Source organism: Anticarsia gemmatalis, chromosome 8 (genome assembly GCF_050436995.1).
Source record: "Anticarsia gemmatalis isolate Benzon Research Colony breed Stoneville strain chromosome 8, ilAntGemm2 primary, whole genome shotgun sequence".
NCBI classification, from domain to species: domain Eukaryota; kingdom Metazoa; phylum Arthropoda; class Insecta; order Lepidoptera; family Erebidae; genus Anticarsia; species Anticarsia gemmatalis.
Window position 1 is genome coordinate 1,631,627 of NC_134752.1, and position 576,716 is coordinate 2,208,342.

Here is a 576,716-nt window from a genome sequence, read left to right on the forward strand (position 1 = left end):
TATATAAATGTAGCTTAATATTAGCCAAGTTCAAATTTTTCATTTTCAAAAGCACTTATGTCCGCTGCATGAAGATTGAAATAATGTCTTGCTTAATTAATGAGATAAAAACAATTAATCTAACTAATGCAAAAAAGTATCCAAAAACTAGAAAACGTGTTCTTTCTTAACCGAAACATGGAGTAACATAGCTAAACAAATGTGTAAGTATACAAATAATAATTATATATCATTTTTTAATGCAATGTGATGAGTCTAATGTTCAAACACGCAAACACTAGTTAGCTCGTGTTCGTTCACAAGTTTCGAGATGATTTATTCTTATAAAGCATAAAGATAGAGTGTAAAACCAAGTAAATAAAGTTTTTTATTTCATCTCGTATTTCGTCAAAAGCTCACTACAACGAACACCAGCAATCAGTCTCCGTTTTACTCTACATAATATTTTAACTTAATGTGACGGCTGCTCACCAAATTGTCACACTAAGTGAAATTTAATGGTACCAATAATTTTGCTAATGGACTCTTACAGTTTTCCACTTGGACGATACTAGATGTATAAAGTGTTTAAATTGTTGAATTGATGGATATTTTAATGAAGTATGAATTTTAGTTACGGTAACGAGATTATGGCTAAGTTTCATAACTTTGAGATAAGTTTCGGTTAGCTTTAGTTAGCATATCAGATGGAATTTCGACTGTTATTTCCATACATTTAATCTATGGGATAAATTATCTACTATACTGCTTTTTATTAAGTAGTTGACTGAGCCAACATAATATTTTTAAACTTGAAACACTTAATTTTTCATAAATAATGATGGAATTGAATTGATTATAATTTGAAGTATATCAGACATTTATTTGATGCCGCTAAAACGCTATAGTTACGTCACTATTTCGTATTTTCTGTGCTAACACGTGTTTTTAACATTATTTTCATAAAGAGTGCTTGATTTGATTGGTAGTTTTACTACTCAATTTATTTGAGAAGAAAGATGGGATCATTTGGATATTTTGTTCAGATTCAAAATCACCAAAAAACAAAAATGGAAAAACCGAATCATATATTATTCCATTGACAAAATATAAATAAATAAATATTGGATGTTCCAATAAAATAACGATACCTAGCTTCGTGTAAACTTTAAATCGTTTCAGCTGCAATATTTCAGCGTGCACCCGAAACTGTTCAGTGGAATCACGTCAACGTGCCGCTGAAATTTATCACAAGCAACGTTATTACATCGCTGAAGAATTACTTTTAATGTAATGTGCTGTTTTGTTCAGCTTTCAGTGTAGTTTCATGTTGAAATTTCATGTTTTTAGTGGGTGTATTTTCGGTGGTGAAAATGTTGTGTACATTTAAATATCGTTGGTTAACTTTTAAGAGTCGACGTGTTAGTCTGAGCCATACTATGCTTTTTCGTATCGTGTAAACCGTTTCTTGTTGTACTGTATGTGGCAGTTCTTTACCTTTTGACATAATTTGAGCTAACATTTGAGCCACGGTAGTAGCCAAAAATAGAAAAAAAGAATCTTGGACTACTGTTTCTGAGTCTAAATGAAGTAATAATTAAATCCAAAAGAGAAATTCTTAAACAATAACAAAAGTGAATAGAGTCAAAATAAATTTATTCCTTCTTCTCTTTTAAACTCAACTAAAACAAGTTCATCTTCTCTTAAACCAAAACTTAAAATGTTATCTTCTCTTAAATTCAATTCTTTAACTCTATTTCTTCTTTGAGTCTTGTTTCTTCTTGTTTGCTGAGAGTGTTCGCTGAAGAGTTTCATATTCAATAGCTTCGTCTCTTTCTATCAATACTTGCTGTAGATCTGGAGGCCATTGGGCATCTGGAATTGTCAAAAGTTATGAAAATCTCAGAAATACTAAAATCTTAATTGCTCTTGCGTCGCGGGGACTTTTACAAACAATCAAACAACGGACACAAAGCACAACCAGACCCAAAACAATTATTTGTGGATCGCCAAATAGTTGTTCCGTGTAGGGAATCGAGCCCACGACCTCCCGACGCAATGGTGGCACAAGATTTTCACAAAATAGAGACGTATGAAAGACATTTTTCTATTTCACCGTGTCGCTTGGTTACATAAAGTTAATCTTTAACGAGATATTTCTAAAGACTTACAATATACGCTAGCCACGTGGAAGGTATTACGAGTAGTCTATGTATTTAAAGTGTGTGTACTGTTCACTACAATAATAATAAGCAGTAAATTTTGCCGTAAACTCCGATTATGTTTAAAAAAACAGCCACATCATATTTCTAAACCTAATCTAATCTCTTTCCCGCACTAAGAATTGCTCTTGTGTCGCGGGGATTTTGACAAGCATACAAACAATGAACACATAGTACATCCATACCCGGAACAATTGTTTGTGGATCGCACAAATAATTGTTCCGTGTGGGAATCGAACCCATGACCTCCCGTTGCAATGGTAGCGGCGACAAAATTTGTGCGACTGCATTTATTCTAAAACATCAACAATATAAAAATAACTACAGACATACCGACAAACAGCTTGTCCAGTAGAATACATCGTTCCCTCTGTCTTCCCAACACGTAGATCTCATTATACTCCTGTAATTCGCGCATGCGCTCTAGAGCAGCGTCTATGCGTGCGTGCCTGTCTTGCTTAGCTGCTTCTGCCATGTCGGGTGTAAGCAGGACACTAGAAACAAATATCTATAAATTATCAGATCAGAAATTAATATGAAATTACCTTTGTTTTATAAAAACGCTTAAATTAGCTCATGTTTTCTAGCGATAAAACCTTTTTAATTATTTCGATTTACGCACATATTATGTTTTTTTATGAGTGACACGGTCCTTATTTTTACGACTGAATTAACTATCTTCTTTTTTTGTTTATGCGTCAACTATTTTATCATATAGAATTCTACATTTTATAAATGTTTAGACATAATTTAGTTGCTTATTAATGCCGTAACGAATCACAACAAGAGCAGACCATAAGATAATTAGTATCCACCTTCCATCTTCACTCAATTCCTTCATACACAGCGGTACAAAGTAGAGCGGTATGAAGTTGTCTCGGAGTTGTTCCGGCATCGTCAAGTAGAGGGCTTCTTCTTCACTCTCCAATGACATTTCTATCACTAGTAGCAGAAGAAATATGAGTTGTAAAAAAACGTATTCTCGGTACAATAGAAAGGTAGCTACAACATAAATGACAAAAGAAAAAAATACTTGTGTGATCCTTATTTACAGGAGTAAATAAGTTCTTAGTACGGGAGTTGAAGAAATAAATTAAATGAAAAATATGAAGACTTGGACGAAAAGGGTCAGATGACAAATATAATGGTGTAAACGGAAGATATGAGCAATAGATGCATTTTCCCTCTGCATATGAGTTACCACAATTTTCACGCAATCAAACAATCGCATCAGTTTGAATTTATTGCTTTGATCTTCTGCTGTAGTAGAAATGCATTTAAACTTACATGCACTCTCAGTCGCTGGAGTCGGACCTGGGATTTGTTCCATTTCTATAAGAAAAATAAAAATAAACACTCTTAAACTGTATTGTAGAGCACTTCATTGAAAAATAATGAAAAAAAGAATTAATGAGTACGAATCCAAATAATACTAAAACTAAATTCCGTTCACGTAGATATTGTTTCTTCATTGAGGAATCTAAAGAAAAACAAACATCTACAGAAGAGAAGAGAAGTAAATCTACTGCTTACTTTTAGTATCTTCTTCCAAATGTTCCTCTTCCATGTGTTCAAGCATGAAAAACTGAAACATGATTGAAAAAGTTTGAAAGGCTTCCCCTTGTTATAATAATACTAGCTGACCCGCGCAACTTCGCTTGCGTCACATAAGAGAGAATGGGTCAGAATTTTCCACGTTTTTGTAACACTTTTTTACTGTTACTCTACTCCTATTGGTCGTAGCGTGATGATATAAAATATGCTTTTTTTTCACGAAAATATTTATATCTTTTAATATAACGAAGTCGCGCTAAGGCATATCCGCCATTAAAACAGTTGCCATGACAACGGAAATTTGTTAATTTAATCCATACTAATATTATAAATGCGAAAGTAACTCTGTCTGTCTGTCTGTCTGTCTGTCTGTCTGTCTGTCTGCTACTCAATATTATAATGACATTGAATTAACAAAATTCCGTTGTCATGGCAACAGTATTAATGGCGGATATGCCTTAGCTTGTCTTCGTTATATCAGGAAATATTTAAATATTTTTCGTGAAAAAACGCATATTTTATATCATCACGCTACGACCAATAGGAGCAGAGTAACAGTAAATAGTGTTATAAAAACGTGGAAAATTGTGACCCATTCTCTCTTATGTGACGCAAGCGAAGTTGCGCGGGTCAGCTAGTATCTCATATAACTCGCGCTAAAGCATATCCGCCATTAAAACTGTTGCCATGACAACGGAATTTTGTTAATTCAATGTCATTATAATATTGATTATTCGCGACTTCGGTAGCGAAACCTGAATTTTCCCTGGAAATGCGTCATTTCCCGGGGAAAAAAGTAGCCTATGTCCTTTCTCGGGTATCGAACTATCTCCATACCAAATTTCATGCAAATTGGTTCAGTAGTTTAGGCGTGATTGAGTAGCAGACAGACAGACAGACAGACAGACAGAGTTACTTTCGCATTTATAATATTAGTATGGATAACATTCTGCTTCTAATAAATGTACTTATTAATTTCGTTCACACAGTTAAAAAATGAACTTACATCGGGAGTTGTACTGTTGGCACTCTCAAGCGGTGGAGGCGGTGGTACTTCTAAATATTCACTGCGGAATTCTTTTCTGTGATAAAAAATAATAATATTAGACTTTTTCCCAAAAATCACACACTCCATCCAAAAAATCACTGCTATCTTACTTAGGCAGCTTATTTTTCATAGATCAATTTGGAAACGTTACCAAACTACCAAAATTACAAAAAAATAGTAAAACAAAACCTCGGTACACCAAAACTCGGACTCAACTGTCGGTTTGAATATATTGCAAGAACCACCAATATTCGTATTACCTGAGTTCAGCACCCCTCTTATTTCTCCCCGGCTCTTTCTCATCCCAGGCTCTCCTGGCGTTAGCAAACTCCACATCTCTCTCATCATCTCTCTTCGCTTGTATCCCTCCTCCGATGGCCAGGGAACACTCCAGCTCCACAAACGCATCGTCCACTTGAGGGAGAGGGGTCTCGATGACGGGAGACGTACGACGGTCTCGACCTGAACCTGGCTTTAAGGTAGACTGCAACATTGTTTAATACTGTCGGTTTATTATCTATGTTTTTTTTTTTTTTTTTATTTATTTCTTACAGCTTACAACTACCATTACAGGTGTACCACCCAATGCGGTAGTTATGCCACAGATACATAATTATTTATAATACTTTGTCTAGTAATTTACAATAATATTATTAATTATAAAACTAACCTTAACATTAAACGTTATAGCATATGATAAACATAGAAACCCTTGTGAATTCACTCAGAGTACAGCAAAACACATCCAGTTTATCTGCTATCAGATTGAGAGTGCGGAGCGCACGCGTCAGTGGCGCCTCCTGTAACAGTTTGGTCCTCCCTCGCGGAACTGCTAACAGAGGCGGTTTCCTTCGTTTCCAAATATACCTATCCGGAACACTAAAGTGCACATGTTCTAATACCTTATGCTGATTTTCGGAACTTACCACTCTGAGAAAATTAAATGTTTCCAAATCGGTTTAGCCATTATGACGTGATAAAGAACGAACAAGCATATTGTCACTTTTATAATTAAAGTGTCCCCTCCCTCGTTCGGGGGAGACCCTTGCCCAGCAGTGGAACAAACGGGTTAAAAAAATTAAGTAAAGACTTTTCCGTGATATCGTCCGCCAGCTTGTCAAATATCATCAAAAGTGAAACGGTGGGCACAAACACACTTATATTTTATTAGCTTAGTCACGACAGTCTAAAATCGTTAAGTATGAATATTTTACAGGAACTTGCACAGTCATGAATTTTACCTCGAGTGCGATTGCGGCGTAGAATACTCTGAACGTCGACTACGTTCAGAGTATTCTACGCTCGCATGCTCATATACATAATCAAACCAATAATCAAAGACATTACCTTATCTTTCAAAATTGTCTTCTTGGGGCTAGGTTCCGCTTTGGCGACATCCCGCGAGTTACGGACTTCATCCACCCTTCTCCATTGCGCTATTGTCAGCGGCCAGCCTAATGGTGCCACCACCCTAAAATAATAATGGATAAGTAATTTGAGGTCTAAAAGAATAAAATATAAATTTTCAAATACAATTTGTTTCAATTCTTCGATGTAAGTTCCCAAAATAGGGTGAAGACTGACTATACATAACGATGAAGATGGTTTCAAATTGATCAGTTCTTCGTGGTTTTAGCTATATTTATAAAAACTAGTAACATGTTTTCATGTTATCATCAAATAGCCAAAATAATTAATAATATATTTACTCGGGCCAAGTGTAGCAGTACTTACTCAATAAAGTAGTGTTTCGGTTCTGGAACATGTATAGTGGACTTCAGCTGTAATAAAAGATTAATATAAACGTGAGATAAACATGCTCGCAATTTCGAGAATTTTTAATAACTAACGCTAAACTATTAAAGACGGTCATTGGTAGATAAAATATCAACTATCTATAGATTGCTGTAGTGACATGCTAATAGTCTACCAATTGATTCTAGACCATATATAATCACCACTATATTAACTTTCGATTTTAATACTCTATCCTTAGTAACAAGTAGTTAGTTTTTTACCTTCGTGTTTGATTTTTGTTTCTTGTCAGGAGCTTTGGCTTTGGCTTTTGTGAGGGATCGCATACTGATGTTAGGAAATGGCGTAGATTGCTAAAAAAATTAAAGAAAAATAAGCGTTTAATCCAAGGATATCATAAAAAGGGACATATTTACTCCGCAACGTAATGTCGCAGGCAACAACGGGTCGCGCAATGTCGCTAGATTTGTCACGTGTTTAGATATTAAGAGCAAATAATAGTACAAGTTCTTCAAATTTCTGGACACAATTCTGAAAAATAACGGAAAATAAAATCTTTAAATAATAATTTACTTACAGATCCGAAGGCGGCATGAGACATGTCTTTCGGTGGAGTAGGTTCGAGTCTGATGTACGGCCAGAAGATCTCGCCAGTGCCAGAACAGCTGGACAACTCTTCAACTGTCCCGTTAGGTAATACCGTACGTAGGTTAGCCACGATGGCTAGCTAAAGGATGCGGAGGAAGACAAAGAAATAAGCTAATTAATTTGATATGAATTGTAAATTAACAAGAAAAGTGATGAATTATTGTAGAACTTTGAATTTAGTGTAACATTCTTTTAATGCCGAAACGATCAAATATACTAAATTTATATGGTGCTGATGAATATGAAAAACTAGTCAACTTCCGTAGCCTAGTGGTAAAGGTGATCGAGACGCTATTTCTATTGCGTAGAGACGTCGTGAGTTCGATTTCCATACGGTCCAAACATCTGCTATCTAGACTAGAGTACATTGGCTCTTTAAAAATAAGGAGAAATGATAAAAAAAGTCACTCACATCTGGAGAAGTGGCACAGGCCCTAAAACTAACAGCCTCATGCTTAGTAACGGACAATTGAATCCCGCCCAAAATGTTCCTTCTATTTGGCAAGAATATTTCATCAATATGCAGCTTATGTGCTGGAGGTAGATGCAGTTCCTTGCATATCTCATCGTTATCACAGACGTGGAAGGCTCCATCAGTAGATGAAAGAACTGTGAGCTGCCAGTTTACGTCGAATTGGATACCTGACGCTTCATTCAGGCTGCCATGGCCCATTACTGTGTAGCTGTAACAGTGAAAGAATATAATGGTTTTATGTGGAAGCCGACTGACTGATTATTTCTCTTAACTAATTAGACCCGGTTACTCATTTTTGAACGGACTTGTTGCTGTGAATGCTACAAAGAATAATAGAATTTAGGGGACACAAGTGAATAAACGTTGCGATATTTTGTTGGTATACGAACCAAAAGCAGGAACAAAAAATAGGAAAGTGCAAAATACACATTTATTAAGTGCCAAATTTAAAACCATTTTATTTAAATCTTAAAAGGAAAAAGTAACCCCAACTGTATAAATGTAATGTATGTATGTTACAAATAGCTATTAAATTACAAATTCTAACGTAAAATATTATAATCAATGTAGAAGTACTTAAAATGGCTATAATGTAGCAAATTATAACATTCAATATTATTATCAATGCAGAAGTACTCACCCATGACTATTAGGACTAAACTCAAACGTTTTATGCGCATTATACGCTTGTGGCAGCTGCATTCCTGTATCATTGTCGTATACCGCAATCGTGCTATGATGTAACGTACTATTTACGTCAAAATGGACTTTAACTGGAGCATGGCAATAAAACACTCCTTGAAAGTATGGAATCCACTTGCATCTGGCGTAAACTAATGTGGTTCCAGTATGCTGGTTTAAACCGTAGACTCCGCTCAGAGCTGATGCTACTGAGTACGCGTATTTGGCTCCAGGGTACAGAATGAAGAACTCTTTCATGAGACATGATAAAGCTTCTTGGTTGCCGAAGGTTGTATCACTGAGCTAGAAAAAACCAATATTCATTTTATTCGGTTAATAATATTTTTAAAACCCCGATACAAAACATCCGTGCTATTTAACAGACAATATTATTATATGCAGATGCAGTAGTAAGAAATCGAGAGCTAAATATTCAAATTAACATACATTTTCAATGCGCTACAAGCGCACGCGCGCAAGTTCACGGCTTTTCAAACAATTGCGACTTGTCAACGTAATATTTGAAACAACAACAACAAACAAACGGTATAACTGTTTGAGGGTTATGAAGATATAATTTTTTATCAAGGAAATATTATGAGTAAGCCAAAGCCTTAAAGGAATAAAAAAGTCTCCTAATGTACTCGTCTGTATTCTATGTCTGTGGCGTGACATTGAACTAAACAGCATGAAAAAGCCATAAAATATGTACACTTTAAAGGCATAAAATCTACTTACAGCTCTCATAACTTCAGCAGTAACTACGACATGGCTGTTCAAACACTGCCTCGCCCAGAACCCCCTCCAATACGACTGGATTGTGGTTGCTGCTTCGTGTTTCCTAACCATCTTCGATCTCTCCTCCTTCAAGAGTCCACATGGAACTTCCTCGGTCGCCAGCTCGCAGACGTTTGAAGCAATCGGTGGTTTGGGAAGGGTGAGCAACTTTTCCATGATATCTGGACTTACTAGGCATATTTCTTCATGTGCGACTGCTTGCTGAAGGGTAAATATTTTTTGATGTGAAATAAATCTAAAATCTTTTATAATTTACGAGAAAATATTTTAACTTTCAATTGCGTTAGATCTAATATATTTATGAATATAAGGTTTAATATCCAAAATTACACATTTACGTTTCACTTTCAGAAACTCAAACTCAACGAAATTATAGATTTTTGGAACTCAAAACATTAAATAAAAACGTCCTGAAGAACAATGAAAATTCAACAAAAATAACTACTTCTGAATACAATAGTATTTACGCTACAAAAAAAAAAGAAAAATACTTCTTCCAACTCTTCAATTTGTTCCTCAATCATCTCAACCTCCTCTATTTCTGGCATAACGCAGTCACATGGATCTGTCTCATGAATCATTCTCACAGATATTGGTGGTGGAGATTTCACTGGGAGACCAAGATCTGGGTCGCAGAAATACTTCCTGAGGACTACAAAAGTCTGCCTCATGTCTGCCGGCATAAGTCTCTTTAGCAGATGGACTTGGAGAGCTTGTCGGAACATCCAGTGAAGGAAGGCTCGGTCGTAGCCGACTACTTTGTTGTCCCAGGGTAAGTCCGGATGATAGGCTCTGGAAGAGATTATAGGTATAAAAGAATATGGAAATCCATTTTCGGTAAATTTGGATGACGATTGGGTGACAATTGTCTGAACGCTATGCATGATTTCACCAATAAAAACTAACCCTCTTATTCATAAACACACTATAAACCTATTTAAGTTAAAAATCTACTATAACATGTTTTCTCTCTTTCATTTCGCTAAGGAGTGAAAGAAACAGAACTCTTTATAAATTTTTCATAACTTCATATATTTTACGAATAAGAGGGTAAAAATCTTAGATTCATATTATTGGATTTCACTTCTGCCTTTGTGTTCTTATTTTTGGAGATGTTTTGTTAGTGAACAACAACATCATTCTTGTACTTTTTATGTGTCAAATGTGTCAATCCAGGATAGCTTCGAATTCAGGAAAGTAACATTAATTAAATCGTTAACCATTTTTTTATTTAGATCGAGTTAGCCTTTTACTACGTCGAGTAACGATGATAACCGTACCTAACGCTTGTGTCTTACTTTTACGACACGCAATAAACACAGCAGTAATAACGTTATACTAACAGTCATAAAGACCAGTAGATTAAGTTAGTAATATGTTTCCTTCAATCGGATAACTAACAAAAACTTTCGGGATATTTTCCTTGTAATTCTCATTAGTAGTGAGGAGTTTTCTTAACGGTCTTGGTGTAATTATTATGGCAATAGTCTTACCTAATATTTTTTTTCAAAACCTTTTACTTTAGGAACTACTTTCGTGTCACGAGGAAACATACAAACAATGGATATAAAATGCATCCGACTCGAAATAAATTACAGCTCATACAAATATACGTTTCTGGTATAAAACAAATCCACGGCCACGTGATGCAGTAGTATCCTAATGCCATTTGCCTCAACCACTCCTCTACCAATTTCATTAGCTGTGTATAATACGGAACTTAAATTAATACCTAGGACACATAACTTAACATTAAACCTACATTTTTCGTAACTTTCTGGCTTGAATTGAAAACTAAACTATCGCATTGATGAACATAGACTACCAAAATTGCTAAAATAATTACTTACTTGAAAAATTCTTTATCAGCCAACTGAACACTAGGCAAGAAGTGATTAGATCGGTTGACCCTCAGCCAGTTGGAGAAGGCACTGCCAAGAGCCATGAGGAACCTGTACGCCCAGTGGCATTCCCTTACTGCAGCACACTGGATCTGATCTCTTGGGCCCAGGAGTAAGGTGGACTCGCTCAGCAGCATCAGGTGCCAATTCATTCGGGAGTATACCCATAATCTGAGCGGTACAAGAGTCGTTAGGATACAAAAGATACGTATTAGCAATCTAACACTTGACTTTGGACTCGAAGTCTTAAGCCGTATTCATGGTAAACATTTGTTTAGCAACAAAGTTGAATCAACGTGTTGCGGAGTTGCTATCAACATGTTGCTAGCAACGCTGTGTGTTGCAGCGTTGATAACAGCATGTGCAAACAAAGTTTCCAGCAACATTCTCGCCGTTAAGCAACAACGTTGCTTAACTCCTTCCTTATTCCACGAATGGCCGTTTCCCTAGTAATGGAACTCTAATAGGTAAAATGTAGCTGACTTATCATTATAATAATAAATGTAACCCATTAATGTCCCACTGCTGGGCAAGGGTCTCCTCCCCCTCATCATTAACTGGTTCAGAACACGAGCAATAAATATGTCTTGACAAACCACTATACTAGCACACTATATTATAAGTAATCTTTGAACGTTACCAAGGTTTAACTGAACAAAGGCAGATTGCATTTGCATATTTCATAAAACGGATATTTCAAAACTCCATTCATTGCGAAACATAGGAAACTCATATTCGACTCCATGAAACCCCATGATACAATATTAAACTTTTAACGGCCCATCATTTCTATTTTATGTTTTACGTAACGAAATATGACGCGCATTTTGAAATTTTATGCAGATGCAGAAGTAACAAAAAGTTTTGTAAATAATATGTATTGAGTAAACTGTATTGAATGATATATTTAATGGTAATGGTATACTCAAATAGTTTTAAATAAAAATAATACAAATTAGATCAACAATTCTCGAGAGGTGGTAAGTATTGGATTTCATTAAGCTTTCCGGTAATAGTTTTTTAATAATATATTATGAAAATACAACAGTATGATACAAATAATGTTTAATTCAAGTGACGAAAATCATACAAAAATACACATAATTAAGGTTCTAAAACTACACCAAACAGAAAAGACTCTCCAAGGCCTAATTTGTAGTCAATGCATTTTAACCAAAACTGCTATTCGACTCACCTGCAAAAATGTCGTCCAGGTTGAAACGAAACCTGTACAGCATCGTACCCACAAGTCCTTACAAACGCCTTGGGCTTCGGGACCTCACAGTCAATGAACCATTCAAAGCACTCCAGCACCATATAAGCAGATTCCACGTACTCCTCAATAAGTACTCCAGAATTGGACAACAGTCTTGGATGAAGCATGCTGAGCGAAATCCTAATGGTGTTTACTTCTGGACCGTCTATTTGAAGGTATAATGGCGAGGTCTTTGGAGCCAGGACGTCTAAGTGCTTGGGCCATGGGACTTTTGTTACTCGGACGGGTGGAGAACTTGCGGCTGATGTGAATTCGTACATACTTGGGTAGTAGAGTACGTAGGAGGTTTTGACTAGTTCGTAGATCTGGAACATGGAATGGTTTCAAGGGATAGCTGTCTAACTGTTTTGTCATTTCGTTATCGAAGCAATTATTGTGCTGTACATATTACTATATTTATACAGACACAAGAATCACACCAATTTTATAAGTAACCATAATAAAAAACCACTGTGTTACGATGCATAGCAATATCATATTGTGCTTCGTTTGCATTCATACCTCTTGTCATACCGGACCACCGGTTACTGCGTTTTACTAACATTTCAGGGGATATAAAGTATATAATATCTATATATAAATCTACTTACTGAGTCATATTGTATCCATTCGCGCAGTTCTTCTTTGACCTGCATCATCGCTTGATTAGCCGCCTGGTTTCCAGTCTTCGACTCCTTATTCTTGTTTTTATCTTTTAACTGAAAGAAAAAGAGCCAACAATAAAAATAGTCTTCGAGCTAGGTCACATTAAGTAAGTGAACATTTTAAAATCAGGAATTCTAAAATGGGAGATTATAAGTAATTGAATATAAAATCTCACCGCTGGATTAGTTTTTTCAAGATCTGCTTTGACGAAACCAATAGTGATCTGAAAAAGCATAAACAACCAATCAATAAACTCACTATTTGATAACTATTTTGTCAAAAAAACAGCCTTAAAATACGCCTTACCGACTCAGTACTTTGAATGTCCAAAAGATGTGGCGCGAAGGACAGCTTCATTAGGCCATTGACTTTTAGGAACCTGGTGCGAGGACAGTCGTAAAGTTCGTAAAGACCATGGCTCCGGGCCCAGTCTACCCAGCGGTAGTATTTCCAAAATGCCACCTCTGAAACGAAATTAGTTATTAAGTGCAGTAAATGTCCAAGATAAATGGTCATAGTCAAGTTTATTAAAAATCAAACACTGCTGTAATGTCCAGTTTCTGAGGCAAGTTTAGCGGTAGTTTGTCTATTAAAACTGTCATTTTCATGTTAACTTAAACGCTATAGAATAGATAAACTACTGCTAAATGTACCTCAGAAACCGGGGGTAAGAGAGTCAAAAATTCTCAAGTGAAAATTCCAAGGTCAAACATAGGCTTTAAAGATTTTTGTCTTGAAAACGACCATAGTAGTAGATCCAGCAATTATTATTCTTTGTTCGATCTATTTATCTATCGATTGTATGGTTAGTGGTCAACCTAGTGTCAAAGTTGTTCAAGCCATCCGAGAGGCCTTTGACATGGCGTAACGACTGTTATCTTAATTGACAACAACCGGGACCGATTTTTTACGTGCGCTCCGAAGCACGGAGACGCTCAGTTCAAATACCACTATGCGGTCACCATCTATAGAATGACCGCGCCAATGGTTGCTTAACCCACAAATCGTTTACCGACCGGTGAGCACAACTGGCTATGAGCGCCTCTTGTTACTACTTCTTTGTTAGTATAACTTGACATACCTGGTTCAGGTAATGGTTTCTTTATCGGTAAATCTCGAGCCATAGTGACAAGCAAACTCATCTCGAATCCTGGAGTTATTCCGGGCAAGTGGTAAGGCGGGTAGTCTTTCGTATCATGTATAATAATGTACATCATGCCACCTCTCTGATAAATTAAGAAATTAATTACTTTTTAAGACATTTTTTCCACTTTATAATTTGTAAATGACATGCTTTTCATTTCACACTCAAGTCGTGAATTAAGTCCTTTATTTATAATTTTGTAATGAAATAAATCCTACAAATTTCAAAGGTCTCCTCCCACTCATTTTGAAACATTTTTTTACTATTCCCGAAGGTTGCCTGTTAATATAATTCTATAATCCTTAATATTTTGTTTACAATCTCAAAAGTCTCTTATTTTCACCAAACTATTCGTAACTTTAAAATTCAACCTTATATTCTGCAATTTTGTAAATTTCCAGCAATCTCTTTTCTTTAAGTCAAATTATCAGTCCCGAAAAAAACACCTCTTACAGGAAAAAATACCGCAGCAAGCCTCCAATACAATCAATCGTGACCCTCCACGGCACTCCAGGGAGGTCATACCCTCATCCAAGACCACAATAACACCGATTAATAATAAAGGCTTAATAACGATCTACAGCGTTTCATACGCGGCAAGGGAGCCATTGGAAAAATAAATCGCTTACGCAAACAACCAGAATCGGTACTGTTGATTTACCGGATTTTCATTTGATGAAACTTTATTTTGATATGAAAAGCTGTTTGTTCAGTGAAAATATATTGTATGAAAACTTAAGCCTAGATTTTTGTTTTAAAACATGTTTCATGTATGAATTTATGATACGAATGAATAGAGGTTTCTATTACTGAAAATAATATAATACAAAAGATATGGTGTAAGTTTGAAGATTGGTCTCAATAATATTGAATATAGGATTGGCTCTCCTCGCTTCATTTATCTTATATCATATCTGGACTACACGATCATTTAAATAAATAAATATTTTCGGACAACTCACACACGGTCAATTGATTCCAAACTAAGCAGAGCTTGTTTTATGGTAACCAGTCAACTGATAAATATATTTATTTACTTCTAAATACATACTTATATAGATATATTAACATCCAGGCTTAGATCAAATACTCGTGCTCATCACACAAATATTTGTCTTGGCTGGGATTCGAACCCGCCACACGCGGCGCTACGGTTATTGTGGCGAGGAGACCACATAAACCGCTGCGCTAAATCTGCAGTTAAAATTTAAAACCAAACTGTTATCACTGCTATATACATACTTAATTATGTAATCAATTTAAGGGTAAAGTAAATAATAATAATATAACTTTTTTAAATATTTGGATCTGGCTCATGAGATTGTCGACATGTGGGATGTGGATTCCGCGATTATTGTCCCCATAGTCGTGTCAGTTAACGGACTTATAGCTAAGAGTCTCGACCAACATCTCCGGAGGCTTGCGTTGGGCAGCTGGGTCAAGCGCCTGATGCAGAAGGCGGTTCTTCTCGGCACGGCACGAATCGTTAGGAGGTTCCTCGCCCTGGAGTCCTAACCGCCGGTACTTTGGACCCTGTTCGCGATACCGGTGGCCACCTAATTTTTATATTTTTAAATATGATTTTTTATATTTTTCTTTTATATTGAGAATATATTTAAAAATGTAATAGTTAAGAGTAATTATATAAAGAGAATATAACTTTTATTTCAACCAAAGGTCATCAGTACAATTAAATAACAAAACATATAAGTATTAACATAGGAGAAGAAATTAGAAATAGTTAGATAATAATAATATATAAAGTAAAAAAACAGTAAAGTAAAGTCAATAAACTCACACTTTAATCGAGTTACTTCTCTAAAACAGAAATTATTTTGATATACACTTACCGCAACAGCTTCTTTAGTAGTCGGCTTTTTAGCACTTTTAGACTTGACAGTACTGGCTTGTGTTTCATCATCATCATCCCAGGAGAAAACTGCTACTTCAGAAGCTAATAAGTTCCATAGCTCCTCAGCGTCTGATAGAAGATGAAGATTAGGCAGAAGAAGGGATAAGGGGAATTTTCGTAAGTCAAGAATTGTAGTATCTTAAACTGAGAGCCTAGCTTTACATTACCTATTTCCAAAAAAGAAGGGTTTTGAAACTAGGACCAATCGAACAAATAAGTAAATGCTTTTATTGTGATATGTTAAGTAAAATACTTAAGGCATTAAATCAAGGTATATTATAGAGTTATGTACACCGCAGATAAGTTGCATTCTGACTTTAACATTATCGAGTGATTACGGCTATTAACTATGAATGAATAGTTTGATGATTAGTTCACACTTATAACACTGACCTTGACAACGGAAATTCATATTAATAGCTCCAGTAAGTGCATGCAATATATCTAATTCTGGCATCAACTCGTCATCCATGCATTCCGTGTCCTCATCAGAATTCATGTCGGGAGCCGCCAACTTAAGCAGCGCCTGTTTGATTTTGATTAGCAATTAGTTGTACGCGTGACGCGAATTGCTATGTTTATAGTTGTAGGCGTTAGTTTGTTTTGAAGGACAGTTTTATGTTTTGGGTTCGGTGTTTGTATCAGTTTAGGAGGAACAAACAAGAGAGGAGTTTATTGGATCAGTTTCACGCTCTGACTGAATTTATTAAGTTTGAATAAAAATATTAGGTACAAGTAATATGTTTTTTTCTTACTTGCGCTAACTTAGCCCGATTTGTTTACAGTAAAACTTAAATTGTTAGTTACGTTTTAATAAAAAGATTATCGGTAACTTATATTTTAGTTTTGCAACTACTTAACCCAATTTTGTCACGGTAAAACTTCACTTGTTGAATATTTTCTATCTGACTATAACTTTATTCAGTCGTAAATAGGACAACATGATGAATACACGATTTAAAATATCCAAGTGTGATATTTCCATCACATACCTGTACCTACCTCAGATCTTGATTTAACTAAGTTTCTACCACCCCAAAGATATTTTTACAAAAAAGTCAAATACTTCTAGTAGTAACAAGCAACAAGAATACTCAAACACTTTCAGAACCATTATGTCCCCAAGAAACAAACGACTTAAGCCAATTTAACCACCGAAACGTTCCATCATGGAACTTTACATAATTTGTTGTTTCACTAACAAAATAACCCAATTTGGTGGCATCAGGCTATTTCACAGCTCCGCTGGCTCCGCCATTAAGCATTCCTCGACCACTGCTCAATTACATCGTCAACGTTTTGTGGTTTGAGAATAAATCACCAATTTGTTTCGTAATAAACGGTATGCTGAACAGGGTTAGGTCCTCTTGGGAGCGGAGCGGGAGATGTGTCGATATTTTTGTTTGTATGTGGTGAATAGTTGTATTGCTGTGTTATTTTGGCTTAAGTTGTTGCTTTTGAGGAGTTTCAAATCAGTAGGTTCTTTGAAATAAAGTGTAAGTTAATGTCTCATATATTGTTTTTGCCTTACTCTATTTTTATTTTAAACTCACTTGACTGAGTTGAATAAGTAATATTATTGTTTTGTACCATGATGGTTGAAATAAAATTTTAGAGTGAACATAAAATAGTAAAACACGCAAATTTACTACTAATATTCGTTTTTAATTAAATGTGATAAGTTTCCTGAAATTATATAGTTATGTGAACTGAAAAGTCACAGTTTAGCTTAGCTCGCTATGAGACTTGCAGTCGACCTAACAATTCTAGTGCTCTTTTGTTTGTTTAGAAAGGTTGTAATTTTGTTGGTTATTCAATAAAGTGGCAGACAGGTTAATTTGTACTTGTTTGCTCAATACCATTAACTTCCAGCAATAGACAGTTTTGTTACTATGAGGTAGCAAAATGTTTATCTCTTTCTTAGCGCTGTTTTGAAAAACTCCTATAAATATTATTTTGTAAAATTCTTGTAACATATTTGGATCAATACTGTTGCCCTGCGCCAATAAATTCAATTTCAGAATCGTTTCACCGACTGTGATCAATATTTTTGTAATTATGTTATATTTTTATTAGAATTAGTGAACCAGTGAGTATCTACTTATTTATCCGTTTTAAACCATTACTGTCTCACTGCTGGGCTAATGTTCCTCCTAAATAGACGTAAGGTTTAAGCTTTGACTCTATCATACTGGCCAAGTACCGTTAGGGAATTCGCATGCCCTCAAGAAATGCGATTAACAGCCCTCAGGCATGTAAGGTTTTTTTTACTTACCTTACAAATAAGCAAAGGCCACAAATACACAACATTAGCGGTGACCATGGCGGGCGCATTCTTTGCCCCTCCCTTCATAGGCGGTGCGTTACTCAGGAGTGGGGAGAAGGGCAGTAGGGGAGAGTCTGTGGCGTCTACTGGGACTTGGTCTGATACCCACACGCAGCGCCATGCACCGAGGTGGAAGAGGCGAACTAGGTAGCATCCTGGGATTGAAAAGAAAAGATTAAGTGGTCTTTGCGTCAACCCAACCTCACGGGCTTAAATTCTGCATGCAACGTTTTTGAGTCTACCTTGAATTTGCTTGTCCCTTGAGTAATTTGTGTGAAGAATTTTTCGTGATCGCCGGGAAGACGATTAAAAAGGGGAACCCCTATTTTTTAAAGAACCGCGTCTTTATCTATTTATTTTATGATACATTTTATCTCTTTATATATTTTTTTACAAGAAGGAAATTAGATAAAAGCTTAATTACCACCCAAAAATTCCAATCATTTCTGTACAGTCATCAACATAATCATTTACCATAAGATTGACCGCTTCCTTCCTTCAAATATGTAATTCAAATGACACGACGCCGTTTTATCGCTTCCCACTTTCAAACAATACCATATTAAGATGCGAGGAAGTTGTCATCAATCTCTCAATCGAATAGGCTCGGTAATTAAGAATTCTAGTTGATGTGATAAATATTGAAGAATTACGTAAGTATAGATTGATAGACTGTTTTACAAGACAGTCGATGTAAGCTGTATCTTAGTTCGAATCAAGGCCAGTCATTGTATTTACTAAAATCTCATGCTTAGGCCTTTTCGTATCACGCGTGAGTCTCGATGCTATGTGTTATTGAAACCTATACTATAAAACAATAAGTGCCCGGGCTACATGCCTCCTATGAGCCTGTTTTTTATTGCTTTCTGGGCCTACTTTTTGAACTGGCGGTAAATTTACTCTCTGTATTACTGACTATCATGAGTGTCAGCACTTGACCTAAATGAATTAATGATTTGAATTTGATCGACAGGCAAAATAAATAAGTTCCAAAAAAATCTCATATTAGTAAACATGAGACTGTGATTTCTTAATTTGAAATCTGATTTTCAGAAGATTAAATCAATCAAAATAATCCAGTGTAAAGTTTCAATGATAGTTACCATTCTTAGACAGTGTTGGTCGGTGTTGTGGTCCACCACCAGGCTTGGAGCCAGGTGAATAGATGTGGTACTTCGCTCGCCAACCTTCAGCGCCGAAGCTGCAGGAGAAGTTCTCCCATTGATGTTCGATCTGAACAATACAAATTGTGGCATTAAAGTCATTGTAAGAAAACCATCGTGTGCCAAATTGGTTGCGGTTTCTAGGTAATTCCCGAAAGTTACAGATAAGTTAACATTTGACGCAAGACTAAATATTCTTTATTTGAAATTTGCAGTAGTTATTGTTAAGATGGTGTCCAAAAGAAAAGCTACTACCCTATTGCAATATTTTGACTTAGGTGTCTCAAAGCTTTAGGACTGTATTCAACCTTCATCATAAGATTATCGTATTGAGTGTGTGGTATGTTTTTTTTTTATTATGTTGCAGGTCGAAGAAGTAATGCATTTATTATTTGAATGTCGTTTCAAAAATTTCAACAAACTGTGATAAATGAAATAAATAGCCATGCATGAAGCAGACTGAACCCAGATACTATATTTTGTATACTACAGTGCATTTTCTACATAAGTAGTATTAAGGTCAACGAGACTAGTAGACAAATCATCTACTTTCTATTCTTGTGAGAAACTGTATCACAGGAAACTGCCTTCCGGCATTCGGTTAATTAAATGTTAATTTCAAAGAAATATTTGTTACTGTAACAAGGAAATCATTAAATATGTGGAAACTGTATTAGTAAATGCAGTTAAAGTACTCAATCAAATATTTTTTTTAATGAAAAATAACGCTCATATTTACCTCTTCCTGAATTATAATGACGAAAGCGGATTTTTGTTTTAATCCAGATAAATCTAGACTTAAGTGATTCGGCAATACCTACTTAGTAAACTAAGGGTAACTATCCACTCTATACTATATACTCTATCGTATAACATACGATTTCCGTCCACAGCTTTGCCTTCGTCGAATTTCACCCCTCCGTCCGGGATGGAATTTTCAAAAAACCCGCTCTTAGTGCTCGTTTATAAATTTCAACTATGCACGGCAGTTTCTGCTGTGTGTTGTCCATAATTCAGTCAGTCACTCATTAAGGGAAGAGTTTTATATACATATATACAGGTCCAAACCATTTTGACCAACTTTATTTATTTTTTTAAACGTTACATACCAACACACACAATCCATAAAAAAATTAAGTCTACAGCAACGATACAATATAAATTAATTTTTTACGGGCTATATTTTACTAGCACATAGTAACTTTGTTCAGCAAACAGTAAATACTGTTGTATTTTATGTAGAAACAATCTGCTTTCAGTAACGAACGTGTATTAAAAACTCAACTCGTTATTATAGTGTGGATGGAAGAAACATACCATAACATTTTCAGACCTCTCCAGCATAAAGCATGCTGACAACACTTGTCTGCAAAACGAAGATCTGAGCAGAACCTGAGCGTGGCTCAACTGCATATCTGCTACGGACATTCTTCCTCCATCATTTTCCTGGACATTAAACAAAGAAAATATTTTTTTATTTCGTTTTACGATGGTAAATTAATTTCGCCAACATTTTTGGTCTTCATTCATCGTATAGTTAGTAGTCAACCTAGTGTCAAAGTTGTTCAAGCCACCCAAAGACCGTTGACATGGCTTTAAAACTGTTAATTGTCACTTAGCAAGCCTTCGATGCACGGAAACGCTTTGCCTAAAATACAACTATGGGGCTATCAATAAAATGCCCGCGTATAGGTTGCTTAACCTACTGACCGTTTGCCGACCGGGCTCGACTAGCTATAAGCGCCTCAGTATTATATTCTGATTCATAATTCCATGAGGTGAGTAATGCAAGAATTCAGAAGCTTTAGTCACTAGCTATATTAATTCTCGCAAATTAATTTCTTTCTATGTCTCACTGCTGAGCAAACCTCTAAGGCATCTACTTTCTACTTCCAAACATTTCTATCCTCGGGGCCTATTGTATATCACAGTTCATAAAAATTCGACAGCTACTATGCTGTACATAGGTTTTTCCCACAATATTGGTGATAAATGCGACGTGTGAAAACAGCAATGTAATACATAGTTACTAATAGATTTAATGTGCACTAGTTGTCAATTAATGTACTGCCAGACTACCATAATATTATTATGTGTTCTGTTCCATTCTTGCCTTACACATTTTGTATGCCTATAATTTAGGTAAATCGTGACATTGCACAAAATTGGAATTTGAAATCCAATATAATTCAAAATAATATACTAAACGGGAAGTTAGCAAAAACAAATCCTACTTCCTCAATCTAATTCGCAAGACATCCAACACAAAAAAAATTGCAGAGATCATCTTTGTCAGATAAGACCCTGAACTTGTCAAGTATAATAAGATTCGGTCAAAGGGAATTAGAGCTTCTTTTATACCTCTAACTATTGATACCTCATGTCATGTTCTCACGGCTTGATTTATGACACCTAAAGACACGTGGAAGTCGCCTTGAAGCTATTAGCATACGAATTGGTTCCGGTATCTCGAATACTTTTGAAGGACGTCGATTTAAATGAGACTTAAGATTTTTGAGAGCTAGTGACGCTGGTAATCGTCATGTCATTAATGACGTAGATTTTGTTTCCGTATTAAAAATATTGTGAGTCATGTATTGTTTTCTCCAGATTACATAATTTATCGAATGTGTTTCTCAAGAATGGTTAACCCCAGGTTTCTGTGGTACATTTAAATTTAGTTATCTCAGAAACCAGGCATAAGGAAATTTAATATATGTTATTGAATTAAAATATCATTAAAAATAGTACGTGGACTTGGCCAGCAAAATAAGTTTTCAGTTAAACGAAAATGGCAGTACCGGAACAAAGACGGTGTTTATTTTTAAGATAGGAAGGAGTTTTGCGCTCGTAAGAAGGTATTATGACGAGAATATCAATTAATAATATGTTGACATCATAGTACATTGTACTTCTTAATCTCCAATAAAAAAACAAAAATGAAACAAAGACAGACTTATTCGCGGAAAGGGTCCGAATTGCCATTAAATTGGTGGTGTGAAGAGTTAAAGATTGAAGTGGAGAAGGCAGGATATCCTGGATACTGTTGCAATTTCAAAGATAACATTTAAAATTTAAATCGTCTTTTGCCCAGAATCGCAAACAATACAGCAGCAAAATGAACTATCATTACAAACTCTTACCCTAACAAGATATCATAATTATAGTATTTTTTTCCACTTACGTCAAATATCACGACTTCAGCCTCCCACCGGCTCATGGCCAGTTCCTCAGCTCTCACGTATCCATGGAGGTACTGCCGTACCGACCGTGGCAAGGGTTGTGTCTGGTCATCCACCCAGATGGAGTCGTGGGCTGTCTTCGGCGCACCCCCTCCTTTAGCCATTAGGGAATGGGCTCTGAAGGCTGCTGGGCCCTGGGTATTTGAAATAGTATTATTGTTAATTAGGAATTCAGTAATATTTCTGGTCTATAGTAAAGGCCTGACATAGCCTAGCAAGCTAAGCCTACCAAGCCTACATTACATAGATGGATTCTATGTAATGTAGCTAAATTTAGTTCAAGCTAATAATTTTAATATTTGGTTTAGTTGGTTAATTACTGATTTTTTGACGACCTACTATGTGCTTGTAACTTAGTCTACTTAAAAAAATATTAAAATCCCTTCAGCTGTTTTTGTAGAGTACCTAATAGTTTTTGCGGACAGAGTAGCAAACCAACATACTAATAACTACGTCCTCACAAAATTTGCATTAACAATATTATATACCCGTTGTTTAATGTTTGTAAGGTTCAAGGTTAAATCTGTATAATCTTATATAAATGATATACAAGGATAAAATATACTTAGTCATATACCGGGGATTTCACCAAACTTTAATTTTATTCTTCCTCAAAAAATACCTTTTAAGAAAACCAGAAAAAGCTGCTCTAAAAATACATTATTAGTAATTATTAGCGCGGCTTATTATTTATGATTATGTAATGAAAATCAATGAAAATGTAATAAAAATGAAATGTCATTGAGCGTAAATAAATATATTTGGACATAAGTGTAAGTTAAGCAGAGCTTGTGCTATGTTAAACATACTTATATACTTTCCCGAGGGATCGGGATTTACACGGTAAGGGTTTCCCCGCTGACGAAGTCGCGGGCGGCCTCTAGTCATATATAATTTATACTCACCATTCCCCAAAACTCTGGCTGCAGTTCATTGTCCCTGTACTCTCTGAAAGGACATTCCGTAGGGTCTAAAGAAATCACTATCGGCTTGCTAACAACATTACTAGTCAATGTTTTTCTAGACATTTTCGTAATTATCTATGTACCTAATAGTAAAATAATATTTTATTATTACTATTCATTGGTACAGAAAAATAACAATAAAATCAAGCAATTTGACGGATTTCTGACATATTTCAAATTGCCACAGATAATTTGCATTTATAATTACAGCGGTAAGATATAAAAAGTTCCATCTACCTATTGTCCTTTTCTATAGATGTTATTATCGGTTATTGTATCGTCGAATTTGCTGGATAAAGACCTCCCCCGTAGCATACCATTAGAATGTTTTAGTAAGCAAAAAGAAAACTATCTAATTATATGCTACCACATAAAAAACACTGAAAAATGCTATACATGTCTCATTTTGATTACCTTAGACTTTGATTGTAATAAATAGACACTAAGCACTTTGTGACGATATTTGCAGTCTCAGTCAAATAAAAATATTATATCAATTTCTATAACAAACACCTTAGAACTAGAATAAAACGAATGTGACTTTGTGACCGGACGAAATGTAAATCAAGAAGTACATAACCGTCGGATTATAATAAAGACATTTAAAGCTTTTAACACTGTTACATAACCAGGTCACGACCTTATATATAAACAGCCGATATATGACACCCCGGTCAAGTGTTATGTAGTTGTTATATAAAACTAGCTACGAACAATAAAACTGCTTTAATTTATTATGTTAAGATGTTAATAAATTTATTTGGAAAGAAAATTAAAATTGTTTATCAATTTCGAATAGAAGTCGATGGTAATATTACGATTACAAGATTTTGTCTGTCTGCTACACTCTTATGTAGGAACTCCTGATCTGATTTCGATGCAATACAGTATGGAGATAGTCGAAGACCACAGATCGAACCCAAGCTATGCTTAATCCAAAATGTAACCCCCTTGGGACTAAAAGAGGGGATGCCAGTTTGTACGCATGCAGAGCAGCTGGATTTAAATATTAAGACCATAAAATGAAGACTAGAATTGTCATAGAAGAAGTACAAAAAACTAGACATTTATACAGGGTGTCCCAAAACTCAACGATAATCCGAGACAGGATGAAAGGCCAAGTCATACCGGTTATAGGAAAAATAAAAAATAAAATCCATATCACTTAGTTCAGCAATAATAGACACTTTTCAAAAAAGTTGAAAATCCACACCCCAGGCTCTGCAACGGCGTACAAAAGATTTTTTCACCAGTCAAGCAAAATTCCTTGCATTTATTTCTTCTGACGCTGTGTCAATTTTCTGGCGAAGTTCTGATAGTTTTGTATTGATTTCGAACAAACTTTTTCTTTTATGCATTCCCAGTAAAAAATATCTACTGGATTTAGATCGCGGGAACGAGGATGCCATAAAATTGTACCACTGCGTCTGATCCATTTGCGAGGATATTCTTCGTTCAAATAAAAATAACATTTTTAATGGCAAGAAAAGTGGCAAGTGTTATACCATTTTGAAATCTTGATTAAGTGCGCCAACTTTTGAAATAACTTGCCAAGGGTAGTGAAGTACATTTTTTTTTCAGTATGAAGCGTCAAAGTTGACTAACGATATTTTTGAGAAAGATGACTCACTAAAACTTAACTTTTTTTATTAAATTAACAATGTTTTGTGCATTCATTTGTTATACGATCAATAGAATATTTAATTAAGATCACGAAATTCAAAAAAACACAGCGTTATTGTGACATTGGTGATCACAGGACTTGAAAATGCGACCAAGGGTGTGGAATTTCAACTTTTTTGAAAAGTGTCTATTATTGCTGAACTAAGTGATATGGATTTTATTTTTTATTTTTCCTATAACCGGTATGACTTGGCCTTTCATCCTGTCTCGGATTATCGTTGAGTTTTGGGACACCCTGTATAATGCAGACAAATAGATACTAGATTTAGCATACAATATAAAACAAAAAGTAATGCAATTAACAATATCATTAATCAATGACACGACTCTAGATATAATAGGTTTCGTAAATGATGAACTATCAAATTGGATTTGTAATTTAGTCTTCATAAAAACCTGAACATATTAATTTAAAGAAGCTTAAACAGTGGCGCCCATAGCCAGTTGCGCTCACCGGTCGGTAAACGATCTGTGGGTTAAGCAACCCTTGGCGCGGTCATTCCATAGATGGGTGACCACATAGTGGTATTTGAACTGGGCGTCTCCGTGCTATGGAGGGCACGTTAAAAGTCGGTCCGGGTTGTTATCTACTACGATAACAGTCGTTAAGCCATGTCAAAGGCCTTTGTGCGGCTTGAACAACTTTGACACTAGGTTGACCACTAACCATACGATAAGAAGAAGAAGTGGTATCTAGCCATGTTTTTCTAGCCAATCCAGGGTGAGGAGCATATGGGCTTAGTACTTTATATGAGGCAAGCCTCAAGCATTTTCAAGCCAAAACAAAATCCAACTTCTGTTTATGCTACAAAATAAATAACAAAATTACATTAATTAATACACAAACTCCTACTGCTGGACACCACGTCTATTTGCATTTCAAGATCAATATTTTAAAGTAGAAATATCCTCCCTCTATCCTCATCAAATTCTTTAGTTTTAGCTATGAGTATAATTTCAAGAGCAATCATTATTAATAGGGCACTATTAATGAAACAAAATGCTCTATAGACGACTTCAATAAGATTTCATCTGACATTCTTACGGACAGAAAGGCAAGGTCGTTGAACAAAAAGTCTAGTCACGGACGTGTACAAAAGCTGTTGCGTTGTTAGTTCGATGTATGGCGATAGAATTGACCCCTGAATGACACCAATTGAACACGATCTTATTGTTTTTGAGGCCTAGTTTTTGAAATTGAAGTAGATAATTACTATAGCATTTGATTGGCAATGTGCGTGGAGTGTGGCAGTTAGAGCGCTCCCTCCATGGGAACAAAGTAAATATTGCCCAATTTTAATGCAAAAAGCGTGTGCTTGTATACCTATACCTTCGATATAATAGGTAAGATTAAATAAAAGTATGAATGCAAGCCTACGTCATCCTACTTCTGGGAAAAACCATACTTTCCTCATGACTTCCATTGTCTTTCGGATTAGATTTTACCAATATAAAAATAATGTTTCAATTTCATTGAATAACATAACTTATTATTTATTACATTACTAAAAATAACCTAGTTAACAAGTGGCTTAGTTAACAACAGCCGCGCGGATCGATCTCTGAGGTTAAGCAACGCTTGGCGAGGTTGATTTGTGGATGGGTGACCATCTTATACATATCGAGTTCCTCCGTGTTTCGGAAGGCACGTTAAATTGTGGGTCCCGGCTGTCAATTTCGAAGATCTTTGACAGTCGTTAACAGTAGTCAGAAGCTTGAAAGTCTGACAACCAGTCTTACCGAAGGGTACCGTGTTATCCCAGGTAACTGGGTTGTGGAGGTCAGATAGGCAGTCGCTCCATGTAAAACACTGGTATTCAGCTGCATCCGGTGAAACTGGAAGCCGACTCCAACATAGCTTGGAAAAAAGGCTAAGCTGATATATATATTACTAAAAATAAACAGAAAATTGAATAAATTCGTTGCATTAAAAATTACTAAAATATGGGAAAATCAAGAATTAATCCGTAAAATCTGTTTCAATTATGCCTCATGACTCATCGATATAAAATGTGAAAGAGATCATTTTGTTCATAATATTTTAGTTTTAAGTATTCTCTTCAAGTTCAGCTCGATGCGGTTCACTGACAACATTCACTTTTGAGTGAACTCCTTTAACATTTACCTGTTTCCGCAATCCTATAAAAGATCGTGTCAGAATTATAGTCTTAGGTCAACCTGTAACACCTGTAAGATTGAATAAAACTGGTAAAACGTTAAATATTTTAAATATTAAATTAATTAAGGAGTTTTATATTCTTCTCCTTTTTAAATTGTCGATACTCAGTGGGACTAGATTCAGGTTTATACAATCTGCACGTTAGATGCAGTGGTTGTCGTGGTCGCTACAATTTTTGAAGTTTCGTGTGTGGTGGGTTCAAAATTTGTAAATTGTCCAATGATATACCTGATCGTAACTAAAAAACGCTGGTCCTTTTTTGAATCCGCTTAGAAGCGTATCTGGCTCAGCACTACTGCATAAATTAAATTATTTATTATATTTTTTTCTATCCAGACTTCATTATAACAATATACTTGACAACAAAATCACAAATTTTATTATAGATCTAAGATTATCTTAAAGTATCAAAATCATTTCAAACCGCACTATCAATATCACAATGACAGGAATTAATACACGAACTATCACAATGAGCTGACGCCCACGAAACCGGCGCAGATTTTTTACCATTCAACATTAGATAATACAAATATATCAAACTGGACTTGCATATAGTATATAAGGTACTATGTAGGCGGATATGGGTCGACATTTAGTGCAGGAAGTGTACCAATAAGCAAAGAGTACCGGTTTACCGTGAAAGCCTCGGGTAATACCGACGGTAATCGTTACTATAGGCAACAAATTTGTAGAGAGCCTTGTATGCTAGGTTCAATGTTGATAAAAATATACGACATTCAAAATTTAGATCATCATAGTGTGTATTAGAAATAATTATCACTTGCTTTAACGGTGAAGGAAAATATCGCGATGAAACCTTGCATGCCTGTTTAATACATTAGTGAGGGCACGTAAAGTCCCCAACCCTCACTTAGCAAGCGTGGTGGATTCGAGGCCTAGCCCCCTCCCCACTTTGGATGGTGACCCTTGCCCTGCAGTGGGACAGTAATGAGTTAAGGAAAAAAAGATATATATCACGTAATCTTATACAGCTGACTGTAGACTATATACAGCTATTTTATTTCGTGAATACACAGAATCTTCAATTATAATCTAGATAAATAATGCGTGGTAAGCATCTCTACTAAGTTGTCGGATTATGGTAGATATAAATTGTAAGTGAGAAGTGTATTAATGTTTGCAACTACTGACTGAATATATTATACTTTGAGAATGAATTCCGGTAGTAGGCGTGGCCTAGAATGTTTAACTTATATGCTTCTTTATATTTGTATCTGTTCAATTTATCTTTCTTTTATATAATTAACCTTGTAGTAAAGCTATTTCATGCTCTTGATTCGACCTGATGGAACTATATGTCATTTGTGACAAGTAAATATTATATCATCTAAACTGCACGTTTGGCGCAGTGGCTAAAGTGATCACCTCGCCGCAATAACCGCAGCGCCACGTGTGATGGGTTCGAATCCCACCCTGACAAATCTTTGTGTGATGAGCACGAGTATTTGTTCTGAGCCTGGATGTTAATGTATCTATATAAGTGTGTATTTAGAAGTATAATATATAAGTATGTTTATCAGTTATTTGATTACCATAGTGCAAGTTCTGCTTAGTTTGAAATCAAGAAATGACCGTGTGTTACTGTAGGTTGTCCAATGACATTATTTATTTATTTATCTTCAGAAAGGTACTCTAACTCGTATACAATTAGGAAGAATTACCCTAAAATTCATAGCCCGGTCAGCACTGATTGAGGAGACCGTATTTCTCATTTGGGCTAAAGATTAATTGGCAATGACTGTGATTTAATCATTCGTTAAGTCTTCTGAGTAACAAAATTCATTTACGATGCACTTAAAAATATATAAGGTCGTCATAAAAATGAGAAAGCAAATATAAATTTTAATATACAAGAAACATCAGTCACTCACCTCACTGAATCATTATCGTTTGCATAAACAGTTGATTCAGTGCATATACAACAATCTCGTGACAGTAGGGATGCTAACACTGGAATCGGTCATCGATGGACATATTTTCGAAAAAACAGTATAAGGTTAAAGTCTTCCTCACGCATGCATCAAACATCGTGATCTATCTCTCTTCTACATTTAGTGTACGTAAGTTGATCGAATTTTATAAATGAAATCAGATTATCTAGCGCTTGAAGCCTAGTTGCTTGAGTTGAAAAACAGTAGGAATTTGTAAACTCATAACTTTTTATTGGGAGAATTGATTTATTTATTTAATTGCTAGTGCATCATATTGACACCATTGAACGTCTATGTACAAGAAAGAAAAACGTAAAAGCCAGTTTTATTATGTCACATTTTTTTCCAGAGAAATGTAAACACAACAATACTTTGCCGTTTTTTTATAGTAAGCAGAGATGTCTCTTTCTGATACATCGATGTATTGTTTGCATCACTAGGTGGCAGGAACTCCACCTGTTTTCAAAGGTCACTAGCAAACTGCGTGATTCATTGATCGCACTTTCTCCAACAATTTCTTTGAAATACCGTCAAAATGATTGCCATTCATTTCTTTTTGTGTATCATTAAGTTTAAGTGTGAAATTTTCAATGATAATAACTTTGGTTTTAGTGTTTGTGTCGTTTTCTTTTGTTGGCCGTTTATTAAGTTGATTTATTTCTTTTAATAAATTACTTTGGTCTTTAAACAAGGTCAGTAATTCAAAGAGACATGAAAATTTTAGTGTTAATTGACATTTCCCTTTTTTACCTTGTCAAATCGTTGTTAGGATGACTGATTAAATTCCTTCCATTACTATAACACCCGGAACAACATTTTGACATACTTCTCTAAAAGTAACATTGCACAAATTATTGTATGTTGATTATAAACAGAAAGTAAAAATAATAATATCAGTCTAGAATCACACATAGTTAATGTTGCTCTAATTTTTATCCAACCTGACTGACATTCAACAAAGTTGCATTTGACATTATTGTTACCAAGCTTTAATGTCAAACTTCCGTATATAAATCTTCGAAGACACTATTATCAAACACCTTGACACCGAAATTGTAAGAGTTAAAAATAATCAAATCATTCTTAAATCAGCTGCAAACAAGTAAATCAAGTAGTTCTTATAAATCAAAACGTCAGTTGACGACATTTCGCACAATGTGGTTCACCTTGGTGCATTGCTTCTGTTGCGAGGTAGGTAGTGTATCCGACTGCTGACCACGAGGACCCGGATTCGGATTCCAGGTCGAAATAAGTGCTATTGGCTTTTTTCTAATTTATTTTTATTATTCTCATTATGACGGCGTCGAGGTAGACCCCGTAAAAGATGGAGACACGAACTTGACACCTTCACCCCAGAATTAAATCAGACTGCCGGAGATAGGCTGAAAACCAGCCTAGCACAGGGACGACACAGGCTTATAATAATAATTAAAAAATATTCTCAATAGCAGTCCGAAGTTTGGTAACGTGCCCAATATATTGCCAATAGGCTCGCCCCCTATTTCATGGGACTAACATTCTTAATGACAAAACGCGGGTGTATTCTATATACACCTCTGTCTACACCTTCTGCTATAACAGGCGTGATATTATGTATGTATGTGGTTCACCTTGCCAAGTTAGCATGTGCATTGTGCATGAGATTTCGAAGGTTGCGAACTTGCAATAATTGTTTTAGTATTAATTGGATCTTGATTGATTTCGAGGTATGCAAAGCAATATAGTTAAATAACTGCTACCAGCAGTTTTGTTAGGTGTTTGGTATTTGGTCATACTAGATAATGACCGTGTTTTATTGGTCGATCTAGTTTTAATTTAGACAAGGTAGCACCTAAAAATAGACTAAAACCTCCAATTGGTTTTAGTCTCTTTTTAGGTGTAGTAAAAGGTGGTAGTAATAAATTATTTATTAATTAATTTAATTAAAGTCCCATTGCTGGGCTAAAAATTCCTCTCCGAAGGACAAAATTGTTACATTACATTAAGTCTATTACGGACAAGTGCGGGTTAGGGAACTTACATATCTACCACAGCTGTGGTAGATATGTAAGTTCAATAACTCTTAGGCGTGCGGGATTCACCACGATTTTTCATTTTAGTTTTTTTTTGTGTTAAAGGTTACTTATGTGCGAGTGTTCTTAGACATGTTTGATGAAAATCGGATGAGCTGTTAAAAAGTTGTAGGGGGTGAAAGTGAAGGGAGGAGAGGAAATTTACTCGGATGGGGTCTCAAATAGCTTCGTATGATGAAAAAGTTGGTGGTGGGAATATTAGAACGGCTTAACCTAACTAGGCAATCTATAAAAGGTATGAAAAAAAATCGGGGGTTTTAAATTTTAAATCTATAGTTATTTAATTTTGATTAAGTTCAGTGATTTTGTTTTGTCAATTCAAGTAAGAAGTTATCTCTCTGTATTCCTTTCATCTGTCCGAAGAGTTACAGCATGACGCAACAGTAAAGACCACCGAGTGGTCTGTACCAGTTTCATACAAGTGTATCACCTAATTTGGACACTCAGACAATCTGTCGACATTTCACTACAGCTGTTTATTACATCAACAGTACCGTTTTACTTGAAAATATTTTCATAAATGTATTTTATATACGGACATTATTACTTGTAACATAACGTCTGTTAAACCCAAAGACAAAATAATATGAAAAGACACCTACCTTTTTTGGTGTCATTTATTAGGTGGCAAATATATTGATCTGTACCGGGCATGTCACCAAACTCTAGATTGCTATTAAGAGTATTGAAACTGTAATTACAGAAATGTAGATTTGGTAGGAAAGAGGGGAGGCTTTTGTCCAATGGGACACATTAACAGTTAAGACAAATAAAGAAAAACCTAATAGCACTTGCTCGACTCGAGAGTCGAACCCGAGATTTTGGAACCAGTAGTCGCATACACTACCACTCAAACCACATGGGCTGTCAAAATAAATACTGCTTTTCCCAAAAAGTTTTCTCAAAAACGTTAATAACGCCCAAACAAGTACACACTCGTCTGTGACATAATTTTCAACAATATCTTAAACGCTTTGAAGTTCATATTATTTTAATATGATTACATAAAACGTTGGAACAGGTGTGCCAGTTTTTGATTCAAAAATATTAACACCTGTGTCTTTTCGCACGTTATATTTAGGGTCCAATGCATGTTGTGAAGATTTGTGAATAAACTGTTTGGTAAACATTTTGAGGGTTTTGTATTGAAAGTTAATCAGTTATGGCGGGTGTATCTTTAAATGATTTTGTTTGTTTGTATTTACTGTATATTTACCTTTTAATAGTTGTTGCTTCGATTAAGTATTAGTGCATGAATACGTATAACATGAATTATTATAGTTATTTAATCCTTATTTCACAAATACTTCGTCAACATCACTTGTCCGTATTCATATATTTCAAAAGATTATCGTAAGGTCCAGCGATGTCCTGAAAATGTAAAGATAAAGGTACCAACAAAGTTCCATATAGTAAGGCTTTATTAGAATGAAGGTTCGAATAGAACAACATCCCCAAAACACTTGCTTCATTTGCGTTTAATAATTCTAACAATATTTCACAGCTAAGCTATAAATCCTAGACTTAACAACTGACAACAACAGACCCTAATACAGACGTTTTACAAGCCTGACAAACCACAAGCCTCAAATACATATCACTTCGCGGTCACATACTACAATTACTAACCGCACTGAAAATTGCTCAACGTCTCCAATCGATCATTGGCCAAATGCAACTGTCTATAAATAAAAAACTATGTATCTACATTTATCATAAAATTTAAATTGATGTCTGAAAATTAAAGGAGAAATCATATTATGTTAAGGATTAAAAGGGGAATAGTCTCCAACATTTTCATTTTAGATTTTTTGTAAATATCTCTTTGGATATTACTAAGTACTGCACCAATTTGTATTTTTTCGGTTCCATTTCTAGGCACTTCACTGCAAAGGATCTGGCGATTCTAGATGAAAGAAAGCCTGAAACAAAGAACGAACAAAATGTCTGGATTTCTACATAGCCTCATGTCAAATGGAGTACAAAACCATACAAAAATCATGAAAGTCTAACTAACACTTTGATGAATAATTATCCTAATAAGGCTTGACAATATTTTTATTTAGTCTCAAAAGAGTAAAGCCGCGCAAATCAGCTAGTTCCTAATAAAACTCAAACCGCGTCTATTTTTAAACATTTCGATACCAAATAACATTGCCCAAGCACATAAATATGTAGCTACGATTCGACAATTTGCAACTTTACACAACGAAGTCTGGTCTAGAAATTAATTTCATAATATCTGTTACTTGTTTAATGGGAGTACGTAACATAGGAATTATAACTTTAGTCAATTTAGATAACGGCCGAGCAATTACAGTTCTCAACTTTGAGTCTGTAGTTCTAAAATGTTAAACATTTTCAGTGTTGGGGAAATTTTACTAGGGATATTGGGGAATTTGGACTCCATTGCACTATGTATATATACAAAAATAATATTTTAAGGGATATTGGAAGGTTATTCTATTACTATATTGTATTTTTATAGAGCATTTATACTATTCTGCAGTAGCCATTTGTTCAACTTAGGCCGTTGTCATAGCAAATACTACTTGTAAGTACCATAACCGCAGTATTTAATTTTATTGACAAGTGGAGCGTCTTTAAATATTTTTTTAGCTAAATATTAAAAGAACTTTGAGCCTCCGTATAAAATAGATTTATAAATTTTATGGAGGACTATTAATATTGAGACATATGCAGAGCATTAGGAAATTCTAACTGAAACTCGTAATAGGGGAACTATAAATGAAACTAGAACTTTATTACCACGAAATCATAAAACCACTGACTTTAAGTTAAAATATCGCTTTGATTTTATTAATGTTCCAACGGTGAAGAAAAATATCGTGATGCAACCTTGCATGCCTGAGAGTTCCTTAGAACAGTTCTTGAAGGTATGCAAAGTCTCCAACCCGCAATTGGCCAGCGTGGTGGACTCAAGGCCTAACCCCTCCCTCATTACGGGAGGAGACCCTTGCCTTGCAGTGGGACATTAATGGCTCAAATTTATTTCTATATATCAGATTTTATTACAGAGAAACAGTTTTTTTTAAAGATTTTTGAACAGAACCCCCTGTCCTTTTATACGGCATCTTCACCAAATACCAAATTCATTCACAACATATTAAAGTGATACAATTATCATCATTTCCTGCATACACACGTTGCGCCGATATGATTGTCACAATACGTACTTTACAATAAGGTCAGTTGCAAAATGTACCAAGTGAAAGTAGTTCTACAAGACCAGTTACTAAGACCTCCACGCTCGCAACGATTTCAAAGGAACTTTATACAGGCGAGAGGTCTTTAAACTGGTTGTAGTAGCCAGTAGCTTTGTTGAGCAAATTCAAATCTTGTTTTAGTTGACTGTCTGATGAATGATATTTTAATCATCGTAATCACATATTGGAGACGTATTTTGATGTTTCGACACTTTAAATTGATTGATTTATGGGGTTCAAATATTCAAATAAGGTGGACACATTTGAAAAGAGTTATATATCTCTTTAAAATATACTAATAACATATTAACTTGGACTCAATGCCTAACCACTCCCCCTCGTTTGGGAGCAGACCCTTGCCCTGCAGTGGGACATGGGTCTAAAATAAAAAAAATATATACAAAAACATATTATATAGACTTTTATATGCAGGATACTTACTAGATCGTTCTCTCTAAGAGCTGTTACGGAACGCGGACAAGTTTGTAATTTAATGAAGTTATCCATAAATTGAAAATTATGTCTATTTAATACGCTTTTATGGCTAAACCGTTATACTATAGATATTAGGCAGATATTTAGAGGCCCAGAACAAACACTGCCTTTAAAAGACCAACCCTTATTCGCTGAAACAGTTTACCTTTGTAAGTACGCGTGCCTTACAAAGTAAGCAAGTAAAAATACATTTTAGCTTGTTATCTAACCAAATCAGTACCTACCAATAGTTCCTACAAGAACCAGAAATCACGCTCAACTAATTAACCATACCTTTCTTTCACACATCAATGATCATACAAATCGTTTGTACATGTTTATCTTTAGTAACATAACTAATGGTCATAAACCATAGCTAATTGGTATCAATAACCGATCTGATGAAAGTCGGTCAAACCACAAATATTGTATTGCACACTGCCGGAACATATTAGGGTCGTAGACCATATTGTTTAGATGGTAGAGTGGGTCTTTCACTTTGGTGGTTTGGATTTGACAGGTCTTGATGGGATTGTATGACAAATAATGATCGTTGCTAAAATTCTTCGGTACTTTTTAGATGACTTATTCGTTTTGTTGGACATGCTCATTGCTTTAGAACAACTTTAATTACTTAGGTAATATTAGTCGAGGAGCTTAAAGTTATCATAATTATAGGTCTTATAGCATCAAAGACCTGTCTCATAATAATATTATAAGCAATAATTTTATTTGCAACTAAATCACACTCATCTCTTACTCTTTGAAATATCTTCCACAGATAACTTAATAAAAAAAAAAGAAAAAAATTCTTTGAATTAATTGTAGTTAGTAGTTACATCCATACGAGAATGCTAACTTCATTTGAAACTAAGCGATCTGACCTACGGGTCATACATACCATATTTAGCATACATTTGCAATTATTTTATTAACATTTAATTACTAAGCATTTAATAACTCTCACACATTCTACTTACGTAATAGAAAGGTCAATAATTTCATATCAGTTCCATGTACAGTTGTTTTTACATAAGCGTATTTCTTTACATGTTGGTAATGATAACCCGGACTCGTGTAATAAAAAAGTACACACTGTTGCGTTATGAAGTAGAAAATAAACAAGTCACGAATAACGATTAAAACACGCAGTAGCCATTTAACACGAATTCCTAAACAACTTATTAGATGCTAGAGTTAATGAGGATTGAGAAATAAAGTTGGTCCTAGACTACCTCCTTGACGTACTCCTAAAGTATTTTCTCTCGCGCCCTCTCTGTCTATCTCTCTCTCTCTTCAATGTATCATATCTGTGACAGCTGATTTAATTTGTTTCTAAAATGGGCATTTTAGTAATACCTAGTATTCTTTTTATCAATTGAAATATTTCCTTTACTGTGACTTTCGTGTCGGTACCAATTTTTGTGATCATCGTCTATATGACATGTTGAGAAATTTTCTGCACTCATTAGTTGCGTGTCGACAGATTGGTTATTATTTACTTAAATAAACTAGTTATTTAGAAATACGCATAGGAAACTTATCAGTTCTCTAATATCAAATTGATCTTTAGTAACTGAATTATCGATATTGAGAGTTGAATTCTCTCTGGCCCAATCGAAATCTCCCTGTTTTATGTACATAAACAGAAATTTTTATAAGTTTTTTTGTTCATAGTTTTCCAAAAAACATGTCCAAAATATTGAAAACTAAATTATTTGTTGTATTATTTGTATTAATTATTCAAAGATTAGACTGTTACTATATCGCCAAAAACTCAACGAGCTGACTCAAAATAATTGTTCATGCTAAATAGCTTCAAATTGTTTTCTAACAACGCAAGCTGCAGTGATAGTGGTTAAAGTTGAAACAATGCCTGAGACAGTGTTCTGCGCTTTCATCGTGATTTCAACGTGAATACACATTAGAGCAAAGATTTATTAGCTTGTGAATAATTATTATAATAGGTTGGGGAAAAAGTATTTTTCTCCACACAAAAAAGCTCAATATTTGGGTACCTCACGAGCTCACTGAAAGAAACCTAATGAACCGTGTACTCATTTGTGATTCTTGAAGTCAAAGAGATTCTATTACAAGTTCATACATACTATAATGCAAAAACACTTTTTCTCCGACCTTATATTATTGGCAGAATAATTATAGTATATCAAAGCTATAGCATTTGTTATTAACAGTCCACAGTTGTTCAAAGATAAGATTAGTAATTAAAGTCACACTAAGCATAGTCTGTATCGTGGTTAAAAAAAAATAGGCGATTACACGTTAGGACTATTGGTACATACTACAAAGTAAAAATCTAAGTACTAGAAGGAACAACATAATAAATCTTTAACTTCTTTATATATATCTAGTTATATTATTACGCACAGAGAGTTGAACTCGAAAAATATTTATGTGATATTTCGAGTTTGGAAGAACTATCGGTCTGTTGTTTATAAAAGAAATCATTGTAAAACACAAGACACAAAATTTGTATTATAGCAAACAACTACCTACAATTTAATTTAAAAGATTTAAGTTAGGAAATAGTTTTTTATTTAAAAATTAATATGCGTTAGGTACGCTAAAACATTACGATTTAAAATCTCACAGATCACAAATTGCAATAATTTTACATTTTCTAATGTATACGATACCTTTTGTAAGTTGTAAGCTGCTTAGTTTCTCAAACACTTTCTTAGATTATTAAGTGCTCTTAGCACGTAACTAAGATGTTTTCCGCGTGTAGCCATGGAAAATACTTAATAAGTAAAGATATGAATTTTAAGATAAAATTTTAAAACCTCTGCAATATTTGGCACCCCAATAGGCAGCTGAAAAGTCAAAATAAAATACAAGTTTAAAATATAGGTTATCAACAAAGAACCTCCCTCGATTTTGGTCAGGAAAAGGTTTTTCATATGCGTAATTAAGACCATTGAATTTTCAATAAGCTTAAGTGTGACGGGTCCAGTAAAGTTTATAGGTGACTATTATTTAGAAAGAAAAAATATCTATGCAGCCAAATAATAAATAGCCAGATTGACAAAATAATCCATGAGCCTACTTACAATCCAATAAACCAATTTACGACTTTTATTTGACAAAACAATATAGTTTACTACCGCATTCATGTAATTATGAGCTTCATTAAATAACAATAAATTACTCTTACTAATCCACACAAAAACGTACTAAACCACTACAATACATACTTACTGGATATAGTGGATATATAATTAATACAATACATTATGCCAAAATAATCATGATTTATTACGACCCAACTATTTTGGTTCGGCGCTGTCGGAAGTAAACTTTCACTTGCGACGGCCAATGAACGATTGTTTCGTTGCAAAACACTACGCGTTTTGGTGCAACGCCAACTAGAAAATTCTTTAGCTTTTCCTAGATTTCCTTTGTGGAAAACGTGAGATTTTGAAGATAGTTTACTGTGTAGGAACTGAATAAATCATTGGAAGTATTCTTAGGAAGTTTCGCTGCGTAAATGATAAAAATATTGAAGTAATGTGCTGCACCCAATCACAAGCACTTTGCTTTAATATTAAGTCGTATTTGAGCTAAAACTCTTTGTACTTAGTAAGTAATTCTAAAACAATACATGTTGTCAACACAAAAATACGTGGCAGAGAAAAATTTGCTACTAAGCTGACCAATCAATCGACGAAGAAAGCCAAAAGTAATAGATTTGATACATTGAAGTTAAATGAAACACGGCTTTTTTCGTTGCCAAAAGTGAGAAATATCTTCATGAACCCAGCCTTCTAATTTTCTTCAAATTTTGAAAATTGCAAACCTTGCTCAGGAAAGGCCCTCTACCTTATTGTTGGACTATAATATATACTGTAAATACATTACTGGACAAAAACTATGGTTTCTATCTCCCCTTCGCAGCATCGCATCGCCGCACTCATGTTTGTACATATGACTAAGTGACAACGACACAGCTCAAACGTTCAGCTTAGTTTAGTCATTTCAATCACATCTTCAACTACCATGTTACAAAATCTTAGTGTAAACAGTTTGTGGTTACATATTGTGGTTACAATGACATATTATTGAATAACAATACACCACTACAATGTTGTATTCTAAATCAAAAAATCAAAACAAATGATTTTATTTTGTATTTCGATTGTAATTATTATGGTTTGTTAGATAACACTGGGAATTGTTTTGGTAGTGTTACAATATTGCTCTGTTGGTTACAGACATCGTGCGTAACAAAGGCGTTGTAACGAAAGACAAAATAATACAGATCCGTGGACTCATGCCTCTCCAAAAAATTTCATCCCTTATCCTAGCTGTTTATGAGTTGAGTTTTGACAAAATAAGTAGCTTTGTTTAACCGGGTATTCACTTATCTTCACGAAACATTTTATTAAAAACAGGTTTGCGATTCCACTGTGTGCGCGTAACAGACGGATAGACAGACTTTCGCATATATAATACTAGCATCTACTCACAACTGTGTCTGCTTTAAAAAAATTCTGAAGTAAAAAAGAAAAATAATGTTGATCCAGGTTGCAAAACTATCATCATTTTTGCATGAAAGAGTTACAAACGTACATACATCGTTACAAACTTTAGCATGTATTAAATAAATTATATAAATAAGCGGGATAACTATAGTATGACTTATTTTACTAGCAGGATTAGCATAGATTGGAGTATCTTACCAATGCATATAAGTATAGAAATACGGCTTAATACAAACCTATTACAACCAAGCATAACGATTTTCCTAATCACTTAGCTTTTCCAGTAATTTACGACGAAAATGAGAGTCAAGAACATAAACAATATTACTCGATGGATTCTAGGAAGGAACAATCTTGTAACAGCAGCTAACTTAATTTGTATTTCATGGAAACAAGGCAGGAATCAATACTTTTGTTTACTTTTACAAATAATAATAAATGTTTATTATTACTAGCTTAAGCTCCACGGCTTTCCTCGCGTTGTATAATCTATACATATTAAATATGTCAACAATTTCGCATTTACAATTAATTAGTATTGATATAAATTGAAATTTTTTACACACCCTTTTGATCTTTTATACGTATATTCGTAGAACCGAATTTTGTTTATTTTTCTTGTACTAATATTATAATAATTCTCAACCCTGTTGTTGTCTCTCCACCTTCACTACATCACTTAATATAACAATACGAAGTCGCTAGTCGTGTCTGTCTATTTGCGATTAATTCAAAATCTACTCAACGGATTTTCATGCCGTTTTGCGCCAATAAATATAGCGATTCCCGAGTAAGGTTTTAAGTGCATAATTTGTTAAATTTTACCAAACACCCAAGCGAAGCCGTTGTGGAGCGCTAGTGTGCAATAAAAATAAATTCAGTAGCATACGCCTAACATTAATTAATACTAAGAAACTTTCGCATTTTTTTATATTGACTTCGATTTTACGATCTACACTTTCAACGAGTTCATTATCTTTTGACATTTTGATTGCTTTATCTTTGTGGTGAAATATATTACCATATTGCAGCTTTGTTACATATGTTGACCCGGCCGTGACTTGGGGACTATGTTCAGCCGATGTTGGTTATAAATTGACACATTACTTAATATAAATGTCATAGGTCAGCTAATATGGGCAGATAAAAATTGCTGGGTGAAATGGATGTCAACTTGATTGATCTTGAAATCTTCATAACTTTCTCACACCTCTATAAATCTCTCCTTTACAAAGGTGGCAAATGATGTATTGTTATAAATTTTTGTCACTTTAGAAAATATTGAGAAGTAGAAAATATATGTTTTGTTCCTTTTCTGGTAATATAGACTCTGGGATATATTTGCAATGGGGATCATTTATACAAAAAAAGAACATTAACCACTTGAACATTTAAAATACCATTAGTTGAAAATAGGGTCGCCGATTAGCTTAAGTATTAGCTAATAAAAAATACAGTTCCTGCAACAACTGCACATAATATAATGGCCAAAGAAAATATCATTTAATGGTATATCTATATTGCGTTATCGTAAGAATACTGCAAATAAATCTTTAACCGTCCTAAAATTAATAGGGTAGCTAATGGCTTCTTGTAATTCTAATTAAAACATGATATAACGTGAATCCTAGAAAACACTCACATAACCAACCTAAATTCAACAAGTTTTCTTCCTCATCAAGACTAATCATCTTACCCGAGTATAAAATGGCAAACTTAGTACCAGGTACTTGGCCTATAGAAACCTTTAACCTTTTAACATTCTAAGGTGGTTAGAAAGCATTCGCTACGTGGAGTGCGTGTTATATGCTCTACGTGTTACAGATGTAGGAAGTGCAGGAAGAAGTGCTATTATGAAAGTTTAGAGTATAATGTATTTCCGATTTGATGTTGTTGATTCTGATTGTGTTCGATTGATTTAGATTTACCTTTTTAGATTTAACTTGAAACTAATAGTAGAGATTTTCGACAGTCGGTCGGTCGAGAGTTTGACTTTTCTAAATGAACTGTAAAAATAGTTGCTTTTGCTCCCGCTAGAGGAGCTGATCAAATGTTATATAAAAAACTGTAAATAGTGGTAGAGAATTGCGCTTCAGTACCGTTCCTAATGTTAAAATATTGACGCAAGGTGATCTTTGAAGTGAATTTTTTTGTTAAAGTTGCCCTGAAATAATCCCTGTATTGTAAAGCAACAAGCTTCTATCAATTATATCAGTTAACCATAGCTGGGAATAGGAGTGTGAAAAAAAGTAGTGTAGTAGTAGTGTGTGTAAAAGCTTGTTATATAGTTATCTATACTAATATTATAAAGCTGAAGAGTTTGTTTGTTTGTTTGTTTGTTTGAACGCGCTAATCTCAGGAACTACTGGTTCGATTTGAAAAATTCTTTCACTATTAGATAGCCCATTTATCGAGGAAGGTTATAGGCTATATATCATCACGCTACGGCCATTAAGAGCGGAGTAGTAACGAAAAATGTTACAAAAACGGGGAAGATTATGACCCATTCTCTCTTACGTGACGCAAGCGAAGTTGCGCGGGTCAGCTAGTTTAAAAATATTTGGTCACAATGTTTTATTTTCTAACAAGGATTCACAGTTTTATGTAAAAAAAATACATACTGCGACAAAATTATTTGATCAACCAAAAAGCCTAAAAGTATTTTGACGGAAGTTAAACGAATTCTGAGGAAATGAAGCCTCAAGAACGGAAATGTCAAAATATTAAGCGCGAAACATACCGTTTTTACCAAATTCATTATTATTGCTTTACTTAGTATAATTACATGGGTCGCGAACCTTAGAATGTCACTTTTAAAAAGAATTGAACTGAGGGGCAGTTTTACGACCAACGGATAAGTTTTATATAACTTATCATGGTGAAGTATTGACATTGGTTTTTATACATTTGCTGTCATTTTATCCATTGGATAAGTTACTTGACACCTATCCAAAAACCGTGACATTGAACAATAATACTATATTTATTTAGCCAGAGCTTTTAATTGTCACCCATGAGAGCAATTCTCTGCCACTATCGACCATCGACTGGTTGTCTTGTAGAAATCTTGGATGAAAATCTGATCAGCACTCCTAGCGGGCGCATTTGGAACTATTTTTGCAGTACATTTTAAATGTCAAACTCGATACTCGATAGTATCGTCTGCAGTAAATAGAGCTACAGTATTCAGTATTTATGTTTTACCAGTTCCTATAGCGCATACAGAGAGTATCTTCTGAGGGAGTTGACTAATTTTGTCACCATTGCAACGTGCATTTATTTACAGCATTCGTAAATAAAATATTCTCGGTTGGCCAAGAGTCTGTAGAATGTCAAGACCTCATGCCTCAAAAATGTTTACAGCGATTAAAATTACAATTGTTAATAAGTGAATTGACAGAACTAATGGACTGTTGCGCTCGTGTTTTGAATGTGATATTTTTTGTCTCTTTCACACCCGTGGTGCGTACGCAAGGGTGAAAGGAACACGACGGATTTTTACTTTGACAAAAACGCGTGGAATTCAGAGCAGTTGTAGTCTTGATACTTTAATGAATGTTTTTGACAATTAACTAAAAGTAAAAATTTATGGAATAATTTAGAATGATAGTTGTTGTGGTTACAATAATATTTTATTATACTTACTTTAACTTGACGAGAAAATATAATAATTGAAATAGAAGATTATATTCTTTCAGAATTACACATATTTAATTTGAAATTTGTTTCAAGTACTGGCTAAATCACATTACTAATAAATCAAACAATTTTTTTTAGTTACATAAGTGTTCAATGTCTTTTCTTTCGCCCAAGTTCTTCAAATACTATCCGGCATTAAATTGACCTTCAGATAACTTGCAGTTGAAAATTATCATATTAATGTTGGTGCTTTGCTAGCATTAGTGACTAGTGCATTGTATTAGTATCAAACAAAGAAATGCGTAAGCAGAATTGTATCATTTAGATATTCATAGGCCTTGTAATGTTTAATATCTGATTCTCATCTATACTAATATTATAAATGCGAAAGTAACTCTGTCTGTCTGTCTGTCTGTCTGTCTGTCTGTCTGTCTGTCTGTCTGCTACTCAATCACGTCTAAACTACTGAACCAATTTGCATGAAATTTGGTATGGAGATATTTTGATACCCGAGAAAGGACATAGGCTACTTTTTACCCCGGGAAAATGACACTTTTCCCGGGAAAATACAGAAAATTCAACAAAGTCGCGAAAAATCAATATTATAATGACATTGAATTAACAAAATTCCGTTGCCATGGCAACTGTTTTAATGGCGGATATGCCTTAGCGCGACTTCGTTATACTAAGAGATATAAATAATTTTGAGAATATTTTTTCGTAATAAAAAAGCATATTTTATATCATCACGCTACGACCAATAGGAGCAGAGTAGGTAACAGTAAAAAGTGTTACAAAAACATGGAAAATTCTGACCCATTCTCTCTTATGTGAGACGCAAGCGAAGTTGCGCGGGTCAGCTAGTTCGTTATAAATATAAACTTGTACCAAAAAACTGATTCAACAGGTAGATAATCAAAGGACGAGCTTTTAATCCATACTAATATTATAAATGCGAAAGTAACTCTGTCTGTCTGTCTGTCTGTCTGTCTGTCTGTCTGTCTGTCTGTCTGTCTGTCTGTCTGCTACTCAATCACGTCTAAACTACTGAACCAATTTGCATGAAATTTGGTATGGAGATATTTTGATACCCGAGAAAGGACATAGGCTACTTTTTACCCCGGGAAAATGACGCATTTCCCGGGAAAATTCATAAAATTCAACGAAGTCGCGAAATACCAATATTATAATGACATTGAATTAATAAAATTCCGTTGCCATGGCAACTGTTTTAATGGCGGATATGCCTTAGCGCGACTTCGTTATAGGTACTAAGAGATGTAAATAATTTTGAGAATAATTTTCGTGAAAAAAATATCATCACGCTACGACCAATAGGAGCAGAGTACCTAACAGTAAAAAGTGTTACAAAAACATGGAAAATTCTGACCCATCCTCTCTCATGTGACGCAAGCGAAGTTGCGCGGGTCAGCTAGTATAAAATAATTTATTTATAACCAGCTGCTTCAATACAATTTTTTTTTTCAAAAATTGTTACTAGGTATACCATCCGTTATAGGAAGTGATCGAAATCGAATCGATTTTCTTTTCAATAATAGAGTTTTCAATCGTCTACTACATAAATAGAAATCGTTATAACATTAGAATTCTGTCAAAATTCAATGTCAATGTAAAATAGGTCATCAGTGGTCGGAATGCAATAATCACCTTGTTTGGTTTGATGATTGGCGATAGCACTCATTTTAAAAACATTCACGTATTATTGAGACCTCCCGGACCGTCCTTGGTTACTATGCAAAATAGTAAAATACTTTTAGCAAAAATATAATTAACATAAAGTATTTTCTGTATTTGAAAGAATTACAGTTTTTGGGAAATCACAATCAGTTTTAATGGAATGATGCAAAATTAAAGCTTAAGAAATGACTTAGAAAGAAAGCTATTTTGAGGCAGAAAAAATGCTATATACTACAAATCTAGCCTTGAAGTCTACTTGCCTTATAGAAGAAAAATCGTCACTAAACAAATTAATATTCCAAACATACCAAAAGAACTATAACAATAAAAATATGCATTGAAAAAGCACTCTCGTTTTTACACCAATCAAAATTCAAGACAAGCATCAAGACAGTTAGGTCCGCATATCGTCGCACGCGCACCTTAGAATAAGCAACCACTACGAAACGCAAGACTTTCCGTCGTACGGTCAGTCCACGACTGTCTTTCAAAACGGACAGACGACAGGACAGAAATGTCTTAAAACCAACGAACTTTTATATAGAATTTTTTTCTTCGAATCTAGTTCATATAACAACGAGTGATCTAAAAATTGTGATTTAAAAAATATATATTTTTTAACGTGATTCTGTGACTGTACTGAGTGAAGTACTGTGTGAGTGCGGATATTATTTTTTTTATTTTTCCAGTACTGTGATTTTCGTGGGAAGCCGGAAAATGGTGAGTAAAATTTCTCAAGGAAATGCAGAACTATAATTATGCTAACAATCGTATTTTCGATAAAATAGAAAGTTCTTAGAAAGTCTTGTTTTTGTTTAGCGTTATCTAAAATTATTTTCGCTAAATATCAGACGTTCATAACATTTTATTGGTGCTAAACAAGCAATTTGCATAAATTTTGATATATCCTCAAAAAACGTTGTCTAAATTCACGATTATACTTTTCACTTTTTGTTATAAAAGAAGCCTGATTTACATTTATGTTCGGAACTTTTTTATTACCTTCATCGTCCATTTATTCTACATCACCTTAAACTTTAAAAATAAATAACAAGAGCCAAGGAGATTTGGACCTGTTCTCGTAAATACCTTTTTTGCATAAAATATATTATAGACACATCTGCGCGTTATTTTTAAATTAAGCAACTTCAATAATATTCATAGCAAAATGTATTTTATCTATTTGCTACGTAGAAGAATTAACTATCCATATAAGACTAAAAACAATACCAAAACTGCACAATAAACTACAAAAATCACCTCCACAAATAGATCGATATACGAAGCTTAATCTTTTCCAAGTCCTTTATTTCCAAACAATTCTATTTCGATATTCGTAATTATCATTCACACTCCATCCAAACTGTTCTACATTAAATTCCACAAAAAAATTGTGCTCTAAATCTTAAAATTCGAAATCCTTCACAACGATTCGAAATCGGTAAGCGGTACTGACAATGAACAAAAAGCCGCCGGTTTCACTGAGTGAAAGTGGTTAACAGTGCTCGGGTAGAAATCAGCGCATTCGCAACGTACGTCGTGTGTGTTGCGTTTGATTTGATTTTTTTACGTTTTACTACGCGCTATTTTGTTAAAAGATAATAGAAAGCTTTAGTACATGTTAATGTGAAAGTTATTGCAGAATAACGCGAATTTTTAGGTGTTAAAAGCATGTTAGGTGATGAGGTTGGTGTAAGTGTAGACAAAAGTATGTGTATAAGTTTTTATACATTTGCTGCGATTTTATCTAGCAGCCTATCAGACCCTCTTTTTTCAACTATGAAACTGGCCTTAAGGCCACTACTGTTCAAAGTACTGTACTGTACAAGGCATTTTCACCACTTATGGAAAAGTATTAAATACAATTTCGACAGATTGCTGTAATTCTATCTATCGTCTCTCAGATAGGTTATCTGACACTTATCTATAAGCTGTATACAGTCCTTAAAGAACAGTAAATCATGTAAAACATTAGAATATGTTCTAACTGCAATGACCATGGTTCTTGAAGCTAAGCTTACTTTCAAATACCGCGCAATCTTAGTCTAGATGTATTTATGGAGATTAGTATTCTCGTAAATTACTTGAATCTTATTATGAAAATGTTTTTAGAAGCACCTCGCAATACAAAATTACAAATATTTTAAGTCCAGTAAACCATTCCGGACTTTTACTAAAATTTTCCAATGGTTTTTCAATAAAGTAGCATATATATTTAGTTTTTCTGTGAAAAGAAATCTGGTTTATCCAAAAATGTCCCTATAATAAACTAATACATACATACTTATACGCCTTTCCCCGATAAAAACTAATATTGTTTAGTTGTAAATTATTTAGATGTACCTATTTCTCTGAAAGACCATTTAGTACATTCAATCAAGGCTTTATATCATTATCATCAACTAGCTGACCCGCGCAACTTCGGTTGCATCCCATTAGAGAGAAAGAGTGATTTTTTCCTCCGTTTTTGTAACATTTTTTACTGGTACTCTGCTCCTTTTAATCGTAGCGTGAAGATATATAGCCTATAGCCTTCCTCAAAAAATGGGCTATCTAACACTGAAAGAATTTTTCAAATCGTACCAGTAGTTCCTGAGATTAACGCGTTCAAACAAACAAACAAACAAACAATCAATCAAACAAACAAACTCTTCAGCTTTATAATATTAGTATAGATACTATTCTCTTCAGATAAAACGTCAGTTTTGACCTACATTCCAGCTAGACTTTCAGATAAACTAAAATTTATTTCATTGACTTTTTCCATTCATATACATTTCTATTTGCTTTGCCGAGTACAAGATTGATGTGAGCATCAATCTTCCTGGTTTCAATGCGCGTGAATTGTTAGAAACGATATGTGAAATGAATTTCTTTATTATACGAAATTTAGTTCCTGTGATAAGTCACGGAGAGGATAAAGAGCAGTTTTTCCCTTTTTACGTATCTGAGTTATCTTGAGAACCTTTATATATCTAAGACAAACGAAATACAAACTCAAAAGATACTGCGTCTAATAAAAAATATAATAAGAATGATCGTACAAAAACTGTATACAATGCTGTCAAAATCCAACTAATACCTTAGATTTGTCCGTATTTTTTATTATATGTAGTTTCTTTTATAGCGTTTTACAAATAATCATTTAATTCTTTAAGAAATTAAAGGCAAATCGAATCAAAACTATGGAAAGGTAGAGCAAGTGGTTCATCGATAGTGTAAGTAGTTAATTCTCAAAAAACTCTGAAATACAATGCGCAGTAGAATAAAAGAAAAAGCTATATTAATAACCTCTCATAACTACTTAAAGGAATACGTAGAACACCGAATTTTGTTGTCACAAAACAAGTTGTTTGAATAAGTCGTCAGAACAACTACGACACAAGGTTAGCTGCTGCCGATAAAAAATAAATAGACTGACCACTTCTACGAATAACTAATTAAATATCTTATTAAAATAATTTAAAACATGAAAACGTTCTGTGATATTTTTATTTAGAATCTATGTATTGCAATCGACTTGCCTATTTAGGTGTTGAACACTTAAATGTCATAATGTAGGTGTATTGCAGTTCTGCATTCTTAGGAAAAATATATACCTCACTAAGTTTGGAAAGATCTTGCTTAAAACAAATTTAAACTTAAAACCAAATTAATATTACGATGTTTAACTATAGTCAGATATCTTTAAATAGATTTATCTTAACAGAGAAAAGAATTATTTCAAGTTATTCATACAATAAAGAGTAATCACCTATTAAAAGACTGCATGTGTCAAAGACCTAACCTGACATGATAAGGGTGATCTTTTACGGTTCTAGAATTGGTGAGCTTCTTCCACCAGACCTAAATTCCCGTAGTACTATTGTACTGTTTATAAAATGTACGGACTATCTTTATGAGCTCAAACTATAAATTTTAATTATATGTGTTTATCAAATTCTAAACTGTAACATCGCACATACGAAACATGTAGACATAAAACTCCAGTGAAATCTCATCAGATATGTTGTTTTCCATCTTTATATTGCAGTTATAATTACATATAATTGTAAGAGATACGAACATTGCGTGCGTATCTACGATAATGCAATTCCTTCTGAACGGTTGCATTCATGAACATTGAAGTTAATTTCGGAAGTTTGTTCCGTTTTCATGTTGTTTATGTTTTTTGTGTGTGTTTTTTGCTGTGTTAAGATTTCGTACATCGTAAGTTAGTAATTATTTTTTTAGGCCTGAATTTGCTGTATCAATTTTGCCAAGAGAAGCGGGGTTTTTAGGTTTTATGTACCTAATTGCATAAGCTTTTGTCACACGTATGTATAAATCAATATTTAAATAGCTTAAAGTAAATTACGCATGTAAAACAATACGCTACCCTTTAAAGACTAAAGGGTTACACCGAAAATATTATCAGAATTTCGGCAAGGTTTTACGTTATATTCTGCGACTAAAACGTGCTATTTTTTAATTAAAACTATAAAAGCTTTTATACTTTTTTTTCAAATCAATATCATTTGTTTAATCCGTCTCAATATTTCAAATGAATATATATCAACCAATTTATTCTATGATAAACAGAGTTCTAATAAATGTATAATAGACCGTCTAGGTAATAAATCGTTCAATTTTATAGGCTGTAAAGGTCTAAGTATTGACAAGTAATACACCACAAGTTCTTCGACAGCTTACGACTCCATCGGTATAAACATATAAAATAATCTATATGGAAAATACCCAAGATTAGAGGAATATTCTATAAAAGTACAGGTTTAGAAAAACAAATAAATTAGCTTAAATATATAAAAGTATTAATGATGTAGTATTTAAATAAGAACTAGTTTTTGATGCCAATAAAATCTGTGCTTAAGTTTTTACAGTTATTTCTACAAGTCTAGCTATTAAACTTTTAGAAAAAAAAGAAATAAAAGAATGCAAACTTAATTAATTTTTTGCAGAAAAATCATAGCTTGACCCTTTCTAGATAATCTATCTGCTAAATAAAGTAACGGCTGATGAATGAAAAACTACTGTCAAAATTCCATTTGATAGGCTATGGGATACTTATCCAGTGATTTTCCCATAACCTTTAAACGATATTTGAGTGTGATTTTGTTTCTTTACAACTTAAACTCCTACATCAATCAGCCTAGCCTTTCTTCCAACTATGTTGGGGACTGCTTCCAGTCTCACTGGATGCAGCTGAGTACCAGTATTTTACATGGAGCGACTGCCTATCGGATCTCCACAACCCAGTTACCTGGGTTATAACACAATACACTTCGGAAAGACTGGTTGTCAGACTTTCAAGCTTCTGACTACTGTGGACTGTAGCATGTAAATTCCAATGCAATTTTGAATATTTCTTACATTTGCCTTCAAACGCATAAATAAAAAGGTCATACAAAATTATTCTCCGTTGCACCAAGCTTTGTGTCACACAAATTTGTTTGCAACTAAATTTTAAATTTTAATCATGTCATTAAGAATCTTTTTGCGTAACTAATGCATATTAATTCAGAAAAGTAGTTCATGAACAAACTTTCTTTGTTTCGACACAGTTCTATTGGTATGCTTTGGAGATTGTTTTTCTTTGGGCAATGAAAATAAAAGGTTATTTGAAGCTTCACACTCAATTATTTTAATTGAAGACGCTTGTGTATATTTATTGTTCCTTAATTAAAATTGAAGAAGCCATTTCATATCGAATTTTATATTTATTTACGTCTTACTACGTTATTATTTTTTGGTCCTCTCGCTTTTGGTTCTGGTCTTGGTATTGATATTTCATCAATCTGACGACTCAGCTATAGATTTGTTTGATAGGCATTTGAGTAAAAAGCACTTTTAGGACTTTTTTTTTTACAACTAAATTAGGAGAAAACGAAATGATATGAGAGAACATATTATATAGACACATACAAGCTTATGTAGTTTTTCAATCTTTGTTGACTGTAGTCTGATAAAAATTATGTTATTTATATAATCTTCAACCAAAAGCCTCTTTATCTTACAAATTAATATTTTCCATTCGTACATTACTGTTTTATAAATATTAATAAATGTGAACAATCCAATCTCTCCAAAGGTTTCTTCCTTCATCGTTTATCGCCGATCAATGCAACTCAGGCGCCTCAAATTGTCACATTAATCAAGTCTCTCACAAGATTACGGTGACATTTATATTAAAAACTATGTCGTGAGTATCGCAATAATCTACACCGTTATGGCACACTTCAATGGTGCAATGGTTATCAGCTAAGAAAGGCATTTGTTTTAACTGTTTCGTTACAACCGGTGTAGATGTTTCGGGTTTAGTGGAGTTTTCTGCTTGTGTAAGACTGTCTGTTTTAGTAAGTTCTATAATGTTAATGGATATAGGTTGTGTTGGATAAGAGTTTTGAATATCACGAGTTAATTGTAAGGAAATAATAAGTTTATCAATTCTTGTATTGTTTTTGTTCGGTTATGTTCGCTTTGACTCAAAATTGCATTCCTATGCACGTTTGACTTTATAGTCCAAAATAGGTGTGATTAGTTTTTATATTTTTTTAAACTGCTCACTTTACTGAGCAGTTTATTCTGTTGTTTTATTCGATTTGATCCAATTTAAATTCTAGTTAAAACATTAATGGCTTCTAAAGATATGTATTTTTAAATTTTATTACAAGTTTTGATAACTGCACAAATTCTTAAGTGCTTTCATTTTTTTATTCTTTAACAACAATTTATTTATACAGACCCAAAAAAATATTAGTCTAAGCAATTTTCGATCCAAATTAATTCTTTAGGTATAAACTGTATGTAACGTTCTAATACCTAATATCGAAGAAGTCATCGACCCGTCCCCGCAGGTTACCGATGTCACCTTAAGTCCAATATCAGGTTTATATAACAATTATAGCATTTTATTTAGATCATAAATACCGATATTACTTATTTTGTTTTGACTTTAGTTATAACCTTTGTTCACGACCCCCGCCCACGTGAAAACGTGTTCAAAGTTTTGTTACCCATTTTAGTTAAATGTTTACTTATACATTAAAATTTAAAAAATATATATCGTGAACCTATATACTGTTTTTTTTATGTTGTAACTGTCTACCGATTGAAATCCACCCAAATTGAGTCTTCAGGAAATATTTTCAGTAGAAACCAAAATTAGAGGTGTTAGAGTTTAAATTTTAAAAAACGTTTTGTAAACATAATTTAATATATGATTATCAGTAACAAATCAATTGATCAATAAATTTCATCCAGTCTTATACTCCAATTTTACTAACTAGATTACTAGCATCTTCTCTCTCCCTCTTTCCTTCCCATCCCTTTCACTCCTTGCTTCACAGTTTCAACAGTATTACGTAAACCGTTGGCCAACGGTAGCCTGCTTTGTTCTGGATATGTACGGCCCATTGATACAGATAGACATCATACAGGATATGTGTTGCAAGGAATTTTAGGACTAGGTTTAGCAATATTTGGTATGTAGTATCTGTTTAAGTTTGTGTACTGCAATGGTTCATTGTCTTGTGTATAACGATCGGAAGATATAAGTAGTTCGTTTTTGTATCTAGCAGATAAAGCCATAAGTGTAGGCTACTTAGAAATGTGGATATATTACTGAATAATCCTTTACGTAACACAGAACTGATATAATATTCAAACAATTGAAGCAAACACCCATTCAGATCACGAAATGATAGGTTGACTAATAACGGTGATTATCTTTATTAATACAGCTGAAAACTAGCTAATAATAGATTTTAAGCTCAGATTGAACAGGTAAAAATTTGCTGTATCAAACTCACAGAATATTGTAAATAAAATCTAAATATAAGTATTCGAGTAAGTTTCAGAATTTAGGCTAAAATAATAAACCAGGTAATGTAAATTCAGAAAATAGGAATAAATAAAGTGATAAGAATGTCGTACAATTTGGTCTAAAAGGTTAATCTAAAAGCAAAAACAAAACTTGGATGTTGTCAAAATATTAGAGACATTTTCTTGCAAAGTTTTGATACCAAACAATAAAATTAAAAAAAAATGAACTTAAAACTACTTACGTTTTAAACTTTTTTTAATCCTTTTTTTGGCTATAACAGCGATAAACCATCAACTTAACTACCCAACAATCAAGTAGTACTAATAATTCCACATTACTTAAAACCCTACTCATAGTCAATGAATACTGCGAAGATACTCTAGTATGTAATAAGCAGGCAGTCTCGTTTTCACTGCATGGTTCACGGTCCGATACCCGGGCCGTTCAAGCGTAGGACACACTTGCGACATGTTATTAGAATCTGCCATTATTGGTTATGAGTAGTTTGTATGTACTTACAGAATGAAACTGCATGTATAGTGTTTTTATAAAAAAGTAGTACCTATAAAGCGAAGTCTTTGAAAACTACTCGTACAACAATACGCAAAACGACGACTAAAGATAAATTTTTTTGAAGAAAGGATAAACGTCATTTCCCTTTAACCACTTCCAAAAGAATACTTCTAATTTTATTTCAGTTTCTGTGTAGTGTAAATACCAACGCAAATATTGTTTAAAATCCACCCGCCACCAATCAACCATAGCTAATCTGTAAGACCTTATTTTTTTGTGATATAGAAAACTTTCAAAAAGAAGTATAAAGAGTTTCAGGTTCTAGACCCACGTTTCTATTTTGGATATTTCAGAAAAAAAATAACTCGATCCAAATAACCCGTATTTAAAATTCCCAGAACATAATCCTCCAATCAACAAAAAAATATTTCCAATACTTAAAAAACATCTATTCTCTATCAAGCTCGCTTCCGATCCCGAGAGATAATCCCGCGATCGCGGATCGTATCGAGTTTGAATTGTTACCGATGAATTCCAAGTTGAATCCCCTTATGTGGAATTCGGTAGAATCCATGATCCCCTTGAGGAATTAAAGGCTTGGCTGGAAGCTGCCTTCTTTTCGCTCCCCAGAGCGGTATTAAGAGATGGTGTGTTTAGATAATTTCGTGATCTGTGTGGGTGTTTGCTCCAATTGTTTGAATATTATATCAGTAGCTCGATTCTCTCCTACTATCGACTACCGACAACCGACCTGTCATCGAGAAATTTTGTATGAAAATCTGATCAGCGCCTCCGACGGGTGTCGTAGGAAATATTTTGGCAATACATTCTAAATGTCAAAATCTCGATAGCTAGCCGGTTGTCGGTAGTCGATAGTAGTAGAGAATCGAGGTATAGTTCTGTGTTACGTAAAGGATTATTCAGTAATATATCCACATTTATAAGTGGCCAGTACACTTATGGCTATATATCTGCCAGTGTACAAAAAATGTATACGATTTTTTTTTTCGGTAATAAAATACGGATGAATTGAAAGCTTCCTCCTTTTTTGAAGTCGCTTTAAAACAGCCATTTCTGTGTTCTTAACTAGGAATATTACCCAAAAGCATATTTTTTTTTGAAAATACATCTTCAAATATATTTTACAAGTACCAGGTTTCTTGCCAATCCTCTCTCAAAGCTACTACTTCAATTTGCTAAAAGATTCGTCTATTTTGCTCTGAAAGGAATTCCAAAAAGAAGTAAGTATTTCAAATTTATGATACTCTTTTGACCGGTTTGCACTTTTAAATCCAGATTAAAACCTGTAAATAATGTAAATAAAAGATTCATAAGTAGTCATAATACAGGGTCACGCTAAAGACACAGTTTTAGAGGAATTTAGAAACCAAATACTTGTTTTTGACAAAACATTAACATTATAATAACATTACCATAGTTTTTTGTTGCCTACAAAAAGAGGAGTACGGATGAATTTAGACGTTATTCAATACATCATTTAGTACATATTTAAGGATATTTTCCAGCAAGGAGACACAATAACATAAGTAGGGGTAAGAAAAAATAAAATATTTCACACGTACATGATATGCGTGAATGTTTCCTACACTGAATAAAAATAGTCAGGCCGTGATCACGGTCGATATAATTCGATCGAAACGACGGGTAAACAAATAAGTTATTAACCGTATTATTAACCGTAATTTTTTAAGACCCCTTGCATTATAATATCTTTTACCAAGTGCATCCAATTTGCGAATAAAATCCCTCTGAGTCACAAACTCTTACCCTCGGTTTCCGAGGTACATTAAGCGGTGAGTTATCTATTCAATAGCTTTTAAAACTCATATACAAAAATGCTATTGAATAGATAAACTAACGCAAAATTTTTTCAGGCACGGGCATTAGACAGCCAAGATGTATAACTGATAGTAAATAGACAATAACAGTATCAAACAAACAGTTGTATCGCCTATAAACAATGTATATCGTTTCACAGCACTCTGGGGACATGCGAGACCAAACTCCGAAAACCAAAACCGCACATTACAACGCGTACATCGACAGTTTGGCGATCAAAACCTCGCTTAACTCACACCCTCTCTCGTCCGATCACTAGCGATATAATTTATTTGCTAGCTTTTACCCTCTACTGCGTCTGTGTAGTTCTTTTTTTGTAAAAAGTCATTTTTCTTTTTAAGTGTTTTATTCTATTGCACTGCCTAATTTCATATAAATCGATCAAACTATTTTCATGACAAAACTCTCTTCAACATTTTTAATACTAGTAAAAAGGCTTTATTATATCTTTAGTCATCAACCTAGTGTCAAAGTTGTCCAGACCTAAGAGTTATTATTAAGAGTAGGTATCTTAGTTGATAACAACGGCTTTTTATTAGAGCTTTCCACATCGAGAATGCTCAGCCTAATCAGTACAAAGCGGCTACCTATCTATAGACTTACCACGCCAAAGTTTGATTAACTTACTTATCGTTTACCGTCTGCTCTGGAGTTATCAGATCCAATAGAGAACACGTAATAAACCCATCAGTAAATACATCAGAAATGAGATTTACAATACGATTGTATAATTTCATGCGGTATTCATGTTTTCCTTTAATTCCCTCTGAAGCGAAAATTTAAACATTTTTGTAATAAAATCACTGATTGGCTTCCATTGGAGCGTTTAATCTGATTAACGATACGCCATACTCAATTTTAAGCTATTATTTTTGTTGTTTCATATGCAAATGAGTTTCTGTGATAATAAAGGGGATTCAGAAGTTCCAGTTCGGAATGGAATAATAAATTATATTCATTAACTGTAAATTCATAATGAAATAAACATTTATTTATACTTTCTGATATTATTGTAAATGATTTACGCTGACATATTTAATCAAGTCGTTTCTCTATTGCGAGTGGCACGCATTGTGCTTATCAATACGAATTGCAAATGTAGTGTTTGTTTGACTGTTCTTTACGTCAAAACGGCTTAATCAATCGACATAAAATTTGTTAGCATCATACACTATAAACTAAGGAAGAACAAAGGTCAGTTATATAATAGGTCACAGGTCTTTGCGTGATGAAAATTTGCATGTCTAAAAATTGTTTTTAGCATTTCTCGAAGGCAGGCAAAGTTCCTAACCCGCACTTGGCCGGCGTGGACTCATCTAATACCTCCGTCGTTCGGGAGAAGGCCCTTGCTCAGCAGTGGGATGAAAACATAAAAAATATGTAAAAAACAGTGCAATTTGCTACATTTTCTAAAAAGAAACGTATTAAAAAGTGAATGGACTGCATGCTGTTGTACTGCGTTCCAAGTTTATGCAACCACCTGCACTCGTAGTCCGATTGCGGACCTACGTTATTGATACGGAATAAGGAAATTAGTCATTATTTTGTGCAAACCGATGAGCTCGGATTTACGTAATGGTACGCTTTTGAATCGTTAGACATTTGTTTCTGATTGATTTATAACCTTAATTTATAACTACCTTCCTAAAATTATTGAAATGTTGTTATTTGTTTTTACAGCACTATTTTATTGATGTTTGCTTGAAACATCTTCTTCTCTCTCATCTTTCTCTTAAATTCTGAATTGCGTGCTTAATTACGATATATTCCTACAAATTAAGTACCTAGTGAGATGATACAATTAGTTAGGTGCATGCATAAAACTTAGTTCTTGTATCGTACAACCATTTAGAATCATTTATCTTCATAGTGGCTTTCAAATAGTCGTCAACTAACATACGTGGGTTATTAAGTATCTCAGATTTCGAGTATATATGTACGTGAAAATAAGTAGTAAAATAGTGCATTTTGGATCTTCTGCTACATTTTTGTACAGTGATAGTTGTTTAACCGTTGTTTGTTTGCACAATAAATCAATCATCCCTTCGTTTATACGGCGGCTTCCAATTTTTATCATAACCCGACCTCACCATATTATGCATGGAAAAGAGTATGGTGGAATCGATTACTGCGGTCTTTATTTTGAAAGTGAGCATTATAAAGTAACTTTTATTTTGAAGCACGAATATGTATTGCGAAGTTACTTTATTTAAAAATAGTAAGATAAAAGCTTCAATTAAAATGATATTGCCATATAATATTGAAAAGATATCTAGAAAATTATCAGCTACCTTATCAATGAAAGTTAAATCATTTTAAACGTTAAAGCTAAATATCTCAGAAAAAAGGCTGAAATTGACTCTATCGTTCATAGAACTTAGATGGAAGGATAGTTGAATCATTATCTTCACGTAATTTACATTTACTGTGCTACAAACTTGTTTCTCTATATTTTTTTATACCTATGACTGCCCATCTGTTAGGCAAGGGTCGCCTACCGTCCTAAGAAGGGGGGTAGGCCTTGAGTCCAATATTTTAATTGCTCACGTAAAAAATATACACTAGAGTTAAATAGCTTAGCAATTAACAAAAGGCTTTCAAAAACTGAATTCAAGAAGAATCCACTACCGTAAAATATTTATTTATACTAACACTATTAGATCATAATTTACTAGTATTACCAATTCCCTCAACAAGCGTAACTAATTCGTTATTATATTGCAATACTACAAACAAGAAGTTGCAGATTCAGACATAATTATATAATAGGGCAAAAACATATATACGCATATATTTAGTGAAACGAATCAATTTATTATTAAATAATCATTGTAACCATATCTATGTTAGAGGAACGGATTAAGGTTGCATTCATACTGAAGCAGGTTTAATAATAGGTACTTTTGGAAAAGACGTTTATGATTGAACTTATATGATGGATAGGAAAAATATGTTATATCTAATGAATATAATATCTTAATCACTGCTTTGGATACTGAATTTAACGCAGTACTTTAGGAAATAGAGAGTTTTTTGTGCAATTGCAAATTACTTCGTATGAACAATGTCAGGCGCTGTTGATTAGTTTCAAATTGACCGGTTATCCTAGAGTATAACATAGGATGTTACATTGCTACATTGTCATATAGGATCTGAGGCACCCATAGCCAGTTGCGCTCACCGGTCGGTAAACGATCTGTGGGTTAGGCAACCCTTGGCGCAGTCATTCCATAGTTGGGTGACCGCAAAGTGGTATTTGAACTGGGCGTCTCCGTGCTTCGGAGGGCACGTAAAAAGTCGGTCCCGGTTGTTGTCTGCTATGATAACAGTCGTTAAGCCATGCCAAAGGCCTTTCGGGCGGCTTAAACAACTTTGACTTTGACACTAGGTTGACCACTAACCATACGACAAACAACAAACATTGTCATATAATATAAGACAGAGAAGCAATGTTCACATATGTATTAAAAACTGCTCAAGAAAAAAGAAAAAAAAACTTTCGTTTCTTTCTGTTGTCTTAGATGACAATCTAGTCTGGCTACAGGTTAATAGACTCTATTTTATCCATAAAACACACCGGTGCCTAATAATATCAGTAGTACTAGACAGTAACTACAAATAATTTTAATAGTTCGCAACTTTATTGTTCTTCAAGCCTAAGAACCGGTCTTAAAAAAATACGTAACTAAATTAAATAACTACGGTATTTTTTATAATGATATAATCGTTCCGACCCCAAATGCGATTCGTTGCACCTACCGTAAATTTACGCTCAAAATTAATGTTATTATATAAAATATCGGCTATTATAATGTAATAAAGCATGAACTTGCTCGTGGGAATTAGTTTGTAATCGCCCAAAAGTGGGTCATAAGGTCTTTAGATGAAATATTTTTAAATAAATTGTGACCTAGTGTGTTCATGAGGAATTATTTTTTAGTACTGTGAGTCATACGTGTGTCTAATATATTATTATGGTTGCTGGGTCGGAGAGCCTTTGCCATTTTTATTAAAAACTAAATTCAAAATTGACATGATTTTATTGTACTTAATAGTATTATTTGTTGTCATAAAATTCATATTTATCATGAAAATAAGACTATGTGAAACTCAACTAACGTCTATTAAAATTGAATTGTATAAATACAGTCAAACTTTTTTACACGAAATTCTAAAAAGTTTCATTTGTTACTTGGAAGAATAGCTAGAATTTAGCTTATAACAAAATTAGCTAGTACTAAGATATAGAAGATTTCAAGTTGATTGGTATACAATTTTTTAAAGGTAATCGATGCCAACCTTTTCAATGATTTACGATCTAGTTAAAATATTGCAAACACATGAATATTAAACTGATATTAATTTGTAGTCTGGCCGCTGACAGCCGACTACGGCTATTAAAGCTATCAAAACCTTTTAAAATTGGCTCCAAATTTATACTTTGTTAGGAAGCTCTTATATTTTTAATAGCTTTTGTCCCACTTTTTATAAAATAATCAACACGGCATTAGCTTCCAATTAGGAATTAAAACGTGAATATACAGCCTGTGCTTTGAATAACAACTAACAAACCGTTGATTTTAAAATAAGGGCGAGCGTTCAATCGTGACAAATATTCGTGATTGCAGAAATTCAATTCTATCGCTTTGTTACTAAATAACCGCAGTAATCCACGCGATTATAACGATTACAATAAAACAACACGACACCAGAAATATGACAAATCAATTAAAACAAGAAACTTTATAGAAAACGTATATATACACGAACATTTTGTAATTCGCTTGAGCGCCGTGACATTTGGCATACATGGTTGAAAAATCAGCTAAATTACAAAGGAATTCTAACTTTATTTTTTGGGTGATAAAGTGCAAATTTTGTTAGTGAATCTGATTAAAACGGGTTTTGACGAAATGCTGTATGGTTGTGTGTTATGCAAATTTTGTAATGTTGTCAAAGGTTCTTATTCATTACGATTGTAATCAGATGTAAAGCAAATTTGAGTTCAGACTATTTTTTTATTGTATAGGTCCGGCCCTTCTGGTCAAATAAATTAAAATTTTGCTCTAAAAAGAATTTCTTAGCTATAGTGGACTTTACAACAATACATATTGTATTTTGAGACTGCAAACAATCTTACGTAATAAAATGAAGGCGTAGTGACCATTTATATTATGGCATCACTAATATTATACAAAAAATGCAACAAAAAAACTCCATGGTTAATTAGAATCCAGACGATTTTATTTTCCCACCGACATCTTACAAAAAAAGTCAAAACTAGTATTTGAATTAGGAATCTAACAAAAATCGAACATCAAAAATAGCCAGAAGCAAAAACCAAGGTTAGAATGAATCATTTAAATAAAACTAAAAAAGTTCTAGACCAATTTTGACTAGGTTGAACGAAGAAAACAACAATGACTGAGAAACTAGATCAGACTGCTATTGAATGTTGAAAACATTTTAATTTCTCCTATAGAGTAAGTGGTGTAGTATAAGTGTTTGATATTGCTGCCTATATATTTTTTTTAAAGTAAAATTAAACGTTTTATTGAATAAGATTTTGAACTAACTTTAAACTACTATATATTGATTGTCAAATAATTTAATAAATAAAAGTAATTGTAACAAGATAAGAACTCAAGATTGAAAAATAAAATCGGATTAATACATTTTATTGTAATGACTAGACCACCGATATCGAAGTCCCTAACGTCATTCGAAAGCTTGAATTATTGTCAATAGCCTTAATAGCTAAGAACTGCAAGATTCATACTACAAGCATGTAACTAAAAACCAAAATATTCCAAGAAATAATTTAAATGTTCACATCAGGTCGTAATGCAGTAATTATAAGTAATTTCCATATAAAGGATAATAGAACTCAACAGACAACACGTTGTCATACCATATTTTTGTGCTGACCTTTAGAAAATTTCTGTTTGAAAATCTTTGTACGGCTAATTTATTTAAATTGCCCACAGGGCTACCGATAATTGCAAAACGTCTGTCCCTCCATCATAAAATGTATGAGATAGACAAAAATTTGCATTTTAATATTCTTATAAAAGGATGTTATTATGCTTGTTTTGTTATAGAAGCGTAAAATAAAAACATTTATAAGGAACGGGCTTTGAAGTAGAATAAAAACAATTTGTAGGAACAGATGTTTTAAACTGAGAATTTCATTATAAAATTACTGCATTCAGTTGCCGAAGCATTAGTATTTGTAATAATATTTACGGTGGTAATAAAATCTCGGGATTATATCCCAAAAGGAGCAAAAAAAATATTTCTGTTTCACAATTTGTAGGGGTCTAAATTGACCTTTTATGCAGGGTCCCTAAAGATAAAAAAGAAGTTGAATGCATCGTCATTTAAGCAGATACTATTATTATAATTAATCTTAATAAATAAGAAATTAATAAATGAAGGAAGATCTACACTTAATATTATTCCAAACATAAGTGGTTTTCCAATCAAGATTGCAATAAAACGAGTCATTAAATTAGACCATCATGGCTTCCCTGCATGAGTCATAAGTACTAATTAATATCATCAAAAACCTGACTACCTTTTATAATAGTAAATTAATAATAATGATCGATGCAACACTAATAATACTATTTGAAAAGGTGTTTGACATCAAAAGTTCAAGCGAAACGAGTTTCATATGAAAATATCAGAGAGCATAAATTGTTAAAGTCACATAAACTAATGACTAAACAAGTAATTGTTTGACATCTTAAAAAATATGTCAAATGGAAGAATGTTTTAGAAACAATTCACAGAAACAAAAACAATTACCAAAACGTTATTGATTATAAAAAAAATAAAATAACATTTATGCGAGATTTATACTCAAATGTTTATTATTGAAAATAAAAATGATTGTGCTTCGAAAGAAACGAGAAAATTTGGTATCAATTATTCTTGCTGATTGACCAGCTATTTATTCTAGCCGGTTTTAATCATAGTTCTAGGTTGCTTTTGTTTCTTTTAAATCGTTAGTCCTATCTCAATCGTGTAGACCTTATTCGAACCAGTCAATAAAACTATAGACTAAACATGTTTTGGGCGACTAAACATCGATAGTTAAAGAAACAGCCTCATGAAAACTATAAATAATAAATCTCAATTTCATCTAAATCACAAAAAATGCGTAAGTAATCGTAGAAAAGAAACAAATTTATTAAAATTGAATCAAACAATTCCTGGAATTGTTTTTAAAAAACAATTGTTGTTTCATAATCAAATTACTTTAGCCAATACTGTCACTACCTGTTTGCGGTGAACAACAATTTGTTTCAAGTTTGCTTCATTACATAACGAGATTGTTAGCAAATAAGAACGTGATTCAATTTTGATAATTGCCTCTGGTTTTAAACCTCAGTAAATATTCTCTTAATGTCTTTGTTTAATTGTGTAATAGGGGTATTGTACTAGATAAAGTGTATGAAATAGTATGTTTAAAAGAATTTGACCGCAAATTTTTTGTATTGGAAAATATTCCAACATTATAAGTATTTTTATTATTTTATTTATATTTATTATATTATCATATAATTGTCCCTCAAAAAGATCTATAACCGTAAGTGTGTATCGGGTTAAAATTTCAGTCGAAGTAATGGAAGTTACTCACAAGCCTTTATCGATACGATCAGCTACACTACAGGTAAATATCGAAGCAAAATCTCAACGAAAATGTATGGAAGTGTCACTATCATTGATGTTGTCGCAGGTATTTCACGCACAGATTATAACCGTATGAGAAAGGTAGACAAAAAATGCAGATTTAGTTAGTATATAACCTCTATTCAAGTAAAATACTAAGCATTACATAATGATGCTCCTACCTATTTTAATTACCCTAGTATTATTTGAAGTGGAGCAGTAACTGCTTACGGTATTTCTGTGGGAAGATTACATGATCCATCCAATTTTGAAGCGTGAGTTTATGGGAAAGTCGGCAGTTTTCTCACGAACTGCCATAGAATCGAGTGTGGTATCAGTTTAGTTATCAATTAGTGGTAATCGTTACGCACTTACTACTAGGAGTTTACTAGTGCATACCTAACTTTCCTTAGAGGTATTTCTTTTTTTTTATTTTGTACTTCTATGATATGTTTTGCAGTGATATTCTCTTTATCACTTGCTCAAACGGCGAAAGAAATCATCGCGATGAAGTTGCCTGAGAGTTTTTAAAATAGTTATTGAAGGGTTATTATGTTCAGAATCTGCCTTGGTCAGTGTCATGGACTCTGTCTATATGGTATGGACTTTGAGTCCACCACACTGACCACCTTTTAGTCTGGAAGGGAATCGGTGCCCAAACATGAGGTAGCAATTAGTTGTATCTGTCATTCCTGGGGGAAATAAAGAGGATAGCAATGTGTTACTAAAGTTTAAAACACCCGCTAGATATCTGTCTAATCACATCTTATTACCGTTTCGTGAGTTATTGATTTCAAAGACATACTACCGGGTTTCCAAAACGCAATACTCAAACTGGTTAATACCAAACTAGATGGTTGCAACACAACTGCAGTTTATTCAAATGAATTGCCAAATGTTATTTTGAAATTGATCTATTAGTTTTTGATGGCAATGTCTTCCTAATGTCTTTGGTATTTACATTTTCTGGTCTATTAGCTAAATTTAATCTTGTATTTAATTTGGTGTTTTAGTATTTTATGCTTAGTTCCTATAGTTTTGATGGATAAATTAGTACTGTACGTATGTTTCTTTGTAGTAGTAGTATCTAAAAAGGTATTGAATTTAATATGAAGCATTTTACATAAGAATATTTTTTAAGTGGTATTAACACCAAGTTTCGAAGTTTATTGCCCCATGACTGCACGGGTTCATTCCCGAAAAAGTGGTTATATAAGTCTCATTTCATAAAACAGACTCGGAAATAAATTTGGGTAGAATGACGTATGAATTACAAAAAGTTACAAAATCATTCTAACTATTTCTCATTATTTTTTAATTCGATTGTCAATCTATGTGCTCTATGGCCGGGTATTTTTGCGCGCGAAATATTGACACCTGTCAGACCAGTTCTTAATGTCAAACAACATTAAGCTGAATAAAGCGAATTCTAAGAATCTTAATTAGTAATTTTTAATTAACATTACGAAATGGTAACGGTATCTTTTAATAGCTGGTAATTATACAAACTGTTTTTTTTATATAATAAATAAAATAAAATGTTTTTTTTTTGTAAACTTTTTGGCTTGTTACGCTCCATAAGCTACTATTAGGCCAGGATGTACTTTTTCAGGCTTTCCATCTCACCAAGAAATATTGAATTAATCTAACAATAAAATTGTCTGTTAGACAGTAACATACATCGAGATGTATAACAATAAAATTATTCAAGATAACTGAAGCCTTATTACAAGATATGAATATAATGAAACAATTATTATTTCAAACCCTGTTACTATAATATTATGTTCTCTTGAAGATCACCAGACCGAGAGACATTGAGACTGGTTGAGAATGTCTGAATGCTAACTGAAGGTCGTTCAATTGATCTGTTCAAAGAAATTGTAGTACAAGTTGTAATTTTGTTTGGAGATATTATGCTTGAGGGTTTTTTAGATTGATATTTGGGTGGAAAGTCGACTATAAATGTTGTTAAACATATATTTGCTTTTTTGGCAATAGTTTATCCTATCTTTTTAAACTTCACTTAAATAAAAGATTTTAAAATAATATTGATCTTGCGGTACAAAACCTTTTACGGTAAAACCTTTACCTTTTTCGGTTAAAGTGAAACATGCATGAGCTTTGGAATGATATTATGCGACCATAGTTTTCGGCTGGCCATATTTGACTCAAGTACAAATTTTGTTTTTTAATGTTGCTTTTTGAATTTCATAGTTCTGAGTTAAAACAATAATTATTATAGGCAAAGAAACCCCGATTAGTGTTGTGTATGAACAATAGCTTTTGTTTAGCTACAAGTATTTTGCCAAACAAACGAGAGCCCAATCCTTCTAAACCCCTTGCAATATTCTCATCAACATTTGCAGCCTTTATCACCATACTGCAGGATCCATTTAATTGGTCTATTTAATTCATTTCCATTCTGACCCATACTTGCATAGGCGTTTATGATGTTCATAGAAATAAGACGTAAAATAAAGCACCCCAATTTGAGTGCCCATTTGGTCTTTAGGTACTAGAAATTAATACCTTATGTGGATTATAACAGTGTAGTACTACGGCTTTGCAAGTGCGTGAAGCCTGATAGCTTAATATGACTTAAGACTCTTTTATTACTGCTGTTAACAGTTCTTATTTATATGACATCTGTGTTGTAAGACCAAGGATTTTGTTGGGAATCTAAGTTACATGTTTCAAGTATTGTAATAGTATGTCGCTGTAAGCTTTTAAGTCATCCAGAGAACTAATAATTTGGACTCTGTAAATATATCTTCTAAGGAAAGGAAGAAAAATATTTAGCAAAACAATATCACTATTATTACGATTAAACATTAAGGCTTTATTGCATATATGTATATAAGAGAGATTTCATATTTAACATTCACTTTTTTAAGTGATACGCTTTTCTGTAGTGCCCAATATATGACTTTAATCAGTAATTTATTATTTAGCAGAGTCCTACACATCTCTATAGCAATGACAATATACCCAGACGACACGAATAACCACGGTTAGATCACAAGCAATGCAATGTTTGCCCTCCCACACGCATATTTTTTCCTATGACGCAAAATTGTCACATAACTCATTATGTGTTACATGACAATGTGTACCGTGGTAAAAGTGAGGGTCTTCCTGGTTCAGTCATTGATAATGTGGGTGTTTTTACTGAAGATGATGGTGGGATTCGGAGCGAAGAAGTTGGTGATGAGTGTGATGACAATGAACGTGGTAGTGATAAGGTTTGTGAAGTAAGACTAGTTGAAGATGAATCTATTAGACGTGCTAATGATCGAATATGATGTGTCTTAAGTTTAGGTAAAGTTAAAGAGATAAATCTCAGAGACATGAAGCTCGTACGCGTAAAAGATTAGTGAATTAAATATAATAATCATTATGACTTTTGATCTACAGTGGGACACTCAATCAGGCTTAAAAATATAATATCTAAAAGATAAAAAAATACGTAAAAGAATAGCTAATTTGTTTACAATAAAAATAGTGATATACTCAAGTGACTCATAAGAAAGTAATATGATACAGTGTCTGATTTCTCCGAAAAACAACATAAACAATTTATCAAAGAGGAAGATGACAATTTAGTAAATGATAGTCAAACACTTATTGCCGTACAGTTTACTAGTATTAACCTCATTGAACTTGTGAAAGTAATGTTCGAGTCGAAAGTGTCAGTCAATGTAATTATACAGCTACAAGATGGATACAGGTACTTGTTTCTCTTTACATAATGTTCTTAGATCTTCGTATGGAGATGTGATTTTAATTACGATTGTGGTTTTTGATTGAATGATTGACATCTGAATTTTGGCTTTTATTAAATGTTTAAGTTATCAGATGGCTTTAGACAAAGATAGGTGAAAAAAGCAAGGGAGGTCTTTGTGCCTGCAGTGGGACAATAGGGGCTGATTATAATATCGCGTAAGCTTTTCAAGTTACTTTATAAGGCCTTACAATTTTCTTAAATCTCGTGTTGTTAGTCTACAAGCAGACAATAAAATCAATTGATTATGCAAACATATATTGTTCATTAAATAAAAGTTTATAGTATCGCTCCAAAGGATCCGAATATTGGAAATGCAAAGCTGTGTATGTTTATGTCAAAATACCTAGTTCTATTTATTAAAATACAATTCATGGGAGGAGAAAATATATTTCGGGGAAGGCATAATATTTTCAGTAATAATAATGATAAATGAAATCTTACCGTACTCAAAGTTACTCATTCGAAAAGTTATTCTAACTAGATTTCGTAGAACTACTAACATAATGACCAGAATAATGAATGAATGATATTGCCAAACGTCTCATATAATTTACAGAAATAATTCTATAAATAAGATTACTGAACGGCCGTGACTTTTATTTAATTTGTATGAATGCAACTAGTTATGCGTTGAGAAATGCATTGTGATAATATTACTGTCTACATTATAATTATGTTTTGCTGTTTTAATAAGCAAATACATTAGGTGTTGCTTAATTACTTGATTAGCATTCTGGTAAGGTATATTCACTGATTTGTAAACATTCTCTCTTCTTCTCTTATCGTATGGTTAGTGGTCAACCTATTGTCAAAGTTGTTCAAGCCGCCCGAAGGCCTTTGACGTGGCTTAACGACTGTTATCTTAATCGACAACAACCGGGACCGACTTTTAACGTGCTCTCCAAAGCACGGAGACGCCCCGTTTAAATACCACTATGGAACCCATCTATGGAATGACCGCGCCAGCGGTTGCTTCACCCACAGATCGTTTATCGACCGGTGAGCGCAACTGGCTATGGGCGCTTTGTAAACATTTATTTGGTACCACCAAGTTTCATACATTAAATTTATTGGTTTTATACCCTGAGTCCTGATTTGAAGTGTATATTGGGAACATAAATACTAGCTATAAAAAGGCGTAACTTATTTTTATATCAAACGTAAAAATACAATAAGTAGTATTTACTAAAATAATTGGATATTTGATAGATTCTGATTGAATTATTGGAACTATTGAATTTTATATTTTGATTGATTTACGTTTTGAGTAAAACACTCGATAGTCCTTAAGACTTCTTAGTTTATGTTTGTTAAAATCTAAATTTGTAGACCTTGGACTGTTAATAAATAATAATGATAATTTTATCTCTTTATTTATTCAAACATTAGCACCTAATACAAACTCGTATCTTGTCTAGCAAATATGGAATTAAATATTGTTCGCTAGACTACAGCTTTTCAATGTCAATTCGAAATAGCTAAATACTTTATATTTTCCTTTTAATCTAAAATAAAACAACGTAGTAACAAATTCAATCGACCGCTTAAATATCAAACTTCAAGACTGTTCGCGAAACTAATCGAACGACCAACTTAACAAGCTCCCCTACCGTGTGTCCACTCTCCTTTAAATAAAGCAACTGCTCCAAATTCACAAGAGGTCAGAGAGCTCAACGTAAACTGGCCAGTAACATCCAACATAAGTTGAGCTGTGTGTTCTTTAGTAAATTGTCTAAGTTTAAAGAGATGGATGGGTCTTACATTTTGGTCGTCGTTGTTGGGTAAGATAGTGTGTTGAAAGCTTGCGCACGCGTCGGCAAGGCCGGCCAGTCTCAGTAAGGACACTGTATGTTAGTTTGTCACTACGGATTACGATTTTTAATGTCATAATAATGTTTGGTTTTGTTGTTTCTTTGACTTGTGTTAGTATTATTTCAATGTCCATTAGAAGTACTTGGTATCATGAAATATGGCGTTGTTTGTTAATTACAATGTTTGTTGTGCATATTTGCATTTGCTGTGTTTTATTGGCATTTATGATGTATACCTGTTTTATCTTTGGATTATAAATTCTCGTTTATTTTGCTGAGACTTAAAGCTTCTAGTGTGTTCATGATACGCCTTTAGACCCGTTAGGAGTTTTATAAAAATCACTTTGTTTAGTAATATAAGAACTTTTACTTATCACGAGTATGCCTACTGTAAATACGAATATTCTTCAGTTTCGTACAAATAGGACTAAAATCGTTGCTCGAGTATTATGTTTCTGTCCTATTTCAATGATTTAGGACATTTTATTTTGAAAAAAATAATAAAACGTTTGTTTGATCCCTTTCAACAAAATAGTTTAACCATGGATGCATAGTAAAGAAACTTTTGCACTTGATATAATATTTGTGTGAACTATATCGTTGCAATAAATTTTAAACGACATTTTAACCCTAAACTTCATCGATTCTTTACCTATACAAAATTTACTAGTAGAAGTTAATAACACTATATATCATTTTCACCTTCATATAACTGTTCGCCTTCAGCTTTATCGACCTCAAATGTTTGCACCACATCCGTTATTATACCAAATATTATTGCTACTACATTTCTCACATACATTACTTCGATACCACTTAAAATGTGTGTAATTTTTTATTCGAGTTTATTGGTTTAACACTCCAACTTTATTTGTTTTGTATAGGTCCTAGATGTGTGCCCTGCGTGACCCCAGTATTTGCAAAACATTCATTGTTAGTTCAATGCTTTTTTATAGCAATGATTGTACAACAAAAGAACTATTAATATCCTTGTAATTGTTCTGAACTTCTATACATTCCAAGGATCAGAACAAATGAATAGATTAACCGGAGGTAATCTAAAGCTAGGAAAGTAAACTTTATCAGAAAGATAATAATAAGTTTGTAGCTTTCGATTTAGAGCGTTTCAACGTAATTGTTAAGAATATTTAATCTTAGAACGGTACCATTGCCTTGGTGATGTGCGAAAGCCAATTCCTTCAAATGTAGTTATATACATTGTGTTGAGACCAGAGTGCCACAAAGTATCATAAGATTTACAACCAAGAAATGAATGAAGACATTCGACCAGCAATTGCACCACAGCTGCAAGATGTATGTAGGTACTTAACATTTCCTTCACAATTTATTATTCTGTGTTTAACATATTGTTTAGACAATGATGAATATCGAGACCCTAGTCAATATTTCGTCATCAAATACATATTGCCTTCGAAACTGACCTCCGCTTACGTCACGTCCGTTACTGATACAACTGTTATGTGGCCATTTGTTACTATTATCGGTACGTTTAACGAGTTAAGCAATTACACGGAGGGTTTGGAATTGGATTACACAAGCCTGGGGAAAATAGGGAAATTTTTGAGAAGCTACTCGCATTTTGATCTTATAAGAGGAAAAAATAACGGGTTCTTCAACTAAACAAAAAAAACTTATGATTTCTTAATAACCAAGATAATAAATAACCGTAGATCAAGAGAGTTAATTTGTCATCGTAAGAAGGAAAAACATGATTTTTCGGGACTAAGAATTTCGTATTTAAGATCCTTCCTTTCATTTACAAATCCTGTTTTGAAAATGTAAATGCATCTATATCCTCGTCTCATCGCATTTTGTAGACAAGTTGATATTTAAATTTTCAAAAGTTAATATCCCAATATCATCTTATATTCAGCTAATTAATTTAACGTTCTTTTAATATCTCATTTATACGTTATATTGACATTTACTCAAGTCGCTTTGCATGATCGAAGGACAGTGAGTAGTGTCAAATCTTGCGAAAACGTCTACCGTCATTTGACGAATGAAGTCACGTAAATTGTCGTCAGCAAACTACGAATCGGTTTAACTATGCCATTGATAAATTATGTATAGTGTACTTATGCAAAAGTACTGTACATTGGCAGACGATATTATAAAAACAACAATTTTATTCGACAATTTAATACGTGTATTGGAAAATATAAAATTAATAATTCTGCTTATTTCATATACATCGATAAGTACAGTCATAAAGACTAATGTGACAAAGAAGTACGAAAAATCTTATTTAGTATTACTAACAGTATAACTAACTATAGGTACAATATTTCAGCGAACACAGAAATATATCAATCCGATCAGCTCAAGTCAAATAAATATAAATGTTAGTCATGATAAACTTTTCGAAGAAAATAAGTTTTACAAAGCTTTTTTAAAAAACAATAAATGAAGTAGTCAAAAACAAAAATACTAAACCAGTTCCTTTACAACAGAAAGCGGAAGAAACTGTATCAAGAAATAACGTGGCATAAAATCGTGACGATCACAATAGCCCTTATATTGTCCAAAGAACTGTAATCATAGGCTTTTTTTGAGTATTGGGACATTAACAGTTATTCGATAACAAAAACATTCGTGTCTAAAACGGTTATTGTGATGAAAGGGTTACAAAATATTTGACAGAGCGCTTGGTAGGTCAAGACGTCGTGGGTGATTTGGGTGAACGAATTTGTTGGTGCATTTTTTACTGTTATTTAAAATGTTATTGGTGGTTTAGAATGTCTGTTTATAAACGCAGAAGTTTCTATACTTTATCAATGAAACCTAGATAACCTAACTCTAGTGAAAGCAGAATAAAAATCGAAATAAACGGTAATTACACAATATTTTGGTAAAAGTAAGTTTTTGTAAAATAATTTTAGGACATACTTTTACTTCTGTAGGTTTGGTTTGCGTAGTATTACATGCATACCATATTGCGTGTACTATCCATGGACAATGCAGCTTTAAGCAAAATATTTTTCGAATTTTATGAGTAGTTTAGTTTCAAACAAGTTACGATTTAGAATCTAGGTGAGGTCGAACATAAATTAGAAGTAAATAGTGTCACTGCCATCCGGTCCAGTATACGGAACAATAAAAAATATTCTTTGTTACTCTTTGCTTTACGTTTTGTTTATATCTATATTATCATGTTTAGTTTTTAAACTGTTTATTAATAGTCTGTTTTCTTTTGTTTTCAGGTATGTTGCAGTTTCAAATAATATATCTTCATCAAATTTTGCAGCTGTAAGCAGTAACTAGCCTACTTCTGCTTAGAGTACAATTTTTATGTACACGAAACATCGGCATTGCGTACCTTGCGTAAGTAAATAATACATTTTAACGATATATCTTAACTTGACAAACTACACTTGATTGTGTCTCGATCTACAAGATAAACCACAACTAGTATCACACAATAACGATGAAATAAACTAAGTAGTCATTGCAACTTAAAATAAACATTCTAAAGTAGCCGTCCTGACTAAGCAAAAATCTTAAGTAGCAAAGACTACCTAATGATACCATAATTATCATTGATTTATAGTGTTTCATCTCCAATAAAGAATATAACATGTCTTCCGCAACCCTATAAGGTTAGAAGAATACATACAGGTAGTATTATAAAACTACGCATGAATTTTATTTTCATTATAATACGGTAATTTCTGTAATAAAAATAAGTTATGCCGGAGAAAAAACATGTACGATGTTTTAGTTGTAGTAATATATAGATTCAATTTCCACCAAAACCATCCTTCAAGGACTATTTAACATCTCGTAGGTTATTTTGGATACAAAATTTGAGCACTCCAGTAATTTAAGTTAAAAAAAGCATTAATTATAGTATTATTCTGAACGATTTCTCCAACTAAAGCAAATATTGGTTCTGATTATATGTGGCAATCCAACCCACGATACCCAGTGATCGTGGCAAGGCAACTGTTACATCACATCGTCCAAAGATTTGCACCCATAAACAACTTATACCGACAGGTTCACACGATAATACTTAGAATATTGGGTACCGCTACTTAATAAAATACCAAGCACGTATTTCGTTACTTAGTACCAGACGTTTTAAGCCTAAAATATTTACTAAAAACTGGTAAACTTAGTAACTGGAAATAAATATTAAAATATACTAATTTGATGAAAATTAAAATGCTGTTCTACGATCACAATTCTTTCTATTCGAACTTGCCAACTATTCTAATCAAACGAAAAATGATAATATTGAATATTTGATTAATAATTCATAAATATCATCAATAACTATTGACAATTATGTCATGTCCCACGGATTACGTTCCAAAGATAATTCTCTAAATGGTCACCCATCAAGGTCCAGTCCGCAACACCATTGCTTAACCCAATCAATCCCATGTCATGGACACCCATTTTGTTTTATTACACAGTAAACATTGTTAGCATCCTGACTGATGGTTTAACAATTTCAAATTATAAAGGCGAGCGTACATTGCAACATATTACGGACATTGCACACTGTACAGGCCCATAAATAGTAGCCTAATGCATTGACCAATACGTTGCTTTACAACCAATACCAATTACTGTTCACAACATCCTTATTCCAACCGTTTAAAGACTATTTTCGCTTGTCTCAACTGTACTAAGTAAAGCAAAGAAGGTTTTTTGTTTACAAATTTAATTTTGCAGCCAAATTAAGTCTTATTACTAAGTAAATAAAGGTTGATTTTAGTGATTTTATTAGTAAATATAAGTTGGTAAATGACACAATAGATAGACGATTATCTAATAGGTTTTGATGGCTATTAAGGTAAATAACGTAATAGTTTATTTTGTGAATAATTTAGCATTATTTTATGATGGTGAAAGGGCTTGGGCTTAAGTGGCTTGTGTGGTAAGATATGGCCAACATTTATCATAATCTTTATATATATAATTCTTCTGTAAGTGTGTATGACACTGAACTCCTCTTAAACGACTGGACCGATTTTGATGAAATTTTTTGTGTGTGTTCAAGGGGATCTGAGAATGGTTTAGATTAAACAAAGTTTAAAATTTTCAAATTAAAGACGTGTAGACAGGACAACGTCTGTCGGGTCCGCTAGTTACATTATATGTATATTTTGACGTAAATCAAAGATTGGAGAGACTGATAATTATCTTCAGGAAATGTATAAGTAGTTATACCCACGACATAATAGTTTCAACTACGGAATTATACCTAAAAATCCGTTCACTTTTGTTAACACTTCTCTCATGATAAGAATTCTCTTTTCATTTGAATCCCATGAGTTATACTAAATACTCGCTTTGTCAGCTTCAAAATCAAGAATGTGATGCTCTTCAGAATAATTAATTAATGAAGTTAGGTGTATTTAGAAAGAAATGTAGCGACTGATAAAACCTATGAATAATAATAAATAATCAACATAACGAACTTTGGCCGTATAACGATAAATTAGAAACCAAATTAACAATAACGAACTATTAAATATCAATAAGAAGATATTAATACTGCCTTAAATTTGCATAATCAAAATAAATCAAAACTAGCAATACATAAATTAACACTCACAAATTTTGAAAGTGTAACAATTTGCAACGCGCCTCTTATAGGTTAAAGCATAAATTTCAACACGGCTCTCTCAACACTGGTTGATACACGAACTTTTGACTAACCAGTGTATCTTGACCCCTTGCATTTTAAATACGAAAAAAATCTGGTAACTTATGCATAACCTAGTCATTAAAATAAAATTAAGGTTAATTTACGAAAACAAAAATATCAGTGTAACCTAGATTTCAGCTTTCACTGCTTTACAATGGATTTGAGACTTTCTAGTTTCTTACGTTTCTTTGCTTGTTTTACGAAGTTTTCCTCGTATGAGAACATGATTAGTTTCACATTCACTAATGTGTGAAAGTAAGACATTATTTTCGTATTGATCAATGACAATGTGTGAATTTGTGTGACCTAGATCCCACAATATGCTAAGTTGTGTTTAATTCTATGGCAGAAATCTTAACGAATTGATGATAAATTAATTGGAGAATAGGCAATTGTTTATGGGATTTTTGTATCTTACTTGATGCCATGAACTACCATTGTTATTTGTTATGACATATACCTTTACATCAATGCCGTGTTGGGGAAAGTTGTCTATACATAAGTGCTAATTTATATCTAAAATTAGTTTTGTGAGTGTTACGTTTTCAATTTCATTTTTTATGAATCACGTTTCTTTAGAGTAGACTAAAGAACAGCAGATAATCTCTGAAAGTCGATTTTGCTTCATCTAAATGATTGCTTTTCTACATATTAATTTACATTAATTACCAGTACTGCACACCTGACTTATTGAAAAACGTCACATACATAGAAAGATGCAAAGATTTATAAGGGAGACGCTAAATGTAATATTAACATATAAAACTTCTAATACAAAATGTCTCTAAGTACTACATAAAATACAAAAAGCTATACACAAATTCCCTTTTCTTGAGACAAAACGTACTTATAAAGAGATACCATTTAACACCGACATGCTTTCAGACGTCACTCCATTAATTATGTTGCTACATCAAAGAAGTAATTGACCCTCAAATTATGGCTAATTAAACAAACTTCATCCGACTTTTTGATTAAACAGCTGAATTAATTACCTTGGACGTTATAAGGGTTTGTTGCAGAAGGTGAAATTCAATTGCCTTTTGAAATTTTTGACACATATTTTTGGGAAAAAGAAGTTATTATGCTTTTACAGCCGTTTGTATGCAATGCTATGTGAGCATTGGTAGTTGTCTTTCAAAAGTAGACAACTAGCCAAACAGAAAATTAATGATAATAAAGAATTGATTGATATGTGCAGCAAATAAGTATAAACACTGCCAGAAGCATTTTTAAAGACCCTAGTTAAAAACAGTTGACTAACTAGTTAAAATGAAAATATGTTTGCATGAAGCAAAGGAAGTTTGTAAGGATCGTACTAAGTGGCGTTCTCTGATCTCCGCCTATATGAGAAGCTATGTATGTATAAATACCCCTATTTATGCTAGAAAATAACTTTCAAATTGTAACCTGAAGTCCACTGTAACCTAATTCAAATATTACAATGCCTTCATCCCTGCATACATTCAATACATTGACCGTAGCAGAATGTTTGTGCAAGCTGATCGTTTATCGACCTGTGAGCTCAACTTACTGAACAAGCTTGACACGATGCATACACTTGAAAAGTAGATGAAAGTTCGAGGATAGTGTTATTTTATATTGAACATTTTCAAACTATCGTAGAGATGCTGATGTAATGACAAAATATCTATATGGTTGAAATATAATGTGATTTTTATTGTGTTTAATAAGCTGGCAGTTTATAAGGTAAGAAGGAATAGCGCAAAAAAACATCCATGTTTCGATATTGTTGGTTGTTTTCTTGTAAAATGGACCACTGGAGCCAGATTTTTGAAATAAAAAAATATATTGTCGCCCAAGTAATAGACCTGTGTTTTCGGTTAAACGATGAGATATAACATCAAATAATCCACTATCTATCCTAAAATTAGTTTTCCAGTTTTATTTGTTTTGTCCTTTATAATATAATAAGTAATCACTCTTATTGCCATTTATATAGAAAGAGTGTAAGAATACGGTACTTTCGTACAGTATCAAAAACTTAACAACAAATTCAAGTACATTACATACACATTATATAATAAACTAGCTTGAATGAACTAATTGAAAAACAAAAGTGTGTCGTTTTAATGTATTGAGTGGAGTGCATCGACCCTACTTATGTAACGATTGACATACAAAGTATGTCATTTACTGCTTGTGTAACACATGAAGCAATACTTAAGCCTGTAATGGATAGAAGGACTATGGTGGTGAAGAGAATTTGAAGAAAGGGTTACAGAAATATTGCTGATGAAGAATTTGGAAAAAAGGCAAAGACTGATGACGACTTCTGACACTCTATCAAAGAGTACCTATATTGTTGAAATTAAATAAATAATAGGTACAGTATTTAGATATTCTTTTTCGAGCGTGGGAGTGAGGGTTTTGTCATAGAGTACTCATATTTTTGAAGAAAAATTAGTACAGTCTTTAGAAAAAGATAATTACTTTTTTTGAGTGTGTGTTTTTTACACTTTTTATATTAACAGTTGACGTAATTGTTAAATTTTTATTCTTCAAATGAATGAGGGCTTACTAATTTATTGATGTATCCTTCTAGACTGTTTTAGGAGGAATAAGAATTGTTCTTTTATTTTCATAAAAATGTCTTAAAATTTATCTTTTATTAATTCGAACTTGGCGGTTTCAAATAATATGTAAACCTAACAGTGCACTTACGAAGACACCAAATATGATACTTCTAATGTTTTTTAGAACATCATTTATTTCAGCATTATAAAATAAAATAAATGACTTGTTCTTCTGCCCTCATCTTCATGTCTATCCTAATGAAGAGCTCGTCAAATATCGGGTTTCCTAAAGAATATCGTTTTCTTAGTATTTGATTAACTTAGAAGCCTCATCCTTTGTAAGTTCCAACTTAATTTTTGAATCTTTCCTTTCAAAGGTTTTCGGAAGTTCAGTCAGTTAACTTTGAGATTGAAGGCCTTTGATGAAATAGCTGTTTAGTTTTTTGTAATCTTTACTTAATTATCGTAGCCATTTTGCTATTATTGTATAAGGTTTCTTACATTGAATGGGGATATTTTTAGGGTAACAAAACAGAACGTCGAAATATTCCGTTAGATGATATTGCTTTCCGATAAAAAATATCAAGTAATTATAAATTAATAAATAGTTACAATTCGTTCGATAAATAATTGTCAATTTATAAACACGCAGTTTTTATTTTTATTTAGGAATAATTAAATAATGACTTAACCTATGCCTCGTTTAAGACAAAGTATAATTATAATATTATTCTTGCTACAAAACCTGAAGTTACTTATACATGCGGTTAAGTTCTATACCAAAGGTCAATGATTGGATTGATGACCCCCGAATTTTGATTTTAGCAAACCTGTTTCTCTTTGTAAGTCAATTTGCAAACGTAAAGTTATATTTTAAGGTTGACAGGTTGTTAATATTACGCAGCTTTAATTTATTTAAATCTTATGCTTAGTTTAAAATGTCACATTTTAGTATATATTTATATTCAGGATAACGTTAAGCAACTATTTACTACAACATATCGATATTCAACTGCAAAACACGAAAGCCAAAAGAATAGGTACCTAATAAAACTGCAGATACTAAACCAACAAAACTATGTTTCGTATTTGCAGACACTAAATGCTTATTATAAAAACTACTTATCAGACTAATTGTATTTACAGACATGTCCAATACCTATCTTAAACAACTATTAAAAACTAAAGGTAAAAAAACAAAAACTAAAGTTTTCAATAAAATAAAAGCAGCTTCGAACATAGTCTACTGACACACTGACATACAAGATGAGCCTAAAAAAGAAAGTAGACAACATTTCAAGGACAAAAACATCGTTGGACAAACATCTGTTTTTAGGATTCCGTACCCAAAACTAAAAAACGAAATCCAAAACCATTTAATAGAACATTGCTAAACAGGTCTTAACGAAGACGATGAGACTTTCGGTTCGGTTTTTAGTCCCGGGGTGACCACATTCACAGTCGGTCGACGTAATTTGTTTAAAACGTCGGGCAGAAAATTAGGAAAATAGCAATATTGTATGAATTGTACTAAGCGCAATAGTTAAAAAAATTCTAAAACTATTTGTACTTACTCCACTGTGCGCATCCGCATTATGCTCCGTTTGACTGCCTGTTTGTTGGTCTATCTATCCATATAACTTTCTGTCCTGTTTGACTATTCTGTCTGTTGTCATACCATACCATGTGTCTTATGAAGCAATAGCTAGACGGTCACAATTTTCGCAGATTCTTTTGCGGCTTTACCGCAACCGCTAAACGCTAAACCGAATAAAATAAATAATTAAATGAAGCTCCATCCAACAAACGTAATTTTCTGTCGTTTTTATAAATAATGGTACGGAATCCTTCATGAACAAGCTCAACTCGTATTTAAACGGTTTTTTTCGTGTTCAAATCATCTACGGTCGACGTTTGGACGCGGACTGTGTAATCTTGTAAGTCTTTTGTGTATCGGTTTAGTAATAAAACGAATATAATAGGTGTAAGATAACGGCTATTAAGTCTAATGTTGGGATCCGGTACATCTCATTGTGTAGTGTCACGGTATTTGAAATGAAGTAAGTGGTTTTCGTAAGTGTTGAGCACATCTTTCAGTTTTTATTACTAGAGAAAACTTGCTAATTTAAAATGTATTAAGCAAGTAGAATGTTGAACACAATAAAAAACTTAACTAAAACATTTTTCTTGCTTAAAAATAATACTTTGACTTAATTATTGGCTGCTATAGAAAGTAAATATACTATGTTAAGAAAGTAAGTATGTGAAGTTAAATGTTAAGTAATAATCTTGGTATGCAAATAATTAATTATCTAATGTTAGTTAAAACTGAACCCCATGATAGGCTTCTGAAAATTAATATTGCACTGTAGATATCTGTAATTGTTATACAATCTGAACAATAAATTTTATATCTATGTTTATCCGAACTTATGAGTTTCTTGAAAACTTATATAAAAATCAATTCTGCACTCTAGTCATCAGTAATTCTTTTTAAAAATTCATTTTTTTATCTAGGACACCTTATATCCGTCTAGCTTTTAAATACTGCCTGGGTATAAGTTTATTCACTAGGAAACATATATTATAAAATTCTAGGTATTTTGTCGTGACATTTACACAACCTGCTTTCTCATTTCTTTCTCTTTGACTAACCTAGATATATCTCTATTTAGACAATAAATATATTGATTGAAATCTTCAATACAATTTAAGAACAATAAAAGCAGTAGTTTAAGTTTATTGAATTAAATTAAAATAGAAATCGTAGCAGGAACATTGACTATCATAATTTATATAAAGGTGTGTACAGTTTATACACATTATTCTATCTGCATTCACTAGTTAAACGATGTTTCACAACGGAAATGTTTGCAACTGGTTACCCAGTAAAATAGCTCCGATTTCAGTTCATATTTAATTTGTAAAAGAATATTATATCTTACTTTACATACGATTGTAAACTGTAATTAATTATACAGTGTTTTGTCTTTTTCACTCATATTCAGTTTCAAAGTTGATTGAAAGTGACGAAACACCGTGTAACTAATCAGAGTGTATGTGTATTATTCACACCAGGTTTCAATAGCGTTTAAACTCATATAAAAAAAAAACGCTATTGAATAGATAAACTATCGCTAAATGAACTCAGAAACCGGGAGTAAGACAGTCTATTTATTTTCTAATACACGAGACCAATAATGCATAAAATATGTATATGTCATATTGTTACAAGTAAAAGTTCAGTTCTACACGCACCTTAATACATCGATTGTTGTAGAAAGCGAGTGAAAACTAGATCATGTCGTTTCACCGAGGTTTATAGTTTATACAACTGTTTCACAATAACAATGTAATTGCTTGTTATATTTATGAAACTAGCAAACTAATAAAAACCATGTTTTATTAATATGACTAGTGGAAACCTTAGTTTTAACTGGGTGATGTGGTGTGATACAATAAGTAAGTATCAGTATCATTATTATTGCACATAAAACAGGCTTTCACAGAAACGATAAAGATGAAACAAAGCTTAAGACTTCGGGACTTAAAATAGATTATTGAATTTTCCAAAAAGTTTTATAAAATAGACTTAAAACTTAAAAGACTTTCTTTAAAATACATAATATATACACATGTACGATAGATAAGGTGAACTGTACTCTGTATAACAAGACGTATGTACCTGAATAACACATGGACATGCATATATTTCAATGAGTTTATATATAGATAGCGTAGATACAAATATATAGATTGTATGTTTTAAATAAGTCTTTACTCATAAATAAATTTAATAAAACATGGTAATAACTAAAGTAAATCGATGTCAGCTGAGTGAAAATTTAATGATTAACTATAAAATTAAATGGAAATTACATAGCGTGGAAACTGGACATTTACAAGATAAGTTGTGAAGTTCCGGTGAAAATGAAATTGATTGGTTTAATCTAAGATACAAATTAAATTAAGTGAAACTAACACTAAAGTGACTCAAACCTGTCAAGGTAGTTGCGCTTAGTAGTGGTTACAACTGCCTCTGTGCCGCGGTCGGTAGTGTCACGCGGAGGTCTCGGGTTTGAATCCTAGGTCGGGTCAAAAAGCTTTTTCTGAGTTTTTTGCTTAACTTTTGGTAAGAGTTGGGAAGTTGAGCTCATAAACCTTACTCTAGGTGTATCTGAGAATAATGTGAACTAAGGTCATACTTGTGAAATTAAAATATGAATATGAGATCCTCAATTTTTTTTTGTCAAGCTACAAATATTGTTGTCTTCAAGATATTAAAGATAAACTCAAGTGAAAGATTTACTCTGTCTAGTATATCTCTCTATAATATAAACGTAGGCGTAAAACAAACTCCGAAACTAAACTGCAATTAATAAAGAATACTTTATTGCTTCAAACAGCTCTTTAAAAGCTTTTATTGCAAATTGGAGTTAGAATAAGATATTATACGGGAACGATGGTGAAGAGAGTGAAAAAAAGATTTACAGGATCAATGTGAAGTAATAAAAATAACTGTAAGACTCAAGGGACAGGGTACTGATAGATGTGTTTTACAAAAATAAGCAGAAGATGTAATTGTATCAGGATTTTAAGGTGAATGAAACCGAAGGAATGTTTTAAAAATATGGTACTGTGTTATTTTCGCCCACGTAAAGGCATTTTAAGAGAAGATATAGTATTTATTTTGATACGTTGACCAAAAGATAGTTGTTGTAAAATGGACCACAGTCTACATAATTGAATTACACGCATTTAAAGATACACACATAAATAAACAGAATACCTGGTTGTTGACAAAATTAAAATTAGTCAGTTAGATAATAAAGTTCAAAGAGCCATGGGGAATCTACAGATTTATTAAAGACGAAATAAATGGAAGAAATCTTTGAAAGACCGTCTGAATGAAAGGCAAGCCAGCCCCTCCCTACAAGGCGTCGGGCAAGGCGCTTAATTATGCTCTTAAATACTTAAAAATACTTCCTCAATTTTGACCAAAAGCAAGCCACGCGAGAGGTCAGCCAGTACTTTTAAAATTTCCATCACAACACCCCATTCGTTCTTTCCGGTGAGTTAACAAGGAGAGAACATAAAAAGTTCAACTTATGCGTTATGCGGGACAGTTGGGTACTTTCTCTGTTCACGATACGGGGAAGACACGATTTAAGAATGATTGAATATTTTTGATCTCTTGCTAGTGTACTCTGTAGGGGAAAATTAAATGTAAAAAAAATGTCAATGCTTCAAGTTATAATTGATTGTGTCTTAATTACAAGATTGATCAGTCTGATTCTTTTTGATTAAAAAGTGCTCATACTTTTTAAAAAAATATGACAGTTCAATCAAATATTCTAATAATATAACTTAAGCTTGACTGCCATAAGATCTAACATTCAATCATAAAACTATTAGGTATCATTTATTACCTTCATAAAACTCTCAACAAATATCAACTAGAGAATTCAAAATCAATATAGCCACGCTACTGCAAGTAATAAAAACTATACGACTGGCCGACCCGAAAGTCGTCACCTAAAAAGGCCTTAAAGGCTCAAAGGCTAAAGCCGAAACCTTACAGGGACCTTCGAGAGTTCATTGAACTCGACCTCTTTGAGCTAACATCGATTCCTTTGACATTACGTTGAGATTATATTTTTCTGACCCGCTACGGACAAAACAGGGTAAAGGGGGAACGGGTTAGTTTTTGAGAAAGTAAACAAAAGGTGGAAAACAAACGAAACCTTTTTGGTTCGTTTCCTGTGAATGGTAAAGAGGAAGACTTCCTAAAAGAAAGATTTATTACTGCAAAAATAAACTTTTATAGCACACCAGTCGATTAACAATCTAAGAAAGCAATCTTTCGGACAGTCAGCTAATAGATGGGTGACCACTTTGTATGTATCGAGCTAAAAAATATTTCCTTTAAAGTTTCTTCACATGTTCTAGAAGTTATCGTCCAAAATAGGAGTCGATAATCCAAAGAAAAGGTCTTCGAGTGCTCAAACAACTTGACCACAAGGTAGACAACTGCAAAAAAAGCATCATGATGAACATTATTCGGTCTTTCAATAATAATTCAAATTGATTGAATTTCCATCTGCTCAGTCGATTTCAACACTTCGCTTAACCTGATTATATTCAAAGGTCTACCGTTATTATCTTTTGCTGAATAATTTCAAAATTCTGACAATTCGACAGGATAACATAAATCACTTACCATCTAAAGGAATGACTACACATTAGAGATCTACATTTAACAGAAAATCCAACTACTGTAACACATAACTTAAATAAACCAAAAGTTTAGAAGGTCATTTATGTATATGCAGCACTATACTTTTTTCAATGGATATTAAATTGCTTTCCACGAAAAGTATTTTGTATGAATCCTATACTCGATGTTTCACTTATGGCTGACATACATATATCTATATCTACTAATAAGCTGCTGAAGAGTTTGTTTGTTTGTTTGTTTGAACGCGCTAATCTCAGGAACTACTGGTCCGATTTGAAATATTCTTTCAGTGTTAGATATTCCATTTATCGAGGAAAGCTATAGGCTATATATCATCACGCTACGACTAATTTCAGCAGTGTACCAGTAATAAAAGGTTACAAAAACGGGGAAAATTTTGACCCATTCTCTCTTATGTGACGCAAGCGAAGTTGCGCGGGTCAGTTGGTAAAACATAAATCCACTCCCTTGTGTACATAGGGATAGACAGAGACCAAAGAACGCTACTTGCTACGATCCGAATGAGCTTTCCTTGCTTCATTCAGATCAATTCAGATCCATACATCTTGTAATACAGGACCGCCAGTTACTCCAGTCCTAGACTCCAATCAAACACATATTTCTAAAACAAAGTATTTTTTAAGTACCTTACATAACAAGTTAATAATCTTAAGTGTGTTCACCTTAATGTCTTCAAGAATCCGTTTGTCGAACCGTGAAGATAATCATATCACTTCCGATCAGCCTTACTGACTGGACACTATATCCTTCACCATTGTTCAAACCGGAAACATCTAACTGAACACATACATCTTTAAATTGAACTTTATCATCTTCTTCATAAGAATCAGATTCAATTAACAGTAGCACAAATCTAATTTGGTTTTTACTTAGCTAATCTTGGATTTATGCTAATTTATTTTGAACTTTATGCTACTTATCATTGGGTGTTGTTTCGCGTGCAGTGTTGTTGGTATGAATTTAGATTACCAAATTAATTTTGCGTTCACAGGTCGTCGTATTTAGAACAATTTGAAGGTGATAATTATTGTTTTAATTATGTCTGCTAGTTGTTTTTTGGCCTTTGATAAAAGCATAATGTTTCTTACGACGTTATTAATTTATCATCGAGAGACGTTGTAACATTTTGTAGAATGTTTAATTGTTATTTTTTATTACATCTTGACATAGATTTCTTTACTATAGTTTATTGTTTCTTTTTTTTGTTAGTATTTATAAATAGTAAGTGTGCTGTAGTAGTACTGTTAGTCAAAGACATATTTTCTTAATTTTCAAAAATCTTTGCACCTTATTAGTCAATACTTGTAAGCAAAAATAGATTTTGCTAGACCAAATAGCAAGAGGTGGCTTGAACAATTTTTGACACTAATATGATCAGTACTTAAAGCATAGAAGGAAAACCGTAGGTATAGGTTTGTCGTTAGCTCCTAATATAAAATAACATGTGTAATAAAAATGTAGGTGTAAAAACTTATACGTCTCACCGGCGCTTGTATCCTGCCAAATAATACAAATATCTATAAAAACTGATTAATTTTGTCATAAACTTTTTAGTCTAGTTGACGTCATACAGTTGCGAAATGTCATAAGCGCCAAGGTTGTGCATGAGTCATACGACATTTTAATTAAATTCAATCAACCGTCTATGTAAGGAAATATACCGATTTAAAATTGTACCACAAAGCTGATTTATAAATCCGATGTCTAGTTTATATGTACCTGTTTTAAATTGATCTGAGTCATAGAGCTTATTAAAATCTGCATTCTTTGTTATATACGTTCCATATTTCGCAAGCTTAAAAGCTCCTTTTTGACCTCATTTTTCAAAAAAAATATTGATAACCATTTTCCATTTCTGTTTTTCGGTAATAACCAATTCAAGGTCTTGTGTCTTGCAACTTCTTAATGATATATGATACAAAACAAATATTCATCCACAGTTTCAATTAAAAATTAACGTTTAAACTTGTGAATCGAAAAAGATTTCTTCTCCAACCAAATTCTCAGACCAGCTATAAAGTATATCTGCATACAGCTTCAAATATGTTATAAATGTTCAACATTAGTAGAGCCACATTGTCACAGCGACCCGAATACGTGGAGTGCCAAACATTTAGCTAGACGGAATACGCGAACTTCGTCGACTACCTTACGAGCTAAGCTTTGAAACTGTTTAAGTATTTTGTCAAAAGCATTATAGACTTGGTACTGCTTATATCAACATGGAGGCTACGGAATTGTGTTTACGTTAGATAGTTATTATGAATAATGAAACAGACTTGAATTGAGACAATATTAAACATTTGTATTGAATGAATATTGAATCTATTGTAATCCAAGTTCAGTACCTCAATTCTCTATCACTATCGACTACCGACAACCGGCTAGCTATCGAAATTTTCCCATTTAGAATGTACTTCCGAAACATTTCCTACGACGCCCGTCAGAGGCGCTGATCAGATTTTCATACAAAATTTCTCGATGACAGTTCGGTTGTCGGTAGTCGATAGTAGTAAAGAATCGAGGCACAGCATAAGTTGAAATCACGTTTGTTTTGATATTTCAAGGTTAGGTTTTACTAGATACATTTAATGTTTAAGCCAAAATATGCTAAAACCAGGCCTGGCGAAGTGATCCTATTGTATAGTGATTATAGTAGTATACAGAAATTCGTTAATATTTTCGATAAATAACAAGAGTCTTAACCCGTCTATATCAATTTCCGTTCTTCATAAACTCTACTAACTAAATCTTTAAATCAATAGATAAATTTTAAATGATAATTTCGTCATAGCTTAGTCTCATGGTTACTATCATCAACTTGTCCTCGTAAAACAAGAATTAATTAACTAAAAAACTTGACTTATAACTCTCAAATATCAAAACGCGGAAGTTTCGATGGCAATCATAAATTATTCATTTTATTACTTTATGTAGGCTTCGATATAATTTAGCTAATTATTTTTTATTCATTAGCAAATGCTGTCTTCTCATGACTGTTTCTGTGGTCTTGGCGATGGAGTATGTGAAGGCAGATCACAGGGGTTCAAATCCCGGTTGGTTTAGTGTTTTTATTTCCTTTTGGAATATTTATAATACTAGCTCGAAGTTTAGTATATTTCCCCGTTCATTATTATTGCATAGAACTATCATTAGACAGGACAAACCATGGTAGTATTTTATACCTAATATTTTTTTCAAGAATCTGTGATAATATAAGCCCGAGTTAATGAACTGTTAATTAATAAATTTATTTTCTTTTCGTTACAGGTATGTTGGAGTTCCAAATAATTCTTCTTTAATCTTGGAAGCGGTAAGCTGTTGCAAGCCTGTCATAAACTGCAGATGTTTGCAAACACAAAAACTAAAGATTTACTTTTATCCGCGACTTAGTACACGCTCCATACGTGAAAATGCTGGTTATAATTGTGTTTATCAAGTGGCAATGTGTCATCAAAATCTATTAATTAAAAAAAATATATAAGGCAAGCGTTAACTAAAAACGTACCAATATAAACATCCACATACCTACATAGTGTTTTTTGTATGACATAAAAAGAAGGCGTTCTGGCTTTGATTTATTTGGGTAAAGTTTGCCAATACCTGTTATGAGATCGAAATAGATTTGTTGCTTTTTATTGAAGCTCTGATTCTACGCGAGATCATAAATTTTGATTAATGTCTAGGTTCCATGTTTCAAAATATTAACTCAGACCAAACCTCTAGATAACATAAGATATCGAACAACTTATAAAATCATTTGTCTTTCATAATTGAAGATTGACAGATGAATACAATGAACGCTAACAATATAATTGATAATCATTCAAACAATAGACATTATGTTATCAAATACACAAGGTTTTATCTACACTCAAAATTCAAGTTGAACTATTTAGAAATACAAATAATATTATTTATAAATCGAAATAAGTTAGCTGATAACTAAGGCATTGAGAAAAGATCCAAGCTTTTACTCAAAGAATTTATTTATAACCCTGGAAATGAATTCAAATTGTCACTGACGTGAAGACTGCTTAACCAATGTCAATTAAATCAGGCAGGGTAGTAAATAATATGTTCAAAAACAACAACTAATCTAAATTGGATGATTCTTTTGCTTACTATTTCACTACTGCCGGGACAAAGTTTGTATGGTATCATTACTACCTAAACTACCACGAATAATTATCAACAGAATAAAATTGTCCTAAACCCGGATAAAGTCGGGCTACTCCGTTAATAAACCCGAGGAAGATGCTAAAGAAAAACTACCAACAAGAGCAAAACTTACAAGCTGTTATTAATAAATCAACCATGAAAGAAGGCCTATATTTTTTCTATTAAATCAATGGGACAAGCAATAACGATACATCATACATAAGCCAACGAGACGATAAACAACTTAACATAAATCCTGAACTAGTTACAGGTCCCGTAAGAACTTAATACTTTAGAAAGAGATAGAAGATATAAATCCCCAGCGATACAGTTAGAGAACCTGATTATTTATAAGACAAAAGTAGGACTGTACAGTCGCGAGCAATAGCATAGAAACGGGATAAAACAAAGCAAACGAACAAACAAAATAGTTGCGTTAAACTTAGGTTAATAATTTTGACGTAAGTTTCGACAAAGTTTTTTAGTAAATATCAGAGTTGTTGTAGTTTTTGTGAAGTTAGTCAGAAAATGCTAATTTTGATCGCAATTCTTTTGTATGTAATTTTGGCAGATGCAAACTGTCTAAAGAAATCATCATTAGAAATACGCTTCCCAGTATATTTGGGTATTATATTTAAATAAACGTAAAAAAACGGCTAATCATTTTATTTGGATCGCCAACAGAAGCACAGTTATTTGTAATATTTAATTAGAAATTTTCAAAAGTAAACAAGAATAATCAATATTAAGTACATGTATTTACATAAAATTCAGTGTCCACATTGAAAAGACAGTATATATTTTACTCTCGGCTGTATGCAACGGGAGACTGGTTTGGCGACTCCAGGCTGACATTTGTAACAGCACTACTTGTTGCGTCAGTACTGACAGATGTGGAACTTCACGAGTGATCGTTACTGGTTGTAGTTCTTTCAATAAGGCAAAGATTTAGTATTCAGAATCTTGTTTTTCTCTTCCACTATCGACTATCGACAATTGCTATTGAAAAAAATTGCATGAAAATAAGATTAAAGCCTCTAGCGGACGTGATAGAAATTATTTTGGCAGTACTTTTTTAATGTCAAACTTTAGATACTCGAAAGTAGCGACTGTGCAGAATCGTGCTACAGCTAAAAGATCTTTTGAGTTTTAACGTCAAAATATTCAGTCAGAATTATAATTTCTGTTTGTAAAAAGGGGTCATCCTCGGTTTTAGTAACGCACTGGTCCTGTTGACCGAATATCCCGAACATCGCGAATGTTTGTTATCTTCATATAGTGCTCACTCTTTTACTCTTTTTGTCCCTCTCCATCACCTTACGGCGTAGAATATATTTAAATATTTATATATAACAGAGGTCATTTAAAACTGAAATGACAAAGGATCATCGACTAAACCGACAGACCAAACGTATAAAGATGCTTCGCCAAGTTTGTTTACAAACATTTCCACAAAGGTCGAAAGGTCAACTAGAACCATCAATACAGAATTAAACAACTGAACCAACAACAAACTCAAACTACAAGTACCTTGAAACCAAACAAATCTTTCACCAAAAACTAAATCAACCAATTCAAAGCTATTAATTGCTCGACTATGACAACCGTTACATAACAAACGTACTACTTTTACTTTCTTAACAACAAGTCGGCCAACAGGTTGGATAACAAAATTGCTTCGAGCCACCGTATTACCTTGGGAAAACGAAACCACTGTGGGAATTATTTCAAAGAAACAATGTTTTGCGTCTTTGAAATTTCTTCCGGATATAGTTTTTGTAAGGTTTCTTCTAAATTGTTGAGCTTTCAAGTTTAAAGGTATTCGTACTTTGTTGCCTTCGTGTTGGTTCGTTTCAAAATTGCCAAGTTTCTTTTGTTATCTATTTATTTTTGTTTCTTTTAGTTTATAAAAACTTCTTTAGTGTCATCGTTTCATAGCTTCTATTTTATACTGTGAGGGTAAATTCGTATGTACTTTTTACTGTGCTTACTTCCAAAAACTTGAGTTAACTACAAATATTTTATTATATTTTTCCTTTTATATGTTTACATTAATACATAATATTTTCTTACCTGCAACTGTGGTATCAGAAATATTATAATACTAGTAGTAGAATACAAGCTACTTAATTAGAACGTGCAACCTCAATCATTGTATTAAATTAATTTTCATGATCTGCAAATAGCTATTTAATACTACTAATTTGAATTTCAATTTACGCTCTAAAATAGACTAAAATAACACAACAAAATTTCTAACAGTATTCAACCAGAGTCAATACAACAAACCACATCCGAACAAAACCGCAAACATAACACATGTTAATAATAATATTTACAAACATACAATTCGCTGTAGATAAATTGAACCAGTAGCAACCACAGTGCAACCGGTAACCACTGGTTACGATAACCTACTATTGGCTGTTGCAAATATATTGCTAAATGTACACACGGTGCCGGAACTCATCGATGCAATCAAATATTGTTACGTGAAGTTTATTGGCTTTAGACATATTATTTTAAAATGGCTTTTTGTTACCAGTAATTTAAGTAATATAAGCTGTTTAGAAAGTATTGTTTTGTCATGAGTTAAATGAGAATTTAATTATAATTCAAACTTATGTTATAAACGTTTTTAAAATATCGCCTGATGTGCATCTTTGTAGGTACTATGTGTACAACTTGTACTCATAGTACAAAGATGCACATTAGGCACACAACGTGTCATAGGCGCGCAGAATTTTTGTAGAGTACCTATATATAATACCTTTATAACAGTCCGACGTTTTGATAATAGTCGAAACTTATAATATAGCCAAATCAATGAGTAAATTAAAGTTCTGATTGATTCAAGAATAATATTAGATAAGCTTTATGTAACGTAAAAGTTTCACGTTTTAAGTTTAATCAAAATATGATTCGATGGCCTAAGTAAAGGTAAAAATATGAAGTGCATAGAGCAATAAGTGAATGTCAGATTTTTACTGTTGTTCAAGTAAAATGAATACCAACAAACAGAATTTTATACATTTACCTAGCAAAATAAACATCGAAAACAAGTAACCTAGATTTTCGAGCGAAATATAAATTGTACTTTTTCTGTCCAAGCACAGCTGCGGACTTTTTGTATAACAACATCAATAAAAAGCGTGCGAAAATAAAATCTATCAAACCAAAAAAATGGTTGGAAAAACTTACGATATCGAAAGAGAATAAAAAATAGCACTCAATAAAACTGGATATAACGGATCGTTCTGTTTTGTCTGAAGCTGAGATTGTGTGCAAACTTAATATTGAAAAAATATAAGTAAAATTCACTTTTGTTCGGGACTTTGTTTATAATACTAGAACCTAGCTAGTTAGAGAAATTAAAAAACACTTAAAAATGCAATTAAATTATGTGCAGTTAATAATTTGTTATTAAAAATCCTAAAATAAAATGTTGATTCTGTCCTAAAGTAAATGTGATTTTAAACATGGTTCCTTCACATTGTATTCTGTCAATTATTTCGCATGTGCGATAAGCTGAACTATTACATTACATTACTTGGTTTATAATTAGTAGAATAGAATAAAACATCGTTCATACGTCCATGAAATTGAAAAAAACAAAAAAAAGCACGTGCAAAATATGTATTTCGCCAATCGGAAACGGATTTCAAAACAGTCAACACAGATTAATGCCTTAAACGTGTAAAGAAGCCTAAAAATTTCCAGATGAAAGGGTATTTACAGCACTGAAACTCAATTCCCCTGGTTACGCTGAAAGCAATAAAAAGGCAAAAATTGTTACCCCGGGTAGCAGAGCTGATATGAATAATTTTCTCCCTAGAATATAACATGAAAAAACTGAAAAATCAACCTTAAAGATAGAAGAACATCTAGGTTGCTTTTTAAGCTACATTTTTCTTAGTGTTTTCAAGCGTTTGAGCAATTATAGTTCTTATAACACTGAGCAATTAAGTACTGGATGAAATGTTAATACTTGTTTACTGTGGGCAACTATCTCTCAGAACCTGTACTGTATAGGAATTAAAGATTAACGATATATATTAACAGTTAACTGCCTATTATCTACAGTTACTCAGTTTCTAGTTTATATAATTGAATATTATTCTACAGTAGCCCGAAGTTTGTTAATATATACTAGATTCACGCAATATTACATAGTAAAAATAACAATAAATTTAACTCATTCATGTCCCACTGCTGAGCTGTACAAGGGCCTTCTCCCGTAATGATGGAGGGGCCTAATCCCTCCTCGAGTCCACCACGCTGGCCAATATTACATAGAACTAACAAAATAAATAGCAAATCGTAGGAGTACCTACACTTCTGTCTTTGGTAGAACAGGTGTAACGTCGTATGCTTAACTTACAATTACATTTAATAATAGTTATAAACATAACTTGTCAGTTCAAAAGCAACTGTTCTATGTTATTACACTCACAAAAACTAACTACAATTTCAAGCAATGTTTTGCCACCAATTACGAAACGTGTTAAACGTTTGAAACATGTAATGTTTGCTATAAACACGATGACTAAGTTGTTTAAGTTCGACTTTCCATTCATAATATAACGCCTACACTTTTCTACGGTAAGCACATAGACTTGATATGTGACTTACCACGCACATACACTTTTAATTTGAGATATTTATTGCGTCCAAGCTGCATTGGTTAGTAGCAAGTTTTTTCTTAACTAATTAACCCTTTGACACGGTCGGCTATACTCGACAAATCAGAAAGTGCTCACGTCGACGCTTTCGTCGACAAATGTAAACAAAAATATAGCGTCGTGAGCACGTTCTGATTGGTCGAGTATAGCCGACCGTGGCGGTCAAAGGGTTAATAGCAAGTTTTTGGTGGTTGAAAGGTCCATTGATCTATTACTGCTAGGAATTGCGACTGCAAAATAGTCAAAATTACAGGGATGTTAACAGTATTGAACTTGAATTGAAGAATAGCAAAGACTTTATTTCGCCTTGCTTAAGAAATTTCTAATAGCGGTCTGCGTTTTTATGATAATCAGAAACTTATTCATATACACCATTTGACCTCTGAGAGAGTTCAATCCACTGTATAAAAGAACCGTAAAAATACACTCTTATTTGTCTAAAACATTTACTTAAATTAAACTTTATACACATTACGAGAAATAAAACACATGAGAACGAAAAAAGGACATTACCTAAATTCGTATACTTTTCCAAGTAATGAAATTGTAGTATAAACGGTTTGGAAGAAAAAAAGAGGCAGCGGTGAGCCCTGTGTCTTATTTCCAAATCGTAAACAAAATGTAATGGCGGTTGTATTCGCTGAAAGGACATATATTTCAGTACATTATGAAGATAAACCAAAAATTCGCACCCATTTATGTGATACTAGTTCTTACCCGCGACTCTCTCTCTTTGCCCGCTTGGATGATAGTTATATAACCGATTACGGGTATAGATTTCGGTCCCGGATTAGTTCCATTAAAAACTTTCTTTTTCCGATCTATTTTTTACAAAATTCCACCCATATCGGTGCAGTAGTTTAAATATAGAAAAGAGATAGGGAGTGTAACTTACTCATTTATATTTTAGTAAAGATTCAAATTTCAATAATATAAAGACGCTTGTGGTAGATTTCAGTAAATGCAGGTCAATAACCTTTGTAGATACCCCCTCGATATACTGACTGATTCCTTTTTCGTATTAAACTTAACACGTGGACAAAAAGTACCTTTTTTTACGTGGCCAATGCATTATGCATACACCTGCACACTGGGTGGAGTGCAGGGTTATGTAGGGTACATATAGTACCTACGTAAATAGCTAAATCTTGGCTCAGTATCTAAGTGTAAAATAAGCACTAAATTAAAGAGCAGAACCCCTAACAAATTAATCTAAGTCAAACAAGCTAACAAATTGTTCATTAACTTGCAAGTCTGGTACCAAATTCCATTTTCGTGATTAAAACCGCGGTGGTGTTGATTACCGCCTAGACCAAGTTTCAGTTCCCGGTCTGAATAAATTAAGTCGCAAATATACTATTTCCAAACAAGACTTGTTGTATAAACTACTTTTACGGTTTGTTAGCAATAATTGCACTTTTCTCAACTTTTGAGGTGTTTTTTGTTACCGCATTTCAAAAATCACTTTAAGATGAAACTCGTGAAAGAATTTATTTCTAAAATATGCACTTTACGACACTATTTTTAAATAAACTCTCGCTACTTGTGTTGTGAATAAAACGTCTCTAATGCGATATTGATTCTTAATGGCCATTTTACTTATAGTTTGAAAACCTTACGGCTAGTTTCACGGTCTACAAATAAGTGTTATAACCTATTTGCTAGATAAAGTCCCGTCAAAATATTTCCTGAAAGTTATCCAGGCAAAACTGAAGCAAAGAATTTTGTTGTGTTTATTGTAACGAGGTTTAAAAATTATGACTAGTAAATAAACGAAAGAGCTTAGAAAAATACAGCCAGTATCAGCAATTAATAAAAAAAAACACAAACCTGCAACAGAACTAAAAGCAATTATAGAAACAGCATTTCCCGACAAAGATTGTAAAGTAAAACATATTAAACGAAACCTAATTGAATAAAATAAACATAGAACGACAGGAACAGAATAACTCGGCGGTACCGAGAGTGCGGCAGAAAAACAAGACAACGGGACAAATGGAAATGAATGCGTCTCTTGCATACATTCGATTAAGTTAATAGCTACACTTGACGGAGTTTTGTAGGCGCAAGTCATAGGAGAACGCGATTTGAAGATAAAATATGGGAAAAAGATGAAAATTGCTACGTTTATAAATCACTCCTTCTAAGTAATGATAGTAGAGGCACTTTTTCTAAATAATAACGGGAGTAAATGGAATAAAACGAAAAACATAATTGTGCTGACTTGGTTTCTCCAGAATATTTTATTTTAAATAATAAATAATTAAATAATTTAACCCATTACTCTCCCACTGCTGGGCAAGGGTCTCCTCCCGTAATGAGGGAGGGGTTAGGCCTTGAGTCCACCACGCTGGCCAAGTGCGGGTTGGGGACTTTGCGTGCCCTCAATAAATGTATTTAACAAATTTTAGGCATGCAAGGTTTCCTCACGATGTTTTCCTTCACCGTTGGAGCAAGTGATAATTATTTCTAATACACACATAACTTCGAAAAGTCATTGGTGTGTTGCCTCGGGTTCGAACCTGCGACCACTTGCGTGGGAGGTATCAACTTATACCACTCGGCTATCACTGCTCCTTTCCCAGATCCTTTCCAGGATATTTTAGAAGGAAAATATAAACGTCACTTGCAAATGATAAATTACTGTCTTAAAATATTGGAAATAGCAGTTTCTTATAAATATTACAGACTATTAAATTTAAATTAATAATGCAAGATATGATTGGTTAATCGACAATTTAATCCAATCGATTAGTAATAATATTATCGATACTTAAATGTGGTTAATCAATTTCATAATTGATAAATTATAGGAGATGTCAAGTATTACATAAATTTAATTTAAATAAACCACAAGCACAAAAGAGCCAAAATATAGTCCAAATCCTAACCACAAAACTACGGTAATTTTATTGCACAATTCGAAATAGGTTACTTCGATTACTATCTAGCATCAAAAACTTTTACAATAACTAATCTGTATCAAATGGCCCAAATCGTGACCACATTTAACTTTCCTCACTGTCTAAAAAATATTTCTTGTTAGTGTGTAACAAAAATTGTACCGCAGAATTGATACTTTTATTATAAATGCGGTCTTTACGACTCCACTTCTGAACTGATGAAATATTTATAACATATATTATCTCAGTTTATTAAAGACCACAAATTGTACAAGAGAATATGATGAACACAAACAACAACGTGCTTTCCGAAACACGCAGGAACTCAAGATGGTAACCTATCCACAGAACAACCTCGGTAAGTGAAGCTTAATTTCAGAGAATGGTTCGGCTGTTATTAACTAAACTACTAGCTCCTTATCGTGAGGCCATCTAAATATCTACATATAAAATTACTTGCAACGAATAAAATAACGAATTAAAAACTGTATGGAAAATAATGTGTTTTACCTCTATCGCTTATACTTTAGACCGCAATGTTCAGTACCCTGCGTGTCGGAATCCACCACGCTCTAATTACTGCAATTGTAACACTTGTCAATTTCTAAGTAAATATTTCAAGTTAGCTTTTGCCGGCGGGCTCGCTTGTTTTGCACATTTTGCGTCATACTCGCTAGAAAAGTTAATTGGATTACAACCTGTAATAAAATTGTCACTTTGTTGATGTGGTTGGAAATCTTTTAGATAGATATTGGTGCAGTTTTTATTACTTGAAAACATATAAAAACAAATCCTTACAAATTTAAATTTCAAGCCGCGATTTCACCACTTGAATAAGTATCGGTTAGCCTATCAGGTGAATTTTATAACCACCCTAAGTTCAAAAGAAAGTTTACATAACATATTTCTAAACTGAAGAACATAAACACATCATGAAATATTGGCTATTATCACATAACTTAGCTCGCTATTCGCAATGAAACATGGGTTTACTAATTAAGAACGAATGCAATTGTAATTGGAACATTTCTTTTTTATGCTTTTCGTAAAGCGTTTGAGAGAGTAGTGCAAACGATTTATCAAACAATTTGCGAGATTATTTATTACATACGTATGTTTCTAGTTGTTTTATTAAAGAAAGTGAAACGAAATAATTTATCATGATTATCTTTGAAGAAACTAAAGTTTTAACGTTGTCGAAAGGAAATAAGCCCAACAATAATTGGGCGTCTTACAAGGCACTGTATTAGGACCTTTCTAAGTTTAAGTTTATTAAAGCGTAAGCAGAGAGGATTTTCATTCCTTACGGAAAATAACAACTGTCTCTTTCTAAAATGAATCAGAAGCTATGATACCTTAAATCGATTACAGGAGAATTATAGGTGTATGAATATTTGTAGATTGAATATTTGTAGATTCACCTTTCGACAAGCAAGCGATTAGCCATACTCAGTCATTACATTTTTGACCAACTTAGATGCAAGTTCCGGGCAATGTCTTTTATCCAAAAATTCTCATTAATCTTCGATTCGAGATTTAACTAAAGAACATTAAAAATGGCATTATATTAAATTAAAAGGCAGTAGCTTAAATTTCAGATAAAAGGTAATTAAAAGACATACAAAACACACACCCACACGGTACTATTTGAAATCCAGCAATTTATAATTTACCAACAACACCTTATCTGTGTTTAATTGACACTTCAGAACATTCGCTTTCACAAACGTGTCAATTAGAAACAGATAAGTTTATTTGGACTGAAGGTTCATACATCTCAAACTTAAAATTTTGTTTGTATGTTTCTACTCTAGATATCAATCGAAAATTACTTCAACTTTTTCCGCTACTTATTGTTAACAAAATTAAATTGTCGAATATTCAGGTCGAGATGTGTAAATAGGAAAAAAAATACTCTCGCCTTATAATATCTAGTCTGCGAATAATTCATATTCTTTCAAGTTTGATCAAGATCAGTGTTATGTAAGTATGAAGTACTTCAAAAAGTAGGAAATTCATCAATGATTATCAAAATGCGTTTATAACATAAAAAATAATGAAACAATATAAAATCCTAGAGCCTAACTAGTGTAAAGTTGCAATATTTTGCAGTTTATTAACTCGCATGAAACCAGGGTAATTACATACATATATTTGTATGTTTGCAAAGTTGTTGTACCAAAAATAGTAGGACTCATTAAACAAGCACTGAATGTTTCATAGACACTAATTTTGAATTAGCAACACCGCAGTGTTCCGCAATGCCTTTTGGCCAGGCATTTTACTAGTGACGGGTATATATCGATAAAGATTCGATAAGATATTGTTTACTACCTTTGATTTCATTCGCATGTGTTTAGGCAATTAAGTAGCCTGTAATTAACGCGGTTTTCAATTTGTAAATTGCTAAACAGCTTAGCAGTGATAGTGTAACAGACGGAAAAGTAGACATACATATATGTATATTCGCATTAATATTATTAGATAATTCTGGTATTAATACATAATTTATTTGTTGAATAAGAATGTAAAAATATGGTGTTAGTGAGAATGACTGCTTCAAAGGTCATAAAAATATACCTTATGAAAAGTGAAAATTGTTAAAACACTTCAAGTGCTTATCAAACAAATTACAGCCATTACAGTAACACACAATTTAAGCAAATTAACAAGTATCGGTATAATTGTTTTCTTCCAACAATGGATATAACAAGCAAATTATAATTAGTACGATTGCCTACAGTTACCAAGCTTGCCAACAAATAGTGATTAAAGGTGTCAAGTAACAATACGTAATTAAATAATTACAAAGCATTTTATCACAACATTTTGAAATTAAATTAATTTTAGGCCCCATTAACCTTCAGTGCAAAAAACTAAACCATTGAATTACAACAAGAAAATATATGGAGCAGTATTATTGTTGAAAAAACTGCTTTTATATGATTACTTGTGAGAATTTTTCGTTGCTAAATACTTGATACACATCTACAGTAATAAAAAGCGGCTCGTTAAGATAAATTTGTAATTTAATGGTGCAAAACACACGCATAATTTCTAGAACACAATGTGCGGTAAAATATAAATTTGCTCAATAGTACAAAAATAGCTTGATGTCATAATGTGTGTTACAAAATTGTGTAAAAATGTCATGGATATAGGCATTGATTGACATTGATGTGAATGAGTATCGAGCTTTAATTTATGGATTGTTTCACCATCATTTTATTGCTATAAAATATGAAATCACGCCATCTAGAGGATTTTGTAGTAAACAACCCACAACACCGTCCTTGTCTTACGATTTTCTAACACTGCCTACTTTTATGGCGTGAGCCTCATATTTATCCATTATCATCCATCCATTATATTAACAGCAGTGTAATGCATCGATCCATTCAATTTTAGCTTAGAAATCAGACATTGTATGTTTGAAATATAATCAAACAATTCTAATACCAGCTGATTTCATTGCTGTATTTGGCTTACCACTTATTTTGTCATAAATGATTTTGGCCAAATCTTTCGAAAACCACAAACAAGTAATGTTCTTTTTTAATTTTTATGCTGTTCTAGAATTTTTGCTGATTTGAAAATTTTAGGTATCCTAAGCTTAAACTATCACTACGCAAATCTCAAACTATCGATGTCACTATTTATAGTACATCACTAGTCCCCAACAATTTCAAGCTGCACAGTCTAGCAAAAAGTCTCATTGGATATTTATCTACGAAGGCAGCAGGGCTAATGTAGTTGCAGACCGAAAAGCTCTGCACTGATGAAATTTCGACGACCGCATTTTTTCATGCACTGTTTCCTCTGACGGAAAAAATCGTATTTTCTCTCACAAAGTTTATAGAATCAAATGTGTTTTTGATTGCTTTTGCTTTCCGGAATGAAGAATTAGTACACTTTAAGTGATTTAACGAATGGGTTAACTTAATTCTGAGTTGGTTCGACTTATTAAAACCTTACGTTAATAAAAGAGCTCTATTTCAGAATAGCTTTAAATTATTTGTTTTTCCGGGAAAATTGTACTGCTGCATTATTTTTACTGACATTTTAAATAAGAAAATATGTTTGGAGAAATAGATCTATGGAATATGATTGCTTGTGACACTTTTGCGAGAAAAGCAACAATATCTATCGATTTAAAATGGAATATATGCATGCATATTATGCAGTCCTAAAGCTTATAACCTGAATTAGGATATAGGAAAATCTTTAAATTAATCAATTAATAATATAGTATATTTCATAAATAAATTTTATTCTATGCCTCTTTGATGAAAGGATCTTCATAAATAGTTGATAAGTCAAATAACCTACCCATAAAATTCTTGCCAATTATGATAGGGTTCAATCCGATAAACCTATGATCGGCAAAATAAAAAATTGTTTATACATTATTAATCAATTTAGTCTCAAGTGTCGAATTAATTAAAATAGCATTCATTCATATAAATCACTATAGGAAATTTAATTATCATGTGTTTTTAATTTGATTATAAAAATGAAAGTGTGTTTGTTTCTATGTTACGCTTTCACTCAATCAAGCTAAATTAATAAATAGATTTCGAGTTTAATTAAAGATATTATTATCTCAGAGGTTTTTTTTCTTTATTTTTTTAGCCTCATGGCTAAGCAATGGTCTCTGGAGAAATGGTTAATTAAGCTAATGTATCATTTCTAGGCCAGATATTCTTCTTTCGGATGGAAGAAGAAGCTAGACTGATTTTAATCATGCTGTCTAAGTGCGAGAAAGAAATAAAAGAAAATCATGGCTGAAGACGCGCTTAAAACGAGTATTTCTTAAAAAAAAGAAATAATTAATGATGTTTTCGTAATTTAATTTGACATTAAGCATGTCATAACACGATTGGTAATTAGAGACGTCTTGAAATCCGATGTCAACTTGTCTGTTAGTAACCATCTCAGAAACAGGCTAATAGTGCAATTTACATTCTAAAATAGTTTGTGCTGCAATTCAGTTGTCAGTTGACAAACTTGTATGTAATATTCTGTTATAATCTCATTTTATATACTTAATGTGAGTGTATTTTTTTTTAATTGAATCAATTTTTCGAGTTTTCGTACCACCTAGGTGGCTGAAGCAGGACATGAAACTTGAACTCACAGGACATTGGGAAACCCCAAATAATGAAAATCTCAATATTTGTCTTTGTCATTAACATACAATCAACGACAATTCTCTTAGAACTATCAATAATAATTTCTACCACTAATGATAATTAATGATTTAAAGCTTTAAAAACTAGAGCAAACTCACAATGATAAGTAACAGCGAACATATGACCATATTATGACCATATGGAAAGCAAGGTCAATGGTCATAGTACTGTAATTATTTTTACCTCTACTTCTAATGAGTTAGACCTTAGCCGTTAGATGTAGCTCGTTCACGAAGGTCAATAAAATAATGATTATTAGATAATTTACTTGTTTTGTAATTTCGGAAATGCAGAAATTAATACAGTGTATCAAATTTATATTTGCCGAAAGCACATGGAAACTGGTTTTCAATAACCTAACCTCAGTAAGGGATAAGCCTTGAAGTTTATTTTCAAGTACTCTCCTTTGCTGACGATAGAGGAATGAAAGGACGGCGTTGGAATACACGACTTAACTGCATCATAATTTGTTACAATTTTTTTTTCTTCTTTTCTAAAATATCACAATCTTCGAGCATTGAAAGAAAGAGAAGAAAATAGGTTGTAATTTTTTCAGAACTTTTACTGTAATGCGAGGTAGGTAGAGCTCTTGACACAATACTACACGACAAAATTAAGAATTTTGTGTTCTTAAAAAGTTGAACCTAGTGTCATACAAAATCATCTTTTTATTTAACTTAATACACGCACTAATAATAACATTCTTCTGCCGACAAGGCAAATCATTGCAAATGTCTATTAATATGTTTCTAAATCCTCTCAAAATTAATATCTGTTATATAACAAAAAATTGCCAACGATATTACTAAACACGTATCATTGGCTCATAATTCTTAAATAGAGATTTGAAAACCTTGTGTTTTTGACCTCAGATACTAAAAATAAAGGTCGATTTAACGATTATGCATTGTTTTGACACGCAGGAAAATACATGTATGTTGTTGTGTATGAACTGGTAAATATATACTGACTAGTTGCTATCCGCGGTTTTGGCCGCAGATTAATGAATACTCTAGCCTTCCCGGTGATATAATATGACTCTGCCAAATTTTATCCAAATTGGGTCAGTCGTGTCGTGAAAGAGACACAATGTTTCTACTATCAATAGATTTAATACACGAACACACAGCACTAAGAATGCATCTATTTCACTTCAGATGTCCTATCATTGCTAAGACCACTGAGCAAGAACAGTATTATTCTACATATCAGTGGTAGAGACAGTTTTCAATCACGGCCAACAGACAAATGTAGGTAATAAAATCATACATACTAGCCATGCAATACAATATTCAATGTGGTTTAATGCTTTGAAACCGTAGTAGTTATATCACAAACTAGTTGATACATTTTTTACAAAAGCCTTATCTAAGACTTGACGCTTGGCCTTACTGCCCGATCGGATACAGAGTAGAATAAATGGCAGAGAGGCAATATAATACTCATAAATCTTCGTGTCAATAATTTCATATTTCGCAACGTTAGTTCTTAAATATCGAGTTCATACCACAATTAGCCTAATTTAAAGTATGCGTGGATCAGATATAACGAGATATAGAGAAAAACGGTGCTATTTAGGGTCTAGAATCCACGACCCGAAGCGTTCTAATAATGTAGCAAAAGTGACGTAAAGGCCATGTTACGCATTACAATGATTGAATATTTTTTTTCAAACGCTCAACCAATAAACTTCCAAACTGAAAGCTGTTTAAACCGGAGCAAAGTCAAATGAAACTATATTAGAGTAGCATCTGGCTGCAACATTTCATGCCGCCAGTCCTACACAATGCGTCATAAAAGCCTGAATCATCAAGAATTACACTTCCTTCCACATCGTATGACTAAGTAAATATCAAATAAATCACTTTCCCTAGGAAGTGAGTACAATTGTACAATAAATCTGTGGCCAGACGTGGGCGTTTCAGTTGTTGAGTACGCTAACTGTATTAACTTTGTGTTATTTTATTGGTTTGTTATATAACTTTAAGGACTCATTTCACTATGGATAAGATTGTGTTTGATAACCTATCTGATGGATAAAATGAGAGGAAGTGTACGAACAAAAAAAAAAGAACTGTAGGAATTTCTTGCGATACGTTATCCTATACGTTTTATAAGTAGGAGTAATAAGCCATTTTCGTCATCGTCAGCTGTAAAATATTTTAACGAAAAAGAGCTTTTTGAGGTATTACATACGATTAATATTTTCTCAACTCGCAATCACGAATTACAAAACTATATGTTAAACTAAGTATCAGATGACTATGCCGCAGCTGGCTTAGAGTTTGCTCATTACCGATCATCTAAAATCAGTTTTTAAGGAAAATTAAGGCAGTAATACGACATCCTATACAGCTGGCGATAATTTTGTAACCACAGATTTAAGACATTTCAAACTCTACCTAATTCAAAGGCTATTTTTTCCTCGACTCGACCTACTATTTCTATAAGTAAATGATGACGATTAACGACATAAAACTACTATGTTTAAATGAATTTAACAACCTTATATTGAATCGCATCGCAAGTACTATCAAACATTTTAAGACACATCAAGCATTTTAACTAAATATTTCACTTGTCAAACTATCAAAGATTTTTACTTCACAGAAAGAAACCACAGCTAACTTTACATACGTCAAAGTTTAAAAAAACCTGTTCAAATAATAAAACTTGAAGTTATCAGCTGTAGGTACTCTGTATATGACTACACTGTACAAAGTTTTTGCCGCTCCTTTTCCTTTCATTTAACCTTGAGGTGCGTACCACAATGGTACTATGTGCCAACTTGCTAATTGTTGCTTGTTTCAAATTATTATGTCCGTGTGGTCAGTTCGTATGGCTGCTTCCGCTTGCTGGTATTTATGTGGTCGTGTTGGTGGTCCATCAAATGTGGTTGAAAAGAATTATTGCTTTGTTGAATTAAGCTTCGTGGGACTGTTGGTTGTTAGGTTGGCTGTTAGTTGTTGGAGGTTTTCAGAAAAAAACGAGTTTAGTGGACCTTTATAGATTATTTTACGCACCTACGTTTAGATGCTATGTATTATATAGACTTGTATTAGATAAATATTCTGACTAAAGTCAAGTCTTGAGGTTTAACTTCAATGCAAAAGTAGACTTACTAGATGTGTGCCCAAACAATTGTTATTAATCAACTACTGTTCAACAAAATTGTTCATTCATAAACAAACAAACAAATTACTATCCTATACTCATAAATATACAGCCTAAAGTGCTATAAATGACCCAATAAGTGTCATTCAAATATCTTAACAGTTCCAAGTGTCTTGGCAAGGATTGTTGGCCCTTTTTATATACACCCCAAACAGCTTAGGGGTGAAAAACGAGGGGTTAAGTGTCACTATAACGCATTAAGGGTTGAACCGGTGCGGATCCGGATGCGGATTTCGCTGTTTAAGACATTATGTAAACGTTTTGTTTGTTTAGTGTTAAGTGGAAGGTGTGATCTGATAGAAATGTTTATTTGGCTGAATTAATAAAGTCTGTTACATGGGGATAATGTTCGATTTCATAATTTGTATGCATTAGGTCGGGGAAAAAGTCTTTTCGCATTATAGTATGTATGAACTTGTAATAAAATCTTTTCTCTACACAAAATCCTCGATATTTGGGTACCTCACGAGCTTACTGAAAGAAACCTAATGAACCGTGTACTCATTTGTGATTCTTGAAGCCAAATAGATTTTATTACTAGTTCATACGGTTATAATGCAGCGGTGTATAATGCGAAAAGACTTTTTCCCCGACCTAATATGTATGACGATATGAAGTACATTTGTTAACCCCCGGTTTCTGAGGTACATTTAGCGGTAGTTTATTTATTGAAGAGCGTTAATATTTGTATGTCAAAATACACTCATAAAATAAATCAATTTGGTTCATTACAGCGTATTATAATGACTCATGTTAAAATTCGCAGAATCACTTTATTAAATATAAATAGTAAATACGTCGTTAAAAGCCCAGAAGCTTGTATTTTATCGATTATACAAAGTGATAAAATTATGGAAAATATCGATTTTTCCCATGAATAATAATATTGCTTATAGATTTTTTTTTTAATTCATGTAAATTTTGATTTAATGATTCATTCATTCGTAGCAATTATTCAATATCATAATATACAATGTCCCGAGTAGCGCTCACTCAGTAAGCTATCAGAAAGTTAAGCAACCTTATGCGTAGACATAACATAGATGGGTCACCGTTTAGTCCCAATTAAGTTGAGTGTCTCCATGCTTCGTACAGTACATACGTTGAGACCCCATTAGGACATAATGGTATAGCCACCTACCATAAATTGTACTGTTCTATAGAGGGTATTACTTCTGGTAAAATATTCTATTATAGTACTTTCATGACAAAAGGTCGACCTGAGCAATTTTAACACTACAAACCTACAAATAGATACGATAAATTCTCATCTAGTTACAACTTGCTTTCGTGACAAAAGAGTGGCTAGAATGAGTTGAACACTAAATACGAGAACTATAGAGCTTTATGACAAAAGGGCAACTAGAACAATTTTAAAACTACGATACTACGATAAATAACTAATCCTCTCCTACTACATTTGTTAATAAGGCAGTGTTTTTATGCCTCTCAGACGCAATCAACTTGACCTTATTGCTCTCACTATGGTAATACAAGTGCAGGCAAGTCAACATGTTTTTTGTTCGTAAATCAATATTCATTCGACATTTTTGTTTATGTATGTCTATTTTGCGATTGGAAAATACGCTTCAATATGAGTAATGAAATTCCTGTGGTATGTTTGAATTTGTGGGGTTTTTAAAGAGCTATTAGTGGTACTAATATGGAATGAAATAGGCAAGCCATTCTCCGGCTAATAGTTTCTAGGTAAATAGAATTGTGAACTTACCGACTACTCGAATTAAATCCCTGATTAAAGTATAGTAAAATATCTTTATGACTTTTTGACTTACAAACTGGTTGTAATTTGTTTACGTAGCCACTACTTACCTGCTTCTTCTGGAAAGCTCCTGCAAAACAACATTTAGCCAATAAACTAAGCCATCCCAATACAAAATTTCGTTGGTAGCTTCAAGTTTGTTTTACAATTGATATAAAATATCCTCGCATTATCATTTCGTATTGCGTTACTGTCACATGGATTACACTAGCATCTTTAAATTCCTCAAAATTCCTCTAATAAGCAAGCTCCTTTCGATGAGCAAGCAAAGAAATCAGATCGGGACCAGAATTGATTTAATGGTGTAAAAGAACCTTAACATTTAAATCAAGAGTTGAACGAAAAGTCGAATAACGTTCCACCTTTATTATAACAACCAACTCGTACATTACACGGTACATTGTCCAACGAAATATTTAATCTGATACCTTTTGACCGCAAAATGGAACCGTCAAAAATGTCACATCATCATAAAACAGTACATGAATTTAAAACCGAACGCAAAGCAATTCATTCTTCAACGTAGCGTTGGATCAGATCGGGAGTGAACGTTTTTAATAAATTACATCGCGCTGGCACGATTTGCGCTAATATTTGTTCTGTCTGGTACTGTGTGCAGATGTTGGGATTAATTTTAAGTTTTGTATTACCTAGATTATGTGTACAGTACCTCGATTCTCTACCACTATCGACTACCGTCAACCGGCTAGCTATCGACATTTGACATTTAGAATGTACTGCCAAAATGTTTCCTACGACACCCGTCAGAGGCGCTGATCAGATTTTCATACAAAATTTCTTGATGACAGGTTGGTAGTCGATAGTAGTAGAGAATCGAGCTACAGATAATTTAATTAGTCATTTTTACGTTGATTTACCGTGATCTCATTCATCGTCTCACGTGTATTGCAGTCACAGATAGGAGCATATATTGTATGTAAAATGAAATATATAAAGATATAGACGAAATTATATAAAAACGTTCCATCGCCAGAATTTTGGTTTAATTTGTAATAGAATAGATTACTAAATATACAGACTCAATGATATATATTATATCTAATCTATTTTTTTTTCGTTCCCCGCCTTTTACCACAACAATAGAAGAGCATATACGTAGGCTCTACACATGTAAATATTTTGTAATCTAGTATTTAAAATTTCAAAAGCCATAAAAAAAAATATTTCGTCCAAAAACAATATTACAAAAAACCCCAAGCCTAAATTTCCAAAATCTACTTTCACACGTACCATAGAAACAAAACCTTGACAAGAGCGACGAACTATTACACAATAGTTGTACAAAATGCTCACAATTAGTTATCAGTGGGTTAGAACGATGTAGTAAGATGTTAAGAAATATGTGTTGATGACGTTAACTTGGGTAATGTGACATGGATCTTCATCAAGCCATGGTTCGCCTACTTGGTATTGGTTAAGTAGGTAAGAGACACCACGAAGTTGCTGACCTAGTAGATGTAGAGTATGTAGACGTGTGTAAAATATTGTATAAACATTTTCGAGGAGATTGATATCAGCTACCAGTCTGCCGAAAATTAGAAAATTTGTCTCTGCCTTCCATCCCTACGAGAATACGGTGAGAGTTTATGAATTAACAGTGTACAACCACAGACTCACTATTGATTGGCCAAAAATCCTACTTGACGAGATGGTTAGGCATTGCCTTCTGTGATAATATCAGTAATAAGGTTTATCATATAATGTTCAACTTGCATTCAGAGAACCATAATGTTCGATATCGTATTAAGTTCGTTGGCGCAAAACTGCATAATATTTGTTTTACAGCTGTGTTACAGCTAAATAACCACACTTTTCATAAATCAATCAGCAAACAAGACGAATGTCTCACGTGCCTCGAAAACAAAAAACTTTTAATATCAAATCTCAAAATGAAATATAGTCGAGAAACTTCCTCGTTATTAGTAAAAGAAAGAACGGTACCGTTTTAATAAAGATTATTTTTTCGCTCGACGAATTCATTTGTCATAATTTTTCTGTAATCTGTACAGCCCTTATTGTTCGGGTGATAGTGATTTTAAATTAAAAGCGCCCCTAGCGTTGTCCTTTTTTAGTAGCTACGTGAAATAATGTTTTAGTACTAAAGATGTATTTATTTTTAATCTGAACTTGTGCTGTTATTTTTGGTATAATAAATTGCAAAGCAGACTTTTCAGAGACCAAAAAATTATGCAGGTTATAAAAACAAATTTATATATTTTAATCAATTAGCCACCTCGCGGGGCTTTTTTCGCTTGTAATTTGATATAATATAAAACTTGTTTTTTTTTCAAACATAGGAAAGGTTTCAAATACCTTCTTGTAAAATTCATGAAATTAACTTCGAGATCGTCAAGAATTCATGAAATTAACGTCTGTATAGATGTCCACAAAGACAATTTTTGCACAATACAAAATCTTCTGTGCAATTTTCGTACAAAGTAATGACAAAGTTGGAATTCACGATTGCTAAATCCCACTCGCAAGGGATTTGAAACTAATTGGAATCCACACTCGGGTTAGAACTATAATGGCATATATCGAACTAGCTCATGACCGCAGCTCGACTTGCATGTTGTATTAAATATGATGGCTATTCTCGTTTTCCGGTATTTATTCAGCCTTCCTCTACCTTCTGTTGCGTAAAGGCCTCCCTTTCGGGATGTATGGAACAAATATAAGTGCGGTAATGTGACTTAGCTATAGTAGCTCTACATAACGTGTAACTGTTCTAATTTTTATCCAAATTAATACAAGAAATTGTTCGAGAGATTTTTTGAAGTAAATGTGACTCAAACAAATACTCTTTTCCATTTACAATATAAATACAGTCCAAATAAAGCTACGCTTACGTTTACGCTAAATAAGTTAAGATTATTTTGTCCACATATAACTTCCGTAAAAAAATAATCTTGGATTACAACAAATCCAAATTCGACTCCAAGTTTGATAAACTCGTGGCCAATTATACATATTTAACGAAGTAAAACTGGATAAAAAGCATTTCTCATAGACTCAACAAATAATGAGGCAAAGTTTATCCAACAGAGTTTTGGAGCCGATCTGAGCCCACCCTAATTACAGTTTAGTAAAAGGATCGCTTTTACAAAAGTTTGTTTTACGATTTTTTCAGAAGTACAGTCGTGTGTACTCGGCTTTATTAATTCTGTATGCTAATATTGGGTAAGGGATTGTAGGATTATATTTTGACGGACTTACTTCTGCAACAAGCATCTGTGTACTGAATTTTTAACTTTAGGTAGCAGTCTTTAGAATATATTTTTTATATTAAATTTTTTTTGATCCAGTAAATATTTTAAAAATAAAAGTAGTCAAGCAGAAAGATACTAATTTAAATGAAATTGAAGAAACATTTTATCTTGATTATTTTCATGCAGCATCGACTTAAACTCATATTGCATTTTTCCAACGTACTCTTCTGATAGAAGTCGGCTATGAGTGCTGCAACGAGTCGATTGTTTGATGAAAATCCAATATTGCATCTCAATCACTGTAACGCATATTAAATCCTTCACTGCTTCGCTACTAAGAGCTCTATTGGGATTTTGAAGGAAAGTCAATTTGCTTCTTTTGTTATTAGATTTTTGATATCTGCATCTTTCCAATATTTTTTTCTATACGTACATACATAATATCATGCCTTAATCTTTCCCATAGGGGTAGGCGGAGACCAAAAAACGCCACTTGGTACTTAGTCTTATCTGTATACTTTAAACTTCCCTTGCCTCATTCACATCCAAACATCTTGTCATACAGAACCGCTTGTTACGAGTACTACCACTCCTTTTTTCTATATTTTCTCTTATTCGTAACACCTTAAGCTTTTAAGAGCAATCAAATGAAAATAAAAAAAAATATTACTAGCCCCTTGCACGATACATCACAGTGATAGTTTTAACTTTTCAACCTAAATTAACTAATTCGTAATAATAACTAAAAAAAGGTTATGACATTTTCTTTGATACATCCATATGATCTACATTTTACTTTTGGGATATCATCAACTGCCGATTTTCTGCTTCTATTTTTAGTTAATACAATCTTTGCAACTGTGAAAATGATTCGCTTATTTCCAGCAATACAAAACAAACTACAGGCTATTACAAAAGTGTTGGCAAGCTTAACTAAATTGGGTATAATGTTGCAACAGTTTACAATTTGCGCGAACAAATAACACGGTGGAAGCTTGCAACTACTTATTACGTACCATTACGTGTAGTTACTGCTCAGAAGTAGTACGATTGTTCCTGAGTGAAGCATTTTGATTGTTTTTTATAGACGTAAATGTAGGTCAGATGCAGGTGCTGAATATGTTTTGCAGCGTGATATAATATTTTAGAAAATATTGCTTTTGAGGTTCAATTAAAGTTTGGCTAAAACTGATACCTGATTGTTAATAATATGATCAGGTCATTTACAGAATGCTGCAAAAGTGCCAAACTAAATAATAATTGGAGCTTTCATTTTCTTTTGTTACATAAATCAGTATATTGTTTACATACACTTAAATTGATTGGGTTGAACATTTTTTAAATCGAAGTTATCAATTAAAATTTGTCTATATTTTCAGTTCAGCCAAAGGCTTTTAACAAACATCGACATTTACAGTATTAAAAATACTTATCCCAGGAGTTTTCAAAAAGTTAAGGTGGCGCAATCGAGTGACAAACATGGAATGTGCAATAAAAATCATATCCCAGCTGTTTCAAAAATACTTTAATAACATTTGCCAAGACAAACTTTTGTTTCCCAAAACATCAGAGCATCTAATTACTTAAACTGTCAACAGACCGCCATCTTGGATTTATGAGGGAGGAATAAATCGTGGCCATTACTATGTCTGCGGGTAAAATATGATGTGCTTATGTTAAGAAAAACTTGATGTAGTCACATTTTTGCTTGTATGCGCTATGGGTGGAATGTGAGATGAGATTAGGACATTAGGTGTTGGGGGTGACTGATGGCACTTGGGTATGAAGAAATGGGGGGTAGTGGTTTGCTGCAATATAAATGGTTCAGACCACTCGAACACTACAAAGAACGTGGTTAAGAATTTTAGGTGAAATTGTTCGCTGTTTATAAAACTTTTGTAAATGTAGAGAAGCGCTGAATTATATTGATAATATTGACTTGACTCGCGGAACTGCCGATGTGTAGTATTTGGGGGACTTTTTACCTGAAGCATGTCATCGTGAATGATGATTGCCTTTAAAATAAATGTTCTTAACTGATGCCGTCCAATGGACAAAATAAAATTCAGCTTTTCCATAGAATAATAAACTTTCTAAAACTTAAAAATTATACTTACTGTAAAAGTAGTTAATAATGTACTCTTTTCCATATTTACTCATTTTCTACAACTTCGTATACAATTTAGCTGCAACATCTCTTTACAAATGGTTTCAAAACAATATTTCATACAACAAAAACATCAGTTCACCATCAATCTAATATTCAAAATCACTAAAATATTCCACTAAACCAACAAGCTTATACATCGAAACTGAACTAATCCCGTGGAACAATGGTTGTCTGTTTGAAAGCCTATTATATCCAGATATAGTCCGACACGACCTCTATTGATTGAAGCCGCAATTTCGTAGAACATACTAATGTTATAAATGTGGCAGTTTGTTTGTTATACTCACGGCTAAATTACTGAAGCGATTGCGATGAGGTTTTGCGTGGAGGTACTTAAAAACCTGGAGCGTGATTTTCTACAGTCAATACTTATTGATTAGCGAGTGGTTGACATTTAATTTTACTTGAAGAAAATAGTTCTTGTGAAATACGCTAGGGGCGCTGATCAATTTTTCATACAGAATGTAAAAGTGACAGAAAAATACTGGGGTCAAATAAAGGGCTGTTCCAAAATTAACCATTAGCTGTGATAGGAGATGGAAATGTGAATGCGAGAAGCGCCGCAGGAATTAGTTAGCTATTAATAATAGTTTGTAAATAAATAAACGTAAGATCCAATTGAGAAAGACGATTAAAGGATTCTGATAATGGGATTTATTAGCAAATTGGGTTTGTAACTTATCGTTAATAAGTAATGTGTTATTAATATGAATACTAAATTGCTTTTGCTTACATGCTATCCGGCGAAAATCAAACTTATAAAAGTATAGAACCATCAGGATATACTATTATATCTTACAAAATTTTGTCTGTCTGTCTGTTTTGCTTTTACGGCAAATTCACTGAAACAACTATCACGAAATTAGTTATTAAATAATGGACAGTTTGCAATTCGGGGTTCAAAAACACGTTTTTTAGTTTACCCAAATTACAAGCTAATTGAAAATACTTAAAATAATCGGGAAACCAAAATAATTACTTAAAATACATCATAATTATATCGTTTTTTGAAGTTCAGAAAGCTTTACAGGAACTGAAAACCTAAAGATTATACATATTTGATGTAACACAGATAGGTACAGGCAGATCGATGCGCGGCATAATTTCAATACCGGGGGTGACGCGCGTGTCTCCTGCATTATTCATACGAGTGACGTGTTGACGGCCAACTGAAACTGTAATCTTGAAGTACGGCTTTTGTTCGAGTGAGAGCGATTAGCGATTTCACCGTTATGGAAGTTACACGGCGCAGATTTGGGTGAAAACTATTTTTTTATTCACTTGTTAACGATTCACAATATATTATGTTACGTGAAAATTGGTAAATGTGAAAACCATTCTTTGCAACGGTCCTTGTTTTTAAAAAAATAAATAATCCCGTTTTGCCGCTTGAATAATATTTATGTTCTACCTTCACTTTGAAATACACTACATTTGCTATATAAGAATGAAAATCTGATATCAAATTTTATTTAGAAGACAAAATCATGTGATTTAGTTGCATGTTGGTACAGGTCACTGACCTACAGTAAAGCAATAAAACAAAATGACACTAATGGTTATTGATTTAATAAACTCGTGATAAAATAAACATATTAGCATTCGAAAGTGCATAATCCGTTATTAATATTTTTATTATCATAACACATTCAATAATTTAAAACATTTCTGGATATTTGATATTTTATTATTATGACTGCTGCTATCCAATTACCTGACACTTAAAATAAAAAGATAATAGTCTCCGTCGTAAAATAAATTTAGTTAAAAATAACCAAAAAAGAGCAAAACTTAAATTGAGCAAATATTTTATTTTACCTGTCGCTGTCCAACTGCTTGGCAAGGGTCTCCTCCCGAAAGAGAGAAGGGTAAGGCCTTGAGTCGACCACACTTGCAAAGTGATTAAGCAAAATAAGTTCTTCTTCTTCGACATCTTTATCGACCTAAATATGTAACTGAATGATGTCGCACGTAAATCGCTGGCACTGCGACCTGTCTTAAAGTCCTGTTACAGAAACCACTTACGAAAATATTAAAGTAGGGATTCTGACAAGATATGGTTGATATATTATTTTCCACGCAAACACATAAGTCACGTATCTACATATTAAACAATTTTGTCAAAAAAACTGCCTCCAAATTTTAATATACGACTCTCCATTTTTTGCTGAAATTCAGAACAAAATCCAGCAGAATTCTTTATCAGATTTTGTATAAAATTTAAGAAAGTTAGGGTCTTGAAAGTTATTTCTTATTAAAAGTTTTATTTATATAGGGTAAGTAGGCTGATAAGAAAATTGAGGGTACTTGCCCTTAGCCGCTTTGAGGTCAAGGTCAAAGATCAATTGTTTTTTGAAAAACTACGCCGTCTACAACTAGCCAACAATAACATTATTTTTAGGAGCTTAAAACTTTATCGAGGGTTAGTTTATATTAGCGAGTACCAGTAGAGATTTTCTTTGCAATAGTTTTTAGTCGAAACGTCAAAATTATTTTAGACGAAAATTTTTAGTTTCCTAAAAAATAAGGAGCACTAAGACACAGCATTTCACTCACAAAACAACTTTAATAAACCCTTTTATGTGTCAATAATGTGTGCAAAACTTCTTAAAAATATAAATGTTAATGAAAGTCTGTCTTTTTGTTACAGTGGCCACCAAGATTGCTTCGGTGGACGATCACAGTCCTACTCATAGCCGCCGTGTTAGCACCTACGTCAGGCTCTACTGGTAAGTTACCCTAGATTATTATGTATAAACTAAGCTTTGTCTTATAATAAAATATTGTGTAAAAATGCTCAAATGTTATAAGCAGATGTGTTTTAAACCTTGATGATCGGTTCCTTTATCATCTGCAACAGATGAATAAAGGTCAATGATGATGATGATGTACCAAACATAAATATTTTTCTGTTTACAATGTTATTAAAGGCTATTGCCAAATATTGGGCGATGAAACTCCAGACTACTATTAAGAATTAAAGTTCGATAAAAAAGAGAAAAACACATGTAAACTGAATCTCAACGGTGAATAGAGAAAATACACTATGGCTATGTCAATAAATCAGTCAAGAACTGAGAATTTTCCTATTTTATAGGGATTGCATTAACTTTTAAATATGCTAGACTTTTTGTACCACTAATTAATTCAATTAAATAGAGACATTCAGATCAGTGCGTCATCAAAACCGGTCCAGTAATTTAAGCTATCCACTTTAACATTTGCACATCCTCTTATGCTCTTTGCGTGACCCCTTCTAATGATTAGCATAGTAGGCCACATAATATGTAAATAAGGTCCAAAACCATACACGAAAATGTACCTGTATGCAAATGCTTGTGACCGTGTTTGACCTGTGTAGGCATTTGGTTTTTTAATAGTTGCTTTACGTAATTTCAGATATTTGTTGCTATGCAGTAGCTTTGATTGTGCGCACTTATTTAAATTTAACATTTATAAATTAGATATTAATTAGTTGCTGCATTACTACTAGAGTTTAGTGAATGTATAAGCCTACAAAATTGCAACAATTTTAAATCTGAAAAATAGTTCTTCCACTTCCATTTTTCAAACAGGAGCGTGGAGTTAATGACAGTTAAAAATCCATACTAATATTATAAATGCGAAAGTAACTCTGTCTGTCTGTCTGTCTGTCTGTCTGTCTGTCTGTCTGTCTGTCTGCTACTCAATCACGTCTAAACTACTGAACCAATTTGCATGAAATTTGGTATGGAGATATTTTGATACCCGAGAAAGGACATAGGCTACTTTTTACCCCGGGAAAATGACACATTTCCCGGGAAAATTCAGAAAATTCAACGAAGTCGCGAGGAATCAATATTATAATGACATTGAATTAACAAAATTCCGTTGCCATGGCAACTGTTTTAATGGCGGATATGCCTTAGCGCGACTTCGTTATACTAAGAGATATAAATAATTTTGAGAATATTTTTCGTGAAAAAAAGCATATTTTATATCATCACGCTATGACCAATAGGAGCAGAAGAGGTAACAGTAAAAAGTGTTACAAAAACATGGAACATTCTGACCCATTCTCTCTTATGTGACGCAAGCGAAGTTGCGCGGGTCAGCTAGTATTCAATATAATTGAAACTTATTCTTTACCCCGTGAAATAATGAAAAAATGTATTACTTTTCCTCGTGTGTATGTTTACAAAATCTCATCACAACAGAATAGAAAAATAAAATTTACCAATCCATTAAATGCTTTATCTTTCAAACGGCACAGCCTGTTACAAAAGCATTCCTTCGTTTGCAATTACCTCTAAAGTTTAATTCGTCATGTTCGTTTCTTCTGACAAAACACAAAACTGCATCATCCAATCAAAGTCACCCCGCAGTTTCACATCAGTTTTAAAGCCATACATCTACATGCTGGCAGGCTATTTGTTCAGCAAAGTTATCGTTATGCCAGGTCCCAGTGACATGTCCGAGCCTGGCACGCGGTCCACCGCGAAGATATATGGCTGATAATCTGGCAATTTATTTGACTAAAAACGCACTTTTTTTCGTTTGAGGGAACAGTTTTGTGTGGATGTGACTTCGATTTTTTATAGTTTCTTTATATTACTGACTATCCTATGAAAAAAATGTTTTTTTCAAGATATAAAAGGCTTTATAATTACTTATTCTTGTATGTTTAGTGACTTTACAAATGCTTGGATGAGATTTGCAAAGAATCGGGGAGCACGGCAAAGACTTTAACATTCTTGCACTCAATAATCTTTCGAATTGGGCTGTGTATAACAATAATTAAGTAAATAATTTTTTTCAGTCATGTTTTATTGATATTAGTTTTTAAGTTCAAGTCTAAAATTGCAATACACTGATAGTTAACCGGGACAAATCAGTTTATGATCTGAATTCCTGAATTTAATGTTTAGATCTTACGAATTGCTGCTTTAATGGCATTTTATGCAGAATATGATTTATAATCTTTTCACACGATTTAATCAAACTAATCAACAAACCCTCGCATGTTGCAGTACCCGCTAAATACATTTGTTTACAACTAACCATTACTATAAACGAACGGCGGCCGCTTCCTTTCTTGTCTCTTTTCAAGGCGCTCCACGGTAATTAAAAGAGGTTCAATCACGCAATCTGTACGAATATGTGAGATGTTATTTGTTGTATTTTAGCTAAGTACTGAGTAACACACAAATTTAGAAGTAAATATTGGATGTATGTAGCAAAAAGCATGTTGTGCTACTACAAGTTTACTCTACTAAGTATAAAGTGTATCTATTATAAACTACTACTAGTACCTACTATCATTGTATAAGTAGGTACTTTGACTTCAATAGGTGCGATTTAATCAGCTAGTATAACATTCTATATCGTGTATTAAATTATATATTCTGCATAGAAAATCGCGCTACAGATCATTTGAGATTTCCTAAAGATTGCCACACATTTGATTCGCGCAATATATTTCAACCACCCATGTACGGCAAAAGAATACTGCCTCATCTTCAAATTGCTCACAGAGAGTAGTGTGCAATAGCATAATGATCTTAAACACGACTCGATTCTATTCCAAACACATGAATCTAACATTTCGGCATTTTTGATAGCCAAATTAAAAGTCGTATAAGGCGAGGAAGTCGTTACGTCTTTTATTGATCAGTCTAGCGCCAATTTAATCAATGTTTACTAGACTAATAGTTTTATATTGATCACAAAATGACTGCAGATTATCGTTAACTTCAAGGCCTGATTTCCAACGAATCTTTGTATGGTATTTTTTAAAGCTTTTTGACTAACTTAATGTCACTTATAGCTCTCTATACTTTATTTGATTGACATGGGCTAGTTTTTTTGTAACATAGTTACAAGGTAACAGGATGTCCTTTGAGGACGTTGAAATCAGACATATAAGTGTCTTGTCAACAAGACAATTAGGTATATAATAACATCATTGAGGTAAGTAAAACTAAAAAAGTTTTTTGACGCCTTGTTTGAGTTCACGATTGGTTCAAGATACAATCATAATAAGACTGTATTAAGTACTATGAACATTTCGTTATTCATCTACAACAGCTGATCCTAGTCGTTATTCTTTGTGTCCGATGCAACGCAATACTGCATATAGGACAAATATCATCAAAACAAACTTCTTCTTCTTCTTATCGTATCTTTAGTGGTCAACCTAGTGTCAAAGTTGTTCAAGCCGCCCGAAGGCCTTTGACATGGCTTAACGACTGTTACCTTAGTAGATAACAGCCGGGACCGACTTTTTACGTGCCCTCCGAAGCATGGAGACGCCCAGCTCAAATACCACTATGCGGTCACCCATCTATGGAATGACCGCGCCAACGGTTGCTTAACCCACAGATCGTTTACCGACCGGTGAGCACAACTGGCTATGGGCGCCTCTAATCAAAACAAACGATTTATACTTACTTCTGGTTATATACTTGCAGTCTATGTAACTGTCAGCAACAACATGTTGAACTATTTCGAGATATCTCGAGATTTCGTCACTCATAAAGATTTTTTTTTTCAAATAGCATATCCACAGAAAACTTTCGCCGTTGATTTATGTATTTCACGAAAGAGCACACGTATTTACGTCTGATTTGTCTAAAATGTTCGCTGAATAACCTGGTGAACGTGCTTGTGGGATTCAATTCCATCATGTTGAATTTTTCATGCTAATCTTCATATTTGTTGAAGGTTTACTATTTTATCTTTTCATCGTTAGGCTTGATAATCTTTAATTTTTCATGAATGTGAAACATTTGGTGAGGTGGAAAAAAGAGAGAAAGAAAACTAAAAAAGTTTGAGGAAATAAATTGTTGGATATGATAAGTAAATTTTCTTACACCTCGGAAAAAGTTTTCTAAATATTCCTCTGAATAATAATAATTGCCCTGCTCTGCTTAAAGAACAGTACTGTCAGTTCTTTAAGAAAATTTTAGGATATGTAACTTGCATGTACCAGCTTTAAATCAGTCTCAAAGAAATACTTTGAATCTGATTCATTTCAGAAAAATACCATAATAAACCTAAATGCAACTCGAAAAGTATCAAACAAAACATATCTCGAACTGAATCCTAACCTCGCACAACTTCATAACACCAAAAAACAATGTCACGATCCAAATTCACAAAGCAAAGTAAATTATACACCACAAAAACCTCCATTAAAAGTTCCTACATTCCAGCACTCTCATTATTAAAACCTCACTGAAACCTTTTCATCCATATATCAAAAACTAAATATACTTTCAAAATGTCCTCGGACTGTGCACCGTTTTCCAAAACAAACGCGATGCCAGACTCATGCATTAAACACTTTCTTTTGTAAAGGAAAATACCACACTTCATACTGAAATTTCGACTCTATCTGCCCAAAAATAAGGTGTGATTTGAAGTGTGGAGTCCAATGCTATCAGTTACACCATGTCCCTTATGTACGTTTGGAATTCAAAGTATCGAATGAGTTTATTATTCGGAACATATTGGTAATACGGTTAAAATGTAGCTTAGGTGTCTTCAGTTTGTTTGTGTTTGAGAAAGCTGTTGATTTTTCGAATAAGACTACTTTTTATTGCATTGAAAACTATACCGACAGTAACAGAAAACTTGGAGGAACAAAAGTAATGACGAATAGCAAATTGTCCTGAAACAATCTGTAGTCATAACTCTTCTTCATCAGACGTTTTATCTGTAGTTTGAATTAGGTTTTTGAAGTACAACAATCAGTACTTAAATGTATAGTTGTATAACTAGGACTTTCAAGATTAAACACTTAAAGGATGCATTTAATGCGTCCCTAAAGTGTGAATGAAATGTGAAATAAATATATTTTATGTTTTATTTTCTTTAGTTTCCAAAAATAAAATCAAATTATTTTCGGATAGCTAATTTCAGTAAAATTATTTGGGTAAATAACTATTTATGATGGTTTCAATTTCTATATTATAAAATATAACAAAGCAAATGACAGAACGGCAAACTTGTTCCCTGCATAACAGTGATTTACAGTCTAGAACTAACTAGATCAGTAAACCGTACAATTTTACTTTGAAGTTAAATTGCATGGAAGTATAAGGAGATAGAAGTCTTTGATGTTGACGCTGTGAACTTTACTGTAACAAACTACTTGGAGAAACTACTCGTTGAATATTATTTCAATAGAGATTTTCTTGAAGTGGATGTAAATTGTAATGGAGTTAATTAACGTATAAGAGATATGAGAGCCATAGATTTACTTACAAAAAAAATTGTTCACTAGACTGTGAGCGACCTTTTGTTAAATAAAAACTTTCGTTTTACTAATTGACGTTATTGACAGGTGCTGCTAAATAATGGTAAAATTTATTGTTGTATAGTTGAGTAAACATCTAATACATTGTGCAATGTGAAGTGGTGTGTAATTTTCAACCCTCTAAAGCCGACTTTTGGTCCATACTTTCGGCTTGTTCAATTATGTCTGAAAAACTGAAACTATAGCTTAATTTGCGAATCCAATTTAGAGGTCTTTAAAGTGAAAAAAAAACACAACTTTTTTAAAACATTTTAAGAAGCTAAAATAAGGGATGATATTTAGCGTTAAAATGAAACCATTCAGGTCTGCAAGTGTTTACCCTCAAACGAATAAACCATAGAATTACTATATAAAAACGTATTCTGTTTCTTCCACAGCTGTACGCAGAAGACTTCGCAAACCAAGCAAAGTGTCCACATCAGTGACGTCCAGCGTATCAAGATCCACCGACCAGATCATATCAGCTAGTGTGAACAGGCCTAAGATCCGTGGTCGTCCTAATGTGGCCAGTAGAAAGTCTTCAGCTGCCCTTGATAACTCTGTCACCACTGACCACCATAAAGATAAAGATGGATATAAAGTAAGTTAAAATGGTACTTTTTTGAAGTAGTGGAAAATATTTATCGCCGGGTAAAAATTTGAGTCCACCCCATCATAATTTGTTTAAACTTTAACAATATTCTTATTATTAAAATTGCATTCTTAATAAAATAAAAAATAATGTCTTATATCTGAATAATTTAAGACAAAGATTTTCCTCTTGAATACTGTTGTAAACTATACAGTGGAAATATTTTAAAATCAATTAAACCACATTGATAAATATGTAGATGCCAGCGCCAGGTTTTTTAATTTGCCAAAAAAAAAACGAATATTATATTTTTATAAACGATGCAGCTTTTAAAATTTAGTGGAATGAGTTCAATTATTTAAACGGAAATTGTAATATAATACTCAATCACGAGTATTTAATACAATACATATATATATGAAATAGCCTTAATATAGTGGTTTTATTCTATAAGTTATCTCAATACGGTTATGTATCGCTGAAATGGCATGTTCATGTGTGAACGCACGTGAAGATCACGTTTTTTTTATAGACAATCAGGGTACCAGCACATATCACGTTGTGCTTCTGCATAATTTAATTATTTTAAACAAAACTAGCTTTCATTGAATAGATTATTTTATTGTTAAAATATGTAGTTTGTAAAACAGGAATCGGCTACGATGTAGAATATTTATCATAACAGCTCAATATGTAGGTATTAAAATTGAGATGCGTATTTCAAATATGAATGGGATATCTTGATGAGCGATTGAATGTGTAAAGTTTATAAACTTATACTAGCTGACCCCCGCAACTTCGTTTGCGTCACATAAGAGAGAATGGGTGTATTTTTTCCCCGTTTTTGTAACATTTTTTACTGATACTCTGCTCCTATTGGTCGTAGCGTGATGATATAGCCTATAGCCTTCATCGATAAATGGGCTATCTAATACTGAAAGAATGTTTCAAATCAGACCCGTAGTTCCTGAGATTAGCGCATTCGAACAAACAAACAAACTCTTCAGCTTTATAATATTAGTATAGATTACTCCAACTTTTTCCCGTGACTTCGTTTACATGAAGTGATTTCCCTGGGTAAACAGTATTATATGTGTCAATCTAGGCTATCAGTATACCAAAGTTCATTAAAATCCTTTAAATGTTTTTTTCGTGCAAGAATAACAAACATACATACATCCATCCTCCCAAGGTTTAACATTTATAATATAAGTGTGATTTAAAATCCGTTAAGAAATATTTATCAATAAACCAAACGAAAAGGAAATGACTGAATGACGTCATTGAACAACTATTTAGTCATTGCGGTTTACATACTAACCGCAAATCACTAGGTTCTCAGTAATGAATTAATCGTTTTGAAAGTAAACTTCCTACCAATCAATTAAAATCAAATAGAAAATCTATTTAAATCACTTATCAGTATAGAAAGGCGCGTTCGTAGATAAGGCAGGAAAAGACATCGGACCTAGCGTTGAACCTTGTACGACCCATAGCACCAACTTATCATAACACATTGGAAAGGTAAAATTACAAGTAATTTTCAACCTTATTGCGTTGTAGCAGAGGTGCTAGTAACATTTTTCGACCAGCAAACATAAACTTGCTACATCAAAGTACAACGCGGATATGAGTGAGCTTTTCGAACGCAAAAGTGAAGTTGTTAGCCTTCAAAATGGGTATTTGCTTGCTTGGTCATTTTTTTTCTATCTTCGACAACTTTAATACAAAGAAATAGAGTTCAAAATTGCTTGTTATTTCGCTTTTTAAATGTGGTTGTCTGTCCAAATGTCTTAAGAATAGGTTTGCGAATTTCGGAAATGTATATAGTTTTAATAGAGTCTTATTGTAAGGAGTTAGGGTTGAAATTTCAAAGTGTTATTTGAAAATTTCTTGTTTAAATGAGCTAGTATTTTTAAACAGCGGATCATAAAACTGAGTGCTTGGATGCAAAGTTTGCTTAGAAATATGAATCCTAAAGCTTTGTTTGTGGAAGTCGGAGGCACTAAGTCCTTGTATAATAAAATGCAAAGAATTCTTTTGCTAGAACTGAACAGAGCTCTATTCTGAGAATCTTCATAGAAATGTTATTTTAATACGAATGCAGTTTTATTATACTTTTAAATTGTATGACTAAATCTATTATAATTATAAGTTTTATTAAATCTGTGTCGAATATAACATTGAAACTATTGAAGAAACAAACAGATTTGTGTGCCGTAAAGTGGTAATAACAAAATTAACTATACTAATATGCTCATATTATAATTACGAATGTAAGTCCGTCACTTAGGCTTTCACGCCTCATTCGATGAATTCGTTTTCAACTAAGAAGAAGGTACTCTCTATCAAAATTCTATCATTTAAAAGCTGAGATTAGGGTTTTGAACGTGAACGAAGTCGCGTGGATCAACTTATACCAAAATAAATAAAGCTTTTATTTTTTCCACAACGCTGAATATTTACTGCCCGTATTTACAACATTTCAGTGTACAGAATTGTTTTTCGCTGCAAAATTGTCACTATATTTATCTTTTGCCTGCATTTTAGTGAGTATTTCAACACTCAGTTGAGATAAACTTGTTTTATAGTGTAAATATAACTTTAAGCAGAAATTCCGTATTGTGTAGGTTCTAGACTTGTTTATTCTTATCAGCGCGAGTTATTGGAATGGAATTATAATTATTGCATTTGAACAATTGCGATTTACTGAGTAGTTGTTGGTATTAGAGTAGCAATTAACAAATAACGGCGAAAAAAAATCAACAAATATCCCTAATTTGTATACATTAGTAAAATCACAAAACCGAAGTCAACAAAAAATCGTCAAAGAAACCAGTCCGAAACTCTTGTCTCATTCGGAAAAAGAACCTCAAATAATACTAAAACTAGGAGGGCAGTAGCGCGATTCCCTATCTTTATCAACTATTGACAACCTTAGAAACTACTTTTGCAGTACATTTTTAATATCAAAGTCTCGATACTCGATAGTACCGGTTGTATAGTATCACGCTACAGGAACTAAAAATTCAGAACCTTTGTACCAAGACAGTTAGCAACAACCAGCATTTACAATCCGGTCGGAATGTTTAACGAATAAGAATAATTATGAACTTTATTATTAAGTTCAAGAGATACGTCATTAATGTATGTAGTTATACTGGTTTCCAGTCTGATTGCAATACCTGTTACTGTAATAACAGTTGAAACGTGGTGTAATGAATTACATTCACTTCGTGGAAGTATTTCTGCCTCACTCTATTGGAAAAGAAATCTCAGTAATTTGTATGATATATATAATATAACTAAATATTTCTTTATTCAACTGCACTAGTTTTTAAGTACCCAGTGTATAATTTGTAACGTTCTTTAACAGGATACAATCGCATCCTGTTTTCAACTAAATTTGGTTTAGCCTTGAAATCATAAAAGTCCGACCGATAATATTGTCAATTTCTTTCATGTGAACCAAACCAACTACGCCTGGCTTTGTTATAACGTCACAAACTATAGCACTTTCTATTTTGAACACATATTATTATTTAGTATTAAAATTCATCGTTTTTGATATCATTGATATCATTGTAAATATTTTGTAATTCAATACACCTGTTTTTATATTTAATAAAACGTATAAAAATACTAAATAAACCCACCTACTCTAATCAAACATTGTCAATTTGTTAACCTTGTGTGTAAATAAATTTGACAAAGGTCAAAAGGTTGCCTCGTTTGTTATTCGCGAATTTTGTTTATAAACTGCTATATTTGGTACATATATTACATATTGTTTACTCAACAATTATTATTGTATTGCTATTTGATAGAAAGTTATTAAATGTACAGAATTAGATGCATATTTATTTCTGTCTATATTGATTGTGTCTCCAATTTCATATTGTTAAGCTTTACGAATCATGTCTTCGATTAGACTTTAGTGTAGGGCCACAAATTCGAGAATATTATGGACAGTTATAATACCTATGTTTAAAATATAATGAATGTTTAATATTCTAACCAGAGTGAAGTGCACGTGAAAACTATTAGATAAATTGTTATCATATTCTCTTACCAAAATTGATCATATTCGTTCAATGTTCTCTTCAGCTGTAATAGAAATCTTGTAGATACATATTTACCTTATCAATAATTCCAAAGTACTGTGACTCTTGTATAATCTTGTATATCTTGTTTTTAAAAGGGTCCATTGCACACAACCCAAATTTCTCCCAAACCAAAATCTACTAACCAAACATCATTCTCAAATTTAACATTACTTACATCTTCCAGGTCGTCTGCTACTACACCAACTGGTCTCAATACCGTACCAAGATCGGCAAGTTTACTCCCGAAGACATCCAGCCTGATCTCTGCACACACATCATCTTCGCCTTCGGCTGGCTCAAGAAGGGCAAGCTCAGTTCTTTCGAGTCCAATGATGAGACGAAAGATGGCAAGACTGGATTGTACGATAGAATTAATCAGTTGAAGAAGGCTAATCCTAAGTTGAAGACTCTTTTGGCTATTGGTAAGTTCAGAATCATGTATACTTAGGTACTGTTTAAAGTGTCATTAATGCGGGTATCCTAAAATGACTCTCTTGAGAAAATGTTAAGTTAACATCGCGATTAGTTGACGGCATTCGTGTCTAAGGTGGTATTCACGACTAAACGCGTGATCCTAGGTTCAATCCCCACATTACCAAAAAAATATTTTTTCGTGGTTCAGGAATAGTGGTTTTGGGTATTATTGTCTTCTTAACCGACTTCAAAAAAAAAAGGAGGTTCTCAATTCCATTGCTATTTTTTGTGTGATGTTGATAGTTTGTAAAAGTAGTAATAGTTAAAGATTCATGATGAATGCCTCAAAACATCTTGTAGTTTTTGAATTTAATAGAATGCCTTACTTTCTACACTCGTCATTAGACAAAACCTCACTAATTTTATATTAATCGACAACCTAATTTACTTCTATTATATTCAAGAATAAAATATTTTATCTATTAGTCAACTGTGTAACAAAAATACTTTCTAGGCCTTTCAAAACATTTATTAATAGCGTTGATTTATGACTACCACTAAGGAAGTTAGAGAAAGCTAAAAGGTAAAATAAATATCACTCGCTAAGTACTTATAAATCTTATGACACCTTTATATTTCATAGTTGGTTTTACCCACAAATTTAGTTTCAAGTATAGATATTACGTACTCTTCCAAAAATTTGCTGTAAAAATATAGCCTTATGACCTTAAAAGAACTGCTTTGTACCAGAATAACTATAAGTTTTTTTAAACTCAGCATTTCCTTGTATTTTTAATTTTACCTCTTTTAAAGTTAGCAACAACAAGCTTTCTTTTCTAAAAACTAAAGCTTTATGAAACTAGCTTTGAAAAAAATAAAATCATTAAGTACTGCATTCACTGTAACAACATCATTATTAGTATAAATTAGGGCCAGATTCAAAGCCTATGAAAATTGTCTAAACAGCTATCAAAATTTTATCTGATAAGCTATCTTATAATTATTCAGAAACTGGGTTTTAAATTGCAACACATTAGTATCATACTCAGTTTAGACTATTACCACACTAACGACAAAACTGACCTATTACAAAATCTGACTCGTAAAACTCCAACATCGATATAAAATAATTTCTTACTTAATCCAGATCAGTACTTTCCAAACGCGAGATATCACATTCGTACAAAGTTCTGTAATCAATAGACTAGTGATGTGACACGTGGATATCGATAAAAATATTCCGAGAGTTTATTTATAGAATCGAATAAATGTTGTCAAGGTTTTTTAAGTTGTATAGAATTAATATTTATAAAATTCAATGTTTATACATTATCATTATGTTATATAATAAAGCTCAGTTGAAAACACAACAACATATTAATAGCAAGACAATGTTTTCCAGTGTGTTTCAAAACTGTTATAGTTTATAACCTGTAATCCTTTTTTTTTATGTCAGTAAAATCTAAAATAACACCTTATAATAAAATATATATAATCTATCTTTAATCAACTATATTTTTTAAAGATGAAACTATAATAAAACCCAATTAAAATAATAAAATAAACCTGGAATCACATAACAACGGCTACCAAGGCTATGAATGTATAAATTTCTAATTTAAACCGACTTAACAACGCTAAGAGTAATGTTATCAATTCATATAATAATTAATGATATCTCTAACATACATTTTCATAACTGATTTAATGATGATTTCCTCATGGCATGTAAATGAAGACGTGCATAAATTACATAATTCTATGTAATTAATTTATCACATGTTGATGATTTTCTATAATAATCTAACGATTTATATATGTGATTATAAGATTGTAAATAAATAAAATAATAAGAAAAGTTAAACTCAAATTTCAAACGCATAGCTTGTTAAGATCAAACGTTAAAATACCGTGTGGTTGCAGCACTACCTTCACCTAGCTTGAAATACAGGCCGCTCTAAAAAGCATTATATGTCTCTGAATATAATAGAAAACCGTGGCGATGTTGGCGAAAAATAAAAAATAATAGTCATAGAGAAGGTGATTGTGCGAAATCTCTATCCCTAGCAATCCTTTCCTGCGTATGTTGCTATATTCAGAGAGTCAAAGTTACTCGACGCGTAATATACAAGTTTATATTTGACATATAATATGTGTCTGTTACACGCAGTGTCTATATAATCAATAAAACTTCCGCCTAATAAACTAACAATTAAAAAACAACAGTGTTTTAAAACAATATTCAACACAAACGTGTAAGTCGTAAATCTAAAACCAAAATGACTTCGCACAATAACACTCACTTTCATACGCGATGACATAATCGTTTCAATCAATCATTCGCCGTTCAATCAACCAGTAAAACTATGCAATCAATATTATGACTCGGCTTTTTATACTTAACTTTCTAAACTAAATGTTCGTAAAAACACGTTTTTTTTATTGCCGGGGACCGTAAAACAAAGTTGAGGAAAGCAAAAAGACGGTTTTTGTCGATAATTATATTGTCAAAGTGAAGTTTATGATCGTGATGTGTGTCGTGATAAGATTTTTTTTTTGTTTTTAAGCATTTTATAATGAGACATCTAGGAAGACATTCTTTTGGGTTTAAGTTTTAGAAATTTGAAACTGAGTGGCGTGTTACTTTTTTTTGATAAAGTAACAAAATTTCATAAAATAACACGTATGAGTGTGAGCGTAACTGTGGGGGTCATAGCATGTTGCGTATCTGTCTGTCTATCATTATAAAAAAGACGTGATTCAACAAAAAAATATGTGCGAACAAAATGCCAATGTCGATATCGATAATACCATCCCAACCCTAGCTCTATGCGAACACAAACCTTTCCCACGGCACAAAGCGCATTCGCGGTACATTTTCACCTATTTTCACGGGAATGCCGACAAAAACCGCGCCTATTTTCATAAGAGCGGCGTTGCGACACATTATGAGCTCAAGAAATCGACATGTTACGGTTTTTTGTGATACCACAACACTATTCTGTTGCGAAAACTTACCCGTATTAATTAGTGTTGTTCTGATATTATGTGAATTAATATTGAATGGTTATTGTGATCAGAAGGCTGATTGAAAACCGATAATCGGGGCTTTATAATGAGTAATGGATATAGTTTTGGGTTAATATAGGGTTTTTGACCGTTTATAAGTTTACGAAGAAGACTTTTTCCTAGATACAAAGATAAAATCTGAAAAAAATTACAAATATTGAATAACTAAAAATAAGTTAGGCCAGAATCGAGATAATAAACTTTTTTTGTTATTATTCATCGTATTCGTCCGAAATAACATTCAGGCGTTGTTCTTATATTCAGATAAATAAAATTGTTATAAAAGAATCTACGATTCAGCTTAAACATCGATCAATTCAAATAGGAAATACAAACATACAATCCACGATATAGGCTTATTTTACAAATATATTATTAATGAACACAAAACGATATTAATTAATGTGGAAGTGAATGATTCGTTTATTTCCGCTGTCACTGTATATTTTAATATTAGTTAATTTGCACATAGTCATGACCTTAGGTCAAAGTTGACCGTTTATCTTGTAGTATTACGTGTTTTAATTGTAATAACATTGAAATAGTATATTTTTTGGGTTAGTTTGTCCTTGTATTGTTGAAGGGAATACATAACTTTGAACAATGATATGACTTATATTAAAAGCTAGAGCTAAGTATCAATAATAATTAAAATCAAGAAAAGTAGAGAAATTGAGGGTGAACCACCTTAGCGGCTGACAAAACAGCTAGACACCTAATGCAACCTTTTTATTTTTTTTTAATTTCCATTGGTTTTTAGAAGGATAGTCAAAGCTACGCAAAATAAAAATCATGAATTAAATATTCACAATGAGTACAAAACAAACATTTCAGTAATTCAGACCGTTAATTTTATTCTTATCTACATCAGTATCGACATTATATAATTTACGAAATCAAACTAGAATACAGGCCGGAGCATTAATTCTTTGCCACTTTTACTGAGTTTTACTTACAAGTACTAACAACAAATCTGACCAAACGAAATCTATAGAACGAAATCTTTTATTTCCATTTTACGAGTCTCAAGAGTACTTAAACTTAACTTATTCAAGACCTTCAAGGGTCACAGTGTCAATTTATAATTAACTAGTTTTCGACCGCCACTATTCTTGCGTGTAGTACAATTTGCTTTTCTCCCATGAGACTGCGTTTTTCCGGGTCCAAATGTGTTAACTGCGGTACATACCTAAGAATATAAATTAATCCATTGTTAAGACAGTCAGTTTTACTAACGATAAGTAATCTATCTGTGTAGTGAAGGACCACGTTAGTATTTACGCAGTGCTTTGCGAAACTCGTAAAATGTCGGTGGTCCTATCCTTTGTCGATAAAGAAAGCAATCTAGAAAATAGAGCTAAGAAACTTATTAGTACAAGCATCAGAAATTGAAAACATAGTTGATCTTTATTTAGTTGAAAAGTAAATAAGGTTTTATACTCGACAATAATAGAAAGTATTGATTCGGCAAAATTGATTTCTTTGATAGTAACGCAATCAAAATTTATTTTAAATGACAATGAATTAAAATGTATGTTAAATGATTGCACCGCGCACACACAATATGCACATACATAATTATAAAAATACAGAGAAAATAGTAATCCAGTAATCCTACATCGCGCTAATTAAGTATCAAGCAGATTTTTTTTACCGAAAATTAACTTACATTTTTGCTTCTCCAGGTGGATGGTCTTTCGGTACCCAGAAATTCAAGGAGATGTCAGCCACCCGCTACGCCCGTCAGACCTTCATCTACTCCGCGATCCCTTACCTTCGCGACAGGAACTTCGACGGTCTGGACGTGGACTGGGAGTACCCCAAGGGCGGAGACGATAAGAAGAACTACGTGTTGCTGTTGAAAGGTAAGAGAAATTATACTTAAAGAGACTCCTTAAACTCGTGGCTTAGTTAACAACAGCTGCGCGCATCGATCTCTGAGGTTAAACTATGCTTGCCGAGGTTGTTCTGTGGATGGGTGACCATCTTATACATATCGAGTTCCTGTTTCGGAAGGCACGTTAAATTGTGAGTTTCGGCTGTCATTTTCAAAGACCTTTGACAGTCGTTAGCAATGTCAGAAGCTTAAAAGTCTGACATCCAGTCTTACTATAGTTTTAATGTCTAGCGAGAATATAACATTTAAAAATGATTAAAGGGAATAGTTGTTTCCAAATACACGAATATTTCATCTATAATGGAAACCAGTAGGAAATGATTCAGTGTTCTTTAAAAACGTACGTAGCTTGAATAACCTGTCAAATTGAACTTAATGAGCAATTAAGTTCAATTTGACAGGTTTTTTTATACATTGGCTGTCATCGAAAAATCTACTAATTATTGGTTAAACTGGCAGCTGACGACGAGTAATGAAATAGTTTATTTTATGAATACAACTGACATCGCGTGCATAGTATATGGGAAAAATGTTGAATTGAATTTCTTTTACGTAATATCGCTTATACCTTCCTGACATAATGTGTCCATATAAAATTTGTGATACTGTCTGGCCTTTTTTTGATCAAACACGTAACATAGTAAAATAGTATAAGAACCAAGAAAAAATATATGTCTTGATTATGATAAAACATAGGTACCAGACCGGTTATGGTCCTTAAATGATAATTCCTATGAACAACCTTGTTTTACATACATACATAACATCACGCCTTTTTCCATAGGGGTAGGCAAACTACAGAACGCCATTTAGAACGATCCTTACCTAGTTTTTCTCGATCAAAAACATCTCTTATTGTCTTCATCTTACTGAAATCAAAACAATACACATTAAACGTAACATTCCGAAAAAATCAACCAACAAACTAGACCAACCATTTTCCGAAACGATCAAAGAAATTTTACAACACTCAAACCGTAGTTTTCCGTTTCGATGTGTATCGGTTTTCATTTTAAATGTAATCTGTTGGATAGGATACCAATGTCCGGGCACATCTTCTAAATATTGCCAAATATCGGACTGGCGACCGCACTCAGGTGCTTTGGTTTTGAAGACTTTAGAATAGAATAGAGGCGGTAATATTATTTTTATTTAATACTTACTGATCAGCGCGGTCCCACTTTGTTTTTACTTAGGCTTCAAATACATGTAAAATTGTATAAAAATAATAATTTGGCCATGAAAGTGTAATAATTATTATAATACACTTTTATGTTAACGGAATGTTAACTATCTGAATTAACAATAAATAAGTTAAGAATAATAAGTTTCAATATCTCATCAAAACTTTTAGTCTAGCACATAGGACTACAAAATTTTGGTAAGGGAGACTCGTGTCAGTCTAAAGTGATATTCTTGGTAAGTATTCATTAAACGTAACAATTAGGTAATAAGAAAATAATTGAACGTAGAATATTTCATGTAACATTCTAATTGCTTTTAAACGAGTACAAAATATATATAGTTTTTGATAGAACAATCACAACTCAAAAGCGAGCGACAAAAATAAGTCGACTAATATTTTTATCCCTAATTCTAATTAAAATTATAAAATCACGCCGCATCTATCCGTAATAGGGCTGTGCTCTATCAAAATACAATTTATCGATACATCGATACCGTGTCGCTACCGCTGTGCTCGGCTGCACCTGTCGCCAACACAGTCAGTGTTGTGCCATAAAAAACCGATATTATCGATAAAAAATCGGTTTTAATATTTTATTTATTGCTGGCTCGTGCAATGCAGTTTTATATTGATTTTTATTAAAATGGGCCTGTTAGTCTTCGCGTAAGTTAAATGGAGTGTAAATTATGAAGGTTTGTGGTAGGTGGAATGAGTTTATTTTAAAAACTGTAATATTTTTGTTTATTTGTGTAATGTTGCCTCAATTTCTAACAATAAATCGGTTTTGAATTATATAAAGACTTATTTTATCATTTCCTATCAGCTTCATTCTGAGCAATAGTATATTGTATATAGATAACAGTAAATCTAATGTTGGTTTTCTTAAAAAAAAGACAAAGAATAGCTTATAAAATAGCGACAATTGCAACCCTTTTATTTAATTATTTAATACCTCATTTGAGAATCCCAAAATCAACAAAATAATTCTATTATCCAATTATACAAATTTTAAAAGTAATAAAAGGGCAAGCTCCTTCACCATCATGTCAGTATTACATCACAGAATTACGAATTAACGTTTAAATCTTCACAAATAATACTAAAACTTTGTTTAAGAATATGTCAATCAATTTGTTAAATAAGGTCATTATTATAATAAATTATATACAAATCGATTGTTAAACTTTTAATATTTATAACTGATCAAGGTAATGTTTTAGTGTAAATATAAACCTGTGAGTTTTATAATCAGTATTAATAAAATAAATATTATTGGACAACTCACACACGATCAATTTCAAACTAAACAGAGTTTGTACTATGGTAACCAAATAGCCGATAAACATACTTATATATATAGCTTTGCCTCTTTCACTATAAATAAATGCCAATAGCAGCCGTAGGCTTCATACCGATAAATAGAAAGAATCAGTGTACATAAGACTAAATTAACTGTCTTACGAAAACACAAAGTACTTAACTATTACTTAAATTGCTCTATAGCGACAATTGGTAAATAATATCGGATTTTATATTTTAACAAGCAATTTAAATCATAGACTTAAAACATTACAGTTCCTTAAAGTATTTTTTAAAATGTAAAAGTGACGCAATCATTCATACATTTTAAATTACACATATTCAAAACAAAACAAGTTGAAACATACCTATCATCATCTACAAATAAAATCTCTCGCTAAAAAACCAACGTAGACAATTACACATTTAGAAAATAATACAGTTGGAACATGCTCATCATTATCTACGAAAAATCTCTTACTAAAAACCAACAAAAAAGCTCAGCAAAAAAATTCTCACGCTCTAAAAAATAATCTTAAACTATCGACCTAATTTCTCGACATTTACCATCCCCAATAGGGATGAAAATGGCGAAAGATACTCATTTGTTTTTTTCGCAACTTTGAAACTTTCCAGTAAAATACATGTAACTTTGGAATAATACAAATATAGGGCTGTTTGAAAAATACAAGTTTACATGTATAATACGTGTATTAATCAATGTATTTTTCATAAATTACAACGAAAGAAAAAGAAAACAAACAATGATAATGACACTGTTTATTACAATTACTTACGTTATTTATTATTAGAAAAGAAAACTATCCGGAATCAATAAATTAATGCTTGATAACAAGTAACAATATCAGAGTGCATCAGTTGGTAGGTACTAGTCAGTGAATGAATCAGACTCAATAGCTAACTAACTACTGCAACATAACATAGATTACACGAATCCAGAAGAAAATAAATTACTACTACCCACTTAGTATAGAATAATTAGTAAAGTTGGTTATTCATTGTCGTTATAATATCAGTCAGTGCCACATTTTGTCGTGCTCGTTAAAATAATAAAAATAATGTATTATCGTGCAAGTAGTATTTGTTGGGGTTTATTTGTGAACAAGACAACAACCAATTGAATGATTTTTAATTATATGTAAAAGAGGATGCTGATTAATGCTGATTTAACCATAAAGTTATTTTATCATTATAAGTCCTAAAATACAGTAAAATATATGTAAAATACATGTAAAAAACGGAAAGTTTCGAAAGATACATCGTAAGACCTCTTTGAAAGTTTCTGTTTTTTATTGAAAAATACAAAGCCCGATTGAAAAATACATGTATTTTACTTGTGATTTTCAACCCTAATCCCCAAGCGTCCTTTGTACATCAAAATTCTCGTCACGATTCGTCACAATTTTGTCACGACGTAGTCGTGTCGTACTCATAACAGACACTTACAACCAAATTATCTAGCTTTCGAAACAAAACTAGGCTTTGTACAAATAACTTATTGTATAAGACCTAGATTTGAACACTATGTTTGAAAAGCTGCGGTTTGAATACTAATTTTGTAGTTCAATGGACAAGATTTCACTGAAACTATTACTATACAAAGAGGATTTATGTATGCTTTCAATTTTGTTGAAGAATGTACGAACCGAAGATGACACTATTGGTGGTGAAGAAAGGTTGAGAGTTTATATTTTCGTAAGAACAAATTATCAATCGCCTATGTACGTAAAACAATACTTTATTTCCTAGTAGATTATAATTTGAATTCTGGCGATGATGATAGAGAATGGTCCTAAACGTTCTTCAAAATGTACTAAAACATTTTCTTGCCTTGCTATATTTTTACAATTGAAAGTTGTAGTTTTTAATATCGAATTTGATATAATAAAGGAGACATAACTATAAGAGATATTTATGCTTTGCTTATTAGAAAAATAAAACCCAAAATACTGATTACAAGAGTCAGTGTTAAAACACAATTCTTGTATTATTGTATTGACCTTTATAAATATATTTTCCTTAAAAATTTGAAATTACGTAATGCATTATCGATGAAGTCATTGAGTCATTATTATAATAGGTCCTAAACTATTTTATGTGACATTATTGTCAAAATGTATCATAATATAAGTTATAGTCAGTGTTATTGATACAACGTCATACTTAATTTAATGAACACTGTCACACAACAATTTCAAGATTTAACCTCTATTCAAACTAATTTTTATAAAATTTGGCTTGAATAAAGTTAAAAATATACACTTTTTCAAATAAGCTTTTGATCGCAAAAATGGGTGATGTTTTAAGTATGGACAAGCTACTACAACTATCAACAAAAGTTGATCAGCGCCTCTAGCGGGTGCCACAGGGATTAATTTTAAACTACGTTTTTAAATGTCATAAGTCCGATACTTGATAGAACCATTAAAACTATCGATAAAGGCGCTTTAGGAATTACTTTTGCAGTACATTTAAAATATCAAACTCTCGATACTCGATAGTTCCGACTGCAGAGAATCCTGCTACGGGATACCTAATATCTACAAGTAACATACAGCAATTAGTCTCCTACTAATAGCCTCACAACAATTGTGGTTTATATAAATACGTAGAACACATTAACTTAACATTAACGTAACACATTAATTTCAAGTCGGATTTAATTAAAACTATCCCTTCCGGCCCATTTAGTTGTAGAACTTGTAAACTTGCCCTTATTTGTCATATGGAGTAATTATGGACCTTAATGGTCAATGGTCCATGGTTGCTGGCTTTTAGTATGCTTCTTAGTAATTTGAGACAATTAATCGTTTCTAAAAAGAAACATTTTAGAAAAGTCACTAATAGACTAAATCGTTGAATGTCGAAGGGCTTAAAAGGCTACATTTTGAAAAAAATATATGGTGTTTAAACTCAAGTCTTTAACTATCATTGGCCTACAGCTACACGGTCCAACCAATGAACCATCATTATCCTGCCTGTCTTTTTAGGGCCAAACCAGTGAACCGATTTTAGTGGAATCTGACATGTATTTTAAACATAGTTAAGCAAGAAAGGCATATTTGGCTAGCGACGGTCGGTAGTCGGTATCGAAAGTTTGACACTTAAAATGTCCTGCCAAAATAGTTCCTGCAATGCCCGCTAGAGGCTCTGATCAGATTTGCATACAATTTTTTTCAATAAATACCCGGTTGTTTCTCGTTGATAGTAATAGAGAATCGAGGTACAGGTATGTCTTTAGTTATACGAGGAGTAGTCTATCTTTGTATAATTCTCATTTAAGAGACTTCTAAAGGCACCTTCTTCATCATTTAATTTTATTACGAACTGTCTTAAAGATTTAAAGCATCAAAAGTTCGTATTACGTCGTTGAAGCTGAAGTCAATTCTATTTTTATCTTATTCCTAACCTATCCAAATCAAGCATTACTATCAAGTAGGTAACATCTATTTATTAGGTCCACCCACTTTACAGTTTTTTACTATAAACGGCATGAGTCACATTGTCCTCGACATTTAGCTAAGGTTAATGGAGAAACATCGGCGTTTTCGTGTAAATTATGTTAAATAAATGTTCCTTGTTTTTTACTGAATATTGCGAATATATTTTTGTGTACGTAATAAAAACTGTACTACAAATCTGTAGAGATATTATGAATGCAAAAAAACTCTGTATGCTTTCGCGACTTAACTATTGTCTTGATTCATAAATGGCTTCCAAAGAGACAGGCATCATATTTCAAAAAATATTCAGACATGTTGTACCTTATTGAAGAACAATTTGAAATTAAGTTTAAGGTAGTTACAGATAGACACAACTCGACTTAAACAACACAATCAACAAAAGGTGTATGTAAATTAAAATAAACTGAATATAATAAGAAGACTTTCAATCTTGGTGGTTCGTTCGTTCGTCATATAGTTAGTGGTCAACCTAGTGTCAAAGTTGTTCAAGCCGCCCGATAGGTCTTTGATGTGGCTTAATGACTGTTATCTTAGAAGACAACAGCCGGGACCGACTTTTTACGTGCCCTCCGAAGCACGGAGACGCCCATCTCAAATACCACTATGCGGTCACCCATCTATGGAATGACCGCGTCGAGGATTGCTTAACCCACAGATCGTTTACCAACCGGTGAGCGCAACTGGCTATGGGCGCCTCATCTTTGTGGTTAAGAAAGTTTACTTACGGTTTAAAAAACTTAGTCTTAAAACTTCTTAGTCTTAGTCTTCTTCTACAATACAGGTATTTAACTCTGAACTACTGGAATAATATATACATTGTTTGTTACCGTTTAATATTCTTACGGAGTCTCAAGTGAAAGTATGAAAAGGATATTTATTTTTACTTTTAAAATGGAAAATATCGTAAATAAAAGGAATGCTGTTTGCATATAAACTAACTGGTGCACTTATAATTGTCTCTATAAAGTTACTTTACAGAAAATTTACTCCTTATATCTCGAGAAACGAACCATAAAAATAATGTACATTCGGTATAATTGAGCATCGAGAGTTAAGCATTTAAAATGCACTTTAAAACAATTTCTACTATACCTGCTATAGACGCTGAGATGGATTTTATACAAAATACTCAGTTACTACACTAGTACCTAGCTCAGCAATCAAATGCATTATTAATATTAAAAGCTGATCATACATTTTCATTGGCAATCAGTTAAATCTTATAGTCAAGTACTTATTTGTAACTGTTAATTACAGATTTACTTACGACTGCCAATAATTCTACAGTGTTTATGTAGAATTAATCTAAAAATTATTTAACTCAACACTATCCCACTACTAGAGGGCGGAATACTTCAAAATTAGAGATAAATTAGAGATACAGTTTCAAAATCAAATTGAAAAAAAAAAACATCAATGTCAACCAGAAAGCGTTCAATAAACAAAAGTAAGCAATCAAATGATTGATACAAACAAACATTATTGTCGTTTTAAAACACAATTATGCCGATTTGTAAAAACGTCCCCATTTCCCCCGAGGGTACGTGTAAGGAGTTAAAACCGCATGAAATTGACCTGACACCAGAGTTTCCAGTCCGTGTTTCTTCGCGTAATTCCACGCAGTAATCAATGTAAAAGGATGGGGCGGGGTGACTGTTGTAGCGAGGTGATTGTTACAGCGGGGTAGCTGTCATATTCAAGTAGTTTTGTTGTTATATACAGTCGGTATTGTCGAATATCAAAAGTTTGACATTTAGAATGTACTGCTAAAATAATTCCTACGACGCCCATCAGAGGTGCCGTTCTGATTTTCATACAAAATTTCTTGATGACAAGCCGGTTGTCGGTAGTCGATAGTAGTAGAGAATTGAGCTACTGTAAGGTGAAATAACAAGTTTCTGTATTAAAACTGACAAAATTAATTCCTAATTATTATGAATGTGTTGTTGCCATTATAACGGTTTACGCACACGGGTATAAAAGTAATTTTTCAACGCGAAGAAATAGGACTTAAAAGGAGGAAATAAAGAGGAGGTAAAATGTGTTCTAGTTTCCTTTACATATTATATTCCTACATCTTTTTGTATTGAACTCTTTCATTTACTTTTTAATCTTGATATTTAATAAACAGCATATTTTAGTCGGTATTCTTCGACTATATCTATACTAATATAATAAAGCTGAAGAGTTTGTTTGTTTGTTTGAACGCGCTAATCTCAGGAACTACTGGTCCGATTTGAAAAATTCTTTCAGTGTTAGATAGCCCATTTATCGAGGAAGGTTATAGGCTATATAACATCACGCTACGGTTATTAGGAGCGGAGTAGCAACGAAAACTGTTACAAAAACGGAGACAATGTTGACCCATTCTCTTAGGTGACGCAAGCGAAGTTGCGCGGGTCAGCTAGTCTATGATAAATTTCACTAAAATCGGTCCATTGGTGCATCTGTGAAAGTAACTAACAGACTTTAAGGCTGTTCCTTGCAGTCTTCGCTCTGACTAAGACGCTACATCATACCTTCCCCAATGTTTGAACGTGTGCTGATTGAAGTGTACGAGATTGTTCGGAGCTCGTTTGAGTCGCAATATTGCTTGTACTCGCAGACAGACATACCACTAATTGTGTTTAGACGATCAATTGCTGATCAAATTGCTTTCGAGTTCAAGTAAATTGGACTTATTCGTTTTGTAAACGACGGTTTTGGGGTGCAAAAAGATTACGGTCCGCATTATTATTGCTGTTTATGTTTTATCCTATAAATAAGTCCCTTTAATATGTTTATTGAAGAAAATACGAGTATAGTGTTACTTAAGTTCCTTTACACATGTATTAGCATAATGTTCTTACTGAAAAACTTGGCAACGTAAATCAAGCTTATTTACATAGCAAAACAATACCGTATTTGTACTGTGTTCCGATACTCTCTGTCCGATGACATAATTCTCAAAAAATAGGTGTTTAAAAGCATTTTACATTATCTATAGATTTATTAAAGTGGGTGGACTTTTAATAATCAAATGTAAAAACGATCCAAACCTACACAATTTAGTTTTACTACGCAATTCTAGATTGTTGTCCAATTGAACTTGATCTATAACAATGACTTAACATTATTAATTCATTAAGAAATATTAATATCATAATATACAGTATGTCTTTAATTTTACAATCTCTACTATAATAATAATATAATATTATATCATAATATTATATTTAGTCAATACTCAACATCGCGTGCTTTAAATTTTCTCACAGCTTCGTAATAAAGCGTAAGAAATGACAGTTACGATCGATATCACATAATAGATGACATTATAATACGTAATTATGTGAGAGCACAGTGCGCTGTGAGAATGAGTGTGATCGTAGAGATGACTCTCAGTTCCTATGTCTTGTTACCTAATTGAAATAAATATATGGTGTGTTCTTGTGATGGTTGTTGGAAGCTTGGCTTTCGTAGAAAATGTCATATGAGTTAACTAAAAGATGATATATTTTTATTCAAATTTATATTGCATGAAAATGCTGAAAATTATATGAATTTGTTTAGAAATGAAGTCCAAAGTCTATTTGTTATAGTGATAAAAATACACATACCTAAAAAAATATTAATTTAATGTTATATTTCTAACTTTTGCATGAATATCACTGTTTATTTAAAGTTGCAAAGTTTAACAGGTCAAAAAAGTTAATAATCGAAAAAAACAACATATTTACGTAAAATTCATAATCTACCATCAAAAATTACTTTTAACACCTATAAAATATGTAATAATACACTTTTTTACACCACTCTTGTAATACATAACTCACAATAAAATTAATACACTTAACGATAACTACAGTAATGTAAAAGTGATTAAAACAACCTCACTACAATAACTGCGCATTGAGTAACAGTGTTCCGTACGGAAATGTATTATTATGAGGAAATGGTGTTATATCCGATGTATTTAGGCTTAAAAGTTTTATTTGACTGTCTTACAAAACTAATATTATTGAAAGTCTTATAGTACACTAGCTGACCCGCGCAACTTCGCTTGCGTTACATAAGAGAGAATGGGTCAACATTTTCCCCGTTTTTGTAACATTTTTCACTCGTACTCTGCTCCTATTGGTAGTAGCGTGATGATATATAGCCTATAACCTTCCTCGATAAATGGACTATCTAACACTGAAAGAATTTTTCAAATCGGACGAGTAGTTCCCGAGATTAGCGCGTTCAAACAAACAAACGAACAAACAAACAAACAAACTCTTCAGCTTTATAATATTAGTATAGATGAATGCTCATATTTATTTGTTTGTTGCTGTCATGGGTAAACCACTGCGTCTTTTATGATCAAACTAAGCATACACATTGTTGACATGCAGGACTCTACCCTTGTTTAAATTTGCACATAAATAAAGATTTTGGGACTAAAAAAGTTTTTCGTCGGTCGTCGGTCACGCTTTTTTCTCAAAGACATAGGCTCAGACCAGAGAATATTAACTTTAATATATATAAACAAAATCGGTTAAACTTTTTCTTGTCAAAAACAGACAGACATCCGATAGAATTGTTTATATTGCTATCAATAATACGTATCAATTAATAAACAATAGCAAAAGAAAACTAAAACATGTTTAATCGTATAGCGTGCGGGCAGCTTTATAAAAAGTTGAACAAAAACTCGCATTTCGTGGTGCAGTGTACTCTTGTGCAACCAGCCTATTAGCGTTAAATGGCTAGTTTTCATGATAACCTAGATTTATTGCTTGGATAAATGGGGGCTATAAATTATCTAAATTAGGGCTAGGTAAGCTGCATTTGAGGATTATTGAAGATTTTCTTTAGACTTTGTAAATGTGTATGCAGGTTGGAGAAGAAAATAAATTTAAAGGCATCATGTTTTGCAAATCTTTAAACATTGGAAATGGACTTTCTATAAATAAACAAATATCAGTGGAAAAATGTTTACGACTAATTAATAACCACTAAGCCATGGATGTCTTAAAACTTTAGACATATTCATGAAGCAGTGGTTAAGTTGGTCGTTATATGATTACCAGTACGCCAGGAGATCATGGGTTCGATTCTCAAATGCGACAAATTTGTGCGATCTGAAAATAACTATTTAGGTCCTGGTTGTATGTACTTTGTGTCCAGTTATACATTGAAATGTCAAAACTAATTAAAACAATACACATTTCCCCATTACAAATCAAAATATCGACGCGTGTCATTCTGACCTTCGGTATGTTGACCTCGAAATATAATTTCATTGTTGTCGGGTCAAATTTAACACGAAATGTCTTGACCTCTTCCGGCAGCCTTATATATGTATGATACATGATAGTTCTTGCATGTATGATTGGAACACATCACGCGATGAAAAAATGAGTTTTGGTGATAGAATTGGATAGACTGCCTTTATGATTGTATGCTAAATATATTCCCTGAATGTATCCTAGTTTTCTGTGACGTGCTTAGGTTCAGATTTCAGATAAATTTATAAAATTAGCATTGTTTATAATAAAATGTAGATGTATTTCATTCATTCCTCTCAATTTGCTTACTGTTAATGATGGTGATGTCTTATAATATCTAAGTTTTTTATAGAGTCACAATTTCTCAAATATACTTCGATATTTTTTAAATATTAGTTAAGTACTATTTAACAAGCATTTCGTTTGGATATATATTTTTGCCCAATCAATATACCTAGTATAGAAATTCTTCAATATTTCAAATTATTTTCTGCAGAATATATTATCTTACTCAGTCCATTTTATTACAAAGTGCTACCGTACTACCAAACATAAAAAAATAGGAAAATACATAACATTATTAGATTTAAATAATAATCAGTACTAATATAACTTGTCCAATATCCATAAAGACCTTGAAGGCAGCCTTCTAATCCATTCAAGTAATCGTATCAGTCATGGTGGCGCTAACATTTTAGTGTAATGACGTGATTGTTTTATTTATAAAAGATATTTTAAACGGCATGAAATGTAACTGAACAAACGACCCTTTTATGAATTTAAAGTATTTGTATGTCATAATAATTAAGGTCCTGTATGACAAGATGAAATAAATGAAAATTGCAGGGATTGGTGTTGTTTGGAGGTAGTCTATCTAGGGTACGCGTTCGAATAGCACCTTGACGAAAAACACTTAGCCAAGTACACAAAGGGCAGCCATCAATATACATATGTATTTATTAGGTGTTATTCGAACGAGTGCTCTAGATGGACTACCTCGTTGTTTGGTTTCTACCTACCCCTATGCAAAAAGGCGTGATTTTATGTATGAATATGAATGAAATGAAGGAAGTTTGTAGAGACGTAGCAGGGGGCGTAGTTTGGTTTCTTCCTACCCTATGGGAATAAATTGTGATTTTAAGTATGTAAGCACGAAAAGATTATTTGTTGATTTATCCACACATTTTAAATTATTATTGTAGCGGAGCTTGGCGAAGTACAGACAGGTTTGGAAGGAAAGAGGGGAGGCCTTTGTCCAGCAGTGGGACACATAAGGGGCTAATAAAAAAAATCTATACATTTTAAAAACTTGAGCTTTAAAAACATAATATTTGTATGAACTGCGAATATTTAGTATAAGCTAATAGAAATTCAGCTTTACATAATCCGAGATGCTGAATACCGGTTATAATATTTATATAATAGTATATATTTGCATATTTTTCAGCGGTTCTTATACGTGCTAAATGTATTTTAACAGCACTGAGGTAGACAGTGCTCTTAGAGAAATCTTAAATATTTATGTACAGTTAACAAATTAAGTCTACGTATTATTTTCGTAGTATTATTATCTATACGTATTATTCAAATTAATATGAACCGCCAAATGTGTTGCTAAGCGCTAAACTCATTCCTTGAAGTATGAAGATTTCTTGGTTCTTACGGAGCGAAGATTTCAAAAAATAAATAAAGTAATCGCCTGTAGGCGGTACGAAGTTCGCCGGGTCAGCTAGTTACAAATAATAATATAGAAATGTTTACTATTATTGTATATTTAGGAACACAAATATACGTGTAATAACAAAGTGATTGCGTATTTCTATAATTAAAATAATTATTTGATGTATGAAAGTACACTTCCTCATGGAAACAAAGTAGTACATTGTCACTACTATAGAATTCAGCAGATATAGAAATCCTGTAATTTAAAACACTGCGTTGGACTTATCAGACGTAGCTATACTATTTAATACGTTTTTTAACATAAATTATCAATTTTGACATTTAATCCTATATCATTTAACCTACATTAATAAATCATTTGATATTGATAGACTTTTTAATTATACCAAATTTTTCAAAATTATTATAATGTTATGTTTTTCCTACTTCATCTGCGAACCGTACAAAGTTCACGGTATGACCACTGGCGGTCACAAGATATGTAGGCCATGGTCTCGTCGTGTGAATTATACATGTTAAAAAACCTTATCAATTGCGACACAGCAGTTCTCGGTGTTATGCTAACAGTACAAATGTTATATAATTTTTATGATTTTGTAATAAGGGTGGCATTATACAATTGTATGAATACTTGAAATTATTATAATTGTAAATTTTATTTTTATGCTCTTTTTGTTATGTAGGTTAAATTAATTGTTTGTTATTTCGTAATTTTTGCAAAAAAAAATATAAATAAGGAACTTGTTTCCGTTAGCGTTTATTAATGGTTATTGTAATATAATTACGATTGTGGAGTGTTATTTATACGGCTGTTTTACAAGACTTACTTAATAAAACCCATTTTATAGGATACAACAATAACAGTGCCACGCTTTTACCAATATTATGAATGCAACTCCGTCAAGGAAAAATATTTGCTCGATTGATATAATTTTATTTCAAATATTTTTTTTTTTTTCGTATCAATCTTTGTGTCCGTTGTTTTTATGTTTGTGAAGTGAAACTATACTAATTCGTTTTTTATATTTTTCGATATGGTTAATTGTATATTAATTCTCAAACTATAGAGGTATAACATAACAAAAGCAGGATAAAATATTAAAATAAGAAGAAGAGAAGGGAGAAGAAAAATAAAAAAAACTACAGAAGTATCTATATCCAAAAATCTGTGTACAAGAGAATGTATGTATGTATACAAGTAAAGATATACAGCATAAAAGGGTTTGTTTTGGGTGAATAAATAAATAAAAATTATCCGTCCCGTTGAATAAGTAGTGTAAGCGCCTTTATTTATGCCCATACATAAATTATCTTAAGTAATATTAGCGATAAACGCGCCTTTTTTGTTTTACTACCTCGCAAAATATGTTTCACTTAAGATTCTTGTTATTTTAACAAAAATACATACAAATTTACGATGTTTGTTTTCTTACAAACTTGTATTTTATCCACTTTTGGATATCTAAATACATTAACATACATTTTTTATTTAATTTTGTATTAATTTGTGAAAAAGTCGTTTAATTAAATAATGATCTGATATTCGGCCATGGCTACCAGTTTCAATGAAACTAGCCAACTACGGCAACAACGTAGAAGTTTATTTATAGTGGTCAATAATTTGCAAAACACACAGTTTAAGCTCTCTTTGTTTACAAGCGTAACCCGATGGAACTGAACAACGACACGACTGTTGATGCAGGACCGAAGGCATTATTTACTCTTCGAGGCAACGGAGGTTTATGATTCTCATAATAATTGTAAACACAAGAATTTTCTATAGTAACAAATAAAGACAGTATTTAGGTTTACAAGGGAACTCAAATAGTGTAACTGATAAAATAGTGATTGCTTCACGTGCTTCCCAAGGCATGGGCCTGTGGCACCCAGATTCTTAAAGTCGAAAATTTTGTCAGAAGATTACTTCCTACACCTATTTTTAGCCCAACTTAATATATGGGATATGAGATTTTAAAGCGGGATATGAGTTGAAGACTCTTTATACCGATATCCCACCGCTGAGCAGTAGTAACCTCCCCAACGAAGGAAGGGTAGAATTTTGAGTCTACCACACTGGCTAAGTGTGAGTTGGGGACTGAAAAGATAGCTGTTTTAACTAGCTTTACGAAATCAGTTTATATTTTAAAGAATAAACCAAAGAATATCCGTATCAAACAAGTTTTCATGCTAAATTCGGTTCTGTCTAGCTAATGTCACGGTATGTGTAAATACTTATCATTGTTGCTTTTGTATACTTCAAACGTGTTAAGAAATCTCTAAAGAAACTCTTCAAATACATTGTCTTGAATTCTTTTATCATCTATTTTTGTACTTTTATTGTCATGTTGATTAAAGAATTTTGTTTAAAGTTATTCTGGAAGATAATGTTTTGTTTTATATTTGGTACTTAATAAACTATGACATAATACTGTTATTGATCTGAAAATATTCTTAGATGTTATTTCTAGATTTTAGTCTTGAACAAACCTACTGAACGGATTTCTTTTACATTTAATACACGTATAGTTATTTATATAGAAGTATTTTATGTGTCTATAAACGCATAAAATACTTTTTACTCTGGAAAATCTATTCACGCGGACGAAGTTGCGGGCAGAAGTTAGTTATACATTTTTTGGCATACAAAATTTGTATGACAAAAAATACTTTATATAGCTTCCTAAAATACGAAATTCCTGAGACGTATGTGATACAGTTAGTGGCAGATAGCCAGGTTCTCTTTAGATATTTAGATTAGATTAAACACAGTTATGTTTCTAGTGCTGTCTAGATTTGACAATGATATATCACTGTGGGAAACCGGTTGTGTGTGCTTCCAAAAATGGTGTCTTATTCAATTTTCTACAAGTTTAAAAAAATATGATTTAGTACCTTCACAACCTTTTTTTAACATTAAAAACTTCAATGCAATTTTAAGTAAAGAATCATAACGAAAAATAAGAAACAAAGCTAGCTACTTTTCAATACTTTGCTGTATTTACTGTAACTGTATTATTGGATAGCATACTAATACTGAATGAGATGCAATCAAAAGATTTGTAAATATCCAACGAAAAGGCAATAAAATGTCTTGGGTTCAAACTAGCAAAGTCTTCATTCATATTTAAATAACTTTCTTAGTTTTCCGCAATCTGTACTATTTGAATACGACAAATATTTAATAGCACGGCTAAAATAATTTTCACTACTTCCTAACAAATCCTTCCTTCACGGAAGCTTCCATCTAGGTCTGTCACTAACAAGGCTGACGAGAGCCTCTGCCTCGGACGTTCACTCGCGAATCCTTTCACAATCATGGCCCGTGGAGCCTTCAAGAAGTGAAGACCATTTGTATTTCATAAATGCTAAATGTTTTGAGATGATTCAGCTCATCTTTATACATAGATATTATTATTATTATAGTAAGAAATAATATAATCCATTCTATACTAAACAGGCAAAGGAGGCTGTGTATGTATATTTATTAAGTTTTCACGATAAACTAATAACTTAGCTATAAGGCGCTTTTAGCTAGTTGCATTCACAGGTTGGTAAATGGTCAATGAGTTAAGCAACCTATGTTCGGATATTTCATAGATGGGTGGCCGCCGAGTAGTATTTGAGTTGCGCGTTTCCTTGCTTCGAAGGACACATAAATTTCCGCCATGGTTGTTGTAAGTAACAACAGTCTATATGCCGTGTCAAAGGCACTTCGGTGACTTGAACAAATTTGACACTAGGTTGACCACTAACCATACGATAAGATAAAAACTATTTTAAAGAGCATAACATCGGGTGTGAATTAATTTGTGATTGAAGAGAACGTTATATTAATTATAATTAAGAAACGAGAGTGATACTAAAGCATATTAATTATCTTATTAACATTTTTATCTAAAACACTAAGAACAAAAATAAAGTAACAACTAACCTAAAAAGCCACTAACCTTTTAAAAGTATACCATTTCAGAAGATGAATCAAACGCCCACTTTATAGAAACAGGAACATTAATATAGCAATCGAACTACGATCCATTCTGTAGGTAAAACAATTGAGTATCTATTTTTGATCAAGTAATTAGATGCTTTAGTATAAAATACTGTATGCCTTTACATAATAATATGTATTATAGAGATGTAAACATAGTTCATTATTTTTTGATATTTATATTGGCCTATCTGACCCATCCGACACTGCACTCGTTTAGAAGTTTGAAATTTAGGCTGCATAGGAAAGACTTTTTGGTTCCGAGTCTTTAGTTATTTGCGTGGCAAATTTTATTTATTTATTTTCACAAATATACTTAAAACTAAATACATTGCCCGCAAAACCGGTTTAGCGGTTTGACTGCGGATGAGTCGTAATATGTTTAACTTAGCGGGATATATGTGTTTAACCGGGATCCGTTTTGCAGTTTGGTCGAGAAAGCTTAACTGACACAGACAGGCAAACTGTCGCATTTACAATATTATTATAAGTATGTTTATCACCATGCAGTACCATAAAATATTCCACTAATGTTATATTATTAGAGATGCAAATAACTGCTATAATAACTATTTCGAAGTATAGTCTAAATTTGAGAGGAAATTATTCGTACATACTGAGTCATAGCAGAAGCCTGTGTGATAAATATAATGTCCTTGCTACATTTAGAGAGGAACCTTTCGAAAATTCCTTTATTCTATACATTAAAACCTTGTTAGACATAATCTTAATAGCATCTACGAGTATAGAGCGTTTTGCTTTCATATTTTGCCTCAACGTTATAGTAATTTAATATAAGCGTAGACTGGTAGTTAAACTTTGAACATAATTCTTAGAGCGATATTTTTATCTTAAAGTAGTTGGTAGAAAAACAATAACGGATTTTCAATTATTTCTGATTTCCACCACTGCCTTATTTGTAGCATACAACGAATTATACGATCTAGCAAAGATTATAGTTAAATACCTACGTGTTATGGATAATTAGATTCTGAAAAATCATATACTCAGACGCACTTCTATGGTGCCAAAATTGTGTGTATGTAATTTGTGTTTTATTCATTCATTATTATTTACAGCTCTTCCTTACCCATTGCAGGGCATAATTTTGCTCCCGTTTACACCAGAGTTCCCTGTTCTGTATTCTATTAATTTATTTTGAAATGTAGTAAATAAAATGTTTCTTCCTTGTTACAGAACTGCGCGAAGCCTTCGAAGCTGAAGCTCAAGAAGTGAAGAAACCTCGTCTGCTCCTCACTGCTGCTGTACCTGTAGGCCCTGACAACATCAAGAGTGGTTACGATGTACCTGCTGTCGCTAGGTAAGAACTCATCATAATAGTTAAATATATAATGTATTTGTATTAAAATGTTGGTCGAGTTGCAGATATCTTCATTTCAACAGATTTAAATAACTCAATTTACTAAATTTGCAAGCTATCTTAACAGAATTTAAAATTGATAATCGTACAAAGACGTAGTAAGACGAATTAATAATAACTTGCATAGACTTTCGTAGAAATACGTGTTGTCATTAATAAGTAGGAATTATAAATACGACATGAATAAACTACACCTTATAATACTAACGAATAACGATTCGATATTATGATTTAGAAGAAATCACAATAGAAAAAGAAGCGAGGGAAATAAATAAATTATATGCATACTTAAATTACATACAAAAATTCATTATCCACAAGCATTTCAAACCATATTTCTACTGAATTCACCCCAAACCCTGCTAACTTCCTGAGTTCCTTCCTTAAATACTGACCCGAATAATTCATATTGACTATAAAAAAACATTGTCACACGACTGTTGCGAAATTTTCTCTTATTAATAACTTTTTTACATTGTTTTACTCCACACGTTTTCCCACACACGAATTCATTGTAATAATACCACATTCGTTTTAGACCTTTACTTCTAATTTGGCATTGGAATTTGAACCTTATGCTATTGATATAAGGTCTTTGTCAGTTTTGGCGTGTTTAGTTTTATCTTTGTCTCACGTCGCGTGTATATTTTGACGTTTACTTATCTTTCTTTTGACATGTCGATCTGAAACATTGAAATTCCGCCTTTTATGAATCCGCGATGTCACTTTCAAAGCGCTTTGTGTTCAATCTTAATGTATTGTCATGAACTTAGTAAGTAGGTATGAAAGTATAAAGTTATAATTAGTATTAAATGAAAGTATAAAGTGTTTTACTGTCTCAGTTGCGCAGTGGTTTAGGTCGCCACGCCGCTACCATTGCGTTGGGAGGTTGTGGGTTCAATACACACACGAAACAATTATTATTGGTGCGATCCTCGAATAAAATTGTTTCGGGTCTGGTTGTACTTTGTGTCCGTTGTTTGTATGTTTGTAAAAATTACCGCGACTCTAGAGTAATTCTTAGTTTGTTTTCTAAATAATTTAATTATTGTCTTCTTAGTACCTCTAAAAAGTAAGTATTCATTAGTAAAAGATTTCAAATTTTAAAATAAGCGTGTCATAATTTTTAGAGCGATAAAACTCGAGATCTTTGAAATTGAATTTTATTCTAGACTACAAAGAGATCTACTAATTGAATTTGTTTTGAAATTTTGTTTGAATAAGTGAATAGAAAAATGGCAGGACAGTTGTCATTTTTGATAAGTGATATAATTTTACGATACGAATTAGCAAACTAATTATGGCTTAGTTTAACTGTTACATTATAATTTTAACTACATTTATGTACATACATTAGTCTTTATTCAATTCTTATTCAATTAAAAATAAAATAAGAGTTAATTTAGAACTAATTGGTTATATTATTATTATTTGTTACCACATCTCTCTCGTTTATCAAAACTACCCATGCTTAAAGAAAATAATGCAGTACAATTTTTTTTTTTTTACTACATTACATTCTATACTTAAAGAGAGTTATGTATTCATGATAATAATACAATATTAACCTCATTAAAACACTTAAAATGTCACCAGTATTACCAAATCATCCAATCTAATATTCCTTAAACGAAATAACTACTACAGTTGACAGTTTGATCGAAACATCGTGATCTCAAACAGTAATAATTTAAAGTAACTATTGTGGTGAAACTCACCACCTTATACTGCAAGTAAAAGGGATTATGTATAAATTAAATTCTCTTAAAGGTCAAACTAATGATATTTTATTATAATGAGAGAACAGATTGAACATTTTCTTCCCCGTTGACTTTTATCTACAAAGGTCAAATGCTTTCTAATTGTGAATCATTTTCTTCATATTCGTCTTTATAATAATGAAAAATTAATAAATAATTAGCTGACTCGCGCAACTTCGCTCGCGTCACATAAGAGAAAATGGGTCAAAACAAAATCCCCGTTTTTGTAAAAAAAAATACTGTTACTTTGCTCCTATTAGTCGTAGCATGATGATATATAGCCTTCCTCGATAAATTGGTAATCTAACATTGATTTTTTCTAATCGGACCAGTAGTTCCTAAGATTAGCGCGTTCAAACAAACAAACTCTTTAGCTTTGTATTATTAGTATAGATAGTATAGATTAAATCCTCTTAAAGGACAAACTAATGATATTTTATTATAATGAGAGAACAGATTGAACATTTTCATCTTCTTTTATCTTCAAAGGTCAAATACTTTCTAACGTGTATTAGTTAATAATTTCGTTCATATTCGTCTTTATAAATTAATAAAGGAATATACAATTTCAAAGCCTTTGCCAGTATTTTCCTTTTAATTTAACAATGTATTACGAAAGCCCTGTACCTATATTACCTAATAATATTTTACAAAAGCTTTATACTTATTTATATAGAGGCTCTATACTTACTTAAACATAGTGCTTTTGTCTTTGTACTCATAATTGCTCATTTCCCCATAATATTGTCACTTTAAGTATATTTCCTTTTCTGAACAATTCGTTTCAGAGGAAAGACTATAATTTTCTGTTCAAATTTTAATCCGTATCATAACTTTTGTGAAAAATATTAATAAATATTCAGAAAGGTGATTAACTGATTACAATCTTAGCAAATCCTTTTTTGAAAACACTATGGTCTTTCTTTACAATATAACAATTAGCTGCCATAACGTAAGTTACTAATGTATCGAGTAAATTCTCGATATTTCGACGGCAAAACGTTTATATTTTCCTTTATGGGAACAAGGCGTTAACGTATAGTACCTACTTAATAATTAGTTCACAATTTTACACTAGTTTAGTTCACGCAAACGCCTTTGATACTAAAGAAATAATAGTAAGAAACTAATAATCGTGTATTAGTGGGAATAAAATGAATGGCTAGCGGTGTTGGCAATCGAAAGGTCGTGGGATCAAATCCTGACTGGTTGAATTATTGTGTTTACGCCTCGCTATTTTAATTCAGTTGGAGTTAAGATTAGAGCTTAGTTGTTGCAAAATTTTGAAGAAGTTTTAGTAAAAGGTTGTCTTGTAAGAGTACTTGTATTATTTACTAACCATTTGGTGGTAGGTTTGATTTCTAGATATGCTTTTTAAGAAAACTCTAGCATCGCTTTTGAAAGTAAGAGTGACTTAATATTGTTTCAAACAATTAATAATTTATCACCTTCTGAGCAACGGATTATTACTATATTTAAAGTTTTATGACGTCTATTTATGAAGTGCTAGCTGTTGCTATATGCGTATCATTTTTATTTTGTCAAATTTAGGAGCCAATGTTTCACTCCTTATCTTAATTGACTTGTTTTGTGTAAAAACGATCGACACGTCTTGTACTATGACCATACGTATTTAATCCTAAAGATGTGACAAACAGATAAGCATACTATTGCACTTACATTAATAGTATATTTAACCAAATTATTTTCTTCTAGTTACCTGGACTTCATCAACGTGATGGCCTACGATTTCCACGGCAAATGGGAGAGAGAGACCGGTCACAACGCGCCCCTGTACGCCCCCTCATCAGACTCTGAGTGGAGGAAACAACTGTCTGTGGACCACGCGGCTCATCTGTGGGTCAAACTTGGAGCTCCTAAGGAAAAACTTATCATTGGTTAGTATTGTGTGATGTTGTGATTGTGTTTGGATAAGAAAACTTTTTTGAAAAATTTCTTTAAGAATCCATGTCAACCCATATCTGTGTATGTGTTTTTATAAGTTTAGTTTAGAGTAAAGTGATTTTCGATGCAATGTTTTTTGTGGATTCATTTAATAGACTGTTGTTAATTAACAATCGTTTTAGAAACATTTATTAACAAATTATTATGTTGTACACTAAAGTTAATGTTGTAAATTTTTTTATATGTAAATAACTGATTATAGCACAATTGAAGCCCTATTCAGTCATCTTAATTATATGTATCTTTCATGACAATCATAAATGATATTACTATTACCATTTGCCGGTATTTTCCAAATATAATTTACCTATCAAAATATGTATTAAGAAAATTACAAATTAGTTATCAAAATCTCAGTAAAGCAAAATACACAAACATTTAACCCAAGTATCAGAAATTCCCAAGAAGCTGAACATTCCTTACACGGTGCTAACGTTATACTATTTTCAGGTATGCCAACATACGGACGAACATTCACCCTATCCAACCCCAATAACTTCAAAGTGAATTCTCCAGCCAGCGGGGGTGGTAAAGCTGGGGAGTACACAAAGGAAGGAGGTTTCCTCGCCTATTATGAGGTTATTATTATTTAAAAATATTATTATTAATATTAATTACTAGCTGACCCGGCGAACTTCGTACTGCCTACAATATGCAAAATTAAATGTCTATTTTTCAATATTTCTGAGAGATTTTCTTAATATTTCTTTCCGTAAGAACCTTCTCCTAATAATAACAAATACAACACAAAAAGAATTAGTGAAATGGGTCCAGCCATTCACGCGTGATGCCGTGACCAAGGAAAACGGGTTTCATTTTTATATATATAGATTACTAGCTGACCCGCGCAACTTCGCTTGCGTCACACAAGAGAGAATGGATAAAAAAAATCCCCGTTTTTGTAACATTTTTTACTGGTACGCTGCTCCTATTGGTCGTAGCTTAATGATACATAGCCTATAGCCCTCCTCGATAAATGGGCTATCTAGCAGAGAAAGATTTTTTCAAATCGGACCAGTAGTTCCTGAGATTAGCTCGTTCAAACAAACAAACAAACTCTTCAGCTTTATAATATTAGTATAGATTTAAACTACCTGTAATTATGGTAAAAAAAAACATAAGCAATATCATTTGTCTAGTATCGCTTTAGCAGTACTACGATCATATCGCTGTATAACACGCTCGCTAACGCTTTTTATGACATAGAAGAGATACATAGAAGACTAATGAAAACGTATTTTCAAGGAACTATTTTTACCAAGTATAGTGAGAAAAAAACACGTTTTTTTTCAAAATTATGCCTGAATATGTGGAGCACAACACAATACATGCATCAATTTTTACTAATAAAAGTTACTGTTAAAATAAATGGACTTAATTTTTTGTAGAATCGTGATGATTTCGCTACGATAAAAATTTTATATATAGATGCTTTTATATAATAAATTATAAGCAAAGGTTTACATTCCAAGAACTTTATTTCACCAAGATTAGGTTGATTAAATTTGCTGAAAACTTTAAATGAATGGATTTGTTTAATGTAATTTATGCTGTTAAAAGTTGGGAGTGAGGAAGTTATCTCGTCAATTTTACTTGTAATATTAATATTGCTTTGTTCATTAACATTGATAATTATGATTTGTTGAGTAATTCTAACGGATTCATGTTTTGCGTTGGTGGTTCTTGCGTACACGTGGTAACAAAAATATTTAAATAGGCAATTTTAAGAAGGGCTTATGTAGCTTTTCATAGACGCAAAATATACGACTTTTCAACATTGCATGTTTATATAGCACCATGATTTGGTTTTTCAAAAAATACTGAGATTACATTAATAGGTACATATATAGGTACCTACCATACCATACCTTTGAAAAAAAACTTGTTTTGCTTGCCGATTAATGTTTAAAAACAATAAAACAAGTGAAAACATGTAGAATTAAAGATTAACAGTTGGTCTATTACATAGCATGTTTATTATACTTATCTAAACAAATTAATAAATAAGTTTAAGTTAAACCTCATATATTTTTATAGGTTTGCGAGATTCTGCAGAACGGTGGTACTTATGTCTGGGATGATGAAATGAAGGTGCCTTACGCTATCAACGGTGACCAGTGGGTTGGATTCGACGACGAGAAGTCTATCAGAAACAAGATGAGGTGTGTAAAATTTAAATATCTAATAGTCTGTTAAATTTATCTTCAAAAGCGCTTTGAGTAGTAGTTTTTTGACGTAAACACGTAGTAACACTGTATTATAATGCAACGGGTCTTAAACGCAATTGAAAAATAAAGGTTGCATATATATTATGTATACTAGTTGCGAGAGTTTAAAACGTTAATAGTTACACTGGTTTTGATGTGGTCACCAGAATTGTTTCGATATTATTTAACAGTCTCGAAGTTAATTTTCCAAAGTGACTTTCTTCCTAATAATGTCTACAGTCTAATCGTGATATTGTTGTTTATCTATACACATATGTATTCTTGTTGGTTTATCCGTATCTAAATTAATAAACTATCCTTTTCTACAGATGGATCAAGGACAACGGTTTCGGAGGTGCTATGGTATGGACAGTTGACATGGACGACTTCAGCGGTACTGTCTGCGGCGGTGAAGTTAAATACCCGCTCATTGGTGCTATGAGGTAAGCGTCTATCAACAATATTAACTTTGCTATTAGTAGATCCACTTTTACGTCAACGGTCACCTAAATTATGAACAAGTACTGCTATTTGTTAAAAAGATTTTTTGTGGTGTGGCAAGAAAACGACTTTACAGAAATAATTCTTCTTAAACTGTAATCGATATCAGCAAGATGTTTGAAATTTTTTATCAATTATTATTGGTACCTTATTATGGTGTAAGCTATGAGTATTTGTAATACATAAATTTTAAGTTTTGACGCTATTTTACATGCTATAAAAGCCTTTAGTTGTTTATAAGAAAATATTGCGATACAATTTGGAAGTTCGAAAATTAAAAATGGATATTTTTCTTACTTTCTAGAGAGGAGCTCCGCGGTATCTCCCGAGGCAAGGACGCTAAGGACGTGGACTGGTCGCAAGTCGCCTCCAGCGCCGTCATCGAAGTCACTGAGAAGCCCCAGCCGATCAAGATCAGCCTCTCCGATGTACTGAACAGAGTCAAGAAGCCAGTCAAGAGTGTCATCATCAAGAATAATAATGCTGCTGCCATTGACAAGAATAGTAAGTTATATTTGTTCAGTTTTTGGAATTAGTCCCAGGATTTTTTTTCTAACACATTACTGTCTCACTGCTGGGCAAGGGTCTCATTGGGGGCGACGAAACGAGGGAAGGGCAAGGCTTTTAGTCCACCACGCTGGAGATGTGCGGGTTGTAGACTTTGTATGAATTGCTAAGACTACTTATATTTGTAAGTACTTGTCATTAATTGAATTGATATTCGTTAGTTTGCCAAATACTAGGATACTTGTGAAAATAGTCTCAGTTCAAGAAAAAATGTGAACTAATATTCTTGAACTTAGGAAAGTACATAGAAATTTTAATAAAACTACTACTTACTTCTTTTTTTAATACCTACGTCGTGATAAATAAAGAAAATCATGGTTAATTTAGTTATGTGTCAAAAGTATTTAATTACTTATGCAACTAATAGCATTAATTATACCGCTGTTACGACAACAGATTAAATTATAACCAATTAAACTTTGAAAGTCCCTTCAAATAAATCAATTTCTAATACTCTAAAAGGTATAATTACAAACACCGGAACAACATCTTCTAAAACACCTTCATATTATTTAACCTCAGAAAATATTTCAATACCTTCTCCAAACACTTTCACATAATGCTGATAATTGTCTACGTTTACGAAACACACAATGTCTATCTATAATTTCAGTTCAGACAGTTTAACTTTCTAAAATTCCACCATTTTGTTTTTAGCTAAATATTTGATTGGTTTTATGTAATTTTTGATGATGACAATTACTGTTATATTCGAGTGTTATGTCCTATGGATGAAAACAGGTATATTATTAATATTTTTTTTACCAATTACGAGACAAAGAATACTTTCAGTGTTAGATAGTCCATTTATTGAGAAAAGCTATTGGCTATTATTAGGCTACGACCAATAGGAGCAGAGTACCAGTAAAAAATGTTACAAAATCGGGGAAAATTCTCTATAATGTGACGCAAGCGAAGTTTCGCGGGTCAGCTAATGAAGCTATAATTTAGTTTGTAATTCAAAGTATATTTATATGTATTTAGACAAAGAAATTTTCATAATTTGTGCTTAAAATGCAAGCTCTTTGTAGGCACTTAAAATTAATTACAAACCCAACTAAAATGATATTTATAGAACAGTAAACAGGAATGTAATAATGCAGATTCTTGCATGCATAAATCACGAAACAAAGACTGTTATTCTAGTTAGGCCTGCACTAGACATCTAATTTTCCCATTCGTAAATTCAAATCCAGTTTTCACGCAAATAGCTCACGCATTTAGCTTAAGTCATATGACACATTATGTGCGTCGGTAAGCCTTAGTCTGGAGAAAGTTCCAATAAATAACCTTTATGTATGTAATATATCTAAGGGGATCTCTAAGAAAAGGTAGAGATAATTTACTACTCGCGCAGTTTTCCGATGTCTTTATTAAGGCTCCAATCTCCTTCGAAGACACTATTCCCTTTCTGCGGCCGTTCAATTATACCATTGATTACTTTTATTACATCAGATTACATTTCATTTATCTCCAACACACTTTTTTTTATTCCGAAGACACATTTTCCTTTACATTCCCGAAATATACCAGAATATTTTCTTTGCAACCTTGTTCTTCAAATATGTAATCTCATTCCTTTTGTAATCCGCGAGTAGATCGTTTCGCATTGTTAGCTTTCTTGTGTTGAACTTCGAAAGCAAAAGTTTCAAAAGAATTTTCCAATTTCCCATCGTACCTATCTAAACCAAAACTTTCAGGCACGAAGATAGCTGAAATCTTAAAAACTGAAATCGCGGGATTATCTTAGCAAACTTCAAACCGTGTGTAAAGTTACGGTTTCGTTTAGCAAAACTCTTTTGGGCATGTCAGGCGCAAAGCTCCGGTGTAAACATGTTTGGGAAATTCCATTTTCCAACATCGGGAAAAATAAACAATGTCTGGAAGCAAATGGAAGATATTTCGAGTCTTTAACGGTTCACTTGGCACGTGTATCGAAAGTTTGCCATTTTGAATTCTCTATATAATATTTCACGGGTGTTAGTACACGGTACAGCTTTCAAGGAGTCGTCTGGTGTCTCGACCGAGGGTTAACAGAGCGGAATAAGTTATGTCGTGCACGATCAACTTGCCACTAGATATGAACAATATTCCTATTTCAATACAGCACGTCCCTGATAAATAAGACTCGGAATACAACGAAAAATATTCCGTCCGTAATACCAATAAGAGAAACAGACCGCAAAGTTAAATTACATCGATACAAACACCCACAGAAGTTCCATTCAATAAGCCCTCCAAAAAATTAAGGTCAGACAAAACAAAAAGTTTGCTCCCATAAACTTTCATTAACAAACATACTTAGCAGAAATCTCCAAACAGATGGAACAAAAACAACAGAAAATGTATTTGACACTAAAAGCTCGACATTCGACGGAGTACCGCAAGGGTCACTCTTAGGCCCTCTGTTGTTGCCAAGAATGGCTTAGGAAAGTCGACAATTCGTGACATAGTTGCTAAAAGTTTGAAACATCGAGTGCTTTTACGTTCAAGTGGTGCCTGTGACCAGAATATAACGACCTCTGAAAATGAGTCAAGACATTTCTTGGCTAACATTTTTGTAAATGTAAGAAGAAAAGGAAAGGTCTGAATGAACTGGTAAGGTCCCCCAAATGGGGTTTGTGATTTAATGCCGTCAAGTTTATGACACTGCCGACCGACGTCTTAACAAGTAGGTACGAGTTTTACGGGCTCCCAAGTGGGGAGATTGTAATAAATAACATATTTTCAATGTTAAGCATTATGTTATATTTCCTTAAGTATTCTTTAGATGAAAGTTTTTTATTTGGAACGAGAGGGGAGTGGCTTTTTCGGTTTCTAACAATTTCGTGAATTTGTTTGTCTGGATGTTAAATCATTTCTGGAATCAACTTAAACGTAAACAAGAAAACTTTCGCCAAGCATTCATTTCTATAGAAATTTTTCAAAAGAACAAAAACCAAAATGCTTGCTCAACATTCTGATTAGTCTAAAAATATTTCAACAAAATATTTCTATCTATTTTGCATAATAGATTGCTTTTTGACTGCCACATCCTACGTTAGATATTTTAATAAAATTCTAAAGCATAGATTGTGATATGATAGTGCTAAATCATTTTTAGTTGAGATTTATGAGAAAAATTCAATTCAAATATAAGTTAGCATCAAGAATAGATTTATTCAGACGACGTGATGACAAATGAGTGACTTGGCAAATTAATTTTACAAGTTTTGAAGAGATTTCTATCACATTTTCTATTCTATAATAAATTGGGGTAGTTTGTATGGCTTGCTTTTTAGGGCTAGTACCTACTTTTTATTGGTACTTTATGCATTAAATTGTTATAAGTATAGGGGAAAGTTTATGTTTATATGTTTATGATTTTCATTAATAGATGTTCTTAGGTCTATACCTACCCCTATGGTAACAAGGCTTTATGTATGTGAGTATTTTAAAATGTGGTCGTTACATCTAGGATACATTGTGAATCAATATTATGTTCGATTACTATTTATACCATCATAAGAAGACACTATTTACCCAAGACAAAATAGGTATGCGCTTCATTTGATGCTAAATACCCTATATTACTGTACCTTTTTTAATCCTATACGTCATTGTGAAACTAATATACGAGAATATTAGTAAGTCTTCCAATTTTATTACAACAATTTTTTCTTTCCACAGAGCGAGAACCCCAAATCCTCTGCTACCTGACTTCCTGGTCTTCAAAGAGGCCGTCTGCCGGTCGCTTCATGCCCGAGAACGTAGACCCAACACTCTGTACCCATGTGATCTATGCCTTCGCTACTCTCAAGGACCACAAACTGACCGAAGGAGATGAGAAAGATGGAGAAATGTATGAGAAGGTTGTTGCTTTGAGAGAGAAGAACCCTAACTTGAAGGTGAGTTGAATTTTATTCTTCACCATCAGTTAATAGTGGGAGTACCTAGTAGTTAGTACAGTATTACAGTAAGTATGTATTAGTACAGTGTTGGCGTTGCATTGCTGCGGCTGTTTATCTATTTTAAGAACTTTAAACGTTCACGCTGCAATGAAAGCGTGCTTATACAACATGTTATTGTGATGTAGTTTACACACACTGGCAACAAAATCTTTATTTTGTCGAACAAGTTATCTTTGCAATTTGCTCTTTGCTTTTTTATAATAATTTGTGAAAATACCTTAAATGTTTATGATCACCTGTATCCAATGTATTATATATACAGTTCCATTTCTTTATTTCCAGTATTGCTTCAGGCATTTATTTTTTTTGTATCTTTATTTACAGATCCTCCTCGCTATCGGTGGCTGGGCTTTCGGCTCCACCCCCTTCAAAGAATTGACTTCCAACGTGTTCCGCATGAACCAGTTCGTGTACGAAGCCATCGAGTTCCTCCGAGACTATCAGTTCAACGGTCTGGATGTAGACTGGGAATACCCTAGGTAAGACAACGTTCGGTCGTTGTAAAAAAAGTGAATGACTACTACCATTAAAAAAAATAAAAAACATCTTTATTAAAACGAGAACAAACATGAATATACCTTAGTTGAGTCTAATAGATATACGATTGCAGCTTATTTCGATTCCATCACATTAAATTATTATTACGCAATATGGGCGACAGATTACAAATCTTTTAACAAATTGGATACCCAAATATTTTTTAATTAAATTCAGGATGGTATTCTGTGCTTGCAACCTTTGACATGTCATCAAAACAACTGAAATGTCTAATACATTCTGTACACAAAACTTATTAAATTATAATAACTTTCACATTTACAGAGGAGCCGATGACCGTGCAGCCTTCGTATCTCTGCTGAAAGAACTGCGCCTCGCCTTCGAAGGTGAAGCCAAAACCTCTGGACAACCTCGTCTACTGCTGTCTGCCGCTGTACCTGCCTCTTTCGAAGCTATCGCTGCTGGATATGATGTGCCTGAGATCTCTAAATATTTGGTAAGGATTATTTTATTTAAACATACATTAAAATACACCGTTTTCTTGTGAGAGTAAAAAGAGACACGTATGTATAACATATACATATGTATGTATGTATTCTACAATATTAGACTTTGGCCATCTAGCCAGAAAATGAGGAACAAGCTGGTCGAACTTTGCCTGGAATACAATTATTTTTATTTACTAAAAAAAAAAACTTAAATATGTAATAGAAGAAATCAACATCAATAAACAGTCACAAAAACTGCCATACATCATTACGATTAGCATTGGCAATTGATTGCTAGCTATAAAATAGTAGGCGTTACAAACTAAGATTGAACATGCGTCTACCTTCATAACCCATTTTAAAACTGAAGTAAGAAATTTAAATTAAATTCTTCTTATTTTCTCAGGATTACATCAACGTAATGACATACGACTTCCACGGTCAATGGGAGCGCCAGGTCGGACACAACAGCCCGCTCTTCCCGCTAGAGAGCGCCACTAGCTACCAGAAGAAACTCACTGTGGTAAGTACATCGTAATATAACCTATTTATTATGATTATTGCTATTTCAGATAAATAACCCATTGAATGAAGATACAATTGTAAAAACGCTGTTTCTCGAACTAATTAGTACTTAAAAAGAACATCAGGACTAGTAGACTTAGCGGTAAAACTCAGATAAAAAAACGCTATTGAATAGATAAACTACCGCTAAATGTATTCAGAAACTGGGGGTTAGTCATTTGTTCTTGGCTAAAAGGCTTACTCGTATATTGAAAGGCAATCACGACTACATTTACGAAGAATAATATAACGTAATAGTAAAAATCAATTTTCAAAATGAATGAACAAACCAATTTATGATTGCGGAGTTGACCTCAAAAACCCATAAATAACAAAGTCATCAAGCCATTCTTTTTAAAATCATAAAAAGAAAACAATTTCGGTGTTCTGTCCGTTTAACCAAACAGTTGACCCAATATCCTCTTACCCCAATTCAGCAGCCTCTAGTAGTTTCTTTCGTTTTATATAAAGACTGCAATGCCGAAATTGGCTAAGAGCAGTTACGAATAAGAGGTAGTGAATAAACAAGCAGTTTTCTTTACATTTCGACTATTTTCCTTTCGTGAGGGTTACCGAGAGGCCAGTTAGGTATTTACGTTTGAATAGAGATTTTTGTAGGCTAAAGGTCCGTTATATAGGCCACTTTATGTAGAAAAAAGTAGTTTGGATTGAGCTCTGGAATGTGTTTTATTTTATTTTGTAAACGGCTGCCTGCGATTTCGTCCGTGTGGAGTATAGTTTTCTTGTTTTCACAACATTTTTTATTCCTGCTCTACTATTATTAGACATAGGGTTATGTTATGTAATCTGATATACATAGGATTTATATCGGCTTCTTTAATAAATGGACTATTCGACATAAAAAGATTTTTCGATTCGAATCAGTAGTTTCTAAGACTAGCGTGTTCAAGTAAACAAAGCCTTCAGCTTTATATTATTCAATAAATTTTATTATTATAGATAATGATATACATACAATTATATTAAAGTGATATAGAAATATATTGTATACGTAGATACACAAGATTTATTACAAGTCCTTTGAGCTAGCCTTTGATAATTATGTCGTTAAGTTTTTAAATATAATGTCTTTTGAAGACAACATTGCCTGGAGCATTTCAGTTCTTAATTAACAACGTTCTTCTAACTAGTTATTTTTTACTCTCTCATTATGCAGAAAATACACGTCTTTTCGCTAAAGGCAAAACTGTTTGAAATAATCCTGTTACTTAATTAAAAGAATTTTAAAGAGTAGTTTTATAACTTGATTACTTTTTGTTTTCATTTACAGCGGTCAAAGGCAAACTATTAATCATCATGAATAAAAAATACGTCTTTTCAAAGCTGTTTATCAGAAATTCTTTCCTACGATTTGTTCAAAGGAGTGTTTCCAGTTAGCTTTTAAAAAATAGTATAGCCAGTTGCGCTCACCGGTCGGTAAACGATCTGGAGGTTAAGCAACCGTTGGCGCATTTGAATGAGCGTCTCCGTGCTTCGGAGGGCACGTAAAAAGTCAGTCCCGGTTGCTATCAATTAAGATAACAGTCGTTAAGCCATATCAAAGGCGTATCGGGCGGCATGAACAACTTTGACCACTAACCATGCGATAGATAGATAGATTAAAAAATTTGCATGATAAATATTTACGAAAATACTAATCTATTGATTTTCTTCAACAGGACTACTCAGCTCGCGAATGGGTTCGTCAAGGTGCTCCCAAAGAGAAGCTCATGATCGGTATGCCGACGTACGGAAGATCATTCACGTTGATCAATGACACGCAGTTCGACATCGGAGCACCGGCTTCTGGTGGTGGTAAGTACAAATGAATAACTATTTTATAAAGGAAGGAGTTTTCTTATATGGTATTATTCTTTACAATACAGCAAACCATCTGTTTCCTATTTTCAGACAGATATCAATCGTTTTACTTGTAAACCTGTAAGTTTTGAATATCCCTAAAAAAATAATCGGAAAATTCGATCCAATAGATTACTTGACCGCGTGCTAGTTTGTTTTTAGGTATTCATTTTACATTACGAGTTTCAATTTAATAAATAAAATAATCTTATTCCATTTCATCATTTTTATAACATACTTTTTAAAAGTTATCTTTAAACCAATGTGGTAAATTTAGGATTCGACTTTTGTCGTTCCTTCCTTTGCCCAGCAATAGGACAACCATGGGTGAAAAAACTCTTAACCATTATACTTTTTCCTCAGGTTCTGCCGGACGCTTCACCAACGAGGCTGGCTTCATGTCATACTATGAGATCTGCGAGTTCCTCCGCGAAGACAACACCACTCTCGTATGGGACAATGAGCAGATGGTGCCCTTCGCCTACAGGGACGACCAGTGGGTCGGATTTGATGATGAACGATCACTGAAAACTAAGGTAAATAATACCAAAAGTTGCAGACAAATATGTATGACATAAACATACATTACGCCATTAACCCTCAGTTTCTGAGATACATTTGGCAGTAACTTATCTAGTCAATCGCGTTTAAGCGCACATTAAGACTCAAGTTCGATTCCTGAACTTGAGTCTTAATGGTAAGCAGTCGGATACTGTATGAGTGACTAGGTAAATTGCTAGCAAAACAATGCTAACACTTCAAAACTTTCATGTTACCGATTTAACTGAAAATATTTCCGTGCAATGAATACGTGTTTAACAAGCTACATGATCGCCTGTTATTATAATCGAGTAAAATCAATTGAGAAAAGCTGCAATTTTAATCTCACTATCAATATTATTAAACTAACATGCGTATGATATACGGACGTATTTTCATGAAAATCTTTCCAATACAACTGTTATTTTGATTTCCAGATGGCCTGGCTCAAGGAAGAAGGTTTTGGTGGTATCATGGTATGGTCAGTAGATATGGACGATTTCAGAGGGTCGTGCGGTACTGGCAAATACCCCCTGATTACAGCCATGAAACAAGAGCTAGGAGACTACAAAGTCAGATTAGAATACGACGGTCCCTACGAATCTTCGAATCCTAATGGACAGTACACTACTAAAGATCGTAAGTAATTTTTGTACTACATAAACATAGCCAGCTGCCATTTTGGTAATTACTGGTTGAGATTAGAAATAATGTAAAAAAATTAATGGCTGTTTTTACAATGATGACATTTTAAAAACTAATAAGATTCTTAAAGATACCATTAGAAAAGAGATTGTCAAATAAACGCTGCAATTATTCACATTCAATAAGTAATGCTAGTGCCAACTATGACGTCTTTATTCGTCGTACAAAACCACCAAAACTAATAGACAAAATATCTATTTCCAGCGAACGAAGTGGTCTGCGAAGAAGAAGATGGTCACATCTCATACCATCCCGACAAAGCTGATTGCACACACTACTACATGTGTGAAGGAGAGAGGAAACACCACATGCCCTGCCCCTCCAACCTTGTATTCAACCCTAACGAAAATGTATGCGATTGGCCAGAAAATGTTGAAGGATGTACTCATCACACTCAAGCGCCCGCGGCTAGACGGTAGACCAACATACCATCAACTAGAAATATACTATAAAAACCATTCAATTCATGATTGCTTATAAAAATAACATTTTTTAAATCATTTGTTGACGTATTTAGGTAATATTCGGTGTTTTTAAGTCCCGTTGTAGCTATGTAAATCGCAATAATTATAAATGCATAGTGTTCAAAATTAGGTTATCTAGACGATTTAATGATACACTTGCGGTATAATTGCAAACTTGAGGGATGTTTGTAAGGCTTGGCTACACACATATTGGATCCGGCAAGTTCGGTTCGGCAATATCTATCGAACAGCACAACCGACTCGAAGTAATTACTGCACTTGTTCGGCTAGTGCCGATCGTGTAGTTCCTTCGGGTCCGATCGTTACAATTCGGTTTAAACATTCAGGCGCGGCTTTTCTCGAATATTCATCTACATATTCGGTTTTGTCGCCCGGCTAGGCCGATTAATGCCAAACCGAATATGTGCGTAGCAAGCCTTAGATTGTTTTCTTTTTATTTTTATATTGAAATTGGATTTATTTATGAAAGGTATACGCGCCATTATAGATAGTGCCACTGTGATTGGACCGGCGAGAATTGTATGGGTATTTTAGTGGTCGTTAAATAGAAAATGGTTTTCAAATACAAAATAAAAAAGCAAAAAATATCGCCAGACACAGTAGCGCTTGTTAAATAGTACCGATATTTAACAAAAATAATTTATAGACGAATCTTTAAGTTTTGTAACTTATAACCCGCAGAATATATTAGCAATGCTCATCAAAGTTTTGTAGAATGCTTTCATAATTCTGTCACCAAAACATTAATATTAAAAGAACATAGCATCAAAAATTGCTTAAATTATTTTTGAAAGAGACACAGTAGTTTCAATGGAAATCATTGTAACATTAATACGGTTTCGATATTTTTCATTGCCTTCATAAATCGATTCTTTTTCGTCAGAATTTTGAGAGTGTTCACAGAATGTCTATATTTTCACAAACTCACGTAAGACCACCAATATATTTAGTTATGTATTACATTATTTATTGGGCGTAAGTTGGCATCACGGATAGTGGTTAAAAGAAATTGTGTGATAAACAAAATGTAAATTTCTTAAACATTATAACTGAAACTTCTTAGCTGTATCTATTGTTAAATTATATTTCTTAGTTAAGTTATATACTCTCCCAAAGGTACATAATTATATATAAAGATAAACTTCGATTTTATGTTCTATTGCTTACGAAATAAATTTCAAATTGCATCGGAAACGCAAACGATTGAAAATATTTTTGACAGAAATTTTATTTATGTTATTTATCAACCCACCTACCGCCTATTTGTCTAAAAGTTATATTTAGACAATTATTACTACACCAATAATAATATTATCATCATCATCTACTATTGTAGTCTTACATTCGGTTAAAAAAGGCACAACACCTTTTTGAAAATTACCATCTTCAACATTTTTTCGATATTTTATCAGATTTTTTTCGCTAGTAATCATGAGGTAACTTGAAGTAAAATTCAAATTATGTATCTTTGGGACTGTGTCATCATAATTTTAATGTTAAGTAGCAAACCGAAGCTTTCTATTGATACGAAATACTCAAGAACAGCCGTTACACTGCCTTTTACTGCCGAAATACTGATGACCATCAGTTAAGAAATTGGTGTAGAACAAGAATTTAATGTAATTGTAGTTAGTTGTGTGATTAAGCTTGTAAATATTGTATTTAGATACAAAAAGAGATGTAAGAGTATTATTAAACATTTTTTTAAAAGAATGTTATGATTTTTTTTAATCCCATCGTTTGTCTCGCTCCTAGATCTAAAATTTCTTTCAGAATTACCGTTCATCACTTCCACCTTCACTGGGATGGCGATCTTCAAAAAGAATGTGAAAAAACTAAGTTATTACTGACACGTTTTACTAGATTTTCTTTCGTCAAAAATTGGGTCCAAAAAAAGGTCTTTAAGCAATAATTATGGAGTTCAACAGAGTTGCTACAAACAATGTTACATTGAAAACACTGCAATACATCTTCAAAATTATAATTTCTATCAAAAAGAGATAACTATCTTCTTTTTAGTACATTTTATATCTGTTTGCAATTTCCACAGTTAATAATTCTTCGTATTGGCTGCTGCTATAAAATCGATCGTTCGAAAAACGTTGACTAAGTAACAAAAATACGAAAAACCGTATAAACTGAAGCAGCCAATAACTCGAGTAACACAGCACGTACAAACTTGCAACATTCACAAGTAACAGATAATGCAATACTGCATCGAATTAAAATTCATATCATGTGCCCGTAGCGGTGTCTCGCGGTACATGTAAACAGCATACTAGATGATGCTGCGGCGATTTTAAATAAAAATTGTAGCACATTCTTTTGAGTTTGTAGTACGAAGTAAAAATGTAAGGTTTCTTTTGGGTTGTGGTGGAAAGTTTTCTAAATTTTTGAGATGAGAATCGTTGTTTTAATCAGGGTTCCTTTCGGTATATCTAATAGACTATACCTTTATTTTGTTTTCCCCTTCGCTTATGTCTCAGTGAAAATATATTTTTCTCATTTTCTCTTTTTCTGCCTTTAATCTGCTTGACTAAACATTGCAACCGTAGCCAAAACATGCCTGATCGTGATCGTATCATGAAAATAAAAATGATAAACCCAAAAGACCGTCCTATAAATCTAATTTCCCGTGCAATTACCCTGCAGGGTGAAATACCCAAATGCAATTATAATGCACTCCGGTCACCTGTCAGCAGCCGCCAAAAACAGTACGTTTTAATCCTTTTTTTTCACGCCTTTACCCTCCAACCGACCCATGGCAGCTAACGTAATAATTGAATTTTCCCATGTTTCCCGATACTGCTAGATTTTTACAAAATATTTTTAGCATATAACGGTGCAATTTTGTCGAGGAAGGTGATATGCATAAGGATTAACTCTTTTCTAATTGCAAGAAAAAATATATTAGCAGTACAAAAATTTATTCTTATTATTACGAGATCGCCAAGAAAGAAGTACAAGAAGAAAAAGGAAAACTACGAAAAGATTAGCAGAACTAATTCAGGTAGGAAACTAATTACTACCAGTGCTAAGTAATGACTTAATTTTATTTATATTTTTGAGAGCACAAAATGAGAGAGAAGCCTTTGTGTATGCTTAAATAACAAGCTGTCAATAAAATAATAATGAATAATATACAAAATCATCAAAAAGATAGAAGTCAAACAGTTAAAACTATCAAAACAAACAAACTATAAGCAGAATGTCGAAATTCCCCATTCCCACGAACAATTTCGATTAAATCAATAGTAGAGAACGCAATTGATACACGAAATTAATTTCATTTCACTACGGATTGCAATACACATCAAAATGATAAACATCGTGTTACATCTGCTTTCGGAATCAATGCGAATGCGTACGTATATTGTGGATGTTCCCAGTAAACAATATTGAGGATTATTTCGAATGCATCAATGATTTTATTTGTAATCGGTATTATATTTCATTTTTATGTTTTAAATTCGGGGAAACAAAAGCGAAACGTAAGCTTTTTATGCGTTGCTTTAGTCGTATTATGTGTATATTATTATTTGTAATGAATAATGATTGCATGTGAAATGAAAAAAGGGTCATGATTTTCATAACTTTATTTACATTTCGTATTATTATCCGAATTTATTTTGTGCGTATCAATTACACATAGGTCCATTATCTGACTATCATGTCAAGATTTTAAGTGGAAGCGAAGAAAACCACCTAGCGAGACGTGTAAGAAGACCGAAAAAAGATGGGTGTGTTGTGTAAAACAATTTGATGAAAACCAAAAAAGTTAAGACAGACTTAATGGCTGATTGTTATTTTAATGAATGCAAGTATGTTGTACCAAAGCTACTAATCATAAGATAAGATAAAGAAAATAATGGTTAACCAACACTCAAACCTTGAAACATAAAAGTGCCTACATAAAATCTATCTTTAAAGAAAACCCAAGTAACAAAAATCTCAGTTCAAAAAATCATTGTAAAATAATCTCAGTCTAAAAACTCGTGTCCAAGAGCCCGATTCCGGAAGCCTTTACGAACTTTTATTGAAAACTTAGCACTGCTCTCAAAGAAAACTTCAAATAGATTTAGTGCCCGCTCCACGTAAGGTGTACTTTACGATAGTTCAAACAGAAAAGTTTTGTTTGAACCGAGAGAATTAGAGTTGAATCTCGATTCCAATATAGAGAGAGTAATTGGTGAATTTAATTTTAAAGGCTGTTTACTTTTCTCTTTGAAAACGTTAGACTTGCAATCTGTATCTATTTTGTATCACAATGACTCAGGGTGGCTATGTATCTGAGGTGACAATATTTGAAAGCCACTATGCCGTACATTGTTTCTTTCCTTAGATTATAGTAAGTAGTTAACATAAGCATTGTTTACAATTTTGTTTGTAAACAATTACTTGATCTTGGCGATAGGTATATAAATCCTTTACATCTCGCTAAATGTTTAAACAGAAAGACTAATATTCGGGCTACTATTAAAAATGTTACAAAAGAATTTGGAATATGTAATAGGACTTTACACAAACCGGGATACGAATCTGAGATTTATCTATAGATTGTGATCTGTAGCCGCTCCACACACACTACCGCTCACACAACAAAAACAGCTAAAGTGAGCAGACAAAACGGTTGTAGTTCCAGACTGCTTTTACAACCATATATTAAATTAACTTGAACATTCCTCAAAGCAAGATCAAAGGCTATTTACCACTAGATCGTAAACATAAAACACTTCCCTATTTCCGACCATATACGAAAACTACCGAAGTGCCTCGTTAAAACCTTTCAATAAACAATCGCCCATGAAACTAGGTTTTCAATCATACTACAGTTAAGGGCTCTAAGGTTATGTGACCTCGTAGCTATTCGATTTACTGTATAGGAATATTGAAACCAAGTCTTTTGTCCAAGTTTTTCTATCAGGTATTTAGCATAGCGCCGTATTATACTCGTATATGTAAAAGTTTTTTTTTTCGCTTTTAAATGGCTAGTACCTATCGACGGGACAAGGCCCGTATCGTAAGGATCGTTGCTATCGACAATTTTTGTGAGCAAAAATGAACGACGCCCCTAGCAGGTTAACAATTTTTTAATAACATTTTAAATGTAAAATTCTCGATAGTTGATACCTACCGTAGATAATTGGGCTATAAGCAGCTACGTATTCGTTTTTATATTTTGGGTCACCGCCTTTATTCATGCTTATCCAAAATACACCCAATATTTCTGCTTTTGAAAGTTCCAGAAGTCTAACAAAATATCTATTTATTCCCAAATGTTAATGCAAATGATATAATAAACCAGTCTATATACTTTTTTATGTTTCATAAGTAACCTCTGAACGATCGGATCCATATAAATTTAACGTGCTGCCATCATTTCCTCCATAATCGGGAAACATGGCAAATCAAACTCATTCTGCTATGCATTACCAATGAAGAACTTCCTTTGTGCAAATTTAAACTATAGTGCTAAGGGATACGGTTGTATTTTGAATAGTAATGATAAGTGTTTATTTCAAATAATCTAGTGATCGTTTTTCAATGATCGTAAATATATTTTTGTTTAATACTATATTATTGAACTTAGCTCCGTGGGATTTTAAGTTTGGTCAAAGTGTTTTATCATCTAATATATTTAGCGACATATTACGACTTAGTTTTTGAACCAGCCTGCACTAATTAAAAATAGTAGGTGGATGAAGTTTGCAAAGTAAACTTAAAATATAATTTTACTTTTTAAATTTATTAAAGGGTATTTGTCGCATTGCTTAGTTAAGTAAACCTCTTTATTAAAATTCTCATACATCACTCAAACAACATTTAAAACATTACTTATGTCTGTGACGAGATTTTATTCACGACATCATAATTATAAAAAGGATTTTCTTCGCTAACTTTCCATTACCAAGACAAACTGGGATTTATAAACAGTCATTTTTAAAGATTTACTTTGAATTCAGACGACAAGATGAAATGAGATGTAGTTTGTTCAGTCTGGAGTAGTTTTACTAAATAAATAGTTATTTTTGTGAATCTATACTATAATACTATAATATACTATATAATATTATAAAGCTGAAGAGTTTGTTTGTTTGTTTGTTTGTTTGAACGCGCTAATCTCAGGAACTACTGGTCCGATTCGAAAAATTCTTTCACTGTTAGATAGCCCATTTATCGAGGAAGGCTATAGGCTATATATTATCACGCTACGGCCATTAGGAGCGGAGTAGTAACGAAAAATGTTTCAATAACGGGAAAAATTCCCATTCTCTCTAACGTGACGCAAGCGAAGTTGCGCGGGTCAGCTAGTTCTTTTAAAAATATGGTTTGAGATTTGACTTAGTATATTAAAGAACATCTTATTTTCATAGTTCTACCAGCTTATTTTTGTTAAAATAGTATAAATATCTATATACAATAGTATAAATAATTAAGTATACTATATATATGTATAGGCAAGTACCATTGAAACCAGGAACTCCATTCTTTATTCTATCACTTTTATAGGTCGGTTGTACGGATAACCGATACGACCAGTTAGTTAAAGATCAAAAGCGCGATTATCTACAGCTATTATTATCGAATATTGAAAATTTTACAATAAAATTTAGTAGATTTTTATCATATATATTCATAAGGATAAAAAATGGAAAAAAATGCTTTATGAATAATTTTTCTATTTATTATAAATCACCTGTTAGATGATACGAAGTTTGCGGGGTCAGCTAGGAGGAGAATATAATAGTTAGGTAGTAATACTCTAGTAAAAGTAACTATGGAATATGTAGTTTAAACATAGATTTCTGTAATAGTACATTTCCCACGAGAATATAAACCTCTATATCATTAAACTCGGTCAGGTACTAATAAGTTTTACATTTGTAGTTGTATGGAGGTTTAAATCCACGACTAGTTGTGTTACAGTGCAAGTCATAACATTATTGTAGTATCATATTATTGGTTACTATGTTATGAGAGAACTATTATGTCTATAGAAAAGTTTGTTGTAATTATTCTAGGGATAACTACTTTAGATGGGTGGGAAAATTTTAATGCTGTTTTGAATAAGCTATCTTACATGCTGTTGCGAGAGTAGAGTTTGATCTGACGCTGAAGGCAAATAAAAACGTAGACTATTGAATATTTATTTAATAAGTTAAAATACAGTTATCTTAGAGCCGCTAAAGTATGGCTAATGAATATGCTACTAGTTTAAGAATCGAATAACAGTAAGTCGGTAGTTAGAATCACGCATAATGAATGTAAAAGAGGTATTTTAAGCCACGTCAAATGCCTAGGTTGACCACTAATCATACGATGAGAGAGAGAGAGAGAGAGAAAGTTGGTGAACATTAAATTTTCATCTTAATCATACCTAAGTATTCATGTGACCCACAAATAGTTGATTCCAAGTTTTACTTTGAGTTCTTTGTATAATATATCTGTATAAGTCAGCAAGCTTTTACTCTTAGAATTGGTTTGAAAATACGTGGAAACGTTCCTACGTCCAAACTTATCGATATATTTATCTTTAAACATATATAAAAGAAAGTGATGTTATTACTTACTTAGAACTGATTCGGTTGAAAATTAGTAGCGGCGTTGCCTAAATCCAGGAGACGGACATAGAATTTTTATCCCGCTCGACCGTGTTTGTACACTATAAAACTCGCATATCTCGTAACTTGCTCCTTACTACGTAGGTACCTTCACTAATTACCGTTAGTTAACAAGGATGTTCAAGGTATCGCCAGTGAGCACTGACACACTGCACTAGCACTACGATATACTTACCGTACCAGTAGCCTATTAGCAGCTAACAACGCCCCTACGAGTATATCCAGTTTCTAGAAGAGAAATCTTTTTGAAATGTAAGACTTTGTTATTGTCTACTCAATAATTTTCTTGCTAAAAAAATAAAATGTCAATGCATACTTTACATACTTTACTAATATTCCAAATGCGAAAGTCACACCGCAGCCCAAAGTTAAACCGATTGTGACAAAATTAAGCTTGAAAAGCAGAAGACGTTCTAAGTAAAAAATAAACCCTAAACGACTGAAAGAAGAGATAAACTAATTTTTCTGAAAAACTGACAAAAAATTGGCGTTTAACTAATTTTTAACTTTCGTGTAAGCATAAAACAAACTTCTGATTTCATACTAAGATGTAATAACTGGAAGTCTATAATATTCAGAGTATAAATAGATCAAAATCGCTAATTAAAATACTTCAGAGTGATCACTCTCACTACATAATTATGATAAGTAAAGTCAGTTTGTCGCTTCTGTCTGTTCGCAATAAACTCATACTGAGTGGATTTTCATTGAATTTTCAGTAATAAATATAACTGGTACTAAGGAAAATTTTAGTGTATATTTTTATACCGGGATGAAGTCGAAGAGGGGGAGTTTGATAGATCTTATAAATCATAGTTTTTACTAATATTATGAGTTTAGATGTTCCGATGAAAATGTTTGTCTCTCAATCACGCAAAAACTACTTAACCATTTTTTATAAAATTTGGTACACAGATAGTTTATAACCTGAATTCATACATACTTTATATCCCGAAAACTCCCTCCCGTGGACAAAGTCGGTGGCTAATGATATTGCATATAAATTTAAACGTGAAGACCAATTACTTAATCACAGCACAATAAAATTGATGATGCATGTTTGATTGGCACGAAGCTTCAGGTATTCTATGACAGGAACAGCACGCAAATAAACACAGCGGGTTGTAAACCATTAATAATTGGAACAAATAATGACTTTGACATATACTACATGTGAAAATATAACACACATCTGCCAATCTTCGACGCCGATCGTTCGATGAAAGGTCCGGTGTGCCCGCGACTCTTTATTTCACTTTACTGCTCTGCTCCTATTGATTGAAGCATGATGAAAAGTATACTTTAACCTGCTCAGGAGTACGAAGAATTATTGTACCAAGTTTCGTGCAAATACGTCTAGTAATTTTTGTTTCTATAAGGAACATACAGACAGACAGACAAGAGTTTTACTTATTGCATTTTTGGCATCAGTATCGACCATTTATCACCCCCTGATAGTTATTCTGAAAATATATTAAAAATTTAATGTACAGAATTGACCTCTCTACAGACTTTTTATAAGTATAGATAGCAAATAATTTAAATGAACGATTCTACAACGGTAGAAATAATAGTAGTGCAAATTTTGTGGAATTCACACATACAGTTCGGTATTTGTATGATCCACAAATAATTGTTTCCGGTCTGATTGTATTTAATGCACATTATTTAAGACTTGAATATCTTCTGTGACTTAATTTTCATCCTTATTTGTGAAGTTTGACAATGTCTTAGGACGCAGTCGGTGGCCACGCCCCTACCATACTCTCGGGAGGTCGTGGGTTCGATTCCCACACGGAAAAATTATTTGTGCGTTCCACAAGTAATTGTTTCGGGTTTGTAAAAGTACCCGCGACACAAAAGCAATGGTAAGTGCGGGAGTTGTCTTTAAAAAAAATAGGTTCAAGTCCGACCCAAATAAAATATGTTTACATAATCGACAAACAGTTGTTGCAAAAGTTTGTACGTTTGTTGTATGTTTGTGAAAGTCTCCTCAGTACATCATTTATTCGTAAATAAAGTTTATTATAAAATAGAATACGAGAATTGACACGATGCATTTGCATTTTACCTTGAAATGGTTTCAGCGCAGGTTACACTGGTCGTGGATGCTGGCTGTCTAATTAAGTTGTCTTAAAAACTAACAAATAAGTTAAATCTAGCACGTTTGAAAACATCATCTTAACAATAAATCTAGCTTGTTCTTATTCGTTCTAGCATAACCGTCACACATCATTGAATTCACAAAAAAATATTTGACACACAAAAACAGAATTATCATTACAAATGCTACAGTTATGAATGGAGACTTAGAGATAAATCAATTACAAATGTGATAATTGTTTACATGGACGGCCGGTAGAAACTCGTGGCCACTCGTCTGCTCAGCCGAGAGAAGAAAATTGTACTACGACTCTTGGGATTGATACTGAAGGAAAAATAATGAAGTGGTCAGTAATGTTTCGTTTTCATATTTATATTAACCCTCTTATTCATAAAAATACATGAAGCTTTGAAAGGCTTATAAAGTGTTTCGTTTCTTTCAGTCCTTAGCGAAATGAAAAAGAGAAAACATGTTTTAGTAGTGTTTAACTAAAATAGGTTTATAGTGTGTTTATGAATAAGAGGGTTACTCTTTAAAACTACGCAATCAGATAGATCGTAGACAATGACAAAAACTTTATCGCAAGAATAATATGGACCATTAAAACTTAATTTGATTTTAAAAATATGTCACATAAAAGCTAGCGATGAGTTTGGTTTTCTGGTTCTTGGTACTAAATATGCTGTGAATAAAATTGTATAATTTTTAACACTGTAATTGACATTAAACATGCTCGTTTTTTTTTAATTTTAACGTAGCCCCTGTATTCTTAAGTGACCCCATTCTAATGTACTTGAACTGCCATTTAATAAAATAATCTCCGGATAAAATCTAGTGGAAAATACAGTGGTTACAGACACAAAATTTATTCCTTGTAGTTATTTTTCTTTCTGATATACAGTTCAGGATTGAATCTTTATAAAACAATTATTAAAATGCCAAATATCATTTACTACAATACAGTTTTAAGTAAATTATAAATCATTCTCACATAGTTCTTCAACTACTCGAAAACTTAACAAATAGTCCAACGATCAACACCATAAACTCGTACTATAAATTTTCAAATAGCCACAGCGGCGCATGCGCACGCTACCTGTATCAGTCCGCAGTCGGTTCTGTAGGTCACTTGCGCGCGCGCGTCTCTCCACAGAGGCAACGAAAACAAACGCGAACTAAGGGATGATTTCATGAGGTTTTGTGTTCCGAGATATTTCTAGTGAAAGTGTCACAGTCTTGAGTTTATAAGTGTATGTGTTTTTGATTAAAAAAATTGGAGTTATTTTTGTTTTGGAAGGTTTGTTTTGTTTTTTGTTTTTAATTTTAGGCATTATTAAATATGTTAAATGACACCTTTTTCCCATAGGGTAAGTGGAGAGACCAAAAAATTTGTGAGCCCTAATTTTTTACGTGAAATCCGATATATTACATTTTGGCGGTTTTGATAAATGTATGTACTTTGAAATTAAAATCTCTTTAAAATCTCCTGTAGAAAAAACATCTATACAAAAACGCTATCAATAATTAAATAATAACCAACTTTTATTAATTATAATGAATAATTACTATATTTTCAATATTAATCCTGCTATAAATTTAGTTAGTCTTAATTAAAGCCTCAATTACGTTTTTAACAAAACCTGAATAATTTATTGTTATTAAAGTTCTAGATAATACCGTTTTATTTCTTACGAAGATAATAACACGAAATAATTACCTTCGTAAATGTCTAAACCTAAAATGTACAAACCAAACAAAACAAACGCTTTTTAATATGTATATCTATCTAAGAAAATCTATTTCTTTTATGATAATTTGAAGTACATATTGCCTACCAAAAATTCATCTAATTATGCTAAAGCCTCTTGTAACAAAAATAAAGTCTAGACAAAGGATCCTTGTTAAATATTGGAAATTAGTAAATTAGGCCATTTACTACGGGTTGACTAATTAACAATTGACTTAGTAGAGATGTTAGCAAAGAGAGCTTTATCACTACTTACCACTTACACACTAATCATCATTATCAGTACACGAAATTATTCTTATGCTTCTTTTTTCCCTATCTATACCTTTGTTATGCAAAGATCTCTCCCAAACTATCTCCCAAGATAGATGTGGAGTCCCACAAAGGTTTTCTCGGCCTACCTCCACATCATCGTCGACCTTCAGGTATTATGTAAAGATTACTGTTCGCCGATCTGGATGCAAACGTAAACTTGCTACTTATCCCTGTGAAAACAATGCGAATTATTATCATGTAATGTTTTATGTATTTTTAAAAATCCTGAATGAAGGCAATCTTAATCTTAGTTCAACTCAACAACAGCGATATAATTTCGATGATATTTACGAACGTGTGAAGGAAATCAACAAAAAATATATACTGAGTAAGGAAGTACCTTTATGTGTTATAAAACAAATTATAATTTATGTAATATTGGCACTAATGGACCTCATTTCCATGTGTAACTACCCACTCATCTCCGGTATATCGTGGGAACAGTATAAAAAGTGCCTAAGATGAGCCTATGTATGAAATAAACAGAGATTAGGTATTTATTTTAGTGTCTGAAAAGACGTTTATAATCGTTTTTATGAGAATTATTATTGAAAAGGCATGTTAGAATAAACTTAAGTATCTTCAGAGCAGTGATAGCCAAGTGGTATAAGTTGACACTTCCCACTCAAGTGGTCGCAAATTCGAACCCGAAGCAACTCACCAATGACTTTTCGAAGTTATCTGTGTATTAGAAATAATTATCACATGCTCCAACGGTAAAGAAAAAAGATCGTGAGGAAACCTTGCATGCCTAATTTGTTTAAAACATTTATTGAGGGCATACAAAGTCCCCAACCCACACTTGGCCAGCGTGGTGGACTCAAGGCCTAACCCCTCCTTTATAACGGGAGGAGACCCTTGTTTTAGGTTAAATTTATTTATTTATTTATTATCTTCATATGAAGGGCTGTGATAATTAAATAAAAATGATTTACCTTGGCATACTTCTGAGTAAAGTAAAGTAGCTGGATCAAACAGTAGCGCGATTCTCTAAAATTGAAACCATCGAGTATCGAGAGTTTGACATTTAAAATGCTCTTCCAAGATAGTTTCTACGACGTCTGCTAGAGGCGCTGAACAGATTGTCATACAGCATTTGTCAGGTACGGGTCAGCTGCATGAGCATGCGGGTCAGTGATGTTAAAATCGAAAATATTGTATTACTCCGCCAGCCGCGAACCTTCATTACAAGTCACTCTGCTAAATTATTGGACTATAAATACCGTGTAAGTACTATAATTTAAATTGTTACTTACACGTGTGTAGTCATGGTTTAAACACCATGAAACACGTATTATTCTGTTAAGTAAGACCATGAACATCAATTTGTAAGTTATAGGCGTTGAGTGTCCGTTATGTAGCACTTAATTGGTTTATATATAGTTGATTGCGTAAAGTATAATTATAACTGCCCTCCCAAGAAGATCAGCTGGTTTCGCGACATATTAGAATTATGAGATTAATGTACTCGTATGTTTGTTATTTCACTCGAGAAGAATGCCGAACAACTTGCCGAGGCTGTTCTTTAGATGGGTGACCATCTTAGACATATCGAGTTCCGCAGTGTTTCGAAAGGCACGTTAAATTGTGGTTCCCGACTGTCATTTTCGAAGATCTTTGATAGTTGTTATCAGTAGTCAGAAGTCGTACTGAAGGATATCGTGTTATAACCCAGGTTGTAACTTTGGGTTGTGGAGGTCCGATAGGCTGCCGCTTCATGTAAAATACGGGTATCTAGTTGCATCCGGTGAGACTGGAAGCCGACTCCAACATAGCTAGAAGAAATTTAACGTGCCTTCCAAAACATGGAGGATCTCAATATGTGTAAGATGATCACCCATCCACAGAACAACCTCGGCAAGTGTAGCTTAACCTCAGAGATTGATCCGTACGGCTATTGTCAACTAAGCCACGAGCCCCTTCAGAGAATTTAATTTTTCAGAGAATACAATATACTAAAGACAGCTGTTCTTAGTTCAAGTAACATACAACCTTGCTCTTTACAAACTTTAGCAAAATAGAGCCTTTCATGTCACCACATCGTAACATTTAAAGATACGTCTAGCAGTTCGTTACATTCCTACATTATTTGTTCGCGTGTCTCAACTGCATGTTCGCCATAATGTACCTTGTAGCACGTTGAAGTTATTTCGTGTTTCATTTTAAGATATCGTATTATTTATTTGATAAATTAGTTGGAATTAGTACGAGGTTTTAATTATTAGTTTACACGTAAGATAATCTGAGATATAAGATTAGTGAACCGTGAACTACATATGTACTTACAATTAGTTATTTCTTCGTCATGTAATGAATGCCATATGATAAGATGTATGGATGTAAATATGGCAAGAGAAATTTGTAAGGATCGTACCTAATGATGTCCTTTGATCTTTACCTACCACTATGCGAACAAGACATGCTTTAATGTATGTTTGTAATGGATAATAACTTTAAAATACATTTTTGAAATGCGTGGAATATCGCTTGATTAGTCACAGTAGTACATATTTCCCGCCCGTGGCCAGTTGCGCTCACCGGTCGGTAAACGATCTGTGGGTTAAGCAAACCTTGGCGCGTCATTCCATAGATGGGTGACCGTATAGTGGTATTTGAACCGGGCGTCTCCGTGTTTCGAAGGGCACGTAAAAAGTCGGTCCCGGTTGTTGTCAATTAAGATAACAGTCGTTAAGCCACGTCAAAGGCCTTCGGGCGGCTTGAACAACTTTGACACTAGGTTGACCACTAACCATACGACAAGAAGAAGAATATTTCCATTGTAGTTGGAACCGTTATGTGTAGTATAAACTAAAGGGAATAATGAACCCTTCACTCAATGGCAATATTTAAGTACAGAGCTAATAATTTACTTTTCCATACTGTTTTAAATCAAATCTTCCCTGGATTTCTAAAACTAACAACACGATTGCTTCCAGAAGACAATCATCATCGATAGGGCCTATATTCACGTTCCATATTCTTTAAAAAAACAGCTTCATTTACATGAACAGGCAGTTAAGAAATTCTCTATTAACTTTGCCTTAGGAACTACGACAAAGATTGCAAACACCACAGATCATTTACCGACAGCGAATGCATCTCGCCTTCACTATATTAACACAGCTCAAAGAAATATATTACCTACACCATTACAAAATACGTTCATCTCTTTCTTTTGTACAGTCAATGAAAGAGATAACGCTTAAATATCATGTGTAAGGAATTTCTATTACAAGTTAATGTCCTATACATCATGCTCTTGGTTAAACGACTTTAGATATTAAATAGAAAAGTAAATTATATCTTAGAATGATTAATATGAAATCGTTGATATAAGTTTCTTAGGCACATAATAAAAATATACATACATTGAAAATGGAAGAAAGCTATGTAGTAGTGCCATTTAACTTTGTTTGTACGAATTTAGTAAAAAGCAGCTTCGCAGAATGCGAGACGGGGACGTAAATTCACCAACTGTAACTTTGCCAGTTACAAGTATGACCTAAATGAATAAACGGTTTGATTTTGAACTGTTTAAGTCCAAACCGATAAAATCCAGTCCTTCAAGCATTAAGAAAAGCCTTGAGTCTACTACACTAGCCAAGTTAACTTAGGGACTTTTTATCCCTTCAAAAATATGTAATAGAACTCGCATACGTGCAAGGCTTTTCCACGATATTTTCATTCACCATCATCACAAGTAATAATAATTCAACAGCCATTGGTAAGTTACTTCGTGCTCAAACCCTCGACCACTAAGGTACGTGGTAGACATATGGTTATACAGCTTTATATATCACTACTAGCTGACCCGCGCAACTTCGCTTGCAACATAAGAGAATGCGTCAAAATTTTCCCAAAGCAAACAAACAAACAGCTTTATAATCAGCTTTATCATATTAGTATAGATTATTCACTATGTAAATCTATAGTGAAAATCCTAACGCTTTCCTCACGTTTCCTTCACCACCGAGCTATAGAAAGTTGGTAGAATCAGGCCATTTCATCAGAGATATATCTCCGATCATTTGTAACTACAAACAAATAATTAATTTTACGCTTCACTACACCATTGGTTACGTTCCACATCTGATCTAATCTGTCTTCTAAGTAGATTTATTAGCTACTAACTGTGCCACACGGTTTTACTCGTGTAGTTGAGAGCAGTACACTATATTTATTGAAAAATATGATACGTGAAAAAAGTTTCGTTCCATTTTCAGCCGCTTAAGTTTGGTCCTGGGCCACTAACTATTAGTTAAATAAATGATGAACAAAAGACTGATAGACATACAGGCAGACTTATGCATTAATATTAGTAATACTGTATGGAAAACACCAGTAGTAACCAACACCAATTTGCCGAAGAAAGTTTCATCAATTCGGACCAGCTGTTTCAGTGTAAAGCTGATACAATAAACAGACAAAATATTTTTTTCATTATTCTTTTAAATATCATTGGATATTTTTATATGTCAAGTGAAAAGCAGTGTTTTTATTGAACAAACAGACAGTTTAGTTGTATTTATTTGTTTAGATATACTCTTACATTGTAGAGATATTACAACTTGTCTAACGGGTGTTCTCAAAACCTATCTTACGAGAAGTTACAACTTTTTTTTCAAGAAAGTTGAGGCTACAGACCACTATCTATACCATGCTTGTACACCTAGTATACTAGTACCAAGCTTAGAAAGTTTTGTAAATGTCGCGAAGACTTTAACAAACATACAAATCAACGATACAAAGTATCCGAAAATCACGCCTTTTTCATTCAAAGTAACTAAATCCGAAACACCTTTTGTAAAACATTAAAATGTTTTTTTTTATTGTGGGAATAGATCATATAACCGCGTACATTGCGATGAACAGACAAATTGGACACTATGGATAAGCACACATAACATTACGATTGTTATATCCGAAGGTGTAAGCAGAATGTATGAAATATACCCACGTACCGCCATTAACAATGTTAGTCCCATGTAATAGGGGGTTAGCTTAATGTCATATACCACATCTTACCAAACTCCTACTATTGAGAAATATTCTAACAAAAATTAGATTTATTATTTTATTAAAAAATCTTAGGCCCATCATAAATCTAATTTGTATTATACAACTGAATTCACGTAACGAAGAAAGCACTTTCATTTAACACCAAATATATTATAACACCCCAATGAAACAAGCCAACAATCGAAATAGACACAGGTGTTGCGGAGAATGCAACAAAAACACATACATAGGAAGTAACTGTTCCGTCTCGCTCCGATGCTGTTGGGAAAAAAGAGTAAAAACATACGTAAAATATTCGCTCGTAAGACACAGGAACGAAAGTATAGGAAATTGTCACTAATGTTATGTGACTTTCAAATTCGATTTATCTTATGAACTGGCTGTTTGCTGCGGTTGTGTTTGCGTTTTTCCGTAATTTTCCTGTCACTATTCGTAAAATCGTAGCAGTTGTAAGAAATTTTAATTAATGCAGCATGGACGTTAAATTAAAAATTAACAATGTAACTATCTATGCCAATACTTTTATACGTATTTTTTAATTTGGTATACATTACAAAAAAACTATTCATTTCGCAATTCATAAATAAAAAAAAAAGGATTAACTATTGCACATGCATATTTTACACTCTTTACGTAGATAAGCAAAACTTTTTCATGCTATGACATTGATTCGAAAATTCACATGACGTCACACAACGTGGCACATTTTATAATGTAAAAATACTCACTAATTACTAGCTCTCTGATTTTAATTAACAAAGTACTACCTACTAATAGAGTACTAGTTTCGTAAAAAATCAAAAATTCCTGCCCAACATGTTTTCAATCATTATTTTCTGGTCGACTTATTACAAAATCTTTTTCGTTTCTTCAGTAACTTCCCCGCTATTAACTTAAACACAAATTACTGTCATAATATAATAGAATGAACGTCAATTATGTACATAACCTCATATCCTTAACTTACATATAACTTACATAAACATTATGTTATATCGTTGCGTGGTGCCATACTTGCACTTGCTTTACGTATTACTGTGTACTAGCGAAACCTAAGTATATAGCCGCGACGTTACCCGTGAAAAAAGCAGCCTTTGTAGGCAAGTAGCAGTGCCATTCTCTACAGTTGGCACAGAAATTGAAAAAAACATGGATTGAACCTAATTCAATGTTGAAAAAACACTTTAAAATCAATAACAAATCGTTTATTATTCAATTTTCGGATTATAATTTTATTTTAATTATATAAAAAAATGATGGTTATGTATTTTCGTAAAATAAGGTAAAAGTGATAACAGAGTAGGTATAGGAACAAAATTGAATCTCCTAAAAATTAACCATTGTGTAGATATTTTTGCCTGTAACTGTACAAAAACAAAACTGAATAGCTAAACATTCCGTAATTTCGTTGCGTGAAAACCCATACTAATATTCACTTTCAGTATTACAGGGAAAGTTATTAGTGTTAGTTATAGCTCGGTTTGATTAATAGGTGAATAGATAATAAACGGCTGTGTCGGTGACAGTGAAATGAGTGACAAATAGGTACTTTATGTTTTCCGTGTTATGAGCTAGCCGACTTGTGCGGCTTCGGTAAGCAGCCTACACTTGGCCAGCGAGGTGGACTCAAAGCCTTACCCCTCGACCGATCAGGAGGAGACCCTTGCCCAGCAGTGAAAAAGTTGTAGGTTATTGGGTACATTTCATCACTTTTTATTCAGCATCTTTTTAATTCCACGAAAATCAATTAACGGTTTTGCTGTGAAAGTTTAAAACACATACTGTTGGAGCATAGTTTATTTTATTATAATTATATTACAATAGCCTGACACTTATAGTAGAAGTCTTAATACTCACTTAGAACTAAAATAATGAATTACAATTTGTTATTTATTTTAATTTTGACAATAGTCTGTTTCGCCCCCTGTTATATATGTTAAGACTATTTTTTTTAAACGGCGTTTATTTTTATACATCTTTACTAACGCTTTTGGGTATAACAAGCTAAATCATTCCTTAATATTAATGTTAATTATTTTGAAATCTGTTATTTTCAATTGTATAGATTCTGTAAACCAAACTACAGCCTTGAGAAGAATCACGACGTCACGGTTCATAAAACACAGATACTTTTTATTACAACCCAAAGTGTTATAACGCAACTAATTAACTAACTTTAATTAGAACTTGGCTTCATTTAAACTTAGTTTTAATTGAAACTCCAGTAGATAAAGTTGGTTGGTTTATGTGGATTTACTTCAGTGGGGTAAAGTAGTAAGTAGTTGCAATCATCCGTCAGTTGATGAAAGTAATTTAGCGCAAAAATATTTATAGATTATCTAAATTGCTTGACTTTTCGACGTAAGTTAGACTGACTCATAGTTTTTTTTTTCATATTTTCAGACAATAACGGTATAATTCAAATTTTATTGTTACACTATTGAAAGAAAATCATAATCTGTCAATATTATCCATTTAAGTTTATTAAAGATAATGAATCAATCCTAAAATAAAATATTTGGGGTTACCAAGTCTCAAACCGGTAGTTTGTTACTAATAAAAATGCTAATTAAATTATCTACTAAATCATTAACATAGATAATTATTACTGTAATATTAAGTAAGTATTAAGTATACAGGCTTATTTTTAAAGTAGCGACGGAAAATCTAATGTTGAATAATTGATTTTAGCCCCAAAAATCAATACTCACAATAAGCAGTCCAAGAATTGCTAAAACCTTTTTAAATAACAAGCCTTTAACAATCTATTTATATCTTACAAGCCATTAAACTTTTCCGATTTCAACGGTTTCGAACAGAAACGAAATTTGAATTTCAAATGTGTTCGCCCAACGGTTGTTGACATTTGACAGGCGACCTGAGCGGTCGAGTCTGTCTAGTCACGAATGAGATTCCTACTGAGATTGTGAGCTACTGGACGAGTCGTTGACGGGCTTATATGATTAAAACATAGAGTATAGAGCAGCTTTTCAGTGAGCAGGAATAATTATTTAAATTTTTATATACTAGCTTCTGCCAGCGAGTTTGTACGCGTGAAAAGATTTACCGTGGTAAAAAGTATCCTTGTGTCTATCTGGGTTATAAACTATCTGTGTATCAAATTTCTTTGAAATTCCTTACATTACTCCCTTGTAAAAGAGCTGATAAAGAACTGTTTATGCGGATGTCTGACAGTATGTATGCAGCTAAACCTTTGATAAAATTTGGTATGGCGATAGTTGAGATCAGACTCTCCAAGCCTCTTCTTTTTTAAAAATGGACCCCCTAAATCATTATTTATCTTACCCAAATAATACACTAGGAGAGCCGCATGAGCCCGCTAGTCAATATCAAAAATAAAACAATTTTCAAATTCAACCGTTATCAAACGAATACTAGATACTAATAACGAGAAATATTGTGAGTAATAAATGCCATAAAGCACCGTTTTATTAAAAAACTTTATAACATTTGAGCAAAATCTTACCGTACCAAAAAGCCCGCGAGCATAAACAACAAAAATGTTTACGGTACGTTCTAAATTTAAAATGCATTCTCAATTTAAAACTGCCAATTAAAAAGTGTGATTTATGCATAGACAATATTTTACAAGCCAGTTATAATTGAGATATATTAAGAGGTAACGTTTGTAGGTCAATGGTTTACTTTGAGATTATTAACTGTTACTACTCGTTTTAATCTGGTTTTTTGTTATGCATAAGAAGAATTAAGTGTCAAATAAAATTTCCATACGTGCGTAATATCACACCTGTTATACGCGAGCGTGTAAGCAGAGGTGTAATACGTGATTCGTTATAAACAATTTTAGTCCTATGTATTAGGAGGCAAGCCTATTGCTATACACCGGACCAATGTTACAAAACTCCAGGCTACTACTGAGAATTATTGTATTATACCCACTTTAACCGATTCGGGAATCGAACCTGAGACCGCGGCACAGAGGCAGTAAAAAATTATTTAATATTAATGACTAATTAAATGACTGTCCCTTTGGACAAAAGCCTATTGCCGAAACGAAACATATATTTACTAGAGATTGAGTTTGAGTCTTCTATGCCGGCTAAGATTTTCTTTGTCACCAGCAACGCTTTTAAATACTAGATGAATTGTTATAGTATACGAATAATAGGTATTTTTTCATGGGAATCATAGTGCAGTTTCATATGGAAACTCCACATCTACATGATGAGTATCTGCCACACATGATTAGACAACATGATTATTTGACGTTCTAGTTAAAGCATCAATTATTGCAGTATTACTCGTCAACAGTGTACACAATTTTGAACTCCAGTTCATCTATATTGCCATTTGAAAATGCTGATCTTCATTCAGTTATTTTACTTATAACTTTTCATCGTTAAACTAAATAGAAGCCTCGAACTGTGCTCAGTGTAGCGATGACCAAGGCTGTTAATACAAAAAAGAAACCTTACATTACACTATTAGTCTTATTAAAAAAACCTCCAAGACTATGTAGTTTGCCGTCTTTTGATGTCATTTTGTGGACATTGTATACAAATGTATTCAGTTTTTTATTTGCTCGGAAATGTCTTCCTTTAATTTCAGGAACTGCTGAATTAGTCACCGTTAAATATATATTCACACTTATGACAGTCAAGGTTACATAGTTACCTACTTATAATTTTCAAGATCGGTTGAAATCATTAAAAATAACTTAAGTTTAACGGTATTATGCAATAGGATTCCTCATTATATAAGACCCACATCATTATCGATGCAAGATTGATGTATGTAATAGTAGGTATATTGATGAACCAGCAATTTGAAGCTGTAAGATTTTTTTTTACCCATAACTGTCCCTCTGCCGGGTCTTCTCCCTCGTTCGAGAGGCGGGAGGCATTGAGAATTGCTTTAGTGTCGAGGGAACTTTTACAAGCACATAAACAACAGACACAAAGTACAACTGAAACCGAAATAAGTATTTGTGGATCCCACGACCTCATGATGCAGTGGTGGCGGTGTGGTGACCTTAACCACTGCGCCACGGAGGCAGTCCAAAGCTCGAGTCCACTACGCTGTCCAAGTGCGAGTTAGGAACTTTTTTTATGATAAGTTATTAGTCTTCGTTCTGGCAGAATACAACTCTACTCGAAACAATCTTCGTGGTTACAATATTCATGCTTAACGTAAGTCAAGTCTTCTGTAATCTACAGATCTCAAGCTGTATCAGTCATTACTCCATTAACAAAGTAAACATGTTCCTCGATGACACTCGCAGTTAACCAATTACGTAGTTAATATAGCAGGCAGATTGATGGCAAATCTAATACATGTCAATCAGAACATCAGCGAAGTATTCCATAATAAAAGTACCGTAGGAAAAATATAGTTACCACCCATAGAGTTAATTTATATTTGTGTCACGGGAAACTGTATTTTTCCCAAGAGGCATGCCAAGTTTGGTAAGGAAGGCTGCAGTTTAAATAATGTATGCTCTACGATCGTATTATATTACAAAGCGGCTATCTATATTATTATCTTAGAATAATTTAATTTTACATAGTTATAGTTCCATTCATTAGATGTCAAAGTGATTGTATAGGATCTCACTATACAACGATGTTTACTTAGCCAGCGAAATTAAAAAAAGAATAATAAAAAAATTGTCTAAACAATTCAAGATTGAATTGCTTAGACAATCCTTTCGCATTATATATGTCACGTATAATTTAAATCTAGTTGATAAATAATATCTTTTTCCCATTAACCAGCTCGGTGAAGAAAGTTGTTTTGGAATTGTCGTGATAAAAAGACAAAACTTCTTTTGTATATAAAACACCAAATTACTTTGGATTCTTTAGTGACATTAATTAACTCGAAAATCTTTAACAATTGACACACACTAAAACCGTGGGTAAGGTTAAAGAATTTTACATTAATATAAAATACGATCAAACTAGCTGATACCCGCAACTCCGTACGCGTTCATTATCGTATGCCATACTTTAAACCATTTAGGAACTGATTTTTTAAATTGAAGATGCCTATATTTGATTCCGGATATTCACAGTATTAGTGCTCAATTTCGTCAGGACTATTAGCGCCATTCCCTTACAGTCTGTACTGTCAAGTATCGAAAGTCTGACAATTAAAATGTACTGCCAAAATAATTCCTATGACGCCCGTTAGAGGCGCTGATCAGATTTTCATACAAAATTATAGCTGATAGATGCTGATAGAACTATTATGATGAGCTTTATGATAGCTAGCCGGTTGTCGATAGTAGTAGAGAATCAAGTTACGCTGTTCAGTGGTTTACCAATAACATAAACAGACACTCAGACGTTCGCATTTATAATACATTTTTATCATCTCACGACACAATAAACTAACTAAAAGTAGTAAAAACACCGTAAACGTAGTATAAAGTTAATAACTAATAATAAAAACAAGCTAAAAACTAATAAACTTGAACAATCAGGTTATCGAACATCTTTGTAAAGACGCTATACACGGATGCGTTTGCGAATACATTGTGTGAAGACTTTCCAAGGGGACAAGCGATGAACGGGTAGCGGGACTGAAAGATTGTCATACTGTGAAGTAGTTTGGAGAAAATTAGCAGTCTGTGGCGACAATTTGCAGTATTTTTTATATTTGGGATAGGTTGCAATTACCATATTTACCATAAAATAAAAATATCCAAATCAAAATAAAGTATTATTTTAGTAGATTAATTATATTGGCAGAAGTCTTTTTTATTTGATATTTTACAGTCATTGAATGATTGCATCTAGAAGAGGGGCTTAAAATTTAACATGGAGAAGAATTATGAGATAACACAGGACCACTTTTTTCCGCCCGAAATCAAATCCTGTTTCGTCTGTAGCAAATACGTTTCAGTTGTAACACATTTTTTTTTAAACGTAACGCCATAAAACAAAACTTTAACAGCAATTAAATATACCTATTCTCTTTTATTCGCTTAATTGCAATTGTTGACACGGGTCCGAACCCCACAATGAACCTATTATAACAAAACGGGTTATTTACCAAAAAGGTTAATTGGGGTACAATAGTGGAAACAAAACTTTTGAATTCTAATGGTCAAGGTGTGAAAATTTCCTTTTTGAACAATTAGAGGGTGAAGTTAGAAGTTAGTATCATTTGTGAACAATTTGAATCAATAATACAAAGGTTGGCAATTGAGAAGTTCTTGCCTTTGAGCAGTTTAACTATTTTGCAATTCAAAGCAAATTATCATTTTTGTTTTGATGTTCCTAACTCTACATAGTGTTCAATTTTAGTTGAGGTGTTTTCTTTTACACTGATCTGTATATTCTGTTTTAGTATGATATAGCAAAAAGTGGATAATGTTTGTTTGAGTGCCAAAATATTGAAACAATGGTTATTGGTATTTAGTATAATAATATAATTTATTTTCTTTCAGCCAATCTATCAATCTAATCTTATTATTGTAGATTTTTTCATTGTTCCTAAGGACAAACAAAAACGAAGCTTAACATTATAATTTATCATACTTAAGGTTACTTCTCAATTCTAAAACTACTTAAATCCTGCAGTTTCATTCGTCAATGTACCTATCAGAGCCGACATACACCAAAGTATTCTTCGGGTCAATTTTTATTGGTTTAGATTTAATACGAGCCAAATCTGATCGTCTAGGTATAAAAAAATACGGAACTAACTCCACTAAAAAGGAAATACAGTGTGCCACCGCTAATCTTTTAAACTTAGATCACAATGTACCTTTCGAAGCGTGCACACATAAAACTGTCAAGAGTGTCTCGCGGAAGGAAGCTGTACGTTCAACACTGGCCGGTCGAGCGTAAACCACTGAACAATCGTAGTTGATACTGCTAATATTGATACTGAAGATGTTTGGGACATTTACTATAAGTAGGAGTTAATGACTTTTAAAATTTTGCTTTGAATGTTTATGATATAATTAAATATGATAATTAGCCTGCGCTGAAACGGAATTAAGTGCAACCTGCGCCGGAACGTCAGGTATTTCATGATAAATGCGTGTTCGAATTATTTACGTATTCCAATAATATACCTTTTACTAAAATTACCCATTTCTGTCCTAGTACTGGGTATTCTACGTAAAGGTACTCTTCTAGGAATCAGGGCTAAGGCCTTCTGTCCAACACGCTGAATTGAATGTTGAGATAATACTGTACGCACGTTAGGTGCTCAATGATAGCCGTTCGCAAGCGAGTTTGAATCTCACCCAGCAAAAATATACTTGACTGGATATACTTGAGTATATCTGTTTATCAAAAATTTAATGCTAGCTACATAAACATTTTGTATAAACATCTGTTTTTGCAGTACATTTTAAATGTCCAATAGTACCGACTGAACATAATCGCGCAATAGATGACTATGTATGGGTTTGGCCAAAAATATTTATATTACTAATTATTGTTCTTCAATCTGTGTACAGTATATTTATATGCCTATGTTTTGTATAGAAAGGGGCAACAAGAACTTACAGTAGAATGGTCATGTAGGATAATTTGCATGCGCGTGCGCCGCTAATGTACTGTTCATAATAGATCAATAATGACGCGGTTTCTATGTTTGTTTCTAATAGAAATGGATTGTATAGAGTAATAATAGAAATGAATGTTTGTTTATATGTTTTATTATTTATGATATTGCTTAGTGGAAGGTTCATAATATATAAATAATTGGATGGAAACAGAATAAACAATTTATTGTTAAACAAAATACAACATATGAGGATTCAATACATATAGCTAAACTAAGAGTAGGTATTCCTCTTTTAACACTATTTTATTCAACACCAAGTGTATCAGCGGTATTCATGTTTTTAGGAATTGATATCTCTCAAAATATTAGCCCTTTATAATGATAGGTCACAAAAAAATAACTATATTTACCTATTTGAAATTGGTATAAAAACTGCGTAATAATTGTTAGGAAGATGGTTTCTAGTTTAAGTTTTGATCAAAAATACAATGAAAATATATTTGAAGAACTCACACACAGTCATCTGGTCCCAAATCAAGCAGAGTTTATACTATAGTAACCAAATAACTAAACGATATATACTTTGAATATCCGCAAATTATTTGAGAAAAAAGACAAAATTACTCTTTAAAATCTTAAATGAAATACAGCATTACTTTTAATCAGCACTCAAAACCTTTCCTTTATGTACTTTCTCTGAATAAGTATATAATAAGCGACAATATTTAACTCTCACGAATTGTCTCCGACTATTGTACGTTTGTTTACTATATTTTGCTTTTATTTTGATATTCTCACGACTTACTTTCCATTTTACTATAAGAAGGCGTACACATTGGTGCGACCTTTTTTGGATAGTTTCCGGTCAATCTAGGGTCAAAAGATTAAAATCGTTTTATATGTAGTTAATTGTTATCATAATTTACAACATGTTTTGACTTTTGAGGTGCTTAAAGTTAAGGTTTTTAAGGTATAACTTAAAGACAGCTGAAATTGTTCGTTAACTTGGTTGGGGTTAAATCTAGTGCATCCTATACAAATCGAGACGCTGATAATTTTTTGAACCTATTGTCGGTAACACGGTACGTGGCCAAACTTTGGGCTGCTGCAGAAATATTCTAACCGGAACAGATAAAAACTTTGCCCGATCCGAGAATCGAACCTAGATCTATTGATTGCCTCCGTGACGCAGTGAGTAAGGTCATTACGTCGCTACCATTGCGTCGGGTTCGATTTCCACACGGAACAATTTTATTATAACTATTTGTGCGATCCACAAATAATTGTTTCAGGGCTCTTGTACTTTGTGTCCGTTGTTTGTATGTTTGTAAAAGTCCCCGCGACTCAAGAGCAATTCTTAGTGTGGGAGTTGTCTTTTAAAGAAAGAAAGAACCTAGATATAGTAGTCAAAGTCACCTAAATAACCTCTTAGACAGAATCCATCATATTGGTCATATCACCATTAACTAACAATTCCCTTGACGAAAGGTCAAAGAAAAAGTACCGCAAATAAATGCTCCAATGTGAACATTACCTTATGTTTTCAACAATTGTCAACTAAATAAACAATACAAAGGGCTTAAGTACTTTGTAGGTTTTAAGTGAAATTATGTGACAGTTTAAATGTCACTTGAATGAGGTTTCGCGTGGGAACTTGTTTCAACTACTTTTACAGTTTAAATTATAATACTTGAAATATTTTACTCCAATTTTAGAGTACGTACAAAAAATTTACATGATGTAATTTTCTTTCCAATCATTCTCAATATCTTGTAAGTTTGTGAAACATAGCCTTTTAACTGCACGTTTGGCGCAGCGGTTAACTTGGCCACCGTGCCGCAATAACCATAGTGTCGCATGTGGTGGGTTCGAATCCCACCCGGGACATATATTTGTGGGATGTGCAGAAATATCTATTCTGAGCCTGGTTGGTAATCTATCTATATAAGTATGTATTTAGGAGTATATAATATTAAGTATGTTTATCAATTATTTGGTTACCATAGTACAAGCTCTGCTTAGTTTGGAATCAAATGACCGTGCGTGATTTGTCTAATGTAATTTATTTTATTTTAATTCAAAGCTATTCTGACTAGGTAATTGCGTTATTGAGTTAAAAATATTTAATCGTACATTCATAGTATTTTAGTCTAAAAATACTCACAAACATTTAAAAATAAAGCCGGACCTGGTTTCTAGAACAGATTCCGCTGTTATGTTTATATTATTCAAATAGCAAGTGTATAATAACTGCTATCTGATATACAGTTATAATCGTATAATTTATACAACTCGTTTATTTTAATACTGTTATAAACAGTTTAAAGAATCGTATGGCACTGAGATAACCTAGTTTTTTCTGGTATTGGACTTATAGAATTAGTTAATAACATTTACTACGAAAATATGACTGCAACGCTCATAGCTAGATGTGCTCGCCGGTTGGTAAACGATCAGCGGGTTAAGCAACCTTTGCCGTGGACATTACTTAGATGGGTGGCCGTTTAGTAATGTATTTGTTCGTTATGACTAAGGCATTCATAGCTAGTTGGGCTCAGTAGTCTGATCAGTGGGTTAAGTATCTATTAGCAAGGTCATTTCATAGATGGGTGGCCACTTTAAGGAGTTTGAGCTGCCTTGAGCTACGTAGAACTCGTAAATTGTCATTCCCGGCTGTGATTAGAATAATGTTATTTAATTGTACAATAAATAGGTTTTATATGTAATTTTTGGTTTTGAGGTAGGTACCTTGGTTACCCGATGCAGGACGTTTAGAAAGAGTTTAAACTTCAGTCGTGGTCACCGTTTGACCACGGCGCGAATTTGACACTTATTCATTAGCTGTGAAACTTAATGTATGATAACTCAGCAGCCATATCACCTATCTCATGACGTTATGGTGGAAGTAATCAACATAAACCTGATTGTATCCGCAAGGCACAGTTAGATAATAATCCTGTATAAATATTGCCAATTTTATGCAATAAAAGTGAAGTGGAGCGATTTCCTATCACTATCGAGTAGCGGACGGGAAAATTTTTGTGGGAACCTGATCAGCGCCCCCAGCGTATCACATCAGAACAATTTTTCTGTAATTTGAAGTATCGAAATGATAAATAAAGTACCGAGGGCGATAAATAGCAATACACGTAATAATTTGAAACTATTAACTGACTCACGGGCCACGGCCCTGTCCGGGTGCTACTTGGTAAAAGAAAATACTATTCTTGATCCCCCAGTCATAAATATTTAAAAGTGTTTTTTTTATTCTTAATTTATTTAAAGATTTTTAAATCAAGTACTTTTTTTTCAAAATCAGTCTACAGGTTTTGTCGTTATAACAAGCAGTAAGACATTTATCATATTAGTATGGTTCTCGGAATGTGCTATATATTTTTTATAATAACTAACGAGTGGTGAGTTAATTACTGAACCAATATATTTTATTGAGTTATTAATAAAACACCAGTTGAACTAATTGGAGACAAACTGGTTTTACACATGCTAGTGTTGTTTTCGCCTTGATTATTATATCTTTTTGTAAATACTTGCCTTTTAGACGGTATTTCGATGTTCCGACTTTCTTAATAAGAAGCAGGTCTTTTGGTCTCACGTAATATAATTTTTTTTGCCAAAGACCTATCACGTAATCAAACTACTACTATCGAGAGTACTGCAACAAAAGTGACATGAATATAAAAACACATTGTTCAACCTCAGTTATCTATCTCAATTGACTACTATTTAAAAGCCACTATGCCGCACATTGTTAGATGAAATTGTCCTCTCTTAGATAAAAGTTATTAACACGTTACAGTGATTAGTGACGAACACTAGCTGTCAACTGAGATACGTAATACGCATACGGTTAAAAATATTGCAATAGAAATTGAAAAATCCTGCTTTCTTACAACATCTTCATCAAGAATTAAACTTGAAATCTCGTGATCATTAGTCGCACTATGCCTTAGAGTTGACACAACTGTACAACGGCAGTACAATGTAGTATATTTTTAACAATAAATCCAAAAATCCAAACGACAACACAACAACTGGCACAACCAATACCACAAACATATATTATTTCCCACACGGGAATCGAAACCACAACCACACAGCACAACTGGCCGCAATAACCACCGATCTATCCAACCTTGAAACATTAACCTATATATTTGGGACGAGTACATTGATCCGGCCCGGGAACTTTGCCAAAACACACCCTCATTACTCTGATTGAAACGATGCAGTTTTACTATGCAGGTGAAATATCTATCTTTTTAGTTCTAGTTAACTATTTTTGGGTGTTTGAAGACAGAGGAATAGTTAGACAGAGTAAAATTTTCTTGGTTTGGCTGTAGTACAGTATCGTTGTGAGAAAATCATAATAGTTATTGATGGAAAACCACCGGGACCGACTTTTTACGTGCCTTCCGAAGCACGAAAACGCTCAGTTTAAATGCCACTTGCAGTCACCCATCTAAAGAATGACCGCACGAACGGTTGCTTAACCCACAGATCGTTTACCGACCGGTGAGCACAACTAGCTATGCCGATATAGGCAGTGTTATAATTTTTTTAAAAATTGCTGCCATTCTGTTCAAAACCTTATTTTGAAGTTTGTCCTGAAAACTGCATGAAAATCGATTTGGTCTTTTTTGTGTACATAATGGTGTAGTGAGTTTATTTATTAGATAAGGTGGAACGTTTTTGTACAAAATTAATCTGCTTAATTTTGATCCCAACTAGATACTAAAGTTTTTTTACCAAGAATCTAGATAAGAAAATAGTTTTATAAAACTTAAATTAGTTTCGAAATTCTGTAAGAGTTCTAAGACGCTTATATTTTCAATTAAGATGAGATTGTATGATAAAAATATGTAAGTGAATTAAACAAAACAACGTTTCTTTCTAGAAAACGTAAATTTGTGATTGAATTTCTCAATAAGCTTCAATCATATGTTTAAGTATTGATAGAATCCGCTTGGTACAGCTCTGTGATAAATCTCATACTTTATTTCAGCAGCTTTCGGATGGTTTTTAACCAACCTCAAAAAAGAAGGGATTCTCAATTCGACTGTATGTTTTTTATTAAAAAAATGCCAGTTTCCACAACTATGTCAATAGTTTGCTAGCAAACTTGGTTTTGTGGTTTAAGTAACAAATAGGCAGATAGATTTTCACGCTTGAATTTTGAATGAAATTTGTATGGTAGTTAAAATATTATGTACTTGTAGTTACATCACAAGAGTAGCATGGAGTCTCTAAAAAAAATAAAACACAGGCAAAACTGCGGGAAAACTACCGATTTACAAAAGCTTACCATAACACAGAAAATTATTTACCCGTAATATACCAGTCCTTTTTTAAAGGCGTATCTAAAAACCTCAGCGGTACACCAAAGCCTTATAATATATTCCTCTGAGTCCCATTCACTCCCATTCCATACATTGCTGGGTGTTTCAGCCCCTCCGGCCTCGCTAATTTCAACGCGTACATGCTAATACCATTCAATAGCCAATTTATAGAGCATTGTTGTTTAAAGATTTACAACCACCATTGTCCCAAACACCACACTAATAATACACTATAAACAACCTAAATTCAACCTTATGTTAATGAGAATAGAGTTGAATTTCTATTGGAAGATGTGTGTCGGTTATGTCAGTAAAGTTTGTAATATAGATTTTCATTACATTAATTCTGTCTGTATCGGGAAAAATCGGACGTTTGTGTTTTAAATTAATTTGTTATTACTGTTTTATGAAGTCAATGCCAGATAATTAAAACTGGTTGCAATATTAGTTCATTAAAGGCGTATGTCGTGATATGATTGTAAACTTTTTGTTATATCCCGGGCGCTCTTTCCGAAAACGATAGTTGTTCTGGTGTTTCTATAGTCTTCTTAGTATAGTGAATAACTTTCTTGTTAGGTTAGGTTATAATTGTTATGCTTTTTAGCAATACTTTCATAGACACTTACACATACCTAATATAACATAACACAACAATAATATGTTATTTTACTTACATATGAATCCAAGGAAATAGTCTGTTACATTAATAAATAAATATTAAAACAGGGACCTTTTGTGGTTCTTTAACAATTAAAACACATAACAATATACTAGAAATGTGAAACAATAATAGATATCTATTTATAATAATAACATAGTTTTTAAAATAAAACAATAGTTGTTTGTTGTTGTTTCTATTAACTTATTTTACTTTTCCTTACACTGGTATTGCACTGATATGCTTGGTTTCCAACTGTTTATCTCAAAACAGTTAAGTTAAAAATAAAATGTAAATATTTCATTGAAAGCTTTTAGATGATCTATCTATACTAAAATTATAAATGGGTAAGTCTATACATCCATCTGTCACAGTTTTTAAGACTAAACTGCTGAGTTGATTTGGATAAAATTTTGCGTGGAGATAGTAGAAGATTGGGATCAAACCGACTAAAAAAAACAGCGGCATCAACCGTAATAGGGGTGTTTTTTAATTTTGGATTGATGATCTCATACAGTAAGGTGACCCGGAAATCGAACCTCAAAACCTCATGATCTCCAGCTGCCTTTAAACTTAGACCACACAGACAGTCAAAAGAAAATAATGGTCGTTTTGAATCATTGTCATAGTTTTCTATTTACTTGTTTACTTGGAAAAGGAAGTAATATCTTTTCAAAAATATGAAATTAGATATTTCACTTGAAGTAAAATATTTAACTTTTGCTAGAGAAACACTAAGTAAGCTTGTCTGCAACTACATACAATAAATACTTAAGACAGTTTGACGACGTCCGGGCGTAGTAAAAATATACATTTTAGTATCTCAGTGATAGGATTTTAATGTTTTGTGAGTAGAAATAACTTTGAAAAACCAGTGAGGTGTGATTTTCTACCACTATTGACTATCAAGTAGCTGTTGAGTAATTTTGTATGAAAAACGGCTTAGCGTCCTCTAACGTATTCTGCAGGAACTATTTATTTAAAAATATCAATCGCGATTCTACACAACTATTGAGTATCGATAATCGGCTAGCTATCGAGAAATATTGTATGACAATTTGATCAGCGCCTCTGACGGGCGTACTAGGAACTATTTTGGCAGTACATTCCAAATGTCAAATTTTTCGATACTCGACAGTACGTACCGACATTAGAGAATCGTGCTAAGGTACTCTATGAACAATCGGACTTGCGCGGATGATCATCGACTCAAACCCGATAGTAGTCATTAGGATGAGTAGATAAGAGTGGAGTTCTGATAGATTTTGATTTGGCATAAAACACATATTAGAATAAATAAATATACAAGAAAAGTTTATAACCCGGATAAAGGATACTCCTTTTCCGGGAAGAACTTCCCTTATAAAAGCTAGTTAAAGAACAAGGATATTGGCAATTCTGTACACTATCGTAATATAAAACGGCAAAGATTATATCTATGGCGCGGTCGTATGTGTATGCTGACTACGAGGGTTCGATTCGCGGGTCGGCCGAAGTACTATAGGTATTTTCTAATAGATATTAGATTATTCTCAATAGTAGTCTGGAGTTTTGTAAAGTGCTAGTTAGATGACAAATGGCGACATATCATTATACCTCTGACTTCACCTTCTTGTATAGCGGGCGTGATATTATGTACTAGCTGACTCGCGCTGCTTCGCTTGCGTCACATAAGAGTTCAAAATTTTCCCCGTTTTTGTAGCATTTTTTACTGGTACTCTGCTCCTATTGGTCGTAGCGTAATGATATATAGCCTATAGAATTCCTCGATAAATGGACTATCTAGCACTGAAGAAGATTTTTTTCAATTCGCACTAGTAGTTCCTGACATGAGCGCGTTCGAACAAACAAACAAACTCTACAATTTTATAATATTAAGTATAGATGTATGTAAAAGAGCAAATTTTGACATTATTTACCCTGAGACGTCTCACGCGGACGAAGTCAACAGCTGTCTTCTCGACACAGGCATGCCTAGTGAGAAGACCACCAGATATTGTACCTACCGTTAAGAATGTACCAGCTTTAGATATAGAAATGATGTGAAGTGTTTATTTTAGAAACTTTTGTATTTGTCTATTGCTGCAATAAATATTTTTTCATTTGTTTTTTCAACTAGAAGTTCATAAAAACGTATACTTAATTCCAAGATCAACACATTCCTAACCTTATTAGAGTACCAGTAATTCCCCATACCGTTTGCTCTGCTTCCCTCGTTAGACGTATGGACTTTCTAACTGGTACGTCCAGTGCACTTTCGCTAGCATGCGTGCACCCGGACCTGCCCATTCGGAGTTTGACAAGTAAATTATTGTTGTTGTTTAGATTTACTTGTAAGGCATGTGTTGTAGCTTTTTTTAGTAGGTTAAAGTAAGCGTAAATTGTACTCTTAATTCCATGAGTGTGTATTTTTTAAGTAGAACGTGTGTACTTTTACTCATAGTATTCTATTTATTTTTTTATTTTTTTTAAAAAACCATTAACAGTCTAATAACTGTCATACTGCAGGGCAAGGGTCTCCTCCCAAACGAGAGGGAGGGGTTAGGCTTTGAGTCCACCACACTGGCCAAATGCAGGTTGGGGACCTTCCCAATCCTTGGGACTTGACTCCGTGGGAGGTGCCAACTTTAACCACTCGTCTATCACTGCTTTTTTTAAGTTCTTAACTTCTCCATTACAGGGATCGGATCAGGCTTCGGCTGTCGTGTCAACAGCATTTGAAGTTCAAATCTGTTGACTCAAAGGAGTTATTATGTCTTAAATACTGTAGTACGGCTGTTAAGTGTCGAATGCGAAGAGTATATGAGTCTTAACTTATCCTAGAAACTGTCTTCGCTGATCCAGTCAGTCTACGACCAAGGCCAGTGTGGCTTGAAACGTCTCAAATGCGTGAACACTATTTATCATATAATGAGTCACACCAATGATTTTTGTTATGAGCATATTTAAAAACTAGGTACTTCAAGGATAAAAAATCTGTTTTTATTTTTTTCGTATCTTCAAAAATGACCGAGATATTAAACGTCAAAGTATGGCCTTCGCGCCAAACTCCGGCGAAGCGGCCGCACGGACGTGTGACGTCATCTCACGACACTGCTATTTCGTCAGTACTTGCCGATACCTACATAGGCTCGTTGTGCTCTCGCGGTTTCGCTTTAAATAATTTGTTTTGCTTATAGGGGACAAACAAAATGGTTAGAAAATATTGTATTGTTCCTATGTGTACTAACTCCAGTGAAAAAATACCCCAAAAATTGTTTTTTTCTGTACCATGTCAACTGTTTTATATTTTTGCAAAAGACGCCTAATCTAAAACTTAAGGCCCGGTTCTGATACTGTCAAGCGCAAATGTTAAATAGAAGTTTATTGCCTTTTGAACACTTCCTCAAGATCAAGATGCCATATCATGTTCATACCTACCTAGCAATGAACTTTTACCTAACAGTTGATACTATTTAATAAGCAGTTCAATGACCTCACAGGCGGCGGCGAGCCGAGCGCGGCGGTTGAATTGGCGTTGGTTTTTTGTTTTGAAAAAAGAACCCATGTTTATTAAATCTAATAATATCAAAATTAAAATGTTAGTTTAAAAGTTCTCATTACACACCCAATCATATAAGACTACCTACCTACAGAGTAGATTCATGCGTTCATATGATAGCCATCAACCTGACTAAAGTCAGAGGCAGGGGTGACAACTTTTTTTTTATAATATTATTTTAAAACTATGTTTTCCAAATTTACACTTGGTAGGTACGTAACACTCATTATTTGTAATGCCAGTTCTAACAAACTTTCAATTTTATTGTTAACTACACACAAAAATATTATTAGTAGTATACGAGTTCAACTTTCTTTACCTGGGTCTAGTTGATGATTGTGTGCGTGGCGATCGAGATCGAGGATATCTTATTTTACAAAAAACACGATGATTAAATTTATAACACATACACATACTCAGACTCTTTAAATATTAAATGCAAATCACTTTTCAAATCAAAACTCCGCATCACCCGCAGTCGAACAAGCGTGTCTGTTGCGTCGTGACGTCAGCACATAGCGCGCGAAGCACCGCAAATTTAAAAAAGCAGTGAAACTTTATAACGCTGTAACTTCGGTAATTTTGATCCGATTTTGATAAAACAAAAACTATTATTATCAGCATAAGTACACAAATTAAATGCAGTATGTTTAATAGTCATATTTTGATGTGCTGGTGTGACTCATTGTCAAAGCTCGTAAACACTTCACTCCGATTTAAAAACTATAAAAAGTAGCGCTAGTGTGTTCTTACCGCTCGTTTAAACCGTTATTCTAAATAAATAGTATCCAAATGTCTTCTAATATCTTCCAAATATTGTGCCCTACTGTTCAATACATTTCTTTAACAGAAATAGCTAAAAATCTAGCACAAATTCTTCAAACATATTATCGAATCATCAAAATAAAACGTGACGATCTAGTAAACAAACTGTAAGTGCTATTAAGATCTGGTTTAACAAGATTATAAGGTGATATAGCTATAATTCGCTGTTGGATATAACTCGTGATGATTTGTACACCACAGCGTAGAAAAACAGTATGTCAATAACAGCACATTCTCTACCACTATCGACTACCAACAACCGGCTAGCTATAGAAAAAATTTGCATGACAAACGGTTCAGCGCCTCTAACGGGTGTCGTAGGAACTATTTTTGCAGTACAATTTAAATGTCAAACTTTCGATACTCGAAAGTACCGACTGTACAGAATTGCGCTTCAGTATACGACGTACATGCATAACGCTTTTTCCCAATGAAGCTGACGGAGACTAAAGAACGCCACATCCTTACAAACTTGTTTTAAAATAAGAAGCTTCTAGTGAACTTTTATTTTTAAGTATATTATGTAATGAATGCTTAGGAATAACTTGCCAACTTGATAAAGTCTTTGTGAAATTGCACGGCTCCCTATTCAGTACAAATTTAGCAAAATACTAATAAATCAGACGCCAGTTTAAAATTACCCTATTCGCCTCATACTTTCGTTCTTAAAGGCATAATTATAGTATCCGAATTAAAAACAAGCTATCATACTCCATTAAACATTAAAACAACTACCAAAAAGCCTCTTTCGAACAAACCACATTCCATACGAATTAATGGAAGAGCATCAAAATTGACAAACATAACACATATTAATAAAAGCAAGCGAATAAAAACAATTTAAAAATGAATACTGCAGTGACGCCGGCAAAAAGTGTGCTCCATTATTTTACCGAGAGACATAATTAATGTGGTCGTGCTTTCCTGATATGTGGACACAGTGTAGTTTAAAGAACTGCAAAATAAGTAAATAAAAAGTGAAAAACTTGTGAGAAAAGTTTTTAAATAATTGCGATTTTAGCTTGAGCTCAAACCTTGTGTAAAAATATTTCACTGACTCGTTCAAACCTCTTGAAAACGTAATGAGAGTATGAATTCTAATTTTTTCAATAGAACATTATAACATCAGACTTGCAAAAGAAAACTTATAGTACTACGAAATTAAGTAACGCACAATTTTAAGGAATAACTATTCGGTGCTTATCTTAAACAATAAAAACCTGTCACCAGTTTTGGCTTGTTGCCTCAAGGCATTGCACAAAATTTATATATGTACATTGTTCGCTAAATTCACGAAACCATTTCTTAAAGCAACAAGATTATTATTTAACTACAGCAACATATTTTTCAAATTTTTGGAAAAATGTGTGACAAACGATTTATCGAAAAGTTCCGTAAATAACCATATTAAGGTTGTTAACTTACTTATTGACCTTAATAAATAAAACTTCCAAAAAGTTTTTTTTTGACAAAATAATAAAATTTAAACATCAAACCGAACGGCAGAACCATATTGACCTACTGTAAACTCTACTCTGCGTCACAGAGTAATAAAAATCCAGATTATACAGGCTGGCGTAGATAAATTCCAGTTTATTACAATCCCCCTGTATAAATAAGCGCTTCCTAGTTATAAACATTTTTCATAAAGGCTGTTCAAATTACGTTATCTATGAAATGATATTCTCAGAAATATGCACTCGGGATTTTTGCATTTGTGTAGTTGGAACTGAGTTTATTTCACTATATTTTTACTTTTATTTGTTAAATATGAGAAAAGTATATGTCTATACGAATCTATACTAATATTATAAGGCTGAAGAGTTTGTTTGTTTTTTTGAACGCGCTAATCTCAGGAACTACTGGTCCGATTTGAAAAATTCTTTCAGTGATAGATAGTCCATTTATCGAGGAAGGCTATATAACATCGCGCTACGGCCATTAGGAGCGGAGTAGCAACGAAAATGTTACAACAAGGGGGAAAATTATGATCCATTCTCTCTTCGGTGACGCAAGCGAAGTTGCGCGGGTCAGCTAGTTAATAATATATGGTAAAACTTACTGTAATATTATAGTTTTTGCTACACTAATATTTATGCACCCGAGCGATTATTCAATTGATATCGTAGGTCTTCAGTAATACATTCATTCATCATAATTATGTATAATATACTGACTTACAGAGAAAAACCTATACCAACATTGATTTAATAATAATATTTATTCTAGTATTTATTGTATTCTACAAGAAAATAATAATCCCATTGACCATTTCTATATCTATTATTATATCTTTTGTTTTGAGGGCATAAAAGTAACAAACCATAATATCTAAACGGATTTGAATGACAAGATAATTTATATTAAGTAAATAAAGAAAAACACAAATAGGTTATCGTAACCTTACACATTTTCCCCGCGTTTATGATCTGTTTTGCATCGTTGTATTGCGCAATAGTTTAAAAACGATTGAGAATTAGAAGCTTCCAGGGATCATAGTGAGTGCCTCTTATAAATAACAGTCTTATACACATAATATAGGAACGAGGTGTGACTCAGTACATAAACCGTCTCTAAGTTCTGCTTTATTATAATATACATAAAGTATTGCCTTTTTCCTACACTTTTAAAATTGATTAAAATTAAAAACCAACGAGTTTACACTAAGTTTAAGTAGTAATATTGGTAAGATAAATAATATCTAAGTAGTAACATAAAACCTGTATATTACCAAGAACAAACGCCTCCACATCTTTAAGTATAAAAAAGGAAAACAGTAATATATCGTGTGAAAAGCCTCAAGTTATTTGTATTTCTTTTATGTGGAACACCATAAAACATGATAAATGAACGGACCCCCGGGGCGAGGCTAGCATTTGTTACGTATTTTCTGTAATCGTCGTAAAGCCACGTCTGTTTTTTGTTTAGGAGTTAGGCAGAGATTATAAGTAGTTTTTTTTTTTAAACGTCTCCCACTCTAAGAAGTGATCTTGTGTCGCGGAGACTTTTACAAACATACAAACAGCGGCCAAAAGTACAACCAGACTCGGAACAACTATTAAATTTTGTGAATCGCACAAATACTTGTTTCGTGTGGGATTCGAACCTGCGAACTCCCGACGCAATAGTAGTGGCCTGGTGACCTTAACCACTGCGCCACGGACAACATTTTTAGAACCTTCATGATACACTGCTGATAGTTACTGTATTTGTTCTTTGCTCCCTCTGTGGCGCGGTCGGTGGTGAACGCGACTACCACGAGCTGAAAAGTGAGTTTTTCTATTAAAAAATCTAGGAGATTGCCCGGAGTAAGGAAGGCTTCCGTGCTTCAAAGAGCACTAAAAATACACGCACTTGGACACTATAAACAAAACCCTACATAATTGGCCCGCAACAATTAATCACAAGCAGAATTATTTTGTTTTTAAAACCATTAACAAAACTTATTCTCTCATTCCAGAACATCACTTGAAAAAGCTGTACCTAATATGAAATAACAGTCCACAATGGGTAGCGGTCTGAGCAGCGCCGCCAGTCGCAAGTGGTCGCCGCGGAAGACGAAGGAACCTCCTCCTCATGCCGAGTCCTCAAGGGTACTGTTCCTCCTGTATTTGATACACAGGACCTGGAATGTGGTGGTAGACCATGTCGATACGAAGAGCGCAAGGTGGGTTTCACTTTATTATAAACTTTAACAACACTTCAGATTGATTAATGCTCTTAAACCGTAGAATGAATTTTATTGACTTGCCAAAATATTTTAATATCTTACTTAGTGGAAATTAGGGACTGATCGCAGTATATTCTTCTAACAAGGGCATTGGTCCCACAGTCGTTTGGCATAAGGTTGTAAAAAAATTTGAGGTTGTAGAAATAGATGCCATAATATTTTCAACACATTAAAATTGTCTTTTTTTTTAACATACCTTAGCAAATCAGTCATAGCGTCATAAAACAACTGAATGTCTGACTAACCTTAAGTTTTCAACATAGCATTATTGTCCCACCAATGGTGTTACATATTTGTTTCCTTGTACCTTCTTTACCCCTGGTTTCTGAGGAACGTTTAGCGGTACTTTATCTATTCAATAGCATTTAAACTCACAAAAAAAAACGCTATTGAACAGATAAACTACCGCTAAAGGTGCCTCAGAAACCGGACATTAGTCCACAAATCTAACCACCTCATTCATCTGCTTGCAGATGGCGCGGCTCCCACACAGTACCAAGTTCAGGCGAGGGCTTAGCACAGAGGTTCGACTCCGTGAGCCTGGCGGACTCGGACCTCGGATCCTGTTACTCCAACTGCAGTTGTAGCTACTGCCGGCTGAGAGAGTGCGCGCATGATTGTGTCAGGTTTGTTGACAAGTGTTTTTAATTAATTTTATGATGAAGTTACCCAAACATAACTAAATAAAATAATTAATACGAAAATGTTCAATCATTTTAATAGTATACTATTAAAATCTATTTGTTTCTCAATTATTATAACATAAATATATTGTTTTAATGTAATTACTTGAATGAATAAACATGGAATATTTGTTGATACATGAAAATATTAACCTTCTTCGTTTTTTGTTTGCAGGTAAGAAACTGCTATAATGCTTCGGCTGGATTCGAAATACGTCATAAAGATCGGCGACTGAGTTCAGCTACATCAGCTACATACATCTTCATCTACATCTACATTAATACATTTATTTAAACTACAAGCACTAACTAATACGATAACCCAATACTAAAACTAAGTTAATCTCTTAGAGCAACTACAGAAAATTTTAAGATTATGTGTGGCAAATGGCAATGGCAATAAAAGATCTTTCTTTTCTACCAATAGAATACACTAAACTCTACCTACAAAACCAAGTTAATCTCTAAAAGCAAGCAAAGAAAACAAACCACTATCCCTTAAATAAAGAAGGTACATTTAATAAGACTCTACGTCTAAAATCCGGGCTGAACTAAAAAATCCGAGACTACCTCTATTTATTTGGTAGAGCGGTAGAGCCGCACATTAGAACTATTACATCACGAGCTCTACTTTAGTTTTTCGTTCTACCCGCATAAGTTGTAGGGCGTGGTATCTGTTATAGGGGTGAATAATTTGAGCTATAGTGTATGTAGAGTTTCTTTGCTCTAATTGTACAAAGGGAATGTAAAGAAAGTGGGAAAATAGAACTAAAGATTTTTCCTATTTTTTTTTTAATCTTAGGCTTTGTTGAAGCGGAATATAGACGCAAGTTTAAGTAAATGCGATAAAATTAACTGGATTAAATACTAGTACAAATCGGTATTTTACTTTTCGTTCTTAAAAATAACCAGAATAATGCAGTTTTATTAACTACACTTTTTTTAACACCTTAAATAAAAAGTGTAGTTGTGATATAAAACGAAAGAAAGAATAATATAATAATCCTGACTTAATACTTAGTTAATAACTGTTACTCAGATATTTTAAACGTAGTTTATTGGCGCTACTCCGTACCTGATTAATTCCTCACAAAGACCATCTCTACAAAATTTTAAACCTATTTTTTTTCAAAACATTACATACTTTATAGTAAAAGTCATAAACAAAATTCGCTTTCACTGCCTACCCACCTCTAACGAACAAAACAATTAAATTCTTCCCTGAAAGCTCAGTGCTAGCTCGCGTTATCTGCAACTACTGCCATCTGTTGGCGCACTAACACAACTGCAGTGAATTGATCCCTTTTTGTTGAAAGGTTTTTAGCTGTTCGTAAGTTTGTTAGTAACTTTAGTTTTAGAGTGCCTAAGAAAGGTATTGAACCGTTAAGAGTATAGTACTGTTTTAGATAGTGGTTTAGAGGGAAGTTAGATAGATAGCTAATTATTTTAAATTATCCCAATTACACTGAATTTCCGTGCGAAATTTCATCGAAATCGGTTTATCACGTGTCGCATTTATTTTTCAGTAAGGGTTTTTCAGTAACAGCAGTGATAGCCGAGTGGTTTAAGTTGGCACCTCCCACGCAAGTGGTCGCAGGTTCGAATCCGAGGCTACACACCAATGACTTTTCGAAGTTATGTGTGTATTAGAAATAATTATCACTTGCTCTAACGGTGAAAGAAAACATCGTGAGGAAACCTTGCATGCCTAAAATTTCTTTAATACATTTATTGAGGGCATGCAAAGTCCCCAACCCGCACTTGGCCAGCGTGGTGGACTCAAGGCCTAACCCCTCCCCCTCGTTTGGGAGGAGACCCTTGCCCTGCAGTGGGACAGATATGGGTTATTAAAAAAAAAAAGGGTTAAGAGTGGTGTTTTATATAATTACGATGCCAATATCTACGTAGATATTAAAACCTGTAAAATAACTTTAGTGTGAAATGGTATTCATTACACAATTTTACAGAATTACCTTGAGGAGTATTAATAATGAATCAACAGACTATTCTTTACAAATACATATAATAATGATCGTATCTTATATTTCTTATTTTTTCAGAATTCATATAAAAATTATTCTCTGGTCTCTTCCTACCTTCTATAGGAATAGGGCGTGATTTTATGTATGCAATAATGTAAAAATCTTGAATTCTAAAGTTTTTTTTTTCACTACATTTTCCTTAACCGTCAAACCAATTGGTAATAAATTTCACAAAAAACACTCCAGAAAATTATGATCTACTTTTCTCCTTCAAAAAAACACTTAGAACAAACAGATGTTTTGTGAAAAGAAGCCTTAATTCTCAAAGAGGGCTTAAAATATGTTCTATGTTTGCATCAAAGGGATTCCGAGAAACGGTATTACGAAGGTAGGTCCTTGATAGTACATTTTCTTGTAACGGTACGTTTAGTCCAGTCATTATAGTAAGTTCACCTCGGAATTCGAGATACCCAGCTGTAAATCTGTAAATACTTGTATATTGACACCCTAAAAGTTGTCTCAAAACCTACATATGGTAGGGTGTCCGCAACTATAAAATTTCAAGGTCAAAGCTCACAGAAAACCGGTTCTTTGCGCTTTTTTTGTAAATATCTCATTTCCTATGGAATGTTTGCTATTTGTATTCATTATTAACATTGTAAAGTATAAAATTATCTACAAATTTTGTTTGAAAACATTTTTTTTACGGTGAACCATTTTCGAAGTAGAGGGAGAATTTTTCAAATCGGATCAGTAGTTCCTGAGATTAGCGCGTTCAAACAAACAAACTCTTCAGCTTTATAATATTAGTATAGATATTAAAGCTGATTGTTGTAACTTTTCCATGACTGTTTAATCGTTATTACAAAACCCGTTGCTTTTTTAACATTTTGCCATAAAAGATTTGCTAGATTAACTAATTGTCTACTTAATACGTACACACCAAAATACATCTGTTTTAAACACACTATCAAGGAAAACTATACCTAATACAAAATGGAGATGACATGTTAAGCAGACAATATGTTACAAGCAAATGTTCTAGTGAGCGCACACCTTACATTGTATTTTTTCGAGGCTCTCGTGTTTTTCAATAATGCTCTTTTACTTGTGAATAAGATATTTAAGTATAACTTTGGCATTATTAGAGTTCATTCTACAAATATTTTTGATAAAACCACAAAACACTTGCCTTACCAGCTTCTGATAGCTGAAGTTTTCATTAGGTATTATAGCAGTGAGCCGGTCTTTTGCATTAATTTCACTTTGTTCGTGTTGTCCAATCTATACTAATATTATAAAGCTGAAGAGTTTGTTTGTTTGATTGTTTGTTTGTTTGTTTATTTGTTCAAACGCGGTAATCTCGGGAACTACTGGTCCGATTTGAAAAAATATTTCAGTGTTAGATAGCCTATCTATCGAGGAAGGCTATAGGCTATATAACATCACGCTACAGTCATTAGGAGCGGAGTAGCAACGACAAATGTTACAAAAACGGGGAAAATTTTGACTCATTCTCTTAGTAGACGCAAGCGAAGTTGTGCGGGTCAGCTAGTTTGATTTATAAATTCCAGTTACAGTTAATTGGTTTGTACGATAATTCGCTTATTGGATGTTTAAAAAAATTGCATTGAACTTTTTAAGGTCCACAATAGTATTACCTATGTTTAAATATTTATTTTATGTCACAGACATGATTATAGACCACACCACAGGTTTAAGTAAAATAACTCATAAATTACTTTTCTTACGGCCAGAAAAATTGCGTTTATCAATTTTAAGCCATTCGCTGCACAATTAGACATGAAAATTTAGTTTTTCACTACTTAACTGTTCAATATTAACTTTTCTAACTTAAGGAACCTTTAACACCAATATACAGCTCACCCTTAACCAACATTTTTATTAGAAAACAGAGAGAAGTAATCTTTTACGCTTACTTTCGTTCAGGGACAGAGGGATTTAAAATTATTGCTTTAATATGAGGAGCTTTTAGCTTTAATGTTTTCTACAGCTTAGTAGGGAACAAAGTAATCGTGCTGTTGTTTGTTTGAAGTTAAGTGACGACGTTGAGGTATGGAATTGGATGGGTGACCGTGACAATTCTGTGTTTAATGGATCTTTTGAGATTGTGTTTAGAGAACGGAAATAAATTAGGATGCTGTAGAAAATTTAGACTGATCTTACTCCTTTTATACTTTTCAAATATAAAATTGCTTTAGGACTGCAGGGGACTCTGCCTACCCCTATGGCCTACACCCGGGCAAGGAACAGAGGTGGTCAGGTTTCTGCCTACGCTACGGAAAAAAAAGGCGTGATTTTCCACACATAATTACATGTGTATTCTATTACAATTCGTACTTGAGACGCCGTGAGCGAAAGAAAGTATAAATTATACCTATTCAAGAAACCAAAATGTAAATCTCAATCTTTACTTAACATTGTTTATAACGCCACCTAGTGGCAATAGCTTGTACTAGTAAGTATTCAAGTAACAGCTTTTCACTTCTCATACTTTTCACTCACTTGATTTCCAACTGTAGAAGATGGCCGTGTATTCAGACACAAGTTCTCAAGTCGACCGATAGATGGCGTAACTAATACGATTTCCATTCTTTTTACATTAAAATTTATTATTTCATTAAGAGAAAAACATCGTTAGTATTCAATTAAAAAAAAAAACTATTTATCAATAGTTAATAATATTAAGAAGGAAATCCCTGACGTGTTCTTTCCCAATTTCTTTTATAATCTTTTGTCCACTTCCTATTCGGGTACGCCTTTTTATCAAGCCAGATACAACACAAATATAATAATGATTCTATTAGGAACAAACGTTATTAGTCAAACATGGCACATAGATCGACGTTACTCTAGCATTACACTATTAATCACGCTTACTTTCTAACCCGATTACTAATAAATATCTAAGTAATAAAAAACATATAACAGTTAACTTCGTTAGCGTTAAACGATATTCAACACATTTTATTATCACGTAGTGTTATGTACAGTCAGCTACAAAAACTCCTATTTATCATTTACTAGCTGACCCGCGCAACTTCGCTTGCGGCACATAAGAGAGAATGGGTCAAGTATTCCCCGCTTTTGTAACGTTTTTACTGCTGCTCTGCTCTTATTGGTCGTAACGTAATGATATATAGCCTATAGTAGGGTGTTTCATTTTTCTGAAGTTGTGATTTTAATGTGACTTTGCACGGCCTTGGAGTCTCAATGGTACAAACGACATTTCAGTCAAATTTCATTGTGATTGGACAATATTTAAAGGTTGCACACATAGGTGACTTCTATCTTGATATAGCATAATTTCGAATTTTGTACCATATTGTGCTAGTGTGGGTTTTTATTCTATAATTCTTACGTAGGATTATATTTATCGCAGGTTAGTAATCTATTTTAAACATAGGGACTAAAAGAGGTAATTGGTTATTAGAAAAAGTGCCTAACAATGAATTTTTAAGAGCTAGACTTCTTTCAAAAGAGCAAGTATTTTAGTGTTAAATTATCACCGTAAGGAAATGAAACACTCAAATGCCGCTTAATTAACTAGTGCTAAATTCCAAGATGTGTAGACGAAAGCCAATAGTACCCTTGTAAAGAATTCATACATAAGAATTTTAGACAAAGACTCTCCTATTCAAGGATTATTAGAAAAACAACGGGTGATAATGGTTACTTACATTCGAGGTATTCTAAGGGACAAAACCATCCAAGAGAGAACTACAAAGAGTTGTTACAACTCTCACTCCCTTTATTTAGAAGGTTGAGCTAAAATCAACTTCAGTTTCAGAATTCCATCAGGCAAGATAGATGACAAAAGCATAATATATTATTATGCACTTAAAATTGTTCTTTTCGTACATACTTTAACGCGATTCGAAAAGAATGAAGAGTGTAGATGATTTCGTCAGTCTCATATACGTCCGTTTGTGGCACGAGGCACCTGTAAGCCCATGGGCTCCAATGCTTTGACTTACTACATTTATTAAATTCTTAGCCAGACGAAGACAAAACTGCTATTTCAGCGGCCAAAAGACGTCTGACATCTATCAGAAACAAACGTGTGACTGTCTTCTTTTGATGAATGTTTACGTGAAGAAGTGAAGGAAAAGTTGCTTCAAAATTTGGAAATGGTACCCGCAGAACGAAAAGAATTGAAGTGGTTGGAAGGTATAGGATTGGACTTTAAAGAAACTATCGTAAGCGATTTTGTAACCAAATAAAACCATAGTTTTTTCGAGTAGTTTGGAATCCACGATTTACTACGGATCTAAGTAAATGCTCTGAAGGAAATTAATACTGCATAACGAGGAATAGTTCTAATATAAGAAAAGTTTAATGAAACGGTGAAAAACGAGCAACATAACAATTTTTGTTGATGGTAGTCAAAAATCACGGAAAAGCTGTTCACTAAGTGAACTAAAGCTGAGCTACCATCTTTGAAAAATGGTTAAATGGGTATCGTTTATCGTCAGTCACAATGTATATTAATTTTAGTATTCAAAAAATATTATTATTTAGAGTTTTGATTTCTAGTTTTTTAATAAATGTGATGAATATTGATAGTTGAGTATTTTTTCATACATTTTCAAAAGAGACCAAAGTGTGCAACCCCTAAATATTATCCAAACGGCTTGAAATTTGGTATACATACCTTTTACATGACTGAGATCTGAAAGGCGAGCAAAGTCTAGAAAAATAATACATTAAATTTTTTGCCTTAGTAAGTGAAACACCCTAGCCTATAGCCTTCCTCGTAGATGGATTATCTAACACTGAGAGAATTTTTCAAATCGGACCAGTAGTTTCTGAGACTAGCGCGTTCAAACAAACAAACTCTTCAGCTTTATAATATTAGTATAGATTACCAGTGGCATAGTATGATATGGCTAGGCTTCTGCGGCGCATTGGACCCACGAGCTCATGGGGTCCCGAAATTCTGATCAGCATACAATTTCTTTAAAATGTGTCTTGTAGTTTGAATAAATAAAAGTAAATGTTAGTAAGGACTTTAAGGTTTTTTACGTCAAAACTACTCAATATATTTGAATAAAATTTCTTTCTCTGATAGTTCATAATATAAAAAGATACATCTGTAACAGTCATAAGGAGAATATTCTTATTTATACCACAGTGTATTCAAAAAGTGTTATCCTCTTTCAATTTTAAAGGCTTTTGGTGCTGATTGTACATTAGTAAAAACTGACATTTATTTGACGAGAAATCTTGAATAACACAGTATTGTCACATTGTCAACTCTACAACTTTCCCGGGAACCTGTTGCTTATAGTCAGCTTTTAATATAATTTAGTATGTTTTCTTGTTTATATGCGACTATAAATCGATTCTGGTAAGTCATGGTTAATAGTTTGGAATCTCATTCTCATGAGAATCATAGAATATGGTGAACTGGACTTAATTGCCTAATTGACTCTTGTTCTAGAAGTTGTAATTAATTTATTTGACACGTCTCAAAATAAATTATTACTTCTAGTTATGGCAAATTCAAGAATAATGTAACGAAATCCTCCAAGACGAGGACTTTTACAAACCACGGACAAAAAGTACAAGACCCGAAACAACTATTTGTGGATCGCACAAATAAGCACAAATAATTGTTCCGAATCGAACTCACGACCCGACAAGGCATGCGTAACCACTGCGCCAAAGTAACTAACCCCCGTTTTCTGAAGTACATTTAGCGGTAGTTTATCTATTCCTATTGAATTCCTTCCTATTCGGGTACTCCTTTTTATCAAGCCAGATACAACACAAATATAATAATGATTCTATTAGGAACAAACGTTATTAGTCAAACATGGCATAAAAAACGACGTTACTCTACCATTACACTATTAATCACGCTTACTTTCTAACCCGATAATAAATATCTAAGTAATAAAAAACAGATAACAGTTAACTTCGTTAGCGTTAAACGATATTCTACACATTTTATTATCACATAGTGTCATGTACAGTCAGCTACAAAAACTCCTATTTATCATTTACTAGCTGACCCGCGCAACTTCGTTTACGGCACATAAGAGAGAATGGGTCAAATTTTCCCCGTTTTATTTGATTGTTACTCTGCTCCTATTGGTCGTAACGTAATGATATATAGCCTATAGCCTTACTCGATAAATGCACTATCTAACACTGAAAGAATTTTTCAAATCGGACCCGTAGTTCTTGAGATTAGCGCGTTCAAACAAACAAACTCTTCAGCTTTATAATATTAGTATAGATTATAATATTAGTATAGATTACCAGTGGCATAGCTATGATATGGCTAGGCGTCTGCGGCGCATTGGACCCACGAGCTCATGGGGTCCCGAAATTCGGATCAACATACAATTTCTTTAAAATGTGTCTTGTTTCAATAAATAAAAATAAATGATAGTTAAGTAAGGACTTTAAGGTTTTTTTACATCAAAACTACTCAATATATTTAAATAAAATTTCTTTCTCTGATAGTTAATAACATAAAAAGATACTTCTGTAACAATCATAAGGAGAATATTCTTATTTATAACACAGTGTATTCAAAGAGTATCCGCCTTAAGTTTTAAAGGTTTTTGATGCTGATTGTACAATAGTAAAAACTGACTTTTATTTGACGAGAAATCTTGAATAACACAGTATTGTCACATTGTCAACTCTACAACTTTCCCGGGAACGCGTTGGGTAAAGGCATCTTTTAATATAATTTAGTATGTATTCTTGTTTATATGCGACTATAAATCGATTCTGGTAAGTCATGGTTAATAGTTTGGGATTTCATTCTCATGAGAATCATAGCATATGGTGAACTTCGGACTTAATTGCCTAATTGACTCTTGTTCTAGAAGTTGTAATTAATTTATTATACACGTCTCAAAATAAATTATTACTTCTAGTTATGGCAAATTCAAGAATAATGTAACGAAATCCTCCAAGACGAGGACTTTTACAAACAACGGACAAAAAGTACAAGACCCGAAACAACTATTTGTGGATCGCACAAATAAGCACAAATAATTGTTCCGAATCGAACTCACGACCCAACAAGGCGTGCGTAACCACTGCGCCAAAGTAACTAACCCCCGTTTTCTGAAGTACATTTAGCGGTAGTTTATCTATTCAATAGCGTTTAAATTTATATAAAAAACCGCTATTGAATAAATAAACTACCGCTAAATGTACTCAAAAACCGGGGGTAAGTCAAGTAAAATGCAACAAAACCTCATTTTTTTTAAGTCGAAAGCCACAAGAGTAATCCTTAGTGCGGACTAAGGATTACTCTTGTGGCTTTCGACTTTTACAAACATACAAACAAGGGACACAAAGTACAACCGGACCCGAAACGACTTTGGATCACACAAATAATTGATCCGTGTGGATATCGAACCCAAAGAAAACGCTATTGAATAGATAAACTACTGCTAAATGTCCTCAGAAACTGGGGTTTAAACAAACAGTCTCGCAAAATACCAACACCACTTTCATAGTAAGAGAAGCGTAAAGCTGAAATAGCTGAGATTCCTGTTCAACTGTGCGACGAGAGACAACTCATAGCTACGGTACTACTGCGGTACAACGGTAGCGTGATTGAACATCTATTGGATTTATAATGATTAGGATCTATTTGTACGGCTTGACTTGAAGCGGGAAGATGTTAAATTTTGAATTTTACTTTAGTTTAGCAATGTTTAGATGTAATTTCAGTTTTATAAAAATCTAAAAGACAATAAATTATGTATCATGTAAACCGTAGCTCGATTCTCTACCACTATTGACTACCGACGACCGGCTAGCTATCGAGAAATTTTGCACCAAAATCAGATCAGTGCCTCTAACGGCCTCCGTAAGAACTATTTTAGCAGTACATTTTAAATCTCAACCTCTCGATACTCGATAGTACCGACTGTAGGGAATTACCCTACAGGCAAAGATATCAGATTAAATCGGTAAGCTTTTTACATGCTCACAAAGAAAGAGAACCATAAAGCTGACATAGCTAAGATTCCTGTTCAACTGTGCGACGAGAGACAACTCATAGCTACGGTACCACTGCGGTACAACGGTAGCGTGATTGAACATCTATTGGATTTATAATGATTAGGAACCATTACGGCTTCAGTCGTGACGGGAAGATGGTGAATTTTGTATTGTACTTTAGTTAAATAATGTTTATATATAATTTCAGTTTTATAAAGATCTAGAAGACAATAAATTATGTATCATGTAATCCATAGCTCGATTCTCTACCACTATTGACTACCGACAACCGGCTAGCAATCAAGAAATTTTGCACGAAAATCTGATCAGCGCCTCTAACGGCCTCCGTAAGAACTATTTTGGCAGTAAATTCTAAATGCTAACCTCTCGATACTCGATAGTACCGACTGTAGGGAATTACCCTACAGGCAAAGATATCAGATTAAATCGGTAAGCTTTTTACATGCTCACAAAGAAAGAGAAGCATAAAGCTGAAATAGCTGAGATTCCTGTTCAACTGTGCGACAAGACAACTCATAGATACGGTACCACTGCGGTACAACGGTAGCGTGATTGAACATCTATTGGATTTATAATGATTAGGAACTATTTGTACGGCTTGAGTTGAAGCGGGAAGATGTTGAATTTTGTATTTTACTTTAGTGCAATAATGTTAATAACCCCTCCTTCGTTTGGCAGTAGACTTTTGCCCTGACTACAGTAAAGGGTAAAACATTTGCATAAAAATCTAATGTATCTATAAATCCAATGATAATAAAAGGAACAAGCAGACAAAGAAACCAAAATAATTGGATAATTATTTATGAAGAAAATTACCGCAAAAAGCTTAAAATACCTTTTCCTTGGCAAAAAGAATACCATTCTTTGCTTGTTGTTTAGAATGAACAGCTAACATCTGCAAATAGCTCATATTCTGAAAGGGACTCAAATACTAGGTCCCTGAAAAATCTTTACAACATTGTGTCCCCTTAAATCATTGCGTCAGGTACAGACATCGTTAAAATAATTATGTTTGAACATTTTCAAACTGCATATTTAAAAGAAAAAGTGTTGGTTGTAACAAAATTAGTCAAATATCGCAAATAGATGTCATAACAAATACTTACCTATGAGTTCATTGCCATATTCTTAGTCATACTCATATGAATTATGAAAGGTGTGTTATTTACAATTTCAAGATCACAGGATGACTAGCCGAGTTTAAAAACGGATTCTGTGGAAGTAAATTTCGAAACATAGGATATGAATATTGGTAATTTTAGTAAGTTGATATAGTTAATACTGATATTGATAGTATTGCAAAACTTTATAGGCTGTTTAGTTGATTAATGCTCGTGTGAAAATCCTTGAAAATATTTAATGTTATTTTATTTACTCTTGAACTTTTTTGTTTAATGTTAGTGTAATTTTAGTTATGGGGATTTTAGCATTGATGTCTTATTTACTTTGCTTTGCCCTGATGCCTTAAAGTCGATCTTATGAAATAAGTTACGATGGAACAATTAATTACTTTGAAATGTGATTAATAGAGATTTTAAAAAAGCTGTTTCCAATTGACTATCCGAAAATCTTTTTCCTCCCTCGATTTTCTTACCTGGCATCAAATTTGAAGCCTGTGATTAGCTCCAAAAATATAACTTTGACTACTACGGTAATTGAAAAGAAAATAGAAACAGAATAATTAAAAAATCATGTTATCTTAATGCTATTCGACCTATGGAATCGAATCCAGGATCGCCAGATCACCAGATAAGTGCTTAGCCAACCTTTCACTTGTCGGAAAATGCTAAACTTTTTCTAAATATGGCAATGGTTACTGACATCCTATATTAAACCACTTTCTTATCCGCTGTTACTGAGACCTATACCCCACTTAGTACATTTTTACCTCCCGGCAAGACGGGGCAAAATATGTGTAGGTAGTGTTGGTACAATCTTGGGCAAAGATAAGGTCCTCCTTGCCGATTTTTGGCTAAGGTGGCCAGTTTCATACAAACGCCTCAATTGAAAAGCCGTGTTGATAGTGTTCAAGTGAGTGACAAAGCTTTAAGAATAACTTTAGTTACAACTTGGGATTAAAACTTGAGTCTTGCAAGCGCCAATTGCGTACCTTTATTTTACGATCAAACCGCGAAGGGTGTTATAATCAGTTATTTGCCGAACAAAATTAAATGAAACTTTTTCCAACCTATTGCCATCACAAAATAATTAAACGAGCATTGTTGTTTGTTGACTCCAAAGTAATCTTACAACCACAGATAAGTTCTAGTGACAGCCATATATCGCGTTTAAAAAAATATAGTATTAAAAGTACATTTGAAAATGTATCATTCATTATACACATATTTTTGCTCGTGACTCTACATGCTTTCCACTCAAAGACATGTTACATATGACAAGCATGTGATGATGTGAGAGACCACACAACTTAGTATTTATTTACAGTTTTAAACGATGTTTTAAAAACAGGTAAATCCCTGGAAATCTTGAATTTAGGTCTACAGCTACCCTAGCATTACGCGCACGCACTGTGCAAATATTTAGATGTCTGATAATTCTTAGTTCTTCTTCTTATCGTATGGTTAGTGGTCAATCTAGTGTCAAAGATTTTCAAGCCGCCCGAAGGCCTTTGACGTGGCTTCCACGGCTTCAATTCTTAGTGATGTAGCATTAAATCCATCAAACTGGCCAAGTGTGCAATAAGTTGGTGCAGCTTCCTTAAAATTAAGGTGCTGGCCGAAAACATAATATTTTGAAATGGCCAGTAGTGATAGCCGAGTGGTGTAAGTTGGCAGCTCCCACGCAAGTGATCGTTTAAACCCGAGGCAACACGTCAATGGCTTCTCGAATTTATGTGTATTAGAAGTAATTATTATTATCAGTTGTTCTAACAGTAAAGGAAAATAATATATCATGATGAAACCTTGCATGCCTAAAAGTTGTTTAACATACCTTTGAGGCAAGCAAAGTCCCAAACCCGCACTTGGCAAGCCCGGTGGACACAAGGCCTAAACCCTTGTTTAGGGGACAATTGTAATGCAAAGACAGTTATGGATTAATACCTGGCTGTGTCACTATTGGACAATGGTTGCCCACACAGCACGGGCTAAAAAAGAGTTAACAACATTTTAATCTAGCAATGAACATCTAACCGTAAAGAAAAACATTTTAAAATAAATAAAAATATCATCACGTAGCACAGTGAGCTTGTGGTCATCTTATTATCTGTAATAGAACCAGTTATACATTGTTTTTTCTATTAAAACTGAGGTTTTTTATAGCTTTAGTTGTAGATTAAGAGGAAATGTATGAAGATGTCTTTGTATCTTGATTTGTACTGTTAGTTTCTTAGGAGAGAAGCTAAAGTTGACCCTCGGTGAGTTGCAAGGATAGGCAAACTTGAGTCTTGGGTCTCAAGCAAATATTAAGAGGTAATTCCTGCTTAATTGCTCAAGAGGTTTTTCTATTGTTGTGAGTGTACCAGACCCTAGAAGAATAAGAATTTATAACTTTGACCAACGTAACGCACTGTGCTCATACAAAGTTATGTCTCATATTTTTAACCACCTCTCAAATAATTTTAAACGGAATAGTAGATTTATTGTATAATCCATGAATTTTTCTAACAACCTCAGCTCAGCCTTAAATCAAAAATACTAGATACGATACAAAAATTTGGGTTACAACTTTGTAATAACAAATCGTCAATTATATACAATCGATACTACAATCCTACTAAGAAATGTAAGGATTCAATTATAACTAAAACAACAGATAGTAAACAAAATTATTTATAACGTAAGGTATCAACATAACTAATTATTGCATTTATGAACCTCACTACAGTGTTCAAGAACTCCCCTACTAAAAGCCTGACAACATTTATACAACTTTGAACTTTAAAACTATACAGTTAAGGTTGATATTTCTTTGGTATAATGTGGTGGTTACTAGACCTTGCAATCAATGAGTAGAACGTCTTATTACAGTGAACATCGTCGTAGTATCGTCTTAATATCGCTTTATACTTTCTTAAAGGAAGAAAGTCATATTTTGTTGAATTTTTCAAAAGATTTTGTTTACTTTTTGAACAGTTTGCATACGACTATCTTACTTTAGTTTTTTAAACAAATGTTAGTCTTAAAATAAACTGTAAATATTGCTTTATTATTTCCTATTCTTTATTTACATCTGCTATAGATTTAAAATTAAAAATTTAATATTGCCTGATAATTTATAGATTTTAAATTTTCGTCGGTTAGGTCTTTAGGTCTCTAACGTTCTTTTGTTTTGTCTTACCCTTTGTACTCATAAACCAGGATAAAGTGGGCTTTACCACTCTGATAACTGAAAACTCTGATGAGAACTGAAATAATTTCCTCACATGCCATTTTAAAACTGTCAAGCTAAAGAAACGATCAGGCATTGATAGAATATTTTAATCAATTAAATAATTATTCTATTCGAATTATAATACAAATATGGAAATTGTTACAATTTTATTTGTGAAAGTTCACAAAATAAAAGAAAAATAAAGCTTACCTCCTAATTTAAATAAAATCAACAACGTTTGCATAAAAAATCACAAATATTTTCAAAACTTTATTACATAACAATAAAAAAACGAAAGCTAATTCTAAATCAAAATTGTCAATGCATTTTCTATAGTAAATAAATAAACACGAACTTACCCGAACGTCCCCGAAGGCTTCCGAATACGGCCGTAAACTTGACACTCGGGTTAGTTGCAACTCTGCACTGTGCGCGAGCGCACGTGTCGTGTGTATACAAAATTATGTGTTCGTGATTCTGTGTTGTGTGTGTGTAGTGAATAAAAACATTTGAGAGATTTTTCTAAGGAGGTGAGTGAGATATTATACTTTTGGTTTAATTTTGTCTGATAAAATTGTGATTGAGATTAAAAAAAGAGTTTTTCTTTCGAACATGGGTCTAGAACGCGTGTATTTTTCTAATTTGATGATAACTTTATTGTAATAATGTAATTTGTGTTGCTTTTTGCTTATGATTTATATATTACTGAAAAAAATCATTTAATTTTGGTATTTTTCTGTTATAGAACAATTCAGATAATTTTATATTTTTATGCATATTTGTTTGTTATTTCTCTGGTCTCTGCCTACCTCTATGAGAAGAAAGCGTAATTTTATGAATCTGTAATCCATTGCTCTGTGTTATAAATTGCATTCCAAATAAAGATATCAATTTCTTAAATTTACCATTAATATAAAATTACATTGCGTTATCAAAATTATTTCGATACAACCTGACCCCAAAAAGTACAGTTGCGCACATAAGTTACAGTTAAAAATAAAATACACTGGAATCGAACTTGTAACCTTAATCTACTTAGTGTTGCGACTGCGGTGACTTTCCTCATTGATAACGGGATAGCTCTTCAAGAGACTGTGCTTTAGACTTTATACTAGCTTTTGAGTATGGTTTTACTCGTGTTGAAATTGACTAAAATGTGTTTTCCTACTATTTTTGGAAAAAAATGTTGCTTTTGTGCTTAATTCTTATTAAGCACAAAAGCAACATTTTTGAATGATGAAGCAGTTTGAATGATGCCTCCATGGCGCAGTGGTTTAGATCGCCCGCCGCTACCATTGCGTCGAGAGGTCGTGTGTTCGATTCCCACATGGAACAATTATAATTATTTGCCACTTGGTACAATCCTTACAAACTTCCCTTGCCTCATTCACATCCATACATCTTGTCAAGACCGCCATTTTTCTATAAAATACCTGTATTATACACATAGCTGGTTCAATTCGCCCCTAGATTATAACTCCATACAGTAAATAGTTTCACGATAAAAGTTCTTCATTAACTAGTCATTATGTCCACAACGGGTAGCTTATATAAAACCGGTTCTATACAAAGTAGCTAATCAGCTAAGCGCTATTTAAGCTAAAATAAGCATTCCGCTTATAGCTTAATAACATACGCTTAAGTTACTTAAAACCTTATTTTATAGTATCGTTTTATGGACTAGCTTTTTCCCGCGATTCCGTCCACGTGGACTATAGTTATGTATGTACCTGCTGCATAATTGCAGTTTCGAAGGGATTTTTGGGGTAAAAATGCTACGTCCTTCCTCAGGTCGCAAATGAACTCTGTACAAGATTTTCGCCAAATGTGTTTAAAAGGTTTAGGTTTAAAGAACTGACAGAGAGTCAGAGTTTCTTTCCCATTTTTAAGTGGGGATAAAACAAGAATTTATTTGTAATAAATTTAGACTTAACTCATTTCTACATCCCTGATTAAAGGTCTCTTCCCAGTATTAAGCAAGGATTATAAAGGTTTGAATCAGTCTCGCTGGTCGTCGTCAGTGGATCGAGAACTCGAGAACCGTTAAACAACTTTCAGAATTGTTTTATCCCTCTTGTTTATTAGCAATAAGGGTAGATTTAAGTATACAATGAACTAAATTATGGTATTAATACTGTGGTTATAGTTTTTTTTACTACAGAGCAATATTTCTTTTTTTTTTTTTTTTTTTAAAAGACAACTCCCGCACTAAGAATTGCTCTTGTGTCGCGGGGACTTTTTACAAACATACAAACAACGGACACAAAGCACAACCAGACCCGAAGCAATTATTTGCGGATCGCACAAATAATTGCTCCGTGTGGGAATCGAACCCACGACCTCCCGTTGCAGTGGTATCGGCGTGGCGACCTAAACCACTGCGCCACGGAGGCAGTCGATATACTAATGTTAATTAGAAAAAGACCAATAGCTCTTTGCCCGAAATAGAAATCGAACCCGGGATCTCATGGTCAGCAGTCGTATACACGACCAAAGTATCGACTAGACCACAGAGAATGTTTAACTAATAATATTTTATTATAAAGCTCCATAATTAGTAACAGCGTGAAAAAGTACCTAAATAACAAACATCCATACACACATCCTCACTTTCCCCTAATAAATCTCCGTACAATTTCCTATAGTATTCTTTTACTAGAAAAATAATAATAGTGAAACAAAAACAAGAAAAGGAAACATATTCGCCATAAATTAATTCAATTAATAAAACCATGTCAAATTGTTTTCTCGTGCCAACGAGCTATTTATTAGATATTCTTGTTTCAACGATCGTTATGTGCACTTTACACGCCAAGTGTAATCAACGAAGTTTTATAAAGAAATATATAAACCCTCTTATTCATAAAAATATATGAAGTTATGAAAGGCTTACAAAATTGTTTTGTTTCTTTCACTCCCTAGCGAAATGAAAAAGAGAAAACATATTATAGTAGCTCTTATCTAAAATAGGTCTATAGTATGTTTATGATTATGAGGTAAAGACTTTATGCTAACTGAATGTGCCGAACCACATATGTGTGAAGCAAACCTAACTTTTGCATAATAATATGGTTATTAGGATGTGTAAAAATGGTTTCAATTTTGTCTCAGAATTTACAATACAGACGAGATTTTTTTATTTTCCAACATAAATATAGCCAATTTAAACAATATTTATTATACCTACCTGTTTCAAAAATGGCTATTAGGAATTAATAAAGTCCATTTAAAATTGGGTCAATTGTTAAGCTTGATTACAATTTACTCAATGTAAACTTAAAAATCACTTCCCTATAAATTTAGGGCCAATCTATATAAAATTTAATTACGTACATAAGATATAAATCATCATATATGTATGTAGGAGTATCTATAGTAAACATCTATACTAATATAATAAAGCTGAAGAGTTTGTTTGTTTGTTTGTTTGATTGTTTGTTTGTTTGTTTGTTTGAACGCGCTAATCTCAGGAACTACTGGTCCGATTTGAAAAATTCTTTCAGTGTTAGATAGCCCATTTGTTGAGGAAGGCTATAGGCTATATAACATCACGCTACGGTCATTAGGAGCGGAGTAGCAACGAAAAATGTTACAAAAACGGGCATAATTTTGACCCATTCTCTTAGGTGACGCAAGCGAAGTTGCGCGGGTCAGCTAGTATTAAATATAATTAATAGTTTGCTACTACAACCTACGCACAAAAATTAATTACTCTAAACTCATAATTCATAATTGAGAAAGCGACACACAAATTTTTCAAACAGTACCATAAAATTAGCATATTATTCAAATTAATCTTATTTAATATATTACGATACATTATATAATATACAAATATTTTCTAAATAACCAATAAATAAGGATTTCGTAACAAAATGCACTTCCGATAAGATTATGTTAATTTTTGTTATATCATGCTACTAATTGGAAAGAAAGGAATAATTATAACACTTTCTATGTTTTGCGTAATATTGTCATAAAATATTTAGATTATTTTATCTCCTGCCAACTAGTCAAATCAGTCGTTGTTCGAACATAGTGTAGTTCATTAATTTTGACTAGAAAAAAATTTTTTTTGTCAGTTTTTTACTTTCGTTCCGCGAAATTAAAAAAAATGTCTTAATATTTAGCCATTTGACAGTCGAACCAACTTTTGAATTTAACATTTAGTGTAATGGATGATTTTCTGATATTAAGAACTTGCCTCATAGAAAACAGAAAATGTGTATTCTATTTTCCGTGACTTGCCCTGTGCGTGTACGGAACTAAAGTAAGATAAAAAAATATCGATCAAATACGAAGTTTTCTTTCGAAAAACCAGAGTAGGCCTTTTCGATGAACGAGAGCGTATTCGTAAGCCTATTCGAATAAAAGGTAAACAATTTGATGGCGTATGACGCAACAGTTATGGCGGTCGCATGTTCAGTAAAAGAGGTCGTCTGGCCACTGTCATAACACTGCTTGTGTGGGTTTGATTACCATACGGGACCAATATTTGAGTGATGTACAAATAGTACCTACTTTAGTACTTTGTGTCTATAGTTTTTTGAGTCCCTACGATATAAGTTTGATATTTTGTCGCGGTTGTAGAATGATAAAAAGTTGATTTAATTACTGTCCAAGTTTTATTGCACTTGATGCATAAGTGATTTGTAAACATTTTAATTTATCATCAAAGTTGGAGTTCATCTTTTTTTATTCTAAATACTCTTTATTTTACATTACTTGTAAGTATCGGTCCCGTATAACAAGATGTTTGGATGTAAACAAAGCAAGGGAATTTTGTTAGGATCGTACCAAATAGTTCTTTGGTCGGTCCCTACTAGGAAAAAATAGATATGTTTGTAAGACCGACCTTACTAATAACTTATTCAGGTTGTGTTCTTCAGCTAGCTACTATATTCGGACCCACACAATGTTACCTAACACCCCTATCTTCATCCCTTTTCACGGCCATTACGCCTAGAAAACCAAGTGACAAGAACTATAAATAATCGTATGACATAATATATTATCTTTAATCAACGATACAGAAGATAATCTCACAACACGATCAGAAGAACGTGTTATAAATCTGAAGAGTGCTATGTTTATAGAGGAAGCGCGGAGACAGGTTCTGATTTACTTGAAGAGTGAGGAGCATTCATTAATTTGTAGTTTCATAGTTAATATGTAATATTGCTAGATTATACCCGGTTTTGCCAGCGTGTTTCTATGAAAATCCCATATATAAGATATGATACAGTGACGATCTTTATGAAAGAAATAGGACATTAACTATGTTCTTTTTCTTTCATAAAAATTGTCACTACCTACCTACCAAATTGGTTCAACTGTTCTCGCGAAAAAGACAAGCTCAGTGCCACATTTATAATATTAGTTAGGATAAATGCGTAAGTCTGTATGTCAGTGATCTATTACGATTGCTACATACTTATTTTGTCCGGCATTATTCAGCCTAGCAGGGCAGCCGAACCGAATATGTGTTGATGAACTCGATCGGCACAAACTGAACAGTTGAGTCGAGACGGTTTTGTTGTTCGATAAACATCGCCCAACCGAATATGTGTATCGCGGCTAAATCACTGAACAACTTTTCATTAGCACGAAGATGACTGAAGATCATGTCTTACGGGCTGCGTTTTAAACAGACTTGCCCTTTAGTAACACACGAGCGGAGCCATGTAGGTTAGATTACTATAAAGTTCAAAGCCTTTCTGATAGTCTAGTGTAGTTGCTATACTTACCCATAACATAAATCCACTGGAATTGCTGCCATTTGTGGAAAAGCAAAGCCATCACAAAATAATTTTCCTCAAAAATAAAAAGTAAACATGTTTACAATTAAGCCTATACTTGAACAACCATGAAGGTGATAAAACAATAAGAAATCACCGTAAAACATCTCAATGGCTACCGTAACGAAATATCACTCAATATTTGAAATACTCGTACTAATCATGTTTCATGCCTGATACGTAGTAATTGTTTCATACGTGTTTCTTGTATGGAGACTAAGCTAACTTTGGTGTTAACTCATAAATAACTTCTTTTGTGCAAAAACTATGAGTGCAAAGAGTGTTCGTAGACGATTTGAGTTCGAATCTCGGGTTCATCCACAAAAAAGGATTCATAAAATACAAAATATATGCACGAAAATAATAGGTGTAGATGTTTGGAAATTTACCTCGTAAATTTCGTGTCGTGCGTAAATTATAAAAGCTTGTTATAGTAATAATTAATGTCACTGTTATTTTTTATGCTATTCGGTAGCATGTACGATTATAAATGAATTCAGTATCAAGTTTCGTGCAGAGTCTGTAGGTGATTAAAATGTAAATTAATGATCGAGTTTTCTAGCCAATAAACTATAATTAATGACATTACATAACTCAGAAAACATGTCTTATTTCTGAGAAATTATTAAACATCTCTTACATAAAAATATGTATAAATACTGATTGATGTATACAGGTAGTGCCTTTTCATAATCTTGGTTTATTCGAACCACGAATCTGCAAAGCTTGTTCTCTGTACAACAATTTATCCTACAGTAAATATTACGCATGTCAAATAAATTTGTAATAATATGTTTTAATTATTCATGCTAAAATACAGCCTTCAATTTTAATTCTTGATCAACAGGCGGATTGAATGGTGTTTAATACTGAATAACCAATAACCATATCTGTTCTGAGCCTGGATGTTAATTTATCTATATAAGTATGTATTTAGAATTACATAAGCATGTTTATCAGTTATCTGGTTACAGTACAAGCTCTGCTTAGTTTGGAATCAGATGACCGTGTGTGAGTGGTCCAAAAATATTTATTTATATTTATATAAATATCATGTGAAGTCGAACACTGATCCCTGAATTAGATTGTTTTGATCGTTTTGAGTACTGATATATATCACTCGAAGCGCATATAGCTAGTTACGCTCATTCGTTTGTAAACAATCTGTAGGATAAGCAACCCGTAAAGTGGACATCATTGATGTATTTTTGCATGCAAATGCTAAGACGTAGGCATCCAGGAAAGGATTTTGATCAATTCTACCCCAAAGGAGATAGGGGATGAAAGTTTGTATGAAAATTTTATCCTAAATCACGAACCACGCGGACGAAGACGGGTGCAAAAGCTAGCCCTGTATCTATACTAATATTATAAAGCTGAAGAGTTTGTTTGTTTGTTTGTTTGTTTGTTTGTTTGTTTGTTTGTTTGTTTGTTTGAACGCGCTAATCTCAGGAACTACTGGTCCGATTTGAAAAATTCTTTCACTGTTAGATAGCCTATTTATCGAGGAAGGTTATAGGCTATATATCATTACGCTACGACCGTTAGGGGCGGAGTAGTAACGAAAAATGTTACAAAAACGGGGAAAATTATGACCCACATTCTCTCTTACGTGACGCAAGCGAAGTTGCGCGGGTCAGCTAGTAAATAATAATAATAATAATAAATATCTTTATTCAAGTAACCAAGACTCAAATGGGGTTAGAGCGGACTTAAGATTATGTTAGTAAGAACCTATAATCTATACTAATATACTTATACTAATATTATAAAGCTGAAGAGTTTGTTTGTTTGTTTGTTTGTTTGAACGCGCTAATCTCGGAAACTACTGGTCCGATTTGAAAAATTCTTTCAGTGTTAGATAGCCCATTTTTCGAGGAAGGTTATAGGCTATATATCATCACGCTACAACCAATAGGAGCAGAGTACCAGTGAAAAATGTTACAAAAAGGGGAAAAATTATGATTCTCTTATGTGACGCAAGCGAAGTTGCGCGGGTCAGCTAGTAATATATAAAACTGGATGAATATCAACGAAAGCAAAGAAGTTTGTGCGGATCGTAGCGTTCTTTGGTATCTACCAACTGTCCTGGGAAAGAGACGTGATTATAATGAATGCATGTATAAGTGCCGGATGCTGCCTTGATTATAAAAAGTTATGCGACGATGAATAGATGATAATGTTATGCATGTTTCGCGGTTTTATTACGTTTTGTAAAATATTTTATGAAAAGTATTGTGGTGTTTTTGATCTTCAGACGTGAAACTGTAATTTTGATTTCTAGGAAGCGGTTTTTGAAAAATAGAAAAAATATTGTAGGTTACGGATTAAAAGCTGGGCCACTGCTTTGATAATGACTTTTGTATTACGTAGGACTTTATAATAATAAGGTCGAAGCATCCTCCCCTTATTATTCATAACACTACGTCTGTTAAACCGGGCCATGTAAACTGGACTTACTGCCAATTTCAACATTAGCCCCATTTATGCGAGCTTATTGTCGTATCACGGGCATATTATCAAACACTGGTCTACTATTCAAATATAATCCGACACAAATAAGAAAAAACTAAGCACTTCACTCGGACGCGGGAATCGAACCAGAGACCTCATGATCAGCATTCGTAAACACTACTATCTAGACATCATAGGCAGTGCCTTATAAATCCATTGTTGCAAATATCATTACATTTATGGTGGTCACATAACATATAACAGTTACATAGTTCCACGCGAGGCGATAGATATTAACATTCTTTGAACGACTACAGAACAATATGGCTATAAATAATGACCTAGATTTATTGATAGAATGACTGGTTGAAGTTAAGCAATGTAGTTGAGGTGGGGTTTTAGATGGGTTGTGCATGATTTTACTAATTGTTTTGAGTTTAAGAGTCTCTAGCTATTTTGGGTCAATTCAGTCTTTGTTAATTATGTGAGCTGGGTGTAATGTATTTTTGTAAGGTCATCTAATTTGCAAAAACTGACAAGTGGTATTAAAATTTGCTTTCCACGAAAGTGGTTGACGGGAATGAAAATCTTTATGGACGCTTCATACTAATGGTAAATCTTATAGACTGAACTAAAAAAAAACTATTACTTAATTTGTGTATGATTCGAACCGCAGTGAGGAAAATACTAATTACAAATCTACAACGTGATCTTGTAATAGCCATTGTGCTACCTGCAATAGAACAATCAACTAAATTTACCAAAATTAAAGCTAAAAAAAATACTTTCAAAATAGACCCATAATTTCCGTTGACATAATACAGCAATTAACACACAGTACACGGTTGCACAGCATTTCGTCAGTTAATCTACCGTTAAATATGGCGCTAAACGTTCTTTGTTGCATCATTCGATGATTGATTATAAATCTCTAATCAATGTTTTGATGGTATCCTTGTTAAATTGATATTGTTTTAGAATTCGATGCTGTTGTGTCATGAACCAATATTTGTGTCAATTTTTAGCAGGTAATTTGGTTACTGGCGACATTTTGTGAATTTAAGACTCAAACCTGTGATAAAATCTGGATAGAGACCTGATTTTTCTAGTATTAATAATTAAATTTAATATGTGAAAGTATGTACTTAACAAACAAAAAGGCCTTAGAAGAGTTTCGAAAATATTTTTTATCAATTTAATTTTCATTTAATCACAGCAAAAGTCGTAAAAACCAATTTACTACTGACATATCATTAAATAAAAAGATATCATGTCTACCTTTGGAATCCAAGTAATTCAACCTAGTTTTTCACGCTTGCAAACGATACAGTAACTAAGCATAACTAACGACTAACTGGACATTATAAATAATATCGCAATTATCATTCAGATATTATGTTCAACACGTTCTCCATCAGGCAGATGTGAACTCTTAAGAGACATTAATACGATGATTTATACCCAACAAGAAAACAATCTCAATCAACCTGCCATTCTCTGTCTCTTTTCATCACACGTAATTTTACTCCCCATCTCTCTCGCTCAGAAAAAAAGCGTAAAGAGTAATTGATTCTAAGTTAAAGGCAGCTAAAGAATGCGCAGCTTCGTTTCATAAAAAGTGTAGTAAACTACAGTTAAGCGGACGGTGGCACCTGCCTAATAAACCCTTTTATAGGTCGTACGGATATCCTTCGATGTTGTACAGGATGTTATAGGATAGTTATTTATTAGTTTATCATTGTAAGAAACAATGTTTCTATATCATGGACCGAAAAAAACTTTGATTATTTTTGATTTTAATTTCATTTGTATTTTTTTTTTGTCTCTGTCTACACCTAAGGGAAAAAGGCGTTATTATATGTATGTTTGTATGTACTGGTATTTCGAAAAGACAGAAATAGTATACATAATATAATCTTATTGCCATTTCATTGTCAAGTCTCTCAACTCTACTAAAATAATTCAGTAGTTCTAAAGCCACAACTAAGATAATAATTAGTAGAGCAGGAGGTAGTATCTTACAGCAGCTTAACCTGATTTCTGAGACATTTTTATCTAAAAGCCCCTAAAAAGATCACCCATGTATTCTCCGAGCTCGATTATATAAATTTACCTTGACAAGCGTTTCATACCCTCAATCTGCATAACTATCACTATGGAATCTCAATTAAAGCTAAGAAACTCAGTGCTTCTGGTTTCTCTTAACCGTAAAAAATTCTTAGTGCCATCCGATTGAAAACGTGAAATTAAATTCTCTAAAGATTTCTTCTGTAATATCAAACTTTCGCCGCATATTCGATGTACATTAAATTTGGTATAAAACATTAATTCATTGTCGCAAAGATTTCACGGCACACATGTATCTTGTAAATAAAGTTTATGTAAAAGAAAGTTGTTTTGTTCGAGTTGAAATGTTTTAGAGTGTGGATTGGCAACTTCTTTATAATTTGCATAAATAATTCTACTTTTTGTTGATTTGGGTCAAATTGATTCTAGATACGTTTAGCTAGATCTAATCTTTATTCATCCGTCATTTTTACTTAGGTTTTGTATATTTAGGTAATTTTTTTCGGCTGATTTCGTATTCAGATATAAGACAATCGAAACTCCAAAACTGAGAATCGAAGTTACGACTTTTTGATTTCTGATGCAGAACATAGCGATAGAAAATGACGTAAAAGGAAATTCTATTAATTGTATAATATGTCAAATACCTTAAAAACCAAATACTTCGTTCTAAATATAAAAAAATAGCGTTTTCATATCTACGATATCAATAGACAGCTTTCCCCTACACAAAGTAACAAAAACACTTCATAAAATGCTCACCCGTCTATAACCTAACCTCATCAACATTCCTTAACTTTATCTATGACCGATCGCCATTCCGTTACGCACAGTTGCTGTGTAATAAGTATTAAGTACCCGTTAGCAGCCTCTTGCATCTTTGCTAAGGTAATTGACTGCGTATCTCGTAGCGTAATATGAGACCCCTCTTACTTTTACTTGAAAACAAACAACTTGAAGTATTTGTATTGCCTTGCTTGTAAATATCGCGTGAGCTTTGATTACTAATACAGTGTTTCTTTTGTCTTTTTCACTCATATACCGTTTTTAAATTGGTTGAAAGTGACAAAACATAACATAACTAATCAGAGCTTTTATTGGTAAAATAGATAATATTTAAAATAACGAAAATCGTTTGATCAAACACTGATTTAAAATAAAAAAATATCTGAATAAGCACTGAGGAGGTTTCTGACTTAGGAGGTCATCTTCGGTGAAACTCCACTATCATAATATATAATAGGGGCCGAACCTATTGCCAATTAACTGGACACAAAAATCGAACTTGGGCTCTGTGATCATAAGTCAGATACACTTTCGACCGCACCACAGAGGCAGTCAAAACAAATTATTATTTTAAAGATATTTCTCTTCAAAGATGACTGAATAAAGAATTAATTCTTTAATTTCAAAAACTTATTTAATAAAATACAAAATAATGTTATTGACAGTCCATAATTTAGAGTCTATTGTTATCACAGCAATAAAAAATACACTATCTCATTAATGTCGATAAGGAAGCTTCTAGGATGTATACTTGCTTTCATTTTAGAAAGTAATTTAATTTGTTAACAATATATTTTTGAAAATGTCTTCCTTAAAATTAATCGCTTTGCTATTGTGTTAACCTTTTCAATGCTCACTTTGGTACTGAATGACTTGCGGATCATTAAAAAACTAGTAGAATGATACAGCACATAGTTTCTTACATTTAGTACTTAAACATGCCACCAAACCATAAATAATATATCTTGATTTTGTTATCTAAAACATTTTAAGTCCACTTTCAGTTATAGAAGTATTATCCTGTTTAAAAACTGTAATAGATAAATATTAAAATGATAAATCAATTTATTTAAAACGTTTTTTTAATAAGCAAGAAAAGCATAATTTATCTCGATATTTTCCGGGATTCATACAAATTTAAGACAAACTTATTTTTGTTTCAGCAATTAATTTAAAATGTAAGTAATTAATTTTGACCAAAAATATTTTAGTTGCTCTTTTTGGACATTCAAATCGTCTAAAACGTAGGTACTTATTATTTATTACAGCAATTCAAATTAAAACACTTAACTCCACAAATTTCGACAAACATTTTTTGTCACCAAATTGGCAGCAAATCAAAACAAGCTATCTCAAAAGCTGAATGGTAGCATAAAATATGTAGGCTAGTTGCCGGCACGCACAGTAGCAGTGGTTCAGTGTTACCGTTAGCAGCACCCGCGCAGAGGTAAATAAACCCAGAGCGAGCAATTAGATGGGCCGCCATTGTACGATGAAAAACTTATGGAAAAATAATTTTGATAAAGATGGGATGATTTGATGATTGATGCTTTGCTTTTTGACAATTTGATGTTTGGTATGAGTGTGCTTTTGTATTAAAGACTGACCCGGCAAACTTAGTACCGAAGAATGAATAAACAAAAAGCTGAAGGAAAGTATTTGAATATTTTAACTGAAGTAAAAAATGTTATCAAAAGTATAAAAATAATTAGTAAGCAATTAAGAAATTATATATTATTATGACTTTTTGACGTTATTTGAAATATTCGCAGTTTTTCAATTTTAGTTTTATACGGAAAAGCTTTTTCATAGATGGGTAGCCGCTTAGTTATATTAGAGCATAATAACTATGTGCATGTCTAAACTAAAAACACATCTTCAATTTCATAAACTGTTTACTTTATAATATAAGATAAGAGAAATTGTTGTAAATAAAGGTTTTTTTTCAAGATTTTTAGTATCCAATTATTTAGGATAGTACATTCCGGGTTAATGGTAGTAAAAATAATAAGGCAAACTTTTATATGAGTGTTTGTAATGCCAATAAAAGTACGTGACGCGAATGATAGGTAATGTCGCTAATAGACACAGTGTATTGAATAAGTAATTACGGGTTTAGTAATTAGTAATTACAAGCGGTTCTTTTATTATTTTATATAGATTGATTGATTTGTTGAGATAATAGATCTAGGCGTTTCTTAAAGATGACCGACTTCTGCATGAAAACTATTTTGTCATATAAGATTTCATGTAGTCAAACGTATTCTATCAGCTAATATCATATAGGTAGTTCGTAAACTGACTTTCGCTTAGATTTCATCAAACACCTTTCAGTAGTTTTTGCATTAAAAAGAGGAACTTATTGATCAATTTTATGAAGTCATGTAAGATTTAGGATAAGAAAACTACCTAGTTTTTACCCAAGTTGAATACGAAGTAAAACTAGATAATTGCATGTCTATTCTAATAATACAAATTCGTTATTTTGTCCAATCTTTGAGCGAAATGATAACAAATTTTGTTCATATTATATAAAAAACATAGTAGAAAAAATGTTCTTATTTTTGCACACCATGCTTATGCAACATACAACAACAAAATAATATATATTAATAGGTATGTATATTATACATAAGGATGTATTAGTTTTCTGTTCATCTTTGCAACAATTTATCAGTATACCTGTAAAGTGACAAGGTTCTATCTGTAGGAACAGACAGCAGGCAACAGGATGACTAACTGCCTGTCAGTAATTATTTAGAAGAGATCTATCGGGACGGCTTGCGGACTGAGTATTGCGGGTTCAGTGAATAGCGAGTGTAGATAGATGCCTTAGAAGATAGACGTCAATTAAAAAAAGGCTTTTGAAACAAATTATTTTATAATATTCAATTGTTAACTCTATAGTATGCGGACAGAAAAAACTAACAAGCGAATGAACAAACAAAATATTCGTGACAATATTTAAAAGATCGGCTTTCAAGTATTTTTTTAATGAAAATAATAAATTAACATATAAATGTTTTTCGAAATGACTATTTTTTGCTAATAAATTAAACTGAGGAGGTACTATATTTATAGACTCTAGTTGCAAACTGCCTTAATTCTATGTAATATGATACATAACAATAACATGAAGGCCGCTACACAAAACAGCACATTTCTAACAAGAATTTGAGAAATCGTCTTCGAGAAGGCTTAGCTGGGGTTGAAGCTAATCAACCGTAAAACATTTAATTGTTTTGACAAACGAAATAATCACAGAACACTGTAGAATGAAGCTATCACCACCAAGCTAGGACCGTATAAAGAGTTAAATAATCGCTTCTCGTTTCGCTTATCGCTAATTCACTTACTAAACACACAGTATATTGACTGAATCAATATCACCATGATTGACACGTCGTTACGCACGCAATCTCAGATCCGGATCTACCAGATTATTTGTCTATTTATAGCTTAAGTAGGAATGTTTCGTTTTACTTTTATTTATTACTTTATAACATACGCGGTGAATCAATGTATTACTTATTGATTAGGGAAAAAGCTTTTAAAATACTTTTTGATAGGTTGAGTTAAACTTTGCAATCATCATCAGCCTAGCTTTTCTTCCAACTATGTTGGAGTCAGCTTCCAGTCTCACCGGCTGCAGCTGGATACCAGTATTTTACATGGAGCGACTGCCTATCGTACCTCCACAACACACCTGGGTTACCATACGATACCCTTCGGTAGCCTGATCCTTCGGTAAGCCTGGTTCTTCGATAAGCGGTAGTTTATCTATTCAAAAGCGTTTAAACATATACAAAAAAAAACGCTATCGAATAGATAAACTACCACTAAATATACCTCAGAAACCGGGGGTTAAACCACTTTGAAAGGGTCTACATTATTCAATTGTTTTAAATACATCCATCAGTTGTCTATATTTGTCCCTCTAGAGGTGAAGACACGCACAGTCATGAGAATCGAATCGGTTTCTATTATTTCCAAGTATCTATCCGAGTACGTTTCCGCGTAGTTTCTGAATCACACGATATGTGAGAGTATCATTATAACTGATGGTGACATGGTGTGTAGTTATTTTTATCACGCCTGTTTATAGACGAAGGTATTGGCAGAGAAAATTCACCCATAAATGCTAGAGTATTCAGTCTTTTGAAAAGGGGCGACCCGGTTCTAGGTACTAACCTTCAATTAAAAACATTCCTAGAGAAATTAGCAAAACCCGATAGCACTTTGCCCATCTCGTAAATCGAACCTGACACCTCCTGTACGGTAACAGAGGCCACAATTTATTCAACTCATAAGTCATGGTTACAGACTTATATTTATTTAGTTGTAAGAAAATAATACGAATTATTAGAGTGAAAACAGATCGTCTATCGATTTGAAATTGTAGCTAGCAGATTGACAACTGAATGATATTCGACAGTTCAATTGACTGAGAATCGTTCTATTCATGATCAATCATTGACCGTTATCGGGTGTTTGAACGTCGTTTAAGATAAAATACATACCTTTAGTGTTCTCTGCATCTTAATCAATACTGTTCAGCTACTGTTTTTTAATATTCTTAGATTTTTTAAAGAAAAGTGTAAAAAAGCTACCGCACTAATTATTATCGACGTACTCGACGGGAGTGGCACTGTGGTTAATGTGGCCGCTACGCCACTACCAGTGCATCGGGATCGGGGTTGGGATCGGGGTCCTGGGTTCGATTCCTAAACGGAATAAATATTTGTGTGATTTCCAAATAGTAGTTTTTTTGTCTGGTTGTACTTTCAGTTATTTGTAAAAGTCCCCGTTATACAAGAGCAATTCTTAGGGCAGGAGTTGAAGAGCACGAATTAATCTTAACCCCAGAGATAAAAAACAGACGAAAAATGTATCAACGTAAGGTAAACAACAACTTGTTTTCTTTAACCTTTAAAACCCGGTATTTACTTTATGCCCCATGTAATGAGACAGAAGTCATGTAAGACAAACTTATAGAAACTGTACTTGCAATACATCTTTATCTACATACCTTCGCGACTAAGCCTGAATGGGCTCGATGCAAAGGAAGCTTGCTCCATTATGTGTCGGAAACAGTCGATTATTGTCCCCGGACGATCTGTTGTGCATGTGACGGCTTGTGTATTGTGTCTTTGAACCTGAATACAGAGCTACTCATAGAAAATATGGGGATATTTTCTTATAAGACGTGTTTCTTGTTATAGTATATTTTTTGGGACAATTTATAGAGTGTATTTACGACGTGTAAATGTTAAACTCGTAGTTATTGGTAAAATAAAATTATAAACTTAAATTTTATTCATTTAGGTATTATTTTTTGTACTATCGTCCATTCAGAGGCAGGCATTGCAGGACAGCGGAAATGACAATTACTCTAGTTTGAATTAAATTTCGTTTAATATACCTACTCGTAAATTATTTGTTTCCACTTTACCTACCATTCTAAATCATCTTGTAAATGTCAAGTAGTGCCAAAATTTGACATTTGGTTGATGTAACTTCGATACCATCGAAATAAAAATACTTTTATTTATTTTGATCCTGAAATAAACTGAGTTATTTGACGCTGGTATTTTCGAATAGTATACAAATCATCGCTTTTCTAACCATTTAAATATGGTAAACAAAAAATTTAATCATCTTCACTCAAACGCCCGCGTAATATTAAAATAAATTCCTACTAGAAGTATAATATAGAGCAGACTTTCCACACCATTTTACGATCATAAATAACAGCAAAGATTACAGCAGCCAAGCAGCCACTTAAAAGAAAATGAACACATTATGCACTTTACAGCTAATAAATATAAACGATAAAGGCGTTGAATAAAATAAGCAATCTTCGTTAGAACGTAATCATACTAGTTATCGCTTGCACTAACGTGACCGTTATTTGGAGCAAACCGGGATAACTGACGTTAAACTATGGTAACTTGTAAACTGTCTCTGTGGCGCGGTTGGTAGTGTACCGCGGTTGGTGTTCGATTCCCAGGGAGGCAATCACGTTATTCAGTTGACAATTATTTGAAAGCCACTATGCTGTATATTGTTTTCCCCCTAAGATTATAGTAATTATCACAATACGTCAAAGCAGCAATAAATTGAATAGTGCTTATCATTTTGACGTACATTAGTTGTCTACTGAAATACGTGATAAGCCCTCTGGTCGGACAAAGTGCTATTGGTATTTTCAAATTTTAAATGTTCCGTGCCTAAAACGTAAAAACGGAACCCTATTACTAAGCCTCCGCTGTTTGTTCGTCCGTCTGTTCGTCTGTTACCAGGCTGTTTGTCACAAATTATGATTTTTTGTTGCTGCTGTAACATCAAATACTTACCAAAAATTTAAAAAAATCTACTACGTGAGAATGACATTGGTAATGACAAAACGCAGGTATTTCATATATGCTTACAAACACTGGTGGATATATGAAAAAAGATGTTAAATAGCAAAAATCGCCTTGAAATAATTTTAACCTGGTTCGTTACAGGAGGATATTTTTGTTCTTGCTTAGCCTGGAGGGGAATATGTCCTGCCTGAAGCTGAACTTATGGTTACGCTATCAAAGACTAATCAGTACCTATGCTTGCGATTTTATAGCGACCTTTATTAACTCCAGTTAACAGTTCGTTTAGTTTTATAGACATAGTTATAGTGTATGTGAGTGTTTAACTACGATTATTTTAAGTTTTTAATATTATGCACGGTTTATTACCGTGTTACTTGTAGAATATATTTATCTTTTAATGAGAAAAGTATGTATTATTTAGCTTTGCATCAGTTTTTCGATTAGGAACAGGCCACAAGTTAGTACCTAAGATCAACTTTATAAAACTTCTGGGTAACTCGTAGTAACCGCTAAGACCCTCTAATGGCAAAGAGTCGATTTTTCTATCTGAAATAAATTTAAATAGTAATCATGACTGATGTCTATTGTGTCAAAAGTATTCGTCACTTCTAAGCAAAAAAATCTGACTTTAAAAGAATCTATATGAATAAACATCTGCTTAACAATCAGAAACGCATACAACCTTTGATCCGATACCAAACTCAAAATGGTTAATCCAATTATTCTATAAGACAACTACAACTCACAGCAATCGAAACATGGAACCCATAGAACCTTATACGAACTACAGCTGCAGTACATTCAATGAGATTACCATATAAGACCATACACCATACATACATACATACATACATACATACATTTACTAACGGACAAACTCCATTCAGACATCCAAATATGACATTTCTAAAACGACGCCCGATCTTAATTTGAATATAATAGAAAATGGCGGCCAAAATGGCGGACAAAATGGCGCCAATTTATATGTTAAACTGCAGTCTAAAGAGTTGCATCTGCCTGTATTTATGGGAATATTTGCATCTGGATTCACCATAGAAGGTATGGGAATTCATTTATTCATAAGCCGGTAGTTTTGTATATGGTAAATGGCTACTAAGATATTCTATTATGGGACAAATGTATGGAAGTTGCTGGATGCTAAGTTAAAATTATCTTTATAATATGTGCGTTTTCAATGTCGGATGTGAGCGATATATTTTTTTCTGTGGGTTTTGTTATTAAAACCAACAGCTGTTTAATAGATTACCTAATGATATTAAGGAATGCGATAACATAAATATGTTTAAATGTAAACTTAGAGAACACGTACTATGTAACCACTTCTAACATTCTAGAGGCTATTGTTAATGTTATTTAATGTATAATTGTATTTTTAATCTCATTGTAAGTGAAATGTAATGTTTCTTATGAGAAAATAAAAATCTTTAAACCTAAGTATTTTTTTCGTTGTAGATATTACATGCATCTTAAAAAACTAGGTTTGAATTTGTACTAGGCAAATATTATTAAGTACTTTATATTCCCCAAAATTTTACCAATTCTGAAGTCAAAATTTATGTCTCGCGTTAAATTAGATAGTAAATATAAATTAGCTATGTTTTATTACCTACAAATCTAAAAAGTCGTTAAACCTAATCACTCACTACTCTCTAAATCAAAACATTTCGCATATTAATACCACAATTTATAAACTCAATCGTACTCGTTTTTTAGTAATAAATAATAATCATTTATTTACAATCTTCACCTACTTATTTAAATATAATTGCGGAATTAATAATAATATATTGACTTTCTCGAACGGAAGTCGGTAGCCGAGAAGCCGAGATTTCTTCCGGCTTTGAAGTATTTTAGTTTTTGCATCGATATATTCCGGACGATCGGCTATAATTAGTTATGTGAGTTACTTGTGAGTTTATTAATAAACTATAATGTCCGGTTTCAATAAATAATCGAGTTCACCAACAATATTTTATAAAAGATCATACCTTTCCTACCAATACCTTAATAATTATACCTTTACTGAATTTACTTAGTACCAAAAACATAAATTTAATTAGAATAGTCATTCGTTAATGTGAGTTCATTTATTTTAATCACACCACCACTATTGAATGGTAATTCTTTAATGACCAAAATTTGAATAGAAACTACGTACACTACTGTTGTAAACTAAAATACACAGAGGTATAAAATTTATTTCTTTTGCTTTTTGCCAATACAGCCTGGACATGAACGATTTGCCCAGATTACTGTTAATAATTCTGTGTTTTACCTAAACCACTGCCTGCTCCATATGCTTTTCTTAAATAGGCGCATTTTGTGTACCCTTGGCAAGCCGCAAATCTTGGATACAAGGGTCTCTACTAAGTTTTTGAACTATATAATTGTTGTGAACTGTGGCACATAATACGCATACTGTTTTTTAAGGGTGACTAAGACTATACTATACAAAACGACATTACAAGTAACTATAACACTATTACATGTACATTATTGCACTGCGAAAGTCTAATCACGCGCAAAAGAATTGTGGGAGAATCACCTTTCTCTATTCAATCGAAAAACATCAAATTGTAATGTTACAATTCCGTTACATATATATCGCAATAATTATGAGTGTTCATCACGAATCTGCAATTAAACCACGTGGCTTTCTTTTGTTGCAAACTTGAAACTAAAACTTAGAAAGAAAACATTTTGAACCCTACCACCTTATAATGAAAGCCGTAAAGTTGAATATCTCCTGGCAAATGTGCGTATGGTTTGCAAAATGTGTGTTGTTTGAAAGTGTGTTGCAATTTTAATAACGGAGGATTAATCTTGTGGCGCTTGTTACTTTTTTGAACTGGGTCTGGTTGAACGGTACCTTACTGTATCACATTGCTTCATATAATAATGTTAGAATATTTCTAAGACTCGCCTGTCGTTCTTAAAGATCTTTGAAAGTCGTTACCAGGAGTCGGGAGCTTGAAAGTCTGACAACTGGTCTTTCCGAGGGCTATCGTGTTACCCAGGTTTGGAGGGTTGTGGAGATCCGACGGGCAGTCGTTTCATGCTAAATACTGGTACTCGGCTGTATCCGTTGGAAGATAGGCTAGGCTGGTAGAATATTTCCTAACAAGAGATAACCATAATAATTATGTATTAGATTTAATAATGTAGATTTTTTTTGGTGTCGTTGGGGTGGTAATGTAGTTTAAGATATTACCTTCAAACCAATTTACAGTAAGTTAATTTCTCACAGAGATACACGTTTAAATTATCTAAAGATCGTATTCAAATGTCCATACAGTTTATGTTTTAAATCCGAATATTTTTGCTTATTGCTTCAACCTATAAATAGCTCATTCGAATCTCATATATTTTCAAAGGAATACCAAACATTTCAAATAGTTTCTAAATAATGTTATCAATGAAACTTGGGTTATCGCGTTCAAGTTTATAAACTTTCACGCTTGATCGCTCCGTAAACCCAAGCTATAATGATAAATAAACCACAACAATTTTGATACAGCACCCGATAGCTGCGTGTAATGGAACGCGTTTATGCTACTTTTTGCGTTTCTTTTCACGCAGTTTGTGGTTAGGTTTGTCTTGATGCGTTTGACTTCGAGGGGTAAACAGTGGTCATGGGCGGAATTTTGATTATTTTTTTAGCTTTTTTTGAGTTTTACTTTACATGTTCATAAAAATATAGCTAATACATTATAAGGTAATCATTAAATTAGACTACGGCAACAAACGGTAGACAAAGTATAATCCCGTTATTCTCCGAGCAAATACGATCAATCAACTTTCTACAGTAAAAAGATTTTATGATTAAAATATATTATAATAGTTTATCGCAAAATCGGATCTTTGTCCGCATATTATGACATATCACTTTTTTAATTCTATGTTTCAAAACAACAACAAAATTTTAGTCAGAACCATACCGTCAAAAATCCCTTTTACATGGGACTATTTTTTTTTATATTAAGAAATATTTTAACAGCCTACACTTTCAAGTATAACAGGCGTAAAATATATGTCAATAACGTTTAAATGAATAATCTACTGCTAAATGTGCCCCAGAAACCGGGCATAAGTTGTTAGACTATAATATATCAGTAAGTCTATTATGAAAGCTACAGTTCCATAATTCCTTCATTATCTCCAATAATTGTACTAAACGTTCAACATAAGCATTTAACATAATTTCTACGACTCATATACATAACAATACGGCACTTTCACTGGGGATAGTCGACTCATTGGTGATAAGTACAGAATAGTGGCGACTCATCTCACTCAATACTACTAGAAAGTTGTTTTGGTTTTTAGAATATTTTTTTGTTATCCGTGGTGGTTCTCAAATATAGGTGGCAATGAGCGACCTTTGACGCAGAAATTCCGTTGGCGTGTGCCCGCTTAAACCACTGAACAGATTATTAAAGAGATGGCTACTAGCAATGAAGAAATAGTATTTGAGTACCAAAATTACTATTGATTACAAGGTTTTGATAAGATAAGCACTGTCCAGGTGATAGCCGAGTGATATAGTTTGCACCTCCCACGCAAGTGGTTACAGGTTTGAAACCAAGGCGATACTAATGACTTTTCGAAGTTATGTGTGTATTAGAAATAATTATCACTTGGTTCAACGGTGAAGGAAAGCATTGTGATGCAACCTTGCACGCTTTAGAGTTTAGAACAGTTTTGAAGGAATGCAATTGCTAAGTCCTCGACACGCAATTGGCCAGCGTGGTGGACTCAAGGTCTAACCCCTTCCTCATTAAGAAAGGTAACAATTGCCCAGCAGTGAGACATTCATGTTTTCACATTATTCTTTTTTTTTCATTACCGCTGCTCAAAATTCGGATTCGAATCGCATACATAAAGAATTTTAGGTTTATTGCTAAGTAAAAATGTCATATCGCAGAAACATTTTAAGCTTTACATCCTACTCGAGGTAATTCGTCGAGGCTTAAACATTAGTAATGCACAGAAGTGGAAGAAAGCAAATAAATAAAATAACATCAGTCATTATGTACGAAAATAATCGCCGAAAATAAAAATATTCTTTAAAAGCTGCATTAATATAATTACAGCCTGAGGACATATTATTAAGTTATACATTTTATTACGAGATCATTACAACAAATGACTTAAAGAATATAAAAACTAGTTTATTTTATTTTAATGTTTTCATTAAGTACTTCCTGTGTTTTAGCTATAACTCCTTTTATCACCTGATTTTTACCAGATACCAAGATAATAACACTTTTTTGAACAAATTTTTAATACTAATAAAAATAATTTTGTATTTATTTAAACAGAGCACATTCTTATTAAACAGGTGTGTTCGGATAATTTATTTAAACTTATCTGCTTATCTATTAAATTACATAGCTTCTTGAATTAATTTTTTGGAGTCTGAATAATTTAATAACTATATCACAAGAATCGTTTTAAAGTTTTCAGATGGATAAATCATTGTTCGCGAATAACGTCAAAAAGTTTTTCCTCACCTTACATAATTTCATTTCAATAATTGAAATGGCTTCATCTACCTTCAACGGGATAAAGGTTCATGAAAAACTAAACCAATTCGATCACTCCCTGAAAAGATTATCGAATTCTAAATCCAATCTCCTGGAAAGCCAAAAATACCATCAAACTAATAATACTATCAAGAACTAAAAGGTTATATACCACAATAAAATAATTACATACAAGCCAAAGCAAATAAACTGTACCTCGTATAATTGTCCCATTAGTAATAATCTTAGTAGTGATTTATTTAACGAGCATACGCATGCGATGTCTGATTACTTCATGTAAGACTAAATTGGATTATTTGTGTCACTTTTTGCACGTATCGATCAAAATTGTCACGATATTTACGATACGAGATGAGATAGTAATCTTAAGTTTTTAAAAATATTTTTTATAAGATTAACGTAGTCATTTTAAGCTCTTAAAACATTATGACAGATCGTGTCAAATTTTTGAGTGTAATGTCAAAACTTTTTGACAGAGTAGTCGAAATGATTCCGTTTTTATAACGTAATATTTTTGAAAATGGTTAATTTTAAAATTTTGAATCATCTTTTTCTTTGTTCACAGGTTAGTTCGAGTAAACTATAATCACGTGGTAAGTTTCTGTGATTCTTTCGATTTTCCTATTTTTGGTAGGTATTAAATATTGTTTTAATTGGTGACATGACAAGTGCATTCATTCTGAAATGTATTGACTGTAGTTCGATTCTCTGCTACTATAGACTACCGACAACGGCTAACTATCGAAAAATATTATATGAAAGACCGATCAGCGTCTCTAACGGACGTCGTATGAACTATTTTGGCAGTACATTTTAAATGTCAAACGTTCGATACTCGATTAACTCGATGGTCCGAGTTGTAGAGAATCGCGCTACAGGTATGTATTTATAAAGAGGTTTATACGTGACATAAAAATGCCCACAAAGTATTAACTTTCTTAACTACTGTTGATAAATATTCAACATTAATTATGCAAATGTTGGTGTCATAATGCATTTTATAACTTAATCAAATCCAACCAAATTATTATGTGATAACTTTCAAATAAACAAATTCTTACGCAAACAAAATAAATAATGCATTAACTGATGTCATTAACCTCTAGTTTATAAGTTAGCCTGAGCCTGCAATTCTGCTTGCTGATAAAGATCACTCTGTATTTTTAAATCTTTAGTTTGATCCAAATAGTATTAATGACTTTTGAAGTTGATATATTGGGTTGTTACCCGTTCTATAGATACTAATATTCGCATGATTATTTCCTTCAGAGTGTGAGAGTGTGTGTGTGTATCTCTACAATTTGACGTTTCTGAAGTATTTTTAATGGTCATTCAACAATAATAAACATTCGATATACTATTCTCGTCCTCAAAATACAATATATGAGAGAATTTTATTAAAAAATCAATAAAAATATTCATGATCTATAGATGTACTAATGACAACTGAAAATGCATTTTACATGAATAATAATATAAAAGTTATAATTTATTGTTATATTTTTTGTTTCCGCAACTATGAATTAGATAGTTGATTGTCAACATTTTACAATAAATAATAGCTAAAGACATCCGAAATGCATAAATTTCAAAATGTTAATGACATTGTTTTTATTAAATTACATTTTTATTTAAATGAATGCTATTTAAAAGATATATTTATTTACTGAACAATCCTATTTAGAATATCATACACATATTTAATTTTACATTGACTTTATTTCTAAAGCAATTTTGCATTAATTGATTGTATTCATTTTCATATTTATTTATTATATTATTTAATAAATATATTTTTGAAAACATGGTTAAAATTTGCAAATATGAGATTTAATAAGTTTTGAATTGCCGTAAAAATCAAAATCGAATCATTTATTCATTTAGGTCAAATGCTGCCATTTTTGATAGTCAATGATACAGAGAGTGAATTAACCGCCAGTTCGTAAGGTAGGGCCAATGAAAAGCTGGCAAGAAACTCCTCGCCACATGTATGTACATAGTTAATCGGAATATAGACACAAAGACAAAAAGGACATGAGGTGTCCTCTCAAAAAGCGTTAATTACCACGAACACTTAATATACATTTCATATTTCTCATCAAGCAATTCATTTTCCTCATTTATTAGCAAGACTAAGTGAGAAACAGCTGAGTGTAAGCGTACACCGGCGCAGGCGCATAGATGCCGCCGCGCACGAGTGCGTATCTGTCACGTCTCGCTCAGACAACTTGTAATGCGTGACAAAACTGTTCGCGCGATACTGTGTCTCGAGTTTAACGATAGATATGTCTATAACATATCTATCGTTAAACTCGATTTATCGTTTTCTAGCCTTTCTTCCAACTATGTACGAGTCGGCTTCCAGTCTCACTGGATGCAGCTGGATACCAGTATTTAACATGGAGCAACTGACTATCCCAGTTACCTTATAATTTGATACCCCACGGTACGTCTGGTTGTCACTTTCAAGCTTCTGACTACTGGGAACAACTGTTATAGATCTTTGAAATTTTTTCTATCTCGGATTTGAACTCTATCGTATCAGATTAGAGATAATGACATCAAATTGTACTCTTAAATATGTAACACGATCAACTAAAAACCAAATAGCCTTATAGGCTCTTATATCTATCACCTGAATTTGTAAACCTTTGTCAAAGTTCTGCCCTATATTTATACCAAATTATTATAGTTTTTTTTCCATTGGGTACAAGGAAAAACGTTCCAAATGATTCCAATACTAGACAAATTAACACGCAATGAATCAAAGTCCTTTTATTTGGAGGCACCTCTCACGGTACAAAAGACGTCTCTACGACTGTTAATTAAATGGGAACTGGTTTGGACTTCGCAATAGATTAGTGGTTTTATCACATGTAGGTACTGGTTGTCAAGATAATATTCATACTAGGGCTGTGATGTATAAGAAAAGGACGTAAATCAATATAATCAACTTGAAAACAATAGATTCTTGAAATTTTTTTCATACCTGCTCAATCGCGATTTTCTGCTATTTAAGATATTCTTTGCTTAGACCATCCGCGATATGTAGTACAGTTCATAAGAAGTTATTTTTGGTCAAGTTTTATTTTTGTCATTCGCATGTAAATACATTTGAAAAGGCCCTGAGACGTAAAACAGTTTTAAACGCTGGAAATTGTTTTTATAAGAACAATATAGAATCCTCCACATAACTTAAATATGTATTACACAATGACTCATATACACGTGCAAATACATCAGCTAACTTGTTCAGCCACGCGATCATCAAACACATCTGTATCATGGTAAAAACTGACAGATGACAAGCCTACAGGCATGCTCTGACCTTTTGTTCGACAGACAAAAGATAAACAAAAACTTAACCTTCAGAACATCGTGAGTTCATCTCCTTATGTATGTGGACACGCTAGTGCGGTTAGTTGCTAAAAGTGCTTTGCGCAAAGGTTTGATGCATGGTTTGCTTCTTCACTATTTTCATAAAATTGACAAGTGCCCATTAAATGTGCAATTATTATTGTCAACTTTATGAAAACAAATAACTTCGCTTGCGTCACTTAAGAGAGAATGCGTCAAAATGTTCCCCGTTTTTGTTATATTTTTACTGGAAGGTACTCTGCTCCTATTGGTCGTAGCGTGATGATATATAGCCTATAGCCTTCCTCGATAAATGGGCTATCTAAAACTGAAAGAATTCAAATTGGACCAGTAGTTCCTGAGATTAGCGCGTTCAAACAAACAAACAAACTCTTCAGCTTTATAATATTAGTATAGATAATAATGTGTCCTAAATTTAAGGACACATCATTTAGATTCGTATAATACTATGAAATTTCAACTCACTCAAGCAAACTTACACGTGTTAAAATCAGGTCATTGAAATAGGCAGACACAAAATTTCCTACGAGCTATTGGTTACTTGCACCCTGCTGTAATGAATAAACCAACTTTACACCGTACACAGTAAATAATACACTATAAATTTATCTGTTTTGTATTAGTTATTAATCAAAAAATTACTATTTGATTTCTCTTTGAAAAGCTTTTATTGACTTCAACTTATTTGATCACAACAGTACTATTGAATTTTACCAGACATATGAAATTTGAAAGCGCACAAGTGTGGACATTACAATATTATAATATCGAAGATATGCAACGTTCTAAACAAGTTTGTTACTTCGTGACCCGGATTTTAAGCTTCAATATTAAATATATACTTATCGCTTATTACTTTTTACCAACAGTTTTAATAAGATCGTAATCTTGATTGGATTATATGCTTGTTTTCGGCTCTAGTAATCTTAGTTATTATAATAACAAGAGTTTTTAGGTCATCGGTCTGTAGACGGTAAATATGAGTTAGCTTAGATTAGTTTGTGTTTTGTCTTTTTTATTTACAGAGAGTTTTTGACTGCGTGCGTAAATTACGTTTGTTAGGATAGATAAATAATTGAATTTTCAAAATAGTAAATAAATATTAGGAAAAGTAACCTAAAACTACAGCCGTGTAGTTAAGTCATGAACGTGTCAGAAAATGTATAAACAGAACTTTTTAAAATACTATTCTTGCTCTAAGATTTGCTTTTTCATCACGGGAGCTTTTACAAACATATAAACAACGAACTTACGGAACAACCTACTTAATTCAGCACTAGCTGTCTGCCTGCGGCTTTGCCCGCGTGGTATTCAGAATCCTTTCTTAGTGCTCTTCTACACTTCCTGAGGAATCTTCATACAAAGTCATAACTCTCTACGCTCAGTAGTTTCGACTGTGCGCTGTCATGATCTAGATTTTAAAACATACGACAGTTAAATTAAAAATAAATTACGTGACACCCCTCATCAATATTTGTCTATCAACAAACGCAGATTAGCAGTCAATCATAAACTATAATCGATTTAAAACCTGACTAACATTACATAAACACTTATCTATACTAATATTATCTATACTAATATTATAAAGCTGAAGAGTTTGTTTGTTTGTTTGTTTGAACGCGCTATCGAGGAAGGCTATAGGCTATATAACATCACGCTACGGATATTAGGAGCGGAGCAGCAACGAAAAATGTTACAAAACGGGGAAAATTTTGACCCAATCTCTTAGGTGACGCAAGCGAAGTTGCGCGGGTCAGCTAGTTTATTTATGTAACTTCATCAAAACTGTCTCAGCAATTTTGGAGATTATATAATTTTTTGATTGTATACTCGTTCTATGCAAATGTTTTATGTAAATGCATGTTAATATTGATTAGTGTGTACGGATGTGAAAAATAATCTGAACCAATTAATATTGGTATCAACGAGTTAGATAATATTCATTAATTATTTATTGATTTATTACTTATGCCCGCGGTTCCGCCTGTGTTATAAAATATGTACGTAAAACACACTCCAAAATGTTGTAAGATTTTGTGGTGTATCTGACTGCTAATCAAGAGGTCTTGGATTTGATTCCCGTGTCGGGCAAAGTATTTATATTACAATATATCTTAATTGTAGTCCAGAGATTGGCAACGTGCCCGGTTAATGGCCAAAGGCTCGCCCTATATAACATGGGACTAACATTGTAAATGACGAAGGTGGATTTTTATACGCTTCTACCAAGAAAGTTACATTTCGGGTATAATAGGCGTGATATTATGTACGTACTATACTTTAAATTTTTTACCAAATCAGTTCAGCCAAGTTTTAAAAGTAATACCGTAAAAAACTTACCTGTACATTGTGGAGACACTTAAACACTGTAAACAAACTTCTCTACAGTTGGTTGGTTTGAACAAACTGATCGAATATAAGCCAAGAGGTTAAGAAGATGAATCATAAAGGTGAAAACAGTTTGAGATTTCATCTTACATGCAGATCAAATAACGTAAACGTTTTAATGAAAATTGATCCATAAATAAATAAACAAATATACAGTGTGTATATTTTACTATAAAGATTTTCGACAGTGTAGGCAGTGAAATACTATATTCGGTCGGCCCGTGGCACTAAGGAACTAAAACTCAAGGCTAGTATTCAAACTTTTTAAAGAGGAGTTGGGAAAACCTAATAACACTCTACCCGAACTGGAATGAAAGCCTGTACCACATTTACTGCCGCTTAGAGTTGAAAAACTGAGGTAAAATAAGTAGCACCCTGTACCACATCCATATTTTATAATGTAAACATAAATAACTGTTTGTTTTTAAATTAAATAAAAATATAAGAGCCCTTTTAAAGACTCAATACCTCGAATTGTGCTACCAAACTCATCACGGAGCTACATAAAAACAGTCTATTTCAATGTAAGTTTACGTTATACTTACTTGTTTGAAGTTTTTTATTCTGTCTGGTTGTGAATTATATTAAATACGTATTTAACTTAATCAAAGAATAGGGTAGTTGACTTGATCAACAGAAAATTAATAAACTTGATAAAAAAAAAATTGTTTTTTGAATAATGTTCAAATAGCACATTGTGTTGAAAAGTGGCATAACACCAAGAAAGATACGACGTAATTACATTCTCTCTACATAAACTAAGTTATCTAAGTCATCTTTTGATTTTCGTTCGAGTATGGCTGACGACTATAAATAAAAACTTCTGTAATTTCAGCTCAATATAAAAATGGGAGGTTTCAATAAGTATCAAATGCTAGTTTTCATTATCGTGCCGTTATTTCTGACTGAAGTGTCGTCTTTCTGGGATGAAGGCACGACAACCCACAAAATGGACATAAATGAAACGGAACAGTACTCAAGATTCCTGTGGCAGAAGTCTTTGCCACCGGGGTGGAGGATATTCTATAGATATTTTGATTGGGATGAACTGCAGTTCAGAAGACGATTGTTCACTTTTGCTGGATTAAGCCATGGTATGATGTGGGCCATTTTAAGTCTTACTAATCGTTGGCATTATTTAAAAAATAATTTCAGATCAAAATCGATCTGACCAACAAAAAAGTATAAGTTTGTGACGAACTGAGAATCTCCTTTTTTGAGTTGGTTAACATGTTCATAAATAAAAAAGTTGAGTCATTCACACATTATTGTCCCACTGCTAGGCATTATTCTCATCTTGAAATGGGGGAACGGGATCTTAATTTCACCACGCTGGTAAAGTGCGAGTTCATAAATAATACATTTTTATAAATCTAACTAACCTTAAGTTACACGGCAGTGTGTCACATTTCATCGCAGGCACTAACGTTTCATAATTAATGCTCTCTCAAAAACAAAGTCTACGGTCACAAAAATAATCTCATAACTTTCAGATTTCATCAACCTCGGCTCAGCTCTGCTTCTAAATAGAAGAACACTTATATCAGCTGCAAATTTGTTAGACCCTTACATGGACAAGCAGACCGAACTACGTATCTGGGCTCTGGGCAGATTTGGGTACAACGACACCCCTTGGCGGTACCGAGTGTGGAGAGTCACAAGACTGTTCCCAAGAAGTCTGAACATAGAACATTGTCACGGCGCATTCTGCTACCATTCCCCACGCCATGATATCGCCATAATCCACAGTCTAGACCAAATGTACGTCAATAATTGGTACCCAGCTCGATGGCACTACGCTTTCAGGGCACCGTTAACTTCCAAACGTTCAGATTTACTCAACAACAAACTCTGGTACGGCGGCTGCGGATACAAAACCATCAAATCGATATACACAAATTTCGAAATGGTTTACGCTAAAACAAGGATCCGGTATATTGTGGACTGTTCAATGTATTTCCCGAAATGGTGGGGTAAATTTATTTGCATAAGGAACGTGGCGAATTTTCCTTGTATTCCTAATGGGGCTGGTCTTTTTGATGAGCATTATCTTGTAGGTATAGGCTGCTTTGAGATTCGTGTGAATGAAAATAGGATCTTCGTGTTCACTGACCTAAGGTACTATATCGACCATATTTATTTCGCTGCTCGGATATCGTTTGGAGAGTATTACGAGTACGCTTACCCTCAATGGGGTGTGAAATTCTTTTGGTTCACTAATATTAGCTTCGGTAATAATCCAGCTATTCCTCATTGGCAGACCTATTATCGTGATTACTTTCCTTTGGGGAGAAAATAAGTGCCTATATTACTATTTTAAAACTATACAACCTCTTACCCCGGAGGTGATAGAAGATATGTACAGGAATGCACCCGCCATGTATGATTTACTAAGTTGGTCTCATGTAATAAAGGGCAAGTCTATTTATTGTCAATGCCATAAAACTTTGCATTTAGCCCAAATCGGGAATAGAATTTCGTGAACAGCAGGCGCCTTTAGTACCATAGATAAGATAAAATAAACATGTATCGATTTAATTCATTAAGATTTAAATATTTTATTAAAAAAATATTATAATTTTTACAAACAAATTGTAATTAATTAAGTGCTCAAATAAAGTAAATCAAAGCCTTTATTCCGTTTTTTAAGTTTAATCTATGAACCAAAACGTGCCTTAAAACCTACCTCTCTCTCTCTTCAATGCTACGAATCAGTAATAGTATAATACCATAATAATATGGTAGTTCCTTAAAACCTACCAATGACTATCAAATAAATAATATAACAACAACCTTAAACACTATCTAAAGAGCATCACTTCTGCTTACCCCTCAAACACATGACATTGCAGTTTCAGCGACAAACATTTTCACCCATTCCGCATTCTTCAACACACGCGAACATCACTAATTGGATTATGGAATCCAATTAGAAATCAACTACCAGCCTCTGTATCGCATACCACGTAATACATTACCACATATCATCCATCGAAGATTCTTCTTCAATGATAAACTACGCAATGGATGTCACATCTTGCGTGTGCTTGTACCAATGAGTTTCTTAGTAGTGACGAGGCAAAACAGTGTGACAGTATTTCAACTTTCGTTCCACATTTCAAATTGAAGATTTGTTACGATAAAACTCTTTAAAGAAACAATATGAACAATTTCTCATGAGACTTCGTAGGATTTGCACTGAAAGTTTGTAATTGCAATATTCTTTTGTTTTCGATGACAATACAAGTAATTAGGTACGTTTAAAATTATATATTTTATCTTTTTTGTAAACTGAATTTTTGGATGATTTTATCTTGTCGTTAAACTAAATTATGACTTAAAACCTAATTAACTTTGATACCTAACTTCCTTTTTTAAGATTTTAAATCACGATCTATAGATATCATTCAAAGATTATAATCCAAATCATATCATTGTATCTATTCTCGTGCAATTACAACTAAAATTTAAGTTATAATTATACTTACTACAATTATTACATAATTTATTAAGAATTTGGTTTAAGGTATCAAAATTTCAAACATCAGTGTTAACAGCTTAAACAATTGACAGTGTCCTATTTCTTACGCCTCTTTTTTTTGTAATAAGCTTAAATACTAATTATCCTATAAGTCTTATTATAATCTAGATAAATCGAGCTCTGTACTCAGTTGTTAGACTATCACAAAGAAAGCCTTAAAATAAATATGACAGGATGCATTGAGCTATTACAAATGCGATGCGTCAACGCACACGCATAGTTATGTCAACGTGACTGGCATATGTTGGCGGCACTTTTGATATGCAGGCGGCTTCGGCAATTTTCGGAAACACCTATAATGCCGAGCAGTCTCTGAATACATCAGTGTTTGACGTGAGAATGAGAAATGCACTTGTATCATAGGTAATTTATTTTACACTAATTTTGTTTAAAGCACAGTGATAACAGATAAGCATGGGTCTTCCGTAAGTTCGAGCCCCAAGTAACACAGTAATAATTTTTATAAATATATAACAACAAGAAAGCATAAGCGGAGCTGTGCGAGACAGCTAGTTACTAATAATATAATTATTATTACTGACTCTATCGGTAAAGGATTGTGATGAAACCTTGCATACTTAAGAGCTTTTCAACATAGTTATTGAAGGAACGCAAAGATCCAAACCCGCACTTCTTCTTCTGTCGTGTCAACACTACTGTGACACTACATAATGATACCTAGATACAGTTTATTCCAACCGCACTTAGTTGGCGTAGTGGACTCCAGGCCTAATAAATCACACTCACAACATATTTCGGGACGAAACCCGGAAAACCTTCCAAAAGTCATTGATATTTTGCCTCCAATTCGAACTCTCAACCATTTACCTGAGAGACGCTTAAACTACTCGGCTATTACATCACTAATTTTATAGCTAAAAACGTTTCTAGATCTTCACAACGTAGTTAATTGGCCACAATATCCTAGAACTATTAAGGCCATTAGTTTATCCTCATCCCTTTACCCTATATAGCAGTGGGACTATTCTTTTAAACGCGCAATCATTTTCTTTAGAGACAGGAACTGTTGAGTGTCAGTCGTAATATGTGTGCTCGTTCGCGTAGCTATGTCACCCTTGTCACGTACAGTTGATAACAAAAGTGTATAACATTTATTTCTTGAATCACATTTAAAAGAAATGGCTTGCGGTTTCCTATATTATTAGTATGACGTGTGTGTCATAGATTCGTGCTAAGCTAAACTAAATGCGTTTATAGTTTATATTAATACTTTATATTTTTACGCCAAAACAGCTAAAGCTTTTGAGACAAATTTGATAGGTAAGGTAGGTTATGTCTGCGACAAGAAAAATAGTGTATATTTTCAAAAAAACCCACAAGCCTCGTTGTATTTTGCGATGAGTCAACATTGTTCTCCTTCTTGCTGATAGCTACTAATTTACTGTATCTAATTGGTACAAAAACTCAACAATACTACCTAACCTAGAAAACAAAGTCTAGATCAAAATCCCAGTACTAATGAGTCAGAATATGCTTGCGTAAAATACCACCCTGTCTCATTATGGGCCTTTCTTCCAACTATATTGGAGTTGGCTTCCAGTCTCACGGGATACAGCTGAATACCAGCATTTTACATGGAGCGACTGTCTATCGGTCCTCCACAACCCAGTTACAAAATATTATACTCGCTGTTTGAAATAACAAACAGTAAATAAAATATAACGTTAACACTTTTAGCGACCAAGGGGACTGGAAGTCTAGGGGAGAGGCCTTTGCTCAGCAAAAAACACAGAAAAAGGCTAGATAAAAAAACACTTTTGTACTCGACTGTACATTAAAGTACCTTCGCGTATATTACGAGACGCTTGGTGTTTGATGCGCCCGCGCCGCTTCGTGATACACGCGGGCCAATTTACTGCAGGGCTGTCACAACATTTCACAACAAAAAATATAATCTAAAATGATTGAAAATGTTTAAGTTTACGCTACCATCTTTTTCTACTTGTTAGATCAATGATTTGTCTATATATAGCCCTACATATTTTTTAATTGACCCCAAGGAAAGGATAACTGCAATTTTTAAAAGTAAATCCGGCACTAAAAATTCATCCTGCCCACGGGACTTACGATAACGGACAACAAACAAAGAATGTTCAGCCCGAATAACTATTTGGTGAGTGAAAAAACAATTATTATTTCATGACGAACCAAAACCACAGTGGCATGGTCACTACCTTTTTCACTCCACCATCCAGATGCCATCGTTTCGGGCTCTCGACCGTATAACCTAAATTAATTTATTTTCAGTAATAATCATTTAATTAATCATTTCAATTGATACCCAATACCTATTATTGTGAGCACAATGCCTAATAAAAAGCAAATAAAAAAGCTAATTGTCCATTTCGACACACTGATATTGAACTAAGAAGCCAACAGAAGCATTCTTGAAAAAACAAACTTAACGCTACAATTGAAAAAACCAAGACTGTTTAAAAAATGTTCTAGGAAATTTATTTACTGATCGCAAAACATAACTTTGTCAAACCACTGCACATTTGCAGTCAGCTTCAACCTTATTTAAAAGACAATAAAGGTGATTTTCGTCTATCAAAGTGTGACAATAAGTTTGTCTTAACGGTCAACTACCTTCTACATTCTAGTTGCCTGGTAACGGCAATGCTTATTTACTTTAACAAAAAAAATGTCACGACAGTGTTTACTGTTAAGATCATTGATTTTTTCAAATGACCCTTTGATAACCGTGAAGGCGATTAACCAGGAACTAAGGTAGGAAGATGAGTTTTTAGACCTAAAGTAATAAGAACAAAATTGAGTTCTTACGGTTAGAATTTTATACCATCAAAAACATTCTGTAAAAACCTCAAGTCTCGCCGTAAAAAGTTGTGAGATCTATATAATACCAAGTCGATTAATCTATTTAGTCTCTACTTAAAGGACCTTCTGTCTTAAGTTATTACGTATGTTATTATCATGCCAATTTAAAAAAAATACCTCTTAAACCAATAGACCGACCTGGCCATCGCATGATTTGATTATTAGTGTGTATCACACTACACAGCACGACGAGAAGTTAATGCTCCTGAAATGTTAATAATGGCGAATTTGTGTTTTCTTGCGATGACCAAGTCGATCTATTTGTTTTAAAGGTATTTTTTTTAAATTGGCATGATAATAACATACGTAATAACTTAAGACAGAAGGTCCTTTAAGTAGAGACTAAATAGATTAATCGACTTGGTATTATATAGATCTCACAACTTTTTACGGCGAGACTTGAGGTTTTTACAGAATGTTTTTGATGGTATCTCACTTCTTTTTGTAGAGCGAACATAAGTCCAATTTGTATGAAAAGACGTTTTTTTTTCATAATTCAACATATTTTCCTATGGGAATGTTGTTAAGTTTCATGGGCTAAACACCCTTACCCACCCTATACCCCCTCCGTTATGCCTCATATAGTAGGTACCTTTTTACACCTATTTATTTTATTTTCTACAGTAATAATAATTCATTAACTGCAAATGTAACCTTGTAATCTTATACATTTATATGAGATTACAAAGTTATTGTTGCAGTTGGTGTATTTAGAAAACTGGACCGAAATTAGAAAATATTAAATTTTTCCCATGATTAAAACACTAAACCCTATTTGTATTCTAAATTTTAAGCTTCTAAGTCTGCTAGAAGTACCTTAGACTTTTGATGATCGGTGAGTCAGTGAGTCAGTGAGTCAGTGAATCAGTGAGTGACAAAATTCAAAATTTTAACAAGTTGTAATTCTTAAACGACTAGTTCAAATTGACTGAAATTTTAAATATACCGTGTTTATACAATGACTGATTAGTTGCTGAAAATCCAGGCTTCTTGTTTTATCCACAACGAAATTATAGGGGTGTCAAAAATAGCCCGAATTGCTTCGAGAAAAGGATGTTACGGCCGTGCCGCTTTTTTTTTGCTCGACTTGCGGGGGCACTTCCGTGCCCCCAGATTATGAAAAATTCACACTCATACTCAAAAGCTAGGTGCTTTAAAGTAGTAGTTTAGTTTACTAAGATGAATTAAGTTTACATCACCCACTTTTCACCATTAATTTTCGTTTCATGTGAGAAAAAACGATCCTATTGTCATATATTAAGTACGCCATCAGCGTAAGCATAAGCTACTTTGACAAAATGAGGAAAAGTTAAAACCGTTCAAACAAAACCTTGTGATCTGACTAACTAACGGCTTAACGGCTTGGAAACAGGCTTCCAAAGTCCATACTTTTTCCTACTTTAAACTTGAAAAACGTGCTAAATTATCTTAAAATACCATCTACCAAATATCTGCTGTAAAATGTTATGTTTCTAATAAAGACTAATGTAGTTCACATATTATTATTATGTTCGAATATAGAAAGTCTCTGTCCTGCGCTGACCATACCGTGTAAATCCGTATCACGGTACAAATGATCAGTATATAACTGCATGATCCGCTAGATCCACGTAATTGTACATCATTACATGAGCAATGTCATTTTGAATGTATATCTGGAGCGGAATTATCTAGTCACTAGTAATTCGATGCTTCATTCGCATGAAATGCTAAGAAGCTTTTTAGATTAGAACAGTTAAGAATGCAGTTACATGCATGATAGAAATAATTTCCGAGATCGCACTGCCGGTTTTCTTTTGGTCTGCCAAAATGGAATGCAACGCAATAGCCAAAAATACTTTTTTTAAGACTGCTCCCGCACTAAGTATGGTTCTTGTGTCGCGGGGACTTTAAAAACATACAAGTATTTGTGGATCGTACAAATATTTGTTTCGTGTGAGAATCTAACTTAACTACTACACTATGGAGGCCGTCCAAAAGGTCCTTTTACCTCAAAATTTGGTTCGAGGCTTTTTGTGTGATTAAAATTTCATTTATTGACCTTAGGGGAAGTTAGGTTCATAGATATCCGTGCTTTGAAAAACATGAAGTCAAATGCTGACACTCATGATATTCAATGATACAGAGAGTGAATTTACCGCCAATTCGGGAGGCAGAGCTGGCAAGAAACTCCTGGATACTCTTTTTAATCGCCAAATGGTTTTAACAATATTTCTATAAGGTTTAAATCATTTGTGTCACATGTAAAAATAACAGCGATTAACTTAGCATATAGAGAATAAACCGGAATAATGAGAGTGATATAAATGTCTCTGTTTTGAGCACATTCTTTTACAGTAAAAAAGTCAAGCATATATGACAGTTTCAACAAAACTGGCCAGCGAGGACTGCCAGTTGTGAAATACACTCAGCGGCAGAAAAAGTGGCCCAAGCGCTTATCGTGAATTTGTAAACAAATTAAGTAATATATGAAAGATATATTGTTGTAAGTAGTTGCGAAGTGATCTGTTTAGTGTTATGAAGTGTTGAATTTCAGATTAATTTAAGTGACGGATGACTTTTTCTAACAATGTGTGTTAGAACTGAATTCAGTGTTGATTCGAGAGGTCAGTTGAATTCTGTATTTTGAAATATTGCTGCACGGAAACGATTTTCTTTATGATTTTTATTGATTATTGGTCTATTTAGATTTTAGAAAAGATTTGAAGATGCCACTTACTGCTGAACAAGTGGCTTAGGTGGTCTTGTTGTCCGATCAGGGCCATTACCATTGAGAGGTGGCTGCATTTTTCAATGGATCGCGTACCACTTTAAGGTCTGCGATTAGGAGGTATCGTGAGACTGGTCTCTACACGCGGCGACCAGGAATTGGACGAACACGATGTACATCCGCAAGAGATGACCGATTTGTTAACCTCGAGGTGCTGAGAAACCGCTTTCTGACAGCGTTTGAGATTCACTAGAGGCTTCAAGCGGCACGCGGAGTCATTCTTAGTGAACAGAACATGAGGCGAAGGATAAAAGAACGTAATTTACAGGCAGGAAGACCAACCCAAGTACCAGAACTCGAGAAACACCATCGAGTTGCGCGATTACGATTTGCTCGTAAACATGTGAATTGGCTATCGACCAATGGAGCAAGTTCTTGTTAACCGATGAGTGCTGAGTAGCATTAAGAGCACCAAATGGTCGTGAGAGAGTGTAAAGACGCCATTAAGGACGGTTTTTTCCCAACACAACACGTCAGACGGTCAGTTACAAAGGTAGGTCTGTTATGGTATGGAGAGGTGTATGTTTGGAGGCACGTACGGAGCTTGTCATCGTAGATCAGCGCCTAACAGCAGCCGGGTACATTGAAGAAATCTTCCAAGACCATGTTGTACCACTTATGGATTTCATTGGTCGGGAGGATTAACTCTAATGCAGTTTAATGCGCGCGCTCATAGCGCCCGCGTTGTGGAATCGCACCTTGCTGATATCGGGATTCAAAAACTGGCTTAGCCTGCTCACAGTCCAGACATCAACCCCATAGAACATGTCTGGCACATGCTAAAAAACAGTGTATGCGCACTGCCCAACCCACCAGAATCACTTGGTGAGCGAGGAACCACTCTAGTCAGAGTGTGGGATAAAGTTCTTCAAGAAGTAATTAAAACATCCTCCAAAGCATGCCAGAATGCATTCAGGTCACCATAAATGCTAGAGGAGTTAACACGCGGTATAAACTAGATTTTTTCTTTGGTGCAGAATTAGGTTTTTGCAAAAACTTTCAGTAAGCGATTTCGACAAAAGCTGTATTTTTTAATTTTTCCCATTTTTGATTAAAAATTACGACTATTTAGTGTAAATTGTAACTAAACTTGTGTATAAACTGTTCAACTAATAGTTATAGCCAAAATAGTAACCATATATTGATATTCTAAAAAGTTTTATCGTAGTTTTGCTTTGGGCCACTTTTTCTGCCGCTAAGTGTATGTAAAACGTATAATGGTTTTCGGCAATTCCAAGTTGTGTAAACGTAAATAACGGCCATTATATGTAATAGGAAACCCATATCCTATAACATTCTAATTACAGGCATGGCCTTTAATTTCAATTTGTAACGAGAAATCATTTAATTAATTGTTCGACTGATTGGTTCGTGTGTGGTAATTGACTCCATGTAATAGGGGGCGAGACTATGGTCATTTAACAGGGAATGGTAATATTTTATTTTGGATTTGATCCCATGTTTGAAGCAAACGTAGTTTTCCAACCGCCTAGTGGTATTTATACTGAGCATCTCCGTGCTTCGGAAAGCACGTAAAAGTCGGTCCCAGTTGTTATCTTCTAAGATAACAGACGATACTAGGTTGGCCACAAACAATACGATAAATTATAAAATTGAAGCTAAAGTACTTCAATGTACAAAATTAACACTTTACCACTTGCCTGTACCTCCGTTTATTTCTATTATTCTTCATTCTCATACAGTCGTGAACAGAAATGCAAGACATTTATTTTAATCTTCAGGGATTATTATTTTAGTTTAAACAGAGACAACGCCTGAATCAGGATTTTATCGCAGAAAGGAAATCTTTTTGAGAACATTTCTATTGAAGTATTACAACGGCCCACTGTTGGTCAATTTGGTGGCTGAGATTTTCTCTCATTCTCTCTCGTTCCGAGACCAATACCACTAAATATTTCATTCGTTTTATATCCCAAGAAAAGGTCATTACACTAATGAAATTCTTTCACACTTTCAACATAAACAACTCTAAACACTGGCAAACTTCTTTATTCAACGGTAAGTTACGGTAAACGGTAAGTTAAACCACTGAACCGATATTCATGATATTTATCATGAAGAACTCTTGACATCAAAACTTTAAAACTCAAATCAAATCAAATCAAATCAAATATCATTTATTTGCTTGAAATATGGTAGATATACAGATGTTATAGTAAAATATGCAGTTCGAAGACATATTTCACCCTCATTAAGGGCATGCAAACATTTTAAGTATTCTTTTATGAATTACAAGTAGGTACAGTTACAAATATAGAAAAATTACTCATTATTAAAGTTGTCAATTAAAACCTACATAAATGATTGAAATATTACCTGCTGCAAACTAAGTCAAAAGAAAATAAAACTTGGGAATCATGAATACTTTAGTGGGTACCAAATCGGCATGAGCTTTTATTAAAAAAATCTTTAATAGTATAGAAACTCTCCTGTACTAACCATTTTTGCAAGGCACAACAGAACCTTTTGTATGGCAGGTCAGTCATTCCTCTCGGCAAAGAGTTATATATTAGAGGTGCCATATATGCACAGCTGTTTCTGAACAGTTCCAATCTTGGTACGGGCATTTTTAAAGGCAATTGATTTATTTTGCGTTTAAATGTATTATCATTTGTAGGAAATAGATGGCTGTAGCATTTTACGAATTTAGCAACTTCATAAATGTAGATACAAGGAACAGTTAATAGGTTTTTAGTTTTAAACGTGGTTTTACATGATTCCGACCAATCCATGCCATACAGAGCCCGAATGCATTTTTTCTGAGCTATGAACACTCTTGTGATATCAGAGGAAAAATGTTTAAAGCAAGACCGAGCCACCTTGCTTCCCATATTTATTACCTTAAGAAAATGCCCGGGAATTCCTCCATACTTGAAACAATTCAACAGGAATACTTATTATGGACAAACGTATCTATACTTACTTAATTTGTGTTCACAGAGTACGTTCCACTTGTTTATTTACATCGTTTAAATACTTCTAACCATTTATCGACATTTTACGACGTGTTCTACAGAATAAATTAACTTAAGAAGTGTGAGTTACGTGCCTTTGTGAAAGAAAAGTGTGAAGAGAGCTGTTTTTTCTGTGTTAGTCGTAGATTACTGAACATGGTCAGTTTGCTTTCAAATGTTATGGCCCAATACGGAAACGTTACTCTAATTATTTAAAGTATTTCTTAAGCCGCCCCTAGAACTGCATATTATATAGCACAATATAAACTCAAAATGGTCAATAATATTGTGCATTCTCGTTTTATATAGCTCCATGTATTTCGGGGGCCTTATATTGCCCGGAAATAATTCACACGATACTTTGGTTTGTTCAACGTGTCGTGTACGTTATAAGTCCCTATTGATGATATGAGACAAACCAAACAATGCGATAATTTCGAAATATACCTGCCGGTATAGAAAATGTCAAAACATTATAAAAAAAAATTGTTCATGGCTAATAACTGCTTCTTGCTCCGGTCATCGGCTTGAAAGTGACATTAAACAAACCAATCACCTCATAATGACAAGTTTGTACTCAAATTAACTCACTTTCTGTAATGATCGTATAATTTTCTGCTCCACTCAGTAAACACACTAATTACTTTACATCCCTATTTGTGAAAGCGACATAAGGGTTTCGTCACGCCATGTGACGTCACGCTTCTGGATACTGGAGACGTTGTACAGACTATTTAATTGGTCATTCGCCGCGGCGACCTGTAAGCCTCTTAAGCCGTAGCCCCTTATGGGAGTCGAACTTACGACCTTCGAAGAATGGTAATAACTGCTTTTCAGGCTAAGAGTTCATATAAGATACTAAGCTCATGCTTTTGCTTACAGAATTTCACAAGATTCACAGAATCATGCCTCGATTTAATCGCGGGTAAAGAGAGTCCAAAAAACGTCATCTTCTATGATCCCTACATATGTACTTTTATTTCTATTCACATTTATACACCTTATCATACAGGACCGCCGCGTCGCCATGCTGGTAAAGAATATTGGGCACTTCTTAAAAAACATCACCGATATGATATTAATTTGTATGTCTTTGTAAGGCGCCTTGCGTTTATTCTTACAAAATTATTCAATTTAATTATGAAATTGTATTTATCAATCGCACCTTTCTTCGATGTAGTAATATGGAACAGCTTTAGTATTGGCGTCTAAAAATAACGAGTCTTTGTTAATAATCCGATCATAATTACTTCATGTATAATGTATTGCGTTAAAATTCTTTTATGTAGGTTTAGTACTTGATTACAAAGAATAAAGCAACCGATTTAATATTGAGAGTTTCTTGAAGTAACATTACATTACATTACAGTAGTTTTGATAAGTTAAGCCGAGAGGTCAAACCAATGTAATAATTGAATAATCGTTTATAAATCTGCTTGTGATTACTAAAGTTACGACAAATATTGATAAGTGTCGCGGACTGCAATAGATGGGTGGCCACTTAGCTTTAGAGCTGAATATTTGCGTTCTTCTTAACTCACTATTAAAGTAATTTCTGGTGTATGTGAATCACAGTTACAGTCTCTAACCCCCGGTTTCTGAGGTACATCAGCGGTAGTTTATCTATTCAATAGTTTCATATAAAAAAACGCTATTGAATAGATAAACTACCGTCAAATTTACTCAGAAACCGGTAAGTCATGTCAAAACTCTTCATAAGTAATTTGACACTAGATTAACTTCCATCTATAGGAAAGAAAGACTGTGGTCCAGATTTCCCACTTCTAGACAAGTATTATCACATCGTATTTTGACAATGGATTTCATACATTTTCTGCCACTTTATCTAGCAGTTATCTGACACTTATAACGAGCTCGAATAATTTTACTTTCAACACACATTAAAATCTTTACATCCATTTCACAGTTCCTTAACATAGAAAATCCATTTATTTTCAATAACGTGCAGTTTTCTAACTTTCTAACAATTACTTGTGACTAGTTTTTCCTCTTAACCTAATTGTAAAATTGTTTCTCTTATTGCTTTTCCTTTTACAGATGTCTAAAGAAATGCTTGCATTTTGTGACGTCACGGTGAATTTGTTACATTGTTTTAGTAGAGCGTATATTTTGATATTTTATGTTCACTATATATTATATCAAAACATATCATATTTATCAATGGTAGCCGAAAATTAAGGCTCAATAAATAATTTGTTTTATCTACATACATAGTAGACAGAAATGCGAAAATGCTTTTGACAAAACATAGGAACTCTCAACGTTAGGAAGGTCTTGATCAATACAATGACGTGCATATTTAAATGGAAAGAAAAATTTTGCAGGATGCGGGAATTAGCTAATACAAGAAAGTCATGCAGCGGAAAAAATATGTCTGCTACATACTTTATTAACAAAAAGAAAGAATGTTGTTTAATTAATAATCCGTAAAACCTATTGTTGGTTTGACAATCTAAGTTTTATAACAAATAGATATTTTGTAAACATGAATTCTTTGACGTTTTACTAACATTTACTATTGTTGTATCCGTTTGCTATTTGTACGAATAACTTGCTTATTAATGGAATTATTTACTTGAGGCTCGCATTTACTTGCCTCTAGTCTTCGAGAACTGACCGGAGAGAGGCTATTTTTTTTTTAATTAAAGTCTAAAGTTCGTTAAATATGGGTCGGGGAAGGAGGTAAGGCTTTTTTTATAACTAAGTTTCTTATTAACTGATATTATGTGGACAGTTGTTCGCGAAATACAAAAGAGGGTCATCTGAAACGTACACACAGTTTCGCGATTTATTATGATGGCCCGATATTAATGACCTATTGAAATATCATATCGAAAAATTACGATCATAAACCAAACTCAAGATTTCAAATCATAAATAATTTTGATCGACTCAGAAATTGAACTATAGACTACGAAAAAACCATAAATTACAAAAAGTACTCCTGGGTAATTTTTAATTAAATTTTATTATTTTCATTCCCACTTTTGTACTTGGCAGTCCTAAGGGTACAGTTACACTATTACCGTGTGAGAACATTTGACAAAGAGCCATTGTGTCGTGATAGTTGACTTCCATCTTGTGCCCTCGGCCTATTGTTTCACGAAGGGTCTGTACTGACCTTATAAGGACATACCTCGAAGTACGAAACGGCTTAACATGATAGCTATGTAATGCTACTTATGCCTATCTTCTGTTGAATTGCGAGGTCTTATTAAAGTCGAACCTATATGCGAATTTTCCTAGTCTAATGTTATATATTATATTTTTTTATAACTTGGATCTTTCCTTTTGCTTATTTATACTCATATGACATATAGGACATTATAGGACTGTCTCACTCGCACTTATACATTCTCACATTACTATGATTCTTTTGACTATAACGTAGTTCGTACGTTTGTAATGGTCCGAGTATAGTATCTAGTATTATACAGATATTGAAACAAACGTACATTTTACCATAGATTTTTTACCATTTTTTTTACTGTACTTGCTTTGGTTCCCTTGTATCCTGCTACTATGCAAAAATTTTTGCTATAGACTATAGACTACCATCCAGACCTCTAAACCACTCGTTGATTCTATCGCAAAATTATTTAAAATGAACCGTAAACCGGTAATTCACGAAAACCACAATTTGTTCTACTTTTGACTCAATATCGGAAAAACAAATTATAGTCCCATCACTAGTAACAGTGGGTGTTAAAATGAAAGATATAGTGAAGCGATGACAGATGAAATAACTTAATTTATATGGATGAGAATATGATGAGCGCTTTTTTTATCTAAATAGAGATGTATGGAAAAAAAGTTTTTAATGAGCAATTTTTGTTTAAGCTTGTAATTACATTCATGTGTTAGTTATCTATATAGATTCATTATAATTTTTAGACATTCGCGTGGCATGTCTCATGTTTCATAAGTAATTAACTCATAATTAAAGCTTACTTCTATTTTATAAGTACCTTACTAGATTTTAAATTTTAAACAGTTATTAATTTCCTCCGTTTAAACATTTGTGAAGTCGGAATACAATAAAAATACACTGCCATGTCAACTTAAAATGTCTTCATTACATAATCAAAACATTCTATGCATAATAGTGCAGGGACACAATTCGGTAAATACCGGTACCTAAAAACGTAAGCTTAACAACTTCCTACCGGTAAAAAACCGGTATTACGGTCGCGTACTGATCTGGTTTTAAATCTCTATGCACGCAACGGTTTTTGAAGCTGCCAGTTATATTTAATGTGGGAACTGGTGATATTTTACGATTTTGGGAACAAATTGGTGTAATTTAGACCTTTTTGGAAGGTCGGGTTGCGTGTTTGAGTTGATTGATTTTTGAGAAATGATTTGCTTTTGAATTCTTAGTACTTATGTCTTAGTTATAATGGATTCAGCTATCATAAAGTTAAGGCGTAAAATATAAGTTTGAAAAATATGTTGCTTTAAAAAGAAAGCTTAAAAATTTCAAATTTTTTTGAACACCACGCTGGTATTTAATTTGTGTATTTAAAAAGGGGCAGAACTATTACTGTCACTGAACTCCTGAAAGCAAATAAAATTTTTGGCTGACCCGATAGTCAAGAGAAACTTTAGGTAGGTACTCCACTAATCTAGAAAAGCCCGGTATAGATCCGGGAATCAAGTCTTTGCGATCATCAGTCACTCAATACCGGTAGAGCCATGTCTATAAATTTTGTGTCATTAATTTACAAACAAACGTAACGTAACGATCCTCCTCTTTCAAACAAAAAATCTTAAGGTACACGCACTCCACGCAAAGATTTCGCTTCCACTTCTGAGAAAAAGACTCATAAATATTCTTTTAACGTTATTAATGAATGAAACTATAAATCTTTTGTCAATATTACACAAGGAAAGTATGAGTACAAAGGTACCGCGTACGTGTGAATATTCACTAGTACATGATATTTGACACGCAATGAATATAGGTACTGTTAACCTCCAATATTGTAATTAAAATTATTTATATGTTACGCAGCAAAAAGTTTACACGTCTAACCGACGGTTTCTGAGATACATTTAGCGGTAGTTTATCCATTCAATTGCATTTAAACTCATATAAAAAAGCGCTATTGAATAGATAAACTACCGCTAAATGTACTCAAAACCGGTGGTTAGACGAGTAAATTTGTTGACGGCGTAGATGCACGTTTCATGAGGGAAATATGGCACGTGTCGAGGCTAAGTATTACATAAGTGCTATTTGATTTCTATGTACTTAGTATCAGATTTCTTGTGATCTAAGTAATTGTTGTTTTAGATCACATTGTAGTCATTGTAGCAGGTTTGCCTTTTGCCCGTCGCTGCCTGTTGTTTGAATAGTTATGTTTAGTGCCTGAGGAGGAAAAACAATAAATAAATAATAATTATTGATTAACTTTAGAATGACAGAAAACCAGTTATTATTACGAGAAATAAAGAGCTACAATATTGTGCTATAATCTGCGAATTATTTTATTATTGTTACATTTCACTATGTTAAAAGCCATTATATTTTACTATATTTTCTAAACATAAATCCTAAACATCACATGCTAACTTTATAACCGATTCACACAAAAACGAATACCCGTGGGAACATCTTTGCATTCAAAAACAAATAAAAAGACGCCAATTCATTAAGGTTTATGACAGTTTTAATTAATGGAGACAGGCTATTTCCCTATAAACTTTATAACTTAAGTCCAACAACTTAGTAGAGAGTTTTGTATGCAAGATGTCCCTACACCTGATGGAGGTATACATTTTTTTTTTATTTAGAGTATCATTGATCAGCCGAATTTTAAGCAGCCGATTGAAGCCTGTCTCATATAGTTACTGTGTTTTGTAACTTGATGGAATTAAGGTCTAAAATTTGGCATTCCAAGGCTCTCTAGTTAATTGAGCTATAAGTTTTCTAAACAAATTAAGTTCACTTGATTGCAGAGTATCATGGATTCTACTTCCATTTTAAACTGAATCTATTTTACGCGAATTACTACGCGTACTTATAACTTATAAGCTTAACTATAAAAATACGTCTGTCTGTTACCTATTTGCGACAAAACTGCTGGCGATATAAAGACTTCTGGCTAGGTTATATACGAAGAATTCTGTCGTGAAGTACAGAATACCAACACACAATAGTTTGCAATAAAAAATTGAAATTATAATTTGTATATTCGTAAAACAGCTGACTATTTATGACCTTAGCATGTAGCGTACTTTGGCCTACCCTATGGGAAAAAGGCTGTGATTTTTATACATGGATGTATTTGTAATTAAGGTACTATTTTTTGAGTAGTTCGTTAAACCCTTTTTACAAGATCCATTTTTCGAGAAGTTCATTGAACTAACGACACTCCCAATAGAAGCACAATGACTGTCACATTACCCACAATTTCTCAACCTAATCCAGCATATCACCCAACCTGTTTCAATAACAAACAAACGTTTTCCAGTAAATCGGTAACGTATTGTCGTGTCCCAAGAACTGGCATTGTGTGGCTACTGCGAAGAGACGCTTCCGACTTTAATTCACCATTGTTCTTTAGGTAGGGTGACCAAGTTGTAGGAAATGAATACAATTGGCTAATGTTTGTGTAACGGTGTTCTTTGATGTTTAAGTGAATTAATATGAAATGTGATGTTGGTGAGTCTGTTGAATTATTGTGATATCGAATTGTTTATTAACTATTCTGTAATGAAGTAAAAGTGGTTGGTAAATTAGAAATAAATTGCATTTAGGCTTTAAAAATAACGTGTTGCAAGTATTGAGTAGATAAATTATAGTTTAAAATAACATAAAAATAAAGAAAATATCAATTTTGACTATTGTATGGGTTAACCTTAAGGAAAATGTTGATTGTCCCTCTATAACTGGGCAAAGGTCTCCTCTAAAACGCGCGAGGGAAGGGTTAGGCTTAGGAGACCACGCTGACCAAGCTTAAAAAAATAACAAAAATATACGTAGGTAATTCAAACATGCTTCTCATTAACAAAATCTACAATCATAAAATATTACCATCAACATCACACGGCCATTAAAATAAATAAAATGTTAAAAATATATTTTATCTCCCACTTCGAAATTCGAATCTAAAAACTCCCCACGCAAACATGGCGATTTAAAAATAAAGAACAAACTCTTTGACTACAAAATTACATGCCTAGAATAAAAAAAAAAAAAGCTGCATTCTTCTTTTTTATGTGTTGCCCTTTAACTAATAACTGCTTACACGCCTTGTGCATCAGGCGTGAAGTTAGTGAGAACCTTGAATAGAGATGGGATACAGTCGATAGCATTTAAGTTATTTTTTTACAACGACAACTGGTAATTTAAGCCGTTTGTGTGATAACTTAATTCGCTACTTACTTGGTTTTAAATTGTTGGTTCGTTTGTTCGTGATGTAAGTTTAAATAATGAGAGGTGTCAGTCTTAACTGATGTACAAATTATACAAGAGAAAATGTTTTAAAGAACAACATTAATTTCGATTTTTCAAAACTCAATTTTCTGCTCGAGTTGCTCAAAGATAAATAATTTATTTATTCAAGTACATATTCGCACTTAATTTGAACTATTATCTAATTTTAGACGCATCGAACGTCGACATGATAATACAATACTTCAATAACACTAGCTCCGAACCGATAACAATCGGCCAGTTCTTGAAGTCATTTTCAAACTCTTTTGATTGAACCTGACGTTTTGATTACTTCTATTAAAATGTTTATACTATTATTAAACTTGCTTTTACAACGCTGCATAAACGCTGCATAGACAAGTAAGCGTATCTTTTACATGAATTAAAACGCTATTGAATATCTGATAAACTACCGCTAAATGTACCTCAGAGACCGGGGGTCATTCCGTCGCATCCGTCGTCTTACTTTACAATATAAGTAGTCCGCTAATAATATAAATTAAATAGAAATGTGCTCCAGTTTCTGCTATTTTTAAATAACATGTTATTTTTATCGTTATTTAACAACTCGCGTGATACGCAGTTGTTAAATAATTATATAACTTATGTAACAACTGAAGGATTTTTAATGTGCTTGTTAAGTAGTTTTTCTAGCCTAATTGGTGTAAAAAGTAATGTGATTATAGCCTGTAGGTTGTAAACTTTAACGAGACTTGTTTATAACTGCTAAATAGTACTTTAAATATGTTTGTAAATTATTAGTATGAGCTAGAAACATGTTAGAAGACAAGATCAAAAATACATTTTCCGTTTGATAGAACAAGTAACATTGTATGAATATTTACTTTTTTACAATTTACACATTATTTGATTATTTAATATTATGGTCATCTGTTTCCGAACTAAACAGAGATAAACGTATTTATAAAGTTTTAAATCAAAAGTCATGTAGATAAATTTAAATCCAAGCACGAAATACATATGTATTTGTGCTCATCACCAAAATATTAGTCATCGGTAGGATTTGAACCCACCACACGTGGCACTGTGGTTATTGGTAGCTGCGGTAACCGTTGCGCCAAACGAACAATTAAAACATAAGGTATTATATCTCTACTTTTAATATCAATGAAGATAATAAACCTTTATACTGTAATTATAATTAAAAGCCTTACTTACATTCACACAATCTTTTAAAATAGATTATTCCGATCGTAAAATTCGTTCTCATGTTACTAAAACAACGATTTTAAGACCAATACCGACAAAGGTTTATATAACTAAAGAAATAATTAAAACCTTTATCTTTTAAAACACCGTTTAAAGTCTTAATTAACTCTTTAGCAGTTATCGTTAAACGACAAAATAAAAACAAAAGCCTCTTAATATAGCTGTAGGCTAAAAATAGCACTAATTAAAAAAGTAACTGCTACATCTTTATAAATACGCATCCCTATAATTAAATGCTCATTCATTCGACTGGTAATTACAAAAAAGTTTTACGCATTACTGATCGTGAAATCCTAGAATTGAAAGAGGTTTATGCTTATTGAAAACATTATTTTTATATGGTAGTATACCATAGTATAATAGTATAGTAAGCTAATAATACTTTTGCAAAATGAACTCAAGTACGATACAAATTAAATTGAATATCATACAAAATCTTAAATTCATATTCATGAACCACTAGTGAACTGGATAGAAGTGTTTTGTTTCTGTCACTCGTATGTGAAATGAAAGAGATAAATATTTTAGCTACATAACTATACCTACAATGATAGTACTTACATTTGCGACATAATTTTACTACTTTAACTTCTTTTTAATATGTTTACCTTCAGCTTTACCATAAAAACAAATTACCTTCACTTATTCAAAAAAATTACCAGTCACCATAAAAACTTTCATTAAAATTAGCTACTCTACCCAATTTACAACGGGCCCAAGAAAGCGACATTCCTAATCAACCGTCAAAGTTCTCGATCTAAAACAAAGTCAATAATTAATTTCCACGCCTTATCAACCATCTCCCAATATCACTAGCACGTTTCTTCACGCATTTTATATAAAAGGGAGAACCAAACCACCTAAATACACACTTTCGCTTCGACCAAATCGGTTGATTTCGATTGAAACGAATCGCGCGCATCGATTTCGATATCGATAGAAAGTGTACATCACTAGTTCTTATTATGCGTTGTCGGTTGATGTAGAGTGTTCTGGATATTTATTCATTATTAATAGGCTTTCTGCATTTGTTATGGGAAATATTTTTAATATTCATGTGCCATTTAGTTGTGTACACGATTTGTTGTAATGGGTATGTGTTTTAGTATTGTTTGTTATATCACGACTACGACTTGTTCTCATATGCCCAGTTTTATCACTTTATCCACAACCAGAAATGGTTTTTAGAATATTGGATAAATTGATAAACTTTTACAATTCAAAAACGATAATTTGGAGATTTGCAAGAGCAACATAAGAATTAAAGTTCATAGTAAGTATCCCTTTTCTACGTCGGAAGAGAGAATTTTTGAATCGTTAAAAACTTTTCCAACCTATTGTCCGCACTCCGCAGTAATCAACCTATTGATCAGTCTTCAAATCTTTAACAATAATTGACAATCAACGTCACACCAAATACAGAAAACCTACAACTTAATATTATAAATACGAAAGTTTGTGAGGATGTTTAAATGTATGTTTGTTTATTACTATTTAATAAATTTGGTATAGGTATATCAAGCTAGGTGTGCGTCAGAATGGCTGGTTGTCTGTGGCGTTGGTATATGAGAGTTGATTTGAAAATTGCTTCATAATTGCTTATATTTGCTACATATAATAAATAATTGCTACATAGGATATATATGCAGAAATAATATATTTTTTTTTGAAAGAAGAAGGAACAAAAGACAACAAAAAAAGTCGAGTAAGTAATTAAAAAAGCAGTTTCAAAGACTGGGTTATTTGCCATATATGTATATAGGATACTTTCATTGATGAAAACCTTTCACAAAGGCAAAGTAGCGAGCAGAAACCAGTGATTGATAAAGAATTCACAAATATTCAAAGTCATTAGTCGAACGCATTGTACAGAAGCTTTCCCCTTTCGTTTCTATTATAATTATATATTTTATAAAGTACTCGTACCTTAGGAAAGTAAGAGTTTTTGTAGATGTGTATCGTAATCATTATCGTTAATGACGTGTGGACGAAGACGCCCGCGCCGTGACGGAGGGGACGAATAGTGATGTGCGAGTTCTACCGAATGAGTCCTTGATAGAACGAATAAATTAATCGATTGATTTGAAAAACATGTTGTGTAATTAGTAAATTAATGTCTCATTGCTGGACAAGGGTTTCCTATTGAGTCTTGAGTCCACAATGCTGGCAAAGTGCGGGTTGAAGACTTTTGTATTCCTACAAGATCTATTCTAAAGAACTTTCAGGCATGCAAGGTTGCATCACGATGTTTTCCTTCACCGTTGGAACAAATGATATTTATTTCTAATACACACATAACTCCAATAATTCATGCAATTTCCACTAGTAAATTAAATGACTCTTAAAAAAATAGCAAAAAGTACACCACTTGGATGAAAATCTATTTATCCACAATAGTTTCTTGCCAACCTTTGATTGGGCCATACTTAAAAAGTATTCATCTTCAATTGAATTTAAAAGTAAAATTAAATAACCCTATCTGACCTTTCATACAAGAATGTAATTATATCTTCAAACTGCATTACATTCTACTGCTTACTAGTTAAGTCGTCAGGCGGCTTGACTCAAATCCGCCGGCTATAATCCGACAAGTCTTATTATAATGTTACAGGTTTGATGTCGGAAATGGGACTGCATTGCGAACGTGCCTCAATACACTAGAACAAAATGACATCTTCTATGTTAGATCGGAATCTTAGCTGAGCTGTTTAGATTATTGTATTTTTGCCTATATTTTTGTATTTGTGAAATTCTACTACATATTTCTATAGTATTCTTAACCTACTGGGAATTATATTTAGACGGTTCTCATAGGAATTCACCCACTTGCACTTAGCCAGCATGGTTGATTTAAGTCTAAAGACCGTTCTCGATTGAAAAGTCCTGGAAGACCCGTGCTTAAAAGAGAAGTCAGTTCTATTTTAAAGAATTCCGATTTGTCACTAATTTCAGTATTTTAGTCACCTGAAAAATTATTGAGCACTTATTTTACATATTTTACAATACACGAGTAAATATACAATCTTTGAATCGAATGACCTCTTCTGGTACACCTTTTAAAGAAAAACAAAATAAGGAAACCTATCGTAATCAAAATAAAACTAGCACATTTTCAGCCATCAAACTTATATAAAACCTCTTTAACATTCTTCTCAGCTCACAACCCTACTAACTCACCTAACTGCCATATCAAATGCGAGAAATAAGAGCAACATTTTAAATAACATAGTATAGGGTTGGCAGGTGGTGTAAAAATAATTGCAGCTACATAAATAATGTTTATCTACATCTAACATATCCTGCACCTGGTGTTTAATGCAAAAATGATAAATAAATGCCTTTAGGATGAGGATAAATGAATTTCTATTCTATGAATAACTAGTTTTGTAGTGGTTTTGTTACATAGATTGAGATCTTTACATAATGGCAATGGCGTTATTTTGTATTAACCTTTTTTACCATGAGGCCTATACCTATCTTCATGGTAAAACGGGGTAATTTTAATATATTTAGTCGGCAGTTGTTTGTTTATTATTTAAAGCATTTGGTTTGTTATAAACAAAGGTATTGTCGGTAATATTATTAAATGATTATCCCCAACTAAGTACTCAAACCGCAGTGCCTCATGTTCTCACGACACATAAGTAAATATATAGGTTGATTCTATGTTTCAACATGTCTTTATATGTATTAATATTTTGTAAGACAAGATGTATGGATGTGGATGAAGCAGTAAAACTTTGTTAGTATCGTACCAAGTGGCACTCTTTGGTCTCTGTCTACCGCATAAAAGGCGTGATTTTATGCACGTATGTTCTACGTCAGAATCCTTGCCGAACATTTTCAGTCGACATCAAATTCCACCCATCTTCAACCATCATAAAACACACATTCCTTGATGATACTTTCCAACTAGATCTCGAAGAACATCGCTCTCTCTAGTTATAACGTGGAGTCATTAGCATAGATGCCTTTAATACCATAGATCAACCGACATTTTCAATCGTTAACACAGTTTGTGAAGTTTAGCAGTGATTAACGATTACAGGGAAAGATATGTTGCAAAAAAGCTTATATTATACGCATAAAACTTATAATTTTGTGGTAACATTGGTATAAACAACTGGTGTAACAACGAGTCGTTCACAGGACTGTAGCTCTACCATGAGTTGGCAACTATAGTCTCCCGCAGACACTGTAGTTGAAAAAATGTATGAAAACTCGAACAGCGCCTCTAGCGGATAGTTAAGGTACCAACATTGCTACCATGAGTTGCCATAGTTAACAGTGAATGTAGATTGGCTTTGTCGTTCATTCTTTCCGTACGATAATGGTACCATGAGTTATGAATTTGACAGATGCTGTAGTAACGAACTATTACTATAGTAGTTGCGGCACTCACCGACTTTTAGCTTCGTGAGAGCGTATTGTTTTACAAATAATTGAAGTTATTTTCCATAAAAAAATGTTCGGTAGAACAAATATTGGTTGTGATATGTCTGAAACTGCTGCATTCAAAAATGAACGACGTGAACAAAGACATTTCAAAGTGGTATGCGTGAATTAAGTGGAAATCCCCTCAATCCCTCAATAATTGTAAAACAAAATTTTCAAAACTATATCGACTAACAAAGACGTGTTTATAGAATTATGTGATTTATTATGTCAACACACGGGTTTAAAATCATCTCAAAGAGTTTCATAAGGTAAGCATAACATACATTTTAGCTATTTTGTGACTATCAGCGTGTTGTTGGGAAGGCGAACCATTTTTTTCCAAGAGGCCACAAGTGTGATCATTGTAAAAGTTACTTCAGCTTTAAACCATGATGTTTTTGCAAGCATGTTCATAAAGTTTCCTAGGACGCGGCAGGAAAGAGGATTATTTAAACAAAGGTGAAAATAAAATTAGTTATTAATTAGAATCCTTGCACAAGCACTAAAACGTAACTGAGGTGTTTTGTTTTGTGCCCGGCTGTCAATAAACAAAAAGCAATAACACAAAATCAAAAATACACGAAAACGTACCAAATTATATGTAAGCGACGACTTCTTATTTTTGTTGGTTAATACTACCATATCAATTTGAAACGTGTGTCGTATTTTCTCTCTGTCTGTCTTATGTGAATAGAAGGAGATAGAACTACAACACTCGAGCTTAGTCAAGTTACAGATTGAATGTTGACATTCTGTCGCAAAACCACAGATTAAAAATCTTACTACGAATGATATAGTTTTAACTATAACGAGAGTAGTTAACGTCAACACAACTCATGGTACGAACATTTAAGCCCACTGTTGTAGTTGCGTTCTCACGTTAACTACTCTAGTTAAGTAAGATGATTTAACTACGCCAACTCATGGTAGAGCTACTGTACGAAATAACAGTGTCCAAATGTTTACGCTCAGTCGTTTCGGATTGACGAGTAGTCGATTTTTTATGCGATTATTACTATCCTTTAATTTTTAAATCATTCATGTGTCTATTTCTTAATTATGAACAAGGAAATTCGACATGATAACATTTATACTCATAAAATATTAATCTTTAATCCTTATCTATTTAGTCCCCCTTGCAACCTAAAAACAAGTCGATGTTAAAACTCTGAAACTGAATCTCTCACACTAAAGGCTAATTAAAAGCAACGAAGAAGTTTTATCTGTACCACTTTTAACATCTAGCTTAACGGTTTGAAACACAAAAAAATCTATATTTTAGTAATTCATCTAATTAATATATCTGACAAGCTCTAAATTCAGTTTTAAAACTACAAAGAAACATCAAAACTACTCCACTTACATATTATACTAACATTGTTCTAAACGGGACAGAACGTTGTGCTTGATCTACCGTCGTTCATCGTTCATCTCGTAACGGTAACATGCGAGTGCTGCGATGACTTTTTGTTTTAACACTCAACACTCGCCGTGTTAGTGGGTTAGAGATTAATTGGAATTTCTAATGATTTAGAACCTTGTGTACTAGATGGTGTATTGAGATTGGATGAGGTTATTACCGGTCCTTCGTACGGGCTCTACCTTCTGAACTACCTAAGACAAGCATATTCCTTTTTCTTTCTTTTAAAAAAACAACTTCCGCACTAAGAATTGGTCTTGTGTCGCGGTGACTTTTACAGACATACAAACAACGGACGCAAAGTACAACCAGGCACGAAACTATTATTTGTGGATCGCACATTTTTTTTCCGTGTGAGAATCGAACCCACGACCTCCCAACGCAATGGTAGCGGCGTAGCGTTGTCTTACATCATACTTAAGAAAATCTTTACCATATTAATTTCTAACGATTACTAAAACAGCATTAACTAGCAAGATAGACTCAAAGCTGACGAACAGAGAAAATTTGAAACTTTTTAACCGTAGAAAATACATTAAAACCGTTGCACAGTTAAGAAATCGTTTTCAATGAATAAAAATAAATTCTGCAAAGATCAAAGGCAGTACGTTACGTACATACATCAATGAACAGTAATTATATAATTTGCCATGTCATTTCAATCTCATCTATTTGCATTTTACATCTAATATAGAATCTCGTTTGAGACTGGTATACAATTTGCATAGATTCTCAGCAACGATGGCTCATCTCGTGTAACGAGTAGCTAGTTTATCTCCACAACTTAGTAGAGAGTCTTGTACGCGAGGTACAGTAGTAGCAGAGGCATAAAATTTTATAAATTTTAAATTTGACATCAGTCAGCCTGCAACCACGGCGAGTGCAACCTGCGCCAAAACGTTAGGCATTTTAAGTAAAAACACGTGTTCACGTTAATTCCCGTATTCTATTATACATTAAACATGCAACGCGAGAGTTTAAAAGTTATGATAACAACCGGCTAGCTATCAAGAAATTTTGTATGAAAAGATCTATTGCTATTTTTGCAGTGCATTGTAAAGGTCTATCTCTTGATACTCGAAAGTACCGACTGTACAGAAGCGAGCTGCTGTTTGCCCTAGAAAAACATACACAGATCATATATCAAGGATCAGTATCATAGATCATATATAGGAGTGTGACAAGATGTATGGATGTGAATGAACCACGGAAAATTTTAAGACATCGTAGCGTGGCGACGTTCTTTGGTCTCTCTCTACCTACCCCTATGGGGAAGAGGCGTAATATGATGTAATTGTACATACACTTAAACCTCAATAGTTATACTTACTTTAGATTAATCGTGTATTCTCTTCGAAGTTATCGGACTATAGTCTATACTAGTTAAGTTGATGATAAAACAACTTGTTTCTATGTTTTACTATTTAATGTTAATTTAAGCGTAATCTTTGTATTTCATGCGTGTAAAGAAATTAACGAAGGACTTAAATTATTCCGTACACATCGTCTACAAATTATTGAGAAGTTATTGTAGTAAAAATTGTACAGACAATATATTATATTTTCTTTGGAGCACCATCTGTTAGGTACATAATTACCACTTTTATTTCAACCATTATACCATTTTGAGTACTGCATGTTTCGCTACAATTTACCGGTAGGTAAACGATCTACGGGTTTAAGCAACCCTTAGCGCCGTCATTCCATGTAAGGGTGACCTTATAGTGGTATTTGAACTGGGCGTCTCCGGGCGGCACGTAAAAAGACGGTTCCGGTTGTTGTCTATTAAGGTAATCGTTAAACAATGTCAAAGGCCTTTCACGCGGCTTTAACAACTTTGACACTAGGTTGACCACCAATCATAGGACTAACTAACTAATTAACCTATGTGTTTAGAAGCTAAAATAATATAATACATCATAATTATATTTTTAATTGTCTAACAACAATGTGTTTTTTATTTACAGGTATGTTCGAGTTCTGAAAACCCTTTCCATTATTGATTGGTAAGCCACACCATATGCCAAGTAAACAAACACAGACATTAAACATTATTGGACAACTCACACACGGTCATTTGATTCCAAACTAAGCAGAGCTTGTACTATGGTAACCAAATAACTGATAAACATACTTATATACTTCTAAATACATACTTATATAGATACATTAACATCCAGTGACCAAGTGAAAATATATTGTGTTAATTTTGTGAGGTAAGCACTAACATCATTCGTCTAGCAAGACTGCACTCAAAATGAGGAATTATTGTTTTATACAAGTTAACTTACTACATGCACTGATCACAATAAGATCTTCTATGGCGCAATGGTAAAGATGGTCACGCCCCTATCACTGGCGTCTGAGATCGTAGGTTCGATTTCCACACGGAATTATACGTGTACCCCAAAATTATCGTTGCTACGATTCTTACTTCGTTGTACATTGCCTCAGATTCTTGTATGTTTGTATTATATTATTGTAAGCTTATTGTCTCATATGCCTCTATGGCACTAGAGCAGGGCTTAATGTGAGAATTATATTTTTAAAATACAAAAAGAAAATAAATATGTAGTTGTAAAATAAGTTATAATTATATCTCTCGTTTGGCCCTACCATTTCAAACCCTACCGCTAAAGAAGTTCTCTAAATTATTAAATTAAAGATTTCTTCCAATACAAAACTTGCCGTCTAGCCTCATCTAAGGCTCCCGATACACGAGATAGCAATACAATTCGTTTTAATAATCACCAGCATTAGACGTTCATTTAGCGTGTGTCCGATATAATGGCCACTATTAAACTCTGTACTACTGAATGGATGCGCCTCATAATTTATAATGAGCTTCTTTAATAGAATTTGTAGAATTAAATGTTAGTCCACACATTTTGATTAATTTTTCATTCATTTCCGGATTACGGTGTTTGTGTAATTTACTACTATTGACTGCCCACCACCGACTAGCTATCGTCTTTTTATGAATGATCAGCGCCTCAAGCGGGCGCCCTGAGAACTAATTGTTCGGTACGGTTTTAATGTCAAACTCTTGATAGTCGATACCGACCGAGTGTAGAAAATCGCTACTGGACTTATTAAAGAAGTTTACGGAGCTTCAAATACGTAGATGCCCTTAATAAAGGGTTCAATAATTATCATTTTTCAATTTATCCGATATTAACCGATTTCAATGCATATAACAACGGATTACACAGGTAACGATTTTTACGGTACGACTTACAAAAGTTATTGTCGTACACGACAATTCAAATTACATTAATTCAAAATTAACAGGAGCACTATTCTTATTAACACTTACGTTTAATAATTTATTGAATATATCCAACCTATGCCTGAGTCGAACGCGTCTAAACATAGAAAAATCAACTTTGTTGTACATATTAGTATAGATATCATCAACACTTTAACTACTCATCCTTTGGCAAAGTCAACCGCAGATTTGCAAAGAATCTGCCGCGGGCTCATTCTTGTTTACCTATAATTTACTCATTTTTTGTTTAAAAATACTGGAATGACGTTCAAGTCTGCGTTTAAAAAGTTACAATGTAGAGTAAAACTGGGCTTATCTGATTCTTCAAGACTTTAAGCGTAGTTTAAAAGCTTTAGCGTTAATTTACTTGTCATATTGGCTAGCAAGAGTTGGCAACATAATAATATGTATAGATACTCTTTGAGGTAAATTCTTAGCCGATTATTTTGCAGTGAAACTTTATGCCGCTTTTTTAAATCGAAGTCAACTCATAATTTTCTAATTCTAGAACGAGAGGTCTATTCTAATTCTACGGAGAACAAACTAAATATTTAATGGACGACAGGTAGCCTGAAAGGCCTTCGACATGCCTTCAAGATTGTTATCTTAGTTGACAAAACGGGACGTTGAAGACACATTCAGTTCGAATACCTCGAAATAGCTACCCCACCAAATAGACCGCGCTAAGTATTGCTTAACCTCTAAATAGTTTCCCGACCGTTGAGTATTACTGGCTGTTAGTACCTCAACAATTTTTAACTATTAATATGAATCAGTTTGGATTAATTAATGGACTAGTCGTTACAGAATATGCAAACACTTCAGAAGCTCAAACTGCCTGTCCTGAAATAAAATAAAATAAAGTAAAATCAAGAAAATTCCCCTTATTGAAACGAGAATACAGGCTACAGTTATATATTATCATACGATCGGTCTTGCTAACAGACTAATTACCAATATCCTGGTTCCTGGGAGTAGAGCACAGGAAATAAGTCCCGTTGTACCGCTGTGTACGGGACCGTGTTGACAACTTAATGCTATATTATTACTGGATTCTCTTAAAGATAAACTATCCTGGTTACATAATAATTATTAAAAAAAAGAAAATACAATGCTCTGGTAAAATATGACATAATTGTTAAGTACTATTATAATTGTTACGCGATCCACCTTAGCTTTTAATGCATGTACAATGTTGCTCTCGATAGCTAAAAAAGTGCTTTTTACACTTGTTTGTAGATTAGTTTTTTCTAGTAATAGAGCCACTAAGAAAATTTTACAAGAAACTCTATTATAATTGACATTATTTGTTTCTTTTTTAAAACATGGAAAAATACCTCACACTGTACAACAATTGCACTTTTTGAAACCAAAAAGTATTGACAAATTGGCATGAGTAATCCTCGCTCCATACATTTTGATGTCATAAACATACAACATACATTGTTCAACATTATTCCTTGTACGTACACCGCTCATTTGAGTATGTTAATGTATGCAACGATGAAAAAATACTTGTGAGGTACACTACCCCGTTGATAACCGAAATATTTAAAGAAATATCGAATTATATTGCGTTTTCATTTTGTTACAATTTTTATTGATATAATAAAGCCAAATTAATATATTCGTTAAAAAAACCCTCATGGCAACACACAAATTACTTTTCGAAGTTACGTGTGTATTAAAAATAATTATCACTTGCTCTAACGGTGAAGGGAAACATCGTGATGAAACCTTGCATGCCTAAAAATTTGTTAAATACAATTGTTAAGGGCATGCAAAGTCCTGAACCCGCACTTGGCCAGCGTGGTGAACTCAAGGCCTAACCCTTTCCTCGTTTGGGAGGAGACCCTTGTCCAGCAGCGGGACAGTAACGGGTTAAAAAAAAGTTTACTCATAAAATTTACCGACCATAATTTATTGATTACTTTTTGCCGGCGACTCTTGAGTTTAATAGAATGCTGTCGGCGACATCAAATGGTCGATAGTTAACGACTTTCGCGAAAAGTCTCAAATAGATTTCAGTGGTGTTAAACCTGAAACTTGTTAGTTCCCGCAAATACTAGAAATTCAAAATGAAATAAAAGATTTTGTAGCATTATACTTTTGAAAACACACGCGTGATTTTATGTATATTTGTTTTAATTTAAGCTTGTTTGATTGTCAAACTGCAAAAAGTGTTCCCTCTTTATTTCCAAATCGTCCAAATTTAAATAATGCAAGTTTAGAAGTAAGCATACAACTGTATATAATTACAAATTCATAACCGAACATCTTCCACGGTGGCCAACACGTACAAAATAAATTATGATAATATAATAATATTCACAACGGACTACAACTGGTACACGGACCCGAGAGTGCAGTCCCACTAGTATTTCGTACGCAGCATGTTAAATAGTGCTTGTAAATTTTAATATATTTTGTTATCGCTTTACGATGTATTTTAGTGATGGGTTTCATATCGATATTTTTTACTTTTGTATCGTAAACGTGACAGATTTTAGACAATTGGAAGTTAGATTAAAGATTGTAGTTGTTTGTATTCTGCAAACAACTACAAGCTATATGTAGCTTTTAGAAACTTAGTGTAGTTTTTAAAAATACATAAGAAATAAATATAGATTTTAGTCGTAGTTTTAGTCCCAGGATACGAAGAGGCCTTGACTACACTATGCAGGCCAAATGCGGATTGGAATCGTAGCATTTGTACAACTGTAAATTTTAAGCATGTAAAGCTTCTTGTACGATGTATTCCTTTACCTCTCCACTAGGATTTATTACTTGTTGATTTTTACTAGCACAACTGGCTGATAATGTATTCTGTAAAATATTATAATGTGACTGTATATCGGTCGTTTCGTTCCCTTCAGCATGCCTTGAAATAACCACGAAATCAATTGAAACTTACACAACATATTGGACAAATTACTTTATCGATATATTTAGATCTCATCACTAGTAAAAGATGGCAGATAGCATCAGATTATTCACATGTAGTTATGAAGCAGTCACAGGAATGCCACTCACTTGTTGTCAATATGATCGGTCAGGTCTCACTCATATTTATGGAGATGTGACCATTTCATCCTTGTACTTTACTATTTTATGTCTTTGTTTATTTTAAGAGCTGATTTTTGTTGTTTTCTTTGTTGTTTTTAGAGTTCCGTACGTAAAGAGTAAAAACGGAACGCTATTACTAGTCTCCTCTGTCTGTCTGTCCGTCTGTCACCAGATTGTATCTCATTAATCGTTATAGCTAGGACGCTGAAAATTCCACAAATTGTTTATTTCCGTTGTCGCTATAATAACAAATAATAAACATATCAAAAGATGCAAGGGGGAAGAAGTCTTGACCATTTAGCTCATAAACACTGCAACAACGCGTTGCTAACCTTCTATCTATCTATCGTATGGTTTGTGGTCAACCTAGTGTCAAAGTTGTTCAAGCCGCCGATAGGCCTTTGACATGGCTTAACGACTGTTATCTTAATTGACAACTACCGGGACCGTCTTTTTACGTGCCCTTCGAAGTACGCAGACGCCCAGTTCAAATACCACTATTCGTTCAAACACCCATCTATAGAATGACTGCGCCAACGGTTGCTTAACCCAAAGATCGTTTACCGATCGGTGAGCACAACTGGCTATGAGCGCCTCAATAATCCTCTTTCGAATATAGAGTCTGTGCCAAAATAAATACGGTCTTGTTTTTTTTAATCTAGGTAAGAATATAAGTTCCAAAATACATCATTTTATTCCCATGTATCTATATCAACAAACCAATTACAATAGTTACAAAATCTCGGAAGACCAAACAAAAGAAAATCTCGTTCGATGTCAAAATCAATAATTCTGCTAACGAGTTCACAAGTAGGACAAAGTGTTTACAGACTCAGTTCATCTGTGATATTGACCATTCAAGTGACGTCACACCATGGCAATGGTTGCCATTGTGTGACGTAAACCTCGACCAGTGGAAAGTAAACCTCGTTAAAGGTTAAGAAATCGCAAAAAAATGTGCCGAAAGCTTTAGTTGAGTTTTTTGCGGTCCCTATGATTTTTCAACTTAACTGATTCTTGATTCTTTAACTTACAAACTTTACTGTAAGAAAGTCACGCAATCCTTTTTTAACAGCGGGAATTGGATCGCCCTAGCATAATACGAAAAATTTCTGGTTGATATAAATTGAGGAGATTGATTGCCTTAACATGAAAAAAAGCTTCTGCTTTGTAGATAGAATTTGAACTGCTTTGTAGTTAGACTTGATCCAAATTAGATTTCTTAACTGACTCATCTTTAAATAGTAAAACCTAGAACAATTCGTCATTTTGGGAATCATTTTCTTTCCATAAACGCTCGGTTTCTATTTTTCTTCATACTCAGACTGACTTTACTCTCTTTTTTATGCATAGACTCTCATTTTGACGCACTCAATATCGTTTTCAAAGCTGAAACAATTCCACTCCCAAACAATCACAACTCAACATATGCATTCCAGAGAAGTTCACAAATTCACAACTTTTCATAGATCTCTGCCTATACTTCAAGTATAACAGGCGTTAAATTATGTATACACGTTCACAACTAAACATATTCATTACTGTAAAAGCAGCCCCATGCAATAAATCCAGTACAACACATAGATACACATATCACATTTAAAAAAGCCATCACTCCATAACTTCTAAGACACATTTTCTTTCTATCATCACACCATATTAGTCAATGAGATTGACAGTTGAACATTGACAGTTCGACGTCGGCAAATTGGTATATCAATAACCTGTAAATGGTTGTAGTGATAGGCACCGGTTGGTAAACGATATGTAAAGGGATAAGTTTATATACAGTAATGAAGATGGGTGACCGTTATTTACGCTGAAATGTGTTTGGGAAGATTTTCAGAATATGACTAATTCAGATTTTGGCCAAGAATTACATAAAGTGGTTCAGTAAAGTGTATTCTCGACATACGGAAATGACTTTTAAGTAATCCTTCTTGTATTATAAAGCGAAAATCTGTCTGTCAGTTAAGCTTTTTTGATTAGACCACAAAAATGATTTTGATAAATTTTAATCTAGAGATAATTTCAGACAGGATCAAACACAAATTACTGTTGTTCTGATAAATAATTTAATTATTATTTGTTATACACTACACTTTTTCAAAGAATCAATACCATTCAATTCCTTCTTGCAACTTATTCAAACTAGGCATAAAATCTCATTATCCATAAAATTTCAGGCTTGAACAACTATGACCCTAAACTGGCCACTAACCATACAAAATAAGGTAGTTTTAATGTGTTTTTGCAAGTCTCGTCTGACCGAGGCCGAAACCGGTTCTTCAAGAAACCTACATTTTATTTGCGCGAGTCCTCCACATAGTGGGATTTGAGTTAAATAATTGCTTAGGGGTTAGTTATAACCAATAGATTTGGAAGTCAATTGGATTCTATCTCAGTTTATAATAAAATAGTTTATTTTGAAAATAACGCATTTCCGACCAACATTAAGAAATATACGGCGATTCATTTTTGGCTTACCGTTAAATAGAAGATAGACTTTGAAAGAATCTTAGGAATGATCAAGAATTTGACTTATCTCATTTCAATAAACACTTTACTGCCCCACTGTAAGGTTAAGGGTCACCTTCTGGAATTATGGATGGGTAACGCTTTGAACGCTTCACTCTAGCCAAGTGATTAAAGACTAAATTCGTTAATAAAATTTTTCAATTATTTTATCAAGAAATTTTTTCTTCCTTTTTAATAGACAACTCCCGCTCTGAGAACTACCCAGAAAAGTTCGTTGCGGGGATTTTTACAAGCATACAAACAACGGACACAATGTACAACTACCGAAACAACTATTTGTGGATCGCACTAGTAACTGTTCCGTGTGGTAATCGAACTCACGCCCTCTCGACGCAATGTTAGTGGCGTGGCGATCTTAACCACTCTGCCACGAAGTGTAATTAATCATGTTCCTCTCATAATAAAAGTAGTTTCTTATCTATTAATGGTTGAATGAAGTCTTCAAAACTTAAACGTAAATAATTTTCTATTTTTAATTAATTTCGAAGACCTCTCATCACGTCCATTAATTATAACATGGCGATAAAATTAAAACAGTGAAAGTTGAAATATAATTACAAGTTTATGTACATCATTGTTTCGGCAGCACGTTGTAATAAAGTAACGGAAATGGCCGAAAGTCACTCATTATGTGTGGTCTCGTAACTAACTAATGTGAAGGGTGGGCCCTTTATTATTAACAATTGGTACTTATTATCTCATATTACTAGCCGGGGTCGTAAGCTGACTGAGTAATGAATTGCTGAATGAGGCAACTTGCGACCACGGCCAGTGTAACCTGCGCCGAAACGTCAAGCAATCTAAGAAAATTAATTCCCATATAACATTATATGGCTTGAACAACTTTAACATCAGATTGACCACTAACCATACGATAAATTAAAGTATATAAAACAGAAACAAAACATGCACACGCGTTAAAAAATAATAGGTACTTTAACTAGATGCCCGACTCTCGTAATTAAAAAAAATCTAGCGTCAATCTAGTTTCTTTTACAAAATGCTGAAAATGCACGTTAAAACAGTTTTGTGCATCAATCTCATTTTAGTTTACTGTTATTTCAGTGACAAAAATTTCGAGAATTGCTCTTCGCCTGAGATTCATTTCTTCTTGCAGCGCTTTATTATGAACATAATATTACACTGAAACAAGCCTTTGGACATTAGAAGCGGCTTGGTAGCAAACTGCCTTTAAAAAATTGCATATGGGTAAAAAAATACACCTAACTTATGCCTCTTATAGCCGGAGAGCAAGTGTTCTGGATGAGGTGACGACGACGTCTTTCCCATTCTGTCACTGGCTTGTTGTCATACGCAAATACAAAAAGCACATATTATATTAACTCTTAATTAACCCCAAATATTACTAACTCTACAGGGTTATTTGTAATACGAGTACACCAAAATCCTCGCAAGACTAGATAACTAAACATCAACTTTTGATATATGACTTTTCATAACTTCCTGCGTAGTTTTTGATGGTTTACTAATAACTATTGTATAAATTGAAATCAAATCATTTATTCATATAGGTAAAATTTATACACTTATTATAGTCAATGATATAAGTTTATCGACAGAATGCATAGCAGCGAAATGGTTGCAAATATAAAACACATTAGTGGGACTCCGGCTCAAAGTGCTCCTAGCAACAAAGTAGATAGTGACAGCGAACAGAGCACCAAATAGCTAATATAATGTGCGTTACATTCTTGTGCACCCGCTTTTATGTGGGACAAGTAACAAGCGTTAGCGATTTATAAATTGTCGTTTTCCGGCTGGTATGATATTGATGTATTGAATGAAAAAAAACGGGAGACTTGATATATAAATATTCAAAATCACGTTGTAGAGCTTTTTTTAAAGGGTGCCAAACTTAATAAAAAGACAGGACAAGGAAGGACCCCTTGACCGACCATTACAATACAAAGAATATTTGAAATACCCGAAAAATTTAGCAGCAGTCATCATTTTCAAGAGTAGGTATTTTTCAAGCTAAAAGCAAGCCTTTGCAAAAATGCATGAGTTACAATAAAAATGCAAGGTTTTTATTTCACGTGTATCAAAATCCTAATCAAATGAAGCAGAGTGGTTATTATTATTAATTCAGCTACGACAAGAATGGAACCGCGTCGAGTGAATAAATGTATCACAAAACATAACTGCTTGATTTTGTGATTTCTTCTAGGATGCACTCTAAAACTTAGCATGCTGGAAAACACACCATGTAGCGTATTTTATATCGTTATATTAAAACGCTTTCTTCTATACCTCGGGCAGTCTTCAATAAGATTCCTGCAGCAAGATTTCTTGCTACCATTTCCTATCGGTTGTATATTTGTAATTTATTATATACGGTGGCTTTTTGTCTCAAGTTCAGTTTATGCAACAATCTTCCAGAATAATCTAGTGCGTGGGACGTTTGTTTATTGCACTATTTTATTAAACGCTGTTTAAGTTATGGGCCGATGGGGTGGACTGATTGGTGAATGTTTTATTAAATTGTATGTTATTGAATGTAGTTTAATATTTTTATTATTTGTGTCCGACCTGTTCCTCTAAGCTTTGGCTAAATTTTTATTTGATTTTATTATTTCCGTATATGTAGGTATGTGGTTATTTAAAAACCTTTGACATGGTTTAACATCTATTAAGAAAAACCGGGACCGACTTAACTTTAACGAAAAACACGTAGCGTCGTTTCGTTAAAGGCGATTAACGCAAATACCATTATGCGTATCCTAGAGTGCTAACAATGGTCACGTAAGAAATTGTCGTCAATAGAGTTAATAATTGTAAAGCCATTTCAAAGGCTTGAGCCCATGTCTCGTTTGAAAAACTTTAACACTAGATTGAACCCTAACCATACGATAAAAAAACAGACTTTTATACCAGCAGGTAAGTCAAATTATCACTCAAACAATTTCCAAGACACTTTCGCACACACAATCATAGAACGGGTGCCATAAATATAATAACTCATTTCGAACAGTTCCCAAGAACGTGCGTCAAACACATTGGTAACGGGACTCTTATGGTGTTTGCTAAGTATAGTTATAGTTCAAGTCTATGGTATCGCAACTTGAATTTTAGTTAGCTTTTGCTATTGTTATTGCTAATTGTAAATGTTTATATAGAAATACTTCGAATGAGAATGTCACGACTGTTATACTCGAAGGTGTAGGTGTATGAAATACACCCACGTTTTGATATTAATAATGTTAGTCCCTTGTAATAGGGCGAGCCTATTGACTTTTACCGGGCACGTTACTAAACTCCGGGTTACTATTGAAAAGTATTGTAATATAATTTAGAAAAGACTTGTAGTACTTTGCCCGACCCGGATATGAAACCCGAGACCTTATGATCAGCAGTCAGTTATACTCCCGACCGCGCCACAAAGACAGCCTAAAGATACCAAAATTACGATGATTAGGTTTCAAGTAGCAATTGATATAAACTACAGATTTTTTTGTCCTAAAGAAGTTTTTTTTTTATGAGATGACACGGATAAACCAATCAAGCGATGGATTAAAAGTATACCAGTAATTCCTACTGAGATGAAACTAATTTCTCCTCCTTCCTCAAAATCTCGGTCATTTCTGCAATATCTATAAACTTCTCAGAAATAGCATTTTTTGTATAAAAACTGTCATAAAAATGATTGAGAAAGTCAGTGATTTCTCACGCCCTTTTAAATTCCCGTAGAGATTTATAATAAAAAATAATACGAAAAGCGGAACGAATCACGATTTGTGAACGTGCTTACTACGTTAACGCAGTGCCGGATTAAGGTAGATAATATTATTCAAAATTAAATGAGTAAAAAATATGCAAGCCTTTGTTACCCTGGCAATCATAACGTTCAACATTGATTACTATTATTTAATAGCCTTTGTTAGCCTGAGCAATGTCAATGTAGGATCATTCAGATCATTGGATGACTAACCCCCGGTTTCTGAGGCACATTTAGCGGCAGTTTATCTATTCAATAGCGTTTAAACTCATACAAAAAAGCGCTATTGATTAGATAAACTACTGCTAATGTATTTAGGAATCAGGGGTAAGTATGATATCGAAGACTAGTGAAACGCTTCGCCCGGGTTGGACTAGTTTTCACATACTGCCTATGCACATCCAAAATAATACATGGTTTTAAATAGCGGGAGATTTTAAAAACAATAAAATAATATCAATTTTAAATATTTCCCTACTTTTTAAACACCCACTTCTTGAGGGCATTTAAAGTCCCTAGCCAGCACATGGCCAGCGTAGTGGACTTCAGGCCTAACTCCTCTCTCAATTCAAGAAGGGACCCTTGCACAGCAGTGGCTCAGTAATGGGTTAAAAAGGCCATAATATGACGTCACAAGTTTGCACTGACTACAGTTCCACGCCGACTGTGGTCAATGTACTAGTTTAATTATTGCAATTAACTGCAGTACTTAAACTTATTGTCTTAAATTCAATTCAAACGGCTTATTAAATATTATTATTATTATTAACAATTTAACTATGGCCTTTACAATCTATTCTCCAATGATTATTATTTTATGACTAAGAACTTAATGCGTGCTATCGCGTCGGCATCCTTTGCGTTGTAGTAAGGATTGGCTAGTAAAAGACAGACACTGATTTTATTATTCTATACACTCAAGATTTCAAAAGTAACAAATGAGTTCATAGCGTGACATAATTATTTTGTCCGGGGTAAGCTTAATTAGGCCAAATAGCTGTCTATCCCTTACTTAAAGTCAATCATTATTTTATTCATTTGGAAATGGAATCAGTCATTGTGATAGTAAAAACGTGGTCTCTATGCGTTTTTTAGCTGATCGATTTAGAATTTTACTTATAACCTTGTCCCTATATTTCCTTTTTTTTAAACCGCAGACATCTGGCGTACTGTGCTTGTACTTCAACGTGTACAAGTGTGTATGCATATTTACTATGCAATAATTCAAAGCCCATAAGTGGATTCCTCCTTAAAGAAATTAGCATACCAAAGGCGCCGGCCGAGGTTAAATTTGAAACGAATCTCATAAAATTATGTCGTTGGTCCTGTGGGCCCGTCAGTGACTTTAATATTATAACTATGGAGTCTTTTCATTTAACGCACGCCAATAATAAATATTCTAAAGATTTTATTACGGATACATAGATTACCATTTTTAGGCTTTATATAACTTTTGTTTTGGAAGTTAGTGTACCTCCCACTAAAGTGGTCGAGGGTTCGAACCCGAGGCAACGCAAAACATCCTGATAGTAACTTGCACGTTAAAAAATTGTATGCATGTAAGCAAAGTCCCCTACCCGCTGATGGCCAGCGTGGTGGGCTCAAGGCCTAACTCCTCCTTTATTCGGGAGGAGACCCTTGGCCAGCAGTGGAACATTAAGGTGTAAAAATAATTACTTTTGTAAGTTTTCCGAACATAACTGTATTTTATTCCTTTTTTGGTTTAAGTCTTTAAAAAATAACTGTCGTACTAAGAATAGAAGAACAAGAAAAGGAAGGGTTTAGTTCTCGAATCCAAAAATAAATAAGAAGGTTAAGCTCTCGAGTCCATAAATGAGAATTCAGAGAAATATTTTCTTACTCTGCAGTACTTAGTTCGTCCCTGTACTAATGACAAAATTTCATGTCCATGCTTGTATTATACTTTAGTCGTGCATACCTTGAGGTAGGTCATGTTTGCGGTATTCTAATGTACAATGTTTATTTTATTTACTTTGTAGGTTATTGACTTATCGATCTATTGGGAACTAAATAGAGAAATGTCCATTTCGAATAGTATAAAAGACGGTCATGTACTTTTGTATAGTTTATAGATAATATTTGGAGTTGATGTGTAGAAATTAGATTGTTATAGAGCCCACACAATTTTTTTTTAAGCAATGAACATTATTGTGTAAGGTATGAACTATTCTTACGCTCGTTCTTTACAAAACTCGGAGCTCCGAAATAAGATTGTTGCGGATACGAATTTATAGAAATCCGCGGATGTAAAATGCATGAAATGAATTGACGCAGATGTTCCGCATTTAAGGATGCAGATGAGAATATCCGTGACACCCCTGTTTACCTAATATAAATAACTATCTTGAGTCTAATCTATACTTATCTATACTAATATTATAAAGCTGAAGAGTTTGTTTGTTTGATTGTTTGTTTGTTTGTTTGTTTGTTTGAACGCGCTAATCTCAGAAACTACTGGTCCGATTTGAAAAATTCTTTCAGTGTTAGATAGTCCATTTATCGAGGAAGGTTATAGGCTATATATCAATAGGAGCAGAGTAGCAATAAAAAATGTTATAAAAACGGGGAAATTTTTGACCCAATCTCTCTTATGTGACGCAAGCGAAGTTGCGCGGGTCAGCTAGTAATTTTATAAAGCTGAAGAGTTTGTTTGTTTGTTTGTTTGTTTGAACGCGCTAATCTCAGGAACTACTGGACCGATTTGAAAAATTCTTTCAGTGTTAGATAGCCTATTTATCGAGGAAGGCTATAGGCTATATATCATCACGCTACGGTCATTAGGAGCGGAGTAGCAACGAAAAATGTTACGAAAACGGGGAAAATTTTGACCCATTCTCTTCAGTGACGCAAGCGAAGTTGCGCGGGTCAGCTAGTTTGTAATAAAATTTTTCATAGGGTCTTCAATTTCATTTATTTTATTTCAACGCGTTAAAGACCCGTTTAGTTTATAGTATTGCAATTTTTCTTTCGTTTCATTTTTTCTTATTTCTTTCCATCATCCCATCAATTTATAGCCAACGGTAATCAATCAATAAACTGTCACAGTTTAAAAAAATCCCGACAGATGACAGATAAATAATACGATTCTGATTGATCAATCGATTTAATCGATTCTAGTATATTCACGTGCGAATCGATTACAAGAAACGACAGTGTTATGCATTATGCAACCAATATGTCGATAGAATAACGATTGTTGTACGTGCTCTGAATATGATTATTATGGAATGATAGTACTATTGTAATTATGACACAGAAAAAAAACAATAATTTTAATCCATTACTTTTCCACAGGGCTAGTGATAGCCAAATGGTTTAAGCTTGCACATTCCACGTAAGTTGGCAACGATTCGAACCCAAGTCAACACATCAATGACTTTTTGAAGTTATTTGGGTATTAGAAATAACAATTATCACTTGTACCTTGCATCCCTAAAATTTCTTTGAGGTATGGTTTTAGTGCATGCAAGGTCCCCAATCCAGAAAAGTGGACTCGAGGCCTAAAATTATCCCACTGCTAGGCACTAGTTTTCTCGAGAAATATAAGAGAGGCAAGAGCTTAAGTTCACAACTGTAGCCAAGTAATATTATTGATTATTTTGCATACCTATTTAATAAGCTATTTCATATTAATCTGCTATTTAAACAACCTTATACTCGCATGATTTTGTTGTGTTTATTTCCCTCACCAAAAATAAAGGCAGTGGCGTATTGCCCAGGTTTTAAAGCCACTTGAAAAGCGAATGTTCTAGCTATTTTGGTACCACTGTAAGCTAACATTACCAACGTACAATTCAAAGCAACAACAACACGATCCGGGAACAAACCGAAAGCTATTGGGGACGGCAATTCGTCTCGCCGCGGATCCCGTACACTTTATTGCCTATCCAGTTAGTCTGTATTATTTTATCATCTGTGTTATTTGTACAGGCGACGTCAAAAATAAGTATACACCTTATTTGTACAGTCAATGTCAAAAATAGGTATACACCTTATTTTTACAGTCAACTTCAAAAATAAGTATGAATATACATATATGTCACATTTTAAAAACCATTTATTCAATGAAAATAGTAAAAAAACTGCTGTTTATTAACTTCAAAGTAATTTTACAATCATTGCGTATTGGTTGTTGATTAATAGCAAATATTCAATTGAGTTTTTTTATATAAAAAGTACAATTGAAAATGTGATATACGTATTTTTGACGTTGACTGTACGTACTGTATTGTTCGGTAAATTGTTATACTTGAAGAACAAACGGTTTGACTCGAAACTTTCTTGTTGATATTATGGCGATTATGCTTTGAGCATTTCTTACTTCTTTCTTTGAGAAATTCTGATTTATAGGTTTGATTTTTTATGATTTCCAAATCTCGTTAAAAGGCTAGCCCCAAAAATACATATTATTATGTACTACCATATATGACTTACTAAGAAATAATAATTGCTGTTAATCGTATTACTGACCTTATAAGTTATTTTAAAAACCTCTCTTCCTCCAAAAAACTCACAATACTTACTCCTCTTCTGCGACTTTTCTGACGCAATGGCTCATGAATCTAGTAGATTTTTTTATTACATTAAACATAGAATAATAAAATTAAGTGAATACTCGTATATAACACCTGCAATACAGGATTTTAATAAATATTTTTAAGACTACATGCATTCAAACTTGTATCAATTTAAACAAAATAATATACTCTACTCTATAACTATACATTACAAATAAATTATAGTATCCAAACAAGTCTGTAACAGATCCGATCTGAAATTCTAAACAATTTACCGTACTCCCCCGAGGCTAGACTACTGTGATATGACTTTATCGTGGCGACCCTATTATTCCACTATACGTAGATAAACACTTTACTCACTGCAGAGCGAACGGTTGAAACAAATTCTATGGGATTTCTAAAATGCACTGGGGCTTGAAGAATATATTTTTAACAATTTTGACTTAGTTATATTATATTAGCTGACCCGCGCAACTTCGCTTGCGTCACATAAGAGAGAATGGGCGAAAATTTTTCCCGTTTTTGTAACATTTTTTATTGCTTCTCTGCTCCTATTGGTCGTAGCGTGATGATATATAGCCTATAGCCTTCCTCGATAAATGGACTATCTAACACTGAAAGAATTTTTCAAATCGGACCAGTAGTTCCTGAGATTAGCGCATTCAAACAAACAAACAAACTCTTCAGCTTTATAATATTAGTATAGATTAGAACGATTTGGTTCAAGGAACTGTAGACAGGAAAATACTAGTTTATTTTTTCATAAAATCACGCTTGTTATACACGATGGTTTAAATAGAGATGTATTTCGTAAACAGTTTTTGTAACTGCTATTGTAGATCCCATTTAACAGAGACAGAGCTTACTGGCATAGGTATATAGAACCAGTCATGTTATAATCTGAGCTCCCCTTTTTTTTTAAACCACTACCGCATTAATAATTGATTTTGTGTCGCTGGGACTTATACAAAACTACACAAAGTACAACCAGACCCGAAACAATTATTGTGGATCGCACAAATAACTCTTCCGTGTGGGAATCGAACCCACGACCTCCCAAGGCAATGGTAGCGGCGTGGCGAAACCACTATTGAAAATATTCCAATAGAAATTAGAAAAACTCAAGAGAGCTGTGCTTAACGCAATAGTTAGACCCAACCCTTGTAATTATCCGCAGCCGCTGTTGGTGTTATAAGATAAACTACAAAATCATTTATCCAATTTAGAAGCACAACAATACCGTATGCCCCTTAGGCTGAACTACTGCAATATATCTTTATCGTGACTGCCCTGTCATCTGACTGCTTTCAGAGCCGGTTTATACAAATTCTATAGTATTTGTAAATGGGCTCTGTGACTTAGATTTGTTAAAGGTTAGGGTGGAGAAATTGTCTGATGATATGAAGTTATCTTTACAAATTACAGATAGGATAAAGATAGTGTAATGTGGAACTATTCGAAAGTGGGAAAATTCTATAGCAATTTAAATGAATACTGTCTTTGCTACACTACATCTGAAGAAGTAAGAGTAAAAGAGCAAGGATTTTATTAGTTAGTGTGTTCATAAATCTGAGATATAACTGTATCATATAAAAAAAAAATCGTTCACAGCGATTTCGTTCGTGTGGACTTAATTTTTACATTTGTACATATTGCTGCTTAGCTTCTGTAGGTCATAGCGTCATCTTTTACAGCCAAGAGCCTTCCTCAAGCTACTATTGGACACATAATTATTTGTTCAATTCGAACCAGTGGTTTCTGAGATAAGATCAAACAGACAAACAAACTGTTAATATTCATATATTACATATTTTGAAGTGTATCATCGTAAGAAATGCTATCAAAGCTTAAACTTTATTTGTTTTTCAACTTCTTACATTAGTGTGGGCACATTCATATCACTCATTCTGCATATCTAGATCTAGAATATAAACACTCTAAGCTAGATTCTATTCAACGGTCCAAATTTCTAACTTCCTGCACCAAAAACTTTTACATAATCGATCCTCGATTTCACAGAACGTTATACGATTGCGTAATCGATAAACTGAATCGATTCGATCATGTTACGATTGAAAACGGAAATCGATATAATGGGACTCGCTTAGACTTGGTTTTTAATTATTACTAAGTTTAATTGTAAAATATGATTTATTATAAAGTGAAAATATTTATCGATATGAGATGATAAAGGACAAGGTTGTTAAACAACTAAGTTTTCTCGTACTTTTTTAAACGATAATTTCTAAACGTATTAATTTTGTTTATGACCTTGCTCTGCCTGGTAGTTAATTAAATATTTATACATTAAACAAGCATATCTCATATTCTTGTAAGATAGTTTAAGAAGCATTTAATATTCTTCCATTTCGCACATGTACTGCGAGGTGGACTCAAGGTCAAAGCCCAGTCTTGTTTGGGAGGAAACCCTTGTCTAGCAGTGGGACAGTCATTGGTAAAAAATGCCCTATGTTGCAGCTTGTACTACAGCTTAAACATCGAAACAAATGAAATTGCGTGATAAACATTATCAATATTATATTACATCGAAAACTTATTCGCTGATTCATAATAGAACGTATACTGCAGAAAACAATTAAAAACTTAATTTTAAACTCTCTTGGGCAGTCGACTGGTTTCAATTAACTGGCCATCGCAAACGAATGTACTCCATGAATATATATATTTTTTTAATATAAAACATCTTATCTCTATCTTACATTCAAATTTTCAATGACATGGTCCACTTCAAATAAGAAGTAGTAATTTGCGTATACGTCAGAAACTGTACCGTAATTCTCTACCAATATCGACTATCGACAACCGGTTAGTTATCGATATTTTGTATGACATTCGGTTCAACGCCTCTAGCGGGCGTGGTAGAAACTATTTTGGCAGTACATTTTAAATGTCAACCTCTCGATACTCGACAGTACAGACTATACAAAATTGCGCTACTGTAATCATGTTTTAATCAGTTAATTTACTCGCCTAATTAATTACAACGTTCCTGTTAAGAAACACGTAATCACTAACAACGACACGGCCAAGATAATTCACATTTTCCGCTATTTCATCCATTTTCTAACCCGCATCGAAACTTTACTAACAAAATTACATCCACTTATAAAACCAGAATAGAAGACCTCTAATCACTAACATTTTCTTAGAAAATAGAGCTCTTCACCTGGTTCCGTGACAGTTATTAGAAATCTCATTTTCCGCGGGCGATTTCAATAATACGATGATAGTCGTTACTAAGAAAGTGGGACAAAATATGCTGTGTATACATTTTGATGTAGTTTTTCCTTTGAAATGATAGACGGATACATTTATTGATCTGTGAAATCGTGAATTATTGTTCACGTCAATTGAACAGCTACTTGATTTCCCATTTAACTCTTTAATCGACGATGCTTAATAAATATTGCGTAGAAAATAGGACACAAATAATATTATGTTTTAATGACTTGCCTTATTTTTTCCGCCAAATCAAGCCATTTATAAATCACTCGCATACAGAGTGGCAGTTTTCAACTATAATTGAGAACCGAGTGGATATGGTAAAAATACAACTGGTAAAAAAAGACAACTCCCGCACTAAGAATTACTCTTGTGTCTAGGGGACTTTTACAACGGACACAAAGCACAATCTGACCCGAAACAATTATTTGTGGATCACACAAATAAAAGGAGCAATAAGTTATGAAAAACGAATCAACGCCTTTGGTTCCGTAGGAACAATTCTTCAAATACAGTGTATGTACACTGTCACATTTTCAGAAGCATTATTATGTGTGGAAATAATAAAATTACTAATTTATATTAACTTCAAAGTTATTTTACATTTTTTGTTGACTACAATAAACAAATTGATGAAATGTGTGATTTGCATGTTATGTTCAGTGTCTGCTTTAATTGTTTCAGTGAGCTCACGTTACTGGAGGGGATGGCGAACAGCGGAGGCTGGAGTGAGGAGCCGGTCTCTAAGGTAAATCACTCTTTATACATTGCCCAATATGTTTTTTTTGTTTCTTCACAGTTGCAGCAGTCAAAAATAATTTTTGATATATCATTTGAATACTGCGATATTGGTAGAATTAGGCGTAAAGCCAAGATCGACACAAGGCTAAACAAAAAAAAAAACTTCGACGACCAAGAAGATAATATTTATGTTACGTGTGGGATTCGGGATAGTGGTGATATATACTGGAGGATTTAAGAGACCTAAGGGTATAAGAATTCTATAATTTAACAACTTTTGTAATTCCTTGTAAGCAGTCTTTTCCAAGTTATAATTATTTTGACGAAATAAAGCATCGTGAAGAAACCGTGCACAGCTTAGAGTTCTTTAAGACAGTTTCAAAATGATTGCAAGGTTCTCAATTTAGACTTACCCACTCCCATATCACAGGAAATGGTCCGGAGGGATATAAAAGGATCAAATTTATCATGAAATCCTCTTAAACACTGCTCTACGGTTGTCATAGAAATCTATAAAAACGTCCAAGGTATAAATCAAACTATGTAAAACTACTTACAAGCGCCATTTTCTTTCACTTTCATTCTGATAGTAATAACACGTCCTAAGATTCATGTAGTGGAACCATTTAATTGATTTACACCTACATCAAAGAATTCTTTCGCATGACACTATGTGGTTATAAGCGATAAAATTGAGTAGAAAAATGTTTGCATCTTTTTATAGACATTCCTTTAATTAAGAATGAATTTGCTATATATTTTCTAAACAGATCTTTTTTAATCATAGATGAGAAGTTAAAGTATTTTTATTCAGTGAATCCCACTAATACTTTTGTTTTTTATGCCTAATAGTGGCCATATGCATAATTTATGAAAAACCTTTACAACTTTTCTTACAGAGGAAGGTTTATGTGATATACACACATAGGGACAGACGCGGAAAGCGACTTTGCTTTATACTATGTAGTGATTAAATATACGTTTGACTCCATTATGACCAAAGAAACAATCAAAATATTCTCAACCTTTTCCGAAGTAACACCCTACTAAGTGACAATCGCCTTTTCCTTCTCACTCCCTACACTAGTCACACTTTCACGGAAAAAGATTTTCGAGAGTTGTTGAAGACACAATGTCAAAAATCAGCTTTTACTCAAAATATAATTTACGAGTCAACGTTCAGCGGGTCTAGTCATCAATAATGTTCACAAAACTCTAATTCTACTTTCATCCATTCAGAACATTTCTAAAACAATTGGTGTTCACAAATAATTAATTTTAATACACAATTCCATTCGCATGTCGCAATTAACAAAAACTATTCTTAAATGAGAGCGTGCGAAACTAATGATAAATGAGTTTGCAAGTAGGGTACATGACTCAGTCACCGTCCATATTGTTTTAGCACTTTTCACTTTTGACCACGGGAAAACTGAGAGAAATTTCGACTAGCTTTTTGACTAGTTGATTGGCTAGTATTGTTTTTCGATATTAATGGTTATGAGAAAAAAAATGGAGTCAAAGAGTTATGAAGTATAAATTACTGTACAGTCATATTGATGATTTACTTTCTTTTCACTGACTTTTAACACATTGGTCGCCAGCAACTCACCAAGTGAGTTCAGAAAACTTACTAAATAGGTTTGTTGGTAGCAAAAACGTACACAACAAAAGAGTACTATGCTTGAGTGGTTGTTTTTCTATGTATTTTTGACTACAGCTCCGCCATCTCTGGACAGATATATATATATAAGGTGATGTTTTTTTGTCTCAAAGATTATTACGAGGTATGTTTTTAAATGCTGGGTTATAAGCCGATGTTATGCAGTTATTTAGCCCGGGACTGTACATATTACTTTTAATAAAACGTGCATGCACATATTGTCTGTATGAATTAGTATTTATAAGGAGATGGTTAACAAGTTGCGTGACGAACAATAATGTGTCCTAAACGGGCTATACATGGCGTGACATCTATTTTCAGCCCTGTACCTGATTGCGCTCGCGAATAATTCAATAAACTCAAGAGTACCTACATTTCCTTCAGTCGTTTTTATCGCTTGGTGTTTAAAAATACTTTAGAAATTGTTCTTGCGAAATTAACAAGGACCTCAGATCGGTTTAAAATCTCAAATTCGTGAAAACTATACAAACTCATTAATAGGAGCCTTTAAAAGCTTTAGGTTCACCGCAAATTTTACTAACTCATAGAGGTTTTGGTTACATATTTATATAATTATTAATGATCCATACATACGTACACAAAATCAGACTTTTTTCCCATAGGGAAATTTCCCATAAAATATGGTTCTTTATAAACCCATAATAGGGCATTTCACCCTACATTGTACAATAAAGGTAAAAAGATTGTGGATCAGTGATACGTTACATAATTGACAACGAACAGTTTTTCACAATCAATTAATGAAGATATCTTTCGTTAAAATAATTTAAAGTTAACTATCACAACAGTCTTATAGTCTAACAACTTAGAAGAGAGCCTTGTATATATTCACAAAATTCAGAATTTAGAACATCAGTGACTCATAGGTTTGGGCAATTAATGGTGACCAGTTTGATACTGCAATTATATATCGAAAAAAATACACATAGTTGTTTATTAATGTTTTACTACATGTTTAGACATTATTAATTAAAATCTTGATATACCGTGCATGCATCTCTCTACAAAGTTGTTGTACTATAGTGAAAGTTCTCAAGAACGTTTTTTGTTAACAAATTTATTATTGTTTCCTTATTCTTTTGAACGCAATGGAGGAATTTCTAACAATATATTAAACATGACTTTTAAACACTCGTAAAAAGATAACATAGTTTAGCTACCGGTGTCCTTATATGATTTTTTATTAAAGGTTATCCATCTTTTCTCTATAAAACAGGAACTTATATTCTAATGTTATGATATTGTATGTAATGTAAAAATTAAACTCATATTTCCTCAATTATGACTGACCGCATTTTTAGGCATGCAAGTTTTCATCACGATGTTTTCCTTCACCGTTGGAACAAGTGATATTTTTTTCTAAAACACACATAACTTCGAAAAGTCATTGATTTTGTCTCTGGTTCAAACCGTAAAACAAATACGTTGGATACGTATACCACCACTCGACTATCACTGTTAATTTCTTGAATTTACAATAATAAATAGTGATTTTTAAACCCATTTCTATAACGCCTAGTTGCAAATCAATCGAGCAGTTCTAAAGAAAAGTGCTCCCAAACGAACAATCTTCATCTTTAATTAAAAAGAACAGATTAGCCTCATAAAAACTATATCACTCGAATCATATGTCATGCTTAAACAAACAATAGGACACGGCCAACTTACGACATAACTACCAAACTATGCTCCAATTAATTTTCAACCTTAGCACTTCACAGTAAGGGTCATATTTCAATTACAATGTATGACTAATTTTTCAACTACCCGCAAATGCATCTTTGTGTATAAATGTCACTACTTATTGTGCTAAGCAGCGGTAATGTGGGAAAAATGTGTTGTTTTTCATACATTTTCATACAAAATGACTATTGTATGAATGTATGTGGTCTGTCATTTTCTTTGGTACTGTTCTAAGAATTAGCTGCAGCTAATGAGTTAAGTTTACGAGTGTGAAGCTTAGGATTATTGTGGATCAAAGTAGAAATCTTTTTGATTTATAGTTCTTTTTGCTGTTGCACTATAGGTACCTACTTTTGTAGTAACGGGTTCAAATCCTATTTTTCGTAAAACGTTGTCTGCTTTTTATTTATCACGTAGTTTATTAACATGTTCAGTCTTAGCAATTCCGTCTTCGTAGACTATACTATTTGGCTTATTACCCGTTCCCGTGAGGTTTACCAAATAAAAGCAATCCTATGTCTTATGGGTCTAAAACTATCTTTCAACAATATATCTTCACAAATCGTCTAAGTGGCTTTGTTTGGAAGAAAAGACAGACAGTTACTTCTGCATTTATAATATGAGTAAAGATTTATAACGTTAATCATCATTTTGTAGACAAACCTTCAACTAGTCTCGCTACTAATCTTAAAAAGAAAATCCGAACAAATTTCTTCGACTGGGAATCAAACCTGCAATTTACGTGCCCCAATTAGTGTTAGCGGTTTTGATTTTCTCTTCATAACATAAATATACTAACACTTCAATAAAGTAATTTATCGATTAAAATTTTAATTAAAGCAATTTGCCCTTGAAGTAATACGAAACAGAATATATAACACACATCTAACAGGTTTCAAGTAAAAGTGCGTAATGTTTATAGTCCCAGAGGAAATTGGTTGAAAGTTGTACAACATTAAGAGTTATGATCTTGAAATATTCATAAAACGAGTAAATTGAAGTGATAACCGAGTGGCACAGATAAAATGAACGCTTTACAGAAAACTTACATATAATCCTGCAAAATTGAGAAGGTAGCTTGCATTTTTTCTTGCAGTAGATAAACTTGCAATTTACGCATTATATTTTGGGGCGTTTTTTCTTTCATTATTCAGTTTTAAAAAACTGTATAACACATGTTCACGCCCTTGTCCTACAGGAGTAGACAGTGAACAAAGAACGCCACTTGATAAGATCCTTAAACTTCCCTAGCCTCGTCCATACATCTTGTCATACAGGACCGCCGGTTACGAGTACTGCGCACCTCACCTTCATAATTAATTTTACAAACACACTAAAGACAAACATTGTAATCAGCGTATAAAGATAACAAAATCAAAAGATCTCTTTCTTGAGTAAATAGGATTCGAACCCACACTCGCCGGCGTAATGAGAGTACCCGTCATAGCAATTTTAATTTTGACGCCACCAAACCAGTTTACATTTGTAATAGCATAAATAAGACCTTATTTTGTTGTAATCACTTATTCATTTTAAACGTCTATTATATTTCATAACACATGACATTCAAATACCATTTGTCACGGACAATCAAGAACCTTAAAGTTCAACAATCATTATTACGACATAACCTTGACAAAACATCTTCTATAGAGAGACATTGAAGAGATATCAAACGTGTTAAAGACTTTTCAAATTGTAATTTACAAAATCTTGCTGTAATAGTACAAAGGAATGTTGTAATTTCCATACATTTTTGTGTACCGATGTGTGTAGAAAAGCTTGATTAATGAGTATCAGTAGCCTTACTAGCCTTGTTTCCTTTTTCCACCAAAATTAGATAAAAAGATAAAAGCCAGAATATGTCTTGAGAAATCAGAATATATTTATTAAAACGGGGTTGAAATATTACTCTGTTTTGGTAGTACAGACCTTAGCTTTAATGTCCCAGAAGTTATTGACTCACCGAGCTAGGTACCGACTAGTTGCCGAAAGTCCAGAAAAATTAACAGCGTATCAAATCCTCGAACCAAGTAAAATAATGTATGTACGAATTGAACCAAGAAGTCACTAGAGTACCTACCGAATGTTAGAAATCACGCTATAGTGGCCCGATTTCTCACCATCACAAATTTGATACTGGAAGATAACCTACAGCTCGGTAGGTGTCCGAAGATATTAGATTTAAACAGCTTTTCCAGATCATATTAAGGCTCCTACACACAGTGCTGGCGGCAGGGCCGCCGGGTAAGCCGCCGGCCAAGCCGCCGTGCACCCGGCGGCATACAAAGCCGCCGGCTTTGCCGCACAAAGGAACCGCCGGCATGGCCGCCGGGGTGTGCCGGCGGTTTACGCGGCTCAGTTCGTGCCTGGCATTCGAGCGGCACGCATCATTCGGAATGATGCTTGACGGCTTTGTGCGGCTTGTGCCGGCGGCTCGTATTGCCGGCGGCATAGCCGCTCGGCATAAACCCGGCGGCATTGCCGCCGGCATGTGTGTAGTAGTCTTTATTATGACAATTGATTGATTGACCGTCTCAAGTTCACTTGTCTGTAACCTGTCATTCTCTATACGGGGTGTTGATTTACTACTAGTACTCTACCTACTAGGTGTACTCACACATTATAAGAACCTTTACTGTGCCTACAGAAATCAACTGAATCGAAATAAATTGTTAAATCACAAAAATATTTGCTTATTTTAAAACCAAGAGTCTGACATCCGCAATATCATGATTAACTAGGACTTTAGTCCAGTAAAAAAAGTACGCAAATTGTTTTTTTATGTGTAGGGGGGAGGGGTCAATAAAAGTTCAGGTTTATGGGGTCCTTGACCCTATCAACGACTCCTTTTTCGAAGATAGCGTCCAGGGGACTTTAAGATACGTCCAAATAACTTATCTATTTCCGAATGATCATTTGAAACGAGATTTTGAAACAATAAAAACCTTCAAAAACTCTTTAACGCAAAGTTCAAAGACACCAAGGGAATAAGTGACCGTACAAAGTAACAAGTAATAACAATAGGTGTTCCGTAATTGTACAATTATTTCCGTAGTAAGCAGTAGCTGGTGCGCTGATTACCATCTGATATTCACTACTTTTATTCATATTATACGGACGGTTTTTTATTGTTTGTGTATGGTGTGGACGTAAGAGGTAGCGGGATATTTTTTAACTTCATATTGAAATATGTATGGGTCACTTTTCAGTGTAAATTTTATTGTCAGTTCTATCAGTTTCAGTGTACCAAGTTAGTTTGAAGGTCGGGTCTTCGATTGTCTGACAAGTGTCTGATGAATGAAAAAATGATCCGACAGATAAAGTGACGGAAAATATAAAACAGTTTAAATAATATCTTTTCGTTATTTGATTTATACAGTAGCAGGTACTCTTTAATTCAAGTTTATCTATGGTTCGACCAGTTACCAGGATATTAACTGTACATATAAGCTTGTCGCAAGTATTTGAAAAAACTAAAGGCACTCACCGAAACATGACTTTTCTTTGCGTAAGCTATCCACTAAGGAGTATATCTTATAGAACTTTGCTACGATGACCAAATCCTTGCTTCTACGCCTTTACTTATCTCTTTCTCGCTTTTCAATGATTTGCCGTCAACCACAATCTTTTACCCGCTAAACGCTAATCGCTTGCTCTTCTCCCTCACACCACTCCCCCGTTCATCGTCCACAGTCCGAAGCGTGTCCCGTTTGTTAACCCCGATGACTTTCTTCACAATTAACGTTACAACCATATACATATGATTACATAACGCTATTATAACAGTAACGCGAAAGTAACAAGCTAATTATTCAATGAATTCGCGGGTATTTGTGAAAATAAACAATATTTTTGACGAGTATCTGGTTTTTCTTATTTTTTCTTGAGGGATACATAATATCTAACACTAGCTGACCCGCGCAATTTCGCTTGCGTCACTAAAGAAATAGTGGGTCATATTTTCGTTTTTGTATCATTTTTTACTGGTACTCTGCTCCTGTTGGTCATAGCGTCATGTTATATAGCCTTCTTCAATAAATAGGCTATCCAACAGTAAAACATTATTTCAATTCGCACCAGTAGTTCCTGAGATTAGCGATTTCAAACAAGAAACAAACTCTCCAGCTTTATAATATTAGTATAAATATCATTTTCTTTTAATCAATGCAGAGTTCAGGGATCTTGACATAATTTCTTGTCCTGATTCAAAGCCATTCTTGAAGTGGTTCTGAAAGATTTTGTATAAAAAACTATCTTGTTAATGAACTACGACACAGTTGCTTGCATTCAGGGCGTTATTGCTTGTTGTGACTTTTCTAGTGGTATGAATATAGATATCCTTATATTGTCTCAGATTAAATAAATATTCGCGACACTTATTACCTTTTAAATTCTCATTTTCTTGAAAATGGTAAATTAAAAACCTAAAGCTTTTTATCTGAGGAAAATTGCAGAAATTCGTTTACCTCCATCAATTATTTACAATCAAAATAATAATTTCTATTTTCAGTCGATCTACATAAATGACCTAAGAACCTGTTTCCCAAAACCCTCTAATTAATAGCCCATTGAGCCATAAATCGTAATCTTAATAACTAACGTAACTAGTGCTATGACATAAGAGAACAATGCTTAATGCTAGGCTTCTCTAAATTGATTGCGACATGAGAATTCTTTGTAAACATATGTAATTTGGGTGCTTGAGGCTTGAATGCGAACATTGTTTATGAGAAAAGTTTGTTAAAGGTACGGGGTTTGTTCGTGTGGATGGATTTTTCGTGATCTTAAAACTTCTACCCGTACTATATCTATTTAATAAAGAGCATTGTATACAAGGTTCGCGGGTGACAGAAGGATATAAAATTCTGAATTTAATACATGAGTGACTCGGTGGCGTATTAGATTCAGTCACTTTACAGAATCAATTATTATAATTTACATAAATCGTTCATGCCAAGACTCTCCAATAAATTGTCGGATTATAGTAACTTTATGAAAGCATACAATAATAATTAGTATTATTATGACTATCTGCTCGCCCCTTATTACATGGGACAATCCGTGGTATTAAAATTGTAAGTTATTGTGACAATATTTCATGCGAATCTGTTGACTAATTTAGATAAACTCATTGTTTGTATTTTGTACATTACATAATAATAGCAGGGAACTGCAGAGAGCAGTGATAGCCGAGTGCTATAAGTTGACAACTCCCACGCATGTGGTCGCAGGTTCGAACCCGAGGCAACACACCAATGACTTTTCGAAGTAATGTGTGTAGGTATTAGAAATAATTAACAACGGTGAAGGAAAACATCGAGAGGAAACCTTGCATGCCTAAAATTCGTTTAATACATTTATTGAGGGCATGCAAAGTCCCCAACCCGCACTTGGCCAGCGTGGTGGACTCAAGGCCTAACCCCTCCCTCATTACGGGAGGAGACCCTTGCCCAGCAGTGGGACAGTAATGGGTTAAATTTATATTTCATTATCTTACATAATAATGCATACGAAGATCCTACGCATTTTTCGAGAGATTGCTCATAGCTTTTTAAAGATTAGTCAAAACTTTTAACAGTCACAATGGGTTTAGTTGACAAGAAGTAATGACTATAAGAGAAATGTGAGATTTTCACCTCATAAAAGATGGTAACAATAAATTATAGAAACAATAGAATATAACTATTATTATGACCCTTGTATATTGTGATTAACGTACAACTAGTACAAACCAAAGAGGTTTCTAAAGTTTTATAAATTTAGCGAAATACCTCTTTACACATCTTCCTTTTGCTAGATATTGGCCTCTGGGCTTACCACGTTTGTCAATTGACAACTAGTGTACGTCAAATAGATAGTCACTATTCAGTACATTGCTGCTTTGACGTAACGTGTCAATCACAATAATCTAAGAGAGAAAACAATGTACAGCATAGTGGCTTTCAAATAGTTCTCAACTGAGATAAGTGATAGCCTCCCTGGCTTGCGATAATTATATTTAGGACTTGATTTATTTCAAAAGAAAGCTTTGACCCCTTTTAATTTGAATTTTGAGAATTGTTACTCGTTTGCTGACTTACAAACGAGCTGTGGAACTGGCACTGGCTGACAAACACTACGAAGATACAAAGACCGATATAAAGATTTTATAACACATAGTCCTAGTGTCCAGTCATGACCATGGTTAAATAAACGTGTTCATTTTCAAAATATCTTCTGTTTATGAATACGAACATCAAAATTACTCCACTGCTCTTACTTCATTTTATATAACAATTCCATGTTATCATAATTTTACTTGTATGACAAAGATATTATTAATTAAACTTATATGACTCAATAAATGTATTAAACAAATTTTTAGGCATGCAAGGTTTCCTCACGATGTTTTCCTTCACCGTTGGAGCAGTTTGAAACAACATGACACACACGTATTTTGTGTCACCGAACATTGGTTGTTGTCGCACCAATTAATATTTAATAACCAATATTATTCTATGACAAGTGCATTCAGTAGGAAGAAGGCAATACATGGAGGGTCAATGATCTTAGTTAGCAACGATATAAAATGCAAAGAACGTAAAGATATAGTTAGCTTGTCAGTAGAACGCACTGCCGAAGTATCTTGTGTAGAACTCGAGCAGCACGTTATAGTATGTATATACCGTCCACCAATGAGCGACTTCAGTTTGTTTGAAACTATAGTGGAAGATATATTAAAGCGTCTGAGTGTTAGTAACAAGTATGTGGTTGTCTGTGGTGATTTTAATGTTAACATATTGGAGCAGTCCATCACTACCACCAGACTGATTACTCTTTTTAAATCATTTAATCTTAAACATCTGAATTACCGAACATTCGGCCACATGCTTGGACAATATGTTTAGCAACTGCGTATGTCTAGACAGGGTCATAGTCAACGATTTAACGTCAGACCACTGTGGACTGAACGCCGTCTTCTCTAGGAAGAACGTTATCAAATCTAACACGATAACTTTTAGACCTATTACCCACAACCGCTTGGCATTATTTAATCAAGAGGTAGCCGCCAAGATTTCCAACATTAATATTACTCAGGATGACCCAGACGTTCTCTATAAATCCTTGTTTAATGTTATTGAGTCTCAATTTAATACGGTTTTTAAGGAAAAAACGATTACGAAGGAAAATACAAAGCTGAAATTCTGCGATTGGGCGACTGTAGGAATTTACAAAAGTAGAGCTAGGATGTATGAGCTGTATGCCATGAAACAATATAACTTCAATCCAGGTTTTCTTGAATATGTTAGGAATTACTCTAAAATCTTCAAAAAATCTTGTGCCGCTGCTAAGTCTTTGTACTTAAGCAACAAGATCAAAAATTCCAACAATAAAATAAAAACAACTTGGAATATTATCAACAATGAAACAGGAAGATCGTCACCACCTGATCACGACTTCGAATTAAATGTTAACAATCGGGTTATTACAGATAGCCTAGGCGTAGCTCAAACATTTAATAATTATTTTTCTGACATACCAGTCATTACGACTAGTTCCTTAAATTCCTCTACCGCTAAAGCAGGATCATTACTTAGGAGCAATGTGGGTCAGTGCAACGTCTCATTTTATTTTAAGCATATAAACCCCTCTGACGTAATCAGAGTATTCAAGTCGCTTAATTCAAAAAATACAGCGGACTTGTGGGGAATTTCTGTAAAGTTACTTGAGAGTATTATCGCTGAAATAGCGCCTCACTTAGCTGCAACTTTTAATCGATGTGTAGATGTAGGTGTGTTTCCTAATTTAATGAAACACAGTAAGATAATTCCCTTGTTTAAAAACGGATGCAAAAGTGAGCCCAGTAACTTTAGGCCAATATCCATCTTGCCTGCTCTTAGCAAAATATTTGAAAGGGCTATATTAGAGCAATTAGAGAGCCATTTCAGTTTGTACAATTTACTCCACAGCAAACAGTTTGGCTTTACAAAGGGTCGATCTACCATCGATGCAGGGGTCACACTTATTAGGCATATTTTCGATGCCTGGGAGATGTCGCAGGATGCTATTGGGGTGTTTTGCGATCTCTCCAAAGCGTTTGATTGTGTTGACCACAATACTCTTTTATATAAACTTAAGTACTATGGAATTGGGGATATGGCACTTGACTTACTTGCATCCTACTTGTCTGAGAGAGTGCATTATACAGACATAAATGGGTCAAGATCCACTGGATCTGCGGTTAGTCTCGGGGTACCACAGGGCTCTATCCTTGGTCCGTTCCTTTTTCTGGTTTATATTAATGATTTGCCACATCAGGTACAGGATCTGTGTGATATCGTACTATTTGCTGATGATACGTCGCTCATATTTAGAGTAGATCGTAAGAAAACTGATTTTGACGATGTAAATGGTGCTCTTACACAGGTTCTCAATTGGTTTACAGCCAACAATTTGTTGCTAAATTCAAAGAAAACTAAATGCATTAGATTTACTATGCCCAACGCTAGGAATCTAGGTACGAACGTAGTTCTAAATGGTGAGGTATTAGACATGGTCAATTCCGCAACCTTCCTAGGTGTAGATTTAGATAACAAACTTCAATGGGGCACCCAAATAACAAAGCTCGCGGGCAGGCTCAGCTCCGCAGCCTATGCAATAAGAAAGGTAAGACAGTTTGCTGGTGTAGATGCGGCAAGACTGGTTTACTTTGGGTACTTTCACAGCGTTTTGTCCTACGGTATTCTACTTTGGGGCAGGGCGGCTGATATAGACACAATTTTTGTAATTCAAAAAAGAGCAATTCGCGCTATTTACGGCTTAGGAGCGCGGGACTCTCTGCGGGAGGTATTTGGGAAAATAGGTATACTGACGGTGGCATCACAGTATATTTTTGCGAATTTGATGTTCATCAAACAAAACATTAATTCGTTTACTAAGAATAGTGACATTCACAACATTAATACCAGAAATAAGCACAAATTGGTAGGTCCCTGCAATAGATTGCAAAAAGTACACAACTCATTTGCAGGTCTTGGTGTTCGGTTGTATAACAAACTCCCTAGCAGTGTTATGGATCTTCCCCAACAAAAATTCAAAGTGTTTATTAAAGATCATCTTATTAAAAGGGGTTATTATAAGGTTGACGATTACTTAATGGATAAGAAAACATGGGATTAGTTAGTTACGCGTTCTACACAAATCGAGATTAAATATCTATATATTTATATTTATATATACCTATATCTTTGCATTGTATAAACATTAATCAGTCATTTCAACTCTGTAACAGAGAGGTATTGCACGAGTCTCAGTGGTATTCATTATCTTTTTTTTCATTGAAATGGTGGGCTCCCATGCCAAGGTTCGTCATGCTCACTAAAATGTCATTGCTTGCGGCGGCGTCGTGTGCCGGGTCACCCCCTTCCCTCTAATATGTGCGAAGGGGGTGATGGCTGGTCCACGCGTCATACTCGTGAACGGGTGCTGCTTGGGGTGACTGGTCGTCCTGGTGTGGTGACTGCCATAATTTTAAAGTAACTACGTTTCACTAACTGTACTTCCTTTACCACAGTATGCTCTTGAAATGCCTCTTATGATTTCATTACTTATATTATTATGTGGGTAGATGCTCCCTTCATGCTTCCAATACTATTTATATCTTGTTTATTAGCACCTTAATATATTGATTTAATTTATGTTATGACCAAAGTGTGTTCGGTAGTGTTGATAGGTAGCAGCTACTTACATCATCAATGTTTTATACCAGCATAAATATTGTTAAAATCATTTGGCGATTAAAAAGAGTGGCCAGGAGTTTCTTGCCAGCTCTTCTCATTGGCCCTACCTTCCGAACTGGCGGTAAATTCACTCTCTGTATCATTGACTATCATAAGTGTCAGCACTTGACCTAAATGAATAAATGATTTGATTTTGATTTTGATCATGTGATAATTATTTCTAATTCACACATAACTTGGAAAAGTCATTGGTGTGTTGCCTCGGATTCGAACCTGCGACCACTAGCGTGGGAGGTGTTAACTTAAACCACTCGGCTATCACTGCTTCGTAACTAACTACATATTATAATGGTATAATTTTATATTTTTTTAACTACCACACTTTTTTATGCTCACCACTGTACTCTCATTTTACGTTCAAAATTCAAATAAACCGGTGGAACATAACAATAGCAGTCGTTAAAAAATAATAACACGTTATAACGTTACTGCTATTCGTTACGCCACAAATGTTAGTAACGTAATATAATAACAGTGTATTCGAGAAAGTTGTTTACTTTTTAATTATACGGCTACTTTTTCGAAAATGGATCTAAAATAATAGGGAGGCGAAAATAAATGGTGAATCGTGATTTCGGTAACGAATTTTATAATTGGTTATAACGTTATGTGCTTAGTGTGATGTAATAAATAATCGTTTTATTGCATGCTATGAGAGAAAATAACACTTTTAATATTTGACATTTTCTTGCGTTTTTTATTTGTTTTTTTATTGGAATTTTGTCTGAAGCCCTGCTGGTACTATAAATATATTTCTTTTTTTTGGGCTTTATTTACGACTACTGGTCACAAGAGATCTCGGGTTCAATACCCAGGTCGAACAAAGTGCTATTGGTAATTTTTATAAACAATAGAATATTTATCGCTAGTACTCCGGAGCTTTCGCGGTATAATAGTATGACAATACACTAGCCCTTTTTTCATGGGACTTACATTGTAAACTGCAAAATGTGAGTGTATTTCACAGACAATATCTGCCCACACTATCGTGTATAACAGACATAATGCTATAAATAAAATAAAATTTGAAATTCTTTCTTTCCAGGACAAACAGCGTCCTCCAATCTACAACCCAGAAGACTATGTGACGTCTCTAAAGAAATGGGGCAAGAAGACCGGCGGAGCAAGCTTGTATGACTTAGAGGCGGGACAAGATGTGAACAAAGCGAGAACACTGCCTAATCAAGGCAGTAAGGACTTCAGGTAATTGAGAAAACCATTTATATTATTTAGAAAATTGTTGTATTGGAGTTGTGTTGGTCAAAGTTTGGATGGTGATACCCTGTGTGTTATGAAAATATTCCTTGTTTATTTTTGTGAAGGTAAATACCACACTTATCTTAACAAAATATATAAGTTTCAATCTCATTTACTTATGCCAGGTCTCTGAGGTAGGCACATTTAGCGGTGGTTTATCTATTAAAACTGTTTGTTATATGTGTTTAAACGCTGTTAAATAGATAAACTAGCGCTAAATGTACCTAAGGGAGTTAGTGACGTAGTTACTAGTTAGAGTGATTTATCAACCAACAAAAAAGGTAGGTATTGTTATTCTACGGCGGCTATTATTTGGCCGCCAAAAATTATCAATCGATTTTTTTCTCTTGATAAAAAGTCAAGTTTACTGTATTTCATATTTTAATCAAGCCATACTCAATACAAATCATTTTAAACTATCATTATTTTAACTATGTTTATAATATTATAAATAATTTTCCTTTACGTACAGTAAAAGTAATAGAAAGTATAAAGTATGTGATGGGTCGTAAAATTCACTCATAACATGACAAGATCGCGTAGAGAGGCTCATACAACTGCAGATAACACTTTAATGATTATTTTCGTATTGCAGCTGCGTATATGTGCAAGAGTTTTTATTACAGCGTATTTTAAATTAAATTTTAATAAGATACATAATAATATATACAGTCAACGGTAACAGTCACTGAGCAAACTAAAGAATTTGATGGAAATACAGGATTCGCTTGAAGAACAAGTTCTAAGCTGAAGAAGAACAACACATAGTCACAATCTCTTATTTAAAAGATCTCGATTTAAAAGAGAGAATAATAGAAAAAGGGCTTCATGGAATCATAAGATTCCTTCAGTTTTAAACGATTGTGTTAAAAAGTAGTGGTCAAGCACTGAATAAATAAAATTTAAAGCATTCTTCTTCTTAAAACTTTTGCAAGAACTGTTATTGAAGACTAAACTATTATTTTTACTAAAGTAGGTAGTAGGGACCTACTACCTACTTTAGTAAAAATAATAGTTCAGACCCATTTTCCACCCATCGAGTTCTTTTATCGTTGTTAAGACATTTAATCTTGTTTCAGGAACCCATGTCTGAGTGGTGGTGAGGAGATGACGCTGCGTCAGTTCGGCACTCCGAGTGAACTGCTCACCAAGTTGAGAGCCGATCTCAGACTCTCTTTTCCAAGGTATGTTAATAGTTCATCATTGTCCTGTGGGCCTGTGTCTATAAATTGCAGATGATTCAATTATGTTATTTGCGCAATAAATAGAATCATTTTCATGATAAACTTTGATGATGAAAGTCTAGTATTCTACTATATTTGGATAGAAAGGTATACTATTAATCCATTGTAATCCTACGTACATCAAATTACATTTGCTTTCCACGGGTGTAGGCAGAGGCCAACGAATGCCACTTGCTACGGTCCGTATAAACTTCTTTTGCTTCATTCAAATATTTACAAACAACTCGTTAAAACGTTGCATGAAAAATACAGAAAACGATAAGAAAAGAGATCAGAAAATAATAACTAAAGTTTTTGATCTGTATCTTTTGTTTTTTTTTTATTCTACCTCTATCGGCTATCGACCACCGGCTGGCCATCGAGAAGTTTTGTATGTTAATTAATCTGATCAGCGCCTCTAGCGGGCTCTGTTAAAACAATCTTTACAGTACATTATAAATGTCAAACTCTGGATACTCGAAAGTACCGACTGTAGTGAATGGCGCTGTACTGTTCTATAAAATCACACGAAATATATATTTTTTCGCGATCACATTTTACTCACGTGCTCATAACACTATTATCTAACATTATTATTTAATACCTTATCTAATAGATTAATAAGTAAGTTATCATCACGCTATCAGTCACGGAAGAGATCAGTCGGCATCTTTAGTACTTATTATAATACCTATAAATCTATAATTAGGTCTCTCTTTATCAAGCCATCTTTGCAAATAATGTTCAGTGTACTAGAAATTATTTGTTTCCTTATTATCTAAATGAGTTTATGACTAGGTAAAATCGTGACTTTTTTGCGCAACAAGAACACTATCGGCATTATTATATATTATTATGTTATTAAAAGCCAATGTTCCCTTCCGCATCGGTTTTTCTGTTTGCAAAAGCCTCAAAAGTAACGAACCAAATCTGTTAGTTAAGCTTTAGAGTGATTCATGAGAGATGTACTTTACGAGAAGAATTGTATCGCTAACTAGCGCCTGGACTAGTTTAGTGTGCACTGTTCTAAAAAAATAATAGACTCATATTTTTTTTAACCCTTGATTGTCCCGCGGCTGGCCAAGAGTATTCTCGCGAACGAGAATGGGGTTAGCCCTTGGATTCACACACGCTGGCCAAATGCGTGATGGAGACTTTGCTTAAGAAAAGTGTTAAAGAACAAGGTATCCATAATTTCATCACGATGTTTTCCTTAACTATTAGAGCAAGTGAACATTATTTCTAATGCTTATAATATAAGTTCTGTTATACCTAAATAAAAAGCAACAATATATTGTTCCTTCTGTTTCGTGTTCATTATCATATTTCACATTAGTAAAACAAAACTGTAATGAGTTCGCGAACAGACCGAAATGTAGACGCGGTAAACGGCCTTATTTAATAAGACCTTTCTTTACTTGTCGTTTTAAGATCTAAAACACAAAGTGTTCGAGTAAATTACGCGTAAGAAAGTAGTTGTGATTATGTTCTCTCATCGCCGAGCTCATTAACCGGTAGGGCGCTAAATGACTGCCTTTATGCTGCAACACGGTTACACTGTTGCTTAATAGCTACTGTTTTAATGTATAAGTACAAGCGATTTAAGAGAAATAGATCTAGACTGGTCATAGGCTGAAGCGATTTAACATAAAAATATAGGTATGTTTCCAATAGTTAAGTTGGCTACTTGAAGAAATGGTTTGAAGGCAAACAGTAGTTCTAGTATCGTCGCTGATGGGTAGAACGTGATGATGTCTCCAGTTGACTACTAATAAAAAAAAATCAATGTTTCCACCACTGTTTACTGAAAAAGAAATTAGGGAAATTTAGGTAGCGGAGATTTATTAAATTTTAATCAATAATTTTATAAGGGTATTAACAGAAACCTTACCGTAATTTTTCGTCCTAGCTATGAACTTATTTTACATTTACTCTCTTTTCACTTAGACCACAATGACATCATAGAAAAATGTACTGCCATTTTAAAAGGGTTTTCTAAAAATATCACAATTAACACTCTCGTTGTAATAAAGACAAATTAACATTTTTATGGTCTCTGGTTTTAATATTTTTAAACTTTTATAGCTCGCTATTAAAAAGTTTATGTATTGCAAAATAAAGTGGAGTATAAATAGACTTATATCTTGAAATAATTACGCTGTAAAAATGTCCGTCGTGAAATTATTATAAAACCGAAGATATTTTATGAGACCTTATTTTAATTATGTTTATAATTTAATATTTTTCTTTTATATAAAATAGGTTCTTCTTTTTTTTTAATTTTGTAAATATTTTCCAGTAAATAAAAACAAACAATTAATAAGCCGAAGTTTAAAATAGGTTTATGTTTTTGAGGCACTTGCATAATATTGAAATGTGATTTCCTATGCTCGGTACTATACATCATTGGGGTTTGACAATTTTAATAATTTGAAAAAGTAATTATTAGAGGGCTGATTAGTAACGCGATTCTCTACAGTCGGTACTATCGAGTGTCAAGAGTTTGACAACCAAAAATGGTCCGCAAATATAGTAATTACAGCGCCCGCTAGAGGCGCTAATCAGATCTTCATACAAATAAAAAACGCTAAGCCAAACTGGAACAACATTACCAGTGTTGATCAGTCTATCCTTCACGATAGTTACTTAGTCAGCTTTTGAATGTAAGGAATCTCTGTCTTACAGACCTAGATTTATGAAAATACTAGCTGACCCGCGCAACTTCGTTTGCGTCACATAAGAGAGAATGCGTCAAAATTTTCCCCGTTTTTGTAACATTTTTTACTCGTACTCTGCTCCTATTGGTCGTAGCGTGATGATATATAGCCTATAACCTTCCTCGATAAATGGGCTATCTAACACTGAATTTTTTTCAAATCGGACCAGTAGTTCGTAAGATTAGCGCGTTCAAACAAACAAACAAACTCTTCAGCTTTATAATATTAGTATAGATTATTCAATATTGTATCTGTTAAACTAACTTTTCCTTAACTAGAGTTAAAACAATACGTAAACATTAATATTTTCTGCAACCAGTAATAAAATAGTATAAAATATTTCACTTTACGTTTCTTCAATTGCACACAAACTGTTGGTTGATCATTAGCCCCCTACGGACTAGGGTCTAATAAAAAGCTAAACGTGGAGTAATGACTGCGTGTAATTACGTGTCGGTTACGTCTCGTCCGGTGTCAGCTAAGGGAATATTAGTGTGGGGCTATGAGCACAGGAGTGAGCGTGGGCGCTTAAAACATTGTAACTTTAATGTTTTTAACTTTAACTTAAACGTTAATGTTTTTGCTGAATATATATCAAGATATTATTAGCCCTTGACAACATAATTGTATTATAATGCATTTTATGTTTAAGAGTAGTCCTTGAAGCAACAAAATTCAAATTTTAAAATTATTGGCAATGCAGCAAAACTACCAATAAATTTACCCATACTATAACACAGCCATATCTTTATCATTTTTTATGCAACACACAGTGCAGTCATGCTTGAAGCTAGATCTCCGTACATTAATTACGTATATGGCTAAACAAACGCTCTCGCGGTACAACCATCATTTACATAGCCGTTAAAGCACTGATATGAATACTAATGTTTTAGTATAGTACACTAATCTAATTAATGACTAAAACTTACATCAAATTATCATAGAATAGATGTCGCTTTACACGCTATTTTCTCCGCTTATTTAATGGCCACACAATCAAGAGTTTTTATATCACAAATAACTCAAGGATTGATGTGAATCCCTCAGTAATTGTTACTATAATTTTTCTTTATGTCGTCAAATTATACTGCTGAGAGAAGGATGCTAGGGCTGCCTTCCTGTCACAGGAAACTAAAAAGAAGTTTTATATATAATAGAATACGGGAATTAACGCGAACACGCATGCGTAATTCCCTATAAATTTATCCTGTTATATATTAATCAGAACAGCTGTGATAACCGAGTGGTTTAAGTTGGCAGTCAACAACTCAGGTGGTCGCAGGTTCAAATCTGAAGCAACATACCAATGACTTTTCGAAGTTATGTGTGTATAAGAAATAGTTATCACTTGCTCTGAAAACTAAAAACGTCGTGATGAAACCTTGCATGCTAAAATTTCTTTTATACATCTATTGAGGGCATGCAAAGACCCCTATCCGTATTGGGTCAGCGTGGTTGACTCAAGGCCTAACCCCTCCCTAGTCTGGGAGGAGAGACCCTTGCCCTTCAGTGGGATAGTAATGGGTTCAAAAAAATACAAACAATTTTAAATAACTCTTTATTTGTTTCAGCTTCGTACAAGAGTTTTCATGTGAGCCGCTAGATGGCGTCACTTTGCTACTGGAACTCCTGCGCAACGTTCAACTCAGTCAATCTGGAGATGGTGCCAGAGGACCACCCGCTGTCCGCAGACGACCGCTCCTTGATGAGCTTGCTTGTTTGTAAGTAATTTTACATATTTAAAGTTAAATATTGAATTTTCGTTACGTTTTAAGTGATGTGTTGAATCTTTTTTGTCAACGTGCTTGAGCTGTTTGTTTGTTTGTCGTGTGGTTAGTTGTCAAAAATAGTGCTTGAGCTCATCCTAGGTTTAAGTAGGCTTAAAACTAATTAGTTAGAGATATCCTACCTTCTCGTTTTGGCTTAGAGGTCTTCGAATCCAGGACTGAAGATGTAACTATGATTATTCTTAATAATGATGCTATATTGATGAAACTCACACTTCACTAGATTATCTTAGTAGTAGTTTCGAGGAGTTAAGACCGTGATCTCAATCTGAATAATCGATGTAATTTACTGATTTCAAAAAATATTTTCAGACAATGTCTTTGGAGCTGCTGCAGCAGATACCCTGACTGCGTCAGACGGCTGGTCTCCGGGTCCAACGGAGTATACACGCTTACTGTCTGCATCATGTCTACTGTTAACAAATCCAGGGTTCTGGCGTTACAGGTACCTATAGCTAGCAACTGAATGCAAAGCTAAACTGTAACCAAATCATAAATAATATATTACTATTGAAACTATTAATATGCTTGGGAAATATTTGTGTCCAAAGCGACAAAATCGTCATTCTAATTGCGCATGACATGTTTGCAAAAATATCTTTTAAATTCTATTATAATGTGTTTAGACGGCATCAACGGAGAATTAATGACATTCGACTTAAGAATCATAGCAACGTACAAGAACGAAAAAAACTCCAGTAATATCTTAAAAATGATCTCGAAAAAAGTAATGCATACTACCTCTATACCCAGTCCTACTTTTCTATAAAATTGTCGTATTTTTCTTCCAGCTCCTCACAAAAGCCTGCTACCCACCAGCAAAAGGCCACAGCATGGTTTCCGAAGCGCTCTCCACTCTTCGTCTTCGCTACGGAGAGCCAGTTCGCTTCAGGTTTCTGGTCGGTATGCTGCAAAGTGCTGGAGGGTCTGGAGACCTGCAGGCTGCTGGTCTGAGCTTCATCAACGCGCTGCTTAGCAGTGCACCCACTCCTCAAAGAAAGTTGTACATACAAGCTGAATTGGAACAAGCCGGATTTGATATTGTTACTTTGAAAAAGGTGAGAAAAAAATCTATTTGATCTAAATCTTTATTCGTACTGTGTCTTAATTGAAAGCTCGTTTACGAAAAACTGATAACTTGCAAACGTCAAATTGATAGCTATTGTGCAATACATTGCTGCTTTGCTCTTATGTATTGACACCAATATTTTAGGAAAAACAATGTAGCATGGCTATCAATTATTAATCAACTGAAACAGGAAATGAGCCCCCTGGAGAGTATCTTAATAGTGTAGTAAATTAAATAGACACCTAAAAACTACACATTCTAGTATGATCAGTAAACAACAATAAAATTAACGAACAATTACGTCCAGGAATTCATCCAATTTATTCGCATACGTGCCACCTGCGTATGAGTGCGGAACTGATATGTCTATAATTATTTGGAACACAGCAGATGCGGTGAATAATTTACGTCAATTAACCAGAACATTATTAGCTATCCGATCATGACCAATAAATCTTAAACTTTAATTCTTAATTTGCAGATGGTAGCCAAACTGCCTAGCGTGAATGAGCACGTGACCACCGAGATAGCGGAGTACGAGAGGCAGCTGATAGATATAGACTCTCTGAGTGAGAAGGCAAGCGAGGCGCAGCGGGAAAAAGACGACTTGAGACACAAGCTTGACTTGCTTGAGAAGAGAGTTAAGGTAGACTTAATTATTCATCATTTAACAAGTAAAGTAGATACGTTAGATCCAGAAATATTGATTTTAGGAGAGCAGGCTCAAAAATGTTTAATTACTTGAAACTTATATTTTACCAAATCTGCAAAGATGCAGTTCAAATTTAAGGAGTGTTGGTTAATGGTGATGTCTTTATTGATCCTACAACATATTGTTCCTGTTCTTAATATAAGTAGAATCTCCAATCAAGTTTCTATAAAAATATACTCTATAGAGGTAACGCAATCAACAGTGTTTCGTACAAAAATGAAGTTGATGGCGTTTTCTTGAATTCCAAAAAATATAAATTATTTATTCAAATGTGATCGTTCCAGATTCTTCAAGAAGAGAAAGGTATCCTGCTATCATTGGAAAAGTGCTTGAAAGAGAAGTGTTGTGAGCTTCAGGAGGAGGTGTCCTCACTCCGTTCTGAACACGGCAACTCTAACAGAAAGAAGCCGTTCGCCATGAAGAAAAAAAACTCTGTGCATAAAAATAGAGGTAAGCTCGTACTCGTACATATTTTATTGAGAACTTTACTTTCCTACTAATAAGCTGCGGTTAACTGTCTTTCTTGTACTACTCCATCAATCTCCATCACTTGCCGTTGGCTATAATCACCCCAAAAAGTGGCCAAGACTTCGCAACACTATTTATTTTTTCTCCTTTCTTCGTAACACGGTTAATTTAATAATTAGTTATGAATCATAATAGTGTTTTGAGATCAACAATTTTTTGATAGCAATCTTTATGACTTAGATTTTTATCGCTATTAGAATCGGATACATTTTATCTTATCTTACGTGACTAGACTCATGTTCATGCGTTCACACCCATTCAAGAATATTCCACAAACTAAGAACCGGGAGGGACAAATAATTACTGAAAATATATTATACACCTAAAATTTGATTACATTATATTATTATTCTCTAACCAAACCGAGAATTGAATAATAATATTTGTTTAAATAACCCAATTTTGTCTCAAGGGTCTCCTCCCAAAACGAGGGGGAGGGGTTAGGTCTTGAGTCCACTAGGTTTTGAGGTTGGGGGCTTCCATGTTATACATATACTAATTTAAATAATTTTTCTTTTAGACGAATCATCACCACCAGAAGACGAGGGTATCAGTTCCTCTGAGAGATCCCTAAGTCCTGAAGGTGATCCCCAACGAGAGTCCATGGTCTACGAAGTATTCAACGTCAAAAACGAAACATACGACCTCATGCGCAACAAGCGTACACTACACAAGAAACACGACAATAAGAACAAAGATATCAAGACCTCTGATGAGGAAGAGGAAACTACTATAGATGAAGTAATACAAGAATTGAGGAATATAGTTAATCATGCTGAATCTGAACAGTACGCTAAAGACGCTTTCACCGATGACCGATCGTCTAGATGCAATCAGACATCAGAAATCAATGTACCTATTAACGCTCTTGAGTGCAAGAAACATAGAGAAGAAAAGGAAGATTCTATAACAAGCACTAGACATAGCATACAAATCAAGAGTAAGGAAGACTTTGCTGATGACAGCGTCGAAGATGACCAAGAATCTGAGATAGTTCCGACTAAGATTGTACCGCACCCACCAAGGAAATCAAAGAGCTTGCTGCATCTCTTCGTTCCTCCAGTAGACCAAGGCTTGCTTTACAAACCACCTGATCTCTACGATGATAATTTCTACTCAAGTGACGAAGGCTCCGACTCTCTCCTCAGCGCATCGAAATACAACAACAATAAGAAAGTTAGCAAAAAACCTTCTGGATCCAGTTTCGATTTTCATGAATGTCGAGCGGTATTCAACGCTGCTACTGATAGAAAAGACGAAAATAGACCGAAGCGCTCCAGAACTCGCTCTAGGGAAGAAAGTAGAAGGACTTCTATCAAACGAAGTGAATCCTTCCAGACTTCGGAAAAAGGTTCTCGCCAACGTGAATACATAGATAGCATGTTTTATACTGAAACACACGCGTCCTTAGTTGGCATGGTCCCACTGCAAAGATCCAATTCCAAATGCAGCCGAGTAGATGAAATCGTGAACTTGATAGAATCTAAGAAGCTGACGAAAAGCTTGGACAGGATTGACGAAGGGCTCAACTCTATGGTAGATATTGTGATGCTATCTGAACCCAAGAAACCTGCATGGCCATATGAAAGACGACAAAGATCTTGTTCTAGGACAAACAGTGACGCGGGGAAAGAAAGTCCTTTGATTCCGATCACTAGATCTAACAGTAGACTGACAAACATCCACCGATATGAATCTAAAACATGTCCAAAAGATGATGCTATTTTCAAAATGGATACACAGAAGTTCTACATGACCCAGGCTAAGTTGAGCCCTCGTCTTGAGAACCAAGCTTTCAATAGTTCTACGTTTTTGGTAAAACGGGGTCACAGTAATGCTGGTTTTTATTCCGGGCCTCATATGTTGAGGGATGCTCCTGCCAGCATGACTAGTCTTGTCATAAACGGTACACACAGCCATGCAGATCTGAAGAGGACGCTGTCGCCCATGGGTTCCGCGTCGAGCAAGTTTGGTGCCCACAAAGTACTCGATATGCCTTCTGGATTGTACTAATAGGTGCTTCTAATGTATGTTTTCAGAACCAACGACTAATTTAAGTGTAACGTACCTAATTATTTTGACTAGTGCAATATAGCCCTTTAGGTTGAATAGCGTATGAATTGTTTAAAATGGATAGTTTTATGTAAGCGTCGAATTGTTTCCGTTTTCTTATGGGTTCGCTTTTGAAGAGCGTTATCAAAAATGTAATAGCAGATTTTACAACTGATTTGTAATGATTTTGGAAATAAACTTGTCGAAACTGCGTGTAGCCTCTCGTACTTATTTATTTTTAGATTTAGCCATTAGTTATTTTGTATCTTGGTAATTTTGTTTTTTAGCAAAATTTGCTTAAGATCACGATTACTGCTGCCAGTTTTTCATTTATTTTTATATGAAATTTAAATTGCAAAGTCATTGTTTACTTTGCAACTCAGCATTACTTCAATAAATTCGAACTTCGATCACTCACGAGTCACAAAATGTACTTTTGTATTTTAGCATTTATAAAAACTAGTTTTATAGTTTCGCTTATGGATCGGGCGAACGTTAAGCGCTGCTCAAAGCCTGTCAGTTTCAAAGCAGATTGCAGCGCGAGCGCAAAGCGTAGCTTATCAACCAATTGGAATCTATCAATTCATTTTCGCTTGAGCGCTTAAGAATCGCGCGTATTTTAAGCGAAACTACAAATCTAGCTTATTATTATACTTGTTTAAATAATTGTGCAGACTTCGTTGGTAGATATAAAAGTCACTTAAGACTTGATACCTCATTTTAATCTTTTTATTACGTAAGTTTGCGATTACTAAAATGATTATTCTGTATATTGGTCTACTGCCAAATGATTACGTACTCGTTGTAAATATTAATGTTTATCGTCTAAGTAAGAATCTTTATGTTATATTATTATTGAAATAAAGACGTGTAAACTTATAATATTTTGTTTTTATGATTGTCATATTCTTGTATTATTTTTAAGGGAAAAGCATCATATTCGGGTTGTAGTTTTTATCTCTTTTATAATGCTTATAAGAATATTTCTAGAGAAAAAAAAGTCGTTCGAGGAATCGAACCTGAGGCCTTATAATCAGTCGCAGTGATGATGGCTAGACTAACTTTATGAACAACTGCAAAAATATGATTTATAGGCAACATGTTACAGAAATAAAACTACAATATAAAATTCATAGACCTAAACTTATATTAAAAACAATAAAACAACACAAATATAAAAATGTAAAAATCACGTTTATAATACAATCATATTTACACTATATACAATTTTCATTATTACAAATTACTTTCGGCATGTTTCATACATTTGAGGACGGTCGAGTACACCATGTGTTTGGCATCATCAGCCCAGATGAAGTCATAATGATGGAAAGACTGCCTGCCAGCTTCGTAAAGTCCTACAGTCTTCGGCAAACGGTCAGCTAGTTTAAAGACATCCTTGTAGTGAACTTCCTTATCACCCATTCCATAGTGAATGTATGCAGGTACATTGACATTAGCTAGGTTGTAGGCCGGAGGGTTGGCGCGGCCATATTTGGAAAGGTTCGTGAGCATGTTGTAGTTGTAGCGACGGAAGGCTTTGAAGCGGATGACTTGGCCGAAATGGGCGATTTGGCGGACGGAGGCGCCGGCGGGAGCGTGGGCCATGAAGAGAGGTACCATGGTCTGTAAATAAATAATAGTAATGTTAGTTAAAATAGCTGATCCTGGAGGTGTCTGTTAAAACATAGCTTGAGTGTAAAGATAGAGAATGTGAAAGAAGTAACACAAAGTATATAGAAAGCGTAGTAGAAATACTGCAATCATTGCTCGTTATGAGAACAAGCTGTGTCTTGTTATCTGGCAAGTGGGCAATATCATTAACATAAATCCAAAACATTATGTCAGATCCTATTCATTCAAAGAAATTTACAAGCATTTTTTAACAAAAAATTTCTCTGCGACCAATTTTAGTCTGAACAGTAAACAAATTCTGAGTTTTCTATGAAAATGTCTAACAGTTCATACTTACAGAATTATAGTAATCTCTGTCACCCATGCCGGTGATGGAGGAGCCGCAGATAGACGCAAAGATGGAGCCAGGAGTGCAGTAGTTGGAGGTGAACCAGCTCACGAAGTCGCGGCTTCCGAAGATCTCACCCTGGCCCATGGCGAAGGCTGCGGTCTAGAAAAGGACATAAAATCGTTAGTATTTATTACAATATTCGGAAGATCCTTTTAACATTTTCTCCAGAGACTATTTTCTTCTAAGAAGTAGGTAAGTTGCATGAAGCGTTACCGTAGTAAAGGGTATTCTCTGATCTCTGCCTACTTTTCATTTATTTTCTTTTTACGGACATACAAAAAATGGCACAAATATTTGTTCCGTGTGGGAATCGAACCCATGACCAACGTACTGATGGCGTGATGACTACTACAACCACTGCACCACGGAGGCAATCAATAGCTGTCCCAGGGAATAGCGCTCAATTTTATGTTTGTGTGTATTTTTTTCTAGCATTTTTAACTATTCGGTAACATCAAACAAACGCATGCAGCCCAAATTCAATCGGCCTTCGAGAATTTTCATAATAACCTAAGTTCTTAAAGGTCACAGATTAAAAATTGATTTTGTAAGAAAATTACAACCATGACCTATTTCCTACATCTAATAAATACTGTTATTTTGTAATCTGTTAGATAATCTTTCAATTATCTTAGGTCTTTTAGCAATCAGTCTTATCTCGGTCTGGATCAAAACATACTTCATTTTAGGCCCGCGAGCTTCATAGTTTATAAAATTCTACGTTGCTAATATTTAACCCTTAATCAGTCAAAATTTATCTGCAGTTACTCTGCGTCCGTTCAAATAGTTGGGCTAAAATTTGTTCTTATATCAATAATAACTAAAAACATGTAGTATTTAAACAGAAACCAAAAAAGAAACTAAACCACAAAAGGCCGAAACGTCTAGAAATCGAACCTAATACCTGGTGGACATAGATCTTAACTAATATGGATAAGTTCTTCAATCTATGTTGGAGTGGCAGCACCTACGTCACGTTACGTAATTAATATTCTACTCGTACTTATCTTAGATCTAATACAATTTTTATACATCAGGTGTGTTGAAGCACGGGTGAAAAAAACAATTATCCGATCGAAACAGCGATAAACAAAGATAGAACATCGTGATTTACACTCGATAGACAGAGATAGGATGAATACCGATCAGATTCTCTGATATGACGTATTCATAAAATTAGTTTTACGCAGTTAGAACTGGACAAAAGTAAATATTATTGTTATCGATTTGAATATTAGCATTGATATGTAAGGTAATTGAAACAAGACTTCTTTTTGTTAGTTTCCTATGATATGAATCTGTTGTGTGCTATCAGTCAGTTCCTGCGATTATAATCAGTCAAGCTAATTATTAGATTAGAAAAGTATCAAGATCAATCGGCCATTTTATGGTTGAATAATCTTAGCAAAATAAAATGAAATCTACCAATCGATGCAGAATTTTAAAGGATTCCCTTCCGATTTGGGCTGCGCTCTCGAATATTGAAGAGGATGCCCTTAAGATCCCTCGCACCTTTAAAATTAAAGAGAGCTTAATAATAAAATGCTTATTAAAAAGTACTCACCTCAATAATATTCTCAAAAGGTGCCAAAGAGTTGAACATCGACACATCGTTGTTATCAAAGAAGGAAGCTGGGGCCAAGCCTTGGAACGAAATAAACTTGCTATTATACTCCGGCTTCAAAGAATTCAAGACCAAGAAAGTGGTTCCTCCCTGCGAATGTCCTATGTAGTGGAGTTTCTCTTGACCAGTCTTTGCGAGGATATAGTCAATGAAGGCAGGCAGGTCGTAGTTGCCGATCTCGTCCCAGGAGAATTTCCAGAAATTCTGGCTAACTTTGCTGTCTGGGTTGTAAGTGCGGTGTCTTCTGGAGTAGAAGTTGCCGCGGGCGTTGCCTAACCATACGTCGTAGCCAGCATCAGCTAAGATGTAGGCTGTGGAAGAAATGTCAGGTTTAAAATATGATTTTTGTTTGTAGTGCGAAAATATGAAATAGGTTGATGACGAGGATTTGGCTCGATGTTAGATAAAATGTTCATATGTTATTCAGCTCGGTCAATAAGCAGAAGTGGAGTAGCTTAGAGAAAAACATCAACTATCGACATCCGGCAAGCTATAGACAAATTTTGTAAAAGAATTTAATCAGCGCCCCTAGCGGATGCAGTAGAAACAAAATGTTCGGCATATTTTGAATGTCAAACTCTTCGTACACGATAGAATCGCGCTTTTAATGAATAAACAAAATATGGGTGGTAAAATAACATTGTTCGGGACCATCAAACAATTAAAAAATACAAGTTATCGTGATTAGGTTGACACTTATAATTTCTTCAAAAACTTATAACGCTTACATTAATAATGTATTGCTTCATTACTCAAAATAACTTTCGAAAACGACTTAAAAGACTAAGTCTGATTGATCAGCTATCACGATCGGTTGATCTTGTGCTAATACTGTGTCGATAATGTAATTAAATAGATTATTTTGATTGCGTATCGTTGATTAATTACGAGGAACTAATATCTATGTCTGTTCGCTTGTTTGGGTGCATTCGATAAGGTCAATATGGATTAATGGGTTATTGGCTCGTGCGAGCTTTAAGGAAAATTGATTTATTTATGTAACTTCATTCGATAGTTTCTATTTCTAAGAATGCAAACATAATTTTTTTAACTTTTTGACTAACTGAAGTATGTTATGAAACTTGAAACCCTTCATAACTTTTAACGCGAACACGCATTTTATGGTAAAATGCGTGTTCGCGTTAATTCCCGTATTCTATTATACATTAAACTTGAAACCCTTATTTTCTACCTTGAATTTAAACCTTTTTATTGAGTATTTTGATTAGTTACGAGTTGATCACGGTTTTAAAAGATATAAAAGGTTTTGATAGATCCATCGACCGTCTAGATCTATAAAAACTAGATTTACATGAAAGGAAATAATGTGACTAGTGTAAAAGAACATACATGCTGTAAAAATGTAAATTTCAGTCAATGATATCATAGTACTATAACACAATTTCTTACCCTCGGTACTTTTTATAATTGCCATTTCAAAATAATTCAATAACATTATTCTTGCGGAATAATCTAAGGGCGCTGATTGATTGATAGACCTTCATTTGCCTAACAATGGCCGCCTTTACACACACGCTCTATCGCGCGTTCTTAGGAGCGTACAGGATAACGCACGGGAAAGCAGCGCGCTCTTCACTCGAGATTTTCTTCGCGGGCTTGACAGATGAACGCGGCGCGCGCTCTTTCCTTTCCCCTAGCACACCCTTTACACGCACGCTCTTTCACGCGCTATAGAGCGTGTGTGTAGAGGCACCTACTTAATTGCTTATATTTTTCAGGGGTGGGTGAGTCATGAATGAATCATTAACCAGTTTTTATCATCAATTTCGCAACATTATCACGATAAGCAGGCATGTATAAAGTGTGCATTTACACGCTACTATCAATCAATATTACTTTTATAAGTTTAAATCCTATAATCAGCTTGGATTATGATATGCGAAAGTGATGAAGCGGAATTTGAACTTTTTTTATTACTGAGGGTACAAAATGCATTTTCACTGTACTTGTAATCATAAGAAAGCAAAGTGAGTCATTCGCGACTGAAAATTATAAAATATATACCCCTGAAGATACCAAATCTCTACTTCAAAAAGGTCATGATGCTTATCGTTACTGCAAACAAAATTAGTTTCTGAAACTATACGAAATGGCGTTCTGAGGTTTTTGAAGTATCTCAAAAGAATAGATATTGATTTATGATAGTTTTGTGTTAGAAATTGATTCATATAAAAGTAATAAACTTGAATGTTTTTTGGGGGGGCCTCTACATCTTTAGCTTCTAAAGATCAAAAAAATATCATCTAAGCTAAGTTTGGGAATACGTTGGCAACAATTTTTTTTTGTTTTAGTTCCTAATAGAAGATAGTATTTTAAAAAAGTCCCCTGTTTATTATATTGACCTTAATACCAGGTCGTCGACAGTCGACCTAAATACTGATTATTTTCAAAGTCATAGACGCAGGGCATTGGACTACCGATATTAATAAATTATCGACAATTATCATGTCTTTATTGTCGTACTAATAATCCTTTAATCTTTTATTAAATGTTTTAATCGTTTGAAATATCACTAGCATTCGTATTTAATCCGTCAATTTAAGAATTGTTTTTACTCTTTTCTTTTTATGGCGTCTGGCTATTCGTAAGGGTTCACCATACTTTGTTTTATATTAAATCGTAACTCCACTTCGTTACAAAAATTAAACAAAACCAAAGTTATTTATTCAAGCCAAGTTGCAAACGTACGATCCGTTTTTCTATTCGTCAGTCGCGGGATTCTGTACCATTATGGACTATCGGCAACCGGCTAGCAATCGGGTAATTTCCTATGAAAGCAGTCCATCTTTAACGTCCAACCCGCAATACCCGATAGTACCGACTGTAGAGAATCGCGCTACAGATATTAGCAAATTTTTTCAACTAATTAGGTAGTTACTGCTTCTATTGCTGATTGGTAGTGTATTCTGACTCCATTCTCAGGTCGGATAAAGCCCAAATTTTTATTAGAAGTCCAAGTTTAGTAACGCGGTAGTTTGTAAATGTCATTTTAGTAAATAGTCTTTTTATACATTTCTGCCCTAAACTTACAGTTTTATAATATGTGTGGACATGACTAAATAAGATGTGGGTAGGTCTTTATTTAATGTATCACTGCCGAAAAATCTATGATAAGCGCTCCCTGTTGTAACTGCGCCTTTAGCCGGATTTTGTGTCTTTTCCGTCATTTTATCTCAACGAAATTAGTCAAAATTACTTTATCAGATATAGACATTGTTTAGATAACAGCTCATAGTTACCTACTTGTTATTATTTTTATCGTTTCCTTTGATCTGAAATCGAATACGTGAAAAGCAAGAAAATCGTTTTAAAAAAATACCTATAAATATATAGGTATTTTGATTTAAGATGTTGGCTATGTCGAAGTTAAAAGTATATAATAATATAACATCTTTTTATAGCAAGATATTTTATTTACATAAAAGTACAATGCAATCTTCCTTATATTCAATTTTTACTGACTTGGATTCAGTCAGCTTGCTGGCGAGGAAAACCTATAGCGAAACGCCAAGCAATCCGCGGACAGTATTAGATAATAGACATATAAAAAGTTAAGATCATGAATTCATCACCGCGACTAAAGACTCATTCATTTTATTATCTATACTGTGCTTCTAATGCATTAATTCAATTTCAAATAAATTATCAAAGGATGTGACACGTTTAATGAGTAACAAAACTAACATTATCGATAAAATTTAGTCGATATTTCATTTAATGTCAACGGAAACGGCTTTCGATAAAGTGCTTTATTTCTTTTGAATGATGATTTTGGCAGTAGGTAGAACATTATGTTCCAAAAACAATCTATTTTTGGCTTCAAATTAGAGTTTTGTATGTAATGTGCGCTATATATGGAAATATTGTAAACTGGTTAGCTTTGTAAGAATTAAATAAAGGGTATTTTTAGATTACTGTGGTGCGTTATCGATACTATTGCATCGCTTTCGTACCAGTTTTAACAAGTACTTACATGAAAAATGTTTTTTTCAATGATCGCCATTTTTTTATTACGAAGCAGATTTTTATGATATATTGTGACTGTTATATGGGCAGAATTTTTAATCAAATTTCTTGTTGATTTAACTGAACTTACTTTTTAATAGTTTAGACTTTTATACCGAAGTAACTATATGATATTTTTGACATATAACGTATGGAGAATCAGTCATATGTTTCTAAGATATATTGCATATGACATTAAAAAAACAACCCACCAAAAAAATTGCATGAAAGGTGACATGACCCACCAAAAAAGATGAAAAGTGCATGAAAGGCGACTTACCCAAAGCGCTGCCGGGTCCCAGTACAATGAAGTCAGCGGAAGATGACAGGAGTCCGTGCATGATGAGGACAGCAGGTCTGGGTCCAGGGGAGCTGTTCCTGCCGTGAGGGATCCTGTGAGCCTCCAGGATGTAGCCATCGGAGGTGGTGACCAAGTGAGTTTCTTGAGGGTAGCCGTATTTTCTGATCAGACCAGGCTAGTGAAGGATACAATTGAAAGGTTAATAATTATGAAATTTGAAATACCTAAACCTAAACTTGTAGCCGAAGTAAATATTGTTAAATTGCCAAAAAAAAAACATTTTATGATATTCGTTTTTACAACATGTAACGTTGTTCAAAATTTGTGTTTAAACTAAATTAAACTAGTTTTTAAGTCCCCAACCCGCAATTGGCCAGTGTGGGTGGACTCAAGGCCTAACTCTTCCCTCATTACGGGAGGAGACCCTTGTCCAGCAGTGGGACATTAATGGGTTAAAATTATTTTTTATTTAATTATTTTTTTAAGTCCCCACACACGCATTTGACCAGCGCTAGACTTATTTTTTCGTCTTTCCCTTTTTTAATAAGAAACCAAGCCTATCAATGGGGCAGTTATAAGTGAAATTAATTTCTAGCCTTCGAATAATTTTTTTAGAAGTCATTTTTTCCTACATTATTTATTCCACAAGTTTTGACAGAAGAATTAAATGACTCACCGCATCAAGAAGAGAATCCTCTTCTATATCAGTCGAGAACCTGGTCTGCTGTCCCGACTTGAACATTTGTTCTACATAGTCTGCGTTAGGGGCCCTTCTGGCTATAGCCACGGCCACTAAGGCCAAGAATATTATTCCTTTTAGCACCATCATAAGGCCATTAGCAAACTACTTGCTTTAGACAACCGACACCTGCTATTTATGTACCGGCTTATCGTGACGATTGAATCTTATCAATAGATTGTGTAGCCGTGAATTTACGCAGATAATGATGTTAGAAAATATTTGGGTGTTTGTTTTGATTCAATTGATTGATGTGAAGAATTATTTTATTGGATTGATAGGTCAATTTGTGAGCAATTAAATGACAGATGAACATATAATAACATATTAAACCGCCACCATTACCACAATAACTTAGTAAGTTCATAGGCAGAGTTGTTGTAGCACGAAAATTGCGTGAAATCATTAAACGATTTTGATATTTTTGCCAATATTTTGTTTTTAATACAAGACTCGCGACTAAAGAACGAGAAATTTTAGTAAATTGCATTTTTTCGTCTTCATTCACAAAATGTGATTGTGCCAAAAAACGATTTGCGTCATTAAGAAAGTACTTAAATAAAGAAAGCTTGTAGATTTTAAAAACCTACAGTAATAAACACTTCACGATTACGAATGTCGTAAAGTTGACACTACATTATGAGGACATAAATGCAAGGGCTATATTAGTTGGTGCGTATAAACTTTATCTATAGCACTTATATTAGTAAACCGGTTAGTCCATTTATGGCATACTCCATCAGCCTAGCCCTTCTTTTAACTATGTTGTAGTCGGCTTCCAGTTCTCACCAGATGCAGCCTATCGGACCTCCACAACCTGGGTTATAACACTATACTTATCGGTAAGACTGGTTGTCAGACTATCCAGCTTCTGACTAATATTAACGTCTGCCAAAGATCATTGAAAATGACAGCCGACATTAATGGCATATTAATATTATTTATTCAAAATTTATGTTTCTGTCAGGATTGGATGTAAAAACATAATTGCCTAAAATGAAATTTGGTGTGCATTGTTGAAGACCCGGAATCAAACACAGGCTATTTTATAAAAGCAACCTCAACCCCCGAGGTTAACTAGATGAAAGTTTATATACGAATCAATCATTAAAACAAAAATAAATCTAAATAAAACGTAACACGGGATACCTCACAATAAATTTACTAAAACATTGAAAATCAACGTAAAATAATCGCACAGCGTTTAAACAACAAATTAAAATCACTACCTACTAACTGTATCAACCAAACAAATAAAATGAGAAAATATCAACAAATTAAATCAGTGAATACAATGATGATACATATCTTTTATTTGAAAGAAGACAATAGATTTGAATGCACTATAATTAGACGTTCAAGAACAAATGTCCATTGTTCCAATTTTAGTTACCTATGTTCGTAATTAATAAGTTTTCAAAATATAAGCTAGTAAACATAGAAATTGCGCGTTAATTAAAATTTGACGATTGGCAAAAAAACAAACGAAGTAAATATTTGTTCTGCTTTACTGGTAAGACGTAATTTATACAAATTAGATATACATGTAGTTCAAAACAAAAATAGTATTAGTCTATTAACAACTCCGACGCTGGTGTTATATTGTGGGTTAACAAAGATTTTCTGCGTTTATCATTTTCAATTTGCTTTTTTACAGAAAAACTTAAAAAAGCTGGTAAATTATAAGTTTTTTTAATTCTTGTGTTGTTAAAAAGAATAACAGCTTAGAAAATAATTTGCAAATTGTGGCTAGCAACTCATGTCCAACGAATTTTTTTAGGCCTCATAGCCATAATCTCTTCTTAATCTAGTAGCTGAGCCGTTCTATGATAATAACTATCGGAGCGTGTGTGAGGATTATCGTCTAATCAGCTAAGTTCAATGGCAAACCGAGTTGAATAACTATAATAATATTTTGAAATGAAATCGTTGACCTGGGTATTAATATCTTTTAGTATTTTGTTTATATTAAATAGTATTTTTTCTCTATCATAGAAGTCATAATCATCAGTTGTTCAACAATTAAATTCGTTGCTGAAAATATATTTTGCATCAGAAAGTATATTTTTACCAAAATCAATTTTTGGATTGTAGCATTCAATAAGAGCATTTTAGACCATACTTAAGCCTTCAAATACGTAGCGTTGTTGACTACTGTTATTCTGTCTTTATAATTGAAACCGCCTACATCGTCTTTAATTAAAGTATGTTCTTCTACATAACAATTACACATTCTGACGTTGGTATGGAGTTATAATTTGATTACACTATTTGGTACCGTGTCGTGTTCCACAAGGAACCTTTTTAGGACCTTAACTGTGTGTAGCTGAAATTTTGCAAAAACTTTTCTTAATTAAAAATATGTTATATTTATTATACACAGGTTTTTACTTCTATAAACAAAAAAAATGTACAGTCCTGTATAAAAGCAATAAAGAACACAAAATTATCTAATATATTTTTAGTAACCATTAAAATCAATTCTCATATTTTGACAATTGATCTAAAACAAATGGCTCTGATATATACAACCTATATAACTATAAAACTTTATATATTTACTACCAAAGAGATACACATTTACAACCTCTGGATTTTATATTTGCCTATTTATTAGGATAATCTGAAATAATAAATATTTATAGGCAACAATCTATGAATGTATCTATAATTTGGACTATAAAATTGTTTTGATTGTTTGTGATCCATTTATGTTCTATTGGCAGCAGTTTACAATCTATTTATTAGTTGTGTATATTGTTCTGATATAAACCTATATAAGAATAATAAAATAAAATTGGTTCTACCAGAATATATTTTTCTGTTAATGAATTTTCAGCAACGTGTGCATAAAATTACATATTTAAAATGTATATGTATTTAGGTTTAAATCTCATGTCATTTTAGAGTTAGAGCCATTCTTGTACCTCAATCATATTTTATTAACCCAGAAGATTATTGATTACTATAGGGTTAGTGATAACATAAGTTAAGTTCCAATCACTCAACAAAAGTAACTATGTATTTTTTTTACTAATATAACAAATTTAATTAACATTATTGCACTAATTGCTTTGCCGAAAGCAAATTAGTAAACGATTATTGATATAGAAAATAGTAATTTACATCAAAATAAAGCGACATAGCAATAGCAATTTTTTGTTATTACCTTTAGCAACCGAAAAGCCGCTAGATAATATCACAAATTCTAGAAAACTACGCAATAAGGAAAACGATATCTGCTTAATTTTACCTAAAAATGTAGCTGAGATATTTCCATTGCGTATAATATATGTATAATATAGATAATATTATAATCCAATCCTTTTTGTCCCTTTCGCAAATAACACTATAAAATCCTAATCTCGTTATGTTTGTTTATTGCCATTAATTTTATTTACAACACAATTTATTTGAAGATAAGATTATGTTTTGCATGTTCAGATAGGTTTTGTACCGAAGAACTATTTGGGAAATACACAGTAGCGCTATATTTTACAATCGGTAGTAGCAAATAACGAGAGTTTTGCACTTAAAATGGACTGCAATAATAGTTCCTATGGAAGCATTTCATACAAAATAATGTTCTCGATGCTAGCCGTTGTAGTTGATAGTCAATAGTGGCAGAGAATCGCGCTACAAGTCTCTGGGTGCATTTCCATCGTATCATAAGAGAAAATCTTATTCATTCCTGATTTAAGCTTAGCTTTATTTTTCTACCAGCTTTTTCTCACAGTTATAGAAGAGACTGGGGCTGGCTGTTACAAGGGTAAGTAGTTACAGCGGCAATAGTGGCCGAACGGATTGTGATAGATTGACGTTAGAAAAGGAAAAGGATCTAGCCATCATAGGCCCTCACGTTTCTCGAAATGAGTCTATTTTCGTGATTGTAACGTGATGAAAGCCGATACACGTAGCATTCCTTATAAATGTAGCTATCGTATAAAAGTATTTTAAAACTTACTACTAGTTTCAGAGAATAAGCCTTGATATAAACGTAAACGTATAACAACATTCTATTTTTTTATCACATATATAATGTTTAATCTTCTTATTGTTGGCAGCTCCTAACTTGATCAATTATTGTATTTGCTAGTGGTAGGTATATTCAGCAACTGTCACAACTATCGTTACTATCAACATTTCAATACTTCCTAAGTATAAGTATATATGTATAAGTCAACTGACATTACAGTAATTTTACAGGAGAGCGATTTGAAGGCAAATTGTTCCCCTTCCTTTGGTACAAAAGGATTTGATTTTGTTATTATTAGTCGGTAATTATAATTCTTTGTGCGTTTTTATTAAAATGAATAAATTAAAAATTTGTTAGATGACTCAGGATACTTGGGAGGTATCGATTTGACATATATATTTTCGCTAAAACATACAGACAAGCAAAATTCTCTTTCAGTTTGATTTACTCCGTGAGTCACAGTATTTATGAAGCCCTAATTTACAGCTATTGTTTCTTTCATTCTGACTACGCACATTTAAATATTATTATATTTTCAGTAAAACTACCCGAAACAATGATTCACTTTGATCATAAATTATGATACGATTGCTTGCACCTGCACAGCTCAGAAACGAAAATTAATCTTACGTCGTACAATCAATACACTCAACACACACAAATTGAAATTACAAGCAGTTCCGAAACTACTTTTTCTGGATGTCACAGGTATCAGTTCCATTTGTGACACACAATAATTTAACGTGCTTTCCGAAACACGGAGGCACTCGATATGTATAAGATGGTCACCCATCCACAGATCAACCTCGGCAAGCATGGCTTAATTTCAGAGATCGATCCACGCGGCTGTTGTTAACTAAGCACCGATAAGCGTTGTGAATTTTTGATCAGAAATATTTTTTTTGCATTCCCAACGTCATTCCTTTTGTTTAAGATCAGGTTTTAGTCACCAAAAGATAAGAAAGTAGCAGATGGAGACTAGCAATAGATTAGCTTCCCAAAAAACCACACGCGCGTTCGTGATTTCAATATCAAAACGCAGATAGGCATCAAGCTACCGAATGTGTAAACATGATGGATTATAAGAAAACAAACGTCCAATCAGATGTAGTTCTAATTACATAAATCAATATCTGTCATATTAATTGTTTATCAGTTCATTTAATACAATTTGCAAGAGGTGCTTGGGTTTTTGCGTCAGCTATCTTAAATCTTGTTTATGACGCAGGTGGACGTGATGGAGCTAAATCTATTTCTTTGTAAAGAAGAATTTGAGATAATCTAAAGATTTCCGTTATTTCCGACTTCATATTGGGACTTTTTTAGGCCTTCAGAAGCAGAAACCTACAGCTGTTAAAAGAGACCCACAGACTAATCCATTCAATAGACAAAAGATGCAGGGTATAAATGTCCTACGGGATTCAGAATTCTGAGCCTGGATTTTCTGGCCATCTAATACCTAGTCCACCTGGATTATACACTATTCTTTCTTTATTTATAGATAGACCTTTCTGGATGGATCTGCCTCCAGAGTGAGTCGCAGTGACAAGGAGCATTCACGCAGTTTAATAGCTCATTTTTGGCATCCTCCCCATGTTTCTTTTATTTCTATATGGAAAGAAGCAGTCAGTAGAAAGAAAATAATAAACTCAGTGTAGATTATTTTTTTCTTCTATTTCAATTCGAACTTTTGTATTTAAGAGAAATCCGATATTTCGGTTGTATCGAACCATCGCTTATCCATAAAAACAAAAATTGCATAATATTTTTTAATATGAGTAATAGTATAAAATGTTAAGTAAGCATTGTTGTGATTTTTTATGCATCATTAATTAAGTTAGGTACTGCTTTTGTTATTCTAGACTTAGTAAGCTTATTAATTTGATAGGGATTATGATAGCTTAGTATGTAATGATTGACAATATCGGCTTAGTTACTGCATTTAATGTTCCATTCAAATTAAATACCTACCAATTAAATCACTGTAGCGTGATTTTCTATTGTCATCGATTAAGCCTATGACATTAAAATAAATAGGTACCTACTTGAAAAAATATTCTCTTATTACGTGCTAGGGGCGCTGATCAGATTTTTATACAAAATTTGTCGATAATGATTTTCTGATCGATAGTAGTAGGAAATCTCTGGGACCTCATGTGTCCGAATTAGAGAGATCAAACTTAAGCTATGACAATATGAGGTGCGGTTTCCTACAACCTGTCCTTTGTCAACAACGGGCTAGCTACCTATCTAAAATAATATGAAAAACTGATCATCGTCCTCAGCGGATGCCGGAGAAACGAATTGTTTAGAACGATTTAATTTCCTAACTCTCAGAACTTGATAGTACTATTGTGAGTAAAAAATCCCGCTACTGAATAGTAAATATATATCATAGGTATATAATGTCCATTATACCTACTCAAAAAATTAAGCAGATGTTTAGACATTTCGCCATTAACAATTTTAGTCCTATGTAATAGGAGGCGAGCCTATTTCCATTTACTGGACGTGTTACCAAACTTATATAAGAATATTTGTAAATAGCCTATTTGCAAATATTCTTATAATATAGTACCTGAACACATAGTTCATTTACACTTAGGCTAGCATTTGCTTACCTATCAACCAAAAAAATAGGCAAATAGAAATCATTACGCAACAATAGTACAAATAGATCAATTCTCAACGTCATCAAATCTATAATCCCACCTTACACTAATCTTATATAATCTTAGCATAAATTTATACCCCCCTAATCGCAGCTTTCCGTGGATTTTGTATGTATCTGACATTATTCTTTATGATCGTATATTATCCATTTACGCTCTTTATCTGCTAAATGTATTTTATTTATCGCGTTGGTTTGATTTGTGATGATTTGAACTTAGTAATTGTGTACTTAATGAACTGTAAAGTAGGCTCGTTTTTAGCTGTTATGAATTACATTTTGATGTTATGTTTCTATGTAGTCACGTGTTCAGATAGGTGACGATAGCTATTTGTAAAACACGTTACGTTTTACTACTGAAACACACTTATTGGAAAAAACCCATAAACAATTTTATCACTATTACTACTTCATTATGCGCCCTTTGAAGCTCAGAGATGCTCAATTCGAAAACTGCAACGGGCACCCATCCATGTATTTACAGTGCCTAAGGGTGCTTACCCCATTAGCCATAAAGAATTGCAACCGTCTTTAAATTTGACGCCCAACAAGTCCCAATTATATTTAACTATTAAAAAAATCCCTCAAATGTAGAGCATTGCCATAACGTTCTACATTTCAGGGATTTTTTTATTATCTATCATTGAGTGCAATTACTGGTGAATACCCTTAACAGTGACATTTTTAATTATGATAATTAAAATGAGGGCATCACTTTACCACCAGGAAAAGTGATTTTTAAAGATTTACTAGATTTAAAAGAGTTATTTATAGATCTACTAGCTGACCCGGAAAACGTTTGCCGAACGGAAAACGTATGAAAAATAGATGGCCGATTCTCATAGATACCGGATAAGCACAAAAAATTTCATCAAAATCGGTCAAGCCGTTTCGGAGGAGTATGGCAACGAAAACTGTGACGCGAGAATTTTATATATTAGATAGATTAGATAGGTTTATGGGAAACTTACCTTTGTCGAAATAAACATACCTGCATCAATTCCATGGCAATTCGAAATGGTTGCGTAGAAACATGACAAACAAACGGCTGCAATTTGTCTTCTTATTAAGATATACTCAATTACTTACCAGGGTTCCTAAATTTTGATTATATTTTCTTGAATCAATGAAAGGACCTTTAACCAACACTTAACCATAGTCGAAGACTCTGCTTATCTCATTTCTCCTTTTCTTAACTTGTTTCTCTTGAACCTATTTCTTCTTTCCATGTAATTGACAGTCTACCCTGAAGAAAATTGGTTAAACCACGAAGCCTTCTACGTACTAACCACAATTATATAGATTGTCAGAATCTGGATCAGAGAAACAAGCTCTTCAAAGCAAGCACTTGTAACTAATAACAGTACTAGAGCTAATTCCTTCCAACATGGAACAATAATAGTTTAATAAAACTATGTGATCATTTCTGAGTCAATGTTATTTGTTAGTACTACATTTGATTTCATACCTTCTGTCTAAACCATTGTTCTAAAACAAACAAACAAACAAATAAACCCTACTAATACACCGAAGAAGCACATGAATACCTATTTTATTGTTAGTTATACATCCAGTAACAGTGACCGGTTGTTTATTTCAAAGTGAATGGTGTTTTACCTTCCAGGCAAAAGTGAATAGGGTCTTTTTATACTATAGTTTTAAAAACCATATAAGTGTATATTACAACCTGCCATCCATATTAATTGCATAGTTGAAGTAACAACTGATTGTGTCTGTTCGTGTATTATTTTTTTTATTTAAATTGTTAAAATGTTGTTATTCGGTTTACTTTTATTTGCTCTACTAGTAGGTTTTGGAGTTCAATATTAGATAATTAGCAATATTAGTAAAATTAGAGTCATACCCAAAAAATACATCAAAAATGTATTTTACATTTTTCTTATGCGTGGCCGCTTATATTATCTACCATGGTCTTTAAATCTTTTCAATCCTTCAGTACTTTTAGTTTATCTTTTGAAAGAAAGACAGTAAAATGTACGAGAATCTTCTGGCTCTGTTCATGATTGTTCTGAAAGCACGAGCTACCTTCTCCGGGCGGGGCATAGACCTTCAAGACAAGATAGATGTGGTGGATATGACTAAACCTACCGCTTGGCAGGATATGTCCATGTATTATGGTGCTATGGAGAAACACTGGTAAGTACTTTACTGTACAATTTTCTGTGATTTCTAATTCTCCAGTACAGGATTGTTCTGAGTGAAAAATTGTCCCTTGTTCCTTTATATTTTTATTTGAGGGCCGATAATAAAATACAAGTCAAATTGGCGCCTCGAAACTTATTAGAAGCCATGCTTCTGGAAAAGTGTCTTATCAATTAGAAAACTGACAGGTTTCTTCATACATTTTTATGTATTAATGTTGGCCCTGCAGTTCTATACCCTATTACTCTATTACTATCGAATACGGCTACCGATAACCGGCTAGCTATCGAGAAATTTTGCATTAAAATCTGTTTAACGCCTCTACCGGGCAGCGTAAGAACTATTGTGGCTGTACATTTAATTTGTCAAACTCTCGATACTTTATGGTATCGACTTTACAGAAAAGCGCTACTGAGTGCCTTTTTTTGCCTTTCAAATTGGTGATTATGTAAACACAACCGAAGAAGATCATTACTTATAATGCAGTGATCTGTCAAGATTAGTATTGGCACGTGCCTTTCTAGATATCAGTTGATAATTACCCACTGTTTTAAAACTATGCTTTATGTTGCACTTTACATTATCATGAAGCAATTAGCTTCTTCTGACGTATTAAATTGATGGTAAATTTTCAGGAAGATGTGTATTAACTGCGGGACTCCAAGCCTGGGTACTGGCATGCATTTAGAACATTCAGAAACTACGGGCTCTATGCATCCAGCCGTCATTCCTTCAGAATATTTGCTGAGTAGATGTAAGTTTAATTTGCACTACCATCTCAATTTTAAACGACAAAGTACGTATTGTATCATATTTTATCCGCCTAACTTAGGTTAAAAGAAATCCTTTCAAATAGTGCTATCATTATTAAAATTTTAATATTTCCTGAGCTTACCTTTTTTTTAAGGACAACTCTCGCACTAAGAATTGTTCTTGTCTCGCGACTTTTACATATAAACAACGGAAACAAAGTACAACCAGACCCGAAACAATTATTTGTGGATTGCATAAATAATTGTTTCGTGTGCGAATCGAACCCACGACCTCCCAATGCAATGCTAGCGGCGTGGCGACTTAAACCACTTCGCCACAGAGGCAGTCAAATTAGGACTTACCAGTAGTTTATTTTCTCATTTAATTTTTAGAATAAGTATGTACAGAAATTCGATGAGTTTGAGAAAGATCTTTGGGTTAGTTACAGGTTACAGGTTAGGCAAAACATTATAGAGAAACAATAAATACAACATTAACAAACGATTGAAGTTTTATTGTTTTAATAGTGGTATTCCACGTGATTTCCATTAAACGCATATTTATGGCATGATTTAGCAATTAAAATTTGAACGTAAGCATTATTTAAAAGACAATTATCAGTCAATGTGAGCTGCTAATCCTGGGTAATTAGTACGATATATGAAGCTTATGATGTCCGATAAAGTCGCTTGTCATTGCATAATATTATTGACTGAAATAACCTTTGCGATGATCAATTAATTGTGCTATAACAACTTGACATGTATGCCTACATGCGAAAATATAGTTGAAGTATTTAATTATTGTCAAGTTTTTCTGACAATATTTTTTTTATGGGGTATGGAAATTGCGATCATAGATTTTGCTTCTTTGAAAAGCAGTTAGGTGCTACGCTTGACTTTTTTCGACTTGTGGGTAAATTGCTATGAAAGCCGGACTATTTACAAACATACAATCTTTCTTTTATCTCTTTAACAAAATCAGCTCCCTAATTAAGAATTGCTCTTCTGTCGTGGGGACTTTTACAAATTTTAATATACAAACAACGGACACAGAGCAAGACCAGGCCCGAAACAATTATTTGTGAGTTGCACAAATAATTGCTCCGTGTGGGAATCGAACGCACGACCTCCAGACGGGTTATTCCACTTAACTCCAAAAAAACGTTCCACTTTAACTCCAAAACAGTTTTAATAAATATTTTATTTAAATATAATTCATTCCACTTTAACTCCAAGAAATCAGCAGAAGTAGAGTCAGCAGCTTAAAATATTTAGCCATACGGATGACATGGATGCAGAGGGAGCAGTTCGAGTCGAAATAAAGAATATTTGACTTTGACTTTGACTTTGAATATAAGAATATAGGTATATTATGTTAAAAAACTTATATCTTATACATTAAAACCTGCACTATTTATTTTATGTTAACTTAGCTAAGTAAGAAATTTAATTTTTATTTAGAACTTTATTCTAATATAACAGCTTAATCCCGTCCTTGACTTTCAATCTTTTCACCAGGATAGCACTTTTGATCCTACGGTGTTCGTTTTTGAGGACGATGAACTGACTAACCTAATTATAATAACTTAAATCAAAATTACTGGTTTGTGAAAAATTACTAGGACGTTTGGTATATGGGCTTACACCAAAATATCGTCAAGATATAATTTTTGCTGCGAACTCTACAAAAACTCTTTTGGAGTTAAGTGGAATTGATGTAGGGAAATATTTCTATCTGTAAATTATTTTTTTTTATTGCTTTGGAGTCAAAGTGGAAATAATGTATGGGATGTTAAAGTTTAGAGAACAATGGATTTGGAGTTAAGTGGCATAACCCCTCCAGACGCAATGGTACTGGCGTGGCGACCACCATTGCGGCACGGAGGCAGTAAAAATTATAACTAGCCCATACTTTATTTTTCAGTGACCGTTATAGACGTGACTGGAGTGACAGTGAACAACCCAACGTTAGTTCTAACCCTAGACGTGGCGCTTCAGTGGATGGCTCTCAAACACGACCCCAAGGAGCCGACGTTGTTACTCTTCAGGTTCGGCTGGCCAGAGCACCAGAATAAACAGATCAATGTCGGTACCTGCGTTTGTAAAGTTCCTGGTAAGTGTTGGTTTTGTGGAAATTAAATATTGATGAATAATAGAAGATATTTCTACACTTGGAATTAAATAATCTTGTGTCGTAAGGAATATTACAAACATGCAAAGAACGGACAAAAAGTACTACCATATCCGTAATTTTTCGTGTGACATAAAACTAGGATTTATGACCACGTCTGCTATACGTGAGCTACTGACTTTTAAGAAATCCATATACCTTTAGTAACAAAAAAAAAACAGTGGAACCAGATTTCACCTTATAAGCGTAATAACTATTTCAACAACAACATAAATAAGCATGAAAAGAGAGGGACGTGTCATGTGTTTTAATCACTCAACATAATATTATCATTGCTGTTAATTGCGTGGCAGACGAGTGCAAAATCAATTCATCTACCACTGGATACCATCAGTTTTGTTTGATTCAGGTATCGAATACTTTTTGTAACATGTGTTTTGATTTCGTCCTTTCTGATTCATCTCTGATTACTTTTTAGTCCAGTCTTATCCAGTATGATCTAGTTTTCCTTAAGTATATCATGAAAATCATGCAGTTGTTTTTTTGCACGTCTTTTTTATCAAATTGTCTTTTAATTTTATAATATCCTCATCAAGATTTGTATCAGTTATGAAATATTTACTTAAGTTATTCAATAATGATGCAAAAATATTTAATAATTCTGTCTAAATACGACCGATAATGTAGGGATTTAATTAATTATACTTAAGGAAATTCTTAACGTTATTTTATGCACCGCAAACGAAATTGAGGCGTCGAATGGGCGCGGTCGCATCAAGCGATTATTATCTAGCGGCTAGATATATATTTACCTAGTAGCTCAATTTAGCCTGCTATTGGATTTCATAAATAATTCTCCTAGTTATAGGTTCACATTACGGACTACTGAAGACCTACATTAATGATACGACAAACACAGCTCTTCAATTTGCGGATTCAGTATTGCGAATGGAGTGTGATCTTATAAAAATGACCGTAGGTATACTAAAATAATAAGAGAAAGAAAGCAAATTATTTATTTATAGGGCAGTCTCAAGATGAACACAAAACAAAAAAAAGTCAAAACGTACAAAAAAACGATACAGTCGAATTGAGAACCTCCTCCTTTTTTGAAGTCGGTTAAAAAAGAGGATAAATTACCTCTGTGTATCCCAACATAGCATCAAAACATCGATTCCTGTTGTTTTTTATTCTGCCTTCTTAAAATTGATTAGATTTCTTGCACCGGCTCTTCTCTTTCAAGGTCTAAGTTACGAGCTAGCAGAGTGGATAGCAGCCAACTTGAGTCACGTGGTGGGAGTAGCGACTGATGCACCGACCTTCGAGTCGGAACAGACCAGGGAATTTGCTAGCAGAACCGTCTCCAATGTGCTCGGAAGAAGTGGTATTTATATGATCGAGAATGTGAATTATAGAAGGAAAGTTCCAGGTTAGTGCTAAATTATCGAATGGATTAGTTATTTCAGGTCTACATAGTTTAGTATTTTCTGTTCATTGGTCACCTGTGTTTGCATTTTATAAACGTTGTGTTGGATAAACTTATAAAACTTGCCTGCTTTCTTGCTTGTTAGCAATTTGTTGCTTGTAGTATTGTTTTATTATTCAAGAAGAGAAGAATCGTGAAATGTCACCTTGCCACACCATCGCCACGTGAGTTAGCTGTCATATATTTCAATATTAACTGTTTACATACGAGGCGACGCCGCCATGGCATCCTACGTCCTAGTGAGGCAGGACTCTTATGATTTTTTATGATTACAAAATGTCTGGAAAAGGGACCTGAAATAACCCTTCTATTGTCTTCTATTTAAAAGTCTTGATCGCTGAAACATAGCACACATGAACTATACGCTATTTTTTGTTAACGGTCCTTTATAGCGTTATTTCCACCAAACTAATTAGTTCTATCGACACCTGAGTTTTGACTACATTATGTTGTTTTACAGAACAAGGCTGCCTCGCCCTCGCCATGCCTCTAAAGCTCCTCAACTCAGTGTACGTGCCGACTCGCCTAACAGCCTTCTGCCCAGCATTGGGAACGAACAGACAGACAGACAAACACGTCGTCATGGCGTTAAGAAAAGACACACAAACACAGACCAGAATGCCGAACAGTCGAGTCTATGATGTCAACTTGGATGAAATACTCAGTTAGGAATTGGTAAGTGTATATGACGGCTAATTTTATTAAACACTAGCTGACCCGCGCAACTTCGCTTGCGTCACATAAGAGAGAATGGGTTAAAATTTTCCCCGTTTTTGTAACATTTTTCACTGGTACTCTGCTCCTATTGGTAGTACCGTGATGGTATATAGCCTATAGCCTTCCTCGATAAATGGTCTATCTAACAGTGAAAGAATTTTTCAAATCGGACCAGTAGTTCCTGAGATTAGCGCGTTCAAACAAACAAACAAACAAACAAACAATCAAACAAACAAACAAACTCTTCAGCTTTATAATATTAGTATAGATTCGAAGACAAGGTCCATCTTTAAATTATTTGAGGCTGGAAAGAGTGGCTTCGATTTGAATGTGTAGGTATACCTTGCGATAATTTGTATTCATTTTTCCGTTGACTATAAAGATTTTGAAACCTAAAATTTGCAACATAGTAAACTTATGTGAGATATAATAAAATGAATACCGGTAACACAGGTTTGCAGGAAGGAAGTGGAGGTGTTAGTTTTAACCTCACTGCGTTTTAAAAGGTTGCTTAAAATGTTTCTAGGAACTTAATATGAAACATTTTTTGCATTGTGCGACTACTTGCTATTCGTTCGTACTTATTCTCAAATATTTGTGTTGTTCGTAGGATAACGTGAGCTGCCAAAGAAGACCCAAAGAGCCAATCTTCAAACAACCACATCATTTCAATTATTGATCAAAGAGAGTTCCTACTACCTTTCTTTAAGAATTTGATTCCCAGGCCGGCTCTGTTTAAATATTGTTAATTATTTTTGAGACTTTTATGTAAAAGTGTCTTATATGTTATCAATTAAAATCCATTCAACTTTGTTTACATTTTTTGTTTCTTTTACTTTAGGTAAGAATATGTCAACCGTTTGTGGCACCATGACCACTCATTTATAAACGGCACCTTTAACATATTTCAACCAAAAGCTATTTCAAATTCCATATTTTCAGGGACTTATTTATTTAATCAGGTATTTTTTGTTAAATTCACTATACCTTTAAGGTAAATCAGGTCGACAGAGTTGTTTTTAAAACTGATCAGCGCCCCTAGCGGGCTTTGTAAGAATTCGTTTTTTACATGTCAAACTCTCGCTATTCTATTGTACCGACAGATAGTACTTTAGGGTATAGTACGCAGTGATTACGGTTTATCAAATAAAACAAACCTCTGAATAAATAAGCTTTATTTTTGGCCAAACTATTACATTGCTTAGAATTTTACACATCTATTGAAATTATATTACGATAACTAATAAATCGTTAAGAAAATATAGCACAAACCGTAGACGGGTAGACCCAAGATTTGGTCTGGCATTCCAGAATGGAAGTATATCAAATAAGAATGGAATATGAGACTACAAATACTGGGTCTGGATACAGACCGATACAAATGCAAAGTATGATATAATATGGATAATTAATTCTAAAAATTTATAAAAGGGAAGCCTTATATTATATTTGGAAGAGCACCAGTGCGGCCACTGAAGCACCTTCTCGTTAATCTTTTACGCTTAAGCAATATTTTTGTTCAATTCTTTAGATCTCAAACACGAAACTTGTATCGCTTCAAATCGCGATTATCGCGGTAAATTGCGATGCGATTACGCAACGCTTAGAACGGCGAAACGATACGGCGACACTTAAATCCCGTATTTTGCTACTTTAGTCAGTGGCATTCATTTTCATCGGTTTAGTAATTAGCGATTTTATATATTGTTCACGAATCGCAAGTTTTAGCGAATATTGTTAGTTTCAAGTTTGAGACCTCGCCGTTTACAGCCGGCTACCGATCCTTCTAATACACCGATGTCGCATTTATACGACAAGCCTAATCAATATTATTGTGAAGTTTTAGCTCGTATTACTACGCTAGAACTAGTTATCCGACTTTTATGGTTACTTTTAAAATAATGACCCAAACTTTCATATGTAAGACTTGTATTTGATGAAGTAGATATCGAATGCGCTTGCGCACCCTGGCTTTTCAATTGTTTTTCGACCAAAATACGCCAAATTTTCCATTATTTATTAATGTTTATTTCTCCTTGCTTTCCATTAGTGTTTCAGTTAATGTCCAAACACATGTAAGTTTTCAAGATAAAATTGACTTGCCTTACAATAGAAAATAGCATATCAATTGCAGACTCGACTTTTTGTACCAACCGTTATAAATGCATACCTTTGCTTACGATAACGACAATTATTTTTATCTTCTCATATTACTCTCAAATACAGGTCTATGACATCGGGCAAATATTTTAAAAGAACCTTACAAGCTACGGTGTCTACCACTTACAGGCGTAGAGATATTTCTGTCGGATTCTTTAAAAACAAACCAAATCACGTTGATAAAATTACAAACACCTATAAAATTGCTAGCTTTTGACAAGCGAACAACATTATAGGAACTATTCTTCCGTTAGTTTTCACTCGAAAATTACACAATTCCTTTTAACTGTCAATTTAAAATGTACTTTATACCAAACGCCTTAAGATCTAATTTACTTGGGAACAGCTTCCGTACATACATTAAATATATTATTGCCACGATTTCACTGGCACTGCTAATAGAAGCTATATGTGAAATATTAAAAATAGATTCTCCTTTGAATTGGTGCACTTATACCCTTATTCTCATAATACTATATTTTGATACTTGGTTTGCCTGTAAAATGTGACCTTTAATATAAAAAGGTACTTAAAAAGTATAAACTTGAAATCTATTCTCTATTATAGGTATTTTGGCAACCCTATTCTGATTTACATGAACCAGTGTTGCCAAATAAAAAATAATATCATAGACAAATGTAATTCTATTTATTGTATTTTACAAATAAAATGCATCGTAGACAATTTAATGTTTATATTTAAAATAAAAAATACATAATACAATTTGGAATCTGGACTTTTTGATACCGTTTTGGTAACACTGTCGTTATAATAATACGCGGAAAGCCTTAGCGAATATGTTTGTTATTCATCCACAATACTTAAAAAATACTATTTAAATTTTGATAAAATCAGAACAGAGTTAAAACTAAATCTATGTAACTAAAGACCCGAGATAATAAGCTTGGCCCGAAAATGCTTTTCAGGAATGCTGATGACGTAAGCATTGTGCCGAACGGTAAACAGTGAACTGACTTTACTTTGGGCAGAACAAACCCTATGCATTGTATATCCACTAAATGCTAATTAATTCTAAATAATAATATTGCTACACCATTTTGTAATATGAAAAATTATTGGAAAAATTGCAATTTTTTATTGTTATTAAACCTACATGTATAAATAGACTGTATTCAAAATACCTTGACCGTTACCATAGTAAATAGAAATAGAAGGCTTACTATGATAACCATAGAGTAATACAGGTTGATATATTTTTTTTTACATTATAGAGGGTGTTTTAAAAACTGCTTACAATTATTGGATTTATATCACTTGGGTAGCTAACTTTATTCATGAAAATTGAAATATTACATACAATAGGAAATAATAGAAAAATCACGATTATACAATCACATAATTATATTTTCTTTTATGTATATGTAATTACTAATGACTTGGCCTCGTCAAATACTTTGCGGACTGCGCGTAGAACAACACTTACTAGACAACGGCTATAGCTATCTCTTTCATTTCAAAGGAAATAGAAAGGGACATGACATCTAAGTTTTGTATCTTATAGTTCCGATTTATTGCTTTATTTCAATCACAAAGGCGCTTATCTAAGCTAGTTTTTAAAATCTAGGTACACAAACAGCTATTTTAAGCTTTGAGTCTCATTTTAAGGCAGAATTACTAACCAGTACTATCATTTAAGAGCGAATCTTTATTACAAAAAGCTGTTGGTTGTGTTTGTCACTACTCATCTCGTAAACCACTGAATCTGCTTCGACAGATTTTATTGTACACTTAATACAAAATCTAGCGTATTACCGAATTACTATTAAAGTTACACAGTTGTACTTAGATTTATTACAAAAATTGCTTATAGGATCTTTGTACGCAGTATAAATATACAAGCAGTATGGAAACTACAGACGAACGTTCAAAACTTTACGATAGGAGCTCAGAGCCGACTCAAAAAAAAGATAACTGCCGCATTTCTATAACATTTGAATCCCGAATATTATAAATGCGAATGTCTGCCTGCCTAAGTAGGTGCATAAGTGGGATCCACTAAGCTTTCCGTCATGAATGGGCAATCGCATGATCCGTAAACCAGGATAGATAGCTCACTTCAACTACGCACATTGAATCACGCGCGGCATGTATCCACAAACCGTTTTATGAGCGAGATCCAAGCCGAACGCGATCGTAGCTAATTGAATCTTTTTGTGTGGATCCGGAGATTAAATATTTGAAGATTTGGGATAGAATAAAACCTAGGTGTTTTGCAAAAACGCCACAAAGAGTTAAAATAGGAGAAAAATTTGTATACGATCAGGATCAGTCAGCTAATAAAAAAATTATGTGAAAGTAAAGTTTGTTTCAATTTCCATACTGCTATATAAATAATACCGCATATTATTGTAGTTTCCAGGGCAGTCCGTTTATTTGACGAAACGTTTACGCTAATTTGTCAATAGGTATCATCAGTCAGCCACCATTATCGACACGTGCGACTGGGTGCGGCTTGAGGCTTATGTTTATCACTGTACACGTTGCGATAGGCTTGTGATGTTATGTAGATTTTATTGGCAAATATAATAAGACATTTAGAATCTTTTGAAAAGAAAATGGCGGCTTAAGTATCTAGATTTTATTCCGATAACCTTTATAGACTGCACACATAGTTATTGCGTCGGAATTGAGCCTATGATCTCCATGCATAGTGACTTTAATCACTGCACCAAGGATTTTTGTCATGTATTCAGTTTATTTTGCATACCATGTTAAAGTTTGACATTAGTTCGATAGTATCGATCTACTGTCAAAGTAAAGGCATAGATCGACACATCAATCATCAATATTCCTACCATTTCTCGTTTTAAATGGTTTATTACATTTACCAAATTATTCATTGCACAATTCTTTAGGAACTTTCCTATTATTCAATAGATGGCACTAGCATAGAGATCTTTAAAAGCATGTTAATCTAAATTCTAATACAAAAATTTAAATACGGGTTCACTATGATGTTACTCACTTCACACTAGCGCCACCTACAATAGGACCAGCTTATCAACCTATAAATAAGTCTCAGATAACCTATCTGCTGGATAAAGTGACAGCACGATACAACCGTAGAAATCCTTTTGATAAGTTATCTTGTACTTATTCAGTGGCAAAACTGAACCTTAGGAAAGTTATTTACACCACTACAATTTAGTTTTAAAGCCTGTCTTATGGCACAGAAAGCCATAGTGAGTGTACAGTGAAATAATTACTTATAAATATATTAGAATCGTTATATATTTGCACCATTATACGTATAGTATATTTAGTTTTACAAAGATGAAACCACGGTACTAAACTTCGGACATCATCCAAATGTAAAAAGTACCTACATAATTTGTATCTCAAAAACCGCCATTTTTTATCAGCATGTTACATAACACGCCTCACAACGTTACTTAACATGTTAAATAACATTTACAAGTAAATTTCCACTGTATACTCAAAACCAAGCCAACCCAGTCGGTCTTTTTTGTAAAATAATAATAAAACAGCCAAGCTTTTAATCCTTCCAGTCCTTTTTGATGTCAAAACACCATTCCCATTGGAGATGTACGTTTTTGTCGTCGTCGGTGAAGAGGCTGTTCACGGAATATGACCCTCGGGCCACCATGCCTGAGGGGGCGTCTTCGGGCGGTGTGGTGTATGACTGGATCTCGGTCTTCGGAGGGTACGAGCCGACCATGTGGGTCATTTTGTCAACTGAAAGGTTAGAGAAGGAGCGAGTTAGTTATTTAATTATTACAATGGTAGACCTATTTTTTATTAACAGGGGAAAAATCCCTTTGGATGCCCGAATTTCCTGGAGAAATGCCGGGTTATGTGGTGTTCCACTAAAAAACCACCCCGGTAGCCGAGTTATAACACGATGACTAAAGAATAGACAAATAAATCACTGTATCAAATATTAAAAGTATTACGAACATAAAATTAAAACTGCTAATTCGCCACTTGCGTCTTTCGGCTAAAGAACAGTACTAATAAACTTTAGTCTATCCAACAACATCAACTAAAAATTGATACCCACATAACGTCTTATACTCTCGCCAAATATAGCATACAACGATAATTAGAACTATTATATCTAGGGTCGGCGGACTAAAGAACATAAGTCAAAAAGTCGAACTTTACAGGAACAATCAAAACCGTTTTCTATTCCGTCTTGGAATTTTCAAATTGTGCGAGGCTGATAAGGTACACCACTTAGTATGCTGGGAATTTATTTCTTAGTGACTTAAGTGCTTTAGTCAGATGGCGTATTGAATTATTTGAAGTCGAGAGACCTAATAATAAAAATATAGATTTTTTTGACTTAATATTATGTTCTTTAGTCCGCTGATCCTACATATATTCAGTTAAATAATAAAATAACGTCTATATATACTTAATATAGTAGGTCAAGGAAGTAACAATAACTTATACCCTGACACATTAATATTTATACGCATTACAAACATAAGAATTTAAAGTTATCCTGTTCCTATACATAAGGACTTTATTAATACATTTATTAAATGTAATACATTTTTTCCCCTTTAGGTAACTGTAACCAATCATTGAGACTCAGTTACCGAATAAACCACAAATACGAAAATGTATTTTAAATTAAAATACGTATAATTTTATTTAAAGTTTAACTCAATTACAATGTGTTTTACTTGCTACACACATATTCGGTCGGCATTAATCGGCCTAGCTAGGCGGCAAAACCGAATATAATAGTCAAAGTATTTGGTATTTTACAAGAAGGCTTATTCAGGACAAATTCGCAGTGAATCGCTACTTGCTAAATTAACTAGCATAATGATATAAACAATTTAGTTGAGAAGATTCTACGGCTCTAAGCCACTATAGATGATGCTTAAAAGCATGTAATATGACGGACTAAAGAGATGTATGAATATGAACACACAAAAGTAATCTACAGAGAAATCGTAGAAAAGGTTGCTTAGCTTATGAAATATGGCGTAAAAAGATGATGTACCAGTAGAGTTGTTTTTAAAAAAAAAATTGTACCCGTTGCCGTTATAAATATTATGGTTCAGCTAATATGGTGTGAAAACATATTTATATTATTTCTCTAGAGAGTAAAGCATATATTATAGTTTTGACATGTGTCATTGTATTACTAACTTTACAATGATATAATCAATTTACAACAGGTTCCTGAATAATTTTATTTTAACGCGTTAATTGACTATAGATATTTATGATAAGACGTTTCGAATTAAAACGTTTACTTGACCGACAATTTGTATGGTATATTCTTAGAAAAGGAACGCGTTATTCTGTGATAAACAAGCATGAAGATAAGCTTATAACACAGCACGATTTAAAGCACTTAGCAGCTGATGACTTTTCAACTCAAAAGAAGCATCCTAAAGACCCATTCAAAAATCAAACCAAAATCTGCCATTGCAATCCCAGCATACAATATGACTTTCGTAAACCATCGTTAATAAATCCCGAATGGACCCGACTGATCCCGAAGCTAGCCGAAGCGCACTACATTATAATGAAGCTACAAAAAGCTTAATAATGAGACGTATCGATGAGGATAATGCAAAACATTTTACATATGACTCACGATGTTCCATGGACAATGAATGCTATGTATTTGAGTCCTGTGATTTAACGTACTGAGGCCAAGCAATACATTTCAATATTCCCAAGAGTTACTTTCTCGGAATGAGGGATGCGAAATGAGACCTCCACGCAAGGCAATACGGAGTATTTGCACTATCAAAATTAAAATATAGTGCTTGTTCACGACGACTGATCGTGTTTTTTTACAAACCATTTTGTTTTTACGGTAGCAATGTGAAACGAATCGTGAAAACGAACGGATACGGGAACGTCTTTTAGAGACGTCATCTCCGAATCATGAATGTCGTCAAGGACGTATCCCTTGTGAATGCACAGATACACAATTATTGTGGGAATATTTTATGAAACTACTAGCTGACCCAGCAAAGGTTGTTTTTCCATATAAATAGAAAAAAAATAGTGTCACTAAGGGGTATAAAAAATAGATGTTGGCCGATTCGCAGACCTATTCAATATGCTCACAAAATTTCATAAGAATCGGTCAAGCCGTTTCGGAGGAGTATGGCAACGAAAACTGTGACGCGAGATTTTTATATTGTAGATGAACTGTATGAAAAAAGTAAGACGATATGATAAATAGTTTTCGCCGTTTATAATGAGGCATGTTGTGGCAGCATATTTATTTACACTAACGAAACGCTATTCATGATAATGAAGCTATAACAACCTTAATAATAGGACGTATTGATAAGAATACACGAGGATAACGGTACCGTGATTCACCATACAACAATGAATGCAATGTTGACATGTAGAGGCCAAAACGAAGTCGCGGAGAAAAAATTTTGAAATCGTTAGCCGAATCGATTAATTTGTTATAGTGCTTTATATATTGCAACAATTGTATTTGCTGTTGAGTGACGTAATTGAAGGCAAAACACTCATCATGATAGAGACAATGAAATCAATACAAAAATCTAATTAATACTATTTTTTTACAGTACTGAATGTTATAATAAAAAAATGGAGTAGACTAATGAACACATTTCAAACTTTAAGTCCGACATGACGGCTGTTTCGAAGCGAAATGCGTTTGAATAAAGCTTGGCCTCTACACGTAAATGAAATGCTCCAACGATGAGTGCGAAGTGCTAACACACAACACGTGAATGCAAAGACAATGCGCTTTGAATATTTATACATACCGGGCACTGGAATAGTTTGCGTGGAAAAATATAGTACGTCAACATTATAGTTAAATGGCATTACAATTTAGATTTATAGTCTAGGAATCTTCGAAAACTATCATCACCCCTAAATGGGTAAAAACTCTACAGTTTTTTATTGTATTGTAAGGTAGAAGTCAACCTTAACTACTGTTGTTTCAATACTAACATCGACTTATTGCGTGCCTTGTGAAGTACGGAAACACCCACTTCAAATACCACCATGTGGTCTCTAATAAGTTAACCTATAGATCGTTTACCGACAGTTGAGCGCAACCGGCTATAAGCGTCCAAACGCTAGTCATGTTTTTTTAATGAACAATTTTTGTTCCATTACTGGGCAAGTATTTACTCCATGTCCCTAAAGAGAAGGGGTAAGCCTGGATATTTTATATTGGAGACATAAACAGAATTCTCTTTTACTCGGTTACAAGGGTTAAATGTTAAGTTCAAGACGCTGACCAAATACGGACTTCGCTTTCCGTCGTGAACGGCACACAAAGTATAACAATAAGACGACTTAAGAAACCAATATGGAGTACTTCATCATCTAGGAACCGGCTTGAAAGATTTGCTTAAAGTAACAATAATATAAGAGCCGCCATTAGAGTAACGGTTTCTAATATAAATGTGTGTATTTACCTGGTACTCCAAGCCGGTAGGTCTTCTGCACGTATTTGAGTCCGTGCACGATCTCCCGCTGGACGATGAAGTCGATCCTTATCCTGTACTGCACACCCTCCTTGATCACGAACACCTGGAAGTAATTAAATTTTTATTGATAGTTTCTGTTGTAGTTTCTAGTTGTAGTTTTTTCTTGAATAATTGACTGCCTCCGTAGCACAGTGGTTAAGGTCGCCTCGCTGCCATTATTGGTTCGAGACTTCGTGGATCGATTCCCACACGGAACAATTATTTGTAACATACACAGATAGTTGTTTCGCGTTTGGTTGTATACTTTGTGTTCGTTGTTTGTATGTTTGTAAAAGTACCTGCTACACCAGAACAATTCTTAGTACGGGAGTTATAACTTTAAAGAAAAGAATTTCATTTTGATTTATTTCGATTATTTGGTAAACAGCATTTAAAATAATATTTAAATGATTCCTATAGTAAGCATAACCGCAATATCAATAAACAGGATCCCAGCGTGTTTCTTGTCACAAAACCATCTGACTTTCACCAAAATTACAAAGTACTCTTAAAAAAGTTTGAGACCTCCATCAAACCAAAATCTTGGTTGAATGCGTCAAATTTCAATGATTGGGCGATATACAGAGCTAATTTGACTAGAACATATTACGCAAGTTTTCGTCTTGTAATAGGTTCATTCACAGTGCTATATTTAATCAGTATTTGTAGCGTAGGAACACTTGAACGTTGCCATTCAAGTTTGTAGGTTACCAGACTATAGTTATCGCTCGCGTAAATCATAACAACAGCGGGATGCTTAATTTGAATGAAATGGAGTCAAAAATATGTATAAACTGACACATTTTTAATAACATTGTCACCAACAATAGGTAATGTTCTATTTTATATTTGTATTCACGCTATGAAAGTGACTCATCCAGTCGTTCTGAAAAAATAGAAGAATAAATTAACTTATTTGACCGAAAAGTAGTGAGTCACCCTGAAAATGTAGCGATGAAAGCGAAATATCCATAATGTACTTTGTCACTTTAACTCAAACGTGAGACGCATAATTTATTTCCTTTTCCGATTTTCACTGTTTCAAGAGCCAACTAGAGTTTAAGTTTACAAGTACAGAGTTCATGAAATGACAGACAATGTTTCTCTATGAGTATGAGTAAGAATAGATCTATACATAAGCTAACAGCACGTTTGGCGCAGTGGTTAAGTGGTTCTCGCCGCAATAACCGTACCGCCGCGTGTGGCGGGTTCGAATCCCACCCGGGACAAATATTTGTGTGATGATCACCAGTGTTTGTTCTGAGCCTGGTTGTTAATTTATCTATATAAGTATGTATTTAGAAGTATTATTGTTTATAGTACAAGCTCTGCGTAGTTTGGAATCAGATGACCGTGTGTGACTTGACCAATGATATTTATTAATTTTATTTATTTATACATGGACCAAATAATCAATTTAGGAACAAATAAGAATCCAGGAAGCGTTGTTTCAACATCTAACACAAAAACAAGCAAATCAGAATAAAGACATCATCAAAAAGATCTCAATCCATTAAAGAAAAGTCATCCAAACAATTAATCAGAACAATCTAAACAAGTCCAAAATAACATGTAAAGTGTACAAAACTCTCGAGAGTTAGCGAAAACATCCTGTATACAGTGAGTTGGCGATACGCCAGCGACAAGCGAGCGACACTAGCGATAATCGCTAAACGTCAAATGCCACTAGATGCACCTGTCACCTAAATGATTGGTGAAAGGGTGAAAGATATTATATTTTTGTGTTTTGTATAGCGCTGAAAAGCTGTAATGGGCTTGTATTGAGCCTGTTTTTCAGAACACATAGATGTAGACGATGTCTAGTGTCTGTTATGTCTAATTTTCTTTTTAAATTAAGTAGCTTAATTAGTACAATATATATTAAAAAAGAAATTAGTATAATTAAACAAAACCAAAGATACTAATTGTATCTTTGGCTTTGTTTAGAGTGTAGAGTTTAGTGAGATAATTAATTTAATCAAATAAGATGGGCGTGTCGGCTGCCAATCATTCTAATTCCCTAGCAGCTGAAATGTACCACGCCGCTAAATCTTGAATGGATATTCGTTACTCATTCACGCAACATTAAATGGATTCTAATGAACATTGGCACACCAATTGTTTATAGCCAGGATCAACACATGACACTTTTTGCAAGACATCTTTTCAGACGAAGCCGCGAACAGTAGTCACCACATATAAACCTTATAATCTGACATGAAAGGTAACAAAACAGCCCTCTAAACTTAAAAGTATAGTTGTAAAGTTCTATCGTCACCTAAAACCCGCTCTATTACAAAATGTCACACACAAACACACAAACACGCTCACAAACACACTCACTCTCTACATTCATACTGATATAGTACGACAGACAGACATGATATATGCGCGAGTGAGCCACATAAATCATACCAAGTTATTATACGCTTGTTTTACTTCTAAATGAATTAGTTCAGTCATTTCGACACTGACAGTAGAGGAATACGTTTTAAACCAACTGATTTAAGTTTGGAGATAAATTCTGATCTTTAGGTTATAGAAGGGGCACCTTTACGAGGCTTTCCGTGATAACTAAAAGACTAACCCCCGGTGTCTCAGGAACATTTAGGTTTAGTTTATATATTCAATAGCGTTAAAGCTCATATAAAAATGACAGTTTGAATAGATAAACCGCTACATGTGCCTCAGAAACCGGGCATAAGAAGCCTAAAGTTTGCTAGTTAAACTTATTAATAAAACATGTAATTATCTACCTATAGCAATGAATAACAACCGCTTGGAAAACTATCATTAAAATATCCTTCAGATAAATAAATCTATTAGATATATATAAACTATCTGTGTAACAAATATCATCAAATACCGTTCCGTAGTTTGAGTGTGAGACCAACAAACAAACAAACACACACACATACATCCTCACAAACTTTCATCTTTATAATATCAGTAGTACAATCTTCAATTCATACAAAATTATACTCTCAGAAATTCTCGTACAGAAGTACAATAAACATGTGAAATGAAACAATTCTATAAACAGTTAAACGCATGAAGCATACATGTGATACATATTTTCCTTACACACGTATCTATTCACATTGCTCAGCTATCAATAACGGACACAGAAAATACATTGTGGTTACAGGAAAATCGAGTTAAAACAAAACCGTATGTGTGTACATTAATATCGTAATGTAAAAAAACGGGAATGTTATATTTATATGAGTATTGTATGCTATTTTCATAGTATAAACTCTCCTAAATAGCATTATTCTAATTCCGCACTTAGCCCGCATGGTGGACTGAGGGCTTAGCCTTTCCTTAGTTTAGAAGGAGACTCTAACCCAGCAGTGGGACGATAAAGGGTTGAAAAAACTTTTCAGAATGAGAAAGGGTTCGAATGCCAAGCAGACCGGTATTAAGTACAAAAAATACGTTTACGCGAACGTCAGTGTGCCTATGCAGTATTCTATAGAACATAGGAGGACTGCATTTATTTGTACACTAGTCCGATGTACGCAACTGAGGTGAGCGTAGGAAAAAACAATCTAAAGAAGAAATCTGTTATTCTCACAGACATGGTAAGTTTCCACCATTTTAATAAAATAATTTTTTTGAGATCAATGGAAAAGGCGGCCGTGTTATTCAGTGATTTGAATAATCAACTGCCTGTAGTGCGTCTAAATAAATAGTAAATATTTTCTATCTTCCAGTTACCTGTTTTTTAAGGTCGGTGAGGTCCCCACTGAGGTCCAGCTCGACATCATCACGTCCAGTGACGCACAACGCCAACTTCTTCACGATCACCTTGCGCTGGTCATTTGGATCTGCAGAAAAATAATACAATTAGCTTGGACTTGGACTTACAGAAATTTCTGAGGGATGTAGATTGACATGTAAAGAATGATTCATATGAAATCTGTACCTCAAACCGACCGAAGCATTTCCTTTCATAAAATTGACTTTTATAAGTACCCACACATTAATACTAGCGTACGAAAATGAAATAATAAGGTAGAATAAAGGGGGTTCCAGTTTTACATGGCAATTATTTTTGCATCCCTTAGAAATCTCTGGGCTGTTCCATGACGCTAGTGGCAAGAACAAAATTTTGATCCCTACTGTACTACGCGCTACTATAGGTAGATTTTCTATATCTACAAAACATCACGAGTTCTCCAGCCCATCAATACCAAACTTGGCCACAAAAGGCCATATAAAACAACAATACAATATCTCAATACGATCTTACATAAGAGTGTTAATCACCTCTTAATTAGTACACCTGCTATCAAATGCCAGAGCAATCGGTCAGGCGTTAGTTACAGTAGTATGCACGTTGCAGGCGAGTTTTGGCTGAGGAAAGATATTTGTCACTCTGGACTATACGTTGGCTAACGATCAAAATGTGTGGAGTATTCTTTTTGGAAAAGGGGAGAGGTTTTCTTCGGTCTTTTTGTGATTGATTGATTGAATTGATTGAGAAGAAGTGGTTCGATGAATGAAATTGAATTTAATTGGTTAGTTACCGATTTTAATCAAAGGTCTCTTTACACTTACAGGGTGAGTGTGATAATATTATTTGAGTCCGCTAGCCATAAGCGAATTCGGGCTTCTACATTCCTTCAAGAACTAACAATTCGTGATGGAAATCGTTAGTTTCCATCACGAAACCAATCAGGGAACTTTATTTGTCTAATCACACCAACGCAATTAAAATTTCTTTCCATAGCAGGCTTATCATAGCAGTTTACTATGCCAACGTAAAATATGTTTAAAAATACGACTTCAAATCAATATAAATAAGTGTAGCTGAAGAATAACGAGGAAAAATCAACTCAAAAACCCATTTTTCAGTAAAACAAGTCATTGTAATACGATTGACAGAGCGTACTTGACTTCCGGCACTTGTACGGCATCAATATTATAATAATACGTATCGATTGCACGTCCATTAGAGGCACAATAGCGTGCATATTGTCTCCAACCAAGGCCGAGCGTGAAGGCATCATGCCTTGACATTATGCTGCATACGATCAAATTTTTGTTTATTGATTTTAAAGTATAATCAGAGTAACTAATTTGAGATGTTGATGTACTTTTTTAATCATTACCACTTTTATAGGTAAGCAATATATCTATATTAGGTTGTTAACTAGGACTTGTATTATTAGCTTCGACCGTATGCTTCTTCTCTTAAAAGCAGAACATATTTGTTCTAGCTGGTGACGGCGAGACCGATAGTCTGAAATCGGGACTTATGGTCACTATAATAATATACTAAAGCGTAGTTGGAACTTGGTATTTATAAAAAAAACAGTGCCGAGTAGGGAATAAGCACGTTCCTTTTCTATATAGTACTGGTAATTACATTACATTAATGTAATTTAAAAACCTTTCCTCTGGTTAGATCGGGTAAATAAGAACTGCTATGAAAATCTCGTCAATGAAAAACACATTTAAGAAACGGTTAAAGTATCTTTAGCTGGACGTATTATGACGTTACGGTTATTGAGAAACCATTAAAATTCACTAACTTTAGACGACGGTGAATAGGGAAGGTGTCGATTGCATTGGGCAAAGTTTCAGGTAATAGTTTGCAACTTCGAACAAATCAAAGTCTAGTAAATTCACGTTTCTATAAAGCCCCAGTTTAGTGAAGCTAATCTGTTAACTTTTGAGTTAGTATCAAATTGGTTGGCAGATGAAAATCTGGCAGTTACATATACATTTCGTGTCACTCATCTAGCAGTTACCTGACTTTATTAATAAGCTATCAAACATTAGCAATAAGTATTTATGGTTAAGCACCTTTGTGGTTAAGGCGGTTTTTCATCACTAGGACTCAGTACTCGTTATTGTATCTGTTCGAATTCTAGCTATATACTTTTCCTTCAATTGATCTTTATCAAAATTAATTCCTAGGCAAATCACCAAGATCGGTCACCAAATCATCGTATGAGTATCAATGTCCTATCTCGCGCTTGAATTTATTAGCATAAATTCTGCAGCGAATTATTAGCCTGATATGTCAATGTCCTAAGCGTCGGAGGTCGAACATTCGCGTAATGTAACACAACTGAACCGTGACAGATTGGCAAGTGACCGCGATATAGGTAAAGGGGTAAAACTAACGGGGGACGGTGATTAAAGACAAGTAGGTTATTGGGGCAAACTATTTTGTTCACTAGGACCTTCTTTGCAAGGAGGGGAAGGTAGGAGAGCGAAGTAGATTAGTTACATTCTGATATTATTATGTATGACGATGTTTTACACTCTTACACTCGCTTACTGTCATTTTAATGTTTTGAATGGAAGAGCGACAACAAATTTCGGGATTAGAACTTTCTTTTTTGCAAATTCAAAAATATTTTTGAAGAGCACAGGCTCTGTCCGTGGTCTGTTTAAAACATTGACAAACATAAGTCGAACAAATATTTGCTGCAAATTTATAAAACAACAGTACACATGATAACTTTGCTGTCGGCCACACACATGAAAGGAAGGGACCCAATGCAGTTTTCCAATGTAATAGAACAGTGCCGTTTTCCCAACTACAGAAATTGCAATCGACCGTTGTAATTGGCCGGCTGGACCCTAGTATGACATACCAGTACCTAGTCGGCCATTTAGTACGTAATTCACCAAAGGAATTTGTAACAGTTTTACCATACTTGTACCTAATAAAAGCTGTTTTTGCCGCCTTCAAATGCCAAGAAGTGCCCACCAAGTACTCATGTGAAAATGCGCAATTGATAAGATAATACTCATTGATATGAAATTGATGGTACATTCGAGAAAGTGTTGCGATAACGAGATTAATCTGATAAGGTCTAGATAAGACACAAGTGATTATGTTCAGTCTTTTAATTTAGTTAGCTGTTATTTCTTTTTGCACTGTTATCTGTTAATTAATCATTACGTAAAGGATTAGTTAAACATGTTTATCTGTTTTTGTTATAAAATGCTTTTTACTGAGAATTTGAATCTGTATACCTAGTATTTAAATATAGCTAAGTGAGGAGAATCGGCAAGAAAAACCTTTTGGCTAAGGTTTTTAGGGTTTTGTACCTAAAGATGTTTTTCTCTTTTTGGGTCATTATTATTTTGTATTAATATTGTTAAGTGACGAAAATCGGCAAAAGTAGCTCTTGGCTAAAGTTTATAGGGTTCTGTATTTAAATGGTTAAAACGAGATCTTGTTACAAAAACTCTGTTATCCATCTGTCTGTTAGGCTGTGTTAATAAACCGTGATAGTTGTAAGATGAAATGTATTTTTGTTGTTCTATACAACAATCAAGACTTCATTTGCCATTATTTTTATCGGAAGATCTACACCTGATCAGTTTTACTTAACTACAGGTCTTCATTACATTGATATAAATTGACAACATTGATTGTTTGCCTCAATGAAGGAAAACAATGTTTGAAAGGTTGCTGTTCAAGGTAAAATCCAATTAGAAACATCACAACTGTAAAGTGATTGCAATTACAACAATTTACTGCATCATGCATATCTAAGTGATTTAGGCAGTTTATTTATAGTACTGTTCCTGTTACTTGGCAAAATTATTTACCTAAATGGTCATAGTTTGTCAACAAATTGATTAATCATAAATGAATAACTTATTAGGAGTTAATTAAGACTGATTTAGACACTGAATCAGGTGTAGTGTAGTGTAGGCTCATAGCTCATTGTATTCATGATATATGAATACAATGAGTGAAGTATGAATTCAACTTGAATAACCTCTAATGAAATAAACTAATTTGGAAATACTTTTACTAAAGGTATTCTCAATTTGTCCATTGTGCATCCTATTACACATAACTAACATTGGTGTAGTATACAACTCTGCTTATAACTTCAAGTATGCCTACCTAGCTTTTAAACCATATCTTCCCATAGGGTCGATAACGGCCAAAATTATGCACTCAGTTACAAAATGTAGAAATTAACACATTAAACATATGTACAAAAGTCCAAAAATCCGTGATAACAAAGTTCTGAGCATATATGGGTTTAGAATGTATGTGTATCTAGTTAAATAAAAATAAATACAACCACTTATCTTAAAAACTATCTGATCAGAAAAGAAAGCACCTTGTTTTAACTTTTAAGATTAGTATTCAACAATTATTTCATGCAAATGCATGTATTAATAGAGTCATATAGAATTATGAATACTATGTATGCTTACCAACAATAACAGCACCAGCCTGAGCTTCACCGAGCAATGCTTCCTTGTACTTCCTTAGTGACTCGTCCTCCTGATCCGCAGCGAGGATCTCGTCAATAGTCTTCTCTGGGGGTGGTCGGTACGAAGACTTGATTTCTTCCTCCTCTCCCTCCTCCTCAGGGGTACGGGTTACTTCAGGTTCACCGGACATTGTTGTGCTAAAAATGAACAACTTTTGTAAAAACTGGAGTAATTTGATTGTGTCTTGTATGTTTGTTTTTTACACTACACTACACTACTATTGGATATGCAGATGACCTAGCAATACTGATAAATGGGACAGCTGAAAACGTACTATGCAAAATAATGCGCTCAGCTTTTCAGATTATAGAAAACTGGTGTGAAGAACACCAACTATCAGTAAACCCCAAAAAAACAGAACTTATCCTTTTCACCAACAAAAGGAAGTTACCGGACCTCGAACTACCAAAACTATTTAACACCAAACTCACCCTGTCAACTCAAGTGAAATATCTGGGCATGGTTCTTGACAACAAGTTGAATTGGGCGAGTCATATTGAAGCAAAAACTAGGAAGGCCTGCATAGCGTTCGGCCAGTGTAGAAGAATGGTTGGTAACAAATGGGGTCTCAACCCAAACATAACACTCTGGCTATACACATCAGTTATCAGACCTTCTATCACCTACGGAGCAGTTGTATGGTGGCCCAGAACACAACTGACAACGGTAAAAACAAAACTCCAGAGCACACAACGCCTAGCATGTGTAGCCACCACTGGATGCATGAAAACCACTCCATCAAATGCACTTGAGTACCTCCTAAACCTCAGGCCCTTAGATTTGGTTATACAGGAGGAGGCACAAGCGGCTGCCTTAAGACTAAAAGCAAACGGGCTATGGCAGCAGAACCCAGAAACAACACACACCAAAATTCTGCAATGTATCTTGAAGGAAATACCACTTCTCGATGCACCTACAGATAAAACGCCATGTCACCACGTTTTTGACAGAAGATACAATATCCAACTCAAAGAGGAATCTAAAGATGACTCTGGCATCAACGAAGTTAGGATATGCACTGACGGATCCAAAACCGCATTTGGTACAGGAGCCGGCGTCTTCTCGAACGATCTAAATATCAAAATATCAGCCACCCTAGACAAACTAAATACAATCTTCCAAGCAGAATGTATAGGAATCACTAAGGCAGCACAAGCAGTCGCAGCCAGAGATGTCAGAGACTTTAAAATAAAAATTGTCTCGGACAGTGCATCCATGCTACAAGCCTTACAAAATAACGTTATAACATCTGCCCTTGTTCTGGAATGCCATAATGCGCTCCAGGCTATTGCACGTACGAACACAGTTACCCTGCAATGGATCAAAGGGCACAGCAATTCAATGGGAAACGATGCAGCTGATGAACTAGCTAAAAGGGGATCAAATGGAACAGTACTTGGACCGGAACCACTACTGCCTATCCCCCAAGCACAAATTAAATCTTGGCTGAACAGAAACACCGAAGCGAAACACCTAAAAGAATGGAACAACAGCAAAGGTTGCAGGCAAACTAAGGCTGCAGTTCCGGTGGCACCTAAGAATCTTGCCCGCAACCTTATCAGTCTAAAAAGGGACAAAATACGCAAGGTAATAGGAATCCTAACCGGCCATTGTCCCCTAAACAAACATCTATGTACAATAGGCGTGACGGACAGCCCTCTGTGCAGAGGATGCATGGAGGCAGAGGAAACACCACAACATGTACTCGTGGAATGCAACAGCGTGGCGGACCAACGAGCGCGAACAAAAATATTGACAACAACACTCCAGGAAGCCTGCAGCAACTTGAAAAAGCTACTGAAGTTCTGGGAAGAACTAGGATGGCTGGAGTGAGGGTGAATCAACGCAACAATGAGAGAGGGTAGATACACGCACAAAGGCCCATTTAAGAGGCTAAGTGCGGAAAAAGCCCAGGAAACCTAACCTAACCTATGTTTGTTTTTTTAACTGTTACGATGTATTGAGTGCTGAGTAAAAGATAAAAATCCTGTCTTAGCATTATTAGTCACTCAAGAACTTGGTTCTAAAAATCTCTCCTCTTATTTTATTTGCAGAGGTTATATTATGAAATTGTACACTGCTAATGTGTACTTGTAATGAAAGAATACTGTTAACCTTTCCTAAGAAGGAAAATAGTGTTAAAATTGTCTCTGGATTTCCCATAAGACCACAAGTCATGTTGTGTTAGTATTTAGGTAATTAGTACCTACATACTCTATTGTAGACGAAAAACATTCAGAAACAGTAGTAGTGAAAAGAATGGCATATTTATTCTTGAATTGGTTGAAAAACAGTGTGATGATACCTTGCATGTCTTAAACTTGTTTAACACACGTCTTGAGGGCATGCAAAGTCCCAAACCCACACTTGGCCAGCGTAGTGGACTCAAGGCCTCTTAGGGGAACAGACCGTTGCCCAGCAGTGGGACAGATATCGTTAAAAAAATGTGCAAGAAACTTAAGTAGAATAGAAGTTCTTAATAGGCTGGGTAATTTAAAGTTCTAGATTGAAATAGGTCTAGAATGATAAAACTGGTGTATTTACTAATGTTTACAATCTTAAGATAGCAGATAAGATATCTGTTAACATATTGCTGATAGTGCTATAATCTTTTCACTACTTAAGACAAGTGATTTGTTTTCCATCCCTTTACTACCTTTAGTAATGTTTGTTAAACTTAACTTGCGAATAATGTTGTTTGACCAATAAGAATGAGTAGTCTTCACACAAGCATCTAATAAGACTTTTTTACCATTTTTCTTAATGTTTTTCTTTATATAATCTAGTCAATTTGAAATTTGTATAGAAATTGGAATATAAAATGTATCATTCAGTTACAATTTTTTTAAGACACTTCGTAAATCGAAGCACTGGAAACTATGCATTCAGCCGTCATGTCACCACTGCATAGAATCCATGAATCATAACCATAACCTATACTATAGTCAAGAACGAACTATAATAAATACGAAATTTCAAATCACTATCTCCTGCAAACCGGATTCCCTGATATGCGTAAAGATAACGCAAACTAACTGGTAGCGATTTACAGGATCTGTGTGGGAATATTAGTCTTATTCTGGAACCGCCCAAAAAAAATCATAATCTAACTTGACAAACAGGCAATGAATTAAACTAAATCGGTACTAAAATATATTACCATCGCGACATATAGTCGGCCCCTACATCCTACAATAACAGAATTTAGCGGCTTCGTCATTGCAACCTAATAGAGCTTCGAATGCAGTCTTATCACGACATAAGAATTAAGATTAGTATAACTTACGTTTTAATGCAATATGACTGTCGAACAAAACCAAATCGATAGCTGTTTTAGTAGCACAATAGTTAAAATCACTAAGGAGCACCAAATAAAGATAAACAACTTACGAAATTTAGCGATTTGTAAAATCTATAGATCAAAAATGACGGACAAAACGCTTCCGGGCGGTCATCGAACTCTCAAAATTATTATATATGCTTCGAAATGGCTGAACGACATCTGCAACTCTGACATGTCACATATATTTGTCTCTTTCAGACTAATGAGAATTTCGTATAGTTCTCATGTTTGAGTAAGAGATAGCATAATCCAGCAAAACTGGAAATATTGCTCAATGTTGCCATAAAAATGAACATCTCAGAACTTCCGGTTGATGATATTACCGAAAAAACGAAATCACCGTTTTACTACGCTATTACCAAAATTTATTTTTAAAAGAAACTCGTAATTTTTTTGGGATATTTTTTTTCTTTATAAAGTAATAAGCAATTTTTTGACATAGTGTGTTTTAAACTTTTAAACATTATTGTTAGGTAGGTACCTACCTATCTTACGTACAATGTAGAAGACCGATGATAAATGCATTAAGTAGGTAAATTACAATCAATAATCTTTTTTAATACAGGCTTTAATTGTAGCTTCAGTATAAAAATCGTGCAAGAGGCAATGTTGGTTAACGGATTCTCCATTAATTAGGAAATTGGAAGCATTTGACCAGTTTAAATTATTATTAATAATCGACCAAGATGATCGTCGAATATCCACTATCGCATGATATTGTAGAATTGCAATTGCTCTGTGCCAAATTCAACTATATTTCTATCTGTCAATAATTATGAAATGTTGTCTATGAAAAATTACATTAGACATTTTTTGACATAAACTTAACCTTATCATGTGTTATTTAGTTGTTTCATAACAAGAAGTACGAAAATAAGAAAATGTATTTCACACAAATAAGATAAAAATCCACAACCCTCACCACAATGTTTGTAAGTACACGAAGTATAAAAATCGTTAGTAAATCGGTATAACATAGCAGATTACTATAAATACTTTTAAAAATTAATAATTTGTTTGTATTTCCTTCAATTGCAGATCCTAAAAATAATAAAACATCATTCTCTAATGAGAAACCATAGGTATCCCGTAAGAACATGTACAAATTCGTCCCTTACAGCAGCAGAGGAAGAAAAAGAGCGGGAATTGGAGAGAATTAAGAATGATGTAAGTAACATTCAACTTTGAAACGTTATTTACTTTTGCATACTTATATTGATGGAGGATGAAATAATTATCATAAATTGCACCTGCAGTTATGAAACAAAAAAACGAATATTTTCTCACTTGTTCTGAAGTGCAAAGGAGAACATTGTGATGCCACCTTGCATACTTGAGAGTTCCTTAGAACAGTTCTTGAAAGCATGCAAAGTCTCCAACCTGCAATTAGCCAGCATGGTGGACTCAAGGCCAAACACATCCCTCATTATGGGAAGAGACCCTTGCCCAACAGTGGGACATAAATGGGTTAAATATTAAGTATTATTAAGTATGGATGGGTCTGTTAAAACTTCGTTCCATTTATGAACAGTTATTTTTTTTCAGGCATCCATAGACAGTCCACCAACAGCTTGCTGCCAGTCTGGTTGTTCTAACTGTGTCTTCATTGTATGGGCTGAAGCTTTATCAGCTAAGATGCAGGATGTTGGGCCCGAGATCAGTGAGAAGATCCTCAAGATGGTTGAAGATCCTTCAATGAAGGCTTACTTAGAAATGGAACTAAGATTAAGAGGACTTAGAAAATGAAATTCATGATAAAGTTCTAATAGTTTTAGGTAGATAAGTTTGTAAATAGTGTACAGTTTAGCTAAAGCTTTAGCCAATTTGTATATTATGTTTGTTATTGTAAAAAGTTAGAGATATAGCCAATTAACCAAATATAAATTCCAAATATTATTGGTTTAAAGCACAATAGAGAACTATTATTAAAAATAACTTGCAGTAGTTTGTAAGGGTATCCTAGTTTCTAAGATCATTGCTATGATATCCATCCATAATGAAGAAACAAATTCCCAACAAATTGCTACTAAATTGATTCAATAACAAGCTCCAAATTTCAATTTGTAAATGTGATCAGACCATAGCCACCTGCTTTCTGTTAGTATTTAGGCCTATTGTTTATCCAATTATATGATTAATAAATTAACTAAACATTAAATAACTACAATATAATTATCTAACCCTTTGTTTACAAAATACAATTAAATTTCAAGTTTTGAGAGGATCAACCTGTTAACTAACTTTAAATCAGCTAAGTTAATTAGGTCTAAGTTTAAAGTGAAGGAGGCTTTAATAATGTGATTTATCAGATGTTAAACCTAGTCAAGATTGTTTGTATATTTTGAAAAATATATTTTATTTTGTCATTATAAAATTGTAGCTTTTAATTGTTTCTTAGTAATTAGTATGTACCTACCCTTATGTCGACTTGAGATCTAGTTTTAAAATTTTCTTTTCAATTATTACGCGTATTTCGCCAAAGAAAATGGTATTTATTAGAGGTGTTAATTACCACTTACTGAGCATCCATGAGACAGGGGTCTAAAGAGAATATTAATAAAGCGAAAATAATTTATATGATGCCCACTACAAGCGCTAAGCAAATAATTGTAGATTCTCCTCTAAATATCCCAGGCCTTACAATTCTCTAACTACGTATTTTTTTCTTTTTATAATTACTTACTTAATCATCATCAATCGTACCCCAAATCCCTATCCCGCAATTCATATTATCGCATACCCAGGCACTATCGGACGACCTAACTCACTCAATATGTAGGTAATACATTCCTGTAAAATGTTACTTAACTCTATATTCTACGACAACTTAGTAGAGAGCCTTGGCATCAACGATTTATCTAGATTACAATGAATACTTCTGTGTTTTTTCCAAACTATAGCATCTGTATCAAACAGCTCGATATCAGCTGCATAAGCCTGCAAGATCACTAACGTCTTAACCGTTTCCGTGCGGATGATGCCGCACAGGCACCATGTCAATCTATTGCGTATGGCGTATGGTGCCCGAGAGGATACAAAACTAAAATATAAAAAACTCGGCTAAAACGACATTTGTCAAAAGAGTCCCGTAAATAAAAGTGTCTTTATTTGTCACCAATATCATGCCTACAGTGTTCGTTTCAAGTAATTTCGTAAATTAGCAAACTTCAGAGGTTGTAAACCAAGTTGTCGAGACACATTTTATTATTGATTATAATTATATTTCACTATCCTCATTCACTTCTGGTTTCCAATCGTCATAAGTTTATGAATTCTCATAAAACACGTCATCATCGTCGCATTGAGTTTCGACTTCTGACTGAGGAATATATTTCACTTTTTCTGGGTAACTCTACAATAAAATAAAAAGATTGTCAATTAAATGCCTAACAAAAATCCACATTTTTAAAGAGGTAGACATAGATATTTTATCAATAAAAATACACTTCGGTACATTCTTATCCAAATAAAACACTTTAAGTAAGTGTTTGTAGGTAAGTACGACGTACGGTTACGAGTAGAATATTTTTGTTTTATTAGAATCAGACTTCCCATTCGGTTATGTGATTTACAAAACACTGGAATGTAGAAAATATAACTATACACGAGTTACACCACGCTGCAAACTCAAATGGTACCTACGTGAACAAATTCTTTATAATAATTTTGAATAAATATATCCATAAAATAATGCCCGAAGGTTTACAACAGCTGATAAAAACTAGTTATTCACCTTCCATTTTCATAAAAACACACAGATTGTCACTTTAAAACGCACTGAACGAATTTACAGACCGATTACCTACGTCCAATACACAATGGCAAATGATTCTATAACAAGTGGAAACACGAGAAAAAGCTAAAAATTACAACTCATGGCGGATAATTCCTCAGGGGCATCATCAAAGTCTCTGGCGCTTGGTGCCCCAGAGGCATCATGGAATTTTTGTTTGACGCCAGGCACTAAAGATTGCTAAAAAGACCTCCGCACGGAATCGGTTAAATGTTGAATTTCATATTCCTATGCTAGCCACGAACCTTGCATACGAGGCTGTCTTCTGAGCTGTTGGACTATACCTACCTACCTATTTACCATGTCGGCTCTACCTTCGTAAAAGTAGAACAATACGATCCTAAATTCACCCCTCCATCGTAAAAGTCCCATGAGTTTAATCTTTATTTCGTCGTATTACACGCTCAAAGCGTCAAATGAGAGCATAATTAACGTCTACGAATCTCACTTAATTTGTATGTTAATACCGGCTAAGAAAACACAGATTATGTTAATACAGTTCCGAGAAGGGATAAGTAGTGAGTCTTTAAAAGACTTGTAATAGGCGCTTGCCCGGAAAAGCTGAGTATTAAAAGCTCTTGAGATTAGTTGTTTGTCTGAACGTTGACCTGTGAAACTGCAAGCCTGATTTTAAGAAAATCAGGGGCCGAAACAAGTTCCGAGGTCGAAAATACTGATTTTACTGACCAAAAATTCAAAAATACTGACCAAATACAGACCATTTCTAAACCGTTTTTCAGGTGAATGGTGTGAAATAACAAAAAATACAGTCGAATTGAGAAGTCAAAATCCTTTTTTTAAGACTGTTAAAAAGCTTATTTTCGGTTATTGGTCTCCACCATCCCCGTAGTCAACCAGCATCGCCTTTTTAGTGTGTTAAAAAGCTTTGTTAATAAAGTTTTCAATCAGGTCTTACGAATTTTCAATCAGGTCTTACGAGTTTTCAATCAGGACTTACGAATTTTCAATCAGGTCTTCCGAGTTTTCAATCAGGTCTTACGAGTTTTCAATCAGGTCTTACGAGTTTTCAATCAGGTCTTACGAGTTTTCAATCAGGTCTTACGAGTTTTCAAACAGGTCTTACGAGTTTTCAATCAGGTCTTACGAGTTTTCAATCAGGTCTTACGAGTTTTCAATCAGGTCTTACGAGTTTTCAATCAGGTCTTACGCGTTTTCAATCAGCTCCTACGAGTTTTCAATCAAGTCTTAAGAATTTTCAATCAGGTCTTACGAATTTTCAATCAGGTCTTACGAAATTTCAATCAGGTCTTACGAAGTTTCGCAAAAGTGCGCAACGGCGCTAAAGAATTTTCACTTCAAAAATATTGATTTAAAAAAAATAGTAAATTTTAATTTGCTGTTCTATTGAAGTCATGTGATGCTTCAATACATGTATATGTTACTGTAAAAGCCCGAACTGTGGTAAATCCTAAGATTTTCCAGTATAACCTAAGATTTGCCAACTCTCAATGGTAAAAGTCCGAACAATTCTTTTATTTCGAACTTTTACCTCTATTCACTTGATGATGTCGAGATGTCGCCGGAGCCCCGCTTCGCGGGGTGCTTTCCTACATTGCATTGCATTCCTGCTGGGTGGTTTAAAAAAAAAATAACGACAAAGGCTAAGGTGGGAGCTTCGCTTCGCTCGCTCCCACCTTAGCTATGTTACGGTATATAATTATACCCTTACATAGTTATGAAGAAGGAGTTTTGTATATGTTACTGTAAAAGCCCGAACGATGGTAAATCCTAAGATTTTCCGGTATAACCTAAGATTTACCAACTCGCAATGGTAAAAGTCCAAACAATTCTTTTAATTCGAACTTTTACCTATACTCACTTGATGATGTCGAAATGTCGCCGGAGCCCCGCTTCGCGGGGCTCCTCCTTCTGGGTGGTTAAGAAAAAATAACCACGAAGGCTAAGGTGGGAGCTTCGCTTCGCTCGCTCCCACCTTAGCCTTCTAACCTAACCTACCCATGTCGCTTTGCCCAAAACTCCTTCTTTATAACTATGTCACAGTATATAATTATACCGTGAAATAGTTATAAACATAGTTATGAAGGAGGATTTTTTTATATATCGTAACACAGTTTTTAAACTCCGGCTTGTTCGGACTTTTACCATTGAGAGTTGGTAAATCTTAGGTTTTACCTTAAAATCTTAGGATTTACCACAGGTCGGGCTTTTACAGTAACATATATATTACGCAGATCATCAACATAATATCGAGCATCCAAAGCAGTCCTCTGATATGATTACTGGGCAAATCGAGAATGTAAGATTGGCCAACAGCAAAGGAAAACCAAAAAAAAACGTGTGTGAGTTTGGAAAAATACTGACTATACTGACCGATTTTCTAAAATACTGACTTTTACTGACCAGGTCCAAAAATACTGACTTTTACTGACTTTACTGACCTGTTTCGGCCCCTGGAAAATATATTAGGCAAACGGTTATGAGGGTGGATATAGCAAATAAGAGCCTCTGTGGCGCGGTCGGTAGTATATGCGGCTGCCGTGCAAGAGGTCTCGGGTTCGAATCCTGGGTCGGGCCAAAAAGTCTTTTCTGAGATTTTCTGTTAAAAATTTCTCAGAGATTGCCCGGAGTTGGGAAGTTGAGGTCGAAGACCTCCGTGCCTCGGAGAGCACGTAAAGCCGTCGGTCCTGCGCCTGACCTCTCACTGGTTGTGTCGGTTATCCGTCCCACCAGACTATGAGAGTGATGGAATAGAGAGTGTACCTGTGTATTGTGCACACACTTGGACACTATAAACAAAAGTCCTGCACTGATGGCCAGTTTCAATTAAACTGACCGCCGTAGCCGTATCGGCTAGGAGGACATTATTAAGAGACCTTTTGACATCATGCATTGTTTCAAATGTTTTAATGTTCAACTTACCCCATTTTACTATGTAACTATAATGTAAGTAGGTACATAGTAAAAGTAGTCACAAATGTGGTTGTTTGGTAGGCTGAGTAGGCTCTCATCTCATTATACTGTGGAATTCTTGAAATAATGTACAGACCTACCTGTTACAGATATAATAGGTATTTTATATGTGTACTTTAGAAAAATGAGACGCTTTCGAAATAGGTGCCTACAGTCCTTTTGGCAATTTCCGAGAATACAATCTTCAAAAGAAATAAGTTTCGAAGTCACTGTTTTTACGTAGGTAGGTACACACTGTTATCTGATAATAGGTAGGTATATAGGTATCAAAGATGTTTACGAGGACCTTTTTCACCGAACCGTTCTTGGTACACTTCTATTTGAAATTGTTATACTTAATATTAAGTATGTTATGTATGTAGAGATTTCGTATTCAAAAGAAGCTCCCAATAAGTAAATGGTATAATAATACATTTAAGAAAAGTATTAGGTATTTTTATATTTGCTGTCTTTTGCATTTTATCTCACAAATTTCAACCAAAAAACGTAAATTAGAATTTTAAGTCCCACCATTTTTCTTGGACAATCTTGCGATACGAGTCGAGAAGAGAAACACATTTTTACGATGTAAAGACACTTTGAACTGTCATCATTCTGTTTATTTTCTCAGTAAAGCTATTTAAATTTATATCAGAAATTAAATTGTTGGGACGTGGATCATAAACCGTCTAGTCTAATTTCGACGAGATTAACTGAAGGTTTAAAGATTGAACATACCTATCTAATTACAGTGAATTACTGGAAACGGTAAGCTTTATGCCCTTCATGGGTCAAAATGTCTGCGTTCATAGTGAATAGACTGTCTGCACATAAAAAAAATAAGTAGGTAGGTACCTTATTCATTTCAACGCGCTTTTACTAAGCCAATTTTGTAAACAAATGATTTTCGCTCAATGGAGCCTATTTTCAGATGTCAGTTATGATTTTTGTTTTTTGTAAAAGTTATTAGTAAATATATTTTTTTATCAAAAAATATTAAGACAAGCCTTGTAAATGTACAGCCTTCTGTGGTAGACAGATTTTTTAAACTGATTAGGGTGAATTTTATTACAATGAAGGAACCCCTTGCAGAAGTTCGTCTTGTTTTTTTTTTGTTGAGTAAGTACTGCAAACCTTAGATCATTATTTTGGATTTTTACAATAATATCTGTTGGAATATTCTCAAAAGTAAAAAAATCGGTTGCTACATGCCGTAGGCTCCCCTTATCTATACTAATATTATAAATCTGAAGAGTTTGTTTGTTTGTTTGATTGTTTGTTTGTTTGTTTGAACGCGCTAATCTCGGGAACTACTGGTCCGATTTGAAAATATCTTTCAGTGTTAGATAGCCCATTTATCGAGGAAGGCTATAGGCTATATATCATCACGCTACGACCAATAGAAGCAGAGTAGCAATAAAAAATGTTACAAAAACGGGGAAAATTACTTATAACCAACATAATTAACATTTATATTGAAAAACAGTCTACGCTTTTGGACATGTGCAGTTGCGAAGATTTGATATAACAAACAAAAAATTCTATAAAAACCTTTATTTATCAACAGTCAACAGCAATATTTTAAGTACACATTCGTTTTATATTCATGTTCTAACACAATCCATCAATTAATACGTTTGGTAAATCCTTAATCTATTACAATTATGAGATAAAGCGATTGGACAGGATATTTAAACTTTGACGTGGAAAATGTTTTATTGAAATCGATAGATTCACATTAAGATTTCACTTTATCGGCGTCTGTGCCATATAAGCAGATTTGGGAGGAGATCAGGCCGTAATGTCTGTACCTACAGCATTATCGATAGTTTGACATTTCAAATGTGGCGCAAATGTTTTTCCTACGGCGCCCGCTAGAGGCGCTAATTACATTTTTCATACGAAATGGTTCGGTAGCTAGCCGGTAATCGATACTTGTACTAAATCGCCCCTCTGGGCAATTTTATGTGGGTTGATAAGAGTAGGTGCTTGTGTATTTGAGTCAAGCAAAAATAATAAATGCAAATGTAAATACCTTATGGTAACGACAATAAGTCAAAAAAAATAAGTCCACTTACCTGGCTTTTGTGCTGAACCATTTTTAGAGCGCCTCATTTCTATGAGGTCTTCTAGTACTTAGTGCTCTACATTTCCCTGAATAATCCTACTATAGGCCGTTTTTTTTAATAATGCAAATTAAATTAATATAAATCTATCGATTTCAATCAGCATATATTATTGTTACAATAGTTTACAAGCAGGATTCAATATGGCATCACATATATTTAGACATTCATTGACACTGATCACTAAACTAACTTACATATTATTTAAAATATTTGGTTCAATATTTAGGTCCGTTACGACGTCAACATGTTCATATCAAAACAATAAGTTAATCTTAATTAATGATTAAGTACTTATTTAAAGGATCATTCCAATCTTTTCATTCGTTCTAGTCTCACTAGTTACCATGACATTCCGATATTTTCTTGTCTCGTGTGGCGCATTTTGTATAAGATATAACAGCACAAAAATGCAATCAATTTTATAAGCTTCCGATGAAATTATGTTAAAATATTTGATTGTTCAAAAATCTTTAAAATCAAATCTTGAATACAATATTAAAATCAGCATGATCGTAGCCTTAAAAAGTGAACAATCGCGATATTGATTTAGCAAGCGTACAAAATTTATAAAAATTACCAAAATTCGATACGTAGGTAATACTTTTTTTCTTATCAATGGAGACCACTGTTCATATCTAACAGTTCGTACAAAGTTTTTCATTCTTACCGTATACATACACATTATAATAATTTCGATCAACACTTTCTTGCAACAATTAAATTAATGATGCATCCACACCGCTGTTACTTTTTCTAGAGTTTTAACACTGCAGATAGTTTTTGGTTCTTAAGGAACAGTCACAAATATACGATAAACAGCCAACAAATAATAGCAACAAGTGATTATGAAAGTTAAACCTCATATTATGTTACAATTCCTCTATTTTAGCTCCAAAAAAGTAACAGAGGGTAGAATGCATCACAATTTATAGTTTTACATACATATATTATACAAATAATAAAATAAATACTTATATTTTATAAATAACAATATCTTTGGCCGTACAATGGCTTTCAGGGCCGTGTAAAATCGGCACCTTGCCCCACGTCCTAAATGAACGAAAACCGCGATTCGAATGCAATGGAACGCAACATATGTACCTGTGTTATTAGGTATGTCAAAATGCTAAAAATCGTAGCAATCAGACGTAGACACGTAGAGCTTTAGCTACGTCTGCTACGCTGCGTTTGTTGCGTTAGCAATTTCTCGTAGCGTTTCGTTCGTTGTTCAAGGACATACTAACTTGCGTCAAGATATAATTTTGGCCTCAATGGAGACGCAAGTTTTAAAATATAATTACATATTATCCAGATTTTTAAATCCAGTGGAATGTTTCTTTAAGTTTAAGTCATTTAGCTGCCTTTATTACGATTAGAAATATTATACTATCTTGATATATATTTAAGTCTTTTTATAACATTATAGATAAACATTACACATATAGCTGCATGCATTATATGGAGATCGTAAATAGATTTTTAAATATTTACACAAAATTTCCTATTTTATGTTCCATATTGAATTTAGACTTATGTCTTCCAGACTCATTTTGTAGCCAGATGTCTCAACGTATGGAGCTTTATTGTACAATAGCTTCAAATAAGCTTTCCTAGAAGTGGGCTAATATGGATCGACAAAAGTACTATTTTACGCCCACCTCACCCACTTATTGGATAAAATCGGACAATGGTTATAAATGTGTACATTTATTTGTTAGATTAACTATCTGTAGAACAATTCGACCGCATGATTGTTTTATTATACCATTATTATTACAGTAAATAGAAGGATAAAGGTATATTAGATAGTAACCCTGTTTAGGTACTTGGGGTTTATACGCGCAGTCATACTTTCGATACTATCGTGTCGAGTTCGTATCGAGTATTTGACGTTTGGACGATATCTAGATGTAATTAAAATTTGTTTTATTGACAAACGCTAAAGGTGTATTTTTTCGATTTCTTTTATAAAACTCAATATTGCCTACATAATGGATGTTGGACTCGTAATTTTAGTTGTGATCCCTGTTGAGTGGCAGTTTTTTATTACGTTTGGTCAAAGTTGAATTTTATTTTTATTTCGAATTATAGGATGAAGCTTGCTACACATATTATATTCGGTTCGGCATGAATCGGCTTAGCCGGGCGGTAAAAGTGAATATGTGTAAATGACCCGATCGGCGTAAGCCAAAACAAGTGAGTCGAGTCGGTTTTGTTGTTCTGTAATTTTGCCGATCCAAATATGTGTGTAGCAAGCCTTATAGTTTTAGTCGATTTTAAGGTATATAATATGAGTAGACATATTTAAATATCTATAATTGTATAGGTAGCTAGGTTTATTTGGTAAATAGATGCGCATCGCTGTAATTTTCGGGAGATAAATATTTACATTTCCAATTACTTTTAGTACCTTCTACTTATGCTGGTACTCTACATCGCAGTCTTCAAATATTTTTAAAACGACGTAGAAAATCTCTTAACAATAAAGGGAAAAACGCACTTCTACTTTTGCGAAATCGCAGAATGGAGACTTAAAAAAAAATGTTATATCAATTGGAAATAACAACATATTATTCAAATATCTATATTTTTTTAACTCCTACAGCATTCATAAATGGTCTTTTTGAGAGAGAGAGAGAGAGTAGCGTATTGTCGTCAAAGGTTTTAAATGAAACTTTGCTTCCTATAGCTACCAACATTATTCTGAGCGGCGGACAAATCTTCAAGCATTTAAGTGACACTCACTATTTTAGAGATAATTATTTTCTATTATAATATGTATTTGATATGATAAAAAATAGATATTTTTGAAGTATTTTTTTATAAGAGAGATTTTTTTAACAGTATGGCAGGTTTCATGAGAGTCAAAATGGCGGGTGTACCATAGCGAATTAAATTATACCAATTACCAAACAAATGTACCTATAACGTACTAATATGTACCTAGCTCTAAAAAATCTGTACCTCTTTCAGAATGAAATTATTTCGAAATTAAGGTACACCCGCCATATTGACATCAAGATGGCGGGTGTTCTATAGTATTTTATTATTTAAACATTACTCATAAAATATGATTACACCAAAAAATTGTACCTAAAAAGTACCTCAAGTAAATAGTAACACAAACTTGATCAGTGGGATAGTTCCTGAGAAATGTTTTCGGAAAATTTTGTATCTTAAAAACGTAAATGACTATGGAACTGCAATACAAACAATCCTACTAATCCTACTTCCTACTAATATTATAAATGCGAAAGTTTGTGAGAATGCGTGTGAGTGTGTATGTTTCTTCCACTTTCACGCAAAAACTACAGAACGGATTTGGATGAAACTTTACAGTAATGTAGCTTATATATCAGAATAACACATAGGCTATTTTTTATTAACCTACCACGCGAGCGGAGCCGTAGCTCTCAATAAATACGATAGTATTGGATCTCCATGGGATGAAACTAAAACAAGGTTAAAAATATTCGGTAAAACCATGAATCACATCATCAGTTAATGTAACATCCACAATTTTGATGATCTCAATAATTTTATAACCAAAACTCCTAATTCACTTATCGCTAATTGCATTATGTATGGGCGAAAATAAAGAGGTACCTACTTCGTAACTTTGACGCGTTATTAAAATTCATGATTTATAATTTAATAACTATCCCTAAAATATATAAAAATATGTACCTAGATCAATCATTCATAATAATAATAAACTTAAGTAAACGAGAAACGGTTGTTTCATTTCTCAGGAACTATCCCACTGATCAAGTTTGTGTTACTATTTACTTGAGGTACTTTTTAGGTACAATTTTTTGGTGTAATCAGATTTTATGAGTAATGTTTAAATAATAAAATACTATAGAACACCCGCCATCTTGATGTCAATATGGCGGGTGTACCTTAATTTCGAAATAATTTCGTTCTGAAAGAGGTACAGATTTTTTAGAGCTAGGTACAAATTAGTACGTTATAGGTACATTTGTTTGGTAATTGGTACAATTTAATTCGCTATGGTACACCCGCCATTTTGACTCTCATCAGGTTTCGACAGTGATCTTTAACGAGGATAGTGTAATTTCGAACATTAATTTATATATTTTATCATATTATATTAAATCTAATACATCATTTTGTTATACATATTTTTAATTACAAGTAAAATAAAATTATATACATATACTAATTTTACTAAAGCTTTCGTCCCCAAATATATATAAATACACATTACTCAATTTATGAGCATTTCATTATAATTATAGAAATACAATACTTAGTTTTTAGTCTTCTTCCTTCGTTTCAAATCCATACATAATATTATCTAAATAAATAATATCCAATATGAACCATTCCAGTACAATGCATTTTTTTGTATATTTTTATTTATTTTGGTGTAAAAAAAACATCCACATGCTTTTAGTTAAATCGGAAAAAGCATAATTTAAATCCTTCTATTAAAATGGGAAGCGAAAAATAGCGGAATAGTCCAAAATTGTATGTAACACGATGTTGTTTTATGAAGCAACTTATTCTATTATATAAATATTGACACTCCCTTGACATTTTATGGGTCGTTAAGAATTTATGAGTAACAGTCTCCTAATGAAAAAAATATTCTTATAGCCTACCCTCTGAAGACAATAGATGGGAAAAGTAGACTTAAGTAGGTACCTAATACTTTACTCTTTTGTTACTAACTTTTCTTAACATTCAAGTCTACAGTAAATATGCTTTCAATAAACTTTTAACAACCGAACCCATTATTGAAACTTCTGAATAATCAGCGCGGTTATTTTAGTACGTATAAGAAAAATATCCCTCAGGCCTACTTTTAGCTAAGACAATAATATAATCACATCTCAATATTGTATACATAATAATATAACATTTCAGATCACGTAAAGTATAATACTATTCGATTCCGTAATCAGTATTCCAGATTTCGTCGTTCTTATAAATAACATTCACACATTCACTATCCATTACCAGATTTATATAGATCATGTAAAAAACTTACAACCAGGTGCCGCAATCATACTCCACACAATACAGCCGTTTCAACGCGGCTAACTTCTTCGCTCTGCCGCCCGCGTCATCCTCAAGAACACTCTCATTAAACTGATACATCATCATATAATTATTAAAGTTCTGTTCTAAACTACTGTCACGAACATACCTGTCAGTCCTAACATTATCTGAAGAATTTTTTAACTGTCCATAAGATTCACTGTCGTTTTTCAACCAGAAATGCTGTAAGGAGCTTTGTTAGCGTCATTCGTCACAGAAGAGTACAACAGGGGCGGAGTGGTGGTCGCGGGGGGGTACGAAGCAGTCGCAGGCGGGGGGCCCGGGGGACGAGAGCGCCGAGCCGGGGCCCAGCGAGCCCCCGCATGAGAGACGGGCCCTGTCGCGAATGTTGAGTATGGAACGGTTAAGTCCCCAGTCTTCGTTCTCTTCCATGTATCTTGCTAGACCCGGCTCTGAAAGAAAAAATCATGTTGTAGGTATTTTATCATAATATTTTAAAAAGAAATTGATGACTTATAAGGTAGATTTATAAGGAAAACGGGCGGAGGTTTTTCTCTAAATACCGTATTAAATTTGTAGTACGAAGCTGATCTATTATTCAGACCTTTCAAATCGTAAAAATATCTCGTATAAAAATAGTATTGTTCGTAATAGAAAAAAATAGAATTTGAAAGCATAAACTCGTATATTATTAGCGTATGAATGGCTGTTTTCTGCTCTACCCTATATTGTAGCACCAAATAATTTTATGTTATTTTTAGATTAAATATATTTAAAAAGCTAAATGACTATACAAGTCACGTATTACGCCACCGTGGCAAAAAGGTACAGAAATAATACGTAAGACGTTTACTATGTCTACATAATAGAAAGCTTATGGCAGTTAGGAGGGGATGAAAACGTACGGCATATAAGGCTTGCTAGATACATATACTCGACTCACTTGTTTGGCTCGTGCAGATCGGTTCATCTACACATATTCGGTTTTACTGCCCGGCTAGGCCGATTTATGCCGAACCGAATAAGTGTATAGCAAGCCTTACGTAAATAGCGTTTAAGGTCGAGCTATGAATATGATTTTATTGTGTACGAGTCGTATAAGCATTTTGCCACAAAAATAAGTATTTGAAGGTTCGAAACTTAGGAAACATCAATGACTTTAAAGTTCAGTAAGTATTAGAAAACAACTTATCATACACGGAAAACATGGCAAGGAAACTTTGCGTGCTTGAATAAGAGTTTTTGAAGGACCGGAAAGTCTAGCCAATAAGAAAGGAGATGCACACATGCTCGATTTATGTCAATGCAGTATAACACATGCATCCGAATTTACGGCTCTTATTTGAACCCTTGTATGAAAAACGTCACATATTACGACGCGGTATGATTATAAAGAGCTCATAAGCGTGAGAAGGATGCGTCTCGTCAAAATGAGTTTTCAAAGAAGTATATTATCACTACATAGTATAAAACAAAGTCGCCCATTTTGTCTGTAGTCCCTTCGTATGCATAAAACTTTAAAACTACGCAACGGATTTTGATGCGGTTTTCACTAATAGAAAGAGTATTTTCTCCGACAGGTTTTTATATATAATTGAAATACATTGAAACTATATTAGCTGAGTTATAGCGATTTATGTCCAAGAAGTCAGAAAAAAAATCTAATTGAAGATTGCATTTGTGCGTGCGCCGCTTATACCGTTGGATACAAGTAAGAACAATGTATAGCAAAAACATTGGTCTTTATTAGTTCTACAAAAAAGTCCGCAATGACATATATCCAGCTTTTTTATTTAAGTCACAAAAACTACTTTTCTGTATTAAAAAAACATTTAATTCGTTGGGTGATGTTTAACTGGTGATATAACCAATAATACATATATCCTTATCAAAATAAGTAAGTTCATCATCACGAGCATTTAATTTAGATTATTTTTGCAGTTTACAGTGTGTTATTTAGACATATAGTTTAGGAGATATCACGATATTAGTATTGCGGCACGGTACGGGCCGGCCGCGGCGGCGGGTTTAATTGTAGATAGTCTTTAATTTTAAATATATGGGAAACCTTTCTCATCGTTAAAATGAAAATGTATGTATACCTTATATTATATTTCAAAAAATGTAGACAAAGTTAATCTTCTAAAAATAAATGTAAATAAAAAATAAGTAAAAGTAATAAAATGTAGAATGTAAATAATTTAAAAAGTAAACAAGAAAATAATAGTTAGATGTATATAAAGTAGGTAAGTACATAAAAAAAAACAAAAAATATAAAAAAACGGTACATAAAAAATAAATAATATTAAAAAGTAGGTAGGTACTACGACTTTGATCTATACATATAAGACAAAAAAAAATCTGTACATTACTTAAATATTTTTTCCAAAAACTGATAGGGGGGGCGATCAAAGAAGAGTCACAGAAACCAAAAAACATTTTAATATTTTAAACGCGGTTAAGGGAAAGAGAAGTTATTGTGAATTGAAAATTAGTATCCAATATGTGTTGGTGCGTTGACTGTATTTGTCGAAGTAGCGGGATACACGCAAACGAAGTTGCGCGGGTCAGCTAGTATAATATATATATGTTACATACATATTGTAAACATTGATAAGTTGGGTATCATGCTCAAATTAGACTGCGTTCACACGGAGTCGTGACTTAACTTCGTGAACTACTACTACTTCTATTACACTATTTATCTAATGACCAGTTTCTTCATCAAAAGTAACAGCCAAAGTAAAGGGGTAAAGTAAAAAATGACCATCAAATTCGTTTTTTCACAAAATTACTGATGGTTATATGAAGAAACACTAATAACACACTGACTTTACTACACAAAAGTCAAGTAAAATTTAATGGCTTCAGCTGTTACTATAGATAAGTATTAAAGAAATTGGTTATTAGTAATTAATTGGGTGAGTACTTACGGTATCTGCTCATGGTGTTTTTTCTCCTCTCGTGGTCTTCACCGACTAACCACCACGTCCGCATTTCTCCTTTACCCTGAACAGAACAGAACCTTACTTAGTAAAATTGAAAACGTACAGTTTAACCCATATTCCGGATTTCAGTTTTAAAACATTGTACAAAAAAACCGTATCCAAATCTATTTACCGGGCTTGAGTATCTGTGCCACAGACAGACACACAGATAGACAGATATATATACACACAAGGGGTACACGTTTCAACACCCTTTTGTCAGGAAAGGAAAACGACAACGTTTTTATAACTCATAATGGAATTGTAAGTTGAAAAGTCGATAACAGACGCCCAATTTATAATAAAACAGTGCCTTCCAAAACATGGAGTAACTAGATATATATAAGATGGTCACCCATGCACAGAATAACTTCGGCAAGCGCAGCTTAACCTCAGAGATCGATCCACGCGGCTGATGTAAACTAAGCCACGAGCTCCTCGTCCGAGCAAATATATTATTTGGAACAAACAAAGTAAGCCTGAAAGGGTTTAATATGATGAAGGGTTTACCCGTAGGTATTTTTTCACTGTTCTGTTAGCTAAAATATTAATGTTTTTGACTTGTTAATACCTTGTAGAGCTTGAGTGATTGGTATAAAGAGATTTAAGTATTCCTGGCATAAATAACTGTTGATTATAATGGACTTTTTTTTGCGCTTACGAAGGTAATTTCATATATTCTTGAACTTGAATAACAAAAACTTTGGTGAAACATGATTTGAATATAGATATTTTTCAATGGCTAGATAGATATTAGAGTACGCATTATTTTTAGGTGTAAACTGTGTATTCAATATATAATTTCTTCAAAATTCTTCTACACAATTCAAGAAACGTCATAGTCAGTTCTTTTCAGACCTCCAAATGTATTTATTAGTATGCTATCCTATTTTTACCTATTCTAACATCACGATGTCTTTCATCACATTTGAAAGATATATTTTATATTATTATACAAATGTATTTTTCTTTTGTCAGTGTTTTATTATTTAATTTTATTCTTTTTAAAGACAACTCCCGCACAAAGAATTTTTCTTGTGTCGTGGGGACTTTTACAAACATACAAACAACGCACACAAAGTACAACTAGACCCGAAACACTCTTTGTGAATCGCACAAATAATTGTTGCGTGTGGGAATCGACACACGAGCTCCCGACGCAATGGTAGCGGCGTGGCGACCTTAAACCACTGCGCCAAAGACCTTCACATTATAATATTAGTTAATATTAACATTTCGTACTTGTGTTGTGTTATAAGTTCGAAGGTTCGAGTATTGCGGTCAATCCGGTGTTAACATGACCTTTTAGCCAAACTATTCAATTGAAAGTTCTAGAAACTATTCTCAAACTACTTGAATCGATGGTCTATAAATTGCGAACTTATATCGGTTCTACAGGTTATGAAATTTCGCTTACTTAATTAGAACAGTCACCCTCTTATTCATACACACTATTAACCTATTTTAGTTAAAAAGCTTTTTTTCTCTTTTTCATTTTGCTAACGAGTGAAAGAAATAAAAACTTTATAAGCCTTTCATAACTTCATATATTTTTATGAATAAGAGGGCAGTAGGTTTTAGGTGGAAAGTTGTTAACATATAGAAGACCAAGTTGGTAAGATTATAGATGAAATAATGGAAATTTTGATAAAGTTTTTGGTAACTAAGCGCTTAGGTGTATCGATTTAGGATTTCTGGAATTAAGAACTTTTAGGCGTACTTTTTAGTTAAGTACACATTTAGACAACCAAAGACGCAACAACTCAATAAAATACTTCATTTCTTCCTAACGTAATTCTTGTCAACCCACTCACCTTGATATTAACAATGCCCCTCTCCTTAAAGTGGTACCCTCCCTGTTGTTTGAGCAGCAGATACGTGTCATGGCTGATGTGGATCCGTTGTGGTTCTCCACTGGACTCCATGCGAGCAGCTGTGTTGACAGTGTCGCCGAAGAGACAGTAGCGAGGCATCTTCATGCCGACTACTCCGGCGGCGCATTGACCGCTGTGTATACCTGAGGAATAGTGAGTAATAAGGAACGTAATTGAAGAATTGAATTAGTGACTGTGTAGGCGATAGAAGTACTTAGATAAATTCTAACCAAAAGTACTAGTAAATTATAATGGACTTTAATATAGAACGTTCGAATAAGCTTACTTGAAAATTTGTAGGTTAAGGTTAAATGTGAAAACACGTGTTTAGATAAAAGCCAAATTACGAGTAATAAGGGCAAAATGCCAAAGTTCAGACAGATTGTGGAACAGAAGTTAGGTAAAAAAAACATAATCAAGTTCGCCGACTTATTAGCAAGTAAGCCCGGTATGTTTGAAACCCTTAAGCCGCGTACTCACTGACCGAGCAGCCTCACGAGGCAATATCTCGATCTGAAAGAAAAAAGACCTAGATATTGCCTCGCGAGGCTGCTCGGTCAGTCAGTACGCGGCTTTAGACGGCTGTACCGTCAGAATAGCAGGTGATTGACAAGTCCATTGATTTAAGTGCTGAAAGCTTCTGGAGAAGGTCATCATAGTATTTACCTATCCGAATATGCAGTCTGGCTTCAGGCATGTGTCTCATGCGGATCTTAGGAACGGCGTCGAGGACATGTAAGGCTAGTGAGGCCACTTCTGCTGCGTGACGTGAACACCGCTCTGGAAGACCACCGACTACCATGTATGCGTCACCTATTGTTTCTACCTGTGAAAAAAATTACCCATTTATGTTTAATCTTTTTTATGTATCTTGCTAGAACTGGTTCTGAAAGGAAGAACCAGGTTGTGTGTACTTTATGTAAAACTAAGCAATCAATTTATCCCATTACTATCCCACAGCTGGGCAAGTGTCTCCCTCTTGGAATGAGGAATGGATTAGGCCTTGAGTCCACCACGCTGGTCAAGGGCTGGCAATAAAATGTGCGAAAGTTTATTACTTGCCAAAACAAAATTCCTCTTACCACAAAAGCAGAATTTTGATGTCCAATGATGAATCGCCATAAATATTATAACAAACTTCTCCATTTGTATTGAGTAGATAGAAAAATAGATTTGATTGATAGTAATCAAATACAATGTGTAACTAATCATGAGATGAGAATGATAAACTACCGTTACTTGCTCAGAACCTATCCATCAATGAGTCGGAAAATATGAAAATAATGAATAAAATATGTATGTAGCAATGTTGCCTCAGATAGAAATGAAGCTTATAGAGGAAAATTAAATATCATTTGCTTCCTATTAGTTTTCCTTGTGTTTCTATTTATCGAAGTGTTTATATTTAGCAGTAATTTATTCATACAATAGCGTTTTAGCTCATATAAAAATGACAGTTTGAATAGTTAAACTACCGCTAAATGTGCCTCAGAAACCGGGCATAAATGAGTTCAATCTTAAGTAATATGTAACTACAATTTGATATCAGACAAACATAATTTGTGTAATGATCTGTAATTGGTAGAATTACATAAACAACGACAATTAAAATCATTTGACCAATACAATGAATCAAAATGATCCAGGATATTGTGGTTGATTGTGACATATTCATACAATTCATGTAATCAATGTTACTGGTTATGTAATTGAATAAAGTAACTTCTTCTTCTTCTTCTTATCGTATGGTTAGTGGTCAACCTAGTGTCAAAGTTGTTCAAGCCGCCCGAAGGCCTTTGACATGGCTTAATAAAGTAACTGCACGTTTGGCGCAGTGGTTAAAGTGGTCACGTCGTCGCAATGGCTGCAGCGCCGCGTGTGGCGGATTCGAATCCCACCCGGAACCAATCTTTGTGTGATGAGCACGACTTTTTGTTCTGAGCCTGGATGTTAATGTATCTATATAAGTATGTATTTAGAAGTATGTTTATCAGTTACTTGGTTACCATAGTACAAGCTCTGCTTAGTTTGGAATCTAAAGACCGTGTGTGAGTTGTCCAATGATATTAAAGAAATGTTACATTAACAGATGTTTGTTTGAATCTGGGTCAGTTATGAGGAAGTTAGGCTTGTATCGTAGAAGTTACGTGTTGCCCTCGGGCTACGAATAAATTAATAAACCCTTGACCGGATTCCAAGAGCTTGTACATATTATAAGAATTGTTTGATTGAAGTTATGTGTTTTTATTATAAAGTATTACAATATTGTTTGTTGCTTTTAAGTTTTAGTAACTTTAAACTAAAGGAGTTGAGTTACTAAGTGGAAAACTGACAAATGAATGAAGGGAGGCCGCACACTAGTTACTTTTAATAGCGGCATCTGGCGATTGACTTGCTGGTTTGCGGTATGCCTAAAATGCGATGCAGCAACAAAATGGGCTCCAAGTTGCCTATTGAAAATACTAAAAGATAAAGCAGATAGTGTGCGTTCTGCTAAAGTCGATTGTAAATGAATATTATTTGATGATAAAAAATTGCATTGGTTCCTCTGAAAAACGCCACCCTAACTAACTTTTCCATTGACTATTAGGTTTTAAAGTATTTTAAACGATGTATGCTGTAGACTTCATTCTTGTAAAAGATATAAATATAGTAAATAATAATGGAACTTACTTTATATACGTTATAGTATGATATGATGGCGTCACAACACGTGTACAAGTCGTTCAGGATCTCAACTACCTGTTGAAAAATAAAACAGTTTAATAAAACAGTAGTGCTTTCGACTCTCGCCAGTAACAGTTATACAGTTAACGATAAACAATATTAGTAAGGACAGGAAAAAAATATTACGCTTGGCAAGTTTTACATCTATTAGGGCGATAAATCGGCCGATGTTGAAAGTGTTATATTACTACAGTACAGTACAAATTAACAAATAGCGAATTTGTTGACAGGAACACAACTCTGCTGCACAATTCTTGTCCCCACTTGTGCTTCAAATTCAAAACTTTGCGTATTGCCTACAAGTCTCATACACTAGGGCTGGGTCACGAATCAGTTCTCTTTTAAATTATAGTTGACAAATAGCACAAAGGAATAATAAAATGAAATCTTACCTGCATGGGAGTATTAGTGGCAGCAAGTTTTGTAAATCCGACGATATCACTAAAGTAAATAGTGACACAGTCGAAGCTCTCTGCCCGCACCCTCTCGCCGCGTTTTAAAGCTTCCGCCACCGTTCTGAACAAAAGAAAAATGTGTTTAGTAAGTTTCTTTTCATTGTAATTATATTTAAGATTTTTTTAAAGGTTGTTTCACGCTAGGGATCCAAAGCCTAATCTCTAACCTTAAGGATTTTATATCCCTCAGGAGACCTTTTTCGTGGCAGTAAGAGAAAAGCGGGATAATTCTTAGTGTTTAAGAAATTAAGATGTTATTTATTCGCTAGACCGTATTCGTATTGAGTTAGTTAGCTTGAAGACAATAATTATAAATTTGGACGCGACGTGTATTTTGTGGAATAAGGTAATAACTTTTTACTTGTTCAGTCATTAAAGAGAGAGACAAATAATGTAAAACGAATATTAAAAAAATCTAATTTTGTGACGATAGATATACCTAATAGATAGAGAATCGATAAAAATATCGAATTCAAAAACATCAAAGTTTTTTAAAAATACATAACATATTGAAATAATACAGTCGGCTTAGTTATTAAGAGCTCTTCTACTTAAAGGCTTCTATAAATTGTTTATCTCATGACTATGTAATCTACAGACTATTTTATTTGAAGTGTCTCGTAACAAATCTGTCACGTACATTCATTCACTCAGTCACTCCTACGAGAGGTGAGAAGTCGGCTAGAGGATACATGCATAATACGTGTATACTTTAGTTTTACTAGTAAATCTGTCACTGTAATTCAATTTGAAACGATTGCTGATGTAAAACAGTTGCTTACGTATGAATTAGGCATGGGAAGTTTGTACGGATCGTACCAAGTGGCGTTATTTGGTCTCTGCCTATCCCTGTGGGAAATAGGCGTGATATAATGTGTGTAATGTGTATGTATGTAATTTTATACTATATAAAGAAAAAACTAAGAACATTGAGAATAAAATGCAATCCTTCTACTTTTAGTATATATTATTTTGATTTGTGTTTATTAAGTAAATGGGCTTTATCTCTTGATTTATCTTTAAAAAAAAAGGAATAAATTACGAAACAAGACAAAACGAATCTATATAAGAAAAAACCCTATCAGAATCTGAAGACATTCAAAAATAAATTCATTTTTCTACAGCTGCCACACATCAAGTAGACGTCAAAAAAGACAATTACCTTTCATAAGCAAACAACTTGAAGGGATAAAAGAAAGGTAATGAAATTCCATTACAAGATGTATGAATAAAATACGTCTTGTGAACAATGCAAATTAAATGAAAGAACAGGTTTGTCGAAATATGTACGTAATGTTATAATGCTTGACATTTATCCTCATTCTTACAAGAGCTATTAAAATTGTATTTGAGAAATTATACATCTTAAATTTTGAATTAAGTTAATTAAGCAGCAGTGGGTCCCGTTGTCCCTCAAGCATAAAAAAATATGATACTAATTTATATTTTTATACACAGGTAGAGAAATATAAAAATCTCTTTTTGTTATATATCCTTTTGGAACCACCCCACATTTTAGAGTAACCGAGTTTTCACATAAGAAATGGTGCTCAAGTTATACAGCCAATATGCTCTATATTTTATTTCCGGTCATAAAAAACACATAATACCACATTACTAACACATTCTAACATATCGCCAGGCTTTCGATGCCGAAAGTTCTTCGTCTGATTTAGTTCTCAAACTGTCATTAAGATCAGTTTAGGCGTAAAACGTGTTACACAAAGTTATGAAATAATGTTATTTATAGACGTTACGACTGCCTAAATCTACGATATTATTTTCTAGCTGACGCGCGCAACTTCGCTTGCGTCACATAAGAGAATGGGTCATATTTTTCCCGGTATTGTAACAATTTTTACCGGTACTCTGCTCCTGTTGGTCGTGGCGTGATGTTACATAGTCTATAGGCTTTCTCAATAAATAGGCTATCCAACATTAAAATAATTTCGTTTCGAGCAGTGATAGCCGAGTGGTATAAGTTGACACCTCCTACGGTAACACACCAATGACTTTTCGAAGTTATGTGTGTATTAGAAATAATTGTCACGTGCTCCAACGGCGAAGGAAAACATCGTGAGGAAACCTTGCATGCCTAAAATTTGTTTAATACATTTATTGAGGGCATGCAAAGTCCCCAACCCGCACTTGGCCAGCGTGGTGGACTCAAGGCCTAACCCCTCCCTCATTACGGGAGGAGACCCTTGCTCAACAGTGGGACATTAATGGCTTAAATTTATTTATTTTTAGATTTATTCGCAGTAGTATTTGAGTATTTTAGAGTAGTATTCGCAAAGTAGTTCCTGACATTAGCGCGTTCAAACAAACAAACAAACTCTTCAGCTTTATAATATTAGTATAGATTTATATCAACTTAATATTCATCGTTGTATAAAAGTAGATCTAATTAAAGCCAGTGGCAATTTCTACGTTTACCTCGAGGTGATGCAGAGATTATGATAAAGGCGTTTAAAAGAGCAAGGTGAGTTGGCTTAGCAAGGGTGTACAAATAAATAATTACAAAGATATTATTTGACTATGAGAAACACGAATGGACAGCTTTGTTCATTGCGAATATTAAAATTAACTTTGACCTAGAGAACTCATAGCCGATAGATAAGATAAAATCTTTTGTCGTCTGCCCTTTCAAGATCATGTATTAATAATTTCTTAAGTCCTAATTATTCCTTTGTTTGGAGAGATAACGTCACAACGATCTTTAGACAATAAAGGTTCGGCTTTAGACATTTGTCAGTAACGGGCAAAGTTTGTGACTATTGTCTAGCCACGTATAGTATTTATTTTTGTTTTCTTTACTTTTTAGTCATCATCAGCCTAGCCTCTATCGTAGCTTAACCTAAGAGATTGATCGGCTATTGTAAACTTAGCTATGAGCTCCTCTTCTTTACTTATTAGAGTGCAAAGGAATGCGAAAGTCCTACACTAAAAGGCATAGCAGAACTAAACGCAGTAATGTTTTACAGCAAACATGGTACATCGTTGGATGAAATGCAGTTTTACTAGGAACAATAAAAGTATCTTGTCACAAAAATTCAACACGATTCTATGGCATTATTTCTATTATACATACATAACATATAGCTATATGTCATGTTCATGAACGAAATACGAATATAATATTCGGTCTATATCTTTTAATAATGAAAAATATACTATTTATTAGTAAGTACTTATCCAAGGAACAATAAAAGTATCTGACGATAAAAATTCAACACGATTCTATGATATTATTTTTAAGATACATATAGCTTTGCTGGCAAAGCTATGTGTATCAAATATTCGGTCAATTTCTTGTAATAACTACTATTTACGTACTTACTATTAGTAAGTACTTAGCGAAGGAATTCGGACAGCGTCAATCTGTCCCTATCTCCAGGCAGATATAATTTTGATTATAAAATTCCATTCAATAATAACGTCGTTAACAGCGACATGGCTCTGTAATAGGAGATTCTTACTTTATATAATTAATAAACTTTGGACCTAAGGGCATCGTGTTTCTTGGTAAAATAGAAGGGTTGTGTTTCACAAGCAGGTGTATCTCAGTTACTCTGTTTATCAGATTATGATTTAATTTTAGACATTTAAATTATTTTTTTAAATTTAGCTGTTTATGACCACTTGAAAGACTTAGGATTATCCTCGAAGCACGAATCTGTAGCTCGATTCTCTACTACTATCAACTACCGACAACCGGCCTGTCATCGATAAATTATGTATGAAAATCTGGGGGGCTATGACGTATCTCATTTGACAACTGTTTGAAAGCCACTACGCTGTACATTGTTTTTTTCCTTAGATCATCGTGACTAACATGCTACTTCAAAGCAGCAATGTACTGAATAGTGATTATCAATTTGACATATACTAGCTGTCAACTGAGATACGTGATAAGCCCGCTGATCAGCGCCTCTGACGGGCGTCGTAAGAATTATTTTTGGCAGTATATTCTAAATGTCAAGCCTTCGATACTCGACAGTACCGACTGTACAGAATCGCGCTACTAACTTTCCACCACAAGAAAACGAAACTGCTTTCAAGACAACCTAATATTTTGAAACGATGAAGGAATGTAAGGGTCCCTATCTGCATCTTTCCATGTTACCGGGGGAGACAATTGTCCAGTCGAAAGCATTTTTTTTATTTATGTTTTACCTACATAAAACACTTTTTTCTCCTTTTTATCAAATAACTTTTTTGTTCAGAGTTTGGTATTGTATCCAGTAAATTAGTAATTTAAAAACTTCTCTTACCCGGCCTATAGTTAAATAACTTTTCCAATATTCTTTTTAGAGACCCACTTATAACATTTTAATAGAAAATATTTTCAAATAATGTTTTTCGAGGTTTTTCCACTTCAATAAGTAAAAAAAAGTCTACATAGACTCCTTAAAATAAATAAAGTCAGCGAAGTATGAGAAGTATCGAAAATAATATAATGATAAGAAAAAATATGCAATGTAAAGAGTTACATGTTTGGAAAAATCAGTATTTGCGAATATCGCTAATGGCTACCATAGTTGAGGCGCTCATAGCCTAGCCCATAGGTTAACGATCTGTGGGTGGAGCAACCGTTGGTGCGGTCATTCTAGAGATGAGTGACCGCATAGTGGTATTTGAACCGAGCGTCTCCGTGCTTTGGAGGGCACGTAAAAAGTCAGTCCCGGTTGTTCTCAATTAAGATAACAGTCATTAAGCCATGTCAAAGCCCTTTCGGGCGGCTTGAAAAACTTTGACACTAAGTTGACCACTAACCATATGATAGATAGATAGATTAAAAAAATTGACGCACTGGTCGGACCGGAGAAACACCTTCAAAAAGGTTAAAAAAATACAACGCTTTGACAGAAATTTCTTAGAACGACCCATTCTGTATATACTTTGATCCTTTGAATAGCAGGTGAAGCAGCTCCAAGAATGTCGGGTTATCATAGCAACAAATATTTAACATCAATTATTTTTAAGCCGAAATATTCATGACACAATTTGATAGCTTTTTCGATGTTAAAAGGATTGTGCTATACCAAAACTTGATACTTCGGAGAATATGCCTTTAAGTATTTAACTAGTAGAATAAAGGTATAATTACTACAACTTTAATTCAGTTCGGAGCAGTTATATCCAGTTAATTCCTAAATATTTTAATCGGTCGACTGCTTAGCAGAACAAGAGTCCTCTGGACTAAGTTGGGTACCGCGATTCTCTACCACTATCGACAACCGACAACCGGCTAGCTATTGAAAAAAATTGTATGACATTCTGTTCAGCGCCTCTAGCGGGCGTCTTAGAAACTATTTTGGGCAGTACATTTTAAATGTCAAACTCTCGATACTCGATGGTTTCAATTGTAGAGAAGCGTGCTACAGTTCTCTTTCTAAAACAGGTGTTCAAATTGTTTGGCGACATCTTATACTGAAAGTAGCGCTTTAGATAACTTGTAACTAACATTCTATGATATTCTTACCTCGGCAGCATCCTATTGAGCAAATCATCAGTCCTCTTCTTCTCCTGCAGCAGTTGTTCCGTCCTGGCAGCGACGATAGCCTCCAGGTTGGACGCGTACTTCTCCATCATGGCCAGCATGTTGTCGAATATGTTCGTTTTCCTGGACAAGCAAATAGGTTATAAGAAAACCCTTTTTAGTCGTTCCATTGTCTTTACTAATGACTAATTCAGCATAACATTAAGCTTTAGTATGAGAAACTACTGATTCGTATATTTTTTTTGTGTTGAATTTTGTATAGAGGAGGCTATAGTATCTCTCTCTCTCTCTCTCTCTCCCTCTCTCTCTTTTCCTGGCTATTCGTCTCATAAAGTGGTGGAGGAGGCTATAGGCTACATAATGCAATATATGTATAAGAGGAGTGCCAATAAAAAATGTTGTGAAACGGAAACATTTAATTAATTACGTCCACGCGAACAAACTTGCGGGTGGCCGCTAGTGTTACATAAAATAGATTTTGTAACTAGCAATGCGACCATCATAGGGGTATACAACCACCCTTATGATTATATTAATGTACTGATATAATTTGTTTAGCCAGTTTCCTTGATTCATGAAAACCTTTCCTAATGATATTATGAAAGTCCAATTAGCAGCGTTTCGTAGTTATTATAGCATTTGAGACTTGAGATTCTAGGAAATAAATAATATTAATTAATCGTAGTTGATTACGCGAAATGGATCGCTGAATTCCTATGAGATAAATTCTCGAAATCATTACATATTACTTACCATGTATTTATAAAGAAAAGTTTTATTATTTCGATGTCAATAGTACTCAGAATTTACGTAGCATCGAAATTATTTTGCCGTCAACTTCTGAGTAAATTAAAATATTAGCTACCATTTATTTTATCTTTAAAGGTGACTTAGAAAATGAATAAAGATAACATAATTAATTATGTCTTTCCTACTAACATTCAGAAAACACAGATTTAAATTTAATAGTACGACTTTTAATCCTACTCTTTTAATCTGTGCAATACAGATTAGTAAGTAATAAATAATATCATCGGACAACTCGTACACGGTTATTGACTGCACACTAAGCAGAGCTTGTAATACCGAAAACACATAACTTATAAACATCCATCTTCTTAAATATAAAAATTAACGGCCGAATGTGATGCTAAGTGTAAAACTCATCAACGGCTCAACCAATTCGACTTGTTGCTTTTGTAAAATCGATTATACGACACGGAAAAGGTTTCAATGTAAAGAAAAGAACAAAAAAGATAAAAAGAAAATTCGTGAACGGAGCTGCGCGTGTCATCTAGTACATAGATAAATTAGCAACTAAGTAATACCAATAAGTACTTACATGCCAGCATGCATATCCTTAAGCCGGACCCTCACGAGCCTCAAGTCAGGTCTGCGATCAGGCCTCTCGCTCCAGCATGCTTTCAGCACTGCCAGAATCGCAGGCCTCGCCACCAGGCCGCCTAATGGAGGCCTGAATAACACCCCACCGATGGGATGACGGACGCGTCCAATGATTTCTAGAACAAAGAAATTATTATTGAAAAATACGTCAGCAGTGCCTCTGTGGTCTAAGTAAAATCACAGTGCACGAGGTCTCAGGTTTAACTTCGGGATGGGTAAGTAATAAAATTTCTGAACAATAGCCTGAAGATTGGTAACGAGTGCGGTAATAGCTGGCAACATTTATGTTACATTTAGCCTACACGCAAAACGGTGTAACAGGCGTGATGCTATAAAAAAAACTTTAATAGTGCGCGTAGCATTCGCTTGTCACAGGTTCCTTTCGAGCCCACTTCTTTTTCATAGAAGCCATAATGAGACCCTCTTTGCCTTATAAATACTAAAGTTAAATTGCACTATTATTATTCAATTAATGTAACAAAAGAACGGCCAAAGAAAATCTTTAAGGTCTGATTCTCATTATTTTACTGACAAGAAAATTACAAGACTGCCCTCCGGCATGCCACTGGTATGAATAAGTTTATTCAGCAATTAATTAATTGTAAAAGCTAGGAAGTAACTTTGTGGCTCTGTTTATTAAGGAAGACAATATATGTTATACTGTGGAAGGCGTAACCTAGATTTAAACCAGATCGGAAATATTTGCTTAACATTTCGGGAAAGTATCTTACCTATCACATTCAAACATCAAAATCATTTATTAATTTAGGTCAAATGTCGTTTCAATTACTGAATCTACCGCTAGCTCGGAAATGGATAGAAGAGCTAGAAGGAAACGGACACTCTTTTCAAGCGCCAAACATAATTTGGTTGATACAATAATTAATCATGCGAGGAGCTGCCAACAATTATTTATTAGTTTGGGAGCACAAACTAACATGTTATAATAAGAATATAGGCAGGATTATCTCATAATATATCTTGCCTCTTCATGGAGATAGGTAGAGACCAGAGAAAAGTCTATTTAGTTCGAATATTAACATTCATAACCAATTGTTCCATATGACTATTCAAGTAGAACAAAGAAGTATTCCATAACATCCTATACGACAAATTCTAAGCAAGTTTGAGTTCTTATACAGACTAGCTTATACATATTTATCTGTTCATATTTAGCGTACAAGCTCGGAGATTTATTCATCACAAACAAAAGCGAGTAAATATATGCGTCAGATCCCCGTCTAGGAGCTAGGCATATGGAAATGTATGCTAATTTAAAGTAATAATATAGAAAAGCAGAAAGTTTTTTGTTTGTTAGTTTGACGTGATAAACTTCGGAACTACCCAGTAAGATTTGAAAATATACATTGATGACGACCGCTTTTATGAGAAAAACTTATCTGGATAGTCTCGAGAGCCATTTCCAGGTTGGAAAGTGCTAACAGGCTTTTGTAATTTAAATATTCTCAATAGTAGCTTGGCAACATGCCAGCCGTATGTCGATAGGCTCGCCACCGCACGGGACTTATTTTAAAAAGCAAAACATAACAGGCGTAATATCATTTGTGCTATAGACTTACAGGACCTACAGAAATAAAGTTAGAGTGAAGTCGCGCAGTTATGCTAGTATAGATAATCTACATGTGTGTTATATCGTTTACATCGCGTTAAACGGGTACGCTGACTTAACATCTTGTTTGTTAAAGGCTAAATAAAAGCTCGTTATTGTGATTAAAATTTAGGAATTAATATAGGATTAAAGTCAGATACTGGCGACGCCTAATGTAAAGGTCTGCTTTGTCAGGCCAGGATGTGTATTTGAGTTTTATAACTATTCTCGGATCGTTTAAAAGCGCAGACAATTTCTGGGTCTTTGTATTAATTTTTGACCTATATTTAAAAACTTGCTGTGTGAGCAATGAGCAATTTAAAAATCGATTTTTCTTAATTTCGGTCTAATACATACAGCACTTGAATTTACTGCCAGTTCAAATGGTAGGGTCAATAGAAAGAGCTGAGAAGATACTCCTGGTTACTCTTTAATCGCCAATTATCAATACTTGGGTATTAAATAGAATCCATTAATTATGTGAGAAACTACCTCTAATATTACCCAATAGCTTTTGGCACACAGGTAGTTTATATTATTGTTAAAGTTATAGGACTTTTTAACCTAAGGAATCTTTTCACGCACGCGAATGACGAAAAACGCGGGCAGAAACTACTACTTTATAAACATACCAGAGGTCCGAGAGGTTAAAGTAAACAACTTTATTTTACGCAAAGAGCGAAGTTCAGACAGTATTAAACTGAAAGGTACAAAGCAAGAAATTAGGTTAATGGAGATTTAGCACTGACATACCTATTTACTACAACTACTACAAAGTGGTGAGTACGTCTCTTTGGTGCTTTTCATGAATACTCGGTGTTGTTGTTTAAAGTTTGTTGGCAAGTTTGGTTATTGTGGTCAGTAATTTCTGATAATACTACTAAACAGGTGTATAATATATCGCATAATTACCTATTGCCTTATTATTATTGCCTCATAATATGTAACGGTTTCAGATTGTTAAATTTTATCTTTACTTTCGCGAACACATATCAGTTGAATTTACTAGAAGGTTCGCAGAATTTAAAATGTAGTGTTACAAACAATTTTAATAAATTGCTAACCATTTTTGCGTAGTGGAATGTTTGAGTACGAGGAAAACAAATATAACTTTTTAAACTATTTTCTGACGTCCAAGATGGACTTAAAAATGCGACATGATTTATTACATAAGTATTCTAATGGCAATCTTTTGTTCAAAGAATGTTAGTCAGGTCGAAATGATATGTGAAAAGACTTACCAGTATAAGTAAGTATGGTATCACCCCAGGGTCCATTTCTCCCGAGGATCTCGTACAGTATGATGCCGAAGGAGTACACGTCTCCCTTCTGCGAGCCTCTGGGGGGAGGGTTGGGGTCTCGAAGTAGTTCAGGAGCGCGCCACAGCATGCGACGCTCCATGCGCAGTGCGTCTTCCGCGTCTGAACATCCCGCTAAAGAATAAAGATCCAATAAGTAAAAACTATTAATAGAATAGTGGTATAAGTTAGTATCCACGCAAGTGGTCGATGGTTTGAAACCCGATGCATGTTTACGAAGGTTTCGAAATTATTTGTGTATTATCGCTTGTTCCAACGGTGAAGGAAAACATCATGATGCAACCTCCCATACCAGAGTTCTTTAGAACAGTTCTTGAAGGAATGCAAAGTCCCCAATCCGCACTTGGCCACCATAGTGGACTCAAGGCCTATCCCCTCCCTCATTACGGGAGAAGATCCTTGCCCAGCAGTGGGATATTAATGGGTCAAAATTATTCAAATTTATCAGTACAAATTCATATATCATAAGTTCATAGCTAGTAGCCGGTCGGTAAACGACCAGTAGGGTTAAGCAACACTTTGAACACAAGAAAAATTTAACTTTTTACAGACCCAAATGGCCCATATGTATATATTATTTAATTTACAAAACAAACATACGTTCGAAATTACCTGGGCTCAATTAGTATTATAAATATTCCTATGGAAGCAGCCGCCAGGCTCTACTGATATTGTTAATATTTCTATGGAAGCAGCAGCCATTTAATTGAATCCCAATAAACCAATGAATGTCATAACTAATCCTGGTTCATGAGAAATACGATCTAGGTCACAAGGCCGTGCACTTCTATAGAATGCCTCATAATAACCCAATTTCTATTGAAATCGAGTACGTTTGTTGTATTTCAATGCTATACAAGTAGTAGGAGTAATTTCAAATGAATATTTAATATGTGTATTTCGTATAGTAAATTGATATTACGATCGGTGTAATTATTATTCGCAGAATCTGATCGATTTCATTTTGCGAGATGATACTATTATTGAAATCATTTCAAAGTTGTTGATTAGCCATAGGCCTTGAGTCAGTTAGTAACATTACTTTATAAAAGAAATATTTTATGTTGTCCTTTCCTAAATATAAACGAGTTAAATTATTACATTTATAGCACAACCTTATGTATACTTTTATTTATTTACTGTTCTCAAATACCAATTTAATCATTCATAACAGCAGCTAGAGTTCATCAATAAAGATAAGCTAAATACATTTACGATATATCCCATTTTACACAAGAAAAAGTTAACTATCAGAAACACTCACCTTTTAAATTATGCAGTCCATAATCAGCAATTTGCAGCACCCATCGACTGTCCACCAAACAGTTACTCGACGTCAGATTCCCGTGAGAGATCAGCGCAGAATCATGAAGGTACATTAGTCCCCTCAGCAGGTCAGCTACTAGGCTGGCAACGAACATGTCGTCGAGATGCAGGTCTCTATCAGCAAGGACCCTGGCTAAGGACCCTCGGGAGCAATAGGCTGACACGATGCAGGCTGATCCACTCTCCACACATACTCCAACGAAGGCTGTCAGGTTTTCATGGCGGAGTTCTCTGATCTGATGAAATAATTAAATAATAAATTTTGTCGTATAGGAAATTGAGTTTTAAGTATCTATGGATAGTAACTTAAGTCTGAGGTTCTTGCTTAATTATCTACAAATTTATAATGTTAAAAGGGAGAGTAACTGACAAGAAATTCCAGGCACCTCTTTACTGTATGTATGTACTACTTGTACGTATGATAAATCATGCCAATTTTTCTCAAAGGGATTAGCAAACAGAGAACATCACTTGCGACGGTCCTTAAAAAAGGTTACAAATATCTTTTGTATCTTGTTTTTATCGATCAATTATTTTTTCTATTATTGTTTGTTACAAATACATAAAATTGTAATTGAAATACTTTTGTCCTACGAGTTATAAAATAAATATCGAAAATTATTGGTTTAGCTTGAGAGCTCTATAAAAAGTTAGATTATCGTAAATTTCTTAGCACCGAAACATTTTATAGAGTCAACGAACCTATGTAATATACTCAACAAAAGTGAAAAATATTGTACAGATGACTGATTTATTAATAAAATATAAATAGCATTTTAATCCAATTGTGGGGTAAGAAATATTTTATTCTGTGAAGGTTCAAGGCAAAGCCTATCGAGACTCCTTTTATAAATTCTTTCATCGAAAAGCGTTACCAGTAAAATTTTAATTTCCTTTGAAGAATATTTATAATACAATAAAAAATCTAAATTTCCATCTTTCAAGAAAATTTATACGCTTAATATGGCCGTTAATCGTTATAAAAGAGCTGAAAATATATTTGAAACCCATGAATCACAAACTATAAACCCATTTAGCGTACAGGTTTTTAAAATTTATCGAGCAGCATTTACATAGCGCATAATCTATTAGTTTAGAACAGCCATTAAGTCAATAGTTCCTTAGAAATTGTAACATCAAATTTATTTTTAATTTTATATTTATTTTCTTTTTTTGGCTCATTAAACCGAATTCAGTCAATACATTTCGGTGTATAAAATGAACTTCGTCCTAGGCAATATTTCAAAAGTACTTGAACCTTTAATTATTATAATTAAAATACTGTACCCTTGAACTTTTACTATACTTTTTTGATATTTGTTTTGCGCCTTAATTGGGATAATGTGAAGTCACAAAACAGCTTGCTTTATAGATTATCCAGAAGACCCATAAAACAAATATTAATTTGTAAATATGATTCGATCTCGTGAGTACTAAAACAATGAACTATAAATAACGTATGTGGGCGGCATAAAACGTAGTTCTAGATAGAATTCTATCATATTTTTACAACTGCCGTAAAATTTTACTATTATCGTAAAACTGTTATAGATATTATTATCTATTATACTCGTAGTTTTCGCGTAAACGTGGTCAACTCAACTGATCGAAGCAAAGTTAAGTACAACATGCCCATTTAAAAGCATTAGTAGCTATCGTCAATTTGTTACCCTTCTCGCCAATTTATAATAAGTATCTAAATATAAAAAAAAACAAATACTATGCTGAACGAATGAATTTCAACGTGGTTTTAGACTAAAAGAAAAAGTTTTTGTCGTCACAGATCCTCGGTACTTTAGTTAATAAACAATCAGTCCCACTTTACGTAAGTCGAGCTGACAATGGAAGTATCATACTGTCGACCTAATAATAAAAATATCGTGTAATTATGTGTTGCTACTCTGTAAGAGGATAAAGATTCCCCTAATTATTTGGCGTAAAATAACCGGCTTGTAGGTATAAGAACACACCGTTCGTTAACAAAAATAAGTTGAATTAATTGACTAGCATGTATTTTTCTTAACTGAATTTAAGCAAAGTATATGCATAGAGAAACTTAATATAATGTGTAAAACTTAGATGTAAAGTTCTTTGCCAACGGGTGGTCGCAACTGGCGTTAAGTGTAAAGTGGAAACTCGTAAAATCTATTTATGGCTCATGCAAACTTAGCTTATATGCTTCAGGCTAGTTTAATACTGCATATTATGTATGGTGAACCTGTACCGTAGCGCTAGTTTTCACACTGTTTATAGGACTTTTAATGCCTTTATAATGTCGTCTAATTAATATTTCGTTTTTATTTCTGACTGCCCGTAGATGAGATGAACTTGAATATATCTATTTTTTATGATATAAATGTTATTCGCACTGTGGGTTACTTTTAAGTCCTCCGGCTAAGCTCTGAAGGCCTACGTTAGATCCTTATGAGAGGATTCCCTTCAATTTGGAATTCGGATACCTTCTATCACATGAGGGTATCAGCAGTGGATTTTTGACCTTCGATCATATTCGGTTGGTAGTTGTGTATGACCGCGGTCCGACTACGTAAGAGAGCCTTCTTCTTCTTCTTATCATATGTCCTTCTTCTAGTGTCAAAGTTGTTCAAGCCGCCCGAAGGCCTTTGACATGGCTAAACGACTGTTACCTTAGTAGGTAACAGCCGGGACCGACTTTTTACGTGCCCTCCGAAGCACGGAGACGCCTAGCTCAAATACCACTATGCGGTCACCCATCTATTGAATGACCGCGCCAACGGTTGCTTAACCCACAGATCGTTTACCGACCGGTGAGCACAACTGGCTATGGGCGCCTCAAAAGAGAGCCTTGAAATGAACGTGTATGTCTAAAATAGGTATCTGTAGCAAAAAGACAAAACTGTATTTGACAACTAGTAAATACGAATAATTAAGTGAAAGCAGACCACAAAAAGGTACGCCAACGATTATGACTAAACTTTTCCAATCAAAATTATCATCTTGTTTATTAAATAGAGAACTAGTTACTCAAAACGTTCGCAATAATTACCTATTTGATATTAAAATGAGCTTAGTTGTTACGTTTATTTCTGACAGAGGCAATTACAATCTCTATTGAAGTAGGAATTATTATTTTCCTCTTGTAAATTGCCTACTCGAATATAGTATCAAAAATCAAAATCCTGTAGGTAGGTGCTGTTAGAGTGATTTTCCATTTCATGTTATTGCTAGATACGAAATAGTTACTAAGTTCTTTAGTGCTCAATATACTGTAAATTTTCCAGTGTAAACGAAAGCCGAAAAACGATTTTTTGTTTGTAGATGATGGTGCATATGCGTATAGCGTGATTCTGAGTTTTGATACTTTTGTAGTTCTCTTCGTAAAAGATGCTTCTAATTTAGATTACTTGGGAAAAAAGGCCCCTGCCGCATAATATAACAATAAGATAGATCTTTAGCATTATAATTCCATACACATGTTTGTTTTAAAGAAATATAATTGGATTTGAAGAAAATTTTTTGTTTAGATTTTTTGTTCAAAATATGTTTTTTACCTTTCAAAAATGTGTAAGTATTACGCAGACTAACGGTTGTACAAGAATCCGTTGAAAAGTCCTTTGATGGTTGAACTTAAATACAAATCAGAATGTTATAATGTCAAACTTGTTAATAATTTAAGAGAAGCTTCATTTTTCACCGATAAAGCCTGAAAGGTACCTATTTATTTAATCTCGAAATTTTCTAGGTATTAAAATCTTTTGAGCTAGATCATATTATTGTATATACCTGTTTCAATTCCTTCTTTATAGCTCGTGTGACGTCAATGCTCTTCTTTCGCAGACGTTTCACGGCGACAATATTACCTCGGTGTAGTGCTATCGTGGTGTGTGCTCGCCTGGTCTCCATATCATGCTGGACGGACGTCTAAAGGGACAAATAAAAGTAATAAGCCTCTAAGACGTATTTATTTTCACAGAACGGTACAGAAATGTAGCTTATTAAGTACACAAGGACGGCGATACTGACTAAATACGCTTACATCTTGTTTGTCTTACGTAAATGAAGGTAGTGTAGCGAGTAATTCTCATAAAGTAACATGCAAGCCTTTTCTTTTTATTCCTGGCATGATACCAAGCCCCAAGCTTTTGAGAACATTAAGGCGAATAGAAAACAAAAATATTTTTGCAATTTGGAAATTGTCTGCGGGAATGCTAGTGCACAGACCCGAAGCAACTTTATTAAATTATTATATTATGCATTGTCCTACATACAGTCTCCAACCCGCAATTGGCCAGCGTGGTGGACTAAAGGCCTAGCCCCTCATTTCGGGAGGAGATCCTAGCCCAGCAGTGGGACATTAATGGATTAAATTTATTTTTCTTTATTTATTTACTATGCGTCATTGTACTACTAACAGCAGGTGCTACAAATAACTAATAACAACACAAAATAAAACAAATATAATAAAGATTAGCACTCACATCACACAATACCTTATCACTTCCTTGATGGGCATTATACGCTGATATGAAAGTGAGGTCCTTAGCTTCAATTCTCCACAGTACAGACGCGAGTTTCTGTTCATATCGGTAGTGTCGTATCATGAGAACTGTTGCGAGTATGGCTGCAGCGGCCACGGCTAGAGCAGCTATTAATACTCCAGGGTCGTGGGGTAGGGAGCACTTGATGCCGTCGAAACCACATTCAGGTTCAGCTACCGGTGGGCCGTCTCCTATCCAGGCTATGTTTTTGGCTCCGACAAGTTCCTGTATCAGAAAAAACCAATAAATATATGTATATCTTTGAACTATTACATCATGGCAATCTGAATCCAAACTGACCAGACTACTTGTTTTCTACTTATCTGAGCAATAAACAAAAATCCCGTCATTAATTGACTGTGAAACTCTTACAGCTCTATTTATATCCTTAGACATAGAAAACAGGTAAAAGAGCAAGTCCGGTAAAGCAGAAAGGTCAGTACCGTCGGCCTAATTTCATTCTTTGAACCGTTTACGTAACGTTAACGAAATTGTTCTCTGAACTCACACGTACATAGACATATACTCATTGTACTCGTAGAATTGAATGAACCTAATTCATATTCTCGGAGATTCCTGCGAGAAAACAGGTAAGAAACACGGGATTTCTTCGAACATGCGTTTTTCGTTGAACGATTAGACTGCTGTCTCGGCCGTCTGGAATTATGAATAGAGCTACAAAGGTTCCTCGAAGTGTGTTATTTAATACCATATAGAAATTCACTGGAACATGTATTTTGCATTAGATTGCTACGATTACAATACCTATGGTCACAAGCTGACTGAGGTTTTCGTAGATAGAAAGTATTTCCAGCTACTATCGACGAAACTTAGTATGAAAAATTAATCAAGGCCATTAGGATTTTTCATAAAACTGTTTATTAAAATTCATATTAAATATCAAACACTATACTAACGACAGTAGAAAAATCCAACTTCAGGTTAAATACTTATCATACCAGAAATCCGTATCAAATATATCAAATACACCCGTTCCAAACATAGTCCCCAAGCAGGTTAAAATAGGTGGTTGAAGGTAAACTTTTTTTTTCCTAAGTTATACGCGAGTCAAACCGCGCGGGTTCACAAGTAAGAAAACAGTTCAAAATTTTGATTCAGTTGCACTACCGGTTTCTCTAGGGAAATTCGCAGTCGTACGTCCAACGAACTGGTTGGACTATTTATACAGAATCTAACACAAATGCGAGTGTAACTTCTAACTAGCTTTGTAATGAGATACCGGAACAGAGCCGCAGTTTACGGCCGAGCTGTGAATACAAAGTAGTTAGCACTAGTTCAGACTGTGGACAATCCACACGTTACATTGTCCTTGCAATTAAGAATTTATGACGAGGTGAGTACTCAATCTATCTTAAGTTTTTAACTTTCACGTTGTATGCTTTTTATACAACACTAGGATTTCCACCCGCAGCTTTACCCGCGTTAAATTTCACCTCCTTTGGGGAGTATTTTCCAAAAATCAAGGAATTAACGCGAACATGAATTTTAACATAGAATGCTTCACGTTTTGGCTCAATTTACACTGGGCTACCAACCCAGTATCATGATGACACTTTTTACGATTCAAGTTACTCGTTAATGCGAGCTCTCACAAAGTGCCTTTTTTAGTGTCAATTTTCTATTACCATTGACTATCGAGTAGCTGTCCATATTTTTAGATTGAAAATTGATCTACGCTTTCAGTGTACTTCACTAAAACTAATTTTTCCGGCAATTTTAAATGTCAAACGCTCTTTACTGGACAGCAATATTTAAGTCCTGATTGCATGAAATGGCGTTTTAGCCCGTCTACTCTAGTCTAGCAACGTAGTAGAGAGCCTTGTAAGCAGGTTCACAGCTGGCAGAAGTATACAAAATTCAGAATTTAAAACTGATGATTTCCTGCTTGATGCTGCAATTTTAATTTGGAAATACACAGAATTTTTTATTATAATACAGACATTTTGTCCATTTAAAAGCTCTTTAAGCTTTCTGACTAAATAATAATTTAAGTAGTCACAAAATTAAATGTACTTACCGGTAAACAGTATTCAGATCAAGAAGTCAAGGTTTTTAATTAATTTGAACGTAGGATACCTATTACAAATCGTTTACTTTTTTTTTAAAAGACTCCCGTAGTAAGGATTGCTCTTGTGTCGCGGGGACTTTTACAAACATACAAACAACGGACACAAAGCACAACCAGGCCTGATTTGTGGATCGCACAAATAATTGTCCCGTGTGGGAATCGAACCCACGACCTCCCGAGGCAATGGTAGCGGCACGCGGCGTGGTAACCTTAACCACTGCGCCACGGAGGCAGTCATGAATTGTGGGTACAATTTAAATACAGATCCCAAAAGACCATAATTGAAATTGTATTTTATTGTGGGACCACTTAGCGACCGCTTTGTACAATCTAATTGAATTAGTATATTTACAAGTAAATCCCGTCGGCCGGTTAATGACCTTAACAAAGCTTTACAGTCTGTAAACCTGAAATTGCAGTTCATTGAACTTATAGGTTGTGAAAAAGCCAATGAGAATTAATTATTTGTTTCAATTAGTGCGAACAGCTGAGGATCATTAAGCTCTAGAGTAATTAAGCAATGTGGTATTCAATGGAGTGCAGACTAGTTAAGTATTGCAAAACCTTAAATTAATTTTGAAGAAAAAAAATTGTGGCTCTGATCAATTTTTAGGGTTCCGTACCTAAAGAGTAAAAACTATTATTAGGCTTATGCCCGTCTGTCAACAGGTTGTATCTCACAAACCGTAACAGGTACCTATATAATATTTAATATGCTGAAATTTTCACAAATCTGGTTATTTATCTTCATTGCCGCTTTAACGATAAATACAAAAATATTTAAAAAATACATATTCTTATGCAATACCAGGGCTTTTTCGTATTTTTTTGGTACGGAACCCTTTGTGCGCGAGTCCGACTCACACTTGACCGGTTTTTTATCGCAGTTTCGGATTAGTTCTGTCAGACTCGAGTAATAAATGATCAAAAATATACTCATCACCGGTGCGGCTAATTTGTCATTGTAGAACTGCCGCACGGATCGATCTCTGAGTGTACGCGAGGATATTTCATGTAGTTTAATTTGTAAATGGGGTTTGTTTCTACAATAAAAACCGTAGGTTTTTAAGCGTAGTGTTCCTTGAACCAAGGCCTTATTGAAATAAAACAGAAAAATGGTAACAGCGAAAACCACTCACAACTTTCTTAATCTAAATACAATATAGCTAAAAGGTGTTTATTTAATCGAACGAACTCGTATTTTTAAAGCAAATTATTTTACCTATTTTAATCTTATACAGGTGCTCCATTTATCAACGTCAAGCAAAAATAGTCCTTGAAAACGTATTACAAGGTGTTGATTTTTTCTATATTTTTTTAATGGCTATAACTTTTCTAGTCCCTACATGACGGAGATTTATTTACTTTTAAACCATCTGTTTTATTATAATAAATATGGTATGTATAATTAATGCTTTTTGAAAACCACCATGCCTTGGCCCATCTTCTGTTTTTGGTTAGGCGTTGATTTATGACTTTGAAATATCAAAAAATAACGTTACGGTCTACTAGAGCGAAGTAATTCACCTTAAAAACAAGTAAAGTCGAAGCTGTCGCGAGGTTTTAACAGAAAATGTGCTATCTCCTGTAACAACTCAATAAAATTATAATCTATCTGAGTATATATTTAAAAATCTTCCGTTACTAAGTGACTGACTGATAGACAACGCTCAGTCGAAATTACTGAACGTCAAAATTTTAAGATTTCTTAGGAAGTGTAGAGGAGAACTAAGAGAGGATTCTTGGAATTTCCCTCTCAAGGCGGTTGAATCTCCACGCGGACGAAGTCACGGGCAAAAGCTGGTATTAATTATAAACCGATTTAAAGCAATTAAAATGATCCCATCAAGCGCGTATTGGCTGTAAATTAAACCGCTTACAGCCGTTAGAGTTAATTTGTTTGGTCACAAGAGGATTCAGGGGAATCAAGAAATTCTCAGTAAATAATTACTTGTGTAATCGAGGAGAGTAAGATTATGAAGCTTATAGGTTAATAAGGACAGACCAAAGTATTGATGGCTTAGGAATAATTAACTTGTCTTCTAGTGCAATTAAGTTGTTAAGAAACTTTATTGAATAGTGTTAGCTAATATTCTGATTACAACATTATAATAAATATGTAAACTGTATGTGTGGCTAGACGTGAAAATGGAAGGTGGATCAAAGCAATAACTGAATGGCGTTCCAAAAGAAAGGCCCCAACTAGATAGTCGGGCGACATCGTTAAATGTGTAGGAGCTGCAATGAGCGAGACAAGCGCAAGACCGTATGTAGTGGCGTACTGAGAGGGAGGCCTATACTCAAGAGGGGGTAAAAATAGATACTGTATGTTTATAGTGCTACAATAGATAAATAAATAAATAAACCTAGCTTTGGAGATGTTAGTAACATTGCAGGTTCTCTGCTCCTATTGGTAGTAGCGTGATGATATACAGCCTATAACCTTCCTCGATAAATGGACTATCTAACACTGAAATAATTTTTCAAATCGGACCAGTAGTTCCTGAGATTAGCGCGTTCAAACAAACAAACAAACAATCAAACAAACAAACTCTTCAGCTTTATAATAGCTTTTTTATTTTTATCTTTTTTTTTTCCTATTAAGTATAGATATGTAGTGGATAAAGTAACTACATAATAGTTGCTGGAAAGTAAATAAATGCTAGAAACGTATTAAATGCAAACTTAATGGAGTAAAAGCTGTTCAGACGATGTCGACGATGTTGAATAGTTGTTAAAATTTCAGAGTAAAATAAATATCTGTTAGTGAGGTACAAATTGAAATAATTGAAATTCGTGATTGCTTTTGATTCATTATTCATCATTCGAGGCAGTCTGTAAAATATGACAAATATCTGTTAAATTACAAAGGAAGTTTTTTGTTAATTCTATTACATTATACCCGAGGGAATTCACAACAGGCTAAGCAACTCACAGGGTGACCGCGTAGTGGTATTTAAACTACGACTGACCACGTCAAAAGTCTTTGGGCGGCTTGAACAACTTTTACTTGGTTGACCACTACCATACGATAAAGAAGACGCCGGGATTAGAACCCGAGGCTTCGTAATGAGTAGTTAACTAGTTATATACACCACCGCTCAGAAAACGGAGGCAGTTGTTACAAAGAAAGTAAAACAATAAATTATGTTTCAAATGGAAAGTTTGAAATTAAAAATTCTTTTGTTCGTTAGCCGAACCATTACGGCCGGTAAGCGAACAATAAATTGGTTTTATCGTATTACAGAAATGATTGGATTCCTTTGATAAAGGATTTGTTGGCAGTTCTTCCAGAATTAATTTTATTTAATTACACGGTACTGATCTAAGGTACGGCTACAGATGGATTTTCGTTTAAAAGTAAGTAATTTATTTGATACCGACGATACAATACAAATTTGACTTGAAATGTATTTTTATTTTTAACCGTCCTCGAGTTCTACGCTTAACAACGTATTTGGTGATTCGTTACTTCTATAGATGTTGCATGTATTGGTTAGAAAAATGTATGCTGTAATTTAATAAGCATTTACTAACCGTCAGTTTTGAACCTACTAGTACTAGCTGATACTTACTTACCTACTGGATAGACCTCTAATATCCTTTATTATTTCATGAATCTAAGACAAACATACATACCTACATAAAATCAAGCCTTTTCCCAAAGGAGTAGGCAACTACCAGAACTCCATTTGCTTCATTCACATCCATACATCTTGATATACAGGACATCTAAGACGTTATCTAAGATATGTAACAAATAAATTTATTTACCGGTAGTAAATCCGAAGAGTTAGCATATCTGAAGGTTGCCACGGGTTTCGCTTGCCAGCCGCATGGAGCAGTAGGATCTGGGAGCAGGCCGATGACTGTGAAGTTGCCCTCCGCGTCTCCCGCGCTGTCCATGTTTACCTGGTGGAAATAAAAATTATGTGTTAGGTACACTATTATAATCTTCAGTTTAGGATCATATTTCAACAATCTGTATTCCGACAATTTTGGTAAAGACGTTTTGCATGCACGATCTATTTATATTATTTAATAATAATCAATATTTATAAAACCCTTCCGTTACTAAGTGACTGACTGTTGGACAACGCTCAGCCGAAACAAACGAGCGCAGAAAGTTGGAATTGGGCACGAAGATTCCTTAGGTAGTATAGACTAACACTAATAGTCGACTTTTGGAAAATCCCCACCGAAAGGAGTAAAGAGGGTGAAAAACTTTTATATAAAAGATCAGCAATAAAAGTGTCAAAGAAGGCAAACCACGCTTACGCAGCCGTGGGCGGCTGCTAATCCTGTGTATTTCCAAATAAATAAGCTACCATAAGCTGCATGAGCCTGCTCAATCAGCCGCGAATTTTGCACCCAAGTCTCTCTACTACGTCGCTGGACTATAGTACTAAATTTTTAATTGTAACTCTCGTTACTGCCTGAACTTGTATGACGTCAAACCGGATATGTGCAGCGGATATTGGCTCGGCCATGTTGGCTGTACTCTAAGCTGGAAATAGCTATTAGCCTGTAAATAGAAATCTATCAACGCTGAATAGACGAACGAATTGTCCTTCGTTCATGAAGGCTAAGCTTTGTTAGAAATGTGAGGTAAGTGACTGTGAGAGAGAAATACTGCTATTCATATGAGATTAGAGCTCACTAAGTATGTTTAATTTAAGAGTCAGTTTTTTTTATCTACCCTATTTCTGTGTCCCACTGCTGAGCAAAGGCCTCTCCCCTAGACTTATAAAATAAATAAATAAGAATAAGTATCAGTAAGAAATATATATTAAGAATCAGTAAGAAACTTATAAAAAGCACTAGAGTAATATTGGGTATAGCACCTTTTCATACATCTTCGGATCTCGTAAAATTTGTCCAGAATTTATTTATAAAAGTTAACTCGCAACGACAATTGTATTTTAGTTGACAACTAGTGTAGGTCAATTTGAGAACCACTCTATTTGTTTTTGTTAATTACAATCATTTTGGAAAATATACAATATACTGCATCTTTTTTTAGCCCTTAATGTGAACCACTGTTGGGCAACAGCAGCAAAAGCATGATAAATATAATTAAAAAAAAAAGCATGATGCCCATCAAATAATTGTCAACGAATGTACACAATACTCTGGTTGAAGGGATTTCAAGATAGCATTAATACATCCCATGGATTCATTCCTATTTTGATTTTAATGACTTTGCGTGGGAGTTATGTTAGTTATGTAATTCAACGTTGAGAAACCTCGGTGGCGTAACAAGCTTCCTTGATTGTATCATAATTTCCTCATGTTTATCCAATTTTCGTGATTATCTCGTTGAGCGAGTTATATATTACTATCTATATGTTAACATCGAATTGTTATGATCTTGTCTTCTTGTCGTATGGTTAGTGGTCCTAGTGTCAAAGTTGTTCAAGCCGCCCGAAGGCCTTTGACGTGGCTTAACGACTGTTATCTGAATTGACAACACCCGGGACCAACTTTTTACGTGCCCTCCGAAATACGGATATGCCCTGTTCAAATACCACTATGCGGTCACCCATCTATAGAATGACCGCGCCAAGGTTTGCTTAACCCACAGATCGTTTACCGACCGGTGAGCGCAACTGGCTACGGGCTTGTTAGAGATTGCATATGAACCCTTGTCAATGTATACTCTGTTTATAATAATATTATAATAAAGAGTTACTGCTCGATGGTTATCATGGTACAGAATCGAGCTACATCTGTCTGTACTATTAATATTATATGTTAGTTGAGTATTTAGTATTAAAACTCAACAAAAGATTTGTATTTAGATAACGTCTATAAGGATTAGTGTGATTACGTGATTCGTGAACGGTGAACTTCACCTTTAGAAAGGGCGTCTCGAATAATTTATTGTCTTAATTCTAAACCATTTTCTTTGTTATAATCTTTAAGTACTTCATTTACTTTTGGGGAAAGGTTATTTTCAATTTATTTTACATTTTCATTAAGATTGTAGGAAGGATTTTTCTTTCGTTATATAATAATAATAAAAATAAAAAAATTAACCCATTAATGTCCCATTGCTGGGCAAGGGTCTCCTCCCGTAATGACGGAGGGGTTAGGCCTTCAGGCCACCACGCTGGCCAAGTGCAGTTATAAATATAAATATGTTATTATTAGATAAATAATAATATATTTATCTAATTTAAAACGTGTCTTTTTTGTTGGGTATTATAATACACACAGATAAGTGTATAATCTGTAATGGAAATACGTTGAAAGTATTACGTCCAAAATATCTTTGATTATAATAAAACTGACAAAGAAAGTTGCAGCAAAAGACTCTAAAAGATAATACTTCCGTCCCGGAACATCAGCAAAGTACCTAAAAAATTAATACTACCGAAACATTTGAGACGAAGGCATAACAAAGAAATATCATCAACAAAACCACCATCATTAATAAGTTAAACTGCAACATTTTGTACATTGTTCAAATTTTCATCTAAAACTCCATTGTTCTGCTTTACAAAAGTATTATTAGCTCTACCAATATTCCGGAGGATTTAAGGATTTTCGGTAGATTGACCTAATAACGTCAATCCGATTATTTCAGTAGACATCAACAAAGGAAACATCAGGGAAAATATAAGTAACACTTGTGAAAATATTGAGTAATCAAATCCCGATTATTTTGTTATATTGAGGAAATATTGTAGCTTTATGTTGCACGAGTAAGTAATTATTGAGCAAATAATAATGTTAGACAAAAAGCTTTTTTTTTGGCATTATATCTATATAAATTAAATCGCCGAAAGGTATGTATGCGCATAACTTTTGGACAACAAACTAAATTGAATAGTTATATTATTAATATGCTTGTAAATGTCGGGACAAGGTTCGTATGGGATCGATAGTATCAAAATTCCTATGAATGGGAATAGGATCAACGGGATAAAACATTACCATACCAAGGCGAAGTCGGGCCAGTCAGCTAGTCATGCTAATAATTTGAATTTATAAGTCCTAAAGGACAAAGATAATTTGTTATTTGAAATGTATATTTCTATAAAACGTATCAAAGAGGATTATCTGTAACAAAAAAATTCGTATCACTCTCAAACATAAGATTTTTCCTTTAATTTTCAAATAAATATTTAGGGAAAATGTGTATCATTAAAAATTCCTCACCACATAAAAATATGATGTATCAATAATATAATAGCATACCTCGAGGTGTCGTTAATTTGTTATTGATCTTATTTCTGAAAAGATATTTTTTGCAATAAGCCATATTTATTCCGTAAGAATAAAATGTCTGACCTAATTTTTCAAACACGTGCTTTAAGCTGAAAAATACAAAAAATTGCCCTCGTTACGACGTGAAATTAAGGTGTTTTTTTAAATCCCTTTGATGAGCAAATAAGATTTATATGTTTTTGCGATCATTTCAAAATAATTGCTGTAATATTGAGCCTGTATTGGAAATTTCGCATCGTCGTATTCTGTATATGTGTTAGTAGGTGAAATGGATAATGTTATGAAGGTATCTCTCCGCTAAAGAGCTTTGGACGTCCTTAGACTTTGAGTACACAGCCTCCACGGCAGCTTAATGACATCTATGTTGCGTTCAAAGGTAACCAAAGCGTTTGAGTTCGTCGATAAGGTTCGTATTAATAGACGGGTTATATACAGTAATATACGAATTAGTTAGGAGCTCAAAGCGATTCACGCACTATGTAAATAAATAATATGCTACCGCAAAACAGAGGTAGAAGCGGTGATCAGATTTTCATACATAATTTCTCGATAGCCAGCCGGTTGGTAAAAGTCGATAGTGGTAAAGAATTGAGCTACTGATCGTGGTCATTACACCGGTATTAAAATCGATCTATTAATACGAACCTAAAGTCTGTGTGAGAGGAATCTATTCATATTATTATAATGAGTTTAGATTAGGACACACATAATAAATTGTGTGACATTTTTATGTAAAAGGATCCGTACTATCGCCTGAAGAAGATTGAAATTACATTTAATATTTTGTTGTACGTTGCGTAATTCGTCTACCACTTCGCAAGTAAATAACAAGCCCCGAAGCAAGACTAGATTTTATTAACAAATAAACATTTAAGAAATAAAGTTTATTGCTTTCATATTTTCTCGAATATTTTGCGAACAATCTGTTTTTGTCGATGTTATTTTCTAGGTATTTTTTACAGGAATTGTATAGAATTTGTTGTTGCGAAAACATGGGCTATTTAAAGGCTTTTTTCCTTTAGTGTTAGGTACTTTTAATCTTCAACACTTATAAATAATCCATACTACAGCTGTTTAGTTGTAGTATGGATTATTTAGCCTGCTGTTTAGCTGAACCGATTTTTATGACATTTAGTTTTAACATAAGTCGGTTTTGTTAAAAAATCAGTCAAATCAATCATATTTTTTATTTATTCAGACTGGACGACTTTTTCCATGTACAATATTATACCGTTGATACCATACCCGTGGAAGTTTGGTCCCATTGACTCCGTAAAAAATCTTGTAACGACAGTTACAAATATATTAAAAGAACAATTATCCAAACCTAAATTGGATAATTTTTGTTTTACTTGTTTACTGTTTTAATTGTTCAATTGTTATGCGCGTACATACATTTTTATTTATATAAATTTAACATGTAACTTGCAAGCAGAGCTAGTCACTTATGAGGGGTATCAAAAGGCACCCAGCTGTACATTCTCAAATATTCTAAAACGACGGTTTCTAATAGCTAAATGCTTAGGAAACCACTTCCTTCCATCCATCTCTGTCACAACTGACAACTATCTAACAATTCATCAAACTCGAAAACTGTTTAATATCAAATATTGAGAATTTGAGTAAATGATACAACTATTATTATTCATCAAACATTATAATTGAATTTTAAACGACTAGACATTTAGCCACAATATTTTCTTAAGCACCAATAATTATTTTCTGCTAACAACAAGCCCCGGTTTTGCCTATGCGATCGTATTTAATCCAGGCTTAACTAGTTACTTTTTCCCAGCAGTAGAATGATGCAGACTACGTATCTATATTAATATTTATACATACCAAACTTTGTGTGTGTCACTTATTCACGCTAAACTACTGTGCAGATTTTTATGAAACTTAGCAGTGTTGCAACATGTACGTCAGGCTGGCCCGGCCCCATGGAATTTAATAATGAGATTGTTATCAATCCAATGTACCCGGGTATACTAATATATGTAACACCTTCATTTTCAATGTAACTCTTTTTAAAAGAAATTACGTGCACTTCTTAGTGGCCGGGCCAGCCTGACGTTTTCAGCCCGGCCACCTTGTTTCCCACTAATCTACAAAAAATACTGGCAATATTGTGCTACAGATGAAATGTACCCTATAATTTATGCATATGTAACACAAAATCGAATCCTAAAATGCAATAGCATACGAAATATTAGCGGTTGCAGGTGGCCGGGCTGAAATTATTTCGTTAATATAAAACAGTAAAACTGCAACACCTACCAAAAACTAATACCAGTACATAATGAGATATAGAGATATAGAATACATGTAACGCTTTCATTTTAAATTATAATACATATTTAGAAAGAATAATCACTTGAAATTATATTTCAGCCCGGCCACCTAAAAGCGGTAATATTCCCTAAAATCTTATGCCAATTTGTACAGTAAAACCTGATACAGCTATGAAATGAAAGTTACATTCGTTTCGTTTTAGTCGTATACCTTTAAGCCTTCTGTTTGACTAGATTATCAAAATCTGAGAAACTTGCCGAAGAGTGACTATCATTTATTAACTAATTTCAGGACATTTGGTTTGTTGAGTGAAACAAAATTGGTAATTGTCATATTTTTTTAATAATCATTTTTGAAATTAGTTAGACAACATTTGTACTTATATTAATTAGGTACTATAACAATTGTTAATTATAAATAATGTAAAAAAAGGTTACACATTGATAATAACACAGTTATCAAAAAATTATAGTAATATCAATATTACCTTAACATCGAACATTCATTCATTCAGAATATTAGAAGATAATTTTTGGTTAAATACTTATTATACCTTGGTAAAAAATCACAGATTTTCATAATGATTTTTACATCAACTTTGAATTTAAAGTTTTGAAAAAACTACATAGCTATATTTCCATTAGCTGCCACTGAAAGAACTATGGTTCTCTCTTTATTTAAGAATTGTTGTAATAATTATATTAGCATAATTTTAATTGAAAGTTTTCAAAACTTTAAATTCAAAGTTGATGTAAAAATCATTATTATTCTCATATTTCATTTCATAGCTGTATCAGGTTTTACTGTACAAATTGGCATAAGATTTTAGGGAATATTACCGCTTTTAGGTGGCCGGGCTGAAATATAATTTCAAGTGATTATTCTTTCTAAATATGTATTATAATTTAAAATGAAAGCGTTACATGTATTCTATATCTCTATATCTCATTATGTACTGGTATTAGTTTTTGGTAGGTGTTGCAGTTTTACTGTTTTATATTAACGAAATAATTTCAGCCCGGCCACCTGCAACCGCTAATATTTCGTATGCTATTGCATTTTAGGATTCGATTTTGTGTTACATATGCATAAATTATAGGGTACATTTCATCTGTAGCACAATATTGCCAGTATTTTTTGTAGATTAGTGGGAAACAAGGTGGCCGGGCTGAAAACGTCAGGCTGGCCCGGCCACTAAGAAGTGCACGTAATTTCTTTTAAAAAGAGTTACATTGAAAATGAAGGTGTTACATATATTAGTATACCCGGGTACATTGGATTGATAACAATCTCATTATTAAATTCCATGGGGCCGGGCCAGCCTGACGTACATGTTGCAACTTCGTAAAAGAATAACACATATCAGCTGAAATACACTACATTTCGTCCATGGTTATGATCACATGACCATGACATAAATAAAGTTTAAAGTACACGATAATGGAGTTGCAAGAGCTACAAATCTACAGTATGAACAATGGCTGAAAACAAATTTAAAAAGGTTTTCCAATGAAGCTAACACGTGGTCACTGTTTAAGTTCAAGGTCAAAAATATTTTCTTATCTCATCAAAAAAGGTAAATTGAACTCGTGAGGTGAATAGATAAAGACGAATATTTACTTTATTATATTAGATTGTTTGGGAGACAAAAGAAAAGGTTTTTCCTTGGGTTTGTTATATGAATGTATTTGTATATGAGTAAATTGAAAGTTTTATACGATTTGGAGTGTATACTCCTACAACATTTTTGTTTGGGTTTGACAAACTACCCGTGTTCCAATTATGTTGAAGTCGGCTCCCATTCTCACCGGATTCAGCTAACTATCAGTATTTTACATAGAGCGACTGCTTACTGAACCTCCACAACCAAGTTACCTGGGTTTTAATAGAATTAGATTAGTAGTCTTGGTTGTCAGACTTTCAAGCTTGTGACTGCTGGTAATGAGTGTCTCAGACCTTGAAAAATGACAGCCGGGACCCACAATGAAACATGCCTTTAGAAACACGGAGGAACTAGGTACTATAAGATGATCTCCAATCCACATATCAACCTCAGCAAGCGTAGCTTAAGCTGAGAGAACGAACCGTGAGGCTGTTACTTACTTAGTCACGAGGTAACTTACCAATAGCGAATAAAAAGCTGGATTTAATGTTAATGTAGTTAGTTTTTTCATGACATTGAATTCGATAATTGAGGCCATTGAACCCAAAAATAGATAGAAACGTAAATAACTTATGACCATTAGTTTATTGAAGCACAAATCAAACGACCACTCAATAGATTTCGGTAACGACTCGTATTATATTTTGATATAGACGTACTTAGATATTATAATGACACTAAAAGATATTCTTACAAAATATGGAAGATTACTTGAGTTTATTAGTAAAAGTAATGTTAAACAAGACGGGACGGCGACCAGGCGACGTCGGCCGAGTTTTGGTAACACTACCACAGCTGTGGATTGGTCAAAATTCGATGTCTAATAATTGCTTTTTAGCCATTTCCATATTGATAATAGATGAGAAAAATAAACTTTCTCATGTCATGCGATAACAGTTTCCAATATTAGTTCTTAGTCTTCTATTTTATAATTCCATTAAAAACGGTCAATAAGTGGTTTTGTTTCGTCATTCAAAAATGTAGATTTTCTTATATCTCTCCATTTGTCTTTCAAAACATGAAAGGCTATTTTGATTATTCTTACTAACTTAAAATTATATGATGATGATAAATAACTTAAAATGCATGACATTTTGTCCAGGGTTCTTCAAGATACTCCAATAAAATGGATTCTTTCGTATGATTGCCAGTTAATCTAATCACAAAGACGATTAAGCCGCTCAAAGGCTCTTGACATTGCTCAACACGTTTTCTCATTTGACAACAACGACCGACTTATCACGGTACTTAAGTATTTCTACGTTTCATATGTAGGTATATTAAATTCCTAAACAAAAGGTTTTGAAGAATTTTCTCGTTACACAATAGAATTTAGAAACAATTCGTTGGGCACAAATTACAAAAAGATTCTTTGTCTATCTCACTTCGATTTTAAAACTTTTGCGTAGCGATTTGTGGAACTTCTCGAATACGATACACGTGCGGTCAATCATTTTTGTTTTTGCTTTAGTTGGAATTGTTTATACAGACAACCAATTTTTGCAACATATACCTGCAATATTTATTATATTAGTATAGATGGAAGAACAATGCACTAACTACTTTTTGCGTTACTGGATTCCTAATTATCGTAGGTGCTTGTTTTTTTTTGCTACATAGTGTATATAGGGGTATACCTGTGATGTTACAAGATAAATCTATACTAATATTATAAAACTGAAGAGTTTGTTTGTTTGTTTGTTTGTTTGAACGCGCTAATCTCGGGAACTACTGGTCCGATTTGAAAAATTCTTTCAGTGTTAGATAGCCCATTTATCGAGGAAGGCTATAGGCTATATATCATCACGCTACGACTAATAGGAGCAGAGTACCAGTGAAAAATGTTACAAAAACGGGGAAAATTATGATTCTCTTATGTGACGCAAGCGAAGTTGCGCGGGTCAGCTAGTAATTAATATACTTTAATATTATTGAACTTCAAACCAAACTGTCATCGTCTCTAGCGGGTGCTGTTAGAACTAATTTTTCAGTATATTTTAAATGTCAAGCTCTTGATAGTCGTCAGTACTGACTGTAGAGATTGTGTTCTTTTTTACACGGTCGAAGTCGTTGCCTCGTGCCTGAGCGACGTTTTCGGTGACCTAATATATAAATAAGCAATCTGCAGGTATATTTTAGTAACTTCTAAAGAAAGGAGTCAATAAAAGCGATGGACAAAGCAAATTAATATCTTTTGGCTATTAAACTGTCGTTCCAAGCATCCTGTGTTAGTTGGCAATATCCGGGAAAATACATTTTTAGTGAACCTTAGTGTGTAACATTAAACTGAAGTATTGGAAGCTTTTACAAAGTGCTCTATCTATACTTTCTCACGTTGATAGTTTAGAAGTCAATAGGGTCGAATAATAATAAATTGTAGGTACTAATTTCATAATACTTAATTTATATTACCGAATTGCCATGGGAATATAAATTAAGTTATACAGCTCTGTATAACAAGTTTAACAAATAAATTCAAAATGATTTCAGAGTACATTCCTGACTTGCACTTGGTCAGAGTGATATTTTCTCCCTTCTCTATGAAAACACTTGTCCAGAGAAGGGTTCCTTCAAGAGTTAAGAAGGAACTTTCAAAACAGGGTAGGGTTGTAGTCTAAAACCATAATCAATAAGCATTCTCCTTAGAAAAGTGCCATAATTTAAGACTATCGTTCATTAAATTTGAACTTTATGCCGTTGTCATTGTGCATACACTTCGTAAACGCGGTTTTAACATACCCTGAAAATAGTAGCTACTTGTAATATATAATGCCATCAAAAACATTCTGTAAAAACCTCAAGTCTCGCCGTAAAAAGTTGTGAGATCTATATAATACCAAGTCGATTAATCTATTTAGTCTCTACTTAAGGGACCTTCTGTCTTAAGTTATTACATATGTTATTATCATGCCAATTTAAAAAAAATACCTTTAAAACAAATAGACCGACCTGGCCATCGCATGATTAGATTATTAGTATGTATCACACTACACAGCACGACAAGAAGTTAATGCTCCTGAAATGTTAATAATGGCGAATTTGTGTTTTCTTGCGATGACCAAGTCGATCTATTTGTTTTAAAGGTATTTTTTTTAAATTGGCATGATAATAACATATGTAATAACTTAAGACAGAAGGTCCCTTAAGTAGAGACTAAATAGATTAATCGACTTGGTATTATATAGATCTCACAACTTTTTACGGCGAGACTTGAGGTTTTTACAGAATGTTTTTGATGGCATCTCACTTCTTTTTGTAGAGCGAACATAAGTCCAATTTGTATGGAAAGACTTTTTTTTTCATAATTCAACATATTTTCTTATGGGAATGTTGTTCAGTTTCATGGGCTAAACACCCTTACCCACCCTTTACCACCTCCCGTTATGCCTCATATAGTAGGTACCTATTTACACCTATTTATTTTATTTTCTACAGTAATAATAATTCATTAACTGCAAATGTAACCTTGTAATCTTATACATTTATATGAGATTACAAAGTTATTGTTGCAGTTGGTGTATTTAGAAAACTGGACCGAAATTAGAAAATATTAAATTTTTCCCATGATTAAGACACTAAACCCTATTTGTATTCTAAATTTGAAGCTTCTAAGTCTGCTAAAAGTACCTTAGACTTTTGATGATCGGTGAGTCAGTGAGTCAGTGAGTCAGTGAGTCAGTGAGTCAGTGAATCAGTGAGTGACAAAATTCAAAATTTTAACAAGTTGTCATTCTTAAACTACTGGTTCAAATTGACTGAAATTTTAAATATACCGTGTTTATACAATGACTGATTAGTTGCTGAAAATCCAGGCTTCTTGTTTTATCCACAACGAAATTATAGGGGTGTCAAAAATAGCCCGAATTGCTTCGAGAAAAGGATGTTACGGCCGTGCCGCTTTTTTTTTGCTCGACTTGCGGGGGCACTTCCGTGCCCCCAGATAGTTATTATGTCATGACATATTATGTGCGGGAGATTAGTGATTTAGTGGTCGTAGTTATAATAGCGACGAGTGTGATGACTGATGAGGTTATTGTATGCGGAAAGGAAAAAGCGTATCTATCCTACTTACGTATGATTGAACACGATCTTAACACACATTTTGTGCGTCTAAATTTAGTAATAAGGTAAGTTTGGTAAGCGATTGAAATTTCCAAACATGCCTTTTACTGTTATATAAAAATCATATGAACATTTGATTAAAACGTTAATTGTATTCGCTTTTCTATATTTTTTTCTATAATGCCAAACAATAAAACCCAGAGTTTTCGCGTCATTTAAACAGCAGTTATATTTCCTCCTTTATTAAAAACATTTTCTTGTTTTCACGTGCTGACAGATCCCTTGGTTATTGACACATAGCCTTAGGGGATATTCGTCAAAATACTTGATTGAGTTACCGGTCGACAGTCGTGTCAGCTGAGTCCCTAGTGAATCTGATCAATTCAGGTTAGTGCTACGTTTGATAGCTGACACGTTGTTGGGTGAAAGTTCACTGACCCAGAAATTGGACAATGAATAGAATGAACTACGAACGAACTACTACCACGAATATTATTATGAATGCCAAACGTAACGTGAACTAATGTTTCTGAAAGATAGATTAATTAATAATATCCCCGGTATCGCTGCAGTCCGACAGCCGACGATTTATTCAGATTGCAATAATTTTCTGCTGTGTATTTTCAAAATAAAGCAAATGTCAAAAGACAGGCTACCGTCAGCTGCATAAGCCCGAGGGTCCGCTAGCCAAGAACCTTGCATACAAGGCTCTCTACTAAGTTGTTGGACTATAACACAAGCGCGTTTCTTAAATTATTTAAAAATTACTTCAATCTTCCGCAGATCACAACGTATTGATAATTCTCTATTTTTGACTGATGTTTTTTATTGTCAGGTTTTATAATATTCATTTTATTAAAGAGTTGCAAAGGTAATATACTTATATTTTAATATGATTATTTTTCTTGGGCCTTGGTTATCGCTGTGCGTCGTTTCAAGACCAAGGCCGATATCATAACGCTTTAATGTTGTGAAATAAAAAAAGGTTCCTATTAAATTGTTATCGTAAAGAAGATCCGGGTTTTTTATATTGTGATACTATATAATAATAGAATAATAAAAGATCTTGTATTATGCGCATTTATACAGATACAAAAAAATAAGAAAAGTAATTTAAGAAATATTACACATACATACATATTACCACGCTAGTTGTACCCCAAGGTGTAGGCAGAGGTGTATGAGTTACACCCGCGTTTCGCGATTAACAAAGTTATTACCATGTTAGGGGGAGGGTGGGGAGAGACTATTGCCGATAAAAAGACCAATAGCACTATCCCCGACCCGGGAACTGAAGACTTTATGATCAGCAATGAGATATACTATCACCTGCGTTATAAAAGGCAGTCATCTTATTATAGTATAGAATTAACATTTTTGATATGAACACGATGATTCGTTATCAATGTTATGAATAAATGAACCTACACGGTAGGTTTGTTTCATTTCAATTTATCTGTCTTTCGCCGAAGAGGGTTTGAGAGCGTGTGGGTAAAGGTTCAAAGCTTTTATTTTTCATGCCAGGACAAATACCTATTGAGTGATCGATCCCGACAGATTTGTACAGGAAAACAAGGGAAATATGACCTTTTTTATTCAAATAATACGTTCGTTTTGGGTTAAAATATTGCAAGCGAATTTAGGGACAATTGGATATTTCAATAATTTGTACTGTAGCGCGATTTTTTAGTACTAGCGACAATCGACAACTGACTAGCTATCGAGAATTATTGTATGAAAATCTGATCAGCGCCTCTAACGGACGCCGTAAGAACTATATTAGCAGTACATTTTAAATGTCTCTCTCTCTCGATAATACCGAGAACCACGCTAGTAGTCACATGTTTCATAGCTATCCTGCCAGAATACTTTATATATAACAAAATCTTATTCTAAAGAAAAATAACAACATAGTAAATAAGATTATAATAATGTAGTAAATAAGAAACAATCCTTAAAGTTAACGCAAGTGACAATAGGACAGAAGTTATAAAACAAAATGTTATAATATTTGTTTTTTTCTTATTGAGCAACAACGGAAATAAAGTACCTAGTAAACTGTCTAAAGATGAATAAAGTAGATACAAGTTACAGCAATTTAAACAAAAAGTGCTATTCTGAAAACTTAAGTTATTTACAGTTGAATAACCAATAATATAAAGTTGTATGGTACTATGTTGTAAGAAAAAGAAATTGTCTTTAATAATTTATTGACAAAAAGATTTGAATACTTTTGATGTCGTATTCTTAGGGGATTCTTAGAAAAGCTGGCCTGCTATTTGATGTATTCATTACCATAATTTTTTTGAACCAATGTAAATCTGTCAAAACGATAACTCGTCGAAGCGAAAAAGGAGAGCAAAGCTTCGCGATGCGCATTTCTGAGAAAAGTATTCTATTCAAATTATGATTCCTGTGATGTTTTTTTTCTGATAGAACAGTTAGTTAAGGAATGTACGAATTTAATATTTATTTTTAGAGATCCGTACCTAAAGTGTAAAAACGGGACCCTATTACTGAGACTTGGCTGTCTGTCACCAACATCTTATGAACCGTAATAGTCGCACTATTGAAATTTCTCAAAAGATGTGTTACTGTTGCCAATATAACATTCATTGTACTTTATTAAGTTTGTACTACATAATCCGTTTGCCTTTGAGACGTTTCATATCACTGTATATTATTATCTCGAATAAGATCATAAATTCAGCAAATTGTCGTATGTCATCGTAAATCGTAAACTGGAAAATTACTCAAATGTTGTGTAGGCGTGCTACGATGGCGTAGACTACCTAGCTCGTAGGTCTATCCCGTAGCTACTGCTACGGCGTAGCATAGGAGAACGAATTAAAATAAAAGGTTATACAAATTAATAGAAAAAGTGGCCAACGTTTTGTTGGCCGTACAAAAGCCTACATCGTTTTTTAATGTTGCCCTTGGGTATAATCTAAATGTAAAGTACTTACATTATTAACGTAACAAACTAACTTTGTGTATACTTTAAAAGTATTAATGTCTGTGGTAAATAGCCATTATGAGCAGCCGTCCAACATATTAAGTGCATTAAGCCGACTTAATAGAAAGATGGATGTTTTCAATTAATTCGAAAAGAAATTAATTTCAAAATAGACAATATTTGTATTTAGTTTAGATCTAATTTGTAAAGTTTTGGAAACAACGGAACTCAATTAATTAAATTAATCTTTCAATATTATTTTAATAAAGTTATAACATTATTCGTGTTATTTAAGTACCATAGCAACAAGCAACCCCTAATAGAATTTCAATTAAACATTATTTTACAGTATAACCCCGTATAACCCCATATTTCTCGAATACCAGAAGCCATTAACCCAAATACCGATCTTTTTCGACTAGGAAACACCTGTGAGGTATTTTGTGCCAGTTAAAATTACATGGTGCGATTTAATTTTGGTTCAAAATGATAAAATATAATATTAAATTATTTTGTTTTGTACTGCATGGATTCAATTTATATGGAGGGCAGTAAAATTATAATTAAATTTCGTATTTAAATAATAGCTTCATGCATATTTTAAGCTTTACAAGACAAAGAGCATATTATGTAGGTTATATATAAATTGTAAGCGTTGTTCTACGTAGAAAAGGTTTCAGTGATATGAGATTTGAAAATCTTTTCTTCCTTATCATTATTTTCTTTTAAAATGTTATTCTTTCTTTTGCAGAAATATTGTTACGTGTAGTTCTCAAAATCCGAAATAAAATATTAACAGTTTATAGCACTACCATATATGGGATTCATAGCATGAAAGAGAAAGAGAGAGAGTTTATAGCACTACCATCTAGGAAAACATTAGCTTAGTTAACGATAGCCGCACGGATCGATCTCTGAGGTTAAGCCACGCTTGCCGAGGTTGTTCTGTGGATGGGTGACCATCTTAAACATATCGAGTTCTTCCGTGTTTCGGAAGGCACGTTAAATTGGAGGTCCCGGCGCACTCACTCTCTCATGACTCATGATGTCATTGTGTAACCCGTTTTCATAACGAAATGTATGTATTTTATATTTTCAATCTGTAGGAATCCTGTCAGAGATGCGTTGATATATTGTGTTTTTTATTATTTCGATGACCTTGCACTTCTGCGACCTTTGAGGTATAATAATGCTCGATGAAAAATAGGTTACAGGGACCTTTTATAAAATGCTAATGAAAACATAACCATTTAAGTATGGTGTGAGGGCTGATACTGATGCTATCCAAGCTTTTCTTTGGTTAAGAGGTAGTATTATAGAAATGTGCTAGACCTAAGAATGACTTACTCCGTGATAAATGTATTCAAATTTATAATAAACCATTAATGAAATATAATGATTAATTGTAGTAGTAGACATCCTACGCAAAAAAAATGGTTACAAGCTTTATCAGTCGAAAATCAAAGACTTTGAGTAAACCATCTATGGAAAGACCGCGAAAAGCGTTGCTAATCAACAGGTCGTTTGTCGAGCAAAGAAAACTGGCTAAAACCACCTCAGTAGGTTGAAATTGGGGTTTCTGGATCAGATCAGATCCAGAAACACCCAATTTCAACCATCATTCAGTCATTCATTCATTCATTCTTATTATTCGAAAAATTACTATGTACTTAATTCTTAATGTATTTAGTTCAACAATTGCTATTTAATAATTTATCTGATCATTCTTGTTCACTTTTAACTGTTTATCTCTTCTGCTACATATTAAGAGGTTTATGAACAGCGTATAAAGAGGAACCAGTTTATGAACAGCTTATCCATAATGGCACAAGCTGTTGTGCAGACCAGATACCAGATTGCTGCAGATTCTAATTATTCGAGCCCAAAACATAAGTCCTTTCAAGCGATTTTTTTGAGAATTGAAAATTCTTTCTATGGCAAAGTATTTAAGATAGGTAGCAATACTGCTCTTGATTTCTTATTTTCACAATGTGAAGCTCACACAATCACTATTCTACTATCAATACCTGTACTCGTTCTTCTGTATTTAATGTCATGGTTACTGATTCAGTAATACTGTATATTTGTTTCTTTCGAACGAAATAACATGACATTTTACGGTCTCATAATACAGATGGTGCTGTATAGAAACATTCAGCAGAGTGTTGATGCAGCATGTAAGGTGCCTGTGTCCCAAATATTATAGACAAACTTGATCAAAATAATGACACATATGGGATGGGGGCAGGAAACTATATTTACTTGGTGAAATAAGAAAAACATTTATTTATATAAAAAGTTTATTATCAAAGCACCATTTTTTTAAACATATAACATTTTTTAATGCACATATTTCATTATGATAAAAACAACTATACAAATCTTCAGAATCCTTATAATGATTACATAAGCTTAACAAACTAGGACACATTTTATCTTCTAAATTGAATACATTATTGTTTTTTAAAATACTTATTAGCCATAGTACTTTCTCTACACCTTTTGTGTAGACACACTTATCCTTTAGAATATTCGAAATAATTAACTGATAATTTGAATATGGAATAAATCCTTCACGCCAGTATATTTTGCGGTTACGTTCAATCCAACCAACCTGTCGTCTTTCTGGTTTCGTCAAATCGTAAAAGGGAAATGGAGGCTTAATTAAAAATACTTGTAATTTCCTGTCACACCATACTGCAATTTCTTTTATTATAAATTCATTTGCTTCTGTTTTAAAGCCTTGGACATCTACAATGGCATTCATGATAGCCTGCGCACAATGTTGCTCAGAGGTTTGTATTCCACTAGTCGATCATTTATAATTAAACAGTAGGCAGCGGTGTTATCTGGTATTGGTTTTGAACATTCAATTTCTAAACGAACGTCTACTGGACCTGTTTTTAGACTATCGTTTTGCCTTGAACAATCTAAGATAAACAGGGGTGCCTTTTCTTTAAAATCTTGTAGATTAAGCAAAGGGTCGACTGGACAGTTATAATACGACTGACGAAATTTAGCATACATCTCGTATAATATAGAATATTTATTCTTGGAAAACTTTAAGCTTAGAGGCTCATAGGGATAATATTGTGAATTCAAGAAGAGGGTCACGTTTGTTACGTCACAATGATCGAATAGTGAACTATCTTTCAATTTATTGTTCTTTCTATTAGTTTGTAAGCAAACAATGACATATCTGGGCTTTTCCAATTGTGAAGCGGTTTTAACTGACCAAGAATGCTTTGTCGTTTTAGGCAGTAATGGATACTCATACAAATCCCAATTCCTGAAAGCCATCTGAATAGATTTATCTTTTTCTAAGTGTTTTAAAAGTGTCAGTCGTTCTCGATCTGATACTTTTATATGTGGTACCCTCCACTGAACTCTTTGTATATCTATTTGAAAATGAGCGATATCATCAGTAAGAATAACACTGTTTAGGTTAGAGTTACTTCTATTCAAGATAAGTTCATGTTTGCAGTTTATCACAATTTTATTGTAATCCTCTGCAAATCCTAGTAATTTATTTAATGGTATCACAGCACAAAAATGCCCATCACTTTGAAATCCACCTAAATTCCAACCCCATAAACCAGCAACTTTATTTTCCGCTTCATTCAATGAGATATATGACTTTATTGTTGACGTTATTCCCGAATTTTTTATACGGTCTATTTCAATACCATTTATTTCATATCTGATGTCTTGAAACAAAAACATAACAGGATTGTTAGTGAACGTAACAGTTTTCGTGATCGGATTCCCATCTTTGCCGAATAACTTTGCTTGACCTTCGATGTAAATTGAACTGGCTGATGGCAGAACGTATATGTCTTGCTGATGTATGGGAATTCTGATTTCATCGTTTTCTCTAAAGCTGTTATTGTAGGGATTATATGAATGGATTTCATAACTTTCAATCGAACTGTCAAAGTGTGGCAATTCAGTAATCTGGAGCATATTCACACTTTTAAGCCAAGAGCTTTAAGAAACTCTTTATTTGACTTAGTCAATTTTTTAATTTTTATATTACGTCTGTGCACCTTAGTGGTCGTAGAAGCAATAAGACGTTTTATTTTCACTGGCGTATTTTTATAATATACTATCATTTTGTTTTTCTTAAATGCAGACGTAGTTGAATACGTTCCTCTTTGAAGTTAATACAGTGACCAAATTGATCAACAATTTTAACAGATATAGATGAAATTATATTTTTGTTTACTGGAAAGTAGATAACATTTTGTGGTATCTCCACGTAATGATGACCTAGTGCAGTATTAGGCACAAATTCATGAATAAAATGTGTTGGTAATCCGTTGCAATATGAACCGTACACAAGATCACATTCGATTTTAATCACAGATAATTTGCTAGTTTTAGTAGTCTGATCTGGATCTGGTCTTGAATTAAATACTGAAAAGTATAGTAAGCCGCACTCGTATTGACCAGATAAATGAAGTGGCGGTTGAAAGTATGAAACTAATTCTGATTTATTTCCAGAGATTGTAACCGTAGTAGACATGCTTATATACTGGACTCTTATTAAAGATCACGCTTATTTAATACCTTATTACACCAAAACTTGTTTAAAAAGTCCAAGCAAAGATGTCCGCAATTAAAAGGATGGTCACGTTGTATGTTTTCATAGTTGTAGTTCACTTTAGAACCCACATATTTTATGAATTCCTTTGGTGGTTTAAGATTGCCGTAACTATCAAAATACTCAATATAATCATAGTATTTTACATAGGCTACCCAATGAGATCCAGGGTTTTTAGAGCTATCTAAATTAATAATTCCACATTCTTTTTTGAAGGGACATTTAGGGAGCTCATCTCTCATGAAGACGCCTCTAAAATATGGAATAGTATTCCCATACTTTAATATGTCTAAATTAGTTAAAGCTCGATTGAGTAGCCGATATCTTAGTTTTTTTGTTTTGATACAAATATTCCAAGCCCATCTTTATGTGGCTTAAGGCTTAGTCCTTTGCCTATGCAAAGAGCTTCCATTTTTTCGTTATGCCTCTTCGATTCAGCTAACAGTTTTTTAGCCATTTTGAATTCATTTATGGTTTTAGCAATACCAGCTGCACCACCTGCTAAAGCTCCAGCCGCAGATAACCCCGCAAAAATAGGAATCAAAGGTAGCACTCCACCAGTTTTTGGTATAGGAATAATACGAGGAAGTTTAATTGGTGAATTATCAGCTAATTCCCTGGCAGCAGCCATAGCTAATTCTATAGCTACTCTTTTGCATTTCGGTTTTAATTTTTTCATTTGTTTTTTCGTTTTAGTAATAACGCTTTTCAATTTATTTTTTAGTCCTTTTCCAGATGTATCTTTTTGCGAACAATTGTTGTTACTCTTTTTTAGTCCAGAACCTGTTTTAATTTTGGCTGACATAGCGCTACATACTAAACGTGCTGCGAGTTTTTCACCGAGACTAGCATCCCGGGCAACTGCTCGCTTTTTCGTCATATTTAATAAAACTAAATCTGCCTTGTGGCGATCCTTCAAGTTCGAAGACTTATTATAAGCAATGTCGTGTTCTTTACAATATTCGTCTAATTTATTAACACCTTTATCTCCTCGTCTAAGTCTTCTAATTAATTTTGTGCCCGGCCCACAATAATTATAGCCTGGCAAGTGTAACTCAAACGGTAAATGATTTATTAGCCAATTGAGAAGACTGCTCTCTCCAATACACATGATAAGACTAATGATAATTATATTGAACCTTTAATAAATAGAATTATAAAGTAAAAAAAATATGTATTAATTTGTTACAATTTATTTGATTTTTCAATCCAACTATTCTCAGAAGGAGGCAAACCCAACCATTTCACGAAGACTTTATTTCCTTTCCGTCTTAGAATTTTCTCCACTAGATAGATATCTGGATGTTTCGTTCTTTGAAGCTCTTGCGCATAAAATGCACCTAAGATAGGTCGACCTCGAATTGTATCTTCAATTAAATATGTGATAGGCGTAGTACTTTGAATCTTTTTTATTTTAAATATTTCTGTTGACCAATTGGGTGTATATCCTTTTTCAAAAGTGCCCTTGTACTTACTAATACGTACATAATCGTCTACTTTAAACTTACTTTTCATACTTTTCATGTTTTTTGACAAACCTATATATCTTTCCAGTAGGCGTTTTTTATTTTTATTATCTACATCTGCAGGCATTTGATCAATTGTTCTATGTTTAGTATGATTATATTTATAGACAACATTATCAAGAGTATTATCTATCCATTTATAGTTTCCTTTTAAACTAAATTCTTTATACAGTTTGGATTTCAGGGTACGGATAAACCTCTCAACTATTGAAGCCTTTTTTGTTGAAAATGTTGAATAATGATTAATATGATATGTTATCATAAGATTTTGAAATGTATTGTTATAAAATTCAGTCCCATTATCCGTTTGCAGATTTTTAGGCACACGTCCTTTGTTTAACAACATCTTGAAAGTGTTACTTATAACATCTTTGTTCTTTGATTTCAAAGGAAAAGCCCATGCGTATTTCGAAAATGTATCAATAACAGCAAGAATAAATCTAAATTTTTTGTTTTCCTTAGAAAATGATTGCATGTCAATTAAATCCGCTTGCCATAGATCGTCTATATCTTTCATGATAACGTGTCTTCGTGAAAAGTTCACTCTTGCATTTTTATGAATTTCGTTGACCACATCGGCTTTACTCATGTTTATTTTTGTCTCAGTTTAATTATGCCTCTACGCAAGTTCTATGTAATACTGAATAAACGCCACATTATTTTTACTATTTATTCTTTAATAATACCAGCTTCCTTTAATTCTTCGATTATTGATAAAATTTCGTTATCGTGATTTGAATTGCCAGCATCTCTTGACGCAACTAATAATTGCAATCTCTCAACCAATTCATTAGGGTCATCCCAATATACTAAATCAGTGTTATTTTTGTATTCTTTAAGCTTTGGTAAGTTTCCTCCAAATTTAGTGGAAACTTTGTCATTGAATATTTCTGAAAACAATGGCCTGATGATTGCACGGTATTTTGTTCCTTTATCACCTCTTATTTGACCATTAGGATTAAAGTCTCTCTTATGCGCATTTGTAAAATGTAGCATATCCTTATAGACAAGTTTGTCCTTATCAGATATTAATTTTAAATCAGGTTTTCTTCGAAATAACAGTTCTTTTAGTCCAGGGGTTAAATTATAGGCTCTGTCACCGATTTTAACTAAAATGACATTATCCCTATTCAAGTTGTCTATTTTAGAAAAGGATACTGATAAATTACCCATCCATAATCTCTTATTTTCACTTCTTATCCCAAACGGTATATTTACACCATCATAAATGTCATGGATATCATAACCTTCTAATGATATTTCTAGGTCATCTGGTAATTCAACTTTGGGTGACTTTTCAACTTGTTGTTCAGAATCTTGGTTTGGGTTATAACTGTTCTCAAACATTGCATTTGAGCTAGTGTTGATGTCATCAGATTCAGTGTTTTTAGTATTGTTGAGAGATGTGTTTGCCACATTCGTATTCTTCATAATGGGTGTATTCGAGTCAACTAGCATTTTAAGAGGATCAGCGACAGGTTTTAGCATTTTATCAAGTGATAAGTTCATGGTATATTCCTGAGTTTTCATTTGTTTTATTTTATTCTTTATGGAGTCTACGGACTTCATTATTTCTATTTTAATATCTTTATCCATCTTACATTCAACGACCGCATTCACATAAAGAAGAACTAATACTAATTTACTTTGTATGTTATTCACAATTATATCAGTTTGTATCATCAACTCCATCAAATTTAAAAAATATATCAAAATTTTTTCTGTATCTGCCATTATTTAATGAACATTCTTTGTTAATAAGTATGAAATTGTAACGATTACTCCAAACTCTTTTACAAATATCTTTAAATTGGTTCCAATTTAAATCAGGGCTGACATGTTCCTCATAAATATGTTTTAAGTTCACATCATCTTGTTTAAATACTATAAGAAAATTTGCATTATCACGTAACAATTGCTTCGGGATTTTGGAATAAGTTTGAGATAAATAGAAACAATCGATTTGTTTATGTCGTCCCATACAGAAATAATTACGGATATTTGTCTGCTTCTCAGTTGCAACGTCATCAAAAATAAAAATGGAATTTGTTAAAGCTTCACTTGGAGCCATAACATCTTTATCATCATTAAATTCATAGAATTTAATCTGCGGAATTCTTTTCATTACTTCACTCAAAAAGCGATATTTTGGTTGAAAAGAGGTTTTAGAGTAAAGATATATATTTTTGAATTTCAGTCCATTTTCATGTAGCACTAAACTGATCATAACATTTGTTTTTCCACAGTTAGATGGCCCACATATTATACAACGTATTGTATTTGGTAATAAAGGGCTATGCTTTACGTGATGAGGAGAGTCACTAAAGCTTATATTATTAACATTCAGGGATATGGGCTGCTTGATCAACTGCATCTTGCCTATTAATATTATCACTAATAAACATACCAATATATACCCGCACAAAGTCTTACATTTTATGTTCCTTAAAATCAATATTCTTTATCCCCTCAATAACATTGTGAGGTAATTAAGTAAATTACTCGTAAGGTGATTTCATAAAAATATAAATAAAATCAAAATTCTGAGTAAAATATGTTCTTTATTAAGCTTACAAAAATCATTACAAAATTTAATGTTTATAAAATCGTGGCATACATCGTACAAATATAATATTTATTATTCTAACATATGCGGTCACAATGACCCCAAGGTAAAGTGTCTATTTGATTAGTTTGAACAAGTCTTTTATCATCTATTCTATTTAAAATTACTTTATTAACTTCCTGCGAATACAATACATGTTTGCTGGATTTTATCATATTCATCTTACATTGTAAAGTAATATTCTTAAATAAAACTCTCTTATAATTAGATATTTTCAAACGCTTTGTGACAGGCTTTGATACTCCTTTGGCTTTATTAATCTGCGTTTTTATTGACTTAATACAATAGAGTTTTGCTCTCAAACCTGTGAATTCAGTTATTACATCGCCACCTAATTCATCTTTAAACAAGCCGGGAATTTTATTATTTACATTTGGAATACCGTAAGGATTATTGAAATCAAAGTTACTGGTATCAAATTTTAATATATTTTCTTTCAAATCCTTATAAAAGTTTTGTGTATGTATAAAGTATAATAAACTGTCAGTATCAGTATAACATAGTTTAACATTTTCACCGTATTTATTTTTAATGAAATCATAATGAAAATTATACATATGTTGTTTAGCATATTCTAATACAGCAAAACCAACGTAGATAGGTCTATCTAAAACAAGTTTTTCGGGATTCAATTGAACTGCAAGAAAGTCTTCACTAAATATACAGATACTTTTTAAGTTTGGTTTAGCAATTAGTTTTTCTGCACCTATTGTTTTATTTGTTCTATTCTTATTATCATTCCACTTAGTCACCAATTTAACATCAACTTGTTTTCGTTTATTTTCTATAGTTTTTCCGAATATTGAATTATTCAGAAGTTTAAAGAAATCCCTTTCAAAAGATGTCTTTGCTGCTTGACGCAATTGAGTATTTAAGTCTATATACTTTTTTAAAAAGTTTTCTTGTTTAAATTGCAGTATGCGATGTATTTTTTTCAATACAAGACCATTTTTAATACATTCTTTTAAATGAATATAATGTATTACATATTTATACTTGTCATATAAGTTCGCTATTAACTTTTCTGTCTTTCCTCCTATGGGTATGAACTTTTCTGGAGCGAAAGGCAAATCACTGTGTAAATTATGTAAGTGTTCGGGATACATTAGATCAACTTCTAAAATGTAGCCGTACTCAGCATCATCAGAGGTGTCAAATAGACGAAATGTTAATATTTCAGGGCTTGTCAAAAATTTAAAATCTGATATTGGTAATTTTCTAGTCATTGCATATCCATAAAGATTGTTACAGTCAAGATATACTAAAAACGTTGATGGTTTAGAATCATCAAAATGAGGGATATAAATATTATTGGCTTTAGCATATCGGTGGGAACATTGTGCTAATCCACCACGTATTCCTTTTTCTATCATATTATAAATGTCTAAATCATGAATCAATTCTAATTGAACGCCAGTGTAAAGGAGCATAGCGTCCCAACTTAAACCGGGGGAACTTACATAGTAAGCAGGATCAAGATTATAATATTGTAAACATATATTTCTAAAGTTTTCAAAAATATCGCACAGCAGTAAAACATCGCACTTCAAATATAAATCAGTATATTCACCAAGACTTCTAATATTAAAGAAATTCCAAATAGTTTGCGCATGTTCATATTCGCTATCTGTTAAATGTTTCATTTGCAAGCTGTTGTAAAAATAACGCTTTGGAGGAAGCTGTGTCTCATTATATTTGTCCCATGAATCAATATATTCGTAGGGATATATACCTTTCCTTCGTATCAAATCAAATTTTTCGTCAGCAGGAAAAAGTGATCTTAGATTTAAAAAATCACTGTCTGCTAAGCTTTTACTCAAATTATCTAGGCTTGAACTAAGAAACTGGAATGAATCAATGAATTTAATTTGCAAAGGTTTATTATATTTATCGGTTTCAATAAGTTTAGTAATACTTAAATATTTTTCTTTTGTCTTGGGAATTATTTTTATTTCTCCATCGTATTTTGCCAATTCTTTGATAAATAAATGGGAATCGTAACCGGATAGATTATGAAAAACGATAGGTATGAATGAACATACTCTATAAATTAAATGTGAATACAGTGTGAATGTGCTGCGCCTCTATACTCTGATGAAATATGATCATGATCTCGCACTTTGTCATCAAACAACAATTGTTTACAAATATGACATGTGCTGGCATTGTGATAACTATTAATTTGCTCTGGAGTCATTGGTTTCATGGCTTTAACAGTTGTCAAGATCTCATGGATTGATTTAGTTTCTTCAATGATTTTCTGAACAAAAACTTGTACACAGTCTTCTCCTCGATAAGTTACAAATTTATTTAATTTTCTGTCATGTGAGCAACACACATAGTATGCAAAACATGAAGGCTGGTGCAATTTATTCTTTATAGTATTTTTATCAGTATTTGTTTCATTAAAATCGCATAACAGGCTTTCAAAATCGGCATATATAACAAAATTAATTTTTTGTTGTCTCTCAAAGTGTTTAAACTGTAACGTACTGTTTTTATCAGGTAATATAGTTATAATCTTAGAACATGCATGAGAATGAAATTTTGCTGGACTTGTAAAAAATTGTAAACATGTCTCACATAAATACATTCGACCTTTATGTCGTGAAACTTGGCGTCTCACTAAACGTAATAAGTTTTTTATCAAACAATAATGACCTCTGTTATTTTTCTCGTAATATAATAAATTTACATGTTTATCTCTTCTGAAATTTGTTACATAAAGGGGACCAGTTACATTGTAATGTTTATCCAGTCCATAAATATTAATACTTAAATCACAATTCTTGTTCTCAAACAATTTGATATCTTTGGGTGATGGTGGGAATGTAATTCCAGTTATATTAAATATCGTGCTAAAATGTGGATAAGAGCTTGTCCTGCAGACATTATATTTAACTGGAAATAATGCTGCTAGAACGCTCCATAAAAAACAATATTCATCATCATTCTTAATATTTATACAACTCTTTGTATTCTTAATAACATCTGGTAGCTCTATGTAAGATCCACCTCTCATGGGAGAATATTTATTTATATTTATTTCTAAGTGACTCAGTGATGTGAATGACCATCCTGATTCACAGTGCTCAAATTCGGTTAATTTCGACTTAAAAGTATCTCTTAAATTTAAATAAAGTTCATTAAAATCTGTACTTTTATAAATAACTTCGTATTTTGTATTAAATGACTTCAACTGTTGCTCACCTGTTTTACTTAAAACAAAGTAAGCAAATAGCTCAAAGTTTATTTTAATACATGTATTCTTTAATAATGATATCTCAATCAGTTTCAAAATGTCATCTCGCTTACCATCCAAGAACGTCTCTGCTAAGAGGTACTCGTCTTCTATGGATGGATTTAAGCGATAAGTCATTATTCTGTTCTTAAATGCTGTGGCTATTATATCAATATTTTCAAACTCTGATTTTATCAAACAATTCGATTTGTGGATATTAGTTCTTTTATGATATCTGTATTCATCTCTAGGAATCTCAATTTTACATTTATCACAATTTATACAGGATCTTGATGGTGAATCAGTAGAGGATGGTTTTGCTGAAAAGAATAATTTAAAAGAATAGTAGTAATACATTTATTTAAATACATTTATATAATATACATTATTATTCTAAGTATAAAGTATTGTCAATACACTTAAATCATAGTATGAGTTAAATTAACATTTATTCTATAAAAGTAATAAGATTATACATAATATACCTGGAGATTAGTTTAGATAGTATTAAGTATTCTACTGGTACGAGCTTATAAAAGTTGGTGTACGATTTTTAAATTCTTTCCTCGTCTCCTTTATAAATTCATTTATATGTTTCCAGGACTCAGTGTTTGAATTTGTTTTATTTTTTATAGTTATTACGGAATGCCGCCATCGATTGACTGGTGGCACCCGCTCAATTTCATCAGTATTATAAATCTTCAATTCAATATAATAATTTCCAGTTTTATCTTCATCTATTTGACGCGAAAAACCGTTTGCTAATCGCCTTGTTATGTAGGAATAAATGGGTGCTATTTTTTTACCGGTCGTGTTGCTACGATGCAGTTCGTCGTCGTCGTCGCTATCGGTGCCGAAGAGATCTCGCGCCGTAGCTTTCGCCTTCGTCTTCTTCGTAGTAGAAGGCTGGCTATCTGATGTCTTCTCAGGAACCTTTCGCTTCTTCTTGCTTGATTTTGTAGGAACGTCAACTGTTGACTCGTCGGATGATGGGAACAATTGGTCAGCCATTTGCTTAGACCTGAAAATAATAAATAATATTAGTAACTAAGTGGCAATAGTAACTTTATGATAAAGCTCCCCAATGGATAATAGATTGCTTTATTTTAAATAAATTATTATATTATTAAAGATTGAATACCTAGAAGAGCTTTTAAAATAGTTGAATGATCAAATAGTAGAATTATTGAATAGTTGATTGATCGAATAGTCGTTATTAAAAGTTTAATGACTGAATAATAGAATTATTGAATAGTTGATTGATCGAATAGTCGTTATTAAAAGTTGAATGACTGAATAGTAAAATTAGTAAATTATCAAATAGAAATAAAAGTACTTACATCTTAGAGAAGATCTGGGAAGCTTCTAGGTACCGAGGGGAGCAGCTCCTGCTTGTAGCTCTTGAACAAATGTTATACGGTCTTCCTTCAGTAGCTACACTCTTAAATAGTGGTAAATCTACGTCACAGTATCCCAAATATAGAAAAGGGCACGTGTATTAAATGCTGTGTCAGAAAATATAATCCAAATACGATAGTTTACATTACCTTAAGCATTGTAACATAACACTAATTTAGCTTATTATGATAATACTTTCCCGACTGCATCAAAGATGATGTGTTTAATGTATTTATTTTGTGAAACCAATTTCGTTAACCACGTTAATTTGTATAATTGCGCTATGGTGATCAACTGATCACATAGCTAATAAACATGCATAATCAGTATGTTAAAAATACATATTAATTCATATTGATATAGTAAAATATATTTATCTCTTGGTGACTTACAAATCATAAGTTAAATTAATTTATGTAGAAATTAATAAACATAGTCTCTGCCTACTCCGTTGGGAAAGAGGCGTGATGAATATGTATCTACGTGTGTATGCATGTAAAAATAGGCGAAACCGATCACAAAAATAGTATGTTGATATAACGATATTGTTTTGATTAGTCTCCTTATAAAGAAATGCTTACATTGTAAAAAGTAAAATAATTATCTACGACATACTACTTACGATGACTTCACTCGCCGTATCTTCTCGATTAAATGTATGACAAAATATAGAGCGAACAAACGAACAGTCGTATTTATGTTATGAATGTATAATTATGGTAAACAATAATATATTAGGCGTCATGGTGTCTTACGGTTTCAATTACATGATACCATTTTAGACTGTGAATAAATATGCAACAAAATCATACGATTTTGAACTCTATAAATGAAAAAATATCATATATAAGTAAATGAAAAAAAAAATATTTTTAAATCTATTCTGTTTCTACTTCGAGCGACATAGCGTTATTGCAGTGCAATGTCGGTAAGTAATTATTTTATTTGTAAAGTATAGTACAATTATACTTTAACCTTAATATAATATAATGGGTGGTATAAAGAATATTTCTGATTATTCCACAGGACACAGAAGATCTTTTCAATTTTATACCTATGGATCAAGCACCAGTGCAACAAAAGGCTGGACAAAAAACGCTGGGTCTTACACGCAAGAGATCAAAAACAGATCAAACATTTTTTCAGTATATAAAGAAACCCGTCACTCGAGGAACAAAAATAATTAAGATAGAAATTTATGACACCGACAATTTCCTAAAATCTGAACAACCGATATGCAACTGTGAAGCTGATGTGTGTGTTCAACATATCGTGAAAACTACATTATTTGATGACATTTATACCAGTACGAGAGAATTAATATCCAAAATTCAAGACGATATTGAAACAAAAGCATAGACTGACTAAGTAATTTGTATGATAAATTCTATACCATGTGTTTGAATGTTGTAAATAAATATGTATAAATGAGCATAATTTAAAAAATGTGTAACTTGAAATAAATTGATACTAAAATTAATATTTAGTTTATTTTCTATCTCATAAACTGCAGCACCTTTATAAGGCAGCGGCGGACGGTGCGTACGCGCATTCCAATACCAGCTACGTAACGTGTCGTATGGATCACGTGCTGCTTGAATGCGAGATATTGTTACCTAAAATGTCTTCTTGAATCATTGAATGAATCTAGCGTGCACTTTGTAAACCAGTAAAGAATTAGAATGCTTATACCTGAATTATGAATGCTGAATGAATGAATAATATACATGAATTTGAATGATTGTAGATTTTATTAATCAAATGCACATTGAAACGAATAAATAGGAATTAGATATAGGTTTAAGTTAGTATATTAAAAATAGTGTTAATTTAACAATACCAGAATCTCTATATTATTATTGGGTACTTTGCAGATTTATTTGCTCGGCGGCACGCGTTGGAGACGCTTACTTTAACTACAATATATCAATCCGATATTAATATCTATTTTCGAATAATAAGAATGAATGAATGACTGAATGTTGGTTGAAATTGGGTGTTTCTGGATCTGATCTGATCCAGAAACCCCAATTTCAACCTACTCACCTCACACGCAACTACTTAACAACTAAGTTATCTTTATAAAAATAATACGACTTACATCAAATCCCTGCACAGATCTGTATGTAGTAGGTCTGAGGAGCTTCATGAGAGTGGCTCCATCTGTCGGCGGGAGACCAGACCTCATGGCTGCGGTGGCGGCGCGCGCCCATAACGTCACTGCATCGTATAGATGAGCTGCTTCTATTGGCACCTGTTGAAAAGAAAAATGTTGAATTGGTAGAAAATATAGTGCTTTTTCGCGGGTCAGTTGTATGAAGGGTGCCCTGTCCGGTAAAGTAATGGATTGACTAGTAGGGAACATGACATAGAATTAGGGAGTTACGATACCGGATTGGGTAAAGTGGCATATGGTTTCGGCAAGCATATAAAAGTGGTATCTCCAAGTTTGACCTTTGAAGTTAAGACCGAGAGAAGAGATATAAGGAAACAATATTAATATCTACTTTCCATTTAAACAAATTAAACGAGACCACCCCTTATAGGTTGAGGTCTGTATCGCGATTCTTTGCCACGCTGTCGAAAAAAATTGTATGACAATCGGTTCAGTGCCTCTAGCGGGCGTCCTTGAAATTATTTTTGCATAACATTTTAAGTGTCAAACTGTCGATACTCGAAAGTACAGACTGTACACAATCGTGCTACTGTCTAACTTCAATCACCACAGAAGTAATGAAAGAGGAACGACAATATAACTAAAAAGACTAACGACAATAAACTGCACTAAAACTTAAATACCGGCTATAAATACTCCAGCACAGAGGCAGCACAAAAATAAAGTATTAAAATACTTTCAAACGATATGCCTGACCTAAATACGTTGGTAACTTTCATTCAACAAGCGTCAGGTGCTATATTCAACAGTATCGGAAGAATTTACAACGACTTGCTTTTATTGAGTTCCTTGCAATATCATTTTGCGTGAGAATGCCATAAAATATTGCAAGAAAAGATTTATAATGGTAGCAAAATTGTTACAATTGTTTTGCTTTGGAATAGTTTATAGTCCGATAACTTAGTAGAAACTTGATTGCGGTTGCAAGTGGAAGGTTCGCGGTTGGTAGATGAGTACACTATTGTAACAACAGGCTTATGCAGCTGACGGTGACCTATTTGATACAAATTCTTTATTTTGGACATTCACAGAATGATTACGTACGTTTTAGTGTTATTTTTTTTCTTTTTCATGCTAATGCTGCCCCGCTTATGCCCGATAAAATGGTAAAACGTAAAACGATTGCAGATTTGATTATACTCTACTCAACATAATAAATTACATTTGTAATCTGTTATTAAATGATCATTAATCAAAAGAAGAATGATAACAATACATGTCTACGAATATATTGAAATATTTTATTATTTTCGGTTTAAAAAAATATGCGATGCTCTAAAAACATTATCCAGTTACTTTGTCGGTCAAAGAAAAATATTTTATTTAAGTTAAAAATGCCTTAGCTTTTTTAACGACATTATTACAAGTGCCTCTAGTATAAAGGCTATTTGAAACGCTTTTCCTATTTTTCGTAATTACGTACGTAATTATCAAGAACTTTTCAAATATATCCATAAATCAAAGTACTGAGAGGTAATTTCCTATTTCTAACGAGAACGTTAAACTCTTGCATTAAAACTATTTTTTATCTAGTTTCTTTTTCATGTACTTAAGCTTCTAAAGATCGTACCAAGTGGTGTTTTCTCGGCTCTGCCTACCCTTACAGGAAAAAGTACAAGTAATTATGTATGTATATAAAAAGTGTACTGTACTACTCTGGTAAAACATTACAACTACAAAGCTGTGTTCCAACAAACTTTTCTCAATGTATATATAAAGTGTGTGTGAGGCTTTACAAAGTCGTACCTTGTTACAGTTGTTACCGACCTGCACAATATACAAGTTATTGCCCTAGTTACTTTATATTGCTATTTGATATACGTGGAATACTGGAGTTCCCGCGATATGTGTATTTTTGTACTTTAACCTAGATAAAGGAATAATGCAGCTGTTTGTTAAAAGGATTTTTTATCACTTCTTTTCTTATTTTATACGTGGTTTGAATAGCATTTGTACGCGCTGCTGTTTAAAATAATAAATCAGCCAGTTTTTTCATCAAAAGTAACAGCCAAAGTCTGTAATGTAAAAATGTCAGCCAAATTAGTTTCTTCCACAAATTTAAATAAATATATACTAATATTAATAAAGATAATAAAATAAAGAGCAGTGATAGCCGAGTGGTATAAGTTGACGCCTCCCACGCAAGTGGTCGCAGGTTCGAACCCGAGGCAACACACCAATGACTTTTCGAAGTTATGTGTGTATTAGAAATAATTGTCACATGCTCCAACGGTGAAGGAAAAACATCGTGAGGAAACCTTGCATGCCTAAAAATTTGTTTAATACATTTATTGAGGGCATGCAAAGTCCCCAACCCGCAATTGGCCAGCGTGGTGGACTCAAGGCCTAACCCCTCCCTCATTACGGGAGGAGACCCTTGCCCAGCAGTGGAACATTAATGGGTTACATTTATTCATTTATTATACTAATATTATAAAGCTCAAGAGTTTGTTTGTTTGTTTGTTTGAACGCGCTAAACTTAGGAACTACTAGTCCGATTTGAAAAAATATTTCAGTGTTAGATAGTCCATTTATCGAGAAAGGCTATAAGTTACCTATATATCATCATGCTAAGACCAATAGGAGCAGAGTACCAATAAAAAATGTTACAAAAACGGGGAAATTTTGATCCATTCTCTCTTCTGTGACATAAGCGAAGTTGCGCGAGTCAGCTAGTGGGAAATAGATGTCAATGGCTATGACTGTTACTTTAGGTATATATGAAAAAACTGCTTGATTGTAATGTAAAGTAAAAGTAAAGTCCCTGCATAGTATAGAATCCAACTTTTTATAAAAGTACTAGCTGACCTGCGCAACTTCGCTTGCGTCACATAAGAGAGAATGGGTCAAAATTTTCCCCGTTTTTGTAACATTTTTCTCTGTTACTCTGCTCCTATTGGTCGTAGCGTGATGATATATAGCCTATAGCCTTCCTCGATAAATGAGCTATCTAACACTGAAAGAATTTTTCAAATCGGACCAGTAGTTCCCGAGATTAGCGCGTTCAAACAAACAAACAAACTCTTCAGCTTTATAATATTAGTATAGATTAGTATAGATATTATTTTTTATTTTATTTTTACTTGACTACTAGATTTTTTCAATTCCAAACATCCAAAAATCAGAATTTCTATTAATAATTTCGAACTGTGTCAGTGGCGAAGGTTACACCCGCAGTCACACACTGTTCACGCGAAAACCTTGTTTTAAAATGTTGCAATATTGTTGGAAAACAAACAAAATGGACATGTCAAAGGGTATTCCTGTAAGCTGTAGTTTGACAACTAGGTCGGACAAGTTAAACTATGTTGGATAGGTCGCGTTCCCTTTACGAGCCTGGTATTTTTAGATACAGTTACTCGTAAATGGTGGACTTCATTAAAATAACTTTAACTAGCTCTACTTGTTGGTCTAGGAGGGGATAAAAAATGTTTCTACGAAGCAAATGCTTTCAAGCAGTGTTCCTTAGTCTATGTCTACTAGTGACTAATTGCATGGAAATAATACGTGTAATTGCATGAAAATGGTCACTTGATTTGCCGATATTAGCATATTATATGGTGATAATATGCTAATATCGGCAAATCAAGTGACTATTTCAATTCCAAACTTCCAAAAATCAGAATTTCTAGGAAAATCTACTGTTATTATATCTATATATCTACATATATTTTTAGATACTGTTACTCGTAAATAGTGGACATTCGTTAAAATAACTTTAACTAGCTCTACTTGTTGGTCTAGAAGTTAAAGGGCTGTTTTCAAAGCAAATGCTTTGAGAAATATTTATATGTGCTAGCTGTGCATTGCTGTTTTTGTGGTTGTTTAGAATATATGAAACCATTTAAATGATAAGGTGTTTATTTAAAATTTTCTGTATTGCATTAGACATAAAATAATGCTGGAATGTTCCGAATATGCATCCAGGAATAATTTTCTATTGTCGTCTATATATCTAGGTAAGGTTTTAATTTAAAATCTCGAATGGAAACCTTATCTAAAATATTAACAAAAAGGTATAAAGTGACGAAATTAATGTCGCTTGTTGACAATTAATGACTAAATAATTAGGTTTAAGAACCGAGTTGAAGAGTTTGTGAATAATATCAAAACAATTCCGAAAAGCCAACTCTTAGTAAACAACAATATCAAATGTTTATTAGAATACGGGAATTAACGTGAACACGCATTTTACCTTAAACTTTACATTTTAAGGTAAAATGCGTGTTCGCGTTAATTCCCGTATTCTATTATACATTAAACATGCAACGCGAGAGTTTAAAAGTTATGAGAACAATATCAAAATAAGCTACTTATTTTAATGCTCAGAGATTATTATTAAATAGGTTTGATTTAATTTATTCTCTTGAGAAATGTATTTCTTTTTTAATGTTTTTCATTATCTTAAAACTTTTAGTAACGTAGTTTGAAAATTACTAAGGATAGGCTTATAATATAAACGATCAAAATTTTCACGCAATTTTGACTTTCATTCAATCAAAAACTAAGAACAAAGAGATGCTTAGTATAAGATGAATGAGGCCGAAATCATAAAATATTTAACACAAAAAATATTTAAAACGAAATAAAATTATACACTTTTACACTACCTAGCAAGAGCTTACTCACGGAATAACACATCAAATAGAGGCTTCAGCCTTGAGGCTACTACACTAGTTAGATATTTTAGTACTAGTATAAAATTTTGTGAGGTCAGTGCATAAAGGTTTTTATTACGACCAGTGCAATATGCTCTAACTATTGAAGAATATTAAAATGGGATAGAACTCGGAACCGGCAAGCATGTGAATAAATACATATCATGAGCTACTCACACACGGTCATCTGATTCCAAACTAAGCAGAGCTTGTACTATGGTAACCAGATAACTTATAAACATACTTATATACATAGATAATATTACGTATTTTTCCCATAGGGGTAGAAAGGGACCAAAGAACGCCATTTGGAACGATCCTTACAAACTTCCCTTACCTCATTTACATACATACATCTTGCCATACATGACCGCCTATTACGAGTACTATGCACTTGACCTTTTGCAAGACATCACCTAGACCTAAATTATATATACTAATATACCTTTAGATAAATTTACAACCAGGCTCAGAATAGATATTCATCACACAAATATTTGTCACTGTGCCAAACGTTCCGTTGAAGTAAACTACCTCCGATTGTTCAGTCTCTAGAGACTACAAATGACACTATTCTCTACCCAGTTTAAATTAGCTTCATTTATATTTCACATCATGTCATATATGTATGTATGTGGGATAGAGTGAGTGCCCTTGTTATTTTAAAAGCGTATCTCTACGATGACATAACAATTGGTTCTGTAAAACAAAAGATACGACCTACTTTTATTTAAGAATGTCAGTGTTTGTCTCCAAATGAAATTAAAATGGAGCAATTCAGAGTAAACATGTTACAAAATATATTCAAAACGTAAAAAAAAAATAGCAGATAATAGATATACCTATAACAAAAAATACTATACGCAACATTAAAAATGAATCACAAAAATGTTAATGGAGAGTAGGACAATATTTCTGTAACCGATGGGATAAGGTTTGTATGGGATCGATGAGATCAAATTACCACGGGAATGGAATCAACGGGTAAAAATTTTGCCCGTACGAAGTTGGGCCCGTCTACAATCACCGACTAGTGCACTGAGTTTATTATTTAATGAAGTCTGTTCAAAAACGCATTACTCCCAACTAGATAACCAATAAACTTAGTTCGAAGCTTCAGTTAGGAAATTTATAACATCCTCCGACTTACATAAACCTATCATAAGAACTTGCAAACTTAAACTACCGACTTACGTAAACAGTGTTGCTAAAGTGGTCTCACGTTTTATAATTCACTCATGTTGTAACAAAAATGTGAACACGCGTGACTCGCAGAGACGTAGAATAATGTAACACAATTAATTAGCAGTCGTGCTGCGGTGAGTTTTATTTATTGTAGGAAGCATATTAGTTACTACAAAGTTACTCTACAAGGTTTTGCAAGTGGGTGACTTACATATATGATAATAACTGAGTGTGAAAAACACGGGGACGATTAAAAAAAAAATAGTTTCTATCCGTACCGGAATGAAAACTATACCAAATTTTATTTAAGTAAATTGATATTCAACGGAGTTCGCCTTACCGAGAAGCAGAGTTACTTTTACTTTTATTATATTACAGATAGGACTTCTCAAAATTACTAATATGAAATTTATAATCCTAAATATGATCTTTACCTCGACGTTATAATTTTTATTGTGTTACATACACAATGTGTCAAACGTCTTTAGGTAATGAAAACCTAATTGACTACACATCACCTTTCACACATAAAGTAACATGCAAGAAAGTACTGCAAACGTGACTCGAGTTGTAGAATAACGTAACTAAATCAATTAGCACTCGCACTACAGTAGTGGTAAAATGCATTTTAAGCCTTTTGTTTTATAAAGAGATACTCCAGTTACAGATAAAAAAAGAATAGCAACACACATTGTTTTAAATAAGGTGTTCAATTGTTCTACATTTGGTGTGAGTACTTCTTTAATGGAGCTGCAATGCAGTCGAACGAAAACTTTCCGACTCAAATATTCTTACATTTATACAAGATTGTTTTGATTTCTAGGCTCGAAGTCAAGGCCTAACCCCTCTCACATTTCGGGAGGAGACCCTTGACCAGCAGTGTATCATTAACGGGTTAAATTTAATCTATTTTTTACTGCCAATAAATTTCCGCCCGCTCATCATGACGGTTTGGTTTCGATTCCTGGGTCGTGTCAAGTGTTGGTCCTTTTTAGTTAATGTTAGTTTGTTTATCAATAGTAGCCCGTAGATATTGCAATGGGCATACGCCATAATACGATGTATGGTACAATGGTATCATATGGTATCTCCGTTACCGTTACTTTCCATCTGTACATAGTACTAGGTATGTTCCACAGTTTCGGTCACGTTTATGATGATTACTTCGTTCTACTCTTCGCCGTAGCTGCTTTAAATAAAAAGGTTATGAATGAATTTTATTATCATACACAAAATGTTTAATCAAAACTTCTGGAAGTTCTAGAGAAACCCTTTGGCTTTCATATTTTAGTACTAATTGTTCTTATGACTGAACTTGTGTAGATGTCGAAAATTAAGTAGTTGAAGTTAAACCTTATGACTGATTCGTGGTGCAAAAAGATAGATGAAACTATATTTTTGCAAAATTTCTCAAAAAATGTATTAATAACGGGATCAAAAGATTTACTGTGAAAGTGTAATAGGCAGACGGACTTTTGCATTTATGGTATTTGTATGGAAAGATATTTTTATTGTGAATTCATTGAATTGGTAATTGATAAGCTTAAACGAATACCAAAGGTTAATTCTCTTTTATGTGGTCTGTCGTCATTTTAGCGTGGAAGCTGTTTAATTTGTTGGAAATCCTTTTGGATTAACGACTGTTGACCTAATTGTTCCTAGAAACGAATAGTCCAACGACATAATTAAGAGCCTCGTATGCATGATTCACGGCTATCGCGGGTATGAAAAATTTGCAATTAAGAACATCAGTGATGTGCAGGCTTATGCAGCCTGTTATGACTGTAGCCTGTTTGATTCAGCTTTATTTTGGAAATACTAATCAATAATCTAGAAATAAGTGTAGAAAAATCGTTCATGCCAAGGCTCTCTACTTAGTTTTCGGACTACATACAAGTACCTTTGTTTCTACCTCTGATTAATTTAACTTTGATTACCACATGTCGGTCTCAACTCGAGTGAGGTTCTGCTATTGTCAACATTACCTCACTCGAGTTTAGTTTAAATTAGTTAAGTTAAGGTGGGTTTGTCAGCAAGATTGTGTGTTATTAACTACAGTACCGCAATTCTACCACTGTCGACAACCGACAACCGGCAAGCTATCGAAAAATGTTATATGACAATCGGTTCAGCGCCTCCAGCGGGTGACATAGAAACTATTTTTGCAGTACATTTTAAATGTCAAATACTCGAAAGTACCGACTGTACAGAATTGCGCCACAGTTCATATGATATGAAAGGCATTTTATTCAGTGTATTTTTGTTAAACCGATCTTTATCCGTAACATGTATCTCAGATGACAACTAGTGTACGTCAAATTGATGGTCACTGTTCAGTTCTTTGCTGCTTTGACAAAACGTGTTAGTTACTATATTTCAAAGGAAAAAACAAAGTTTAGTATAGTGGCTTTCAAAAAGTTCTCAACTGAGATACGTCAAAACTGCTTTAGAGGAAATTCAGTAGTTCAAGGAAATATATAAGCTTCATAAAGAAAAAACGAGACCCCTATGCAAACACGCCGAGGACTTTTAACTTCTTGGAAGATACCGTAAATCTATATTATTTCAATATGGATCCTGTATATCAGACCTACATTTATACGAATATGAATAATTTATCAAAAGAAAGCACCATTCTGTGCCGATTATTTCTACACCACTGAACGCGCTTACGTTGCAAAATGGCGATATAAAATATGACCAAAGTTTTTTACACAAAAGACAGATAGATTCCTTTGTCAAACTGATAAAGAATTTTCAGAATAACATTATATTGTCAATACGTAAGCGAGTTCTGAATGTCTTTTGTGAAGCGATACTAAACACTAAACAAATACTACTCACAGAGTTGAGTGTTCCTTTCATAAAACATCACTTTAGTGACTGTTTTCATACACATTATAAACAAATTGAAAGCAACGTGCATAAAAAAATACATCACTTTAGTAACTGTTTTATGGGATGGGTAACTATGGCGAAATAAAATATCGACGAGAAACGAACTAGGTTCTTGCGCTAGCGTATATTTTTTATGTGTTGGACCATAAATATGTGATTAAGGGTGCATTTTTAAAGATTTTGTAGCGCGTTCCTCACAATCGGCACTAACGAGAAGCGAGCCTGTAAAATTGCTTGATAGTAGTTACATACAGATTAGTTTCTCATATGAGCCTTGTCAATATTCGATTATCAATATTCGTTAGTGGTAGATACTTTGTATAGGTAATTAAACTTAGCCAAGTGTGTGGATCAGTTTATTTTTCCCACGAATACGTCCAAAAATAGATACAAGAATAAAACCACCCCTTTGCTAAAAAAATATTCCCGGACAAAAATATATTTTCTCTCGGCGTATGGAGATTAACCGGTATCCAAGGTCACAATATAAACTGTTAATTCTAATGAAATTTCTTTAAAAAATATTAACAGTGACCTGAATAATTTGAAGATGTTTGAAGTGCGATGTTGCAAGGGGATTATGATTTCGATTCCCACACAATCAAGCGTCTGCCCTCCGCTTCCATGTTTTTTTTTAAATGTACTGTTTACGAACCCAGTGAATCTTTTCAGGCAAACGAAGTTGCCAGCAGATTTCTGTTCTAATAATAAGCAAATTCACTTGTCAAAACGCGGCACGATATTACTGAAAGTCTGTAATCGTGCAATTGATCAATTACTCAACTACCCGCATTGCAGTTTCACTGTCTGGTACTAGCGAGTACTTAACGATACTGCACTGCGACTGAAAGATGATTAAATTTATTATTTATAATAATAATAATAATACATTTTTGAAATATTAAAGCAGTCGAAAAGGGCCTCTACGTGTTGGCTTCGGACCCACGCACGCCTTCCAAAAATCCGGGACTCCATAGTCCCGAGATGATGTACAGACTTACATAATAATAATAATAAGTGTAAGTGGCTAGTGGGCCAGTGATGCCGGACCCTCAGGGAGCAAGTGATCTGAGTTTAACGTCCAGCGAGGCCTCTCCGTCCTTCAGCCACTCACGTCCCTGTTGCCCCCTTGTTGCTATTTATGCGACTTGTTTAGGGTGGCCCAGTTTGTGAGTTGGCAAGTCTCCGCCTGCCATTTTTACATGTTTTCAACATTGTTATCGGCAGGCGCCATAGTTCCCATAGATCCCCAGTTTTTCTAGTTCATAAGCACCCCATCCCAATAGCCCAAGTAGTATATACCGTTAGTTTTGCCATAGTCCCACACAGTCCGGTGATTGTCCTTGGGTGCATTTCATAGTGTGCACAGGGATAATCACCGGATTGTGTAATCTACATTTTTGAAATATTAAAGCAGTCGAAAAGGGCCTCTACGTGTTGGCTTCGGCCCCACGCACGCCTTCCAAAAATCCGGGACTCCATAGTCCCGAGATGAGGTACAGACTTACATAATAATAATAATAAAGTTCTTTATTTGTTCTCTCACACAGAAAAATATAAAGTGGTGATATCATCAAATTAATAATATTAGTATATTATAAATTCAATAATTCTCGTTTTTAGATAAATGACGCGTTTGTTACTAATACAACTTTAAATTTTTTGTTACATAACTTTTCCATTGTTTTGAATCTGCGTTACAATTATTAATTACTAACTTTGTTTTATCAGTTGACCGCTAGTTTTCGGCTTACTATAATATTATACCGTAGCGCAATTATTTACAGTCAATACTAAGGAACATCGAGAATTTAAGCACGATGAATACAAACACAAGTAGCCAAATAAAGTCTCACTATTAGGATAGTAGACATGAAACTTGAGTTCCTCTAGTGAATTAGTACAGGGAAATATAAACGAGAGGTAGAGATAAAATACCTAACGTAGTAACGTAATCGTATATACGCAAATAAATTGGGCAGAAATAGTAGTAAAGGCCAATATAATGTAATAAACTAGTTATAGCCGGCGACTTTTACCGCATTGTAGAATTTCTGGATAACTGTTTTGCGGTTCCAACTAGGGTTGTAACATCAGATCGTATTTTTCTCAAAAACTTACATTTCAGGTACCGCAAAACTTAACGCGAGTTAATTAAGAATATTGTTTTTATGATCTATGATTGCGCTCAAAAGTCACAAAGTCTCCTAAAATGTAAAAAAACCCATCCCGCTTACGGTAAATCGTACGATTGAAATTAAAACTTTGTTTCTGTATCCACTAAACATGGCACGGTGCTAGAACTTTAATTGTTATATTAGTTCAAAATTAGACTATTAGTACGATTCTCTACAATTGGAACCATCGAGAGTCGAGAGTTTGACATTTAAAATGTACTGCCAAAATAGTTTCTACGACGCCCGCAGGAGGCACGGAACCTTTTCGATAGCTACGATTAGCTTCGATAACCTGAAATTTTTCGATAGCTAGCCGGTTTTCCGTTGTGGATAGTGGTAGAGATCGCGGTACTGTGCAACGAATGCTTTTGAAGGCTAATCGCAAGCTTTTATATAGGTATTAAATGTCTAAAACTAGAATACATAGGTATTCGATACAGCTCCGTTACAACCCTAGTACCAAATACATAGCCAGTCGTAATGTGGTCTAGTTACTCAGTTATTAACGATGAAAATTATTTGAGTTTTAATCATAAAGAGGAACGAGTTTGCGCCATTTGTCGCGTGGTTTAGTCCGAATAGCGACATTTTGTTTGTGTAAAGGCTAGAGTTTTCGGAATACGGAGAATTGTTGATGGAATGTGGCTTTTGGTAACAGTGAAACATTGTCGTTTTGTAAATATGTATTATAATTTTAGGCATGTTTTGCATGGTAGAACTAGCGTATTCATCGTAGGTTCGAATCCTGCTTAAATATTTGTATGCTTATCACAAATTCTTGAGTTTGGATGTTAATTTATAATCTAAATATGAATGTATGTATTTAGAAGTATGAGACTAAAAATTGATGAACAGTTTTTCTACAATTAGGTATTTGTAAATGTTTTGCCTTGCCTTGTCTAATTTATAAGTGTTCCTGTTGGGTTATTGCTAAATAATATTATTATGTAAAATATGAATCATTTATATTTTTCATAATAAAATTGTATCGAAAACATCAAAGAGCAATATTAATATTTTTTTTCTAAGAAAAAATATTTTTTGTTCGAGTATATTTTTGTAACATTAAGAATACGATTGTTATTTCTATTTTTAGAGTTCTAATATTTCCGATGTCCAATTATAGCAGCAACTGTGGCATCTACTCGGAAACTGATAATATTAGATGGCGCTAATAAAAGTTCCTCTACCTTTTATGAAATGCGATCTCAGAAAGATGTCTTGTTACTAAGAAATAAATACGATGGAAAATACATTTATTAGTGATCTAAATATATATAACTTAAAGGTGACTGACTGAGTAACTGACATAGTGATCATGACATGACATGACACACAGTCCAAACCACTGGACAGATCGGGCTGAAATTTAGCACGCAGTAAGATGTCATGACGCAGGCATCCGCTAAGAAAGGATTTTGATCAATTCTACTCGTCACATACCACGCGGACGAAGTCGCGGACAAAGTACACCTAGTTTAGAAACCCTTTTGTTTGTAGTAAAAAAACAAGTAATAATATTGTTAATAAATACATTTGCTATTACTTTATCTAACAGACACGCTATCAGTCACTTTCCGGAAAGTAGCTCTTAAAACATTTTGTTACTATAATCTATTTTTCTTAATTTATTACGAATCTCGCTATGTACATATGTTGATCCTATCGCATCCTAATCTTAATTAACTATCAATTAATAAGAATAATAAGTAAGGTTACTTCAGATACGTATCAAATGCTCTCAAACAAGAAATAATATAGGTGAAAGAAATATTCTTATGAACGAAAACCAGTCACCAATGTGTTCAAATATTCACGCAACACAGAACACAGTTACAACTGAAGCGAGATAATGATAACGATGTTTGTTTGTAACTCAGTAAGCCGAACTTATCTTGTATTGCCACGAATTTCCTATATATAATGTATATTCACATAATAATATACATATGGAAGCGAAATAATATATTTACTTTGATCTTAAATTATAAATATATTCATATTATAATTAAAGATCGCTAAGGTGGCAGTGGTTAAGGTCGTCACGCCACTATCATTGCGTCGGGAAGTCGTGGGTTCGATTCCGACACAACTATTTGTGCGATCCACAAATATTTGTTTCGGGTCTGGTTGTATTTCATGTCCGTTGTTTGTAACGTGTAAAAGTCCCTCGACACTATAGCAATTCTTAGTGCGGGAGATGCCTTTAAAAAAAAACAAACACAAAATCACGCCTTCTTTCCATAAAGATAGGCAGAGACCCGAAGAACGACACTTAGTAGGATCCTTACAAACTTCCTGTGCTATATTCACGTCCATACATCTTGTCATAAATTCATTTATAATACCATTTAAGACTTTAAGTAATAAGAAATTTAATTTATACGTCCTTCAAGATTACAATTAGAACATTTATAATTATGACAACGGCGTTCGTTTATAACAATGTAGAGACATTTTCAATTATTTTCGTAATCACACATCTTTGGCCTGTATTCATCCAATGCAGAAGATTAATTACATTATTTTGGGTTTGTTGATACTTGAGTGAATGACTTATATTTTAAACAAGCAGACTCGCCCAACTTTGTCCGGGTGTAGTACCTACAATTTTAACCACCCATAATTAATCCATTGCCATGAGAATTTTGATGCCATTGATACCTATAAACCTTATTCACACAGTTGCAAAAATAATAGAAAAAGAATGATGCAATTCGGTTTAATTATTCAAAAGTTATGCACATTGCACGTACCCTACATATATTTCGATGATTTACTTTTACTTATATAGATTTAAGGTATCGTCATAAACACTAAGTATAATCCAATCAAACAGTTTAATGAATAATAATTTGAAATAATTTCTTTGAATAAGATAGTTAACTTCTTGTAAATAATTTGAATAACATACATTTTAATGTTATTGTACAACCAAGTTTACTGCTTATCCTATATTCTACTGTTATAGTACAAAATATAATTAAACAATTCCCACTAACCGCCTTGCTTAACTTTCGCTGTATTTGAAACATCTTAGGAACATTTGGATGAACATAATCTACCAAACATTACAACAATTAGTATATTATTTAAATATTATCCACTTACCGAGGTATCTTCGAAGATCTTGTGGTAATTTGGCACGCAAAATGGCGGCGCCGCTGACAGCTCCCGAATCATTTGACACAGCATCCTGAACAAAATAAGATTTATTGATAAAATGTACTAACTTAAAAAATATTTAACCGGTTACATGTGTGAACAATTAAAGAATGCGAATTGGTAATAATTTCACAACAAAAACAAATGAGCGCTGCAAATTTTTGTTCTTTTTCTTAATTATTTAATGTTGTTTCTACTATTTCCAGCCAGTTTCCACCAACAATTAAAGTTTCAATAGGAATAAAAATACTGGTGAATTTTTTGTTCAGACTACAAAATAAGATTATCCATACTTCCATACTTCCATACTAATATTATAAATGCGAAAGTAACTCTGTCTGTCTGTCTGTCTGTCTGTCTGTCTGCTACTCAATCACGCCTAAACTACTGAACCAATTTGCATGAAATTTGGTATGGAGATATTTTGATAACCGAGAAAGGACATAGGCTACTTTTTACCCCGTGAAAATGACGCATTTCCCTGGAAAATTCAGGTGGCGAACGAAGTCGCGAATAATCAATATTATAATGACATTAAATTAACAAAATTCCGTTGTCATGGCAACTGTTTTAATGGTGGATATGCCTGAGCGCGATTTCGTTATATTAAGAGATATAAATAATTTTAAGAATATTTTTCGTGAAAAAAAGCATATTTTACATCATCACGCTACGACCAATAGGAGCAGAGTAACAGTAAAAAAGTGTTACAAAAACGTGGAAAATTCTGACCTATTCTCTCTTATGTGACGCAAGCGAAGTTGCGCGGGTCAGCTTGTATATAATAAAAACTTTATGAAAACTAAATAAAGTACACAGATTCTGTAAAATAATAATGACATGTGAATAGCATGCATTCGATTTATTCTTAAATCTCTATTTCATTTTGTTTTATCTTTTCTGTTTTACATTTGAATCTTCGGACTCTCTCTAGATGATTAAAATTATTAATTCAGACCAAAATAGGCATGTCATGTAGCTTTTTACTACTGATTCAATAAGGTTCTTCGTTTAATTTTTATTTCCAAGGAGAAATTCAGAGAAGGATTTATGTAGGGTACTAGATAATAACAGTACGTGATTATTTCATTTAGTCGCTTCAAAATATATTGAAAATGAAATATTGAAATATAAAATGGATATTTCAATTCTAAAACTAATATTTCTCCTAACAAACATCTTTAATCTGGGGACAGTTTGTTGAGCCGTGCGTAGACTAGAACTAGGTTTCTAGGTCATTCACCCTGCACTCAAACCAGCTGTGATTACGAAACCTATATTAGAAAACTTTCGTGTTCCGAATGAATAGTTAAAGTAGATATTTGTTTTATTATATTGTTTTATTGCATTATTTTTGGAGAAATTAATGGTAAACCCGTAGTTGAAGTTGTAAACAACCTTATGTCATTTACCTAATAAAAACGGTTTTTAAACCATGCTTTATTTTGAAACTATCGACTGTCGACTGTAACTATTGTTATTGTACGGAAAACTTATCAGCGTCCTTACATGATAAGTAAGTTCTAATTTTATCCAGCAAAAGTTCTACTACTGATGTCCGAGGCACCAACTTTTTGGCCCGACCCAGGATTCGAACCCGAGACCTCTGCGCAGCCGCATACAGAGGCAGTCATACTCATAATACTACAGTGATACGATAATACCGCGTGTCGAAGCCCACGACACTACGAAAGAAAAGTGTAAAATCAGCCAGCATTCTATTTCAGTCCATCGAACGCATACATGAACTTTCCCAAATAATCATGTCCGAGGCACCAACTTTTTGCCCCGACCCAGGATTCGAACCCGAGACCTCCGCAGCAGTCACATACAGAGCCATTTATACTCATAATACTACTGTGACACGATAATACTGCGTGTCGAAACTCACGACACTAAGAAAAAGAAACATAAAAACAGCCAGTACCTACCCTCTTTCAGTCGATTGAACGCATACATGAACTATCCCAAAGCCTAGCTTGTCTAATAATAGCGTAGGAACGGGACATGTCGCACTGCAACCATGACTGACGTTCGATTAAAAATTCCATTTTTGTTTGCTGACACACTTTCAGTGTTACATAAGCGGTTTGCGGTTTAACGGCCTTTACTATATAAATAGTACTAGGGGTCGTTTATTTTTGTATCTATAGATATTTTTATAGTTAGCAAGTGAATCGAAGATTACAAGATTAATATTAAATTGATAGACAGGCTAAAATGTGAAATGTAGTCTTAACTGTGAAGTTATACTTAAATAAATACTGCCTTATTATTAAACGTCGTATAAGCTCCGATTAGTGCTCCAATTTTGATACTGGGTATGAGTGAAAATGAAAAACCACTATATGTTTTGTCTTTTTCTTTTTATTAAAGTTCCTACGGCGCCCGCTAGAGGCTCTGGTCGGTAACGCGATTCTGTGCTGTCGGTACTTTCGAGTATCGACAGTTTGACATTTAAAATATACTGCACAACCGATTGCCATGCAAAATTTTCCGATAGCTAGCTGGTTCACGACAGTCGATAGTGGTAGAGAATCTCGCTACAGATTAATATAATCATTTCTCACAACCCAATGAGGAAAAATAACAAAAATAACAAGAAACATCAGGCGCCCAAATCAATTTCATTGTTCGTCACAGCTGTCGTCATGTGAAAGTGTTTTTCTTTCTTCCTAGTCCTTGACACCATGTGTCTGTCATCTTTCAACACATCACATTCGTTGCTTCATCGGAACATATTTCTTAAGTAATGTAAGGGTATAGTAGTTTCTCTAATACTAATTCTATAATATCTATTTATATTTATAATCTCTATTTCCTATAATAGTAAGAAGACTATTTTAGTGACACAATAGAACCGACAATATTATTAGACTTAAGTTACTATTTAAGCCATAGATTCACCGCTTTCACCCGATCAGTATTCCATAAAAAAATTCCATTTCAAAGTCAAACTTAATTCCTCAAACGTTTTCTCTAAGTCTCCTTTCAGTTATTGCATTTTTTTTATTACTTTACATATGTGATTACAATCTATTTCTGAAATCTCAAAGCCTTGACCTAAATTCACTGAAAATTCCACTTTTAATTTAAAAAGTGTAAAACCTGGAAAAAATAGATGCATCTATTGGGTTTTCAGTTCCACGAAACCACTTCAAATAAACGAACTGAAAAAGGCTCTTAATTTTGTTAAAACCACGAAGTATATTTTTTTTTCTGATATTCGATTTCTAAATTGAACAATTCGCTGTACAGGGTATAGGGTGTAGGGATAGAAAAGCGTAAACTTATAATTGAGTACATTGTTTGTACCAAAAACAAAATTCACTAAAATATTTTTTTCATTAATTTTTTCATGGTTATTGTATTCAAAATCGAGATGTAACTCATTATATAGCCGTCTGCCTTATACTAAGCACATAGATTAACTCCGGTCATCAAATCAAACGTTTTATGATACAGCAATTAAGCATGTTTGTCCTTACTAGAAATTGAATCCGGGAGGTACCTATCGACACGAAAATCATGTTACGACAATATTCACATCTAGCAGTTATAGCTAAATCTTATTGTTCCGTCGTCAAAGGCATAAGGATGTCGAATCGTCGAACTTATACAACCATATAATAGGGAGCGTGTACGCCCTTCGCCCAGTACATTGTCAAAGTCAGGGTTAATTCTGAGTATTTCACAAATATTGATAACATTGGTAAATAGATTTCCATCTTTTTCCTTAAGTACGAATTCATCCATACTCATAGTATGTACATACATACATACATACGTAACTACATACATAAAATCACGCCTTTTTCTCATAGGAGTAAGCAGAGACCAGAGAATGCCACTTAGTACGATCTTAAAAACTTACTTTGCTCTTTGTCATATAGGACCGCCGGTTACGAGTATCACTTTTAATATAGAACCGAAAGTAACTCTACCTGATATGCTTTTGTAACAAAACGGTTGAATCGATGTAGATGAAATATGGAAAGAAACATTTCCGAGAAAAACCATAAGATAAATAGCGTCATAAGCTGATACAACGCGAAAGTTTGGGATGCTAGATGGCTGTTTGTTACTTTTTCACGCAAAAACTACTATACGGATTTTTATGACTTATGGCACTCAGAAGTTTATAAAGCATAGGATGCTTTTTGTACCAGGAATTATTTTTTAATGCGGAAATTACGAGAAGGTAACATTTTTATAATAATAAAAGTAATTTCTAAAAAATATTGCGTGTAGAAGTGAATATTTTTATGATAATAAAAGTAATTTATAAAATTCCGAGGTCTAAACGTCGGTTTAGAGCAGTATTCAAAGTTAGTTGAGTGATTTTAGTTTACTAACGAGTTAAGGAAGCCGCGTGTTAGTTTGACATTGGAAACTCATAACTGTCAAATTATTACACATATACACGTGTTTTGATAAAATGTCATATTAATTTAATGTGGCAATAAGTTAGTATAATAATGTACATTTGAAATGAAAACACGTGCTCTATACGAACTAGTGAAATTATATTTTGTAGGTAGGGGTATATAAACTTCTCTAACGCATTAAAATAATATTGCGGCTTTCGAGGAACCGCTTTTAATTTAGTTAACGTTTGGGTACAATTTAATATTATATTCATTTAAATGTTGAAGTTAAGGTTCTGAAATGATAAATGTTATGTAGCCTATTTTATTTTGCAAATATTTTATGGATTTTAATTTATTTTGTGTCCCAGTCTTTATTTACATACACACTCTATTTTGTAGTAAATTAAGTGATGCATTTGAACCATGGTACAAAAAATATAGCATTCGCACGGGGCCTATTACCTGCCCGGTGTAGTATCTGAGTAGGAAAATAAATTGGTATATTTTTTTACGTTTCACTAATCACGAGTTGGTTTGCTTTATCTCTTTTGTTCTGAAATAGGCTTCCTAATCTGTTCTTTAAGGTACTTATTGGAATGAACATAAAGTTTTACTTACCCGTAGTAAGGGTTGGTCGGAAACGAAGGTGTGAGTCTTAGCACCGCACGGAAAGCCAGCATGTCATCACTACTGTTCTGACCCAGGTGTTCTGTTGGCAAAAGAAAACCATATACTAATAGCTCTTAAATCTCAGCCATGGGAGCCAGTTTCATTGACAACTAACTATATTTATTGAAAGAGCCTCAGTGATATATTCTATTTACATCTACAGGAGCATAGTATGATTTAGCGTGATCACACGTAGGTTCTAAATTAGAGGTTTACGTGGAACTATTTATGTGGAGAATTAGCTAATCACTGAGTCGGGTGGTCATGCATTGAATTTCCATTCTGAACAAAAGGTCTCGGGTTCGATTTCCACTCGAAACAGATATTTGTCCAACCCACAAATAGTTCTTTCGGGTTTTTTTGTTCATGGCATAAGAGAGATTCTTAGTCCAGTATAAAGAAACTTTACCCGCGTGAGTGATGGCAGCTGTACTAGGGTCATAGATCTCATCATCCACGGCCACGATGGCGTACTCTCCTGTCGTGAGGAGTCCCCTCCGCTGCAGCACCTTCACGAAGTCCACCAGCGCTATGTGCTCGCCCAGGAATACGTATACTGTGGACAAAATACATCTTGTTAAGGTCTATCTGTGCCCACTATGTCTTAGCATCCATGTCTGTGGTAGGAACGTAACGGCAAAAAAAATATTTAAAAAAAACTGTGTTCGCTTTTATAATGTCGAATCTGCTGAACGAATTTCGACAAATTTATCAATCAGTAGTAATATTCATTTAGATTGAGGGCAGCGGTACAACTGTTATTTTAATGTATGTAGTTGTAAACGTAATAGACAAATGAGGAGTAAAAATGTAGAATACCAAAATGCATAATGTAAAATTTTCATAAAACGTATTTTTCTTAAGTTCTTTGGTTATATTTTACCATTTAGATATTTAATAAGGCGAATTTTCTCCGCTATAACACAAAAATGAGGGTCTCTATTGAAAAAATATACAAAAACCAAATAAAATTTTGTCGTACCCGAAAAAGAGCCACACCATTTTTTTGTATTACTCATACTTTATTATGTCGACAGTCTGTGTACCGAAAGTATTTTTTGCGGACTCTGTTAAATATATGTGTGCCATAATTATAAACACTTTAAAAGTAACAAAGTATGCCCTGTCTGAAGCTGCGTGTCCACTACGTTAGAATCGAGACGTACAGACCGCACGGACCGTATTAAGATCTATCACTTAGTATTTATATGTCGCCGAAATTCCGATCCTGTACACGCTGTACCATAGAAATTAATGTGTATTAATATAAAGCAACTAATCCTTACGGTCCGTACGCTTTCGATGCAGTGGACACGGTGCTCTGTGGCGCAATTTTGTATAGTCCGTACTGTCGAATATCGAGTCTTTGACATTTAAAATGTACTCCCAAAATAGTTCTTACGGAGCCCGGTAGAGACGCTAAACAGATTTTTGCGTAACATTTTTCGATAGCTAGCCGGTCGTCGATAGTAGAGAATCGAGCAACAGAACTTCAAATTTCCATTTAAATTCGGATTAAAATTTAAACGATCGTAACGGGTTTTCTTTGGCTGTCCTACATATTTCTTAATTTTTTGATTCGAACATCTTTTTCAGGGCCTTCTTTGCTGCCGTCCCAATTGATTTGTTAATTCTTAGCATTCCATCCTTTCGTGTTTATTCAGATATCATTAATCTTTTATAAAATACTTTTGTTTTACAAAATTAAATTAACAATTTTGCTTTGATTTGACTTGTATATAAATAAAATAATATAAGAGTTCCCCCTTAATGAGTAGTATGAGTACCCACAAGCAATGAATTATATTGGTTTAATTTTATTATGTTAGTAATTTCATTGTACATAAATCAATTGTGTACATACTTTGATCCATAGTAAAACTAATTACAAAGTTAATAATTAAACCATTAATAAAACATGTAATTACTCCTGTCCGAAACAGGGTCCATTAATTGAAAACGCATTAATTTGTAATGTTCAAGTAATATTAAATGGACAAAGTAAATGACAGGGACAGTTTACAACGTTTAATTGTGCTTCAGAATACTTTTGACTGACGCGGCAAAAGACTCAAACGAAAGAACCGCATACTCATCATGTAAAATTAGAAAAACATTATTTGTACTTAGGTTTATTTCCGAGCTAATGGTAGATTCAGTAATTGCAACAACTATCATTAGTGTCAAAATTTGCCCTAAATGAATAAATCATTTCTCTTTGTGACGCATTGATAGTACGCGAAGGTCTAAAGTTCGTCCTTGAGTTTTTCTGTTAGAATTTCCTTAGCGATTGTCCAGAGAATAGAAGTTACAGTTTGCGCAGAGGACACGTAAACCGTAAGCCGTTTTCCTAACTTTTTGCCAGACGCTTCACACCCCGTCCTATTGAGCTATGAAAGTAATGGAACAGGGAGTATAATTATGTATTTTGTATACATTGATATATAAAAAGTAACTACTGAAACTGGCTACTATTAGCTACGAGCACATCGTTAAAGAAACTCACAAGCATATTTAACATACATTTACTCAGGCCTAAATTAAACACAATTAATTCGTAAACTCGAATAAATCTTAAAAAAGGTAGAGATTCGTGTTTGGATCGGATTCTTGCGTGGGAGGGTCCTTCACTTAAAACACAAACATTATATTATTTTACCTAACTGAAGCGCCTTTTGAAATAAACCTTTCATGTGATGTGATGGATGTAAAATTATCTAAATATTTACATAATGTGTGGATGTGAATTAGGTAAGTGAAATTTGTAAGGATCGTACCAAGTGGCGTGTTTTGGTTTCTGCTATCAACGCTGCTACGACTTTCGACTATCGTCAACCGGCTAGTTATCGAGAAACATTATATGAAAATTGGTTCAACGCCTCTAGCGGGCGTCGTAGAAACTATTTTGGCATCACATTTTAAATGTCAAACTTTTGGTACTCTATAGTACCGAATGTAGAGATTCGCGAATTTGAAATTAGGCACGGCAAGCGAAATTTTAAAAATACTACGCAATTAAATCAAATTCAAAATTCTGTTTGATTTCAAATTTAAGTATTGGCACACGTAGCATTGAATTACATACGTTACTAGCAAGTTATTGTACCAAAATCCGCAATATGACATCGTTCTACGGTTCGAGCCACACTGCAGCACGGTCCACAACACAGCACAATAACAATTATGCCTCATCGAGAGTCGTAATCGCAGTTCGGTCTCGTAATTTTGCTGTACATGCTCTCGTGGCTATTACAAGCGTTATGCTCGAACGTTAGAAAATAATTTGTTACACTCGGCGACATGACTATTTAAAAAATATATGTTATATCTGAAGGTGTAGGAAAAGATAGTATAAGTAATTTTGCCCACCCGGGAATGTAGCCCGAGACCTCATCTCATCACCAAAATCCCTCACTAAAGTAGACAGTTATTATGATTCCTAGTTTTTTTTCCTACGACATAGTTAAAAAAAATATGCTACACAGAAAAAAATAATAATAACTTAATACCTAATACATAAATGTAAAAGGAGTACCCAATAAAAACCTTTGTAACCTTATAATAGTACGTTGCGAGCACAGATTAATTAGAGATTAACATCATAATAGAGGATGTAGAAAGATAAACAAAAAAACTAATTAGACAGCCGAATCAAGATTTATACTCTTCTGTACTACTATCGGCTACCGACAACCGGCTTGTCATCGAGAAATTTTGTATGAAAATTTGATCAGCGCCTCTATGGCTCCCTCACTACTAAAATGGCAGGTAATTCCAGTAATTTGTGTAACTGATTTTTATCTAACAGTAAAGAAAGAAAATATGTTTACCCTTATTTATTGATACGAAAAAAAGTTACACCATTCATGATTGCTTTCATGGCGTAGTTAAAATGATAACGCTGTTGCTTTACGCGTCGAAACACATATGAAATAAATCCAATATTTCTGTGTTTTTTTAGGCTTCGCATGATTCGTTTTCCGTATTATTCACAAACAAGATTCAGAAAACAAGGCTTGATCATTATTTGTATCCGTTACTGAATATTTTTTTGTTGTAAAAATACCATTGAAACAATATTTAATCTTCATGCAAGATGGCTTATTTTTTAATGAAAAGAAAATATTTGTAAAAATTTCTTCCTTTTAGGCTGCTTTCAATTAGAACTAATGAGATTTTAAAGTAATTTGAAGTTAGGAAGTTTTGAGCTCTTTACACAAGTTATAAAAGCTGTGACCATTTAGGGGATATATAAAGTTAAGTAACACGATATAAAATAAGAAAATAAGATCACAAAAAGATCGCTAAAATGTTCAAAAAGTAAGGTTTGTTTTAAATAGCACAGTAGTATTGGTACTAAATATTAGCATTTTTAAAATTTCTATTTGAATAAACCCAAAAGGCAAACCTTAATATATACTAGAACAAAAACAATTCCAGTTGTCTAGAACTCGAATTACAGTCACTTCACAATAGTCGGGAGAATTTCTAAGCTGGTTTAAATTGTTTCAATAACGAATTCCGACTTCTGACTTTAAGCCATTACAACCTAATGACTTAATAATCTAGACTTGAGTTTAGTTTTAAGGTTTCCGTACCCAAGGGATAAAAACGGGACCATATTACTAAGACTGAGCTGTCTGTCTGTCAACAGGCTGTATCTCATGAACCGCGATAGCAAAACAGCTGCTTTTTTTTTAAATTTCTGCCTCGCTTTTCTGGTAAAAACTTCAACTCATTTCAAAGTAAAGAACTTTACTGTAGTCCAAAGTCTTTGTGACAAATTCACATCACTACATAGTATAAAGCAAAAACGCTTTCTCGTCTGTCCCTATGTCTGTACGTATGTATGTATGCTTAGATCTTTAAAACTACGCAAAGGATTTTGATGCGGTTTTAATAGATAGGGTGTTTCAAGGGATTTTGATTCGGGCTTTTTTTTAATAGCTAGGGTGATTCAAGAAGAAGGTTTATGTGTAAAAGTTATAACTCTTTAAACCGGGCGAAGCCGGGGCGGGCCACTGAGGTATAATATAACAACGTTGAAACTATCAATAGAATAAAGTTTCGCTGTAAAACCGTATAAGTTGAACGAAGTAAGAACTAAGTTTTGTTCCTAGGATGGATGAGTGCTAAAACAACCGCAGGCTTTTGTTTAAGGTGAATGCACATAAGCCTTTTGTATACGCTAAGCCCGTCACGTCTGTTTTGTTCTGGCTTTCACGCACGGTTTCTTCTGGAAACAAATTTGAAGGAATAAGCTCTGTCGCGTTGAAAGGAACATGACAGAACGAAAGTGCTGCACATAGTGTCTCTGTTGGCAAAGGGCAGAGAGTTTCGTCAATTCTGTGTGTGTGGTTTAAATTTTGATTTTGTATAATAATTATAATTAATTAGCATTATGTTTGAATTTTAATTAATTACCATTTATTTTTAATATTAAACGGAATTTTGCCTGCCTTCATTAAAGCCGATTGGTGTTTTCGATTCCTATACAGAACAACAATTTGTTTGTAATAAGTCCCCACAACGCAAGAGCAAATCTTAGGACGGAGAAAAATAAGAAAAATATATTTTCCAATTTTGTTGAACTGCTTCCTTCTTGATATTTACGTAGTAAAGTATTTTGTTTGTACAACATTATTTTTCCACACATAAACAATAATAATGATGTAAACGTACACTGCCTTTCTATTTTATCTAATAATCGGCAACATTAAATGAAGCATATTATTGCTCCAGGTTACAAACTAATCAGGCTTAAAACACACATATTATAGGAAACAGATCGCAGTTTACCGACAATCAATCAATTTATTTATGAGTTTCAGCCTGACAAGGCTGTTTCTATATAAAGACACGAGTAATATATATTTTGAGTATATTTGTACGTTAAAAATGATTTTGGGTAGCAAAACAGTGTAAAAGTGCATACATACAAACATACCTAATATCACGCCTGTTATACCCTAGATGTAGATGAGTAAAATTAACCTACGTTTCGCCATTAACAATGTTAGTACCATGTAATAGGGCCTTTTACTACATTATTGTAGTTCAGGCACCAAATTCCTTCAGTAGTACCAAAAATAAATAATTATGTAAGAGCATGAACGTGCTTAAGTCCCAAGTAATAGAGGTGAACCTATTGCTATTTTTCAGGTAAAAAATTCCTTCAGATGTACTTAAAATAATAAAGTGAGTTTATGAACATGCCTTAACATTATTAAATCTAAGTTACTTATCATAATTCACTGGAACTTTGCAATTCAATTTGTTCAATGAAGTTCAACTAGCGCGTTCTATCTCATCTTGCCGACGCTGTCGATCGTTGTTAACATCGGTTTTACATTAGATTCCAACTAGCATCTAGATGGGACTAGTGTTTCTGATGTAGTACTAGTGATAGGCCTAATGGCTCTGTGAAATCTAGTCCCAATTGTCCAACTATTTAAAAACACGATCTACCTAGATTATTATAAATATTTAAAAATAAAATGTATTTTTAAAATAATGTAGCTGTATCAAACAGGCCATCGCTATACGAGCCTGTGAGCCACTGAAGTTCTAAACTCAGAATTTTGTCTTCTTTCGCCAACCGCGAACCTTGCATAAGAGGCTCTTGACTTTGTCACGAACCTTGCATGCAATGCTTTAAGCTAAGATGAAGACTATAATTTAATTATAAAATTCTGCCACACGAACGGGCTAGACAGATTACACTGTGGTCTCAAGTTGACTGACAACTTAAGCTTGCAACCACGGCTATGTAGTTTCGCGGTCGGTGGACATTTAAAAGAAGAGGGCACTACAAAAGTGCCAGATAAAAATAGTTCTTGCGGAATACGTTAGAGGTGCTGACCAGATTTTCATAAAATAGATCTATAGTAATAAAGTTGTCAATAGTAATCCATGGTTGTGGAAAATCGCCTGCCTGTTTCGAAATGTCCACTAAAGTAAATTCAAGATAGATTGTAATTTAAATCAAAGTGAAGGGTGGACATAGTCATAACAACCTGTTCAAGGTTTACTTAACAATGTTTGTTGCATGTAATAAGGAGATAGCGTATATCTGGGGGCACGGAAGTGCCCCCGCAAGTCGAGCAAAAAAAAAGCGGCACGGCCGTAACATCCTTTTCTCGAAGCAATTCGGGCTATTTTTGACACCCCTATAATTTCGTTGTGGATAAAACAAGAAGCCTGGATTTTCAGCAACTAATCAGTCATTGTATAAACACGGTATATTTAAAATTTCAGTCAATTTGAACCAGTAGTTTAAGAATGACAACTTGTTAAAATTTTGAATTTTGTCACTCACTGATTCACTGACTCACTGACTCACCGATCATCAAAAGTCTAAGGTACTTCTAGCAGACTTAGAAGCTTAAAATTTAGAATACAAATAGGGTTTAGTGTCTTAATCATGGGAAAAATGCAATATTTTCTCATTTCGGTCAAGTTTTCTAAATACACTAACTGCAACAATAACTTTGTAATCCCATATAAATGTATAAGATTACAAGGTTACATTTGCAGTTAATGCATTAAATTATTATTTCTGTAGAAAATAAAATAAATAGGTGTAAATATGTATCTACTATATGAGACATAACGGGAGGGGGTATAGGGTGGGTAAGGGTGTTTAGCCCATGAAACTGAACAACATTCCCATAGGAAAATATGTTGAATTATGAAAAAAATACGGCTTTCCATACAAATTGGACTTATGTTTGCTCTATTCGCTCTACAAAAAGAAGTGAGATGCCATCAAAAACATTCTGTAAAAACCTCAAGTCTCGCCGTAAAAAGTTGTGAGATCTATATAATACCAAGTCGATTAATCTATTTAGTCTCTACTTAAAGGACCTTCTGTCTTAAGTTATTACGTATGTTATTATCATGCCAATTTAAAAAAAAAATACCTTTAAAACAAATAGATCGACTTGGTCATCGCAAGAAACCACAAATTCGCCATTAACATTTCAGGAGCATTAACTTCTCGTCGTGCTGTGTAGTGTGATACATACTAATAATCGAATCATGCGATGGCCAGGTCGGTTTATTTGTTTTAGAGGTTTTTTTTTTTAAATTGACATGATAATAACATACGTAATAACTTAAGACAGAAGGTCCTTTAAGTAGAGACTAAATAGATTAATCGACTTGGTATTATATAGATCTCACAACTTTTTACGGCGAGACTTGAGGTTTTTACAGAATGTTTTTGATGGCATACCATTTAGTGGAGAGAAGAAAAGTATGGAGAAAGAAAAATATTCAGTATTTAATGATAAGTCATCTCTTTTTAAAAATAAAGCGATTCAGTGATATCATAATAAAGGTTTTCCTCAAACCAGTAATTACTTTTGTTGATTGTAAACCCACCGGCGAAAGTTATTAAACTTGAACTCGTTTTCAAGGACACTTCGTTCGCACGCCTACGGGACCGTAAACCTTTTTACTACGTGCAAGTAAAAATAAACATCGTAGAGAGAACGTTTGCACAGATTTTCCTTAACGACAAAATGTTATAGAAACTAAGAATCCTCGTGCCGCGAAATTTATTATTTTATTCACGTTTTTATTTGCCTCTAAAATATTGAAGTATTATTTAAGGACAAAAAAATAATTATATTAAAATTATATTGTCTCTATAGTAATTATAATTAATTATGTCAAAGAATAAGGAAGTTTTTATTTTTATAATATGTATTTATTAAATTTTCTAATTATTACGCTTTAGCACTGTCTATAAACGGGGAATATAATACTTCGTATATTTCAATATAGAAACACTAAATTGGACAGCCTCTGTGGCAAAATCAGCAATGTATCCGACTGTAGATCATGAGGTCTCGGGTTTGATTCCCGGGTCGTAAAGTACTATTAGTTTTGTTTAATTTGTATTAGAATATTTCTCAAAAACAGTCCGGAGTTTGGTAACGTTCCCAATAATAGCACAAATCCCGCCCGCTATTACTAAGATTTACATTTTTAATGGCGACATGCATATTTGCCAACACTATATGTATGTAAATGTGTATTGAACACCACTATGGATATTCTTGCACCTTCGACCACGGGTTTGCAACCCCTGAACCGCATCGATTCAATTTACAAGGCAAACAAAATTTATCACTGCTCTGACAAGTCCCATTTAATCTTGACCTTTGGACACTTCCATTTCGAGGATTTTCCGATTAATATCCCCAAGTATATTAATTAAAACTAACATAGTCATTTAAACCACGTACTACCATTTCTGTTATAACAGATGGTTAAAATAGTTAAATAAATAGTTCAGTAATATAAAAAAACCTTATAGATACAAGAAATACACGGGTCAGAGCCCATTCGTCCCCTAAAATTCGTCCCCTAGTATAAAAGTTATAGATTCGGCCCCTACATAGGTGCCCATTGGTCTCCTGGTAGGGGACCAATTAATATTTTAATAAAAAATATTATTTTTAAGGTACCCATTCGTCCCCTCTAATATATATACAATATAAGTTAAAGATTCGGCACCTATTCAGGTGCCTATTGGTCCCCTGAGATAAAATTAGCTATATTTTACATAAGAAACGGTTAACATAATACACTTGTGAACAGTCTATTAACGGAATTAATTTAATAAATCATAACAGATCATTGAAAAAAGAGCTATGATGAATGATAATCCATTATGATTTTGCATGTATGTAGTTGGTAATACAAAATAATACAAAAAAATAAGAAGTAATTATTTACTGTTGAAATGTGTTCTATTTTTTTCTGCATATTTTATATTTAATGTTGATTTATATGATGGTCAATCAAGGCTGATTTTTGTAAAAGAGTTGTATTTTGTTAGTTTCTAGGACATTGTGATTTTGTATGTGTTAATCTTATTTGAAATAAACATGATATCTACCGAAATACTATATTTTTTATTATAGCCTTTGCTGCGCGACTGTACCAGGACTACCAAGCTGCAGTATACACATATACATGTACTTATTTTAGAAGAATGAATAAAAATAAATATTCTTCAGGGTACGAATGGGCCCCTCAAAAGTTCCAGGGGACGAGTGGGCACAGGGTGCGAATCTTAGGGGACGAATGGGCTCTGACCCACACGAACAAAACAGAAATAAAATACGCAAAATTTTCTAAACAAATGTTTCTTATATTCGAATGTTGGAAAATGACAAGGAAAACGTTGTTGAGTGCTAATCGTGGCGTATTTATCAGAAGAAAAATGGTAAAAAAATATTGAAATCACAACTTGTAACGTTTTAGCTTTACGCTCGAGGCGCTAGAGATTCAAATCAATATATTAATATACTAGCGGACTGGCCCGATTTCGTCCGGGTATAGTACAAAGGACTATGGGCGGAATCGTCCCCACCCATCAACAAAAATGAAATGTAGCGCAATTGATATATCTTGGCAAGACGATATTTTTATACTATGGCGACATTGCCCAAATGCATGGGGTTCTCATAGTATCTTACGTTTAAACAAATATCTCGTTAACGTATTATTGACGACTAATTCCAAAATACATGCTCATTTATTTATTAATTAGTGCACAGCGGCGGACGCCGCATGCACATAAAGATAGCTGGGTACAAAATAACCCCCTCCCCCCGCTCTCCAACCCACGATTTTAGATCTGATCAGATTTTAGTCTGCCAGCGCATCTGTTAGACAGCATTATAATTGACGAGTAAAAATAATTATTGGAATATGAAATCAATAACATGTATTAACCATATAATGGAAATGATATAAGTATATACATATGAGTGCCTCTGTGGCGCGGTCGGTAGTATATGCGACTGCGGTGCGAGAGGTCTCGGGTTCGAATCCTGGGTCGGGCCAAACAGTCTTTTCTGAGATTTTCTGTTAAGAATTTCCTAGAGATTGCCCGGAGTTAGGAAGTTGAGGTCGAAGACCTCCGTGCCTCGGAGAGCACGTAAAGCCGTCGGTCCTGCGCCTGACCTCTCACTGGTCGTGTCGGTTATCCGGCCCATCAAACTATGAGAGTGATGGAATAGAGAGTGTACCTGTGTATTGTGCACCACACACTTGGACACTATAAACAAAGTCCGGCACAGATGGCCAGTTTCAATGAAACTGACCGCCGTAGCCGTATATCGGCTAGGAGGACATTATTATACATATGAGTTAGTACTGTAATATAACAATAATGTTAAAATAACTTACAAATGTAAAATAAAAATATACGTTAAATAATAATTACAAATTGTTTTTTTTTTAAATATATATTCCCACTGATTTATCAATAACAAAGGATTTTAATTAAATAGGGGGCACTTTATGAACACGTTGGTATCAGCTCCATGTTTGTTGGTAGGTGGGGACGGAGCCCATACATTTTTGCCCATAGTCCTTTATCCCGTTGATTTCGTTCCCGTGGGATTTTGATCCCATCGATCCCATACCAACCTTGTCCCGTCAGTTACAAACATATTAAGAATTATCCAATTTAGTTAAGTTGTTCAAAAATTATGCGCATTAATTTCGGTGATTCATTCTTATTTATATAGATGCCCTGTCAACCAGACAATAATGCAGTAAAATCAGTTAATAGGACAGAAAAAATAGGACTATATTGATTGAAAAACTTAATTAGGCATCGTGGAACGCTAAGGAAGAAGCAATTATGTTCAAAAGTGAAAATACCAGAAGTTAGTAGGTAATAAGTTTTTTTATGAAAGGCCACGACCGAAAGGACAAAGATTTCGCCTTGGAAGTTTTGAAAGAAATTAAAAAAAGGTCTTAGTCTACGTCGGACTACTTTTTTCGGGAATGATTATCTGCGCTGACATCTTACGAAAATTAAAGTAAATAATGAATGTTCGCGTTAATCTATCGAAAGTGTGACATTTAAAATTTTCTATCAAAATAGTTCTTACGACGCCCGTTAGAGGCGCTGATTAGATTTGTATACAAAAAATGACTTGCCGGCTGTCGGTAGTCGATAGTAGTAGAGAATCGAGCTACTGAAATACTTTTCTTATGTTGTTGTAGAATAATAAAATAGCCGTTTTCAACACACCGTAAACAAAGTCTTTCTAAAATACATTTTTAAAATGCTTAATGCACATTTCACTTCAACTGTCATTCTAAGCGAAACACTAAAAATTCACATTAAACATAAAAAATACAAAGAATTCAAAGAAAATACTGAAAACACATTATGAAATGTCAACGTGTTACTCCCTTTGTCTGAAGAAAATACAAATGCTGCATTAAAATTGAATTTATCGTACAAATGAAAATAGAAGACTCGACCTAATTCCCTATTTACGTGACGATGCGATTCTTGTTTACTCTTATCTAAGATCATGGATAACTGGTTATTCTTGGATCTAATAAAGATAAAATAACTGTAGCGTGATTTTCTGCACTCGGTACTACAAAGTAACGTGTGTTTGGCATTTAAAATTACTAATTAAATTTTAGTTCTCGCGGAATACGCTAGGGGTGATGATCTATTTTTCATACGAAGTTTTTCGTTAACTACATTGTCGTCAGTAGTCGATAGTGGTACAAACGTCTATTTGCAAAGTTTCTTTTTAGTTTCAGGCCATACTTAAAAATATTTTGTTTACAATTCCTAAGCTCAAAGGGTTTGTTCACAATAGTTAAGCTATTATTAGTTGTACTAAGACCCTTCTTAGCATATTTACGAACTGGGGTATAGTTTCTATGACAGAATAAAAAGGGTTCTTAAAGAGGCTGCCAGGAGTATTCAGATGTTAATTTGTGGAGCTTATTTATTTAAATTTTACAACTTTGTTACTGTTTCAGACATTTTGGGTCAAAAGAGTTTCAGTTCTACTTTTCTGAATTAAAGTGTGATTTGTATTCGGTTTTTTCAAGCATTTTTAATAAGCAGGTATAAAAAACAATTTAAAAATACTATATGAGATATGATTGCGAAAAATGTAATCAATATTTTACGCTATATGACTTTCTGATAGAGGTCTTAACGGAAAAATGCTTTTTACGCGTACTATTTACAATTTTAAAATCATGTAGGTACTTAAACTTTACTTACCTCTAGTCTTATCAAAGGTCTGGTCAACGATGCTCTCCATCCGCAAGATATGCCGGGGAATATAGTCAGCAAAGCGGTGCTCCGCTGTGATCACCATACCATTTGATTGGGCTAGTTCCTGTAGAAAAAAGCATTAGGTATAATTTCATTACCATAAGACTTGGTTAGTTCTTGTTGTTGGCAAAAACCCGAGGTGTAGCGGACATGTGAGCCAATTACCATAATCTACATTCGTGGTCTGAACAATATCCGTATCACGTATCTCAATTGTCAACTAGCGGGCGTCAAATTGATAGTCATAATTCAGTAAAAAACGTGTCAATCACTAAAAGCTAAGAGGGAAAACAATGTACAGTCAGCTCCAAAAGTAGCTGAACAACTTCATATTTTCAAAACCTCTGCGTTACGTAACTTTAATAAATAACTGATCAAAATCAGGTAGAATGAGTCAGAATTAAAAATTTCAATCAACCATGACTAACCTTAATAGCATCCATTTGTTGGCCAGCCGCTGTCTGTTCATCTCCAGCGATGATAGCGAACTTGTCCCAGCCGAAGGCTTTCAGCAGGGCGACTACAGACTTGCTGGCTTTGTATGCTGGTGGTAGAGTCCTGGCGAAGGTGGCACCAAGACCAGAGCCTTTACCCGAACCATGTGCGCCGGCGCATTTCTGGAGGACAGTAAAGCTTAGTTATATTGAGTCTTAAGTTGGGAATGCTGGTTCTTATTTAATTCTCCAAGTTTTAAAGTTTTTCTTTAAATATAAAAAAATAAACAAAATGAAAACCGAAAAAAAAATCTCCAGGAATTCTTGGTGAATGCCAAGAGCTTTGCCAAGAGATTTAATAGCACGTGTATGTTTGTACGTTGTATGTCCGTAACAGAGCAATTCAAAATATCTGGGCTAAGTTTTCTAAAGATTTTATTACGCAGTTACATTATTTTATTTTAATTTAAGCACGTCTTGATCTCGCTAGAATTAACATAATTATATGTGTAATTAGTTATGCTAAGCTACATATATTATTCAGATTATTAGTCTTGTAATTACATGCTGTGTATTTTCATGCTCGGATAATCGTCTACGGCGTAGCTGCATTCTACGAATTTCGTAGCACATTTACGTTTAGTAGAAACAAAACACTGGTTTCGATTTGAAGAAGAAGTTTAATTATTATTGTTAATAAGTTTGTGAAGTAAAAGTATTTGAGTAGGTAATGTGTTCATTCTCTATAACAGTACCTACATTTTCTGTTATCATTTTAAAGTTGAGATTTCTCTATTAGATGTTTCTGAAATATCTCAAGTTCAAAACAAATACTACATGATTCTTGAAAGTGCGTAACCAGGCGGTATTTTTTTTTTAATCAAGCGAACTACTCGAAAATGCCTAGAAAAACGAATGGCGCCGACGGATATTTCAAGTGTTTACTGAAAATCTAGGTCATAGCAGAACCTAGGCTTAGTCAGTCAAAAATCTAATGACTCCATCACTTTCATCTCTTTGACAGTATCGCTTTTAACAACTATTCGTTTTCGAGAAATTCCTTTGTGAAAATGTTTTAAAAGGTCACGCAATATTGATAGTGCCTATTCTTAAATGCGTAGAAATACTGCCAATGTTTATTGAATTGCAAACTTTAGTAAACCTTAAAGTCGTAGCTATATCAAATTACTTGTTGCTCTTTCGGTTTGTGCGAGACTATTTTTCTATTTATGCTAAATTATTTCTCATTTTACCTACACCTAACACAAGGTTAGGCGAATTCGAAACCCACAACTCTAGCAATATTTTAAATTGAACATAGCCTAGCCCCTCAAACTCAAAACAAGCTTGTATAATATTCAACTCGAAAGAGAAAAATTGTCACTCACGTGAGATATTAAGGGGAGGTTCCAAGCGGCTGCCAGCTTAGCCTCCGTGTGACAGTTGCCGTCTGGACCGAAGAACGCCACCACGCCCAGGTCACGCATCTGGGTCATCACCCTGTATAACGTCAAACAACGTAAAAATGTAACTCGACAAACGTCATCATCCTGTATAACGGACATAAATAAACAAGCAGCAGAAAAAACGTTACGCCGAAATGTGAATTTTAAAAAATACAGAGAATTTAAATAAATTTCGAGAATGGTGTGTAAATTGGCGATTCGAAAACGAATTATATATATTTTCGCGAAATGGCGATACGAAAAAATAAATTCAGTGCCTTTTTAAAAACTTTATTTACAATAAAACGATACATTTACCAAGCACCGTTTATAGTGAAATGTCGATATGGCTGTTGATGTCTTTACCATTTCAGTACACAAAAATATTTAATTGGACCATAACATTCCGAAAAATGAAAGCACCTTACAACTCAAAGTACATATATAGAAACTCAAAGGTTTTGCCGTCGTTTTGTAATTTTAAAATAGAAAAGGAACTGACACTAGGAATGCAATATCTCTCGGCAGAAATATTGTAGTCTAGCAACGTCGTCATGGTTTGTAGTTGGTATTACTTTTGTAGAAACGCTGAAAAGTTAGGAAAACTGTGTAATTTGAATACCATGTCATACCAACATGGATGTCGTGGTCTGTTTTATAAACATGCTTTATTCTGGATAACATGAAAATACTTTAACCTAGGTAGGTGAAGTAGAAATGTATAAAAGCAATTTAAAAACAATGTCTTAAAACTTTATCTGAGAAAAGAACATACTTAACTGAGAGTTTAAGTTATTGGTTGAAGTTTGGTAATATTATTTAATGTAATAATTAGATATTCGTTTATTGTATGCTTAGTAGCCAACGTTAAAGTTGATATAAACCTGCAAAACTTTGACATGGAACATCATTATTTCAATTGAGAACGACTGGGACTGACATTTTAGGTGCTCTCTGATGCAAATGCTCAGTAAAACACGAACTGGTTTTGAACAAAAAATATGGTTTCAATGTTTAGTAAAGTAGAGAATCATGTTATACAAACGTATTCACCGTGAAAATCCTTTGAAAATGAATAAAGAAAACGTAAATTATGTCATTAAGTCAGTATGACATACAGACTTTGACGCTCACGCAATTGGAAGCCACAATACTATTTCTGAGAATTTCAACGTCGTCTAAATCATTCAAACATTAAATGGATTGTCTGGAACCTTCAACATAATAATTGTTCATTAAACGAACTCCCCGTTTTCCTTCATGTTAATATGAAAGCATATTTTAATATAATTCAATGTCATGCTTTTAATATTCGACACTTGACATTTACAAGGTTAGATTCTCATTAAAACGAAGATGGCTATTTATTATAATATTTTGCTTCCTCTGGTAATTTGGTAAAAAATATCGGACAATATTTTTTATGTAATCAAAAATAGGTCTGTAAACTGAGTTGTAGAATGACGTCACAATGCTGCAGATGCTTTATATTGGAAATACAAAGTAGTCTTAAATATATTCTAGACAAATTGTGTATAACAAAAAAATATGAAACTTTTAATCTTACTAAGTTAACTCAAAATGCTTCATACTTATGCTATGTAATCTTTTGAGAGTGTAATGTTTAAATTTCGACTGAATCATTATTTCAGGCACACATTTCCCACATCCCAACGAAATGCTAACATCTAAAAACTCTGACGATAGTATGTCGTATTTCTATAGTAAAATGTGTGTTTGACACTCCATAAAGAGTATCTGACTGGTAGTTAACAACTCTATTGTCAACCTATGGAAAATGTGCCATCCTTACCGTTTGGCAAATAATAATTTGATTTTACATTGTCATGGTTCATACAATGGAGTATTTTCTAAAGAAAATGTGGTCAAAAATAGAACCTTCTTTTGTGTAGTTAATGCAACGATCGGAAATGGGGTTGCTTTTGTGGCCAAGGATGAACCACGGGCTCATCAATCATGAAGCCGTTACGAGTCGGTAAGCAAACTTATCACGCCCACTCAATAGATGGGTGGCCTTAGTGGTATTTGAACGAACGATCCGAGTGAAAAGAATGTCGTTGTGTTGTTAAACGATGAATAATGATTAGGTTATCGTCCAGTCTTTGGGTGGCTTGAACTTCGGCAAGGAACTCCCACATCGAATAAGCATCATATTATTACTTAGTTTAGTTCCAACCATATTTTCAAGGTGACAAGTGATTTCTCAAGTTATAGGTACCTAAAATAACTTCTTCCTACTTATCTTTTAATAAAGCCCTTCATTTACTATATTACATAATAAACATAGTAAAAGTCTCTAAACTCAAGCATTTATTACAGTCATAAAAACGGGGTGTAAATATAACTAAGTTACTATTAGTTTATTTTGCAGAGAATATTGTTGACGCAGACTGACGGAAGTCTTTACAAGTTTTGTATCTGTTCTGAGCCTGGTAGTTTCTATATATGTAAGTATGTATTTAGTAGTGTCCGACCGAATGTTCGGTTTTTTAACGGTCGAATCGCAAATACCGGTTTAGTTTGGTTTTGCCTAAAAAAATGATCCTTGTTAGGAAGTTTCGGTTTCGGCCGAATCTGAACTGTTGCCGAAATTCGGTTTCGGTTTCGGTCGGACACTAGTATTTAGAAGTATATCAGTATAAAAAGTAATAAAGAAGTATATAAGTATACCTATAACTCTGCTTACTTTGGAATATAATAACCGTGTGTGAGTGGTCCAGTGATGATGATAAATTTTAAGTTTACCGCTTCCAAATAAGTAAAGGATAGCTTATCTGCATGCGCATGTGTATCTTACTTGACCACTAGTATACGTCATGTTATTATAATAAATAAATTTACCCCGTTAATGTCCCACTGCTGAATAAGGGTCTTCTCCCGTAATGAGGGAGGGGTTAGGCCTTGAGTCCACTACGCCGACAAATTGCGTTGGGGACTTTGCATACCTTCAAGAACTATTCGAAATGACTCTCAGGCATGTAAGGTTGCTTGAAATTGTAATTTCCTAAAAATAAAGAATTGTTGTTAACGTTCAATTTACTAAATATATTAGAAAGCAAATTATTCTTGAAGATTATACAAATTATACTTGTGCCTTCAAAATTTTCTGTGACTACAATTATTTATGGAATTTCTTAGAAATCATCATTATAATTATATTAATTTATATTATTCAACTTGTAATAATTCGTTAATTTAATTAACAGTTATTTCTATACATAGGACATTTCACTCAGAAAATGAATTCCTGGAAACTCGGCCTAAGAATTTAAGACAATTAATTCTTAGCTTTTCCTTTGTAATATTATTATAATTGATACTATAAGCTTATTATATTTTGTAATGAGCTGGGTATTGTAAGAGATCGCAGAGGTAATTAATCTTACTTAAGTAAGTGTAAACTATTAACTCCCGGTTTCTGAGTACATCTTGCGGTAGTTTATCTTTTCAATTGCGTTTTTTATATGTGTTTAAACGCTATTATGATTATATGTATGTATGTGATATAGTGACTGACTGATGGACAACGCACCGCCGAAACTACGGAACGTAGAAAGTTGAAATTTTGGTATGAAGATTCCTTAGGAAGTGTAGAGCACTAAGAGAGACTTTTTGAAAATTCCCTCCCGGAGGGGGTGAAGTCCGACGCCGGCAAAACCTCGTCTGGAAAGCTAATAATACGTATATAAATAATATAGTACATTTAAGATCTTGCGTATACTAACTTGTAAAGTTAATTGCACTTCATGCGGGATAACTAGTTTAGACATAGATAAGGTTCTCCGAATATTAAATACGAACGCTGTGTTAGTTTGAGAAACTCGACCCCAATCTTAGAGCAAACTTTGATTATGAATATCGTTCCAATACTGACGACTAAGTTCAAAGTTAACGAGCCGCGTATGATCTAAATATATTTACAAATTCAATTATATTGAATTACTAGCGGACCCGACAGACGTTGTCCTGTCTACACGTTACTAATAAATTAAAAATTAATTAAAAAAACACTGTCCAGCGGACAAAATTATCTGAATGATTCTGACATATTTGAATGATGATGACAAAATTATATGAATGTAAACCATTCTCAGATCCCCTTGAACACACACAAAAAATTTCATCAAAATCGGTCCAGTTGCTTAAGAGAAGTTCAGTGACATTCACACTTTTCATTCACTTTCACTACAGAAGAATTATACATATATACTTATATATATTCAATTATTTAATATCTCACTTCAGAAACTGATACTAATGATAGTAAAGGTTACATCGTTTCAACTAACAACATTATCTCTAGTTCGGACGGTACAGCTAACGAAAGAGCTGAAAGGAAAGCGTCATTTTTGATAGGCAACCAATTCTTATCAATTTTAGCCAACAAATAAGAAAATTTTTAGTGTCCGACAACCATTTTTTTATTTATGTAAGTAAATGCTGTTTACCTCAATCAGGCAACTTATACTAGTCTGTTAGAAAGAAGTTTACTTCACTTACATGTTTTTGTGAATCCATTAAATAATTCATACGATTGGGAACAAATAAAATTATACTATAAGAGTCGGTTGCGACTCGATGATTGAAACCTTTTCCCCATACATACCTAAAACAATATTTTCACGGAAAAGCCTTAATTCCTTTTCACGTGAATTAAATCAAAACATGGGCAAAGTAAATAATAATTGTTTGCACACATTTCCTGGTTTTGTTTTTAAAACATCAAATGTTAAATCTGATTTTAAATTAGATAACATGTACAAAATTGGAATGTTCGAAAATATCTATTTTTTATGATTCAATATATTTTAACACGACTAGCGCGGTGGATAAGTCTTGTTGCCCTTGCTACTGAACCAGGGAACCGTGGGTTCGATTCTCAAGCAGAGCATAATATATTATAATTTTTTAACCATTTTATCACCATAGCAGAAACGAAAAGAAAGAACGAAGAAAGTAAAGAAGCAACGTAATATAACACAATGTAAGGATTTCATAATGAAATAGCATCTTGTTTCCGATTACAACGAAAGCTAAGCTAGAAGGGTATAAAATATGTACGGCAAATTCTTTCGCCTTAAAAAGATCGTTTAGTAAAAACGGTTCTCGGAAGATACGATTACCGAATGAATATGAAAGAGCTGACTAGTTTGTGAATGGCTCAAGCGTTCCTCCTCTTGCGCTGAATCGGTCGGGTACGGCGATTGAGCGGACCGTCGGATGCAAATTAATTTAAAAAATACTATCACATTATTTCTATCTCTGATTACTTAGATTATCTTTATTTTATCTCATTTATATCCTCATCTCTCAAAGGTTGAATGGATACAAACTATTAGCATTAAGTCCACCTTAATACAGTCTTATAAATAAATAACACGCGTCAGCGTCGCTGTGCAGTGTCCCATGAAACATAGAGAATATTGGGAAACATTTCATACGCTCGACCGAGGTTTGCCCCCGACATCATTGTTGCTGGAGGAGAAGCCTTGATAACGACAAGTTTCACGGTTTTTGGATAAGTATTAAAAAACTTATCCGGTATACAAAATTACAGCAAATGTATGAAAAGATTCATCAATATTCCACAATAGAATGCCTGACGTTTCGGCGCAGTTTACACTGGCCGTGGTCGTAGGCTGACGTCGCATTTTGTGGTAAAATATGTGACCGCGTTAAGTCCCGTATTCTTCCGCGAAAGTTGAAAGGTTATGATGAATATTTCACTTTATAAGCTATCCGATACTTATTCAGGATCAGTGAAAGTAGAGATAGGTACAAATCCAGTCGTTTGTATCAGACGCTACAAGCAATATCAGTATGCCTCGCCGAAACGTGTTTATAGTTTGTTTGTCAGTGGGTCGGCTTTCACGGCTGAACGGATTTATTGGTAGGCTTGCCTTTTTCACGAAAACACACTATTGGACTTTATCATAGCCAAGGGGCGATGGTAGTCTATACTAGTGTTTCGAAACCTGTGGTCCTTGCACCACTAGGGGACCTCAAACTTGTGTAGAAGGAGCCTTACATTGAAAAAAGTCTTTTTTTAATAAGACTAAAAATAAATGCCAGCATGTAAATGCTGTTTTTTTTTAGTAACAAATTAAATTCTCTTTGTTATTTAAGAGAACCTTGAACTAGTGCTTGTTTTACTGGGGTTACGCGAACTCGAAAGCATTAAGACACGCTGTTCTATACTTCTAATGTAAGTAGATAGAGCGGGAATTCTAAAGTTTGCGTACACTCACGCAAACTTTTTATTGGAAACTACAATTTCAAGTAACCTTACATGCCTGAGAGTCATTTCGAATAGTTCTTGAAGGTATGCAAAGTCCCCAACGCAATTGGCCTGCGTACACTCACGCAAACTTTAGAATTCCTGCTTTATCTACTTACATTAGAAGTATAGAACAGCGTGTCTTAATACTTTCGAGTCCGCGAGTCCGAGGAGTAGTATTTGAAACCACTGTTCGGTATATTCAATATCTATAGATCAAGAGAATATGCCACCAAGTGAATAAAGGCTTGAGAATTTATAAAGTGAAAACGAAGTTTCACTTCAACCAAATTTAATAAATATATTTTTTTAATTACAAAGTTAGTTTTTCTAGTTACCTTAAAGATAAGCTATCTTTATCCATAGGCAGGTGAGGTCTTGCACGTCCGATGTCAGCAGCTACAAACCGCAGCTTCAGACCGGGTAGCAGGCTCGGTTCCCGGTTGATAGCAGCCACGGCTAGCGGCATTGCACCTAGGACGGTCTGTAACAAATATAATCTCACATGAATTTCTTGACGAGAAAGTCAAACCATAAAAGAGTATGAATCGGCTTGAGGATCCTACATTCAGCTAGTAGTAGTTTCAGTAATTGTAATAACTATCAGACGTGTCAATACTTGACCTAAATGAATAAATGATTTGATTTGATTTGGTTGTACTTTGTGTTCGTTGTTTGTATGTTTATAAAAGTCTCCGCGACACACTGGCAAATCTTATTGCAGGAGTAATCTTTTAAAATCTACCTACTTGTGCGCGAGGTCAAGTGTCCATGCCCACACCGAACAAAATAATTAGTTTCATGTAAGAACCAAACCTTCGACCCCCCACGCTTATTAGCAATAGTTAGCAACTTTCTTACTCCTACACTACAAACATCGTTGTATTCAGAGTTACCCAAGGCCGTTTGTTAACCACATCAAATCTTTTTCCAATAAAACGCCTACAACTCCTACTTCATATCCATATGAATAAATTCACTATTTACAAAGAACTCTCGCAGGTACTGAATACAAACGTTCCTAACAAATACAATAAATCATATTTGATACGACAGTTGTATGATTTAGGTTCTGTTGAAGGCTGAGGCGCTAGGGAATATGTTAAACGTATACTGGATTATTACAAATCTAATTTTATTGTTGAATCTGAGTTTCATGTCAGAATTAGTATTGGATATATCTCTTGCAGAATTATTTACTTACTAGCTGACCCGCGCAACTTCGCTTGCGTCTTAAAAGAGAGAATGGGTCAGAATTTCCCCCGTTTATGCAACATTTTTTATTGTTACTCTGCTCCTATTGGTCGTAGCGTGATGATATATAGCCTATAGCCTTCCTCGATAAATGGACTATCTAACACTGAAATAATTTTTCAAATCGGACCAGTAGTTCCTGAGATTAGCGCGTTCAAACAAACAAACTCTTCAGCTTTATAATATTAGTATAGATTTATATATTTTTTTACCCGTTACTGTCTCACTCGGTCCTCGGTGGCCTTCAATGTCAATAAAAACTGTATCTACTACTACTACTGGACTATGTTATAATTTCTGTATATTTAAATTAACCAGTTATTTCAGAATGCATCTGACTAATATTTGTACGAATGTATTTAATAATAATCCATTAATTATTACTATCGTTTAACCTCAATAAACTATGTAAAATATTTATTTGTTATTCTAAAATGCGTACCAAACTCACGGATCATTCGCAAATAGCTCAAATTAACAACTATTTAATTTGTAAAGGTCATTGAATGACCTAATTTAATTACGTTTTATGTGTTCAGTATTTATTAATGCAGTGCGTTTAATTAAACTCTCGTTTATTACAACGAATAAAATACTGTTTTTATGCACAGTCATTTAAATTGAAATATAATTGCAGTTAATGACTGTTGAATTTTAACTAATGATAAAGTTTTACGCGAATTATAAATATGAAAGCTGTAGCGTAATTTCCTATATTTGGTACTTTGGTATCGGTTTGACTTTTTAAAATAGTTAATGCGGAATACGCTAGGGGCGCTGTTTAGTTGTCATACAAAACATATTCAAACCGAGTAACTAGTTGTACAAAGAAGTAAACAAATTTATTTTAGTCATTACGATCCTATACATTCCAAGGATTCCTAACATTCCTTAAAAACCTAAAATTCAACAACAACCTAAGGTACAAAATCCGGAAAATTCCTTAAATTGTCTATTTGAAAAAGAGTAATTGGTTGAATTTTAATGACTGACGGCAAGGCATTGACTTATCTAAATCTTCTTTGTGATTTCTTCAAATATATTTTTTTAATCAGTTCGGATTAAAAATGCAAAGCTTTAGCAGTTCACTCTTCAAAATATTTAATCAATTCACTCTTCAAAATTTAAAAATAGCCTTTAATACATTTTACAGAAATAAATATTATATTTTAAAGGCCCGTTGCCGGAGGTACTCAAGTTCGAAATCAGGGTAATCCCACCGGTGGGACAGTGACGTATTAAACTTAAAATGGGTCAATCCCAACTTAAACTGTTATTGTAACCAAACAATATTCCTCACTTGATATAGAAAGGTAAACGAAGTATTTAAATGATATGAGTTTTGTAAACAACTCCCACGTGGTAAGAACTTAATTCATATTGTTTTGAAAAATTCATTCAAGGAACTTCGTATAACTATTTGAAATTTCCAGCTATTTTTCAAGAAAAATCCTACTAATATTATAAATGTGAAAGTTTGTGAGTATGTATGGATGAATGTTTGTTACTCTTTCACGTAAATACTACTGATTCGATTACAATGAAATTTGGTAAGTAGGTAGCTAAAGACCCAGAATAACACATAGGCTAATTTATATCCCGGAGTTGCCGAGGGATCGGGATTTACACGAGAAGGATTTACACGCGGTCGAAGTCGCGAGCAGCCTCTAGTCATTACAAAAATGTGTATCGTACATTAATGTTATCGATTCTTTGTCTCCAGATAAATTTTCTTCGAAGAGCAATTTCCAAGTTTTGATAGATTACTTTTTGAACAATGTTTATCAAAACGTTATACATATATTTTCGTGGAATGAAGCTGCCTTGAGATTCCTAAAAACAACCAAATGTCTTAAATAACAAGAAAAATAAGCTCAAATAACACATAAAACATTTTGGTAAACAGAGATTTTTTTGTGCTAGCTTATGTGACAGTTGTAGTCAGAGGCCTTTTAATTTTTTTAATTTTATCTCATGTGTGCCACTGTGCCACTAAGGGAAGAGGCAAGGGTCTCTTCCCGTAATGAGGGAGGAGTTAGGCGAGTCCACCACGCAGGCCAATTGCGGGTTGTGGACTTTGCATACCTTCAAGAACTGTTCTAAACAACTCTCAGGCATGTAAATTGTAAGGTTGCATTACGATGATTTCCTTCACCGTTGGAACTAGTGACAGTTATTTCTCATACACACATAACTTCGATAAGTCATTGGTGTGTTGCCTCGGGTTCGAACTTGCGACCTTGGTTTTAACACAAGTTTAACTATACGATTAATGGAATGAATGAATGATAAGTACTCATTCATTCATGGTTAATGCAAACTAGTGTCAAAATTGAAAGATTTGTTTTACAAAGAATAAACATGCAGAATTTTAATGACACAGCGCACAGCAATAGTACATTTGAATTAAAAAGGAACTACATAGTAACATAGCATTTTATTCTCTAGTATCTGACGTTTTTGTAATTACACATTCTCTCAGAGGATAAATAGTGTACATTTATTTATTTACGTCAGCCTGTTCGTAACAACTAAACATAAATATTTGTAAGCACCATTTGTGGTAGTACTCCGAATGAGTAACCTTATTTTGTGCTATTATTTGTCCTCGTTTAAATGTACGATAATAGGCCTATACAGGGCCGAACACGAGACAACACACTTTAGACTTTTCGAAATTACGTATGTCAAGTACACGCACTTGGTCAGCGTGTTGAACTCAAGGCCTAACCCCTCCTTCGTTGGAAAGGAGACCTTTGCCCAGCAGCGGGACTATATATAACTATTTTCTCAAATCAGTAGTACTGAAAGACAAAAATGTAATCATTAGTTAATATCGCATAAATTTTTATGTACTATGCTCGTGAAACCAAAAGTTTTGAAGTTATTTAACCACAATGTTATTTCCTTGACGTCAACTTCTTAGATAACAAGATTGAACTAAACTCTAAAAGCGTCATAATATAATATATTCTACTTCAAAACAAACTTACTCCATTCTTCTTTCATAAACGAATGTACTTATCTTTTTAAGTTAAAAACAAAAATATACGACATCAAAGAGTGACTAGAATAACCTAGATTGTTCTAGTTTTCTTGACCTAGTTTAGGATGCCTAGGAAATCTAGATAAACAGTAGCAAAAGATGAAAATCGCAATAAATTCTCATATTGAGGAAGTTGCGTTTGTAATAAGTTTGCCGATAGTTTTATTATTGTTCCGCTGTGTAAACGGCAAAGTTATTGAAAATTAGTGTTAGTATTAGAAAAAGTAAACTTAACTTGTTTCTAGGCGTTAATTAAATTAAGGCAGATGGCAGTCACAAAATAAAATGGTTCTAAAGCGTTCCTTTTCTCTCTTTTGAGTTACGGAAAAGCCCTGAAACTTACAACTGAACATCCCCTATGCAGAATCCACGCGATTTATCCACACTCAATGCATCACATAGCGAGCTTTCGAAGTTAGTGTAAACAATAGTTCTTGCGGAATACGCTAGAGGCACTAATCAAAAATTTATACGTAACTTTGAAATACCTTCAATATAATCTATACTAATATTATAAAGCTAAAGAGTTTGTTTGTTTGATTGTTTGTTTGTTTGAACGCGCTAATCTTAGGAACTACTGGTCCGATTTGAAAAATTCTTTCAGTATTAGATAGTCCATTTATCGAGGAAGGCTATAGGTTATATATCATCACGCTACTATCAATAGGAGCAGAGTACCAGTGAAAAATGTTACAAAAACGGGGAAAATTTTTAACGCTTATGTAACGCAAGCGAAGTTGCGCGGGTCAGCTAGTATTTTACTAAACGACTCCCAGTACACACAGTAAATCGATTCGTAGAAATCAAATTAATAATTTATGAATCATTTTATTGGTTTCATTCCACGTTCCGCGATTCTCGATAATTGTAAAAAAATTGCCTTGGTATTTCAGTCAGAGATTCACTCTTTTTAACCAGCTTCAAAAAGGAGGTTCTACTGATTTTTTATTGTTTCCTCATAACTTGTTACTGGGTGGTTAAATCCCGATCCCTAGGAAACTCCGGGATAAAAAGTAAGCTATGTGTTATTCTTAATCTTCTGTTACATATATACCAAATTTCATCGTAATAGGATCAGTAGTATTTGCGTGAAAGAGTAACAAACATACATACATACTCACAAACTTTCGCTTTTACAATATGTATAAGTAGGATAATATTTATTTTATAAAGGTGGTGCTTGATACAGCGAGCTTAATTCAGGGAAAATTTTAATGCCCAAAAAATTGATCACTGCCCTACCATTGATATCTCCGCACGTTTGGGATTCGCCACTAGAATCCTCTTGATAAATAAACCCTATTCTTTTCCTGTATAACGCACCTATCAGATACAGATCTCTGTCTAACATACCATAAGCCTACGAAATAGGCACTGTTGATACACACTCCATACTGTGTAAATTGGATAATGTATGATCAAAACAAATAACATGCCTCCCGGAGAATTTCCCAACACATTTTGGGTCTATCCCACTAGTCCCGTTGAGTTGTCCCGTGAAGGGACAACTGGCACTATTTTGTCCCAGTTGTCCCGTGGCGGGACAAGTGACACTGTTTTGGTGCCAGTTGTCCCGTTGCAGAAAAATCACGGGACTAATGGGACAGATGGAAGGGTCAAAACAACTGGTTCCATTGAGTTGTTGTGTGACAACAGGTACTTGGTGCTTTGGTAAGATAGCAGATGATGAATTGTACGCTGCTCTAAGTAAACTTTAAATTCACAAGAAGTTTTTTTTACCATTTGGGCTTTTCACTTTATAATTAAATTGACAAGAGTGTCTATATCTATGAACTTCCATGCCATAAATGTAAAATGCTTATCCGAAATTCCCTACTTGAAAAAACATAATGTAAGGAAACTAAAAATATATTGTTAACAGGCCTCTGGAGCAGCTCAAACACTCGAGTCAATTCAACATGTACCTAATGTAATTTCAACTTATCTACTAGAAATTAAGAAAAAATGTGCTACAACACACCGTATAACGTCTGCTATCTTACGAAAGTACCAAGTACCTGTTGTAACACAACAACTCAATGGAACCAGTTGTTTGACCCCTCTGACTGTCCCATTAGTCCCGTGATTTTTCTGCAACGGGACAACTGACACAAAAACAGTGTCACTTGTCCCGCCACGGGACAACTGGGACAAAATAGTGCCAGTTGTCCCGTCACGGGACAACTCAACGGGACTAGTGGGATAGACCCCACATTTTTCTTGTCTGCTTTTTATAAAAGTCTCGGTTTGTACAAATAAAAAGATATATTTCAGAAAGGCTCCAGTTGCTCTATAGTGTGATTCTCTTGACTACTGTGCTGTAAAATATCGAGTCTCTACTTAAAGATATGTTTCTTCAGCACTCGTTAGAGGCACTTATCATATTTTTAGACAAAGCCTAGCCTGTTGTCATTAGTCAATAGGGCCTGAAAATCGCATTTTTGATCAGATTTGTGTTGCGCGATTCTCTACAGACGGTACTTTCGCGTAACGAGAGTTAGACATTAAAAATGTACTGTAAAAATAGTACCTACACCGTCCGCTAGGGGCGCTGATTTGATATTCATTCAAAATTTCTCAATAGCTAGCCGGTTGTTGGTAGTCGATACTAGTAGAAAATTCTTTCTAAAGTCTTCTATAGCTAGGTACTTGATGGGCAATTCGATTCCGGAAGAGACGATACGGTCAAGGCCAACACATCCTCTATAAACAAACATCTCAAGTCGTACGAGTCTCAAATTACTACAAACACATAGTACAAACACAATCCGTGTACTTACACTTAAAAGCATTGAAGAGCGGCTCATGGAAGCGTGTAAGGCTTGCTACACACGTATGTATTACAGTCGGCACGTTTGGTTTTCACACGTATTCGGGTCAGTACTTTAAATTCGGCAGTATTTATCGAACTTCGGAGGGCAAGTAAAAAGTCGGTGCCGGTTGTTGTCTACTAAAATAACAGTCGTTAAGCCATGTCAAAGGCCTTTCGGGCGGCTTGAACAACTTTGACACTAGGTTGACCACTAACCATACGATAAGAAGAAGAAGATCGAACAACAAAAACTGATTTAAAGCGACTATTGGACTTGTTCGGCCTGTGCCAATCGGGCAGTTCCTTCAGGTCACAATTTCGTTAAAACATTCAGACGCGACGATGTCGAGCGGCATTTGTTTCGAACGTTAATTAGCCCCCTTTAGGTGCAGCGCAGACGACAGACTATCCTTGACGCACTTTTTAGTCTGTGAAAATAGAACTTATGCCATTATATGCAGTAACGCACACAACGCGCAAAAAGTCCGGCGCGTTACTACATATAATTGCGTAAGTTCTATTTTCACAGACTAAAAAGTGCGTCAAGGATAGTCTGTCTAAATCTGTCAAACTCGCAAACAAAATTGCGAGCAAAGACCGCGCTGCTTTCCGCGTGTAATCCTGCACGCTCCTAAGAACGTGCGATAAAGCGTGTGTGTAAAGGCGGTCATTCGGTATTACCATCCGCTTGAGCCGATTCATGTCGAACCGAATATGTGTGAAGCCAGCCTTAAAGGTCCTTTACCGTCTGGTTGACAACAGTAAGGTACTCGGAAAGGCGAGAACGGTATTTAACGTACTTTTATTATGCTTTTTACTTGTTATGTTGTGCTCAATTTAATAAAGATTTTCCGCGAAGGAACCCAAGAATCCTTTTTTTTATCAATAATACAATGGAGCTTATTGCTGTATAAATACTTTCAGTCATACTTTACAGCAAATGCCGCCTAAATTTCTCTCTCTCTCTTCCTGGCTATTTGTCCCATATGGTGGTGCGGTCAACCTTTATGCCTATAAATCTTCCGCCATTTCACCAAATTCACAAATTCCGCCTAAATATTATACCTAAATTAAACCTGAACTATTATACTTAATCACACCGGGAAACAATCCAAAGACCTTATAGATAGCTTATATGGCTTAAAATCAATTCTTGAAACTCGAAAATTATAAGAACAGATGAAAATAATCGAAAACTTGCCTGAAATTAAAATAAACTGAATCGAATTTAATTTTTATTTGAACCATTTTATTGGTTGTACTTTGAACAGCGATTCAACATTACCTTGAATCAGTCTCAATTGATTCCAAATTCGATTTTGTCTATGGTAAGCCACAGGTTGTGGAAAAAATAACGCTAAAATATACTAGTTTCGGTCCACAGAAATTTCATAGTTTGGATTGACTAAACTCAGTTTTTGATCATAATGATGCTTAAAAGAATACTGTAGAATGCAATAATATTGCAACTGCCAATACAATATCGATTGTTATCTCAGTACAGATAATCCTTTAAAACCTTGAACCCTTTACACTGGAATGTTCTCAACACAACAGGAAAATACTCCAACAGCGATCCGATGTGGGATTTATTTGAAATTCCTTGCTCTACTACGAGGAAAGATAGAAAATAAAAGAAAAAGTTTGATGTTTCAAGGATTTTTATCGATTAGAAGCGAAAGTAAATAGTATTGAAGAAAGTGTTTTCTTCAATACTGAACTAAACCGTCAGTAATTAGTATTGTACATATTTCCATTGATAAATGTCTTTTCCTACATGCGTAGTCATACCTATGCGAACAACCAACAGTCTCTCTCTCTCTCTACTGTAGTCGGTTCTATCGAGTAAAGAGAATTAGACTTTTATAAATTTACTACAAAATTAGTTCCTACGGCTCCCGCTGATTGAGTTTTCGTACAAAATTCGTCGATAGCTGGCTGGTTGTCGTTAGGCAATAGTGGTAGAACATCGCACTACAGTTGGTCAAATTCCTACAGCGGGTTCTTGCAGGATTGTTATTTTAAATGTAGGTACTTAATACTTAGTTCCTATCGCACCCGCTAGAGGCGCTGATCAGATTACAATTTGTTGATAGCTAACTGGTGGAGTTTGATATATTTACAGTATGTACACGCTCGGAGTTGGTGTTCAAAGCGCGTATCGCAATCTAAGACCGTTAAGAGCTTTCAATATCGTTGTGTCACGTTCACAACGAATGTCAATCTCTACTTACATGAAAAGAAAACAGTTATTATTTTTTGCGAATACTTGAAATAGTACGTAGATACTAACGTTGTAGCGGATGCAGATTTTGACTGAAAAGGAGTTTTTATTACAAACATCCGCGGATGCGAATGTTCCACGTTTGCGGATGTGTATTTCTCGCTGGTAGATCTCCCTTTCTTTAATTCTTTACAGAGCTTAATTTTTTAAGGCACATACGTATGAAAAAGGTTGCCGAGGCTAATTCACCCTTCTTTTTTATAACAATGAATAAAATTATGTATTTTTGAAATAAACTCGATGTATCAAACAGACTCAATCAGCTGTGTAGCACTACGAGTTACTAATGATACAAATTCTGAATTTAATGTACCTCTAGCGCCCACAAACTATGTCTGTAAGACTCTTTACTAAGTTGTTAAAGCAAGACTTTCATTACTGTTATAAGCTAAGCAATTTCCCTTATAAAATTATAAGTAGTACTCAGCACTTTTCTTAACAATTTAATAACAAAAGTGCTGGTAGTTCACGGTCATCTCTCTTTACTGCACTTCATTTATAATTGCACTTTCGTAGAGAGCTCGAACTAATAATATCAAATGTCGTTCTTTGTACAAAATACACGTGTAAGATCGCTTTGCACGTGACCATAGTGAAACAAAGAGGATGGTTGTCTGATCTTAACACTTATGCAAGCTGCAATATGTTTATTTACTCACTGTTTTAAATTGTTACTTTAAGAAACACACATACATTTTCATGAGAACAAAATACTCACGAATTGGCTAGTTGAATGAGGTAACGAAGAATTATTATATTATTAAACTTGTGCTAAAAATGTTCACCCAATTCTTTTTTAAGTAAAATATTGATATTATAACTATTACAGAACATGCGACGCCACTATGTAGTGTTTATAAACATATAATAGACTGTGTGTATGACATTTCATAAAGAGTAGCTGATTTTAATTGTAGTCAACTACCCTATTAAAAGTCTCTTCATGTTTCTTTTTTGTAATTGAATAATAAACATTTCCCTTTATATCTCATCAAATACAAAATCCAAATATTCTAATCTACCAAAGCGTAAAGCCGATCTTTTCATAGACAATGGACGATGTATTTTAATTTTTGAATGAACTTACCATAATAGAATAATGAAGTTATATTGAAAAAGCTTTTGTGTATTTTGGAATATTTTACGCTAAAAATAGATATTTTATCCACCCATAATATAATATTGTCTGCCTAAGTAGTCGGGAACCCCTGTTTAACAATAGAACCTTGTATAAACACAATCTACGGATTACATCGGCGCTATCGCGGTTCAATTAAGTTTAAACACAAGACGTAATAAGGCGAGGCCTAAAATTTATTTTGATGTTTAGTAATTATGTGAATCGAAATAACGTTTCCTTAATCAATTAGTGTTACTATTTCATACATAAAACAAAGCCTTTTTCGCATAAAGGTAGTGACACCAAAGAATGCCACTTGGTACGATCCTTACGAACTTTTCTTGCCTCATTCACATCAATACATCTTGTTATATATACTATGACTTGTGATTTTATTAAAAACATGTTAATTTAATGAGGCCATTAATTTTAAATGGATCACTTCCGGACAAATCTTAGACAGGGAAGAATTCGTTTGATAGTCTGGTATCGCCCCCGATTTAATATTTTGGATAAAGATAGACATAAAGGTCTATAAAGTTAAAAATGAAACACATAAAACTCAAATAAAAACAGGAAAACGAGTCCTTTGCAAACACCTCTGCCTACACCTTCAGGTATAACTGACGCAATTTCACCAACAAGGAACTTTCACAAAATCCAAAAGAGATTTAACAATTTTGTGTGACATCATAAGGGAAAAGGTCCATTTTTGACCTTGAAAGTGTTCCATCAATGTGATAAATGACATCGTTTTGTACCGCAGAGGACGATAAGAGTTAATTCGCGATAAATACTTTTTTAATTTTGATATTTTGGCCGGATTACATTGGCAAGAGTGCCGGGATGAGTGAGTTATGAAAAGTGTAAAATAAAGGTTGATGGCCTCCATGGCGCAGTGGTTAAGGTCGTCGTCACGCCACTACCTGTGCGTCGAGAAGTCGTGGGTTCGATTACTACACGGATCAAATATTTGTGCGATCCACAAATAATTGTTTCAACTCTGGTTGTCTTTGCGTCCATTATATGTATGTTTGTAAAAGACCCCGCGACACTAGCAATTCTTAGCGTCAGAGTAGTCTTTAAAAAAAGTTTATATTACAATGTCCATTCTAAAGTTACTGCAGTTTAAAAGCAATTTATGGAACAAAAATACATAAATTTATTATTGCAAATGCGGAAATCTGACTATCTGTGTGTTTTGCTTGGAGGGCCCAACAAAGCCTTGAGTGCGCTTGAGAAAATTCTTTATTTTGCTCAAATCACACGCAAATAGAGTTGGTTTGTTTTGTTGATAAAGCAATTTTATTTGGTACCATCAATAAACAAAAGTGTGTGTAATAGATAGACCTACATTTTCCCTTTATATTTTTGGAATGCATTGGTCCCATAGCCGAGATCCCAGACAAAAGAAAAAATGCCAACACTTGGGGAAACCAAATAAGACTTGGTCTTACCCGGTCTTAATAATCTTCGATTATTTTTGTATATTTTGATAAAAAAATATTTTAGTATTTAGGTCAATATATACAAAGGCTTCCGCGTAACATACGATAAACAACCTTTCAGTGATTTAGTCGTTAAGAAAAACATCCTACTAATAGTATAAATGCGAAAGTTCGTAATTATGTGAGGATGTTTAGGAAGTTACTCTTTTACGCAAATACACCTGGACCGATTACGATGAAATTTGTTATATAGGTAGCTAAAGAAACAGATAGACACATAGGCTACTTTTCATCCTGGAGATATCGAGGGACCGGGATTTACATGGGAAGGGTTTCTAGGCGGATGAAGTCGCGTGCCGCCTCTAGTCTAATATAATTGAGATTTTCGTAACCCATTTTCGAATGGAAACTCATCTTTGTAAAGAAAATGAGTCTTTGAATCGGCTGAAATTGTTATCGAGAAATTGTTTACAGCCACGCAATTTACTTAGCACGGCGTTTTATTGTTATATGCCTGACAAAAGAGGTTTAATCGGGTCGTGTTAAAGGAAATGCCACCATTTTGCGTTACGAGGTCATTTTACCCGAAAAGGGAAAGACGACTGGCATTAGTTTCAAAATATTTTGGTACAAGTGACAATTATTTCAGACTGATTTTCTTTGACTACTTGAGAGCAACAGCTAAACTTATACCGGGAAGATACTCTTGCCCAGCAGTGGGTCCGTAATGAGTTATTGTTTTTATTTCATTTATCTACTTGATACTACTAGTATCTAATACATCTAATTAGTCTCAGTTTGCATGTTCGATATTATGATTCACAGTAGTCTGAGCAGTTAAAGAGCAATGTTATGAAACTAACTGATAAAATAACAGCTTTATCCCAAATGAAAACTTGGAACGAATAATATTTTATGCTTTTTTTTGACACGAAAATGTAAAAATCATTTTAATCTGCTATGCGTTTCCTGATACAAATAAATTCCCTACGTGGAGCGTAACCTGGTTAAAAACTCTCGGAAAAACTCTCAATAAAATTCAATTTGACCCGGTTTTCCGCAAAACCTTTACAGTGGCGATGTTTGTTTGTCTTTGACAACCACACTGAAAACCAGAGCTTAATCCTTCGCGGTCAATGTTTGCTTCAACGAATGCTGTTTGATCAGACTCACGGGATTTGCATTTACGTTTCAAAACTGTGCCGTCGCTAACTTTCTATTCAATATTACCGAGCTATTGTTTCTACAAATAGTACACAACAAATGTAAGTATTCAAAATAAATAGTTCAAAGTGTGGGTACAATTTTCTTTAAATTGACCTGCACCTAACTCGGAATCTATTTGCACAATCAATCCATATTTAGAGTCATTGAGTTTTTACATACTTTTTGACGGTCAAATTATGCATTATATCTGCTCAAAAAATAAAATGGTTTTTCTGTACACGACCTTTTTATAATGAAACCGTTTTAAGTCGTAGTAGTCATAATCCGCAAGTAGGTCTGTTTTACCTCTCCACCACCGACTGGCAGAAAGTGCTTCAGGCCGCCTATATTCATTGTAGATATATGAAGTTTTAGACAAATAAATAAAATAAAACACAGTTCTGTAGCCAACTTGTCTCACGGACAATGTTACTTCGGTTGCCAACAGAGGCCGTTATGAAAGCGTTTCAAAGTTAAGAACGTGCGCAGAATAAACAACGTTATTTATAAAATCTTTGTAAATGCTCTAAACAATGTTTTACGAGTCTTTTAGATTACTTTGTTTTTTAGAAGTTTTCACGACAAACATTTGTCTCACGTTTTACTACTATCAATAAAGAAATTAAGCCCCGGTCTCAGAACTTATGAATATGTATCGGATTGGTTCCCGGGTCGGGCAGTGTTATTGGTCTTTTCTAATCTATTACATATGACTATTATTGTCAATGGCAAAGCGTGCTTGTATTTCATACACCTCTCTGCCTAGCCTACGGGTATAACAAACGTGATATTATATATGTATATATTTTCTGTAATTTTGTTTTTATTTTCATACATTTGCTGTCACTTTATCTGTCAAATAAGTTATCCAGCACCTATCTATATGGCGTGAAACTTGTACTACTTATCTTGTCTTCAAACCCTGATTGCTACGCAGTACATGCCGACAAAGTCGTAAGGGCGATTTAAAGCCTTATTCTACAGCGATACGTATTCCGCAGAGACTGTCGATAGGGACCTTTTACTTACTCTTTTATTACCTAACATGTGTCCAGAATTACGCCTGTATAGAATACATAATCCTCGCTGTATAAGAGCTTGGCCTTGAATAAGTATTTGTTTTTCTTTACATAAATTATTTGGAAAATAATCCTGGCATGAAATTAAAGCGCGCTACTGGATAATGTTATGTGTGTTTTTAGAAATGATTTATAATAAATTATTGATACTTATTTTTGAGATATTTTTCTTTTTCTTTTTGAATACAAAGGATGATTATGTTATAAGATAAGCCTTTAATGATTCTCAAAGTAAAACGGTTAAAGATTTCCTCGAGCATCTTTATTGATAACCTGCAACCATATAATTACTTAAAAGTGTAATAGTTTAACTAACTTTTTAACAAAAATAATAATATCTGGCGACCTCATATTTTGTTACTTGGTGCTTTGTTCAGTAAAAAATAACCAACCGTGTGTGAAACCAAAGAAATAATATATATTAAAATGTTAATATTAAAATAGCCACCTTTTCTTTTTCCCAAAATGTATTCTTATTTCCTCTAATATACAAGCATTAATAGATCTACGTGGGTCAGCCGATTATTACTACCTATGTATTTAACAATAAATAAGAAAAATATATTTATTAAAAAAACATTTTATTTTTTGTATTAAAAAATAAAATTCTCGGTATTTCCAAGTTTAGTGACAAAAAAGTTCTCGATAATTCTACAATAACCCAATTTATCAAGACTATGTAATCGGAATAACCTTCACTCATTTTTTACTTATTTTTAGAGAACAACGGTTAGAAACCTTTTAGGTCGTCTTTAATAAGAAAATATACTTTCTGAGAAACCTCCGAAACGAATTCTTGGAACCAACATAACCTGTCTTTGTTAGAAAGAAATTGCCTCGAATCCGCGGTTTGATGTGAATGTAGCAATCCTACGTGACAGAAACAATTACGTATGAAAAGGTTGAACGATATTTAGTAATAAAAAGTCAGAAATATCATTATTAGAGTTACTTTTTGAGCTTGAGCTATTATTTTGGTCCATGTTATAATAATTTGTTTTTACCCTGTTACTATCTCCGCACCAGTCACAGGTCTTCTCCCGAACAAAGGAGGTCTTAGGCCTTAAGTTCACCACGCTGGCTGGCTATAAATACATGTGATTTCAAAATAAGTCAATTAAATAAATTCGCTAATCACCTATCAAAATAACAAAACCTGTAATCATATGTACTAATAGCACATATGAAACATGAAATAAATAAAATTTCCTTTTATTTGTATCTTCTGAGGGGCAATTTCCTACTACTATCGATTAACGACAACAACAAAAAAATTGTATAAAAACCTAATTAGCGGCGTAGCGGATGCCGTAGGAACTATTCTTGCAGTGCATTTTAAATGTGAACCTCTGGATACTCGATAGTACGGACTGTAGAGAACCGCGCTGTTACTATTGTCTTAAATAAATAACTATTCACAGAGGAGTCCCGAAAATGTCAGTTTATGACGTCGGTCTCAAAGGATTGCTTGGGTTAAATCTATTGCAGGTCCGATAAGAAAACCATAATTAAAAGGACGCTACAAACAGCCTTATAACAAAAGGCATTTCTTGTCCACTCGTAGAAGTAGAAATAAAATGCCTATATACTACGCTACTATCCTAATATACTATATCGTAACTGAACATATCACTGTATATACAACTATACAGACAACCGTCCGAAGCCCACTTATTTCTACTCCTACGACGACAACGGTCAATTACTTGCCCGTCCCGACTGCAGTCTTTTGTTCAAAACAAAGTTGGGCTTTTACCAAATGGCTAATACAAAGCAACATACATAATGTAGTAGCTCGATTCTCTACTACTATCGGCTACCGCCAACCGGCCTGTCATCGAGAAATTTTGTATAAAATCTGTTCAGCGCCTCTGGCAGTACTTGCTAAGGGTCGAACTTTCGATATCCGACAGTACCGACTGTAGTGAATCGCGCTACTAATACCAAGCAACAAGCATTGTACTGGTCGCTATCATCGCCAAAAGAGAACAGGTTAAACTCAACAAATTATGCACCGAAACTTCTTCAGAAAATTACCTTAAAATAAATATTGATATATTAAAAACTGCAAGAAAAACTATTGAGTATATTATTAAAAGTTTTTTGCTAACAGACAAAGGGTTCCGTCTACGGCCAGCTACGGAACACTAAAAAGGGTGTAAGTTTTGTAAAGATACTATGATAATTTATGGAGGTTAATTGAAAGGGAAATTTCAATCTGTTCAATAACTTGTGTTGATTATACGAGAAATTTTCTCTTAGTTGTTTACTTACTGTCAAACTTGTTAACGCCGGAAGCATTTGGCTTTAACTTAACAACTACCAATTTAATTGTCAACATTTGAAGTGACTTCCGATATTATAAAATTCTCTTTGACAAAATAATCTTGAAACTTTAACAATTTCAAAGAAACATTAAACCTCAAATTATTATGATCAAAAACTATCCTACAGAAACTCTCAATAAATAGCATAAACATATATTTTTAATAAGAGTAATGCTGATTAATCTCTTAGGTTAAGCTACGCTTGCAGAGGTTGGTCAGTGGACGGTTGACCATACTGAACATAATGAGCGTAACTTCATTCAAGAAATCGATCCACGCGACTGTTGTGTATTAGCCACGAGCCCCTTCTACTATCATACATAATCGGTAAGGCATAAATCGGCCTCGCCAAGCGGCAAACCCGAATATGTGTAGATGAACCTAATCGGCACAAGCCGAGCAAAGGAGTCGAGTCGGTTTTATTGTTTGTTAAAAATTGGCGAACCGAACGTGCCGAATCGAATATGTGTGTAGCAATCTTAAAAAACTAAGGTAATTACTAATTATATTTTAACTCACCTGACTCCACCCGTAAGCTCCAAGAAATCCAACAGTAATAGTCTTATCATCTTTCCAATCACCACTCACGTTAGGACACACGGTAGCACCTCCACAATCACTATTCACCACATCAAACAAATTAACTCCCTCTATAGCCATACTATCAACTGACAATTTCTCTTCAATCAAATTTGAAGTTAAACTTGAATGAATATTATTCAAATAAACCGATTCTAACGAATTCGTTTGTATATAATCTGAATCTTCATCAACCGTTATGTTTAAAACTTCACATTTTTTATAATTCCCTTCGTTTATAACAGGTTTTGTTTCAACTACTGTTGTATTGATGATGTCTTCGTATAAGTCTGTCCGGTTGTCATGTTCGATGAAGTTTTCTATGCTGTCGATGTTTTGTACGTCATCTTCTGATAGACCGACTTTTATGAGGAGTATAAAGATGTATATTGCTGTGATGTAAGCCATTTTGAATGGAGTATTCACGTTTGGTCCATCATTGGAGGTTTCTGAAACAAAGAAACATCAAATTAGATATAATAATATGGAAAACTTTGTTGTTTAGTACCCTTACCTACCTTAAGCGAATAATTATGACACGATTAAAATAAAACATAATAAATGGTTGTTCTTTGGTCTCTGCCTACTTTTGTAGAAAACAGGCGTGATTTTATGTACATATGTAAGTTTAACGGTCACCAAGAGCCAAATCAAGAAACAACTTTCTTAACTACAACAAGATGATCGAAACGATACGTACTCAACAGGTTGTTTTCAAAATAAACATTCTACTAAGGAAAGAGCTGTAGTTCGAACACGGTAACAAAGATAAATAAAACAAAACACATCTACATAACCTAGCTACCAAGCTATCAATTACCAACGATAGCATATTGAAACCTGTCAATAGTCTACTTCTAGGTACTCAAAGATTAGCAATTCTAGTATAAAATATACTAGCTGACCCGCGCAACTTCGCTTGCGTCACATAAGAGAGAATGGGTCATACTTTTCCCCGTTTTCGTAACATTTTTAATTGCTACTCTGCTCTTATTGGTCGTAGCGTGATGATATATAACCTATAATCTTCCTCGATAAATGGACTATCTAACACTTATAGAATTTTTCAAATCGGACCAGTAGTTCCTGAGATTAGCGCGTTCAAACAAACAAACAATCAAACAAACAAACTCTTCAGCTTTATAATATTAGTATAGATTGTCTATTGTCTATTAAAATGTTAGTTAGTAAACTAATCAACAAAGTTAATTATCTCGAAAGCTCTACAACCACTACGCATGTTTACCCAAGAACTGATTCCTTCAGAGAATCTTGAGTACTTTACATCTTAGCAAAGGTTAAATAAACGTTTATTTTATTAGGTAACAGCTGTAGCCGAGTGGAATAAGTATGCGCTTACATGCAAGTGGTCGACGGTTCGAATCTAAGACAACATCATTGACTTTTCGAAGTTTTGTATGTGTGTATCTATACACCTATTATTATCTAATATTATAAAGCTAAAGAGTTTGTTTGTTTGTATGAACGCGCTAATCTTAGGAACTACAAGTCCGATTTGAAAAACTATTTCAGTGTTAAATAGCCCATTTATCGAGGAAGGCTATAGGCTATATATCATCACGCTACGGCCAATAAGAGCAGAGTGCCAGTAAAAGATGTTACAAAAACGGGGAAAATTATGACCCATTCTCTCTTATGTGACGCAAGCGAAATTGCGCGAGTCTGCTAGTAAGTTATAATAATCACTTGTTCTAAAAGTGAAGGAAAACGTAATGAAACCCTGCAAGTTTAAAATTGTAACACATTTCTTGAGGGCATGAAAAGTCCTCAATTAGCACTTAGTCAGTGTCATCTCAAGGTCTTATCCTTACCTCGTTTCCCATGTCAAACAGTAAGACATTAATAGGTTTAAAAAAACCATTAGTTAACACACTGATTAACTAAGTTAATTTACTCGAAGGCCTTACCACCACTTCACATGTTTACACAAGAAGTCTGGGTCTCAGAGAATCTTGAGTTCTTTATTGGAAAGGTTACATAAACGTTTATTTTAAGTAGAGGAATAGTGAATGAAACAACTTATACATATTTATAATGTTTATGCTGTTGTTTTTCGATTTTATCTAACTTTTAGCCCAGACCTACGTTCAATATGGATATTACTACAAAAAGAAGTAGTGCTATTTTGAAATATTCAAGGAGCCTAAACTTATTTTGAGGTATTATTGTATGTTTTAGCCTTGATAAACTTCTAAATCGATTTAGAAGTTTTAGCTAGCTACTAATATAGTTTTATCTGTAGTTTTAGCTATAAATGGAGACGGACAGAGCTACTCTTTAATTTACCAGTAAAGTGCAGTAGTAAGCGTTCACACGATCATTCAGTTATAAGATCCTAAAATTGAATAGCACCCCCTTAACACACACACACTATCGCGCATGAAACAACAATCGCACGTGAAAGACCGCGTTGCTTTCCCGCGCGTAATCCTGTACGCTCCTAAGAACGGGCGATAGAGTGTCTTGTGTAAAGGCGGCTAATGTTTGTGTGAACTTTTCCATAGAGATACAGTTGCCACTGACATGGATCCTACAAGAAATAACATCCTACAGATTAAGTAAGACACGACTCCTTGTGAACGTAGGATTACGTAAAGTGAACAACTGTTAGTCGTCAAGTAAAATGGCGGGGCGGTGACGATTCCTTTCCGATCCGATACCTCCGCTGCGAGCCTTAACCACACTTCAGACTCAATTTATATAAAGTCTCTACAAGGTTTTGTTTATATAAAATAAATTTCAAGTCAGACAATGTTGTGTAACTTTCGTTTAAAGTTAGCAGCGCTGTGGTCTGAGGTCGCGACTCTCATGTCTACGTAATTGTATCTGAATTATAAACAATCTTACGCTCTATTTCAACAACAAACACTGACATAATTATTTGCTTTCAAACAAACCTCCAATTAATATAAATTAGACTATGACTGTTCACTTGTGATTGCCAACAATCTATATAAAACGTTTTAACCAATTTCAAAAAGAAGAAAGAGGTTGTAATTTTTTTGAGATGTATCTAAAAGTGTCATTTAAACATTGATGATGGTCACGTTTGTGTGTTCAAAGTGATATTTGGCTTTAAAGTTGGTATTATTTCTAAGAATTGTTAAATTTTTTTGTAGACTAAATACCTGATAAGTGATTCCCTAAAACCTTTCAAACGCCCTTTTATACTTAGAGATCAGTTCTATCTCTAGTTTAGTATTGAAGTTTGGAGATTTGTCAAGAACTTTTCTAGCAAAACTTAGTATAACATTATTGTATAATGGTTATTGAATTGAAGTTACGTAAACTCTAATTAATTGGACACGCACAGCAGGAGATAGAGAGGGTTGGATAAAAAGTGGGGGAGGCCTTTGCCAAGCAGTGGGACGGTACAAGCTAAATAAAAAAAACTATATCAGCAGTGCGACTCTACAGTCGGTACTTTCGAGTATAAGTTTGACATTAAATACTGCAAAAATAGTTCCTATGGCAGCCGCTAGAGGTGCTGATCTCATACAAAATTTTCCGATAGTTAGTCGATTGTCGTTAGAGAATCGCGCTACTGAATATCAAATCTATCAGAGATTTGATGAGTTACCTAAGTATTATATAACTAGAATAAGATTTAACACCTTTGAACTTGAAATGTACTCGAGGACTTGTGTGAACGTGACATTTCAGGTTGAGATAAAATGAGTAGCTTTGAGAAAATATAGACTGTTCTGAAGATGTCTGGATTTGTACAGTGAAGAGTAAGATTAGACGCGAGCCATTCATAACAATTATAAAAGCGAAAAAAACTGCCTATCTCGTAGTCTTTAACACTTAAACTACGAACACGATTGAGTTGTAAGCAGAATTAAATTTCGAAAAGAACATAATAAGACTCTTTTCTATATGAGGGCCGGTAGCATAGAAAATACAGATTAAATTAATTACCACTTGGCCGGTTTTTAACTTACGATACTCACCGTTTACACTCTATCATTTCCTACTCAAAAAATAAGACTCATCGCAATGCGTACTTAAACTTTCAATAAAGTAAGCAATCGATCTCCACGTCTCCTTTTCACCCTAGTCTTTGCAGTCTTACAAACATATTGAAATAGAATTTTCCACGTAAGTAGCTGGTAGTTTTCCAACGTATTTATCTTGAGTACGTGCTCTAACCCTTGATCTCACTTTACAACGCACTGTCTGAAGTAAGACTTTAAATTAAGATTACTCGCTTGCTTCATTCATATTAATAAAGCTATTTGTTAAATGCAGTTATATCTGTAAGAAAATTTTAATAATTTTTAACAACCCAAGAGCAAAACAGGGGCAATTTTCTACCGGTATCGACTTTCGACAAGGGAAGAGGTATCGAGAAATGTTGTATGAAGAACTGATCAGCGCCCCTAGTGTTTGCCGTAAAAACTATTATTTACATAGATTTTAAATGTCATAGTCTCGACAGTAAAATATAGTGCTACAGGTGCATGCAAGTAAGATTATATTATTATTATTATGTTTAGCCTTCGGTCAGTTTAAATACTTTGACGATAGTTATCACTTTCCACGCCAAAGAATGACTTCATTAAAACTTATTAAGGCCCAATTTCGTCGCAATCGGCATTTGACTGCTACGAAACTAAAGTAATAGTTATTATTTAGTTAAAAGCTTGTCCTAACGTGCATTTATTCATGGAAATTGCGTTTCCTAGTTTAAAACTTTCACGTTGCAAGGTTAATATAATTATGATAAGGGTATTAACGCGTTCATCCCTGAATATATCATTTTGCATAATCTCTTTAATTCTCGTTTAAAATTAAACAATAATGTCGTTAGTTGTTTTTTGCTTATAAACTGCGTATGTAGCAAAATGCTAGTTTTTTTTTCTAGATGGATTAGAGGCGTCTCTTTCCATACTTAATGGCGCATAAGTTTCATTTTATTACTTTAATCCGTCAGTAAATTATCAGTGAGTTAAGTATCCTTTTGATACAAAATTCCACAGTTTGGTGTCGAGTCCACCGAACTGAACGGAACATCGGTACACTTATTGGTGTAAGCTTTAAAGGACTGGTAAAATGTCGTTCTAGTTGTCAACTAAGACAAGGAAGATTTTATACGACAGTCAGGGTGCTGGCTTTTTCCTCTTTTACGAACTGACATCTAACTATAAACTGTTAAATATAATCTATTACTTATTTCCAAAATAAATGTCATATTCAAACAATATCTGTTAATTGCTACATCATTGCAACCATTATTGCACACGATGGCGAGAATAATTTGATTTATGACAATAATATTGTCTACAAATAAAACTTATTCATATTGTAATTTGCTTAATAATAAAGATATATGAGATATTGCATCTCGTTAACAAAAGATAATAGATCAGTCTGGGCGAAGTATTTCATTACAAACGCCGTGGAAAAATGTGAAAATTAATGAGAATCATAGATCAAAATACTTAATGAAAAAAGTAAAACAGAAAAATAGTAATAAAAAATATGTATTGTGGTTTTAAGGCCTTACTTTCTAAAAGTTTCAAAAAAAAATTATTGAAAAAAATGTTCAGAAAAAGTTGGAGAAAATTTCAGGTTTTAGCCATACATTTATTTAATATATACCACCTAAGAGCTTTCTTAGCTAAGAAGATAACTACAAACTATAACAAAATGATCAGCGCCCCTAGCGTATTCTGCTAAAACTGATCATTGAGCAATTTAAATGTGAAACGCTTGCCACTTGATAGAAGCGAAGGGAATCGTGCTACAGTAGTCGCATATAAACAACAGATACATCTTTTAAAGACTAATAAATAAACTACTTAATCCTTTTAGTCCATCAATTGTGACATCGGTCACTGACCCTCAGCCCCTGACGTAATATAAGTATATCAACACGTCCCTCTTGAGACCTCCACGTAATCCTAGATTTATGCCACTGTCAGTCGTCAGACAGTCTATATTGACCGTCTTCAAACATTGGGCTAGACCTACCTACGTTGGAAATGTTTACACATAAAAAGTAAAGACTTTTCTATCTGCTAGTAGTCATCTCTAATTTTAAATTGATAACTCATGAAGGTCTTTAATACTGATGTAATTTTATTTGTTTTATTGAGAACTGTTATATTATAACCGATATCACGCTCTGCTTAGACACACCTAGGCAATACAATCTTTAGAGTTCCAGACTCTCAACCTCCCCGGTTTTATACGAGCTTAGTAAATATTTATATGGATCCTAAAACAATATACTATATGTGTGACTATAATAATTCATCTGTAAGATAATAAAGGATTTGCCAAATAAATTCCTTCCCTTCCTATATAACGGTTACGAAGAAAATCAGAATGCCAATCTAGGATATTTCCTTTGTGCCTTCCTATTTACTTTCCTATATTTAACCTTATAAAGACACAACCTTTCAAACATTGAGTTCTCCAATACACACCACTATCAAGTCGGGACTGTTTGACATACTCGGCAAAAATAGTTCATGCGGAATACGCTAGGGGCGCTAATTTGCCTTACACACACAAATTCTCGATATCTACAGGATTGTCAATAATGCCAGGAAATCGCTTTTCTGTCTATCGTAAAACGACGAACTAAATACCATACAACAATGATTATCAAACTATGTTGCGTAACCTTGAACATTTAACAAGATATCATGAACTGTTTAGTAGTTCCACTAATTTATTGATGGCTTGAGATCAATTTGTCAAGCAGTCATTTACCAGTTGGAGGAACTTTAGATTCTAGTTTGAACATTGTCTTTGAAACTTTGTAGAACTCTCGTGGGACTTGATAAAGGCAAGTATGACTGCATAGTAGTAGTATCTAACTTGAAATCTGTGTAACCTGTTGAATTATCACGTCCTGTCAGTAGAAATTCAAAACCTATGATTAGTGATTTATAGGTACTAGTTTTATATTTTTCTAAATTTATTGATGTTTAATGCACATCGCTGACTGTTGTACCTCTCACATGATCAATTATTGTATAAGCCACATTATCAATCTTCTGGTGATTGAAAAGTGTGGCCGTGAGTTTCTAGCTCTTCTCGTAAGGCTCTAACTACCCCTTTTCCGAGAAATCTCGAATCTACCACCAAAGATTCAGTAATTGTACCTAACCACTTTCATTCATAGTGTCAACATTTGACCTGAATGAATAAATGATCTTATTTTGATTGCACTATAGAGCGTTCAAATTATTTATAACAAATAACTTCTTCTTATAATAAATAACTTCTACGAGTAAAATAACCCATCGGCTCGGCAACGTTTTCCCATTTCTCGTCAAAAGTTGAATTTCGCAATACTATTTGAACTTGAACCCTTTTACTTCAGATCAATATACCGCTAAGCTTTTCCTACAAACAGTCAATTGAATTCTAAAAGTAGAAGTCATTGGCAAGGTCCTAGCAATATCAACATTCTCTCGCTGCGTTTCCTTTACAATGAGGTAAAGAGAAATACTTGAATCTTGAATTACGGTTTGTTATATCACTGTCTCGGGAGAGTTGTATTACAATTTCATTATATATTTACCGGTTGCTTCCGCAACTTTATTTGCATTGTATTCGCGGTAAAAGAAAGTATTTTGTGTGTTTGGAACATAATAATAATTAGATATAATGATGTATTTTCACTGCCTAACAATGTGAAGTGAACTCAACTCGTACCCTGTTTTCCTATGCATGTACGACGTACGTGAAGTGACGCACCTCCGAAACATTCGGCGCCGAACATTTCGTTAAACACGCTCACTATGTTATGTAAGTCACCTATGGTACATCAGCCGAATAACGTGGCGGTAGTTGTTGCACTGATCCTTCCGTCGGAGAAGATTCGACGCTAAAGGTTCAGCAGGTGTGTCGCTACACTTAATGTTTTTTGTATTAAGGAGTATTTTAATATATTCATTATTTATCTGGTTACAAACTCATTTTTTATATTTCACGCCTTTTTTCCTGTTGTAAAAAGTATGAAAGGGATGTAATTTGTTTACAAAAAGCAATTTCTGTTAGTGACAGATAAAAAATAAGATTTCTTTTATAATTTGTAAGTGGTAAGATATAATTAAAAACCAAAGAATACTGTTTGTGGTCATATCTTTTAATTTGATGGCTATTTTATTTATTTATTTAATAAGGTTAACAAAACGTGGTACATTTTAATTTATTTGTCTCAAACTGTTTTTCTTAATATCCACTGCCGCCGTGGCGCATTCGGTAGTGTATGCGACTACCATGCAGATATCTCGGGATCGAATCCTGGGTCGTACCAAAAAGTCTAAATATCTTCCGAGTTTTTCTGACAAGAATTTTTAGATATTGCCCGGAGTTAGGAGTTGAGGCCTCCGTACCTCGGAGTGCACGTAAAGCCGTCGGTCCCGCACCTGACCCCTCACTGGTCGTGTCGGTTTAGACGTCTCACCGGGCTATGAGAGTAAGGGAATAAAGAGTGTGTATTGTGCACACACATGGACACTATATATAAAGTACTACACAGGTGGCTGGTTTCATTGAAACCGGGCGCCGTAGCCGGCCATAAGATTATAAATATTCACTTGTTTTTGATAATAGCTGCCAGGTCCAGTTAACTGGTGAAACTAACCATTCTGAAATCAATTACTGTCCTATTATTATCATAAATGTCCAATCTCAGAGTGAATTTAGGTCATATGTCACATCCGGCCAAATCGCCAGGTCAGGGATGACTGTGATGGCATATAGTAATAATATATTAATGGACCAGTAGCGAAATTCTCTACAGTCGGTACTGTCGAGTATCGAGAGTCTGATGTTTAAAATGTACCGCCAAAACAGTTCCTACGGAGCCCGCCAGAGGCCTGATCGTTAGCGCGATTCTGTACAACTATCGACTACCTGTCACCGAAAAATTTTATATGAAAATCTAATCAGCGCCTCTGACGGGCGTCGTAGGAAACATTTTGGCAGTATATTCTAAATGTCAAAATTTCGATACTCGACAATACCGACTGTACAGAATCGCGCTACAGTAGCGCGATTCTGACAACTATCGAGTATCGACTACCGACTAGCTATCGAGAAATTTTGTAATTGGGTCTTTGAAAATAACAGTCGTCAAGTTCAAAAGCCTTTCGAGCGGCTTGAACGATTTTGACACTAAGTTGACTTCTTACCAAACGATAAAAAATTTCGGATATACTAGGTGTTAATAAATCTTATAGGAAGCTAGCAACTAGGTAGTACTTTGAAATCATCTTTCAAAACTTTATGAGAGAATAAGTAGTATAGTAAAGTTTAAGTTGCAATTTCATTCAAGTCACGTTCGTGCCTCCACGAGCACATTGCCGTCGTATTTCTCTGATGAACTTCAACGATAGTCACTAAGAGGACTCATTACAGCACTTTTCAGTCGTTTCCCTCACTGCTGAGGATCGTGACTCCCCTCATAATTTGTCTCCATCGGCTCCTTTGCTTAATGTTGAGCGGCACTAATCGGGGTGGCCATTGTGTATGAGGGAGAGGTAATTAAGGCCTTGAGTTCATCACGCTGGTGAAGTGCAGGTTGGACACTTTGCATATCTTCAAGAGCTGTTTTAAAGAACTCTCAGGCAAGCAAGGTCAAATTGTCTTTAAGACATGAGAGAGGTTTTTATAGAGAGAAAATAACAAAAAGGAAATGCTAAGCAAGTTCGTGAGCGTAGCTGTGCGGTTCAGCTAGTTATTTAAAGACGAAAAAAATTGTTTGGACGGATTTATGTGATGTTAAAACTACTGAACTTATGTTCCCTGGTCTGATTATAGACCAGACACGCTGTGAGCTTACATTCGGAAACATTGTAATTCAAATTAGAAAAAAACTATTTGTTAGACCCGGGTTTCGAACCCGAGACCTCATGACCAGCAGTCAGGTACATTACCGACTGTGCCACATATAAAAAAACATACAGTAGGTAATAGATTCTAATACCATTATCCCTATTTGCAGACTTTGAGGTACAATTAAGATCCTTTAGGCAATCAGAGTATTTTGGTCTATTCATTAGTATATCATATATCCTTTCGCGACTGGAAGGTTTCAAAACACTTGATACGCATTTAATCTGACATTTAGGTTAATCCAATTAGACAATACGATCTCAGCCGTAAAATATATACTAATCCTACGACCCTAATGTATTAAGGGTCTGTTTCATTGAGTTACTAACTATTCTAAAACTATAGGACACATATTATGGTGTGGTGGGTTCGAATCCCACCCGGGACAAATCTTTGTGTGATGAGCACGAGTATTTGTTCTGAGCCTGGATGTTAATGTATCAATATAAGTAAGTATTTAGAAGTATATAAGTATGTTTATCAGTTATTTGGTTACCATATTACAAGCTCTGCTTAGTTCGGAATCAAATGACTGTGTGTGAGTTGTCCAATAATATTATTTATTTATTATTCTAGTTATGTAACTACTCACTATGACAAGTTGACGATTATAGCCAGCCAGCTTACCAGTAGGTGATTTCTTGGTTAAGCAATCTTTAACACGGACATCCCAGAGACGGGTGACCTCATATTTCAACTAAGTGTCTTTGTAGGAAGGTACCTTAAAAGTCGGCAATAAGTCTTAATTTTCGGAATGTATTTCGAACCCAAATAACTGTTTTTCATAATGACTAGGGCATTAAGCTGGGCTTAATAGATCAGTATGTCAAAGATAATAGGAAATAAGGAAAACTGTAATCAGATTAGTAAATATTTTAGCGCCTCTTTAGTATTTAATCCTGTAATCCATATAAGCCAACCGATCTAAATATAAAATATTAGTACAAATATGCGGAAAGGATTTATAAAATATATTAAATTATTACCGTTCGTCTAGTGAGCAAGGGTCTCTTTCCGGAACAAGGGAGCAATTGGGTCTTGAGTTCTTCCCGCTGTCAAAGTGTGTGTTACTTACTATGCAATCTATTCATCCCTTCAAGAACTGTTTAAAGATCTCACAGACATGCATGATTTAATCTTAAATGTTTTTACTTTGCAGCTAGAAATAAATCTTTACATGCTATTTTTAAATACACATCTTCTTTAAAAAGTCATTAGTAGAGTTGCCTGGAGCCTCCGATCACTTGTTTGTGAGGCAAATTTCTCTGTCTCCAGAAAACAATGGTCCATACATAGGGGGAAAGGCAGGTATAATTTTTATTTCTAAAAGATTTTTTTCTGATAGTAAAGATTATCTTCAATATTTAAAGTAGTTTGCATATATACACTCTGTACACGTGAGACTGCATTCGTCAAGGTACCATACATAGGTATAGCAATTATTTATACAATCATAATGTTCTTCTTGAACGAAGAAGAAGAATCGTAATGTGATAGGTATATTAATAACTTTACATAATCCATTTATAAACCGTTGGTTACATATTAACAGTCACGGTAATCGGTCAAACCATAAATTTATTATCAATTTATTGTTACAACATTTTAAGATAACAGTATAACACGCGTTTTATGAACGAACGTATCGTAATATGTTATTTATAGCTGAATTTATCTATCACTCGTAAAGATATTTCTAAAAAGGGATAGAAATTTCCGATATGACGCTGTATATACTGTTGCGAAATCAGTATGAAATCTTTACATAACTACAAACATGGTTGCAGCATGGTGGTGTACTTTCAGTATATTTTTATTGGTGAAGGTGCTACTACAAACTACAAGACCTCTTCAAGACTTAAGCGTGATCCTGCCTGAATAGGTTTTAAAAACGTTTTCACAAAAATTCCTGACTAGCGCACAAACATCTACGTAAGCAGTACCGCGATTCTCTTCTACTATCGACTATCGACAACTGGCTAGCCCTTTAGAAGGCAAGCTAGTAATTTTGAATGATAATTGGCCAGAAAATATGTTTGCAGTACATTTTAAATGTCAAACTGTTGATACTCGATACCGACTGTACAGAATCGCGCTACGGTATTGTTTAGCAGAATCGCTCGTATTAGCGTTTTAATAGGCGATGCAACGCGTTTCAGTGATCGCCAATACTAAAAGCAGCCAGAGTGCGGTCTCCCTATAATCAGAACAGGCCTTAACAGAAAAAACCGATGGGTATCATCGTAATTTTATGAGCCATGACCTTCAGAAGAGGAGGTGACATTGAAATTTTTCCGTACTCATAGCGACAAGACCCTTATCCAATAAGTGGAATTAAATGACTAAAATATAAACGATATCAAATATCCTTAATGGCCAAATAAAATTAGCGTTTTTTTTTCATAATATGTTAAAAGTATATTTTCCCAATTTTTGTAATAAAACCCATTTTCCTGGTCCAAATTATATTATATCATAATGAAAAATTAAGTAACGTAAATAATATACATCAAAAAGCTTTTAAAATAATATTTTTAATAACAATTATCTAAACTCACAATTTGTGAAAACGAGCGTAAGAAAATAATATATTACATAAGTGTCATATTCAATCTGTCAAAAGTTTTAAACAAACAAGGGCTCTACGGATAAAAATAAAATCGTTTGTTACTATGACAAATATAATTTTAGAATAGTTAACACAAAATTATTCTAACGTGCCAGTCACATTTGCCTTGATCAATGGTTTCCCTGGTACCTAATTATACTATGGGTAGGAAGATATTAGGAGATTTATATTTACCCAACATTTTAACTAAGTTACCGAGAAGAAATGCTGCTACAAATATTTTACATAGAAAAATTAGTTATTGCTAAATACGCTAGGGGCGCTGATTCGTTTTTCATACTACATTTCCCAACAGCTTTCATGTTCTCGTTAGCCGATAATGACAGAAAACAGACCTTGAGCACAGCTTATTTGAATACTAATAATTAAATAAGTACTTAACATTTTACAACTTGCCTCGTAATCTAAATTTATCAAATTGAGTGAAACCAATAAACAAGGTCTCATAAAATATTCTAAAGAAACACCTTTACAAAACCTTTTGGCCGAGATTTTAGTACTTATTAGGCTTCCTACCGTTGATATCGTCATTTAAAATTACGAGGTTGTTTTTAGATCCTACGTATTTTAGCGACCCATTTTACGAGGACAATGAATCACTCTTAGATCATTATTTACCTGTGGTAAGTTAAATAACAATGTAGGTGTGGGATACATTAAATTGATGGTACGTAAACAACTGGCCACCCACTGTCGCCTTGATAACAAGATTGTAATTACGCTTCTATGTTATTTTAAGTAATTTGTACATACCCTCAGTAGGTATAATCTACCACCCTCCTATGTAAGTATGTACGAGTTGTTGGTAGCTATGTTTAAATTAGCTAAGCTGTTTGGGCGGCAAAACGGAACAAATACATAGATAGGTCTGTCCGACAAAGTTGTGTTTGTTTACTTTGCTTAGATAACGATTTACGAAAATTACGCCTTGTTGACAGAGACCAAAGAACTTAGTTATAAAAGTAAATTATTACAAATTTTATCATTTAATTTGGTCTAACCTATTTAAGCAGTACAAATTAACCTTAAAAAATAAATAAGAACAAACTGACTCAACCCATAGCGCAATTATCTACAGTCGGTACTATTAAGTAAGGAGTGTTAAACAATTAAAATATAACGCAAAAATAAAAATAGTTTTCACGGCGCCCGGTAGAGGCGCTGATTATATTTTCATACAAAATTATTCGATAACTAGCTAGCTGGTCAATATAGTGTGGATAGTGGTAGGTATGTACCACGCAACTAAATTTGCCAACGAAAAACACCACTCTGACCAAAGATCTTATTAAGTAACCAAATATAACCTTTACTTATACAATCCTTTTGTATTACAGCTACTGTTTCAGTTACAAACTTATCTTTCATCTGTTACACAATACAAGTAGCACAAGTTGCGTCATATTGACTGAAACTCGTACAAACTGACCAAATAACTTCCACTGAAAACTTTATGAAAGTATTGACATTTATAACGGCTATTATTTGAGGAACACAAAGTAAAATCTTTATAAATAGGTTTGATTCATGATCTATTGTCTTAGAAATAGAAGTGTCAAGTTAATGATTTTGAAACTGTAAGTCTATTTTTACAGCATTTTTGATTAATAACTTATGTTAGTTATTAATATATATGAAAAGATTATAAAAAATGCTGCTAATTTCCATAACAGATATTTACATAACCATTTTTGCAGTCGGTAAAAAATGTGTTACAGCTGACACTTAAAAATTCGTCTAAAATAGTTGTTGTGGAATACGCCAAGGGCGCTGTTCAGTTTTGCAAAAAAAATTACTTCTAAACAGACACTCGATAGTCGATAGTAGTAAATCGTCATTGCCACTGGTATAGTGATCAACGTTACCTATACCTATAGATATTTAATTTCGACCTTGCCAGCACAATAATATCATAGCTATTTCAATAAAGGATTAAACTATTTCCTAACACAATTATACTCGAGAGAACTAGACCTAAACTTACAACTCATTCAAATAATATCTAAGTATCTACTCAAACAAACTCATCGTAGTAAGGAGAATAGTAGACCGGCTTAGTAAGCCGTCTAGTAACTATCAAGTAGTTTCAAAGTTTTCACATCGACGATTAAACATAGTACAAGTCAAACTACAAGTCTACTTGTAACTTACCTGCTGAGATATATACTATATAAATCAAATTAATCAAGTGGTTTAGGTCGCCACGCCGCTACCATTGCGTCGGGAGGTCGTGAATTCGATGCACACACGAAACAATTATTTGTAGACCAATATAATTGTTTCGGGTCTGGTTGTACTTTGTGTCCGTTGTTTGTATGTTTGTAAAAATACCCGCGACACAAGAGTAAATTTTAGTGCGGGAGTAGTCTTTAAAAAAAAACGATCCTATACTCTGTAGTTAAGCAAGGCATTCCGTTACGAGAGAGGAGAAAGACGTAGATTTTGCAGTGATGTTTAGAAAAGGTCAAGAACGGTTTTAATGAACTCTCAGGCATATAAGAGTTCAGCACGACAAGTTTTCTTTCACCATTCGAATAAAAGGTATTACATAACTGCGATAAGTCATTATTTTGCCTAAGTTTTGTATCCCCGAGAGAACAACGTGCATGGGAGGAGGAATACTTTTATTAATCATCTATTCCCTGCTCTATAAAACAATATAATAAAATCTAATTTAATTGTTACAGGTGAAGTAAAAATATTAAAATACTAGCTGACCCGCGCAACTTCGCTTGCGTAATATAAGAGAGAATGGGTCATATTTTCTCCCGTTTTTGTAACATTTTTTATTGGTACTCTGACTCTGGCCATAGCGTGATGTTGTAAAGCCTTCCACAATAAATAGACTATCCAACAGTAAAATAATTTTTAAATTGGCACCAGCAGTTACTGAGATTTGCGCGTTCTAACAAACAAACAACTCTTTAGCTTTATAATATTAGTATAGATTATTTATTTGACGTTGACGTATTTTCCTATTTATTGTAGAAAAACGTCTCTAATTATGAGTGATACGTACATCTGTCACCCACGCACGAGTTTGATTTCAAAGACAAAGGAAGGTTTGGTATGTTTTCTAGGAAAGCCAAAACAACAAACAACTTCGGTATTAGGTACAATACCGACACAAATAAAGACATTGTCACTTCATTATTCTTATTTTTCTACGGGTAATTCAATCAAATCAAATGTTTTACCACAGTAAGTTAAATGAATACCGCATTTTTATATCTCATGACATATCAAAACTGTAGCGCCATTTCCTGCGCTTAATATTATCTCGAGTAAAAAGCGTTAAATAATAATAAAACTACTTGAAGAAAAGTAGTTCTTGCGGACATCGGATCGACAGTTTGTCAATAGCCTATCGTAGCAAAAACGAAAAAGAATTAGGTATTTCGACAGTCACCTCAACATCATTAGTCTCAGAAGTAATTATACAAATGTGTTAATAATTCCTTCTTCATTTAACAAAGAGGAAAACTCAAACAAGACACGTGTAGCCCTTGAACTTGACAAAAACTAATTTGCCAAGTTTCAAGAAAAAGCCAAGCCTTTAATTTAATTACCTTTTCAAACTTACTTGTGAATTAATGAGCAAATGTTTGTCACTGAGAACGGACAAAGAACAATTATATCTAACCGTACAGTAGTTGCTACGTAGAAACACTTATTTGTATGATAAACTACAAGTATGTTTTCAATGTCGTAAACTTTATTCATACAATATTAATTAGTATTGTTTAAATAAAATAAATTTATATAAAGACAACATTTATAAATTATTTATGCGACAATTTTGTAGAAATCAAAAACGACTGTCTCTGTCAAAACAATTTCTTTTGTGTTTCGGGATATACAAAATTTGTTGAAGCCTGAAAATATGTTTTGAAAATCAGTCTTTCAGTAATTAATTTCGTTTCAAAAATAGATTTATATAATATATTGTATTGTACAGTGCCATAATTAAATTAGTATTCGTTAGTCTCATCAAGAAATAAATAAATTTTTCTCCTGGATATAAAAAAAAATCACAAGTAATTAAATTTTATTCACAGTAAAATTTAATTACTTTTGTAAATAAAACTTAAAGTGAATAGTTTCATAGTGATACGTTTGTGTTTGAAAAACCTCGATTTTATTTAATTATTTTCATTTGCGATTTCCTATTTCTTAGCTTGTCATAAAAGGAATTTAAAATCGTATCTTATATTGTATCGATATCGTAGATATTTATTTATGGAAATTGGCATCGAAATTTTATTGGAAAAATTGTTTTCACGGAATACGCTAGGGGCGCTGATCATGCATTCATATTTTTCTCGGTAGTCAAACAGTCGTCTCATGACTCAATATTCATCCTGGCTTTATTCTAGACCAAGACGTTTTTTATGTGTAAATTTCGTTATATTAATTGCGCGATTCTGTCGCGTATCGAAAGTTTGACATGTAAAATGTACTGCCAAAATAGTTCCTACGACGCCCGACAGAGGCGCTGATCAGATTTTATACAAAACTCTATGACAAGCCGGTTGTCGGTAGTCGATAGCATTAGAGAATCGTCAAGTGACGTTGTTAAACTAGCCAGCCGTTTACACAAGTCATGACACTTGTACACATTTTTTATTATCTAAACAACTTCTTATACAATGCAGACACAGACACAGTAAATCGAATATCACGCTCGAAACGGCGCCACTACAATGATTCTCAAATGTTAGTCGGAAGTATCCTTTCAATACAACTTAGTAGAACTAATTACATATTAAAATGTTTCACGGCTAGTTTTTTTTGGTTGTATATTTATATTCCAACAACTTAGAAGAGAGCCTTAGCATGCACGATTTATCGAGATAATAATTAACAAATCTGTATATTTCCAAAACAAAGTTGCTGTAGCAAACAGGCCTCCGCCAGCTGTTTAAGCCCAGAAGTCATAGCCAGCTGCATTCACCGGTTGGAAACGATCAGTGGGTTAAGCGACACATGGCGCCGTCATTTCATTGATGGGTGACCGTATAGTGGTATTTGAACTGGGCATCATGGTGCTTTGGAGAGCACGTAAAAAGTCAGTCACGATTGTTGTCAATTAAGGTAACAGTCGTTAAGCCACGTCAAAAGTCTTCGGCTTCAACAATTTTGACACTAGGTTGACCACTAACCATAAGACAAGAAGAAGAAGGAGTCAAAATTAATATTTTATGTACTTCCGCCAACCACAAACATAGCATACGACGCTGTCTACTAAGTTGTTAGACTACAGAAGGCCTTGAATAAGACTCGCTTTTGTATCGTGTAAAGCACCACTTGACCTTGGTCTCCCAATTCATTGAAGTGGACCGAAGCTCTGAAAAACTATTAAGAAACTGTCGATAAACTCTGGCCTGTGTCAAGACGATTTATGTGTTGGTATAACCTTGAAATTTGGGTAAATTTTGTTTTGGGCTCAGAGTGTCCACGACCGCATAATATAGGCAATGCAAAAAACATTTAATGATCTATGGCTTAACACGTATTTCAATTAACAACTATTTGAAAGTCACTATGCGGTACAATGCTTTCTGCCTTAGTTTATAGTGATTAACGCATTACGTCAAAGCAGCAATGTATCGAATAGTAACCATTACTACACTAGTTGTCAACTAATATACAAAATACGCATTCTGTTCCTCAAAGACACTCTGGACCCAAAACAAACTCATTTTGTCCACATTTCAAGGTTATACTAACACATCCTGTTGACACAGGCCAGACTTTATCGCAATTCATAATAGTTTTTCACAACTTTGGTCCACTTCAACTTTCTACGCCACAAACAAAAGACACTACCTAGCTACAGTCACACGTGACTATTTATACGCTGCCCTACTTTCCTTCCTTAGCGGTCAAGTTCGACCATCAATTACTTCACGGAGTAAACAACATCACGATTTTTCAGTCCTGAAATAGACCCTCACGTAGGAGTGCGGTGGACACATGAGATTAATTGTTACATTGCGACGGATCCATGGAAAATACCCACATGGAGTGAGGAAGGTATCGGTACTTAATTAATTAGTTTCAGAAGATATTGGGTTACAGTATTTGTTTTTGTTTAGTTGTAGTGTAGGATTGTCTTTTCGATGACGGATGAAAGGTATATTTTGTGGATAGGTATGTTTTAGTAAGGAAATAATTGTTACTTCTGGGCATAAATGTAACATGAAATATTAAGCTTTATATGTATATTATGTAACTATTAAGTAAACTTTTAAAACTTATCGATATTGTAATCTAGGTATGATATACAACGCACTATGCAATACTATATGTTATAGTATTATCGGTGCTTAAAGCAAAATGTCATTCTGCTAATGTCAGGCATCATGTCTACCAAATTTAAATTAGGAACCTTAGCCTTTTCATTATCGAGACTATATTTAGAAACAGCAGATATTATATTAATAGCTGTGGCAACTCTGAAATCTGCATAACAATTTAGCTTTACACCAATCTATTATTTTAAGCTCTGACCTCGCGTTAAGGTCTCTATTTAGAACAAAAGCACTCAATTCTCCCGTGAATAGACCTCTGAAGGTCTATGGTCTGTATTAATAGAGTGGTCTCAACTCGGAAGAGCGTTTAAGAAGCTATTTATAGTATATCAAATGAATTCTAAAACCCGTGCCTTTTATACAGGCTTATGAGTATAAGAGAAATACAGGTTATGATGTTTCTGAATGGTACTTAATAATTGTCAAGAATTCCTTGTCTTTCCGTGATGATTTCTTGATTCTCTTGACCGTGACAGAAAATACTTAGTTGCTCAATTTCATTTTGTTAAAGCTCTTACACACAGTGCCGGCAGCTTGGCCGCCGGGTTATGCGGCTTGCCGGCGTCAGTTTTTCCTAGCATTCGAACGGTAGTAGTGCGCTATTGGCGTCCTCGCACGGCTTGACACTGTGTAGTACCCTATATATGTATTAGATTACTTTTATTATGACTATTACTGTAGCGCAGCGGATTGTGTATCCAACTGTTAATCATAAGGTCTTTTGCTTGGTACGTATCTTTACAAAGATCTTTTATTTCATTCCATTCATACAGGTCTCCGGTATCTGCCTACCCCTATGGGAAGAAGGCGTGAGGCGTGTTTACATATGTATGTATGTAAGTACCCGTGCCGCTGTCAGTAGGCTTTCAGAATTCTTCGAATACCACAAATTATCTGCAAATATTGGTACTCAAGAGTTTCAAACTAATTGCTTATAATATAAACAAAAGTTTGCTAATATCTCATTTTATGGGCAAAGTTTCAGGAAAATGCTTGTTTTAAGAATTTAGTAAAATTATTTATCATCTTATTAAAAATAACTTTGGTACTTAAAGGAAGCGTCCAGGAGGAAAAAACCTTAAGAGGTGAATTAATCGCAGCGAGGATTAGTTAGGAAAATTATATAAAGTGATTTGTTGCGCGATTATAAAGTTTGGGAGTCTCGTGTCGTACTCAGATTACAGTAATGACTTAAGCAGTAGGTAACTAGAAAATAAAGGACTTTTTTCAAACATGATAGAGACGCAGATCTTCCTACCGACTTCGATAAGGGGGTACTATGTTTTCTTTATGTAGGTTTCTGTATGGTCATCGATTACTCCGCCATCTATCAGCTGACAATAAGTGCCTTTACACACACGCTCTTTCGCGCGTGAAACAACAAAGGAAAGAGCGCGCGCCGCGCTCGTCTGTCAAGCCCGCGAAGAAAACGTGAGCGAAGAGCGCGCCGTCTGACCTATGGACTCTGAAAAGATTAGTAACTTATTTTTAAACTTTTTGTGAGTTAGGTGCTTGGAGATATTTGAAGGCCATTTTTATTTTATTTAAAATAATTTTATTCCTTCTAGCTTCTACGTGATATTAACTGTAACTAGTGGTGTCCAAAGTTACATAATATCGAAGAAAATTCCATTTTCATTTAACAAATATCCTGGAAGCAACAAATGGAACGCGTCTTAGCTTCTGGATCAAAAAAACCTTCAATTTCATTTGATGTGAAACTGTATATCAATTTTCATTTATTAAATCGTTTCAAGCATACATCAAAACCAATAAAATCATTCATTCGTATAAAATATAATGAACCATTTAACTGCAAAGCCTTTAAATGCTGCAATACGAGAACGTTATTGGAAACGACCGTTAATTGAGAACCAATAGCACTACAAATACCCATAATAATTTATAAGGTATCTTCTCAGTAATGTAATAAAGGCTTACTTACTACCATTTATAAGCCACATAGCCAATATTCCAAACGCTACTGAGAATTGCCTGAATCTATTTTTACTCTTTACTTACCTCAAGCTCTCAAATTACTGAACAATTTCCAATGCTCATTTTGTGTTTGTAGAACATAATTTGTGCCAATTATTTAGCTGTAATTTAATTATATTAAAAGGTTAAAGCGAGATTTACATATGGTCGGGGAAAAAGTCTTTTCGCATTATAGTATGTATGAACTTGTAATAATATTTCTTTGGCTTCAAGAATCACAAATGAGGACACGGTTCATTAGGTTTCTTTCAGTGAGCTCGCGAGGGTAAGTTTCAGTGTTAGATATCTCAATTGTCGAGGAAGGCTATAGCCTATATATCATTGCGCTACGACCAATAGGAGCAGAGCACGAGTAAAAAATGTTACAAAAACGGGGAAAATTTTGACCCATTCTCTCTTATGTGACGCAAGCGAAGTTGTGCCGATCAGCTAGTAATAAATAAATTAGACGCACCGCACTTCTATTTCCGCTTTTTGTGTGAATTTAACTTTACTGTTCAAACAAAAAAGTTTGAAACAATATTAAATTTAGCTAACTTTTCCGTTGTCTAATTATCTACATACCTACGAACTTACCGGAACATTTTGACGTACAGTATTTGTTTTAAAACAGTATATTTTTGGATTTCAAAATAATTCATATTTTAGGTATCTTTTTGTTGTCCAAACAGTTGATTCAACATTACTTTAATATCGCAGGGGACTAGACGAATAATGTAAAAGTCGCTACCAATAAGAAATCAATCCCGATATAAGTATCTATACAAACAAATTTCTGTCCCAAATGGAAATCAAATCTATACCATACGGGATAAACACAGCCACAAGACGGCCCGGCACGTGGCAATTCTTATAAGTTTTCATCCCACAATGGATTGCTAAGAGACTTTGAAATTCAGTTGTTATGCTTCTTCACCCAAAAAAGGTCGGACACCATTGCGATACCATTCACAATCTTCCTGTTTCCTTTGATACAAATACCATGAGATATTACATCAAGATATGGGTTTTAACTTATTGTTAGACGTACAAACTAAAGTTATTCAATCGTACAACCCATGGGGGTGATCAACCATGAATTTCGCCATAATAAATCCTTTATAACACAATAAACGAGACATCTGACCTAAATTTACAATATAATGTGTTCTACATAATATATTATAATACAATCCTTTATTCATACAAGGTAGCTTTTTCGCTTTTTTTCCGCCTTCATACTTAAGCCACTGAACCGGCATTTCTGTTTTCCAAAAAATATGCTTTCATGAAAATCTTTAGCGTAAAAAATGTAAGCTGAGAGATTTTCTTTAAAAGTTTTATCCACCACTTATACAAAAGTTATTACATTAAAAAACTACTTCGTAGTGTTTAATAAAAAGTTTTTTTCTTTAAAACTATTAGCCGCAAAACTTTAAAACTATAAACGAGTGTTGTATAACTTTTGCAACTTATTATTATCTGCGGGCGAGATCAAGAATTTGCATTAAAAATTAAGAAACACAAAAAAGCTAAATTAGCTAGGATCAATATACATCGAAAGTATTAGAAAGTGCGTTGACCTCATGCAAAACCTGTGATTAAATGCAAGAAACTTTCACAACAATAGAATTTTATATTTAGAATATCGTAATTTGGTCGCAAGCCCTTGACCATAGTAAAGTAATGGGTTAAGAAAAGAAAACTGAATATGAATAAAATTACATATTTTTTCGATAATTACTTACACTTTAATTTTAACTAAATTGCTATATCCATTACCATTGCTTGGGAGTAAGCATTCAGTTTCACTTTTTTCTTCTTCTTCTTTAAAAAACGAGTATATTTGTAGGTATTTACTTCCAAGAGTATCTTCGAAGTATATTTTAAAACATCATACTACCTTTGACCTAAATTTCTGTGAAAAGTTTCAGATTTCCTGATTTCAATCCAATCTCTACGTGACCCGTTCTTTAAAATACTCTAAGCGTAACTGAGAAAACCTGAGTACCTACTCTAGCAATAGTCATTGCGTAACACTCAATGCTAACCCTCTTATTCATAAGCACACTATAAACCTATTTTAGTTAAAAAGCTACTATAATATATTTTTTCTTTTTCATTTCACTAAGGAGTGAAAGAAACAAAACACTTGATAAGCCTTTCATAACTTCATATGCTTTTATGAATAAGAGGGCTAGTATATAATACTGGAAGAGTGAAAAAAGAAAGTGACTCCTGCTCTGAAGATTAATCAAAATCAAATCATATACTACATAATTTAGGTCATTAGCGAATTTACTATCAGAAAGGCCTGTTGTAAAAGCTGGAAAAAAATCTTGATTAGTGTTTAATTGCATAAGAAATAATTATCACTTACTCTAACGGTGAAGGAAAACATCGCTAAGAAACCTTTCATGAAAATAATAGGTACATTATTTTCTCCCTTACATTATAGTGATTTACTAGTTACGTCAAAGCAGCAATGTACCGAATAGTGACCATAAATTTGACGTACACTAGTAATTGTCAACTGATAACGCATACTGGGTGGCTATCATGTATCTCAGTAGACAACTATTTGAAAGCAAATACGCCTTACATTGTTTTCTCCCTAAGATCATAGTGATTTGACAAATCTTTGTGTGATATGCACGAGTATTTGTTCTGAGCCTGGATGTCAATTTACCTATATAGGTATGTATTTAGTAGTATGTTTATCATTTGGTTACCATAGTACAAGCTCTGCCTAGTTTGGTATCAAATGACCGTGTGTGAGTTGTCCAATGATATTTATTTATTTATTAACCTGTCACTTCAAAGCGGCAATGGTCAACTTTTCGTACAAAACGTTTCAATTGTATTTATTTCCAGTAAATTTTCGATAGTGGTAGAAAATAGTGCCTATTACTGATTTTCCTTATAAAATCTTTCGATACTGAATCTACTCCTATTCGTAATTTAATCCTACTGTAGCATGATTTTCTACTACTATCGACTACCGGCTATCTATCGAGAAATTTTATCAGCCCCTCTAGCGGGCGCCCCAGGAATTGTTTTGATTCTCTATAGTTCTGGCTGTAAAGAATAGCGCTGATGGATAGTGTTATTAAATTACATTTCTCATCAAAGGATATTTCTTTTTAATGTCATCCCAGTACAATGTATGTAGTACATTGTTCAGCAAAGATAAAGTTCTTTGTTCTTGCTAGTTGTCAACTTAGTGTCAAAGTTGTTGAAACTGCCTGAAGGCATCTGAATTCTCTAAGACTACATAATATTGTATTTTGAAAGTTCCACAGTTTAGTTTTAATTCTAAGAAATCTATAAAGAAAATTCCGGAACAATGAGAGTGGTTATTATGATCGAAATTTATTATAAAAGACGTAGCACCTTGAATTTCTAAGAATTTTCCAATCATCATCTTGGTTGAAGGGTAAGACTGATGACTTTGACGAAATAACGAATTTTCGGAAAGCCTTCGAGAACGATCGATGTATTTAAATTAAATTCGTGTTAATTGCTGTTGACAACGCAAGTGGCAGTAATCAATATTCCAAATAACACAATGACAAGCTTTTTTGCTTCATTCTATTATTGTAAGTATAATTAATACGATTGTCTGTTACGGTTTCAAGGCAAACCACTGAACCGATTTGGAAGGAAGGTACTAGAACTAAACTAGACATTTTATTGTATAATTCAAATGTTTAGAACATTTGATTGATAGATAATAATAATATCATTTTATTGTATATGATGTCTTCCTGGCCGATTTCGGCTACGGCACGGAGGTCACAGACCTCAACTTCCTAACTCCGGGCAATTTCTGAGAATTTTTAAACATAAAATCTCAGAAAAGACTTTTTGGCTCAACCCAGGATTCGAACCTGAGACCTCTTGCGGTACTCGCATACACTACCGACCGTGCCACAGAGGCAGTTGAACCATTGTGTGTAACCACGTGTCAAACTGCAATTGCCTAAATATACCTCTAGTTTGAAAATAAAACAGCACAACTGTTGGAATTTGATTTCATGCGCTAACAAGGTACACGTGTTAACATTTTGTATGCGGATCATGAAAAATGGACGTAGTAGTGAGTAGGCACTCGTTAGTCCCACAATGAAATAAAAACTATTAATTTGACCAGCCTGGGTGTCAAATGACAACCGCACGTGGCATTTATTTATTTAATTAAATAAATGTATGAAAAAAGAATGCGATTCGTACAAACTGACTTTTTTCATACGTACAATGTACATCTTATCAAAACGATCAAATTGATCAAGGTAAATAAAGACTTTTTAAATCTTTGTACTTTATGTTTAAAACTTTGCAACATTAGTTTTAAACCTTGTATTATTTACATTTTTAAGAATTCGACAACAGTTTTACCGGATACGTGAATGTGTTGCAACGCAGTTTTGCTTGCAGCTCTTAATCTGTTGGTATATAATCTATATTCCAGTGAACTGTTGAATACCTGTTAGAAAAATAGGTATCCCGCTTTTATCCTGCTTTGTAAAATGACCTCTAAACAATATTGTTAAGCAAAGACTTTGATTGATGTCTAAATTTTAAAAAGAACGGACGTGAAAACTTTGGAGAATCATTCCAGATCGGAAGGCCGGCAAAAAGCCAATTCACAATTGCCTCGGATTATAACGAAGTAAAAAAGTTGTTAACTGCGGCTTTCTCACTCAAGTTTACTTTTAAAACGATTTAATACTTTTCTTTCTTCGCGTTCCTTTGTTATAATTACCGTATTTAAGTTGCTTTTTATTTTGATTTTATTTGTAAATTTTCTTATTTATATTTGTTTAAGAACTGTCATGTAAGTGAAAGTTACAAATCGTTACAAAGTTACAAAAAGTAGCTCAAGCAATAGAAGATTAATTTTTGACGCACACGACATCTTGAAGGATTCCATCTAAGAGATAAAAAACCTTAAGCCACCACTAGCCACTATTCTAGTGAAAATGTGGATGACAATCCAATGAGTCGTTTTTTATTCATGGCAGACAGACAAAAGGTTGTTTTTATAATTATGTAGTAAAACTATGTTAACCTTTTATCCTTTTAAGAATCCTTTAACATATTTTACGACTTTTTCGAAAGTTTATAAGTGTAAAATACTGAAATAACTACAAATTTCAGACGTTGAAAAATAAAATGAAGAATATTTTTAGTTTCAGCGCTGTAAAATCTATGAATAGGTCTATTTATACTTGTGCTTTCAGTACCTGTACGGTCTCGTAGCGGCTTTAAACGGAGTGAAAATAGGTTTCAGTGATATATACTAATGAATTTCACACTTATTACCTGTTTCACTACCTCTAAATGTCTATCAAATGACTTAACAGGGGGTCTATCAGGTATCTCAGTAGACTACTATGTAAAAATCACTATGCTGTATGTATATATATATTATTGTTTTCTACGCTCCTAAGATAAACCCTTTTGTAAAAATGCTTAAAGAAGCTTACAGAAGGGTTTTCTTTCAGCACCGATTCTTTACCACTATCGACTACAGACAACCGGCTAGCTGTCGAAAACAATTGTATGACAATCGTTTCAGCGCCTCTAGCGGGCGTCGTAACTATTTTGCAGAACATTTTAAATATCTAAATCTCGATACTCGATGGTTCAAGTTGTAGAAAATTGTGCTGCAGGAGTGGTGTATCAGAGCAAAATCTCAACTTAATTGTTTTGATAACGCACAAAATTATCTTCAGTTGTTTATTACTTAGTCTTGCAAAGCCATCTTTTAATTATAATTTACCAATTCATCAGTATAATGCCTAATTCGCCAATCTTTGTCAGGTGTAACCTTGGAATTAATTATAATAATTTTGGAACTGTGTTAAAAGGTGCTAGGGCGTGGTCGTACAAAAGGCCCAGTTTCGGTACTTCTAAATAACGTAATGTGTGTCAAGTTTCAATGAAACTCTCTCTCTCATCGTAAGGTTCGCGGTCAACCTAGTGTCAAAGTTGTTCAAGCCGCCCGAAGGCCTTTGACGTGGCTTAACGATTGTTATCTTAATTGACAACAACCGGCACCGACTTTTTACGTGCCCTCCGCAGCACGGAGACGCCCTGTTCAAGTACCACTAAGCGGTCACCCATCTATGGAATGACCTCGACAACGTTTGCTTAACTCACAGATCGTTTACCGAACGGTGAACGACCGCCATCGAATATCGGTTAGGAAAACATTGTTATTAGTCTATTTATTTCGGCTATAAACGTCTTCAGTGCTTAATGTAATCAAAATTCTTAGAGTAATTTTAACTTGAAAGAGTAACAAAAGCAAAGTACTTTTACTACACGTTTCTAAACGGGACCTCACCCTGAGAGCTCTTGTTAATTGAGGAGCAATTAAGATCAATTAACAAAGATTATGAAGTAAGGACATTTTATTAAGGTATCTTCGAGATTAGGAGACTCTTTTAAATATAGTTACAGTTGTAAGAAAGTTATAAATAAGAAGCAACGATTGACTCAAAATTTGAATTCTTATTACTCAAGTACAACAAATTAATAAAAAAGGGGTAATTTTTGTCTCTAACTTTTAACCCTCAAGTGTCGTATTAATTATAAAGCTCAAGAGTTTGATTGTTTGTTTGAACGCGCTAATCTCAGGAACTACTGGCCTGATTTGAAAAATTCTTTCAGTGTTAGATAGCCAATTTATCGAGGAAGGCTATAGGCTATATATATCATGACGCTACGACCAATAGGAGCAGAGTACCAGTGAAAAATGTTACAAAAACGATGAAAAATTTCGCCCATTCTCGAATGTGACGCAAGCGAAGTTGCGCGGGTCAGCTAGTGGTGTATAATATTATACGACGTACAACGCCCGAATGATCCCGACGGCAAATGTTTTGATTAATTTCTGTTCCGTATTATCTCATTATGTTATGAACACACACGTTACGATTACCTTTACATTGTTTACATTCATTCATGTGTATAAGATCTTATATCAGAAATAAAGCCTTACTCGTGGCAAAGTTTACCAAAAGTAACCACCATTTAATGGGCTCTTGAAATTGTGTTCTTCTTCTCTTTAAATTCTCTCAATAAATTTAACAAGATTATTCGCGAACTAAAGAGGCGGCTTCCAGTCTCACCGGATGCAGATACCAGTACCTCGATTCTGTACCACTATCGACAACCGGCTAGCTATCGAAATTTTGACATTTAGAAAGTACTGCCAAAATGTTTCCTACGACACCCGACAGAGGCGCTGATCCGATTTTCATACAAAATTTTTCGATGACAGTTCGGTTGTCGGTAGTCGATAGTTGTAGAGAATTGATCTACAGTATTTTACATGGACTGACTGCCTATCGGACCTCCACAACCCAGTTAGTTGCTTGGTTTAAAACACAATACCCTTCCGTAAGACTGGTTGTTAAACATTCAAGTTTCTGACTACTGGTAACGACGTATATCGGGGCTCACAAATTAAAGTTATTTTCGAAAGAATATAAATAAAGGAAATACAGGGCAGTAAGTAGTCATAACGCCATCTAAAATTCCGTGACCTTTTCTTAACCATGTGGGTTATGAATTACGCCATAACCTGTGACTTTCAAAATAAACAATAAAACTTCCGTATAATTACCAAAAAGGTATCCAAAGTTTTAAATTAACTGACTTTTTTATTACAAAAGTGTATTAAAGTTAAATCAACTCCGATGTTTGTTATAAACGTTTGGTGCCTACGCATTGTATAAAGTAGGGACGTACTTGTTAAATACGGAACCGTAAACAGTACCTCGATTCTCTACCACTATCGACTACCGACAACCGGCTAGCTATCGACATTTTGACATTTAGAATGTACTGCCATAATGTTTCCTACGACACCCGTCAGAGGTGATCAGATTTTCATACAAAATTTCTCGATGACAGTTCGGTTGTCGGTAGTCGATAGTAGTAGAGAATCGAGGCACGGTTGTCGATGCAGTAAATTGGACAATTACATAGAAATAACTTTGGGTTTTTTTCGATCCTTCGGCTGCAGTAAACCTAATTTACAAATTATAAGCTTGTTTGCATAACAGCCCATCCGATTATTGTGGTTCTGCTTGGACAGAATATTTGCGAGCAATAAATAAGCACCCCTTAACATCGGATTACAAAATTACCTACAGTTCGCTGCAAAGGCCGTTAACGACTTAATATTAATAGATAGCGGCATTTTCTGCCAGTCTACCTTGGAGTGATGTAGAGACTTTTACGAAGGTGTTCAAATGAAGAAAAAGAAAATAATGATATCAAAATATTTATAATATTTTCAATGATATAATTATGTAGGTGTGCTTCAAAATGTAGAGTTATGAAATACAGAATATGTTTGGCGGAACTGACATCATAAGTATATCGTACATGTAAAATTTTTGAGAACATACACGAAATAAACTAGTTCTCTATTAAATAGCTCTACTATAGCTATAATCATTAAAATGGGTTTATCATACATCATAGAGATACTGGCTACAAAACAAATAAGCATCGCTTGATCGAAAACTCTAATAGAGTTGTTTGAATTTATAGAAATACTTTGTTGAACTACCCTCGTAGACACGTGGATGTAAAGAGGTTATCGCACTTGACCCGGATTTAAACAGTATTTACATTAAATAGATAGAATTGGAAGTATTCGTCTCCCACGCAAATGATTGAGGGTGAAAAACCTAAGACAACACAACTCACTGATGACCTTTTGAAGTTTGTGTTATTGTCTATGTAAAAAAAGCCGGCAAAATGAGAGTTGGACTTGAGCACGTAGGGTTCAGGTTCATATAAAAAAATACACCATTGTTGTCTGGGAGCTTTCTTAAATATTTATTTCATTCGTTTTTTGTAGTTATAGCGTCAAAAAAATTACATGACCTGTGATTTTTGCTAATTATAACTTCTTATTTTATTTAATGCCTGTTGTTATGAGTCAATCAAGCGTCGAAAATTTTCAGACCCTCACAAAATCTTGGTTTAAAAAGTCTTGTGTGACTTTGAAAAAACTACAAGTAGACCGAAGCTGTCATGTTAATATTGTTTTTTAATATTGTTAAATATCCAGCATATGTACGACAAACACACATACATTTTGTTTCACATGAAACTCAAACTCACGACCACGTAGTCTGTTTTAACCACATTTCATTCAAACCAAACAAAGGTCACTAACGAGAAATCGCTGCCATATTATATTATTATTATTATTATATTGTGTGTCACAAACTCAATGTTCTGAACAGTCCTGTTGCGCACGTGATTGCTGATTACGTATTATTTTGGCGGGAAAATTCGTTACAGGATTATTTTGTTCAGTTCTTGGAAATGGCTAATACGTTTCCAAATTTAACCTTGGACGATTGGATATGGGATAATGTTACTAGCCGAATAGTAATAAACGATTCTCTACATTTGGTACAATCGAGTGTCGATAGTTTGACTTTTAAAATGTACTGCAAAAATAGTTCCAATGTTGTCCGTTAGAGGCCCTAACCTCATGTTCATTCTCAAAATTTCTAGATAGCAAGCCGGTTGTAGAACGTTCGATAGTGGTACAGAATTTTGCTCGTGTATCAAAAATTCTAGAGCCACTAAATCCTACAAATATTATAAATGCGAAAGTTTGTAAGGATGTATATTTGTTGCTCTTTCACGAACAAGCTACTTTACGGATTTCAATGAAATTTGGTACCGTTTACTGGTAGCCTATATAACCTGCATTAACACATAGGATAATTTACCCGGCAAATCTGTACACGTGGTCAAAGTCGCAGGGCAGTACTTAATATTACTATAGTCCAACAACTTCGTAGAAAGCCTTGTAAGTTGTATGCTACGTTCGCTGCTGGCGGAGGCATACAAAATTCATTCTACGGTAAATGCGTGTTCGTGTTAATTCCCGTATTCTAATATAATCTATAATAATAGAAGAAAAGAAGTGTTTCAAAAGCTTTCTTTTATTATTAACTATTTCAGAACTTTTCGGAATCAATGGCATTAATAAGTTCTCAAAATTGTTCAATAAAACCCCCCACACAGTATCTTAATTAAAGCTCTGAACGACACAGAGTGAATATAAAACTAGTTCGGTGAAAAAAGGTTTCAATGAGAAATCTCGGCTATCTGTTCTTAGAACAAGTTGATTAAGAGAGACTTCATTCACTAGAAAACTTTGTAAAGGATATTGCAGTGAATCTAAAGCAGTGGGTCCCAACCGGTGGTCCGCGGACCACGAGAGGTCCGCGAAAGTCAAAATGTGGTCTGCGAATGACATTAAAATTTAAAATTTTCAGGATGATTATTACATTTTATCTATACTAATATTATAAAGCTGAAGGGTTTGTTTGTTTGTTTGAACGCGCTAATCTCAGGAACTACTTTTCCGATTTATAAAGGCTATATATAATCACGCTACGACCAATAGGAGCAGAGTACCAGTATTTTTTTTTTTTACAAAAACGGGGAAAGTTTTGACCCATTATCTTATGTGACGCCAGCGAAGTTAGCGAAGTTAGTCTTTAATATACTAACATAGTGGTCCCTGCTAACAAGAATAATATAAAAGTGGTCCCGGACTAAGAAAAGGTTGGGAACCCCTGGTCTAAAGCCATATACAAGTCATCATCATCAACCTATCCTTTCTTACAACTTTTAATTTTACATTTATAAGTTATATTTTATATTTTTGTAAGTTGTTCCTAAGTTACTTACATATGTATAAATGTTGTGCATGTCTATAATTGGCGTGAGCACAGGTCTTTGCCCTTAAGTATTCTAGTTTTGTATAGTTTTGTATTTATGCTGTTGATATCTATACTAATATTACAAAGCTGAAGAGTTTGTTTGTTTGTTTGTTAGTTTGTTTGTTTGAACGCGCTAATCTCAGGAACAATTGGTCCGATTTGAAAAATTATTTCAGTGTTAGGTAGCACATTTATCGCGGAAGGTTATAGGCTATATATCATCACGCTGCGACCAATAGGAGCAGGCTAACAGTAAAAAATGTTACGAAAACGGGGAAAATGTTGACCCATTCTCTCTTATGTGACGCAAGCGAAGTTTCGCGGGTCAGCTAGTGCCAAATAAAAGAATAAACTGTATTGCAATCGACTTCCTGTCTCTCCAAATGCAGCTGTAAACCTGTATTTTTCATAGTGCGACTGTCTATAGGTCCTTCACAGCCCGTTTACCTGGATATAACACTGGTTGGTAGATTTACAAGCTTCTGACTACTGTTAACGACAGTCGAAGATCTTTGAAAATGACAGCTGGGAAATCACAATTCAAAAAATCACGGAAATACTTGAAATGTGGTCACCAATCAACAGAACAACCTCAGCAAGCGTAGCTTAACTTAAGAGATCGAACCGCACGCCTTTATATTAGTCCTTCACACACTGCACAAACAGTTTTTACATCGACAAAGTCGATTGTGTTGTTGTAACTAGAAAGCAATATATCGTTCAAACAGTGTACTCCAGAAAAAATACCTTTGAAATTTCTTTAATAAAAAGTTTTTAGCTAAGTAAAACTACAACTTATGTTTGTTTGTGTTTTCTTTATGTGCTATAATATTTTTTTTATTAAGATCAATTTCTTTATTTCTTAGAAAGCACAAATTAACTATTTTCTAAACTTAATATAAAAAAAAAACTTTAAACTGTATAAATAAATAAAGAAAAAAATTATAAAAGACTGCAGAAGCCTGCGGGTTTGATCATGTAGATACCTATATCTACCTGTATCTACATCATCCGCCCCGCAAACTTCTGTAGATTTTTATTATTTTATTATTATTTGCTACAGATACTTTATTCTGGAAAGTGAAAAAAATATTAATTATAATCTAGGTTAATCTCAATATTGAATATGCCAAGTCTCTACTAAGTTCCGACAAAAGTTTTTGAATGTACCTGTTATTTTTATTTAAAGAACTCAAACGCAGTGTGTCAATTTTTATCACGTCCACGATACGGATATTGAATAAATCGAGCATGAAAATCGTGACCCACGTTTAAGCTTTCAAATAACCTCAATTGCGTTTGAACTATGTAAATATCGTAAAAAAAATGTACAAAAACTGTAGGTATATAGTTAGTACGGCTGACCTTAAATAAAATAAATCAATTGGGGATTCCCATTCGAAATAAATAGGTAAGTATTATTGTGTTATAATGGTATTTTTTTTTGCCAGAATTTAAGATTTTATCTCTATATGTAGTGTTATGTTGAAGTTTTCTGCTTATCATGAAGTGTTTCTTTACATTTTACAGTCCGAGGACCTTTAGGAAATTAATCGAAATTGCAAGGACACTCTGAAAAAAATGATTCCTAGAAAAGACACCTTTTCTTGCTAGCATTTATTATTAGGCTAACTAAAGGTAAATTTGTATTTTCCTATCTATTTGCCGCGGACCCACTTACGGACACTCAAGCACCCCCAGGAAACAAACCACAGGGGCAGAAACACTGTTATCTTAGTAGACTACAACCGGGATCAAAGTGCCCTCCAAAGCTTGGAGGCAATTCAAATACCACTGTCAGTTGACCCATCCTTGGAGCGACCGCGCTAAGGGTAGCTTAACCCACTGATCGTTTACCGACCGGTGAGCGCAACTGACCAGTAACTGTTATAGTACAATTTCTACTTAGATTGAAAACAATTGGCTTTGAATCATTTAAATCATCATAATTTACATTAACATATGTATGTACATTCAAAGGAATCAGAATCAGAATCAGTTTCGGAGGAGTATGGCAACGAAAACTGTGACGCGAGAATTTTATATACTAGAAGATCTGGGGGCACGGCAGTGCCCCCGCAAGTCGAGCAAAAAAAAGCGGCACGGCCGTACCATCTTTTCTCGAAGCAATTCAGGCCATTTTCGACCCCCTATAATTTCGTTGTGGATAAAACAAGAAGCCTGAATTTTTAGCGACTTATCAGTCATTGTATGAACACGGTATATTGAAAATTTCAGTCAATTTGAACCAGTACTTTAAGAATGACAACTTGTTAAAGTTTTGAATTTTGTCACTCACTGATTCACTGACTCACTGACTCACCGATCATCAAAAGTCTAAGGCATTTCTAGCAGACTTAGAAGCTTCAAATTTAGAATACAAATAGAATTTAGTATCTTAATCATGGGAAAATTTCAATATTTTCTAATTTCAGTCCAGTTTTCTAAATACATTAACTGCAAGAATAACTTTGTAATCTTATACATTTATATAGGATTACAAGGTTACATTTGCAGTTAATGAATTAATTATTACTGTAGTATAATAGAAAATAATAGGTGTACATAGGTACCTACTGTATGAGGCATAACTTAAAGGTGTTTAGCCCATGAAACTGAACAACATTTCAATAGGAAAATATGTTGAATTATGAAAAAAATAACCGTCTTTCCATACAAATTGGACTTATGTTCGCTTTACAAAAAGAAGTGAGATGCCATCAAAAACATCCTGTAAAAAACCTCAAGTCTCGCAGCGTAAAAAGTGGTGAGATCTATGTAATACCAAGTCGATTAATCTGTTTAGTCTCTACTGAAAGGACCTTCTGTCTTAAGTTATTACATAAGTTATTATCATGCCAATATTAAAAATATTTCACGTTTAAAACAAATAAATCGACTTGGTCATCGCATGAAAACACAAATTCGCCATTAAAATTTCAGGAGCATTAATTTCTTTAAGATACTCATCTCAATTATTATATTCGGAAGGACCCTAGTGAGGATTTCGATTGCTGGCCCGTCGTGCTGTGCAGTGTGGTACATACTAATAATCAAATTATGCGATGGCCAGGTCGATTTATTTGTTTTAAACGTGAAATATTTTTAATATTGGCATGATAATAACTTATGTAATAACTTAAGGCAGAAGGTCCTTTCAGAAGAGACTAAACAGATTAATCGACTTGGTATTACATAGATCTCACCACTTTTTACGCTGCGAGACTTGAGGTTTTTTACAGGATGTTTTTGATGGCATAATACTATTCATGAAACATACATAACGCCAAAATACGCATAATAAACAAGTCAACATAAACATAGTCTCAAACAAATTAATTCTATCCATTATAGGTACAGAGAAAAAGGGGTAGCATGTTCTACAATATTTTGACAGTATTATATAAAAGGCAAAACATGTAATACGTCCTTTTGATGTCGCTAATTATGTTAGCCTATACGTAATGGATGCGTGTAAAAGGTTCGTAAAAAATATATTTACAGTAAAAGGAATGTGCCTAACAGTATTAAAATCTGTCTGATGATTAATAGCTCTACTAATTAGGTTTCTCACTGGCGCAGTGGTTAAGGTGGCCGATATGCCACCATCATTGTAATGCCATGGCCGTTGGTTCGATGATCGTGATCCGCAAATTGATCAACTTTCAGTTCATAAATTGACTTTTTTGAAAAATAAAGTCATTTGTTTTATGTATAAACCTGCTTTTCTATTAGATTCTTTTTTAATCACGTTCGTCATAACTTTGCTTATCTATTCGCTAAGTTAGTTATGTCTTATTCTTTTATTTATTTATTAGAGAACCCGACAGACGTTGTCCTGTCTAATAAATTAAAAATTAATTAAAAAAACATTGTCCAGCGGACATAATTGTAAATCTAAACCATTCTCAGATCCCCCTGAACACACACAAAAAATGTCATCAAAATTGGTCCAGTCGTTTAAGAGAAGTTCAGTGACATACACACTTACAGAAGATTTATATTTATAAAGATTTGCCTTGTCTGGTAGGTTTATGACATCAGGCGTACTCCCTGCTACAAGCCTCTTCAATCGTATATTTTTTGGAATAGTTAAAAAATACACAAACGTTGCTTAATACATAACCATACATTAGTTTAAGATACTTCGAGCGAAAGGTTCGCCACTGCAAACTAAAAAACGTGAATGTATTTTATACACCCTTACTTACACCTTCGAATATAACCGGCGAAATGCAACGAGTAATCTTCCTATCAATTTTATGAAATGTAGAAGTTAAAAAAACACCATAAATAATTCATAGACTTCAGAATACTACCTGCTTAGAAAGGTCTGACCCTAACACAGCTATACTCTTATTTGAGCACTCGCCTAGAATAAGTAACAACCCGAGTTTAACTTAACTTACCTACAGATTTATCAAGTGCGAAAAGTTATTTTTAATACCCACGAATTGTCGTAACCAACGTAAAATTTTCTTATAATAAAACCTGCTATATTTTTTGTAACTGTTAATTTTCATCAATTTCAGACGGTAGAAAGTAGTTGTTCAAGCATTATTTTAATACGCCATCCAATATTTTTCCTTATTTATTTTAAGTTCTTAAAAAAAGTATATACCATTCAATTCATGTTATATAAACACAAGACTGAAACACGGAAGCAAAAAAAGTGTTTTAGCAGTCTGTTGTAACACAATATTTGCACAACTGCACAAATTTGTAAAAAGATATGCTCCCGAGTAAAAACTTTTAACCACAACAAGACATGACAGCAATCACTTATTGCAAGACATAGCAAGACACGTTTCCTGCTCCCAAATCTAATCAACATATTATTACGACTGCGATAAAAACAAAGCCCCCATAAAACGTAATTAACTAACGTAAAGATACTTACAAAAAAGTCCCATTTCAAACTCCGCGAACTTTCCAAATATCCTTAAAAACTATCACTAAATTTAATCACAATATTGTTTCTATTCACTTTAATATAACACTAAAAATATTATGAATTCACGATTCTAACTTTAGTTAGACACTCGTAATGTTGGTAAACATTTGTGCACTGAGTCACTCTGGTACGCGTCGTACCTCGGCGATGGCTCGCGAGAGACTGAGAAGTGAAAAGCGCTCGGAAAATGATGTGATGCAGCAAGGAGGCTGTATGAAAAGTTGTCTCTGCGTAGCTTGTTGCTCGCTGTTGGCTGTTTATGTCGTTTCCTTTGCCTTACAATGCTGTGTTTCCCGCGCTTTTCATAGATAAAATAAATTTAACCCATTAATGTCTCACTGCTGGGCAAGGGTTTTCTCTCGCTAGAGGGAGGGGTTTGACCTTGAGTCCACCACGCTGGCTAAATGCGGGTTGGGTTTATTTTGTAAATTATTTTATTCAAATTGTCGATTTCGTAATTTATATTTTAATCAAAATACTATTAACTTATCGATTTGATAGGCAATATTATAAAGATATTATCCAAAAATATACTTATTCATCTACCTAATCAGCGCCAGCTTAGCTTATCATATAAGTAAGTATAGTAATAAATTATTGGCACTTTTGACTGAGACTTTAATGTCTATCGTCTTAAAAGTAGATGGTTAGGTACGGGTCCCGGCAGTGGGCCATAAATCAAATATTAAAAAAGATATATTTGTTGATACAGTATAAAGCCAGCTTTTGACAGTGGGACGAATATTACATATTGAGGTATAATATTTATCGCTCGTCATTTATTTTGTACGAGACTATTCACACTGCACTATATTTTTTTTTACTCTTAACTGTCCAACTGCTAGGCAATAGTCTCCTCACAAACAAGGGAGGGGTTAGGCTTTGAGTCTACCATAATATTATAAACATAGTTTTGCCCTCCTGCGATTGTAAGTCAAGATATTTTTATATTCCATAGCCAAAAGTTGGCTTAGTAATTACACACTTATTGTATTTAGGCCATAACCCACCTTTTTGACTCTCCGGGATTAAGATCTTAGCCTAAGAACCCTCGGGATTACTCATAGAATTAGGGCAAAAAATTTACACATACTTAAAAAAATCTTTTGGTTCAATTTCTCTTTAAAGTATATCGACAGAACCTTAGAGGTCTTCCAAGCATAAATTCCTATCTAGTCCTGACCTTCGCTTATAAAAGGAGTGATCCTTTACTTTAAGTCGCGCAGTGATTTATGAGCTACCCTTTTGTTTCATAGTCCCGTGGGTAAAAGAAATGAAGTCATGTGAATTTGACAATCTTGCGCGTTACTTACGAATTATGATCACGTACAGTTTTGTGATAAGGATTTACCCAATATATACCCTACAAATTTGGCCAATCAAATTCGTTGTAGGTACGCTAAATTGGTACGGAAATCTGTACGTAGATAATGTTATAGATTTTAGGCATGTTTTTTGAATGAGTATGTAGACAATTGTAAATTAATTATATTATTTCGCAAACCTCTTTAATTACTGCTAGGATTACAAGAAAATATTAATGTGATTTGGAAGACGGTACAATCTCTTAGCGTTTTTTCTTTAAGTAACTTAAATATCCAACTCTCTAGCGTATAGTTCCGACAAAATTATTTATAAAGGCGGACTAAATGCCAATGGTATTATTTACCTAAGATGATGCAGAGTTAACATTTTTGTTTTCTATAATATGTAGTTATTGGTCTTTTTATAATCTATTCTAAACCAAAGCTCGGTAGGCCAGTAAATGGTAATGGGCTCGTCCCCAGTTATTTGTGACTAACATTCTCTGGCTTCAACTTCGGGTATATCAAGCGTGATATTATGTAAGTATATTTTATTATTTTATTAATTTTGCAACATATTCCCCAGACACAAAGCAAACATCTTTCATCCAACTGGATGTTTGTATTAAACCCCCTTCGCTTTGCTAAAGTAATACGAACAATGTTAACGGAAACAGGCTGTAAAGTTACATATATACATATATGTAAGTTTCCTTGCGTGTTTAGTTACTCACCTGAACGAACTGGCATTAGAAGTTGCGCGAATTGGAAAGCCTAGTATACTTTGATATTATCGTGGTTTCACAACTTCGATACTATCGTATCCGAAACCCAGTAGTTCCTTATCATTTAGCTATCTAGAAATTGTATGAAAACCTGATCAGCGCCCCTAGCGAACGCCATAGGAATTAATTGTTCAGTACGATTCGTAAAATGTCAAATTCTTGATATCTATTAGTAACGACTATAGAAATTGGGCTATAGTATCCGGTACCTAGCTCGATAGTGAAGAGAAATTCTGAAACATGAATTACGATACGGGTTTGCGGCTATTGTAAAGTATGTATCTTTGTGTAAAAAGGCTTTGATTTACAAAACTTAAGGACTGTTTTTGTTGCGTTGTTATGTATTGTCTGGTATCATTTGATCCGTTCAGTAGCGCGATTCACATCAGTCGGTTCCATCGCCAATATAGTTCTTATAGATCCCGCGAGAGGCGCTGTTCAGATTTTCATACAATTTCTAGATAGCTAACTGGTTGTCGGCAGTCGATAGTACTAGATAATCGAGCTATTAGTATTTGCGTGAAGGAGTAATTAAAATCTTTTTTCCTTTTATAAAACAATCTTACCTGAAATGTATCCTCAGGTAAAGAGCTAATATTACAAAACTAATACAGATAATGTATTGTTTTGCCTATGAGTTGACTACATATTCAGAATTACCTGGAAACCATTCCGGAAGCCTATGCAGTGAACTTCGGTGAATGCGTGGCACGTTCATTGAAACTATACTAGTGATTTAATTTGCCTTTGTGAAGCGAAACTTAATTAAACCAGTGCATTTTGCACTGACATTTGTTTAGAGGCTTTCGTTCTACTACAATTTGATGTATCGGATACAATTTTGAAATGTTTCTGTATTTTACTTTAGTAGAAACTCCGCTTCTAATTTACAAACAAAAACTCAGCCGTCTGCCGCGGACAAAGGTGACATGTTGCAATAGCAAAAGATTTTTTAAACGGTATTGCAGTAGCGCGATTTCACCTGCTAGGGGGCCTGACAGGGTTTTCATACGAAAACTATCGACAGCTAATAACTAGCGGCTAGCTATCGGCTATAGCTATTTTGTAGTAGCTGGCTAGCTTGGTAGCTAGCTGGTAGTAATTTTACTGACCGAACGGTAAAGTAGTCATACAAGCAATGTGGTCGACGATGTCCGTAGATTACAGTGGGTTTCTTATTAGCCAAGCATCTATTAAGACCAAGAAAGCACTTAAATACTATAAATTACTTCAGAAATATCCGGGTAACTATTTATAATATTACCAAATTAAGCCGATTTTTCTTCACCGAATCGTTTGTTATTCGTCTAACCGTTACAGATACAAATTGTATTAATCTAGCACGAATATCATCACGCTGTAAGCTTTATTGATCTGCGTTGTTACCGTGAACGTGTCTTGTTAATTGCCATCCCGACATTGACAGTGACTTTGTAACGGGTTGAGCAAGTTACAGCACACGATTTTCATCAGCCATATTGCTTTAGGGAACACAGAAGCCTAGGCTACCTTCTCTGCTCTTTACTGCCTCTGTGGCTCAATGATTTACGTCGCCATGTCACTGCCATTGCATCGTCGGGTCGTCGTCGGTCGTGGGTCAGATGGGAATCTAACCCACGACCCAAACAATTATGTGGAACGCACAAATAATTATTCCATGTGGGAACATGGAAAAATAAATTATTTGTGCGTTCCGCATAATTGTTTCGAATCTTGCTGTACTTTGCGTCCGTTTTTTTTATATGTTTGTAAAAGTCCTCGCGACTCAAGAACAATTTTGAGTGAAGGAGTTGTCTTTTACAGTTTAGCAGGACATAAGAATATTGTCGTCATTCAGAATTTGTTTTAAATACTTATATATCTTTTAGAATTAGCTTCTCAACGTGACGTCATTATACTGTTACCAGCGTGCAGCCCAGCTCTTCTTGAGACACTATCCTGCATGTCATTAACTAAGTAACATTAATTAAAAACAGGCATTATATAGCTCAAAAATCAAATTCCAAAAATTTCCTAAACAATCTTCCTTAGAAAGTAACTGCTGCCAATTTCTTTCAGCTTACGATTTGTCACGACTTTGTTGCGTCGTCTGATATAAAAGCATCAATAGTATGTATTTTCATCGCTGTAACAAAATCTGTTGTACAGAAAAACTGGTGTGTGTAATGTCTATCAATTTGTCTAGTTTAATTGGAACGTTTATTAATTATTCCGCGGTTGCTCACTATAACTCAATATTTGACATTTATTACGAGTATTCTAAGAACATCTTTATATAAGTTCTGTGGAATTGGAGCCTGTAATTACGAAATCTGTATTTTAGACAGAGACTTGTCGCCCTCGTCGTATAACTAAAGTCTATTTCTGAGAAATATTTAGTTGTGGCGACATCAAAGGAAAGGGGGTTAAACAATAGATATTTTTGGGTTTAGAGAAGCTTATAGCGGAGGCCATATACTACTGAAATATTTAACGAAAAAGGCAGTCCTTTTTGGGGTGCCATCTCCAAAAGCTAAATCGGAATCCCACGGTTCATGAGATCACAGGCTGTATCTCATGAACCATGAAATGATAGTCAGACACTTGATATTTTCACAGATGATATCTTTCTATTGCCGCTTCAACTATCCTATAAAACAAACGTATTTTTGCTTTCATTTTTCTCGACACCGTTTTTTGTCTATCCGGTTGTCCTATACGGAATGAATGTACATAATATATGTGAAATGTAAATCAATCACCCAAACCACAAAGCTAATTAAGGTATAATCGATAGAAATAATTACATTTTACTTTGAAAAGTATTATAGGGGTCTAGAAATAAAACACAAAATTGTAACAAAAATAATAAATAGAAAGGATTTTATTTACAATTTCACTAGTCGCGCTCCGTCGCTCGGCTGGGACACGAAGAAGATGGGCTTGCCCTTGTATTGAGACAACACCAGCTTCTTCAGGTTTTCTATCTCACTCTTCTTTGCCTGTGAACAAAGGACACATAAATGTATTTGTACAATTAAACTATCACTATTTGCAGTAAGGCTTGCCACATACATATTTGATTAGGTATTAATCTGCCTTTTAAATCTATTAATACTAAGATGCCCAAAGGTATACCCAAGCAAAAAACCTGCATTTAACCAGCGTGGTGTTCTCCAAACCCTACCCCGTCCTAATTACGGAGGAGACCCTTGCCCAGTGGGACAATTTGGGGTTAAAAAGAAAAAGTTTACTATGTTTATTACTCGACATTGTAATCGAAGTACATCGACCATTGTCGCGGGCTGATCCTATGAGCGCCCCAAACACTTAATTAAACAGTTTAACAATAATTAAATTCAATTACAAGTATAATCGGTTAATTATTAATTCCCTGATTTCCCAGTTAATGTTCATTTAAACAGCCGAGCTATTAAACCCAACTATCTGAGTAAGCTAACAAAACACTACCACATGTCTAACCGTTAATTATTTCCACTCTAGCAGGGATGCCCCGCTTGGAATTAGGGGAAACGTATATAAATTTAATACTAGTGGACTACCCCAGCTTCGTCCGGGTATAGTACAATTTTATCTCGTTGATTCAATTCCAATGGCAAGTCTGATAATGCTTTCTTGACAATGACAAAAATATTTAAAAATAATTATCCAATTTAGTTTAGTAATATAAAAATTATGCACGTGCATACATTTCGATGATTTCTTTTTTTTAATATTGTTAAAAGTCCCTAACCCTAATTTGGCGTAGGGATCTTAAGGCCTAAAGCCCTTCTCATCTCTCAAATATGATGGGTGTTACCCAGTGTCAAAGATTGTTCAACCCTCCAAAGCCTTTTTTTGACTTGTCTATGGGACTGTTACCGTGATTAACAACAACCTTGATCTAGCCCTACGTATAGCTAAAGCAATGCTGAACAGCCACCCATCTGAAGAATATCCGCGCCTCAGGTTCTGAACTTTTAAACGACATAACGTTTACCGCCGAATGAGCGTAACTGAACGCCGCATATAAAGGAAAAAACAACGATTTAGTGAGTAAATACGTATGCGTCAAAATTTTCATTTATACTGACTTTATTTATATTCTTATGTCTCTTTTATTGAAAGGTACATAAAAGTCTATTTTTATTACAAATTTCTATAGTACCGTCTGTAGCGTAAGCGTGTAGTAAAACGATAAACAAAAGCCATTGACTGGGAATATTTGTCAAATAACGTAGTAATTTTTTACACGTGACAAATGTAGTACTTAAATAAAATATTAAATTTGCTTTTTCCTGAACACGAAATAGCAAAGATAGCAAATAAGCTTCCGTAAAACCTTTCAATGCTAATTATATTATCAACCTAACCTAACCCTTCTTTCAACTATGTTGCTTCCAGTCTCACTGGACACACCTGAGTACCAGTATTTTACATGGAACGATTGCCTATACTATAAATTTTGTTACTTATTTTTGTTAAAATTTACACAACAAACAAAATTTAGAATTTGTTAAAATTTAGAGGCGCCCATAGCCAGTTGCGCTCACCGGTCGGTAAACGATCTGTGGGTTAAGCAACCCTTGGCGCGGTCATTCCATAGATGGGTGACCGCATAGTGGTATTTGAACTGGGCGTCTCCGTGCTTCGGAGGGCACGTTAAAAGTCGGTCCCGGTTGTTATCTACTACGATAACAGTCGTTAAGCCATGTCAAAGGCCTTCGGGCGGCTTGAACAACTTTGACACTAGGTTGACCACTAACCATACGATAAGAAGAAGAAGAAGTTAAAATTTAAACATGAATGAATTTTAATTGTAATATTAGTGTACATTTTATACCTTAAGTACACTGCCTCGCTTCATTAATCCAGCCAGTCTATAAAACATGATTTAGCATAATATTTACGTAAATACTTTGTCCTGGAAGCCATTAAAATCTAGATTACGCTTATGATTAATCGTTTTTCATCTCACGGCTTTATAAAGATAACGATAATAATAGACCTTAAGGGCGCGTTCCCACTACGTCGTGACGACAGATAATCGTGTAGTTTTAAGTGTCGTGGCTTATATGTTTAAATGGAGGTGTTCACATATAGAACGACACGACTTACTGTCATCTACGACACTTTTCGCAGTGACGACAGATTATCGTGACAGTGGGGACGGCTAGATACGACAGTTACTAAACTATAAATTTTTTTGACGACAAACAATCGTTATAATGGTAACAGCTAGGGACGACAGTCGTCCAACGACAAATTAATCGTTACGACATAATGGGAACGCGCCCTAAGGGTCGGAGATCAATGTATAGTTAATATATCAAACTTTGTGGATATTTTGAGGTACATTTTTGAGTCTACTTATATCCGCTAGTTTGCTCACCTTCTTTAGTGGGATTCCCTAGGCGGTTCTAACGAGTATAGAGAACTTAACATTTCAAATGTTCTGCAAAAATAGTTTCTACAAGACCTCAAACCCTGCCTAAAATTTGTTAAATACATTTATTGAGAGCATGCAAAGTCCCCAACCCGCATTTGGCCCGCGTAGTGGACTAAAAGCTTAACCCCCTCTCTCATTTGGAAGGTAAACCCTTGCCAAGCAGTGTGACCAAAATGGGTTTGCACCAGCAGTTTTGTCCGACATTCGATTATCCAGATGAATGGCTGGAAATTGTGTTCCGTCAAGTATGTTCGGGTAGGTTTTTGTCTATTATGATCCTAATAAAATGCTCTTTCTCAAACTCTCAAAGCAAGACTCAAACTTAACAAAGCAAGACTTTCATCAGGCGTTGGTCTGGAGGCTGTACACCTCTAAGGAGGAGACGCTAGCCCAGCAGTGGACAACAGTCAAAGGTTAAAAAAATAGCTGGTATGTCCCCTAATAAAAAATATTTGTCTTAGCAGCCCTAATCGCAGTTCCACGATAAACTATATTTGGTAGTTCAAAACTAAATTATATTTGAGCTGTCTGCAATTCCCCACTTCCAGGAACATTAGCTTAATCCGGATTTATGAATATCTAATTTTGTACTAATAATACCAGAGAAAGGTATATTTACATTTTATTTTTAACCAAGGGTCAACTTTATACTAAAAAAAGACGATCGCGAGGAATATTTTATAAGCTTGTTAATTTATGGCATAAATAACAGAATGCTGGCCGTTTTACTCGGCCGTTTTATCGAATTACTAATTCTTTAAGAACTGAAGTTCCAACTGAGGATACTTGGAAAACCAACTCACACCTCTTATAGAGTTATTTTTACTCTCATAGCTCAGTGGGACGTTAAACAAAAACGACTAGTGCGAGGTCTCATGTCAGGTGCAGGACCGACTGCTTCACGTGGTCTCCGAGGCACGGAGGTCTAAATCTCAACTTCTGGACTCCGAATAAACTCTCTCTTAGCAGAAAAACTCAGAATATACTTTTTCGCCCGACCTGGGATTCGAACCTGAGGCCTCTACGCGGCTAGTTAGTATTTCAAAGAACAAGTCAACAATTTATAGTAACTAGTAATTGGTTGTAAGCCTATTTCTACATTTTGAAAGCTGATAAATTCACCTTCAATATTTGACCATCATAAGTGTCTGTAATTGACCTAAACGAATAAATAACTTATTATGATTTGATTCTTGATACGAATACATTTTTTTTTATATTAAATACAAGTACCTGAATGCTTTCATCACTGTTTAGTTAAAATATACCTATTTGTTATTATGTGTTACTATGCGATTTATTCGAAATACAGATATCGAAACATTCGTAATTCTTATGTACACGTAAATGATTCGAATATTTTCTTAACGATTCTGCTCACTCATGTGACAAAATACGCCTCCTGCTTTGAGTATTTAAATAAATTATTCCACTACTGTGTTTAAGACATAATATTGTATATTCCCTATATTACAAATATGTTTGTAAGTTTCTGTATTTATAATAATAATAATGTCCCTGCCAATCCGATTACGGTGGTCAGTTTCATTGAAATTGTATTTAATTTTATACTACTAAGACAAAAGATAATGTTGCTAACAGTTTTAATAAACCTGCGGGCTTATTACGCATCTCAGTTGACAACGAATGTGCGTCAAATACCATTATGCTATCATCTATGTGTGAAATAATCACGCTAATGTTACCTACCTACTGGTCGCTCACTGATGGAGAGGTTACTAGCTACAAGCGGCTCAAAGCACCACAATACAAATGCGTGGAGCAAATATATGAATGTCGTAAAAATATTTTCAGAATTTTCCATCACCGCTAAAACTTATAAAAAGGTCATTGGTCTTCAAGTTAGCGTAGGCTTCAAATGTCTACCACCCACTGAACAGTTTTTCTTTACATATAATCGTCAACTACATAATACCTATTTGTTGACTCAGACAAGGGTCCTTTTGCCTGAAATGATTGAGCGCTACATACGTAATATGTATGTATGAATGATAATCCTAAATAAATACAGTTGGTACGATTCCCACACCTATAACATGACCATGGTAATTCGACATGATGTTACAGCATTATTTCCAATTTTCTTTGACTCTACTTAGCTGTAGGTTTATTAAAATTTCGTTAACCCTCGAAGTAAGATTTTTCTGGGCAATTATTTAGTAAAGATGTATTTTACTCCCTAACAATAGGAGGATGTAAAGATTGTCCTCTAACGCTCGCTCTTATGAACCTGAATTAACAAAGAAATACCATTTTACGTAAATACTTAGGGCCAGTTTCTTCATACATATCTAAAGTAACCGCTAAAGCCATTGATGCTTACTTGAGATTTGTGTAGTAAAGTCAAATCTTTTCTTCATAACACTATCAGTAAATTCGTGAAGAATCAAATTTGACTGTCATTTTTACTTTACCCTTAAACTTTGGCTGTTACTTTTTAGAAAGAAACTGACCGTCAGTCAGCGTAAGTTAATGATAAGTCAGAGAAAGAAAAAAATATATAGATGGTTCGCAATCTAACATCTCATTGGCAACGCAAAACGTCTTTTTCGATACAAAGTACAATACAAACCTCTTCAGAAAAAAACATTTACATTAAATACTTCTCAACTTACTAAAGTAACAACACAGCCACCGAAGCCACCTCCTGTCATCCTAGCTCCGAGCACTCCTGGCGCGCCCCTCATGATGTCCACGATCTGATCCAGCTCTGGACAGGATACCTGCATCAGCTGGCTCAAGGAGTCGTGAGACTGATAGAATAGTTCTCCAACCTTGGAAACAATAAGAACTTAATAAATAATAGCATGCGACGGTCATTATTATTTTAAAAAGTGATATCCGTGTGGTATAAGTTGGCACCTCCTACGCAAGTAGTCGTCGGCTCGAACCGATGCAGCGATGCTATTCACCAATGGCTTTTCGAAGTTATGTGTGTATTAGAAATAATTTTCACTTTACTTCGCGTTTTCCTTCACCGTTAGGCGGTGAAGGAAAACATCGTGATGAAACCTTGCATGTCATTTTTTAACACATTTCTTGAAGAAATGAAAAGTCCGCCTCCCCCACGTGGTCAGCGTGGTGGACTAAATACCTAGCCCCTCCCTTGCTTGGGAGGAGACCCTTGCCCCACAGTGGGACAGTCAAGAGTTAAAAACAGGGATACGGCGACCAGGCCAGTGTAACCTGCGCCGAAACGTCAAGATAAAATGCGTGTTCGCGTTAACTCCCGTATCCTATTATATAACAAACAAGCGACGCGAAATTTTTAAACTTTTGGTAACAATAAGGAATTCTTCATAATTTTTGGAGGTGCCTATTAAGCAATTGATTTGCCTTGTCAACGATGATTAATTACTTCCTTATGCTACGTTTAAGATTAATGAACTGAACTTTCTGAATATTTGTAACCAGCCGCGCTTGACGCTTTGGTAAAATGGAAAGTCATTAGGTAAAATTATATTTGAGCAAATATTCAGTAATCTGCGTATACGACGCAGATTATTGAATACTAGCTGACCCGCGCAACTTCGCTTGCGTCACCTAAGAGAATGGGTCAAAATTTTCCCCGTTTTTGTAACATTTTTCGTTGCTACTCCGCTCCTAATGACCGTAGCGTGATGTTATATAGCCTATAGCCTTCCTCGATAAATGGGCTATCTAACACTGAAAGAATTTTTCAAATCGGACCAGTAGTTTCTGAGATTAGCGCGTTCAAACAAACAAACAAACAAACAAACTCTTCAGCTTTATTATATTATATTAGTATAGATTTGCTCAAATATAGACGAATTGATTATTCCCTTCTAGTTTCATGAGTTAAACCCCAGTTTTAACTGAACGTTTGGCGCAGTGGTAGTTGTGGTCAACTCGCCGCAATACCCGTAGCGCTGCGTGTAGTGGATTCAAATCTAACCCGGGATAAGTATTTTTGTAATGAGCACGAGTATCTGTTCTGAGCTTGGTTGTTACTGTGTCTTATGTAAGTATGTAATTAGAAGTATATAAGTATTTTTATCAGTTATTTGTTTACAAGTTCTGCTTAGTTTGGGATAAAATGGCTGTGTGTAAATTATCCAATGATATTTAAGTTCGAGATGAACTGACTAAGACAAGTTTCTAGACAATACTTATTATTTTTTAAATTTTATTTTGTGTCTAATTACTTGATTAATAGCATATTTGAAATAACAAGTTGTCATCTGTACACGCGCGTAAGGATATAATTAAAGACGTCGGATTAAGACGACATCGTCTTCATATGATATTTGGGTCAATCTTATATTACGGTTACTGAGCAATTCGTAGCGCTTTATTATATAGGGATTATTTATTGGGATCGTGTATTGTTTGTATTGGTTTTATTGACATAACATATATTTATAAAGCTTGCACCAGATATCTAAGTAAATGTATAGATTTCGATTATTGTAGATATTTGAACGGTTTGAGAATCCAAATGGTCGCATTTTTCGGTGAGCTCATGCGTTGTTTGATTAGTGCGTCGTATTGTTACAGACCTGTGGACCTTAGGGTTCAATAACCAGTAATTGGCTGACCAGATTGTATTACAACGTTTCGAAAATCACTAGCAGAATAGAATCTTTCTGAACATATAAACCGCATCCTAATCGGAACACCCACATCTAGGTGCTACGGTGCCACAAATAGACAGACACACAGTCAGACAAACACACAGACACAGACAGACACACAAGAGCCAAGTTTATAACATCTTCTTTTATTTCATCGGGGGTTAAAAAATACTAATGTAAAGACTAAAGTCAGTTTGGACCTGAGAACAGCTTTTCCTAATGTTGACAGTAAAATCATACAAATAACTTACTCGTTTGAAGTCTTTGTTCTTCATAACTCGGCCTACTTCCTCAGTTCTGGCGATCTCTTCAATCACGTGTCTGGCTCGCATCAGCACCACTTCATCAACCTTCTGGGCTTTTAGTTCTACAAGGAAAAAGAAAAATAGCTTAAACATCGCAATTGCTGCCCTTTTCTTTCCCTTAGCTTAGTATATAGGCTTTATCGCATTAAATAATTATTTTAATCAACGAAGATTCGAACATACTCTACGATTTTCTCTTTTTAAATTTTTTTTTTTTTTTTTTTGTTAGCCTGTACTGTCCCACTGCTGAGCAAAGGCCTCAGTCATTTTCTTCCCGTCCCCTCTATCTCCTGCTATTCGTGTCCAATTAATATTAAAGGCATTTTTTTTTAATAGATAAAAAGTTAATTTAGGAAGAAAAATATTAATACCTATTGTTACCCATTTACTGGAAACCCGGAACGTTTTTTGGTATAGAGGGACTTTTGACAAAAACACTTCTTAATTTAGTAAAGAGTTATGCTAACTTGCCGACCACAAATCTCTTTGGAATGTAATTAGAAGTTAATGTTTTTAAACTCTCGCGACTAGTACACATAATATTATAATGCAACGGGTCTTATACGCGATTGAAAATTTAAAGGTTAGGATACCTTATTTGCTGCCCGACGTTTCGATCGCATTACAACGACCGTGGTCACGAGTCAGCTCGTGACCACGGTCGTTGTAATGCGATCGAAACGTCGGGCAGCAAATAAGGTATCCTAACCTTTAAATTTTCAATCGCGTATAAGACCCGTTGCATTATAATATTATGTAATTAGAAGTTACTTAACGGAAGCTCGATTTTCCATCACTATCGACTATCGACAATAAGCTAGCTATCAACAAATTGTGTATGCAATACGGATCTGGCTAAATAAAATGTTGTAGAAATTAATAAGGAAAAGCCTACATGAGTTGCCAAATTTTCCAGATATCAGCTACGTCACTCTTATTTAAAATGGTTGCGGAGAGTTGGCGAGAGCGGAAATTTTTACTTTCGTGACACTTTGCATATCTTTCATCTTCCTCCCGTCAGGAAAATAGACGAGTTTTGAGAGGCAACGAGAAAACGAATTTATATATTAAACGAATATCAACTTTGTCATCGAGTAGCTAAAGACACATGTACTTAAAAAATATAAGCTTTTTGTTGGCATATTCTGAATTGTGCTACAGAAAATAGATTAAATAGAGAAGAATTTTAAGATCAAATCATGTTTTTTATTCGTGTATAAACGGGCGGATTATAAGTTAAGTTATTTTGTAACAACTATTTCTTTAACCCCCGGTTTCTGATTTCATTTAAAGGTAGTTTATCTATTTAATAGCGTTAAAACTCATATGAAGAAACGCTATTGATTAAATAAACTACCGCTAAATGTACTCAGAAACCGGGGGTAAGTAATTTAGACTTCTTAGCAACCATTTTAACCATCCAAACCATTTATTTATTTATTTATTTATTTATTCATCCTTACAACTATTTTTACAGGTTTACCCCAATACAATAGTGTAGGTACATTATAATAATTATCTAATATCTATTTAGGTAATAATATAATATATAAATACTAATCAATAATCTATACCATATCACAAACTATACAATATGTGGCCTTTGTGAACTCATTCACAGAACAAGCGAACAAGTCAATTCTGTTGGACAGAGTATTGAGCGTCCGCAGCGCACGCGTTAGTGGCGCTCGCTGCAGTAAGTTAGTGCGCGCGCGCGGCACCGACAGCAGCGGCGGTCGACGCCTTCGTTCCACAAACCCGTCTGGGACACACAGTTGTAAAACTTCTAGTAGTCCTGGGTTATGTATTTGACCACGCAGAACTTTAAACATATATGTGGCAAGAGCCACTTCTCTCCTTACCTCCAGATTGTAGTAACCTACCATGCCTAACACAAACAGGGTGGGGTACAATAATGGGTATCCCGGATACACTCCATATTGTTTATGATATAAAAATCTTACAAATTTGTTCTGAATGCGCTCTAACATAAACCTATATTTTGTTTCACAAGGCGACCAAATCACTGCATTATGCTCCAAGTGGCTTTTCACAATTGCTTCGTACAGAGACTTTACAGCTGTAATGTTTGTAAATCGATTTGCTTGACGTAATATCAGACCCAAGTTTCGGTACGCCTTTTTACAAACATTTATGATATGTTGAGTAAATTTCATATCAGCTGTAAAATGCACTCCTAAGTCTCTTACCTCTGTGACCCGTTTTAGAGGCGTTCCGTTCATCTGATATTGGTGATGGCTCGGGGCACGCGCCTTACTATACGATACGACAGAACACTTATCACCATTAAAGTATAACTTGTTGTCTATGCTCCAGTCTACCACCCTATCTATATCATGCTGCAACTTAATGTGATCGTCACTGTGCTTAATGTCAAGAACCAATTTTAAGTCATCGGCGAAAAGCAAGGGAGTAGAGCAAGATAACATTTTAGGTAAGTCATTAATGGTTATAATAAAAAGCAAAGGTCCCAAATTGCTGCCCTGACTCACCCCAGACCTCGTGAAATATGGTTCAGAAAAGTGCCCGTTACAATCAACGTACTGACGCCTGTCCCTTAAATAGCTGGTAAAGAAGGTAAGTGCGTGCGGTGTGCAGCCCACGTTAGCTAATTTGCACAACAGAACGTCATTATCGACAACATCAAAAGCCCTCCGGAAATCAAAATAGGCTACATCGACCTGTAGTCCAGCATCTATGGTAGGTACTAGATGTGTCATTAAATTTAATAAGTTGCCAGTTGTACTACACCCAGGTCGGAAACCGTGTTGCGCGTCTGACAGCTGCGCACTAATTTGGGGATACATGCAACTGTGAAGCGCAGTTTATTAGATAAAATATTGGTGTACATAGGTATTTCGTTAGTATTTGGCATAGAAGCCAAAAATATCAAACGCTGATGGTGTTTACCTTTCTACAAGAGGAGTTGATAATATGAGAATTACATATTGATCATCGTAGGCCATTTTAATGAAATTCATTTGTTTCGTTACACTATCTATAAAACGACCTCAATATACTGCTTTGCTTTTATCTATAGCGTCAAATCGCAGCTTATTTGAAAGTAAAATAGAAAGTAGGAATATTGTACCGTTCAACACCCACGTACCGTAGGACAATTTAAATTTAAACTCTCGCTAAGTGGGTGTATTTTCCAAGCCAGTAGCCAATTTTATAGAAACTACGATTCATTTTTTTATCGAAAATATAATAGAAACTGCGGTCTTAGAGAAAATATACCTTTTTAAACTATTCTTGACTTTGAAAACCGTGGGACTTACAATAAGGTAAAGTTAAAGCCTTATATCAAAAAGAAAACTTAAAAATATTTTTACCGAAAGTGTTTAATATTTTTATATCTAGAAACCCGAATGTACGCTTCAAAACTTCCACACAAAGAAACCGGCAAAATATTTTCAACGAAAAGTTTTTCAATAGAGAATTTTTTGTTCATTTCGGCAAAAAATCAATCAATATACGATTCATTCAGTGATTAAGTACCTCTACATAGTGAGGTATAATAAAAGATTAATTAATGTTTCAGGAACGGTGATTACAAAGATTGTCTAATTAATTAATTTCCTGTCCCACATTTTGATAAAAAGGGACAAAAAATTATGTCCTTATTCCGATTACTTCAGGAGCACTTAAAGGTTTTCCCTGAAAATCCGATACTAATTATAATTTCTCTCTTAGAAGGCCAATTAGTAGCATTCATAATCAGTTGAACTCACCGGTCGGTAAATGAACTCTGGGTTAAGCAACCCTTGGCACGGACATTCTATAGATGGGTGGCATAGTGGTATTTGATCTGAGCGTCTTCGTGCTTTGGAGAGCACGTATGTTACGAGCACGTCGGTTGTTATGACTCAAAATAACAGTCGTTATGTCATGTCACAGGCCCTGAACAACTTTGACAATAGATTGACCATTATCTATACGATGAATGAATAAATTTCCGTCTCGATTTTATAGCAAAAGGTCTATTTGAAGCCAAGATGCCACTATGTGGTCACGGGCATCTGTGTATTGACCGCGGAAAGGATTGCTTTACCCATAAATCGTTTACCGACCGGTGATAGCAATAAAGTAATGAAATTCAGCGACTTCAATTGTTCAAAAATAAATGTCAGCCCTTTTCAGAGATACGTAAATTCTATTGTAATTTCCACAATCATTCTGCCGCTTTCGATACTAAAGATCAATCAAAAGTTTTGTGAATTATTTATGTTATACAATTTCAATCAGTCGATTTTATTATTGAAACAGATTTGGTACTATTTGCATAAAAGTTTCGATAAGCCTGTTGAAATTAATTTCTGAAACTGGTTTAAAATATGATTTGAAAGAGTTATTGTTCGATTTATTGATGTAGCTTAGCCAACATAAGCTCTTCCGTTTAAAGTATGAAGACTTGCTTTTGTTTCTATTATTAAAAAATATTACAGATATTCTTTTATGTTATTCAGAAAGATTTAATCAATAGCATTTTAAAGATATATTTTATTTCTATCATTGTTAATAGTCTGTATTGTATTGATTACGTGAGTGGGATTCGTACTAACAACCTCTTCATCCGAAATGCTCCGAAAGTCTTAACTAGTCACGGCTTTGAATGCTGCAACTACATGAAATAATTCCATGTATAACTTAAAGTTCCAAAATTCTCTGGACTCTGCCTACACCTATGGGAAGAAGGCGTCCAAAGTTCCACTGCTGGACTTCCAAAACAAGTTTCTTCTGTGGGCTTCCAGAAGACTACAAAACGAGTAGATTAATCTAGAATAAATTCTTCATACTTACTCTCCAAGTCCTCAACCTTGGCGTCTCTAAGTGACGGAAGACCAAGTCTGTCAGCTGCCTCCTGACACTGGGCTCTCCTCTGAGGGTACTCGCTGCCAGTGAGCTGATGCTTCACGTTGGAGTTCGTCACCAGGACCGCTAGGTCTCCCAGTTCCATTGGGATTTGTTGGGATTCCAGGGATCTGCGGAAGATGGTAGCTTGATAAGATAAACTGGCGAAGTAAGACACTCGGTGTTTGTTAACGGTAAAAGTCGTTGAGATCTTTTCGATACCAAAATTAGTTCCAACGGCACCCACTAGGGACACCCACATTTTTAATACAAATTTTCTGGACAGCCTAGTAGGCATACTTTCGCATTTAAAATACTAACTTTATATGGATGTGTATAAGACCAAAGAAAAGATTTTCTACTGCTAATGGCTATTGACTATAAATTCTATGAAAAACTGATCAGTGCCTCTAGCCTATACCGCGAACTATTTTCTTTAAGTTATTTCAAATATCAATCGTTTGCTACGCAACAGTGCTAAGTACAGACAATCGCGCACCGGAAGTATGAAAAGCAAAGTGTATTTATAGAATGCTTTATCTCACAAAGTGCTTATAAAATAATTTTAAGTCCGTAATATTAATTACCAGACCAAAATAACGATGTCATTACACCTACTAATTATACAGGTGCCGTCCGCCTACGGACAAGGAAAGTTTCCGCCCTATTACCGTACTTATAATACATTTTCTGAGCTTAGACAAGTAATTATGAATTCCTATTTTGTTTGCATCTAAATTATTTTACTTGCCCATACTCAGGTGTTAAATAAAGGAGTATATTTAAATAATATTTTACTCTTGGCAGAACTTATACTTGAGATTGGTCAGGAATGTTTCTACCTGTTTGATGATATCATAGAAACATTCAGACATGCGATCATGACCTACGCGAGGTAGTATAGACTTTAACAAATTCTTCCCTACAGTTGTAGTGTCCAAAAGTGCTGCCCTTACCTAATTTCATTTTGTATATTCAGTTATCGACCCAAAAATTGTATAGCGGGGGACTTAATGACATTCTCTTCCAGTTAACCTAATACGGAGGTAAGAATAATGTATAATAGAGGTCAACAAACAACAAAATTAACAAATAAGTAGTTAAGAAGGAAGAAAAGAGAAAATAACATTCAATAAATACACATAACTACTCAAAAATATACAAAATACATACATGTACTTAATTACAATAACCGTATTTATCGTATGTCCTGAATCCTAGTAATGTATTCATACCTGCAATCAATGAGTAGTGCGTGGTCTTTCTTGCCCATAGTGACGATGTACTGGTCCATGATGCCGCACGGCATGCCCGGGAACTCATGCTCTGCCTTCTGACATAACTTGGCTTTTTGCACCGGCCTGTACGAATTACAACAAAATATAGTTATATTCAGGAACTTGTCTTACTAATAAACTACTCTCTTCTTTTTCTTTTAAAGACCACTAAGACTTTTCCAAACATTTAAACAAAGAACACAAAGAAAGAACGGTTGTACCATTCTCGAAACATTTTTTTGTGAATCGCACAAATAATTGTCCCCTGTAGGAATCGAACCCACGACCTCCGTGGTTACCTAAACCACTGCGCCACGGAGGCGCCTCCTTGGAATGTGTATGGGAGTAGTAAGCAGAGATTTTTGGAAAGTTTACTAGGTCAAAGGAGTGAAAAAATTTTATATGAAAGATGAGCAATAAAAATTCTGTGAAAACGGGAAAACTAAATATAGCCGAGTGGTTTAAGTTACGCCTCCCACGCATATAGTTGAGGATTCTTGACTTTTCGAAGTATGTATTAGAAATAATTATTCTCACTTCTTCCAACGGTGAAGAAAAACATCGTGATGCAACTATGCATGCATGAGAGTTCTTTAGAACAGGTCTTGAAGGTATGCAAAATTCCCAACCCACACTTGGCCAGCGTGGTCCCCATCTCTCATTCTGGGAGGAGACTCTTGCCTAGCAGTGGGACATTACTAGGTTAAATTTATTTATTTAATATCACGAGCAGTAGTTAGTTTGCATATAGATCTATCACTGCAATCTTACCCCACTTTGTTCCCCGTCAGAGCTTCAAGTAAGGTGAAGGTAGCTACTTCGATGGCGGCGCTGCTTGAGAGACCAGCTCCCATGGGCACATCCGACACGATTACCGCGTCGAAACCACCGACACCACCTGTGAAGAGAACACATACATTGGTAGAGAATTAACAGAAATTTGATTAGCAAATAAACAATGATAACCGAAAGATATAAACATTTTCTATCCACATTCAAAGAATAAAACATTTGTACCGCAATCTACGTTTTCATTTTCATATTGTTGTTACTTTCAATTTTAAGTTGAAAGTTACAACAATATGAAAATGAAAACATTTCTTTACCTTAGAATAATCTTTTACTAGGTATTATTAATGTTGGATATAAAACTGAATATAAAAATAAAGATACAATACCGCGTAAGACTATAAACATAAATACATAAAGCAATTCAGATATTGCAAATTTCTAGATAAATCATCCATAAAATTCAAATTTTTATACCTATCTATATAATATTATATTTATTCATGGAATAATCTGTTATTTGGTGATATTCAAAATCAAAATCAAATCATTTATTCATTTAGGTCAAATATTGACACTTATGATAGTCGTTACAATTACTGAAAAACTATAGGCAAAGGCATATTAAAAACACCCGCGTCGTCATTTACAATGTAAGTCCTATGCAATAGGGGACGAGCCTATTACTATATAGCGGGCACGTGCCTATACACTGAACTACTAACGAGTATTTTCTGGCATTAGTTTAAACACCTCAATAACCCGACCCGAAAATTGACCCCTGAAATCTCATTATTAGGAGTCTGATATCCTAACGGTTGAACCACAGTGGCATTCAAACGCAAAACTGTGGAATACAATAGTAAAATTATCACTTACCCGGGAAATTCGCGACAACGCCTTTAATATAATTCGCCCAAGCAGGGGCTCCCGGTACCAGAGGCACCGAAGACTTAGAAGAAGGGAAGCTGGTGGTGACCACCTCGCCGGTACCGAGCACCGACACCAGGTTGCATTCTGTCGTGTTGTTTAGCGATCCTACGATGAGGGTCACGAACGGTAAGGCCTGGGAAAGAAGAAATGGTTATTTGTTGATTCTCTCGTTTATTATGGATAGCTGACCCGCGCAACTTCGCTTGCGACACATAAGAGAGAATGGGTCAAAATTTCTCCGTTTTTGTAACATTATTTACTACAGGTAAATAATGATACAAAAACGGAGAAAATTCTGCTCCTATTGGTCGTAACGTTATGATATAGAGCCTATAGCCTTCCTCAATAAATGGACTATCTAACACTGAATTTTTCAAATCGGACCAGTCGTTCCTGAGATTAGCGCGTTCAAACAAACAAACAAACAAACTCTTCAGCTTTATAATATTAGTATAGATTAGTATAGATTACCAACAAGAAATACACGTTACAAAAACAGAATTACATTCAAGGTGAGATAAAAGTTATGTGCTTTCTCAATTACAGGAGATCACAGCATTCAAATATAATAATTAATTACAAAATAAAATTATAACAGTACCCACAGTGTTTAAAAATATTTAATTCATGAACACTGCGTTAAAAGCCGCAGAATTTTTGCGTTTTTTATGTTCTTGTTAATTTCTGATATTTGGAAATATACCGATCAATTCGTCGATTTTTTCAAAATACCAAACAAACTTCTCCCTCTGACATTATTGAGATGAATGAATACTTTACGTGAAACATCGTACATCGCTATAGAAGATTAAGTTCTAAAATAATCAATGTATTTTGGTAATAAATAATGTTTTCTGGTAATCTATTAGCAGAAAACTTAGAAATTTCAAGATGAAGAAAGTTTCAAGCAATTCCTTAGTCCTCAAATTAGCAAAATTCTAACTATTTGAACGTAGGTGTAGCAACAAATATTTTCCTTTCTCTAAGAATTTGTCCGTAAAAGCTTGTACACTCTTAATGGGTACTCAAAAGTAAAGGATTAATACAGCTGAGCCTCGTTTATTATGGATAGCTGACCCGCGCAACTTCGCTTGCGACACATAAGAGAGAATGGGTCAAAATTTCTCCGTTTTTGTAACATTATTTACTACAGGTAAATAATGATACAAAAACGGAGAAAATTCTGCTCCTATTGGTCGTAACGTTATGATATAGAGCCTATAGCCTTCCTCAATAAATGGACTATCTAACACTGAATTTTTCAAATCGGACCAGTCGTTCCTGAGATTAGCGCGTTCAAACAAACAAACAAACAAACTCTTCAGCTTTATAATATTAGTATAGATTAGTATAGATTACCAACAAGAAATACACGTTACAAAAACAGAATTACATTCAAGGTGAGATAAAAGTTATGTGCTTTCTCAATTACAGGAGATCACAGCATTCAAATATAATAATTAATTACAAAATAAAATTATAACAGTACCCACAGTGTTTAAAAATATTTAATTCATGAACACTGCGTTAAAAGCCGCAGAATTTTTGCGTTTTTTATGTTCTTGTTAATTTCTGATATTTGGAAATATACCGATCAATTCGTCGATTTTTTCAAAATACCAAACAAACTTCTCCCTCTGACATTATTGAGATGAATGAATACTTTACGTGAAACATCGTACATCGCTATAGAAGATTAAGTTTTAAAATAATCAATGTATTTTGGTAATAAATAATGTTTTCTGGTAATCTATTAGCAGAAAACTTAGAAATTTCAAGATGAAGAAAGTTTCAAGCAATTCCTTAGTCCTCAAATTAGCAAAATTCTAACTATTTGAACGTAGGTGTAGCAACAAATATTTTCCTTTCTCTAAGAATTTGTCCGTAAAAGCTTGTACACTCTTAATGGGTACTCAAAAGTAAAGGATTAATACAGCTGAGCCCTTCGGTTCGTTTCGCTAATTGGTGATTTATCAACTTCAAACAAAATACGAATATTATTGAAAACATGAAGACGAACTTCACAAAATTCCCGCTAATGTTTTAAACCGACTGGTTGTACTGTTTTAAATCTCTATGTAAACTGTGTGAAACAAATTTGTTTGAAATATCAAAGCGTAATTAGAGAAATAAAATTATGTTAAAAACCTTTGAAACACTGTAAACATATTGTTTGTACAAAAGTTGTTTTTTAACTTACATATTTCTATTTTACAAACAATTATACCGCAAAACGTTTTTGCGTTTTTTATTTCGTTCTGCCTGTCTGACACTCGTATATTGCAAACATATTTTTTATTCTAATTTGATAATGAGATTTAACGAACTTTTCATCGCTTATCCCTGGATTTGAGTACATTTAGCGGTAGTTTATCTATTCAATAGCGTTTTATTTATACGAGTTTAAACGCTATTCAATAGATAAACTACCGCTAAATGTACCTCAGAAACCGGCGGTTAACCGTCAGTTAACTGCGGTACAATCCAGCAATCGTGTAATAATTAGAAAACACGGAATAATGGACGTTGTAATTTGTCCCTACTTAAGTCATCAGATTATGCCTGTCTCTAGTGAAAAAGGGTACAAGTCCGATTTTGTCGAAAATTACTTATGAAATTAGAATGCATTTATATTCCACTTTTGCAATATTATTCTAGTTGAAGTTAACCCATTATGCATATTGCTAACTTTCTCATTTTTAAAGATAAACAATATCTATTTTTATCCACCGATAGAGCATTTGTTTCTGACCATTTTGGTATCATAACTTATTTTAGACAAAATCGGACTTTTTTTTCACTAGAGGCACAGATAATAATATAATTGTTGGAATCAAAATAATCCGATCGTTTGTAAGGCACTCATTAATTTTGAGAGAATTTGTTAAGAAGGCTTTGTAACTAAGTCTTTAATATGTAGTAGGCACGCGACTCTCATTGCGTGCAATTTGAGGAGAATAAAGAAGAAACAGTCTGATTTCATAGCTAATTAATAACAGCCAGATAACCTATGTACTAAGTAAAGTGACATCAAATGTATTAATAAAAATAGGTCTCAAAATCGTATCTTATAAGGTATTTGACACATTTCCAGAATTGGTGAAACCGGGCGCTTGGGTAGACTTTCAAAAGAAATCCATAGATGGGCGCTATTTGACCTGTAGTGACTCTACAATTTGAGCCATCCAGTATCAACAATTGAAATTTTCTGCCAAAATAGTTCCTATGACGCCTGTTAGAGGCGCTGATCAGGTTTTCATCACACAAAATTTCTCGACAGCTAGCTGGCTGTCGTTAGTCGATAGAGGCAGAGATCGAGCTACTGAGCTTCTCCGTGCTTCGAAGGGCACGTAAGATTGTCTTACCGAAGGATATGGTGTAATAACCAAGGTATGCAATTAGGTTGTGGAGGTGAGATAGGCATTCGCTCTATGTGTCACACTGGTACTCAGCTGCATCCGTTGAGACCTGAAACCGACTCCACCATGGTTTGGAAGAAAGGCTAAACTGATATATACTTACAACAGGTAATACGAATCCTTCGCAATAGTCGATGTGTTCACCGATGAGGTTGACTCGGCCGGGGGCGCACGCGCCGGCTGCAGGCTGGCGACCGAACACCGCGACGAATTTGTCGCGAGCCTGTCGCAGCAACGCCGCTTCGCCTTTCGCGATCGCTTCGTTTGACATCTGCAATATATTTTGGATATTGTCAGTAAATAGACCTATTTATACCGCCAAATCATATCAGATACAATTCTTTTCATCACTTGGTTTTTAAATTAGTTGACGTTTACATTTTTTACTTAGCGCAGTGACTGTTGCTTACTTTAATTGCTGTCTATTTTTTCTTAGCTTGTTTGAGTGTCCCACTGCTGGGCAAGGACCTCCTTTCATTCCTTCCAAATCACTTTAACAGTGTGTTAATAAATTAATATACTTAAATCAAGACTGTCTTTTTACGTACCCTTTAACGCACGGTAACTCTTAGAATACTGATGACCAGTTCAACCAGCGTAATATTTTCAATTACTATTGACAAGAAACCTCATTATCCTATACTTTATCGTAAGCGGTAACATCTAAATGACATCCAATATAAGTTTACTGTCTGATTGCCAGCAAACAGGCGTTTCCATCAAGTTTATGGTCTCGATAACTGTAAGGTCAGGTCTTATCGCCAATTTGCCGTGACGTCATGTTTGTGTGCCACCGCTATCAATAACGAGGGAACCGTGACGGTGTAATGCGTATTACCTAATGCCACGGTTAAGTTAATTAACCACGGCTTAGAAAAGGATGGGTGGGACGATTTATGGATTTGAAATATCCTGATTTAATTGTGATTTGTATGTTGGAAACGTTTGCATTTTGTCTGTCTTAGTCAATTTGCCATCAAGTATCATAAGAATGAATGAAAAATGGTCCCATTTTCAGCCCTCACTACTTTGATCTTTTCACATAGTCAAACTTGTATTTTTGCAATTGCATACCTATTGATGCTTTTTGCAACCATTCGCAGAGAACCAAAAAACACCATACTTGTATTTATGACCGCAAAATCTCAGAGGCAGTTTTCCCCCAATTAATGAAATACTTGTAGTTATGTGGGTGTTCGTAATAGTTGCGTGTAACTAGTGACCTTTTAATGAAACAGGTTTAAGTCCGGAAACTAGCAACGAATTCGTCTAATGAAAGCCCCAAACTCCCAACATACTAAAAGCCCTATAACTTAATAATGAGCCGACTCTCCTGATCCCCGCTCATCATAATGGACTATGGCCTAACCCCACCTCGAAGTGCGTAGATTATAGTTCAATATCATTAACGAATAATGATAACGGTGAAGTTCATCATAATATTTACATTCGCATAGAAGTATAATATCAAACACGCCTCCCATATTTTGTTATCGTTCGCTTCTTATAAGAACTGTTTGTCTTTTCAAAGTCAACATAAATTCACCCGCTTTATTGAAGTTTGAACAACAATTTTAGAATGTATCGGCAACCTAGTAGCTGTAGGGAATTGTTTTAGGCATTTTAATTTTCTCAGGTTATTTATAAACGTCAAACACTCGTTACTCGATAAAATCGAGCTTTCAGGGAACCTTTTTCCTATATATACGTCAAACACTCGTCACGAAGATGATACGATACAATCGGAACACACAATTCAACTACTAACCCCCGGTTTCTGAGGTACATTTAGCGGTATTTTATCTATTCAATAGCGTTTTTTTATGAGTTTTTAAGCGTTATTGAATAGATAAACTACCGCTAAATGTACTCAGAAACAGGGCATAAGACTGTTAATATAGGTAGTTTACCGCTACAGTCTAATAAACCTAACGATAGTATTTTTACCCCTATATTCTTACATCATTATAATATTGGAACATCAGCTAGAATCAAATGGATTGAGGCTTCGACGTCAGTCAAATAAGCAATTTTTTACGAATAGCAGTGATAGCCGAGTGGTATAATTTGATACCTCCCACACAAGTGGTCGCAGATTCGAACCTGAGGGAACCCACCAATGACTTTTCGAAGTTATGTGTGTATTAGAAATAATTATCACATGCTCCAACGGTGATGGAAAACATCGAGAGGAAACCTTGTATGCCTAAAATTTGTTTAATACATTTATTTAGGGCATGAAAAGTCCCCAACCCGCACTTGGCCAGCGTGGTAGACTCAAGCCCTAACCCCTCCCTCATTACGGGAGGAGACCCTTGCCCAGCAGTGGGACAGTAAGGGGTTAAATTTATTTATTATGTATAAGTTAAGATAGATATCTATTCAGCCAACCCACTGTTGACTATACGCCACCCCTTTGGTACGCTATTTTAACGTGTACTCATTAAAAATAATTCAAAAGGTATTAATAACTGCAGGAAATAGATCTAATGACGTCTCCAAAGCTATTTATGTACTCATAAACACAACCTTGCCGTGACATTTGAGAGAAATGTCAACATTTTACTGCTTTGATTTATTAAAGTAATTTGAAGGCATTAATTAAATGACAATGATAACTTCTGCCCTATTATACAATTGCAATAAAATTGTATACTTCGGTAGACTAGACTGGATTATATAACTAATAAAACTAAACATAAGCGCGATTCTCTACAGTCGGTCCTATGGAGAATCGAGAGTTTGACATTTAAAATATATATATTCGCTTAGCCTTTATTCCAAACTATGTTGGAGTCGGCTTCCAGTCTCACCGGATGCAGCTGAATACCAGTGTTTTACATGGAGCGACTGCCTATCTGACCTCCACAACCCAGTTACTTAGGTATTAACACGATACCCTTCGGTAAGACTGGTTGTCAGACTTTCAAGCTTCTGACTACTGTTAACGACTGTCAAAGATCTTCGAAAATGACAGCCGGGACCCACAATTTAACGTGCCTTCCGAAACACGGAGAAACTCGATATGTTTAGGATGGTCACCCATCCACGGAACAACCTCGGCAAGCGTAGCTTAACCTCAGAGATCGATCCGTGCGGCTGTTGTAAACTAAGCCACGAGCTCCTCCGAGTTTGACATTTAAAATGTACTCCAAAAATAGTTGCTACGTCGCCCGCTAGAGGCGCTGATCAGATTTTAGTCGTTGTTATGGAAGATATAAACTTGACTGACAAGGAAACCCTTCATGATATTAACGCATTATTCACGTCCCTTAAAAGGTATTCATGTATAAAACGAATCATACGTTTGAAAGGTTTTTTTTTCGCAGTTGATGTTTTTGCTGCTTTGTTTTATGAAACATTGTGTTTGTTTCAAAACAACAGATTTCAGATTCAATTTAAAATTAGCATTTCCGTTTTTTCAATAAAGAACGTACTTTATTTGTTTTCTAAAGGGTTATTTTAAAATTTGACTAGGTTATGCCAATCTGTGTGTAATAAAGACCAAATTCTATCTTTGCTCTATTTATCTTTATGTAAGTAAAAGCTTAGCTTCAGTTTCATACATACCTACATATACCTACCTAATTATCGTAAAACTCAATGTGTAATATTACGAGCTGAACAAGGTATGGTACCTACAGACTCCTACAAAAATATACACTATTACATTATTATCGTACTTCTTTGCATGAAAATAAACTGCAGTCTGCAAGCAATTGAAAAACTTTGTATGTAAATCTGAAGAGCGCCTCTAGCGGGCAACGTCGGAACTATTTTTGCAGAACATTTTAAATTTCAAATTCTCGATACTCGTTAGACTGTAAACAATCACGCTACTGATCGATAACGGTTAATTACTTAACATGAAACAATATTTCAATTATTATTGTTCGTATCATTACCTGCGGGTTAATTCCGCAATTCATCAACCGATGCAAGACGAGTCGGGCGTGCACTCGCCATTAATTGACCCTTTCACGATAATTAACTTATGACGAAATGCAATGGATCATATTACCTGATAATTTGATGCTTTTATCATCGTATTATATAGATTTCAATTGTTAACACTTTAATTTTAATAAATCGGAGAAACTCATCAAACCTTTGCGTGCAAAACCAAAAAATAAATAATTATCTTTAAAGAGTAATTTTGGGCTGTCGAAAATGGAACGCCAATGATTTCTTTTTTCCTTACTTGATACAAGAATACAATTGAATTATTAACATGTCCTTAATTCAAAAAAGTACAAGGATCCTAAGGTGTTCTAAATTGGATGGCAACTCTTATCCTTAGTCCTAAATAACAGCCATCCTTTGTCTGACAATTTAATATCATAACACTTTATAATAAAACGGGTTCTCAGACACAATAAAACATAAAATTGGTGATATTTTTAGCCGAGTAAAGACCTAATTGATTTACCGCAGGCTCGTTGTGAAAACTGTTACTTACAAAATTATTCATTTTATACTGTAGGCATAGTAACGCCTGAAGGCAAACCAATTTGAACTCATAGAGTACGCTTTAATTGAAGTGTAATAATATTTCCATTCACCAGTGGGTACTTTGGTCAATTGAATAATTTCATTGAATAAATAAAAAATCACAATTTTAGGTGCCATGGTTAATATTGACGTTTTTTGACAGAAAACCTGTATTATTTTATACAGAGAGATTCTGAAAGCCAGTAAAAACAGATTTTAATTTTTGCTATAGCGTTTTATACATCATCATCATATATACTTCAAAAAAAGGTTTGCGAAAAAATGACGTCTACGATCTTTTATTAAAGAAAAAGCGATGCGATTTTTGTATTCTTACTTTCAGAAAAGTTTTTTCCACACCAAGTATAAAGAGTTAGTGAAATTATTAGTCCTAAAACAACCAAGGCTCCCTAGTTTCAAGAATTAAACAAGGCTAAAGGCTATCAAAGGTATGGGACTATAAATATAAGAAGACTTTACAAAATTCAAGGGTATTATATGTTGACATACCCTGCTATGTATTAGTTCAGTGCACTGTCCCTGTTTCGCCGTAGTCCTGTTATAACCGGTTTCAATAAGGTGCATCCTTTATTTGGGCATAAATGCAGGGAATACGCAACATTAGTAGCGGGGTCAATGACTTTAGTCCGGTTGTTTTAAACCATTGATAACATACATTACGTTCTTTATAAAAACGACGACTTTGTACGTAAATGTTTAGGACAAAATAGAATAGAAGGTTTTAAGGACTTCCATAATAAAGGAAGAGTTACAAATTCTTGTGCAAATATTGTTTTGTTGGCTTTCTCGTTCGTTCACACGATCTGGGGGGCTATCATGTTTCTCAGTTGACAACTATATGAAAGCCACTATGCAGTACATTGCTTTCTCCCTTAGATAATAGTGATGAACACCTTACATCAAAGCACCAATGTATTGAATAGTGACCATCAATTTGACGTACACTAGTTGTCAACTAAGATACGTGATAGGCCCGCTGATCTGAATTGTGTGAGCCAAACAACTTCAGGACGAACTACTCTTAGTTATTGTTTATACCTTTGTAAATTGTTTACGGCACACGATTTTGTTAATGAGATTTAAACAAACATATCATTTTCTAATTATCTTAATCCAAATTACTTTTGTTCTAATGATATTTGTATAGAGCGCTAATATCCTGTCTGTTCTTGTGTTTGCGTTAAACCAATTTCTATTTGTCATCAAATACATACATATCGTGAAATACATTAAACAGCACTTTTAAAGTGCTGACATTAATTAAGTAAGTGCATTACCATGTATTGTACCAAAATTAATTAGTTTCTCAGAATTATATCAATTACTTTGCAAATACCAATTCCACCAGGCTAGTACTTAACATTGATAAAAAATATATTTGCGTTCTATATTAACTAAATTGCAGAACACATAACTTTTGTAAGTCATCATTTAGCCTTTTAAGGATCTATGAATAAACTTGATATTACATGTCTAAATTTTCAAAAAAGAAACATGAAGCATAAATCGCTGGTATTTTTAAAGAAAAACAGTGTTACATATTATCAACAGCGGCTGCGTAAACTTATTTACTTACGCTCGCAAACTGATTATAAAAAGGTTATCAGAACATTGATAAGAATGAACGAGACTTTAACTATTCATCTTAATTATCGTTCATTCATTTCGAAACTATATATTAAAATACTAATACAGCAGACTCCTCTAACATATAAAGCAAAAAAACGTCTGACCTTTAACTATATACACAGATGTAAAATTTCATGAAAATCGGTTTAGCAGTTTAGTCGAAAAATCCCAACAGACAAACTTACAGACTTAAGCGTTTACAACATCAATAATGATAAATACGAATTGAAAATAAGGATCGTACCAAGTGGTGTTCTCTGGTCTCTGCCTACCCCTATGGGAAGAAGGCGTGATTTTATGTATGTATGCGAATTAAAAATCTTTCACTAACAAATAGGTACATCCTTTCAAATGAATGTAAGGGAACGTATTTTTATAAATAAATATGTGTATTTTCCTTTATTTACTCATACATGCGTAACTCGAATGCCATTCATTTAACATTGGTAATCCCACAAAGTCATTCATTTAGAAGGAAACTTATTAACACTAGACAGTCTTGAAACAAATAGCTGGCAATAAATATGAATGTTGATGATTTAAACGCATTGAAAATCGCATTAATTACTCCTCACAATACCATTTCATTTGAAAAACAACACTTTTGAATCAACTTATTTATTTTGTTTACGATACATCTATAAAATAATAAAACAAATGAAAAATTACCGCCAAAATTTGACACATAACACAATACAGGCACTGGAAATCGACATACAGCCACTACTTTAAATTCTCCAAATAGTTTTAAATATAGAAATAAGAATACTAAGTACGTTCCGTGAAGAAACACATGTGAAACGTCACGAAATAAACGTAAACAATAACAAAAATTCCGACGATAAAAATTGCATGTTTCGTTCGAAAACACGCTACACTATTACTTTTGCAGAAAGAAAAACTATAAAAAAACTATGTATTACGCCTAGAAACGTACTTTTTTTACAAAAATAGTAAGTTATATAAATAGTAATGTACAAATATGATTGTTTTTCTTCAATATTGTGTTGTTATTATAGCTTTAAGATATGAATAAACGTACCTTTATAAACAAATGTGTGATATATTCCACATCGGCGATCGATCGGACTCGGCTCGCGCGCGCGACTCCGGCGATAGCAGTCGTTTAATAAAATGTTATTAATTGTTAGGCCGAGCACTCATTGCTGGACAATTGTAGTAAATTGTTCAAACAATTGTATTGTTTTATATTACGAACGTTGTAGCCGTACGGTTGTTATTTAAGAAAATATTATTGTAAATGTTTCAGTAAGGGACGGGATAAAATCATGGAGATGAATTACATAATTATAAAAGTTTTTTTATTATATTGTTATATATTTCTCCAATCTCGTTAATTTTAATGCTTCTAGCGTGCAGCGCTGAATGGTTTCTAATAAAAAAATAATACTTTGTGCTACCATCTTTTTTTAACAGCAGAAAACTTCAACCTGAAAAATACAAACATAATTTGATTCAGAAAATCTTTTTGTGCATTCTGATGAGAAGAACTACAAGAATAAGAACTATCTTCATACAATAATAACAGAAAATTATAACGTTCTGTAAAAATAATTGAATTAAATACGACGTTAATAGACGATTCTCTAGACGTTAGACAATATAAATAATTATGTTAATAACTTTACATTAGTCGTCTAGTTTCTAATATTCTATAAAAAGAGATGTGGTTTGTGTGTACAATGACTTGTTATGACAAAGGGAACTCATTATTTCCGACATTCGATTTTGGTAACAGATAAAAATATAAGGGTCTAACTTAACTAAACGACCTCCGTGGCGCAGTGGTTAAGGTGGTCACCACGCCACTACCATTGCGACGGGAGGTTGTTGGTTCGATTCCTGCATGGAACTGATATTTAAATTTGTGCGATCCACAAATAGTTGTTTCGGGTCTAGTGGTACTTTGTGTCCGATGTTTGTTCAAGTCCCTGAGACACAAGACCAATTCTTAGACCGGGAGTTTTATTATTATGAAAAAAAAACCATTCGCAAAATGGCCGTAAACAATTTAGAACCGATATTCGATTTATAATTGTCTATTGTCTTTCAGCTGATATTCTTCATCCACTTGATGACATACAGAAACTTTAAAAGCAGAATAAAATACAAAAATATATAGTTATGTAGTAATATGACAGAAAATCACACCGTTTGTCCCATTTTGAAATAAATAGCGAAAAACCCATAAAGAACTACGATACATTTACTTAAGCTAAAACATGAAAGTTGATCTGCATTAGAAACAACAAGCCGCGCTAATTCAATTAAAAAAAAACACAACTTTTTATTGAAATTCATAAAAAAACGAATATACAAGATAAATACGCAATTTGACATTAAAAAAAACTTAATTTTTGACTCCTTTCCTCTTACTTTTTAACCCTCATAATAAGTATTGTAAACACCTTCCGATATTTCCGCGAAAAACGTCTACAGGTTACTTATAAATTATCTTCAAAGTTAAAGGCTCAAATTTCTAATTTTATGATTAGGTACACAAAATATTATGTACAAAATTTCTCAAATAATAATATACACGTGGAATATTTAAATCATGGAAAATCACTCTCAAAACATGTGTTGTTCACTTACGTATTCTTTTTTATTACTGTTTCAAAGAATTAAGAAGGTATTTTTCATAGTCCTACATAAGTTCTATAAGATCTCTGAGTTTGTTAAGCAACCCCCGCGATAGGCAACCATATCGTGCGACTTTGGCTTTGAGTCCCGGGTTAAACAAAATATTTAAGATGAATAATTTTGCTTGGCTTTTAACTGACTCGTGAAACAACCTCGGCCCCTTTTACAGGTTAATAAACGTTCAAAAATATCTGTCATGAAAAGTACAATATCTTAAATTTGCAGGTCCTACTGTTAAAAAAACTAATTTCACTTATTCAGTAACCGAAGTTAACTCTAACCTCTCCAAAAACGCCATTTCCTATCTTACTCCAAAATTTAATAAGAAAAATTACAAACAAGAAAATGCTAAACAACATAAAATATGCTATATTTTCTATCATATTCTAAATGCAACAATAATATTATAAAACTAATATTAAACTTTCCATGACGCATTTCTCCCGCCATTGTACACTAGTCCTACACTCACATTATCAAGTGCTCGTACATTGTTTATAACCCCTCATTGTGATAATAACTACGCCAGATAACTGTCTATTGTAAAACTATTGTTAGTAGCCATACTTCAACTTAGTTTTATTCTAGCTGTTTGTAAATACGCTTATTTGACAGGATAGTGATTTGAAAAAAGAATATAAATTGTTTCTTAACTCATTGCTGAAGCGTGCCATAGATTAGATGATGTATTTTTTTTTTCTTTTTTGTAATTGACATAGAAGTGGTTAACATAGGTAAATAGTTTTTTTTTTCGAGAATGTTTTGTTATAAAAAAATATTTAATATGCGTTTTTCATTTAAGTGAGTTTTTATGTGTATTTAATGATTATTATTTTTAACCTGTTGTACAATTCATGAAATATTTTATGTTTTACATTTATAGCAGAAACTAATATTCTACTGAAGTACTTGCTAAACAAGTATTTCATACAATTCAGTCTATTTTTAGTCACATTTATAAAAGTTTCTACTTAGCTATCGATCAATCAGATGATCCATTTTTGTCAAATAGATACGCTTATACAAAAATAGCGATATATCAATCATTTATACATACTGTATTATGTTCTCTATATATTTAGCTATATGTTCGCAATTATCTCCACATAACATAAAAGCAGCCTTAGAAATAACAGATGATTCTTATCAGTGATGTCATTCATGAAGGTCAATTGTGTAACTATGATAACAACTCACTAGTTTGTAAAGAAAACGTCAGGTATAATTATGTATATTATGTATTTTATTTACTAAGGATGTCACATTTATGAAGTTGGTTTTAGGATTTTATGATCCAAAAATAATCATTTTTGTGACCCATCACTGTCCCACTGCTGGACAAAGGTCTCCTCATAAATCGAGAGAGGGGAGGCTAGACCTTGAGTGTAACATGCTGGCCAAGTGCGAGTTGAGGAATTTGCATACCACCTATGTGGTATGCGCAAACTTTGACAAGTAGGCTATCGCTGCTTTAAAAAAATACCTATAACTTTAGGAAACTGTCGGAGTTGAACAACTTCTGCATTTTCTTAAAAAAATAACTAAGGCTTGTCGAATATAATGAAATATGTACATTAAGTGGCAGAGTTAGTACTCAATAAAATATTATATTTCATCACTTTTTTATTTTCCTTAAACCTTGAAAACAAATATTAAGCCCAGTATTAGGAGTTATAAAAGAGAAATACGAGCAGCTTAAAAACTAATTAGTTTTAATTAAAAAACGATAGGTTATTGAACTTGAGTGTTATTACACGCGTTATCTTCGTTATCGCTTTTTGTCGGCATGACTGGTAGCAGCTACCATAGACTAGTAGCTGATGACAACGCAGTCTTTTCCCCATTATTCGTTATTGTTGAATTTAATCATTCGGTCCCGAATATGAATAGAACATTCCGGGGTATTTTCTATTGCAAAAATATATACTGGCATAAAATTACTAGACCTAAAGTTTGTCTTTCAAAATTATTTATGTTTATATTAACTACCTGCTAGCTAACATCAGACTTCGAGCTATGGGAATGAAAGAAAAACTGTAAACGCAAATAAAACAGCTGATTGCGAAAGTTTTCTATAAAGGATGTCCGAGGAAAGGATAAAGAATCCGATTTCAGATAACAAAGAAGGGCCTCGGGCGCCAGAGCCGAATCGGACTCCTTCGAGCGAATTTCGAAGCACTCACAACTCATGTGCATCCATTGCGCAACACCACCCACTACCCTAAAGTACCCTAGTAGTAGTACCCACCGGCCAGTACCTTAAAGGCTTTTAATCTAACCTAAATTTCAAAAAGTTGACCTACACGAGTCTTCTGCTTAGTTAGAAATTTAAAATGTAATATTCAACCAGTATACTAAGTTTTTTATAAACAAGCAAACGATATTTCAGTACCCAATTATTGACTTTATAATAATCTTTTGGACACGGCGCTTCATCATTATTCATCGCAAATCGCACAGCAATGTGGGTTTATTCGTATTAAGTTAATCTCTCCATTAGATAAATCAAACATTTATTCGACGCATCGTAAAATATATTTAACAATGGCTAATCCTTTCTTATCGTGGTATTTGTATTTCCTGAACATTGTACGCACTGACGAATTCGCGATAGGTATGTCGTAATGGTTTATACTTTTGTATTAACGGCTAAGTAAATAATATTGAGTCTTTTTAAAGTAGATATTCTTTCACTGGTAGCTATCGAGGCACGCCGAGAAAACGTTAACGATTTAAATACATGTCTGCAAGAGTGGCAGGAAATCGCTTAATATAGAGACCGGTGGAGGCGGTTTTTGGGAGACATTGGCACTACAATGGGACAGTATAGGTTAAAAATAACTATCGACAATCGGCTAGTTATCGATATAAGAAACTTATCAACGCCCCTAACGTATTCCGCGAGTAATATCTACATGTTCTAAATTAATAATTATTTTAATACCATAATTTGTGCCAATTTGACAAAAAAAGTTTTATACATAAAAATAAACTTATCTTATATTTATACACGTCTACTAACTTTGACGCTAAACTACGGTCTATAACTTGCGCTGAAACGTCAAGTCAAAGTGCAATGTACGATCGCCTTTAAACACGTCAAAAAGATTTTCTAGCATCTAAAAGATCAGGTGAGTTTGTTCAAAGAATGTTCTAGTTCAGAGAAACGCTCAATATTCATGTTTACCCACGCTACATTCATAGATGATGCACTCGATGCTGCCAGATACACTCAAGTTCACGGACGCACTGAACACGCAGCTTAACTAACACTGTGTGAATAACCCTTTAAATATAGGGTTGGTACTGTTAGGGAGATGATATTGCTTTAACGCAATTCTTTACCACTATCAGGCATCGAAAAGCCATCGAAAAGTTATGGATAAAATCTTATCAAAGCCTCTAGCAGGTGCCTTAGAAACTATTTTCTAATGAACAGATCTATGAATTGCAGGAGAGCTGTAATGAAAAAGTTAATTTTAAATATTTTATTCGCCAAATAAACAAAGTATAAAAGCCTTTAAAAAATTACCTATAATTGCCACCTGTACTGCTCGGATAAGTTGCTACACATCACTCCATATCTCGGCTCACCAATAGAAGGCCATTTAAAATCATACAATCGTTTGACAACCCTATTATCCATCCAACTCAATAACGTCAATTTGTATTTATTCGATGGAGATTAATATTTTTATTAGAGTTCAGTGACCCCAGGATCACGCACCTTGCTACATTTAAAATGTATCACACAAAGGGGATGCGTGTCTTCAAAAAACATACCTTATTTTGCAGGAGCGTTGACCTCTCTTTGAGAATACCTTTCCCATGAATATTTTAAAAGTATTATGCCTTTTGTGCGTTTGCAAATGAAGTATTCTGGAACATAACTTTTATTTTTAACCTACTTAAAAAATAAACAGGTTATCAATTCGATTGTTTGTTTTTATTTTTTGTATTTCTGTTGCGTTATTTATCCGTCAACTATGAACAGATTCGTGAAATTATTATTAGAAGACATTTTTTGTTCCGTTAAAGTATGATTTTGTTAATGTATGGTTTACTTGAAATAATATATTTTACAGCTTTCCGACACAAGCTTCAAACATGTTACTTCTTTTTCAAAAATAAACGCCCTAAACAACTGAAAAAAGAAGGGGGTGAAATTTGTCTTTTACAAATCGATTCAAACATCTCGATCGATACAAAAAAATATTTTTTTTATATTTAGGTTGGAGAAATAGGATCAAAAGTTAGACGGGATCAAAGCTACGCAAGTCACCTAGAATATTATTATACTTCTAATATCCGTATAGTATTCAAATACAGTCACATCTCACGTACGTTATAAATAGCATCAACGAATACAATAGATGTTTCAGGAAAATATCCAGGAAAAGTATTTCGAGAGAAAATTCTCTTGTAAAAGCTTTACAATGGCGGCCACGCGCATACAGAATGCATTTCTCGTGTCAAGGATACGTGATCCTTAAGAATAACATTTTCAAATTATATTTAAAATGCTATTTTGAGTTTTAACTCTAAAATTGTGGTGAAATTACTGGATAGATTTTGAGTAGGAACTATAAACCAATTATGAATGAGACAAGTTTCAAGTCGGCTGTGGTACTTCTACAAACATACAAACAACAACACAAGCTAGAAGTGACGTGAAAACACTTAGCCCACCGAAGTGACTTTTCAGTCACTGGGCCCACACCCAACTTATAATCTTTAACGGCCTCCATGGCGCAGTGGTTAAGATATTCGCCACGCCATTACCAGTGCGTCGGCAGGTCGAGTGCAATTCCTATACGAAACAAATATTCATGTGAACCACAAATACTTCGTGGTTGAAAAAATTACAATTCCTAAGTTTTAACACTATTTCGCTTTTCTCGCTTCGCTTTATTGTCGCGTCGCCTGACCTCCGCTTCGCTACCTATAACAATTCTTTACCTACATTACATTACCTACATCACTGCAAAATTGTACTAAACCACAGATTTTTATCTGCACATTTATATGGAAGCGAACAAAAAGGTCTGGTTTGTAAATAGTGGTTCGATCAAGTGATTTTATTGTGATTGTCAGTCGTTCGGTTAATGAAGTTGAAACTAGAAAGGGGACTGGCGGCCATTGAGACGTATAAAGAACTTTGTCAGCTCAATTGTAGTCTATCCTTGGTTAGGATTTTTTACCTTTATGTACCTACTTATTGAATTAGATTTTTTGTGGCAAAACGATAAGGCTCGCTATCTGATACATGGGACTCACGTTATAAGCGGCAAGATGTGTAATGTATATTCATACTCTTTTGCCTACAGCTTCATGTATAACTTGTGCGATATTAGGTATATAAATAATGTCAATTAAATTTTAGCCAATCGATCTTTAATGGATTTTGATGATATTGGATACATTTTTAATTTGTTTTTTTTTACCCCGATTTTATTTGAACGCAGATGAAAGTATGGACAGAGTTGATAGGTTTCATATCTTATTATTTTCATCTAAACAGTGGCCAAATTAGTGTCCCACCTCAAGGTGCCCGAAAAGACCTCTGTCCTAATAGCCGATGAGTAATCGTAAAAACAACCAATCTTCAAAACTCACTTTATTAAGGGAAACATAAAAGAAAATGACGTCTAGACTGAGGTCATCAAAATTCTGCCTACTGTCCGTGGTATTGCGCAACAAATTTAAGGCTTTATACTTAAAATCTAGCAATTGTTTTTATTTGCAAAACACCAAATACGCAGGCTAGCTATCGGTGCGCTGAAAAATAGGCTTACAAATATTATTACCGTAGAATAAAAACTTGACTTGAATTAAAAATATAAAAACAACCCCGACACAAGAACATAATTTCCTTTTAAAAGGTAAAAAAAAACTTAATATTTAAGTACCTAAGAATGTATTTACAATGTATAAAAAATACGTCGCGTTGAGGGATCTTGCTTGCATTTATTAAATTATTTGTGTTAGTTTAGGAGCAGTCCCTCAACGCGAAATCACCTTTATGTTATAGGTATGTTCGGGACACGTAGGGGAGAGTAACCTATATTGGACCACTTTTGACATCAGATGAAATAACATCGAATCCCTATAAGTTACAAAAATATAAACTATTTCATAAGATAACATGGTTAAACAGCTACATGATATCAGGGTATAAATATTGCAGCTTAGTTGCAACTAGTGAAAAAAAAGGATTTTGTGGAGGCTGTCCTTCGGTCCAAATAACGTAACTGGTACCCTAATTTGGACCACTAGGTACTTAAATCGTACCAAAGAAAACCTATTCAAGAAAAAGCAAAGCTATTTAATAAGAATATTGATTTATTTGTATCCTTCAGTATAATCAGCCTTAAAAAGGTACTGTTCTAATTAACCAGCCTTTTGGAATCACAATATTTAAGAAAATTAGCAACTTATATTAAAATAAACAATTTAAAGCTTCTCAACATATTAATTCAAAGTAAACAAAAATAGTTATCAAAAATCATATAACATAAACTAAAAATTAGGAACTTCTAACTGATTAGGAACATAACTATCTTTTTGTCTCATAAAACAGCTATCGAAAATCATATAATATAAACTAAACATTAGGAAATTCTAACTGAATAGGTAATACAATTATCTTTTTGCCTTATTTAATTGGAACAATGGTCACATATATCCGGATTAGAGTTACAATTCTCATGACGCCATCTGTAAAATATATATACACCATCAATTAAAAAATTATTCAAACTTTTCAATCGGTTACATAAACTGAACCGGTACAATTTAAGTAACTCGACATGGTACAATATAGGGAACAGTATAATTTTACAATAATTTTAAAAATAAAAAATAACCACTGCACATGAAGTGTCTATTAGCTATTGATCAAAAATAATACATATCGACGTTATTTTTTTCAGATTTCATTATATTATTATTCACCTTATTGAATGGAAAACTCCTTAGGCAAAACACGAAAAAATAACATGCACTCAGTTCAAAAAAGGTTTTATTTTGTCTAAGACGTTGTATCTGTCCGGCGTGCTAACAAAATGGAGGAGTGTTGGTGGCGCTTTAGTCGAGTGGTTTTATGTTGCCATTGTAAAATAATATTAATAATTAGTAGGAAATACAGACGTGGTACAATTTAGGAGCCGGTACAATATAGGTTACTCTCCCCTATATGTTCGGGTGTTATGATGCCACAGACAGACAGACAGACAGAAAGACAGACAGACAGAAGCGTTAAGTTATTGCTTATGTTTTCTTTCTAGTCCTGCGAGGCTGCTGCTGTTTCAAATATAACCCTGTATAGTCATCAATGTATAAGTATACATTAAAAGTAAAGTTTATTAGCCCTAATGATCATTTGCACTTTTTTTTCTTCTCACAACGACGAAACGGTTTAATGGTTTCCACGTTTATAGTTGAAACGACAATGTAAGGACCTTTAGTAATGATATTGTCGGGGAAACTGACTCCTCAATCACTCAGGATGTGAACAATTGCCGTAAAAGGTTTCCGAACTTCTCGTTGATCTGTGTAGGCCTTTAAAACTGCTGACTGAACGGAATAGTTTATGATGCTAATAATTTAATTTTGTTATTTTCATAATACTATTGAGGTTATTCAGTGCTCGAATTGAATTACTTATTAAGAAAAGTTCTATGTCGTAACGCGTAATTTAACGTTGGATGACTGTCGTCTCTAGCTGTTCCCATTATAAGGATTGTTTGTCGTCAAAAACTTTTATCGTTTAGTGACTGTCGTATCTAGCCGTCCCCACTGTCACGATAATCTGTCGTCACTGCAAAAAATGTCGTAGACGTCAGTTAGTCGTGTCGTTCTATATGTGAACACCTCCATTTAAACATATAAGCCACGACACTTAAAACTACACGATTATCTGTCGTCACGACATAGTGGGAACGCGCCCTAAGGTGTACGGTGTGTTGTATTGTGCACTAAAATAAATGCTTTTTCTTTCTTTCTTTCTAATTTGTTTTATTCTGTACCTAATAATGTGGTATAAGGTTTTCAGTTCCACAACGCTTATCAAGTGCAGGATGAAGATTTAGAGTGATATCAAAGCTAAATGGAATTTATATTTTTCTCTAATTGGATTGCATTTTAAATATTAAAAAACCCATTTCCATATAATTTATTAGGCGTTTTTACAGGTGGCGGATATAAAAGTTCTGACACCGCTCACGCCTATTCTCAATCTAAGGGACTCCATTACCAGAATGACGGCATTTTCTTTAAAAGAATCGCTATTTTCGCAGCCCACAGTTACAATACACGTGAAACGTAGTATTCCCAAACCGTCGATTAGGACAGCCCTCACAATAGAAGTACCATTTATCTCTTACTGGGTGTGTTGCACGCAATTCGGTACATAATTGATTGTAACGTACAAACAGCCTGGTTAATTAGGAAGAAATAAACTATGTTTTCGGCGTCGTAGAAATTGAGCCTTCGGCCACCCCTAGACGGTCAATATTACTGCACCATATTATTGACTATCTAGGTTTTATTTTGTACAATATTTTTGACTGCTTATATACAAAGTGATGTTCATTGTGATGGTTAGGAGAGCCGCAAATACCCCTGCCCTCCCCCTGGCGTAAGGGATGCATTTTTGCAAGTAAAAAAAAACGGAGCGGCATTAGACTTCAAGGACTGTAGAAAAGCACTCAAAACGAAGTCATTTGTTTCAGTGCAAATTTGAAACCATTTACACCTATTAAGAACATACAATCTCTGACTGCCTGAAGATTGCCTCAAAGATATGTAAGATTAAGTTATGAACTGATTACCAAACTTTGCAGAGCAACTTCAAACAAGATTTCAACCGGCTACTTTAGATTAAACAGCCGTTAAGGCGATTAAAATATCTCCGGGTTTGACCATTAAATACAAAATAACCAAAGGGAACAATATTTTGAAAACCTGAAAACTTTGTCGATCAATTGCGATGATTTAAAATCTAAAATCACTGAAACTTAACGATAATGAGATCAATTTTAAACCATCACTAAACTTAACTAACGATAATTTCAATTTTAAAACGATTTAGTTGTAAAGCCCTCTAAAGCGTGTTCATAAATTGGTTGAAGCTGCCACGTGGTAAACTTTTGAATATAAATCATGACATTACACATACAATGTTAAATGCTAACGAAATTCAATACAAGTTAATACATACACGAAAATATTGAGGGTTCACACCTATAACTTTGCTTTAAGAATGTTAATATCGTGGCTTTTGGCCGCGACTCCACTCACGATTACGATAGTTTAAGCTATTGGTGTGCCGCCTTAAGTACAAATTGCTGTAGCAAAAAGCAAACCGAACCCAAGGGTTCTCGCTTGACGGTCCTACTGATCGCCTTGCATTTCTTTGTAAGCTGACCTAAAAATCGTTAATTACAATGTAGTGTAGTTATTCAAGTGGTTTGATAGTACTTAATACAATACTGAAAAACTTCACCAAAATACGTTCAGTAGTTTTGGTGTGATTGAGTAACAATCATCCAACCGAACATTCAAATTATTTTTTTAATATAACAAGCTTTTGTAGTCCCACTGCTTTGCAAAGACCTCCCACTATTGTCTGTCTGCGGTGATATGACGTGTCTTCTCTGGGGTGAAGGTGTGAAGTTCGTCTCTCCGTCTTTTACGAGGCCCACGTTGTCGCCAACGACTATAACAATACTTTAGCCTAAGGGTCATCGACTCGACATTCGTGGGCTGCCCAATTCCACCAAATGTCTATATTAAATTTATTATTTTATTTTCAAATAAGTATGTACATATTTTTATTTACTATATACAACTTCTTAAGAGCTAGATAGTCTAACAGAAAGACTTTCCTATTGCATTTCAAACAAACACTACAATGACGGAGACAACATTTTTTTTTATCATAACCTACACATTTTTACAAAGATCTGGTGTGACCCTGAGCCCACCACGCTGGCCAAGAGGGGGTTGGGGACTTTGCATACAATCAAGAAAAGTTTTAAAGAGCTTTTAGGCATGCCAAATTTAATCACATTCCATAATTTCCTTTACAGTTAAATTAAAACAAATGATAATAACACAAGATCACATAAAACAAATATAAATTTTATCAACAACTGTCATCCCTAAAACATTTTTAAAATGTAGTAGCCAAAGTTAGGAGCCTGCCATGATTCAGCGTCGGAAACTAATCAAGTGCACGTGTCAATTTTTCACAGCCAAATACACGTGTGTTATAATATTAATATTTTTTTATATATTGCAACTATATATGTATTTGTACAAAGTTGTAGAGGTGAATTAACTTTGTCATCAAAATAGAGACGATTAGAAACATATGGATGATATTTTTCAAAGGCAGTTTCTTTGGCTGCGTATATTTATAGGTTCATTGCACTATATGTGTTTGAGGTAAAACTTAAACCAACATTAATTTAATGCATTGCGGCTTGGACGTTGGTATACTTACTATATATTTATGTTTAAGTTTGGCACAGAAAATAACATTACTTACTATTTACTACCTATTTTAGATAGCTGTATAAATAGGTTATCTAGTGAGCCTACACTCCTGCCCGTACTTCTTTCGACTCATCTTTAGGAACTATAACTAATAATTAATTTATACTTTAACGTATGGTTAATAGTTAAACAAAAGTTGTTCAAGCCGCTGATAATGCTTTTGACATGACTTAACGACTTTTATCTTTAAAATTGCTGATTGTTACTTCTTACATTCTCTCCGAAGCACAGAGACGCTCAGTTCGAATACCACTAAGTAACCACCTATTAATCACCATAAATAATATACCATCCTATTCATAATTTATAATTGTAACATTTATCCCAAATAAAGAATGATTTCGAGAATTACTCATGCAACAAAAATTACGCATGACAAAAACGACTCATAAAGTTTTCCTTTCTTTAACCCTTACACGGTTAACGTTTGTACATATTCAGTGTTCAATGTCAGAAACATATTTCACGGGTAAAATGTTTTGAGATGCATTATACTTGTCTTATACCAAGTGCCGTCAGTCGTGACCTTCGTCTGACCCTTGTACGGCCTACGTCTACGTCCTTCTTAGAACCCCATCATATTAACATGTTCTACATACTCGTGTATCGGCTAAAAGCGATCCTGCTTATGCTACTAATAATATAAATGCGAAAGTTTGTAAGGATGGATGTTTATTCTTACACACAAAACATGGAATACTACCACATGGATCATGATGACATTACTCTGACTGTCTCTGGAGCGCGGTCGGTAGTGTACCCAACTGCTAAACACGAGTACCTGGGTTCAATTCCCAGGTCGGACAAAGTATTACTGATCGTTTTCTAATTTATATTAGACTAGCTTTTACACGCGACTTCGTCCGCCTGCGAACTGCCGAAAGCGTCATTTTCCCGGGGTAAAAGCCTATGTCCTTTCTCGGGTATCAAAATACCTCCATACCAAATTTCATGTAAATTGGTTCAGTAGTTTAGGCGTGATTGAGTAACAGACAGACAGAGTTACTTTCGCATTTATAATATTAGTATGGATTATTCACAATAGTAGTCCGAACGTGGCATTGTCAATGGCGAAAAGAGAGTTTATTTACCTCTGCCTACAAGTTTGAGGTAAAACAGGTGTTCGTTTACGACCTTATATTATATTTTCACAACAAATAGGCAGTACCAGATTAGCAAACTTAATAGTTTTGTACCATAGTTTAACCAATATTTTGGGACTAGTTGATGTCTGATGCCTATCTGGGGTCTAATAAAGGCAATTTTTTCAGCCTAAAATCGAGCTAACGAACTGAAATATGGAATAATATCTTACACGAGTGAAGCCGTACGTATCAGTTAGTATGTAATAACAGCCTGCTATCATATTAAGGAGAAAAGGTTGTTCACTTCGTGGAAGTGATTGTATTGGAAATTTCTAATAAATACCTAGCATACTTTTCTTTTTCAAAATTTGGTAGATTTAGTCTCTTGAATTCTGAATAAAAGTTAAGTTTTGGAAATGACGTAAGTTCAAATCTAAGTTAAAAATATCCTCTTAATTAAAAACTTACCTACATATTAGATCTCACTAGATGGCTAGAACTACTAGTTCGTTTACGGTTTGACCAAGTGGTATAAGTTGGCACCACCCACGCAAGTGGTCGACTGTTCTACCCGAGGCAACATACCAAAGACTTTTCGAAGCTAAGTGTGTATAAAAAATAATTATTACTCTTTCCAACGGTAAATTTCAACATAATAATCCAACCGAGCATGTTCAGATATCATTATTACTTAATTCTGCCTTCTGTGAAAATACTCGTAACAATTCCTATTGTGACTAAATCAAATGTAACGATCCTGTCCTATACCTGACCGTGCCGAAGAAAAGTTTCTGAAAACAGCTTTAAAAAAACAAACAAACAGAATTCTAAGGAATTTTTAGATGAAATGGAAAATCTTCAAAGTTTTGCGAAATGCCAGTTCCACGAAAGAGCTGTCTGCGATCACGTCTGGGACCAACTCTTGTTTACTAATTTAAACTTTTTACTAGAAAACGGCGTCGTAATATTGTGATACCATTGCCAATTATATCAAAACCTTCGAATTTTAAGTACATTAATGTACTAAGTTCTGTCCTATTGCGTCTGCGAGTGTGCTCTTGAACTTAGTAGTTTTTAAGGTATTCCGTACAGTGGATATTTTACATTATACTTTGTCATTCCACGATAAATAAGCTTCACCTGAATCCTGTAAGCGATGAATGCGTGACAAAGATTTCCTTTCTATATGTTTATATGTAATTTTGTTATCTAAATTCTTTGTGTGTTTTCGTAACAATAACAAACATTTTATGCTCTGATACTATTCTTTCAAGATATATTCGAAAGGTCTCCAGAGATAAAGAAGGAAATTGCGGGCAATGACTACAATGACCTACATTTACATATATAGATACACACCGCTCTTGATTCTTACACAAACAAATTACAACGTGATGAATCGATCCCTTGATAAATAAGAGTATTGTACGACTTATATCCAATTCGAGCTTTACCTTTCCTCATAGGGATACTAGCTTCTGCTCGGGACTTTGTCCAGGTAAAAAATTCTTCCGCAGTAGAAAGTATCATATTTGATTATTCAGGTTTTAACTATCCGTGTGCTAAATTTCACAAAACAATCCGTTCAGAAGTTTTGGTGCAATTGAGTAACAAACGTCCTTAGTAATTTTATTCAAAGGTAGTTTTGTATCATAGAAAAATGTGTACTCAGAAATACATAATACCAAAGGAACTATTTGCAATACATTTTAAACGTCAAACTCTCGATACTTGAAAGTACCGATTGTAGAGACAACCTACCTCTACGATTGATAAGTATTTTACAAGTATTCTGTAATTGCTTTATCTTAATCCACGTTAGAAAGATAATGAAATACTGTTTAGGTACATTCATTATGTCAGTGGTAGCGAAATCGTGGTAATTTTGTATGAAAAACTGATCAGCGCCCCTATATGTATAAGTTATTGGAACAGCTTTCAGTTATATAACTTTAAATTTCAAATACTTGCTACTCCGTAGCACCGATTGTTTTCTAATTTCGTTTCATACGTACATACGTATTTGCGTTCGCGCCACAGCTCTAGGTTTCCTAAATTTACTCGTTTTGAAATTTTGTCTACGTCACGTCCAAAATACAGTGTAATGGTCACCCGATACTGTGCAAAAGACAATCAAATTGAGAAGTCTTAAAGAAAGTTTTGTTTATTTACATAATTTCCTTTCAAAGAATGAAAGTATGCCTTCAGGTATTTCCGAGTAACAGTACTACAGTTACAGAGAAGCGATTACAGGTAAAAGATTTTCGTCGTTGGGTTTCTTAGAAAACTTCGCAGACAGAATTCTTCAACGTATACACATGGAAAAACGTATGTAAGTACACATCAATAAGCCAAATTTTTAATTTATTGTTCATCTTTTGTCTCCTGCGGACAAGA

The 576,716-nt window shown here is 33.9% G+C and overlaps 9 protein-coding genes across 16 annotated transcripts; 4 read left to right on the forward strand and 5 right to left on the reverse strand.

Moving 5' to 3' along the window:
* Window positions 1-1,686: 1,686 nt before the first annotated feature.
* Window positions 1,687-23,802, reverse strand: LOC142974618 (uncharacterized). Of its 2 annotated transcripts, none has more exons than XM_076117058.1 (28): window positions 23,675-23,802; window positions 22,712-22,903; window positions 20,845-20,973; window positions 19,468-19,597; window positions 18,314-18,519; window positions 16,432-16,564; window positions 15,977-16,107; window positions 14,064-14,208; window positions 13,289-13,446; window positions 13,158-13,205; window positions 12,928-13,035; window positions 12,257-12,642; window positions 11,011-11,232; window positions 9,652-9,952; window positions 9,101-9,361; window positions 8,322-8,665; window positions 7,619-7,889; window positions 7,136-7,285; window positions 6,822-6,911; window positions 6,538-6,584; window positions 6,151-6,274; window positions 5,064-5,275; window positions 4,762-4,837; window positions 3,735-3,786; window positions 3,489-3,533; window positions 3,017-3,143; window positions 2,535-2,695; window positions 1,687-1,854 (listed from the first exon to the last, which is right to left on the reverse strand). In XM_076117058.1, exons 1-28 carry the CDS (start codon window positions 23,795-23,797, stop codon window positions 1,733-1,735), a joined length of 4,494 nt encoding a protein of 1,497 aa, XP_075973173.1. In that variant the 5' UTR covers window positions 23,798-23,802; the 3' UTR covers window positions 1,687-1,732. The 2 variants fall into 2 exon arrangements, with proteins under 2 accessions (XP_075973173.1, XP_075973172.1); XM_076117057.1 differs by having other exon boundaries at window positions 5,064-5,287.
* Window positions 23,803-45,627: 21,825 nt separating this feature from the next.
* On the forward strand, window positions 45,628-164,837 carry Cht7 (chitinase 7). The gene is made up of 19 exons (XM_076117060.1): window positions 45,628-45,883; window positions 113,055-113,133; window positions 119,081-119,283; window positions 123,565-123,802; window positions 128,549-128,728; window positions 146,851-146,974; window positions 150,511-150,692; window positions 151,210-151,337; window positions 152,797-152,921; window positions 153,296-153,409; window positions 153,772-153,971; window positions 157,704-157,921; window positions 158,309-158,463; window positions 158,807-158,978; window positions 159,377-159,493; window positions 161,214-161,349; window positions 161,758-161,930; window positions 162,372-162,573; window positions 162,844-164,837. Exons 1-19 carry the CDS (start codon window positions 45,881-45,883, stop codon window positions 163,056-163,058), a joined length of 2,964 nt encoding a protein of 987 aa, XP_075973175.1. The 5' UTR covers window positions 45,628-45,880; the 3' UTR covers window positions 163,059-164,837.
* A 9,125-nt stretch (window positions 164,838-173,962) lies between these two features.
* mwh (multiple wing hairs) lies at window positions 173,963-319,581 on the forward strand. Of its 4 annotated transcripts, none has more exons than XM_076117061.1 (12): window positions 173,963-174,147; window positions 202,281-202,487; window positions 203,024-203,176; window positions 294,146-294,209; window positions 308,397-308,554; window positions 309,688-309,792; window positions 314,123-314,272; window positions 314,651-314,783; window positions 315,130-315,396; window positions 315,889-316,053; window positions 316,404-316,569; window positions 317,168-319,581. In XM_076117061.1, exons 2-12 carry the CDS (start codon window positions 202,327-202,329, stop codon window positions 318,658-318,660), a joined length of 3,015 nt encoding a protein of 1,004 aa, XP_075973176.1. In that variant the 5' UTR covers window positions 173,963-174,147; window positions 202,281-202,326; the 3' UTR covers window positions 318,661-319,581. The 4 variants fall into 4 exon arrangements, with proteins under 4 accessions (XP_075973176.1, XP_075973178.1, XP_075973177.1 ...); XM_076117063.1 differs by lacking the exon at window positions 173,963-174,147 and adding an exon at window positions 181,410-181,524; XM_076117062.1 differs by lacking the exon at window positions 173,963-174,147 and adding an exon at window positions 181,598-181,615.
* A 242-nt stretch (window positions 319,582-319,823) lies between these two features.
* On the reverse strand, window positions 319,824-327,535 carry LOC142974672 (lipase 3-like). The gene is made up of 5 exons (XM_076117128.1): window positions 327,353-327,535; window positions 326,656-326,851; window positions 322,290-322,660; window positions 320,672-320,824; window positions 319,824-320,325 (listed from the first exon to the last, which is right to left on the reverse strand). The coding sequence occupies exons 1-5, from the start codon at window positions 327,503-327,505 to the stop codon at window positions 319,936-319,938; spliced, it is 1,263 nt and encodes a 420-aa protein (XP_075973243.1). The 5' UTR covers window positions 327,506-327,535; the 3' UTR covers window positions 319,824-319,935.
* Window positions 327,536-330,925: 3,390 nt separating this feature from the next.
* On the forward strand, window positions 330,926-342,127 carry LOC142974760 (uncharacterized). Of its 3 annotated transcripts, none has more exons than XM_076117259.1 (7): window positions 330,926-331,184; window positions 336,020-336,219; window positions 336,861-336,979; window positions 338,905-339,093; window positions 340,355-340,540; window positions 341,058-341,272; window positions 341,925-342,127. In XM_076117259.1, exons 2-6 carry the CDS (start codon window positions 336,056-336,058, stop codon window positions 341,264-341,266), a joined length of 867 nt encoding a protein of 288 aa, XP_075973374.1. In that variant the 5' UTR covers window positions 330,926-331,184; window positions 336,020-336,055; the 3' UTR covers window positions 341,267-341,272; window positions 341,925-342,127. The 3 variants fall into 3 exon arrangements, with proteins under 3 accessions (XP_075973374.1, XP_075973372.1, XP_075973371.1); XM_076117257.1 differs by having other exon boundaries at window positions 336,029-336,219; XM_076117256.1 differs by lacking the exon at window positions 330,926-331,184 and having other exon boundaries at window positions 335,661-336,219.
* Window positions 342,128-342,474: 347 nt separating this feature from the next.
* On the reverse strand, window positions 342,475-362,747 carry RhoGDI (rho GDP-dissociation inhibitor). 2 transcript variants are annotated; one of them, XM_076117067.1, is made up of 5 exons: window positions 362,611-362,747; window positions 359,161-359,357; window positions 354,676-354,785; window positions 350,905-351,019; window positions 342,475-347,191 (listed from the first exon to the last, which is right to left on the reverse strand). In XM_076117067.1, exons 2-5 carry the CDS (start codon window positions 359,348-359,350, stop codon window positions 346,992-346,994), a joined length of 615 nt encoding a protein of 204 aa, XP_075973182.1. In that variant the 5' UTR covers window positions 359,351-359,357; window positions 362,611-362,747; the 3' UTR covers window positions 342,475-346,991. The 2 variants fall into 2 exon arrangements, with proteins under 2 accessions (XP_075973182.1, XP_075973181.1); XM_076117066.1 differs by having other exon boundaries at window positions 362,507-362,694.
* A 591-nt stretch (window positions 362,748-363,338) lies between these two features.
* Window positions 363,339-364,931, forward strand: LOC142974615 (oxidoreductase-like domain-containing protein 1). The gene is made up of 3 exons (XM_076117055.1): window positions 363,339-363,495; window positions 363,602-363,730; window positions 364,109-364,931. Exons 1-3 carry the CDS (start codon window positions 363,490-363,492, stop codon window positions 364,307-364,309), a joined length of 336 nt encoding a protein of 111 aa, XP_075973170.1. The 5' UTR covers window positions 363,339-363,489; the 3' UTR covers window positions 364,310-364,931.
* An 11,277-nt stretch (window positions 364,932-376,208) lies between these two features.
* On the reverse strand, window positions 376,209-494,015 carry Gyc32E (Guanylyl cyclase at 32E). The gene is made up of 22 exons (XM_076117440.1): window positions 493,548-494,015; window positions 476,791-476,936; window positions 470,098-470,209; window positions 468,704-468,892; window positions 468,222-468,339; window positions 455,562-455,708; window positions 455,102-455,192; window positions 450,060-450,144; window positions 435,956-436,108; window positions 406,029-406,166; window positions 400,106-400,390; window positions 399,411-399,548; window positions 395,587-395,884; window positions 394,245-394,436; window positions 391,333-391,510; window positions 389,973-390,113; window positions 384,425-384,548; window positions 383,979-384,047; window positions 381,972-382,131; window positions 381,246-381,448; window positions 379,378-379,453; window positions 376,209-376,896 (listed from the first exon to the last, which is right to left on the reverse strand). Exons 1-22 carry the CDS (start codon window positions 494,013-494,015, stop codon window positions 376,688-376,690), a joined length of 3,720 nt encoding a protein of 1,239 aa, XP_075973555.1. The 3' UTR covers window positions 376,209-376,687.
* Window positions 494,016-535,060: 41,045 nt separating this feature from the next.
* LOC142974776 (galactokinase-like) lies at window positions 535,061-561,195 on the reverse strand. Its single transcript, XM_076117290.1, has 9 exons — window positions 561,053-561,195; window positions 553,973-554,140; window positions 550,397-550,583; window positions 549,500-549,626; window positions 548,687-548,812; window positions 547,401-547,582; window positions 542,523-542,638; window positions 540,292-540,450; window positions 535,061-535,208 (listed from the first exon to the last, which is right to left on the reverse strand). Exons 2-9 carry the CDS (start codon window positions 554,138-554,140, stop codon window positions 535,095-535,097), a joined length of 1,179 nt encoding a protein of 392 aa, XP_075973405.1. The 5' UTR covers window positions 561,053-561,195; the 3' UTR covers window positions 535,061-535,094.
* Window positions 561,196-576,716: the final 15,521 nt, after the last annotated feature.

What these genes read in the sequence shown, in the direction of transcription:
- RhoGDI (XM_076117067.1), bottom strand. Translation starts at nt 359,350, where the DNA reads ATGTCCGGTGAACCTGAAGTAACCCGTACCCCTGAGGAGGAGGGAGAG. An exon ending in GGCTGGTGCTGTTATTGTTG is followed by an intron (nt 354,786 to 359,160) that starts GTAAGCATACAT and finishes ATTTTTCTGCAG; the next exon opens with ATCCAAATGACCAGCGCAAG. An exon ending in CTACCGGCTTGGAGTACCAG is followed by an intron (nt 347,192 to 350,904) that starts GTAAATACACAC and finishes CTAACCTTTCAG; the next exon opens with TTGACAAAATGACCCACATG.
- LOC142974618 (XM_076117057.1), bottom strand. Translation starts at nt 23,797, where the DNA reads ATGTCTAGAAAAACATTGACTAGTAATGTTGTTAGCAAGCCGATAGTG. An exon ending in CCAACAGTACAACTCCCGAT is followed by an intron (nt 3,787 to 4,761) that starts GTAAGTTCATTT and finishes ATCATGTTTCAG; the next exon opens with TTTTTCATGCTTGAACACAT. An exon ending in TTTGGAAGAAGATACTAAAA is followed by an intron (nt 3,534 to 3,734) that starts GTAAGCAGTAGA and finishes TTTTTCTTATAG; the next exon opens with AAATGGAACAAATCCCAGGT.
- Cht7 (XM_076117060.1), top strand. An exon ending in AAGATAAAGATGGATATAAA is followed by an intron (nt 119,284 to 123,564) that starts GTAAGTTAAAAT and finishes TACATCTTCCAG; the next exon opens with GTCGTCTGCTACTACACCAA. An exon ending in GTAGACTGGGAATACCCTAG is followed by an intron (nt 158,464 to 158,806) that starts GTAAGACAACGT and finishes TCACATTTACAG; the next exon opens with AGGAGCCGATGACCGTGCAG.
- LOC142974760 (XM_076117259.1), top strand. Translation starts at nt 336,056, where the DNA reads ATGTACGAGAATCTTCTGGCTCTGTTCATGATTGTTCTGAAAGCACGA. An exon ending in AGAATATTTGCTGAGTAGAT is followed by an intron (nt 336,980 to 338,904) that starts GTAAGTTTAATT and finishes TTTATTTTTCAG; the next exon opens with TGACCGTTATAGACGTGACT. An exon ending in TTATAGAAGGAAAGTTCCAG is followed by an intron (nt 340,541 to 341,057) that starts GTTAGTGCTAAA and finishes GTTGTTTTACAG; the next exon opens with AACAAGGCTGCCTCGCCCTC.
- mwh (XM_076117061.1), top strand. Translation starts at nt 202,327, where the DNA reads ATGGGTAGCGGTCTGAGCAGCGCCGCCAGTCGCAAGTGGTCGCCGCGG. An exon ending in CAAGGCAGTAAGGACTTCAG is followed by an intron (nt 308,555 to 309,687) that starts GTAATTGAGAAA and finishes ATCTTGTTTCAG; the next exon opens with GAACCCATGTCTGAGTGGTG. An exon ending in ATATTGTTACTTTGAAAAAG is followed by an intron (nt 315,397 to 315,888) that starts GTGAGAAAAAAA and finishes CTTAATTTGCAG; the next exon opens with ATGGTAGCCAAACTGCCTAG.
- LOC142974615 (XM_076117055.1), top strand. An exon ending in TGGAGAGAATTAAGAATGAT is followed by an intron (nt 363,731 to 364,108) that starts GTAAGTAACATT and finishes ATTTTTTTTCAG; the next exon opens with GCATCCATAGACAGTCCACC.
- Gyc32E (XM_076117440.1), bottom strand. Translation starts at nt 494,015, where the DNA reads ATGGCTTACATCACAGCAATATACATCTTTATACTCCTCATAAAAGTC. An exon ending in AAAGATAGCTTATCTTTAAG is followed by an intron (nt 470,210 to 476,790) that starts GTAACTAGAAAA and finishes GACGTTATACAG; the next exon opens with GGTGATGACCCAGATGCGTG. An exon ending in CATACTATAACGTATATAAA is followed by an intron (nt 382,132 to 383,978) that starts GTAAGTTCCATT and finishes TTTTTTTCACAG; the next exon opens with GTAGAAACAATAGGTGACGC.
- LOC142974776 (XM_076117290.1), bottom strand. Translation starts at nt 554,140, where the DNA reads ATGTCAAACGAAGCGATCGCGAAAGGCGAAGCGGCGTTGCTGCGACAG. An exon ending in CGTTGTCGCGAATTTCCCGG is followed by an intron (nt 549,627 to 550,396) that starts GTAAGTGATAAT and finishes TTCTCTTCACAG; the next exon opens with GTGGTGTCGGTGGTTTCGAC. An exon ending in AGAACAAAGACTTCAAACGA is followed by an intron (nt 540,451 to 542,522) that starts GTAAGTTATTTG and finishes ATTGTTTCCAAG; the next exon opens with GTTGGAGAACTATTCTATCA.
- LOC142974672 (XM_076117128.1), bottom strand. Translation starts at nt 327,505, where the DNA reads ATGATGGTGCTAAAAGGAATAATATTCTTGGCCTTAGTGGCCGTGGCT. An exon ending in AGGATTCTCTTCTTGATGCG is followed by an intron (nt 326,852 to 327,352) that starts GTGAGTCATTTA and finishes ATCCTTCACTAG; the next exon opens with CCTGGTCTGATCAGAAAATA. An exon ending in ACAGAGATTACTATAATTCT is followed by an intron (nt 320,326 to 320,671) that starts GTAAGTATGAAC and finishes ATTTATTTACAG; the next exon opens with ACCATGGTACCTCTCTTCAT.